The 571,940-nt window shown below is 44.3% G+C and overlaps 15 protein-coding genes, 2 long non-coding RNA genes, 5 other non-coding genes and 3 pseudogenes across 53 annotated transcripts; 13 read left to right on the plus strand and 12 right to left on the minus strand.

Moving 5' to 3' along the window:
* Positions 1-26,998: 26,998 nt before the first annotated feature.
* LOC105729557 (T-cell surface glycoprotein CD3 epsilon chain) lies at positions 26,999-38,525 on the plus strand. Its single transcript, XM_012470403.3, has 9 exons — positions 26,999-27,088; positions 27,205-27,312; positions 29,684-29,704; positions 30,819-30,833; positions 34,444-34,461; positions 34,890-35,114; positions 36,240-36,407; positions 36,960-37,006; positions 37,951-38,525. The coding sequence occupies exons 2-9, from the start codon at positions 27,264-27,266 to the stop codon at positions 38,005-38,007; spliced, it is 600 nt and encodes a 199-aa protein (XP_012325826.1). The 5' UTR covers positions 26,999-27,088; positions 27,205-27,263; the 3' UTR covers positions 38,008-38,525.
* Positions 38,526-50,852: 12,327 nt separating this feature from the next.
* Positions 50,853-56,683, minus strand: LOC105729556 (T-cell surface glycoprotein CD3 delta chain). The gene is made up of 5 exons (XM_012470401.3): positions 56,533-56,683; positions 54,286-54,504; positions 53,693-53,824; positions 53,378-53,421; positions 50,853-53,168 (listed from the first exon to the last, which is right to left on the minus strand). Exons 1-5 carry the CDS (start codon positions 56,585-56,587, stop codon positions 53,103-53,105), a joined length of 516 nt encoding a protein of 171 aa, XP_012325824.1. The 5' UTR covers positions 56,588-56,683; the 3' UTR covers positions 50,853-53,102.
* Positions 56,684-58,333: 1,650 nt separating this feature from the next.
* Positions 58,334-68,240, plus strand: LOC105729555 (T-cell surface glycoprotein CD3 gamma chain). Its single transcript, XM_012470400.2, has 7 exons — positions 58,334-58,457; positions 62,580-62,603; positions 63,270-63,497; positions 64,086-64,217; positions 64,889-64,932; positions 65,664-65,747; positions 66,353-68,240. Exons 1-6 carry the CDS (start codon positions 58,403-58,405, stop codon positions 65,727-65,729), a joined length of 549 nt encoding a protein of 182 aa, XP_012325823.2. The 5' UTR covers positions 58,334-58,402; the 3' UTR covers positions 65,730-65,747; positions 66,353-68,240.
* A 3,907-nt stretch (positions 68,241-72,147) lies between these two features.
* Positions 72,148-113,090, plus strand: UBE4A (ubiquitination factor E4A). 3 transcript variants are annotated; one of them, XM_064375461.1, is made up of 20 exons: positions 72,148-72,233; positions 76,412-76,573; positions 81,933-82,106; positions 83,022-83,134; positions 84,742-84,894; positions 86,098-86,278; positions 86,670-86,872; positions 87,077-87,268; positions 88,461-88,794; positions 90,167-90,287; positions 92,752-93,056; positions 94,645-94,777; positions 95,829-96,016; positions 98,129-98,229; positions 98,326-98,439; positions 100,286-100,460; positions 104,799-104,979; positions 105,903-106,050; positions 107,647-107,804; positions 111,714-113,090. In XM_064375461.1, exons 2-20 carry the CDS (start codon positions 76,453-76,455, stop codon positions 111,838-111,840), a joined length of 3,222 nt encoding a protein of 1,073 aa, XP_064231531.1. In that variant the 5' UTR covers positions 72,148-72,233; positions 76,412-76,452; the 3' UTR covers positions 111,841-113,090. The 3 variants fall into 3 exon arrangements, with proteins under 3 accessions (XP_064231531.1, XP_064231532.1, XP_064231533.1); XM_064375462.1 differs by having other exon boundaries at positions 86,098-86,257; XM_064375463.1 differs by lacking the exon at positions 87,077-87,268.
* On the plus strand, positions 79,067-80,597 carry LOC105729551 (all trans-polyprenyl-diphosphate synthase PDSS1-like; annotated as a pseudogene).
* LOC105729554 (uncharacterized) lies at positions 94,473-135,205 on the minus strand. 2 transcript variants are annotated; one of them, XR_002478645.2, is made up of 4 exons: positions 135,078-135,205; positions 134,817-134,923; positions 133,328-133,411; positions 94,473-94,761 (listed from the first exon to the last, which is right to left on the minus strand). It is a non-coding gene; the product is annotated as an uncharacterized LOC105729554 (long non-coding RNA). The 2 variants fall into 2 exon arrangements; XR_001110268.3 differs by having other exon boundaries at positions 94,473-94,812.
* ATP5MG (ATP synthase membrane subunit g) lies at positions 117,479-125,973 on the plus strand. The gene is made up of 3 exons (XM_012470399.2): positions 117,479-117,595; positions 122,709-122,869; positions 125,118-125,973. The coding sequence occupies exons 1-3, from the start codon at positions 117,544-117,546 to the stop codon at positions 125,214-125,216; spliced, it is 312 nt and encodes a 103-aa protein (XP_012325822.1). The 5' UTR covers positions 117,479-117,543; the 3' UTR covers positions 125,217-125,973.
* A 19,375-nt stretch (positions 135,206-154,580) lies between the features above and the next one.
* KMT2A (lysine methyltransferase 2A) lies at positions 154,581-249,358 on the plus strand. Of its 5 annotated transcripts, XM_064375467.1 has the most exons (37): positions 154,581-155,012; positions 157,096-157,194; positions 188,413-188,482; positions 191,100-193,756; positions 195,663-195,840; positions 197,021-197,255; positions 199,522-199,586; positions 201,388-201,765; positions 202,085-202,158; positions 203,525-203,656; positions 204,519-204,632; positions 208,146-208,292; positions 209,296-209,391; positions 209,626-209,746; positions 210,700-210,813; positions 211,439-211,623; positions 212,783-212,956; positions 214,000-214,110; positions 214,410-214,483; positions 215,096-215,289; positions 215,657-215,763; positions 216,991-217,128; positions 217,396-217,554; positions 218,329-218,446; positions 218,853-218,931; positions 220,006-220,166; positions 220,701-220,883; positions 221,413-225,658; positions 226,537-226,617; positions 230,101-230,165; positions 231,201-231,371; positions 233,163-233,237; positions 242,046-242,224; positions 242,389-242,492; positions 243,068-243,151; positions 243,538-243,667; positions 244,429-249,358. In XM_064375467.1, the coding sequence occupies exons 1-37, from the start codon at positions 154,581-154,583 to the stop codon at positions 244,702-244,704; spliced, it is 12,006 nt and encodes a 4,001-aa protein (XP_064231537.1). In that variant the 3' UTR covers positions 244,705-249,358. The 5 variants fall into 5 exon arrangements, with proteins under 5 accessions (XP_064231537.1, XP_064231538.1, XP_064231534.1 ...); XM_064375468.1 differs by lacking the exon at positions 157,096-157,194 and having other exon boundaries at positions 210,700-210,822; XM_064375464.1 differs by lacking the exons at positions 243,068-243,151; positions 243,538-243,667; positions 244,429-249,358 and having other exon boundaries at positions 210,700-210,822; positions 242,046-242,447.
* LOC105729549 (uncharacterized) lies at positions 241,811-253,815 on the minus strand. Its single transcript, XR_001110266.2, has 3 exons — positions 253,695-253,815; positions 243,518-243,564; positions 241,811-242,124 (listed from the first exon to the last, which is right to left on the minus strand). It is a non-coding gene; the product is annotated as an uncharacterized LOC105729549 (long non-coding RNA).
* On the plus strand, positions 249,848-253,695 carry TTC36 (tetratricopeptide repeat domain 36). The gene is made up of 3 exons (XM_012470395.2): positions 249,848-250,143; positions 251,129-251,317; positions 253,355-253,695. The coding sequence occupies exons 1-3, from the start codon at positions 250,026-250,028 to the stop codon at positions 253,615-253,617; spliced, it is 570 nt and encodes a 189-aa protein (XP_012325818.1). The 5' UTR covers positions 249,848-250,025; the 3' UTR covers positions 253,618-253,695.
* Positions 253,816-254,139: 324 nt separating the features above from the next.
* TMEM25 (transmembrane protein 25) lies at positions 254,140-258,621 on the plus strand. Of its 5 annotated transcripts, none has more exons than XM_012470390.3 (9): positions 254,141-254,393; positions 254,514-254,684; positions 254,959-255,270; positions 255,720-256,010; positions 256,222-256,353; positions 256,595-256,625; positions 256,905-257,005; positions 257,144-257,233; positions 257,384-258,286. In XM_012470390.3, exons 2-9 carry the CDS (start codon positions 254,615-254,617, stop codon positions 257,455-257,457), a joined length of 1,101 nt encoding a protein of 366 aa, XP_012325813.1. In that variant the 5' UTR covers positions 254,141-254,393; positions 254,514-254,614; the 3' UTR covers positions 257,458-258,286. The 5 variants fall into 5 exon arrangements, with proteins under 5 accessions (XP_064231380.1, XP_012325815.1, XP_012325813.1 ...); XM_012470391.3 differs by having other exon boundaries at positions 254,588-254,684; XM_064375310.1 differs by lacking the exon at positions 257,384-258,286 and adding an exon at positions 258,302-258,621 and having other exon boundaries at positions 254,140-254,684; positions 257,147-257,233.
* A 9,577-nt stretch (positions 258,622-268,198) lies between these two features.
* On the minus strand, positions 268,199-288,570 carry IFT46 (intraflagellar transport 46). Of its 3 annotated transcripts, none has more exons than XM_064375469.1 (13): positions 288,378-288,570; positions 287,600-287,696; positions 286,810-286,902; positions 283,177-283,253; positions 279,692-279,828; positions 277,434-277,508; positions 277,177-277,270; positions 276,618-276,746; positions 274,653-274,774; positions 274,195-274,261; positions 269,624-269,684; positions 269,238-269,323; positions 268,536-268,838 (listed from the first exon to the last, which is right to left on the minus strand). In XM_064375469.1, exons 4-13 carry the CDS (start codon positions 283,216-283,218, stop codon positions 268,743-268,745), a joined length of 909 nt encoding a protein of 302 aa, XP_064231539.1. In that variant the 5' UTR covers positions 283,219-283,253; positions 286,810-286,902; positions 287,600-287,696; positions 288,378-288,570; the 3' UTR covers positions 268,536-268,742. The 3 variants fall into 3 exon arrangements, with proteins under 3 accessions (XP_012325810.1, XP_064231539.1, XP_012325811.1); XM_012470388.2 differs by lacking the exon at positions 286,810-286,902 and adding an exon at positions 287,796-288,088; XM_012470387.2 differs by lacking the exon at positions 286,810-286,902 and having other exon boundaries at positions 268,199-268,838.
* A 5,875-nt stretch (positions 288,571-294,445) lies between these two features.
* On the minus strand, positions 294,446-295,321 carry LOC105729709 (heterogeneous nuclear ribonucleoproteins C1/C2-like; annotated as a pseudogene).
* Positions 295,322-297,540: 2,219 nt separating this feature from the next.
* ARCN1 (archain 1) lies at positions 297,541-328,627 on the plus strand. Its single transcript, XM_012470386.3, has 10 exons — positions 297,541-297,686; positions 307,201-307,464; positions 308,874-309,053; positions 309,491-309,696; positions 310,323-310,487; positions 316,130-316,295; positions 318,534-318,681; positions 319,419-319,527; positions 323,699-323,903; positions 326,319-328,627. The coding sequence occupies exons 1-10, from the start codon at positions 297,684-297,686 to the stop codon at positions 326,406-326,408; spliced, it is 1,536 nt and encodes a 511-aa protein (XP_012325809.1). The 5' UTR covers positions 297,541-297,683; the 3' UTR covers positions 326,409-328,627.
* LOC135274653 (U6 spliceosomal RNA) lies at positions 319,825-319,930 on the plus strand. Its single transcript, XR_010342443.1, has one exon. It is a non-coding gene; the product is annotated as a U6 spliceosomal RNA (small nuclear RNA).
* Positions 328,628-333,273: 4,646 nt separating the features above from the next.
* PHLDB1 (pleckstrin homology like domain family B member 1) lies at positions 333,274-384,848 on the plus strand. 16 transcript variants are annotated; one of them, XM_012470365.3, is made up of 26 exons: positions 333,274-333,364; positions 340,266-340,346; positions 341,015-341,138; positions 342,560-342,730; positions 352,270-352,395; positions 354,661-356,006; positions 358,901-359,173; positions 359,598-359,738; positions 359,844-359,981; positions 362,611-362,739; positions 363,085-363,240; positions 366,625-366,735; positions 366,898-366,987; positions 367,586-367,729; positions 369,294-369,464; positions 369,927-370,067; positions 371,473-371,613; positions 371,758-371,860; positions 372,316-372,360; positions 373,021-373,315; positions 373,400-373,490; positions 375,192-375,338; positions 377,288-377,404; positions 377,655-377,757; positions 382,471-382,556; positions 383,513-384,184. In XM_012470365.3, the coding sequence occupies exons 2-26, from the start codon at positions 340,287-340,289 to the stop codon at positions 383,651-383,653; spliced, it is 4,590 nt and encodes a 1,529-aa protein (XP_012325788.2). In that variant the 5' UTR covers positions 333,274-333,364; positions 340,266-340,286; the 3' UTR covers positions 383,654-384,184. The 16 variants fall into 16 exon arrangements, with proteins under 16 accessions (XP_012325788.2, XP_012325790.2, XP_021526867.2 ...); XM_012470367.3 differs by having other exon boundaries at positions 354,664-356,006; XM_021671192.2 differs by lacking the exon at positions 383,513-384,184 and adding an exon at positions 382,684-383,459.
* A 240-nt stretch (positions 384,849-385,088) lies between these two features.
* Positions 385,089-406,989, minus strand: TREH (trehalase). The gene is made up of 15 exons (XM_012470384.2): positions 406,872-406,989; positions 390,872-390,972; positions 390,600-390,744; positions 390,431-390,518; positions 389,142-389,242; positions 388,890-388,982; positions 388,645-388,761; positions 388,412-388,534; positions 388,117-388,166; positions 387,788-387,982; positions 386,666-386,883; positions 386,297-386,408; positions 385,833-385,945; positions 385,539-385,592; positions 385,089-385,294 (listed from the first exon to the last, which is right to left on the minus strand). Exons 1-15 carry the CDS (start codon positions 406,958-406,960, stop codon positions 385,142-385,144), a joined length of 1,752 nt encoding a protein of 583 aa, XP_012325807.1. The 5' UTR covers positions 406,961-406,989; the 3' UTR covers positions 385,089-385,141.
* Positions 406,990-421,540: 14,551 nt separating this feature from the next.
* LOC135274723 (U4 spliceosomal RNA) lies at positions 421,541-421,680 on the minus strand. The gene has a single exon (XR_010342492.1). It is a non-coding gene; the product is annotated as a U4 spliceosomal RNA (small nuclear RNA).
* A 13,362-nt stretch (positions 421,681-435,042) lies between these two features.
* Positions 435,043-435,148, minus strand: LOC135274651 (U6 spliceosomal RNA). Its single transcript, XR_010342441.1, has one exon. It is a non-coding gene; the product is annotated as a U6 spliceosomal RNA (small nuclear RNA).
* A 3,203-nt stretch (positions 435,149-438,351) lies between these two features.
* Positions 438,352-438,490, minus strand: LOC135274681 (small nucleolar RNA SNORA67). The gene has a single exon (XR_010342464.1). It is a non-coding gene; the product is annotated as a small nucleolar RNA SNORA67 (small nucleolar RNA).
* A 24,219-nt stretch (positions 438,491-462,709) lies between these two features.
* Positions 462,710-515,587, minus strand: DDX6 (DEAD-box helicase 6). 4 transcript variants are annotated; one of them, XM_064375472.1, is made up of 14 exons: positions 515,377-515,587; positions 510,347-510,813; positions 504,695-504,758; positions 503,234-503,338; positions 487,003-487,132; positions 484,609-484,755; positions 482,350-482,444; positions 479,699-479,821; positions 478,109-478,237; positions 476,560-476,676; positions 474,480-474,543; positions 470,846-470,947; positions 470,092-470,274; positions 462,710-467,019 (listed from the first exon to the last, which is right to left on the minus strand). In XM_064375472.1, the coding sequence occupies exons 2-13, from the start codon at positions 510,544-510,546 to the stop codon at positions 470,099-470,101; spliced, it is 1,452 nt and encodes a 483-aa protein (XP_064231542.1). In that variant the 5' UTR covers positions 510,547-510,813; positions 515,377-515,587; the 3' UTR covers positions 462,710-467,019; positions 470,092-470,098. The 4 variants fall into 4 exon arrangements, with proteins under 4 accessions (XP_064231542.1, XP_021526869.2, XP_064231540.1 ...); XM_021671194.2 differs by lacking the exon at positions 515,377-515,587 and adding an exon at positions 515,165-515,249; XM_064375470.1 differs by lacking the exon at positions 515,377-515,587 and adding an exon at positions 514,937-515,025.
* LOC135274744 (U6 spliceosomal RNA) lies at positions 475,604-475,710 on the minus strand. Its single transcript, XR_010342508.1, has one exon. It is a non-coding gene; the product is annotated as a U6 spliceosomal RNA (small nuclear RNA).
* A 25,347-nt stretch (positions 515,588-540,934) lies between the features above and the next one.
* Positions 540,935-541,828, plus strand: LOC110568343 (PRELI domain-containing protein 1, mitochondrial-like). Its single transcript, XM_064375288.1, has 3 exons — positions 540,935-541,037; positions 541,152-541,679; positions 541,713-541,828. The coding sequence occupies exons 1-3, from the start codon at positions 540,935-540,937 to the stop codon at positions 541,826-541,828; spliced, it is 747 nt and encodes a 248-aa protein (XP_064231358.1).
* Positions 541,829-542,864: 1,036 nt separating this feature from the next.
* Positions 542,865-543,272, plus strand: LOC105729749 (DNA-directed RNA polymerases I and III subunit RPAC2-like). Its single transcript, XM_012470661.2, has one exon. The coding sequence runs from the start codon at positions 542,865-542,867 to the stop codon at positions 543,270-543,272; it is 408 nt and encodes a 135-aa protein (XP_012326084.2).
* A 15,402-nt stretch (positions 543,273-558,674) lies between these two features.
* On the minus strand, positions 558,675-563,390 carry LOC105729685 (protein SET-like; annotated as a pseudogene).
* Between the last annotated feature and the right edge of the window lie 8,550 nt (positions 563,391-571,940).

The raw sequence follows: 571,940 nt of genomic DNA on the forward strand, positions 1-571,940 counted from the left end.
ATTTATTCTTCTTAAGTTTTAATTACTAAGTTAATGATCAAGAATGGTACTATGTTGGGCTGAAACCTAGGATTTGGAATATACCCATTCATTCATCTACCAAATATTGTTTAAATTGAATTTTAAAACCGAGGCTGAATAATTATTAGAGCACTTGTTATATATCCAATACTACACTGAAAAAAATATATGAAGATGCCATATTTAGCTTCATAGAATTCACAGCCCAGGTAATAGAACCTTCCATCTGCAAAGCTCTTTGCAAAGCATTTGAATACATTGTGTCATTTAATTCACACTATTCTATTTTACCCAGTTTTCCTCCTCTACTTTAGAGAAGGAAAATGAGGATGGCAGAGATGAAGCAGTTTACCCAGCTACTCAGCTCACTCTGGCCAGAATATAAATGGAAAAATTAGGGCTCAGTCCTGGAGTTCTGTCTCTAAATCAAAAGCTCTTCTCATGGGCTCACACAAAGTCAATAGTCAATAAATTTTTTTTTTTTTTTTTTTGCTTTTTACTATGGAACATTTCAAACATATACAAATGTAGATAAAATAATATAACAAGCCCCATATCCTATCACTCAGCCCTTATTATCAGCAACCCATGATCACCGTTTTTTCATTTGTATCTTTATCCACCCACCCAATATTATTTTGAAGCAAATTGAAGATATCATATCATTTTGCTCATAAATATAACTTCCGTTGAAAGATAAACTTTGGCACACATTAAAACTTTGAAGAGTTTATTTGAGCAACGAGCAATTCTTTGATCAGGCTGCTTCAAACGAAATGGTTTGGGCTTTGAGGAAGGAGAAGGAAGGGAAGGCTTTAGTAGGATGAATGCAGAAGCAGAGCAAAGACATTATTTGATTGGTTAAACTTTCAGTAATTGCCTTATTTGTACTATCCAATAGGAAGTTCAAGACAATATAACTAATGCCCAGTTGGTCTCCTGTGATTGGCTAAGTTTCTTTTAAATTAACTGCTTACAGGAAATGAGACTGAGTTAGGTTTTAGCTTGCTCAGTAGGAACTTAGAGCCACCTCAGTCTAATGGCCCCTCATTTACTTATTTAAATACTTCAACACCATTATCATATTTTATTTTATGTTTTTTTTTTTTTTTTGGAGATGGAGTCTGTCTCTGTCACCCAGGCTAGAGTTCAGTGGCTCAATCAATCCTCCCGCTTCAGCCTCCCAAGTAGCTGGGTGTGCACCACCATCCCTGGCTAATTTTTTTTTTTAATCTTATAGTAGAGACAGTCTGTCTATATTGCCCAGGCTGGTCTTGAACTCTTGGCCTCAAGCAATCCTCCTGCCTTGGCCTCCTAAAGCTCTGGGATTACTGGCCTGAGCCACCATGCCCAGTCTCCATTATCATATTCTAAAATAATTAGCATTTCCTAAATATCAAATAACTAGTGTTACAATTTCCAGTTATCTCATAAAGGTTATAAAATGTTTTAACAATTTGTTTATTTGAATTAGGGTCCAAATAAATTCTAAAATTTGCAATTGGTCTCTATGAATCTATGGGTTCCTTCTTATCTTTTATTATTATTTCTTATTATTTTTATTTTATTTTATTTTGTAATGAAGTCTCGCTCTGTTGCTCAGGCTGGAGTGCAGTGGCACGATCTCGGCTCACTGCAACCTCCACCTCTCGGGTTCAAGCGATTCTTCTGCCTCAGCCTCCCGAATAGCTGGGATTACAGGCACACGCCACCACTCTCAGCTAATTTTTATATTTTTAGTAGAGACGAGATTTCACCATATTGGCCAGACTGGTCTCAAACTCCTGACCTCATGATCACCTACCTTGGTCTCCCACAGTTCTGGGATTACAGGCATAAGCCACCTCACCTGGCCTCCTTATTATTTTTATTTCCTTGCAATTTACATTTAAGAAATCAAGTCATTTGTCTAATGGTTTCCCACAGTATTTTTTTTTTTTTTTTTGCCTACATCACGAAGGTGTTGTTTAATATGTTCTGTATTTCCTGTAAATTGGTATTGTATTTAAAGCAGTAGTTTTCCATCTTTAGTGAGCATCAGAATCACCTGAATGATTTGTTACAACAAGTTGCTGGGCCCTACCCTCAGAGTTTCTAATTCTGGTTTAGGATAAGTCCCAAAAGTTTGCACTTCCGGCAACCTCCTATGTGATTGATGCTGACCACACCTTGGAAACTATTGATGTAGACTGAACCGAGGCTCAATCAGATTTAAATCTGACCTTTTTTTAAAGCAAGACTATCTCACAGGCAATGTCGTGTTCTTCCTTCAGGAGGAATACAGTATGTGTATGTGATGTTAGCAGCCTTTGATGCTCAGTGCCCAGATCCGTTCATTCATTTGGTGTTGCAAAGTGATGATATTCTAATCATATCATCCCTATTTTATTTATTAGCTAGACTATTTCTAGAAAGAGAAACTCCTTCATCTGCTAAATGACTACTCACTGGTGTGGTTCATCCAGAAAAGATCAATTTTGAGCACAATGCATTGGTTCACTAGAATCTTCCAATGATAAGCAATGAGAGTTTTTTGTTATTAATGTTATTATGTATAATGACATTGTGACATAATGACCAGCCATTCCCCAGTCTCTCTCTTCACAGGCCTCCCTATTCCCTGAGAAACAATGTTATTGAAATTAGGCCAATTAAACCCTACAAAGGCCACTAAGTGTTCAAGTGAAAGTCAGTTACACATCTCGCTTTAAATTGAAAGCTAGACATAGCATGCAATATATTTGGTGTGTTTCAAACATCATCGTATTATTCTTATTGATTCTCAGATTATCTCATCTTTGGCCATGGGGAGCCTCTTCAGGTTGGCTCGTGCATCCTTGTAAGGTGTGTTTGCTGTATTCTTTAAGAATGTTAAAGTCTGCTATAGAAAGTAGGAGAAAGAAACAAATATGGAGACTAGATGAAATTAAGTGTCGAAGCAAGTAGCTTTTAAGACATGTTAGACCTTGTAAGTAGAACAGATTTGTGCTGATATAAGAAGGGATGGACAGACCAAGTAGACATAAGACACATGAAACACCAAGTGTTTATGAGGCACTGAATATTCACAAAATCTTAAACCAGCCATCCCTTTGTGAGACCCATTCTGGCAATCTGCCTCCTCTGCCTGAGATATGCAGATAAAACCCATAGATGCCCAACAGGGTGACTGGCAAGCTAGAGCCGTAGCCAAGGATCCTTGCCCTTGCCTTCCTACAATAGAACAAGAGTGTTTGGGCTCCAGCCACAGTCAATCTGCTGAGTCCTCTTGCTTATCCACAACTCAGGTGCTTGTAACCATCAGTGGGGAAGGCTGATGCAGTAGGAAGATTAGGCATGTGAGCATTAAATAACACAGGACTCACATAGGGTGCTTTTTCCACCCTGTGCTAAGGGTGTTAACCTTCCTCATCCCTTTTCCATTACTTCTTACTAAATATTTAATCGAGTTGATAAACCAAGTAATTCAGGATCGTAATTTTGTCTGTGAGCCATTCTGTTCTGTGACCTCTGGGATAACTTGTTACATAATATATTAGAAGGTTATATACATTATGTATATATGAGAAGGTTGCATCAAGGTAATTCCTCATGTGACAGTCCTTTTGACCCATATGACAAGATGTTCCAGGCTCATCTTGAACCCTTCTTGCCATAGACTTAAAATCATCTACAATTCTTCAAGGAACCCTGATTCCGTTCAGTACGAAATGGTGTTCGAGCCTACAATCTGGGCATTAAGGGTATACTGCTATGAAGTTGTTAAATATTTTTGTGACTCATCTACTGCTTTATGCATAAAGCATAAAGCTTTATAAAGAAGTTTTATGATCTCATTTTATTGCACTTCACTTTATTGCACTTTGCAGATATTGTGTTTTTTATATATTGAAGGTTTGTGACAACCCCATGTAAAGCAAGTCATTTTCCAACAGCATGTGTTCACTTTGTGTCTCTGTGTCATGTTTTAGTAATTCTCACAACATTTCAAGCTTGTTTATTATTATTATATATGTTAAGGTGACCTTTTATCAGTGATCTTTGATGTTGCTCCTGTAACATCAAAAGACTTGTTTGGGGTCACAACAAACCATATCCATACATGATGGCAAACTTAATCAGAAAATGCTGTGCGTGTTCTGACTGCTCCACAGACCGGCCAGTCCCCAGTCTCTCTCCCTCTTCTCAGGCCTCCCTATTTCCTGAGACACAGCAGTATTGAAATCAGGCCAAGTGAACCCTACAATGGCCTCTAAGTGTTCAGGTGAAAGGCAGTTGCATGTCAGTTAAATCAAAAACTAGACATGAGTAAGCTTAGTGAGGAAGGCATATGGAAAGCAGAGATAGACCGAAAGTTAGGCCTCTCACACCAAACAGCTAGCCAAGTTGTGAATGCAAAGGAAAAGTTTTTAAAAGAAATTCAAAGTGCTACTCAAATGAACACATGAATGATAAGAAAGCAAAACAGCTTTATTGCTAATATGGAGAAAGTTTGAGTGGTCCGGATAGAAGATCAAACCAGCCATAACCTTTCCTTAAGCCAAAACCTAATCCAGGGCAGGGCCCTAACTATGTTCAATTTTATGAAGGCTGAGAGAGGTGAGGAAGCTGCAGAAGGAAAGTCTGCAGCTAGCAGAGGTTGGTTCATGAGGTTTAAGGAAAGAAGCCATCTCTATAACAGAAAAGTACAAGGTAGACCAGCAAGTGCTGATGTAGAAGCTGCAGCAAGTTATTCAGAAGATCTAGCTAAGACCATTGATAAAGGGGATTGCATTAAACAGCAGATTTTCAATGTAGTCAGGTGCAGGGGCTCACACCTGTAATCTCAGCAGTTTGGGAGGCTGAAGAGGGAGGATCACTTAAGGCCAGGAGTTCGAGAACAGCCTGGGCAACACAGTGAGACCCCATCTCTACAAAAAAAAGATAAAATATTAGCTGGCCATGGTGGCATACAACTGTAGTCCCAGCTACTAGAGAGACTGAGGCAGGAAAGTCACTTGAACCCAGGAGTCCCAGGAGGCTGCCGTGAGCTATGATCATGACACTGCACTCCAGCCTGGGCAACAGAATAAGAGCCCATCTTAAAAACAAAACAAAACAAAAACAAGAAAGAAAACTGGCTATAGTGGTGCACATCTCTAGTCCCAGTTATTCAGAAGGCTGGGATGGGAGGATCACTTGAGCCCAGGAGTTCAAGGATGCAGCCAGCTATGATTGTGCCACTCCAGTCTGGGCAACAGAGCAGAAGATCCTGTCTCAGAATTATTATTATTATTATTATTATTTTGAGACAGAGGCTCACTCTTTCACTCAGGCTGGAGTGCAGTGGCACGATCTTGGCTCACTGCAACCTCCACCTCCCAGGTTCAAGCAATTCTCTTGCCTCACTGCCTCAGCCTCCTGAGTACCTGGGATTACAGGCACCCACAACCATGTCCAGATAAAAAATTTTTTGTATTTTCAGTAGAGACCGAGTTTCATCACGTTGGCCAGGCTGGTCTCGAACTCCTGACATCAGGTGACCCCCTTAGCCTCCCCAAGTGCTAGGATTACAGGCATGAGCCATCACACCCAGCCATCAAATTTTTTTAAGTTAAAAAAATTTCAATGTAGACAAAACAGCCTTTCATTGGAAGAAGATGTCATCTAGGACTTTCATAGCTCTAGAGGAGAAGTCAATGCCTGGCTTGAAAGCTTCAAAGACAGGCTGAGTTTCTTGTTCGTGGCTAATGCAGCTGGTGACTTTATGAAGCCAATTTACCATTTACCATTCTGAAAATTCTAGGGCCCTTAAGAATGATGTTAAATCTACTCTGCCTGAGCTCTATAAATGGAACAACAAAGCCTGGAAGACAGCACATCTGTTACCAGGATGGTTTACTGAATATTTTAAGCCCACTGTTAACACTTACTGCCCCCCTAAAAAAGATTATTTTAAAAATATTATTGCTCATTGACAATGCACCTTGTCACCTAAGAGCTCTGATGGAAATGTACAAAGAGATGTTACTGTTGTTTTCATGCCTGCTGACACAACATCTATTCTGCAGCCTATGGATTAAAGAGTAATTTTGACTTTCAAGTCTTACTATTTAAGAAGTACATTTTGTAAGGCTATAACGATCATAGATAGTGGGATAGATCTGGGAAAGGTAAATTGAAAAACTTCTGCCAAGGATTCACCATTCTCAGTGCCATTTAAGAACATTAGTGATTCATGAGAGGAGGTCAAAACAACAACTTTAACGGGAGTTTGGAAGAGGTTGATCCCAACCCTCATGGATGACTTTGGGGGTTCAAGACTTCAGTGAAGGAAGTCACTACAGATGTGGTGGAAATAGCAAGATAACTGGAATTCGAAGTAGAGATTAAAGATATTACTGAATTTCTTCAGTCTCATGATAACATTTTAATGGATGAGGAGTTGCTTCGTATGTATAAGCAAAGAAAGTGGTTTCTTACAATGGAACCTACTCCTAGTGAAGATGCTATGAACCTTGTTGAAATGACAACAGAGGATTTAGACTATTACATAAACTTAGTTGGTAAAGTAGTGACAGGGTTTGGAGGATTGACTCCAATTTTGAAAGAAACTCTACTGTACGTTAAATGCTATCAAACAGCATTGAAGACTACAGGAAGAGTCAATCAATGCAGCAAACTTCATTGTTCTATTTCAGAAATTTGCCTCAGCCACCCCAACTTTCAGCAACCACCATCCTGATCAGTCAGCAGCCATCAATATAGAGGCAAGACCCACCACCAGCAGCAAGAGTATGACTTGCTGAAAGCTCAGATGACGATTAATAGATTTTTTTTTTTTTTTTTTTTTTTGAGACAAGGTCTCACTCTGTCACCCAGACTGGAGTACAATGGCGCAATCTTGGCTAACTGCAGCCTCCACCTCCCAGGTTCAGTTGATTCTCCTGCCTCAGTCACCAAGCTAGCTGGAATTATAGTCATGCACCACCACGCCAGCAAATTTTTGTATTTTTTGTAGATATAGGGTTTCGCAATGCTGTCCATGCTGGTCTCGAACTCCTGAGCTCAAGCAATCCACCTGCCTAGGCCTCCCAAAGTGCTGGGATTACAGGTGTGAGCCATCGTGCCCAGCAGATCAACAGCATTTTAAAGCAAAAAAAGTACTTTTTAATTCAGGTATGTACATTGTTTATAGACATAATGCTATTACACACTTAGGAGACTACAGCACAGTGTAAACATAACTTTTATAGGCACTGGGAAACCAAAGAATTTGTGTGACTCACTTTATTGCAGTATTCACTTCATTATGGTGGTTTGGAATTGAACCTGCAATGTCTCTGAAGTATGACTATATAGGCTTCTTAGTTTTTCCATTAAAATGAACAATTTAAAATTAAATACCCAAGTTCAGACTTGAATCAACTCTTTATACAATCAACCCTCCATTAGTCAAACTTCACAGATAAATTTGTTAATGGGAAAGGAAACAGGAACATCAGATTTTAGGTTAAACATGACAAACCGAACACACACATATTTAGCTCCTTTATCTCCCAGGAAGCCCACTCAAATGGCATATACCCGTAAAAGACAAGGACAGTATGAGGATAATAGCAGACAAGAAATGGAATAACAATTTGGAAGCTGAAAAACAAGTGAATGAGTGATAAATAAATTAGAATGCAGAAAAAAACTAAATTCTTCCAGAAAATAGATGAAGTAAAATGTTCCTCACCTCATTTATTGAGGCCAATATAACCCTGATAAGAAAGAAAATAAGATAAGGACACTTAAGAAAAAAATTCCAAGCTTATTTCTCTCACGAAAATAAAGGCAACAATTTTAAACAAAATATTAGCAAACTGACTTCAAATGGGTAAAAATGTTTAAAAGATAATATACCACTACCAAGTAGGATTTATATCAGTTATATAACAATGGTTTAATATCAGGTAATCTATAAATGTAATTCATCATATAAACAACTTTAAAGAGAAAAATCATATGAACTTCTCTATAGAAACAGAAAAAGTATTGGATAAAATCCCATGCCTATTTATAAATTAGAATTAGAGGGGAATTCCTCAACCTGATAAAGAGTAACTATTAAACTCCCACAGCAAATACTATTCTAAGTGGAGACATATTAGATCATTCCCAAGTCAAGAATTAAAGAAGAATGTCCAATATCTTCACTGCTATTCAGTGTTATATTGGAGGCGACATCTGGTGCAGTACAAGAAAACACATTAGAAGCTTACAGAACAAAAAAAGAGGAACTAAAGCTGTAATTGTTTGCAGATGACATGATTTTTTACATTGACAAAGCAAAAGAATATAGACAAATGTTTAAGAATAATAGAATTCAGCAATGAAACTGAATATTACATCAATATATATAATGTTAAAAAACATTATGTCAACAATAATCAACAAAAAAATATATATATATAACTTTTTTTTTTTTTTTTGAGACGGAGTCTCCCTCTGCTGGCCAAGGCTGGAGTGTAGTGACGTAATCTCAGCTCACTACAACCTCCACCTCCTGGGTTCAAGTGTTCTCCTGCCTCCACCTCCTGAGTAGCTGGGATTACAAGGCTGAGTCACCACATTCATTTTTGTTTATTTGGTTTGGGTTTTTTTTTGTTTTTGTATTTTTAGTAGAGATAGGGTTTCACCGTGTTGGCCAGGCTGGTCTCAAACTCCTGACCTCAAGTGATCCGCCTGCCTCAGCCTCCCAAAGTGTTGGGATTACAGGAGTCAGCCACTACGCCCAGCCAAAAATGCATAAGTTTTAAAAAGATACTACATACAAAAAAAAAAAAAAAAAAAGATACTACATACAATAGTATCAGAGTATATCCAATACCTAAGAATAAATCTAACAAAAAATATGTATGACCTACACAAAGGAAATTATAAAACTTTAGCGACATTTAAAAATACCTTCATAGACCAGGCATGGTGGTTCATGCCTGTAATCCCAACACTTTTGGAGGCCGAGGTGGGTGGATCACTTTAGCCTAGGAGTTTCAGACCAGCCCAGGCAACATAACAAAACTTCTCTTCAAAAAATACAAAAAATTAGCTGGGTATGGTGGTGTGCAGCCGTAGTCTTAGCTACTTTGGAGGCTGAAGTGGGAGGAGCACTTGAGTCCAGGAAGTTGAGGCTACAATGAGCTGAGATGGTGCCACTGCACTCCAGCCTGGGCAACAGAGTGAGACCTAGTCTCAAAAAATATCTATATGTAGTAATAATAACAGCTATGCCATACTCATGTATTTTTAAACAATATAATAATATCATAAAGATATAAATTCCCTCCAAATTGATCTATAAATTAGTTTCATTTCCTATCAGAATCCCAGTGGGGTTTTTTTTTTTTTTTTTTTTTTTTTTTTGAGGCGAAGTTTCGCTCGTTACCCAGGCTGGAGTGCAATGGCGCGATCACGGCTCACCGCAACCTCCGCCTCCTGGGTTCAGGCAATTCTCCTGCCTCAGCCTCCTGAGTAGCTGGGATTACAGGCACGCGCCACCATGCCCAGCTAATTTTTTGTATTAGTAGAGACGGGGTTTCACCATGTTGACCAGAACGGTCTCGATCTCTTGACCTCGTGATCCACCCGTCTCGGCCTCCCAAAGTGCTGGGATTACAGGCTTGAGCCACCGCGCCCGGCCCCCAGTGGGATTTTTTAATGAAAGTTGTGATACTAAAATGCATATGGAGAAGTAAAAAGCCAAGAATAGCCAGGAAAAGGAAGAACAGGGCAAGGACTGACTCTATGCCAGGATTTATTACAAATCCTTAATAATTAAGATGATGTGGTATTGATGTAAGGATAGAAAAATTAACTGATGAGACAACACATAGTCTATAAGTCAGGCATTTATGCATATGAAACTTTGGTATGTGATGGAGGTGTCATATCAGATCAGTGGGGAAAGGAGAACATGTTCAAAATATGGAGTTGGAAAAATGTCATAGGGGAGAAAATGAAATTGAATCTCTAGTTCACATTGTACACAAAATCAACTCCAGATGGTGAAAGGGTGGAGGAGGCAGGCAGGAGATTGTTGGTTTCATTATAAACTTTGCGATACTACTAGATTGTTAACATTATTTAGATAAAAATCTTTTTAAGAAAGAAAAAAATTCCCAGGGTTAACAAAGATGCAATGAAACAATAACATTTATACTGCGTGTGAATATAAATTGGTATGAATTTTTGGAAGGGCAATTTACAAATAACTGTCTAAATTTTAAGTACATGTATCCTGTGGTTCAGCAATCTCTCTTTTAGTACCTTATCCTGCAGCTATACTTGCTGAAGAGATATGTACATAGATGTTTGTTGCAGCTTCAGGGGTACATTTGTCCATTCTCAAATTACTGTAAAGAAATACCTGAGACCAGGTAATTTATTAAGAAAAGAGGTTTAATTGGTTTATGGTTCTCTGCAAGCTGTACAAGAAGCATGATGCTGGCATCTGCTTGGCTTCTGGGGAGGCCTCATAAAACTTACAATCATGGTAAAAGACAAAGGGGAGGCAGGCACGTCACATGGCCAGAGCAGGAGCAAGAGAGAGCCAACAAGGTCCCATACTGTTTTTTTCTGAGGTAGAGTCTTGTTCTTGTCACCCAGACTGGAGTGCAGTGGCACAATCTCAGTTCACTGCAACCTCTGCCTCCCAGGTTCAAGCGATTCTCCTGCCTCAACCTCTCAAGTAGCTGGGATTACAGCTATGCACCACCATGCCCAGCTGATTTTTGTATTTTTGGTAGAGATAGGGTTTCACCATGTGGGCCAGGCTGATTTTGAACTCCTGACCTCAGGTGATCCACCCATCTCGGCCTCCCAAAGTGCTGGGATTATAGGCGTGAGCCACTGTGCCCAGCAGAGGTGCTGCACTTTTAAACAGCCAGATCTCGAGCTAACTCACTGTCATGAGGACAGCACCAAGAGAATGGTGCTAAAACATTCATGAGAAATCCACCCCATGATCCATGCCCCACCTCCAACATTGGGGATTACAATTCAACACGAGATTTGAGCAGGGACACACATCCAAACTATGCCAGAGGGGACAGGGGAATGTTTAATGGGTATACAGTTTCAGTTTTGCACGATAAAAGAGTTCTGGATATTGATTGCACAAAATTGTGAATGGACTTAACACTACTCAACTATATACTTAAAATGGCTAAGATAATACATTTTGTTATTTTTTTTTTCTTTTGAGATGGAGTCTCGCTCTGTCACCCAGGCTGGAGTGCAGTGGCTCAATCTCAGCTCACTGCAAACTCTGCTTCCCTGGGCTCAAGCAGTTGTCCTGCCTCAGCCTCCCGAGTAGCTGGGATTACAGGTGCATGCCACCACGCCCAGCTAATTTTTGTATTTTTAGTTGAGACGGGGTTTCACCATGTTGGTCAGGCTGGTCTCAAACTCCTGATCTCATGATCCACCTGCCTCAGCCTCCCAAAGTAATGGGATTACAGGTGTGAGCCACTGTGCCCAGCCTTGTTATTTGTATTTTACTACAATTTTTTTTTAAATAACAATCCTGAAAAAAAACAGGGCCACTGCTTGGGGACTGTAAGTTTGCTAGAACCTGAGAGGAGAGAGGAATCATTTGGGAGGCCAGAGAGGAGAACATGATTAAGTAGAGTACCAGAAATCAGAGCAGGCTTTTAGCTGATCCAGAGGCTTGTGGTGCAGGTTGAGTGAGGGCAAAGTTCAGAGAAGTAGGACACCTCATGCCAAGTATATTCGTGTCCATAATACTGATTTTCCAGTTAGTTGCTGCCTCCTTCTGTTCATTTTGGGAGGGACCTGGATACTAGATTCTGCAAACCCAGGACAGAGGAAGGCTCTAAACAGTGATTCTTTTTGGTTTTTGTTTGTTTGTTTGTTTTTGAGATGGAGTCTTGCTCTGTCACCCAGGCTGGAGTGCAGTGGTACGATCTCAGCTCACTGCAGCCTCTGCCTTCAGGTTCCTGCGATTCTCCTGCCTCAGCCTCCTGGGTAGCTGGGATTACAGGTGCGTGCCATCACACCTGGCTAATTTTTGTATTTTTAGTAGAGAAGGTGTTTCTCCATATTGGCCAGGTTGGTCTTGAACTCCTGACCTCAGGTGATCCACCTGCCTCGGCCTCCCAAAGTGCTAGGATTACAAGCATGAGCCACCGCACCCGGCCTAAATAGTGATTCTTAACTGAGATAGCATTGTTCCCCTGAAGATGTTTTGGAAACGTATGGGATTGTTTTTGTGAGATGCTAGAGGCACTTAGTGGTTGGGGGCTAGAAATGCTGGCATCCTGCAGTGCATGGGAACAGTACAGCAAAACAAAGAATTGTCCTACATCCCACATGACTTTCAAATGGCCCATGGGACATTAATGAAGCTGGAAAATCTATATTTGTAATATCTGATCCTAGACCCTAGCTCCATTTTACACATACGTGTTGCGTGGCTTTAATATATGCTGAATTTTCCAGGCATGCAACTACCATATAATTTAAAGGAAGATATTTTGTTCAGAGCTTTACCAATCATTGTTTACTGCTTTTGAAAATTACATCACTAAAGCACCCACGGTATTTGAGTCACCAGCACCACCCAAAAGCACGCATTTGAAGCTGAGCATTTACACTGATAATACATACACAGGCAAGAATCTAACTCTTACTCTGTCTTCTAATGGAATCATGCCAAAGGATTTATTCCATCATACACTTCTTGTATTTCTTCTTTACAAGGAGCATTGTATTGACTTGAGGGAAAATTGTGTGTGAAGGTTTGCTTTCTTTTCTGTGATTTCCTTTCAGCCTAGTAAATGGTATGTTACAAAATAGTTGTTATTGGAAGGGCATGTGTCTTATGAGTTGAGAAGCACTACATTACACTAAGGTGGCCAGTTGTTGTTCTGAGTTGTGCCATCTCAACTAATTGAGAACTGTATGGTGTAGAAGGGGAAGGATGGTGTAGAAGGGGAAGGACTTAAAGCTAAGGAGAGGGCCTAGGAACAGAAGCATGAATGATATGAGGACTGAGTCAGAAGAAGTAAAAATTAACAAATAAATGCATAAATAAAAAAGACACGTGAATGCTAGGGAAAGCAGGATGGGTGTGTCCACATGCAGATACATGCACATTAGGCAGGGCACAGTGGCTCATTCCTGTAATCCCAGCACTTTGGGAGGCCAAGGCAGGAGGATCACTTGAGCCCAGGAGTTCAAGACCAGCCTGGACCACATAGGGAGACCTCAGCTTTACAAAAAATAAAATTGAAAAAAAAATAGCTGGATGTGGTGGCACACACCTGTGGTCCTAGCTACTTGGGAGGCTGAGGCAGGAGAATTACTTGAGCTTAGAAGATCGAGGCTGCAGTGAACTGTGTTCATGCCACTGCACCCCAGCCTCAGTGGCAGAGTGAGATTCTGTTTCAAAAATGTATATATATATATACACGCATATTAGATTCATACCTATTTGAAAACTAGCATCAATTATTCTTTTCTTTTTTAAATGCTTGTCTTTAATTAGTTATATAAGTAATAAATATTCATTACAGAAAATTTCAAACATGTAGAAAACTATAGGAAGAAAATTTAAATTGTTCTATTTATATTCACGTGCCATCTTTGTAGGCATTTTGCCGTAGCTTTTTCCAAGTCATTTTCATAAATATACATTTGCATCATACATGATAAAGATTATATTGTGCAATTCTGTTTTTTATATCATTAAATTGAATTGTTTTTTAGTATTTTTAGATTTAACTTGTAAATTCCTTTTGGTTCTATAATTGTATAAAAGATATAAGCATATTGAGTTCTTGTCTAGTTTTATGTATCTATCATTTAAAAAAGAATTCCCATGAAATCACATCCCCTTCCAACCAAAGCCCATTCTCTGCTGTCTTTCACTGAAAAGCTTCTCAAAAGAGATGTCTACCTGCTGATTCTACCTCCTTACCTCTCATTTACACTTAATTTTTTTTTTTTAGTAAAGAACTATGAGGCCAGGCTCAGTGGTTCACACTTGTAATCCCAGCACTTTGGGAGGCCAAGGCTGGTGGATCACAAGGTCAAGAGATCGAGACCATTCTGGTTAACATGGTGAAATCCCATCTCTACTAAAAATACAAAAATTAGCTGGGCGTTGTAGTGCGTGCCTGTAGTCCCAACTACTCAGGAGGCTGAGGCAGGAGAATCACTTGAACCCAGGAGGCGGAGGAGGTTGCAGTGAGCCAAGATTGTGCCACCATACTCCAGCCTGGAAGACAGAGCGAGACTCCATCTTTAAAAAAAAAAAAGTATAAGGACGTTGTTTTTAAAAACCAGTTTGCTGAGCTGAGCACAGTGGCTCATGTCTGTAATCCCAGCACTTTAGGAGGCTGAGGCAGGTGACTTGCTTGAGCTCAGGAGTTTGAGACCAGCCTGAGCAATATAGCGAGACTCCGTATCTGTAAAATTACAAGAATTAGCTGGATATGGTGCATACCTGTAGTCCCAGCTACCGGGGAGGTTGAGGCGGGAGGATTGCTTGAGCCCAGGAGTGAGCCTAGATCTCGTTACTCTACTCCAGCCTGGGTGACAGAGCAAGAACATGTCTAAAAAAAAAACAAAAAAAAAAATTAATTTGCTGAAGGCTTAGAGTGAAAAAACTCAAACAACCAATCCTTGTCCCTTCCCTTTTACTCTATGATCTATTACTTTAACATTGTTCTGTAGTCATTCTCCTGTGTGAGTATATGTGTCTATTTGTACATTCTTTTTGAGGTTTGATTTACATACTACAAAATGCACCCTTTTAAATATACAGTTTAGGAATTTTGACTAATATATACATGCATTTAACCATCACCCCAGTTAAGATACAAAACTTTTCTGTAACCCCTAAAGGTTCCCTCAAGGCTCACTGTAATCAATCTTCCGCCTACCCCTCCAGCCCGAAACAACCAGTAATTTTCTTTCTGTCATTGTAAATTAAATTTTACTGTTCAAAGCCAGGCATAGTGGCTCACACCTGTAATCTCAGCACTTTGGGAGGCCTAGGCAAAAGGATCACTTGAGTCCAGGAGTCCAAAAACAGCCTGGGCAACCTAGTGAGTTCCTGTCTCTACAAAAAAGAAAATAAAAGTAATAATAAATAAACTTTACTGTTCAAGAATTTCATATAAAAGGAACTATACAGCACATACACTTTTGTGTCTGGCTTCTTTGCATAAAATAAAATTTTTGAGACGTACCCATGTTGCATGCATCAGTAGTTTGCTCCTTTTTATTGCTTTAGTAGTGTGGTATGAATGTACTGTAATTAATTTATTCATTCATCTCTTGTTGGACATTTGGGCTGTTTCCAGGTTTTGGGCATTATTATTTTTAAAAAACTGCTGTGATCATTCATATTGTAAGGCCGGTTGCCTCACCGGGAGCTCGGATGCAAACCCCACCCCCCGGGCTTTTTTTCCGAAAGCTCAGACATGCTCAGGCATGTTCCCTTCTCCCCTTCTCACACAGCCTGGCTTTCCCTTAAAAAGCCCAGTATGTAAGTGGGGTCTTGTGATTCTAGCCAATAGCAGCCGAGTCTTTCTAGCCAATAGCAGCCGAGTAATTCTAACCAATAGCAGCCAAGTCCTGTATGCAAACAAAGGCTTGTAACCTTACCCAGTAGTAGTCCTGCTCTCCCACAACCAATCGAGCTCCTCCACTCCCTATAAAACCCCACGTCTGAGAGGAGTCCGTGCGACTTCTCCGGCCCCTCCTGTCGGACCGCAGGACCTCGCCTGGGAGCCTGAATAAACCACCCTTCATATTGGATCTTCTTGTGTTGGCCTCAGTTTCTTCTTTTTAAACTCAGCAAGAACCCAAGAACAAACCTTACACATATACATGTCTTTTTGTGGATACCTGGTTTCATTTCTCTTGGGTAAATAACCTGGATATGGTATTGCTGAGTCATAACATAAAACTATATTAACTTTATAAGAAACTGATAAACCATTTTTCCATTGTTATTTCAAGTGGTTGTACCATTCCACACTCCCACCAGCAAAGTAACAAAGTTTCAATTGCTCTACATCCTCTTCAACACTTACTATTGTCAGTCATCCTAATTTCAGCCACTTTAGAGTGGGTATAGCAGTATCTCATTGTGATTGAATTTGCATTTCCCTGACAACTAATGATGTTGAGAATATTTTCATGTGCTTATTGGCTATTTGTATGTCTTCTTTCGTGAAGTGCCTATTTATGTCCTTTGTCGAATTGTTTATTGGGCTGTCTTCTTACTAAGTTGTAAGAGTTACTTACATATTTTGAATACAAGTCCTCTGTCAGATACACACATTGAGAATTATTTCTCCCAGTCTGTGACTTACCTCTTCATTTTAACAGTCTTTCAAAAACTAGAACAGTTTTTAATTTTGACAAAATGTATTACTTTTTTCCTTTTATGATTACTGGTTTTGTATCCTAAGATATCTTTGCCTACTCCAAAGCGATAGTGATATTATCTTATGTTTTCTTCCACAAGTTTTATAGTTTTAGCTTTTACATTTAGGTCCTTATTTCAAGTTCTCTCTCTCTCTCTCTTTTTTTTTTTTTTTTTTTTTTTTGATATGGTTTGAGGTAAGGGTTGAAATTCATTATTTTCCTTACAGATTTCTATCTAGTTTCTCCCAGACCATTTGTGGAAAAGACTATCCTTTCCATTGTATTATCCTGGCACTTCCCTTGAAAATCAATTGCTCATATATGTTAGGGTCTTTTTCTGGGCTCTCTACTCTGTTCTATTAAATTATGTCTATTCTTATGCTAATTCCAGCAATACACTTCAAAATATCCCATGAGTCAAAGATAAATCAATGGAAATTAGAATGTATGATAACTGAATAAGTAAAATACAACATATTAAAATTTGTGGAATGCAGCCCAAGCAACAACATATAAGATTTTCGAAACCTAATGTTGACCAAAAGACAGCAAACACAGAGTATGATGAGTGCCTTCATTTACATAAAACTCACCAAATGGGAAATGGAAATTACAGTGTTTAGAGATGCATGCTGCAGCAGGTGCTGCTGGTGCCTCGTCCCATCCCCTTCACCTGCTCAGGGCACCCATCCCTTGGCTTCTGTGAGTATTGACTGCTAATAGCTTCACAGCAGCACTCTTTACCTGAGAATTGCCCTCCACCTCCAGGAAGCTGCCTTATCTGGCATCCTGCAGCCAATGACTGACAGATAGGGGAGTACAAAAGTTTAGTCTCCTGCCTCTAGGTGGGACAACTCCGTGGGGGCATTCTGGCTCCAGAGCTCCCCTGGAGATCAGATTAAGGCTACACCTCAGCTGAACCCACATTTTGAAGATTTTTATCCTCCTCTTACGTACCATCCAGTGCCATCCTTACTCCCTTACAGAACTCACCTGAGGGCACTCCCTCACCAAATCACTTGAACAAGAATTGCGATTTCAAGCTCTGCTGCTGGGGGAAAAATCCTAAACTAGTTGGTTCCAGAAGTGGTCCTAAAAAGCAGATTTTAAAGATGTGATTCTGCAGTTGGATAACAGATGGCAACAAAGACCCCATCAAAAGTGGTAGGAGAGCTACAGTCCCTGTGGTGAACTGGGCCAAGATTAAGATGGAAGGAATACACTGGCTATGAAATGCCCCTGACATGTAAGAAGTTCAGGTAAATAGCAACTATGAAGATTGTGAAATTGGGGGCCATTGCTTAGAACCACTGATGTGTTAAAGCGAGAAAATGACAAGCTCAGATCAATTAATCACCAATTTAGAGCAAGTGAGTCAGAGGCTGGCTTCCTTAGCAGCATTTAAAGAGGACCTCATCTCCTGCAGCCAGAGGGCACCCTCTGTAAAGTGGAAGAACTTCAGAGGAGGAATTCTTAACCTAGGTAAGTTGCTTATGCCAAAATCAGGGCCATGATAAGGAAGATATGGGACCCCAAAGCTGAGCAAATGTGATCGAGACCCTTGAACTTCCAGTTTCGCCTGAACCCACTGGACCTAGGCCTCACGTAAGGAGGTACCTTACAAGACACCATTATCTTGTCTCAGAATCTGCTCCCACCTCCCTTCCTGGCCATCAGATCAATCACTAGAGTCAAATCTCAAGATGACCCAACTGAGGAAGTGCTGTGGCTGCTGAGAGAAGAGAGAGATTGGTATACCAAGGCCGCTGCAGGACCCCATTGATGTGGACTGGCAAGACCGGGGAAGCTTGCCTGTGGGCAGCATGTGGATCAAGTGTGGTGGAATCACACTTGATTCTACCACAGCTCAATGGAAGAGACTTTGTCAAAGTGGGGGCACTCTCATGACATGAGATTTAACACCTGGTATGGGCCCTAGGAGCGTGATTTCATCTGCTGCTAGGAAAGCTCTTGAAAGTTTGGCAAAAGTGGTGGCCCGCATTAAATGAAGTAGAGTGTCTGAACTGCTGTGGCAGACTATGGAAAAAAGAACTGAAAAGGATCAGAGAGTGAGCATGCTAGAATGAATCTCAAATACCAGAAAACACAGCTGACTCTGTCCCTCAGGAGGGCCTAGAGGATTTGCCAGTGCATTCTAACGAATGAGCACCAGCATTATTTTTTACAAAAAGGTTGTTTTTTTTTTTAACTTTTTGTGGGCACATAGTAAGTGTATATGCTTATGGGGCACACGAGATGTTTTGATACAGGCATGCAGTGTGAAATAAGCACATCATAAAGAATGGGCATTCATTCCCTCAAGCATTTATCCACTGAGTTGCAAACAGTCCAATTACACTCTTCAAGTTTTTATTTTTGTTTTTGTTTTTGAGACAGAGTCTCACTCTGTTGCCCAGGCCGGAGTGCAGTGGCGTGATCTCAGCTCACTGCAACCTCTGCCACCCAGGCTCAAGCAATTCTTCTGCCTCAGTCTCCTAAGTAGCTGAGATTACAGGCTCCCACCACCACTCCTGGCTAATTTTTGTATTTTTAGTAGAGATGGGATTTCACCATGTTAGGCGAAACCCCTAACTCCATCAGCTGGTCTTGAACTCCTGACCTCAGGTGATCTGCCCACCTTGGCCTCCCAAAGTGCTGAGGCCACTGTGCCCGGCATCTTTAAGTTATTTTAAAATGTACACTTAAGTTATTATTGACTATAGTCACCCTGTTGTGCTATCAAATAGAAGGTCTTATTCATTCTTTCTATTTTTTTTTTTTACTCATTAACCACCCCCACCCCAGTCTTCCACTACCCTTCCCAGCCTGTGTTAACCATCCATGTACTCTCTAAATCCATGAGTTCAGTTGTTGCACCAGCATTATTGAGATGCTTAATATTGGTCATCATCTATAGGCCTGAGCTAATGGCAGGAGATGCTATCATAAACCTGGTTCCTAGGTAGTAATGAAAATGAGAAGGTCCCAGAGAAGCAGAAGCCAATTGGCAGCACTTATTTTCCAAAGCAAGGTGGCTATAAGGTCAAAACTGCCAGTCAGGAGGCCTGATTCACAGAGATCTATGGCACTGACTGGTATAATATGTTTTTCCTAAGGTGGGTTTGCCAGATTTAGCAACTAAAAATATAGGCTACCCAGTTAAATTTAAATTTCAGATAAATAAATAAATTTTTAGTGTCAGTACATCTCATACAGCTCTGACAATATGTGTGTGTATTCTTATTTCCCCAAAATTGATCCAAGAATGAATGAGCACATAGCCGAGGTGAGCTTACTAATGGAAAGCCATAATTCCCTCTGAGTTTCCAGATCTTAGCCGATTTTCATACCCAGAACCAATCAACTGAAAGAAAGGTCATGTCCCCATAAGAAAGGACATTGCAACACCATGGCAAGTATATAAAGTAGTGATTCCCACAGTCCTTCCCCACAAGGACTCAATTATTCATGGAAAGGGGAACACATGGAACTTTCAAGGGCTGTTGGATACAGGGCCCAAGTTGATGATTATAACCAGGGTCCCAACATACTTTTTATGGCTGCTAGAGGAGGGGCACATAAGAGTCAGGTGGTAAATGAGGTCCTGGCCCAGGTCCATCTCACTGACCCACCCAGTAACCATCTACCCAGTTCCCCAAAGTATGATAATGGACATAGCAGTTGGCAGAACTCTCACCTCAGTTCCTTGACATATAAGTAAGAGCTACTGTATTAGGAAAAGCCAGTGGAAGCCCTGGAAACTTTTCATGACTCCTCACCAAGACAGTAAATAAAAATAATATCCCATCCTAGAGAAAATGGTAGAGATTAGTGTCATTTTCAAAGACTTGAAGAATAGTTGTCCCATTATATTCCCCATTTAATTCACTGATTTGGCCTTTACAAAAATTGAGAAATCATTTTGGATAAGAGTGGACTACTGCAAACGTAAACAAGTAGTGCCTCCAACTGCAGCAGCTATGCCAAATGTAATTCTATTTTTTTGAGATGGAGTCTCGCTCTGTGGCCAGGCTGGAGTGCAGTGGCGCAATCTAGGCTCGCTGCAATCTCCTCCTCTCGGCTCAAGTGATTCTCCTGCCTCAGCCTCCCAAGTAGCTGGGATTACAGGCTACAGGCGTGCACTACTACACCCAGCTAATTTTTGTATTTTTAGTAGAGACGGGGTTTCACCATGTTGGCCAGGATGGTCTCCATCTCCTGACCTTGTGATCCACCCACCTCGGCCTCCCAAAGTGCCAGGATTACAGGCACAAGCCAAATGTAATATTTTTATCAGACCATTCGCCCACAGCCAAAAGACAATATACTTTCCTGGTCTCACCTGGGGCTGTGTCAACTTGCCAGTTCCCTGTCATAACATAGTCTGAAGGGACCTGGATAATCTGGACATTCTGCACAACATCACATTGGTCTGCTATACCAATGACATTTTGTTAATCACATCAAATGAGCAAGAAATGGCGAGTACTTGGAGGCCTTGGAGAATGGGAGATAAACCCTATGATTCTGGGGCCTGGAACATAAATGTCCTTTTTAAGGGTGCAAAGTTGGCCAGGCGTGGTGGCTCACACCTGTAATCCTAGCACTTTGGGAGGCCGAGGCAGGAAGATCACCTGAGGTCTGGAGTTCAACACTAGCTTGGCCAACATGGTGAAAGCCTGTCTCTACTAAAAATGCAAAAATTAGCCAGGCATGGTGGCACATGCCATGGTCCCAGCTACTAGGGAGGCTGAGGCAGGAAAATCGCTCAAACTCGGGAGGCAGAGGTTGCAGTGAGCCAAGATCCCACCACTGCACTCCAGCCTGAGCAACAGAGCGAGACTCCGTCTCAAAAAAAAAAAAAAAAAAAAAAGAGTGCAAGATCTTGGACCATCCAGGCACCATCCTCACCATTAAGAAAGACAATGCCTTACAGGCCTCTTCATTTCCAAGTGACATAAAACTCTCATAGCTCTGAGTAGAGCACAGAGCAGTAAAGCGCTCTGCAGCAAGTCCATGCTGTGGTGCAAGCAGCTCTGCAACTTGGGCCACATCCCAGCAACTCTGATGGCAGTTAGAAGTATCTGTGGTGGGAAAATATGCCTTCTGGAGTTTATGGCAAGCTCTAGTAGGAGAATCGCAATGTTGATACTAGGGTTCAGGAACAAGACCATTCTACCTGCAGCAGAGAATTATATACCGTTTGAAAAGCAGCTCCTGACATGCTACTAGAGTAGATACACTGAGTAACTTACAACAGGACATCAATTGACGATTAAACGTGATCTGCCCATTATAAGCTAGGCAGTGTCAGACCCCCCAAGTCACGAGGTTGGGTGGGCACAGCAACCCACTGAAAGATGGAAAGAATGCAGTCTGGCTGAGGCATGAACACATTTAATCAATTGCCCAGGGTGGTCTCGAACTCCTGTTCAATCAATTGACGATTAATCAATTGACTCCTCACGTTTAATCAATTGACGATTAAACGTGATCTGCCCATTATAAACGAGGCAGTGTCAGACCCTCCAAGTCATGAGGTTGGTTGGGCACAACAATCCACTGCAAGATGGAAAGAATGCAGGCTGCCTGAGGCATGAACAGTGCCAGAGGACACAAGCAGCAACTGCAGGAGCACATGGCCCAGACTCCTCCATCATCCACCGCTCCTACACCAATACTTCACCTTCAGTTCAACCTATAGTTGCCTGGTGGGATATTCCTGAAGACCGGCTGACAGAGGAGAGTAAAGCCTGAGCTTCCTTGACAGATGTCATCTTAGTATGTGGATGCAAACCAAAAATGGAATGCTGAAGTCCTGCAGTCCCACTAGGGGATGACCTTGAAAGAGTAGTAAAGGGGACCAGGTGAGGTGGCTCATGCCTATAATCCCAGCACTTTGGGAAACCAAAACGGGTAGATCACCTGAGCTCAGGAGTTTGAGATCACCCTGGGAAACATGGTAAAACCCCCATCTCTACTAAAATACAAAAAATTAGCTGGACGTGGTAGCATGTACCTGTAATCCCCACTACTCAGGAGGCTGAGGCACAAGAATCGCTTGAGCCCCGGAGGCAGAGGTTGCAGTGAGTCAAGATGGTGCCACAGCACTCTAGCCTGGGTGACAGGGTGAGACTCTGTCTCAAGAAAGAAAGAGAGAAAGAGAGAAGTGGAAGGGGAGGGCAAGGGAGGGCAGGGGAGGGGAGAGGAGGGGAAGGAAGAATAGTATAGTAAAGGGAAATCCTCTCAAAGGGCAGAGCTTCTGCCATTGTACATGGTCATTTACTTTATGTGGAAAGAGAAGTGGTCTAATGTTAGAATATACAGAGATCCATGGGCAGTGTGAGTGACTTGATCTGTTGATCAGGGGCCTGGAACAAGTAAGAGTAGAAGACTGGGGACAGGGAAGTCTGGGGAAGAGGCATGTGTATGGACTCACGGGAGTCATTACCAGGTGTGAAGATCTTTGTGTCGCATGTGAACACCAAGCAGAAAACATCCGTCATGGAAGAGGCACCACAACACAAAGTAGAAGAAAATTATTTGGCCAGTTAAAGTCAATTAGCCTCTGTCCATGGCCATCCCAACACTGAAACAGTGGGGTTATGAATGTAGTAGCTATGGTGGCAATGGTAAAAGCTAGACCTGGGCACAACAGTGTGGGTTCTCACTCACAAAGGCTGATCCAGCTACTGCCACTGCCAAAACAGAGTTCAGTGCTGAGCCTCCAATTTGGCTTATCGTTGAAGGAAACCAACCAGTCATTTCTTGGCAAGTGAATTACACTGGACCCTTTTCAAACCAAAACCTGGAAAGGGCTCAATTCATTGATAGGACAAATCAATTAATTTGACATATTCTGAGTATGAGTTTGATTTTCTTCCCTGCAGTGCCTGAGCTAGCCCTCTATCCAAGAGTTCACATACTGTCTGATCCATCAGCGTTGGCTCTTCCATAGCATCACAACAGACCATGGGACCCACCTTACAGCAAAGATGTGTCAGTGGACATATGACCATGGGATCCACTGGCCCTATCATATACCACATTGCCCAGAAGCTGCCAGCCTGATGGATCCATGGAATAGTCTTTGAAGACATAGCTAAGGTATCAACTTAGAGATGACGCCCTGCTAGGACTGGACACTATCCTTCAGGATGTGGTATACATATTAAACCCATGACTGTTAGACAATACTATGTCCCCAAAAGCTAGAATGCATGTGTCCAAGAACTAAAGGTTAGAAGTAGGGATTTCCATGCTTACCATTACTTCCAGTGACCCACTTAGGACATTTGTGCTTCCTGTCACCCTAACTCTAGGCTCTGAGTTTCCAGGGGCCATGGTTTCCAGAGGCAGAACACTTTCACCGCAGCACCCACTAAACTTTAATCTATACCACTGCTGAGAGACCAGCACACACACACACAAACAAATAAATAAAAAATGATTCGCTCCCCCAGCAGAATGAACCTCTCCAGATCTGATGATAAGGCGGAGGCAGGGCTGCAGGGACAGCACAGGTAGAATCCGAGGGCTCCCCTGGGGCACCTCTTACTGTAATTTTGATGGTAAATGGGCAAGTGCAGCAGCCACAGCCTGAAAGGCCATGACTGCCAGGGACTCAGACTCCTCAAGCTATGTCTTCCCTGAGGTCAGCAGAGGTGCTAGCTGAGGCTAGGAGCAATCCAGAATGGGGAACAAGGGAGATAAGCAATGCCTATCAGATGCACCCTGAGACAGCTGTGCTAACGAGGGCTGTCATTTGTCCCATTAACTTTCCTTTTATAAGCTTCTCCAAGAAAAGAGATAACCAGAATCCTGAAAAGGCTGTTTAAGGATGGGATGAAATTATTATATGAAGCGAATGGATCCAAGCAGTGCAAGGATTAAACTGCATGGATGCTGTGGCTGCACCCAGGTCATTGCTTCAGGGCTGCTCCCTCCCCAAGCTGCTGGGATTCTTGTCCTCAGAGGACTCACAGTTGAGCTCTTTCAAAGGCATTGCCCTCAGCAGAAGCAGCTGCCTCACCCAACTTCACACCCCGTCTCTGGGAGCAACTCACACCCAGCAAGTGACTGGCATGCCCCTCTGCTCAATTCAAGGTAACTCAGGAGGGTGATCCCAGGCTGTGAGCTCCTCAGGGATCTGGCTGAGGCTCCTGCCACATCTCATCACAGTTCACCACTCCCTGCCCAATGCTGCCCCTCTCTCCCTTACAGATGATGCTTCTGTGCTTCCTCAACGAGCCACCTGCACAAATCTCCATTTTTATTTCCCAGAGAACCTAATGGATGGCAATGCACATTTACAGATATGAAGTTAACCACCAGAAAAAAAAAAAGAAAAAACACAGTTGAAAAATTTTTAAGTGATTTTCTCTAGGGAGAGGTGCAGGAGTGAAGTAAGGTAGAACAGGGGGCTATTGTTATAAAGCCCTTGTATATGCATTGTTTTTAACATGCACGTATTACTTCCATCATTAAAACTTTTTACGTTTTGGCCAGGTGTGGTGGCTCACACCTGTAATCCCAGCACTTTGGGAGGCCAAGGTGGGCAACTTGCTTGAGCTCAGGAGTTCAAGACCAGCCTGGGCAACATGGTGAAACTCTGTCACTACCAAAAATACAAAAAATAGCTGGGCATGGTGGAGGGTGCCTGTAGTCCCAGCTACTCAGGAGTATGAGATAGGAGGATGGATTGAGTCCCAGATAGGGAGATTGCAGTGAGCCAAGATCACGATTGCATTCCAGTCTGGTCAAGAGTGAAACTTCATGTAAAAAAAAACAAAAATAAATTTTAAAAAACTCACTTTTTTCATTTGAGTATTATAAGAATTTGACACTGTCACTCAGCTTTTTAAAACTACTCAAATACTTCCTAAGGCCCTTAGAAAATCCTTAAGAATCCCTAACATAGTTTGCAAATCCCTTCCCATCTGGTCCCTGCTGAGTTTTCTTTTTTTTTTTTTTTATTTGACAGGGTCTCACTCTATCTCCCAAGCTGGAGTGTAGTGGCACAATCATAACTGACTGCAGCCTCAACCTCCTGAGCTCAAGTGATCCTCCCACCTCAGCCTCCCAAGTAGCTGGGACTACAGGTGAGCACCACCACACCCGGCTAATTTTTTGTATTTTTTTTTTTTTTTTTTTGTAGAAATTTGGTTTCACTATGTTGCTCAAGCTGGTCTTGAAGTCCTGGACTCAAGCAATCTGCCTGCTTTGGCCTCCCAAAGTACCACATCTGGAGAGTTTCCTATATTATTTCTCGCACTCCTCGCTCTCCCTGTTACCTGCTGTTCCGGACTTTCCATTTCTCTACTTCATCTCTGGGCTTCAAACATGTTGCTCCCTCTGTCTGGAATACTTTCCACTCCACCTGGTTCATTGCTGTTCTTCCATCAAATTTCAGCTTAGATGTCACCGACTCAGAGGGACCTTCTCTTCCCCACCCCACCCCAGACTATCTTAGATCCCTTCTGTCACTCCCACAGAGCCTAAATGTCTTCTTTCCTAGCATGAATCTCCTGAAGTTATCTGGGATTTTTTTTTTTAAGATGGGGTCTCATTATGTTGCCTAGGCTGGAGTGCAGTCGCTATTCACAGGCACAATCACACCCGCTGCAGTCTTGAACCCCTAGCCTCAAGCAATCCTCCTGCTTCAGCCTCCTGAGTAGCTAAGAAAACAAGAAAACACCATCATGCAGGGCATGGTTAATGATGATGAAGTTATCTGTTTAATGTCTACATTTCCTTTTTTATCTTGTTGCTGCTGTATTACTAGCACCCAGCATAGAACTACAGCACAGTAGACAGAAAATATGTACTAAATAAGTGAATTTCACCACAATGTTTTCTAGAGTCTCAGCTCTGTAATCCGCAACTTAGGTAACCTGTCTAAGCTTTAGTTTGCTCAAGTATAAAGTGGAAATAAAAATAATACCTACCTTAGAGGGTCGTTTTGAGGGTTAAATGAGATATGTCAGAAAAGGTGGGCACAGTGCTTGGAGATAGTAAGCATTTGATAATGCATGCTTAAAAATAAAGAAGGGCTATATCAATTCACATTCATAACAGCAGACTTTGACACTATCTCTCTTTACCCTGTTCAACATTGAGTCTTGTGTTTTTAAATATTTTTGTAAAGATTATAGGCAAAAAAAAATGGCATCTCATGGATTTAAGTAACATGTATTTTTCAAGCCAACAAGTTTTGTTAGTAAGATGGCTGCATCCTGCTGCTCCATGCCAGGTCCACCATAAAGAAATCAAATGTTCATGCACCTCCCTCTTCTTGTCAGAGCTTACAGGGGAGGGGGGTCCACCAATGTCGAGGCACATTGTATTATCATTACTTTCAATAGCAAAAACTGCAATTACTTTTGCACCAACCTACTGCATGGTCTGGACAGCTAAATGTCAGGTATTTTTCATGGCCCCTCCAGGTTTTGTCAGAGTCCTCTTGTTTAGCCTTCTAGGAAGGCTGTGGGACCCAGCTTTCTTCCACCAACCCAGGTGGAGGCCTCTGCCCTGAACGTTTCCAAGTGAGGTAGAACCCGCAAGCCCAGAGGCCCCGCTACTTCCTGTGTGGGGTTCAGAAGCCCGCCTCCCTCCCAGCCTCAGGTGCCTGCTTCAGAAAATGGTGAGTCTCTCTTATAAAGCCCTCCTTTTTGATCCTAGCATTGGGAACAACGGCCCCAGGGTCCTAATCTCTGGCAGATGTTTTGAAAAAGTCACGTATTTTGCTTTTTTTTCCAGAAGTAGTAAGTCTGCTGGCCTCCGCCATCTTAATAGAGTAACCAACCCGTGAAAGAAGGATGCAGTCAGGCACTCGCTGGAGAGTTCTGGGCCTCTGCCTCTTATCAGGTGAGTAGGATGGAGTGGAAAGGGTGGTATGTCTCCTGACAACTGGAAGGCTTACAGTCTTACCTGGCACTGCCCAATGGCACCAAGGAGCGTCATTTACCAGATGTAAGGAACTGTTCGTGCTATGTTAGGGTGGGGGATTAGAGATGGGGACTAAAGAAAAAGATAGACCTCGGGTGCCTGGGAGAGTGTTTGGGGAGCAGGCGAAGAAGAGCAATTGGGGTGATCATAGCTCTTGAGAGCAAAGAGGTCTCGCTGCCTCTGAGTACAAGCTCATTCCAACTTACCCAGCCCTCCAGAACTAACCAAAAGAGATTAGAAGAGCAGAGCTCCACTCCTTGTTTTGGGGAGACCAGATAGCTGAGCTAAAACTCTGCACAGGGCATATATAGCAAGTTCACTATCTTTGAGACAATAAAACACCTCGTAATTTTCAGTCCTTTTCAGGTGACCAACAACTTTCAGTTTATTTAGTTTTTTTTTCTGAAGCAAGATGGGATACGAATCAACAAATAACCAAGAGCATTTCTATATCTCATATGAGATAAATAATACCAAAAAAGTTGCCATTTACTGAGTGCCAGATACCGTGTAAAGAAAAAATTATTTAGATGTGTTAACTGGTTTAATACTACTTCCACCTAGGAGGGAAGGGGTTATGTCCTTTTTAAAAACTTCTTTTTAAGTTTTACTACATAAGTTGATAAATCCTCTACAGATTAAGAAATTGATACTCGAAAACGTTAAATAGCTTGTGTTAAACCACATAGTAAGTGCTGAAGCTGATCTGGGAGACCAGGACTGTTTGTGCTCTAAATGGCTGCACCACATGAGGCTAAATGGCTCGTGATGGTTTTCTTTCAAAGACCTAGAAAATGCTGTCACAGCTGGTGCCCCCATCTCAGAGCCCCAGCCATGATGTCTCCACTTCCTGCTTCATCTTGGGTTTCTCACGTCTTGAATGTGCACACAAATCATCTGGTGATCTTGTTAAAAATGCAGCTTCTGCTTCAAAAGACCCGGACTGGGGACTGAGATTCCACGTGTCTAGTAAGCTCTCAAGTTTATTAATCTGCTACTGATCCTAGGAACACATTGAGTATCAAGGGGCAGGATGTAACTCCTGTAGGGAGTGACCAGGCATTTTCTATCAATTTCTTAATCTGTAAAGTAGAAGATTTATCAGTTTATATAGTAAAAATTAAAAAGAATTTTAAAAAGAGGATATAATGCCTTCCTTCCTAGGTGGAAATAGAATTAAACCATTTTAGAGTTGAAAAGTGTGCTTTTCCTTTAAAAAAAAAAAAAGGGAGGAAGAAGAGGGCCAGGTGCGGTGGCTTATACCTGTAATCCCAGCATTTTGGGAAGCCAAAGTGGGAAGATCACTTGAGCTCAGGAATTCAAGACCAGCCTGGGCAACATAGTGAAACCCCATCTCTACAAAAAAAAATTAAATATTAGCCAGGCATGATGGCACACACCTATAGTCCCAGCTACTTGGGAAGCTGAGGAGGGAGGATCACTTGGGCCCAGGAGGTTAAGGCTGCAGTGAGCCATGATCAAGCCACTGCACTCCAGCCTGGAGTGTCTCAAAAAAATAAATTAATAAAAATAAATTAAAAGAGAGACTATCAAAGACCCAATCACCCCAGATATCTGGCATCATAGGAACGTACCCAATCTGCTTTGAGGATACGACAGTGGGGATCCTGGCTCCTCCAGTGTAGAGGCTTCAGTAAAAGAAAGGCCTAGGTGTGCAGAAAGCTTTCAGGCAATGCCAGGGAAACTGACTGTTGTAATGAATCCAAAGTATTGCTGAGTGAGGGCATTCTGGAGGGCCTGGTGGAAATGTGATTAGGCTCTTCAACGCACAGGCCCTAGTTGATGAGTAATCAGGGTTTCAAATATTTCCATCTGTCTCAAGCAGAAAACAAATGGAAAAACTGAACCACCAGAAAAGCAGAGCCAGAAATGGAACAAGAATCCCAGTGTTTGTACCCAACCAAGAGCATGTTTTTCTTCCACGGAGACCAATGTTCAAAATGGAGGCTTAGGGGCAAAATTCTTTTGCCATGTCTCTAGTCATCCAAAAAACAACTTTTTCTGGCTTCTGCTTGTCAAATATCGTGGGCTCATAGTTAATGCTAGATGTTTCCTTCCTCTATTTCCTTCCAAATTTTCTGGTAACCCCTGGTCAATACCAGCAGTAAGTTCCACTGTTCTAGGGTATAGAAATGGCTGTGACCCAGCAGTGACTGGGAAGGACATCAGATGTCATCAGTGGTCATACTGCAACACAGCCCTTTTTCTGTTTAGAAATGCAGGTACCCACAACATTTACTAACACTTTTTTTTCTTATTTATTTTCTAGTTGGCATCTGGGGGCAGGACGGTGAGATATGCTTTCTTTCTTTTTTATGAAATCAGCCCATCATTCTTTGTAGTTATGAGTGGAGCTTTCTCTTAGACCTCCCACAGAACTTCCACAGAGACCAGGAAAAGGGGTTTCTCCCAACTACTCCTTTGACTTTCCTCACAAGCCTGGAGATATTTCTAGCACAGAGAGGGAAGCGACAGAGAGAGGAAATAATAAGTCTTCACAATGCAAAAAAAAAAAAAAAAAAACAGACTTAAATGAAGTTGAAAGCACTAACAGTTTTCATCTGTTTGCATTTATATTTGATGTGAGGTTCTGCAGAGGAGATGTAGCCAGAATACTTGCACAGGGTTACTCTGGAGAAGCTTCTGGGGCAACATTTGGTGTGTGTTCAGAATCACATGTCTGAATATTCTGAATACATGTGTGTACATGTGTGTTCATACGTGTGCACAGGCATATGAGCCTGCCCAGCCTGAACTTACTCTCTCAGTCACAACAGTAGGTCAGGAGTGGTCCAACATTGGAAGCCTCTCTATTCAATCAGCTCCTCCAAACTGAGTGAACCAATGTTGTATTTAATGGCAACCACAACTGGACACCGTGGCTCACACCTTAATCCCAGCACTTCGGGTGGTCAAGGTGGACAGATCACTTGAGGCCAGGAGTTCGAGACCAGCCTGGCCAACATGGCGAAACCCTGTCTCTACCAAAAATACCAAAATTAACCGGGCGTGGTGATACACACCTCTAGTCCTAGCTACTTGAGAGGCTGAGGCAGAAGAATCGCTTGAACCTGGGAGGCAGAGGTTGCAAGTGAGCCAAGATCGCACCACAGTACTCTAGCCTGGGTGACAGAGCAAGACTGTCTCAAAAATTAAAATAAAGGCAACAACTATGCCCACATTCCACCGTGCTGCCTAATTTGTAGTGTCCTTAAGAGCCATTTTTGGAAATAGTCGTCAGATAAGACGTAAGGCCCAAAACAGCTTTTTATATGCAGTGGAGGGAATTTGAAGATCCATTGTTTCTTAAGGGTTGAGGGAAGAGTCCCAGCCCATGGGAGCAGGATCTGGTCTTCGTTGCCAATAGAAACGTTACTAATGGATTCTTACCGTTTCCTTTTCAGGTAATGAAGAAATGGGTAAGAGGATTTTCACTCTATCTGACCTCTTTTCAGATGTAGAACAAAATGGTCATAGAGTACAATCACAGTAACACTAATAACTAAAACTAGTAAAGGGAAAATACAAGTATCTTTCAATGGGATCTGGATGAAACGTGCCTGTATTTGTTGCTAGCTATCATGTCAGATTATAGCTGTGCATGCATGTATCTCTGATCACACACATATGGGTGTGGGTTGGACCTACCATTTGTTTTTGTGTAAGCCATGAAATCTTTGAAGGCAGACAGAGACAGTGTCTCATTTATCTAGCCCAGTGTCTGGCACGTAACAGGTGCTCAATGAATATTTTCTGAAAGAATAAATGAACAAATGTATGAACACATTGCTAATTACCTCCCCTTAAGAAGCTGGTGGCCTGTGTGAGAGACAAATAATTAAAAATATAATGAGCTGCATGTTATAATATGGTTAGATACAGAGTAAAATGAAGTATAAAGAGGGGAGTGGTCAACTCTACAGAGTGTTGTTGAGAAAGTCTCCCTGGGGGAGGTGATCCTTGTGCTGAATTTTTAAGGATAAGCTCATGTTTTAGGGAAAAAAATATTTTATGCAGAAAAGATAAAGTTTATAAGGGCTAAAAGTCTAACTAAGCTAGACCAGAATGTTTGAATCTTGGCTAAACCCCCTACTTGCTGGGTGTGTTTTAATAATTTACCTAACTTTTCTATGCCATAGCATCATCATGGTACAATGGAAATAATAGTGCTACCTAGCCTAGCTTATAGGGTTATTATAAGGACCGAGTGAATAATTTATTTAAGGCACTTAGAACATTATCTGACATAAAAGGCAGTAGGTGGGCTGGGCATGGTGGCTCACACCTGTAATCCCAGCACTTTGGGAAGCCGAGGTGGGTGGATCACCTGAGGTCAGGAGTTCACGACCAGTCTAGCCAACATGGTGAAACTCTGTCTCTACTAAAAATACAAAAATTAGCCAGCTGTGGTGGCGAGTGCCTGTAATCTCAGCTACTCAGGAGGCTGAGGCAGGAGAATTGCTTGAACCTGGGAGGTGGAGGTTGCAGTGAGCCAAGATTGCACTATTGTACTCCAGCCTGGGTGACAGAGCAAGACTGTCTTAAAAAAAAAAAAAAGTCAGCAGGTAAATTTTAGCTATTAATACATGGAAAGCACGGTGATCATACATGATAAGCATTGAAGTTTACTGAGCATGTATCTTTTAGGCACTGCTCTAAATATTCTATTTGAATTTTCTCATTTAATTCTTCTAACATCCCTGTTGTACAGATAAGAAAACAAAGGCTCAAATAAATACAAAAATTAACAAAAATAAATAAACAGCCCAGTCCTAGAGATATGAATGCAGATTTAGGCCAGGTGCAGTGGCTCATGCCTATAATCCCAACACTTTGGGAGGCTAAGGTGGCAGGCTCGCTTGAGCTCAGAAGATTGAGGCTGCATTGAGCCAAAATTGTACCACTGCACTCCAGCCTCTGTGTCAGAGAAAGACCTTGTCTCTAAAAAAATTAATAGAAATTTAAAAATAAAAAAAAATCAATGCAGATTTATATGATACTGAAGTTCATTTTCTTAACCATTATGAAATACTGTCTCTGGATGTGTATAAAATCTTTGTGAGCACACATATCTTTTTTAAATTTAACTTTCGTTTTAAATTCAGGGGTACATGTAAAGGTATGTTACATAGGTAAACTTGTGTCATGGGGTTTGTTTTACAGATTATTTCATCATCTGGGTATTAAGCCTAGTGCCCTTTAGTTATTTTTCCTGATTTTCTTCCTCCTCCCACCCTCCACCCTCTGAGAGGTCCCAGTGTGTGTCATTTCCCTCTAGGTGTCCATGTGTTCTCATCATTTAGCTCCCACTTCTAAGTGAGAACATGTGGTATTTGGTTTTCTGTCACTGTGTTAGTTTGCTAAAGATAACAGCCTCCAGCCCCATCGATGTTCCTGCAAAAGACATGATCTCATTCTTTTTTATGGCTGCATAGTATTCCATGGCATATATGCAGCACATTTTATATACAGTCTACCATTGACAGGCATTTAGGTTGATTCAATGTCTTTGCTCTTGTGAATAGTGCTGCAGTGAACACACACGGAGCACATTTCTGTGTAAGCATAGACATCTAGACCCTTGTATGAGCCTGAGCTAAGTCTGAGCTCCACTACTGAATTTGTGCCAATAGAAGTAGGGAGCAATTTTCTATACTTTTTTTCAAACAAATACACCCAGCAGAGTATGATGTCTATGTACTTTATTTATGATTTCTAGTTCATTTAACATGTCTAAGAAACATCAGTGTTGAAAAATTATTTACAAGTTAAAATAATATAAACTATCTACTGTCTTTATACTCAACTCCCAATTATAAGCAGGTGGAAAGACGTAGAGAATGATTTGTTTACATTCTGCACAGTCTAGGTCAGAAGGCTGCCTGAGCAACTGAGTCAGAGTTCAGTTCTGTTCTGGGGGTAGCAGGACCTCAAGAAGGAAGGAGGAAAGGACGTAACTTTTTCTTCAGCACCTGCTATGTGTCATCCACTTTCACCTTCATAATCCATTTAATTTTCACAAAAACCTTGTGAGGTTGGTGTTTTGTCTCCATTTCCCTGATAAAGAAATTGAGGTTCAGCAAAGTTAAATGACTTGCCCTCAGTCACACAGACTAGGGCAGACCAGGATTCAAACACAGGGCATCTGACTCTTGCGTTCAGAGCTCTGTCTTTGACAGCAGCACCACCACCTCTCTCCTCTCTTCTACTGTCAGGTCCAGGCTCTAGCAAAACCCGGTGTTCCAGCCACAACTTTTCCAGGAAATAAGAAAGGACCCCTAGCTCCACCTCCCAGGGCAAACATGGCGGCTGTGGGGAACATGACTGGACCTACAAATGGCATTAGTGGATTATTAGTTGATTTCAGTTGTCCACACTAATGAGCCTCCCTCTAACAAAAGTAATTGAGAGCTGATTATGCTCAGAGATAATGTAAAGTGAAGCCACTTTTTATTGGAAGAACCATTCCCTCAAAATGTTTTGAGTATTTCACATTATTTAAAGGCAAACACAGAGAAAATTATATGGAATAAGAAGAAAGATGTTTGTTCTCTATTATGAGGGACTCGGTTATAAGAAAGAATTTCTGTATTGTAAGAAATAGGTAAGTCCACAAATCAGTGATTCAATGGTATAGAGGTCTTTATTTCTGAGAAGGCCCTTTCAAATCTATCTGTAATACAGTTCTGGCTAACATGAGAGGATAAGCTTGAAACCTCTGGAATTTTTTGGCTTTAGGACATTAAGGCTTTCTGAGCTTCAGTAGATCTGGATCTAGGAGCACATGCTGGTATATTCTGAATCTGATGTATCTGAGTTACATCTATGAGCTATTTAATAAATATATCTATGATCTAAATCTCATAAGCTAAGCATAAACCTCACCTCCAAGACTTGGGGCTCCTAAATGGATGAGACCCTCTTTGGGAAGTCTTGTGGGCAGTGTCTAATTCCACTAGAAAAAATTTACCTACAATTTAAACTTAAACCAAGATATTATCTTACCATCTTTCCCTTTTTCATTTTCAGGTGATACTACACAGAACCGTGAGTTTATTAGTCTTTTATGTATGCCCTGTCTTAGGATGCAGATTGGTGGGTACATGACAAGGAACTGACTGAGACAGATGGACCCCAAGAACTGAGATTGGCCCAGCATTTGCATTCTCAATCCCATTTTAGAAAGGTTCTAAATAGGGACTTTTATGGGTTTTTCTTTACATCAGTCTTCCCCTTTCCAAGTCCCCATGTCCCTGCGTAAACCCTAAAGCCACCTCTCAAAAGGTTCTCTAGTTCCCTTCATTCCACATATCTCCTCTTCCACACCCTCCAGCCAGGAGAGCCCCCTTCTGACAAGCAAATCTAAGACCTGGATGACAGATGACTTCCTGCATTTGGTTGGTTCTTTTGTCACTAATTTGCCTTTTCTAAAATTGTCTCGGTTTCTTCCACCAATGTCCCTTCTTTCTCCCCAGCATATAAAGTTTCCATCTCAGGAACCACAGTAACACTGACGTGCCCTCTGTATGATGGACATGAAATAAAATGGCTCATAAATGATCAAAACAAAGAAGGTCATGAGGACCACCTGTTGTTACTGGAGGATTTTTCAGAAATGGAACAAAGTGGTTATTATGCCTGCCTCTCCAAAGAGACTCCCGCAGAAAAGGCGAGCCATTATCTCTACCTGAAGGCAAGAGGTAATCTAGGTCTGCAGAGCAGGCACTGCCGGGCTCTTTAGGGAGGAGCATTCAAAAGGGCATTCTTAGCCAGGCGTGGTGGCTCACACCTGTAATCACAGCATTTTGGGAGGCCAAGGCAAGTGGATTGCCTGAGGTCAGGAGTTCGAGACCAGCCTGGCCAACATAGTGAAACCCCATCTCTACTAAAATACAAAAAATTAGCTGACGTGGTGGTGGGCACCTGTAATCCCAGCTACTTGGGAGGCTGAGGCAGGAGAATCGCTTGAACCCGGGAGGCGGAGGTTGCAGTGAGCCGAGATCGCACCTAGGCAACAAGAGTGAAACTTCGTCTCAGAAAGGGGGGGCATTCTCAATTATTTCCCCTAACCCAGCTCACTGCCCCGGCGTCTTTGCACTTCCTCCCACACTCAATCCCAGGACTCTCTGGTACCATGCACCATCAGTGTTTTCTGGAATATAGATTAAACACCAATTTGAGGCTTCTGGGTAACCCCAGTCTATGCGAGATCTAAAATAGCAACTCCCCAAGAGACAGGACTGGGTCATTTGCACTGCATCACACCCAGGTTCATGGCACACTAACATTAGCTTATCTCATGCTTTCTCCAGAGAGAAATTTTTCAGAAAGGTTTGCAAAAAAGACTCAAAGCCACTATAACAAAATGGCATAAGCTAAGGTATAATAATGAAATAATAACAATAGCTAACATTTATTGAGTGCTTATTAACTCTCAAGCATGTACCCAACACTTATCAGGGATTTCTTTCATGTTATCCTCTCAACAAAACAACCATATGGGTTAAGTACCATTTTATTTCCATGAGTAATGGGATGAGGAAACAGAGGCTTTGTGAGTTGAAAACACATTTCACACTTCTCACAGCTAGTGAATAATAGAGCTGGGACTGAAACCCAGTGCTGTTTGACTCCAGTGCCTCTACCCACAGCCACCAATCTTTGCTTGTTGATGTTATTCTGAACATATTGAAGGCAGGGCTCTGGCCGTGGCAAGTGTGTGAGTAGTAAGGGGAGAATGGCCTTCATGTGCTCCCTCCTCACCTCCAGGGCCTTGCGTTTTCCTGCTTGTTGATTTCCTCTCTTCTCCACCCCACCCCCGACAGTGTGTGAGAACTGCGTGGAGGTGGATGTGATGGCGGTGGCCACAGTTGTCATAGTGGACATCTGCATCACTCTGGGCTTGCTGCTGCTGGTTTACTACTGGAGCAAGAATAGAAAGGCCAAGGCCAAGCCCGTGACACGAGGAGTGGGTGCTGGTGGCAGGCAAAGGGGTAAGGCTGTGGAGATTCCTGCCAAGGGGGACATGCAGCCTGGGCCAGGGTGGGTGGCAAGTCCACAGCTAGGTCAGAACAGCTTCTCTAGAGCTTCTGTGCACATTTTCTATTACTGTTATGCCAAGATCTCAACAGCGGGTTCCGAATCTCACATCACTCCCCTCCTTCCCACCCTAGAAAAGTGCAGAAAAGTTTATGAACGTGATGGGCTTCCTCACATGCCTGTCAATGCCTGCAGTAATCCGATTCTGTTCCTCAGCTGTGGGAAGAGAGACTCTGAGATATTAGTTCCTGCCTTTTCCTTTCCCTTTCCCCATGGAAAGAAACAATGGGAGGACCTTGAGCTGAGGAAAGTCACAAAATGATAAGAAGAGTATAGGGTCCTTAGAGATGAATGAAAGGAAAAAAGAGAAAGGGGCTGAACAGAAAAGGGAGGGGCAGAGGAGAGAACGGGGTTTGCCATCCTCTATCTGGGTCTCACTGGCACAGACAGTGCTGCCAGATTGGTTCCCTGATGGGAATGAAATGTTTCCCCTGCTTCCTTCGCAGGACAAAACAAGGAGAGGCCACCACCTGTTCCCAACCCAGACTATGAGGTAATGGGGGATAGAAATGGGCCAGGAGGCTGGAGGGGAGGCCCCTTTAGGGGAAAGGGAACAGATGGAATGGCCCATCTTGTCTGCCAGATGCCTCAAAGCCCCTCACTCAGAACTCCCAAAATGACTCTCCATGTGCCACCTCTGCCTCCTTCATGATAGAACAGGACTGTCTCAAAGGCTGCATGGCTCTCACAACCGTGAAGAGTGGAAGCTTGCGGGAGACATACTCCTCTTTCTCTAGCTTAGTAATTGCCTGGGATACAGCCGTGGAGAATATCATATATGCAAATCCTAACACAATAAATTCAGGGCTGATATTCCACCGGCATGCACCAGTATAGTCATACTATTTATTGAAATATTAAAATACTTCATTGGAAAATAGCCCCAAACATTACTCACTCCAACCCACCCTTATGCGCGTGCGTGCACACACACACACACACACACACACACACACACACACGGCTAGACATCACAGCCCCTCCTCCACCAGGCTGCCTTTTGAGTTGCGGTAACTAAAGAGTCAATGCCTGGCATAGCAGAGGATCACCAGGATTGTTCTAGTTGGTTGGTGTGTGTGCACTACTAGTTGTTAAATATTTTCACTATCACACCTGGATATACCCAACAAATATTTGTTGAGCACCAGCCAAGCATGTAGGTAGTATTTACTTTAGCATAAGTGAGTTATTTAGCCCTGACAGAAGCCCTGGAAGGTGAGTCTTTAAGTTCCTATTTTTGAGATGGGAAAGCGGAGGCTCACGGAAGGAGGTGATCAGCTCAAGTCTCCTACTGTCCGTGCCAAGTTAGAATTCCAGCCTGCCTCCTAACTTCAAGTCCAAAATTCTCCCCATGCCCTAAAGCTAGATCTCAGTGCCCTTTCTTAGAAGGTACCTCCTCCTGCACCACTGACCACTCCGTCTCTATTTTACCCCCAGCCCATCCGGAAAGGCCAGCGGGACCTGTATTCTGGCCTGAATCAGAGAGGCATCTGACCCTCCGGAGGACACTGCCTCCCGCTGGCCCAGGTCTGACTCCTCTCCAGTCCCCCTGCGACTCCCCGTTTCCTGGGCTAGTCTTGGACCCCGTGAGACAATCGTTCCTTGGCCTCATGGTGAACTTGTGCCCTCCAGCCTCATCCCCAGTTCCCTCCCTCCTGCCTTCTCTGCTGGTGCCTAGTCCTAAGACATTGCTGCTTCCTCTTCCTTTGAAGCATCATCAGTAGTCACACCCTCCCAGCTGGCCTGCTCTTTTGCCAGGATATTTATTTCTGCTGTTTACTCCCTTCCCCTTGGATGTAACTTCTCTGTTCAGTTCCCACCTTTCCTTGCATGTAAATTGTCCCCCATCCCAAACTATTCCGTCTACTTTTGTATCCTCTTCCCCTTTTGCATCCCTCTCTGGGGATGGACTAAGTAAATGCTGACAGAGGCCCCGCCCCATCCACAGATCCTGGCCCAGAGCCAGCCCTGAGCTCCTCCCTCCCCCCTTAACCCCCACATCACCCACCCCCCTCCCCCCCACCCACCCCCATCTCCACTGTAGGCCGCTGGATGGTGATTTGCATCTCCTTAAATGTGCTTGGCTCCTCTCAGCTAAGAGAGAAAAAAATAAACTGTGTTTGTCTGAAAGAGTTGCTGTCCCTCTTTTCTGAGAGGCCCTCAGAGGCTGCCCTAACTCCCAAGACCATTCAGGTTCTCACTACCTTTGATGACCCCAGATGTGAGCACTCTCTCTCTGTTCCCACAGCTGGTAGGGCCGTTACTTGAAGCTCTCTTTAGAGAGGGCATAGGGAATAAGAGAAAAAAAGTGAAGGGAGGGGAAAACAAAAAAGAGAGAGAGAAAGACAACAGGAAAGGGAAAGAAGGGAGGGATGGAGGAAGGGAAGAAAGAGGATGGGAGGGGGAGAGAGAAAGAAAGGAAGTTTGACTAACTTCAGTTGGAGGAAAACATCAAAGGTGGCAGAGAATGACTGATGGGTCCCTGATGGAATGGTCAGTTCAGAAAATGGGCAAGACAGAAACGGGCCTTGAAAGACAGGTGAAGGTATGGAAGAGGACGGTGGCGGTGGAAGCGGGGCTTGGGGATGGGACACAGATTTCCACAAGCTGCCAGGAGGAGCTGCCAGGGCTTGGGAAGTGAAGGAGGGAGGTGTCTCAAGCAGGCACACCCCCATCCTGAGGCAGCCGCCTGCAGCCAGAGGCTGTGGTTAAGCAGTGCAGGATGTGGGTGCACTGCCGAGCACGGCTTCCGAGAGTGAGGGTGGGAGAGGTACCACGACACCCTGGGCGGAGGCCAGCGTGGGAGCACTTTGTTCTCAGTCTCCTACTGTACACTCTGCTTGGCGAGAGAGGAGGCCGGAGCATCCAGGGACTGTCCTCATCCGGCTCAAACCTGTGAGCTCTCTTCTCTCCCTCTCTGCACTCAGAAATCTCCCTGCTGACAGCAGGGCTATTTTTGAGTGTGACCACCACTAAAAAGGCCATTTGTGACCAGCAGCCTCCACATACTGTCCCCCTCAGCCTTGGGCTGTGGCTACAGCTTCTATTGGTTTTTGGTCTCTGTTGAAGCGTCACTTCCTTCCCTCTAAGCATCAACACGTGGGCTCAGAAAATGTCTCCATGATGTTGTCCATCACCAGCTGCTGATCAGCAGGCTGGCCCAGGGATGGCGGTTTTGTAGCAAGTATACTTGAGTGTGTCCCATCAAGGGGAGGCATGGCTCAGTGTAATAAAGGTGATAACAGCTAACACGTATTGAGCATTTACTCAATATATGCTTCAAAAATTGTACTCAGCACTTTACCTGCATTATTTCATTTAATCCTTATGTTGACACAACAAGGTAGATGTCATCCTCATTTTACAAACGAGGATACTGAGGCTCAGCGAGGTCAAGTAATTGCCCAAGTCACAGATGGTGTGGGGCAGAGCTGAAATTAGCAGCCAATTCTAACTCTCAGAGCATCTACTCATTACTGACTGTAATCATAAAGAATGTTCCCCATTGTCATACACCGGGGCCTGTTGGGGTGTAGGGGGCAAGGGAAGGGAGATCATTAGGACAAATACTCAATGTAGCAGAGCTTAAAACCTAGATGATAAGTTGGTAGGTGCAAACCACCATGGCACATGTATACCTACCTATGTAACAAACCTGTATGTTCTGCACATGCATCCCACAATTTAAAGTAAAATTTGAAAATAAAAAATTTTAAAAAGAATGTGCTGGGCGCAGTGGCTCATGCCTGTAATTCCAGCACTTTGGGAGGCTGAGGCAGATCACGAGGTCAGGAGTTCAAGACTAGCCGGCCAACATAGTGAAATCCTGTCTCTACTAAAAATACAAAAAATTAGCCAGGCATGGTGGTGGGTGCCTGTAATCCCAGCCACTCGGGGGCTGAGGCAAGAGAATCCCTTGAGTCCAGGAGGCAGAGGTTGCATGAGCCGAGATCGCACCATTGAACTCCAGCCTGGGTGACAGAGCAAGACTCCATCTCAAAAAAAAAAAAAAAATGTTCCCCCATTGTCCTGACTTTAAAACTCTGTATTTGTTTATGCATTCCTTCAATGAGTGCTTTTCTAATCACTCATTGTGGCCACCAGCACTATGCCAAATGCTAAGAGGATACCAATAAACAGTTCTTCTCTTCAAGGAGCTTTCAATTATATAAGAGTGGGCAAGCATGCAAAAAGTAAACAGCAACACAGAACAGGTGATGTGATTAAGCACTCATGTGTGTTACAGTGTTGCAGGTGTTCAGAGGCAGAGAAAACTCCATGGAGGAAAGACTTGATCTGGGCCTTGAAGAGAAGGATGAACAGAACTTGGAGATAAAGAAGGCACTCCAGAATGCGGAGAAGGATATGAACAAAGACTTCTGGGCAAGCCAGCTCCTCGCTAGAGAAGCAAATTGACTTAAAGAAAGGAGAAAGAAAGTGGCTATTTGGGGGCACATTCTACACTGAGGTCCTTTCTCAAGTTCTAGCCATGCCTTACTCACTCAGTCCTTAATGCAGCATGCAAAGTAGGTATGATTTTATTAGTTTCGCAAAAGAGAAAACTGACTCTCAGCAATACTAGGTAACTTCCTTAAGGTCCCACAGCAAGGAAGTGAAGGCCGTGGCACACTCTCCACAAATATCTGATTCTGCTTTGCTGAAATACAGTGGGATGGCAGGTTCCCAAAGTACATCCTAGGACCTTGTGGTTCCTGGCTGTGCCTGGCTGACGATCTCTGTCCCTTCTTGGCTCCCTTTTCCACTCCCCTAAGAGGGCCACACTTTCAGTGCTCCTCTCAAAAGGCCACTCAATCCCTGCTCCCCTTACTGTGAGCAGCTGAGGGCAACTCCAGCTTCACAGAGAACAGAGGACAGACCCATGGGGCCTGCAGCCAATTCCTTACCTACCCCCTCACCTGCTTCCTCACCTGCCCTTCCTACGCCAAGGATGGGACATTTCTCACTCACCTAAAACCGTGATAGCCTCCCTTTCTTCTGCTCCAGGGTCTCTTGACATCACCTCTCCCTCTCTCCACTATTTCCCAACTGTCCCCTTTAACTTGATTCCCCTTCACTGCATGCTTACATCTCTCCCATGCTAAGACAAGCTCTCCCTTGACCCTGCATGTCTCCTGCCGATACTTCCCTCTCTCTCTCTCTCTCTGCCTTAGCAAGCCCCAAAGAGAAGTCTACACTAGCTAGGCCAACTTCCTCATTTCCCTCCGATCCTCAGCCCTCTACAGTCAGGCTTCCTCCTCTACCGCTCCAGAAACTCACAAACATCGCAGTGCCCTCCTTCTTGCCAAATCCAAGAAGCACTCCATAAGCCTTTCAAGATCAGACCTCTTGGAGGTATCTCTTGACTGCTCAGTCCTTGATTTCCATGACATCCTCTGCCCCTCCTTACCTCTCTTGAAATTCCTCCTCCACCTGCTCCTTAAACACTGGTGTTCCTCGAGGTTCTGTTCTCATTCTAATACCCTTTACACTTCACCTGTTTTTCTTACTTTCCCATACCTCTATCCCCAGACCTGACCAGATCAGATATCCTCTTATGCTTTAGACATATGTTCTGGATGTATCCATTTGGGAGTCCACAGGCTTCACAGACATTTCAAATTCGAGATGTTCAAAATTGAAGTCACCATTCCTTCCCGCAACCACCCCCAATCCCTCAAACCATCTCCTTCACCTGCATGTCCTTCCCCAGTGAAGGGTAGCACCACCTACACAGTGCTACTGGATCAGAAACCCTGGAGCTGGTCTGGATGCCTCCTGCACCCTCATTTTCCCCATCCAGTTAGTCACCAAATGGCAATCCCTAAATAACTCTTCAAACTGATTTCTCTCTGTTTCTGCTGCCAGAATTATGTATGCCATGTCACTTCCTGTTTGAAGCTTTTCAAGGATGCATTACCTCATACAGGAAAAAGCCCACATCCCCTACTTAGCCTTACACTCCAGGTCTTCCGCCTTTGGGTCCTTACCACCTCTCCCTTATTTCTAATACTCTGCAACTTGAACGTCATGCTCTAGTAAAACTAAACCTCTTGAAGTTCTCCCTGCTCTCCACCTCCATGGTGTTTATCCCCTGTCTTTGCTCATGCTTCCTTCTCTGCCTGGACTGTCCTTTCCTTGCCTCCATTTTTCTTTTTTCTTTCTTTTTTTTTTTTTAATAAAGCAGACTTTATTTGAGCAAAGAAAATTTATGAATCGGGCAGCACCCTGAACCAGTAAAGGTTCAGAGTGCTCCACCCAGCAACGTGGGCAGGCCAAATTTATTGGAAGTAACACACAGAAACAGTTTGATGGGGTACAGCTCAGCATTTGCCTTATGTGGACATGGTTTGATCGGTTGGCAGCCTGTGCCTTGTTAAAGCACAGCTGCTGTGACTTGCTGAGATTTGGCTATGTGTTACAAGAATATAGTCTCAGCTGGGAGGCAGTTTACTTAAATGCCAAGTTAGGTTGCACTTCAACAGGTATGGCAGCAGCTTTTGGCCAAATTTAATTTAAACATTTCTGCCTTTTAGTCAGCCTCTCAATTTTGAGAGATTAACCAAAACCTTAGGCCCTCACCTCATTTTCTATCACAATTATAATGAACTGGTTTTGTTTCAATATTGAGTTCACAACTTCACCTTAGTTGGATGATTCTTTATGCTTTCTTGATGTTTTTGTTATTCTAACCCTAATGGACTAGTTGATGTATAAAAAATGGCTGCACAGGAGCACTTAAGACTTCCCAGGGGAAGCAACACATCACAGAGACCATTATTATTATTATTATTATTATTTTAAATGGAGTCTCACTCTGTCACCCAGGCTGGAGTGCAGTGGCACAATCTTGGCTCCCTGTAACCTCTACCTCCTGGGTTCAAGCAATTCTCCTGCCTCAGCCTCCTGAGTAGCTTGGGTTACAGGGGTGCACCACCACAACCAGCTAATTTTTGTATTGTTAGTAGAGACGGGGTTTCACCATGTTGGTCAGTCTGGTCTCAAACTCCTGTCCTCAAGTGATCCGCCTGCCTTGGCCTCCCAAAGTGCTGGGATTACAGGTGTAAGCCACTACGCCCAGCCAGGGAGACTATTATGATGACTATGAGTGAAAAATGCCAAGAAACTGAAGGACACTTCTTATCAGGAGTTTCCACAAACAACTAGTCAAAATCAAACAACTCAAAGTCCATGCGATAAAGATAGTCCAACAGCATTTGAGTCCAGTTGGTCAATCTTTGTTTAGGGGATGACAGTGATTAAGGGTCATAGTCCACTATAAAAAGGCCTGATTTTAACTCACCCCATTAAATGAGGGAGCTATATTAGAGAGGTCTCAGAGACCTCCACCCAGCCACAGTGGACAAGCAGTGTTTATAAACAGAAAAAGGAAGTGGCATGGGATATAGCCTGATTGGTTACAGCTCAGCCTTTCCCTAATTTGGTCACATTTGATCAGTCTGCAGTCTGCCCCTGACTGAAAGCTGGCTGCTATGATTGGAGGAGACTCCTTTCTTGTTACAAGAATATACTCTCAGGTCAAGTTGTAGTTTGTTTACATTTTGAATGAGGTTTCATCCCAGTCAAATCCCTACCAAGTATCCCCTCTTCTGACCTTTCTGACTTCTACCACCATAGGCTAGTTTTTCTGGTTTTTCAGCTTTAAATAAATGGAATCACACAATTTAAAAAAAAAAAAAGAAAGAAAGAAGAAGAAGAGAAAAAAGGAGGTTACAGTTCACTAGATTGCAGGATTTGGGAATAAATTTATTTATTTATTTATTTTTGACGGAGTCTTGCTCTGTCACCCAGGCCAGAATGCAGTGGCACAGTCTCAGCTCACTGCAACCTCCACCTCCCAGGTTCAAATGATTCCCCTTGCTCAGCCTCCCAAGTACCTGGGACTATAGGCACCTGCCACCATGCCTGGCTAATTTTTGAATTTTTAGTAGAGACGGGGTTTCACCATGTTGGCCAGGCTGGTCTCAAACTCCTGTCCTCAAGTGATCCACCCTCCTCAGCCTCCCAAAGTGCTGGGATTACAGGCTTGAGCCACGGCACCTGGCCTGGAACACACTTCATTTAATTTAGCAGAACTTACTGCCTGTGCCCAGAGGAAGTGGCGGCAAGAGTTGCTTTCCATGAAGAGTGCACCTAATGAGAAGGCAGCTCCAGATGACTCTAAGGAAAAGGAAAACCAAGAGTCAGGAGAGAAAGAAACGTGCAATCTTTGCCTACCTCAGGGGAGGACCCCCAAACTCCTGGGGGTTTTTTTCCAGTGAGTTCTCGAGCTATTTAACCCTGAGCACTTATTTTATTTGAGAATACCTCAAAATGAAAGGATTGGAGGAGATGCTGAGCAGGCAGGGAACCCCTGATAACTCAGTCAATTCCAGCATTGCAGTATAACTATCACTGTATCATCAAACCCTGTTCACTCAACAGGCTATGGACTCAGGGGTTCTATTTACCCTAATCCCATATTCCTCCTCCCAAATTTAGAGCTGACCAGAACAACAGGTCTCTTAAGTCCCTCTTTAGCTAAGAATTTCTAGCCCTGAGAAATGCAAATCAAAACCACAAGGCAATACCACCTAACTCCTGCAAGAATAGCCATAATCAAAAAATCAAAAAATAATGGATGTTGGTGTGGATGTAGTGAACAGAAAACATTTCTACACTGCTGGTGGGAATGTAAACTAGTACAACCACTACGGAAAATGGCATGGAGATTCCTTAAAGAACTAAAAGTAGAACTTACCATTTGATCCAGCAATCTCACTACTGGGTATCTACCCAGAGGAAAATAAGTCATTATATGAAAAAGATACTTGCACACACATTTATAGCCTCACAATTCACAATTGCAAAAACGTGGAAGCAACCCAAATGCCCATCAATCAATGAGTGGATAAAGAAACTGTGGTGTGTGTATATAGATATATACTCATCGTATATATATATGTGTGTGTATATATATATATGTATATATACATATATGATGGAATACTACTCAGCCATAAAAAGGAATGAATTAATGGCATTCACAGCGACCTGGATGAGATTGGAGACTATTATTTTAAGTGAAGTAACTCAGGAATGGAAAACCAAACATTGTATGTTCTCACTCATAAGTGGGAGTTAAGCTATGAAGATGCAAAGGCGTAAGAATGACACAGTGAACTTTGAGGACTCAGGGGGAAAGGGTGTTAAGGGGTTAGGGATAAAAGACCACAAATTGGGTACAGTGTATACTGCTTGGTTAATGGCTGCACCAAAATCTTACAAATTACCAGTAAGGAACTTACTCATGTAACCAAACATCACCTGTTCCCCAATAAGCTATGGAAATTAAAAAATTTTAAATAAAGAATTTCTAGCCCTGAACATTGTTTCTATTTGTGAAGTCTGATCCCACAGGTACCTGTTGCTTACTGACATCATGACCAGAGATATCCTAGCAAATGTCCTTGGAATGACAGGTGGAAGGGTTGGAAGTGGAGTTGAAATCCTGAGTAGGTTTCCTACTTGAACAGAGGCAGAGTAGTGCAGGATAAATGTAGATGCTGAGGTGAGGGAAATAAGCAGGATGAGGAGGCTGTAGATTACATATGGAATGCAGAGGACAGGACGGATACGCATTATAGAAGGAACACCACATTGCAGTTGAATGCACTGTGTAGGTGGGAAACAGTGGAAAGGAGGAATGCAGAATAAAGGAAAGATTAAGAGTGTAGAAGAGAAGCTCAATTTCTGCTTCTGGCCTAGGTGGAGTATCAGGAATTGAACTTACCCTTCTGCATGCAACAACTAAGACATGAGACAAAATAGATGAAAATAATAGTTTTTAAGACATTGGATACCAGGCAAAAATAGACAGTGATCTCTGAGAGGTGAGAAAAAAACAAGGGATGCCCTAGGTTTGCCCCAGTTTACAGCCTAGAGAGAGTTCCCAGTCCATAGTGCAGGGAGGAAGAACCCGAGCAGAGCACAGAGATATCCCTGAGGTGAGGAGACAGAGATGACAGGCCAAGGCTTCTAGAGGTTATAGAAGAGAGTACAACAGAGGAGAGAGATGCCCTCAGAGATAACTCCAGAGGTCTGCAGAGGCCCTTCAGATCTTCAGCTGAGTAGTGAGCAGTGTGTGCATATAAAGAAAGTACAAGAAGCCAAAGAAAGAACCACTTGAAAAGAGTCGAGAGAACGATCCCTGGAGCTCAGCTCACACAAGGCCAGAAAGAGTTCCTGTGCGGCAGGTGCAGTGGCTCACCCCTGTAATACCAGGACTTTGGGAGGCCAAGGCTGATGGATCACTTGAGCCCAGGAGTTCAAGACCAGCCTGGCCAACATGGTGAAATCCCATCTCTACAAAAAAAATACAAAAATTAACTGGGCGTGGTGGCGGGCACTGGTATTCCTAGCTACTTGGGAGGCTGAGGCAGGAGAATCGCTTGAACCCAGGAGGCAGAGGTTGCAGTGAGCTGAGATCTGCCACTGCACTCCAGTCCAGGTAACAGAGTGAAACTCTATCTCAAAAAAAAATAATAACAATAATAAGTTAATGTGCCTTTATAATTCAAGAAGTATGGGGAAGAACATTCAGAAGCGTTTTGCCTCAATAGTGAGAAGAAATGAACCCTGCATAAAAACATTGTTCTGGTCATGCCTAAAGAAGCTCAAAGGCAAGGCCCAAAAGTCCAAGTAAGTGACTGGACCCTAGAACAAAGCTCAAGAAAATGTATAGGAACACTGAAACATGTAGCATCTTAATTTTATAATTTCTGGCATTTAACCAAAACTTATCAGACATGCAAAGAAACCAGAAAATGGGACTTGGAATGAGGGAGAAAAATCAATTCATTGAAACCAATCCAGAAATGACGCAGATGATAGCATTACCAGGCAAAGACATTAAACAAGTGATTCTATATGTTGAAGAAGCTACAGTAGTCCTCCCTTTTCCATGCGGGATACATTCTGAGACCATCAGTGTATGCCTGAAATCAGACTGTAGCAAACTCCATAATAGACCTTGATTTTCCTAAATATACATATCTAATATGTAATTTATAAATTAAGAATAGTAGATTAGCAATAATAACTATTAATAAAAGAATAATTATGACAATATTTGTGGGTTCCCACTAGCAGTATTTAGAAGGAAACTTATAGACAGAATTAAATGTATCTTAGAAAAGAACAAAGGTCTTAAACAGCTTCCACCTTGAAAAACTAAAAAAAGAAAAGCAAATTAACCCAAAGTAGACCAAAAAAGAAGAAGAAATCATGAAGATTACTATCCAAAATAGCAAAGACATGAAATCAACCTAAATGGCCATCAACAGTATACTGAATAAAGAAAATGTGGTGCATACACACCAGGGAATACTATGCAGCCATAAAAAAGAATAAGATTATGTACTTTGCAGGAACATGGATGGAACTGGAGGCCATTATCCTTAGCAAACCAATGCAGGAACGGAAAACCAAATACTTCATGTTCTGACTTATAAGTGGGAGCTAAATAATGAGAACGTATGGACAGAAAGAGGGGAACAACAGACACTGGGGCCTACTTCAGGGTGGTGGGTGGGAGGAGGGAGAAGTTCAGAAAAAAAAAATTGGGTACTATGCTTAGTACCTGGGTAAGGAAATAATCTGTGCACCAAACCCCCAAGTCACAAGTTTACCTGTATGACAAACCTGGACATGGAGCCCTGTACCTAAAATAAAAGTTAAAATATTTTTTTAAATAAAACAAAACCACATATTGATGAAAAATAATTTTAAACAATTATAAACACAATTTGAACAAAAATAAACAATATAAGAATAACCATGAGAAATAAAATAAAGATCAGAGCTGACATCAATAAACTAGGAAACAGAAAACCAACGAAATATTTCAGAAGTAAATAATCCATAGGTAAAAAAAAAAATCAATGACACCAAAAGATGGTTCAGAGACCAATAAAACCAATAAATTTCTAGCCAGATTGATCAGGAAAAAACAGAAAAGATATAAATTACCAATATTAGGAATAAAAAGTGACATCACAGTTAATACAAGTATTAAAAGAATAAGTCGGGAACTGTGGCTCATGCCTGCAATCTCAGCACTTTGGCAGGTTGAGGCAAGTGGATCACCTGAGGTCAGGGGTTTGAGACCAGCCTGGCCAACATGGCAAAACCCCGTCTACTAAAATACAAATATTAGCCAGGCACGGTGGCTCAGGCCTGTGATCCCAGCTACTCAGGAGTCTGAGGCAGGGGAATAGCTTGAACCCTGAAGGCGGAGGGGCAGTGAGCTGAGATCACGCCACTGCACTCCAGCCCAAGCAACAGAGTGAGACAAAAAAAAAAAAGAAGAAAAAGAAGAAAGGAATATTATTGTTTTAGTCCATTCAGCCTGCTATAACAAAAATATCATAGAAAGGGTGGCTTAAACAACATTTATTTCTCAGTTCTGGAGGTTGGGAAATCCAGGATTTCCCAGATTTGGTGTCTCATAAAGACCCATTTCCTGGTTCTTATCTTCTTACCATATCCTCACAAGATAGAAGGGGCAAGGGAGTTCTCTGGAGACTCTTTTGTGAGGACACTAATGCCATTCGTTAGGGCTCCACCCTCATGACCTAATCACCTCCTAAAGGCTTCACTTTTTTTTAATTATTTCTTTTTTCTTTTTGAGACTTGCTCTGTCACCCAGGCTGGAGCGTAGTGGTGCGATCTCAGCTTGCAGCAACCCCTGCCTCCCGGGTTCAAGCAGTTCTCCTGCCTCAGCCTCCTGAATAGCTGAGATTACAGGTGCACACCACCGTATTCAGCTAATTTTTGTATTTTTAGTAGGTATGTTGTTTCCATATGTTGTCCAGGATAGTCTCAAACTCCTGACCTCAAGTGATCCGCCCGCCTCAGCCTCCCAAAATGCTGGAATTACAGACTTGAGGCGCCACACCCCACTTTCTAATACCATCACATTCAAGGTTAGGAATTCAACATAAGAATTTCAGGGGAACACAAACATTCAGCCTATAGCGTTATGAACAATGGTGCCAATAAATTTCACAACTCAGATAAAATGGACACATTCCTTGAAAAAGCTCACTGATAATGAAATAGATAGCCTGAATAGCCCTTTATCTATTAAATAAATTGAATTTGTAGTTTAGAAAAAAAAAAAAAAAACTTCAGACCTAGGTAGCATCACTGGTGAAATCTATCAAACATTTGAAGAAGAAATAATACGAGTTTTACACAAACACTTCAAGAAAATTGAAGAAGGAATTCTTCCAACTCATTCTGTGGAGACCAGATTTACCCTGTGTTGATTACCCTGGTTAGTTTTAATGTGTCAACTTAGCTAGGCCATTGTACCCAGATATTTGGCCTAATACATCAGGATGTTATTGTGAAAGTATTTTTATAGATGAGATTAACATTTAAATTAGTAGACTTTGAATAAGGTAAATTACCCTCCATAATGTGGGAGGACCTCATTCAATCACTTGAAAGCTTTAAGAGAAAACAGACTGAGGTCCTCTGAGGAAGAGGAAAATCTGCCTCTAGATCGTCTATGGACAGTTGCAACAGCAGCTCCCTGGGTCTCCAACTTGCCAATACTCTGCAACTTTTAGACATGTCAGCTGCATGACCCAATTTCTCTAGAGAAACAGAACCAATAGGGTACACTGTTGTCCTATCCCTTGGTGGAAGATTAGCTCCAGGATCTCCCCATGGCTACCAAAATCCATGGATGCTCAAGTCCCTTATGTAAAATGATGTAATATTTGCATATAACCTGCACACATCCTCCTATATACTTTAAATCATCTCTAGATTACTTGCAATACCTAATATAACATAAATGCTATATAAATAGTTATTGTACTGTATTGTTTAGGGGATAATGACAAGAAAAGTTCTATATATGTTCAATACAGGTGCAGTCATCCTTCTTTTTTTAAATATTTTTGATCCTCAGTTGGTTAAATCCACATATGCAGAACCCATGGCTTCAGAGAAACAGACAAACTGAACCAATGGGATATATATGTGTGTGTGTGTATGTGTGTGTGTGTGTGTGTGTGTGTGTGTGTAATTTATTAAAGTAGACAAGTAATAAGATTACTATTCACAAGAATAGTACAATAGAAATAATAAAGATTACTATTATACTATTATTCACAGTAGCAAAGCGAGATACACACACACACACACACACACACACACACACACACGTCCCATTGGTTCTGTCTCTCTGGAGAATCCTAATATACTGATACCAAAAACAAAGAGATTAAAAGAAAACTATAGACAAATCCTCTTATGACACAGAGGCAAAAATTCTTAACAAAATTTTAATAAATTTAATCTAATAGCATATCAAAAGAATAATACAAAATGACTAGAGTTTTCTTCAGGAATGCAAGGTTGGTTTAACATATCGTGCCATCAATGTAATTTACCATATTAACAGACTAACAAAGTAAAACCACATTATCATCTCAAAGGATACAGGGTAAGCACTTGACAATACTTGACATCTATTTTTGATAAAAATTCTCAGCAAACTAGAAAGAAAAGAACTTCCTCAACCTGTTAAAGGGCATCTAAGGAAAACCCACAGCTAACACCATACTTAAAGATGAAAGACAAGGCTTTCCTCCTAAGATCATGAACAAGGCAATGATGTCCTCTCTCAACTTCTATTCAACATTGTACTGGAGGTTCTAGCCAGTACAATAAGCCAAGAAACAGAAAAAAAAAAACACCCAGATAGGAAAGGAAACAAACTGTTTTCATTTACAGACAACATGATTATCTATGTAGAATACTCAATGCACTTACAAAAAAAGTTACTAGAATTAATAAGTGAGTTTAACAGTTTTCCAGGGTACAAGATTAATATACAAAAATTAACTGTATTTATATATACTAGCAATAAACAATTGGAAATTTAAAAAATTTTAATACCATATATAGCCTGGCACAGTGGCTCACATCTGTTATCCCAGTACTTTGGGAGGTCAAGGTAGGAGGATCACTGAGTACAGGAGTTCGAGGCCAGCTTAGGCAACATAGTGAGATCCCATGTCTACATAAAAATAAAAATATTCAGGCATAGTGGCACCCGTCTATAGTGCCAGAGCTACTTGAGAAGCTGAGGTGGGAGGATTACTTAAGCCCAGGAGTTCGAGGCTGCAATGAGCTATGATCATACCACTGCACTGCAGCCTGAGTGACAGAGCAAGACCCTGCCTCTAAAAAAACAAAAAAACAAAGCACTTACAATAACATCAAAAAATATAAACTATTTAGGAATAAATCTGGCAAAATATATGTTCATGTATGAAAGACTCAATATTGTTAAGATGTTAATTCTCCCGAAATTGATCTATAAATGCAATACAATCTTGATCAAAGTCCCAGCAGGCATTTTTGTAGTAACTGAGGAGCCAATTCAAATGCAAGTGCAAAGGACTTAGAGAAGCCAAAACAACTTTCTTTAAAAGTTTTAGGCCAGGCACAGTGGCTCACGCCTGTAATCCCAGCACTTTCAGAGGCTGAGGTGTGAGAATCATTTGAGTTCAAGAGTTCAAGACCAGACTGGCCAACATGATGAAGCCCTGTCTCTACCAAAAATACAAAAATTAGCTGAACATGATGGCACACGCCTGCAATCCCAGGTACTTGGGAGGCTGAGGCAGGAGAATCACTTGAACCCAGGAAACAGAGGTTGTAGTGAGCTAAGATCATGCCATAGCACTCCAGCCTGGGCGACACAGTGAGACTCTATAAAAAAAAAAAAACCCCTGTCTCACACTCCTGCTTTCCAAGTAGATGGAGCAGGATAATGTGCTTTAATTGGTGAAGAGTTTCTAATGCCAGTTTATCATGCAGAAGGCAGGAACAAGTCAGGGACAGATCCTGGCACAAGGAAGCTAAAATGGTGCCTTAACACAGGGGAAGGGGGTATGAAAGAGACTAACATACCCCCTAAAGAGCTGTTAGGTTGAGACTAACAGCTAGTGGCCCCTGCTCAGCAGGGCCGTAGAGTTGAGGCCATCCCTTTAACAGCCGTGGGACTTTGTCACACACACACCCTCTGAGTTTTGGTGAGAAACTAGTCCAAGGGCCCCTTGTTGTCTCTGCCACTCCTGTTCATGACGTCATGGAAACTTCTATGTGGCTGGGCTCCTGAACACAGCAGCCTACCCTCGGCTGGATGAGGCAGCCAAAACCCTAAAAGGGTTATCATAGGGACTGGAGTCAACAAGTAGCTGGGGAACATGGTGGAGAAGACCCTTCACGCGGGGAGCCCTGTGGGCTAAAAACCCCAGACAGCCAGGATGTGGCAAGAGACTGCCCAACGCACTCTCTGTGTGGGGCAGAGGAAGGAAGGAGATGAAGAAAGGAAAAGGGAGGCAGGAGGGAAGGATCCCGGCCAAGTCAGGACAACCCCCAAGCCTTGCCCAGGAGCCTTAAGAAGTCCAGGCACCTGCCAAGTAAAAGAGGATATATTTATTGGCTGAACAAGAAGGAAAGGTATAGTTGATAACAGATGCTTCTAGAAGCCACCAGTCTCAGGTTCACTTGTTCCGAGGCCAGTTTCCTCCAAGGCGGCTGTACTGAGCATCATCTCGATCTCGGAGGGGCTAAGAGAGAAAAGGGAAAGGTCAGGAGGCAGGGTTAGAACTCTTCTAGGAAGGGCCCCAGCAGGCTCTGACGATGAGAGCTCCTGCCTGACCTCTCCAGTCACACCCAGAGATGAACTCCCCAATAGGACCCTTCCCATGTGCAAACAGCATTCAATGTCAGCCTCTCTGTCCCTACTCACCACCCCCTCCTTCCCCTCAGGGCTCACCTGATAGACCTGGTCATTCCTCAGCAGAGCTTGTGTGTCAGCCACTAGAAGAACCAGAGAGAGACATCAGCGGCCTAGCAGGATGGGACAGTGAGAACCACCCTCCTACACCCTCAGAAGTCTGCATAAGTGATATGAATCCACAAATTTGACAGTCAAGTTTCTAGGAGTCTTTAGGAGACTGCAAGAGTAACTCCCAGTTGAGAGTAAACTTACCACCGCCCCATTCCTTAGCTGGTGCGTAAGCTCACTGGTATACACACACACACACACACACACACACACACAACACACACACACTGTTCTTCCACTAACCCCCAGAGAGCCTTCCAGTCTCGTGTCCAGCAAAGCAGTAGACTCCCAAAGCGAGGAGTAGAGTGGCAATGACATCAGTGACAATGATGCCAGCCAGGGTGGCTGGATACAGCTCCACACAGTTCTGGCACACTGTGGGGGAAGGGAGGAGAAAGGAGAGGTTGAGAGCCTTTAAGATCAGGGAACCATCTCTGCCTCCTAAGGCAACCCTGAGATCTCTCATGCCAAAACCGAAACTTCAATAAGACCCTGGGAAAAAGGCCTGGTGATGGCGCTGGCACACCTTCCTCCACCCTTCATCCTGTGGAATCCCTGAGGAGAGCCAAGAAGTAATCTCAGCTTTGTGGGACCTTGCACAAGGTGGTGGGCCAAACCTCTCACCCAACCAAGGCTGCAGTAACATGACCACTACTGCTCTGTCTTGCTGAGTTAAGCTCTCTCTTCCACTTCAAAGGTGCCCAAATCTGGCTTGTACCACTGCAATAGTGACCTCAGTTTGTTTAGAAAAACAGATGGGTTCACCACAGCCCCCTCTAACCAGAAAGTCCAGAAGCCCCATCCATTCCAACCCAAAAGGTCCGGGAAGCACATACTTCGATAATAAACTTGCACGGTAGATACTTTGCCGGCATATTTTTCTGTTCCAGTACACTGATACACTCCTCGTGGGTCCAGGATGCCTTTTCCCAGGTCCAGGCTTATATTGTTTGCGAGCAGTGTTCCCACTGTTCCCTCTACCCATGTGATGCTGGTATTGCAATTCACAAACACTCTGTCCTCAAGTTCCTCTACAGTTATCTTGAAGGGGCTCACTAAAGGGGAAGAAATACCACAATTGGAGACAGCTCTTTGGTCTGCACCAAGCCCTTTGTTCTGCAGAAGCTCATACTTAAAAAGGACCACTTTCCTAGTCCAGGACAGTCTATGATTTCTATTGAGAGAAACAGAAGTCACAAACAAGAAGAAACCTTCAGAAAGTTCCCTGCCAACTTCAGGGGCCAAGGGGGACAGGAGGATGTTCAAGCAGAGGACAGGTCTTGGGGGACTTGGTGCAAAAGAAGACCCCCCAGAGCAGGGTTGATCCAAGCACCTTCCTGGAAATGAGTCCAGAACGCCGATGAGGAGTACGGGGAGCATGGACCACTGAAACACCAGAAAGATATGGAAAGACAGAAGAACATTCCTTAGTTGGAAATGTCTGCATTTTTTCTTCAAGGAAACATCTAATTCTACTTCCCAGTCATCTACAACACTCTCACTTCAACTTCTTGTCCTCATCCTTCCTCATTGCCCCCGCTCCAGTGACAACCAAGAAAGCGGGGCTCTCAATACTGAAGCCTTTCCCAGGGCCAGGGATGGCTGTGGGTGGAGACCAGCTGGTTTACCGGCCCCCAAATTACCAGCCCAGTGGTCCAGAAGGGGACCAGGACAAATCCCATGTACAGATTTTCCACCCTTGGTTAGAAGGAGGAGAACAGGAAAAAAAATTTTATTCAATCCATTCCCGGAGCTCCTCACAAGTCAAGTCTTAGGGGAGAGTTTAAGGGCTGGAGGTGAGTCCAGCACCATTCCAGATGCAGTGAGTTGCTTTGACAGCCTGAGCACATCTCCACAGCCCACAGAAGCACTGTAGTCTATACCTCCAAACACAGGGAAAGGTGGAGACTACATTCATTCAATCTGGGCTTCACACTGGGTCACAAATTTGGATACAAAAGCATCTTTTAGAAAACCCTAAAATAGCTGCTGCTCGCGCTTCTGAAGTAGGTTGGAAGTAGATGCGTGTCTACTCAGGGAGACACATGCACATCAAATGCTTCACATCCTACAGTCGCATCCTCTTCAGGGATCTGTCTCCAGTGGAAATCATGAGTGTCCTAGTGCAGCCAACTATTCGGTTACCATTGGACCCAGTTTGCTTAGGGGTTCCTGGGACATGGGACTTTCCATTTTAAAAGTGAAATTGGCAAACTGAGATGAGTTGAAATCCTCCTATGTGATAACCCCTCAAATCTTCCCTCCCTTCTGCTCAACCTAAAGTTAATTTCTCTCAAAGCATTCCCATTAGTGCTAGGACATAGCTCCAGGGGTGACATAATTGTGGCCAAATGAACAAGAGTGCTGATTACAGAGGCCATCAGCCCTAAAAGGAATAGTGCAGGAGGCTGTGCTCCCAAGACCAGCCCCAGGTTCAGGTACATACATACTGAGCTATTTCCTACAGATCTCTGGCCTAAGGCCTTCTGAGAGACATTCTAGGCCTACATGCACCCGTGGCTGGAGTCAGTCAAAGTCAAGAGCCTGTTTCCCAGACTCTGTGCTACATCCAAGCCCTGCTATCCTGACATCCTGGGGTGCCTGGTGAATTGAAGCTGGCACTGAGAAGCACGTGTGTGTGTGTGTGTGTGTGTGTGTGTGTGTGTGTGTGTGTGAGAGAGAGAGAGAGAGAGAGAGAGAGAGAAAGAGAGAGAGAGAGAGAGATGAGGTCTCATGGGGTTGCCCAGGTTGGAGGGTAGTGGCATGATAACAGCTCACTGAAGCCTTGAAATCCTGGGCTCAAGTGACCCTCCTGCCTCAGCCTCTCAGGTTGCTGGGACTACAGCTGTAACCACCATGAATGGCCAATTTTTTTGTTTTTTGTAAAAATAGAGTCTCACCACGTTGCTCAGACTGGTCTCAAACTCCTGACCTCAAGGGATCCTCCTACCTCAGCCTCCCAAAGCTCTGAAATTACTGGCATGAGCCACCATGCCCAGCAAGAAGCACTTTCAAGTGGGCCTCACTCCCAGCAGTAATGTCCCTCTCAGGTCCCTTCCCCCACCCACCTGGAGTAGCCTTACCTTGGAGGAGAAGGGTAATCAGTACCAGGCCAGACAGAAACATGTTACATTCCATCTCCCAGCGGAACTCATCCAGTAGATAAAGCCAGGTCACCGAACTAACAGCCTGGGAGAGAGCTGCCCTCCCCCAACTGACTCTAGGTACCGGAAAAAGTAGAGGGGAGGAGGAGCTATAAGATGTCTGCTTCTCTGCTTTCTGCCGTTGATGACGGGAGACTGTCAGGGTGGGGGATGGCTAGGAGTAGGTTAGGAAGGAAGCAGGTGTAAATTGCTCTATTTCTGAGCAGGGAGCTGGCAGAATATATGGAAAAGGCGGCCTGAACTTTAGAATCCCTATTCACAATGCAGCTACATTTACTCACCACCTAAAAATTGCTACATCCCAAAGCCCCTTGAGAGAAGCCATCAGCCCCATAGCACAAGCCATAGCAACTAGGTTTCTCATGGAGGCTGGTCTTTCTCAGGACCCTTCACTGGGTAACCAGGGACACCAGCTCTAGCGGCTTCTTGCCAGTGAGAGGCTGGGATTTAGAAACCTCAGCCAGAGATTTGAATCCTGGGTCCAATACTGCCTACCTGTGGGGCCTGGGCCAGCCATGAAATTTTTCAGATCCTTATTTCGTTAGTACCAATATAAAGATTCAAACAAGGATGTTTGCTTGGTGCCTCACACATCATATGTGCTCAATAAGGGCTAGTTATTAATAATAATATAATTGACTCACAGGCAATATTGAGCCTCCCGGGGAGACAAATGGACCTTCTCCCTGGTGGCCAACAAGGATCTGAAATGCTTCACACCGTTGCAGTTAGACTGTCATTCACCTGAGGACAGAGTCATGCCTGTCTTGTCACTGCTGTATCTTGTGCCTGGCACATAACAGGAGCTCTGAACGTTTTTGTTGGCTCACTCACTGACTAGCTGAGGGAGACAGGGCCCTGAGATCCTGGACACTCAGTCCCAGCTCTGACCCCTGAAAATGTGGTGCCTGTCTTCTTGGAATTGTTCCCACTATTTCCTTCCAGGCACCTCTTTCATGACCTCAAAAGAACAGTGAAGGTGGGCGCGGTGGCTCACGCCTGTAATTCCAGCACTTTGGGAGGCCGAGGCGGGCGGATCATGAGGTCAGGAGTTGGAGACCAGCCTGGCCAACATGGTGAAACCCAGTATCTACTAAAAATACAAAAATTAGTCGGGCGTGGTGGCATGTGCCTGTAATCCCAGCTACTCAGGAGGCTGAGGGAGGAGAATCACTTGAACCTGGGAGGCGGAGGTTACAGTGAGCCAAGATCACACCACTGCACTGCAGCCTGGGCGACAGAGGGAGACTCCATCATAAAATAAAATAAGATAAAATAAACAGTGAAAAAAAATCCTGAATGAAGGCCTGGACCGAGGTGGCTTTCTATTCAGAGGTCCAGCCCCAAGCAGCTGAGAACCCCTTCTAAATTCATTACCTATAGTAACCACAACTAGTAACAAGTAACAACTGGCTACAATCCTAACAACTAATGACAGGGATATTTCTCTCCCTCGTGAAGAAACGGTCCCAGGACCATCTCCCACCCAGCACCCACTGCGGTTCCCTGTGCAAGATGAGCTCTGAGTGGGAATCCAGCACTCTCTCCCTCTCCTTCCTCGCCACCTCCACCCTCTACTCCTTAACAGAAAAACAAAAGGCACCTGCACCTGCAGCCCTGCTGAGGCCCCTGCTGCCCACGCTTGCAGCAGAGGGTGGAGGCTCTGGGTGCTTGCCTTCTCTCAAGGGCCCCAGCCTGAACGGCAATGGGTGGAGCCAGTCTAGCTGCTGCACAGGCTGACTGGCTGCTAAGGGCTGCTCCGCGCTTTTGCCAGAGGACAGAGACTGACATGGAACAGGGGAAGGGCCTGGCTGGCCTCATCCTGGCTATCACTCTTCTTCAAGGTAAGGGCCTACTAGGGGTCTGGCAGCCTGGGGAAGGGCTCAAGGGAAGAGGCCATCACTAGGGAGACAGGAATATTGGGATCCCTAACCTTGAAGCTACTTCCGCTGTCATCTTAGTGTTCAAAGAAGGCCAAAAATGGAGCCTCTTAACTGTTCTCTGCTAGAGAGAAACAGTGTCCCACGGGGAAGAAGAAATCCTTGTCTCTGAAAAATCCAAGCAGAGTACTTAACTGCCTAAAGAGAGGACCCTGTTACCGCCATCTTAGGTTTGAATGTAGCTCAAAAGGCCATAGGCCAGGAAACTAAAAGGAAAAAGTATACGTCCCCTTGTTCAGAGCTGGGGGTTAGCAGTTGACCTATGAAACGTCCATTCACTTAGTTGGGCAGTTGGTCAATTGGTCAACGAAGATGAGTAAGATCTTAATATGTGACAGGCCATGAGGAAATAAAAATGAATAAAACATTTATGCGCTGCAGAACTTACAGTCTCCTTGGAGAGATCAGTTTTCATGGTGCCAGACTGAGTGTAAGGTACAATATGCATGCCTGCACGAATATTCCATTGGAAAGATCCAGTAGGAAGTAGATGAACTGGGTTGATGCCTGGAATCTGGACATACTAGGGGAAGTTAAAACCATGGAATTTGCTGAAGTCACATCAGTACTATGTGAGGAAGAGGAGGCTGGAGATGGAACGGTGAGGGCACCAATTTTAAGGGGCAGTTAAAGGAAAAAATAAATTTCGGGAAAGAAATAAAAGGAAAATCAAAGAGCTGAAATAATCAGATGTGTGCAATACCTTGGAAACCAAGGGAGTAGAGAGCTTCTAGAAGGAGAGAATTACCAAGAGTATAAAATGTTAAAGAGAGCCCACTAATATAAGAATGTATTTAAAACTTTAAATCTGGGGATGTGGCAGAATACCCGTCACGGGTGAATTAGCACAGTTTCAGTGGGATATTGTGAGTGGAAGCCAAGTGAAAATTGGTAGAAGGTGACGGTCAGGTGATGAGGTCAGCAAGTGTAGACAATTCTATAAAGAAATTTGGATGAGCAGGGAGAAGAGACTGCATGGTGGATAGAGGAGGAAGTCAAGTCTAAGAATAAATGTTTTGAGGTGAGAGAAACTTGAGAACATTTCTAAGCTAACAGAGAAGATGATGAGTAGAGCAGTTTCCTGGAGTTGATGGAAGGATAGAGTCAAGAGTGGGGTCAAGAGCACAGAGGGGAAGGTAATGTTACCCTCTAAGACCGGGAAGAAGGAAGTGCAAATGGCGCTGGCCACAGATAGGTTTATAAAGGGAATGGAAGCTAAAGGAGAAAGGACCATAACAGCTACCATGTTCTAAAAAAACCAGGTGGGAGGCAAAAGCTGGGTAATGGCCGGGTGGGAGCCTTGAAGACAACAATGAGAGTTTAGAATAGAATTATTTCTGAGAAATGGGAGGAAAAGTCAGCTAAAAACAACACAGGTTGAGGAGCAGCTCTGAAGCCTGGATGAGGTGGCTGGATAGTATGGAAACAGCATTGAGTTGAGCAGTAGGAAACCTGACTTCTGGGCCCAGCTTGGACACCAATGTACTATGTGTGCTTGAACAAATCCTCCTCTGTCTAAGAGTTCTCACACCAGCCAATCTAGAAATGTGGCTACATGGCCTCTTAAGTCCTAAAAGGAAACCTCACTCAGATATGCAACATTAAAAGATGTCAGTGGGCCAGGTGCAGTGGCTCATAGCTATAATCGCAACACTATGGGAGGCCAAGAAGGGAGGATCACTTGAGTCCAGGAGTTCAAGACCAGCCGTGTCTACAAAAACTACAATAATTAGCCAGCCACGATGGCATGCACTTATGCCAGCTACTCGGGAGGCTGAAGTGGGAGGATTGCTTGAACCAAGGAGTTCAAGGCTGCAGTGAGCCATGATCACACCACTGCATTTCATCCTGAGTGACAGAGCAAGAAAAAAAAAAAAGATGTTTCAAAAAAAAAAAAATGTCAACGATCACTGCAATTCAAATCCAATTTAGAATGAGGGGTCTCTGTCCTCCCTCTGTCTTCTGACCAGCTGGTCAGGAGAAGAGCTAGTTAGAAACCTCTTATCTGTTGTCTTGCTTTTTCTCCTATTTGCTCATTTATTCATTTGCACATTCGTTCAACAAATAAAGTTCCTACCTTGTCCAGGCACTGCACTGGATACTGTTCAAAAATAGTCCAGCCCTGCCTGAGGTTCTAAGACAGTTCACTTATTCTATTTCCATTATACTTTGACTCATGACTGCCTCTGCCTGTCACACACACTCTACCTCTAGCCATACCACTTCTCTTGTCCTTTTTGAAAGCTGTATCTTATTCAGCTATTCCTTCTCCTCAGAATGCCTTATCTGTCTGGTATACTTCCTGCTTACTCTTCAAGGCCCAGATAAATGTCACTTTCTCTATTAAGCTTTCCCTGACCCCCACCCTTGGGCAAAATTAATAGCTTCCACCCTCTTTCATATGCATTCATATAAGCACTAAAAGATAATGTATAAGTTCTATTAAATTAATTGAATATGTATTTTAATTTTTTCACTTCACCGTAAACTTTGGAAGCAGCAGCTGATTCTTCATATCAGCAGTCTTTTCTTTCATAATATATAATTATTTTAGGTCATAATAGTGTTTATTAAATGTTTGGATTAAATACAATTGAATTGAAGTGCCAGATCTCTGTAGTATGTCTGCCATGCAACTCTACTACCCTAAGGTTTTTTTGTTTGTTTGTTTATTTTTGTTTTTTTGAGACAGAGTCTTGCTTTGACACCTAGGCTGGAGTGCAGTGATGCAATCTCGGCTCACTGCAACCTCGACTTCCCAGGCTCAACCATTCCTCCCACTTCAGCCTCCTGAGTAGCTGGTACTACAGGTGCATACCACCATGTCCAGCTAATATGTTTGTATTTTTTTGTAGAGACAGGGTTTCTCCACGTTGCCCAGGCTGGTCTCTAACTCCTGGGCTCAAGCAGTCTGCCCACCTCCGCCTCCCAAACTGCTGGGATTACAGGTGTGAGCAACCACTCCCAGTCACTATGAGTTTTGAGACAGATATGAGGACTAACTGAATAGCTCACTTCCCTGGGACATCCAGGGTTTTTACCAGAAAAGGATCACCAAGGCTGAAGATTTTATAAGGAGCTCAGCCTAAAGGCTTTGAATAATGCACACCTGCTCCTCGCCAGGGCATTGGCTGCTCAAGAAGCAGAGTGTTCTGGACTGGATAGGCAATATACTACAACACAATTCTGATGCTAATCCCTGAAATTAGTCGTCAGACCATACAGGTTAAGAGCATGGTTCCCAACCAGATTCCTCTCACTTTAAATCTCAGCTACAAGTTCAGGGGACCCCAGACCACTCACACTTCTGACAAACTGCCTACAAATCCTAAGGATTCCCATGACCTACCTCATTGATAATTTGCTAGAATAACTCACAGAACTTAGGAAAGTGCTATACTTCCTATTTCAGTTTTATTAAAAAGAATAAAACCAGGACCAGGACCAGCTAAATGAAAAGGGCAAGGTCTAGGAGGGTCCCAAACGTAGAGCCTCCATACCCTCTCCCCATGGAATTAGAACACATCACCCCCAGCACTCTCCCACACTCTGCCAGCACATCCATGTGTTCACCAGCCAGGAAGCTCCATCAAGTTTTTATTGATGTATCTTTACACAGGCGTGATTGATTGAATCATCGGCCACTTGACTGATCTCAATCTCTAGGTTTCCTTCCTGGGGCTGATATCACTAGTTTCAAAGCTGTAATCCTCTTACTATATTGTTGGTCTTAACCAGCACCATCCTGAGGCATCACCATAGCATAAACTCAGGTATGGTCTAAGGGTCCACCACGGATAACAAAGGCACTTCTATCACTCATGAAATTCCGGGAGGTTAGAAACTCCATCCCAGGACACCAGGACAAAGATGAGACAAATTCTTTATTATCACCTTGATTCAATTTGGTAATTTAGTCAGATTTGGATCTCTCTTTATCTTGGCCTCAAATAAGCATGGAAATACTTTAGGGCATCTGAACAACTCCACGCCAGCTAATCCTCTAACTGTCTTCTGCCTTTACAGGTACTTTGGTCCAGTCAAACAAAGGTAGGAGAAATGGCTTCTTTCTATACTCAGATTCAGAAAGTTGATGGAAATTTGGCTTCCTACAACAGTAGTCCTGCAGGAGCAAACAGTTTAGAATGAATAAAAGCATGGGGATAGATGGGTGATGTCTCTATTGTCAACCAACAGGGCAGCTTTCCTGTAGCTAAGCATTTAACTGGTTTCTTACAGGAGAAACAGGACCCTAGTAGCTAGACATATCTCAAACTGTGACCCATGAACCAGCAGGTATTGGTGTCACTTGGGATCCTGACCTCAATCTCTGTCAGTCCTTCTCTTTAGTTCATCCATTCTATTCAAAGTGATCTCATCATCTGGTATGCTGTTAGCAGTTTCTTACCTGTATAGTATCTTCCAAATAACATGCCCCTCAATCCCAAAGTTTTACCCCTACTAATTACAGCAATGTTTCTTTTATTCTTCACCTCCTGATGCAGATATTGGCATCATCTGGGAGCATGTTAGCAATGCAGAATCTCCACTCCCCAGAACTACTAAATAGCAACTGAAATTTTAACAAGATCCCCATGTGATTCACGTGCACATCAAAGTTTGAGAAACACTACTCTAATGATCTCCTGGTATGCTGAGGCAGGGAGAATTTCAGAGGCAAGATTCTTAATAGAACCATGGCTTTTCCCATTTCAGTAAAACGCTTGCTCACGGTGGAGGACCGTCAAGAAGATGGTTCGGTACTTCTGACTTGTAAAGTGCAAGACAACAATATCACATGGTTTAAAGATGGGAAGATAATAAGCTTCCTACCTGCAAGTCAGAAAACATGGAATCTGGGAAGTAATACCAAGGACCCTCGAGGGATGTATCAGTGTAAAGGATCAAAGGACAAGTCAAAACCAGTGCAACTGTATTATAGAAGTATGTAATCCCCTTTTATTTATTTCTTGTGAAATTAATCAGTATTTGCTGTTCTGGTGGACTTTTTGTCTGGGGTGAAGGTGGAAATAGATGCTCAACAGAGATATTATCAGCAGTTCTCTTAATTTCAGCATTGCCTCTTTTAAAATATTGTAAGATAGTTCCCTTAACCTATTGAAAAAGTACAGCCAGTCCTGTAAAGCTTTGTTTACCTTTGGGTGGCCTCCATAGATTCGAGCAATTCAGCACCTTCTATAAACTGAGTGGAAGGGATTGGGGAGACGGGGCAATCACAAGGTGAGCAGCAGTGAGGACTGGAGCACAGTGGAGCATGAAGAGCATCGGGTCTTCCTTCTGTTCCACATACTTCCTGGTAGTTAGACTACATGGGCTTCCCCAGGAATCCTGCGGGACTGAGGAACATCAAGATGCATTGAGTTTTGGCGCAAGGATCTTCCCTTGCCCTGCCACCCACAGAGGAAAAGCCAGCTACCCTCCACAGGGGCATTATTGCTTATAGGCAGAAGAAAAAGATACAGGAAGAACAACTTTCACACCCTAAAGGTTTGTCCCTCCTTTTCCCCACAGTGTGTCAGAACTGCATTGAACTAAATGCAGCCACCATATCTGGCTTTGTCTTTGCTGAAATCATCAGCATTTTCTTCCTTGCTGTTGGGGTCTACTTCATTGCGGGACAGGATGGAGTGCACCAGTCAAGAGGTAAAAGAATGCTCTTAGATGAGCAGTGGGACCACCTGAGACCCTCAGCTTTCCTCCTACCATTACATACCCAATAGAAGAGACTGAGTTGGCACCTCTTGCTAATGTGCGTAGTTGGGTGAGGCTGTATTTCTCTGAGACAGGAGAAAAGGATACTTGGTGTTATCACAGCATGTTCACCTATCTTAAGATACAGCTCCCTCTGATTTAGCCTCTGTTTTTTTTTAAAAAAAAAAAAAAAAAAAACTCTTTATTTTAAGCAAACCCTTACATACAGAAAAGTGACTCACAAGCAAACAGTTCAAAAAAAAAAAAATTTCACAAAGCAAATATACCCATGCAGCCAGCACACAATTTAAGAAAGAGAAGATTCCCAGTGCCATCGAAGCGCCTCCTGTTGTCACTTGCAGCCACTACCCATCCTCAAGAGTGAGCATTGTCCTGACTTCTAACAAGGATTAACTTTGCTTGTTTTTGTTCTTTATGAAAATGGACTCATATGCTAAGTGTTCTTGTGAGTAGCTTCTTTCACTCAACAATATGCTTATGTGCTTTATCCATACTCTTGTGTTTATATAATTCTTATTGTTATTTAGTATTCTATTTTGTGACTATAACCCAATTTATTATGCATTCTACCTTGTGTGTGTATTTTGTTTCTTTTTGTGCAGCTTCAGACAAACAGACTCTGTTGCCCAATGACCAGCTCTACCAGGTAAGGGGATGAAGAACCAAAGAGACATTGCTGTAATTAGTAGGGGTAAAACTTTGGGACTGGGGGGGCATATTATTTGGAAGATACTATACAGGTAAGAAACAGCTAACAGCATACCAGATGATGATATCACTTTGGGTAGAGCAGGTGAACTAAAGAGAAGGATTGACAGAAACTGAAGTTAGGATCCAGTGAGCACAAGTTGAAGAACACACTGAGAAGGACACTCAAAGAAACTCTCAACAGGCCAGCCATGCACTATAGACAGGCTGCGACTCATGCCTGTAATCCCAGCACTTTGGGAAGTCGAAACAGGCAGATCATCTGAGGTCAGGAGTTCAAGACAAGCCTGGCCAACATGACGAAATTCTGTCTCTACTAAAAATACCAAAAAAAAAAAAAAAGTTTAACCAGGCATGGTAGCATGTCCTATAGTCCCAGCTACTCAAGAAGCTAAGGCAGGAGGACCACTTGAACCCAGGAGGTCGAGGTTGCAGTGAGCCAAGATCACACTACTGCACACCAGCCTGGGGAACAGAGCAAGACTCTGTCCAAAAAAAAAAAGAAAAGAAATAAGACAGAGCCTCTATCTCCTTGTCCTCTTTCCATCCTCAGGACTGTGAAGTACCCACTCCAAATTCTCACATATAAAAAACATTCGATAAATATGCATCAAATTAATTAATAGAGGATGGAAAAAAATGACCTTATGACTGTGTTGTCCTTTCCAGCCCCTCAAGGATCGAGAAGATGACCAGTACAGCCACCTTCAAGGAAACCAACTGAGGAGGAATTGAGCTCAGGACTCAGAGTAGGTGGGTTCTTCAGCTGCCCTCCCAACTGCTACCAAATCTATCTCCCTTCCCCAAGCAGCTATAAAGATCAGACTCTGGGGGATCAGGGATTGCGGGGTGTTTTGGGGGACTCTTTTGCAAAAACTCTGGGACCATACTGATTGTCTTGGCCTAAGAAAATAAGAATTCTCTGTATCTGTAAGTCCTGTCAGAGCAGGGCTTCAAGCCATACAGACGCTGACTAGTAATCTTAACCTGTATTAGAATTTCTCATTATCTACGCTATTAACATTTTGGGCTAATTAAATATTTGTGATGAGGGGCTAGCTTGTGCATTGTAGGAGTTATGGAAGCATTCCTGGCCTCTCTCCACCACATGCCATTAGATTGTCCAATGTGACAATCAAAAATGTGTCCAGACATTATTAAATGTGTCCAAACATCACCTCCAGGGCAAAATCACCCTTAGTTAAGAACCACTAGCTTATATTAACCTTCCAATTAACAAATCAATCAGTCAGAAGTTATGATTCAATTAATCTATCTGAAGATTCTATTAGGAAGACAGGGTTGAAAGCATTATTTGGTTTTTTGAACCAACTGCAATTTTTCTTTTTTCAATCCAGGTGTTCTTCTATCCAGTTCTCAGAATCAAAGCAATACATTTTGGAAAGCTCCTAGCAGAGAGACTTTCAACCCTAAATCTCGACTCAAGGTTCCCAGAGGTGACAAATGGAGAAGAAGGGCCATCAGAGCAAATTTGGGGTATTCGCAAATAAAATAAAAATAAAATCAAGTATGGTGTTTCAGAAGCGCCACCTATTGGGGAAAATTGTAAAAGAAAAATGAAAAGATAAGTAACCCCCTCGATTTGAATGTAGTTTTTTGCGCTGTAATTTTTATTTCGTTTTTTGTATAGGTCATAATTAACATGGTTCGAATACGCAGTGAAAGATCTCTCTCCACTACCATCCCCTGAGACCCAGTTGCCCTCTCCAGAGACAAACTAGTTTCTCTCTTTTTTTTTTTTTTTGAGACGGAATTTCGCTCTGTCGCCCAGGCTAGAGTGCAGTGGTGCAATCTCGGCTCACTGAACCTGGGTTCAAGCGATTCTCCTGCCTCAGCCTCCCCAGTAAGTAGCTGAGATTGCAGGCGTACACCACCAGGCCCGGCTAAGCTTGTTTCGAACTCCGGACCTCAAGTGATCCACCCACCTCGGCCTCCCAAAGTGCTGGGATTACAGGTGTGAGCCACCATGCCTGGCCTTAAAACTAGTTTCTTATCTATCTCTCTGGAAGTATTCTAGACATATATAAGCACATTCTCAAGTACATGTTATCCTCCCTCCCCCTATCTTTTAGACAAATGATATCAAACTATACATCTTATGAGATTATTGCATATCATTATATAAAGAACTTCTTTCTTAATGCAGCCATATTGTATAAGTAGACTATGATTCATTTAACCTGCTATCTATCAATGGATATTTAAGTAGTTTCCAATCTTTTGCTCTTACAATTCTGCAGTGACTAACATTGTATAAATATCATTTTTAAAAAATAATTGCATTGAAGCATAATTTGCATGCCATAAAATCCACCCATCTTAAGTGATTTCACCTGTTCTCAAAAATTTTTAGTAAATTTAACTAGTTGTACAACCATCACCATGATCCGTCTTTAGGGCTTTTTTTTTTCTTATAGAGTCTTGCTCTGTGGCCCAGGCTGGAGTGCAGTGGTGTGATCTCAACTCATTGCAACCTCCACCTCTTGAGTTCAAGCGATTATCCTGCCCTCCCGAGTAGCTGAGACCTCAGGCATGTGCCACCATGCCCCATTCATTGTTTTGTGTATTTAGTAAAGACAGAGTTTTACCGTGTTGGCCAGGCTGGTCCCAAATTCCTGACCTCAAATGATCCACCTGCCTCATCCTCCCAAAGTGCTGAGATTACAGGTGTGAGCTACCGCACCTGCCCCAAAACTGTATTTGAATATACCCATTCTGTGGGTTTAATATGATATTTTATTGTGGCTTTAATTTGCATTTCCCTAGAGACTAACCATGCTAAGTGTCTTTTCATATGTTTGTTAACCATTCCTATCTTTTTAGTGAAATGTCTCTTCAAATCTTTTGCTCATTTTCAAGTTGGTTTACTTGTTTGTCTTCTTACTATTTGGTTGCATATATTTTTGATATAAGTCCTTTATCAGATATATGATTTGGAAATATTTTCTATCAATCTGTGGTTTGTTTTTCTTAATGGTGTCTTTTGAAGTGCAAAAGGTTTTAATTTTGAAGTACCTTTTATCGATTTTTTTCTCCTATATATTGTGCTTTTGGTATCATGTCTAAGAAATCTTTACCAAACCCACAGTTACAAAGATTTTCTCCTATGTCTTCTTTCTGTAGTTTTTAGTTTTATGGTTTTAGCGCCAACAATAAATATCATTTTGAACATACATAAGACTATTTGTAACAAATACAAATAAATGGAATTGTTGGGCACTTGAATTTGCATTTGTAGTTTTATTAACTATTGCCAAATTTAACTTTATTGAGGTTGTAAACACACACACACACACACACACACACACACAAGAATATATATATATTTGAGACAGGGTCTTGCTCTGTGGTGCAGGTTGGAGTGCAGTGGCATGACATTGGCTCACTGCAGCCTCAACCACCCAGTCTCAAGAAATCCTCCCACCTCAGCTTCCTGAGTAGCTGAGACTTCAGGTGTGTGCCACTATATCCAGCTAATTGTTTAATTTTATTTTTATAGAGACAAGGTCTCATTATGTTGCCCAGACCAGTCTCAAAGTTAGTCTCAAACTCTTGGGGTCAAGTGATCCTCCCACTTCATCCTCTCAAAGTGCTAGGATTAAAGGTGTGAGTCACTGTGCCCAGCCAGGTTGTACCAATATATATTACCAATGACAATAAACAAAAATGCCTGTGACTCCATACATGTTCCAACAGTGTATTATTAAACTTTTGAATCATGCCAACCTGAATGGCATCTCACTATAATTTTAGTTTACATTTTTCTTGTTAAAAATTGTTGGCGGGGCACGGTGGCCCACACCTGTAATCCCAGCACTTTGGGAGGCCAAGGCGGGAGGATCACCTGAGGCCAGGAGTTCAAGACCAGCCTGGCCAACATGGCAAAACCCCATCTCTACTAAAAATACAAAAAATTAGCCAGGCATGGTGGTGGGTGCCTGTAATCTCAGCTACCCGGGAGGCTGAGGCAGGAGAATTGCTTGAAACTGGGAGGTGGAGGCTGCAGTGAGCTGAGATTACAACATTGCACTCTAGCCTGAACAACAAGAGCAAAATTCTGTCTCAAAAAACAAAAAGAAAAAAAACAGAGTAAACTGTTTGTTTTTCCTTCCCATGATATATAAGTTCACATCTTTGGTCTTTTTCTTATTGACTTACACTAACCCCTTACATGTTTGGGACACTAGATCTTTTGTGATATTAGTTGCAAGCCTTTTTCCAACTTTATGTGTCTTTTTTTTTTTAACTTTGCTTATGGTTAATTTTCCATGCGTATTTTACAAATATTTGCATATAGTGGAATTCACTGGTCTCTTATGGTCTCTAGATTATGTTTCATGTTTAAAAAGTCTTCCTCCATTTCCTCCATTTTAAGATTATCCTTTTTAAAAAGTTCCTCCATGAATTCCTCTAGCATTTTTATGGTTTTATTTTATGCATGTATATCTTTCACCAATCTTGAATTGATTTTAGCATCAGATCTAATGTAGTAACCAACTTTAAATACAGATAGTTACCCAGTTATTCCAGAAATATTATTGAATGATTCATCCTGTGTTCATCAATTTTAAATGCTGTTACAACCCCACTCACCAGATTATAAACTCCAGGAAGGAAAAGACTTAACGGTTTTTCACTATGGTATCGTTAGGAACTAGAACAGTGGTAGGCACACAAAGATTGCCCAGGGCTTTAATAGATATAACCTAAAATTTATGATTTTAAACTTTTTTTTTTAAAGACAAAGTCTCACTCTGTCATCCAGGCTGGAGTGCAGAGGCACAATTTCAGCTCACTGCAACCTCTGCCTCCCAAGTTCAAGCGATTCTCCTGCTTCAGCCTCCCACGTAGCAGAGATTACAGGAGCACATCAACACACCCAGCTAATTTTTGTATTTTTACAAGAGACAGGGTTCCACCCTGTTGGCCAGGCTGGTCTCGAACTCCTGACCTCAAGTGATCTGCCCACCTCTGCTTCCCAAATTTCTGGAATTATAGGCATCAGGTACTGCACCCGACCCCATTTTAACCATTTTTAAGTGTACCATTCAATGGCATTAAATATATTCACAATGTGTAGCCATCATCACTATCCATTTTCAGAACTTTTTCATCATTCTAAACAGAAACTCAGTACCCATTAGATAATAACTCCCATTCCCCTCTCTCTCCAATCCGTGGTGACCTCTATTATACTTCCTTTCTCAAGGAATGTGCCTATTCTGGGTACCACATAAAAATTGAATCATACAGTATTTAGTCCTTTCTGTCACTTCACTTAGCATAACTTTTTCAAGGTTCTTCAATGTTGCAGCATGTATCAGAACTTCATTATTTTTCAAGGCCGAATAAGCCACTGCAGCTATATACCATATTGTGTTTATGCATTCATCTGCTGATGGATATTCTGAGTTGTTTCTACCTTTTGGCTATTACAAATAATGCTGCTGTAAACCTAGGTATACAGGTATCTGAGTTCCTGCTTTCAGTTATTTTGAACATCTGTATCAAAGCAGAATTGCTGAATTATATAGTTATACTATATTTAACTTTTTGAGGAATTATCAAACTGTTTTTCCAAAAAGTCTGGACTATTTACATTGCCATCAGCAACGCATAAGGGTTCCAATTTCTCCACATCTGCCAATAATTACTTTCCTATTTATTTATTTGAGACAAAGTCTTGCTCTGTCACCCAGGCTGGAGTGCAGAGGTGCAGGCTTGACTCACTGCAGCCTCCACCTCCTGGGTTCAAGTAATTCTCCTGCCTCAGCCTCCTAAATAGCTGGGACTTCAGGGGCATGCCACCATGCCCAGCTAAGTTTTGTATTTTTAGTAGAGACGAGGTTTTACCATGTTGACCAGGATGGTCTCAATCTCCTGACTTCGTGATCCACCTGCCTCAGCCCCACAAAGTGCTGGGATTACACACGTGAGCCATGGCACCTGGCCGCCCTTTTTTTTTTTTTTTAATAATAGCCATCTTAGTAGGTATGAAGTGGTATCTCAGGATTTTTATTTTCATTTTCCTAAAGACTAGTGATGTTGAGCATTCTTTCATATGCTTATCCACCGTTTATACAGTTGGCCCGCCACATCTGTGGGCTCTGCATCTGTGGATTCAACCAACCATGAATTGGAAATATTCCAAAACAAATTTCATCTGTACTGAACATGTACAAACTTTTTGTCATTATTCCCTAAACAATACAACACTATTTAGATTTACATTGTATTAGGTATTATAAGTGATCTAGAGATGACTTAAAGTACACAGAGGGATGTGCATAGGTAATACACAAATATTGCATTATTTTATATAAGGAACTTGAGCTTCCATGGATTTTGGCACCCAAGGTGGTACTGAAACAAATCCCCCACAGATACCAAGTGGATAGTCATTCCCTTGGAATATATCTTCTTTGGAGAAATGTCTATTCAAGTCCTTTGCCCTTTTTTGAACTAAACTGTTTGGGAGTTTGAACTAAACTGTTTGGGAGTCTTTCGTTCTTGTAGTTTTTTATATATTCCAGATAATTAATCATTTAACCGATATATGAGTTGCAACTATTTTCTCTTATTCTGTCAATTGTTTTTTCACTTGCACAGCGCTTTTAACTCTTGAAAAGTATGCTGTTTCTATTATGTGTATCTCGAAACAACTTTGTAGGATGTATACTGTCTCCACTTTACAGATAAGAAAACTGAAATCCAGTCAAAGATAGCACACTCCAAAGATTCCTCCAAAGATAGTGCTATCCCTTCGAGAGTAACAGAAGCGTCTTTAAAAAGGTCTAGGACTGGTGGGAAAATAAGAGAGCAAATCCCCAACAGAGGTTGCGAGCAGAGCCGGGGATCACAGAGTTTTATCTGCCCTCGATACTCTGGTTTCCAAAACCCAGTCTCATATTCTATTCTTCAAAGCGCACTGCCAGGTGAACCACCTCCAGTCCCACAGTCCGATCCCAAGGCCACTTCCTGCCACTTCCGCCCTGCCTCCAGTCCGCCGCTAATAAACTGGCGCATGCGACGTAGGGGTATTTGAGCGCCGGTCGCCCGGGTGAGCCTGTACATCGTGCTTCCGGCGCGGAGATGAACTTCCACAAGCCCCGGCACTTAGTGATGATGTAACTTCCGGTTACTGTGCTGAGTCGGAAGTGGGAACGCTTCGGCCGTTTTGATTCTGTTGTGTCGTCGCTGCTGGCCCTTCAGGCTCTGGTAAGACTGGAGACAGCCTCAGGGGAGGACGTCGTTGACTTTGCATTGTGATATTTTCTGCTAGTCCAATGCCGTTTCAGGCCTGTTCACTCTTACCTTCTCCAAATTCTTTCTTCTGTGCTTTCCTAACTAGGGACCTTCTCCTTCTTGAACTTCGACCCTGTGTGATTTGGAACCCCTTACAGTGCCCCAGCTTCTGATGTCTCTCTGTACATTTCTGTCCCCAAATTTGCCAAGCCCCTCCCGGAAGAGGCCGGAGCGCTGTCATTGCATTATCTTATGACTTACTTTCTCTAGAACGTGCCCCGGGCGGGTGGATCTCCCTCCTTCCCGCGAATCCCTTATGGAACGTGGAAGGATAAAATATAAAGAGTAGATAGCAAATAGGCAGATGCAAAAAGATAAGATTAATCGCGAGTCGTAAGCAAACCAGTTGAATGCATACGTCAGGGTGTTGACATTTCTTAAGGCAGGTGATGAGTTCACCACAGATAACTCTTGGGGCACTGTGCTTCATGTTTCCTTGGATTTAGAAGACACTTCTAAAGTTGAGTGACCACACCTCATGAGCTTATATTTGATGAATCTTCCCTTTAGAATCAGTTTTATGGTCTGAGAGCAAGCATATATTTAGTCTTGCTGTCATTTACTGTTTTGGCCTCACATGGAAACCTGCAATAAGATGGAATCCAAGAAGGACTGCTGTCTGCTTTTTGACTTGAGATCTTTCTAGGTTGCAGACAGATGTGTTGATGGAATTTGTGGCCATATTAGCATGGCCCAATAGTGTTGGGTGAAACATATGACAACGAAAATGGTTTTTTAATTTCTGTTATACTTTATTTGTCAGGACAGAGACCTTGTGAGAGTATGATTTGATAGAGCTTGATTTTGACAATCCCAGTTTTACAGAGTGTTCCAGATATTCCTGTTTAAAAACAATACCAAGTCTGATGTTAACACATTGTGTGTTCACGAGAGCTGACAATGGTCTTAAAGGATTAGTGATAGTGTTCATAAACAAAAGCTTGAATCAGAAGGAGTTGACAGAATTTTGTAGGACAGCTATTATAGATTTTTGCAGCAAGTATATCAAAGTGAAACTTGTTTTCAAGGAGGATATATTTTAAAAGAATCAAATCCAGAAGCTTCTAAGGATTGGTAGTTGTACCATCCCTAAGTCTGACAACAGGATAGTGTTGTATCTCTGTATGGCAGTTGAAAATAGGAGACTATATATTTGTATGTGTGTGTGCGTGTGTTTTGTTTTGTTTTTGTTTTGTTTTGTTTTGAGACAGAGTCTGGCTCTTTCACCCAGGCTCTACTGTGGAGTGCAATAGCATGATTTCAGCTAACAGCAACCTCCACCTCCCGGTTTAAAGTGATTCTCCTGCCTCAGCCCCGCAAGTAGCTGGGATTACAGGCGAACACAACCATGCCTGGCTAATTTTTGTATTTTTAGTAGAAATGGGGTTTCACCACATTGGCCAGGCTGGTAAACTCCTGACCTCAAGTGATCTGTCCACCTTGACCTCCCAAAGTGCTGGGATTACAGGCGTGAGCCATTGCGCCTGGCCTTCTTGATAGTCTTAAGAGCCTCTCTGTTGTATGTCCTATATTCCTGGCTTTCAGCTTCCTTTCTGCTTATGTGTTGCAGGTGATGCACGTCCTTTGTGATAATCTAGACACTTTTCAGTTGTGTTTTTTAAAAAATAAAACTGGTTTAGGCATTTAGGGAAATTTTATTGGTTTTTATAACTGAAAAGTCCGGATTTCTCTTTCCATCTCTCAATTCTATATTCTTCTGTATGTTGGCTTAGTTTTAGGCTAGGCCTTTTCTAAATGGTGTAAAGATGGCAACTCTAGGCTTATATCTTACCAGCCTAGCAACTCAAGCAGGAAAAAAACTCCCTTTTCTGTAGATTCAACTGAAGTCCTGAAGCTGGTATTCATTGACTCTGTCAGGCCTCTATAGTGTCTTGCATCCACTCCTAGATCAATTGCTTTGGCTAGAAAATGCTGTACTCTTTTTAGCCTGGCCACACCCGTATGTTCATTCCTGGGGTGAGGCCAACCCCTCCTGAACATATGGATTGAGTGGAGTGGATACCCAAAGGAAAAAATGGATGTGATGTTTTATAGACAGAAATAAGAAGAGTTCACTATACTTTTTGCATTCCTTTGGAATTCGAGGTATTTTAGGATGGAAGTAAAATGGTGTCAGCTAACAATAGGACAATCCTTATTGGCTTTACATTAATTAGAGGTAATAATTAAACTTATGCAGTAATTACATGGGGAAAAGCCCTCTCTTTAATTCCAATACTAAATAGGGTATCTTTCCCTTTTTTTGCATTATTAGGCTTGACTAAAATATACATAGCAAAAAATAAAATACACAAGGCCAGACGCAGTGACTCATGCCTATAATCCCAGTACTTTGGGAGGCCAAGGTGGGAGAAGCACTTGTGGTCAGGAGTTTGAGAACAGCCTAGCCAACATGTTGAAACCCCATCTCTACTAAAAATACAAATAACAGTTCAGTTGCTTGAAACAGTAAAGCTCTGAGCTGAGAAGAAACTAGACTCTCTGCCTAAGTCATTACAGCTAATTGGCCATTAACTCTTGTGTAGAAAAAAAATGACAGAGGAGCATGAAGCAAGTGCTGAAGATGCCTCAAAATTGTCAAGAAATGTTATAAATAATCTCTCTTTCTGCAGTAAATAAGGGTAACTTTTTTGGCCACATTAGCTTTTTTTTTTTTTTTTTGAGACAAAGTCTCACTCTGTCACCCAGGTTGGAGTGCAGTGGTGCAGTCTCGGCTTTCTGCAACCTCCACCTCCCAGGTTCAAGCGATTCTTCCTCCTCAGCCTCCTGAGTATCTGGGATTACAGGTGCCCACCACCACAACCAGCTAATTTTTTTGTGTTAGTAGAGATGGGGTTTCACCATGTTGGCCAAGCTTGTCTTGAACTCCTGACCTCAGGTGATCCACATGCCTCAGCCTCCCAAGGTGCTGGGGTTGCAAGCATGAGCCACTGCACCTAGCCCACATTAACTTTTGTTAATATGATCATGTGAGGGGAGTCTTGCCTCAGTAAACTAAAGGTAGACCAAATGTTCTTTTCTTCTTCTTCCTTTATACCTCTACCCCCGCTATTTCTAAGGTCTCTGTCCTTGTAACAGTTCAGGATTCTTGTGAGCAGAACATTCATACCCTTTGTCTCTTCCCACTCTTTTCAGGCTTGTATTTAATATTTCTATGTCACAGCCTTAAAATTTCAGAAAGGGAGAAAGCCTTTCAGGGAGCTCTGCTTATTCTGTTGTGCCTCTGAGTTCACTTGGTCTTGAATGAGGAGATGTAATCAGAAGAGTATGAATGCAGGCTCAGTCAGCTCTATTAAACACTTGTGAGGTATACATATTTCATATTACACAGTAGACCTGACAGTTGGAATTTGCATTTTCTTCAGTATTATTTTTAAAAATCAGGTAAACAGTGAAGGTTAGATATAGCATGAAGCAAAGACCAGTTAATTTTTAGTGGAAGAAATATCAGTAGTAGTATGCCTAGAATAAAAATAAATAGATTGCTTAATCTGTGTTAAAAACCCATAACATGCAGCTAAACTGCTTCCAATCCTGATTTGCCAGTCCAAATCTAAGATATGGGCTTTTACTTAATTTATATGTAGCTGAGGAATTTTCAGCTCCAGATCAGTCCTAAGTCCTAGAAGTGCCTTGTGCTCCCCACAGTGAATGAGAACTAGACTGCCAGCTTAAAGACTTGGGAAATCCATAATTCTTGTCTTATTATTTCTCAGTGCCACATTGTTGTTACCATTGGTAGCTGAGTTCTCTCTTTGACTTCAATAATTCTTTCTACTTTACCTATTTTCTTAACGGTATAGCATTTAAAAACACATCAACAGATATATGCATTCCAGCTGAACATGTTTTAGGCTTTTTCATTTTAGCTATCCCCAAATCAAGCCACCAAGTCCAGCTGGTAGGTTTGTAACCATTTTGCCAAAAATGTCTTGAGTTTGGGGATGGGAATTGGAAAAATCTTAACCCAAAGTCTTTTTAAATATATTGTATTTGAGAAATGGAAGAAGAAACAACCACAGGTATTGTGTTATCTGCCCTCTTGTGTCTAATACCTGTCCTTTGAACAGCCCCTCCCCCTAGGTCTGGATGGAGGATACATTAAAGTGAAATGACAGACCAGGAGAATAACAACAACATCTCAAGTAACCCCTTTGCTGCTCTTTTTGGCTCCCTGGCTGATGCCAAACAGTTTGCGGCAATCCAAAAAGAGCAGCTGAAGCAACAATCTGGTAAGTGGAGGAGCCAATAGCAGCAGATAAGATGACCTAGAATGGGGTCTTCCCAAATTAAGTATTCTTTGAGTCCTTAATTGCAATTGGAATTTAAGTTTGGGACAAAAGTTGGTTTTTGTTTGTTTAGAGCAGAAATTGTTTTTTTTGTTGTTTTTGTTGTTGGTTTTGTTTTGAGACCCTCCCCTCCTCTGTCCTCTCCACTGTACAAAAAGAGACCAGATAACAGGTGGTTCCATAGTAACAGATGCCAGTCATGATCCCAAAGCTGTCAGGCTGTTTTCTGTAAAAGAAAAAAAAATTGCCTAGTAAAAGCTATATAAATAAATCTTTTTAACATAGGACACTGAGGTGGTAAGTGTAGGTGTAGAAAGCAAGTCATGTGCAGCTGTAGAAAGTAGCTGTAAAAGGAAGAATTGTAAAAGCTTTTGGACCTGTAGGCAAATGAGATTTGTTCTAAAGCTCAGCACTTCAGAGGCCCTCCCAAGCAAAGTGCTTCTTCTATTCCAACGAGTGGCATTGTTTGTAGCTTAGCCCTGTTAGGAGAGACTTTTTTAAAAATCTGATCCTTAGCTTTACTGTGAAAAGAATCAGAAGAACATCTCACTAATCAGAAAAAATGCTTTTCTTCCTAGGACCAAGTTTAAGATCAAGTCCAGTTTCTTCCTATAAGGAAACATATACACTAAAAGAATTAGGATGTTCTCAAATATTTTAATCTTCTGAAGAAACTCACAATCTTTCAAACCAGAAATTGCTCCCCTTTTCCTCTCTCCAAAAAGAATAATGGTGTTTTTCTTTTGAGAGAAATATTTGCATTTTCCCTTTATTTTGTTTATCTTTAAAAAAATATTCAGGTGCATAGCTGACTTTTGGCCTTACTTTCAATCAGAAAGAATTGAAGAAAAAAGAGGTAAAGGCAAGACAGATGAATGATTGATAGACAGGGTGGTGATTGAAGCAAGGGAAAAACAAATTCAATGTTGATTTTTTTTTAACATGATATTTCCAGTCTGTGAAATATCTCCCAGATTGCTTTGATACAGACCCAGAATGGGAAACTCTGGTTTCAGAGAGGAAGCAGAGTGAAAAATAGGAAAAATAAAGAAATGAGAAAGTATGATTTATAAGTATGTGGTTGAGGGAAATTCTGCTAAACAGATTCTTAGCTTCTGTCACCCTTGGAGGTCAGAGGAGCACTCAATAGTATAGCAGCTGAGCAACAGAACACTTGTCCTTCTGGCTGTAAACAGACATAAAGCTGGCTAGAGTTGAGAGTATTGCAGGCACCAAGCAGTGGGGACAAGTCAGGCACATGCCCTTCTGTTACTATTTTGGCACCTCATCATCCTAGTTTGTTTACACTGAGTTTATCATGCCACCAGGTCCAACCTGTTTCCATTAGCAATTAGTACTTTGCCAAAACCTTTGGCTTCCTATATTGAGCTTTTACTCACTACACTGAAGCAACTCTGACTTTGAGAGTTTTACCTGGACTTTCAGAGTAACCATTCTGTCAACAGAGAAAAGTAGATATAGACTCATATGTGGCATATAGTGAATAACACTACTTTTATGAAGTCATTCAGCATGAATGATGTGACCAGTCATGGAGGCTCATGCCTGTAATCCCAGCACTTTGGGAGGCCTAGGTGGGCAGATCACCTGAGGTCAGGAGTTCGAGACCAGCCTGGCCGACATAACAAAACCCCATCTCTACTAAAAACACAAAAATTAGCCAGGCGTGATGGTAGGTGCCTGTAATTTCACACTTTGGGAGACCAAGGTACATGAGTCACCTGGGGACAGAAGTGCAAGACCAGCCTGGCTAACATGGTAAAACCCCATCTCTACTAAAAATACAAAAATTAGCCAGGTGTGGTGGTGGGCATCTGTAGTTCCAGCTCCTCAGGAAGCTGAGGCAGGAGAATCGCTTGAACCTGGGAGGTGGAGGTTGGAGTGAACCAAGATTGTGCCACTGTACTCCAACCTGGGCAAGAGAGCAAGACTCCATCTAAAAAAAAAACAAAGGATGGAAGCAGATTTTGAGGACAGAAGTTTTTTAAAAATAAAAATAAGGCTGGGCGCGTGGTGGCTCATGCCTGTAATCCCAGCACTTTGGGAGGCCAAGGCAGGCAGACAGCCTGAGGTCAGGAGATCAAGACCAGCCTGGCCAACATGGTGAAGCCCCGTCTCTACTAAAAATACAAAAAATTAGCCGGACATGGCGACCAGTGTCCGATCTCAGCTACTCAGGAGGCTGAGGCAGGAGAATTGCTTGAACCAGGGAGGCGGAGGCTGCAGTGAGCCGAGATCACGCCATTGCACTCCGGCCTGGGCAACAAGAGCGAAACTCCTCAAAAAAAATTAAAAAATAAAAATAAAAGGGGGCTGCTCCTGGAGGCCAGTGGCATGGAGCCCCATGCCCGGCTTCCCCAGCCTTGCAGGGCCACCAGGGCTGCGCACCGCTGCCAACATCTGATTGCAGGCTCATAGGTGGAAGGGAATTGACTTGTCTCAGATACCCTATTTTAATCTTGTGAAGCATTTGACATCTGCCTGTCCAAATGTATATAGTATATCACAGTTTCATCATACAACCCCGGACAGTAAAACACACAGTGGTGAGAAGTACACCAATCTTTTCAAAGTCAGTTGGAGAGACTTGAAAGGTCTGTATGAGGACATTAGAAAGGAACTGCTCCTATCAACATCAGAACTTAAGGAAATGTCTGAGTACTACTTTGATGGAAGAGGGAAAGCCTTCCAACCCCTTATTGTGGCACTAATGGACCAAGCATTCGATATTCATCATGACAACTCCTGACATGTGCAAGCCAGCCAGCGCACCATAGCCTTAATTCCAGAAATGATCCACATTGCTCGTCTGGTTCATGATTATGTTATTGGCAATGCAAGTTCTCGAAGAGGAAAACACACAGTTAATAACATCTGGGGTGAAAAGAAGGCTGTTCTTGCTGGAGATTTAATTCTTTCTGCAGCATCTATAGCTCTGGCACAAACTGGAAATACAACTGTTGTATCTGTTTTAACCCAAGTTATTGAAGATTTGGTGCATGGTGAATTTCTTCAGCTTGGGTCAAAAGAAAATGAGAATGAAAGAGTTGCACACTACCTTGAAAAGCCTTTAAGAAGACGGCCAGCTTGATAGCCAACAGTTGTAAAGCAGTCTCTGTTCTAGGATGCCCTGGCCCAGTGGTGCATGAGATCACCTATCAGTATGGAAAAAATGTAGGAATAACTTTTCAGCTAATAGATGATGTACTGGACCTCACCTCATGTTCTGACCAGATGGGCAAACCAACATCAGCTGATCTGAAGCTTGCGTTAGCCACTGGTCCTGTTCCTGTTGCCTGTCAGCAGTTCCTAGAAGTGAATGCTATGCTCATGAGACAGTTCAGTTTGCCTAGAGATGTAGACAGAGCTCGACAGTATGTATTGCAGAGTGATGGTGTGCAACAAGCAACCTACCTCACCCAGCAGTACTGCCACGAAATGATAAGAGAGATCAGTAAACTTCGACCATCCCCAGAAAGAGATACCCTCATTCAACTTTCAGAAATTGTACTCACAACAGATAAATGACTGTTCTTTCTGGCAGCTATCTTACCAGACTGTGCCTAAAGAATTTTATGGAATATACTTTATTTGCTTCATGTGCAGATAACCAAAAATCATTTTAAAAGGTATCAAACTTATTGATGGGCAATTTTTTTTTTTAATTGCAGAAGTTTTTTCAGAAAACTTTTTAAATATAATTAAACCATCTGAATCTGTCATTCTAGTCCTATAAATTCTAATTGCGATATTTGATGGTTATGCGTGGTATTGTTTACACTGTTCATATCCACATGCAAGGCCATTACACAATAAATAATTGATATTAAAATACAAAAAAATAATAAAATTAAAAATAATAAAATTAAAATTAAAGCCGGGCACGGGGGCTCACGCCTGTAATCCCAGCACTTTGGGAGGCCGAGGCGGGTGGATCACGAGGTCAAGAGATCGAGACCATCCTGGTCAACACGGTGAAACCCCATCTCTACTAAAAATACAAAAAATTAGCTGGGCATGGTGGCGTGTGCCTGTAGTCCCAGCTACTCGGGAGGCTGAGGCAGGAGAATTGCCTGAACCCAGGAGGCAGAGGTTGCAGTGAGCCGAGATCGCGCCATTGCACTCCAGCCTGGGTAACGAGAGTGAAACTCCATCTCAAAAAAAAAATTTTGAAAAGCTGAAGGAATTTCATCGATAAGAAAAATGTAACAAGAAAGAAGAAAAAAAAGCTACAAAAGATGTGACAGGCAACTTATGTATGATAACCAAATGATTAAAAAATCTGTTCTCATAAATCATTAGAGAAATGCCAATTAAAACAACATTTATAATTAAATAGTTTTTACCTATAAAATTTGTGAAGATTCAAACGGGCAGTCTCTCATATACTGTTCAGTTGGCATGTAAATCAGAACAGTCTCTTTGAGGGTAAATTAGTAGTAAATGTTAACTTTTTAAATATTCGAGTCTTTGATCCAGCAGTTCTACGGCTATGAATTTATCCTATAGAAATACTCATACAAGTGAACAAAAAGAGTTAAGTTGTATGAGTGCAGTATTTAGAATCATAAAATATTAGAAACAACCCTATTGTTCATCAGTTGAAAAGTAGCTACATAAATCACAGTGCATGCAAAAGATATGATACAATACAGCTGTTGAAAAGAGTGAGATAGACCTCTAAATGGCCTAATGGGGAAAGGTGTTGGTGCTGAATAAAAGGCAAGCTGAAAAGAGCTATGTATAGTATGATCCCATTCTTTTAAAAAATTAAAAAGCATAGTAATGAATATTAGCAGTAGAATAGAAAGAAATTCTAGAACACTGCTAAGTTAAGCGTCTGTCTTTAGGGAATTGGTTCAAGAGACTTTCTATACTATATTTTTTTGTACAGTTAAGAACTATTAAAACAAATGTGGTCTCTTAAAATCAGGGAGAAAAACCATACATTTATAATAATTAAAGGCATTTTGATCTATTAGGTCATTCTTGTTCACTAGGATTCTGTAGGGAAGATAATGTTACTATTTCTGGCAGTGTGAAGTATAATTATGGGTAGAAATAAAACTTTTGCTTTGTAAAATGTGGTGGGACTTATAGCCAGGAATTTCAAAACCCTATACTTATCTTCCCTGACTTAAGATGTTCACTAATTAGATGATTAGCTTGTTTTACATTCGAAATTATCGTCCTCTTGGTTACATTTATTATTTTTGGTAGTATGCTTGATTCTTTCTTAACGAAAGGGGTGTAACATTTAACAGTATACATTTTTTGGCAGATGAACTCCCAGCTAGTCCAGATGACTCGGATAATAGTGTGTCAGAGAGCCTGGATGAATTTGACTACTCTGTGGCTGAGATTAGCCGCTCATTCCGATCACAGCAGGAAATATGTGAGCAACTCAACATCAATCACATGATCCAAAGGATCTTCCTTATCACTCTGGACAACAGTGAGTTACAAACTTGCAGTCTCTTCATATTCTACCCTTCCTATTTGAACTTGGGCTAGGGGCTTGCTCTTAGAAACCAATTACAGCTGATGGTTAGACACAAACCTACGCACTGCACTCCCTGGAACTCAGGGTTTATATTTCAGTGAACCTTTTGGTATGACTTAAAAACAGTATTAGGCCAGGCAAGGTGGCTCATACTTATAATCCCTGCACTTTGGGAGGCCGAGTTGAGCGGATCACCTGAGGTCGGGAGTTTGAGACCAGCCTGACCAACATGGAGAAACCCTGTCTCTACTGAATAATCCAAAATTAGCCAGGTGTGATGGCACATGCCTGTAAACCCAGCTACTCTAGAGGCAGGAGAATCTCTTCAACCCGGGAGGTGGAGGTCGTGGCGTGCCAAAATCATGCCATTGCACTCCAGCCTGGGCAACAAGAGTGGAACTCTGTCAAAAAAAAAAAAAAAGTATTTACACACAGATCTAACTTTTGTTCCCATTTCAATACTGACTGTGCTATATAGCCACTTGCCTTTACTACCTTAAAAGGGAAATGGGAATGGTAGCCAAACCCATTTTCTTCTCAGAGGTAACCTAAATATTCAGATGGAAGTCCTGAGAGGTGTCAGACAGTGTTTTCCTTCTTTGCCCTCTCTATGGTTAAATGCCTAAGTTGGTACTAATGTCTTGGATTTACTCTTTAAATGTCATAATGTTAGGTTTATAACAAATCCCGTTCTCTGTGACTAGAGGGAAGAAAGGATTCGAATCTTTATATGTTGCTTTGTATATCAGGATCATTCTGGTATTACCTGAGTCAAGTTTGCAGTTCAAGAGAAATGCTGTCAAGATCAGTTGTCTGTATAGGATAGAAGCATTATCCTTAACCTATTGTATTAAAACCATTTCCCAGGTGATCCCAGCTTGAAAAGTGGGAATGGCATCCCCAGCCGTTGTGTGTATTTGGAGGAAATGGCAGTAGAGCTAGAAGATCAAGACTGGCTTGATATGAGCAACGTTGAGCAGGTAACATTCTTATGTTCCTAATGTGTGCCCTTAGCAAAAATTAGCTATGCAGCTGAACTCTGCTCACTCTTTTGCAACTTATGCTTATGTCCATATGTCTGTCTCTTTTTTTTTTTAACCAGTAGAAGGCTAATTAAACTGGATGCCCATCTCTAATATTGTGATGTTCTTCTTTTGGAATTTTTTCATCTACCATGGCAACATGTCCAAATTTACCCATCCTCTAAGCACCGGTTAAAATGCCTTCTTAATTACAAAGCCTTGCCAGATAAAAGTTGTTACTCCCTCCTCTGGGTACCTAGAATAATCAGCCTATGCATCTCTTATGGGAATTATCGCTTTCTGTCTCATGTTGCGGCTTTCTTATGTACCTGTCTTATCTCCCCTATTAGACTTAAGTTCTTGAGGTCAAGATCCATCACATTTTCTTCTTCATATTCTTTCTATGTTAGTCTGTTTTGTGTTGCTATAAAAAAATACCTGTGACTAGGCACAGTGGCTCACGCCTGTAATCCCAGCACTTTGGACGGCCAAGTCAGGAGGATCTCTTGAGGCCAAGAGTTACCAGCCCTGGCAACATAACAAGACCATGTTTCTACAAAAAAATACAAATAATTAACTGGGTGTGATGGCATGTACCTGTAGTCCCAGCTACTCAGGAGGCTGAGGTGGAGAGATTGCTTGAGCCTAGGAGGCAAAGGCTGCAGTGAGCCATAGTCACACCACTGCACTCCAGCCTGGGCAACAGAGCAAGAAGGACCCTGTCTCAAAAAAAAGAATACCCAAGCAGTAATTTGTAAAGAAAAGTTTATTTAGCTCACAGTTCTGCAGACTGAGAAGTTTCAGGCCATGTCCCTGGCTTCTGGTGAGGGCTTTCGTGCTGCCTCACAACATGGTGGAGGAGGTCATCAAAGGACGCATATGATGAGGACACATGCAAAGAGAAGAAAACCTGAGAGTTGTCCTGGCTTAATAACAACCCGCTCTGGAGGGAATTCATCCATTCCCATGAGAACTAATCCAGTCTTGTGAGAGCAAGAATTCATTCACCGCCTCAAGAATAGCACCAAACAATTCATGAGGGATCCACTCCCATACCCGGACACCTCCCACTAGCCCCACCTCCAGCAGTACCACAGGGAGATCAAATTTCAACATGAATTTTGTTGGGGACAAACATGTAAACCACAGCACTTTAAAAATCAAAACAGTGTGTGGTGCCTGAGTAACATTAAAAGAATAAAATTTTGGTAGGAAAGACAGCTGACAACTTGCAGTTTAACTTCACATTTAGAAGATCTTTGTATAAGTCTGAGTAAGATCAGCAATCACACAGAACGGTAGATTTCACTTTTAAGTTTAATCACTGATCTCAGCACCATTCAACAAATAGTCTTTTAATGCCTACTCTGTGCTGGGGCTATACTAGACACTTGAGGCTTGATTTTGGATAACTTTATACCATAATTTTCTAAAGTAAAAAGATACAGGGCCCTTTTTTTCTCCTTCACCTGCAATAACCTGTGTCAGAATTACCTCTTACATCTTAATGCTCTAAGATTAATTTTGCAATAGTTTCATATTTTTGTTTGTTTTTTTCTTTATAGGCCCTCTTCGCTCGCTTATTACTTCAAGATCCAGGCAACCACTTAATTAACATGACTTCTTCTACAACACTAAATCTCTCTGCTGATCGAGATGCAGGGGAGAGGCACATTTTTTGTTACCTTTACTCCTGCTTCCAGAGAGCCAAGGAAGAGGTAAAGGAATAATCCCCATTGAATACCATATTGTCCTCTTGGGTATGACTTTAGCATGTAGGCCAGAGTTGGATCAGTCTTTATATCAATTTGTATATGTCATAGTATGTTTAGAACTGGATGTCAGTTCTAAAGCTTTTATATTAATTTATATATGTCATAGTATGTCTAGAACTGGATATCAAAGGCACTAAAGCTTTAGTCTCTCCTTTCTGTGTCTTGGGGGTGTCCACCCTTCTCCCCAGTTAACCAATGCCTCCTATTCTCTCTAAAAACCTCTTTAGAAATCACACCCTTGGCTGGCTACGGTGGTTCACACCTACAATCCCAGCACTTTGGGAAGCCGAAGTGGGTGGATAACCTGAGGTCGAGAGTTTGAGACCAGCCTGATCAACATGGAGAAACTCCGTCTCTATTAAAAATACAAAAAATTGGCTGGGCATGGTGGTACATGTAATCCCAGCTACTCGGGAGGCTGAGGCAGGAGAATCACTTGAATCCAAAAGGCGGAGGTTGCGGTGAGCAGAGATTGAGCCATTGTACGCCAGCCTAGGCAACAAGAGCGAAACTCAGTCTCAAAAAAAAAAAAAGAAAGAAAGAAAAAGAAATCACATCCTTAAAAAAGTCTTATGAGGCTGGGCACAGTGGCTCACTCCTATAATCCCAACACTTTGGGAGGCTGAGGCAGTTGGATCACATGAGGCCAGAAGTTCAAAATCAGCCTGGCCAATGTGGCAAAACCTTGTCTCTACTAAAAATAAAAAATTCTCCAGGTGTGGTGGCACACATTTATCATCCCAGCTACCCAGGAGGCTGAGGCAGGAGAATCCCTTGAACCCAGGAGGTGAAGGCAGGAGAATCACTTGAACCCAGGAGGTGAAGGTTGCAGTGAGCTGAGATCACACCACTGCACTCCAACCTGGGTGACAGGGCAAGACTGTCTCAAAAGAAAAAAAAGGCTCATGAATTCATTTCCACTGAGGTATAAATATTAGAATAGGCTAAGCCTGACACTTCCAGGATTGGAATTTTAAATAGGTAGGTAGATGATTCCTTAAGCCAAGAATGAATCTCTAATTTTCAAGCATCCACAGGAGACCACTATTTTTTGGACACATGTCTCTTCCATTCTGTTTACTATGTCTTCTTTTGTTCCAGATTACAGAGTTAGATTATTCCCTCTTTTCTTCATGCTGTTTGCAGATTACCAAAGTTCCAGAGAACCTGCTACCCTTTGCAGTGCAGTGCAGAAACCTCACCGTGTCCAATACTCGAACAGTTCTCCTCACCCCAGAGATCTATGTCGACCAGAACATCCATGAGCAACTGGTAGATTTGATGTTAGAAGCCATCCAGGGAGCCCGTGAGTACCTGAGCAAGATCTGTAAGCTTCTACATTTTGATTTTCAGATTTAAAATTTCACTAGTTGCATTAGAAAGTCTCAGAGCCATTGTGGTTCTGGTATAAATTAAGGAAGAGGGCTCACATTTTGATGTTTGAGGTTGAGTACCAATAGAATAAAGCCGGACATGTTAGCACACCCCTGTAGTCCCATCTACTCTGGAGGCTGAGGCAGAAGGATCCCTTGAGCCCAGGAGTTTGAGGCTGTAGTATGCCATGATCACACCTGTGAATAGCCACTACACTCTAGGCCGGCAAAAAAGCAAGACCCCGTCTCTAAAAAACAAAAAAGAATTATTGAAAGTAAAGAGCTAGTGTGTAAAGGTATAAAAATTCTTGTGCCCTCCTTTCTCTCTCATTTGTCTTCTTTTAGATTTTGAAGATGTAACTGAGTTTCTAGAAGAGGTGATTGAAGCCTTGATATTGGATGAGGAAGTTCGAACATTTCCAGAAGTCATGACTCCACTGTTTGATATTTTATTGGGCCGAATAAAGGATCTAGAGCTCTGTCAGATCCTTTTGTATGCATATCTGGATATTCTTCTCTATTTCACTAGGCAAAAAGATATGGCAAAGGTAGGCCTGAAAGGTGTTATATATTCAGTTGAGCTAGATGTGTAATACATTATGCTTCCCTATCCTGAGGACACTATAATATTACCTATTATAAGAAAAAGATAGATTGGTTGTTGTATCAACTTAACCTGTTTTGAGGCCCTCTCACCCCATCACCTTATCTCACCATGCAGATGAATAAGCAGGACTTGTCTTCTTTTACAGGTTTTTGTAGAATATATTCAGCCCAAGGACCCTAGCAATGGGCAAATGTACCAGAAGACCTTGCTGGGAGTAATTCTGAATATCTCTTGCTTATTAAAGACTGCGGGTGTTGTAGAAAATCATGGCTACTTTTTGAATCCATCTCGTTCCAGCCCCCAGGAGATCAAAGTACAGGAGGCCAACATCCATCAGGTGGAACTGTTTACTGGGGTATCCCAGCCCCTGATCTTAAATGAGTTTTCTCAGAAAGCAGATACAGATAAGGCTGCTCAAGCCTCTCTGGGAAAGCAAATTGATCTAGTTGGCTTTTACATCACAAAAAGAAATTACAGCTGGGTGTGGTAGCTCAAGTCTTTAATCCCAGCACTTTGGGAAGCCAAGGTGGGAGGATCACTTGAACCCAGTTCAATTTGAAACCAGCCTGGGCAACACAGTGAGACCCCCATCTGTACAAAAAATACAAAACTTAGCTGGGCATGGTGGCAAGCATCTGTAGTCCCAGCTATTTGGGAGGCTGAGGTGGGAGGATCACTTGTGCCTGGGAGGTCAAGACTTCAGTAAGCCATGATTGCATCATCACACTGCAGCCTGGATGACAAACGAGACTGTCTTAAAAAAAAAAAATTGCCCTCTTTTTAGCATCTGCTAAGAGCAGAGGATAAACCTTTGTGTGGGGTAAGAATGAGCTCCTGCTACTCTTTGCCTTTTGCTGTAGCACTGCTACCTCTCCCCAACCCTCATTTTTCTCACTGAGCTATAATTTTAGCTCTGAAAACCTGTTGACTGAACTCTAGTTTATAAACCCAACTTTTCTTCCTTTTCCTCTCTCCGCCTATGCTCTCTATTTGGGCGTCTTCACATAAATTATAGTAGAGATCTAGCCAACATGAGGCACTTAAATGATTGAACTGGGGATAGTTTAAGTCTCCTATTCATTAATCATTACAGCTCTGTAAAGCAGGGCGCGGCAAACTAGCATTGGCCAAATCTGGCCTGCCACCTGTTTTTGTAAATAAAATTTTATTAAACATAGCCATGCCCATTAGTATATGTATTGTTTGTGGTTTGAATTCATGCTACAGTGATAGAGTTGACTGTATGGCAAGTAATGCCAGAAATAGCATCTAGCCCTTGGCAGAAAAAACTTACAGACCTGTGCTCTAATACCATGTAATGCCATCTGCATTTGGACAACTGATGAGAATCTCTTATAAGAGCCCAGAAATATATTTTAAAATCAAATTAGGGCATAAGGCACAGATTGTGAGGGGAAAGATTAGGATTAGCATAATTTTAGAAACTGCCAGTTGTTAAGATTTGGGAACAAAAAATACTAGGATTGTGAAACTGGAATGTTCTGTGGTTGTGTTTTCTGGTTGAACAGTTCATGGCTCAGTTCCACGAAAAGATCTACCAGATACTGAAGAACTTACTCCAGCTCTCTCCAGAAACCAAACACTGTATCTTGTCCTGGCTTGGAAACTGTTTGCATGCAAATGCAGGCCGCACCAAGATTTGGGCCAATCAAATGCCAGAAATCTTTTTCCAAATGTATGCCTCGGATGCCTTCTTTCTGAATCTGGGTGCTGCTCTCCTGAAGCTATGCCAGCCGTTTTGCAAACCCAAATCCTCTCGGCTCCTCACCTTTAATCCCACATACTGTGCCCTGAAGGAGTTGAATGATGAAGAAAGAAAAATTAAAAATGTACACATGAGAGGTAGGGGAGAACCAGGCTTCTCAAAACTGTGTGTGTGTGTGTGTCTGTGTATGTGTGTGTGTATGTAAAACGTTTAAAGCATTCACTCCTTTATCCTTTTTCACAGAGTGCCTTTCTCAAAGATGAGGCAGAACAAAGAGCTATTTAGAATTTGTTTTTTTTTTTTTTTTGAGACGGAATCTCACTCTGTTGCCAAACTGGAGTGCAGTGGTGCAATCTCGGCTCACTGCAACCTCCGCCTCCCAGGTTCAAGTGATTCTTCTGCCTCAGCCTCTCAAGTAGCTGGGACCTACAGGCACGCACCACCATGCCCAGCTAATTTTTTGTATTTTTAGTATAAACGGGGTTTCACCATGTTGGCCAGGATGGTCTCCATCTCTTGACCTCGTGATCCACCCACCTTGGCCTCCCAAAGTGCTGGGATTACAGGCGTGAGCCACCTCACCCAGCCAGAATTTTTTAAAGACCAATTTTTGAGGGGAAAAAAACACCTGGTAGCTTTTAAATGTTGTACTTTAGTGAGACCATCTCTCTGGATTTGGTAGCCTTGCATATTCATTCATTCATACTTATAAAAATGAATAAAGCACAGTCCTCATCCTTTTTGAACTCAGGCTCCAGAAGGCAGGTTTATTAACAGATAATTACAGTATAGGGCTAAGCTGTGAGAACACAGAGAAGGGAGTAAATAATCAATTCTGCAGAAGTTGGAGGTCTTCATAGCTGAGTCTTATGAGACAAGTTAGGTTTTACCAGCCAAAGAAGCAAGAGAATCCCTTTAAACAGAGAGAAAAACAAGTATAAAAGTACAAAGCTATGGAAAATCTTGACTAAGGAGTAGTGAGAGGCTTGTTGTGGCTAGGCCAAGGGGTAGATGGTGTAGGGGAGGAAATGGGTCAAGGGAGGAAGAGAGTTGGGGCTGGATTGGAGAAAACAATACAGAGAAATGAAAAGAAAAATGACTCATAATCCTACCACTCCAAGTGAATTACTCTGAATTTTGGTATATTTCATTCCAGTTTTATAATTCTAATTGTAAACATGATAACTGCTCAAAAGCAAATAATAAAACTTTTTAAAAGCACAAAATAAATATAAATGATCTATTGCCTATCACTTGAAACAATCTATAGTATTACTCCTTTTAATTTTTGGTGATTTTGTGGTCAAGTGAAAAAGATTTAACTGTATTTCTGTAGACAAAAGCCAAAAAGTATGTGTAGACAAGGAAGTAATTTGACAAGATTTGTTTTTAAGAAGATATCACTGATTACAGTATGGAAGTTGAACGAGTATAAGAGGAGGCTGGAGACCAAGATAGATGTCTGTGGCAAGGCATTTACCTTTTTATTTTTTTTTTAACTTCTTTGAGGTTTGGACAAAGAAACCTGTTTGATCCCAGCTGTGCAGGAGCCGAAGTTCCCACAGAACTACAACCTTGTAACTGAGAACCTTGCCCTGACAGAGTACACCTTGTACTTGGGATTTCACAGGTAACTCCTCTGATGTCATTAGGAAAAAACAATTTAGTTGTGTTGATAACGGGAAGGTTGCAAGCGATTCTTTGGCCAGGCACAGTAGCTCACATCTGTAATCCCAGCATTTTGGGAGGCCAAGGCAGGAGGATTGCTTGAGGCCAGAAGTTTAAGACCAACCTGGGCAAGAAAGTGAGATTCCCCCCAATCTCTACCAAAAAAAAAAATTAGCCAGGCATGGTGGCATGTGCTCGTAGTCTTAGCTGCTTTGGAGCTGAGGCAGGAAGATTGCTTGAGCCTAGGAGTTGGAGGTCACAATCAGCTATGATTGTACAACTGTACTCCATCCTGGGTGACATGGTGATAACCTGTCTCTTAAAAAAAAAAAAAAAAAGAGAGTCTTAGAGATATAACCTGAGCTTATTCTAAAGGCTTATATTAGAATCTAGTAGGAAAAGGGCATTGTATGAATTTGTGTTTCATGAATCAGCTTTGTACAGATTCCTTACATTTGTTTTTAACTGTTGATGTTGAAACACAGTTTCACTCGTCACCCAGGCTGGAGTGTAGTGGCACATTTTCAGCTCACTGCAACCTCCGCTTCCTGGGTTCAAGCAGTTCTCCTGCCTCAGCCTCCTTAGTAGCTGGGATCACAGGCATGTACCACCAGGCCTGGCTGATTTTGTATTTTTTTTAGTAGAGACAGAGTTTCACCATGTTGACAAGCTGGTCTCAAACTCTTGGGCTCAAGTGATCCCCCTACCTTGACCTCTCAAAGTGCTGGGATTACAGGCATAAGCCACTGTGCCTGGCCTGTTTTTAACTTTTGACCTGTTATACTTACAGACTTAAAGATGCACTGGAATTTTTCTCTACATTTGCAAATTTTTAAATCACTGTTTTTCTATTATGATCTGGAAAAGTGGAATTGTTTTCATTTTATATTGCACTTTCTGCTCTTAAATTTTCGTTACTGGCCAGGTGTGGTGGCTCATGCCTGTTATCCTTAGCACTTTGGGAGGCCAAAGGCAGGCAGATCACTTGAGCCCAGGAGTTTGAGACCAGCCTGGGCAACCTGGCAAAACCCTGTCTCTACAAAATATACAAAAATTAGCTGGGCATGGTGGCATGCACCTGTAGTCCTAGCTACTCAGGAGGCTGAGGTGGGAGGATCTCTTGAGCCTGGGAGATTGAGACTGCAGTGAGCCGAGATTGCACCACTGCACTCCAGCCTGGGTGACATAATGAAACCCTGTCTCAAAAAAAAAAAAACCTATTTCATTACTACTCCTGGTAATAAAAGACCAAGTTCTACTCTACAGAGAGACAAAAATGGCAAAAATTAAGGAAATATTTATAAGGGAATCTGATGAGATTAATAGGACCATGGAAGAGCTGTGCATAGTAGATAAAGAAGATTCTAGAAATATGAAGGCTTTACAACCAGAATGTATGACTTCCAAAAACAGTTCTCGTTCTGGCTATCCATTATTCTGTAATTTTTTTCCTCTGATATAGCTGATTATGACAAGTATAAGTAGAGGAAGGAAACAGCAGCTCAGTCATAGAAAGGGATACTAAGAATAGCAATTTTAATGCCTTCTCAAGATACCTGAATAGATGCAGAGCATTTTTCAAAACTGTTCGGTCAACACATTGCTGGAAGAATGAAATTATATCTTTAGAGAGAAAGCCCCATCATAGACATTTTAAATGAGACAGTAGATAAAAGTTCAGCATGTGCTTAACCTGCTAAACCACCTAGATTCAAACAAAAAATGAGTATCATCTAGTTTCCCAGTATTCACTAGTCCAAGACATTATCTACAAGGCTAGAGGAGATGATTTTAGATTATTATCCATAACTTTGAATTATGTGTCTTCCTTTCAGTAGAGAATATTAGGCTGACCTTTTCTGAAGAATAATTTAATTTAATATTGAACAACAGAGAGCTGGAAGCTGCTCTTAGATTGCATCTCAGGTGGCTACTAGTTTATATGTGGTCATTACTAATCTAGAGTCCCTTTTCACCAGCTTAGTTTTCTACTAACCAAAGAAAGACCATCTGTATAACCCCATCAAAGTGTGATCATTGCATCGAAGTATGATCATTGTCCTTGTGTGGTATAAAACTATTCTGCTGGGCTTCTTGTACTTAGCCTAATAATTATTTATTTTATCTAATAAACAGTCCATTCTACATCCTACTCACCCAAGCTGCCTTTCTTTGGATAGTGCATTTCAACTGGAGGCTGCTAACTATTTGCAATTAGCTTCAATTATGTTGAATACTTGGCAACGCTTTCCCATTGCTGTGCACCCTGCCTGTGTCCTGTCAAAAACTTGTGAATGCCTTCTGTGTCATTACAACTGCAACTCCCTACCATCCTTAAACAGAAGACTAGAATAAATAATTGAGGATTTGGTTTTTGTGACTTTCTGTTTTTCCTGACCCAGTCTCTTCTGCTTTCTTGGGGGCAGGTTGCATGATCAGATGGTAAAAATCAACCAAAATCTGCATCGGCTGCAGGTTGCCTGGCGGGATGCTCAGCAAAGTTCTAGCCCTGCTGCTGACAATCTTCGTGAGCAGTTTGAACGACTGATGACCATCTATCTTTCTACCAAGACTGCCATGACAGAGCCACAAATGCTACAAAACTGCCTAAACTTGCAGGTGTCCATGGCTGTTCTACTGGTTCAGCTGGCCATAGGCAATGAGGGCTCACAGCCAATAGAGCTAACCTTTCCTTTGCCAGATGGCTACAGCTCTTTGGCTTATGTGCCAGGTAAGCAGGCTCTCCCTTGGGAATGTCCTATTTATAGCCTTCTGAGTTTAACTGGGTCACTTTGGATGCTTAATCCTCAAAATACCCTTTCTTCATTATCATTCAGTTGTTTTTGGAGAAACAACTCAAACTTAGTATCTACTGGTCAAAGTATTGGGAGACTAACAGTTTGTTCCTCAACCTTGTGTCCCCACTGCTATGCATATCAGAAAATCATCTTCAAAGGATTAAATGTAGTCAGAGTTGTCAGAGCTGTTAGTTTCTATCATTAATATTTGTTCAATTTACACATTCGTCTGACTTTCCCTGTCCTTTTTGTGGGGAAAAAAAAAATTAGCTCCTGTTGGTTAGCTCAGAAGGGAAAAAGAAAGAGGGAGAGAGAGAGTGTGTGTGTCTCAGTCAGTGAGAGGTGGGCAGTTGTTGTCAGTCTAATCAGGTTATGTGTTCTTAACCATTGTATTGGTCGTATCATGCTGTTTAACAGATTACCGCAAAACATAGCAGCTTATAACTACAGACCGGGTATGGTGGTGCACACCTGTAATCCCAGCACTTTGGGAGGCCAGGACAGGATGATTACTTGAGCCTAGGAGTTCAAGATTGGCCTGGGCAACATAGGGAGACCTTATCTCTATAAAAAAATTAAAAGTTAGCTAGGCATGGTAGTGCATACCTGTAGCTCCAGCTACTCAGGAGGCTGAAGTGAGAGAATCACTTGAGCCCATGAAGTTGAAGCCACAGTGAGCCATAATTGCACCACTGCACTCCAGCCTGGGTACAGAGCAGGACCTTATCTCATAAAAAATAACAAAATAACAACAACTACAAACAGCTCACTCAGCTGCATGGTTCTAACTTAGAGTTCCTCAGGATGTTGCATAGCCAAGCTGTCAATCAGGGCCTTAGGAATCTGAGGACTCTACCCTAGTAGGATCCACTTACAAGCCCAGTCATGTGGTTGTCGACAGGCTTCAGTTGCTTGTGCTATTGGCCAGCAGCCTCTTCTAGGCCATGTATGTGTCTTCTAAATACTACCACAGTATGGCAGCTGGCTTCCCCCAGAGCAAGTGACCAAAATGGAGACTGTAAGCTTTTATCCCCTAATCTTGGAAATGACATATCATCACATCTGCTGTATGCCTCAGAGTTTATCTTCTACTCTGAAAGAGTGAATATAGGAAGGGACTGCACAAGGTCATGAATACCAAAAGGCAGTGTTCGCTGGAGGACCATCCTGTAGGCTGGCTACTGCCGTCATCTAACATACTAATCTTTACTAGGGAGTCCTCACACATCTGAAGGGTTTAAACCATGGTTAACCTTGAGAGTAAAAATGTATGTATAGTACACTGATATGTTAACAGTTTGTGTCATTACTGTTCATATATTTACTTGGATAAAAATTTAAATTGACTTACACTTAAAGGAGATTCTACGTTTATTCACTTACCACCATCTCTAGTACCAACAAAACATTTAGGTTTTTTTAACCTTCATTAAGTAGGGTGAAAGAGAGGAATTTAAATGTTGTTTATTAGTACAGATATACAGATGTTTGGCTAATTCCAGTGAATATTTTCTTTTTCAGAATTTTTTGCAGATAACCTGGGTGATTTTCTCATTTTTCTCCGCCGTTTTGCCGATGACATTTTGGAGACATCAGCAGATTCCCTGGAGCATGTCCTTCGTTTTATCACCATTTTCACTGGAAGCATAGAAAGGTGAAGTACTGAAAGCTTGGTTCTGTCACTGTTTGCTGTAAAACATTCAGAAGACTTCTAAACCAAGAAACAAGCCTGAATCATAAGGGGTTGCCTTCAGAAGTTACGTTAAAATTAATGAAGGACCTGACCATCTGGCTACCCATAGGTAGCCAGAAATCCCACCATTGAGAGGTATAACAAATAAAAGGCTTTGCCCACAGAAAATTTAATGCTGCATATAAGGTATCTGATGGGAATTCCACTGCTGCTAGTCCCTGGTTAAAGTAGTTAACATAATACCAAAAACTTACCAGTGGCAGCCAGGTGCTAATGATCTTCTAATAATTATATGATGATAAAGCTTGTTCTTGCTATTCTGAGTTGGATAAGCAGTAAACTTAAATCAATGTTATTTCTCATTTCAAGTTTTCTCACTCATAGCTTCTAGTCTTCTTTTCCAAAGGAAGATTCTGTGACTTGTAGAATTGCTTCCCTGATTTTTTTTGACGCATAGGCTAAAGGAAATGGAAACTCTGTGCACAAAAGTGAAGATTTGCTGCAGAGTGAAGAGAATGACCCACAGTTCCCTGAGCTGTATCAGTAATAAGTAGAGAGAAGCCAATTCTTCACAGAGCTGAGCATACCTAATGAGAAGTCATAAGTCAACAAGTATTATGCATACACTGTATACGTCATGGGTAATGTAGCATAATTATATCCTAGTCTTTACCCTCAGAAAGCTTGAAAAGGCAAGTTTATCCCACGTGAAACTGTCAGAGAATAGTAAGCAGTAAATAATGCATTATTACAGAGAAGTAAACAATGGCTAAGCATTCAATAGAAACGTAAGTGCTCAGTCTCATACTTGGTAAGCTGTCATCTCAAGAGTTAAATGATGTACCCTGCATCACCCCCACCAAGACACTGACAAACTTAAAACTGCAGAAGTGGATCCTTTTTTTTCCTATAATGATGGTTTAGGGTGGATTTTGATTCTTATGTGGAGAGAACAGAGTCATAAATTTGGAGTCAGGCTTATCTGCTCATCTTCCTTTTTGCCCATTTGCAGAATGAAGAATCCCCACCTGCGGGCCAAACTAGCAGAGGTGTTGGAAGCAGTGATGCCCCACCTGGATCAGACCCCAAATCCCTTGGTATCCAGTGTGTTCCACCGGAAACGTGTATTCTGCAACTTTCAATATGCACCCCAACTTGCAGAGGCTCTAATCAAGGTTTTTGTGGATATTGAATTCACAGGTAAAGCAGTCATGAAGCCGAGCCCAGAACTGAGAAGCTGATACCAGTGGAGTGTCATAGTTTGATCTGTATTTGGGTATCAAAGAAATGTCAAGCCATGATTTATTGAATACCTACTATGTGCCAGGCTTGATGATAAGTGCTTTTTTTTAATATTCCATTGTCACCATCTGAAAAGTTTCACTCTACTGTCCCTGTTTTGTTTATTTTTTTATCCCTGTTTTACATATGAAGATATGACGGCCCAAAAGATCAAATTATTTTTCCATGTTTTAACAAACTACCAAGTGGTAGAACCAGGTCTGTGTCACCTAAAGAAATCTACATATTCAACACCCTTATTATGTTGCTTTATCAAATCAGACTCAGATTAGGCTATTTGATTAAAACCTGCATCTTTATTTTTCTCTGCTTTAAAATTACAAAATAGTAGATAAAGAGACAGAGTGCTAGTTGAGAGATTCTTTTATCTTAACCAGACTGTCTAACTCCAACAATCTAATTGTTAGATTAAGAATACCAACTGGCTCGTGCTTGTAATCCCAGCACTTTGGGAGGCCAAAGTAGGCGGATCACTTGAGCTCAGGAGTTCAAGACCAGCCTGGCCAACATGGTGAAACCCCATCTCTACAAAATACAAAAATTAGCCAGGCATGGTGGCCAGCACCTGTTAATTCCAGCTACTCAGGAGGCAGAGGCACGAGAATCACTTGAATTCGGGAGGCAGAGGTGGCAGTGAACTGAGATTGCACCACTGCACTTCAGCCTGGATGACAGAGCAAGAAATCGTCTCCAAAAAAAAAAAACAGCAGTCAACATTCCCTTTCTAACCCTGAGCCCCTGTGTTTGTTTAAACAGTACCCTATCTCAATCAGTAAATAAGATATGTTAAGAAATTGTAGAAGACCTTCTTTAAAGGGATGTCTACCATCCAACAATAAATACAACTAACATTTAAGGAGGCATTTAATATTTTACTGGCCACCTTTCCATATTTGGGTTCTGGTTTTTTTGTACTCGCTCACCTATGAGCCTTAGTTTTCTCATCTATAACATGGGTCAAAGTGATGATTAAGTGAAATAATACGTGTAAATCTTTATAATACATAAGAAATTGTATAATCACTGCAGTTATCTCATGTAACCATATAACCAAAGTGTTGTAATGGAGAACAATTTCTGTTTTATTTCTGAGGAAGTGGAAGCTGAAAAAGATTAAGAGACTTAGATTAAGCAGAGCCAGAATGAAAACCGAGGTCTTTTGACTCCAAATCCTACACTCTTCCTTTATTATGACCCAGCCTGTGGAGCTCTAGTAATACCTTTGGTATTTCAAAAGCAGTATAAGCCTCCGATTTTTAGCTCCTGACCTGATTTTTCAGAGTAATCAAGAACCTGTTTGCTACACCAGTTGTCTGTGAAGAATGTGGGAATTACTTAGTGTCCCGCCCTGCACATGGCTTTCACTGCCATAATGACCAGTCCTGAGCCCTTATTTAAAGTCTGAGAAGTACTCATGTTTGGATATTTGTCTCCCTTGGCTTCTGGCTTCTTTTTTTTTTTTTTTTTTTTGAGCTGGAGCCTCACTCTGTTGCCCAGCTGGAGTGCAGTGGTGCAATCTTGGCTCACTGCTGCAACCTCCGCCTCCTGGGTTCAAGTGATTCTCCTGCCTCAGCCTCCCGAGTAGCTAGAACTACAGGTGCATGCCACCACACCCAGCTAAGTTTTGTATTTTTAGTAGAGATGGGGTTTCACCATGTTGGCCAGGATGGTCTCGATCTCTTGACCTCGTGATCCACCCGCCTTGGCCTCCCAAAGTGCTGGGATTACAAGCATGACCTACCTCACCCAGCCACCCTTTGGCTTTTATTTTATAGCTTGGTACTTGTCTCTTGCAGAGTAAGGTATCCTTTATCTCTGTCTCCATCTTTATTTGTCAGTAAGGAAATGAACAAACACTTGCCCATAACTCTAGGCCTTCAGAGACTCCAGGGCAGATTTTGTTAGTAGCCTTTACACACTCAAAAGCAAATGACTACACATAGGCATAAGCTCTTACTCTTTCTCTTATGGCACCACCTTTGCTGATATTTTGCTCTTGCCTTACTCCAGGAGATCCCCATCAATTTGAACAGAAGTTTAATTACCGCCGTCCCATGTATCCCATCCTAAGATACATGTGGGGGACAGATAGCTATCGGGAGAGCATTAAGGTGAGAGAGTTTTTGGTGAAACCAGTTGCTTTACATAAGCCCCAGTGAGTTGTGATTCAGTACTAACATGGTTTTCTTGTGGGCTGGGACTTACAGGATTTGGCTGACTATGCCTCTAAGAATTTAGAAGCCATGAATCCCCCACTTTTCCTCCGTTTTCTTAACCTGCTAATGAATGATGCCATCTTCCTTTTGGATGAAGCCATACAGGTAAAATATAAATATATATTTTTATATTTTATATAAATATAAATATATATATATATTTAACTCTCCCATACCATCAAATCATCATTAGTACATACAGTTTACCTTTTTATCATAATAGAGCAATCCTTATGCCCCTAGTAGCAGACTTGAACACCAAAAATTTGTGATTAGTAGTGTACCACCAAGCTTGCCATTACACAGCTTTCTAGACCATTCCATTAGAGAGCAAGATCAAGGGTCATTGAAGCATCATGAGATGGATATTTTGGCAGAGTTGAAAATACCATATGGGCCATGCGCAGTGGCTCACACCTCTAATCCCAGCACTTTGGGAGACCAAGGCAGGCGGATCACAGGTCAAGAGATAGAGACCATCCTGGCCAACATGGTGAAACCCCATCTCTACTAAAAATACAAAAATTAGCTGGGCATGGTAGCGTGCACCTGTAGTCCCAGCCACTCGGGAGCCAGGAGAATTGCTTGAACCCAGGAGGTGAAGGTTGCAGTGAGCCGAGATCGCGCCACTGCACTCCAGCCTGGTGACAGAGTGAGACTCTGTCTCAAAAAAAAAAAAAAAAAGAAAATATCATATGATGAAATCAAACTAAAGTGTACTGTCAGGAGTAATTCATCAGGCCAGTATACAGAAAGAAATCAGCTTGCTTTTGGAGCTTGCTTTTGGTTAGCAACTTTCAACCCTTTTAATCCCAACATGTCAGTAAAATATCTCACTAAAACAATGATTTTTTAACCCACTTTCTAAAAAAATGCCGATTTTTGCACCACTACTTGAAAAAAAATCTCTGATTTGGGTTATTTTTTCATATAAAGGCCTCAAGTTTAGCACTGAAGTGTCCTTTAAATTTAAAAAAAAAAAAGGCTCCAAGTTGTCAATACTTCTCATCTTTCCACTGCCTCCTAAATCCTTAGCTATATTGTGAAACAAAGGTTTCACAAAGTATTAAATGCAGCTGGGCACCTCTCAGCTCCTTCAGTGTATTATTTCCTTAAGATTCCCTGGTGGAACTGCTTATTTCTCCCATAAAAACTAGGTATAGGATGGACAGGGCACTGACCTAAAGGGAGATGAAGCAGGTAAATCGTGGGGGTAGCCTTTAGACAGTCACAAGTCCTTGTAGTGATCAGCAGTCCCCTGAGTAGCTCGTGTTTAATTTGTGAGAAAGATTTGATCTGCTTTCTTCATAATCCTAAACTTTAGGATTTAAGATAGGTTTTCTTCAAAAATGAGAATAGGTCCTATTACAAACAGACCCTTTTAAGCAAGAGGTGTGTGACACAAAGCATGAAGCATATGGTATTTTCATGAGACTGTAACTTTAACAAGTTGTTTGCTACAGCAGGAAGGATGATGTAAGGTAGAGAGTTTTAAATAATTATGGTTCTTCCACACATCTTACATATTTGATAGAGCTTTGATTTTTTTGTAAGCAATTTGGAAATGGAAGGGGGATTTATTTTCATCTTTCAGGAAGGATTCATCCTTTTTTCACTATAGTGTGGGGTTTTTTAGTTTTTCATTTCTTGGCCTGGGTTTCATATATTAAACTATTTATCTGTCTTTCTATTTCACAATGCTATACTATTTCTAGGGGAATTACCTGTGAATCTACCCAAGCTGAAACAAATCTGTATGAAGCCACAATTTCTTTTTTCCCTGAAAGTTCTTTTAAGCTTCAGCCCTATGCTGAGAAATAAAGGCTCATATCTCTTACATGATCCCTCATTTTCCCAGCTTAGTTGACTGGATTTTGAATAGGACCTCTTAAAGTCATGTCCCTTCAACTGCGCTTTCTTCTCTGATATATCCCACCTCTGGTTTCTGAAGTATTTGAGCAAGATAAAGATTCAGCAGATTGAGAAGGACCGAGGCGAATGGGATAGTCTGACTCCAGAAGCCCGTCGAGAAAAGGAGGCTGGCCTACAGATGTTTGGACAGCTGGCACGTTTCCATAACATCATGTCCAATGAAACAATTGGTACCCTTGCCTTTCTCACATCAGGTAAGGACACGAAGTACTGCTTTCCCCTGAAAAAGTAATGGCCAAGATCTGCTTTCCTTGAGGGATCAGCCTAGCTGAAACTAAGAATTTAAACTCTGGTGACAGTTACTCCACATCTGAGAGGGAAACGAATCACTTGAGAAGCGTCAAAAGGAATGATGCCCATTGTTGACATGGGAATGAGGAAATGGTCACCCTCACACGGCTGCCACAGAGTATAAGGTGGTGAAGTATCTTTCTTGAGGACAAGTTAGCCATATAAATATATGTGTGTCTGTACACACACACCCATACACACACATATGTTAATCTGAGAAATATGCATGAACATACACACACACACTCACACTCACGTATGTTAATCTGAGAAATATGCCTGAATCCCCGTTAAATGTGGTGGATCTAACAGACGTTTATCTCTACTCCCTCTGGCTCCACTGTCCAATTCAGTAGCCACTTGCCACATTTAAAATGTGGCTAGTCTGAATTGAGATGTGCTGTAAGTATAAAATATGCATTGCAAGACTTAATGTTAAAATGTAAAATATGTCCATTTTTATACTGATTACATACTGAAATTATCATTTTTAATGTCTCAACCAGATATGACAACCAATAATCACCAAACATTTGAGAAATCCTCTAAGGTGAAACATAAATAAGTGAAAACTTTGTAAAAACTTTTTTTTTTGAGACAGTCTCGCTCTGTCACCAGACTAGAGTGCAGTGTTGTGATCTTGGCTCACTGCAACCTCCGCATCCCAGGTTCAGGTGATTCTCCTGCCTCAGCCTCCCAAGTAGCTGGGACTATAGGTGCATGCCACCATGTCCAGATAATTTTTATATTTTTAGTAGAGACGGGGTTTCACTATGTTGGCCAGGATGGTCTTGATCTCTTGACCTTGTGATCTGCCTGCTTTGGCCTCTCAAAGTGCTGGGATTACAGGAGTGAGCTACTGTGCCTAGCCTTTTTTTTTTTTTTTTTTGGAGACAGTCTTAACACCATCACCCAGGCTTTAGTACAATGGCATGATCTTGGCTCACTGCAACCTCCACCTCCCAGGTAGAAGCAATTCTCCTGCCTCAGCCTCCCAAGTAGCTTGGGACTACAGGTGTGCGCCACCATACCCGGCTACTTTTTTATTTTTAGTAAAGATGGGGTTTCACCATGTTGGCCAGGCTGGTCTCGAACTCTTGACCTCGTGACCCACCCACCTCGGCCTCTCAAAGTGCTGGGATTACAGGCATGAGCCACCATGCCCAGCCTGTAAAAACTTTTTTAAAAAACTTTATAGGCCAGGCACAATGGCTCATGGCTGTAATCCCAGCACTTTGGGAGGCCAAGGCTGACGGATCACCTGAGGTCAGGAGTTCGAGATCAGCCTAGCCAACATGGCAAAACCTCATCACTACTAAAAATACAAAAATTAGCCAGGCATGGTGGCAGGCATCTGTAATCCCAGCTACGCGGGAGGCTGAGGCAGGAGAATCACTTGAACCCAGGAGGCAGAGGTTGTAGTGAGCCAAGATCACACCACTTCACTCCAGCCTGGGTGACAGAGCAAGACTCCATCTCAAAAAAAAAAAAAAAAAAAAAAAAAAGAACTTTATAATCTCACAGCTATAAGAGAAGATACAGCAGCCACAAAACAAGAACAAAGTGACAATGAAAGAGATTAAAGAATAAGAAAGAGCTCTTGGATATTGAAATTTTTACCTCAGAAATATTAAATATTCAGTAAAAGAGTTAGAAGATATAAATTCAAGGAACTCTTCTATGAACTTAGAAGGAAAAAGAGATGGAAATTAGAAGAGAAAGGATAAAGAAAAATAATAAAGGCTGGATCTAGGAAGTCTCAAAAGAGAAAAATGGAGGAGAGGAAGTTATCGAAGATACCAAAAAATCCCCTAGACTCAAAGACAGCCTCTACATTGAAAGGGCTTGCCAAGTACCCTATGCAGAGAATTTTTTAAAACCCACACTGAGGCATAACGTTGTGAAATTTTAGGAAATCATAGTAAAAAGAAGACCCTAAAATACCCCAGAGAAGTCAGAAAATCAAAATGGCTTTGAATTTTCAACAGCGACATTTGAAGCTGAGACACATTTCTGAGGGAAAATAAACCCAGGAGGAGGAAGGGGGGATTCAACACAAGAGAGATGCAAAGGAGATTTCCCAAGATGATGGTAAAAGGAGCTTGTGTGACCACTACACAGCAGGCCTGTAGAGCAAGCAGTCCAGGTTGGAGCAAAGGATGGAAACATCCAGAAAGAATATTTCCAAAAATTAATCAGCAGCTAGAAATGACCATGTTGAGAGTTTTAAGTTCCAGTGCAGAGTTTCAAAAGGATTTAATGATAAAGAGGTTCTGAAAATAAGCAAACAAGCAAAAAGTCACACTAAAAAGGAACTATATAATCAGTAGGACGGCATATGGCTCTGCTGTGAATGATATTTACATAATTTTAATAAACTAGCCAAAAACTTGACTATATATTGAGGGCATTTGTGATCATGACTAAAACTGAAAAATCAAGACCAAACATAGCATTATGATACTATCTGGCTTGTTAAATTTGGCATGTATAAATTTATTTTTTTTTAATTTTTGGAATTCATGCCCTATGACATAGCAGTTCCTTACAGATTTGTTAAGAAGAAGTGATAGACTGGCCTGGTGGCTCATGCCTATAATCCCAGCAGTTTGGGAGGCCAAGGCGAGAGGATCACGAGGTCAGAAGTGTGAGACCAGCCTGGCCAACATAGTGAAACCCCGTCTCTAGTAAAATTTTAAAAATTAGCCAAGTGTGGTGGCAGGCACCTGTAGTCCCAGCTACTTGGGGGGCTGAGGCAGGAGAATCACTTGAACCTGGGAGGTGGAGGTTGCAGTAAGCCAAGATCACACAGCTGCACTCCAACCTGGGTGACAGAGCAAGACTCCATCTCAAAAAAAAAAAAAAAAGGAGAAGCGACGAGTCTATAAGATGTATCCATAATGAAGTTCATTGATAAGTAAGGTGTAGGAAAAAATTGAAAATAGTTAAAATGTCTACTAAAGACATTAAATAAATAACTTATGGTGCAGTTACAAGTGGAAAAGTCAGCCATTAAAAATGATGTAAGCCGGGCATGGTGGCTCACACCTGTAATCCCGGCACTTTGGGAGGCAGAAGCAGGCGGATCAGCTGAGGTCAGGAGTTCGAGATTAGCTTGACCAACATGGAGAAACCCTGTCTCTACTAAAAATACAAAATTAGCTAAGCATGGTGGCACATAACCGTAATCCCAGCTACTCAGGAGGCTGAGGCAGGAGAATTGCTTGTACCCGAGAGGCAGAGGTTGTGGTGAACCAAGATCACACCATTGTACTCCAGCCTGGGCAAAAGAGTGAAACTCCATCTCAAAAAAAAAAAAATGTAAAACAGACTGGGTACAGTGGCTCACACCTAAATCTCAGCACTTTGGGAGGCCAAGGCAGAAGGATCCCTTGAGCCCAGGAGGTTGAGACTACCTTGAGCCATGATCATGCCACTGCACTCCAGCCTGGGCAACAGGCTGTCTCAAAAAAATTTTTTTTTTAGTTAAAAAAAAAAAAATGATACAAAACAGCTAGTCACAGTAGCTCATGCCTGTAATCCTAACACTTTGGGAGCCGAGGCAGGAGGATCACTTTGAGCCCAGGAGTTTGAGACCAGCCTGGGCAATAGAGTGAGACCCCATCTCATTTTTTTAGAAAGATGATGTGAATCACCCTATTCTGTAGAACTTTCTGTGATGGTGAAAATGTCCTGTAAATCTGGGCTGTCCAGTACCATACTTAACTAGCCACATGTGGCAATGTGACTGAGGAGTGAATTTTTTATTTAATTCTAATAGCCACATGTGGCCAGTTGGACACAATGGTTGTGTTGGACACACAGCTATGTTGGACAGCACAGGAACATACACTTACTAAAATGGTAAAGTATTTGCAGTATAGTTACTGAAAACAATAAGTTTCAGAATATGTAAAATATGATCATTTTTGTTTGAAAAATGTCTGTGTATGTGTGTAAATATGAATAGAAAAGCTAGAACAAAATGTTAAATTAGCAAGATGATAACAGTGTTTATCTCTGGGTGGTAGTTTTTGTCTTTTCTGGTTTTTGGTTTTGGTTTTTCCTTGTCTATATTTTCTGCAGTGAAAATGAATTACTTAGTTTTTTAAAAAGTAGTCCCTTCCACAATTTTAAAAATAAAATAATAGTAGTCCCCAGAGGCCTCCAAGTAAACTATACATAATAAGGAAAAGAGTGCTAATGGATTGAGTTTTCAGAGACTTTGTTTTCTTTCCCAGAGATCAAGTCACTCTTTGTGCATCCCTTCCTGGCTGAGCGCATCATCTCCATGTTGAACTACTTCCTGCAACACCTGGTTGGCCCCAAGATGGGTGCCTTAAAAGTCAAGGACTTCAGCGAATTTGACTTCAAACCCCAGCAGCTTGTATCAGATATCTGCACTATCTACTTAAATCTTGGGTACCTGACTTTGGAATTTGTCAAGCCAGAGGGGATGCTAATGTTTTGATTTAGGATTTTGACAGTAGAATGACCGGTTGATAATTATGTGGAAATAGAAAAGAAATGGTTCATTCCTAGTTGGTTGATGAAGGAATCTTCTGTAGTTTTAAATAAGGAGATTTTATCTGGGCAAGGTGTGGTATGCCTGTGGTCCAAGCTACTTGGGAGGCTGAAGTGGGAGGATTGCTTAAGGCCAGGAGTTTGAGACCAGCCTGGCAACACAGTGAGATTCCATCTCTAAAAAATAAATAAGATTTTGTGTGACCCATGGGACATTACGATTTACAGTATTCTGCTTTGATCTCAGCAAAGATAAATTACTGGTTGTACCACTGTTTGGAAAAGTAGCATTCTTTTAAGGTCACATGATACTTGCTAGACTTCTAGAAAGTTTCTATATCAGGTCGGGCGCAGTGGCTCTCGCCTGTAATCCCAGCACTTTGGGAGGCCGAGGCAGATGGATCGTGATCCACGAGGTCAAGAGATCGAGACCATCCTGGCCAACGTGGTGAAACCTCGTCTCTACTAAAAAATATAAAAATTAGCTGGGCGTGGTGGCACATGCCTGTAGTCCCAGCTCCTTGGGAGGCTGAGGCAGGAAAATCACTTGAACCCAGAAAGCAGAGGTGGCAGTGAGCCTAGATCGCACCATTGCACGCCAGCCTGGCAACAGGGCAAGACTCTGTCTCAAAAAAAATAAAGTCTATATCAAAAAGTGTGTATATATATATATTTGTATATATATTAAAAGAAGTCTTTCTATATCAAAAGAATGTTCATGGCTTGTGAGTGCTGAGAATACTTGTTCTGCAGCCTGTCTATTGTCTCTTCCATTGACCTACCCTCTGGTGATCAGTTTTTTTCTGATGCTGACCTTCCAGGGATGAAGAGAATTTCTGTGCCACTGTGCCCAAGGATGGACGTTCCTATTCCCCAACTCTCTTTGCACAGACAGTTCGAGTCTTGAAAAAAATAAATAAGCCTGGGAATATGATTGTGGCTTTCAGCAACTTGGCAGAGAGAATCAAGGTGAGGAAGAGGAGGATTTATTTGCTGACAAGTTCATTAAGAACCACATTGTCAGCCAGGCACGGGGGCTCAAGCCTGTAGTCCCACCTACTTAAGAGGCTAAGGCTGGAGGATCGCTTAATCCCAAGAGTTTGAGACTGCAGTATGCTATGATCATGCCTGTGTATAGCCACTGCACTCCAGCCTTGGCAAGATAGCATCTCCTAAAAATCCACACAAAAAAATCAGATTATCACCTCAGCTGTGCTGATTTTTACTCTTATTTCAGGGAGAAAAAGAGCATTGCCATGAGAAAATTTAAACAGATGGTTCTTTTTGGTCAGTCACCTAGAACTATGATATTCTTAGTTTTATTCTTTTCAACATAAGAGAATAGAAATTTAAGAAATCGGCTGGGTGTGGTGGCTCATGCTTGTAATCCCAGCACTTTGGGAAGCCAAGATGGACAGATCACTTGAGGTCAGGAGTTCGAGACCAGCCTGGCCAACATGGTAAAACCCATCTCTACTAAAAATACAAAAATTAGCTGGGCATGGTGAAGTGCACCTATAATCCCTGCTACTCAGGAGGCCGAGGCAGGAGAATTGCTTGAACCTGGAAGGTGGAGGTTGCAGTGAGCCGAGATTGTGCCACTGCACTCCAGCCTAGGCAACAAAGCAAGACTTTCAGAAAAAAAAAAAAGAAAAATTTAAGAAACCTCAGCTGGAAAACTAGAAGAGAAGAATGTACACATTTATGTAAGATGTTTTTATGAAAACGTTTATGTAGTGTTACCAATAGATTTGAAGACGTAGGGTGTTAATACAGAATAACTTTTTAGAAAAAAATTCAAGATAGTTTTCATTCACTAATTTTTAATTCGATTGTCTCTATGTTTGTAGTTGGTAGTTGGCTTTTGTTGGAATATGCATACATTTTAAAGATTAAAACACTCTATTGTATTCAACTAAATCCCTTTGGTTAGAGTATGACAGAGCTCTATTAGCAGTTAAGAAGGAAAATCATGGCACAGAAGTCTAATAGAAAACCTTCCTTATTGCTGTCAGTCTTCCCTTCATTGAGTTTCTTTTTTATTGAGTTAGACTTCATCTTTGTTTAGAGCTTAGCCAGGTGGATCCCTGAGGAACCCAAGTTATGAAGGAATCAAATGTTGAAACCACTTTAAAATTCCTATACCTGTTAGTATCAAAAACCAGAAACTGTTTTTCATACACAAGCTGCATGAGTGACTCTAATTACGCAAATAATACCCTCCTCCACCTCCAGTTCCCCCGTCCCCTTTTGAATTATGGCATTTACAACAGAACTATTGCAAGATGGATGTTGTTTGTGATATATTTCTTTTCCTCCTAACATTTAAACCTATTTCCAGTATGACTACCAGCAGCTGAGCCAACTTGAAGGTGCAACGTTGGGGCTCAATCCTAAATTTGTTCCTAGAATATCTATCTTGACTTGTTTTTGAGAAAGTGAAACTCACATTTGTCACTATCACTGTAAGGGTTATTAATGACCAGGATTAAGGTGTAGTCATTGAGCATGCTGAATTCAACTACACCGTGAATTCACTCTAACTAGCATGTGTTGTATACTCAGTCTCTTGCAGACCTCCAACAACAGGAAGAGGAAACCTATGCAGATGCCTGTGATGAGTTCCTGGATCCCATTATGAGCACACTGATGTGTGACCCTGTGGTGCTGCCATCTTCCAGAGTCACTGTGGATAGATCCACCATTGCAAGACATTTGCTCAGGTAGGCCAGTCCCAAAAAGCAGACTCAAGAGCACAGATATATATTAGTTTGCTATCTTTTTCTCCCAGGCACCTAATACAGTACTTTGCACCCAGTAGATACCACATATTATTGATTTACTGATATGTTGGAAGGCATTTTGGTATCAATTGCTAGGGATATAAACATTGCAAAACAAAACATTCTGTTGAGAAATGCTAACTCTAACCTTACCTCTTCCTGCCTTAAGAAAATAATTTCTGGCTGGGTGCAGTGGCTCACGGCCTGTAATCCCAACACTTTGGGAGGCTGAGGTGGGCAGATCACTTGATGTCAGGAGTTTGAGACCAGCCTGGCCAACATGGTAAAACTCCATCTCTACTAAAATACAAAAAATTAGCAGGGCATGGTGGTGCACACCTGTAGTCCCAGCTACTCAGGAGGCCAAGGCAGGAGAATTGCTTGAACCTGGGAGGCAGAGGTTGCAGTGAGCCGAGATCGCACTACTGCACTCCAGCCTGGGCTCAGGTGATCCTCCTACCTCAGCCTCCCAAGTAACTGGGACTACAGGCATGCACTAACACGCCCAACTAATTGTTACATTTTTTGTAGGGACAAGGTTTCACCATGTTGCCCAGGCTGGTCTTGAACTCCTGGGTTCAATGGATCCACCCACCTCAGCCTCCCAAAGTGCTGCGATTACAGGTGTGAGCCACCACAACTGGCCTTTTTTTTTTTTTTTTTTTTGAGACAGTCTCACTCTGTCACCCAGGCTAGACTGCAGTGTCGTGATCTCAGCTTACTGCAACCTCTGCCTCCCAGAATCAAGCGATTCTCCAGCCTCAGCCTCACAAATAGATGGGACTACAGGCATGCACCACCACATCCAGCTAATTTTTGTATTTTTAGTAGTGACAGGGTTTCACCATGTTGGCCAAGCTGGTCTTGAACTCCTGACCTCAAGTGATCCGCCTGCCTCAACCTCTCAAAGTGCAGGGATTATGGGCATGAACCACTACACCCAACCTGTTTTTTATTTTTTTCAGTTCAGGTTTTACATTATATTCACCATGTGGGTTAACTCACATCCTGTTGCTGTTGTTGTATCAGCCATGGCATACATGAATTTTCCCCAGCCTGCCTATTCTTTGGACAGTCTGCCCCTTGATAACTGTAGAAAAGACAGGAATAGGCCGGGTGTAGTGGCTCACGCCTGTAATCCAAGTGCTTTGGAGGCCAAGGCGGGTGGATCACCTGAGGTCGGGAGTTCAAGACCAGCCTGACCAACATGGTGAAACCCCGTCTTTAAAAAAAAAAAAAAAAGAAAAGAAAAGACAGGAAAGAAGCAATAAATGGTAGCTTATTAGCTACTTAATCGGCCCCTTAACTTTTTGTAGTGCAGCATTGGGTAGAAATGGGTACTGAGAGACACTATTTATATATTTTTTTTTTTTTTTGAGACAGAGTATTGCTCTGTCACCAGGCTGGAGTGTAGTGGCATGATCTCAGCTCACTGTAGCCTCACCTTCCTGGGCTCAAGCAACCCTCCCACCTCAGCCCCACCACGTAGCTGGAACCACAGGCCATGCACCACCGTGCCTGGCTTATTTTTGTATTGTTTGTAGAGAAGGAGTCTGTCTATGTTACCCAGGCCAGTCCCAAACTTCTGGGCTCAAGCAGTCCACACACCTCAGCCTTCCAAAGTGCTAGGATTACAGGCAGAGCCACCTTGTTTGGCCTCTCCATATTTAAAATTAAGTTATAGCAAGCCAGGCACGGTGGCTCACGTCTGTAATCCCAGCACTTTGGGAGGCTGAGGTGGGTGGATCATTTGAGGTCAGGAGTTCGAGACCAGCTTGGCCAACATGGTGAAACTCTGTCTCTACTAAAAATAAAAAAATTAGCCAGAAATTGTGGCACATGCCTGTAATCCCAGCTACTCAGGAGGCTGAGGCAGGAGAATTGCTGCAACCTGAGAGGTGGAGGTTGCAGTGAGCCGAGATCACACCACTGCACTCCAGCCTGGGCAATAGACCTATACTCTGTCTCAAAAAAAAAAACAAAATTGTTTTATCTCTACAAAAAATTATTTTTGCCAGGCGTGGTGGCTCACGCCGTAATCCCAGCACTTTGGGAGGCCAAGGCGGGCAGATCACCTGAGGTCAGGAGTTCAAGACCAGCCTGACCAATATGGAGAAACCCCATCTCTGCTAAAAACACAAAATTAGCTGGGTGTGATGGCTCATGCCTATAATCCCAGCTACTTGGGAGGCTGAGGCAGGAAATCTCTTGAACCCGGGAGGCAGAGGTTATGGTGAACCGAGATCACACCATTGCACTCCAGCCTGGACAACAAGAGCGAGACTCCATCTCAAAAAAATAAATAAAATAAATAATTATTCTTAATTAGCCAACTGTAGTGGCACATGCCTGTAGTCCTGGCTACTCAGGAGGCTGAGACAGATCGCTTGGGCATAGGAATTCAAGGCTGCACTGAGTTATGACTGCACTACTGCAATCATAACTGAGCCAAGATTGCACCACTGCACTCCAGCCTGGGCAACAGATTGAGATTCTGTCTCCAAAGAAAAAAAAAATTCTACCTCATGCTATTTGGTATTAAGCATTCACTATATGGATTATGCTGTGCTAGGTGGTATGTCTTTTGCAAAGTGTCAATGAAAATTTATATTTTATAGTGGCCTCAATATAGAGAGAAGATGAATTAGCCCTTAAAGTATGTCATAAACCAAGCTTGTCCTAGCTGCATGTGTGGGCCAGGATGGCTCAAAATGTGGCCCAACACAAATTCATAGTTTCTTAAAACATGAGTTTTTTGTTTTTTTAGCTTATTAGCTATTGTATCTTGATGTATTTTATGTATGGGCCAAGACAATTTTTCTAATGTGGTCTAGGGAAGCCAAAAAACTGACACCTGTCATAAACCTTCTTCCGTGTCAGAAAACCATAATCTGTATTTACATGCATAGCAATCAACTAACCACATCAAATGTTAGTCTACAAGGCTTTATTCCTTAACATCTTATATTGCACTAAGAATCTGTCACTTTAATTACAAATAGTTATTTACACTGACATAAGTGTACAGTGTCTCTGCCTTAGAGAAATCTAAAGGTGATAGAAGCATAGCATTTTTTAAGCCCTTGTAATTAAATATCATCTGAACAGCAGTGTTGAGATAAGGTTTATTAAGAAATAGAGGCTGGCCGGGCATGGTGGCTCACACTTGTAATCCAAGCACTTTGGAGGCCAAGGTGGGCGAATCACCTGAGGTCGGGAGTTCAAGACCAGCCTGACCAACATGGTGAAACCCCGTCTTTAAAAAAAAAAAGTTAAAAATTTAAAAAAAAAAGAGAGAGAAAGAAATGAAGGCTGGGTAGGTGGCTCACACCTGTAATCCCAGCACTTTGGGAGCCCAAGGCTGGTGGATCACTTGAGGCCAGGAGTTTGAGAGCAGCCTGGCCAACATGGTGAAACCCTGTTTCTACTGAAAATACAAATGTTAGCTGAGTGTTGTGGTGCACACCTGTAATCCCAGCTACTCAGGAGGCTGAGGTGGTAGAATGGCTTTAACCCGGGAGGCAGAGGTTGCAGTGAGCTGATATCATGCCACTACACTCGATCCTGGGTGCCACTGCACTCCAGCCTGGGTGACAGGGCAAGACTCTGTCTCAAAAAAAAAAAAAAAAAGGAAGGAAGGAAAGAGGGAGGAAGGAAGGAAGAAGAAAGGAAGGAAGGCTCCTGAATCATCTTTTTCTTACTCTTTCTAACCCCAACTCAGCATCTGACTCAAAGTTATAATAAACTCTGGCTTCATTCTTAAGCTGAAATGCCCAGGTGTTCTATTTTTGGCTTAGAATGTTAGAACTTATGGAAATAACCCAATTTCTCTTTCTCTCTTCATCCCAGTGACCAAACAGATCCTTTTAACCGTAGTCCCCTCACCATGGACCAGATCCGGCCAAACACAGAACTAAAAGAAAAAATCCAACGGTGGCTTGCAGAGAGGAAACAACAAAAGGAGCAACTTGAATAGATGCTGTGAACTAACCAAACCAAAACCAGCCCGAGTGCAGATAAACAATTGTTTGTGGTTTCTCTCTTTCTGGTTCTGTTCCTTTTCTTTTTTTTTTTTTTTCTAAATTAGAGAACTGCTCTTGCTGAAATTATGATAGTTAAGATTCCTAAGAACTTGACAATGCTCCCCTGGCTTGCAGGAAATTATAGCATCACCAAGTTTAAAATCGTCACTAATTTTCACCCTCTGTTGTCTCTTCATATTCTTTTCTTCTGCCTTTTCTTAAATGAAATTATATTATTTCAACTACTAAAACTTCCTGCCACCCTGCTATTTCTCTTCCAATTACTGTTCAAACATTTTTGGTGAGTGCTGCCTTTATAAGTATATAATGTCACATGTTTCAGTGACAGCTGATATTATCAGAAAATCTTGTGTTATCCTGTGTATTTACTAGTCCTCATGATCTATACTTAAGCCCTTTTCTGTGTTACAGAATAACTTCACATAAAAGCAGATACCTTGAAGTTTGTGTAGACTTTTGAATAAGATGATAGATGAGAATTTTTTTTAAAGAATTTAAAGGAATCTTATGCAACTTCTGTTGGTAGCTCTTAATTTTGTTATATAGTCTTTTTAATGAGGATTGGTAAGGCAGACATAGTTGTGACACTTTAGTCAACAAATTTCTGGGGTGAGGAGACTGTTGGCCCCTTATTCTCTTATGAAAATCTGTTTCTACAAGGACTAGGCCTGAGTAGATTTAGGCGAGTATCATATCTGTGAAAAATGTCATTTTAAGACACTAATATCAACAGTGTATTACAGTATGAGATATATACATACACACACACACCATGTGCTTTTTTATGTTGATTTAGGGTAAACTGAGTACCACTTTATATTTTCTCTTCTATAGTGAGATGTATGTAGTATGTGGCCATGTTTACTAACATACTCGTTCTTGACAAAATTCTGATATAAAGTGTATATAGCTAATATTTGTTTGGGCTTGTGACCCGACTTCTAAGAGCTGCTTCTAACACAGCCTTAGGTCTTCAATTAACAACGTAGGAATTTGAGCATAACCTTGTCCATAAGCCATTTTAAATATACACTTAGCCCTGTGTAGTTACTAGGTGGGTGGACACCACTGTAGTTGAGCTTGAGCTCACTACTCAGTTGTGCAGCTTAATATGATAACTAGGGACATTCCCCTATGGATTGTCTTTATATCACTATCTTTCTAAGCCCAGAGATATCATAAATGACAAGAAAAGTGATAGGATCAAGAAACGGGTGTCACTGCTTCATTTGGAACATGTTATTAACTATGGTCTCTTTCAAATAAAACAGTAGTTTTATATTTCAACACAAGTGGCTATAAGCAGTTCTTGATGTGTTTTTGATGGTATCAGCTGGAAAGCCTCAAATTTAAGAGGGCTTCCCACCCCAGATATAAAATAGATGTTGCCTATTGCTGTGCTTATAAATGAAAAAGAAGTTGAGGACACTTTTGCAAATGCCAGAATGTAAGATTCATTCAGTGTGCTCCCCGGGCCTTTAAGGCATGGGTTGACAGGATTTGTTTTCTAAAATTAGCTTCATTCAATATTTATTATCCTCCTTTCCCTCTCTGAGAATGAACTATGTATAAAATAAGCTTCTGCCTATTTGCATTTATCCTCCAAACCCAATCTAGTAGAATGTTCAGTCGAGTAGGATGTTTTCATTTTAAAAACAAGAGGGAAGAAGACCAGAGTTTTTCAGGAGAAAACAGGAGGAAAATGGGCACAAAAACTCAGAAGGCAGCTATTCCCAGCAGCTTCCTAGTTAACAACCTCCATGCTGCCTCCAGTCTCTGTATTCTTCTGTATTTAACCTTCAGATTGTAAGCCTTTTCTGGCAAGCTTGTCTTCTTTTCTTAAGCTCTTTTCCTGAAAGTTTTTATGAATGGCTATGGCACCATTAATGCTGCTCAATATCTTTAAACTCTTTGCACAGGCAAGTGTGTAGCTTAAGGCCACTACTGGTAAGGAAACCAAGTGTCCTCTGTGCCTTTTTTCATTCTGTGAAGTAATTTAAGGACATCCAAAAAAATTAGACTTTAAAAAGTTATCATCTTGGTTCAACACCACGTGTATATACCCTTGGAAGCTTAAAAAGGTGTTTTGTCTGGAACTTAGAAGCAGCTCTAAATCTGGTAGAGCAGACTTTCTAACATACCTAGTTTCATGTGTTGGCTTTCCTGGAGTATGACAGAAAATGAAGACTTTACTCAGCTCTGGTATTGCTCATAACTTACCAAGAGGCTAATACTAAACTTGGAAAATTGTTTAAGTATGTTTTATCAAGCAGCGTGGGTTTTGTTTTTTAATATAGTTTTTAATGGATATGTGAAAACTGAAGGAAACTTTAAAGGCTTTTTAATGATGCAGGTGAAGGTGCCAGTTGCTATTTGGTATCACACTCTACAAAAGCTTCATTACTTTATTTGATGCTGGTTGCTAAGCAGCCACTGCACAGAGCATAAGTCTACTGGGTGCCTTTACAAGCCAGAGGCTGATGCTGCACTGTTGATGTCATGTGAGGAAATAATGCACATGCTCTAATTGCTCAACAGGAAATGAACCTAGAAACAGAAAATGAAGAACAAAAAGGTTGATTGAAATAAAACTTGATCAACACAACTGTATTTTGAAACATTCCAGGAAGGTTACTACTTGTCAAACTTGCCTGGCAGTGTTTGTTCAAAACTTGTATTTAATAAATGAACACTTGACTTACAACCTTTGTTATCACTTTATTACACTATTAAAAGTTAGTGCCAGTTTCAGAAATCCCCCTGAAAACTTAGAGGATTCTGACTTTTCACTCTTTTTCTTTAGGTAGGTAATATCAAGTATGTGTGACCTGGCTGACCCAGCCTGCCTTACCAGGCCTCTGGAGGGGACCCTGGGGTTACCCTCAGGAGATGAATGTCACGGCATGGTCTTCCTAACCAGCTCTCTTTTGGCTTCACTGTTTTTCTCTGTCTGGCCTGAACCCCAGGTCTCTGGAATCATTTGCTGTTATCTTCCCTTTTCTTGCTCGTTGTTTCTGTGCCCCTGCCATGCAAGATCTCAGCCTAGATTAACTCAGCCATTCCCCTCTGCTGCAGTATCCAAACTGCAGACCATTGATGGAGGATAAACACAATTTTTAGAATGGTGCAACCACAGACGTCTCTACTGTTGCCCAACAACCCTTCTGTGTATCCTTCAGCTATTCTAAACTTTGGCCTCCTTCTTCAAATTCCTTCCCATCCTCCCCTCGCATTTACCGCTTGCACTCTGATGACTGTCTTCTATTTTGCTGGGAAGATAAAAACTTCAGAGACTTTGAAGACTTTCAAACTTCTCTCCCATCATCCCATCTGTAGAAAAGGCCCCATAGATTCCTGGCTATTTCTCCTTTCCTGCCTCATTAGGGCTCTTGTCAATATCCCTTCTCATCAGGCAAGGTGGCCTGTGCCTGTAATCCCAGAGCTAAGCAAGAGGCTGAAGTGGGATGATCTCTTGAGACCAGGAGTTTAAGACCAGCCTGGCCGGGCGCGGTGGCTCACGCCTGTAATCTCAGCACTTTGGGAGGCCGAGGCGGGTGGATCACTTGAGGTCAGGAGTTCAAGACCAGCCTGGCCAACATGGTGAAACCCTGTCTTTGAAAAAAAAAAAAAAAAAAAAGACCAGCCTGAACAATATGGCAAGACCTCCATCTCTAAAATAAATCACTGCCTCTCTCTGTCTTCAATTTCTCCCCCGAGTTGCACATCCCCCTTTGGTTTTCTGGCTTGTAATCCTTTAGAGTCATATTTCTTCACCATTCACCCTGGCTTCTCTCCTAATTTTTTGAAGCTGCATTAATGTTAAAGATTTCCATATTGCTAAATTTACTTTCCCATCCTTAATTTGACTTCTCTGCAGTATACTAGGGCAGGAGAATCACTCCTTCATTGAAAAGTTCTTAGTTCCTGATATCCCTTCTAATTTTTCTTTTCACCTCTCTAACCATTCCATAAATGAGAGATTTACTTCTGCTCAGACTTCTCCAGGATACTTATAGTTCTGTTCCTCTCATCAAATGCCACTTCCCTACATAACATCTTTTCCTCCTCATATTAAACTATGAAGTTTCACCCCTCTGTAGTATACAGCTGTTCTCTCACAAATCGGCTCAAAGATCTTCTCTAGGAAGTATGCTCAAATCAGCACCATGCCTAATCTCGTAGAATGCCCATCTCTGAGTTTACATTCCAACTTCTTCAGATTTCAACTCTGCCACTTCCAAATCGTGTGGTCATTTTTCAAGCCCAGTCTCAACGAGAACAATGCCTTAAGACACAGGCTTTCTTTAAATTCCAAAATGCCCGGCATAGTGTCGGCGTTCAGTACATGTGATTTTGTTCCTCACATCTGCACAGCTCCTTTTAGCTAATTAGGGAATTAGGGGAAATGGATTCCAATCCTGATAACAGGATTTTGGGGAGAGTGAGATTACAAAAAATCAGCTTTAAAAAGGGCTATCGGCCGGGCGCAGTGGCTCACGCCTGTAATCCTAGCACTTTGGGAGGTCAAAGCTGGTGGATCACCTGAGGTGAGTAGTTCAAGGTCAGCCTGGCCAACATGGCGAAACCCCATCTCTACTAAAATTACAAAAATTAGCCGGGCATGGTAGCGCGCGCCTGTAATCCCAGCTACTCGGGAAGCCGAGGCAGGAGAATCGCTTGAACCCGGGAGGTAAAGGTTGTAGTGAGCTGAGATCGCGCCACTGCACTCCAGCCTGCGTGATGGGATCGAGACTCCATCTCAAAAAAAAATAAAAATAAAAAAAGGTTGGGGATTATGGGGCCAGGCGAGGTGGCTCACCCTGTAATCCCAGCACTTAGGCGAGCGGATCATTTGAGGCCAGAAGTTCGAGACCAGCCTGACCAACATGGTGAAACCCCGTCTCTGCTAAAAATACAATAACTTGCCGGGCGTGGTGGCGGGCGCCTGTAGTCCAATCTCTCGTGAGACTGATGCACGACTATCGCTGGAACCCGGGGGCCGTAGGTTGCAGTGAGCCGAAATCATGCCACTGCACTTCAGCCTGGGCGACAGAGCGAGACTATCTCAAAAAATAAAAATAAAAAGGGCTATGGATTGAGCCGGTGACAGGTTGTGTGGTGCTTGCTCGGCCCCTAACTTTACAGGTTTGGCCTTGGACCCTCTCTACCTCTGTACAACGATCGTGTTGGACTAGAAGAATCTCAGCGAATCCTTCGCCAATACTGACTTCATACTAGGGCAGCAGAATCACGGCGAAAGCACCCTGCGCGAAATAGCGGAGGTCGGCGGCAAGAAAAACACTGCAGGTTCAGGGCGCATGCGCATTTCCCCTCCTTGCCGGTTTTCCGGACCTCTATGAGTGGCTGCCCCAAAAAATGCCTGCTTCCCTGCAGCATCCCACTGTTCTTCATATGCTCTCTAATATCATCTTTTCATATACACTTTCTCCTCCATGTTGAAAAAAATAAATCGACAGACTAGATCCTGCAAAAATCTTTGGACATTTAAATATCTTGGACCGGCGCGGAAAGAGGCAGCCTGACCTTGGAAGTGGGACGGGGTCCTGCAGTGGGTCCTTCCGGGGGGGTGACATTCAGCCGGCCGTTCGGGGCGACAGACTTTCCATCCCAGAACCATGGCCCAATTTATCCGTAACCTTGTGGAGAAGACCCCGGCGCTGGTGAACGGTGAGCCCGCTATGAGACCGCCGAAGGGGGGCACACGGTCGGCGGGGAGGCCTGCGATGGCCTGAGAGGTAGAAGCAGGCGGCAAAGACTCGAGGGGCCTTGCGGGAGCCGGGGCGGGATGGTCTGCAGGTGGAGGGAGCATGAGGCAGGTTGGCGACTCTCCTTCAGCCTTCCGCTCGCTTGGCCTGCAGATTGGGTTCTCTACACAGCCTAGAAGTTCCTGAATTCTAACCATGACGGGGAAGAGAGGTAGCGTGAAGGATACCTGGCGTTGCCCGGCAGCTGCAGCCATTACGCCCCCTGAGATCGCTAAGAGCAGGGATCTGGAGGGGTTGGCTCTGTTAGGAGAGCCAAGAAAAGGAAGGGCAGAAGCGTATGAAAGTACATCAGTTCGACCTCATCACATGGTCCGGTTCTCAGTGAAATATTTGGAAGTCTATAGAAATGTTTAAGGATGGGTGAGCTTTTTGAACGTTCACTTTGACGGATTCTGAGATACTTCCGCTTTAATCTGAGGGAAGTTTTAGGTGGAAATGGACTTCATGGATGACTATCCGTGCCCCGAGAATCATAGAACGGGTTCCGTATAAACAGTAATCTTTGTTTTTACACCTTAGCATTCGTGGAATTTTTTTCAGCTTGAAGAGCCTCACTGGTAGACCGCTGTATTTCACAATAACCCTGAATAATCACAGCCCCTGAGTACTAGTTTATTCGGCCAGTTAATATTTGAGTTGTCTTCTCAGTGGTAAGCTATTCATTTTATTTCTGAAGTGAGATAAGCTAAATTGACGTAAGTTTTTCCTAGGTGTGCTATATTCCAGTTCGCTCAGATTTATAAAATGTTCATAGAAAACAGAATTTCAAAAAAAAAAGATGTAATATTGTTGAGCCTATTTTGCTGTGTTTGAGTTTGATTTGGGTATTTTCTTTCTTTCTTTCCTGCCCCCCACCCCAGAAGACAGGGACTCACTCTGTCGCCCAGTGGCTCACTGCAGCCTCCGACTCCCGGGCTCAAGCGATCCTTCCACCTCAGCCTCCTGAGTAGCTGGGATCACAGGCGCACACCATGCCTGGCTAATTTTTGTATGTTTTGCAGAGACAGGATTTCGTGATGTTGCCCAGGCTACTCTCTAACTCCTGGGCTCAAGAGATCCTCCCGCCTCGGCTTCCCAAAGTGCTGGAATTACAGGGGAGTTACAGGCGTGAGCCACAGAGCCATCCGGGTATTTTATTCATTCTCTCCTCTCTTCCCTCCATCACCAGCCAAACTCTGAGTTATTGAAGCCTCTCCTGCAGAACCTCACCGCCTACCAGTGAAACATTTTATACATTTTCCTAAACAATTTCTTAAACTTGCAAGAAAATCTTTCTTTACTAAGATTATCAAGATATCTGTCATACAGCTCTTCGATTTTATATAAATCAAAAGAGATGGCCCTGCGTGGTGGCTCATGCCTGTAATCCCAGCACTTTGGGAGGCCAAGGCAGGCAGATCACTTCAGGTCAAGAGTTCAAGACCAGCCTGGCAATCATGGTGAAACCCCATCTTTACTAAAAATACAAAAATTCGCCAGGTGTGGTGGTGCAACGCCTGTAATCCCAGCACTTTGGAAGGCCAAGGTGGGTGGATCACCGGAGGTCAGGATTCCAGACCAGCCTGGCCAACATGGTGAAACTTCGTCTCTACTAAAACAAAAATTAGCTGGATGTGGTGGCAGGCACCTGTAATCCCAGCTAGTCAGGAGGCTGAGGCAAGAGAATCGATTGAACCCAGGAGGGAGAGGTTGGTTGCCATGAGCCAAGATCACACCACTGCACTCCACCTCGCGACAGAGTGAGACTCCATCTCAAAAAAAAAAATAAAATAAAAATAAAGAGAAAAAAAAAAGATTGGAGGCTTTACTCTGGACTTTGTGGATGATTTAAGGCACAATTCTTAATATTTCAAGTGGATTTTTTTTTCTGGTGTGGCTTTCACATTTTTTAGGTGGCACATATTAAGAAATTGCAAACTAATTATGACAAAATCTAAAAGGAAAAGTAACACCAAGGTAATTTTATGAAATATATAAACCCTTCCCTCCATTATTGTGAACAATTGAAAAATAACTTGTTATTCTTCCAAAAGTACTTAGAAAGGAGGACTCAGCTGGGCCAGAATGTTAATGTGGAACTACATTTTGCTTTATAACCTACATAGGCTAGTGTATTAAATGTGAATGTTAAATATTTAATAAAAATTACTGACTGCATGTGTTAATTCTTCTAGGGGGTCAAAGAAGCTTATGGAAATAAGTAATTTTATCATCAGGCTTGCCTAGGAAGATCAGAGTGTGATTTTTTTCCCTCCTTAACTAGTAGACTTTATTTGTATTTCAACAGTTTTTCCATTAATCTCTTTCAGTTCCAGGATCCAATCCAGTGTACCACATGCATTTAGCTTCTGTGTCTTCCCAGCCTTCTCTGGTCTGGGACAGTTTCCCACTCTTCCCTTATCTTTCCTGACCTTGACAGTCTTAAGGTGTCTAGGTATCTGTCTTGTCTAAGTATCTGTCTAGGTATCTTGAATAATTTCCTCAATCTGGATTTGTCTGATGTTTTTCTCATGCTTAGTCTGGAACTATGGATTTTGAGGAAATGCCACAGGGATGGGGTGCCCTAATCACATGTCAGGAGGTATATGCTATTCATATGACATCACTGGTGATAAAAGGTTTCATCACTTGGTCATAGGTTCCTCCTCTGTAAAGTTACTGTTTTTTCTCTCAGTGTTCTGTTCTTTAGAAACAAATAACTAAGCCTATACCATAAAGGCAGGGTGTGATTACAGTGCGGGATTCCATCTCCTGTGGGAGGGAATATCTACATAAATTAAATAGAATTCTTCCGTGAGAAAGATTTGTCTCTTCTCCATTTATTTATCTAATCACTTATTGTATGGGCTTATACATTTATTTCATACTTTGTAAATCAAATATTGTATTATTGCTCAAATTATTTCAGCCTCAGCTATTCGAAAGCTCTTTCGGGTTAGCACCTCTCTGTCCCTTTGACATGCCCTTTCACTTTCTAGTGCTACAAGATGCTTCAGATTTATATTGCATTTACCCTGTCCCTGCCTTAGAATCAGCCATTTCTCCAAGGAACCTCAGTTTGTTTTATTGGACAATAGAATTGAGAAACTAAGGTCTGGGTGCTGTGTATGTTCCTTGCTACTAGAATATCACACTTCTAGGTCCTCCCAATTGACAGGGATGTAGATATATATCCATATAGATGTGTGTATACATGTGTACTAACCCATGTAGATACATGAATATATGTATATAAAATTGTTTCTCTGTCTATTAATCAGTGTATGTATTAAGCTAAACATGAGTCCAACTCTAACCCAGTACCATGGGGTTTATTCTTGCTTCTTTTCTTACTTATCTGTAACATCACTCACCTCCACGGAGAAACCTAGCTCCCACCATCTTCCATTCATTATGTTTTATCTCTTGTATACATGTAAAGCAGTTTCAAACTCTTTAACCTGTATCCCCTAAGAAACAAATTTAGCACCTAAAATAGTGTTTATGTACAGTATACTGATTCATTTTTTTATAGGGTGAAATATCTGTGTGTTGAGATTTTTTTTTTTGTTCTTGAGACAGTCTCGCTCTGTCGCCAGGCGCCAGGCTGGAGTGCAGTGGCGCGACCTCGGCTCACTGCAACCTCCGCCTCCCAGGTTCAAGCAGTTCTCCTGCCTCAGTGTTGGAGATAATATTAAAGACGGTTGACTGTTCCACAAGACTATACTTTTTTTGATTGCCCCATCTTACAGGCATTGGCAGTTCTATTTGGAACTACCTCTTGGAGCTTTGTGTCTGCTTCAAGGTATGCCCATCCCCCCAAACACAGAAGATGAGGGAGACAAGGGAGATAGTAATTCAGAAATACTCAAATGGAGGCAGTTAATACAAGGAAAACACCAAGAGGCTTGAGTGATCTGTCTTTGAACAACAGACACTTTATGGATGTTCATGCTATTTTTATTACATTTCTCTTGTAATTTTTGAAACAGTCTCATTCTGTCCCCCAGGCTGGAGTGTAATGGTGAGATCTTGGCTCATGCAACCTCTGGCTCCCGGGTTCAAGCGATCTTGTGCCTCAGCCTCCCAAGTAGCTGGGACTACAGGCACACACCACCATGCCCAGCTAATTTTTGTAGTTTTAGTAGAGACAGGGTTTCACCGTGTTGGCCAGGCTGGTCTCAAATTCCTGACCAAAGTGATCTTCCCTCCTCGGTCTCCCAAAATTCTGGGTTTACGGGCATGACCACTGCACCTAGCCTCTCTTGTAATTTTTTTTAAATAAAAAATGTCTTCCTCTTTCTGAAATCACTACCACAGTCTCACATCTACCCTGGTTGCTAATGATCTCTTCTCTTGAAATAATAAATACCTTGAGGAATTCCAGCTTAGTAATAGATTCTAGTTTTGGCTGTTCTTAACAATACATGTAGGTTTTACTTTTATTATTTGTGGTGTCTTTGAAAGAGGAGCAGCTGTGCTTTTGTTAGAGAAAGATTTAATCCAGCACATATTGATAAGGATACCAAAATGGGTACCAGTTATTATAATTCCATCTGGATTTGTAGATAATATTATGGTAAGTTTTTATCTTGTTTTTGAGAGTGCCATTCTAAATCCTTCCTCCCTTTCTTCACCTCTTTCTTCAAATTTGCTGGTCTTTCTACAAGAAAATATGAATAAATTGACCGTTCTCTTGTTTTTAAATCCAGCTTCTAGCATCTTTACAGTTAGCTAGATTTGCCATTCGTAAAAATGAAATACAGTACTAGCTGGCCACTAGTGAAGAGCTGGCATAATTGAATGTGCTTGTAGCATCCTGCCTGATTGAACGTCCCTGTGGCACAGGTGTTCCGCTTCTTTAAAAGCCTCTTGTTACCAGGGAGCAGCTTTGACTTTTCACACTGGGTGCACATTTGGTACAAGCAGTGAATGAAGGTGATGCATGAATAAATATTTCTGTCCAGCCCACACATCTGCTTCTTTTGGTCTCTAGTGAGTTCATCCTGGTTTTTTTGTTTTGTCTTGTTTTCCAGCTGCTGTGACTTATTCGAAGCCTCAGTTGGCCACATTTTGGTACTACGCCAAGGTTGAGCTGATTCCTCCCACCCCTGCTGAGATCCCTAGAGCTATTCAGAGCCTGAAAGAAATAGTCAATAGTGCTCAGACTGGTAGCTTCAAACAACTCACAGTTAAGGTAACCATGGGCTAAATGAAAACGGATGTACATAACAGAAAGTATCTTCCCTTGGGATTTTTCTGATTGTTTTGATTAATATATGTGTTTCCAATGAGGCTGAATCCAACATAACGAGGAAAAAAAAGTTTTTTATTTGTTTGTTTTGAGACAGAGTCTCACTCTGTCGCCCAGGCTGGAGTGCAGTGGTGCAATCTCTGCTCACTGCAACCTCCACCTCCCGGGTTCAAGCAGTTCTCCTGCCTCTGTCTCCTGAGTAGCAGGGACTACAGGCGCATGCCACCACACCCAGCTAATTTTTTTTTTCATTTTTAGTAGAGACACGGTTTCACCATGTTGGCCAGGCTGGTCTCAAACTCCAGACCTCAGGTGATCCACCCACCGTGGCCTCCCAAACTGCTGGGATTATAGCCATGAGCCACCGTGACCGGCTGACTTAATTTAACAGGTTGAGGACACTGTCTTGGGGAAAGGAAGAGAAGAAACATTTGATGCTGTTTTGACCACATCCTAAGGAGTAATCAGGACAGTAGTGTCATTGAATTTACTTTAGCCGTGGGTTGTACGCAGGTGGCAGAGTTCCCTCAACACAAGGTGGTCTAGTCCCCAAGTTGTGGGCCTTGAAATCTGATTAGTGTTCTGCCTTCAACTAGACACTGACCGTTTAAAAATTAAGTCTTCCTATGTCTTAACAAGGGGAAAATAAAGTAACCACGTCTTAGGAATGGGACCCAGGGGTCATCCTGGCTGTGACGCTCTGGTTGTTGCATGGTTTAAATCCTATTTTTGACTGCTGAGGAAGATACTTATTTTTCTAATTTTGTCACCAGGGTAGAAATAATTAGCCCATTTTATGTCTTAGTTTCCTAAGAGTCTTAAACCTAGCAAAAAAAGTGAGGATATTTATTGGGAATTTTTTTTCCCCTTTCCTATTTAGATAGTATACTAAAATATGATGGCTTGCTTTGCTGAGTCTGTACTTTTTTCATCTGTATTCCTGGAATTGTCCCCTATTCAGCCAAAATATCTCTTAAACTATATCACAGTCAGGAAGCTAACACTTCTTAGATGTAGCATAAAAATACCAAACCTGGGTTATTGAATTGTGTGAAGATAAAATCTAAAAACTATAAGAATTGGAACCTGTGGCCATGTGCAGTCACTTCCTACCTGTAATCCCAGCACTTTGGGAGGCCATGGTAGGAGGATCGCTTGAGGCCAGGAGTTCAGGACCAGCCTGGACAATATAGCAAGGCCCTATCTCTGCCCCAAAAAAAGTGAAAAAAATTTGCCAGGTGCAGTGGCATGCACCTGTAGTCCCAACTACTTGGGAGGCTGAGGTGAGAGGATTGCTTGAGCCCAGGAGTTAGAGGAGGCAGTGAGCTATGACTGTGCCACTCCCTGAGTGACAGAGTAAGACCCTATCTCTTAAAAGAAAAAAAAAAAGAATTGGAACTTGGATTTTATTTGCATGATCCAAGCACAGAGTACAAAAAGCCTAAATAACTGCGGGTTTTAGAGCCTACGTCCTGGGAAATATGGTTGCTTTTCAGAAGACTTCATTCCATAAACTTCTGGCCTATAATTTGATGGGGAAAATTCACTTCCAGAAGTGCTAAAAGGAAAAGGTTCAGTTTTGTTATGCAAAGTTATTTTTTCAACTAGAATTTCAAGATCCACATTTTTGCATGTATTAATAACAGTGCCTTCTTGAGCCATATGTGTATATTTCTCTTTGGAGCACTAAAATGTTGATATGAATACCAGATACTTAGTAAGAGTCAAGTCAAATACTAAATGAATAAAAATGAGATCTAAAGGGGGAGACAGCATTTCATCTTTCAGCAGATTTTCTTTTGCCAGACAAAAACGTCTGTTCAGAGATTCGCCTTCCTAGAGCCATCCTTTCATATGAATACCCTATCTAAATGTGCCAGCTATATCCAGGATGTGGGTTGTTTTAGGGCTCATAAAGTGTCTCATAAACTTATAATGAAAGGGTTAAGTCAGTTCAGGTCTTTAAAGAATGCTTTGAAAGAATTTATAAGCTCTGACTACCTTACAAAATTGAAAGTTCAAGGGTTCTCAGCAATTGAACAAAAGTAATGTTCGTATTATCAACTTTGACTAAAACTGCCTTCTGGTTTAAAAAGCATCTTTATGTTCTTTGTCTCTTAATTCTGGAAAAGAATAGTTTTAAATATATAAGAAAAAAAAGATACCTTAAAATGTATGCTTCTTTTTTCAGGAAGCTGTGCTGAATGGTTTGGTGGCCACTGAGGTGTTGATGTGGTTTTATGTCGGAGAGATCATAGGCAAGCGTGGCATCATTGGCTATGATGTTTGAAGACCAATCTTTAACATCTGGTTATATTTCATTTATTATTTGAGTGTTGTTGGACCACGTGTGATCAGACTACTATCTGAATAAAATAAGATGTGTTAAAAATCAGTGTTTTTTCCATCAAATATTCCATGAAAGGTCGTGATTTCTCTTGATATTAAGCTAGGTTGTCTTTAAACAACTCTAAATGCACATCTGTTTAGCCTGAAATTGGAAAGGATACATGTGGCGATATTAACCTGATACATGAATATATGAGGATAACATTTTAATTTGAAGGTTTCAAATATATATGTTTAAATTTTATTTCCAAAAGAGTGAGAGTAAGGTCTTGGGAAAACTAGAACTTGCTATAGTAGGAGAAATAGTAATACCATATGCCAAAGTGATAAGATGAATCATGTCAGTAGTTAGAATAACGTTTCCACTGTTTCTTTTTGCTAAAATCACAGAAAGACCCTATTGACAACATCTATGTCTATAAGAATGTTAGAGTACTTCTAGTCATCTTGAATACAGCCTCCCCAAGAGAGAACAGGGTGCTATTCTAAGTATGTGTATCTTTGTAGCATCTTTAACAGTAGGACAGAGCCATGACCTACATTTTAAATCTGACTTTGATGTGTGTTATTCACTTGCCTGGTTTTACTACCTTTGCAAAAAACTCTCCTACAGATAAATTAAACAAGGTTATTATTTAGCATCTTCCCTGGGTAAAAATGTATATTATGTCCTGAAGTAAATGAAGTGATTGGTATTAGTCTGTCTTCTGGAGTGGTTTTATTGGGAATATTGGAAAGACCGATCATTCCTTGGCTTTTCCCAGGGATCTTACAATCCTTAATTGACTCATTGGTACTTTTCTAAATCCACTGTCACTCCCGCAGCCACAGCAAAGCATGCAATACCAGCTGATGGTAACCAAAAGGTGGTTGCATATTTATTGTAAAAGCATTATGGCTCACAATATAGTAGTTTTTTTTTTTTTTTTTTTTTTTTTTGAGATGGAGTTTCGCTCTTGTTACCCAGGCTGGAGTGCAATGGCGCAATCTCAGCTCACCGCAACCTCCATCTCCTGGGTTCAAGCAATTCTCGTGCCTCAGCCTCCCAGGTAGCTGGGACTACAGGCGTGCACCACCATGCCCAGCTAATTTTTGTATTTTTTTTTAGTAGAGACAGAGTTTCACCATGTTGACCAGGATGGTCTCGATTTCTTGACCTCGTGATCCACCCGCCTTGGCCTCCCAAAGTGCTGGGATTATAGGCGTGAGCCACTGCGCCCGGCCTAGTATTAATCCTTTAATAGTGTTGAACCTTTATCCAGTCAATCTCAAATTTACCCACTGCATTTAGAATACTGCTACTTTAGCCCAATAAAGGGCACAGCTTATCTAAGTGATGGGCAAGAAAGTTCCCATAGAGACTACCACACTGCTGAAATGTGAAGTAATGCTTAAGTTACTCCTTCTGCAATAAACAGGTGGTCAAAACTGAGACTACCTCTTTTCAAAAAGTAATCAAAAAGACTGCTGTGAGAATGGCAATCTGAGTTTCTTTCTCATGCAGTGCATCATTATTCAAATTAACCAGAAAAAAACTAAGAGATCAGCTAGTACTAGTTAAAACCAACAGACACCTAGTTGATTAATGATATGTAATGTGATTTTTTTTTTTAACTACATGGTCACAGCAGAAGGTCCTCAAAATAAACATTTAATACTCACTTCACTGCAACTTCCTCCTCCTTTGCCATACAGAACACCTCTGATCTCCCCTGTGGCTAATAGTGCATGTACAGAATTTTCTTAGGTTAAAATAGCAGTGAGCTCCCTGAAGTGGCCACTTAATTTCACCAGGCTTGTTTTTTGTGTTGTTTTTTTTGTTTGTTTGTTTTCCCCCTCGTCAACCCCAAATATCTTCTAACAGAACTGTTGAAGCTTTTGCTGAATTTGTGTGCTGCCACATGTTTCTCATTAGCAAACTCTGTTTATTGTGCACCTCCTGAGTTCCAGGCACGATTAAAATGGCAGAAACATTCATGAACAAGACTGTTACCTGTTTCACAGAGTTTGAGCTGGTAAGACAGGTAATTAAGAATGCAATTACTATAATAAGATGTGAGAAGTACTATAATGAGGGAAGAGGAAGGTACGCTTGAAAGGCTAACCCAAACGAGAGGGAGGTTCAAGGGAAGTTGGCAGAGAAAATAGTATCTGTTTAAACCAGGAAAGTAAGTTAGCCAAGAAGAATGGAACAAGGTATGCCGGGCAGGTGAAATAACCTGTGCAAAAGCTATTGTCAGAAAAAGTGTAGTACATTGACGCTTCTGAGAGTGTTTAAGTGTGGCCAAGTCGCCAGGCAGAGGAGAGCACTGAGAGGTAAAGCCAGAGATGGCAGGGACCAGATTATATTTTATGCCATATTAAAGATTGGACTTCTTTAAGGACAATGAATGGAAAGCCGTTGAAAGACAAGGCACAATCCTGCCCTGAAATAACTTGCATAGGCGAACATCAGCAGCTAATTTCAATTCCATGTAACAAAAGCCAGTATAGAAACCTGCAAACTTGCATAGGATTCATGTAAGAGTGCATGTGGTCCTACAATTTTCTCAGTATGTTAAAGTAGAAGTACTCATTTAGTAGTGGACATTATGAGGAGAGAGAAGATAATGGTTAAGTCTAAGCCATATACAAATATTTGTTAATGTGGCCCAAAGTTTGATTCCTAAGGAAACTGCTATCTATAAAAATAAATTCTTTGGCCAGGTGCAGTGGCTCACACCTGTAATCCCAGCACTTTGGGAGGCTGAGGCAGTTGGATCACGAGGTCAGGCGTTCAAGACCAGCCTGGCCAACATGGTGAAAACTTGTCTCTACTAAAAAGAAAAATAAGCTGGGCACAGTGGCGGGTGCCTGTAATCCCAGCTACTCGGGAGGTTGAGGCAGGAGAATCACTTGAACCCGGGCGGCAGAGGTTGCAGTGAGCCGAGATTGCACCACTGGACTCCAGCCTAAGTGACAGAGTGAGACTCCATCTCTAAATAAATAAATAAATAAATTCTTTCCTGCTGAGCAGTCTAGGGAAAAAGAAAAAAATTAATTCTTTAACATAAATGTAAGTAAACAAGGCTTTTTCTTGAGGCTTTCATCATTTCAAAACTAATGTGAGGCCAGGTGCAGTGATTTACGCCTGTAACCCCAGTACTTTGGGAGGCCAAGGCAGGCAGATACCTGAGGTCAGGAGTTCGAGACCAACCTGACCAACATGGTGAAACTCCATCTTGGCTGGGCACGGTAGCTCACACCTGTAATCCCAGCACTTTGGGAGGCCGAGGTGGGCAGATCACCTGAGGTTGGGAGTTCGAGATCAGCCTGACAAACATGGAGAAACCCCACCTCTACTGAAAATACAAAATTAGCTTGATGTGATGATGCATGTCTATAATCTCAGCTATTTGGGAGGCTGAGGCAGGAGAATCTCTTGAACTTGAGAGGCGGAGGTTGCAGTGAGCCGAGATCATGCCATTGGACTCCAGCCTGGGCAACAAGAGTGAAACTCTTGTCTCAAAAAAAAAAAAAAAAACCTAATGTGAACTATCTACATTGCATATTTCATCATTTGTTTTATACATCTTAGCATTGTTCTTAGATTAACAGTTTCTCCTTTCTTTTCCATTCTTCTCATATACCTAAGTATTCTACCCTGATCTCTAAGGATAGCTCAATACTTTGTTTCTTTTTAAATTTTTCACGTTTTAAATATTTCATATTTTTATAGCACTTTACCTTTTCCTTTTTTTTTTTTTTTTTTTTGTTTAGAGACGGGGTTTCTCCATGTTGGTCAGGCTGGTCTCAAACTCCCGACCTCAGGTGATCCGCCCGCCTCGGCCTCCCAAAGTGCTGGGATTACAGGTGTGAGATACCACGCCCAGCCAGCACTTTACCTTTTCAAAGCACTTGCACCAACTATCTCATTTAGCCCTCAACTTTCCTCTGAAGCACGTGCCATGAATGATACACCATTTAACAAGAGAGGAACTGAGCAGAAAACATGAAATAATTTGGCTAGGATCCCAGGAGCAATAAGTGGTAGAAGCATAAACGACCCGTGTTATAGTCTGTGCCCTGGCTCTACCTGTGACCACCCTGTGGACCTGCTTTACATTTCCGCAGTTCCATCCTTTATTATATATTCTTGGTCCTGTTTTGCCCTACTATTAAGTTATTTAAGATTTATTCTCTCATTAGATATCAGCCTCCTTAATCTTATGTAAGGTGATAAGTACTTTACTAGGACTTACTATTTCCTAATTAGTGTGGTTTTTATTTCTACCAGGATGTAAGATTGTAATCACCCTTCTAATGAATTCAGCAGCAGTTTCACCAGAGGTAATACCTTAGCAGGAAACTTACTCTAGACCTGTTTACCAAACAAAAGCCCCTGATACAATAAAATGCTAACATGCAAAGCCGTTGGCAATGTCCCTTCAGCCTCGCCTTAATCTCTTAGCTACCAACCATTGTTTCAGCCACAATTTCAAACCAATCTCCGTAACACCCAGCTTTCAATCTCATGTTATTAGAGTATATATCGACTGTCCCTGATCGTTGCAGTTTCCCACTAATCGGTTCATTCCCCTTTATTTCTTTTTGTCTTTTGGCACGGGGTCTCGCTCTGTCGCCTGGGCTGGAGTACAGTGGTGTGATCACGGCTTACTGCAGTCTCAGCTTCCTGGGCTCAGTCAAGATCCTCCCATCTCAGCCTCCCAAGTAGCTGGAACTATAGGCGCATGTCACCACACATGGCTATTTTTTTGTAGAGACAGCTTTTGTAGAGATAGCCACATTGCCCAGGCTGGTCTCAAACTCCTAGGCTGAAGCAATCCCCCCAACCTTGGCCTCCCAAAGTGCTGGAATTACAAGCGTGAGGCACTTCACGTGGCCTCCCTTTATTTCCTGCCAATTTTGTGTCCTGGCTCACTGTCACTTTATAACACTACTTATCTCTTAATTCTTGGCAATTGCAATTTCAACATACACATGGGTCAGTAGTATCCAAAGTATGGTCCCTGGACCACAGCAGCATCAACATCATCAGGGGATTTAGAAATGAAAATTACCAGGTTCTACCCCAGAAACTAGGGGTGGGGTCTTGCAATCTGTGTTTTTTGTTGTGGTGGTGTTTTGCATTTTTTAAGAGATGGTCTCACTGTTACCTGGACTGGTCTCAAACTCCTGAGCTCAAGCAATCTTCTTGCCTCAGCCTCCCAAGTAGCTGGGACTACAGGCATACGTCATTGCACCCAGCACAATCTGTATTTTAATTGGCTTTCCATATATAAGTCTAATGCATGCTAAAGTTTGAGAACCATTAACATAAATGATCCTTCAACCAACCTGGCTTTTCGATTCCCTAAAAACTTAACAGTTATACCTTTCACCTTCCTTGGATACTAATTCCCATCTTTTTGCCAAAAATATCAACCACCTTAGTTTCCATTTCATGCATCCCTCTCTCTGATCACCTATTATCTTCCTAGCCCATTCTGTCAAATAATCTCAATTACACAAATTCAGAGTTATCATGACCATCGATAAATTGATCCCACCATCTCCCTCACCGCCTTGATGTCAGCTTTTCCCTCCTGACACAACATGTTCCATGATCAATCATAAGCATTCTCTTGAATACACCTTCAGCTTCATTGCCTCTCACTCACTTCATTGTACTCACCTAAACCACCTCCTTGGCTTAATTCAGCTGTTTACCTGCTCTGTACCTATGTAGCCAAATGAAGTTGGAGAAAACAAAGTAACTAGTCTGGCCAGGTGCAGTGGTTCACACCTGTAATCCCAGTACTTTGGGTGGATCCCTTGAGGCCAGGAGTTCGAGACCAGCCTGGCTGACATGCCAAAACTCTCTCTCTACTAAAAATACAAAAATTAGCTGAGCATGGTGGCACGCCCCTGTAGTTCCAGCTACTTGGGAGGCTGAGGCACGAGAATCACTTGAACCCAGGAGGCAGAAGTTGCAATGAGCTGAGATCGCACAACTGACCGCACTCCTTCCTGCCTTGGCAACAGAGCGAGACTCTGTCTCAAAAAAAACAAACAAAAAAAAGTAACTAGTCTCACTTTATATCCATGGTCAGAACCTTAAGAAAGCACTTAATACTACCAGCCAATCATATTATGTTGCTTCGGACCATAATCATGTCCTTCAACACATGACCTTACTTCCTACTTGACTAAGAGAACGTAAGCAATTGGAGAACTTCCAGTTACTCCCACAACATCATCATCTCATCTTACCACTATCTGCACCTATATATATATACACCACCTTGCCTGTACTAGATGGTTCATATCACATGCTCCAAGCACACAGAAGTCACTCAATGCAAATGCGATAAATAAAGTGATTGTATCCATTAATGAATCTATATAAATGCTTTCCCCTCTGCCTTCATTCCTGGCAGTTTCTACCTAGTAAATCCACTTTCAAAACCACTTAGTCACCTTTTGGGAGAAGAATTTTCTGATTTTCCTGAACTGCTTCCCTTTACCCTCTTGTTGATGCTTCTTGTAGCACACATCATTGTACTCTAATGCTATATTTACATTTATTTCCTTATTAAACTGTAAGCTTCTTAAGGGAGATACTATATCTAATACACCTTTGTAATACTATCCCATCACATAATCTGGCTTCTATGCTTTTGGTTTTGTTGAAAACAGTGGAACAGCAGACTCTCCCTTCTGTGTTTGGTACTGGGTTGATAAACAGCAGAGTTTAGTGGCAGTTTGCCACAGAGGGAGATGCAGGCCCAGAGGACTCACTTCCTGAAGGCCTGCAGGCTGAGACTGCTACAGAGCTGATGCCAGCTGAGTCACTCTTGCATCTCAGCCTCCAACTCTGAAACAAAGATTTGGGTCTCTGATTAGCCTTCTCTACTGTGCATAGCTAATACAGAGCTACCTATGCATAAGGTCTAGCAGGGAAGAACCAGGAGATGGGCAGCCAAAGATCATTTATGAAAGACCAAGCCTGAAATCTGAAAATCCCTGAAGTTCCTTAAAAATTGATCATCTTAACTCTTTCTTTGCCAAGCCTGCATTTCCTGATTTATATCCTTGTTACACCTGAAAGAAGCATTTTATATAAAGCTTTATGGCACAATCATTTTCCTCAAAGGATTTTACATATGCATCCTATGAATGGATTTTCATAAGAATTATACCTTGGACTTCTTGCATGAAATTAGGAAGGTTATCTTCAGAGGCTCCAAGTTTTAATGCATTCCAGTGTTGTCAAATCCAAAAGCAATTAAATACTGTTGTGTGGTTTTGAATTATAGCCTGCTTGTTAAAATAGCTATTTTTTCCCCTAAGGACAGCCTGCATTTTTACCCAATGTCATCTGACTCTGGGTCTCAAGAGAGTGGGAAACTTAATAGAACAACTGAATAAATGTAGTTCTAAGACAGTGAATTATAAGGTGATGGTGGAAGAGGGATTACCAATTTTAGTGACCTTCAGGTAGAATAATGGAAAGAAAGTCATGTAAGCCCCAAATTAGTGAAAAAAAAAATGAAAGTAATAATGACCAAGTAAACATTAAGTCAGGGTGATGTGGAAGACAGTGGCGATTCCTCAAAGACCTAGAACCAGAAATACCACTGGAACCAGCAATCCTATTATTGGGTATATACCCAAAGGAATATAAATCATTCTATTATAAAGAATCATATATGCATATGTTCATCACAATACTAGTCACAATAGCAAACACATGGAATCAACCCAAATGCCCATCAGTGATAGACTGGAAAAAGAAAATGTACATATACACCATGGAATACTATGCAGCCATAAAAAGGAACGAGATCCTATCCATTGCAGGGACGTGGATGGAGCTGGAAGCCATTATTATAAGCAAACTAACACAGGAACAGAAAATCAAACACCACGTGTTCTCACTTATAAGTGAGACTGAACAATGAGGACACATGGACACAGGGAGGGGAATAACACCCACTGGGGCCTGTCAAGGGGAGGGCAAAGGGAGGAAGAGCATCAGGATAAATAGCTAATGCATGGTGGGGTTAATACCTAGGTGATGGGTTGATAAGTGCAGCAAAGCACCATGGCCCATGTTTACCTGTGTAACAAACCTGCACATCCTGCACACGTACCCTGGAACTTAAAATGAAACTTTAAAAAAGGCAGGGTGATATTTTTTGCTCATCACAGCTTTACCTTAAACCCCTGTATAGTTTCATTTGCCTTTAGAATAAGCTGGCAGAAATTTGCTTTATTATCTGATACCCAAGTTACTACTGCAACAGGGAAACTAATTTCTACCTCACCCTAGGCTCCAAATTTCACCCCCACTGCAGTGAGGGTAAACACTGAAGCCAAATGGGCCTTGATTTGGGACCATCAGGTTTCTTTGCTTTCCCATCACCATCTGACCCCGCCCCACGCCTCATATCCACCCATCGCAGAAGGAAGCTTCCTCTAAGGACTAAGTAATACATCTCTCAAAGTTATTTGTCGAAAGTCCTGAGGACGCAAATCAGCATCAAAATCCGTTGGTTTTTTCCTCCTCTATCTATAAACAATCTATAGTTGCATATTTTCCTTATTTGTTCATCTCAACTACAGCAAAGTCCTTGCAGATTAGCAGAAGCCACTCACCTAAGAAAATTTTAAACAAAATGTTACTCTCCTCACTTCTCAGAGCAAAATGAAATGAAGTGGAACCATTTGCCTGAGGTGAGTGAGTCAGGGGTAGAGGACTGGAATGCAGGACTTGATTCCTTGGTTTCCTAACTCCCAACCACAGTCTCTTTACTCTGCGACATTTGTTTATTATACTCTGAGGAGCAGGAATGGGTAAGGGAGATGGTTTGCTTTTTATGTTTTTATTCAGAAACTTACATCCGAACTCTAACCTACATGGAAGACACTCTATTCCAGCTTTAGCACGAGTAAGTAAAGATTCATAACATGTAATTTGCATCAAACCTTGAATGCGGTCTTTTCCTGGGCCTTAAGCAAGACTATTGGCTATCTATTGATAGAGAGTGCTCTTGGTAAAGAAGAGACTAAGGCAAATAGCTGAGGGTGTTAATACCTAACCCTAAACATTTAAAAAAGTGATCATTTAACTGCCTAGTCTCTACTCAGAATGTTTCAAAATAAGTTCTCACTTTTTAATTTTTTCACACGGAGTCTCGCTCTATTGCCCAGGCTGGAGTGCAGTGGCACAGTCTCAACTCACGGCAACCTCCACCTCTCGGGTTCAAGCAGTTCTCCTGCCTCAGTCTCCCCGAGTAGTTGGGACTACAGGCGCCTGCCACTACACCCATCCATTTTTTGTATTTTTAGTAGAGACAGGGTCTCACCATATTGGCCAGGCTGGTCTCGAACTCTTGACCTCAGGTGATCAGCCTGCCTCGGTCTCCCAAAGTGCTGGTATTACAGGCTTCAGCCACCACACCCGGCCAAGTTCTCAGTTTTTAAACTTGACACCAGGAACTTATATAGCTTTTCATAGGAGAGACATTAAGAAATGTAGCTTTTAATTCAGGCTTACCTTTTTGCATCAGAGAGTATGAAGCCTTGTACAATGATGGCCATATTCTCTTTGTTTTGTCTGTTTTTACTTTAGTTATTACCAAAAGATATACAGTTTTTAAAAATCTAGGAATAAAGAAATAAACACGATGAATGCATTATAATATATATTCAAAAACATATCAAAACAGCCTTACCCAACTGATCTTGAAAAAGATAACCTTTGGGAAATCTTCCAGGCCAGTCATGATTGCTGGAAAGAAGATAAGCAAATGCTTACTAAGGGGCTTTTCCCAAGTGACATATTTCTCTCAGAATTTTTAGTCTTTGGATACTGATACCTTCACCTTCATCTCAGATGATGTAGAAATTAATCTCAGAATTCAGAAACTGATAGCTTCTAGTTCCTCTGAGAATATTCCTCAATCAACAAGTTGTCTACCTAGCTAAGGCACAGCTTCCTGGAATTAAGGCTGCATAACCTAGGTTATAATTAACTCAGACTTCCTCCTCCTCTTGTACCTTGGCCATGACCTTAATCCTCACCTAGATTTTCCATCCCATCTATGGATACAAATTTGTTCTAAATTAGATCAACTGAACTCTAAGATAAGTTGGCATTGGTGGCTGAAAGCAATCCTAAACCAATTTTAGAGTATATAGTTAGACTTTAAGCATGACTCAAAAAAAGCTACACATCTCAGTGGAGAGAGAATATTGCTCAGTTTTATCCATTTTCCCTCATTAAAAAAACAAAAACAAAAACTTGTGAGGTACAGTAGTTTACACCTGTACCTCCCAACACTTTGGGAGGCTGAGGTGGGAGGATCGCTTGAGGCCAGAAGTTCAAGACCAGCCTGGTCAACGTCGCAAGACCTTGTCTGTAGAGAAAATTAAAAATAAAGTCAGGCATGCCTCGTGCCTGTAATTCCAACATTTTGGGAGGCTGACGCAGGTAGATTCCTTGAGCTCAGGAGTTTGAGACCAGCCTGGGCAATATGACAAAACTCTATCTATAAAAAGAAAAAAATACAAAAATTAGCCAGGCATGGGGGCATGCACCTGTAGTCCCAGCTCTGTGAGAGGCTGAAGCTAGAGGATTTCTTGGGCCTGGGAGGTACAAGCTGCAGTGAACCATGATCGCATCACTGTACTCCAACTTGGGCAACAGAGCAAAACTTCATCTCAACAAATAATAATAAATAAAAACTAAATTAAAAAATTAGCCGGGAGTGGTGGTACGCACCTGTAGTCTCAGCTACTCGGAAGCCTGAGGCAGAATGATTGCTTGAGCCCAGGAGTTCAAGGCTGCAGCAAGCGCTAATTGTGCCACTGCACTCCAGCCTGGTGACAGAGTGAGACCTATGTCAAAAAAAGAAAGAAAAGAAGGGCCAGGCCGGGCACAGTAGCTTACACCTGTAATCCCAGCGCTTTGGGATGCCGAGGTAGGCAGATCACTTGAGGTCAGGAGTTCGGGACCAGCCAACATAGTGAAAATACAAATATACAATCTTTACTAAAAATACAAAAATTAGCCAGGTGTGGTGGTACACACCTGCCATCCCAGCTAGGGCAGGAGAATCACTTGAACCCAGGAGGTGGAGGCTGCGGTGAGCCAAGATTCTGCCACTGCACTCCAGCCTGGGCAAGAGAGTGAGACTCTGTCTCAAAAAAAAAAAAAGAGTAATACTAGGCCGAGTGAATTTTTTCAAAGTAATTTGGAGGCAAACAAAATGTTTTCAATTCTGGAAACTGCAGCATTGACAATACACAGAAATAAAAGGAATGATAAAATGGGAGGGGCTTTGGAATTTCGATGCTTTCAACTGCATGGATTTAAAGTCAGATTTAAGTGATGATCAGTAGGTCCATTGCTACTTATCTAAAGTGCTCAAAGCTCTATCCTATATGACCTCGTTTGTTCTCACAAATTTACAAGAGATATGGGTTAGAGAGTAGAATCAAGAATTTTATTGGTGGGAAAGTTGAGAAGAAGCTGTTATGTAACTTCACTGACATGCAGTGTCTTCCAAAAAAGAGGAATGCCTTATCTATTACGTTAAAGAGAAAATAGAAACCACCCAGCATGAACTCCTTCAACCTTCTCCCTTTCACTTCAAGCTCATCTACTGTTTTTTTTGTTTGATTTGTTTTGAGTCAAAGTCTCTCCCTGTCGCCCAGGCTGGAGTGCAGGAGCACAGTCTTGGCTCACTGCCACCTCAACCTCTCAAGTCCAAGCAATTCTCCTGCCTCAGCCTCCCGAGTAGTAGGGATTATAGGTATGTGCCCATGCCCGGCTAATTTTTGTACTTTTAGTAGAAACAGGGTTTTCATCATGTTGGTCAGGCTGGTCTCGAACTCCTGATCTCAAGTGAGCCTCCCGCCTCAGCCTCCTAAAGGGCTGGGATTACAGGTGTGAGCCACCACACCCGGTCTGAACTGATCTACTTCTGATTACACCCTCCTTCTGCTGTCCCTTCCCTTCTTTCCCCATCCCTGAGGAAAAGAGGACATTCTTTCCAAAACTATCTTTCTGTTTGCTCTTGATTCTCTTCTTTTCCACTCTTCAGTGATCTCTCCCTATTTATTCCTCATTTTCATTTGTTCATTTATTTATTTGTTCAGCAAACATTAATTACATTCTTGTTATGCATCAGATTGTGATTCTGAATTTTTTATTTTTTTGGAGATGAAGTTTCACTCTTGTCACCCAGCCTGTAGTGCAATGGCACGATCTTGGCTCACCTCAACCTCTGCCTCCTGGGTTTAAGTGAGTCTCCTGCCTCAGCCCCCCAAGTAGCTGGGATTACAGACATGCGTCACCAGGTCAGGCTAATTTTCTATTTTTTAGTAGAGACGGGGTTTCTCCATGTTGGTCAGACTGGTCTCGAACTTCCGACCTCAGTTGATCCGCCTGCTTCTGCCTCTCAAAGTGCTGGGATTACAGGAGTGAGCCACCTGGCGAGTGATTCCAGAATTTTAAAAGACGTATTTACTACCTTCAAGGATAGTAGAAGAGGTAGTCAAAGAAACTACTACAAATACAACTGTGGTATAGTATGTGAAGATCAACAATAGAAGTCTGTACATTATGCTATGGTTGTGCATATAGCAGAGCTGGATCTGGAACTTAACTAAATATGTCACTTGGGAAAGGGCCTGAGCAAAGAAAACTTGCACCAAAAATGATCACACAAGAGAATTCAAATAAGGCCGGGCACAGTGGCTCATGCCTGTAATCCCAGCACTTTGGGAGGCAGAGGCAGGAGGATCACGAGGTCAGGAGATCGAGACCATCCTGGCCAGCATGGTGAAACCCCATCTCTTTTTTTTTGTTTGTTTGTTTCTGAAACCCCATCTCTTAAAAAAAAAAAAAAAGAGAGAGAGAGAGAGAATTCAAATAAAATTAGTTCACTAAGGCAAGAACACAAATAATAGATGTGTGTTGGAGACAAGGGGTCAAAGAAAGTTACACCAAAGAATAAAGGATCTCAAAGATGATAAGGAATTATTAAAATATATTAAGGATGGAAGTAATATGGTCAGATTTGCATTTTAGGAAGTTCAATCACATATCAGAGGATAAGAGTGGGAACTAGCCAGGCGTGGTGGTTCACACCTGTAATCCCAGCACATTGGAAGGCCAAGGTAGGCAGATCACCTGAGGTCAGGGGTTCAAGACCAGCCTGGCCAACATGGTGAAACCCCATCTCTACTAAAAATACAAAAATTAACCAGTCGTGGTGGCGGGCACCTGTAATCTCAACTACTCAGGAGGCTGAAGCAGAAGAATCGCTCAAACCTGGGAGCTGGAGGTAGCAGTGAGCTGAGATGGCACTACTGCACCCCAGCCTGGGCAACAGAGTGAGACTCTGTCTCAAAAAAGAAAAGAAAAAAAAAAAAGACTGGAAACTATTGTGTAACCTTGAAGAGAAATGGGCAATTGGAAGTGTATGGTGGTATAATTAGAAGAGGGAATCTAGAAAGAGGCAAATTTCAGTATAAAGAGGAATTGGATTTAAGGAACATACAAATGAAGATGCATAATAGAGTATTGGTTCTATGTGTCTGAAATTCAAGAGTGGTTAGTTCTGGAGATGTAAATTTAGAAGTCATAAGCATCTTGAGCTTAGGTGAGATTGCTTAGGAACAGTAGATAAGCTCCGTAAGGGAAAGCCAGGCATTTTTGTAGGTTTTGCTTATTGCTATATCCTCATCACCTAGAAATGTGCCTAGCATGTAGTAAGCATTCAGTATTTGAATAAATGAATGGCATAATGAATAAAAAGGAGGGCTAAGAACATGACCCGGAGAAACACCAGCATTTAGGGTTAGACAAGAAAAGAAGGGCTGGACACAGTGGCTCACGATTGTAATCTCAGCACTTTGGGAGGCTGAGGCATGTGGATTACCTGAGTTCAGGAGAGCAAGCCAGGCTGGCCAACATGGTGAAACCCCGTCTCTACTAAAAAATACAAAAATTACCTGGGCATGGTGGTGAGCGCCTGTAATTCCAGCTACTTGGGAGGCTGACGCAGGAGAATCATTTGAACCCAGGAAGTGGAGGTTGCAGTGAGCTGAGATCATGCCACTGCACTCCAGCCTGGGTGACAAGAGCAAAACTCTGTCTCAAAAAAAAGAAAAGAAGCCCATGAAGGGGTTTGAGATGGAAAGGGTAGAGAGGTAGGAGGAAGCAGGAGAGAGTGAGGTCACAGAAACCAAGAGAGGAGAGCTTCTAGAAGATCAACAATGCTGCAAAAAGACCAAGACCTAAAAAGTGTTTGTTACCCAGACACAATGGCATGCACCTGTAGGTGCTACTCAGGATTCTGAGGCTGGAGAGTTCTAGGCTAGCCTGGGCAATATAGCAAGACCCCACCTCTTTAAAAAAAAAAAAGTATCCATAAATTTTGGCAAATAGAAAGCCATTGGCTTGTTTTTGTTTTTGTTTTAAGACAGAGTCTCACTCTGTTGCCCAGGCTGGAGTACAATGGTGTGGTCTCGGCTCACCTCAACCTCCACCTCCTGGGTTGAAGTGATTCTCCTGCCTCAACCTCCTGAGTGGGACTACAGCCACGTGCCACCATGCCCAGCGTATTTTTAGTAGAGACTGGGTTTTACTATGTTGGCCAGGCTGTCTTGAACTCCTGATCTCATGATCCACCTGCCTTGGCCTCCCAAAGTGCTGGGATTATAGGCATAAGCCACCGCGCCCAGCCTGCCATTGGTATTTTTTTATGACAGTAGTTTCAATGGAGATGGCAGTCAGATGATATGGACCTAAAGAGTATATGGGGCCGAGATCAAGTCACTATACTCCAGCCTGGGCAACAAAGACACTATCTTAAAAAAAAAAAAAAAAAAGTACATGGAACATGACAAGGAAGTGGAGATTGTGAAGGCAGGTGACTCTTCAGAAATGTGGCTGCATCCTCTTTTAGAGTCTTGCTCTGTTGCCCAGGAGTGCAGTGGTGCAATCTTGGCTCATTGTAACCTCTGCCTCCCAGGTTCAAGCGATTCTCCTGCCTCAGACTCCTGAGTTCCTGGGATTACAGGTGCATGCTGCCATGCCTAGATAATTGTTTGTATTTTATTAGGGATAGGGTTTCACCATGTTGCCCAGGCTGGTCTCAAACTCCTGAACTCAGGCAATCCACCCACCTGAGTGTGAATTACAGGTGTGAACCGCCGCGCCCGGCTGGCAGCATCTTTATTAAGCAAATTTTCTTTTCTTTTTTATTGATTCTTCCCCTCAAGATATAGATAGGCTAAAGTTTCTCTATATCTATCTATCTATCTACCTAGATCCATAGATTCATTTATCTAGAGAGAGAGAGAGAGAGAGAGAGAGAGAGACAGAGAGATATTTTTTGTGGTGAAGTCTTGCTCTGTCGCCCAGGCTGGAGTGCAATCAATGGTGCAATCTCGGCTCACTGCAACCTCCACCTCCCAGATTCAAGCGATTCTCCTGCCTCAGCCTCCCAAGTAGTTGAGACTACAGGCATGTGCCACCACACCTGGCTAATTTTTGGTTATTATTAATTTTTTAAAACAGAGTCTCACTCTGTCCCCCAGGCTGGAGTGCAGTGGCATGATCTTGGCTCACTGCAACCTCCGCCTCCGTTCAAGCGATTCTCCTGCCTCAGCCCCTCAAGTAACTGGGAATATAGGCATCTGCCACCGAGTCCGGCTAATTTTTGTATTTTTAGTAGAGACAGGGTTTCAACAAGTTGGCCAGGCTGGTCTCAAACTCCTGACCTCGGGTGATCCACCAGCCTCGGCCTCCCAAAGTGTTGGGATTACAGGCGTGAGCCACCACGCCCGGCCTTCTCTCATTTTACGTTCTCGTATGCTCTGAAACCATCATCACTGCGGACTTCCCTCATCTAGTTTCCTACGACTCTTCCTCCAGCCACACTGGCCTCTTTGTTGGCCACCAAACACACTTCACCTTGGGGCTTCTGCACTTGCTGTTTTATGCTTGGAATGCTTTTCCTTCAGACATCATTTGGTTTGCTCTCATCTCCTTCAATGCTCTGTTCAAATAGCCCCTTAACCCAAAGTCTGGCCATATTTTATAAACTATTGCACCTCAGCCTCTCCCAGGTCCCCGCTCTCTTTTCTGCTTATACCGCACTGATCACCACCTGGCTTGTCCTAGTTATTTATTTATTGTCTGGTTCCCTTCACTAGACTGTGAGCACCCACAAAGCATACCTACCAAGAGCACCTCGCCTAAAGGAGCAGAGATAAAGATAGCTGGGAAACTATTCCTGCCCTTGAGGAACCCACACCTCAGTGAGTCATAGAACCTAACAAGTAATTAGAATGGAAACGCTCAAAGCAGTTGGAAGCCACAGGCTGAGGCCCTGGGGAACCATGTGGTTTGGGTGGCAGTTATGGCACTCTTCAGCCTGGGTGATAGTTAAAACTATGAGTTCACTCGAAGAGAATGTGAGAAATGAGAAGCATTCAGGAGACACCAGTGTTTAAGGGGCAAAGGACAAAGAAAGGAGGCTGAGACGGAATAATCAAAGAGGGAAAATAGAGCTGGACCATGGCCAGGCACGATGGCTCACGCCTGTAATCCCAGTACTTGGGAGGCTGAGGCGGGCGGATCACGGGGTCAGGAGTTCGAGACCAGCCTGACCAACATGGTGAAACCCTGTCTCTACTAAAAATATAAAAATTAGCCAGGCGTAGTGGTGTACACCTGTAATCCCAGCTACTCAGGAGGCTGAGGCAGGAGAATTGCTTGAACCTGGGAGGCAGAGGTTGCAGTGAGCCGAGATCGTGCCACTGGACTCTAGCCTGGGCGACAGAGCAAAACTCTGTCTCTAAAAAAAATTAAAATTAAAATTAAAAAAACAGGACCAGTAGGTCCCCAGATGGCAGAGCTCCTAGATTGCCTTTATCGATTACTACCAATAATCATGGCAATGAACGTTTACTAACAATTCTGTCAGTTACTGTTCTAAGCATGTTCCATATTTTCACACATTAATTCTCACAAGAACACAAGGAGGTAGGCACTAACATTGCCTCATTATACAGATGAGAAAACTGATTCACTCACCCAAGTGCACACACCTACTAAGAAATAAAGATTTGGGCCAAACGGGGTGGTTCACGCCTGTAATCCCAGCACTTTGGGAGGCTGAGGCAGGCAGATCACTTGAGATCAGGAGTTCAAGACCAGCCTCGCCAACATGGTGAAACCTCATCTCTACTAAAAATACAAAAAAAAAAAAAAAATAGCCAGGTATGGCGGTGCTTGCCTGTAATCCCAGCAATTTGGGAGGCTGAGGCAGGAGAATCATTTGAACTCAGTAGGTGGAGACTGCAGTGAGCTAAGATCACACCACTGCAATCCAGCCTGGGTGACAGAGAGAGACTCTGTCTCAAAAAAAAAAAAAAAAAAAAAACAAATCCAAACACAAAAATTACCCAGGCATGGTGGTAGATGCCTGTAATCCCAGCTACTCAGGAGTCTGAGGCAGGAGAATCACTTGAACCCAGGAGGCAGAGGTTGCAGTGAGCTGAGATTGCGCCACTGCATTCCAGCCTGGACGACAGAGCAATACTTCATCTCAAAACAAATAAATAAAGATTTGAATGTAAGCAGTTTGAGCTTGCACTTAATCATGACGTCGTTATCCATAAAACCATACTCTGCCCACTCTCCATGCTTTTTCATATTTTCTTGAGTACCTATTAAGGGTTATACGCTGTTCTGGGCTCTGGGTGTAGAGCAGTGAAGCAAAGTCCATCCCTTCATGGAGCCTATATCCTTGTGGGAGAGACTGACATTAAACAAGTAAACGAATCCATGGTAATAGGTGCTGTGAAGAAAAATGAAGTAGTATAAGGTATCATGAATGATAAGTGGTGACCTCTGAGGAAGTGACATTTAAGCAGAGCTCTGAAGGAAAAGAGAGAGTGAGCCAAGAGGATATCTGGAGGAAGAACCTTCCAGGCAGCAGAAACAGCAAGTGCAAAGACCTTAAGGTGTAACTGTGCCCAACGTGTTCCAGGAACTCCAAGGAGGTCAAAGCACTAAGGAAACGATGAACTAGAAGAAGACAGGCAGGAAGTAAGGTCAGAAAGATCTGAGAGGTTTCCAGGACATGCTGCTAAACGAAAAGTTTAAAGTACTCAGCATAGTAGCTTGTGTGGTATAATCACATTGATTAAAAGGATGTGTGTGTGTGTGTGTGTGTGTGTGTGTGTGTATGCGCTTATATGTATATGCATACGTACACATATACAGACGTGTATACATACATATTTCTTTATATTCTGAAATATCAGACAAGAAAGTTAACAGTGAGATAACAGTGATTACCTTTTGGGAGTTAGACTATAGTCGAAGGGAAGGAAGGGATATTTAGACTTTTTATGTTATTTTATTTTATTATTTTATTTTTTGAGAAGGAGTCTCCCTCTACCACCCAGGCTGGAGTGCAGTGATGCAATCTCAGCTCACTGCAACCTCCGCCTCCCGAGTTCAAGCAATTCTCCTGCCTCAGCTTCCAAGTAGCTGGGACTACAGGCGCCCATCACCACACCTGGTTAATTATTGTATTTTTAGTAGAGACGGGGTTTCACCATGCTGCTCAGGCTGGTCTCGAACTCCTGAGCTCAAGAGATCCGCCCATCTCAGCCTCCTCAGCTGGGATTACAGGTGTGAGCCACCGCACCTGGCCTAAATTTTCTATCTTATATTCTTCAATAATATTTGTAACTTCTTACCTTGCGTATCCGACTTTTATAGTAACCAGAAATTAGTTTACAAAATTAACTTTTTTGGTTTTTTTTTTGAGACGGAGTCTCTTGTCACCCAGGCTGAAGTGTAGTGGTGTGATCTCAGCTCACTGTAACCTCTGCCTCTGGGGTTCAAGTGATTCTCCTGCCTCAGCCTCCCAAGTAGCTGGGATTGCAGGTGCCTGCCACTACACCTGGATAATTTTTGTATTTTTAGTGCAGATGGCGGGGGGGTTCCACCATGTTGGCCAGGCTGGTCTCAATCGCCTGACCGCAGGTGATCAGCCCACCTCAGCCCAAAATCAACTCTTAACCATGTGTTAAGGGGCTCCAGCTAAAGCCCCTTCTCCTTCCTTTTGCAGCTGAGCTTCCTGAGTTTCCTACACGTGTTCCTCCTTGCCTTCTCCATTTTCTCCTTAACCATCTGATTTAGACTTCACCTTTCCCCTACACCTACTCTTCCTGGGAACACCTGTGACTTCTCTCTGACTACAGAGAACACTCTACAGTCCTTGTGCTTCTTGACCTCTCTGCCACATTTGCCATTGTTTACAGCTCCTCTGAAACTTTCTCCTTTGCTTTCCTTATTGCCCCCTTTTACCTTCCTGATCTTTCTTAGTCTCCTTTCATTGGCTACTTTTTATAGCCCATCACACAGACCTGGGTTTCTTCTGGTTCCAGTCTAGAGGCCTTTGCCTCTGTGCTACACGTACTCTTTTGTGTGGTCCAAGCCTGTAGTTTCAACTACCATCTCCATGCTTCCAAGTCCCAGATCTGTATTTTTAGGCTTTTTTCCTGAGCCCCTGTCCAATGTATCCACCTGCTTGTTAGACAGCTCCACCTGCAGAACTCACATACATCTCAAACTCAGCTGTTCCAAAGCCAAACTCATCATCTCTAATTAAAAAACATCTGCTTCCTCTTGTTCTCCTTAACTTAGTTGGTGGTATCACCATCTGCCCTGTTGACTCCACCTAGCAACCTGAGGAAAGCTTTTTTTCTTTATCTCCTGTATCTAAATGGACAACAAAAATGATTCTCTTCACTAAATATCTCGGCAATCTGTCTTCATTCTTACATCTTCACTGTCACTGCATTCATTACCAATGATCTGGACTACTGCATATGGATATATGAGTCTGAACCCCTGGGAAGAGACCAGAAATATCCTAACTGCATTTTCTGCCTCTATTCTCACTACCAGCCTTATACTCAGCTGTGAAGGGATGTAGCACAAATTCTTTTTTTCTGAGACGCAGTCTTGCTCTGTCGCCAGGCTGGAGTGCAGTGGTGCAATCTCGGCTCACTACAACCTTCGCTGCCTGGGTTCAAGCAATTCTGCCTCAGCCTCCCTAGTAGCTGGGACTACAGGCGTGCACCACCATGCCTGGCTAATTTTTGTATCTTTAGTAGAGACAAAATTTTACCATGTTGGCCAGGATGGTCTCAATCTCTTGACCGTGTGATCTGCCCACCTCGGCCCCCCAAGGTGCTGGGATTGCAGGCGTGAGCCACCGCGCCTGGCCGCGAATGTAGCACAAATTCTGTCAGTTCCTGCTTGAGACTTTTCAGTTGTTTCCTGACCTTTATAGAATAAAATTCGAACTCCTTAATATGCTCTGACCAATCGTCCTCTGACACTTTCCCACACATATCTTTTTTTTTTTTTTTGATAAAGTCTCACTCAGTCTCCCAGGCTGGAGTGCAATGGTGTGATCATGGCTCACTGCAGCGTCAGCTTCCCAGGTTCAAGGGATTCTCCCACCTCAGCCTCCCAAGTAGCTGGGACTAGAGGCACATGCCACAACACCCAGCTAATTTTTTCATGGAAACGAGGTCTCACTATGTTTCCTAGGCTGCTCTTGAACTCCTGGGCTCAAGTGATCCACCTAACTCAGTCTCCCAAAGTGCTGGGATTACAGGTGTGAGCCACCTGCCCAGTCACTCACACATATCATTTTTGTTGTTGAGACAGAGTCTCAATCTCGGTTCGCTGCAAGCTCCACTTCCCAGGTTCAAGCGATTGTAGTGGAGCTGGGATTACAGACGTGCACCACCACACCTGGCTAATTTTTATATTTTTAGTAGAGACGCAGTTTCACCATGTTGGCCAGGCTGGTCTTGAACTCTAGCCTCAAGTGATCTGCCTGCTTCAGCCTCTTAAAGTGCTGGGATTACAGGCGTAAGCCACTGTGCCCGGCCCAAATATCTTATGTTTAAATAATACCGAAGTACTCTTTGTTTCTCAAAAACCCCATGCCTTCTCCTGCTTCTGTGAAAGTTTTATGACATAGCACCTTTGTATCTTCAGCTAAACATAGTATGTGGTACAGAGTAGATGCTCAACAAATGCTTGTTGAATAAATAAAAGGACAAAAGAAAATCAGAAAGCACAAAGGTTGAAAGTAAGAACACTGACCAGAAGACTACTATGAAAGTATAATTTGGAGTAATTAGGAAGAGAGGGAAAGAAAATGCTTTAGTGCAACATTTCCTTCAAGCTTCGATGAGGTGAAACCATCATAATCAAATAATAATTACTCCTGTAACTTGTCTCTCTGAAAAATACGAACTTTTGTCATTGGTACAATTTCAAATGGGGGCTACTTAAGTGATTTTATTTTATTTTATTTTTCTTCTTACTTGATTTTAAATGTTTCTTTAAAAACAAACACAAACAAAAACCCCCAAAAAGCCCAGCACATGACATGTGACTGCCGAAATCCTCTAACAAAATATAACTCTTTGAGTATAAATCCTAAGGTCCAAGAGTGCATCTGGAAAGGGTCATTTATTCTGCAAACATTAATTGGGCTGGTATAGACACTGCTCGTCACAGGGGATACAAAGATAAGTGATGCACGGTTTCTTGCCCTCAAAGAGCTCATGGTGCAAGAATCGTCTAGCCCTTGCCTCTTGCCTTTGTGCAGAACTCTACTGAATTCTTTTTTTTTTTTTTTTGAGACGGAGTTCTGCTCTCTTTCCCCAGGCTGGAGTGCAATGGCGCAATCTCGGCTCATTGCAACCTCTGCCTCCCAGGTTCAAGTGATTCTCCTGTCTCTGCCTCCTGAATAGCTGAGATTACAGGCGTGAGCCACCACACCTGGCTAATTTTTGAATTTTTAGTAGAGACTGGGGTGGGGGTGGGGGTCTCTCCATGTTGGCCAGGCCGGTCTCGAACTCCTGACCTCTTTACAGAAAGCAAGATGTCTATGCGAGAGTTGTATTTAAAGTCCTTTTAGGCCAGGTGCAGTGGCTCATGACTGTAATTCCAGCACTCTGGGAACTGAGGCTGAACTCCTGACCTGCACTTAAGGTCAGGAGTTTGAGATCAGCCTGGCCAAGATGGCAAAACTCTGTCTCTATTAAAAGTACAAAAATTCGGTGGCTCAAGCCTGTAATCCCAGCACTTTGGGAGGCCGAGGCGGGTGGATCACGAGGTCAAGAGATCGAGACCATCCTGGTCAACATGGTGAAACCCCGTCTCTACTAATACAAAAAATTAGCTGGGCACGGTGGCGCGTGTCTGTAATCCCAGCTACTCAGGAGGCTGAGGCAGGAGAATTGCCTGAACCCAGGAGGCGGAGATTGCGGTGAGCCGAGATCGCGCCATTGCACTCCAGCCTGGGTATCAAGAGCGAAACTCCGTCTCAAAAAAAAAAAAAAAAAAAAAAAAAAAAAGTACAAAAATTAAGACTGGACACAGTGGCTCACGCCAGTAATCCCAGGACTTGGGGAGGCTGAGGTGGGTGGATCACTTGACATCAGGAGTTTGAGACCAGCCTGGCCAACATGGTGAAACCTAGTCTCTACTAAAAATACAAAAATTAGCCGGGCGTGGTGGTGCATGCCTGTAATCCCAACTACTCCAGAGGCTGAGGCAGGAGAATTGCTTGAACCTGGGAGGCGGAGGTTGCAGTGAGACAAATTTGCACCACTGCATCCCAGCCTGGACGATAGACCGAGACTCTGTCTCAAACAAAGTCCTTTTAGTCATAGGGATAGCTATATGTAAAAATATATATAATTTTTTTTTGAAGCTCAGAAATGGAAACACACGGATTCAGGGAAAAATGCAGCCATTGCTTCCTTAATTAGAAGATTGCTTTTGCGGAAGAGTAATGGACGGGACCATTTCTTCCCCAGAAAAAAAAAAGCAGCACCTGAGGATTCTGAACAGTTCTCTGCTCAGTGATGATCAAGACTTCCTTTGGGCAAGCTTAAATAACTAAGCCACTGCTCTTAGTTGGAGGACTTTGGGATGCAATGTCCACTTGGGGACCCTCGGATAAAAAATTTCTAATTTCAGAGGGGCATCTGCACCAATGGTTAAGGAGATACCTGGGGAGAAAAATGTTTCTGTTTGAATTAGAGAGAAGATATTTTACTTAATGATTCAATAATTCAATCTTCATGATAATCTTATGAAGTTATAATTATTATCTTTATTTTTGCAGCTTAGGAAACTAAGACATAACTGAGGCTGGTGCATGGTTCGAGATCATATAGCTAACATTATTGGACATACAAATCAAGCCCAGATTCGTGACTCTGAGCCGATGTTAATTCTACCACAATATTGGTTCTCAAGAGAAATCTTTCCAGGTGAGGGAAAAAGGGAATAAATATCTAGAAGTCCCTTTAAATCAGAAGTAATTAATTAATTTGCAGAAATTGGCAAAATTTGGGGTTCCCTTTTTAAAAGTTTCCTCTGTCACTTGGAAAAAAATTAGAAGTTTAAAAAACTCTTTTTGGAATGCTGTGGAGAGGATTATGAGGATTCTGAACAGTTCTCTGCTCAGTGATGATGAAGCCTTCCTTTCGGCAAGCTTAAATAACTAAGCCACTGCTCTTTGTTGAAGGACTTTGGGATGCAATGTCCACTTGGGGACCCTTCAGAGAAAAAATTGCTAATTTCAGAGGGATATCTACACCAGTGGTTAATTTATTTATTATTTACTCATTTTAATTAATTAATTAATTAATTTTAATTATTTTGTGTGTGTGAGACAAGGTCTAATCTCTCTCTGTTGCCCAGGTTGGAATGCAGTGGCTTGATCTGGGCTCACTGCAGCCTCAACCTCCTGTGCTCAAGGGATCCTCCACCTCAGCTCCACAAGTAGCTGGGACTACAGGCACATGCCACCAGGCCCAGCTAACTTTTTCTTTCATTTTTCATGGAAACGAGGTCTTACTGTGTTTCCCAAGCTGTTGTTGAGCTCCTGGGCTCAGGTGATCCTCCCATCTCTGCCTTCTGAGTAGCTGGGACTATAGGTGTATGCCACCACACCCAGCTAATTTTTGGATTTTTTTGTAAAGACTGGGTTTTACCATGTTGCCCAGGCTTGTCTTGAACTCCTGAGCTTGAGATCCTCCCATCTCAGCCTCCCAAAGTGCTGGAATTATGAAAGGAGCACTTTTTTTCTTTCCTTTCTATCTTTCTTTCTTTCTTTTTTTTTTTTTTTGTGAGACACCCTCTGTCTTCCAGGCTGGAGTTCAGTAGGGTGATCTTGGCTCATTGCAACTTCCACCTCCCCGATTCAAGCGATTCTGGTGCCTCAGCCTCCTGAGTAGCTGGGACTACAGGTGTGCACCATCACACCAGGCTAATTTTTCTATTTTTGGTAGAGACGGGGTTTCGCCATGTTGGCCAGGCCGGTCTCGAACTCCTGACCTCAGGTGATTCGCCCGCCTCTGCCTCTCAAAGTGTTGGAATTACAAGTGTGAGCCACGGCACCTGGCCAAGAGGCACTCTTAAACATTGCTGGTGAGAGTATGAATTAGCATAACCTTTACTGGGGACAACTTGGCACTATCTATTCAAATTACAAATGTACATACCTTTTGACTCAGCAACTGCTCTTCTAGAAATCTATGCTACAGATACATTTGAACATTTGCAAAATGACATATATTAAAGGTTATGCACTGCAGCATTGTTTGAAATACATGTAATAGATTGGAAACAAGTGCCCAGCAATAGAGAACTGATTAAATTCAGCTCTATCTATTCCATACAGCCCTAATAATGAGGAAACTGTCTACTGATAGTAATGATTTCCAAGATATAAGTGAAATAAGCAAGATCCAGGAAACGGGTTTGATATGCTTTTATTTATGCCAAAACTTCTATGTCTGTATGCTTATATAGGCATTGACTATGTCTGGAAGAATATACAATAGACTGATAACAGTTACCCCTACTAAAGGGTAAGAAACATTACTGGGGCTGGGGAGAGGATGCTTCAGAACAAAAATAGAGTGAGGACTTTTAATTCCTTTACTTTTTTTTTTTTTTTTTGAGACAGAGTCTTGCTCTGTCTCTTAGGCTGGAGTGCAATGGCAGTATCTCGGCTCCCTGCAATCTCTGCCTCCCAGGTTCAGGCAATTCTCCTGCCTCAACCTCCCGAGTAGCTGGGATTACTGGTGCCCGCCACCGCACCTGGTTAATTTTTGTATTTTTAGTAGAGATGGGGTTTTACCATGTTAGTCAGGCTGGTCTTGAACTCCTGACCTCAAGTCATTCACCTGCCTTGGTCTCCCAAAGTGCTGGGGTTACAGGCATGAGCCATCGCACCCGGCCTCCTGTAAATTTTTTGTTGTTGTTGTTGTTTGTTGTTGTTGTTTGTTTGTTTGTTTGTTTTTGAGACGGAGTTTCACTCTTGTTACCCAGACTGGAGTGCAATGGCGCGATCTCGGCTCACCGCAACCTCCGCCTTTTGGGTTCAGGTAATTCTCCTGCCTCAGTCTCTTGAGTAGCTGGGATTACAGGTACGCGCCACCATGCCCAGCTAATTTTTTGTATTTTTAGTAGAGACGGGGTTTCACCATGTTGACCAGGATGGTCTCGATCTCTTGACCTCGTGATCCACCCGCCTCGGCTTCCCAAAGTGCTGGGATTACAGGCGTGAGCCACCGTGCCCGGCCCTAAATTTTTTTTTTTTTTTAAGACCTAGAGTCTTACTCTGTCTCCCAGGCTGGAGTGCAGTGGCGTGATGTCGGCTCACTGCAACTTCCGCCTCCTGGGTTCAAGTGATTCCCCTGCCTCAGCCTCCCAAATAGCTAGGGTTACAGGCATCTGCCACCACACCCAGCTAATTTTTGTATTTTTATTTGAGACAAGGTTATCTCCATGTTGGCTGGGCTGATCTTGAACTCCTGACCTCGGGTGATCCACCCGCCTTGCCATCCCAAAGTGCTAGGATTACAGGTATGATCAGCCTTAAATTTTTGAGGGGAGTTACGCTTATTTTTTTTTTTTTTTCCTTTTTGTGGAGAACCAGGTCTCACTATATTGCCCAGGCAGGTCTCGAACTCCTAGGCTCAAGCTATCCTCCCACCTCTGCCTCCCTAAGAGCTGGGATTACAGGTGTGAGCCACAGCTCCCAGCTGGCCTTAAATTTTTAACCTTATGAGTGTATTAGGTATTCAAGAAAAATATGTTGAATGAAAATTTAAAATGAAAAACAAGTAAAGCACATGCAGTTTAAGGTACCTAATATGTAAGGCATAGAATGCCTTTTTAAGATCAGCAGGATGGTTAATTGATATTTGGTGTCAGACCCCAATGAGTTTTAGCACTTCTACTTACTAGTTGTGACTTTAGACATTATTCTTTTTTTTCTTTTTTTAATTAATTTTTTTTTTTTTTTTTTTTTTTTTTTTTTGAGACGGAGTCTCACTCTGTCACCTGGAGTGCAGTGGCACGATCTCGGCTCACTGCAATCTCCACCTCCTGCGTTCATGCAATTCTCCTGCCTCAGCCTCCTGAGTAGCTGGGACTACAGGCGTGCACCACCATGCTTGGCTAATTTTTCTATTTTCAGTGGAGACGGGGTTTCACCACATTGGTCAGGCTGGTCTCGAACTCCTGACCTCAAGTGATCCATCCGCCTCCGTCTCCCAAGTGCTGGGATTACAGGCATGAACCACCACGTTCGGCCGACTTTAGACATTGTTCTAAGCCTCAGTTTCCCCATTTGTAAAATCAGATTTATCTATAGGATTGGAGAGAATTGAATGCACATAAAGCACTTTGGCTCACAGAAAACACTCAAAATGTTATTATTAATAGTTTTGCCCTAAAATCTCCAACGGTAAACCAAATTCTGATTTGCTCTGGCTCCTTTTGGACTAGTCTAGAGGCAAAGAAACAAACTGTATGATTTCTCAAGGAGTTTTTCAGCTCAAAGGCTTGAGTCTGGAGACTCCACACAATCTTCAAAGACATTCTTCCTTCTTTCTGCTGCCACCCAACCTGCAGACCTCCCACCTGTGTTAAAAGAAGTGTGCTTGAAGTGAGGTTACTCAGAATCTAGCCGGTTCATGTTTTCTGAAGAGTGGAAGGCGGGAAGAAATCCTGTTGACACAGTTATATAAAGCCTGTCACTCAGTCCCCTGCCTGTTACCTCTGCAGACCGTTATGCATATTAAAGAAGGAGGGGCGGCAAATACAAAAGAAAAATAAGAGGGACGAGAGAGAGAGAGAGAGAGAGAGAGAGAGAGAGAACAAATCAGGATGCTTAAGGGAATCCACGTGGTCGCCAATCTGTAACTGATCAGAGCAGCTACACTGAAGCAAAAACCCCAGCGCCCAACGCTAAATATATTGCAATGGAGAAACCGTCCATAATGGGGTGTCTCTGTCCTTAGCAGAGCCTTGGGGCTTCCGTTTAAGACCCCCCTGCTACTCCCACCCCTTCAGCATCTAGTAAACCACGCGCTGTAACAACGGAATCTTGTTCTGTGTGTGCGTTGTGCTAGTGTGCCCTTTGCAAACCATCTGGGCCCCATCCTGAGCGGTTGGAACGAAGATCGATTCGGGACGAGTTGGGGGAGTTGGGGTTTGCCTGTGTCTCCTCCCTTTCACTGTTTCTGTCCAGTCCCCATCCCATCGTCCGCCCTGCACAAATGTTTCGCCAGTGGAGGGACGTAGGTTTTCAGCACCAGGAGGTTGTGGACCTCTGGAGGCGTGCAGTGCACCCTCCGGAGGCCCTGAGCTGAGTGCAACCTGCTCACCACGACCCTCCTCCTCCTTCCCAAATTCGCCGCCCCGGGCTGTAATATTACATGCAGTGCGCTGTACCGGTGCGGGAGTCCAGGAAGGCTGCGTGACCTTCCAGCGAACTCCACCTCGGCTAGGGGGATGGAGGCTGCCCCGGGGCCTGCAGGCTGTGTATCGATCCCCCAGCCTCAGCCAACGCAAGTTCTACCGGCGCAAACCCCTCCCTCCCCTCTCTGCTTTCCCAGCCTCGCAGGCTTCTAACGCTTGGCTCGAGGGGCCCTCCCCTCTTTCCCGCAATAAAGTAAACCCGGTGGATATTCATTCCCCTCCCTAACTCGCCTCCTTCTCTCCCCCTCCCCCTTCAGCTTACTAACCCCGCGCACAGAGCTCGCCGCCGGCGGGCCCCTTCCACCCAGTGTATCATAATGCCCAACGCTCTCCTCCTCCCCCTCTCTTAATCAGAAACGTGCTCGCGAGCCCCCCTCCCTCTGCGTGCATACATTAGGGTCTGCTTTGCATGCAGCGGCAGGCAGAGACCGGAGGAAGAAGGGGCGGGGGCGCTTTTGCCCGCCTCTTCCCTCCAGGCCCCGTTAGCCACCCCGCTTCAGCTTCGTTGTAACACCGCGTCGTTAGCGGAGCACGCCGTGATCTCAGTGCCCGGGCTGGAGAAACACAACTCAACTCCCTGCAGAAGGGCACGAAAGCCAGACGAGTGCACAGTAGAGCGAGGAGGTGGCAGGAGACCTGCCACTCGGCGTGTGCATTTTGGAGAGAGCTCCAGCATGAAAATGGGAGGGGCTCCTTTTTTATTTTTTAAAGTGCGTTCATTGAGGGCCTTTCTCTTTTGCATATAGTAAACTGGGCAGCGCTTCTGTTTTGCATGTAGTACAATAAGGACTCTTTTATTCTGGAAGCGTTCAATTCGGGCTAACCCATCTTGTATCCGTGCCCCGGGGCGGAGGAGAAGGCTCACTCCTCCCCGACCCAGCCGCCGCGTTATACTGGAAGCTGCTCTCCCGGGCGGTTCGATTCCCAGCGCGTCCCGGGAACGTGTGTAACCGGCCTCTTGGTGCTCAAGGCTGCAGGCGGCCCGGCTCCCTCCGCCTCCATCCTCCGCATAGTCCTCGCCCCCTCCCCCTCTCTCCGGAACCCGCGCTCTGCTCCGGGCTCCCGGGCTTCCTTCCCCCCTCCTTTTCCCAAGCAATGCCTCTCCCGGAGGGCGGGGCATGCAGTTATCCAGGTTGCGGGGCGGGCAGGCGGGCAGGAGGCGGGGGCCCGGGCCTCAGGATGGAGTTGCAGCGCCCAGGCGTCAGAGGCGGAGGCCTGAGGCCGCTATACAGATTGCGGGGCCGGCGGGCGCGGCCCGGCGCTCTGCATAGCGGCCGGCAGGGTGCAGGCGGCCGGGCGGCGCAGAGCTGGTTAGGCAGGTTCCCGGGCCCAGTGCCCCCCCCTCCGCCTCCCCGCCCCCCTGTGTTGTCGCCTCTCCCTCTCGCTGCTTCACTTCACGGGGCGAACATGGCGCACAGCTGTCGGTGGCGCTTCCCCGCCCGACCCGGGACCACCGGGGGCGGCGGCGGCGGGGGGCGCCGGGGCCTAGGGGGCGCCCCGCGGCAACGCGTCCCGGCCCTGCTGCTTCCCCCCGGGCCCCCGGTCGGCGGTGGCGGCCCCGGGGCGCCCCCCTCCCCCCCGGCTGTGGCGGCCGCGGCGGCGGCGGCGGGAAGCAGCGGGGCTGGGGTTCCAGGGGGAGCGGCCACCGCCTCAGCAGCCTCCTCGTCGTCCGCCTCGTCTTCGTCTTCGTCATCGTCCTCAGCCTCTTCAGGGCCGGCCCTGCTCCGGGTGGGCCCGGGCTTCGACGCGGCGCTGCAGGTCTCGGCCGCCATCGGCACCAACCTGCGCCGGTTCCGGGCCGTGTTTGGGGAGAGCGGCGGGGGAGGCGGCAGCGGAGAGGTAAGGGGGCGAGGAACCCCCAGGTCCGGGGTCTCGACCCTCTGCGGAGCCCCTCCCCTCCCCCATCCGGGATTGAGGAGCATCCCAATATCTGGGACCATCTCGGGGTCCCCGACCTGGGGCGAATGGCTCTCCCATCTTGGGACCCCCATGCTGGGCTGCAGACCCCCAGGCATCCCCACCCCGGGGTTTGGACCCATCTGGCTGAGGGCGTTTGCCTTCCGCTCTCCTCCCCCTGACCCTTCCCCAAATCCCTTGGCACAGACCCCCTCGCTGGGGTTTCCCATTCCGGGACTGAACCCCTCCTCCCTTTCACAGATTACCTCATCCGAGCAAGATTCCTCCCTCCCTCCCTCCTAGAGACCTGATCCCGCCACATCCCCGCCTCCCTCTCTGGGCAGATGTGTTACTCCTAGGGCAGTTTTCCTCTCGGGCATCTCTCGGGTGATGGCCTCATCCAGGGCCACGTTCACCTAGCCCTTGGGGATCGATGATGTCCCTTCCAGCACCTTGCTTTCGAAAACCTGGTGAACCCTCGCCCCATCCCCGGGCCAGGTCCCTGTGCTGCCAGCCACTCCCCCTTCCTTCATCTCCACCCTCCACCCCTACCCCAAGCAGTCAGATCCTCCCCCATCCCGCCCTACCCCACCGGGGAAAATCTCCTGTCCTCTGTACCTTGCCTGCCCTCGCCTCCTTTCCCTCTGAAGATAACGGTGACTCCTCATACAGCAGTCTCTTACCCTCACCCTCGTCTCACAGGGCTACAGTTTCTAGCCTATAGGTAGCCGGGATTACTCTACCTTCACTCCACCCTTTCCCTCCTTTAGAATGAAGGATTAGTGGCATCTTGGAGGGGAAAATAGTCCACTGTCCCCTAGGCTTAGAGAAGAGCAGCTTTCCACCACTCCCCCTAGAGAGGAGGCAGGCTTTCCCTCCAGCTCTGGGGAAGGGGGCCCCTCTGAGGGGAGGTGTTTGTGGGGGGACTGGGGCAGCATCCTCCCAGGGGAAGCAGCTGCTCTCCTACCCCACCCACTGCGCCTGAGAGCACGCAGTCTCCAACCCGAGCTCCCTCCCGCCCTTCTCTTCTCGTCATTTCATTATTGATCCACCTTTTCCTAGGCCAATCCTGGGCTTGGAAGGGGCGGGGGAAGCCAGGTTGGGGTGAGGAGAGTAGATAAGGGACAGCTATACTTCAGTGTGGTGGCGGTGGTTGCTTTGGGATGGGAGAGGAGGATTATGAAGCAAAGTTATTCCTTAGAAGGAGGACTTGGGATTCTCTCTGTTTCTTAAAAGGGGACCCAAGGTGGAGGAAGGGTCAGAGCTTTGCCCCTTCCCCATTAGTACTGGGGCAAGAACGGAGTTGCTTCTATAAGCATTATTCAGCCCCCTTCAGCAAAAAGGAAAGTTGCCCAGGGAAGGGAAGTTGAGTTCAGATTCAGCCAGTGGCGTTGCGCATTTGTTTTCCATTGGATGCAGAAGGGGGGAGTTTGAATTGTAGAGGGGGGAGAATGGCATGGGGGATGCTAGGAGGAGGAAGAGCAGCTGCTAGGGGCTGAAGCGAAGGGGGGTAGGGGGTAGCTGCTCTGGAGTGCTCTTGATTGAAACAGAAAGGGAAAGATAACAACCAGCCGTTTCCTGCGTGCTCTGCCGTTGGTGCACACAAAATATCCTGGGCAAACCCCTTGTCCCCTATTGTGCCCCGCACCCCTTTAGATTTACGGAAAGATCCTGGGAAGAAGGGGAGGGAGGAGATCCCAAGGACCCCGGCCCCTCCTTTCAAGGAGCTGGCATTTTTTAGTTGTTAGTCTTCCTGCCTCCTTTTTTTTAATCGTTTCTAAGGCAGCCTGATCGGGAGACTGACAACAACCCGCCTTCTGACAGAGCAAGGAGGACATGATGGGGGCGTGTTCCTTGCTATGTAGCTAGCTGCAGCGTCCCCTTTCCCTGCCTCTCTCTGCTCTATCTCCACCTCCTTTTCCCAGCCTTCAGAAGGCAGCTGCAGTCAGCAGGGTTGTTTGAGACTATTTATTGGTTGCTGTAGATTATTATTTTTTTTTGAAAGGCCAATTCTGTATTTTTTAAGCTAACAACACAGATCCCATGTAGTTGGAGAACCAAAGGCCTCATACATGACAAAAAGACTGAACCGTTCAGGTTACTTGCATGGAGTTGGTGCTTAAATGTGAGTTGATTTTGCTTTTTTAAAAGATACAGCAGCAAAAAAAAAAAAAAAAAAAAAAACCTGACATTTCATTTACCTGCTTATTTTCAAAATTGAGACTTGCCTGGTTACATGTAGCATTTTAGCCCCGTGTATATTTGAGTTTAATAAGAAAGTCTCTATTAGGAGAAGTTAGTCCATTTTAAGGGGATCCTAAGAAGCATTTTCTTCTTGTTCAGTATGCTTATTTATTTTGTATTGAAGGACCAAGCATTCACTTTCCAAATGTTACTACATATTCAAGAGCAAAGTTTTATGCTGACAGCTTCCAATCATAGCTTTTCAAGAGACTGGTTAGAAAGAGAGCCACCTGGATTCAGGGACCTAATGTTTGGGCACCAGAATATTTTATCTGTTGGTCTTTGACAAATCATTTTCAAAGTATTAATCGGGCTACTCGTTTTCTTATCTATTGGCATTATGAAATAATTGTAAGCTAGTGTTTTATTTTGCTTAACACTAGTATATAGTGTAAAGCCTGTCAAGGAATTGCAGTTATTTCAAATAGGATCATATTTATAAGGGGTTTTTGTCTTTAAAACTTTTTCCTGAACAGTAGTTGCTGCTTCATTATGAGAAGAGTAGTTGACTCCTTACATTAAACTTGAGTGTTTTTTCTGAATTGGACTTGAATGAACTGTGTTCCATGGGTAAGCTTTTTATGTGGTGTTTGAGGCAATCTAATATGAGTTGATGGTATGCATTGAGTAGCGGTAAACCTCTGACCTGGTAGTTTTCAGTGTAGAAGCCAAGCATTTTTTTTTTTTTAAACATAGTCTTACTAATCAATAATAAAGTTCCAAAAGGGAAGTTTAGGACTCACCCTGGGCTGATATAGAATTCTAAAGATTGCTTCTCAGAACTCACTCATAGCTCTGTATCAAGTCTTATCTTATCATGAAGAAATGGTTACATGATCCAAAATGATTCTACCTCTTTAAACTCTGGTTTGCCTTCAGTGGATAATGACTAAAACTTGCTCATAACAAAACCTATGTTAATACTTCTAACACTAGGTAACAGAACTTCCAGATCACTTTGCTGTTTGACCTCCCTTAGCCATAGGAGACTTATCCTTTACTGCTGTTGGTTCCTACCTTCCTTTGTATTGAATATCTGTATGACAATTAGGAAGCAGAATTGAGGTTTTCTTTTATTGAGCACTGTAAGAAATCACAGAGGTCCATTTTTTGCCTTTCTTCTCCCCTTCCCTCTGTAGTGTCAGTATCCCATTTTTCTGAGGATTGTCTCAGGTAATGTTCATACCACTGTTCTTTGCCATCTAAATAAACATAGTATAGCAGCACCCTTTCTGTTGACTAGAAGTTAGACTGTTGTAATAATAAACCCCAGAAACAGTGTATTTATCAGAAACTAGTCTTTATTAATGTCATAATCCAGTTACCTTCCCTACTACTTCACAATATATTAAAAGCAAAATTTCCATCCTGATCATAACATAACAAACTTTGATTAGATATAAATTGTAACTGAGTTACAGCATTGGTGTGTGTTTTCACTTGAAATTGCAGCTTAGTTCATGTGGACTGAGGCAGGCTTTTGGGTCAGACTTGAAAAGGTAGTAGGAATGTCTGTGATTTTTTTTTTTTCTAATGTTTACTGGACATATATGTACCATGAGTGGGAGTTGGTCCTTCATTACCTTCACAGCTAATCCTAAGATTGGCAGAAGGTAAATGAAGGAGGGAACACGAGTAGAGTGGAGTGCATGAAGCGTCAGATTAGAAATCAGTGAACGTGAGCTCTCATCTCCGTTTAACGAGACCTTGGGCAATTCACTTTTAACCTTAAATTTCTGATCTGTAAAATGAAAAGGTTGGACTAAATAGCTCATGAATCTGTTCTGTGTCAGTATTATGATTCCTTTCTATTGTATTAAATTTTTGGTCAGATTAGAATTTCTTATTCTGAGTTTATTTCAAGAGTCAGAGTTAAGTGAGACAATTTGGTAGGTTTTGTTTTCTTTTGAGTCAGGGTCTCACTGTGTTGCCCAGGTGTGTCTTGAACTCCTGGGCTCACACAATCCTCCTGCCTCAGCCTCCTGAGTAGCTGGGATTCTGTTTGGTAATTTTTAATATCAGATTACACATTTGCCCATATAACTGGCACTACTAGGGGGAGAAATTTCAACTTGGAAAGTTTTCATTGTGTGGAAAAAATATAAGGACTTTGGTGAAGTTGACCAGTTTCATTTATAAGAAAAATGAGGATGAAGTTTTTACACATAGTGCTGAGAACCTACAGAATCCCAGGCATTATCCGGTGTTTAGAAGCCCTCTTGTTTGGCTAAATGTGTTTTCATTGTTGTGAATTCCAGACCATCCAAAAGAGAAGTTATTTTTAGTCTAGGTGGTACAGTCCTTTAGATGTATGAACTTTTGAATGAAAAGAAAAATCCGATACATCAATGTATTTATAAATCTGAAATGATAGTACCTACTTCATAGGATGTAGTTATTAATATGTTCTGAAATGGTTTGTACTCAGCATTAGAAATTCAGTCTTTAGAACTGTTCTTCCTCTGTGACTGAAAACCAGATGACATGTCCCCGTCTTTCCCTTCCATTTAATTGTCTTAAGGCACATGCTCCTGGAGGAAATCATTCACACAATAGGGATCTATCTTCTTACTGGAAGTTGAGAGAAAATATTCCCATCTTGACTTAATTCTCATCTCGTCGCTCACCTTGGAGCTGTCCTTCCGTAGAGTAGCTGTGCAGACTCTATACCAATTGCCTCCCTTACCCTGTGGCTAGAGGGGGTGGCAACAGTGCTTTGCTTGCTCAGAGGCATAACAGACTGCAGTGCCTCTCTCTTTTGGAAACTCACTGTGTTTTAATTGTAGGTCTCCTAATTAAGATCTCTTTGTGCCTGCCCACATTCCACTAGTGTTGGCACAGAACTTCAGCTTCCTTCTAGCACTTAACTGAAGGCCTTCAATCGGGCCTTTTGTGAATATCTTGTCTCTTGCCATTCTTCCTCTGCCAAGGTGGAGAGCCCAGTGGCATAGACCTTTGAGAAGGGGGAAGCTTTGTGACTGTCACTACTTCGGGAGGAATTTATTCAAGGATTGCTGGGATGGGACCTTTCTTTGTTTGCATATGTTATTTTCAGGGATTAAGAAAGGTTAAATTACTAATGAGTCTGGCATGACATACCTACATTTTAATCAAATTCTTAACCCTGTAGGCACTAGTAGGAAAGAGGATGCCACAGAGTTTACTGTTACAAAGTATTTGCTTGGATGTTATCTAGACTGGTTTACGAAGCTTGATGAGTAAAATATTGTCATGGAGTAAATCTCAGACTTGTGATTTTCAGGACTCGGAGATTGTTGAAGACAAGACAAGACAATCAAATGAAATTATTGATTGCTCCTAAATTGTATCAACTTTGAGACACAGACTGAATTAAAGTTAGCTTTGAGATCTGAATTAACCTTTGATTAGAAAGACTTTAGGAGGTTCTGGAACTTGTTAATTAAGAATACCCTTGTAGGCTCCAGTGTTTCTTGAGAAGCTCAGGAATTGTCTAGGCTTCTAGAGTATTTTCAGACTAAGAGAAAATAGCTTTTCTGGCAAAAGTAGTTTGACTCTAGTTTCCAGGACCTTAGTGTTCAAAATACAGCATGTCCTTTACTGCATCTATATGTGGCATGCTAGAGAAAATGCTGTCTTTTATTAAGAAAAAGGAATCTTAACTCCTTCACCTGGACCCAGATGGCTTCATTGATCACATCAGTATGAGGTTACACAGACAAAGGGCTATTTTTGTTGTTGTTATTGTCATTTCATTGGTTGTTGAAGAAGGCCTGAAAGAAGGAAGTACAGGATATTTTATGGCATGCATTAAATAAAGCTGGAGGCCTGCACTCTTATACCTGAGTGGGTGGTTTTATGGCCTAATTCTCTAATTGCTGGCATTTATGACAGTGTGGATGCTACTGGCCCTGTGGCTGAGGTAGATTGTGCTGGGAATAGGGAGAAAAAAGGGGTCCTTTTGTTAGCCCTTTCATTTTCCCCCTCAATAAAGTCTCTGAGAAAGCCCTTAGGAAATACACAGACACTTGGACTGAGGGAATGACTTCCCATAAAATGGTTCTTTATGTTTTTAAAATGATGAGCTGCTTTTCTTGACCTATCCAAAGAAATCCATACCACCACTGTTAAATATTTCAATGAGTTTTTTACCTTGTCAGGTTACACAGCAGGGGAAGCCAACCATGAGACTGTAGCTGCTGCCAAACGTTTGCTTATAAAGACTTAAGACATTTGAAAGAAGAATTTTGTTTTGTGATTTGTAATTGTTATGGACGATATAAATCCCCTTGAAGGATTAGTCCAAAACTTCCATAGGCCAAGCTTGGTTTAACTTTTAGATGTTGAATTGAATGTATTGCCCAAGTTTTAGTTTTAAGTAAACAACAAAGATGAGTTAGTTGGCAGTTTTCTGTGCAGTGTATGAAAATTCCCCTTCCCTTGAAATGAATAGTTGTTTTTCTATTTGACAAATAGACTGAAGGGATTTCCCCAGATAGCTTACCTTTAATTATTGCTACAGCAGTACTCTGTGAGGTACCAGTGGGTAGCATCTGTCCAGTGGCATTTATTTCAGGAGTTGGAGTTTCTTCCATATATAGTATTTTATCCATTTTCTTGCATTTCTGGTGTTGTGTTTTGTTGGAAGGTTTGGGTATAGATGTTTTGATGCCTTTCCATAACAAAAGCTATGAATCTTTCCAACATTCATTCTGTTTTAGAGAGATCCACTTTTATTATCTATGCTTTGCTGAAGCATCATTGTTTCATTCTCATTTTATAGCATCAATGTAATGGTAGCTTTCTGTCTTGAATTAGGAGAGTGATATTGTGAGGAGTGTTTTTGGAGAAAGGTTTTTTTTCTTTAGGCTCTCCTTTATACTATCCAGTTCTAAAAACTAGGGAGAAGTTAATTGTTATCCTACACCTAGAGAAATACATATTTACACATGCCCACATTCAACTTCTGTCCATCTATGAGAATTGGCCACCACTTTTTAGATCAAACACAAACATTGTCCCTAGATTATTGCCTTTAATTATAAGCAGTAAAACCTTGTGGATAACATCTCTTTAAGCTTAGCTAATGAGGAAATCCTTTTGTAATCTCTTTGGCTAGGATTTTTTATTTGTGCATATATAAATACCTTTACAGAAGAAAGGGAGAATCTTATAATCTAATCTGTAGTGGTATGAGATAGTATAGCACAGTAATTAAGAGTTGTTAAGACCATGGGCTCTGGATTTAAACTGCCTGAATTCAAATCTAAACTCAGCCATTCATAACCTGAATGGCTTTGGGAAAATTGTTTTTTGTGTTTTTTTTTTTTTTTTTTTTTTTTTAGACACAGGGTCTTGCTGTGTTGCCTAGGCTAGAGTGTAATGGCACAAACATTTCATTTCAGCCTCAATGTCTAGGGCTCAAGCAATCCTGTTGTCTCAGCCGCCTAAGTAGCTGGGATACAGGTGTGCATCACCACATGAGGCTAATTGTTTTATTTGTTGTAGAGATGTGGTCTCACCATGTTGCGCAGGTTGGTCTTGAACTCCCGGCCTCAAGTGATCCCCCTACCTCAGCCTCTCAAAGTGTTGGGATTACCAATGTGAGGCACTGCACCCAACCAGAAAAGTTTTTGAGCTTCTCCATGCCTCAGTTTCTTCATTTGTAAGTCAGTCTTCATAACTTTATTATGAGGCTTAAGTGAGATCATGCATGTAAGCACTTAGCACTTGGTCTGGCACATAGGAAGCCCTAATTATTAGAACCAAGAGATTGAAAGGAGAGCAGGGTTCTAATCCCTTTTTTTCCGTCAAAATAACTGGTTTTTATTACAATGAGTTATACCTGTGTATGTATGCATACATACACCTATTTGAGTGCTATAATCTTAGAATGTTCTTGATAATTGGTCTGAGTGTCAAGTTCTTCCAAAACTAGTTGGAAGCAAGTTGAAGGCTAGCCACCCATCTTGGTAACAACATTGGTGTCCAACTAAAACATTTTAGAGATAAGACAGAAAAGAAAGGAGAGAACAAGATCGTAAATAGACAGGTAAGATACCAAGGAACACAGTGCCTCCATGAGTTACTAATTATCAGGCCAAGACAGCTATAATGGGGTTGCTACCTATTGTCTCTATAACTAGTGTTCCTAATCTTTTTATGAGTAGAGCACTTGGTAGTTCCTTACAACAATTCTGAGGCTCCTCAGGGTTCTTGGGCTCCAGGTTCACATCCATTAGTCTATACTTGGTGACATTTATTCCTAAATGTCAGCTTGAGGAGAATGAGTGCTGGTCTACAGAGATCAATGCAAGTAACAGTTTAATTAAAGAAGAAATGCTGAGTTGTAGGGTGCAGTTACTGGGGGTTGGAACTTGAGTAGAATGGTCAAAAGCAGATTAAAATTTAAGAATAACTAGTAAAGAGTAGTGTGTTTAAGGAGGAAAAGTACAGTTTTGGGCCAGGCGCGGTGGCTCACGCCTGTAATCCCAGCACTTTGGGAGACCAAGGCGGGCAGATTGCCTGAGGTCAGGAGTTCGAGACCAGCCTGGCTAACATGGTGAAACCCTGTCTCTACTAAAAACACAAAAATTAGCTGTGCATGGTGGCGGGCACCTATAGTCCCGGCTACTCAGAAGGCTGAGGCAGGAGAATCAGTTGAACCCCGGAGGTGGAGGTTGCAGTGCGCCAAGATTACACCACTACACTCCAGCCTAGGCGATAGAACGAGACTCCGTCTCCAAAAAAAAAAAAAAAACAAAAAAGAAAAGTACAGTTTTGTTGTACATCTCTTTAAAACAAAGATTTGCAGGCTTGGCAGGTTGGCTCATGCCTGTAATTCCAACACTTTAGAAGGTCGAGGCAGGCAGATCACTTGAGGTCAGGAGTTCCAGACCAGCCTGGCCAACGTGATGAAACCCAGTCTCTACTTAAAATACAAAAATTAGTTAGGTGTGGTGTCATGCACCTGCAATCCCAACTACTTGGGAGGCTGAGGCACGAGAATCACTTGAACCTGGGAGGCAGAGATTGCAGTAAGCTGAGATCGTACCACTGTACTCTAGCCTGGGAGACAGAGTGAGACTCTGTCTCAAATAAAAGAAAAGAAAAGATTTGCTAACATACTCAATATACCATCAGAAACCATCACTATACCTCAGAAACTGAGGCACAGACAAGTAATTTTCTCTAAGTCATATGGCTAGTTAGTGGCAGAGCTAGAATTTAAATCTGAACCTACATCTGTTTGAAAGTTAAATCTTGCTCTCTGCACTGTGCTATCTTTAAGTCCTTTCTCTCCCCACTCCCATCCAATCAATTTCTAAGTCTTGTTCATTATATTATTGTAGTGTTTCTTTCATCTGTCTCTGCTGTTCTATTCCTGCTGTCCTAGTTTAAATTTCTATTACTTTTGCATAGTTTATTGTGGTAATCTTCTCATTGGTCTTACTGCATATCTTTTCACCCTACACAGTGATACACAATATAATGGTTTTCTTAAATACAGATCTGATTATGTCACTTTATTCCTAAAGTCCTTTGGCTTCTCACTGAAGATGAAATAAAATTTAAGATTCTCAGACCTGCATGATCTTGCTGGCCTATATTTCTACATTTTGAACCATGTCTCCTGAATGTACATTGTTACTGCTTCAACCACATTGGACTACTGAACTATTAAGTGTTCTCCACAGTCTTTCTTTATCTGCCTTTGTACCTTTGGTAAAACCTCTCCTTTGCCTTAAAGTCTTTCCCATTTTGACCTGTCTTGGGCTTATTCATCTCCCATGGTTCAACTCAGATTCCCAGGTCCTGACTCTTGCATGAAGTTTTCACAGATTGTACTGCTAGTTGAAACTCAACTTCTTTCCTGTTTTTTGTACTTTGTACGTTACCCTTAAATAACTTAACCCAGTATACCTTATGTTGTGATACTTTTGAAATGTGTCTGTCTTTGTCCCATTAGATAGTGACTCCCTTAAGACATGGGCCATTTCTGTCCCATTAGATAGTGACTCCCTTAAGACCTGGGCCATTTTTAAGTCATCATTTATGCTTTGTGTTTTTTATAATGGTGGCTTTTTGTATAGTGAATATTTGTTGAATTGAAAATTTGATGTACATACAACTTTTAGGAATACTTTGCTAGGACATACTACATAAACTAGGGGAACTTGCACAGGACTACTAACAGAATATTTGGACTAATTATTAAGAAATACTAATTTAAGTATGGCAGAGGAAAGCCTAGGGACCATGATAGGACATTTTTGTAAAGGTACTGATGGGGGTTTTGAAAGCGATGTTAAGATATCTTGATAGGATGGCAATATCTTTTATGTAGATAATACTTAGCACTGATCATCCCCTTACTTGAGTGTTGTTTCCATTTCTAGGTTCCTCAACTTAAAAGGGATGAGGAGACCTTGGAGACGGTTCTGAGGAGACTCAAAAGATGATTATATGATTGGAAGTCAGTCCTGTGAGGAAAGGTTGAGAAAGGTTAAGAGGCAACTTAATAACTCTTCAAAAAACATGAATGGATCCATTATTAGGAATAGTAACCAGCGGTTCCTCAGCTCCACTGACAGTAGAATAAGAGAAAATAGGTTTAAACTGAAATAAGGAGCGTGTAAAATACCTTATTGGTGATGATAGTTGTCATCATAGTCATGGTGGTAAAAAGGTTACCAAAATAATTTTATTATCTTTTCTGGAAGTATATTTTAAAAGTATAGTCCTGCCTATATATGTATAAAATGACCTCTCAAGCTACCTTTTCCTTCTGTGAATCAGTAAATAAATTCTTATTCAGCTCCTCAAAGCAATAATTACTTTTTAGTAGGAAGCTTCCAGAGAAATTTCTTTATGAAGTAATGTTTTTTTTAGTGGCTTTATAGGAGAATAAAATTTTTGTAAGTGGAGCTAAGAGAGAAATCTTGAACATCAAGAGAAACCTAGGAAAACAGTAGGTGTGGTTTCAGTATAGGAAACAAGTATTTGTAGATTTTATGTCCATTTTCAGTTGTCATTTAAAGAGATATACTGCAGAATAGCTCTTGTTAAGGCTGTCACTGCTTGCGGAGGCATTATAACAAATTCTTATTATAAATCATTTCCAAACTAATACAAGTTTGCTTCATGTGAGTTGGTATTATAAAAGCCTCTGACCCTTGGCTTTTGAGGCTGTGTAGAGGGCTTGCATCACTCAGAATGAAACCTTTTTAGATATGTTGGGTTGCAGAAAGCATTTCCTGTACAGTCAGAATGAAAACTTGAATTGGGATTATTCACATAGATTACCAAAAGTCTGGGCAGAGTTGATATTACCACCAGCCACTCTTCCTACTAACTCTTAACTCCAAAACCTTCATTGGGTTATTGAAGCTTTAGGACTTTTGAATATCCTACTGGAATTGTATATGAAGTCCTTCTTTTAAGTGAACTGATACTAGATTTATTTAAGGTTAGTTACATAACTTGAGGGTTTTTTTTTTTTTTGAGACGGAGTCTTGCTCTGTCCCCAGGCTGGAGTGCAGTGGCGCAATCTCGGCTCACTGCAACCTCTGCCTCCCAGGTTCAAGTGATTCTCCTACCTCAGCCTCCTGAGTAGCTGGGACTACAGGGGCATGCCACTATACCTGGCTGTTTGTATTTTTAGTAGAGATGGGGTTTCACCATGTTAGCCAGGATGGTCTCGATCTCCTGACCTTGTGAGTCACCGCGCCCAGCCTTGAGTATTTTTTAAGTTTCATATAATAAATGGTCTCTACTTTTAACCAGTTTCATAAAATGCCTGGAGTTCATAGGTGAAGCTGGATTATTGCAGGAATTCTGCAAGTGTTGACAAAGTGAAGGGCAATTTGACTCCTTAATTATAAAATTGGATGTTACTTGAAAAACTCTGGGAAATGGAAGTAGAACAAATTCATACTCTCCCTATAACTTTTAATTGCTTGTCATACATTCAGAAAACAGATATAAAATACATAAAATGGCTTGTATAAATTCAGAAAACAGGATTATAAAAGCAAAGACTAATTCTCTTATCATTCTTTGTTCTACTTGAGAGATTCAAGTGTTGGAGTAATAAAAAATACCAGGGACTTTCTTTTTTCAATAGGTCAATACCACTTAATGTGGGCTTCTCAGAATGTGATGGCAGCTTCCAAATATGATGTGGTAGTCAGAAGAGACCAATTGGTTTTTCAGAATATTAAGAACACAAAATTTCCCAACTCATATATTTGAATATTCCTAAAAAATAGTAAGTCAAAATGGTGTTGGTGGGCTGGGCACAGTGGCTCACAACTGTAATACCAGCACTGTGGCAGGCTGAGGTGGGAGGATTGCTTAAGGCCAAGAGTTCAAGACTAGCCTGGGCAACCTGGTGAGACCTGATCTCTACAAAATAAAAATTTAAAATTAAAAAAAAAAAAAATTAACCAGCCATAGTGACGTGCACCTTGTAGTCCCAGCTACTCGTAAAGCTGTGATGGGATTGCTTGAGTCTAGCGGGTTGAGGCTGAGTGAGCTGTGATCATGGCACTGTACTCTAGCCTGGGCAGCAGAGTGAGACTCTGTCTAAAAAACAAAACAAAACCAAACCAAAAAAATTGTATTGGCTGACATAGAGGTTTCAGTGTTATTTTGCCAAGAAGAATGTTCACTTTTGTCATCTAATTTTACACTGCTCCTTCAGCAAATTGACCTTACGGAAAGATAACCCTGTTTACCTTTAGAAGGAAGGAAGTTGTGGATTCCTCAGTGTTACTCCCATTATTATTGGTCATTCAACAGCCCATCTTCTCAGAAGGAAAGATGTAACCTGACTTTTGCACCAGGATAAGAACAACAAACAGAAGAAAACTGAATTTTATAGTAGAAGTTTTTAGTTGAATGGGAATGTAGCTCAAAATGAAGTTAACCACTTAAACTTGTCATATGGGGGACTAAAATTTCTTGTAATAAAAAGAACCATATCTAAAAATAAAGTTGGTGTTTGCTTAATTTTTCTAGCCTATTCAAATCAATCTGGTCATTTTATGGTACTTTCCTATTGAGAAAAATAAACCCTCTGATTGTGATGCTTAACTTAATTTTCTACAGTGAATCAGTTAAGTGGGCTTATTTTTTCTGCTTTAGCAAGTAGATAAACCAGTTCAGACTTGGAACCTAAGGAGTCTGGAAATGCACCTTTCTTAAGTTTTTTTTTTTTTAAAAGATTCTGCAGAATAATTTGGGGCATTGCCATGAATTGGAATAGTTTACTATCTGAAGTAGTGCATTCATTTTGCTGATTTTTCTTTTTAAGACAAGCTACTTGATGACTACCTCTTTTTCTGAAGCAGGATGGGTGGAGTTCACCTGTCTTATTTGCTTTGCTGTTTTCAGCATCTTTGCTGCTGCTTCTTGTTGACATGGAATGGGGATGAGGGGCACTACCTATTTCTCTAGTTATAAAGTGAGTAGCATTTGTATTTCTTCAGTGACAGTTGCTAGATAGAATTGAATTAAATATTTGAAAACGGGACTTCATTCTTCTGTGGGTGAAATTTTTACCTTTTGTTGTTATTGAAGAACAGAGATTTATTGTCTTTGCACTCTTTAATCCTAAGTGACCTTTTTGTGTTAACATTTCTCAGTATCAGGCAGAGATCATACTTAAAACAGTTTAAATCTCTTCCTATCTGTTATGCATTCAAATAATCATTGTTCTCTTGATGCACCAATAACCAAGAAAGAATCTGCCCTTGTTGCTGCCCCTGACAATCTGTTCACAAGAGACTATGATGTCAGTTCAATAACAGCGTACATTTCTTGACTGGCTGAATTTACAATTTCTTGACTGGTTGTATTTGATTATGCTTGGGTATATTACACTTTTCTTACTGATTGAGCAGCATTATTTTCATATTCTGCTTTTGGAAATGATTTACAGGTGTCACGACATTTTTTTTCTATTACAAATAATGAAAAAGTACCTGCAAAGAGGCTCATCTTCCTAAAAATGACCATCATAAATATTTCATTACAAAGTAAGAACTAGAAATTGAAAAATCTAACTCATTTTTCAAAGGACATCTTTCATGTTCTAGGCAGATGACCAGCTACTGGGGCTCTAGGATTGAACACATCCCTTCCCTCATGGAACTTGCTATCTAATTCTGTTTTCTGTTTTCTTTTTTTTTTTTTTTTGAGAGACAGATTCTTGCTCTCCCACCCTGGCTGGAATGCAGTGGCACAAGCACAGCTTACTGCAGCCTCAAACTCCTGGGCTCAAGGGATCCTCCTTCCTCAGCCTTCTGAGTAGCTAGGACCACAGGCTCACAACACCATGCCTGACTAATGTTTAATTTTCTTTTTTTTTTTTTTAAACAAAGTCTAACTCTGTCATCCAGGTTAGAGTGCAGTGGTGCAATTTTGGCTCACCACAACCTCTGTCTCCTGGGTTTAAGTGATTCTCTTGCCTCAGCCTCCCAAGTAGCTGGGACTACAGTTGCATGCCACCACACCCAGCTAATTTTTTATGTTTTTAGTATAGACAGATTATCATCATGTTGGCCAGGCTGATCTCAAACTCCTGACTTCCGGTAATCTGCTCACCTCAGCTTCTCAAAGTGAAGTTTTTTTTTTTGTAGAGATGGAGTCTCACCATCTTTGTGTAGCTGGTCTCAAACTCCTGGGCTCAAGCAGTCCTCCTGCCTTGACCTCTCAATGTGCGGGATTATAGGTGTGACCCACCATGCCCAGCCTCTTTCTTTTTAATGAGCTCAGCTTAAACTATAGAGGGAATGTAAGTATTAAAATTTTAATACTTTGCAAGATACTTTGGAAATTGATAATTTGAAGGTTGAAGTTCTTAGAATTAACGTTAATGTAATTGTCCTTGAGAGCAATTCAGCTATTCTTCATTGACTGATTCAGTGATTCTTGAGTTGGTTGTTTTATACCAAACGTAATACATGCATCAAGAGGGTTTTTGTTGTTGTGGTTTGCTTTTTGTTTTTTTTTGTTTTTTTTTGTTTTTTTTTTTGTTTTTTTTTGAGACGGAGTCTCGCTCTTGTTACCCAGGCTGGAGTGCAATGGCGCGATCTCGGCTCACCGCAACCTCCGCCTCCTGGGTTCAGGCAATTCTCCTGCCTCAGCCTCCTGAGTAGCTGGGATTACAGGCACGCGCCACCGTGCCCAGCTAATTTTTTTGTATTAATAGAGACGGGGTTTCACAATGTTGACCAGGATGGTCTCGATCTCTCGACCTCGTGATCCACCCGCCTCGGCCTCCCAAAGTGCTGGGATTACAGGCTTGAGCCACCGCGCCCGGCCTGCTTTTTGTTTTTTTAAGAGACGAGGTCTCACTGTGTTACCTGCGCTGGAAAGCAGTGGCTATTCACAGGCATGCTCATCATGTATTACAGCCTTGAATTCCTGGGCTTATGCTACTCTACTCCGTCAGCCTCCCAAGTAGCTGAGACTACAGGTGCACACAACTATGTCTGGCTCTGAATCAGGAGATTGTAAATATTCTCAAACTATGTAATAGCTTTTTCAGCCAGGCATGGAGAGTCATGCCGGTAATGGCAGCACTTTGGGAGGCCAAAGAGGAAGGACTGCATGAGCTCAGGAGTTCAAGACGGCCTGAACAACATAGTGAGACCCCTTCTCTACAAGAGAAGAATAACCAGGTGTGGTGATGAGCACTGTAGTCCTGGCTCCTCGGGAGGCTAAGATGGGAGAATCACTTAAGTCCAGGAATTGGAGACTGCAGTGAAGTATGATCATACCACTGCACTCCAGCCTGGGCGACAGATTAAGACCCTGTCTCAAAAACCAAAACAACTTTTTCCCACCTGTTAAAATGGAATGTAGGTGTGACTACATCCTCTGTTGCCTTCTACAATCAAAGAAGTGCCCCCTTCTTCTTCTTTTTTTTTAAGACAGAGTCTCACTCTGTTGCCCAGGCTGGAGTGCAGTGGCTTGATCTCGGCTCACTACAACCTCCGACTCCTGGGTTCAAGTGATTCTTCTGCCTCAGCCTCCCGAGTAGCTGGGAATACAGGCACCTGCCACCACATCCGGCTAAGTTTTGTATTTTTAGTAGAGACGGGGTTTCACCATATGAGCCAGGCTGGCCTCGAACTCCTGACCTCGTGATCCGCCCGTCTTGGCCTCCCAAAGTGCTGGGATTACAGGTGTGAGCCACTGCGCCTGGCCGAAGTGCCCCCTTCTATCTAAAGCCAGCCTCTCGCTTTGAGCTGTGGATTCCATCCTCTCTCATCTAGTCAGGGTTGTACCTGCAGTTATCCCCTCTCTCCTGTTACACAGGCAATTTCTCTCTCACAACTAGATTGGTCTCATCACTATATAAAACTATCTGCCTTAATATAATCCTTCTTTTAAAAAAAACCCTTGACCCCACATCCCCCTCTAGCTACTACCTGATTCTTTTCTGCCTTTCACAACAAAACTTGAAAGTGCTGTGTGTAATTGCTGTTTCTACTTTCTCACCTTTCTCTCAACTACTCCAGTTGGGCTTTTATCCCCATGATGCCTCTGAAATAGCTCTTATCAAGGTCCTCAAGGAGCTCTATTTTACCAGATTGAATAGATAATTCTCAGTCCTCATCTTGTTAAACCCTTTGGCAGCATTTGAACCAGCTGACCACTCCCTTCTCGGATTTTTTTTAACACTGTATTCACCTGTTTTTCTTCTTACCTTGTTGGATGTTAATTTTCAGTGTTCTGTATAGCTCCTCTCCTTGCTTAACTCTCCTGAATGTCCGAGGTTTCCAGGAGTCTACCTTTCACTGCCTTCTCTGTCTATACACTCTTCCTAGCTCATTTCATCCAGGCCTCATCTATATGCTGAGAACTAAGAAATCTTTTTCTCTAACACTGACTACTTCTCAAGAGTTCCAGGCTTGTATAGCCTGCTGCCTATTTGATATTTCCATTTGGCTAATATTTACAGACTGTTTATTGTGGGCGAGGCTATATTCTGAGCACTTTACATGAATTATATCACCTAATCGTCATGACCATTGTCTGAAGTATCATTACTATTCCCATTTCATAGGCAAGGACACACATATATATAGAAGCACTTGGATGCCTAATAGGTATTTCATACTTACCATATCTAAAAAGTCTTGATTTTCTCCCTCAAGCCTTTTCCATTCCCAGTCTCTTTGTTTCTTAATTATTTCAACAAAAATCCAGTTGCTCAGGCCCGAAATTTAAGAGTTATCGACTTCTCCGTTTTATTCACATCCCACATCGATCCATCAGCAAATTTTGTCTACATTATATCCATATATGCTCTAAATTCAACTACCTCTCAACAGCTTCACCACCAAAACCTCAGACTCTCCCATTATAGTCTCTTGGCTGGACTTGCTTGTGTTATTACCTCACTAAAGTTTGTTCCTCACATAGCAACAGTAAACTCCAGTATCAAATCATATTCCTTCACTTTAAACCCATCTGTGTCTTCCCACACTGCTAGGATAAATCCAGATTCCTTACTATGGCCAACAAAGCCTGGCCTCTGGTCAAGCCTGCTTCTCTAGTACTGTCTCTTCTCATTCTCATCCATTCTGCACAGCCACACTGGTCTGTCATGCATGCTGTGCCTGTTGCTGTCTTGGAGCCTTTGTACTTGCTCTCAGGCTAGAACATGACTCCACCAAGATCTTTATATGTCTGACTTTTTCTCATTTAGGTTTAACCAGGTTTGGAAAGGTTTTTTTTTTTTTTTTGCAAAGGGCCAGATGGCCTCTGTTGAAACTACTCCATCCTATTGTTGTAGTGCAAAAGCAACCATAGGCAATACAGATGCTCCCCACTTATGATGGGGCTACATCCTGAAAAATCCATAAATCAAAAATGTTGCAAGTCAAAGATACATTTAATATAAGCTTATCATAAAGTCAAAAACTGTAAGTCAAACCATTGTAAGTCAGAGACTGTCCATCACAATTGAATGTGGCCATATTCCATTGCAGTTTTATTTATGGACACTGAAATTTGAATTTCATATAGTTTCCATGTACACAAAATATTCTTTTGACTTTTAAAAAATGGTTAAAAAAATTTACCATCATGGAACAAGCAACAGGTGGTAGGCCAAATTTGGCCTGTAGCCCATAGTTTTCCAATCTTTGGTAAACTATTGCCTTAGAGAAGCCTTTCCTGACCACCCTAGTGAATGTAACCCCACAGCTAACACCTTCCCACCCCGACTCCTGTGAATCCTTATTGTCCTAGTGTCTTTTTTCTTCTTAGAGATGGGGTCTCGCTCTGTCACCCAGGTTGGAGTGCAGTGGCTCAGTCAGTTCATTGCAGCCTTGAACTCTTGGGTTCACATGAACCTCCTGCCTCAGCCTTCTTGTAACTAGGATTACAGGCGAGAGCCACCGTGCCCAGCCCCCAGTGTCTTTTATTTATTTGTTATATGTTTATTTTCTGTCTCTTCATTAGATTGTAGCTTCACAGTGCAGGAATTTTGTCAGTTCTTTACATGAATCTTGAAAGTCTAAAACAGTACCTGATAATACTCAATAAATACTTACTAAATGATTGAATGATAGTCACATTTGAATTATGCCTGTAGCCTGCTAGCTGGTCTCCCCTTTTTAGATCTCTCTTACTCTAGTTTATTATCTATACCATTTCCAGAATAAACTTCACAGTTAATGCCTTCTCTACATTTGAGAACCAATGGTAGCACTCTGTGTTCATTGTATTTGCTTTGACCATATCATACTAGAATTAACAAGGTTCTGATATTTCATTTGTCTCCTATTTTGGCCCTACTGTGGTTACCCCTTTCCAACCTAATCAGTTTTTATCAATCCTCCAATCCTTGCATCTGATTTTCTATTTCTCCCCCACTCCCCGCTCCTTATTATTTTTTTGAGATAGGGTCTCGCTCTGTTATCCAGGCTGGAGTTCAGTGTTGCGATCATGGCTCACTGCAACCTTGACCTCCTGGTCAAATTTATTTATTCACCTCCTGGTGAAGTTTATTCTGGAAATGGTATAGATAATAAACTAGAGTAAGAGAGATCTAAAAAGGGGAGACCAGCTAGCAGGCTACAGGCATAACTCAAATGTGACTATCATTCAATCATTTAGTAAGTCTTGCTCTGTCACCCAGGCTGGAGTGCAGTGGCAGTGGCATGGTCTTGGCTCACTGCAGCCTCCACCTTCCAGGTTCCAGTGATTCTCTTGCCTCAGCCTCCCAGGTAGCTGGGATTATAGGCATGCACCACCACGCCCAGCTAATTTTTATATTTTTAGTAGAGATGGAGTTTCACTATGTTGGCCAGGCTGGTCTCAAACTCCTGACCTCAGGTGATCCGCCCCCTCAGCCTCCCAAAGTGCTGGGATCACAGGTGTGCGCCACTGCACCTGGCCTGTCTGTATATTTCTAAATATAGATATTCCTCAGAGCTCTGCCATCTACCCTCCTTTTCTCTCAGTACTATACTCTTTCCCTGGGTGATTGAATTCATACACAGTTTGCGCATTCATGTATTCATTGAGTCAGATGTGTTTTCTTCAGATCATTATACCCTTTAGACAACGTGGATAAACATTTCAAATTCAGATGTCTAAAATGATCTCTTCCCACTCCTTTAAACGTGTCTCCTTTCTGTGATCCCAGTCTTGGTAAATATCACCATAAGCGTAATCAACCTAAGCCAGACATCCACAAGTCTTTTATTGATTTTTTGCACTCCCTTAAACCTTTATATCAAAATCTTGTCCATTTTGCCTCCTAAATGTCTATAGGGTCTGTCTTTTTCCCCTCAATCCCTATGGCCACTACAGTCATTCTATATATAACTCTTCTTTCTGCCTCTGCTTCTCTACTGCTGTCATAACTACTGGCAGCAAAAATCCAAATCTAATCATGCTTCTTCTACCTGAGTCACTAATGCGCTATAGCCTTCAGGATGAGGTCTACACTTCCTCAAAGATAAACTTCAAACTCATGAAGGCATATAAGACTTTTCATGATATACCTCCTGCCCTTTGTTTTTTTGTTTTTGTTTTTGTTTGTTTGTTTTTTTAAGACAGAATCTCGCTGTGTCATCCAAGCTGGAGTGCAGTGGCGTGATCTTGGCTCAGTGCAACCTCTGCCTCCTGGGTTCAGGTGGTTCTCTGCATCAGCTTCTTGATTAGCTGGGACTATAGGCGCACGCCACCGTGCCCAACTAATTTTTTGTTTGTATTTTTTGGTAGAGAGGGGGTTTCACCACGTTAGCCATGCTGGTCTCAAACTCCCGACCTCAGGTGATCTACCTGCCTTGGCCTCCCAAAATGCTGGGATTACAGGCGTGAGCCACCATGCTAGGCCGCCTTTCCCCTCAATATTTTCAGCTCCTTTCCCACATCTGCTAGGGCCTCAGTTATACAGAACCATTTGTAATTTCACTCTATGCCACATTCTTTTGTGCGTCTGTGCCTTTGTATGTGTTATTCTCTCTGCTTGTAATATACTCTTCCCCAACCCCCACCAGCTTCATCATCCTTCAAAAGTTAGATTAAGTTTTCATCCTCTCTGCAGTGGCTTTCCTGATTCTTTCTCCTTGACTGGGTTAATTGTCTTTCTGCTGTGCTTTTCTAGCAGTGTCTTCCTTAGCATAGCAGGCAACATACTATATTTCATTAATTTACGCATCTATTTTTAAGACTAGCAGGTCCTTAAAGATAGAAGCTGTCCTTTATCTCTGTCTTCATACCATAGCCTAGTAATGCCCAACATATATTTTAACGACTGAGTGAATGAATGAACTGATAGTCTGTCCTCCCAACCAGAAGGCATTTCCCTATGCATTTTTTCTTTTCTTTTTTTTTTTTTTTGAGATGGAGTCTCACTCTATCGCCCAGGCTGGAGTGCAGTGGCGCTATCTTGGCTCACTGCAACCTCTGCCACCTGGGTTCAAGCAGTTCTACTAACTCAGCCGAGTAGCTGGGATTACAGGCACCTGCGACCGTGACCAGCTAATTTTTGTATTTTTATTAGAGACAGGGTTTCACCATGTTGGCCAGGCTGGTCTTGAACTTCTGACCTTGTGATCCACCTGCCTTGGCTTCCCAAATGCTGGGATTACAGGCGTGAGCCACCGTGCTCGGCCTCCCTATGCATTTTTTTTTAGATGCTTTAAATTTTATTTTGTTTTATTTTTGAGACAGGATCTCACTCTCACCCAGCCTGGAGTGCAGTGTCTCGATCACAGTTCACTGCAGCCTGTATCCTCTGGGCTTAAGTGATCTCCCACTTCAGCCTCCCAGGTAGCTGGGACTACAGGCACCCACTATACTACATCCAGTTAATTTTTTCTATTTTTTGTAGAGACAGGCTTTCACTATGTTGGTCTAGAACTAGGCTGGTCCAGAACTCCTGGACTCAAGCCATCCTCCCTCCTTGACCTCCTCCCATTGTTGAGATTTCAGGTGTGAGCCACCTCGTCTTGTCCCTATCCTTTTTTTTTTTTTTTTTTTTTTGAGATAGAATCTTGCTCTGTTGCCCAGGATGGAATGCAGTGGTGTGATCTCAGTTCACTGCAACCTCCGCCTCCTAGATTCAAGTAATTCTCCTGCCTCAGCCTCCCAAGTAGCTGAGATTACAGGCGCCTGCCACCACGCCTGGCTAATTTTTTGTATTTTTAGTACAGATGGGGTTTTACCATGTTGGCCAGGCTGGTCTCAAACTCCTGACTTCCTGATCCACCCACCACAGCCTCCCAAAGCACTGCAATTTCAGGTGTGAGCCACTACGCTTGGCCTGCATTCTTAAAAATAGGAATCATATTGTGTAATTCTTTGAGGTCCCTGAGTATTTTCTGCTATAGTACTATTACCACAGTAGGTATTTAATGTTTTTTAAACATTGGGTTTATTGCATTTCTTTTATTTTCATTTTACAGACATTTATTGGGTGCCAAGTTTGTGCTAGATATTAGGAATACAAAATGAATAGGGAAACTGTTTCTATCCTCCAAGTACACACTCTAAAGAAAACAAATGTGTGAACACATTTTAAAAAATTCCTTCTGCTAATATTAGTAATCATATAAGCATGTCTTTAAAGAGCAACATCAAGACCTTGGTATTTTAAAGCTTGTAGCAGTAGACACAAGGGGAAATGTGTCAGCTGAAGTGATAGCTACCTGGAATAAATTCCCAAAGGGGAAGTGTTATTCTTTTTAAACTTATCGCTGCCAAGATGCACAGTTTGCCTCCTGGATATTTCTTCAACTTTAGTTGTTCTCAGCAATTTTGTTAGTTCTCCTGTGGCCTCCTCATTTGATTGAATAATACATAATGATACCCAAAATTAGAAGCCTTCAAAGTATTTCAAAAACAGATGCATTAGGAGTGATTTTGATACCATCTATGGTACTGATGTTATTTTCAATGGATTCATTGAAATTAATTTTGTAATTAAAGGAAATTGATTTTTTTAACTCTTTTTTTTTTTTTTTGAGACAGAATCTTGCCCTGTTACCCAGGCTGAAGTGCAGTGCACATTCTCAGCTCACTGCAACCTCTGCCCCACTGGGTTTAAGTGATTCTCATGATCAGCCACCCAAGAAGCTGGGATAACAGGCGTGCACCACTACGTCCACTTAATTTTTGTATTTTTAGTAGAGACAGGGTTTCACCATGTTGGCCAGGCTGATCTTGAACTCCTGGCCTCAAGTGATCCATCCACCTTGGCCTCCCAAAGAGCTGGGATTACAGGTGTGAGCCACCACGCCAGGCCCTGATTTTTCAAACTCTTAAGACTAAAAATTTTGGAAACAGAAGAATGCTAAGGTACAGCTGCTAAAGGGCATGTTTGAGATGCCTACCACTTAATTATCTGAAGTGCCTAGGAGTCTCTTGCTAGAAAAGGAAGGTGAGGATATGAGCAGTCATCCTAGGTTGTATTCATCTGAAGCCAGGAGTATCCAAGCTTGTTCAATAGAGAAATTCTCAGAGTAGCTCTGTAGCCTCCACCTTAGCCTGGTAGGTAAAGAACTCTAGGTGGGTGATTTTTGCTGACTGTGGTATATTGAAAAGAATTTTTATTTTTTTTGAGACGGAGTCTCTCTCTGTTGCCCAGGCTAGAGTGCAGTGGCGTGAGCTCTTGGCTCACTGTAACCTCCAACCGCCAAGTTCAGGCAATATTGCCTCAGCCTCCTGAGTAGCTGGGATTACAGGCATGCACTACACACCCAGCTAATTTTTGTATTTTTAGTAGAGACAGGGTTTTACCATGTTGGCCAGCCTGGTCTTGAACTGGCCTCAAGTGATCTGCCTGTCTTGGCCTCCCAAAGTGCTGGAATTACAGGCATGAGCCACTGCAACTGGCCTAGTTGGGAAGAAGTAAGGGATGAACTAAAAGCTGTGCATTTTAGTTAGGGATAGGGAAGAAGACATTGCAGTTTATCAGTTGAAATTTTATCAGATCACTAGTATTACTAGAAACTGTGTCACATCTAATTACTGTAGATAATTTAGGTCTTGATTGCTTAAACTCTCTCTGATTTCTAACTCTGGAGTGCCTGGTTACAATACTGAGGGATGGAGATATACATTGCCATCCTTTGAAAGAATTTTTAAATTTGAATATTTCTCCATGAACTACATACTAATATAGGAGGAAGAATGAACTATTCTAATTTTTTTTTTTTTTTTTTGAGACAGGATCTTACTCTGTCACCCAGGCTGCAGTGCAGTGGCACGATCTTGGCTCAGTGCAGCCTCCCCCTCCCCGCCCCCGAGCTCAAGGATCCTCCTACTTCAGCCTCCCAAGTAGCTGGGACCACAGGCGTGCACCACCACACCCATATATTTTTTCATATTTTTAGTGCAGATAGGGTCTCACCATTTTGCCCAACCTGGTCTTGAACTCCCTGAGCTCAAGCAATCCACCTGCCTCAGCCTCCCAAAATGCTAGGTTTACAGGCATGAGACACCACACAAGACTTCAAGATTTAAGCAAATTTTTTTATTCCAGAATATGAATTATGTAGTATTTTATTCTTCAGTAACATTATTTTTTTAGAGACAGGATCTGGCTATGTTGCTCAGGCTGGAGTGCAGTGGATTCACAGGTGGAATAATAGGGCACCACAGCCTTGAACTCCCTAGTCTCCAGTGATCCTTCTGTTTCAACCTCCCAAGTCACTGGGACTACAGGCACACACCACAATGCACAGTTATTCTTTTTTTTTTTTTTTTTTTTTTTGATACAGAGTTTCACTCTTGTTGCCCAGGCTGAAGTGCAATGGCGTAATCTTGGGTCACTGCAACCTCCGCCACCTGGATTCAAAAGCTATTCTCCTGCCTCAGCCTCCAGAGTAGCTAGGATTACAGGCATGCACCACCACATCCGGCTAATTTTGTACTTTTTAGTAGAGATGGGGTTTTATCATGTTGGCCAAGCTGGTCCTGAGCTCCTGACCTCAAGTGATCCACCCACCTCAGCTTCCCAAAGTGCTGGCTATTCTTTAGTGACATTTTAATGAAACTGATTTTAAAAGAAAGGTTGAAATTGTATACTGCCTGTCTTTGCCTTAGATATTTCTTGGGAGCAGGAATCCTGTCTTTTTTTTTTTTTTTTTTTTTTTCTGAGATGGAGTTTTGCTCTTGTTACCCAGGCTGGAGTGCAATGGCGCGATCTCGGCTCACCGCAACCTCCGCCTCCTGGGTTCAGGCAATTCTCCTGCCTCAGCCTCCTGAGTAGCTGGGATTACAGGCACGCGCCACCATGCCCAGCTAATTTTTTGTATTTTTAGTAGAGACGGGGTTTCACCATGTTGACCAGGATGGTCTCGATCTCTTGACCCCATGATCCACCCGCCTTGGCCTCCCAAAATGCTGGGATTACAGGCATGAACCACCGCGCCCGGCCCAGGAATCCTGTCTTACTCAACTTTATATCTGGAACATACAGTCTTGGGGCAAGTGTATAAATGTTTTTTGAATGAAAAAATGAATTAAATATTGCTTTGTTTGAAAAGTTGTCTTAGTAGTACATAATTTCTTGAAACACAGAATTTAATGTATTTTTCTAATATGCCTTATATTTTATATGCAAACATGTGTAATACTTATTTGGGGTTCACTTAGGTTCTCTTGTGGGAGAAATATTCTTATTGCTTCGTCATTCACAAATATAACCGGCCACTAAAGAATTAAAATTTTGTGGCCAGGTGCAGTGGCTCACACCTGTAATCCCAGCACTTTGGGAGGCCAAGGCAGGCAGATCACGAGGTCAGGAGTTCAAGACCAGCTTGGCCAATATAGTGAAAGCCCATCTCTACTAAAAATACAAAAATTAGCCGGGCATGGTGGCGCGTGCCTGTAATCCCAGCTACTCAGGAAGCTGAGGCAGGAGAATTGCTTGAACTTGGGAGGTGGAGGTTGCAGTGAGCTGAGATCACCCCACTGCACTCCAGCTTGGGCAACAGAGTGAGACTTTGTCAAAAAAAAAAAAAATTAAAATTTTGCCACTAAAATAAAATTTCTAAATATTAAGATACATATGAGTAAGGTGAATTTACTGGTAAAGGTATGCTTGGAAGTTCTCAAATAACTGGTTACTCCAGAGTGGAGATGTAGGAGTCAAAAAGAAATTCTACATATTTATTATTTTTACAATTAGATTTCACTTAGGAAGTGACATTACATAGCTTATTTTGCTGTCTTAATCACTGGAAGCTAAATATGATTTAACAGTATTTTACCTTGGCAAGGGTGTTTTTCTCTTTGCTGGTAAGAAAATGAAACCTTGGTGATCTAGCCTCCAAGGACGTCAGTGTCAGCAAGGTTTAGGTTTTGTGGCTATACTGTCTTGGAATGCTGTGCTCATCAGAGTAGGCCATGTTGAAAGGAAAAGTATGTGTGATAAATGGTTGCCTGGGCCCAGTTCCCAGGAGTCCTTAGTCATGTATAGCATGATGTCTCCTGTACCTTCTCTTCAGGGCTGTCCAGGTTTATGATGCCACAATGCCAAATGTGGACTTATTGTAGCTTCTTTCGTTGTCTCTTTTGTACACATATTACCTTAGTCTTTTGATTTCTAGGTAAGTTTAAATCCTTGGGAAGCCAATGCTCTCACCTTGTTTCCAACCTCCAGGGATCCCATGTGTTTTATTTTATTTATTTTATTATTATTTTTTGAGATGGAGTCTTGCTCCATACCTCAGGCTAGAGTGCAATGGCGTGATCTCGGCTCACTGCAACCTCCGATTCCCAGGTTCAAGTGATTCTCCTGCCTCAGCCTCCCAAGTAGCTGGGATTACAGGCGCCTGGCTAATTTTTCTATTTTTAGTAGAGGTAGGGTTTCACCATGTTGGCCAGGCTGGTCCCGAACTCCTGATCCCAGATGATCCACCCATCTCAGCCTCCCAAAGTGCTGGGATTACAGGCGTGAGCCACCATGCCCGGCTGACCCCATATGTTTAAAGGGGGGTGATGGAGCAAGATGAGAAGCCTGTTGCTAATGATAGTGCAGTGTGTGCAACAAGGAGGACTTTTTTGCAGCACCCTCTTTTAATTAATCTATTGATTGATTGATAAGTCTCACTCTATCACCCAGGCTGAAGTGCAGTAGTACAAGCTCTTGGCTCACTGCAACCTCCGCTTCACAGGTTCAAGTAATTATCTTGCCTCAACCTCCCAAGTAGCTGGGACTACAAGTGCATGCCACCACACCTGGATAATTTTTGTATTTTTTGTAGAGACAGGGTTTCTCCATGTTGGCCAGGCTGATCTCAAACTCCTGGCCTCAGGTGATCTGCCCGCCTTGGCCTCCCAAAGTGCTGGGATTACAAGTGTGAACCACGGTGCCAGCTGCCGCACCCTCTTGTAGTCTTCTTTCTCAGTTCTTTGTCAACTTGGCTTTACTTCAATTTTTTTTTTTTTTGCGGGGGGGGGGCGGCTCTTACATAGGCTTGGAAGTTCAAAGTTAGAAAACCAGAGCTCTTTAACATAACAATGACAGCTTTTGTTTTTGGCTAAGCTGTCTGTATTCTTTAAACAATGGGTACTTATTTTTTAAAGCATGCTTCATTAAATCAATCAATATTTCAAGGGCAAAGAAAGTTTTTGGGTAAAAGTGTAGTTCATTTTGATTACTTATTTTTTTTCTTTCCTTATTCCAACTACAAGATCAGAAGGAAAACAAATTAATGCTTCCTGTCATTTTGGAAAGTACTTAGAAACTTTAAATATTGACAGTTAAACTGCCTGACAGCTCAGTGGTACTGTGTTGTTTTGGAACACACTGCAATTAGGATTATATAGTACATTTTGTAAAAGTTTGAAATAGGGCTGGGTGCGGTGGCTCATGCCTATAATCTCAGCACTTTGGGAGGCCAAGGCAGGCGGATCACCTGAGGTCAGGAGTTCAAGACCAGCCTGGCCAACATGGTTAAACTCCATCTTTAAAAAAAGAAAAAAAAGTTTGAAATATATAAAAATGGCCCATTAAGGTTGTTAATAATGAATGTACCAGTGTGGATCTCTTACCTTTATTTTTATTTTTTTAAATTTATTTTAATAAAGATGTGGTCTTGCTATGTTGCCCAGACTGGTCTTGAATTCCTGGGGTCAAACAATCCTCCTACCTTGTCCTCCCAAAGTGCTGGGATTACAGGCATGAGCCAGGGCAACCTACCCCATTTTTTTTTAAAGATTAATAACTTTTTATTACCTGTTGAATACTTTACCTGTTATTATATATATAGTTGTTTGAGCTGTCAGTCATTGTAGCATAAAATGCATGTATTTAGCAATGTGGTCCCCTGGTTAATGTTGAGAAATCCCCAGATGTCTTTGTGAAATGCATAGATAAGCAGGTTGTTCCATGAATATAATTCAGGAGAAGAATGAATTAATCAGAAACTTGAAGGATCTGAAAATGGCCATGATGTGATTTTTATAGTAGCTAAAAGAATAGCAATTTTTTGTACTATAGACAATCACTTTCTTTAAATATTTATTGTTTTGTATTGTACATATTATTGTAAGAAGACTATTGTACAGCCAGTTTAGATACTTAGGTTTTTTGTAGCTAACTGTGTGATCTTGGGCAAGTCATTTGGCCTCTTAAAGCTTCATTTTCTTTAAACACAACAATGAGAACCACTGCATGAGGGGAGTTCAAAAAACTCATGGAAAATTCATATTATGAAAAAATGCAGAATTTCAAAATTTTTTATGCACCAAAATAAACTTGCACTAACTTGTCATAACATGTCTGAACAGGATGTAGTTTGAGGCACTAAGAAGGATAAGACATCAGTTTGAAAAGAGCCCCTATCAGAGAAACATAAGTTTGGCTAAAAATTGAAGCAAAAACAAACATTAAATTTATAGTGAAGCTGGGTGGAAGAATGGTGAAATCATTAATGCTTAATGCCCCAAATAAACAATTGGCTAGCTCATTTTAACAGGGAACAAGATGATGTTGAAGATGAAGCCTATAGCAACAGACTGTCCACGTCAGTTTGCAAGGAAAAAAATTCATCTTGTTCATGCCCTAATTGAAGAAGAATGATGACTAACAGCACAAATAATAGCCAACACCATAGACATCTCAACTGGTTCAGCTTGCACAATTCTGACTGAAAAACTAAAGTTGGCTGGGCACGATGGCTCACTCCTGTAATCCCAGCACTTTGGGAGGCTGAGGCAGGTGGATCACAAGGTCTGGAGTTTGAGACCAGCCTGGCCAACATAGTGAAACCCTGTCTCTACTAAAAACACAAAAATTAGCAGGGTGTGGTGGCATGCACCTGTAGTCCCAGCTACTTGGGAGGCTGAGGTGGGAGAATCACTTGAACCCAGGAGGTGGAGGTTGCAGTGACCTGAGATTGCGCCATTGCACTCCAGCCTGGGCGACAGAGCAAGGCTCTGTCTCAAAAAAAGTTGAACAACTATTTACCAAATAGGTACCAAAACCATTGCACCCAAATCAGCTGCAGACAAGTGTAGGGCATTCAATGGAAATTATAAAAAAGTGGGAGCAAGATCCTGAAGCCCGCATTTGAAGAATTGTAGCAGGAGATGAAACATGGCTTTACCAAACAATCTTGAAGACAAAGCACAATCAAAGCAATGGCTACCAGGAGGTAGAAATGGTCTGGTCAATGCAAAAGCAACTGGTTTAAGAGCAAAGGTCATGGCAACAGTTTTGGGGGGGATGCTCAAGGCATTTTGCTTGTTGACTTCCTGGAGGGCCAAAGAATGATAGCATCGGCTAAGTGTTTTGAGAAAGTTAACCAAAGCTTTAGCAGAAAAATGCCCAGGAAAGCTTCACCAGAGAGTCCTGCTCTATCATGACAACGCTCCTGCTCATTCTTCTCATCAAACAAGGGCAATTTTGTGAGAATTTTGATGAGAAATCATTAAGTATGCTGATTTGGCTTCTTTGCCTTTTTTGTTTGTTTCCTAATCTTAAAAATCTATGAAGGAGGCTGAGCATCTATGCTGAGGCAGGAGAATCGCTTGAACCCAGGAGACAGAGGTTGCAGTGAGCTAAGATTATGCCACTGCACTATAGCTGGGTGACAGAGTGAGACTCCATCTCAAAAAAAAAAATCTATGAAGGGCACCCATTTTTCTTCACTTAATAATATGAAAAAGACTGCATTAAAATGTTTCAATTCCCAGGACCACCAGTTCTTTAGGGATAGGCTAAAATGGCTGGTATCATGGCTTACAAAAGTGTCTTTACTTTGGAGATTATGTTGAGAAATAAAATTTATATTTTTAATTTTTATCTTTTAATTCCATTTTTCCATGAACTTTTTGAAGTCCCCTCATATGTATGTTGCCTGTAGCTTTCCAAGTGATTTCACATAAATTATTTTATTTATTCCTTACAATGCCAAATAAAAAAGAAATTGCGGGATAAGTATTGTCTGAGAGAGCCAGACTGAGACCCTAAACCAAGCCTTCTCTGCCACATCCACCACTCTCCTCACTGGCGTCACTTATGAGAAGATTGGATTGGCCCCCTCCACAGTTCTAATATTCTATGATTTTTTTGTTTCTGTTTTTTATAGCATTTGAGGTGATTTGCCATTGCCTATTTTATTTGCTTTTTTAAAAAAATATATTTTAGAGTTACTATTTTTAATGTCTTTTTTTTCTGTCTGAAAGCACATTTTAAAAGTTCACAGTATGGAATTTCATTATTGTGATAAGATTTTATATTAATTGTGCTGTTAGGAGTTTTGGCTTTGTTTTGTTTTGGTTTGGTTTTTTGGTAACATTGTAACCTACAAGTGTAAATCCTGAAAATAATTCCAGAAATTTATTTGGGGTTAAGTTTCACAAGTCTTAGGTTAGTTATATCCTAACTTGTTTTAAGATGAAGAGAGATTTTTTTTTTATTTTTAAATTATTTTTAGATTTTTTTTTTTAGGTTGGGAGGCCAAGGTGGGAGGACCACTTGAGCCCAGAAGTTTGAGACCAGCCTGGGCTGGTCTGTAAAAAATTTTAAAATTAGCCAGGTACTGGTACATGTAGTCACAGCTACCCAGGAGGCTAAGGCCTACATTGGTAGAGCCCAGGAGTTTGAGGCTGCAGTGAGCCATGATCATACCACTGCAGTCCAGCCTGAGTGACAGAATGAGCACTGGCTAATTAAATTTTTTAATAAAGATTCAGTATGTTGGGTCTCAATATGTTTCCCAGGCTGGTCTTGAACTCCTGGCCTCAAGCAGTCCTCCCATCTTGGCCTCTCAAGGCTCTGGGATTATAGGTGTGAGCTATCATGCTGGCCAAGAGAGAATTTTTCTTATTCACAAATAATGTTCACAGTAAGAATTTACTTTAATGTTTTTTTTTGTTTTTTTTTTTTTTTTAAGTAAAAAGAACTGGGCAGGCCCAGTGGCTCACACCTGTAATTCCAGCACTTTTGGAGGCCAAGGTGGGTGGATCACTTGAGGCCAGTAGTTCAAGACCAGCCTGGCCAACATAGCAGAAGCCCCTCTCTACTAAAAATACAAAATTAGCCAGATGTGGTGGCACATGCCTGTAATCTTAGCTACTTGGGAGGCTGAGGCAGGAGAATCTCTTGAACCCGGGAGGCAGAGGTTGCAGTGAGCTGAGGTGGTATCATTGCAGTCCAGCCTGGGAGACACAGCAATACTCTATCTCAAAAAACAACAAAAAAGAACTTACTTTTAAGAATTTAAATTAATGATGAAAGAAGAAACTGTAAAAAGTATTCCAGTAAGCCAGGCATGGTAGTGCATGTCTGTAGTCCCAGCTACTCAGGAGGCTGAGTCAGGAGTATCACTTGAGCCCAGGAATTAAAGACCAACATGAGCAAAATATGTAATTTTTAAGAAAAAAAAAGTAGTATGCGTTCCTTAAATTTAGGTTTCATACATTCTTTGAATTATAATACTTTTTCATGACTGGTTGTGGTGGCACATACCTGTAATCCCAGCACTTTGGGAGGCAGAAGCAGGCAGATCACTTGAGGTCAGGAGTTCGAGACCAACCTGGCCAACGTGGTGAAACCCTGTCTCTACTGAAAATACAAAAACTAACTGGGCATGGTGGCAGGTGCCTGTAGTCTTAGCTCCTCAGGAGGCTGTGGCAAGAGAATGGCTTGAATCCAGGAGGCAGAGGTTGCAGTGAGCTGAGATTGCACCACTGCACTCCAGCCAGGGTGACAGACCAACACTCTGTCTCAAAAAAAAAAAAAAAAAAAAAAAATAGTACTTTTCCCTTTGAAGAGGAGAATTTCAGCCTTTTCTTAAATAGTCCAAATACTTCAATTCTTAGCAATCTCAGAGCAAAAGCCTTTTTAGATGCCAGTAAGACTTGTCTCTCAGTTGCCTAGTATGCAAAGGCCAGGCCTTAAATGTTTTGTTCCTCTGAAGCATTTAAACTTAAGAGATGAACCTGCTAATTTGTCCTAAAAGTTATGTATGTCTTTTAATATAGTCATGGTTGAAAAGTGGCTAAGCCAGTTAGCACCTGACTCTAGTTTTAAATTAACTGAGAAAGTAATCCTTCAGAAAATTCATTGATGTTGTCCTCATACATGTGATCTTACCTCTTGAGAGGAAAATGTCAATGCTTTTCTCATTGGAATTCAGTTTGGGACTTACCACTATAAATTGGAGGTCCCGGAACGTTTGTTCTTCATTCCTTATTTTGTTCTTGTTTTATATGGATTTTGTTTCTGGAATATGAAATTCTATCCCTCTTTGTCTCTGGAAAGAACTCAATCTCTGAATTGTTGAATTTCTATTAATGTTTGTTTAAATAGGCCATCTTTGTTGAGAACTCGTCCAAAATAGGTTAAACAAATCCTCCTTTTTTTTTTTTTTTAGAGCAGGTTAAAAATTAGAGGTAAGCAGAAGATTTTACTTTTTGTCTTTTTCAACAGTAACTGAAAATAGGATATTTCCCTAAGTTTTAGTGAAAGGATTTTATCCTAAATGTGGTCAATTCATGATCCCTTTCACAAATGCTGCTGCCCACCATTAAGTCTCTTATCACAGGCATTTTTAAAATGATGCCATAAAACGCATGTTGAGAATCTCTGGATCTCAGATGTACAGAAATCACATCTAAATGTCAATTCCTGAGTTAAGGAACTGACAATTATGGCACTTTCAGTCTCTATTAATATATAGAAGGCAAGAGATCATTATATTGTTTATGTTATTCCTTATGTGTCTGTAGACTTAAATACTTGTTGAAAAGCATTTGTTTGTTGTATTGGGGCTATATGTTTCTGACATTATACCTATTTGCTTACCTGATTTAAAGTTGTCCTTTAATTGTTTTGGGCTGTATCTATAGTTTGAAATTTAGGACTATCCTCTGTTTACTATACACCCAAGATGACATTTCAATGCATTGTTCAGTTACTACACAGCTCCTATTTGTCTGTAATAAAGCTGTATGGCTGGGTCCATTTATTTCAATATTAGTAATTTTATAGTATCCATTTGAATAATGATAATTAATATATAAAGGCAAATTTTCCAAATTCATTTGTGTCTCCTCTGGGTATTTCTTTGGGATATGTTTGTATTCACATTTTTGATTCTGATTTTAAAATAATTTTCCTTTGTTGTAGGATGAGCAGTTCTTAGGTTTTGGCTCAGATGAAGAAGTCAGAGTGCGAAGTCCCACAAGGTCTCCTTCAGGTACGGCCAATTAAGTGCATGGTGACTTTAAGTTTTGTTTGTTAGGAGATTGTGGCTTCCCCTTGCCTTCTTTTCATGTAAAGGATGCTCTACCATACTAGGAGTAGGAAATGGCTTATGAGCTAGACTTCTTTATAGGACTCTTCTTGATCAGGCCACATTGGGTTTATTGTTTCTCTCTGAGAACTACTTGGGGCATGGGAAGTAGGTTTCCACAGAATTACTGGGAAACCTGGTAGGGAAACTGAAGTTAACCTACTAAGAGCATCCTCAGATTTACACATTTTGTGGTAGTGTATAAGTCTTTGGGAATAATTTGGCCATTATTTTTTACAGATGAAATTTGGTCTACTGTTGTCAGAGAACTAAAAACAAAATATTGGCATTATGTGAAACATTTTTACCTGATTCTTGAATGGCTGTATCAAAATTTAAAAATGGAAAATTAGCAATATTTGTCATTATTCTCACCAAGAAAATATCTAGAATGCCTTCAAATTCTAGACTTACAAGCAGTTTCCTAAGAGAAGACACTCACTGGAAATAACATTTAATGGCTTGCAGAATTCAGTTCTGTATAGGAGAAGGCTATACATCTTTTGATGAAAATGCATTCCCCATCTGTGCTGCCATTCTGACTTCATATCTGGTTTTCTTTGACTTTATGTGGATAGACACTCAAGCTAAATATGATATTGTTAGCTGTTTTTGGTTTTTGACATTGACTTAGCTTGTGATGTGTGCTAGCATTAAGGTCTCACTTAAGAGTCATCATATATTATTATCTAATTCAAACATCCAAGTTGACAGTTTTTCTTTTCTTAAATAGGAGTGGTATTGCCATTCTAGTTGGGGGTGGTGGGGGGCGGTTAGCCAGTAGTGTCCCAGTATCTGTGCTATTCAGACAGTAGCAGTGTTCTTTTTAACATGTGATGAAGTCTTAAAACTTCATATCGGAAAGGAATTTTAGAGATCATCTGGGTTTTGTTTGTTGTTGTTTATAGATGACTCATGTCCATAAAGTACATGAGTAATGATTTATAACCAATTTGAGAGTTCTTTGGATATGTTGTGGATCAGGGAAGTTAGCAGTAGTGCTGGGACTCTTCTCTGTTCTGCTGCTTCTACTCATCTACCAAAACTGTTTTTTAAAAAGTGGGATAGAAGAGGTTTTCAGAGTTGATAAAGCCCTCTGATTGGCCAGGTTCAAGTCTACCACAATGGTAAGGAATCTTTTGATGTATTTCTGGGCAGGAGTTTTATTTTGTTGATTCACAACTCTTTCATGATAGTTTACTCTTAAGTTTTTTTTCTTGACTACCAGTTTACTTTGAATGTTGTCTTGTTTTCTAAGAAACCATCTCGATATACTTCATTATTTGAAAAATGAAACATGGTTTCTCTGCTGTCTCCTAGTTTATTACCTTTGTTGTAATTAGAATATGTTGAGAAAGGAGCTGTGAATCCTTAATCTATTAAAGGAAGTCTCATAAATTAATTGATGAAGAATGCATTTATATTTAGAAAGCTCAACAATAAAACCTTTGTTGACTTCTATTCTGTTAAAAAGTGGTTCCATTGTAAAAATGTTCATCATAATGGCATAAATCTCATTGGGGAATTTTTAGTCTCAGAAGAATGTTATCGAAAGGGAAGAGAAGATTTGATAAAATAGCCAGCTCTTACTACCTTTTAAAATATAGGTTTATACAAGGTGGTTTTTTTTTTTTTTTGATAGCTGCCCATCACTGATACACAAGGTGTTTTAGAAACAGTCTTATTTTCATAAATGGCTTGAAAAGTAGCAAATTGAACTTATTTATAAATTAGAAAATTCCTTTTATTTAGAATAGAACTTTGGCTTATTAAGTTGTCAGTTTGCTGTTGACGTCAGTTAAGTTTAAATCTTTTTGTAACTTGAGACTAACTAGTTCAAGAACCTCTAGGCAGGGGAGTAGATTTAGTGGACACATCATTATGTCACTTCACTGATTAGTTCACATGCCACTGAGTTCAGTGATCTTATTCTGATGTGTCATGAATGAACATTTTTCTGTTCAGTAAAACTTTCTTAGTCTGCTTTAGCAAAACAGATTGAAATATGGGACTCTGAGCTGCCCAGGGAGTTGGTATGTTGATGATTGAAGAGCAGCTTGTTCAAATTTGTTCAAAACCAGAATTCTGAATTGAAAAGATGGGATGACTAACTAGAAGCATATTCTTAAATGTTAATCTTGGTGGCTAGGATATGTCAAGGAAGTTCAGATTTTTTTTTTCTTTACAATTCCTTTGAATTGAAAAAAAACCTTCTTGCTCATCTAAAATTGTAGGAACATCAGTTTTGTAGATTAATTGTTCAATTGAAAACTTTTTATTATTTTTTTGTATCAAAAAAGTAATTAAATATTCTTTCAGGTGGAATGTTATTTGCTGACTTCTTTGAGGCAAATTTTGGGTGAAAAGAAACTAAGCACAGTTAAGATGTTTGATTGATTGACTCATTAGACTCAAGTTGAACTCAGTACAAAATGGCCAGTGCTAAGTTATATTCAGCTTAGTTAAGACCTAAACTACACAGCTAAATGTATGCTCTTCATTGTTTAATTTTTATACACAGTTAAAACTAGTCCTCGAAAACCTCGTGGGAGACCTAGAAGTGGCTCTGACCGAAATTCAGCTATCCTCTCAGATCCATCTGTGTTTTCCCCTCTAAATAAATCAGAGACCAAATCTGGAGATAAGATCAAGAAGAAAGATTCTAAAAGTATAGAAAAGAAGAGAGGAAGACCTCCCACCTTCCCTGGAGTAAAAATCAAAATAACACATGGAAAGGACATTTCAGAGTTACCAAAGGGAAACAAAGAAGATAGCCTGAAAAAAATTAAAAGGACACCTTCTGCTACGTTTCAGCAAGCCACAAAGATTAAAAAATTAAGAGCAGGTAAACTCTCTCCTCTCAAGTCTAAGTTTAAGACAGGGAAGCTTCAAATAGGAAGGAAGGGGGTACAAATTGTACGACGGAGAGGAAGGCCTCCATCAGCAGAAAGGATAAAGACCCCTTCGGGTCTCCTCATTAATTCTGAACTGGAAAAGCCTCAGAAGGTCCGGAAAGACAAGGAAGGAACACCTCCACTCACAAAAGAAGATAAGACAGTTGTCAGACAAAGCCCTCGAAGGATTAAGCCAGTTAGGATTATTCCTTCTTCGAAAAGGACAGATGCAACCATTGCTAAGCAACTCCTGCAGAGGGCAAAAAAGGGGGCTCAAAAGAAAATTGAAAAAGAAGCAGCTCAGCTGCAGGGAAGAAAGGTTAAGACACAGGTAAAAAATATTCGACAGTTCATCATGCCTGTTGTCAGTGCTATCTCCTCGCGGATCATTAAGACCCCTCGGCGGTTTATAGAGGATGAGGATTATGACCCTCCAATTAAAATTGCCCGATTAGAGTCTACACCGAATAGTAGATTCAGTGCCCCATCCTGTGGATCTTCTGAAAAATCAAGTGCAGCTTCTCAGCACTCCTCTCAAATGTCTTCAGACTCCTCCCGATCTAGTAGCCCCAGTGTTGATACCTCCACAGACTCTCAGGCTTCTGAGGAGATTCAGGTACTTCCTGAAGAGCGGAGCGATACCCCTGAAGTTCATACTCCACTGCCCATTTCCCAGTCCCCAGAAAATGAGAGTAATGATAGGAGAAGCAGAAGGTATTCAGTGTCGGAGAGAAGTTTTGGATCTAGAACGACGAAAAAACTATCAACTCTACAAAGTGCCCCCCAGCAGCAGACCTCCTCTTCTCCACCTCCACCTCTGCTGACTCCACCCCCACCACTGCAGCCAGCCTCCAGTATCTCTGACCACACACCTTGGCTTATGCCTCCAACAATCCCCTTAGCATCACCATTTTTGCCTGCTTCCACTGCTCCTATGCAAGGGAAGCGAAAATCTATTTTGCGAGAACCGACATTTAGGTGGACTTCTTTAAAGCATTCTAGGTCAGAGCCACAATACTTTTCCTCAGCAAAGTATGCCAAAGAAGGTCTTATTCGCAAACCAATATTTGATAATTTCCGACCCCCTCCGCTAACTCCCGAGGACGTTGGCTTTGCGTCTGGTTTTTCTGCATCTGGTACCGCTGCTTCAGCCCGATTGTTTTCGCCACTCCATTCTGGAACAAGGTTTGATATGCACAAAAGGAGCCCTCTTCTGAGAGCTCCAAGATTTACTCCAAGTGAGGCTCACTCTAGAATATTTGAGTCTGTAACCTTGCCTAGTAATCGAACTTCTGCTGGAACATCTTCTTCAGGAGTATCCAATAGAAAAAGGAAAAGAAAAGTGTTTAGTCCTATTCGATCTGAACCAAGATCTCCTTCTCACTCCATGAGGACAAGAAGTGGAAGGCTTAGTACTTCTGAGCTGTCACCTCTCACCCCCCCGTCTTCTGTCTCTTCCTCATTAAGCATTTCTGTTAGTCCTCTTGCCACTAGTGCCTTAAACCCAACTTTTACTTTTCCTTCTCATTCCCTGACTCAGTCTGGGGAATCTGCAGAGAAAAATCAGAGACCAAGGAAGCAGACTAGTGCTCCTCCAGCAGAGCCATTTTCATCAAGTAGTCCTACTCCTCTCTTCCCTTGGTTTACCCCAGGCTCTCAGACTGAAAGAGGGAGAAACAAAGACAAGGCCCCTGAGGAGCTGTCCAAAGATCGAGATGCTGACAAGAGCGTGGAGAAGGACAAGAGTAGAGAGAGAGACCGGGAGAGAGAAAAGGAGAATAAGCGGGAGTCAAGGAAAGAGAAAAGGAAAAAGGGATCAGAAATTCAGAGTAGTTCTGCTTTGTATCCTGTGGGTAGGGTTTCCAAAGAGAAGGTTGTTGGTGAAGATGTTGCCACTTCATCTTCTGCCAAAAAAGCAACAGGGCGGAAGAAGTCTTCATCACATGATTCTGGGACTGATATTACTTCTGTGACTCTTGGGGATACAACAGCTGTCAAAACCAAAATACTTATAAAGAAAGGGAGAGGAAATCTGGAAAAAACCAACTTGGACCTCGGCCCAACTGCCCCATCCCTGGAGAAGGAGAAAACCCTCTGCCTTTCCACTCCTTCATCTAGCACTGTTAAACATTCCACTTCCTCCATAGGCTCCATGTTGGCTCAGGCAGACAAGCTTCCAATGACTGACAAGAGGGTTGCCAGCCTCCTAAAAAAGGCCAAAGCTCAGCTCTGCAAGATTGAGAAGAGTAAGAGTCTTAAACAAACTGACCAGCCCAAAGCACAGGTACTCTTTTCTACCTTGCCTATTAAAACCAACAGTTTATTGAGCCCTTTCTTTGGGCAAGTTTTAGGCTAAGTGGTTCAATTACATCCAGTTATGAGAATCAAGAAAAGTATGGTGGAGGCAGTGGTATTTGTAGTAGTCCTTCAAGGACCAAGAGGATTTTGATAGGTAGAAAGTGGCAGGACATAACATTCTAAGTAGAGGGAACAGTGTGGGTGGAAATGGAAAAGAAAGAAACATATTTGAGGAATAATGGATAGCTGGATTGGCACCTGTGGGAAACTGGTGAACTAAGGCTGAATGAACTAAGGTTTGGAACTATACCACAGAGGATGCTGAGTTGTTTGTACCTTAGGGGTTCGCTGTAATTAAACCTGGGACTTAATTTTAAAGCTACATTTTAATAGTCAAATTGTTTTACTATCCCTGATAGAATAGAAAACCAGAGGGGAGCATTCTCTTCCTCTGAGTTGTGAGGTATCAGAGCAATAGAGAATAAATTTTTGTAGACTATAAATGAGAAGTACTGGTCAGGCGCAATGGCTCATGCCTATAATCCCAGCACTTTGGGAGGCCGAGGTGGGCGGATCACTTGAGATCAGGAGTTTGAGACTAGCCTAGCCTGGCTAACATGGGGAAACCCTATCTCTACTAAAAATTAAAAAAATTAGCTGGGCATGGTGATGCATGCCTCTAATCTCAGCTACTCGGGAGATTGAGGCATGAGAATCACTTGAACCCGGGAGGCGGAAGTGGCAGTGAGCTGAGATCATGCCACTGCACTCCAGCCTGGGCAATACAGTAAGACTCTGCCTCAAAATAAATGAATAAATAAACAAACAGATTAGAAGCACTTAGCCTTGAGCCATGGAACAGGAAAGCTATAGAATTCAGTTAGTTAAGATGATGCCAAACAGAGTTTTGCAAAGACCAGCATTTTTTTTTAATTGTTTGTTTGCTTGTTTAACAAAGTGAGCTAGTCACTGGCCTTTTCAGAGAAAAGTTGCTGATCTTCAGGTTCTTTTAAAAAAATTATCATGTAGTAGATGTCTATTTATGCCAGCATATCAAGTTGGATTAAGATGATCATAAACTTAGATTTTTAATGTTATTCAGCCTAGGGCCATTACATTTAGTAATTCTGCGAGTTGAAAATTCTAGCAGGAATATGATGGAACTTACTTTTAACACCATGTTGGATGTTTTTCGTCACAGGAGCAGTGGCTCTGTAAAATCTGAGACATTTCTGTTGGAGCCTTTTACATTTCCATTCATACATTATTTCACCCCTTTGATCAAGGAAATAAATATACGAAATAGTTTTTTGTTAGATAAGCCATACTTATACCGCACTGAACTTTTTGTTAATATAGACTGGCAGCCTGAATTTTGAGGGGAATTTAAAGTAGTGTAATTGGGAATAGAAACTTAGTTGTTTGTTTTTAAGATAGGGTCTCACTCTGTCACCCAGGCTGGAGTGCAGTGGTGCAGTCATAGCTCACTGCAACCTCCAGCTCCTGGGCTCAAGTGATCCTCTTGTCCTATCTCCTGAGTAGCTAGGACAGGACTACAGGTATGTACTACCACACCCAGCTAATTTTTAAATTTTGTGTAGAGATGGGGTCTCTCTCTGTTGCCCATACTTGTCTTGAACTCCTGGCCTCAAATGATCTTCCCACCTCAAGCTGCTTTCTGTTTTTTGATTACAGGCCTTTTTTTATGCTGCCAATTTTAGAATACAGTAGTAGTTGATTTCTATTTTGATATGATTTATCAGCTTGGAATAATTAGAGTTATGTGTTTTGATTCTAAATCATAATGAAATTGATCAAGTATACCTTGGCTTCATTCAATTATAATTTCAACATGTATGGTTGTTACTGTTTTTGGATTGCCTTATATTCAGGGTCAAGAAAGTGACTCATCAGAGACCTCTGTGCGAGGACCCCGGATTAAACATGTCTGCAGAAGAGCGGCTGTTGCCCTTGGCCGAAAACGAGCTGTGTTTCCTGATGACATGCCCACCCTGAGTGCCTTACCATGGGAAGAACGAGAAAAGATTTTGTCTTCCATGGGGAATGATGGTAGGTCAGGAAGGTCAACCTTGGAGTCTGAACAGACTTTTGATTTGTTTGTCGATTATTCTGGGGATGCCCACTAGGCTCTTCGTAGTCTAGGTCCTCTGAAAAACAGATGTCAAGAGAGGATTAAATACATGAGGATTTTATTAGAGGAAATGCCTGAGAAAGAAAACGGAGAGGTAGCCAGGGAAGGCTGGGAGAGCTGTTATACTGTGATGCTCATCTGACCCCCATGAAGGAGAAGGGGAAGGAAGGCTAGGCAGAATCTTCCTAAACTGCTGTGCAGGTAAGAAAGGTTTGGCAAAGCTGTCAAGTCTTTGAGTAAAAGTGAACTGTCAGGGGAATCTTGTGTCTCTCTGGAGCAGGCCAGCTTTAGTATCCCTCCTCCACCAAGTTACTTCCTGGAAGCCCATGGTAAGTGTGGCCTTTGCACCACTGGATTTCAGAGCACAGAAGCTGGAATCCAGGTCAGTTGTGCTTTCTGTAGTTGGAGGTCTGGGAGGTACATTCTCATGGCTGCCATATAGTTCTTAAGTGCAGAGTAGCCACTAGTAATGAATTTAGAGGTTTGGAGACTCCTTAGAAGCATTTGGTTTCTATTCTTGTTTTTGATTAGACTGTTTTGTTTTCAGTATTTGGAATTTTGCTTTCATCAAGATGCAAGTTAGTGGCTTTTTTTTTTCTTGAGATGGAGTCTCACTCTGTTGCCCAAACTGGAGTGCAGTGGCGTGACCTTGGCTCACTACAACCTCTGCCTCCTGGGTTCAAACGATTGTCCTGCCTCAGCCTCCCGAGTAGCTGGGATTACAGGCATGTGCCACCATGCCCGGCTAATTTTTGTATTTTTAGTAGAGACCGGGTTTTGCCATGTTGGCTAGGCTGGTCTCAAACACCTGACCTCAGTAATCCGCCTGCCTCGGCCTCCCAAAGGGTTAGGATTACAGGCGTGAGCCACCATGCCCAGCCAAGTTATTGGCATTTTTAAACATTTAAATAATTATTTAAAATAGATTCTGAGTTTTGTATATAAATATTTTATTTTAATATATTTCATTTTTGGAATACCAATTAAAAGAAGGTTTGAATGCATCTAATGATAGAAAGGGATTTTGAGGATCTCTCCTTCTACTCCCAAGAAGGGATTCAGTAACCCCTCGGAACTAATGCCACATTTCTTTAACAGACAAGTCATCAATTGCTGGCTCAGAAGATGCTGAACCTCTTGCTCCACCCATCAAACCAATTAAACCTGTCACTAGAAACAAGGCGCCCCAGGAACCTCCAGTAAAGAAAGGACGGCGATCGAGGCGGTGTGGGCAGTGTCCTGGCTGCCAGGTGCCTGAGGACTGTGGTATTTGTACTAATTGCTTAGATAAGCCCAAGTTTGGTGGCCGCAATATAAAGAAGCAGTGCTGCAAGTAAGTGGGTGATTCACTCTGAGATATTGACCTCTCATCCATAAAGGTTGCTTCTCTATCCCTGGTTTGTTGCTGAGATACATCAGGAAACTGAATGTAGTTGTAATTGAGTTGCAAGACTTGTTGCAGTTGCATTTTGTGATGTGGGCTGTGCTTAAATAAGAATACTCTGGGACCATGCTGTCATTGATAGAATGTTCTCAACAATGGAAATGTTCTACTGGAATAGTAGACAACAATAATGGAAATGTTTAGTTCAGTATGGCAGCCATTAGCCACATGTGGCTATTGAGCACTCGACATGTGGTTAGTGTGACTGAGGAACTACGTTGTTTATTTCATTTAACTTTAATTAAAGTCAAACAGCCACGTGTAACTAGTGGCTACCATATCAAACTGTAGTTCTGGAGGATTTCTACTTAAAAACTGACAATTTTATTTATTTTTTTCGTTGGGTCAACTGAAATTACTTTTATGACATTCAGGAAACGTTGGAGATATCTTGCATAAATATCTGTATTTTCTGACTCTCTCTTAGAATATTTTCATACATAGGGAATTTTTTTTTTAAGAGACAGAGTCTTACTCTATTGCCAAGGCTACAGTGGAGTGGCATGATCATAGCTCACTGCAACATTGAACTCCTGGGCTCTAGTGATCCCCCTGCCTTGGCCTCCCAAAGTGCTGGGATTACAGACATGAGCCACAGTGCTTGGCCTCATATGAAATTTCTTTTTTTAAGAAGTTTTGCCGGGCGCGGTGGCTCAAGCCTGTAATCCCAGCACTTTGGGAGGCCGAGGCGGGTGGATCACGAGGTCAAGAGATCGAGACCATCCTGGTCAACATGGTGAAACCCCGTCTCTACTAATACAAAAAATTAGCTGGGCAGGGTGGCGCGTGCCTGTAATCCCAGCTACTCAGGAGGCTGAAGCAGGAGAATTGCCTGAACCCAGGAGGCGGAGGTTGCGGTGAGCCGAGATCGCGCCATTGCACTCCAGCCTGGGTAACAAGAGCGAAACTCCGTCTCAAAAAAAAAAAAAAAAAAAAAAAAAAGAAGTTTTAATTTTTGTGGGTACATAGTAGGTGTATATATTTATGGTATACATAAGATGTTTTGATACAGGCATGCAACGCATCATAATCATCCATTCTCTTAAGCATTTATCCTTTGTATTACAAACAATCTAATTATACTCTTTCCGTTATTTTTAAATGCACAATTAAATTATTATTGACTATAATTACACTGTTGGGCTATCAAGTGCTAAGTCTTACTCATTCTTTCTGATTAATTTTTTGTGCCCATTAGCCATCCCCTACTATGGAATTTTTTTAATGTGGATATTTTTATTACTCTACTTTTTCTCCCCTTTTTTACATAGTTTGTGGATGTACTTTCTGCCATCTGGGATACTTTATTTAAAATAGATCAAGATAGTTGCATAAACAGAAATTTTGGTGATTAAGCATCTTGTAAACTACCTAGCACAAATAATTGATATCAACAGATATTTGCTGAATGAGTGAATGACGTGAAAATGATTAATATAAAGCATAGTCTGGAGAAAAGAAATGCTACATTATTTACTTCAGGGGAGATAATTTCTAGAAGACAAGAAGTAGTTCTGTTCTTTGGTTTGGTCTGACCTTAAGCAAGAATCTTGTCTCAGTCCTATTAGTGGAAATAAGTAAAATAATTCACAGGTCACAAAAAGGTATTTGATAGCAAGATAAAGTTGCACTAAATTTAAGGGTTAAAGTGGATTCGGTGCAATTGTAGACTTCAGATTAAATTTGAATTTTATTAAATCTAAATTTAGGGGTGAAGTATATATCAAAGCCATCAGATTTAATTATAGCATTGTGATGGTAGACAAAGGGGTTGTTTGATAAGTTTAGTTCATTTTGTGTTAAGATTACTTTTGAATATTAACCTCATAAGACAGTAGTACTGATCCAACTACAAGAAATACTGACTGATCATTTTGTGTGTGGTGCTAGTCAGTGTTAGATTACAAGAAATTTGAGTCCCATTTCAAAAATAATTTTATATTTGCTCCTTTTAGATCTTAAAGGTAGGTAAAATTGCTGATCCAGGGATTCAAAGGCTCAGATTTAATCTGAGTAATGATCAGTCATTTTGTCAACTATAAAAATCTGAAACTGAATTAAGATTCACTGATTCTTGCAGACAAAATGAACACTTGTTTCAGTTGCTTCTCTTCTAAATGTAATTTATTTCATGGTTTATTCCTTGTTTTCCTAGGATGAGAAAATGTCAGAATCTACAATGGATGCCTTCCAAAGCCTACCTGCAGAAGCAAGCTAAAGGTAGTGTTGTTAACAAGGTCTTCCCACAAATGCTCCCTGCTTAAGTGCTGTGTAATTGTATGCATCCAGCAGAAGAGAATACTTTTTTTTTTTTTAAGTACTGCTTTTTCCCAAGGAGTTGATTGTTGAAGCTGGGTAATGGGTACATGGGAGTTATTGGACTATTTCCTATATTGGGAGGTATGTTTGAAATTTTCCATAATAAATTTTTTAAATTTACATAAAAATTATAGTTCATTCTATTTCCTAGAGGAATAAAAGTGTACCTATTTCACCTGATCAACTTGGGATTAACTTTCTTTAGCCTTTCAATGCTAACTTTTAGCTGTAGGGAACTGAAAATATTATGTCATATTTCTAAACTTCTTCTTTTTAAATGTTTTTTGTTTTAGCTTATTTTTAATTTTTGTGGACACATAGCAGGTGTATTTATTTATTTTTTGAGACAGAGTCTAACTCTGTCTTTCAGGCTGGGGTGCAGTGGTATGATTACAACTGACAGTAGCATCGACCCCTGAGGCTCAAGCCATCCTGCCACCTCAGCCTTCTTAGTAGCTGGGACTACAGGTGCGCACCACCATGCCTGGCTAATTTTTTAATTATTTTTTTTAGAGACAGGATTTTGCCATGTTGCCCAGGCTGGTCTTGACCTCCTGGGCTCAAGAAGTCCTCTCACCTTAGCCTCCCAAAGTACTGGAATTACAGGCATGAGCCACCACCGCACCTGGCCAGCAGGTGTATATATTTATAGGGGTACATGAGATATGTTGATACAGGCATACAATGGATAATAATCACGTCAGGATACATGGGCTATCCATCACCTCAAGCATTTATCCTTTGTGTTACAAACAATCTAATTACACTCTTTTAGTTATTTTCAAGTGTACAGTAAATTATTGTTGACTATAATCACCCTGTTGTACTATCAAGTACTAGATCTTACTCACTTCTAACTATATTTTTGAAATTTTGTGCCCATTAACCATCCCTACTTTCCCCTGCAACTTCATTACCCTTCCCAGCCTTTCATAACCATCATTCTCTCTGCCTCTATCCCCACAAGTTCAATTGTTTTAATGTTTAGCTCCTACAAATGAGTGAGAACATGCAATGTTTGTCTCTCTGTGCCTGGCTTATTTCACTTAACCTAATGTCCCCCAGTTCTGTCCATGTTGTTTCAAATGATAAGATCTTGTTCTTTTTTATGGCTGAATAGTACTCCATTGTGGATATGTACCACATTTTCTTTTCTTTTCTTTTTTTATTTTTTTGAGACAGAGTCTTGCTCTGTCACCAGGCGCCAGGCTGGAGTGCAGTGGCGCGATCTTGGCTTACTGCAACCTCCACCTCCCAGGTTCAAGCAATTCTCCTGCTTCAGCCTCCCGAGTAGCTGGGACTACAGGCACGCGCCACCACACCCAGCTAATTTTTGTATTTTTAGTAGAGATGGGTTTCACCGTGTTGGCCAGGATGGTCTCCATCTCTTGACCTTGTCACCCGCCTGCCTCGGCCTCCCAAAATGCTGGGATTACAGGTGTGAGCCACCGCCCGGCCTGTACCACATTTTATCCATTCATCTGTTGTTGGACGCTTAGGTTGCTTTCAAATCTTGGCTATCATGAATAGTGCTGCAATAAACATGAGAGTGTAGGTATCTCTTTGATATACTGATTTCCTTTCTTTTGGTATATACCTAGCAATGGGATTGCTGGTTCATATGGTAGCGCTATAATTCTATTTTAAATGGAATTATTCTAACTTATAGATAGATGTTGTTGTTGTTGTTGTTTTTCCCTAGCTGTGAAAAAGAAAGAGAAAAAGTCTAAGACCAGTGAAAAGAAAGAGAGCAAAGAGAGCAATGTTGTGAAGAACGTGGTGGACTCTAGTCAGAAACCTACCCCATCAGCAAGAGAGGATCCTGCCCCAAAGAAAAGCAGTAGTGAGCCTGCTCTGCGAAAACCCGTGGAGGAAAAGAGTGAAGAAGGGAATGTCTCCACCCCTGGGCCTGAATCCAAACAGGTCACCACTCCAGCTTCCAGGAAGTCAAGCAAGCAGGTCTCCCAGCCAGCACCAGTCATCCCTCCTCAGCCACCTAGTACAGGACCGCCAAGAAAAGAAGTTCCCAAGACCACTCCTAGTGAGCCCAAGAAAAAGCAGCCTCCACCACCAGAATCAGGTGAGTGAGGAGGGCAAGACGGAACTGCTGAACCACAAGTACTAAGAAAGAAGCACTGATGTCTCAAACAGCATTTGGAAGCAGGAAATGTATGATTTTCTTCAGTTTAAGAAAATCAACTCTCTTTCTAACTATTATATGTAATAATAAAGAAACAAACGAAAAACCAGTTAAATTGGAGGTATTGTTTTAATTTCCTGTTCAAAGCCTAGAGTTTAAATAGTTTTTTATTTTTTCTAATTCCCCTTTCTTCACAGGTCAGTCAGTCCTAAAGTAGTTGTTGCCAGCATCTGACTGCAATTTATTCTGAATTTTTTAGGTCCAGAGCAGAGCAAACAGAAAAAAGTGGCTCCCCGCCCAAGTATCCCTGTAAAACAAAAACCAAAAGAAAAGGTGAGGAGAGATTTGTTTCTCTGCCATTTCTCAGGGATGTATTCTATTTTGTAGAGAAAAGCCTTATCCTTGACTTCTATGTAGATGGCAGTGGAATTTCTTAAAATTAAGAAACTTCAAGTTGAGGCTTTTAGCCAGGCACGGTGGCTCACTCCTGTAATCCCAACACTTAGGCTGAGGTGGGAAGATTGCTTGAGGCCAGCAGTTCAAGAACATAGCGAGACCCTGTCTTTATTTTAAAAAATAAAATAAAATAAAAGTTAGCCAGGCATGGTAGCACTTGTCTGTAGTCCCAGGTACTCAGGAGCCTTAGGTAAAAAGATGGTCTTGAGCCCAGTAATTTGAGGCTGCAGTGAGCTATGATTGCACCACTGCAGTCCAGCCTGGGTGACAAAGAAAACACTGTCTCAAAAAAAAAAAAAAGTTTAGGCTTCACCAGATGCAATGGTTCAAGTTTGTGATCCCAGCACTTTGGGAAGCCAAAGTGGGCAGATCACTTGAGGTCAGGAGTTTGAGACCAGCCTGGCCAACATGGAGAAACCCTGTCTTTACCAAAGATACAAAAATTTGGCATGGTGGCAGGCGCCTGTAATCCCAGCTACTTGGGAGGCTGAGGCAGGGGAATTTCTTGAACCTGGGAGGCAGAGGCTGCAGTGAGGCGAGATTGCACCACTGCACTCCAGCCTGGACGACAGAGCAAGACTCCATCTCAAAAAAAAAAAAAAGTTTAGGGTTTAGCCTGTTTCTTTTTTGGTCTCTTCCTTGTTGCTTTTCCTTCTTTGTGGTCCCATGTCTTCTAGCCTAGGAATCTGCTTATTCTAAAGGCCATTTGGCATAATTATTTTTTGACCCCAACATCCTTTAGCAATATTTGTCTATAAAAATCACCCTTCCCTGTATTCACTATTTTTATTTATTATAGATAAAGAGATAGTGTAGTGGCTCACGTCTATAATCCCAACACTTTGGGGGGCCAAGGCGGAAGAATCACTTGAGGCCAGGAGCTAGAGACCAACCTGGGCAACATAGTGACACCCAGTTGCTATAAAAAATTTAAAAATTAGCTAGGCATGGTGGCATGCACCTGTAGTCCCAGCTACTTTTGAGAAGCTGAGACGGGAGGATCACTCAAGCCCAGGAGGTCTAGGCTGCAGTGAGCTATGTTCATGCCACTGTACTGCAGCCTAGGCAACAGAGCAAGACCTCATCTCTTAAAAAAAAATCTTCTGAAGATTATTTCTCTGTTTATGTTGGAAACATGTTTTTTAGATCTATTAATAAGATTTGTCATTTGCATTATGATCTGTTACAAATGTAAAGGCAAATAGGGTGTGATTTTTTCTATATTCATCTTTTGTCTCCTTAGGAAAAACCACCTCCGGTCAATAAGCAGGAGAATGCAGGCACTTTGAACATCCTCAGCACTCTCTCCAACGGCAATAGTTCTAAGCAAAAAATTCCAACAGATGGAGTCCACAGGATCAGAGTGGACTTTAAGGTAAATGCGTTCAGTGATCATAAAGTATATTGAGTGTTATGGACTTTAAATAAAGCTACCAAAGGTGTTGAAAGAGGAAATCAGCACCAGCTAGGGGATTGAAAAAGAACTCCCATTAACAGATGGACTTAGTGCTCTGAGAGCTTTGGTCAGTGTTGTGAGGTCACTATTTTGAGGTCACTATTTGTAAACTGATTGCAGAACGTAGGTAATGAAACATTCCTACCTATCTTGAGTAGTATTGGAGGAAGTAATTCCTTCACATGGAAAGTATCAAACCATGATGATTCCTTGAGTTAGCAAAACTGTAAGGGAAATTCAGTCCCAGTATATCTTTGCAATATATTCAATATGAATTGAACAAATAGGTGAGCCTTCTAATAGTCTGAGATTAAAACTTTTTGGCCGGGCGCGGTGGCTCAAGCCTGTAATCCCAGCACTTTGGGAGGCCGAGGCGGGTGGATCACGAGGTCGAGAGATCGAGACCATCCTGGTCAACATTGTGAAACCCCGTCTCTACTAATACAAAAAAAAAAAATTAGCTGGGCACGGTGGCGTGTGCCTGTAATCCCAGCTACTCAGGAGGCTGAGGCAGGAGAATTGCCTGAATCCAGGAGGCGGAGGTTGCGGTGAGCCGAGATCGCGCCATTGCACTCCAGCCTGGGTAACAAGAGCGAGACTCCGTCTCAAAAAAAAAAAAAAAAAAAAAAAACTTTTTAAAGCAGCAGTTATTTTTGGACTCATTGAAATGAAATACTGTTGACATTCTGATGTCACACTAATTTTATGCTTTTCATCCTTATTTTCTATCCAAAGTTGTGTAATTGTAAAACTTTCCTAAGTGACCTTTCTCTCTCCACAGGAGGACTGTGAAGCAGAAAATGTGTGGGAGATGGGAGGCTTAGGAATCTTGACCTCTGTTCCTATAACACCCAGGGTGGTTTGCTTTCTCTGTGCCAGTAGTGGGCATGTAGAGGTAAGGCATCCTGCTTCTTTGTACACCAGAAAGTACATAGATTATTTTTCTGTGGATGAAATTACTATAGTCTGTTTTGTTGGTATTTAGCCAGTATTATCCCCTGTTTAAACCAGCTAAAGAAATGTTTTGAAGTTTTTTAGAGATTTTAGGAAGGAATCTCTTATTAGAGTAGCAACGTTCTTAAGAGTGAAAAGATCAATAATCCTATTTCTCTTAAATTCAGTCTTCATTTGAGTTCTGATCTTTCTGTTAGATGTCTAAATAAGAGAAAATAATGATACAGTGTGCTATTAAAAGCGATGTTATTGATGATTGTTTTATACTGTATTTGAAAGCCTCTTTGTCTATAAAGAGCTCTTACCAATTTACAGAAAGGAATGACATCCAGTAAAAAAAAATTAGGCAAAAGACATAGATAATTCACAAAACTAGAAATAAATACATGGTGGGTGGCAGGGAGGAGGTGAAGGGAGGGTGTCTGTTTTTTAGCCTTCTATGACCAAAAACTGGAAATTAAAGCATGATAAAAAAGGATCCTGAATAAATGGGGACTTTCTGTTGGTGGAAATATAGATTAGTTACAATCTTTCTTTCTGAGAGAATTATTTGGAAATATGTATTTATCTTTAAAATAGGTATATCCTCTAACATGCAATTGCATTTCTAATATTTATCTTATGGATATAATTATATAAATTGGCAAATCTGTATATATAAAAGAACTGTTCATTTCAATATTGTTCATGATAATAAAAAACAGGAAACAACCCAAAAGCCTATCTATAAGGAGCCTGGGTTAAAATAAATATAGGGCACATATAATGGCAAATATGAAGTCCTAAAGCTGATAACATAGATTGGTGTTATTAGGTTGGTGTAAAAGTAATTGCAGTAATAACATGGAACGATGTCCATGACATATCACTGAGTGAAAAGAGCAGGTTACAAGATAGTATATAAAGCACAATCCCATTTTAGTTTGGAAAAGTTTTTTTTTTTTTTTTTTTGGGGGGGGAGATGGAATTTCGCTCTTGTTACCCAGGCTGGAGTGCAATGGCGCAATCTCGGCTCACCGCAACCTCCGCCTCCTGGGTTCAGGCAATTCTCCTGCCTCAGCCTCCTAAGTAGCTGGGATTACAGGCATGCGCCACTATGCCCAGCTAATTTTTTGTATTTTTAGTAGAGACGAGGTTTCACCATGTTGCCCAGGATGGTCTCGATCTCTTGACCTCACGATCCACCTGCCTCGGCCTCCCAAAGTGCTGGGATTACAGGCGTGAGCCACTGCTCCTGGCCTTGTTTTGTTTTTTAATCTTTCTGTTTTTTCTCAGTGAGTATGTACCATCTTTACAATGAGAAAGAGAAAAGTAGCACAATTTTGAATAGGAAGCAGTAGTTTGTAATTTATGAGGGATAGATCAATCCTTTACAATTCTTAAATTCCTGGCAGATACCTCCTTGGCTTATTACTTATCACATAAGATATGTATTCAAAGGTGGTAAAGAAAATCCAGGTTGGATGCAGTGGCTTATGCCTGTAGTCCCAGCACTTTGAGAGCCTGAGGCAGGAGGACCGCTTGAGCTCAGGAGTTCAAGACCAGCCTGAGCAACATAGTGAGACCTTGTTTCTACTTAAAAATAAAATAAAATAGCAGGCATGGTAGCCCATGCCTGTAGTCCCAGCTACTCTAGTTCCAGCTGCTTGGGAGCCTGAGGTGAGAGGATCGCTTGAGCCCAGGAGATCAAGGCTGCAGTGAGCTATTGCTGCACTACCACACTCCAGCCTGGGCAACTAAGCAAGACTTCTGTTTCCAAAAAAAAAATCAGAAAACCCAAGCTAGGTTGAAATCTGAATGTTGAGTAATCAGTGAAACTAGTAACAAACTAGCTAAGAAATTCAATCCTCCCCACTTGCTATTCGAAGTTTTTTTCTAAGAGAATTACAAATTGTTGCCTGGTATTCATTTATTAAGCAAATACTCTCTTAATCCCTATTAAAAACAACTTACTGTTCTAAGTGCAGGAGTCGCTTCAGGTATCATTGAGACTGAGAATATTCAGTCTACAAGTGCCAGGGGTCGTTTCCCTCCTAACATAGTGCTTTGTACCCACACATATGCTACATAAGGAATAACTTATTTTTATAGCACCAGTCCTTCAACTTCTGGGATTTTTTTTCAGGGTATAATTGTTCTGATTTAAATTCTTTATAGTTGTGCATAGCAATCTCACAGGAGTCCTGAAAAATGAATTAGAGAATGAATAGCCTGCTGACTACATGGCACTCCTAAAGCATGACCAGTGCTTGATGAACTCTCTTCCATTCAAATTTTTAAACTTACGTTGATGATTTCAGACTTACAAAAAAACTACAGGAGTCATATAAAGAATTATATGTACCCCTTACCAAGATTCCCTAAGTGTTAATATGTTTCTCTGTATGTACATTTTATAAAATAACAAATACATATACACATTTTACTTGTAGATACACATTTATCTAAACATTTGAGAACAAGTTGCAGATATATTCCCTTTTACCTCTAAATATTTTGGTGTATATTTTTTAAAATCAAGGACATTTGCTTATATAACCATGGTATGTAATTACCAAATCAGGAAGTTAACATTGGTACATTACTATTATCTGATCTATAGACCTTATTTAGGTTTGACTATTTGTCTCAATAATTCCTTTATGGCAAAAGAAAATTATGGATTATCCTAATTAGTAATTTTGAAAATCCTGTATCAATATGAAAATAACTTATTTCTAAAATTAGAAATAGAGGCCGGGCACAGTGGCTCACACCTATAATCCTAGCACTTTGAGAGGTTGAGACAGGCGGATCACAAGGACAGGAGATCAAGACCATCCTGGCTAACACAGTGAAACCCGTCTCTACTAAAAATACCAAAAATTACCCAGGCATGGTAGCACATGCCTGTAATCCCAGCTACTCGGGAGACTAAGGCAGGAGAATCGCTTGAACCCAGGAGGCAGAGGTTGCAGTGAGCCAAGATCGCACCACTGCACTCTAGCCTGGGCAACAGAGTGAGACTCTGTCAAATAAATAAATAAATAAACACATACATACATACATAAAATTAGAAATGAAAAGGACAAACCCAAGCTTATAATTGTTTAGTATACTATAGAAAACCTTTAAACCCTCCCTATTTCCCCCACTCCACTCCTTTACATTTCCATAGCTCTTTGTTTATACCACTCTTAGGGCACTTAGCATGTTCTGTTAAATCTTGGATTATATTTATTTTGTTACTTTATAATTCCACTGTTATTACCACTTTAGTACTCTGAATCTCCCACAGTGCCCAATACTGTACTTTTTTGCATAGTTATTGCTTAAATGAATATGTATTGAATTAAATATATATCAGTGGACTACTAATACTAAAACCCAAAGTATATTAAGAACGGTATGGTTGATTATTTTCTTCTACATATTATTTGACATACTTCTGTCTTTCCATGTTCTTACTATATAGTTCGTGTATTGCCAAGTCTGTTGCGAGCCCTTCCACAAGTTTTGTTTAGAGGAGAACGAGCGCCCTCTGGAGGACCAGCTGGAAAATTGGTGTTGTCGTCGCTGCAAATTCTGTCACGTTTGTGGAAGGCAACATCAGGCTACAAAGGTACAAACTTGGTAATAGAACTACAGTTGGATCTCTGTATCAGTGGGTTGTGTATCCGTGGACTCAACCAACCTTGGATTGAATATATTTGGAAAAAAATGAGTAGTTGCCTGTGTACTCTCTGGGAACAAACTTTGTTTTTCTTGTCATTATTTCCTAAACAATACAGTATTAACAACTATTTATACTGTATTAGGTATGATAAGTAATCTAGAGATAATTTAAAGTATATGGTGGGCGGATCACTTGAGGCCAGAAGTTTGAGACCAGCCTGAGCCAACATGGTGAAACCCTATCTCTACTAAAAATACAAAAAATTAGCCAAGTGTGGTGGCGGGCACCTATAGTCCCAGCTACTTGGGAGGTTGAGGCAGGAAAATTGCTTGAATCTGGGAGGCAGAGGTTTTGGCAAGCCAAGATTGCCCCATTGCACTCCAGCCTAGGTGACAGAGTGAGACCCCATCTCAAAAAAAAAAAAAGTATATGGTAGGATGTGCACCGGTTATATGCAAATGCTGCACCATTTTGTCTAAGGGACTTCAGCATCCATGGACTTTGGTGTCTCTGGGGGTCCTGGAACCAATCCCCCATAGAAACCAAGGATGACTGTGCTTAGAGTATTGCTTCCGTTTTCTATCACTGTTTCTGCCTTCCAATTAGGATTTTGTATCTATATTATTTCTCTTTTCACTTAGTCTGTCTTTAGTATTTAATTGGGTGTAATCAGTTCCTATTTTGTGTTTTAATTTTGGGAGTATAGCAGAAAACATGATATTGAATAAAATTCCAAAAATAAGTCAGATCTACCTAATAAGAATACTCATCACTAAATGCCTTTAGCAGGAAATAAATTTCAATGCTTTAATTGGTGGTAAATAATGGATGAGGAAATTTAAACTGTTATAACTGTGTGCTAAACTTACTTGCCAGTGGGGTACTAAGTAATAGGTGTTGGGTGAAGGTAATATGATGCCCATCTTTTGGCCATTACATTTTCTTACAGCAGCTGCTGGAGTGTAATAAGTGCCGAAACAGCTATCACCCTGAGTGCCTGGGACCAAACTACCCCACCAAACCCACAAAGAAAAAGAAAGTTTGGGTGAGTATACACACAATGCTATTTTATAGAGAACCATCATGTGACTATTGGGCTTACGTAACTTGTATTACGAATATCTTTGCCTGAAGATGTCAGTATGACAATCTTGTTGCCTCATTACTAGGAAATCATCTCAGTAGAGAAAGTAAATCTAGAATTGATGCACTTGAGATCTTTTTAGTTAAGATATTAAAAATAAGAAATTCCTATTGAGTTTCTTTTCTTCTTTTTCAGATCTGTACCAAGTGTGTTCGCTGTAAGAGCTGTGGATCCACAACTCCAGGCAAAGGGTGGGATGCACAGTGGTCTCACGATTTCTCACTGTGCCATGATTGCGCCAAGCTCTTTGCTAAAGGTACCCAGAAAAGCCAGTTTTGCCCACTTCTGGAGGTTGCACTTGGTATTTTGGAGGTGAACTGGACTCTCTAGTGAAATGAAATAAAAAGTCTTACATATTATGTCAAGGATACAATTTAGACACATTTACTAAGTTCCTGTTTAGAACTTAGCAACGATAAATGTCTTGTTAGTGTATATGGGAAGTGATAAGGGGATTTTTCATTATAACTAACCACAAAGAAATACTCTAATCTAGTATTTCCCAAAGTGTGGTATATATGTTATACATTTGATTATTTCAGAAATGATTTTAGTTGGTACCTAAACATTGTCTTTTAATACTTATGTTAGAAAAAAAAATTAATGTAACTAACACATTAAGCCTATTATTTTACTGACTTAAGATAATCAGATGAAGTTCACTATTAAAGTTATTTTAAGTAAGATAAGCAGATCAGCTTGAAGAAGTTCATTAAGTAAAAAACAATAGAGGAGATCTCTATGTATAAAGAAAATTCGTGAAAGTTATACATAGTACTGCATTTTAGGAAGTACTCCTCTAAATTCGAATGTAAATGCCCTATAAATAAGGAAAAAGCTTACATGTACTGTTTTCAACTTCCATATTGCCACTTCCTTTTAAATATTTAAATATTTCTTTTACATGTGTGAAAAAGTTCTCTCTTCCATTCTTTTCTATTGTTTTATCTTTAAAATCTTACCTCATGACCTTTATAAATGAGTCTAAGAAAACTAGTAGCATATGAAGCTTTGTTGTGAATATTTGAGGGATTCAGAATAATCTTGACACTGCAGATGTGTGAACATTCCACAGTAGATCCATGCTGGTGTTCGTAAGTGATTCCAGAAGAATATAACTTTAGATTGGGTTGGTATATGCAAGTCAAGGTCCGTAAAAACACAGGTATGTGAGCCAAAGCACTGCTGTAAACTTTGCTTTGCTTTCAGGAAACTTCTGCCCTCTCTGTGACAAATGTTATGATGATGATGACTATGAGAGTAAGATGATGCAATGTGGGAAGTGTGATCGCTGGGTCCATTCCAAATGTGAGAATCTTTCAGGTACAGAAGGTTGGAGTCTTTTTATTTCAGTTTTCTTCTTCCTAGGTACTATTGCATTTATAAGCCTCTAGAGCACTTTAAACCTAAAATCACGGTTATTTTGAGGGAAGTTACGCTTATTTTTTTTTTGTCTTTTTTTTTTTTCCTTTTTGTGGAGAACGGGGTCTTGCTATATTGCCCAGGCAGGTCTCGAACTCCTGGGCTCAAGCCATCCTCCCGCCTCTGCCTCCCTAAGAGCTGGGATTACAGGCGTGAGCCACAGCGCCTGGCCAATCGTCGTTATTTTGTTATTTGAAGTCTCTAAATTTATTTTTTGGTCTCTAGAATAAGCAGCATTGTGTTATACATTTATGCTCACTTATCTCGAATATATGCCTTTAAAGTATTTGTTTGCTGTCCTTTGTGGGTTCCATAACCTGTTGATTCTCAATAACCAAATTCAGGATTAGTGTTAACTAATAATGCCACTTCTTGAGATCAACATGTGTGATTTCCATGAGGATATTGGAATCTTAATGTGGTTCCCAATATGCAGCTTTATAGTAAGTTCAGTGGAACAGTTTCCTCTTCTTCCTCTCTCCCATTCTTCAGAGGACCTCATCATGGCAGGTTTTTGTTTTCTTAGATGAGATGTATGAGATTCTATCTAATCTGCCAGAAAGTGTGGCCTACACTTGTGTGAACTGTACTGAGCGGCACCCTGCAGAGTGGCGACTGGCCCTTGAAAAAGAGCTGCAAATTTCTCTGAAGCAAGTTCTGACAGCTTTGTTGAATTCTCGGACTACCAGCCATTTGCTACGCTACCGGCAGGTAAGCCAAGTCTCATTTTTCTGAGAGCTTGTTCTTAGGTCGTTTTTATCTAGTATTTTTCTTTTGTTTTATTTCATTTTCTTTTTTTCGTTTTTTTTCTTCTTTTTATTTATTTCATTTTCTTAATTTTTGTTACTTGTTTTGGCTATAGCCATTAGGAAAATACTTAGAGCCAAGAGTAGGACCTTCTAAGAAATAGAAAGGGTCTTGTATCTTCAAAGGTCTTACGGTTATAATGAGAAATTTGGGCTTTATACTCTGAAGGTGATAGGGAGCCAGTGAAGCACGTCACCCAAGACAGTAACCTGATCAGAATTGCTTCTTAGAAAAAATATTATTCTGACTGGAGTGGAGAGGAAGGACTGGCTATGCCTGAACCTAGAGGCAGGATTAGTAGTTAGGAGACAGTTATGGTAATCAATTTGAAAAACACTTTCTGTCTATGTAAGTTGTGAACTTTACATATTCATAAAGTAGTCATTAGAAGAACCACATGGATCACTTTAACTCAGAGCTAGGCTGCTGTTTTGTCTTTTTTTTTTTTTTTTTTTTGAGACGGAGTTTCGCTCTTGTTACCCAGGCTGGAGTGCAATGGCGCGATCTCGGCTCACCGCAACCTCCGCCTCCTGGGTTCAGGCAATTCTCCTGCCTCAGTCTCCTGAGTAGCTGCGATTACAGGCACGCGCCACCATGCCCAGCTAATTTTTTGTATTAGTAGAGACGGGGTTTCACCATCTTTACCAGGATGGTCTCGATCTCTTGACCTCGTGATCCACCCACCTTGGCCTCCCAAAGTGCTGGGATTACAGGCTTGAGCCACCGCTCCCGGCCTTGTTTTGTGTTTTAATAGAGCTCCATTTTTGAATAGGAAAATTAGCTGCTTTCTATGTTATACTCAAAAGGAACTGAACACAGTTTCATCTTCTTCATACTAGGTTTGGAAATTATCAAGAAAAGCTCCTAAGTTAGCTTAGCTAAGCTACTACATAACAGTCTCATTTTAACTTTCCTTTTCTGTTTGAGAAATCTGATTATTTTCATGTTCTTTGGGTTTTATAATATGAATCATTCAGTACCATCTTTATTAATTTCAATAGAATTTGCATGGACACCTTGGTTTTAGTGTTAGATAAAAACACCATATCTTTCCTGGCAATAGGCTGCCAAGCCTCCAGACTTAAATCCCGAGACAGAGGAGAGTATACCTTCCCGCAGCTCCCCCGAAGGACCAGATCCACCAGTTCTTACTGAGGTCAGCAAACAGGATGATCAGCAGCCTTTAGATTTGGAAGGAGTCAAGAGGAAAATGGACCAAGGGAATTACACATCTGTGGTATGTTTCTGCAGCAAGCTATCAGAATTTCAAGTGCCATTGTAGCTTCCTCGGATCTCTGGGGGATGAGGCTGAGTATAAGTAAATTTAAAAATGATTTGTATTATCTTTAGAAATGTCACATGGCTTTAGATACCTAAAAATGTATGAGTTTTATTTTAGCTTTGCATTTCAGAAGAAGGGTTATCATAGGGAAGGTAATGTCTAAAAATGGTTCTTTTATTTGGCTTTCGTCTCAGTTTTCTGAAACTATTTTTATATTGCAAGGAAGCACTAAGAACTGTTGATGGGGAAAATGCTAAGAGAAATTAATTGTTTCTCCCTCCCCTTTTGAGATCAAATCTGAATAATGAGCCTTTCTCTATAAGGTCTTCATTTGTAGATAGATGCCTGTTAATTTTATGATTTTAAGAATATATAGGAAATGATCATTTCTTATCTCATGGTCTGTATTTGCTATTATTGCTTATTTATTATTATTATTATTATTGTTACTGAGACTGAGTCTCTCTTGCCCAGGCTGGAGTACAGAGACAAGATCTTGGCTCACTGCAACCTCCACCTCCCATGTTCAAGTGATTCTCCTGCCCCAGTCTCCTGAGTAGCTGGGATTACATAGGCATGCACCACCATGCCCGGTTAATTTTGTATTTTTAGTAGAGATAGGATTTCACCATGTTGGCCAGGCTTGAACTCCTGACTTCAAGTGATCCACCCACATCAGCCTCTCAAAATGCTGGGATTACAGGCGTGAGCCACTGTTTATTTTAATCCAAATTAAAAACTGTGGACCTGCTTGGGTAATTTATCATGATACAGCCAATTTATTTGCATTCTTACCTCATTAGCCTGGCATCTCTTAATTGCCACAGGTTAATTGTGAATTGAATCTCAAAGGTCTCAGCCAAAGAGTATTATACCACATTAAAATAGGGTGTGAGTTTTCTGTTTGATCTCTGTGCTGGATGATTAGGGAGAGAAGAGGAAATGGTTTTGAGAGCACACTGTTTTAAAAATAATTAACATGTTGTTTTTGTATACAGTTGGAGTTCAGTGATGATATTGTGAAGATCATTCAAGCAGCCATTAATTCAGATGGAGGACAGCCAGAAATTAAAAAAGCCAACAGCATGGTCAAGTCCTTCTTCATTCGGGTGAATGATATTACTAATTCACGTTTTTAATGCTTACCTATAAGTAATTATCCCGTGAATACAATGAACTTGTTCTCTTCTACTTTTTGCTTTGTCATGTGTATAAAACATCTTTGGTTTAATTTGATCCTCTGATTCTTTGAGAGGAATTTGGTAAGGTTGCCAGAGTGGATGGATCTTTCCCTTGGTGGCCTGAAATTATCCTCGTATTGACAGAGAAGCTGGTTTGAAGTTTCATTTTTCATGTGATATCTAAATGAATGTTTATATATTTACATTTTGTTTGCATTTTCTTTTAGCAAATGGAACGTGTTTTTCCATGGTTCAGTGTCAAAAAGTCCAGGTTTTGGGAGCCAAATAAAGTATCAAGCAAGTAAGTAAATTTAGCATAACTTTTCTTTTCTCATCAACTAGAAATCTGAGAGTTCTCATATTTCTAGATTGTGGTTTTCCAAAAGGTTTTAATAGTAGAAATGAATTGGTTGAAATGCCTTTTCAGTGCTGTTTTGAGGACTACACTTAATGTTTATTATTGGCAATTGCCTTTTTGCTCTTTAGTTTTGTATTTTTTTTTTTGTAGGGAGCTTGGTTTAATTGTGACAAATGTACAATACATGTGCGATATAGCCATGTAACTGGCCTTGTTATAAATGGATTCTGTTTTACCGATAGTTCAAGTGGTGCTCTGTACTGCTGTTGATTTTCCATATGTAACCTTTAATTTTTATTCCAATAAATTATTTGGATTTTTGATAGGGTTATCATTTGTTTTGGCAAGTTTGACCAAGAGTCATTATGTTGAGATATTTTTTAAAATCCTAAGTTCTGTGTACTTCAGCAATTTTCAAATGCTGTGACTTATTCTTATATTCTGTGGATGGCTCGTACATGGGGCAACAGATGATATCAAGAATTTGGTTATTTTATATGGTTCTAGATATACTGTAGGAGTTCAATAAATGCTTGTTGAATTGATTATTTTCAGCAGTGGGATGTTACCAAACGCAGTGCTTCCACCTTCACTTGACCATAATTATGCTCAGTGGCAGGAGCGAGAGGAAAACAGCCACACTGAGCAGCCTCCTTTAATGAAGAAAATCATTCCAGCTCCCAAACCTAAAGGGCCTGGAGAACCAGACTCACCAACTCCTCCGCATCCTCCTACACCACCAATTTTGAGTAAGTCACCAAAAGGAGAGCTGTCACATATTTTCCTCGAGATGCAGATGATTGACTTCGTGAATCCAAGTTACTAAAATTAGATACACTTGGATATCAGAAAGGAATTTTCAGGTCATCCTTAAATGTAATACCATCATTAATTTTGCTTCACTTGAGGTGTTAATGAGGACTTGATATAAATACAATTGAGTATTGTAATATAGATGATGAGATAGCATAACTCTGAACACTTTTTAAAAAGTGGTTTTTTTATGGGGGTAGGCTATGTGAGCTGAATTGTTTAGTTTTTTCCTGGAAATCAGACATAGCATTGCCAATTTTAACTGAATCTCAAGGTACTGATGGGAGTCTTTTGGATTTCAAGGTACTGATAGGAGTCGAGAAGACAGTCCAGAGCTGAACCCACCCCCAGGCATAGAAGACAATAGACAGTGTGCGTTATGTTTGACATATGGTGATGACAGTGCTAATGTAAGTACTGTGCGACGCAGGGCCCTCGTTAATACATATCCCAAAAGAACTGTTTGTCTTTGTGTCCATACTTGATGACTGGGTGCCATTTATTTAATGAACTTACAAACTTTTAACTTACAAATTATAATTTTTATTTATCTATAACTTACAACTCATGTGTAACTTTTATTTACTTGTCACTTAGTTCACAGCGCTTGGAGTTTTTTAATGACTGATTTTGTTGATTAAAAGGTGACTGATTTGCCTTAAATTAACCCCTTGATGTCTAGTAATTTCTGTTGGAAGTTCCTCAAGAATATTTTGTGACAGTTAATAAAATCTAAGTTGCATATTAAAAAGCTTTTGTTTCCTGTATTATAGCAGAATGGTCAGGAGCCCCAGTTCTGCCACCTGCCTGAATACATGTCTGTGCTTAACTGCCTACTTACTGACTTTGGCAAGTAGTTTAACCTCTCTGACCCTTAGTTTCATCTTAAAAATGAAGATAACGCTAACCTCAGAGTGGTTGTGAGGATTAAATGAAATAATATATGTAAAGCCTCTATTTAGTGTCTGGCACACATAGTAAGCTTAGAATTTTTTTTAAAAAAGTTTTAAATACAATCTGAGAAAATTGGCTTTGAAATACAGTTTACAGCCATCAGTGCACATTTTTATAAATTTACCACATATTGCTCTTTTTGTTTGTTTGTTTTCTTTTGAGACCAGGCCTCACCCTGTCACCCAGGCTGGAGTACAGTGGCACAATCTTGGCTCACTGCAATTTTGACTGCTTGGGCTCAAGCGATCCTCCCACCTCAGCCTCCTGAGAAGCTGAGACCACAGATGTGCACCACCATGCCTGGCTAATTTTTTGTTTGTTTTGGTTGAGACAGGGTCTCCCTATGTTGCCCAAGCTGTTTTCGAACTCTTAAGGTCAAGTGATCCTACCACTTCAGCCTCCCAAAGTGCTGGGATTACAAACGTGAATCACCACGCCCAGCTCATTTTTTTTATTCTCTGGATTTGTAAAATAGTTCTAGTCTGTGGAAAAAGTAATCTAGAAAAGAAGGAAATGGAAACAGAGCAATGTTGAAAAATGAATTCTGATTTATCTGTGTCTCCCCACATTAAAGAATTAAGTTGCTTTCTTGAGGTTATCTTCACTGAGGAAAAGCTAATGCCTAGGAAAACCTCCTTTTGCATTATATTCTTTAGGAAAAAAGAAATCTCTTTATTTTATAGGATGCTGGTCGTTTGCTATATATTGGTCAAAATGAGTGGACACATGTAAATTGTGCTTTATGGTCAGCGGAAGTGTTTGAAGATGATGACGGATCACTAAAGAATGTGCATATGGCTGTGATCAGGGGCAAGCAGCTGGTAAGACCTTATGGGTAAATTTTATGAAAGAGATTCCCTCTCAGTTTCCAGATACTCTTCCTGTGGGTGAATATGACCTCACTGATATTTTTCACAGTGCCATCAGGGTAGTTAGCCAACAAGTATTGATATACGTAATTCAACAGACTACCAATAGGTAAAATGAATTGTCGGAACCGTAGAATGGGATGAGTCTATAGAGGAGATGGTAAATGTCTTAAAACATCTGAAAGTCTGAATAGGGCTCTGTTCTTTCTGGATTTTTAGAAATGTGAATTCTGCCAAAAGCCAGGAGCCACCGTGGGTTGCTGTCTCACATCCTGCACCAGCAACTATCACTTCATGTGTTCCCGAGCCAAGAACTGTGTCTTTCTGGATGATAAAAAAGTATATTGCCAACGACATCGGGATTTGATCAAAGGCGAAGTGAGAGAGCTTTAGTTGCTTTTTTTAAAAAAAAAAAGACTATTTTTTAGAGCAGTTTTAAGTTCACAGCAAAATCGACTGGAAGGTACAGAGGTTTCCCATATATCCCTTGCACCCACATATGCACAGCCTCCCCCATTATCAGCATCCCCCACCAGAGTGGTGCATTTGTTAAAATGGATAAACCTACACTGGACACATGATTATCACCCTGAGTCCATAGTTCACATTAGCGTTCACTCTTGGTGTTGTATATTCTGTGGGTTTAGACAAATGTATAATGACAGATATCCACCATTATAGCATCATATGGAGTATTTTCACTGCTTTAAACATTCTCTGCTCTGCTTATTCATCTCTGCCTCTTCCCAACCCTGGGCAACTACTGATGTTTTAACTATCTTCATAGTCTTGCCATTTCTAGAGTTTCACATAGTTGGAATTATATAGTACATAGCCTTTTCAGAGTGGCTTCTTCCGCTTAGCATTCAAACTTCCTTTAAGTCTTTTAATGGCTTATTTAGTGCTTTTTGAATTCTCTAGAAATTCAAAAGAAAAATACAAAAATATAGCAAGATGATAAACTGTTTTGCTTTTCTACTCAGTGTTCCTAAAGCCACCACCTCTTTTAGGAGATATAGAAGTGTTTTGCTAAGTGAAACAGAAGGTGGCTATTGAGATATACTGTGTACCTTCCCCTCTGAGAGAGTCAGGATCATGAGTATAATGTGTAAAGAGACAGCCTATTAATAGTTCCCATGGGTTTTATTTAAGGTGGTTCCTGAGAATGGATTTGAAGTTTTCAGAAGAGTGTTTGTGGACTTTGAAGGAATCAGCTTGAGAAGGAAGTTTCTCAATGGCTTGGAACCAGAAAATATCCACATGATGATTGGTATGACCTATTGGGGAAAGCTGTATATATCATTAGGGCACTTTCTGGTCCTCAGTTATAAAATGACCCTCAGCCAGATGTGGTGGCTCATGCTTGTAATCCTAGCACTTTGGGAGGCCGAGGCGGGCAGATCACTGGAGGTCAGGAGTTGGAGATGAGCCTGGCCAATGTGGCAAAACCCCATCTCTACTTTTAAAAAAAAGTAGTTGAGAGTGGTGGTGCATGCCTGTAATCCCAGCTACTTGGGAGGCTGAGGCACAAGAATCACTTGAACCTAGTAGGCAGAGGTTGCAGTGAGCTGAGATTGCACCACTGCACTCCAGCCTGGGTGACAGAGTGAGACTCTCTCAAAAAAATAAAATGACCCTCATTATCTTCTCTAATCAGTTATTCTTTCCTTGGTCAGGCTCTATGACAATCGACTGCTTAGGAATTCTAAATGATCTCTCTGACTGTGAAGATAAACTCTTTCCTATTGGATATCAGTAAGTAGCACTATAAAGAGAAGACAGCAGCCCTACAACCTGAACACACTGATGCCATGTGCAGGTCATTAAATGTAGAGGCATACTTGTTAGCTACTTTAAACTGCTTTTTCTAGTTCTCTGATTCATCTACTTGTAGATTGGGACTAAAGCAGCATTGATGTTAGCTGAATCCAGTTATAGAAGGAAAGTATTATTGACATAATTTTAGAATTACTAAAAAATAAAACCTAAGTAGAAACTTAAAAACTTAAGACACAAGGTCAGTCTCTTAAAATTCCTCTAAATTCCATTCCACTACATGCAGAAGTGCAGATTGTTTTCATGGATAAAACAGCTAATTCCATGTTCCCAACTTTACATTTTATAAGTCCTTCTAAAACTATAAATCCCCACAATAATGATCAAATTTTTCAATAAGATTTTATAATCTTACATATATGAAGCAAGTTGTTAAAATGTCTAACAAGCTAACAATATAAGTTCAAAATTCCCCTTCTGCTGCTTTCGCATTGGAGTCTATTTGCAATATATGCTCCAACTTACTCTGTATTCCGATGACACAATCTGTACCCCACATTTAGCTGGCAGCTCTTCACACAAACCAGACTCCACTAGCATTCAGCAAATTTGAAGCAGTTACATTTCTCTTGTCACATGGGGCTTTTCTCCCAAAGGAAACAACTCAGGTTTGCCCTTTGTTTTATTTTTGAGCCACACTTTGTATACATTGTAAGGCAGTAGTCCCTTCCTGAAGGCCAAAACTATTTTTTATAGTATTTTAATATTTTTCTTTCACTGGCTTTTAGAATATTTTACTATATTTGGTGCTTGCTTATGGTACAAGAAAAAAAAAGATCTTAGGCTATTTTCTGAGAGGCTAAGAAAAACCAAGGACTTCAAAAAGCTTGGAACAACCTAACTAGGGGAGTCTATACTAAGAACCCATGAAATAAAGCTAAATTCTATAATTAAGAGGACCAGGGAACCTAGGATGAAGAGAGGTTTTGACAAATGCTAGTTTCTGCTTCTGTCCTCTCCCTTATGATGATTTTCCCAAATCTGTTTACCCAGGTGTTCCAGGGTATATTGGAGCACCACAGATGCTCGCAAGCGCTGTGTATATACGTGCAAGATAGTGGAGTGCCGTCCTCCAGTCGTAGAGCCAGATATCAACAGCACTGTTGAACATGATGAAAATAGGACCATTGCCCATAGTCCAACATCTTTTACAGGTTAGTCTTGAATCAAGGTGGTACTTGAGGCTGGACACAGTGGCTCATGCCTGTAATCCCAGCACTTTGGGAGGCCGAGGTGGGTGGATCACTTGAGGCCAGGAGTTCGAGAACAGCCTGGCCAACATGGTGAAACCCCATCTCTACTAAAAATACAAAAACCTTAGCCAGGCCTGGTGGTGGGCGCCTGTAATCCCAGTAATTAATCCCAGTTACTTGGGAGGTAGAGGCACAAGAATCACTTGAACCTGGGACGCAGAGGTTGCAGTGAGCCGAGATTGTGCCACTGCACTCTAGCCTGGGTGACAGAATGAGACTGTGTCTCAAAAAAAAAAAAAAAAAAAAAAAAAGGGATGGGACCTGAATTCTATTCAGGGAAGATTTGTGATTGAAAAGTAGGGGAAAAGTAATTTACTTGGGAGGTCTCATTTGCTTCTAGTTTTACATTTACCTAACAGCTAACTTTTTATTGGTTAATTTGTTTGATATTTTAATTGGGCTTTTTTAGTTAAGAGTTTTTATTTTCTGCCACAGAATGTTCAAAAGAGAGTCAAAACACAGCTGTAATTATAAGTCCTCCATCACCAGACCGACCTCCTCATTCGCAAGCCTCTGGCTCCTGTTATTATCATGTCATCTCAAAGGTCCCTAGGATTCGAACACCCAGTTATTCTCCAGCACAGAGATCCCCTGGCTGTCGACCATTGCCTTCTGCAGGTGAAAGACTTTATTGACCTACTTGACCTAAGAAGATCAGCCCAAAGATTAAATTATAATTCTTTCAAGCAACTTTATCTTGGTGACTTTTACTGACTGAAACTGTAGATTTCAGCCAGCCGCGGTGGCTCACACCTGTAATCCCAGCACTTTCGGAGGCTGAAGCGGGTGGATCACCTGAGGTCAGGAGTTTGAGACCAGCCTGTCCAACATAATGAAACCCTATGTCTACTAAAAATACAAAAATCAGCTGGGTGTGGCAGCACAAGCCTGTAATCCCAGCTACGTGGGAGGCTGAGGCAGAATTGCTGGAACCCCAGAGGCAGAGGTTGTAGTGAGCCGAGATTGTGCCACTGTACTCCAGCCTGGGTGACAGAGTGAGATACTGTCTCAAAAAATAAATAAATAAATAGAAAATGTAGATTTCCAGTTACCTATAAATATATATAGCCAAATCATTGAAACCAGTGACTTCTACATATTTGTTCTATCTACAATAGCATTTATTACTTTCTCTCTCTTTTTTTAGGAAGTCCTACCCCAACCACTCATGAAATAGTCACAGTGGGTGATCCTTTACTCTCCTCTGGACTTCGAAGCATTGGCTCCAGACGTCACAGTACCTCTTCCTTATCACCCCAGCGGTCCAAACTCCGGATAATGTCTCCAATGAGAACTGGGAATACTTACTCTAGGAATAATGTTTCCTCAGTCTCCACCGTTGGGACTGCTACTGATCTTGAATCAAGTGCCAAAGCAGTTGATCATGTCTTAGGGCCACTGAATTCAAGTACTGGTTTAGGGCAAAACATTTCCACCTCTTCAAATTTGCAAAGGACAATGGTTACTGTAGGCAATAAAAACAGTCACTTGGATGGATCTTCATCTTTAGAAATGAAGCAGTCCAGTGCTTCAGATTTGGCAACCAAGAGCTCCTCTTTAAAGGGAGAGAAGACCAAAGCGCTGAGTTCCAAGAGCTCAGAAGGATCTGCACATAATGTGGCTTACTCTGGTATTCCTAAACTGGCCCCACAGGTTCATGACACAGCATCTAGAGAACTGAATGTTAGTAAAATTGGCTCCTTTGCTGAACCCTCTTCAATGTCATTTTCTTCTAAAGAGGCCCTCTCCTTCCCACAACTCCATTTGAGAGGGCAAAGGAATGATCGAGACCAACACGCAGATTCTACCCAATCAGCAAACCCCTCTCCAGATGAAGATACTGAAGTCAAAACCTTGAAGCTATCTGGAATGAGCAACAGATCATCCATTATCAATGAACATATGGGATCTAGTTCCAGAGACAGGAGACAGAAAGGGAAAAAATCTTGTAAAGAAACTTTCAAAGAAAAGCATTCCAGTAAATCTTTTTTGGAACCTGGTCAGGTGACAACTGGTGAGGAAGGAAACCTGAAACCAGAGTTTATTGATGAGGTTTTGACTCCTGAATATATGGGCCAACGACCATGTAACAATGTTTCTTCTGATAAAATTGGTGATAAAGCCATTTCTATGCCAGGAGTCCCCAAAGTTCCACCCATGCAAGTAGAAGGATCTGCCAAGGAATTACAGGCACCGCGGAAACGCACAGTCAAAGTGACCCTGACACCTCTAAAAATGGAAAATGAGAGTCAATCCAAAAACACCCTGAAAGAAAGTAGTCCTGCTTCCCCTTTGCAAATAGAGTCAACATCTCCCACAGAACCAATTTCAGCCTCTGAAAATCCAGGAGATGGTCCAGTGGCCCAACCAAGCCCCAATAATACCTCATGCCAGGATTCTCAAAGCAACAACTATCAGAATCTTCCAGTACAGGACAGAAACCTAATGCTTCCAGATGGCCCCAAACCTCAGGAGGATGGCTCTTTTAAAAGGAGGTATCCCCGTCGCAGTGCCCGTGCACGTTCTAACATGTTCTTTGGGCTTACTCCACTCTATGGAGTAAGATCCTATGGTGAAGAAGACATTCCATTCTACAGCAGCTCAACTGGGAAGAAACGAGGCAAGAGATCAGCTGAAGGACAGGTGGATGGGGCCGATGACTTAAGCACCTCAGATGAAGATGACTTATACTATTACAACTTCACTAGAACAGTGATTTCTTCAGGTGGAGAGGAACGACTGGCATCCCATAATTTATTTCGGGAAGAGGAACAGTGTGATCTTCCAAAAATTTCACAGTTGGATGGTGTTGATGATGGGACAGAGAGTGATACTAGTGTCACAGCCACAACAAGGAAAAGCAGCCAGATTCCAAAAAGAAATGGTAAAGAAAATGGAACAGAGAACTTAAAGATTGATCGACCTGAAGATGCTGGGGAGAAAGAACATGTCATTAAGAGTTCTGTTGGCCACAAAAATGAGCCAAAGATGGATAACTGCCATTCTGTAAGCAGAGTTAAAACACAGGGACAGGATTCCTTGGAAGCTCAGCTCAGCTCATTGGAGTCAAGCCGCAGAGTCCACACAAGTACCCCCTCAGACAAAAATTTACTGGACACCTATAATACTGAGCTCCTGAAATCAGATTCAGACAATAACAATAGTGATGACTGTGGGAATATCCTGCCTTCGGACATTATGGACTTTGTACTAAAGAATACTCCATCCATGCAAGCTTTGGGTGAGAGCCCAGAGTCATCTTCATCAGAACTCCTGAATCTTGGTGAAGGTTTGGGTCTTGACAGTAATCGTGAAAAAGATATGGGTCTTTTTGAAGTATTTTCTCAGCAGCTGCCTACAACAGAACCTGTGGACAGTAGTGTCTCTTCCTCTATCTCAGCAGAGGAACAGTTTGAATTGCCTCTAGAGCTACCATCTGATCTCTCTGTCTTGACCACCCGGAGTCCCACTGTCCCAAGCCAGAATCCCAGTAGACTAGCTGTAATCTCAGACTCGGGGGAGAAGAGAGTAACCATCACAGAAAAATCTGTAGCCTCCTCTGAAGGTGACCCAGCGCTGCTGAGCCCAGGAGTAGATCCAACTCCTGAAGGCCACATGACTCCTGATCATTTTATCCAAGGACACATGGATGCAGACCACATCTCTAGCCCTCCTTGTGGTTCAGTAGAGCAAGGTCATGGCAACAATCAGGATTTAACTAGAAGCAGTAGCACCCCTGGCCTTCAGGTACCTGTTTCTCCAACTGTTCCTATCCAGAACCAGAAGTATGTGCCCAATTCTACTGATAGTCCTGGCCCGTCTCAGATTTCCAATGCAGCTGTCCAGACCACTCCACCCCACCTGAAGCCAGCCACTGAGAAACTCATAGTTGTTAACCAGAACATGCAGCCACTTTATGTTCTCCAAACTCTTCCAAATGGAGTCACCCAAAAAATCCAATTGACCTCTTCCGTTAGTTCTACACCCAGTGTGATGGAGACAAATACTTCAGTATTGGGGCCCATGGGAAGTGGTCTCACCCTAACCACGGGACTGAATCCAAGCTTGCCAACTTCTCAATCTTTGTTCCCTTCTGCTAGCAAAGGATTGCTACCCATGTCTCATCACCAGCACTTACATTCCTTCCCTGCAGCTACTCAAAGTAGTTTCCCACCCAACATCAGCAATCCTCCTTCAGGCCTGCTTATTGGAGTTCAGCCTCCTCCAGATCCCCAACTTTTAGTTTCAGAATCCAGCCAGAGGACAGACCTCAGTACCACAGTGGCCACTCCATCCTCCGGACTCAAGAAAAGACCCATATCTCGTCTACAGACCCGAAAGAATAAGAAACTTGCTCCCTCTAGTACCCCTTCAAACATTGCTCCTTCCGATGTTGTTTCTAATATGACATTGATTAACTTCACACCCTCCCAGCTTTCTAATCCCAATCTGTTAGATTTGGGGTCACTTAATACTTCATCTCACCGAACTGTCCCCAACATCATAAAAAGATCTAAATCTAGCATCATGTATTTTGAACAGGCACCCCTGTTACCACAGAGTGTGGGAGGAACTGCTGCCACAGCGGCGGGCACATCAACAATAAGCCAGGATACTAGCCACCTCACATCAGGGTCTGTGTCTGGCTTGGCATCCAGTTCCTCTGTCTTGAATGTTGTATCCATGCAAACTACCACAACCCCTACAAGTAGTTCGTCAGTTCCAGGACATGTCACCTTAACCAACCCAAGGTTGCTTGGCACCCCAGATATTGGCTCAATAAGCAATCTTTTAATCAAAGCTAGCCAGCAGAGCCTGGGGATTCAGGACCAGCCTGTGGCTTTACCACCAAGTTCAGGAATGTTTCCACAACTGGGGACATCACAGACTCCCTCTACTGCTGCAATGACCGCAGCATCTAGTATCTGTGTGCTCCCCTCCACTCAGACTACGGGCATGACAGCTGCTTCACCTTCTGGGGAAGCAGATGAACACTATCAGCTTCAGCATGTGAACCAGCTCCTTGCCAGCAAAACTGGGATACATTCTTCCCAGCGTGATCTTGATTCTGCTTCAGGGCCCCAGGTATCCAACTTTACCCAGACAGCAGACACTCATAATAGTGTGGGGCTGGAGCAGAACAAGGCTTTATCCTCAGCTGTGCAAGCAAGCTCCACCTCTCCTGGGGGTTCTCCATCCTCTCCATCCTCTGGACAGCGGTCAGCAAGCCCTTCAGTGCCAGGTCCCACTAAACACAAACCAAAAATCAAACGGATTCAGCCACCTCTAGACAAAGGGAATGGCAAGAAGCACAAAGTTTCCCATTTGCGGACCAGTTCTTCTGAAGCACACATTCCAGACCAAGAAGCAACATGCCTGACCTCAGCCACAGGGTGAGAGAGCCAAATACTAGCTATGCTGGGTCTGTGGGATTTCATGCTGGAAATTAGGGGCTGTCGATGTGGTAGTCTTCTAGGAGAGACACTCTTCTGTTCAAGTTGCATCACTTGGGAGTTTTCTGGATTTTGACTTTTTTTCTCTCTGAGTGGTGATTTATATAGCAAAATGTAGTTCCATCCATGGGCAGTTTGTCTCTTGGATAGAACCACATCTCTCATTACTTTTTGCCCTGATTTCAAACAATGTTGCTGTTTGCTCCTGTTTCTTTTTTACTGGGGCTTATACTAGGGAATGATTATTCTTATCTTGAGGGCAAAGCTCCCTATTGTAGATCCACATAGGGTCCTTTTTTTAAAACTTTTATCATTGAAAGCCAAGCACAGGGCTCGTGTCTGTAATCCCAGCACTATGGAAGGCTGAGGCAGAAGGACTGCTTGAGCTCAGGAGTTCAAGATCAGCCTGTGCAACATAGTGAGACCCTGTCTCAACAAAAAAAAAATTTTTAAACATTAACTGGGCGTGGTGTTGCACATCTGTAGCCCCAGCTATTCAGGAGGCTGAGATGGAAGGATTGCTTGAGCCTAAGAGTTAGAGGCCAAATGAGCCATGGTCATGCCATTGCACTGCAGCCTAGGTGAAGTGCACCTATGTAGCCACCACTCAGATCAAGATACAGAACATTTCTAGCAACCCAGAAGGCCCTTGTGCCCCCTCAAAGTAACTGTTATTCTAACCTTTATGACCTTAGGTCAGTTTTCTGGCTCATAGACTTTATCAGATCCTGATAGAGCCATTTCTTTCGACCCACCTCCACATTTGGTATATATTTACTGGTGTTTTTTCTTGAAAGATACAAATGCCTGTGTTCCAGGACTCCAGGAGCAGAGGCTGAGCAGCAAGATACAGCTAGTGTGGAGCAGTCCTCCCAGAAGGAGTGTGGGCAGCCTGCAGGGTAAGCCGAAGAATTTGTCCTTTAAGACTAAACTCAGTTTTGTCCACCTCATTTAAAAAATAGTTCATCCTGATTCACATTGATACTTGTTTTCTTGCCAAAGTTTTTTTAAATAGGAATAATACAGGCTTGTAAACAAGTAAACAAAAAACTTAACAGAAGAATTGTAGATCCAAGATGGCTGATCACTAGCAGCTCGGGCTCCTAGCTCCCAGTGAAAGTGCAGAGAACGAGAGGACACCACACTTTCAGACGAATATTTGTTGCTCACGGACCAGGAGATTCCCAGCAGAGGAGCCCCACGTGTCACCAGGGCGACTCTTGTGGCCGGCGCGGCGGTTTTGCTGGTGCCTTAGCGTGCCAGTTCTTGGTGCAGAGTCCGGAGATTCCCGGGCAGAAAAGCACCATCAATCTTAACACCGCTGTTTTGGCCGGCGCAGTGGACTGCTCAGATTTCTGCGCTGGGAATCAACAAGTTGGACGTCTGCTCAGAGACCTAGTTAGAAAGTCGGTAATTACAAAGACAACAGACGGATAAATATATAATGAAGGGAAGAAATCAGCGTAAAAAGGCAGAGAATACTCAAAATCAGAATGCCTCTCCCTCTACAGGGGATCGCAATTCCTCATCAGTAACGGAACAAGGCTTAATAGATTACGAGTGTGTTCCAATAACAGAAGCAGGCTTCAAAACGTGGGTGATAAGAAACTTCTGTGAATTAAAAGAACTTGTTCTAACCCAATGCAAAGAAACTAAGAACCTTGAAAAAAAGGTTTGATGAAATGTTAACGAGAATGGACAATTTAGAGAGGAATATAAGTGAATTGATGGAGCTGAAAAACACAACATGAGAACTTCGTGAAGCATGCACAAGTTTAAACAGTCGAATTGATCAAGTAGAAGAAAGGACATCAGAAGTCGAGAACCAGCTCAGTGAAATGAAACGAGAAGACAAGAATGCAGAAAAAAGGATGAAAAGGAATGAGCAAAGTCTCCAGGAAATATGGGACTATGTGAAAAGACCTAATTTACGTTTGATAGGTGTACCTGAATGTGATGAAGAGAATGAATCCAAGTTGGAAAATACTCTTCAGGATATCATTCAGGAAAATTTTCCCATCCTGGCAAGGCAGGGTAATATTCAACTCCAGGTAATACAGAGAACACCACAAAGATATTCTTCAAGAAGACCAACCCCAAGGCACATAATCGCCAGATTTATTAGGGTTGAAATGAAGGAGAAAATACTAAGGGCAGCCAGAGAGAAAGGTCAGGTTACCCATAAAGGGAAACCTATCAGACTTACAGCAGATCTCTCAGCAGAAACCCTACAAGCCAGAAAAGAGTGGGGACCAATATTTAACATCCTTAAAGAAAAGAACTTTCAACCCAGAATTTCCTATCCAGCCAAACTAAGCTTTATAATCGAAGGAAAAATTAAATCCTTTGTGAACAAACAAGTACTTAGAGAGTTCACCACCACCAGGCCTGCTTTACAAGAGCTTCTGAAAGAAGCACTATACATATAAAGGAACAACCAATATCAGTCTTTCCAAAAATATATCAAAAAGAAAAGAACATTAACACAACGAAAAATTTACACTAACTAATGGGCAAAACAGCCAGCTAGCGTCAAATGCTAGTATTAAAGTTATATATATTCTAATTGGATAAAAAGCCAAAACCCTTTGCTATGCTGCATCCAGACCCATCTCACATGCAACGATACACAAAGACTCAAAACAAAGAGAAGGAGGAAGATTTATCAACCAATCAGAGAGTAAAAATAAACAAATAAAAAGCAGGAGATGCAAAACTCTGGTAAAGTAGACTTTAAAGTAACAGAGCAAAAGAGGCAAAGAAGGACATTACATAATGGCAAAAGGATCAATGTAACAAGAAGAGCTAATGATTTTATAGATCAATGAGACAGAAAATTAACAAGGACATCCAGGACTTGAACTCAGACCCGGAACAAGTAAACTTAATAAACATTTATAGAACTCTCCACTTCAAATACATAAAACATACATTACCACCTCACACCTATTCCATAAGTGACTACATAATTGGAAGTAAATCACTCCTCAGTAATAGCATAGCATTTCATAGGTTTAAATGAAATATTGGTTGGCTGCTTGTTGGTTATTTTCTTCCCTTATTCCTTCCTGTTTACATCAAGTATAATTATTGGTATAAAAGAGGTTTTCAATACCCATTACTAAACTGCATTCTAGCCTGGGCAAGAAAGCAATACTCCCATTCTCTCTCTCTCTTTCTCTTCCTTTTTCCTCCTCTTCTTTATTCTTTTTCTTTCTTTCAAAAAAAAAAAAGAATAAAAAAGAATAGAATTGTTTAAATAATTAATTATTTAATTCCCCAGAGGTGGTCATTAGCAATAACAGATAACAGAAGATAACATAGATAAAAACAAATTATTAGCAATGACCACCTCTAGGGAATAATCTATGTAGACATTTCTATGCATATACAGATAGACATGGTATATATATGAATATGTTTATGCTTTTTTACGTAAGAGGAATACTGTACAAACTGTTTCATATTTGGTTTTTAACTTATGTACATCTTTCTGTGCCAGTATATATAGGTGTGCTTCACTTTTTAAATAGCTGCCTCCAATTCTATTGTGTGGATCTACAGTAATTTAACGAGTCTTCTATTGATATACATTTGAATTGTTTCCAGAATTTATTTAGTTTTAAAAAGTGAAAATTGGGGCTGGACACAGTGGCTCATGCCTGTAATCTCAACACTTTGGGAGGCCAAGGCAGGAGGATTGCTTGAGCCAAGAGTTTGAAACCAACCTTGGCAACACAGGGAGACCCTATCTCTACAAAAATTAAAAATTAGCCAGGCGCAGTGGTGCACATCCACAGTCCAAGCTACTCAGGAGGCGAAGGTGGGAGGATTGCTTGACCTGGGAGTTGGAGGATGCATCAAGCTGTGACTGCATCACTGTACTCCAGCCTGGACAACAAAGTGAGACCCTATCTCAAAAAAAAAAAAAAAAAAAAGTGAAAATTGATGGTGGTTTATAAGCTTATGGAGCTTATTTTTTATTTTTAGTTAAACCAGCTAACTTATTTAAGTAATTTTAGAATTGCTTCTAACAAGTGTCCTTTCATTTTTTTCTAATACTAAGAGTATGAGAAGAATTTCAAGGGCATAATTTATAACTTTAAAAGCAGAAACTTAATGTCAGTATTTAGTAAAGATTCTCATGAAAGAGTTTGGTTTTGGAAGGGGTGAAAAAAATAAAAAAATAATAAAGAGTTTGATGTTATGTACCATACAGTGGTGTGGTGGTTATATTCGTTCAACAAGTTCTACAGAAAGTCCTCTGTGGTTCATTTTCTAGCAGTTATTTTGTATACCAGAGCTGCATAGCAAATTATGAATGTTTTTCTTTGAAGTGAAGAACTAGCTGCTATTATATCTTACATTTGGTTTTTATTTAGGCAAGTGGCTGTTCTTCCAGAAGTTCAGGTGACCCAAAATCCAGCAAATGAACAAGAAAGTACAGGTATGTGGGCAAGTAACAGGTTAGAATCAGAGAATATCAATGCTAAAAGGACTATGAAAATCACCCACTTTACCTACTTATCTACTACATTAAAAAAAAATCTGCCGGGCGCGGTGGCTCAAGCCTGTAATCCCAGCACTTTGGGAGGCCGAGGCGGGTGGATCACGAGGTCAAGAGATCGAGACCATCCTGGTCAACATGGTGAAACCCCGTCTCTACTAATACAAAAAATTAGCTGGGCATGGTGGCGCGTACCTGTAATCCCAGCTACTCAGGAGGCTGAGGCAGGAGAATTGCCTGAACCCGGGAGGCGGAGGTTGTGGTGAGCCGAGATCGCGCCATTGCACTCCAGCCTGGGTAACGAGCGAAACTCCATCTCAAAAAAAAAAAAAAATCTAAGCTCCAAAGAAGTTAAGTGATTTGGCCAAAGTTGGAGACTGAAACCTGGTGCACCTGTCTCCTGGTGCAGTGTTCTTCCAGTACGTATCCGTGATCACCTATCAGCTAAGGACTCAAGACAATACCCATACTCTTCTACTGTACTGGTTTTACGAGCACTGAGGTTTAAATAGCTAGTCATAACCTGACTTCACTTTCCAGTTGTCACTAAAGAAAACTAAGAACCATTTTTATTAGATAGTCAGATTTTGGTTATAATACCAGATACATCTCCATAGCATTTTCCATCAGTTCTAATGAATTTGATTAGGAAACAAATGGTCACTTCAAGATTAGAGAGTTTGGGGTATAACTCTATTGAGGACAGTTGCTTATTGGAAAACTATCAGATTGCCATACCCGAAATTGAGACAGCATAACTTCATGTAAAAAATCCAGTTTTAGTCACTACTTTCTATCAATGACCTAGGCAAGTTCTTTGAGGCTTGGGTTTGTTATCTATAGATGGGACTAATAAACCAACTGTGGAATGTTGTTAGGCTCAGAGAACATTTATGTAAAATACTCTACACGTAGTCAGTGCTCAGGAAGCATTTGTTACTGCAACCACTTTGGCCCCTATTTTCTCCCTCTTAGAACCTAAAACAGTGGAAGAAGAAGAAAGTAATTTCAGCTCTCCGCTGATGCTTTGGCTTCAGCAAGAACAAAAGCGGAAGGAAAGCATTGCTGAGAAAAAACCCAAGAAAGGACTTGTCTTTGAAATTTCCAGTGATGATGGCTTTCAGATCTGTGCAGAAAGTATTGAAGGTGAGTGGATTAAATCAGATTGACCCATCAGCAGAAGCGCTGTTTCAGCTAGAGCTTCATTTTATGAGTATTAGCACCATTCAGGTGGATGTTTTATGCTAGGTGTTATGGGGGATACCTGGAGGCATCATACATTTTCCTTGTCCTTGAAACGTTTGTCTTGTTGGAGAAATAGCCATATTTTATGTGAAAAGTTAATGATACAGATTATGTTTTCAAGATTGCACACACCTTAACAGAGCCCATGAGGACCGTGCTTCCCGCTCCAGCCTTGTCTTTTGCCATTCCCTCGTGCGCCTTCTGTGCCCTTCTCTCCCTTGTCTGCCTTCACACATGCTTTCTCCTCTACTGGGGTTCTCTCCCTTCCCTCAGTCAGCTGGTGAGCTCCAGCTCACCCTTAAAGATCCAGCTCAGATGGTCTTCCCTGACCTTCTGAGGTAGCTAAGCCCTCCCACTCCCTCCTTTTGAATCTTATATGTTCCTCTCTTATAGCTTAAAAGTTGTTTTGTAAATGTTTGTTTACTTTTATCACTCACTCACTCAACAGCGAGCTCTCCATAAGGGCTGAAATTTTATATTCTTATTCATCTTTGTATCCCAAGCATGTAGGTGTTCATCCGCCTTTGAAGGACTAGTAAATGTTCTCTAGGCTGTAAGTACTAGAAGAATTCAAAGGAGAGAAAGGTCACCATGGGTGAGTTAGGGTTATCAAAAACCCATAAGATTAATAGAAGATTCTGTTAAAGGAGAAAATGGAATTTGGGTTAGGTAAAGAGGAATGCAGCACCCTCTAGGAAGAAGAAGGGAGGTAAACAAAGTTAGAAAGACAGGACTACATTTGGTGGGTTTAGAGTAGTGTCAGGGGAGATGATGTTGAAGTCCGTGTCAGGCAGTAGTGAAAGAGAAAATTGGGAAGGTGGATTGGGCACAGGTTTTAGAGGGCCTTCAGTGCCAAACCATGAGGGCTTTGAAAACTTGGGGGAGTAAACAGAAGCAGAATTTCAGGTGGTAGCTCTGTATAAGACAGATTAAACTGGAGACACTAAAAGATGAGAGTTTACTAATGAGAGTATTGCTAGGGTAGAGATGTCCAGTAATAAACCCTACATTCAGTGGGAAAGGAAAGGAAAGAAGAATGGACACACTTGGTTGAATATGGAGAGGGGAGAGTCAAAGATGACTGTAAAGATTCAGGTCTGGGTACTAAAACAAAAGGTAATGCATGGAGAACAAAGAAGGTAAGTAAGGAGTACGGGGGTTCCACAGAAGACATTGATGTGGAGTGGTGTAAGAAATCCATGTGGAAATGCCTAGCAGACAGGAAGAGATCACAGAATCTTGGATTAGAGCTGGAAGGGACTGTGAGGATTTTCTAGTTCTACCCCTTAACTTTAAGGAACTGAGAGGTTATGATCTTCCCATAGTCCTGGTTAAATTGTTAATGCTAGTGCTGTTTTGATTAGGGGTACAGGGAACATAATAGCACCAAACATTCAGGTGTGAGACCCAGAGGCTTGTGAATGCGTTGGGGATTCAGAGGTCGTTTTGAAATGACTCTCCTTAGTACTTTGTCCTCCAACAGAAAGAAGCCCTCATGGGTAGTGCACCTTTCCAGCTCCTTTCACATGTAATGAACTGATTTAAACTAAGAAAAATCACAAAACACTGTTCTAAGAGGGCAAGTTTTCACACTGCAGGGATTCTAAGCACAGTCCTTGTGCACATTGTTGTTATTAAGAAGGGTTTACATGCATATTTTCTGGCTTACAGTTCTCTTTATTTTCCTTTCAGATGCTTGGAAGTCACTGACAGATAAAGTCCAGGAAGCTCGATCAAATGCCCGCCTAAAGCAGCTCTCATTTGCAGGTAATAGCTGGAGGTATTATTCCACTCCTGTCTCAGGATATTCTGGTAAATTGTTTGCCTAACGCAGAGTTGATTCTATGAAAAAAAATCAATTTAAAAAAAATAATTTTTCACAGCTTTATTGAGATGTAATTCATATCTAGCTCACCTATCTAAAGCATACAGTTCAGTGGTTTTTCATATATTCAGAGTTGTGCAACCACCACTACTCTATAATTTCAGAATATTCTCATCATCCTTAAAAGAAACTCTATACTCAGTAGCAGTCATTCCTCAGGCCCCTGGCAACCACAGATCTACTTTCTGTCTCTATGGATTTGATTATTCTGGACATTTTATGTAAATGAAATCATATAATGTGTGACCTTTTGTGACTATCTTCTTTCGCTCAACACAGTACTCCAGGTTCTTCCCTTCTGTTATTCTTCCCTTCTGCACCAGTACTTCATTCCTTTTTATTGCCAAATATTCCATTGTGTAGCTATACCATGTGTTGCTTATCCATTCATTAGTCGGTGGACATTTGGTTTTTTTCTACTTTCTGCTACAAATAACATTGCCACAAATATTCATGTTGAAGTTATTGTGTAGACATGGTTTTATTTTTCTTCGGTATATACCTCAGAGTGGAACTGCTGGGTCATATGGTAACTCTGTTTAACTTTGTGAAGTACTGACAGGTTGTTCTTTTTTCTTCCAAAGTGGCTATACCATTTGACATCACCAACTGCAATGCATGAGTGTTCTAATTTCTCCACCTTTGCCAACACTTTTCTGTGTTTTTTTTTTAATTTTAGATAGTGTAGTGTGAAGTGTTATCTTTTCTTAAAATTGAAATCATTTAGCATTCGTATTAGACTTCACATTAAATTTAGGCAGCATAAAAACTTATTAATATTCTTGTTTTGGGCAAACACTAAGGATTTTAACCAGCTGGATACTGTGGCTCAGGCAACATAGAGAGACTGTATCTCTACAAAAAATAAAAAAACATTAGCTGGCACAGCGGCATGCACCCGTATTCCCAGCTACTCTGGAGGCTGAGACAGGAGAATCACTTGAACACAGGAGTATGAGTCTGTATTAAGCTATGACCCTGGCACTGTACTCCAGCCTGGGTGACAGATAAATACCCTATCTCAAAAAAAAAAAAAAAAGCTTTTAATTAAGCTAAGGTAGAAATCTTCCACTTTGTTTTATCCATATCTACCTCTCCTACCTCCTTCAGATTGCTCCTGAAAAGGTGGGTGAATGGATACGTACAGGAATTTAACTTTTTTTTTTTTTTAAGAAATTTAATTTTATCTATGATGTTTTTCTTTTAAGAGGGAAGGGAAGGAAAATATTTGAAGCGCACATTACGAAATACTAACATTTGTTCATTTTATGTGATGGGTACATGTGTGGCTGTTATAATACCCTGTGTATTTTTTATATTCAAAAATTTTCAGAACTTTTTAATTAAAAAAAAAGAACAAAAGACCCAACAGGTAGTTTCTGTCCCACAAAATACAAATGGCCAATAGCATGAAAGGATACTCAATCTCAGCTGGGTACAGTGACTCACACCTGTAATCCCAGCACTTTGGAAGGATCATTTGAGTCTACTAGTTTGAGCATACTGGGCAAGAGAGTGGGACCTCATCTCTACAAAAAAATTATTTTAAATTAGGCAGGCATGATGGCATATGCCTGTGGTTTCAGCTACTTGGGAGGCTAATGTGGGGGGATAGCACTGAGCCTGGTAGGTCAGGCCTACAGTAAGCCAAGATTATGCTATTGCATTCCAGCCTGAGTGACAGAACAAGACCCTATCTCAAAAAAAAAAAAAAAAAAAACAAGATAATCTTGCTCATAATTTTTTTTTAAAAGAGACAGAGTTTCTCCATGTTGGTCAGGCTGGTCTCAAACTCCTAACGTCAGGTGATCTGCCTGCCTCGGCCTCCCAAAGTGCTGGGATTACAGGTGTGAGCCACCATGCCCGGCCATTCATAATTTTTAAAATGCATATTAAAGCATGATCATTTCCACCCTGATTAATGAATATTTAGAATTTGGAGATAATATAGATAAAGATGGAGGAGTTGGGCCCTCTTTTACATTAATGGTGGGTATATAAATTATTAATATAACCATTTGAGAGAACAACTAAGCAATAGCTATCAAAATTTCAAATTACTTGCCCTTCCATCCAAGTTCGTTGCCCTTCCATTGAACAAATTACGCTTTTAAGAAATTATCCTAGCTGGGCGTGGTGGCTCACGCCTGTAATCCCAGCACTTTGGGAGGCTGAGGTGGGTGGATCACGAGGTCAAGAGATCGAGACCATCCTGGTCAACATGGTGAAACCCCGTCTTTACTAAAAATACAAAAAATTAGCTGGGCATGGTGGCACGTGCCTGTAATCCCAGCTACTCAGGAGGCTGAGGCAGGAGAATTGCCTGAACCCAGGAGGCGGAGGTTGCGGTGAGCCGAGATTGCGCCATTGCACTCCAGCCTGGGTAACAAGAGCGAAACTCCGTCTCAGAAAAAAAAAAAAAAAAAATAGAAATTATCCTATAGGTAGTCTCAACAAGTCAAAAAAAAATGTATCAAGATCTAGGTTACAATGTGTAGTAGCAAAAAACTGGAAGCAACACAAGTACTTCCCAACAGGGGAATTTAGAAAGAAGTTCAAAGTGAACGAATTGAAAAATCAAGTTATAGCAATACACATATGATCCCAAGTCCTTTTAAATATGCTTAAATTATATATGTGTGGTTGCCTTGAGGAATGGGACCTGGGGAATTCTAATGGGCAAGTTTACTTTCTGTAGTTTCACTTTATTGCCATGAGTATGTATTATATTTGTAAATTTTTTAAAAACTAGTTAATTCAGATGCATTCAATTTTTAAACGAACACGTGGCAAATAAGTTTTTGTTTGTTTGTTTTGGTGTTTTAAGTTGGGATTCTGCTAGGTTTTTAGCCTCTTCTCCTCTTAACTCTTACTTTCCCCATCCTTTAGGCTGGTTCAGCCAATCTCGTGTCCTCACCTTATAAACCAGCCCTATGGCTCAAAACAACTCCAGGAAGCTTGACCACCTTCCTTCTCCTCATCATTCTCATCCTCTTAATTCTACCCCAAAAATATGAGTCACGTCCATTTTTTCTTTCTCATAGCCCTTGTTGTTCTCTAACCTGCAGTGTTTAAAAAGCCTTAAAACTGAGTCTCCTGTCTCACCTCTTTATAGTGTACCCTCAGAGTCACCAGAGGTCTCTCAAAATCTTACTGTTACCTACTAGTTGCAGAGTACAATCTTCAACCCTTACATATTTATTATTAGTAAATATTTACTGACCACTCATAAAATGCCCGATACTATGTTAAACACAGGGTACAGTCACTGAATAGCAGACCCAGCCTGCTTGTTGAGGTTTCCAGGCTATGGATCCTTACATGACAAGTCCTCTTCAGCCGAATTCATCTGTTCAGTCTCAGCTTTCCCCACTTTCCTCACCGCTCAAAATTCTTTCTTTTGTAGCCACACTACACCATTTACTCTTCCAGATTCATCCATGTATCTCTTTTTTTTTTTCCAAGATAAAGTCATACTCTGTCTCCCAAGCTGGAGTGTAGTAGCACAATCTTGGCTCACTGTAACCTCCACCTCCTGGGTTCAAGTGATTCTCCTGCCTCAGCCTCCCAAGTAGCTGGGATTACAGGCATGTGCTACCACGCCCGGCTAATTTTTGTGTTTTTAGTAGAGACAGGGTTTCACCATATTGGCCAGGCTGCTCTCAAACTCCTGACCTTGTGATCCGCCCCACCTCGGCCTCCCAAAGTGCTGGGCTCACAGGCGTGCGCCACTGCACCCGGCCCATCCATGTGTCTTAAAGTGTAGTCTGTAGGTGTGAATCAGAATCTCTGGGCTTGGAGCTGAGAAAGCTGAATTTTTAACATGCGCCCCCCGCAAGCAATTCTTATTGCTTATCCTCCATGTGCTTTCACATTAGCATAACATGGTTCATGCAGTTCCCTCTACCAGGACCTACTTCCTCCATCTACTGTCTCCTCTCCAAATTCCCTTGTTTACGCAACAAACTCCTATTAATCTTTTAAGACTTTGCTCAAAGTCACCTCTTGTCTTTTTTTTTCTTTAACCTTTTTTGATCATTCTTCCTGTGCCTATGAAAATCCCAACTCTTGGCCAGGCACAGTGGCTCACGCCTATAATCCCAGCACTTTGGGAGGCTGAGGCGGGTGGATCATGAGGTCAAGAGATCGAGACCATCCTGGTCAACATGGTGAAACCCTGTCTCTACTAAAAATACAAAAATTAGCTGGGCATGGTGGCGTGAGCCTGTAGTCCCAGCTACTTGGGAGGCTGAGGCAGGAGAATTGCTTGAACCCAGGAGGCGGAGGTTGCAGTGAGCCACTGCACTCCAGCCTGGGTAACAAGAGCGAAACTCCGTCTCAAAAAAAAAAAAAGAAAATCCCAACTCTTAACTGATTTAAAGAGTGAGATAATTTATCATCTTATATAAAAGAAAGTCCAGAGGTAGGACGGACACCAGGATTGATTGGTACAGGAGCTTGCAATGTCATCCAGTACCTAGATTCTTTTCTTCTTTTCACTTTATGATCTATAGTAAAACTTATCTTCAAGCTGGTAACAAATGGCTGCAGCAGTTCCCATGATAACATTCAGCCATCGCAGTGTTCAGAGGAACAGGAGGGACTTTTTCTTAGGAAAAAATGGATGTCTCACAGACCAGAATTTGGTACCATGCCTGTTTCTTTTTTTGTTGTTGTTTTTTTGAGACAGAGTCTTGGTCTGTTGGCACAGGCTGGAGTGCAGTGGTGCAATCTTGGCTCACTGCAACCTCCATCTCCTGGGTTCAAGCAATTCTCCTGCCTTAGCCTCCCGAGTAGCTGGGATTACAGGTACATGCCACCATGACTGGCTAATTTTTGTTTTAGTAGAGACGGGGTTCCACCATGTTGGCCAGAGAGACCTCTGGTGACTTTGAGGGTACACTATAAAGAGGCAAGATAGGAGACTCGGTTATAAGGTAATCCACCCACCTTAGGTAATCTACCCACCTCAGCCTCCCAAAGTGCTGAGATTATAGGCATGAGCCACCACGCCTAGCCCCATGTCCATTTCTAAGCCAGTCACTGGCAAAGGGACTGGGATTCCCAGGATTGTTTTAGACTAGTCATCTGGGGTGGAAGGGATGCTGGAAGTTAAGCACAATGACCCTTGTGTTTCCCAGTCCAAAACCTGTCCATTATTCTCCATGTCCAGTGCTGCCACCCTGTCCTTACCCTCATGACCTTATATTCTAGTGGTATATATGTACGTATATGTAAGGACCATGAAGAAGATAACATGGGGAAATGAAATAGAGTGACACAAAGTTGGGTAGTTGGTGGCAGGAAATCTGGAATCTCTTGATGAGGTGACATTTGAGCTTAGACCTGAGTGATGATGAGAAGCCAATCATGCAAATACATAAAGCAGATTCATTCAGACAAGCTAGGAGGCCAAGGCAGGAGGGCCGCTTGAGCCTAGGAGTTTGAGGTTATGGCGTGCCAAGATCATACCTGTGAATAGCCACTGCACCAGCTGGACAACAGAGTGAAACCCCATCTCTTAAAAATAAATTAAATACTTTTTTCTAAAGTCCTGACACAGAGAAAACAGCAGATGAAAAAGTCCTGAAGTGGGAATATCTTTGATATGTTTATTGTCTGTCTCTTCCATGAAGTAAAAGCTCTATGAATAGAGGTACCTTGTCTATCTTGCTCACCTCTGTGTTCCCTGGGTCCTGTCTGGCACAGTGGAAAGATGGAAAGAGTCCCTGGGATATTTTAGGTGTGTAGTACATATTTATTGAATGAATAAATGAGTCTCCCACAAGCAGAATAGATTGTTCCTGCTTAAGAGTTCTCATTGGCCGGACGCGGTGGCTCACACCTGTAATCCCAGCAATTTGGGAGGCCAAGGTGGGCGGATCACCTGAGGTCAGGAGTTCAAGACCAGCCTGTCCAACATGATGAAACCCCGTTTCTACTAAAAATAAAAAAATTAGCTGAGCATGGTGGCAGGTGCCTGTAATTGCAGCTACTTGGGGGGCTGAGGCAAGAGAATCACTTGAACCCAGGAGGAGGAGGTTGCAGTGAGCTAAGATTGCCCCATTGCACTCCAGCCCGGGCAACAAAAGTGAAACTCCATCTCAAAAAAAAAAAGAGTTCCCATAGTACTTTATGTTATACCAGAATTTGGACACTTGCACATTGTATGGTTTGTGTACATCTCTGCCTTCCTCTGATGTGAGCTGCTTAAAAACAGGCAGGGGCCCACACATAATGCATCTCAGTTTTCTCATTATCATCACAATATTAATCTCATTGTAAGTCCTCTGGTGAATGTAGAATTGAACATTCAGCATACATATTAAAAGGAACTTTCTGTGAAAATATACTTGCGTATGTAGTATGTTTTTCAAAGTCTTTTTTTTACCTAAGAATTCACAGCAATCTAGAACTCCCAGGAAATAATTCTTAAGGAAAATTAGTGGTCTGTAGAAAAAAGAGTTTGCCATTGCATTATATGGCTTACGCTCTTATGTTGTAGACTTGTGTTATATACTTAAGGCAAATTCTTATGGGACCAACAGTTATGATCATAAGAATGTCATTTATCTGGGGCCAGTGCAGTGGCTCACTCCTGTGATCCAAGCAAATTGGGAGACCAAGGCAGGAGGATCACTTGAGGCCAGGAGTTTGAGACCAGCCTGAGCAACACAGTGAGCCCCTGTCTCCACAAGAAATTTAAAAATTAGCCAAACACAGTGGCATATGCCTGTAGCCCCAGCTACCCAGGAGGCCAAGGTGGGAGCAGTTTGAGCCCAGAAGTTCAAGGTTACAGTAAGCTATGATCATGCCACTGCACTCCAGCCTGGGTAACAAAATGAAACCTGTCTCTTAGAAAAAGAATATTGCTTATCTAGAGACGTTCTTTTGTTTGTTTGTTTTTGAGATGGGGTCTCACTCTGTTGCCCAGGCTGGAGTGCAGTGGCATGATCATCCGCTTTTTCATCTGCTGTTTCCTCTGCGTCAGGACATTACGCCAAGGTTATATCTCTAAATATGCTTCATAACACAAACTGTATGTCTGCTGGAATTGCATACGTGCAATTGCAATCCTAATACAATTACACTTATGAAATGGATACTTGATCCACAACAGATACCATTATTGTTTCCATATCTCCGTATCTATTAATAATACCAAAAGCAATGTTTGTAAATGAAATCATATTGTTTACTTAATAAAAATATCAAGAACATTAGCTATTTGCTAGTGCCAAAAAGAAGTGTGGCAGTTGTAACTGTGCCCTGTCCCTTTAATGGAAAAAGCCAAATCATTTTAAAATGAAAGCCTTTCACCATCGATGCCAGGCTTATATAAATGTTGTTTTTATAAAATAAAAAGAAATTTTTTTTTTTTTTTTTTTTTTTTTTTTTTTTTTTTTTTTTTTTTTTTTTTTGAGACGGAGTCTCGCTCTTGTTACCCAGGCTGGAGTGCAATGGCGCGATCTCGGCTCACCGCAACCTCCGCCTCCTGGGTTCAGGCAATTCTCCTGCCTCAGCCTCCTGAGTAGCTGGGATTACAGGCACGCGCCACCGTGCCCAGCTAATTTTTTTGTATTAATAGAGACGGGGTTTCACAATGTTGACCAGGATGGTCTCGATCTCTCGACCTCGTGATCCACCCGCCTCGGCCTCCCAAAGTGCTGGGATTACAGGCTTGAGCCACCGCGCCCGGCCAAATAAAAAGAAATTTTAAAATGCTCATTAACAGCATGAGAGTGTGAGTAGAAGAAAGCAGCTACTCAGTATACTACTCCATACATTCATCGTAACAGCACAAGAGAGTTCTGTATTAGGGGTGTATTAACATTGCTTTTAAACTTGAGTGAGGCTGGCTGGGTGCTGTGGCTCACGCCTGTAATCCCAGCACTTTGGGAAGCCGAGACAGGTGCATCAGCTGAGGTCAGGAGTCTAAGACCAACCTGGCCAATATGGTGAAACCCTGTCTCTACTAAAAATACAAAAAAATTATCTGGGCATGGTGGTGCACTCCTCTAGTCACAGCTATTTGGGAGGCTGAGGCAGGAGAATTGCTTGAACCCAGGAGATGGAGGTTGCAGTGAGCTGAGATCAGACCACTGCACTCCAGCCAGGGTGACAGGGCGAGACTCGGTCTCAAAATAAATAAATAAATAAATAAACTTTAGTGAGGTATCTGGAGGAATATGAGCTTATAGAACATAGGTAATCCATTCCTATAAACTAAAATGGGATTTTATTTGTAGTTATGCAGTCCAGAGTTCACATCTTGCCAAATTATGTGGCCTTGGGAGTGTTACGTCAGGTCTCTAAGCCTGTTTGCTCACCTGAAAATGAAGCTAGTAATTCCTGCCTCATGTGGTCATTATGAGCATGACATAAAATAACGCATGTATATAGCGTTAGCATATAGCATGTCTGTGTAATACAGCACATACAAAATAGTCCATAGTTTGGTGGCATGCCTTTTTCACTTAGCCGTCTATCACAAACATTTTTCATTTTGGTAGATTTGTATCAGCATCATTTTAATGGCTATCTGATGCTAATTTTGAGCTGATATGTACTATAATTCACCCTTGAGCAGCCTCTGGCACAGTTACTCTCTAGCATAGGCATTTCTGTAGAACTGTGCTGTTTCCAGTTGACTATGCTCCTCACTGCCTGGGTGCCTCTGATCCTTCTAGGTGTTAACGGTTTGAGGATGCTGGGGATTCTCCATGATGCAGTTGTGTTCCTGATTGAGCAGCTGTCTGGTGCCAAGCACTGTCGAAATTACAAATTCCGTTTCCACAAGCCAGAGGAGGCCAATGAACCCCCGTTGAACCCTCATGGCTCAGCCAGGGCTGAAGTCCACCTCAGGCAAGTTCCCTTCTTTTCTGTTAGCAGATTTGGTTCTCGATTTTATTATCTCCTGACACCATTGTCTTCCCACATACTCTTTGAGATTTCCAGTGTTAATGCCTTTGTCCTTTACTGCTTTATTAAAGTGTTTCTCTAAATACGTTGTAATATTTTGGCTCCAGGAAGTCAGCATTTGACATGTTTAACTTCCTGGCTTCTAAACATCGTCAGCCTCCTGAATACAACCCCAATGATGAAGAAGAGGAGGAGGTACAGCTGAAGTCAGCTCGGTAAGTCTTGAGTGGAGAGCAGTCATTAGAAACTGCTTTCCCTCTCCTCTAGCTGGTTAGGGCACTATGTAGGAATTGTTTACATCAGAATTTCCCCAATAAGATTTAAGAAGACTGGGCTGGGTGTGGTGGTTCACGCCTGTAATCCAAGCACTTTGGAGGCCAAGGCGGGCGGATCACCTGAGGTCGGGAGTTCAAGACCAGCCTGACCAACATGGTGAAACCCCATCTTTAAAAATAAATAAATAAATAAAATAAAGAAGATTTAAGAAGACTGAAATCCATTTGTGTTGAAGTAGTAGTAGGTGCCTGGTAAGGAGTGAGGAATATAAGGTACAGAAGAGAAATTCAAAGAACTGTAAGAGGCCTATTTTCTTTAATGATAGTATACTCTGTCAGCCTTGGTTGTCATCATGGTCAGAAAGTACTATATATACTAAAAATGGGCCTCATTTTATAAGGCACTTACTCAGTTTGAACAAAGAGTGTACTACTTTTCTCTAGGAACCTTTGACTCAAGACTCAAAACATTATTTCCTGAAGAAAATTTGTTAATAATATGTCTTGTCTCTTAGGAGGGCAACTAGCATGGATCTGCCAATGCCCATGCGTTTCCGGCACTTAAAAAAGACTTCTAAGGAGGCAGTTGGTGTCTACAGGTAAGGCTAAAATTATAGAAAATGAACGAAGTTTTCCAGAATCAAAGTAGACCAAATGCTGGACTGACTTTCCTCACTCAGTAAGTGAGGATTTTATGGATACTAATTATTGACCCTCATATCCTGGGATCCTGCAACTCCTTGTGTTGAACAAGGACTTTAACACAGTAAGCATTAAAACATTGCCTCTTCCAGTGGGCTACAGAATGGAGATACCTTTCATCTTTAGCCATTTGTTAGAACAATATACACAAATCAAGTGGGTCCAAATTTTTACTTTCTCAGGTCCCTCCTGGGGAACTAAGACCAGGATAACTTATTCATGTATTCATGCATTTAACCTTACTTGCAAAATTTGTGTCTGACCTCTTTTCCATCTGTCCTAGGTCTCCCATCCATGGCCGGGGTCTTTTCTGTAAGAGAAACATTGATGCAGGTGAGATGGTGATTGAGTATGCTGGCAATGTCATCCGTTCCATCCAGACTGACAAGCGGGAAAAGTATTATGACAGCAAGGTAAGTCTCCCACTTGCATTCACCCAGTTCTTTTGTTTTGCTATAGAAAGGGACCAGTATGATCCCTGGATCCCAAAAGAAATAGTGTATGTTATCAATTCAAAGACCTTTCTTAAAAAAAAAAAAAACAGGCTGGGCACAGTGGCTCATGCCTATAATCCCAGCACTTTGGGAGGCCAAGGCAGGCAGATCAGCTGAGGTCAGGAGTTCGAGACCAGCCTGACTAACATCGTGAAACCCCGTCTGTACTAGAAATACAAAAATTAGCTGGGCGTAGTGGCAGGCGCCTGTAATCCCAGCTACTCGGGAGGCTGAGGCAGGAGGTTGCAGTGAGCCGAAATCACACCACCGCACTCCAGCCTGGGCAACAGAGCGAGACTCTGTTTCAAAAAAAAAAAAAAAAAAAACTCTGAAATTTGTGAGGGGCCCAGTAAAAGTAGAGAATCCACTCTGAGGATTAGTACAGAAAGTTTTACTCTTTGAAGGCTTCTCTGAGTGGCTCCTAGTATCAGAAGCACATAGCCATACAAGTTTTAGGTTTCTCTTTCCTGCAAAGACATTAGAAACCTCTAGACTAGTGGCCTGTAATCTAGGAACTCCTTATGGAAGCATCTTGAAAGATAGGTACTGGGAGAAATCTGGGAATTTTACTAGAGGAAACTTTATCAGCGGCTATAGGTAACATCAGGAGAAAACTGGGAAATGTTCTTAAACCTGAGTTTGTAAGAAATGACAAGTTCTCCTTTCTCCTGCACATACAGGGCATTGGTTGCTATATGTTCCGAATTGATGACTCAGAGGTAGTGGATGCCACCATGCATGGAAATGCTGCACGCTTCATCAATCACTCATGTGAGCCTAACTGCTACTCTCGGGTCATCAATATTGATGGGCAGAAGCACATTGTCATCTTTGCCATGCGTAAGATCTACCGAGGAGAGGAACTCACTTATGACTATAAGTTCCCCATTGAGGATGCCAGCAACAAGCTGCCCTGCAACTGTGGCGCCAAGAAATGCCGGAAGTTCCTAAACTAAAGCTGCTCTTCTCCCCCAGCGTTGGAGCGCAGAGACACAGGGCCATCCAAAGCAATGCTGAAGGCCTTTTCCAGCAGCTGGGAGCTCCCGGATTGAGTGGGCACAGCTGAGGGGCCTCCGTGATGGCTGAGCTCTCTTATGTCCTATACTCACATCAGACATGTGATCATAGTCCCGGAGAGAGAGTTGAGGTCTCGAAGAAAAGATCCATGATCGGCTTTCTCCTGGGGCCCCTCTGATTGTTTACCGTTAAAAAGTGGGAGTGGGGTCCTTAGCAGACTTGCCTGGAAGGAGCCTATTATGGAGGGTTGGTTATGTTGGGAGATTGGGCCTGAATATCTCCACAGAAATAAGTTGCCATCCTCAACTTGGCGCTTTCCCAAGCACTATAAGTGAGGGGTCAGGCAAGGCTCCAGATGGAGGGTTGGTTGGATTCCTGACAGTTTGCCAGTCAGGCCCCGCCTACGGCGTCTGTCGAACAAACAGAGGTCTGGTGGTTTTCCCCACTATCCTCCCACTCAAGGGTTCACTTCTGGTTGGGAGACAGGATTCCTGGCACCTCTGGTGTCAAAAGGCTGTCATGGGATTGTGCCAATTAATTACCAAACGTTGAACCTGCGGGCTTTGAGTGGGAGTGTTGTCCCCAGGAGCCTTATCTCAGCCAATTACCTTTCTTGACAGTAGGAGCAGCTTCCCTCTCCCATTCCCTCTCTTCACTCCCTTTTCTTCCTTTCCCCTGTCTTCATCCCACTGCTTTCCCATGCTTCTTTCTGGGTTGTAGGGTAGACTGACTCCCTGCTCAAGGACACTCCCTGTTGGGCCTAGGATGTGCCTGCAAAAAGTTCCCTGAGCCTGTAAGCACTCCAGGTGGGGAAGTGGACAGGAGCCATGGTCATAACCAGACAGAATTTGGAAACGTTTTCATGAAGCTCCACAGAGAGTTTTAAAGAAACATATGTAGCATGATTTTTTAGGAGAGGAAAAAGATTATTTAAATAGGATTTAAACCATGCAACAACCAGAGCGTCACAGCCAGGATGACCCCTGGGTCCCATTCCTAAGACGTGGATACTTTATTTTCCCCTTGTTAAGACATAGGAAGACTTAATTTTTAAACGGTCAGTGTCCAGTTGAAGGCAGAACACTAATCAGATTTCAAGGCCCATGACTTGGGGACTAGACCACCTTGTGTTGAGGGAACTCTGCCACCTGCGCACAACCCACAGCTAAAGTAAATTCAATGACACTACTGTCCTGATTACTCCTTAGGATGTGGTCAAAACAGCATCAAATGTTTCTTCTCTTCCTTTCCCCAAGACAGTGTCCTCAACCTGTTAAATTAAGTCATTGGATTTTACTCTGTTCTGTTTACAGTTTACTATTTAAGGTTTTATAAATGTAAATATATTTTGTATATTTTTCTATGAGAAGCACTTCATAGGGAGAAGCACTTATGACAAGGCTATTTTTTAAACCGCGGTATTATCCTAATTTAAAAGAAGATCGGTTTTTAATAATTTTTTATTTTCATAGGATGAAGTTAGAGAAAATATTCAGCTGTACACACAAAGTCTGGTTTTTCCTGCCCAACTTCCCCCTGGAAGGTGTACTTTTTGTTGTTTAATGTGTAGCTTGTTTGTGCCCTGTTGATAAATGTTTCTTGGGTTTGCTCTTTGACAATAAATGGAGAAGGAAGGTCACCCAACTCCATTGGGCCACTCCCCTCCTTCCCCTATTGAAGCTCCTCAAAAGGCTACAGTAATATCTTGATACAACAGTTTCTCTTCTTTCCCACGCCGTCTCTCTCCTTTCCGACACAACTTCCAGAGTGGTGAGAGATGGCAATCTTTTACATTTCCCTCATCTTTCTTACTTCAGAGTTAGCAAACAAGTTGAATGGCAACTTGACATTTTCCATCACCATCTGCCTCATAGGCCACTCTTTCCTTTCCCTCTGCCCACCAAATCCTCATACATCTGCAAAGAACCCATTGATCACCTTTGCCCTCTTTTGGGGCAGCCCATTGAAACTGAAGCACAGTCTGACCACTCATGATAAAGCAGATTCTACTCTGCCTCTGCCACAAGGTTTCAGAGTAGTGTAGTCCAAGTAGAGGGTGGGGCACCCTTTTCTCGCCGCAAGAAGCCCATTCCTATGGAAGTCTAGCAAAGCAATACGACTCAGCCCAGCACTCTCTGCCCCAGGACTCATGGCTCTGCTGTGCCTTCCATCCTGGGCTCCCTTCTCTCCTGTGACCTTAAGAACTTTGGCTGGTGGCTTTGCTGGAACATTGTCACTGTTTTTACTGTCATGCAGGGAGCCCAGCACTGTGGCCAGGATGGCAGAGACTTGTCATCATGGAGAAGTGCCAGCAGGGGACTGGGGAAAGGCACTCTACCCAGACCTCACCTCCCTTCCTCCTTTCACCCATGAACAAGATGCAGTGGCCTTCGGGGTTCCACTAGTGTCTGCTTTCCTTTATTATTGCACTGTGTGAGGTTTTTTTGTAAATCCTTGTATTCCTATTTTTTTTAAAGAAAAAAAACTTAAGCTGCATTTGTTACTGAAATGATTAATGCACTGATGGGTCCTGAATTCACCTTGAGAAAGACCCAAAGGCCAGTCAGGGGGTGGGGGGAACTCAGCTAAATAGACCTAGTTACTGCCCTGCTAGGCCATGCTGTACTGTGAGCCCCCTCCTCACTCTCTACCAACCCCAAACCCTGAGGACAGGGGAGGAACCCACAGCTTCCTTCTCCTGCCAGCTGCAGATGGTTTGCCTTGCCTTTCCACCCCCTAATTGTCAACCACAGAAATGAGAAATTCCTTCTAGCTCAGCCTTGAGTCCATTGCCAAATTTTCAGCACACCTGCCAGCAACTTGGGGGATAAACGAAAGTTTCCCTGCAAGAGGGAAAGAAGGCAAAAATGGCATAGCTATCTCCAAAACACATCTGAGTTTATTTCAAAAGTGACCAAGGGAATCTCCGCACAAAAGTGCAGATTGAGGAATTGCAGTGGGTCATTCCTAAGAATCCCCCAAGGGGCATCCCAGATCCCTAAGAAGTAACAGCTACAAACCTGGTCAGTTCTCAGTGAGAGCCAGCTCACTTATAGCTTTGCTGCTAGAACCTGTTGTGGCTGCATTTCCTGGTGGCCAGTGACAACTGTGTAACCAGAATAGCTGCATGGCGCTGACCCTTTGGCCGGAACTTGGTCTCTTGGCTCCCTCCTTGGCCACCCACCACCTTACGCACAGCCCCTCTGTTTTTAGACCAATAACAGGAATTAAGGGGGAAGCCCTGGCAGCTATACGTTTTCAACCAGACTCCTTTGCCGGGACCCAGCCCGCCACCCTGCTCGCCTCCGTCAAACCCCCGGCCAATGCAGTGAGCACCATGTAGCTCCCTGGATTTAAAAAAAAAAAAAAAAAAAAAAAAAAAAAATACAACACACACACAAAAAAACAAAAAACAAAAAAAAAATCTTCTTAATGAATGTATCTTCCTAAAGGACTGACGTTCAATCAAATATCTGAAAATACTAAAGGTCAAAACCTTGTCAGATGTTAACTTTAAAGTTTGGTTTGGGTTTTTTTTTTTTTTAATTAGAAATCAAGTTTTTGTTTTTAAGGAAAAGCGGGTCATTGCAAAGGGCTGGGTGTAATTTTATGTTTCGTTTCCTTCATTTTAAAGCAATACAAGGTTATTGAGCAGATGGTTTTGTGCCGAATCATGAATACCAGTCAAGTCACACACTCTGAAAACTTGCAACTTTTTGTTTGTTTTGGTTTTCAAATATAAATATGATATATATAGGAACTAATATAGTAATGCACCATGTAACAAAGCCTAGTTCAGTCCATGGCTTTTAATTCTCTTAACACTATAGATAAGGATTGTGTTACAGTTGCTAGTAGCGGCAGGAAGATGTCAGGCTCACTTTCCTCTGATTCCGAAATGGAGGGAACCTCTAATCATAAAGGAATGGTAGAATAGTCCATTCCTCGGATCAGAGAGAAACACAGAAATGGTGTCACCTGGATTTTCTGCCCATGAATGTTGCCAGTCAGTACCTGTCCTCCTTGTTTCTCTATTTTTGGTTATGAATGTTGGGGTTACCACCTGCATTTAGGGGAAAATTGTGTTCTGTGCTTTCCTGGTATCTTGTTCCGAGGTACTCTAGTTCTGTCTTTCAACCAAGAAAATAGAATTGTGGTGTTTCTTTTATTGAACTTTTAACAGTCTCTTTAGTAAATACAGGTAGTTGAATAATTGTTTCAAGAGCTCAACAGATGACAAGCTTCTTTTCTAGAAATAAGACATTTTTTGACAACTTTATCATGTATAACAGATCTGTTTTTTTTTTTTCCTTGTGTTCTTCCAAGCTTCTGGTTAGAGAAAAAGAGAAAAAAAAAAAAGGAAAATGTGTCTAAAGTCCATCAGTGTTAACTCCCTGTGACAGGGATGAAGGAAAATACTTTAATAGTTCAAAAAATAATAATGCTGAAAGCTCTCTACGAAAGACTGAATGTAAAAGTAAAAAGTGTACATAGTTGTAAAAAAAAGGAGTTTTTAAACATGTTTATTTTCTATGCACTTTTTTTTATTTAAGTGATAGTTTAATTAATAAACATGTCAAGTTTATTGCTGCACACGGTTGAGCTTCCTTTTGGCTTTGGTTGGAGGGGGTGGAGAAAAGGGGAGGGGCATGTCCTGTGACCTGGTCACAAAGCACCTTCCACAGTCCTTTGCTTTAAGGTGGCATCACTAAATCATTCCTTGCAGCCCACCTTCAGGTCTGCTCCACACTGGCTGTCTTGACTGTATTTTCTTCCTTTATTAATCAATGATGTATGTTCAGGACCTAATTAATTCTGGATATGAGGAAAGGTCAAGAGGACAAAGGAACAGTACCTTTACCTTCTACATATCTCCCCTGTTTTATCCAAGGAGATCAGATAGTGACTTTTATCTATTTTCTCCTAAACTGTGAATATAATACACTGAAAGCATTTCACGGAGAAGTTGGAGAGCACCTTCTCTTAGCTGCGTTCCACCTTAAGGCTGAAGGTGGATTTGTTTACTGTTTCTTCTGGGGGCAGCGGCAGTTGAGAAATAACTAAATATTCTGCCAAGCCAGGGTCAACCCTTCAGGCCACAGGTTGAGCAAATGCTACAGCCCAGAAAGGGAGACACTCCTCATGAAGGGGTGGTCTTCATCCTTTTAGATCAACTTCCTGCTGGAGGCTCCACCCCTACCACTGTCCTCCCTATTCTCTCATCCGGAGTCATCTTTTGGGATTTTTGGAGTTGAGCACCATGGGGACTCCAAATGATCAGGCAGTGCTGCAGGCCATCTTCAACCCTGACACCCCATTTGGAGACATTGTTGGATTGGACCTGGGGGAGGAAGCAGAAGAGGAAGAACTAGAAGAAGGTGAGCATTTGACCTGGACTGTAGCTCTGCACACAGGCTGGCCTGCTGGCCTTCCAAGGTAGCAGAGGGAGGTGATCTTATAGGGCCCCTTGTTCCATGACCCTTGGATTATGATTGAGATTGGAATCAGAAAGGTTGGCTGCTCCTTAGTGCACTGATGATTTGGTAAGAGACGTCCTGCCAAGTGGAGTAAGCTAGGGTTTGTCTCTCAATCCGTCAGCTCCCATGCCTCTGAACTTAACACTTAATTGATTGTATGATCCAAGCTTAACTGCCAGGTGATGTTAAACTCTCACATTTTTTGTCGTAACAGAATACCACCATCACCCCTACCCAGAACAGAAGACCAAAATAAGGCAGGGCATGGTGGCTCAGTTGAGTGGTTCCAATATGGCAACCACAACCAGTATCTGTTAAACACTGTCACAAGCCAAGCTCCAAGCTAACTCTTCCGCAGAGTGCGTTCACTGCCTTTTCCATTAGCCCCTAATTAAGGAGTTTTCGATATCCTTTGTTTCTAGAGGAATAAAGCCTACACCTTACTAACTCAGGCTGAAACACTGAGGGCTACATTAGAAGTGATGTTCATGATCTGGGAATATCGTGGTGGCCTTTGCATAAGAGGCAGTGTAGTAGAGCAAAATGCAGACAAAAGCCAGAACGACCTGGGTTCACATCCAAGCTCTGTATGTATGGCCTGTGTGACCTTGAACAAGTTATTTAACAAGTTAAGGAGTTTGGGCTTCATTCTCTTGGCAATGGGGAGCCAACTAAGGCCCCTTTCCAGGTCCCTTGGAACTCAGGCAACGGTAGCTCCCAGCCTTAGCGACCCAATCTCCCCCATACCCCAAACACTGCAACTGACCACTGCTGTAACCCATACCCAGTCAGCTCTGGCTCAGATCTAATTCCAAAGCCTGAGGTGGCTTTTTCTTCTTGCTACCAACTGCACACCTGGCCCTTCATGGCTCCTTCCCTGGCCCAGATGCAGTTTTCCCTCAAGCACAGCTGGAGCAGTCCAAGGCCCTGGAGCTGCAGGGGGTGATGGCAGCAGAGGCTGGGGACCTCAGCACAGCTCTGGAGAGGTTTGGCCAAGCCATCTGCCTGCTGCCTGAGAGGGCTTCAGCCTACAACAACCGTGCCCAGGCCAGGCGACTCCAGGGAGACGTGGCAGGTAAGGGGAGATGCCCTATATCCTCTGCAAAAGGGGCCACGGGAGAGCACAGACCAGACATGAAGGAGCTGTGGAGCTGGGGTGGCCTTGCTAAACTCCTCTGGAGCCTGTCTTCTTACCTATAAGGTAGGAGATGTATGGGGCCCTGCTAATCTAATGGGGCTATTGTGAAATTCAAAAGAGACTGCATTCCATTGATTAAGGAACATTTAATGAGAGCCTACTATGTGGTAGTAGGCTGGTGCTGAAGACACTGAGATAAAAGGTATGTTGATTGCCAACATTTATATAGCAGTCACTGTACCAGGCATTAAGCACTTTACATATAAACTATAGTAAATCAATCCTCACAACAACCCTAAAAAGTATATACTATTGTTACCCCAGTTTATAGATGAAGAAACTGAAGCATGGAGAGGCTAAGTAATTTGCCCACTATCATACAGTTAGCAGCAGAGCTGGGATGTGAACCAGGTGGTAGGGCTCTAGAGTGTGTGCTCTTAATCCCCACATGATACTGCTCCTCAAAAAGCTCCCAGTCCAGGGGGCAGAACAGACACATAATTCAGAGACCAGTGTAACATGTGTGAGAGGGGTCAGTGTGGGACCCATTCCTGAAGAGTGAGTTTTCAAGTATGAGTAGGAGTTAGCTGGTGAGTGGAGAAGGTAGTCTGTAGAGGTCCAAAAAGCAGACACAGGTACAGAGAACTTCAGGTCTTCAGGCTGGCTGGAGCAGGGAGTGGAAAAAGGACGGAGAGCTGAGCCTGGAGCTGTGGGCAAGGGCCTGATCCACACCTTGGGAGTGTTAGGCTAAGACTGTGCTGTCTTGAAAACATGGGGACCACTCAAGGGTTTTAACATGGGAGTGAATGGATCAAACCCCTGCTGCATTCAGTTTATTCTAATTAAGTGGAGACAAAGGGACCATGCTGGGGACCAAAGATCAGGCTGACAGGAAGGTATAAACCAAGGAAACCTAGTACTACTTGACTGTTAGGAGCAGTGGTGATGCAGGTGCTCCCAAGACCAGCAATCCCAGGCTGGGGAGTTTTGAGTCCACTCCAGGAACAATGGAAACCTCCCAAGAGCCCCTTTCCAGGCTTATCTGCCCCAGATCGCTGAAGACAGCCTGCAGACCAAAACCCCAGAGAGATGCAGAGGTGATTCCAACTGGAGATTCCTCCAGACCAGCTCCTCTGAGGGAAACCAAGAAGTACTGCAACCTGAGAGCTTCTCCAGAGGCTCAGGCTCTTTAGGAGACTAGAGAACAAGAGTGAATTGAAGCAGGGCCCGGAATGAAGGCAGCCTGGTGGACTTACAAAAGGTGGCTGACTGCCTGAGGTTCTGAGTTCAGAGTTCTGAGGCCCAACCCAAGTAATTTATGATAATAAAAATAAAAATGGTGCAGGCCAGCTCTGGCTCCAGGACCAAGGAAATTAGATTCAACCAAAGAATGATGAAGGGCAATCAGTCCAGGAAATAGGGGAGAGAGGTGTTCTAAAGCAAGCAATAGAAAAAAAGGCCCTCAAAAGGAAAACAATGAGAATTTGACTTGACTGTACTTGTAAGAAATGACTGCAGAGTTAATTTTTTTGAACCCTGACATTCAGAATCAGTCACCTGACACAGTGGATGCTTAATAACAGGTGTGGAATAAATTGGCTGCTACTTGCCCGGGCAGTGGGTCAGACTTATAAACTTAGTGACCATTCAGAATCCTGCAACGTTCATGTTTTCGTGTATTAGCGGTGGAAAATAATACGAACAAGGCGAGACCTGTACTTCAGTCCCAGCTCTGCCACTAAGTGGCCTGGCTATACAGCCCCAGGCAAGTCCTCTCAACTCTTCTACAGTCTTAATCTGTGTAATGGGTATAACAGTCGGTACCTCTAGCAGGTGCGAGGCGGATTGTAAACGGCCCCGCCCGGGAGCCGCAAGAACCACGGCGGCAGGTGCGGCCGCAGGTGGGCGGGGGCTACGGCTAAGCCGCCCCGGACGCCGCTGACCACCGCCCCGCCCGCCCTGTCGGTCCCGTAGGCGCCCTGGAGGACCTGGAGCGCGCGGTGCAGCTGAGCGGCGGCCGGGGACGCGCCGCCCGCCAGAGCTTTGTGCAGCGCGGACTCCTGGCGCGGCTGCAGGGACGGGACGACGACGCCCGCAGGGACTTCAAGCGGGCAGCGCGGCTGGGCAGCCCCTTCGCGCGGCGCCAGCTGGTGCTGCTCAACCCCTACGCCGCGCTGTGCAACCGCATGCTGGCCGACATGATGGGGCAGTTGCGCCGCCCCCTCAACGGCCGCTGAGAGCTGCGGAGCTCCGGCGTCTGGGGGCGAGGGGACGGGGAGGGGGGCCCTGAACCAATAAAGTCGTCGGTTCTCACCAACTCTGCCTGCTCCTGCGTCCTGCCTGCGCCCGGCAAGAAGGGCACTCGGGGGGACTCTGCGCGGGGGGCCCTTGGTGCGGACTAGGGACCCGCCAGGGGGGTGGTGAGCCGCGGCCGCCCACCTGCCAGAGGAGGGTCTGTGGGGGCTTGCGGTCGGGCATCGATTGGCCCTGCCTGGCGCAGCCCTCGCCCCTGCAGCGGACTGCGGTGCTCATCAGACCTGAGCAGTTGCTCCGGCGGCGCTCGGGGAGGGAGCCAGGTGAGCCGCCCTGGTGGCTGGGGGTGGTGGGGGGTGGTGGGGGGTGGTGGGGGGTGGTGGGGGGGCGGGGACGGGATGCTCGGCGACCCCACCCTCCCATCACCCCTTCCTCTTCTGCTCACATTCACCAGAGCCACCAACATCAAGAAAGGGGGCGTAGGGCGAGGGATGGGACAGAGAACAGGGCAGGAGGGAGGATGGGATTGGACGTAGGGCGAGGGATGGGAGAGAGAACCGAGCAGGAGAGAGGATGGGAAAGGGAAAAGTAATCCCTCTGGGGGAGGGGCGCGTGAAGACCGGGTGTGTGTGTATAAGTGTGAGTGTCCGTGCGTGCAAGGTGCGGTTGCACAGATGCTCGTTGCTTCTACGGATCTGCGGGCTGGTGCCTGTTTGTATCCTGGAGTCGGTGCTCGGTTCTGCGCCTGCAGGGTATCCAGGTATCTGCTGAGTGGGTCTGTGCCTTTGGGCTTTGCCGTTCTTGTCCGCGCCTTCGCCACTGGGAGTCGGTAGTCGGTCTACATTTGTGTCTCCGTGCATGGTTCTTTTTGTTTCTGGAGAGTAAACTCTGGAGAAATTGCTAGTCCTGCCCACTCTCACCTGGCTGACACGGAGACCCGACCCCTTCTCTCAGCAGCCTGGGGCCCAGGCCTGGGTCAGCATGGCGCTGCCGCCAGGCCCAGCCACCCTCCTGCACACACTGCTGCTCCTGCCAGCCCTTCTGAGCTCAGGTACACCCCTGTTCAGTCGTTGACCAAGTGCTTCTGGGGTCCAGAGCCCCCTCTCTCCTCTCTTTGTCTGCACTTCTGTTTGGGTACCCACTTCAGGCCCCAGGCTCTGGAGCCCCTATTCCCCTCACCCACCTACCCTAGCTCCAACCAGTCAATCCCTGGTGAGAGGCGCCCTTTCCGTTGGCCTGCTGCTCCTCTCACTGGACCTCTTCCTGGTCACAGCACAGTACCAGCCCTGCCCCAGCCCTTCCCAGAGGCCCCTGCTGTGTTCCAGGTTGGGGGGAGTTGGCGCCACAAATAGACGGTCAGACCTGGGCTGAGCGGGCACTTCGGGAGAATGAACGCCACGCCTTCACCTGCCGGGTGGCAGGGGGGCCTGGCACCCCCAGATTGGCCTGGTATCTGGATGGACAGCTGCAAGAGGCCAGCACCTCAAGACTGCTGAGTGTGGGTGGAGAGGCCTTCTCTGGAGGCACCAGCACCTTCACTGTCACTGCTCAGCGGGCCCAGCATGAGCTCAACTGCTCCCTGCAAGACCCCAGTGGTGGCCGGTCAGCCAACGCCTCCGTCATCCTCAATGTGCAATGTGAGTGCCCCTGACGTGGACAGGGAGAGCGGTTCTCTGCCAAGGGACCCCCAGCAGCCACCAGGCAGGTGATCCGCAGGACATTTAGCAAACACTTAAGCACTTTGCAAATATGAACTCATTTTATCCTCTGAGTAATCCCATGAGGTCATTACTATTGTCACCATTTTACAAAGGAGAAAACTGAGGCACAAAGAGGTTAAGCAATCCACCTAGGGTGATGGTCCCACTGGTAAGAAGCAGAGCCAGGATTCACATCTGGGCTTTTGGCTCTAATTACACTCATAATCACCACAAAATGCTGCCTCTCTGGCAGACCCAGCCATTCTGTTCTCAGCATCCCCGCTGAGGAGGGGCCCAGGCCCCTGGCCCCCATCTGGGTTTGGGAAGATAGGGCCAGGCATATGAGGGGCTGTGGTAAGAGCATATTGGCCTCTGCTTTGCACCAGTCAAGCCAGAGATTGCCCAAGTCGGCGCCAAGTACCAGGAAGTTCAGGGCCCAGGCCTCCTGGTTGTCCTGTTTGCCCTGGTGCGTGCCAACCCGCCTGCCAATGTCACCTGGATCGACCAGGATGGGCCAGTGACTGTCAACACCTCTGACTTCCTGGTGCTGGATGCACAGAACTACCCCTGGCTCACCAACCACACGGTGCAGCTGCAGCTCCGCAGCCTGGCACACAACCTCTCGGTGGTGGCCACCAATGATGTGGGTGTCACCAGTGCCTCGCTTCCAGCCCCAGGTGAGCATGCCCGGCAACTGGCCTAGCAAAGCCTCAGGTGGGCGCAGGGGTCCCATCCCCATACAGAAATGGGAGTACTGTTGCCCTGTGGGTGGGACTTGTGGATGAGCTGTCGCTAGTCACCCTGGGCAAGGAGGGCAGAGTAGTACCTATGGCATGTTGGGGTTGGGGGCACTGCCCAGTTGGGACCTAACCAGAGGACATCCTTCAGGACTCCTGGCTACCCGGGTGGAAGTGCCACTGGTGGGCATTGTTGTGGCTGCTGGGCTTGCCCTGGGCACCCTCGTGGGGTTCAGCACTTTGGTGGCCTGCCTGGTCTGCAGGAAAGAGAAGAAGACCAAAGGTAGGCCAGGGACACTGGGGGCAGAGGGTGGCTGGAGGAGTGGCGATAGGTCAGGCTGAGCAGCAGCCTGGGCAGAACCAGTCATCTCTGACCGTGGCAGAGCACTTCCAGGGTGTGGCCATGGGTAGGGCATTTGAGAGACCCCTTGCCATGAGGGTCCTGGGTCTGAGAGGGTAGGAGGAGGAGAGCTCAGTGTGGGAGGGCACATTGAGAATTAGAGATATGGCTTCTTTCTCCGCAGGCCCCTCCCGGCGCCCATCTCTGATATCAAGGTAATTCTTCCTGGGGCTGGGTGGACAAGCCTCATAATCACCACGAAATGCTGCCTCTCTGGCAGACCCAGCCATTCTGTTCTCAGCATCCCTTCTGAGGAGGGGCCCAGGCCTCTGGCTCCCATCTGGGTTTGGGAAGATAGGGCCAGAGGTATGAGGGGCTGTGGTAAGAGCATATTGGCAGGATGGGGACAGGAGGGAGCCTGGGGTTTCTGGTAGAGGCAGCCGTGAGTGCCTGTGCCAGGGTGCATATCCATTCCGACTTTGTTCTCCCTGTAGTGACTCCAACAACCTGAAACTGAACAACGTGCGCCTGCCACGGGAGAACATGTCCCTCCCGTCCAACCTTCAGCTCAATGACCTCACTCCAGATTCCAGAGGTATATCTAGGACCCTGCTATTGGCCCCTGCTTAATCTTCAGAAGTGCTTCTGAGAAAAAGAGAGCTTGGTGCTAAGGAGGGGCAAGGCCCCGTCAGGCACACTCCTCGTCCTCAACACTGCCTTCTTTGTCACCCAGCAGTGAAGCCAGCAGACCGGCAGATGGCTCAGAACAACAGCCGGCCAGAGCTTCTGGACCCGGAGCCTGGTGGCCTCCTTACCAGCCGAGGTACTGGGGAAGGGCCTACTGCCCTCCTCCTCTGCTCCCCAGCCCTGTGCTTATGCCAGAGGCCTCTAAGTGCCCAGGGGGCAGAGAGGGCTTTCCCAGCTTCCAAGGAACAAGCGTTACTGAATCCCCTGAGCTTCTTTGATCCCACAGGTTTCATCCGCCTCCCAATGCTGGGCTATATCTATCGAGTGTCCAGTGTGAGCAGTGATGAGATCTGGCTCTGAGACAAGGGTGTTCTCTTGGCCTCTGGACACCCTCCCATTCCTCCAAGGCATCCTCTGCCTAGCTATGTCACCAACGTGAACAGGTCATGCCACTGCCACTTTTGCTTGCTCTCCTAGCTGGGGTGCCCTCTGTCATGCACATGATGCATTTCACTGGGCTCTAACCCACAGGGGGACAGGTATCTTTGGCAAGGCTGCCAGTTGAACCTAAGCCCCTCATGCTGACTCAGGGTGGGGCCTGCATGTGATGACCGGGCCCTTCCACAGGGAGCTCTTTGGCCAGGGGTGTTCAGATGTCATCCAGCAACCACATGTGGCATGGCCTGCTGTATGCCCCACAAGGGCCCTGCATGGATTTTCCTCCTTCCTATGCTATGTACCCTCAGGTAAAATTTAGGACCCTGCTAGCTGTGTAGAACCAAACTGTCCTTTGCACAGAAACCAACCCCTGGTCCAGGGGCACTGGCCAAGCACAAACGAGTCCTTTTTGCTGCATACCTGTCTGCCCTTCTCTGTCCCTTCTGTCCCCACCTCCTCTTGGGAATTCTAGGTTATATGTTGGACCTTCTTCTTCACTGGGCACTAGACTTTTCTATTGGCCTGTGCCTCGCCCAGTATTAGCACAAGTCAGGGAGGAAGAGGGAGGTGATGAGTCCAGTAGCACCCAGGATGGCTTGTAGCTATGCATCATTTTCATACGGTGTTAGCACTTTAAGCACATCCCCTAGGAAAGGGGGTGAGTGAGAGGCCCAGAGCCCTCTTTCTTTGTGGCTTCCCCAAGTTTGGCCTTCTGTGATTCACTGTGAGTGTCCTGAGCTCTCGGGATTGATGGTTTCCCTCTCAGCTTGTCTCCTCCACCATGGGACCCCAGCCCTGACCAACCCCTGGTTGCCCCATCAGCAGGAAGCTGCCCTTCCTGGAGGATGGTCACCACAGGCACATAATTCAACAGTGCTGGAAGCTTTAGGGGGACATGGAGAAAGGAGACCACATACCCCAAAATGACCTAAGATCACTTTAAAACACAACATGTAAATGATTGGAAATTAATATAGTACAGAATATATTTTTCCCTTGTTGAGATATTCTTTTGTAATGTTTTTCATATTACTGCCTAGGACAGTGCTGAGCACACAGTAAGTTTAATAAATTTGACTGAATGAATTTACATATCTCTGCTTCATTTCTGTTTTGTGTGTGGTTTTTTTTTTTTTTTTTTTTGAGATGGAGTCTCACTCTGTTGCTCAGGCTAGAGTGCAGTGGCGCGATCTTGGCTCACTGCAACCGCTACCTCCTAGATTCCAGCAATTCTCCTGCCTCAGCCTCCCGAGTATAGCTGGGACTATAAACATCAACCACACCCAGCTAATTTTTATATTTTTAGTAGAGATGGGGTGTCACCATGTTGGCCAGGCTAGTCTCGAACTCCTGACCTCAAGTGATTTGCCCACATCGGCCTTCCAACATGCTGGGATTACAGGTGTGAGCCACTGTGCCCAGCCTTCTTGTAATATGTTTTTTAAATGAAATTTTCCAGTCTGACAGTGGAAAAAATACAGCAAGCACCTATATACCCACCACCCAACTCTGATATGACCAAACTTTCTTAAGAAAAGTAAATAATATTTCTTTAATTACACTGTTCCCAATGGCAGGATTAGCATTTTCTATTTCACGAGTGCCGAGTGGGGTTCTTAGCTATAACCAGCATCTGATTCCACTTGGTCCAGCTGCTGCTTCCCACCTCAGGACTGGGCTAAGATATGCTGAGTTCCTTCTTCCTGCCTACGGGAACAGAAAGCTTAGACTGGGCTGTGATTTTTTTTTTTAGCACAGAGTTATGAGATGCATGTGAAATTTTGTTAAATCCATATGTATGTATGTGTATACGTATATATATAGAGAGAGAGCACGTGTGTGTGTGTGTCTTGCTCTACCACTCAGGCTGGAGTGCAGTAGTGCAATCATACCTCACTGCAGCCTTGAACTCCTGTGTTCAAGGGATCCTCCCACCTCAGCCTTGTGAATAGCTGGAACTACAGGTGTGTGCCATTGTGCTCAGCGAATTAAAAAGATTTTAGGGGGACCAGGTGCGGTGGCTCATGCCTGTAATCCCAGCACTGGGAGGCCAAGGCAGGCAGATCACAAGGTCAGGAGATCAAGACCATCCTGGTCAACAAGGTGAAACCCGGCTCTACTAAAAATACAAAAATGAGCTGGGCTTGGTGGTGTGTACCTGTAATCCTAGCTACTTGGGAGGCTGAGGCAACAGAATCGCTTGAACCAGGGAGTCAGAGGTTGTGGTGAGCATGGTGACTCATACCTGTAATCATAGCACTTTGGGAAGCCGAGGCAGGTGGATCGCTTGAACCCAGGAGTTCAAGACCAGCCTGGGCAACATGGTGAGACCCCATCTCTACAAAAACACAAAAATTAGGTGTGGCGGGTGTACCTGTAGTGCCAGTTACTTGGGAGGCTGAGGCAAGAGGATCACTTGAGCCCAGGAGGCAGAGGTTTTGGTGACTGAGGTTGCACCACTGCACTCCAGCCTGGGCCACAGAGTGAGACCCTGTCTCCAAAGAAAAGAGAATCTCCATATGGTTTTCCATAGTGATTGTACTATTTTACATTCCCACCAATATAAGACTGTAAGAGTTTCCTTTTCTCCCCATCCTCATCGATACCTGTAATTATTTGTCTTTTTAGTAATAGCCATTCTGATTGGGGTAAGCTTGTATCTCATTGTGGTTTTGATTTGCATTTCTCTGATGATTAGTGATGTTGAGCATTTTCTCATATACCTGTTAACCATTTGTATGTCTTCTTTTGAGAAATGTCAGCTGGGTGTGGTGGCTCACACCTATAATCAGAGCACTTTGGGAGGTCAAGGCAGGTGGATCACTTGCAGTCAGGAGTTTGACGCCAGCTTGGCCAACATGGCAAAAACCTATCTCTACTAAAAATACAAAAAATAGTTGAGCATGGTAGCACATACCTGCAATCCCAGCTACTTGGGAGGCTGAGGCAGGAGAATCGTTTGAACTCGGGAGGCAGAGGTTGCAGTGAGCTGAGACCATGCCACTGCACTCCAGCCTGGCTGACAGAGTAAGGCTGTCCCAGAAAAAAAAAGGAAATGTCTCTTTTGCCAACTTTTTAATGGGATTATTTGGTTTCTTTTCCTGTTGTTTGAATTCCTTGTATATTCTGGATATTAATCCCGTTGGATGAATAGTTTGTGAATATTTTCTCCCATTCAACAGATTGTCTCTTCACTCTGTTCATTATTTCTTTTTTTGAGACGGAGTTTCGCTCTTGTTACCCAGGCTGGAGTGCAATGGCGCGATCTCGGCTCACCGCAACCTCCGCTTTCTGGGTTCAAGCAATTCTCCTGCCTCAGCCTCCCGAGTAGCTGGGACTACAGGCGCGTACCACCATGCCCGGCTAATTTTTGTATTTTTAGTAGAGACGGGGTTTCACCATGTTGACCAGGATGGTCTCGATCTCTTGACCTCGTGATCCACCCGCCTCGGCCTCCCAAAGTGCTGGGATTACAGGCGTGAGCCACCGCTCCCGGCCTGTTCATTATTTCTTTTGCTGTGCATAAGCTTTTTACTTTAATTAAGACCCATTTGTCTATTTCTGTTTTTGTTGCTGTGCTTTTGAGGTCTTGGTTGTAAATGTTTTGCCTAGACCAATGTCCAGGAGAGTTTTCCCTAGGGTTTCTTCTGGTATTTTTATAAATTCAGGTCTTATGTTTCAGTCTTTAATCTATTTTGAGTTCATTTTTATGTGTGGTGAGAGATAGGGGTCCAGTTTCATTCTTCTGCAGGTGGCTATCCAGTTTTCGCAGTACCATTTATTGTGGAGGGTGTTCTTTCCCCACTCTAAGTTTTCATCGGCTCTGTCAATGGGCTGTGATTTAAAAATAAAAAATTGGGGCAGGGGCGCAGTTGGTCACACCTGTATTCCCAGCACTTTGGGAGGCCTAGGTGGGTAGATCATGAGGTTAGGAGTTCGTGACCAGCCTGGCCAATATGGTGAAACCCCATCTCTGCTAGAAATACAAAAATTAGCTGGGCGTGGTGGCACATGCCTGTAGTCCCAGCTACTCAGCAGGCTGAGGAAGGAGAATCACTTAAACCCAGGAGACAGAGGTTGCAGTGAGCTGAGATTGTGCCACTGCACTCCAGCCTGGGTGACAGAGCGAGACACAGTCTCAAAACAAAACAAGATAGTATTTGCAAGCCTCATGGTAACCTCAAATTAAAAAACACACAATGGAAACACTGCTTCTAGGATCCCTTCCTTATCCTTGACCTTTGGGAGTTTGATAATTAAATGCCTTGAGATAGTCTTCTTTGGGTTAAATCTGCTTATGTTCTATAATCTTGTACTTGGATATTGATATCTTTCTCCAGGCTTGGGAAGTTCTCTGTTATCCCTTTGAATAAACTTTCTACCCCATCTCTTTCTCTATCTCCTCTTTAAGACCAGTAACTCTAGATTTGCCCTTTTGAGGCAATTTTCTAGATCTTATAGGCATGCCTCATCCATTATTATTTTCTTTCATCTTTCATCTCCTCTGTGTATTTTCTTTTTTTTTTTTTCTTTGAGACAGAGTCTTGCTCTGTCGCCAGGCTGGAATGCAGTGGCACAATCTTGGCTCACTGCAACCTCCGCCTCCTGGTTTCAAGCGATTCTTCCACTTCAGCCTCCCGAGTAGCTGGGACCAGAGGCGCGTGCCACCACACCCGGCTAATTTTTGTATTTTTAGTAGAGATGAGGTTTCACCATGTTGGCCAGGAAGGTCTTGATCTCTTGACCTCGTGATCCGCCCACCTTGGCCTCCCAAAGTGCTGGGATTACAGGCATGAGCCACCGCATTCAGCCGTATTTTTTTGTTTTTGAGATGGAGTCTCACTCTGTTGCCTAGGCTGGAGTGCAATGGAGTGATCTCAGCTCACTGAAACCTCCACTTCCTGGGTTCAGTGATTCTCCTGCCTCAGCCTCCTGAGTAACTAGGACTACAAGTGCCCACGAGCATGCCCAGCTAATTTTTGTATTTTTAGTAGAGATGGGGTTTCTCCATGTTTGTCAGGCTGGTCTTGAACTCCTGACCTGAAGTGATCCACCCACCTCATCCTCCCAAAGTGCTGGGATTATAGGCATGAGCTACCACGCGCAGCCCAGACTGTATATTTTCAAATAGCCTGTCTTCAAATTCACTAATTCTTCTGCTTTATCAATTCTGCTATTAAAAGACTCTCATGCATGGTCCAGATTTATTGGCTCACGCCTGTAATTCCAGGACTTTAGGAGGCCAGGGCAGGTGGATCACTTGAGGCCAGGAGTTCCAGACCAGCTTGGCAAACATGGCAAAACCCTGTCTCTACCAAAACTACAGAAAATTAGCCAGGTGTAGTGGCACATGCCTGTAACCCCAGCTACCTAGGAGCTTGAGGCACGAGAACTGCTTGAACCCAGGAGGTGGAGGTTGCAGTGAGTCTCAGGATCATACCACTGCACTCCAGCCTGGGCAACAGAGTGAGACCCTGTCTCAAAAAAAATTTTAAAAAAAAACTCTGATGCATTTTTCAGTATGTGAATTGCATTTTCAATTCTAGAATTTCTGCTTCTTTTAAATTATTTCAATCTCTTTGTTAAATTTATCTGATAGAATTCTGAATTCCTTGTGTTATTTTGATTTGAGTTTCCTCAAAACAGCTATTTGACTTCTCTGTCTGAAAGATCACATTCCCCTCTCTCTCCAAGATAGGTCCCTGGTGCCTTATTTAGTTTGTTTGGTGACCTCATGTCTTCCTAAATGGTGCTGATGCTTGTAGATGTTCATCAGTTTCTGGGAATTGAAGAGACGGGTATTTATTGTAGTCTTTGCCGTCTGGGCTTATTTATACTCATCCTTCTTAGTAAGGCTTTCCAGGTATTCAAAAGGACTTTGATGTGATCTAAGCAGTCTCTGCATTAGGGAGCACCCCAAGCCCAGTAACACTCTGGTTCTTGCTGACTCAGACAGATATTGCCTTGGTAGTGTTAGATAAAATCCAGAAGTATCTGTATTACCAGGCAGAGACTCCTGTTGTCTTACTTTCTCCCCAAACAAATGGAGTGTCTCTCTCTGTGTGGTGAGCTACCTGGAGCTGGGGGTTGGGTGACACAAGAACTTCTGTGGCTGCCACCACTGGGACTTTACTGGGTGAGACCTGAAGCCAGCACTGAGTCTCGCCTAAGGCCCTTGTATCCACTATGTGACTACTGCCTGTGTTCACTCTAGGGCCTGGAGCTGTAGTCAGCAGATAGTGAAGCCAGACAGGCTCATGTCCTTCCCTTTAGGGTGGCAAGTTCCCGATGGCCCCAGTGGGTCCAGAAATGCCATCCAAATGCCAGGGACTGGAGTCAAAAACCTTAGAAATCTACCTGTTCTATTGTTCTGCTGCTGAGCTGGCTTTCAAACCATGAGATTCTGCTCTAATCTTTATTATTTCCTTTCTTCTGCTAGCTTTGGGTTTCATTATTTTGTTTTTTGTCTGTTTCAGTTTTGCTCTTCTTAGTTCCTTAAGTTGTAGATTATTTGAGCTCTTCCTTAAACATAAACATTTACACATAAATTTCCCTCTTAGCACTGCTTTAGCTGTATCCCATCAGTTTTGGTATATTGTGCTTTCATTTTTATTTGTTTCGAATTTTCTTTTTTCTTATTGAGATGGAGTCTTACTGTCTCCCAGGCTGGAGTACAGTGGCATGATCTCAGCTCACTGCAACCTCCACCTCCCAGGTCCAAGCAATTCTCCTGCCTCAGCCTCCTGAGTTGCTGGGATTACAGGCATGTACCACTATGTCTGGCTAATTATTGTGTTTTTAGTAGAGACGGGGTTTTGCCATGTTGGCCAGCCTGGTCTGGAACTCCTGACCTCAAGTGATCTGCCCACCTTGGCCTCCCAAAGTGCTGGAACTGCAGGAATGAGCCACCATGCCCGGCTTATTTGTTTTTAATTTTTAAATTTCTCTTGTGACTTCTTCTTTGACCTATTGGTTGAGTGTATTGCTGGCCAGGTGTGGTGGCTCCCATCTGTAATCCTAGCACTTTGGGAGGCCGAAGCAGGTGGATCACGATGAGGTCAGGAGTTTAAGACCAACCTGACCAACATGATGAAACTCTGTCTAAACTAAAAATACAAAAATTAGCCAGGCATGGTGGTGCACGCCTGTAATCCGAGCCACTCAGGAGGCTGAAGTGGGAGATCACCTGAGCCCAGGAGTGGGGAGACTGTAGTGAGCAAGATCTCACCATTGCACTCCAGCCTGGGTGACAGAGCAAGACTCTGTCTCAAAAAAAATAAATAAATAAAAGGTCCTCTACTTCCTTCTTATCTTCTGTATGGTAGCTTATGATTTTGTTCGCACACACAAGAGTAAGACATAAAATCTGGAAGCTGACGTGTAGGTAGGGTCTGGATATTTGCTTAAAAAATCCTAATTGTCAGTATCTGTAGGTCTTTCCTCTTTGCCTGATCAATTTCCTGGACATAGACTCTTTCAGAATTCTCCTTTGGAAGTATAAGCCTGAAAGAGAGCTGGATGCAAACTCATTCCTTTATTTAATCCTTTTATTTAAACATGGCCCCTTACTTCTGTCCTCATAGTTGCTTGGTATTCTCATGTCTGAGCCTCCATAGTTCAAAGGTGCCCATTTTCTGTTAAGGTGGGTGCACAGTGAGGGAAGGTTCTGGGGATCTGCTTCCTGTATAAACCTTCAACCAACCTCCTGTTTTCAGCCCCACCCTGCACACTTGCTATCAGAATTATCTGGCACTTTGTGTTCCTGATCCTTTCCAGGGTTCTGCAGTGTCAAGTGGCTTACTTCTTCCTGACTCTTAGACCCTGTCCTCCACAGGCAGTTAGATTGCAGGTTTTTTTCCCTTTCTCCTGCTAAGTCAGTTACCACTTCATCTTCCAAAATGGTTGCTCTCTGGTCTCTCATTATTTTCTTTCATATTATTTGTCCTTGCTGGTTTACGTCTCCTTAGTTTCCTCTACTGACATTTTCGTAGGATTAAAGGAGGGAGTGAAGATATGCTCAAGTTTGATTTTTGTTTACTTGGAAGTGCCAAGAGCCTAGGATCAGCAGAGAAGGCGAGGGACACTTCCAGCAAGGAAAATCGCCTACCTAAAAGTTGAAAAAGAGAACTCATGGGTCATGTGTAGTGCATGACAAACAGATTGGTTTTGCAGTTCGCATCGGACAGTTGTGGAAAAGTGAGGATCTTAGGGTAGGGAGAGAGTAGCCAAATGGAAAGTCTAAAAGGTCGAGGTGAAAATTTATACTTAGTGACATATTATATTTTACATTTCATGGCACTGGCACCTCTTTTTTTTTATATTTTGGAGACAGGGTCTCACTCTGCCACCTAGGCTTCAGTGCAGTGGTGCAATCGTAGCTCACTGTAACCTTGACCTCCTGGGCTTAAACTATCCTCCTGCTTCAACGTCCAAAGTAGCTGGGACCACAGGAATGCACAACCATACCCAGCTATTTTATTTTTTGTAAAGACATGGTCTTGCTTTGTTCCCCGGGTTGGTCTCTTAACTCCTGGGCTTAAGTGATCCTCCTACCTCAGCCTCCCAAAGTGCTGGGATTACAGGTGTGAACCACTGTGCCCATCCCACTTAATCTTTTCACGTTTATCCACAGGACAGAGTAAGTTCGTGTTTTTATAACTGTTTCATGGCTGGGTTAACTAAGCATAGAAGTTAAGTGACTTTTCCTAGGGTTACAGAGCAAGTAGCCAAAAAGAAGTAACTTGCAACTTGGAGAGAGAAGCCTGGTGAAAGCTATCTGAAGATGATCTCTGAAGAGCTATGGTGGATGTGCTGGAGGAGACAGAGAAGCTGAAAGGCCCAGGCACCAACCAGGAACTTAGGAGTCCAGCTGATTCTCAGTATCTGCAGATTCTGTATTTGTGAATTCACCCAGTTGCTAAAATTTATTTGCAACCCCAGATCACTACTTGTTTCCATGGTCATTTTTGGATGCTCAGAACACTGATAAATTCTGGTTTCCTGATGCCCACATTACCAGCTGAGGCTGAAGGCTGAAGGCGACACTGTCTTGTTTTGGCAACTGGCCTGGTATAGCATTTTAATGTCATCTTCCCTCCAAACAATTTTTGTCCCCTATCAGTATTTGGCTCCATTATCCACTCAGCTGCTCAAGCCAAAAAAAGCTGGGAGCCATCCTTGATTTCTTTCCTTCCATCCCCCACATTGCGTTGACTCTATCAGCAATTTCTCTTGGTTCTACTTCTACTGGGTATTTCTTTGTTGTCTCTCAGTCCCACTTCTCCCTTCTACACTCTGCTTTCTACTGCCAGATTCCCTGGCCAACTACTAAATCTCTACCAGTGGTAGGCACCAGCAGGCGACGAGAAGGTGGGAGAAGGAAGCAGCAGCCACTGCTCTAATCACTAGTGGTGGAAGTACATACCTGTAGTCTTCAGCAGTGCCTGAGTGCAGCAGGCACCTCCTCAGCCACTAAAGACCTGGCCACAGCTGTGCACCTCTGCTACCAGTGCTGACAATGGCTACCACCCCTTTAACTTATGTTCCTCAGTACCCTCCATTCTACCTTTTGCTCCTTCAGCCTCTCCAACATTTTTGTAACCGATTTCCCATATTATTATTATTATTTCTTTTGAGACAAAAGTTTTGCTCTGTTGCCCAGGCTTTAGTGCAGTGGTACGATCTCAACTCACTGCAACCTCCACCTCCCAGGTTCAAGTGATTCTCTTGTCTCAGCCTCCTGAGTAGCTGGAATTACAGGTGCACGCCACTACACCTGGCTAATTTTTTGTATTTTTAGTAGAGATGGGGTTTCACCATGTTCGCCAGGCTGGTCTCAAACTTCTGACCTCAAGTGATCCACCCATCTCAGCCTCCCAATGTGCTGGGATTACAGGCCTGAGCCACTGCACCTGGCCAATTCCCCATGTTAAACACTTTTTTTTTTTTTTTTTTTGATTTTGAGATGGAGTCTTCCTCTGTTGCCCACACTGGAGTGCAGTGGCACGATCTCAGCTCACTGCAACCTTTGCCTCCTGAGTTCAAACGATTCTTCTGCCTCAGTGTTTTTTTTTTTTTTTTTTTTTTTAAAGATGGGGTTTCACCATGATGACCAGGCTGGTTTTGAACTCCTGACCTCACGTGATCCACCCACCTCGGCCTCCCAAAGTGCTAGGATTACAGGCATGAGCCACCATGCCTGGCCTCTTCTGCCTCAGTCTTACAAGTAGCTGGGACTACAGGCGCATGCCACCACACCCAGCTAATCTTTGTATTATTAATAGAGACCAAGTTTCACCATATTGGCCAGGCTGGTCTCAAACTCCTGACCTCATGATCCACCCACTTCGGCTTCCCAAAGTGCTGAGATTACAGGTGTGAACCACCACACCCGGCTAAACATCAACCCTTTGTTAGAAATAACTAGTATGGTTTCAGATTTCTGACTGGAGCTTGGCTGACATAACTCCTAAATATTTCCTGAATCTGTTCATCTCTACTACTGCCACCCCAGTCACCTCTCACCCAGATTTCTGCAATAGCTATGTTCCCTGAGACCACAACTAGACCAGTCTGGAGCCAGACAGCCTGTGAGGAAGGCAGCATTAACTGGAGAGAGACCCTTAGAAAAATTAAATTCCAGGAGAAAAATTGTTCCCCTTGACTGCCGATCTTGGAGGACTGGGGTTTCATTTTATTTCACAAAACTTGTTTCCTTAAACTACTTTTCATTTAATGCCCATTACTAAGCAAAGTTCCTTGTCTCTGCCCTATGCTCAGTCAGCCTCTTCTCCTTCAAATTAAAGAAGAGAGTAATCTGACAATAGAGCATTTGATTTATAAAATCTTTACCCACTAACTTTTAAGAATGAAAAAAAAAAAAAATTTCATCCCTCTCCCAAAAAGGGTATCTTTTAAGCTTTCCTCCCAATCTTAGCTCCATGGGATCTCAGAAATTCCAATTCTTCTAACTCAAATCCCCACAGTAGTGTAGATGCATTAACTCCCTGGGGACAGCAATTTGAGGCAGGCAGGTTTATTAAACAAATGTGTGCAGTGCCCTCTGGCAGAGAGGACAGCAGGACATGTACTGCCCTTGAGCCAAGCTGTGGCATAGGCAAGGACATCAGGTGGCTGACAACGATCTGTCCATCTCAGCTGGGGCAGAGGGGCCAGCTCAGCCTTGAAACAGCAGCTTGGGAGGTGTCTCAGCTCAAGGTTAATGTCTCCATGTCTCCAGCTTGGGAGGTGGAGTTGGATGAAGGAGTGAATGCTTTCTTGCCTTCAGCAAGAGCTTTAAAATGCTGCAAGGAAAGGGGAGAAGGAACACTGAGTATTAGGGATATGCTAGTTGCTATATTTTAGCAAGAATTAATTTCTTTAATGAACTCCCTTTTATTTCCTTCTTGCTTCCATTCATGAGGCCACTTGGTTCTCCTGAAAGAACAAGTGTCTTCTGTAGATCCTCACCTAATTTCACCTAAGGCCCACATCTCCTACTTACCCCCACCCTTTTTTTCCCTCCACTTTCCCTTTGAAAACTCCATCCCTGCCTCCTTTGTTCTTCTAATTATGGGAAACGGCAAAGGTAACTGGGCAGACACATCCTACATCCCTAGAGGATACAATCACAGTGGGCTCAGAGCAGTAGAACTGTAGGGGTACTCTCTACAGCTTAAGTCAATCCCTGAGGCTTGGCTTACCTGTGAGTTCTTGAATTCTGAGTACAGGGAAAAGAGCAGATGGAGGGACTGGATCCGACTCTTGTAGACAGGGATGTCTAGAATGGCTGAAATGAAGAAGAACTTCCAGGAATAGAACCAAACAAACTCTGGGAATTAGGGGGCACTTCTGTTTAAGCTAGACAAGCCCCTGCCAGATGGGATGTTACTATGACTTTGGGACTTAAATACCCAGCAGGTAGTCACATAAGCCCAAACACCACCTTTGAGTGCTGCCAAAGAGCACAATGGGCTTAAAAGGAAGGCTGAAACTCAAGATGCTATCTTCCCAGAGTAAACAAGCCTGTCCAAAAGCCTAGAGCATCTCTATCCAGATATGGGGATGAGGAAAGGAAGGAGGAACTCACCACAGACTATGTCAACGTACTCTGCCAGGCTGCAGTCAATCTCTGCTGTGGGCAGGCTTACCTGGAAGGGGCATGGGACGGACCAAAGTCAAAAGGCTGGTGTCAGTGGTTCCAGCACCACTCTCTCTCTCTGAAGGAAAAGAGCTTCTAGCATAAGACATATGTTATGGGCTGAAATGTGTTCCCCTAAAATTCAGATATTGAGTTCCTAACTCCCTTTACTTCAGAATGTGACTACATTTGGAGATAACATCTTTAAAGAGATAAGTTAAAACAAGGCCATTAGGGTGGGCCTTAATCCAGTATGACTGGTATCCTTATAGGAAGAGGAAATCAGGACAGAGACACGTAACACAGGGAAGACCATGTGAAGACACAGACAGAAGACAGCCAAGGAGAGAGCCCTCAGAAGAAATCAACCTTGGTTAGGCACGGTGGCTTCATACTTGTAATACCAGCACTGTGGGAGGTTGAGGTGGGCAGATCGCCTGAGCCCAGGAGTTTGAGACCAGCCTGGGCAACATGGTGAAATTCCATCTCTACCAAAAAAATACAAAAAAATTAGCCGGGTGTGGTGGTATCTGTAGTCCCAGCTACTTGGGAGGCTGGAGTGGGAGGATCCCTTGAGCCCAGCAGGTCAAGGCTGCAGTAAAGCGAGATCAAGCCACTGCACTCCAGCCTGGGCATAGAGTAACACCCTGTTTCAAAAAAAAAAAAAGGAAACAATAGGAAAGGAAAAAGGAAAGGAAAGGAAGAAGGCAGGCAGGCAAAGCAGAGAGGAAGGAAGGAAGGAAGTAGGGAGGGAGGAAATCAAGAAGGAAGGAAGGAAGGCAAAGCAAAGAAGAAGGAAGGAAGGAGGGAAGGAGGGAGGGAAGTCAACCATGCCAACAAATTGATCTTGGACTACTGAACTGCTAACCTCCAGAACTATGAAATAATAAATTTCTATGTCTAAGCCACTCAGTCTGTGGCAGCCTTTGTTATGGCAGCCTAGCAAAGTAATACAACATGCTCCTTTTTTCCCCCGATCAGTATGGAATTATAAGTAAAATCCACTGCCATACTCTCTTCCTGTGGGAATCTGTGAAAAAGAAACTGATACCAAGTTATGGCCAAGTATTAATAGTTATATATGCATTACTTGGTGTTATAATGCCTAATGATTCCAGGACACCATATGAACAGAGAAAACAGACATGACATCTAACTCAGGTAACAGGCTCTGGATCTAAACAAGTCACAGTGTAAGTTTTTAAACTACTGTTTTTTTTAAAACTTCTTTTCTCTTTTTACAAAAAACAGGGCACATATCATATCATTCTGCAACTTGCTGCAATTTGCTTTTTTCATTTTAACAACATATCACTGCTATTTCTTTGTGTTAGAGCAAAATAAGGCCAAATAATATTCCATTGCATAGTATTTCACTGCATGCAATCTAGCTATTCATTCCCCTAATCAGACATTTTCTCTCAACTACAGCTTCAAAATGCTCTGAGGAAAGAGACTTTCCAAATTCTTTGCGTTTACAATCAATTCCTCATACACACACACAAAATCATTCATAGAGCTTACATTTTAGTAAGGAAGAACAAAATAAGTAACTAAGGTCTATAGTATGTTAGAAGTTACTGAGAAAAAGCAGGGACAGAGGTCAGGGAATGCTGGGGAGCTGGTGCAGCAATTTAAACGTGATGGCTAGGAAGGACCTGTTGGTCAAATTTGTTCAGTTTCCTTTTCTTTTTTGATACCTTAAAAATTTGTTTTTTAGACAGTCTTGCTCTGTTACCCAGACTGGGGTACAGTGGTGTGACCTCAGCTCTCTGCAGCTTCCACCTCCTGGGTTCAAGCAGTTCTCCTGTCTCAGCCTCCCAAGTAGCTGGGATTACAGATGTGCACCACCAAGCCTGGCTAATTTTTTTCTGTTTTCAGCAGAGGCAGGGTCTCACCATGTTGGCCAGGCTGGTCTCAAACTCCAGACCTCAGGTGATCCGTCCACCTCAGCCTCCCAAAGTGCTAGGATTACAGGCATGAACCATCGCGTCCAACTCCTTTTTTCTTTTTTTTTTTTTGGAGAGAAGAGTCTCCTATTGTTGCCCAGGCTGGTCCTGAACTCCTGGCCTCAAGTGATTGTCCCGCCTCAGCCTCCCAAAGTGCTGGGATTACAGGTGTGAGCCACGGTGCCTGGCCCACTTTCTTTTTCTTATTGATATATGAAAGCTCTTTGCTTAGATAGTAATTTTTTCTATTACATATATATATTGGTATATAGAACGTTTCATTTCTATGAGTTTAAACTGTCACATTTTCTCCATTATGACATTAAAAAAAAAAAAAAAATAGAGATGGGTCTATGTTGCCCAGACTGGTCGCAAACTCCTGGGCTCAAGCAATCCTCCCATCTTGAGCTCCCACTTCTTAGGACTTGTTTTTTTAAAACAGTCTCTCTCTATTACCCTGGCCGGAGTGCAGTGGTGTCACCTCAGCTCAATGCAATCTCCGCCTCCTGGGTTCACGTGATTCTCCTGCCTCAGCCTCCTGAGTAGCTGGGATTACAGGCACCTGCCACCACACCCGGCTAATTTTTTTATTTTTTTTGGTAGAGATGGGGTTTTGCCATGTTGGCCAGGCTGGTCTTGAACTCCTGACCTCAGGTGATCCACCTGCCTCGGCCTCCAAAAGTGCTGGGATTACAGGCGTGAGCCATGGCGCATAGCCTAAACTACTGTGCCTGGCCTCATTATGACTTTTAAGTTTCTTATGACACTAAGAAATACCTAACCATCCTAAGAGAATTAAATTTCTCTAAGTTATAAGACACCTGAATTTTTTTAAAAAGAGAGAACTAAATTTCTACTGTATTTATTTCATTAATTTTTTCAGTTATGCTCCTTCTGTCTCTCCTATGTTTTCATATTACTTACATGGCTTTATTTTTACATTAACTCTTTTTTGTCCCCTTTCATTTTTATTTTTATTATTATTTTTTGAGATAGGGTTTCCTTATGTTGCCCAGGCTGGTCTTGGGCTCAAGCAATCTTCATGCCTCAGCTTCCCAAAATGATAGGACTACAGGGATGAGCCATTGTGCCCAACCCACATTAACTCTTTAATTCATCTGAAATTTACACACACACATATATATATATATATATGGTTGAGGCAGAAATCTGGCCGGGCCCAATGTAATCCCAGCACTTTGGGAGGCTAAGACGGGTAGATCACAAGGTCAAGAGATCTAGACCATCCCGGCCAACATGGTGAAACCCCATCTCTACCAAAAATATAAAACTTGGCTGGGAGTGGTGGCGGGCACCTGTAGTCCCAGCTACTTGGGAGACTAAGGCAGGAGACTCACGTGAACTTGGGAGGTGGAGGTTGCAGTAAACTGAGATCATGACACTGCACTCCTGCCTGGTGACACAGCGAGACTCCATCTCAAAAAAAAAAAAAAAAGGCAGGGCCGGGTGCAGTGGCTCATACCTGTAATCCCAGCACTTTGGGAGGCCGAGGCAGGTGGATTACCTGAGGTCATGAGTTCGAGACCAGCCTGACCAACATGGAGAAACCCCGTCTCTACTAAAACTACAAAAATTAGCCAGGCATGCTGGCACATGCCTGTAATCCCAGCTACTCAGCAGGCTGAGGCAGGAGAATCGCTTGAACCCGGGAGGTGAAGGTTGCAGTGAGCCGAGATTGTGCACTGCACTCCAGCCTGGGCAACAAGAGTGAAACTCTGTCTAAAAAAAAAAAAAAAAAGGCAGAAATCTAATTTAATTTTTTTCAAATAGTCAATTGTCTCATTATACCCTCATTCTATCACCATTTAAAAAAGTATCTTTCTTATATACCAAATTACCACATATACATGGGTTTCATGTAATACCATTAAAAAGTTAATGAAATCCCAGCACTTTGGAAGGCCAAGACAGGTGGATCACTTAAGGTCAGGAGTTCGAGACCAGCCTGGCCAACATGGTGAAACCCTGTCTCTACTAAAAATGCAAAAATTAGCTGGGCGAGGTGGCACGTGCCTGCAATCCCAGTTACTTAAGAGGCTGAGGCAGGAGAATCACTTGAATTGGGAGGAACTGCAGTGAGCTGAGATCATGCCACTGCACTCCAGCCTGGGCGACAGAGCGAGACTCACTGCAAAAAAAAAGATCACTGGGCGCTATGGCTCATGCCTGTAATCTCGGCACTTTGGGAGGCTGAGGCAGGAAGACTGCTTGAGCCCAGGAGTTTGAGAACAGCCTGGGCAATAAACCAAACCTCGTCTCTACAAAAAATTAAAAAATTGGCTGAGTGTGGCGGTGCATGCCTGTGGTCCCAGGTGGGAGGACTGCTTGAGTCTGGGAGGTAGAGGCTGCAGTGAGCCATGATATCATGCCACTGCACTGCAGCCTGGGAAGAGTGAGACCCTGTCTCAAAAAAAAAAAAAAAAAGGTTACCAATAATAATGACGCAGGAAGAGAAAAAACATTGGGCCCTAGAGCGAACACCATCCTTTCTTACCCTACCTCCTACTACCTTTCACCACTCACCTTGCCCTCCTGCTACTTTCCACTCACCTTGCCCAAAAGCTCTTCAAACTCTGGGGACCATTCCTGCATCAGTGTGTCAATGTCGGGCATGGGCCTAAAAGTATAGAAGTAAATATGAACAAGAAACATCAACTGATAACATCAGCAACCTCTAGATCAGGATATTCTAGGATGAAGGAGAGGTTTCTGGCACATTAAGAAGGCTTCAGGAGAACCTCAATCTGGCACTTTAGGAAGGCTTCAGGAGAACCTAGACTGGGCATACCAAAGTTGCCCAGGGCCTGGGGTTTAGAGGAGCTAGCTAAGTAATACCAGAGAAATTACAATCTTTATGTCTAAAATCTCAGCCAGTAGTTGCCAGGATCTACAGGACCTCGGGTTGATCAAATATGTTCCCAGCCTCTAGGCCTCTTCTCAGGAGCAAGAGTTCACAGGTGGTGAAAGTTACTATGGGTTACTGTTGTAAAGAATGTGGTATTTCTTACCTGGTGTAGTGCACAGTCGCAGGGGGCTTAGAACGGTGTAACTCAGAGATGCTCTCAATCCACATGTCAATAGCTTTGGGATTCTTTTCTGCATCTTCCAGGCTCTTTACTTTCATATGTTGCTAGGAAAGTAAGGAGAAAGCCTGGCTGATGGCACTGAAGTAGCTCTCTTGTTTTTACGGTGTCTCATTATAGCTGCTGTTGTTTCATATTCAAGGTTGCTGATGATAGCAGCTGCCACATGAAACAGCAGCCAAATGAAAGGGACAGGAAACCCTGATAAAATCTGCTGAAGCCAGGCCAGGCATGGGGGCTCACACTTGTAATCCTAGCACCCTGGCAGTCTGAGATAGGAGGATCACTTGAGGCTAGGAGTTCAAGGCCAGCCTGAGCAACATACTGAGACCTTGTCTGTACCAAAAATAAAAAAATTAGCCAGGCATGGTGGTGTGTGCCTGTAGTCTCAGCTACTTGAGAGGCTAAATGGGAGGACTGCTTGAGCCTGGCCATTTGAGGTTGCAGTGAACCAAGACTGTGCCACTGCACTCCAGCCTGGGCAACAGGGCAAGATCCTATCTCAAAAAAAAAAAAAAACAACAAAAGCCAAGTGCAGTGGCTCACACCTGCAATCCTAGCACTTTGGGAGACTAAGGGAGGAGGATCACTTGAGGTCAGCCTAGGTCACTTGAGGTCAACATAGGGAGACCCATCTCTACAAAATAAAAAAAATAATAAAAAAAAATCTAGCCAGGCATGGTGGCATGCACCTGTGGTCCCGCCCACTTGGGAGGCTGAGGTAGCAGGATTGCTTGGGCCCAGGAGGTCGAGGCTACAGCCACAATCACACCACTGCACTCCAGCTGGGGTGACAGAACAAGACCCTGTCTCAAAAACAGGAATTTGCTGAAGCCATGGAAAGGGGGCAGGTCAAAATGGCAGGACGGCCCATAATGAAATACCATTTTACACCTACTAGTATGGTTAGAATAAAAAAGATAAACAATAACCAGTGTTAGTGAGGATGTAGAGAAACTGGAACTCTCATTCATTGCTGGTGGGAATGTAAAATGGTACAGTCACTTTGGAAAACAGTTTGGCAGTTCCTCAAATGGCTAAACATAGAGTTTCCATATGGCCCAGCAATTCTACTCCTATGTATATACTCCTATGTATATACCCAAAAGAATGATAATATACACCCACACAAAAACTTGTATATAAATATTCAAAGCAGCATTATTAATAAAAGTGGAGAGAACTGGAGAATGAACAAAGAAAATGTGGTAAATCTATACAGTGGATATTATCCAGCCATAAAAAAGGTGGCCGGGCGTGGTGGCTCACGCCTGTAATTCTCAACACTTTGGGAAGCCGAGGTGGTTGGATCATGAGGCCAGAAATTCAAGACCAGCCTGGCCAAGATGGTGAAACCCTGTCTCTACTAAAAATATAAAAATTAGCTGGGTGTGGTGGTGGGCGCCTGTAATCCCAGCTACTCAGGAGCCTGAGGCAGGGAACTCCTTGAACTCAGGAGGCAGAGGTTGCATCGAGTCAAGATTGATTGTACCACTGCATTCCAGCCTAGCAAAAGAGCAAGACTCCATCTAAAATAAAAATTAAAAAAAAAAAGGAATAAAGTCATGACCAGGGTCTAGGAGGAAGTGGGAGAATGAGGAGTGAATACTAATGGGTGTGAAGTTTCTTTTTGAGGTGATAAAATATTAGGTAGTGGTGATGGCTACAAAACTGTGATTATATTAAAACTAATGAGTTGTGCAGTTTAAAAGGCTGAACTTGCTGCTATATAAATTATATGTAAATAAAGCTCTCATTTGAAAAATAGGGCTGGCCCAAATTGATAGCCATCTCTTTTGATAGATGGTAAGTCTACCGTACGAGTGCCAGCAAGGCCTACTACATTCTTGGCCCTCTCCAGCTGGGGCCTATACTAGGCTAGTATCTTACTGTGATGTTGTGCTGCTTAGAATTCTCTGTTAACCAGAGTGAGAGCACTGTAGGGTCCGACTGCTTTGTAGAAGGTTCATCCAATACCAACAAGCCAAGGTTGTCAGGCTTTCCATCAGGACGTGGGACCTGGTTAAGAAAAATGTAAGAAAGCAGAAAGGAAAATGAGAAGGCCCTAACAAGGCCACACCTGTTTCCAATAAGCTAAAGAGGAATAACTCTTCTAGTTCACCATTACTAGTACTAAAAGCACGCATATCATGCTGTACTCAATACTATCCAGAAAAAAAAATATGATCCATAGCAGCTTAAATATAAACCTGTTGTCCCAGATAATTAGGACGCAAATACATGACAAACTGTTAATATATAATGAGATATGTACTACTTAAGAGCAATGAGTATAATTTAGAGTTGAGAGCAAGGTTAAGAACTCCAATGAAATGAACATGTATAGAGGTAGCCAATGCTAGTCAAAGAAATTAGGGGAACCGTTAAGAGTAATAGGGGCATCAGAAGAAACAGTTAAGGAGTCATTTTCAGGATGTACTGACTATACCTTTAAGAATGCATCAATATCCCCAACAGCTGGGATAAAATCAGGAATGAAAGGCTTCAGTTTGTGGTCCAGGTCAATCAACTGAGGTGTGTACCTAGGAGATATTGTCAAAGGAAGGTAGAGACAATCAGAGAAAGTTACTTTACTATTCAGGCAAAAAAACATCTAAGGAGAATGACCCTATTTCAGACCAGAGGTAGGAAAGGTTTGGGCCAAGGTAGGGATGGTAGGGTATGGTGGGAAGTCCTAGTACTCACCTACTGATGTACTGGAAGAGTTCCTTAATCTCAGCAGAAACTGGCAAATGCTCATAATCTGCAGGGTCGTAGGCCCTGGGAAAAGGAAAATAGTTTGTTCAAGGTGACCAAAGAAGAGCAGAGGTGGCAGAGTCCTAGGTGCTGGTGTGTTACTGACTATAGGGACGTGATCCTGAACCTAGCTTCTGCCTCTCCAATATCTGCCTTTCCTGGTGGCTTGCAAGGCAACTTTAAGGTTGATTATACTTAACTCTCAATCATCTCTAAATCTAAAGGACAGAGGTGCAGAAAATCCAAAATATAATTTTTTTAAATGTTAAAATGTAGCATAAATGGTTTTCCTTTTAATGAAAGGATGACAAGAAAAGGTGGAACAAGAGATTTTAGGACTGGGCGTGGTGGCTCAACCTGTAATCCCAGCACTTTAGGAGGCTGAGGTGGGTGGATCACCTGAGGTCAGGAGTTCAAGACCAGCCTGGCCAATATGGTTGAAACCCCATGTCTACTAAAAATACAAAAATCAGCCGGGTGTGGTGGTGCATAGCTGTAGAACCAGCTATACAGGAGGCTGAGGCAGGAGAATCGCTTGAACCTGGGAGGTGGAGGTTCCAGTGAGTCAAGATCACACCACTGCACTCCAGCCTGGGTTACAGAGCAAGACTCGTCTCAAAAAAAACAAAAACAAAAAAGAGATTTAAATATCTGACATGAAAATAGGTTTGCACCAAGAAAAAAAGAAATTTTTATAGAAGTGTTTTTAGCAGCTATTATTTTTTAATTTAATTAATTTATTTTTGAGACAAGGTCTCACTCTGTTGACCAGGTTAGAGTACAGTGGCCTGATCACAGCTCACTGCAGCCTCAAACTCCTGGGTTCAAGTGATTCTCCTGCCTCAGCCTCCTGAGCAGCTGGGACTATGGGCACAGGCCAGCATGATTGGCTAATTTTTTTTTTTTTTGACACAGAGTCTCACTTTGTCACCAGGTGCCAGGCTGGAGTGCAGTGGCACAATCTTGGCTCACTGAAACCTCCGCCTCCCAGGTTCAAGCAATCCTCCTGCCTCAGCCTCCCGAGTAGCTGGGACTACAGGTGCACACCACCATGCCCAGCTAATTTTTGTATTTTTAGTAGAGACGAGGTTTCACCATGATGGCAGGATGGTCTCAATCTCTTGACCTCATGATCCGCCTGCCTCGGCCTCCCAAAGTGCTGGGATTACAGGCTTGAGCAACTGCACCTGGCCTAATTTTTTTTTTTTGAGACAGGGTTTCACTTGTTGCCCAGGCTGGAATGCAATGGCGAAATCTCAGCTCACTGCAACCTCCGCCTCCCAGGTTCAAGTGATTCTCCTGCTTCAGCCTCCCAAGTAGCTGGGATTACAGGCATATGCCACCATGCCCAGCTTATTGTGTTGAGATGGGGTTTCACCTTGTTGGTCAGGCTGGTCTCGAACTCCCAACCTCAGGTGATCCATTCATCTCAGTCTCTCAAAGTGCTGGGATTACAGGCATGAGCCATTGCATCCGGTGCTCAGCTAATTTAAAAAAAAATTTTGTAGAGGGAGGTCTTGCTATGTTGCCCAGGTTGGTCTTGAACTCCTCGCCTTAAGCAATCCTCCCACCTCAGCCTCCCAAAGTGCTGGGATTACAGGCTTGAGCCACCATGCCTGACCACCACCTTTTAGATTTACTCTGCAAAATCTCATGTAATCCCCAAGCCCGCAAATGTTTCAGATGGTGCAAGTGATACTATAGTACTAGATGAGGCAGTGGAGTCAGAAAGGGAGAAAAAGTCATTATTATGTTGGGTTTCTGGGATATCTGCAAGTCCTAAATATAGGAGATCAAAAGAGATGGTGGAATTTCACTTCTTTTTTTTTTTTTTTTTGAGACAGAGTCTAGCTTTGTTGCCAGGCTGGAGTGCAGTAGTACGATTTTAGCTCAATACAACCTCTGCCTCCCGGGTTCAAGTGATTTCCTTGCCTCAGCCTCCCGAGTAGCTGGGATTACAGGCATGTACCACCATGCTCGGCTAATTTTTTGTATTTTAGTAGAGACGGGGTTTCACCATGTTGGCCTGGCTGGTCTGGAACTCTTGACCTCGTGATCCACCCGCCTCAGCCTCCCAAAGTGCTGGGATTACAGGTGTGAACCACCGCACCCAGCCATAATTTTACTTCAAACTGATGCCCTCCCGCTCCAGTGTTTTGAAGGTGGTATTTTGAAGAACACCCTTGGCTTCGGTGTTCTCTCCTCACCCTTCCAGAGGGGCTCCATGCTCGTCATCATCATCATCAGAATCAGAATCAGTTTCAGGTGAATCATCATCATCATCGTCATCATCATTTTCACTAAAGCCCCGTTGAGGTGTCAACTGTGAAGTCTTTTTCTTCTCCTGAGATAGGGCAGGGGAGGCAGAGAAAGCTTCACATAAAAAAATCTAACGTACCTATGCCCAGCTCTCTATCGCTGTAACCAACATCCCACCCACCTGGCACCCAATCACCAGAAAAAGGAGGAAGCACTTCCCAGAAGGGGCTTGAGTGCCTTCTGCCCCTGCTCAGCTACAAATGGGGACTCCACTTTCTAGAACCATATTCCATTTCTCTACTTGAGACTGGGGTATAAATTCCATCTAATTTTATCTATTGTACAGATTACTTAGATCCTCAGAGCTCTGCATACACTTTAGACAGCTTTGGCCCAAAAAGCTATGGACTTTCAAAGAAGAAGATGGCAACTCTAATTATTTTGGAAGAAAATCAGGGAAGATGAAGAGGGAATAAAAACTTTAAGGGTCTTAATACTCACAAAGACCATAGAGAGGAAATCTAGTATTTAATTTTCAAGACTGCTCAGCGTAAGCTGCTTGAAACTACCGAAAGAAAAAAGTTCAAAACCAACCTTGTGCCCATCTACCCAGCAGTTTCTATGGACTTTCCATTTTTGTTCAGTGATATTTCTCTTCATGGAGTATCTGACCTATCTGTATTTCCCTTCCCTTACCCCATAAATTACATACAATGACGATACATTCTCTCTTAAGATAAGCGGCTCTTTTGTTCTTGCCATTATAACCTATCTTTCTGTGCTTCTGGCTCTCTCTGTACCATCCCACCTTCTCAAATCCATGAGAAGGGGTCTGGTGGCACCTGGGACTTGCAGGGGCAGGTAGAACAGGGTCCATGTCTTTGCTTTTGTGGCCTGGAGCCTGTGGCATGCCCTCTCTTAAGACCTGAAGGATGACCAATTGGCCCCCTGGAATAGGAACTTTCTAGAGCATTCTTTCTTAATTCAAGATTTGCCAAAGTTATCTTTAGTCACATAGGAAGCAGCTTTGGCAGAGGGAACTTTTAAGAATATACCCAGCCCAGGGTAGTGTCTCATGCCTGTAATACCAGCACTTTGGAAGGCCAAGAAGGGCGGATCACATGAGGCCAGGAGTTCGATACCAGCATGGTCAACATGGTGAAACCCTGTCTGTACTAAAAATATAAAAATTAGCCAGGCATGGTGGTGAGTGCCTGTGATCCCAGCTACTTGGGAGGCTGAGGCAGGACAATCGCTTGAACCCAGGAGGCAGGCTGCAGTGAGCTGAGATCACACCACTGTACTCCAGCCTGGGCACCAGAGCAACTTCATCTAGGAAAAAAAAAAATAATTTTTTCAATTTTTTTTTGAGACAGAATTTCACTCCTGTTGCTCAGGCTGGAGTGCAATGGCACAATCTCGGCTCACTGCAACATCTGCCTCCCAGGTTCAAGGGATTCTCCTGCCTCAGCCTCCCGAGTAGCTGGGATTATAGGCCTGTGCCACCATGCCCGGTTAATTTTTTGCATTTTTAGTAGAGATGGTGTTTCTCCATGTTGGTCAGGCTGGTCTCCAACTCCCGACCTCAGGTGAGTCACCACTCCTGGCCTGTCAATTTTAAAGGTTATTCAAAAGTAGATCCTTTCTGTTGCTTCTGGGTGCATACCAAATTAGAAAGATGAACCTTAAATACTGAGCACAGAATGAAGACTAGAAGAATTTAGGGTGATATACAAAATTTGGAGGTAAATTGGATAGGAAAATAGTTTACTTTTCCTCTTCCTCTTTAAAGTTGTACTTTGCAAAAACTCTGATATAAAAACAGAAGGCTTCATATACTACAGACAAATGCCTAAGAAATGACCTTGTATATAAGACATTAAAACAGGACACTGGTCATATAGTGGGACCACCTGAAAATGTTACCTTTTAGGCTTTTTATTAAATCAGTCCACATCACTACCACTTTCTGTATTACTTCAAATATTTTTCACCTGTGTTTCCAAAGTTCCAGTTCTTAAAAGACCATTAAAATGACTGGCTCGGAGTGGTGGCTCACACCTGGAATCCCAGCACTTTGGAAGGCCAAGGCGGGCAGATCACCTGAGGTCAGGAGTTTGAGACCAGGCTGGCCAACATGGTGAAACCCCATCTCAATTAAAAAAAAACAAAACATTAAAATGTAGCCATCAGGCCGGGTGCGGTAGCTTACACCTGTAATACCAGTACTCTGGGAGGCCAAGGCAGGCAGATCACCTGAGGTCAGGAGTTAAGAGACCACTGTAGCCAACATGGCGAAACCCCATCTCTACTAAAAATACAAAAATTAGCCAGGCAAGTTAGTACTGGCCTGTGGTCCCAACTACTCTGGAAGCTAAGGCATGAGAATTGCTTGAATTGAAGAGGTGGAGGTTCCAGTGAACCAAGATCATACCACTGCACTCCAGCCTGGGCGAAAGAGTGAGACACCATCTCAAAAATAAAAGCAAACAGGCCAGGCGCAGTGGCTCACACCTGTAACCCGGCACTTTGGGAGGCTGAGGCAAGTGGATTGCCTGAGGTCAGGAGCTCAAGACCAGCCTGACCAACATGGTGAAACCCCATCTCTACTAAAAATACAAAAATTAGCCAGGCGTGGTGGCGGGTGCCTGTCCCCAGCTACTTGGGAGGCTGAGGCAGGAGAATCGCTTGAACCTGGGAGGTGGAGGTTGCGGTGAGTCAAAATCATGCCATTGCACTCCAGCCTGGGCAACAAGAGTGAAACTCTTATCTCAAAAAAAATAATAATAACCACCATTGGATAATGTGCTATGGCTAAACACAAACGGTTTTAAGAAAGCACATGTGCAACTCTAAGGTCCTATATGTGTCTAGAGAGATGGGCATCTTGCCAGCTTTCTTTCAGAAGCAGGGTGATTCTCTAGGTTCACAGAATAACAGCAGTAAACATTTGGGTCTTAAGACCTCAAAATTAAAATCTCTTTCACAAAATATTGGCAGTATCACAAGTATTGACAATGAAAAAATGCCTAGACTGACAATTTCAAACTTGCTTTAGCATAAGAATTACCTGGACTACTTCCTAAAAATATAAATTCCCAGGCTTTTACTTTTGAGATTCTGGGTGGGGACTGGGAATCTGTATATTTAAAAATAAGTACCCCAGTTGACTCTTATGATCAGGAAAGTTTATGAAACACTGGCTTACATTTTATGAAATTCCTCACCAAAGTCAGCTGTAATAGCAGGCTTTATTCCTGAAGAAAAGTCAAAATCTCAAGGCTCTTTGCAACTGATTTTCCTCCATAAGTTCAAAGGTCCCTAACCACTGGAGGTGAGCGTTCAACAAATGTTTACTGTTGAACTGGTGTCATCTCTAACTACTAAAAACCCAAAGCAGAAGTTCTACAAGAACCTGTGAGTTTGGCTGTACCTTGTTATTCCTCTCTTCATACTCATCACTGCTATCAGCCATAGCCTCGTTAGGAAGATGGGCAGAACGAGGAAGTCCTTAGAAGAAAAGATTTTCCTTTAGATTATTGTTAAAATGATTTTTAAAGACAAATATTTTTAGTCTGTAATATTTTATGATCTAAATTTTTTTTTTTTTTGAGGTGGAGTCTTGCTCTGTCGCCCAGGCCAGAGTGCCATAGTGAGATCTTGGCTCACTGCAACCTCCGCCTCCCGGGTTCGAGCAATTCTCTTGCCTCAGCCTCCCGAGTAGCTGGGATTACAGGTGCATGCGACCACGCCTGGCTTATTTTTTGTATTTTTAGTAGAGTCGGGGTTTCACCATGTTGGCCAGGATGGTCTCAATCTCTTGACCTTGTGATCTGCCCATTTCGGCCTCCCAAAGTGCTGGGATTACAGGCGTGAGCCACCGCGCCTAGCCATGCTCTAACCATTTTATGAAACAAGGCTTATCAGAACATCTAGCTATAAGAGAGGAGACTCAATTTTAGTCATGTTTCTGCCAATTCAAATCAAGATATATTTATTAAACATTACTGTGCTTAAGGCATTGGGTTAGACATTATACTAATCAAATTATCTGCCATTACATAAATAATATAAACTCTGACCAGGAGCAGTGACTCATGCCTGTAATCCCAACACTTTGGGAAGGGGAGGCAGGAGGATCACTTGAGCCCAGGAGTTTTTGGACAATATGGCAAGATCCTGTCTACAAAAAAAGAAAAAAAAATTAGCTGAGTGTGACGGTGTGCACCTATGGTCCCAGCTACTCGGGAGGCTGAAGCAGGAGGTCTGCTTGAACCCAGGAGTTTGAGGCTGCAGTAAGCAGTGTTCATGCCACTGCACTCCAGCCTGGGCAACAGAGTGAGAGCCTGTCTCAAAAAAAAAGAAGGAAGGAAGGAAGGAAGGAAGGAAGGAAGGAAGGAAGGAAGGAGGGAAGGAGGGAGGGAGGGAGGGAGGGAGGGAAGGAAGGAAGGAGAAAGAAAGAAAGAAAGAAAAGAAAAGAAAAGAAAGAGAAAGAAAAGAAAACCCTTTGCCCTTGGTTTACATGTTAGTCAAATGAGATTAACAACTAGTAAGGTGCAGCGTGCTGAATTTATACTAAGACTGGGTTTGAAGATAAATTACTTAAACAAAATGACTTAACTTCTTTGAGTCTCAGTATTCCCACCTCTAAATAGGGTCCTAATATTTGTCACCCAAGGGTCTTATAAGGATCAAATGAAAAAATTTATGTGCAAGGAACTGACCCAGTGCCTGGGTCACAAATAATAGTCACAAGTTTGAATCTGAATCAGTATGCAAAGATAAGAAAAATTAAAAGTATAATTAAGGCCAGGCCCAGTGGCTCACACCTGTAATCCCAACACTCTGAGAGACAGAGGCAGGAAAATTGCTTGAGCCTGGGAGTTCAAGACCAGACTGGGCAACACGGTGAAACTCTGTCTCTACAAAAAATAAAAAAAATTAGCTAGGCATGGGGGCATGGGCCGGTAGTTCCTGCTACTGGGGGGGTCTAAGGTAGGAGGACTGCATGAGCCCAGGAGGTCGAGGCTGCAGTGAGCTGTGATCATGCTACTGCACTCCAGCCTGGGTGACAGAGTAAAACTGTCTCTATAAATAAAAAATTAAAATAAAAGTATAATTAGATGTAAGGTATTAGCTGGAATGAAAACATGATAAGTGATTTCTATATCAAATAAATGCAAATTAAATACCATTTTTTTTTGTTTACTCAATTAGCCCAAACTAAAAACAAATTATAATGTTCCCAGCTATCAAGTGCACAAACATGCTCAAGTCAAAACCCTAGGTGGCTAGGTCCCAAGGAATTGAAAACAGGGACTTAAATGGACACTTGTACACCTCTATTCATAGCAGCGTTATTCACAATAGCCAAAACATGGAAACAACCCAAGTGTCCATTAACAGATAAATGAATTTAAAATGTGGCATATACATGCAATGGAATATTACTCAGCCTTAAAAAGAAATTATACATTCTACAACACAGATGAACCTTAAAAACATCACACTAGGCTCTGCGCAGTGGCTCACGCCTGTAATTCCAGCACTTTGGGAGGCTGAGGCAGGCGGATCATGAGATCAAGAGTTTGAGTCCAGCCTGACCAACATGGTGAAACCCTATCTCTACTAAAAATACCAAAAAAATTAGCTGGGTGTGGTGGTGCCTGCCTGTAATCCCAGCTACTCAGGAGGCTGAGGCAGGAAAATTGCTTGAACCCCGGGAAGCAGAGGTTGTAGTGAGCCGGGATCTCACCACTGCACTCCAGCCTGGGCGACAGAGCAAAGACTCTGTCTCGAAACAAACAAACAAAAAAACACACACACTAAGTGAAATAAGTCAGCCACAAAAGGGTAAATATAGTATGATTTCACTTATGTGGTTCCTAGAATAAGCGAATTCATAGAGACAGTAGAATAGTGGTTACCAGGGAGGAGTGGAAGCAAGCAATTGGGAGTTACTGTTTGGGATGGTCTGAAAATAGTGCTAATGGTTACACAATATTGTGAATATACTTAATGCTGTTTAATTGTACACTTAAAAATTGTTAAAATGGCAAATTTTATGTTATGTGTATTTTACCACAATAAACAAACAGAAACCCTGGATGTCATCCTTGATTCCTAACTCAGGAGTCAAAACCAATCCAGCAATCTTAGTGATTCTACGGCCATCTGTCTTGTATAGTATTTGCCTCTTTTCCTTATTCTCAACTTCCTCACCAGAGGCCAAGCCACTATCATCTCAACTCAGCCATCCCAATGGTCCATTCCACACACGACAGCAACACAGCCTCCAAAGCTCTGCTTGTTATGCTTCCTGCCCTACCTCTCTGATCTGACTATATCATACAGTAGAGTCCCCTCTACTGTAAACTGGTCTCTTTCAGGTCCTCAAACTAAGCCAAGTTCTTTCAGGCTTCAAGGTTTTTCACATCTCACATACTATTTCCTCTTCCTGGCCTACTTTCCCTCAGTGTCTGGATTCTTGCCATCTTTCAGTCTCACATATCAACCCTTTAGATCTTCCCTGATCACCCTATCAAAAGTGGGTCTCTGGCTGGACGAGATGGCTAGTGTCTGTGATCCCAGCACTTTGGGAGGCTAAGGTGGGAGATCGCTTGAGGTCAGGAGTCCAAGACCAGCCTGGCCAACATGGTGAAACCCCGTCTCTACTAAAAATACAAAAATTAGCTGGGCGTGGTAACACCAGCTACTCGGAAGGCTGAGGCGGGAGGATTGCTTGAAATCAGGAGGCAGAAGTTGTAGTGAGCCAAGATTGCACCACTGCACTCTAGCTTGGGCAATACAGTGAGACTCTATCTCAAAAAAATGTGGGTCTCCTTCCTCACTGTTATTCTCCTTAACAGCAAACAATCTTCCTCCATCAGAACACTTACCACATTTGGAATTTGTTTACTCATTTGTCATCTGCCTCCCATGACTACAAGCATTGAGATGGCAGGGACATTGTGTCATTTAACACTATTTACCCAAGTTCCAGGCATAAGGCTGGCACACAGTAGGCATTTTAAAATGTTTGTTAGCCAGGCAAGATGGCTCACACCTGTAATCCCGGCACTTTGGGAGGCCGAAGTGGAAGGACTGCATGAGGCTAGGAGTTCAAGATCAGCCTCAGCAACACAGCAAGACCTCGTCTCTATAAAATTAAGAAAAAAAAAAGTTTGTTGAATAAATAAATAGTGTCCAGTCCTCTAAAAATATTGTGACTTGGGTTGGGGATGCAGGCTAAGAGCAGATTATGAAGCATCTTCAAAGCTGGGAAAACGTAAGTTAAAAAAAAAAAAATAACAGTGAATTCCTGGCAGATAGTGAACAAAGCAGTAACATGAAGTAAATGGTGATAGGGTTGGATTGGGGGAAAATCCTGTAATTTGGAAGGCTACGATTTCTCCCCCTTAACTAGTAAGAAAACAAACAATAGCAAGTGAAGTAACTTGACTCTGAAAGTCAACATATGCTATTATAAAATAGGAACTTCGGCCAGGTGCAGTGGCTCATGCCTGTAATCCCAGCACTTTGGGAGGCTGAGGAGGGTGGATCACCTGAGGTCAGGAGTTCAAGACCAGCCTGGCCAACATGAAACCCCATCGCCACAAAACTACAAAAAAAAAAAAAAAACTTAGCCAGCATGGTGGTATGTGCCCGTAGTCCCAGCTACTCAGAAGGCTGAGGCCAGAGAATCGCTTGAACCTCCAGCCTGGGCAACAGAGGGAGACTCCGTTTCAAAAAAATAATAAATTAAAAATAAAATAAAATAAGAACTTCTTGAAGACAACTGTGAATCCATCCTGTTCTTTGAGTACCATTTCTCTTCCTTTTCATTCCTTTCTTACCTTGGTGTCTTGGGGTTGGAGTATAAATACTTGCAACCTCTTCTGAGTCGTTAATCTCTAGGCGCTCATCGTATGTCTGGTTTTCAACAACTTTGGTCTAAGCAAAAGGAGACACGATTACATAGCTCCTATCATGGGACATTAAGCACTGTGCCAGGAGGTATATTCCAAACTAGCATTGGCTCCTTTTCCTTACCCAAGAAACCACTTTTTCATAAAACCGTCACCCCATCCAACCTTTCCTTAAGGCTTCTTGGCCCCTAGTTAAGCAGTTAAGTCATTTTGTTGCAGCCTTTATTTAAGAATTGCTGGCAGGCTGGCAGAGCAACCAGGGAATCGTGGTGGGAAAGAGGGCCAACTTCTGCAGCTTCCCAAAGCTGTAAGACCACGCGCAAGGGCAGAACACCATTCGTGTCGATGGCCAAGGCTGATGAGGTTTCTCAGCGGAGGCTGTAGAGGTTCTAGGAAGAGTTTTGCCTCTGGAGCCACCTGTGGGGTGGGGTGGGGTGGGAGGGTCCCCCAAAAGAGGGGAAACTTCAGTCTCTCGGTCCCATCCAATAATCCCAAAAGCATCACCTCCACCTTCACCCTCGTCTTGCAGATAAGATCCCACCTAAGCCTGTTGGGGAATAAAGGAATCAGGACGGTTGGTGGTGAGGTGATGAAGGAACAGTTATCACGGAGATGCGAAGAGGTAACCGGGGATGGGGTAAAGGGGACTCCTCTTAAGCCCCTCTAGAAAGACAGTACCCTTTCTGCTGGGGTGAGTACTAATTACCTGTAGCCCCTCTGAATCCGTCTCCTCTATAATGGAAACCCAGCCTAGGGCTGGGGTATCACTTCAGTGTCAAGGTCAGGCCACTTAAGAGATTCTACGCTGAGCAACTGCCTGTTTTCAGTCGCTAGGCAAAAAGGTAAGTTTTAAAATTCGCGAGATTTGTTTCCACTCTCGTGAGACCTCCCGCACGTTACGCCTCACCCGCGAAGGCTGTCTACGCAGGAAGAAGATCCAGGGGGCACGGATAAAGCCTCTCTGGGCGGCCAAGTCGCCCTGTCTATGGTTTCAGTAAATGCGTCTGTTGCGGCATCTAGCGGCTGCGGATGGCAACGCCGGCTGATGAATTTTCGGGCTCGCAGAGTTAGCTCTGCAATTTGGAAACGGTGTGCGTTTGTTCCACCTAGGGCAACAATCTCTGGGGGTGCAGTTCCTCCTAGATCAGTCTTGCCAGAATGTAGACACACTCTCCAGGGAAAATTCTGCAGCACTCTGTACGTCCTTTTCGAGCACTATGTTACATTATAGTCTCCCTCACCACAGGGTGCCATGGCATGGGACATACTTATCCTAATGAGTTATTCCTTGTGTATCTGAGGTTCAATTTTTTTTTTTTTTTTGAGACCGAGTCTCTCTCCGTCGCCCAGGCTGGAGTGCAGTGGCGCGATCTCGGCTCACTGCAACCTCTGCCTCCCGGGTTCAAGCGATTCTCCTGCCTCAGCCTCCTGAGTAGCTGGGATTACAGGCACGCAACACCACATCCAGCTAATTTTTGTTAGTAGAGACGGGGTTTCACCATGTTGGTCAGGCTGGTCTCGAACTCCTGACCTCGTGATCCACCTGCCTCGGTTTCCCAAAGTGCTGGGATTACAGGAGTGAGCCACCGCGCCCGGATCTGAGGTTAAAATTTAACCATGTGTCATTTCTTATTTGCTAAAGAAAACTGTGAATTTATTTAAAGTAGGATTTGTGTCTAATTAATTTTTAAACTTTATAACACCAGTACCTTGCAGAAATTAGACACTAAAAATGCTCGTTGGGTGGATGAATCGAGGAATAAGTGAATGGAGATGTAATGAACAAATATTTTCAAACTATAGACATAATTAATTTGGGAAGTCAGGGAGAGAGAAACATAAAATATTGGAGGCCAGGCGCGGTGGCTCATGCCGGTAATCCCAGCACTTTCAGAGGCGGAGCTGGGAAGATTGCTTGAGTCCAGGAGCTCAAAACTAGCTAGAGCAACATAGCGAGAACCACCTTCCCCATTAAAAAAAAAAAAACAAAAAAAAACCAGGTGTGGTGACACACACCTGTAGTACTAGCCACTCGGGAAGCTGAGGCAAGAGGATTGCTTGAGCCTGGGAGGCAGAGGTTGTAGTGAACTGAGATTGGGCCACTACATTCACTCCAGCCTGGGTGACAGAATGAGACCCTGCCTCAAATATAAATAATGAATAATAGGCCGGGCGCGGTGGCTCACGCCTGTAATCCCAGCACTTTGGGAGGCCGAGGCGGGTGGATCACGAGGTCAAGAGATCGAGACCATCCTGGTCAACATGATGAAACCCCGTCTCTACTAAAAATACAAAAAATTAGCTGGGCATGGTGGCGCATGCCTGTAATCCCAGCTACTCAGGAGGCTGAGGCAGGAGAATTGCCTGAACCCAGGAGGCGGAGGTTGTGGTGAGCCAAGATCGCGCCATTGCACTCCAGCCTGGGTAACAAGAGCGAAACTCCGTCTCAAAAAAAAAAAAAAGAAAGAAAGAAAGAAAATAATATTGGAAATTTGACCCTGAAGACCTACCAGAGGAAAACAAGCAAAGTGGCTTAAAAAATGAGAGACACCTTTTCTGGGATACTGATAGTTAAAAACGGAACTACATTAAAAAAAAAATTTGTGATCTGTTTTGCTTGTAATAGTGGATATGTAATGTGGAATACTTACTATGTAGGAGCACTTAGATTTTTTGGAGGGGGAGCACTTAGATTATATCATCTAATTTACTTCGCAACCTTATGAGTCAGATGTTACTACCAATTTACAGATTAGGTAACTGAGGCTTAGACAGTTAAAGAAACTTGCCTAAAGTCTCTCAGCTAATAAGTGCTGAAAATAGCAGCCAAACACAGGTCATTCTGATTCCTAAGAATCTGCTTTCAACTGTTATAATATACTGCCGCTACGGCAATCCTCCAGAAGCATGCTTGGAGGGTTGCTTTTTCTTCTGCGGTTTAATTCAGCTACGGTTATATTTCCAAAGAATCAGCATTAGCCGGGAGCGGTGGCTCACACCTGTAATCCCAGCACCTTGGGAGGCTAAGGCGGGCGGATCACAAGGTCAGGAGTTCCAGACCAGCCTAGCCAACATGGTGATACCCTGTCTCAACTAAAGATACTAAAAATTAGCCAGATGTGGTGGCATGCACTTGTAATCCCAGCTACTCAGGAGGCTGAGGCAAGAGAATCGCTTGAACCTGGGAGGCGGAGGTTGCAGTGAGCGGAGATCGTGCCATTGTACTCCAGCCTGGGCAACAGGGCAAGACTTTGTCCCCCGCTCCGCCCAAAAAAAAAGAATCAGCACTGGGCACGGTGGCTCACGCCTGTAATCCTAGCACTTTGGGAGGCTGAGGTGGGTGGATCACCTGAGGTCAGGAGTTCAAGACCAGCCTGGCCATGATGGTGAAACCCCATCTTTAAAAAATAAATAAATAAATAAAAAGAATCAGCATCAATTGGTCTTTGCTAAGCTTTTGAGATCCAAACTGGAAGCCCTGGAAGGTGCCACAATAAGGTAATAATTTCTAACAGGGTTTTTACTTTTCTAAAAAAATAAGAACTTGTTCCATCTTTCTTAAAATATGTCTGCTTTTTGTAACAAAAATTAAAATTGGGCCGGGCGCAGTGGCTCATGCCTGTAATCCCAGCACTTTCAGAGGCTGAGGTGGGTGGATCACCTGAGGCCTAGAGTTCGAAACCAGCCTGGCCAATATGGTGAAACCCCCGTCTCTACTAAAAATACAAAAATTAGTTAGGCATGATGGTGGGTGCCTGTAATCCCAGCTACTTAGGAGGCTGAGGCAGGAAAATCGCTTGAACCCTGGAGGCGGAGGTTGCAGTGAGCCAAGATCGGTCATTGCACTCCAGCCTGGGGGATCATCTTAAAAAAAAAAAAATTAGTCACGTGTGGTGGTGCATGCCTGTAATCCTAGCTACACAGGACACTGAGACAGGAGAATTCCTTGAATCTGGGAGGGAGAGGTTGCAGTGAGATGAGGTGGTGCAGCTACACTCCAGCATGGGTGACAGAGTGAGCCTCTTTCTCAAAATAAAGAGTAAATTTATCCCATAAATGTGTACAATTATCTTTTTTAAGACATTTCATCATCCCCTAAAGAAACCTTGTACCTATTGTCAGTCATTCTTTTTTTTTTTTTTTTTTTTTCAGACAGGGTCTTACTCTGTCGCCCAGGCTGAAATACAGTCACGAGACCTCAAGCTTACTGCAATCTCTGCCTCCCTGGTTCAAGTGATTCTCAAGCCGAGTAGCTGGGACTGCAGGCATGGGCCACCACACCTGACTAATTTTTGTATTTTCAGTAGAGATGGAGTTTCACTATGTTGGCCAGCCTGGTCTCGAATTTCTGACCTCAAGTGATCCCCATGCCTTGGGTTCCCAAAGTGCTGAGATTACAGGCATGAGCCACAGAGCCCAGCCAATGTATGCAATTATTATGTCAATTTAAAAATTTAAAAATATTGGCTGGGCTCAGTGGCTCATTCCTGCTCAGAACTTTGGGGGGACAAGGTGAAAGGATTGCTTGAGGTCAGGAGTTTCAGACCAGCCTGGGCAACATAGCAAGACCCCATCTCTTTTAAAAAAAAATTTTTTATGGGCTGGGCGCGGTGGCTCAAGCCTGTAATCCCAGCACTTTTGGAGGCCGAGGCAGGAGGATCACGAGGTCAAGAGATCAAGACCATGGTGAGACCCCGTCTCTACTAAAAAATACAAAAATTAGCTGGGCGTGGTGGTGCGCACCTGTGGTCCCAGCTACTTGGGAGGCTGAGGCAGGAGAATTGCTTGAACCAGGGAAGTGGAGGTTGCAGTGAGCCAAGATCGTGCCACTGCACTCCAGCCTGGTGCCTGGCAACAGAGCGAGACTCTGTCTCAAAAATATATATATATATTTTAATGACAAAAACTTTAAACTATAGTTTGACATATATACTTCCAGACATGTAAAGTTTAAAAATATTTGAGCTTTCTAAAGGTTTCTATTAGTAGGCCATTAGAGATAGAATTTAATTGAAATGGGTAGAAGGGAGAAGTCTATAATGCAGTGCTTAAGGGCATAGTCCAAAGTTGAGCAGCCTTTGAATCCTTGCTTATCTAGTTTTTAGCCATGAGGCCTGTGGTGGGATAGTTTTCTTCTCTGTACCTTGATTTCCTTGTGTTTCCTCTGTTTCCTTGATTTCCTTGTGATGCCTTGTGTAAAATGGAGAAAATAAAGGTACCTATCTCAGAAGATTCTTGTGAGGATGAAATGAGATAATCTGGGTCAAGTTAGAGTAATGCCTGGTACACTGTAAGTGTTCAATAAATGTTAAGGAACACACAGGAGATACAGAGGCAGTGTGTTTTAATGGAAAAAGCTGACTTTGTCTTTTCATTTGTTTGTTTTGAGACCAAGCCTTACTCTGTTACCCAGGTTGGAGTGCAGTGGCGTCATCTCAGCTCGCTGCAACCTCCACCTCCTGGGTTCAAGTGATTGAACCTCAGCCTCCCAGGTAGAGGTTCTCATGCCTCAGCCTCCCAGGTGGCTGGGAGTACAGGTGTGAGCCACCACACCCAGCTAATTTTTGTATTTTTAGTAGAGACGGGGTTTCACCATGTTGGCCAGGCTGGCCCACCTCAGCCTCCCAAAATGCTGAGATTACAGGCAAGAGACACCACACTCAGCCAGGAAAAAGCTGACTTTGAACTTGGCTCTACCACTTACTAGTTGTGTGAGTTTGGACAAATGCTTAACTTATTGATCCTCAGTGTCTTTATTCGGATTGTTGTAAAGGATTGGAAATAGCATGTGTAAAGTACCTGACACAAATTAAGCACTCAATGAAAAGTTGCTATCATGCTTAATTGTGGACATATAGGTTTAATATGGATGAGTACTGTTGGGCTGAGCTAAGGATGTGGGATAAAATGATATAAAGAAGAACTACTGAACCAGGTATACTCTGAAAAATCTGAAATTGGCATATGAGAAATAACATGAGACTCACAAGAACAGATTTTGAGTCCTGGTTTCATTATACACTGGTTTAGAAACTTTGGGCAAGTCACTTAAATGTTTCATCATTTTCTTTTTCTTTCTTTCTTTTTTTTTTTTTTTGATTTTTCTCCAAATTCCTGGTTTAATAAGGACTTGTTTATTTTGAAGAAAAAAGGTCCCAAACATCAGGCTGTTCACAAAAATAACCCACAGTATCAAATTTAGAAAACAAATCTTAAGACTATAACACTAATTATTTTTCTAGAGGATGCATTTGACATGCCAACTCTCATTCACAAAAATACATCGTTACATTTGTGTTGAACTGCCCCACACAGCACACTAATGTTGGGGCGTAACGCACATACTTCTAACTCAAAGCTGCTTTCAGGAGCTACTCAACTAAATGAGATTGCCTTTGCAGTTAGGGAAGCAACTACTGAACATATGTATGAATGAAAAGAACTGTACTCTCTTCATAACAAGAGATTATTTTGGAGACAGTTGATAAAAATCATACATCCTTTTTATTGTTAAGTCATAAAGAGGTATCAAAATTAAAAGCAAAAATTACAGGGTAAGACTTAACAAAACTACTAGGAGCGTCAAAGGAAGTGAAAATGGGACTAGGCGCAGGGCAATGTGAATTAATGAACACGGGAGGGGCAATGAACACTGGGAGAACAGTGAGCATGTGCTGAAGATACTAGGGGAGAAGAGCTGGTCAAAAATTTGATCTTAGACAAGTGCCTAGGTAAAGAAATAATGGGATAAGATTTCTAAACCCCACTAAGTGCTTAAGAGTCATCCTTGCCATTGGCACTGTCTCTGTCATCCTCTCCTTCCTTAGCCTCTTTTTCATCATCCTTGATCAACTCCAGCTGGCCATCCCCCCGATCTTCATTATCATCATCATCCAGTAGGTCCCCCTCCTCAGCAGAGTCATCTGCACCCCCCTCAGACTCCATCTTCACACTAGACTCATCTTTCTTCACGGAGCTGCTGCTCTGCTCCTCTTCTGACTTATCATTCTTCATCTCTATTGCTTATTTGCTCTATTCCTTTTCAGTTTTTTCCATGTTTTCCAGGAGAGAATCCACTTTTTGTTTTATCTGTGTCAGTTCCTTCTTAATGGCCTGAAGGTCACCTCCTTTCAACTTTCCAGACATGGAAGATCCCCGCTGTCCACTCTTAGAATTGAAGCCACTTTTGCCCCTTTGTGAGGTGTTTCCTGATACACGCTGACGTTTCGAGGGCACTGCAGCCCAAGCAATAGGAGGAGGAGGAGGTACACGTGCTGGGTAACTCTAAATCCTATCATAATAATCCCGTTGAAAGTCACAGTCCAAGTCAAAAGAGGAGCCGTACATCTCCGCTGCAGATCGTTTCACACCTGCTTTTCCTCGGTTCACTTTTGGCTCTGCAGCCAGGTTAATATCTAAAACCTGGCCAGCAATCATTCTGCCATCCTCTCCTGCTACAGCAGCCCGGGCATTTCTCTCATTAACATATTGAACGAAGGCAAAGCCCTTATGAACAGAGCAGCCCACAATTTTGCCATACTTCGAAAAGATGGCCTCCACATCAGATTTCTTGACCACGAGAGTGTTGAGGTTCATGGAGCGAGGATCTGTCTTGTTGGTAACGTTGCTGGCCATTGTGTTTGATGATAAAGTTTCTCACAAAGCTGAAAACAGGAGGGAGGAGGGAGAAGAGATTTGATTCTGAGTCTCCTACTCCCAGGTTCTAAGTGCAGAAGCTGACTGCTGCTGGAGGTCAGCAACGCGGACACAACCATTCAGTCTTCATCTCTTCACAAAATCCATCATTTTCTTCATATTCAAAATAGACATAAGCACAACTGTCCTGCTTCCTGTGCATATATTTTTTTAAAGATATAATTTAGCCCAGCTCGACGGCTCACGCCTGTAATCCCAGCACTTTGGGAGGCAGAGGCGGGCGGATCAAGAGGTCAGGAGTTTGAGACTAGCCTGGGCAACATGGTGAAACCCTATCTCTACTAAAAGTACAAAAATTAGCCAGGCCTGGTGGCAGGTGCCTGTAATCCCAGCTACTCAGGAAGCGGAGGCAGGAGAATGCTTGATACCAGAAGGCGGAGTTTGCAGTGAGCCAACATCCCACCACTGCACTCCAGCCTGGGCAAAAAAGAGCAAAACTCCATTTCAAACCAAAAAAAGATATAACTTACAAATCATAAAAATTCACCCTTTAAAAGTATACAATCTAGTGGTTTTTAGTATATTCGCCTATATCTAATTCCAGATAGATTTTTTTTTTTTTAAGAGTCTAGGTCTCACTATTTTGCACAGACTGACCTTTAACTCTTGGCTCAAGTCATCCTCCCAACTCAGCCTCCCAAGTAGCTGGGATCCAAGGATCACGGCTTAATTCCAGAATGTTTTAATTATTCCAGAAATAAATATCACCCTAATTATTCCCTATTCCTCTCCTATTCCTATTCCTCTCCTTCCCTATTCCTATTCCTCTCCTTCCTGAGCCCCTGGAAACCACTAAGCTACATTCTGTCTCTATGGATTTTCCTCTATTCTGGATCTTTCATATTAATGGAATCATATATGAGTGCCCCATTGTATCTGTCATTCCCTATTCCTCTCCTTCCTGAGCCCCTGGAAACCACTAAGCTACATTCTGTCTCTATGGATTTTCCTCTTTTCTGGATCTTTCATATTAATGGAATCATATATGAGTGCCCCATTGTATCTGTCTTTTTTCACATAATATTTTCAAAGTTCATCCGTATTGTAGCATATCAGTACTTTATTCCTTTTTATGACTAAATAATATTCCATTGCATATATATGCCACATCTACTGATGAATGGATTTATTTAGATTGTCTCCACTTTTTGGCTACTATGAATAATGCTGCTATGAACATTAGAGTACACATTTCCGTGTTGACATGTATTTTCAGTTCTCTTGGGTGTGTACCTATGAGTTGAATTGCTCAGTCGTATGGTAATTTTGTTTAACTTTTTTAGGAACTGCCAAACTCTTTTCCAATGTGGCTGCACTATTTTACATTCATCCTCACCCAACAATTATTATTATAGCCATGCTAGTGGGTGTGAAGTTGTATCTCACCATGGGTTTGATTTCCAGTTCCCTAAGGATATTAAACATTTCTTAATGTGCATATTAGCCATTTATTATCTTCTTTGGACACATATCTATTCAAATCTTTTGTCCATTTTAATTTTTTGTTTTTTACTCTCTCCATTTTTAGATTAGAGTACTGTAAATACAGTATATCTTTTTGCTGCTGAGTTACAAGAGTTCTTAGGCCGGGTGCGGTGGCTTATGCCTGTAATCCCAGCCCTTTGGGAGGCCAAGGTGGGTGAATCACTTGAGGTCAGGAGTTCAAGACTAACCTGGCCAACATGGTGAAACTCCGTCTCTGCTAAAAGTACAAGAAACAGCCCAGCGTGGTGGTGCATGCCTGTAATGCCAGCTACTCGGGAGGCTGAGGCAGGAGAATCGCTTGAACCTAGGAAGTGGAGGTTGCAGTGAGCCGAGATTGCGCCATTGCACTCCAGCCTGGGCGACAGACTCCATCTCAAAAAAAAACCCAAAAAAACCCAGTTATTTATATATTCCGGATACTAGTCCCTTATTTAATGTATATTAAATAATAGTGGCTCTGCCAGCGGCTTGATAAACTGTAAGATGTGACGCAAAATAAATGAAGGAGATGACAGTGAAAGGGCAGAGATATGAAGTTCCACAGCTGGAGGGTGAACGCCCCCTACACCTCCTGGGCACATTCGTTACCCTCAATTTTCCCGAGTCCACGGGCCCCGCCCCCCGCACTTTGACCCGCGCCGCTTCCGGTTGGAGACGTGGCTCAGGGCCGCCATCTTGGTAAGAAGCGAAGCGGCAGCGGCTCCTGTCAGGGGGGCAGCAGGTCCAGAGTGGCCGGTGCTCCCCTTCACCAGACCCTACCCCTATCCCCAGTGAAGCCGGAGCGCGGGCGCGCCCCACCACCTCCCTCACCATGGTAAGATCCGAGCCAGGACCCGAACTCCCGGGGCCGAGCCTCACTCTCGTCTCTCCTTGTCGGCGGGCCTGGTGCCGGTGCCGGAGGGGCCCCGCCCTGAGGATCTAGGGCCGGTTGCTTTGCTCGGGGCTCGGGAAGCAGTGTGGCCTCCTGTGCCCGGTCTCCTGGGGATCTGACGGAGCTGACTCCAGTCCATCTGTCGTCGTGCCCGCTTGCCCGCCACCCCCAACCAGCTGGACTCCCTTGTCTACTGGGACCTGTCCCTGAGACGGCCCGGCATTTTTGCTTTGGGAGAACTTTGTGGTGGTGGTGCGGGTCCCAGGCTGCGGACCTCGGAACTGATGCTGTCCTGCCGGTTTCCTAACGCTTAGGCTCAGCGGGCTGGGCCAGTCTCCGGAGGTTCTGGTCCTTCTGTTAATCAGCTGGTCTCCCACCCCCAGTGTTTGCTAGGCCATTGATACTCGAAATTCAAGTTCACTGATCTCCAGAAATTTTTCTTTTGTTTGTTCAGAAGGGGGAAATGGAGACATAGAGCGGATAAGAGTAACTTCTAACACTAATTTGTAGGACCCAAGTGTCCCTGAAACCTTCCACTACTTCCGTAGCACTCAATGTGTCCATTTGTTAGTGTGACTGAGGGTACATTGTGTAGCGCACTGGGAAAATATTAGCAGGTTCCAGAGAACACACGGTTTGCCTTCAAGGAACCTATTGTTCAGGTGAAGTAAAATGTGTATGTCGCATGTCGTAGTAGATGTCTCACCGGAGGAGAAGAGGGGTGGGTTATCCTTTAGACCAGTTACTTGCCTTCATATGCGTTATCTTTGTATATTCTTTTGTAAGAATGGGAAAGGTTAATGTGGTTGAGGATGAAGGAAATCAGAACTGCTGACATCACGTAATCTTGCTTTATCACTGTGATTTGTGGATATTCATAAAGTAGTAGACATTCTTTGGTTTCAAAAAGGCTATTAGTTTATTTTTCAGTGCACCTTATGCCCTTTAATCTTTTGAAGGATATTCTGTTCTGTTCTTTTTTATTCTTTTGTCAGTAGATAACTTGATTTAAAACATCGTCCAGTGTACCTGAGAGATAACAGGTGCCAGTCTTACTAAGTTCTACAGACAACCCTTTAGATGAGAACTTGGATAATGGGGGGAATTCATGCTTGGGCTTTAAGCTACTGAGCAGCTTTTCTCAGACTCAGGTATATAAATTACATCAAGCAGGTTTGCCTCCTAAAATTTTTGTGTTGGACATAAAATTTCCAAAAACTTGTATTTTCAGTTTCTCTAGGAGGTTCTGTACTTGATTAGTGATTAATAAACTGAGTTTATTAGTGATAAACTCAGTTTCTGTTTATACCCTGCAAGTAATAGTAGTGCATTTTAGAGCATATTATTATTTTAATAGTAAAATTAAGGTCTTGTATTATATAAACCAAATTTAGATAATCTTTATAAAAATCTTCGTTGTTAAAAGGTTCTTGGAACTTAGTATTTTTTTTTTTAAGAAGAGATGGGATTTCACCATGTTGGTCAGGCTGGTCTCGAACTCCTGACCTCATGATTCACCCGCCTCAGCCTCCCAAAGTGCTGGGATTACAGGCGTGAGCCACCGTGCCCAGCTTTGAACTTAGTATTTTTAATTTATTGCTAACTGAGGGATGGTAAAGCCCTAGGTGATACATATAAAATATAACTTTGCATGCTATTTTGACATGAGTACATATACATACAGTTGTGTCACATATTGCTGAATTATTTGGGCCTTAGCATGATCCAGATACCCACAGATTTGTGTACTCTGGAGAGCAGTTTATCTCAGTACATTCTGCTCTATAGAGTCTTAAGACATTGGTATTATTTTTGTGTAATGTTTTTGCGTCCTGCTCCTTTACAGACAGATCCCTGGACGGTAGAAATGTCCAGATAGGGTGAAATTTTGATCTAAAAGTTGTATCAAAACTTCTAGCAGTTTATTTTAGCTCAGCATTTCATTATGAAATTTTCAAACATCTGGAAAAGTTGAAAGAACTTTGTAGTGAATACCCATACAACCACCAGCTAGATTATGTAACTAACGTTTCACTATATATATGTATTTTATATATATATATATATTTTTTTTCTTTTTTTTGAGACAGAGTCTCACTCTGTCATCAGGCGCCAGGCTAGAGTGCAGTGGCGTGATCTGGGCTCACTGCAACCTCCGCCTCCCGGGTTCAAGCAATTCTCCTGCCTTAGCCTCCCAAGTAGCTGGGCCTACAGGCACGCACCACCACGCCCAGCTAATTTTTGTATTTTAGTAGAGATGGGGTTTCACCATGTTGGCGAAACCAAGGATGGTCTCCATCTCTCGACCTTGTGATCCACCTGCCTCAGCCTCCCAGAGTTCTGGGATTACAGGCGTGAGCCACCGCGCCTGGCCTCGTTTCACTATATTTTTATTATGCATCTCATCATCCATCCATCCCTCTCTCCATTAAAAAAAATGCATGAAAAAGTAAGTTGCAGATATCAGTACATTAACATTGATTTTTAAAAAAGAAATTCCCTTTAGCTTTAGTTATTGAAGTTCAGAATGCCTTATACTGCAAAATTCCAGTAGATAAATAAGTGAACAAATGCAAAAACAAATGCCTTTTCATGACTTCATCATAAAATAAAGTACAAAGAAAGACATCTTTTGATTTATTTTTTTTTAAGAGACAGAGTCTCACTATGTTGCCCAGACTGGAGGGCAGTGGCTATTCACAGGAGCTATCATAGTGCACTGTGGCCTGGAACGCCTAGCCTCAAGCAGTCCTCCCACCTCCATCTCCAAAGTAGTTGGGACTGTAGGCGGGCGGGCCTTGATTTGATCTTTTTCTTGTATTCTGCAAATTGATGAGAACATGTTCTGATTTTTTTTTTTTTTTTTTTTGATTTTTAGAGACGGGGTCTTGCTCTGTCACCTAGGCTGGAGTGCAGTGGCATGGACATGGCTCATTCTACCTCAACTTCCTGGGTTTGAGCAGTTCTCCTGCCTCAGCCCCGCAAGTAGCTGAGACTACAGGTGTGTGTCACCACACCCAACTAATTTTTGTATTTTTTGTAGAGATGGAGTTTTGCCATGTTGCCCAGGCTGTTCTCAAACACCTGAGCTCTGGCAACCCACATGCCTCAACCTTCCAAAGTCCTGAGATTACAGGTGTGAGCCATTGTGCCCGGCCATGTTTTAACTTTCTTAACGTTTGTCAGGTATCATTATAGTCAGTTCTTTTTCTTACTTTACATTTGGATAAACTTCATATTAAGCCTCATAATAGCACCTCCATCTGTAAAATCTTTGCTTATCTGTAAAATTTTGTTCTTTTTGTCTATTCCCAAGAATAGACAGAGGTCTTGGAACTTAGTATTTTTAATTCATTGATAACTGAGGGATGGTAAAACCCTAGGTGAAATATATAAAATTTAACTTTGTGTGCTATTTTGACATGTGTACATATACATACAGCTGTGTCACATATTTCTTAATTATTTGGGACTTAGCATGATCCAGATACCCACAGAGGTATATTCTTGGGAACTACAAAAAGACTAGTGGTCACTGGCCAGGCATGGTGGCTCATGCCTGTTATCCCAGCACTTTGGGAGGCTGAGGCAGGCTGATCACGAGGTCAGGAATTCAAGACCACCCTGGCCAATATGGTGAAACCCTGTCTGTACTAAAAATACAAAAATTAGCTGGGCATGGTGGTGTGAACCTGTAGTCCCAGCTACTCAGGGGACTGAGGCTGGAGAGTTGCTTGAACCCAGGAAGCCAAAGTTGTTGCAGTGAACCCAAATCAGGCCACTGCACTCCAGACTGAGTGACAGAGCGAGATTTCATCTAAAAAAAAAAAAAGACTAGTAGTCACATTAAATAGACAGAGGTCTATTCTTGGGAAATACAAAAAGACTAGTGGTCACATTAAATATAAATGATTACAGTAAGTTTAATTCCCAAAAGTCATTAGTTATAAGAAAGCTAGATTTGGGTTTGTGTGGTTAATCTACACGTGATGCAGGAGAAACTGAAATCCTACATAGCAATAACAGGTCCCAATTAGGGGTTTATTATTGCTTAGTTTTCCTTTTCTCTTTCTTTCTTTTTTTCTTTCTTTTTTTTTTGAGATGGAGTCTCGCTCTGTTGCCAGGCTGGAGTGCAGTGGCACGATCGATCTCAGCTTACTGCAACCTCTGCCTCCCAGGTTCAAGCAATTCTTCTGCTTCAGCCTCCCGAGTAACTGGGACTACAGGTGTGCACCACCACGCCCATCTAATTTTTGTATTTTTAATAGAGACGGCATTTCACCATGTTTGCCAGGATGGTCTCAATCTCTTGACCTCATGATCCCCCCACCTCAGCCTCCCAAAGTGCTGGGATTACAGGTGTGAGCCACCGCACCCAGCCCCTTTTTTTCATATGTGATACAGCAGCAGCACAGCTATTTTATTCTGTTGTATTCTTTTTTTTTTTTTTTGAGACAGAGTCTTGCTCTGTCACCCAGGCTGGAGTGCAGTGGCGCTATCTTGGCTCCCTGCAACCTCCGCTGGGTTTAAGTGATTCTCCTGCCTCAGTCTCCTGAGTAGCTGGGGTTATAGTTATGTGCCACCACGCCCGGCTAATTTTTGTATTTTTAGTAGAGATGTGGTTTCACCTTGTTGGCCAGGCTGATCTCGAACTCCTGACCTCAAGTGATCCTCCCACCTTGGCCTCCCAAAGTGCTGGGATTACAGATGTGAGCCACTGTGCCTGGCCCTGTGTTCTTTATGTATCTTTTTAAATGTGTTTTGAGGGGACAGCAAAGAATGAAAACGATTCTGTTGAATTTCCATTATTTGCCGTCTATTTAAGTCTTCATATGTAGTTCACTGTAGAAGCTGGTAATGTGCGTGTATGTGTTTTAATTCTCTACAACCTTTTGTTTTAGAACAGAAATGTGATGGACTTGAAACCCTCACTGAGTAACTTACTTTTCAAGTTTTAGGTTTTGTATGTGGTCTACATTTTATTGTAATCTTCCATCTGATTTTATCTATAATTGCTTCATGTAAATAGAAAAGATAGAACAGTAATCCTCCCTGGCAGTTGTAGAAACTAGGCTTAATATGACCATGAATCTCGTGTGTGTGTATAAAATATTACAATGAATTACAAAGAAGGTGACTGTAATTCTGGAATTGAGGAATCCTGAAGCATTTAGAGGTTCAAGAAAGAACTAGACTTTTTTTTTAGGGAGTTGTGCATATTTATGCTGAATTATTATACCACCTGTTATTCTTGTACCTCTCTTGCACACACAATTTGCTATGGTTAGACAATTTGCCTTCTAGCAGCTTAATTTTTAAAAAATTATTTATTATACTTTAAGTTCATGTGCAGATCGTGCAGGCAGCTTAATATTACTATAAAATATTGTTCCAGAGTGGAACAATATTTCCACTGGAGCAATGAGTGTAAAATGGAAGTATTGTACATTTTCGGCCACTGTAGCTTGTTTTTTCTGTCACTGTAATTTTCAAATGCTTAGACTTATAGAACCTTAAAGACACAGAGCACTTTGGATTTCACATAAACTAACCTCCTACTTTAGGGATATTTCAATAATCAATTAAGTGACTTATCCAAGGTCACATAATTAGTGGCAGAGACAGAACAGAAACCTAATTCTCCAGGTTTTTTTTTTTTTTTTACTTGAGACACTTAACAATTCCTGTCGTTAAGTCTGTGTAGGAAAGAGTTGTTATTTAGTTTGAAGATAATGTATTCAAGCCATGTAAGAATTATGAAGAGAAAAGTTGTTTGACAAAGCTCAACTTAATGGGGGAATTTTTTTTAACAGTCCTGGAGAGAGTATCTAATTTATGGGACCTCAGTTTTCACATCTGTAAGACAATCAAGGGCTCTTGCAAATTCCTTTTAAATCTGAATTTTTTTTTCCCAAAAATGTTAAAAAAACAAACAACAACTTTGTAGAGAACCATATTTATTAATTCTTCCTCAAAGAAAATCAGCTCAAAATTCAATAGGGAAAATTGTTAACTTACTTTTTAGTATATGCTGTATTTTAATAATTGTTAAACCAGTAAACATTGGTGTGAAGAAGTTTATTATTTCCAAGACTTTAAGGAGAAAAATGTTAATTTGTGATAAGATAAATTTATCATGTTTAGAGGTGACCATACCTTCTAGCCATGTTAGTAGCTGACACAGAGAGCCCTGTGTCAACTGCCTGGAACCTGTGATTTGTGGTGTCCTGGGTGTTTTGAGATTTATGCTGTACTTAGTATGGGGAACTTTGGTCCTACTTTGGAAGCCTTGTTTTGTTTGTATCTGGATAATGAAATGTGTCAAAGAGAGACCTGTGATTTTACTCCACTGCTTTCTCTACTGCTTTCTTCATCTTGACATACTGAAATCCTGGAATTCTGTGGTGGTTCATGCCTGTAATCCCAGCACTTGGGAAGGCTGAGGTGGGCAGATCACTTGAGGTCAGGAGTTTGAGAGCAGCCTGGGCAACATGCCACAACTCTGTCTCTACAGAAAAGTGCAAAAATTAGCCAGGCATAGTAGCATGTGCCTGTAGTCTCAGATGCCTGGGAGGCTGAGGTGGGAGAATCACTTGAGCCCAGAAGGTTGAGGCTGCAGTGACTTGAGATCACGCCACTGCACTACAGCTTGGGCAACAGAGCCAGACTCTGTCTCAGAACAAATCCTGGAATTCATCAAAGCATTATTTAAATGCTGTTTCTTCTTCTTCTTCTTTTTTTTTTTTTTTTTGAGACGGAGTTTCGCTCTTGTTACCCAGGCTGGAGTGCAATGGCGTGCAATCTCGGCTCACTGCAACCTCCGCCTCCTGGGTTCAGGCAATTCTCCTGCCTCAGCCTCCTGAGTAGCTGGGATTACAGGCACGCGCCACCATGCTCAGCTAATTTTTTGTATTTTTAGTAGAGACGAGGTTTCACCATGTTGACCAGGATGGTCTCGATCTCTTGACCTCGTGATCCACCCACCTCGGCCTCCCAAAGTGCTGGGATTACAGGCGTGAGCCACCGCGCCTGGCCCCCCCCTTTTTTTTTTTTGAGACAGAGTCTCACTCTATAACCCAGGCTGGAGTGCTGTGGTGCGATCTCAGCTCACTGCAACCTCCGCCTCCCAGGTTCAAGCAATCCTCACACCTCAGCCTCTCCACAGGCACACACCACCACGCTCTGCTAACTCCTGACTTCACGTGATCCGCCCACCTCGGCCTCCCAAAGTGCTGGGATTATAGGCATGAGCCACTGCGCCCAGGCCTAGCCCAGTTTTTTTTTAAAAAAAAAAAAACTTTTTAGGGCTGGGCGCAGTGGCTCATGCCTATAATCCCAGCACTTTGGGAGGCCGAGGTGGGCGGATCACCGGAGATTGGGAGTTCAAGACCAGCCTGACTAACATGGTAAAACCCTGTCTCTACTAAAAATACAAAGAAAGCCCAGTGTGGTGGCTCGTGCCTATAATCCTAGCACTTTGGGAGACTGAGGCGGGTGGATTACTGGAGGTCAGGAGTTCAAGACCAGCCTGGCCAACATGGTGAAACCCCATCTCTATTAAATATACAAAATTAGCTGGGTGTTATGTTGTGCACCTGTTATCCCAGCTACTCAGGAGGCTGAGGCAGGTTCACTTGAACACTGGAGACAGAGGTTGCAGTGAGCCGAGATCGCACATTGCATTCCAGCCTCGGCAAAAATTGCAAAACTCTGTCTCAAAAAAAATAAAAATACAAAAAAAATTAGCCAGGCATGGTGGCAGGTGCCTGTAGTTCCAGCTACTCGGGACCCCTTGCTGTTTGGAAATAAGCATGATAGTAATTGTCTTTCACATACTCTAATTACCTATTTTTAGTGGACAAGGAAGTTATGTTCTCCTATACTATGAAACTATTAACATATTGAAACTATAAGAATATTTATTTGAATTGACTAACTTGTTTTTCTTCAAGCTGTTAACCTCAGAGGGCAGCGTTCTATAAAGCTGAGAAGCCTGACCAGTAGGATTTTGATATTTCAGAGGTTATATCCTAGCATTGAGGCTTCCTAAGTGTTTTAATAGTCTTTGTTACTTGTGCTTGTGAATGAGCTTTTGGGTTCCTGCACTGAAGAGACTGGACTTAATTTTCTTACTCCCCTGCTCATGCCATTTGAGGTCTCCACTTCTTCTTCTGGTGCTTTATTTGTTTTGTTTAGTGAAATGCCAAATGCTAAAATAGGGGGCTGTTAGGTCTGGATCATTACCTAGTATCAAAACCTATGTGAAACATTGAGCCATTTAGATTTTTGTTTTGCAGATTGTTTGGATATCTGAGAGTGAGGCAGTGTGAATGGGAAGGTTGGTCAAGGAGCAGAAGATAAATTTAGACTCAATAGATTGGGTTCATATTCTAGATAAAATAAGAAATGTAAGGGGGCTTTTTATATCTTTAATATTTTTAATCTTCCTGATCACACTTCAGTTTTGGCTTGGAAATATCTGGTTTTTTTAGAAAACATTTTAAGCTGTTCTTTATGGGTTTGCCAAAGCGAGAGCAACCCAGTTCTGAGTCACAGGAGACTCATTAATAACGTATGTGTGGTCTTGGAAAAAATCATTTCATTACAAAGTTTTTCTATAGGTTTGTTATTGAAAAACAGGAATAATAGCATTAGTTTCCTGTACTTTAGCTTTGTCTTATGAATTACATATTACAATGAAGAGAACAATGAAGTAAAAGTTTGAAAGTCAGCATTCTCTTTCTATTTTTTTTTGAGACAGTCTTGCTCTGTTGCCCAGGCTGGAGGGCAGTGGCTCTATCTCCTCCTCCTGGGTTCAAGTAATTTTTGTGCCTTAGCCTTCTGAGTAGCTGAGATTACAGGTGCATGCCACTGTGCCTGGCTAATTTTTGTACTTTTAGTAGAGATGGGGTTTTGCCATGTTGGCCAGGCTGGTCTTGAACGCCTGACCTCAAGTAATCCTCCTGCCTCGGCCTCCCAAAGTGCTGAATTTACAGGTATGACCCACTGTGCTTGTGAAAGTCAGTATTCTATTGCTAGTCATGTCAGCTAGGGTTGGTAGCTTATGCCTGTAATCCCAGCACTTTGGGAGGCCAAGCCAGAAGGATCACTTGAAAACCCAGGAGTTCAAGACCAGCCTGGGAAACACAGCGAGACACTGTCTATACTAAGTTTTTGTAAAATTAGCCAAGCTTGGGGGCATACACTTGCAGTGCTAGCTATAGTACTAGCTACTCAGGATTTCTTGAGCACAGCAGTTTGAGGTTGCAGTGAGCTATGAGCTTGCCATTGCACTCCGGCATGGGTGACAGAGTGAGACCCTGTCTTAAAAATAATAATACTAGTCATGCCACTAAATAAATATGTCATTCTATGGAACATCTCCTGAGAGGCGTTTGAGAAAACAGATGTGAAGAAATAATTAATGAATACTTATTTATGCATATGTTCCTGGCAGGTGCTGTTGGCTGCAGCGGTCTGCACAAAAGCAGGAAAGGCCATTGTTTCTCGCCAGTTTGTGGAAATGACCCGAACTCGGATTGAGGGCTTATTAGCAGCTTTTCCAAAGCTCATGAACACTGGAAAACAACATACGTTTGTTGAAACAGAGAGTGTAAGATATGTCTACCAGCCTATGGAGAAACTGTATATGGTACTGATCACTACCAAAAACAGCAACATTTTAGAAGATTTGGAGACCCTAAGGCTCTTCTCAAGAGTGGTAAGAGTACTGCTGTAATACTGGGTTCCACTTTTTGTTTTACATTTTGTGTGAAACTATTTTTTCCTCCAAAGCAGCTGATGCTTATTAGTTTGCAGGCTCCTACTTCCCACCCCAGCGACTTATGCTGCAGCTTCTTATTTATTCTGCAGACAGTTATTGGGTGTCCTCTTAGACTATAGGTATCCCAAAAGAATATGGGAACTGCTCTTTTATTTCCTAGTTCTTAAGCAGTTATTCTAATCTGCTTTTTGGGTTCTGACACTTGCTTGGCTGTGCTTTTTAGATAATGTTTTTTAGATAAGACTTACTGACATAGACACACACACACACACACACACACACACACTCTCTCTCTCTCTCTCTCTCTCTCTCTCTCTCTCTCTCTCTCACTCACTCACTCATTCTCTCTACTTTATGCCAAGGTCTTGCTTAAAATGAAGACCAAGGCGAGGTGTAGTAGCATGTGCCTGTAGTCCAAGCACTCAGGAGGTGAGGCAGAAGGATTGCTTGAGGCCAGGAGTTCAAGTGAATAGGCATTATACTTTAATGTGGGCAACACAGCAAGACCCTGATTCTTTTTTTTTTAAGATGGAGTCTCACTCTGTCGCCCAGGCTGAAGTGCAGTAGTGTGATCTTGGCTCATTGCAACCTCTGCCTCCCAGGTTCAAGTGATTCTTTGGCCTCAGCCTCCCATGTAGCTGGGATTACAGACCCTGATTCTTACAGCCGGGCACGGTGGCTCATGCCTGTAATCCCAGCACTTTGGGAGGCCAAGATAAGTGGATCACCTGTGGTCAGGAGTTTGAGACCAGCCTGGCCAATATGGTGAAACCCCATCTCTACTAAAAATACAAAAATTAGCTGGGCGTGGTGACGCACACCTGTAGCCTCAGCTACTCTGGAGGCTGAGATTACAGTGAGCTGAGATGGCACCACTGTACTCCAGCCTGGGCAATAGAGTGAGACTCTACCTCAAAAAAATAAATAGCCGAGTGTGGTGGCTCACACCTGTAAGCCCAGAACTTGGGAGGCCGAGACTGGCAGATCATGAGGTCAGGAGATCGAGACCGTCCTGGCCAACATGGTGAAACCCCGTCTCTATTAAAATAAAAAAAAATTTAGCTGTGCATGGTGGCACGAGCCTGTAGTCCCAGCTGCTCAGGGAAGCTGAAGCAGGGGAATCACTTGAACCTAGGAGGCGGAGGTTGCAGTGAGCTAAGATCACGCCACTGCACTCCAGTCTGGTGACAAAGCAAGGCTCTGTCTCAAAAAAATAAAATAAATACTTGAAGTAGCTAATGAAGGGATTCAGGTTTATTGAAATTTGTGTATTTTAAAGGATAAGACTTGGAAGTATAGCTGCTGATAAATTCTAAATTTTTTTTTTTATTGCTGCCCATGATTAGATCCCTGAATATTGCCGAGCCTTAGAAGAGAATGAAATATCTGAGCACTGTTTTGATTTGATTTTTGCTTTTGATGAAATTGTCGCCCTGGGATACCGGGAGAATGTTAACTTGGCACAGATCAGAACCTTTACAGAAATGGATTCTCATGAGGAGAAGGTGTTCAGAGCTGTCAGAGAGGTAAATAGGATCTTCTCTGGGACTATCAGTTTGTGTGCCTTTCTCTTAGGCTTTACTAATCTGATTTTCCTATTTTTACTTGCTAATGGAGATTATATTCAAAGCTACATCCAGGCTGGGCACAATGGCTCATGCCTATAATCCCAGCACTTTGGGAGGTGGAGGCGGGAGGATCACTTGAGTCCAGGAGTTCAAGACCAGCCTGGATAGCATAGTGAGACCCTGTCTCTATAAAAAAATAAGCCAGGCATGGTGGCATGTGCCTGTGGGTCCCAGCTACTTGGGAGGCTGAGGTGGGAGGATCACTTGAGCCCAAGAAGTTGAAGCTGCAGTGAGCCGTGATCGTGCCACGTGCACTCCATCCTGGGTCACAGAGTGAGACCCTGTCTCAAAAAAAAAAAAAAAAAAGCCACATTCATGTATGTCTCTTTTTATAGACTCAGGAACGTGAAGCTAAGGCTGAGATGCGTCGTAAAGCAAAGGAATTACAACAGGCCCGAAGAGATGCTGAGAGACAGGGCAAAAAAGCACCAGGATTTGGGGGATTTGGCAGTTCTGCAGTATCTGGAAGCAGCACAGCTGCCATGATCACAGAGACCATTATTGAAACTGATAAACCAAAAGTGGCACCTGCACCAGCTAGGTATAATCCAGTGTATTACCAGCAACTTTAGAATGCTAGATGAAGGGTGTATATATGTGTATCTTTGAAGTGATAATTTGGTTTCTTGCAAAGCTGTAAATAATGAAGGACTTGTTGAAGTAAGATATGATGTTAAATTTGACTGCTTAAAATATGAGGATAAAGAAGAAATCTGGACTGGGCGTGGTGGCTCACACCTGTAATCCAAGCACTTTGGAAGCCAAGGCGGGCGGATCACCTGAGGTCGGGAGTTCAAGACCAGCCTGACCAACATGGTGAAACCCCGTCTTTAAAAAAAAAAAGAAAAGAAAAGAAGAAGAAGAAATCTGAATGTGATGTTTTTCCTTTTGTATAAAAGAGAGTTATAAATTATATCATGTCCTCAGTTTCCTATGAGGGTTGCCTTATTATGGGGAAGAAAGGGATATTTAATGGTTTATGGAATGTAGATTTTTAATCTTGTTCATGGATTGATTTTAGGGGAAATCAATGAATTATCTGAAATTATATGCAAAATTCTGTGCACAGGTATATTTCTCTGGATGGAAGATACAAAGTTTTCATCAGATCATGTGTGCTTGTAAAAATATACCTTTCAGTAATGTATTTCAAATCCTTCCACTTAGGCCTTCAGGCCCCAGCAAGGCTTTGAAACTTGGAGCCAAAGGAAAGGAAGTAGATAATTTTGTGGACAAATTGAAATCAGAAGGTGAAACTATCATGTCCTCCAGTATGGGCAAGCGTACTTCTGAAGCAACCAAAGTGCATGCTCCACCCGTTAATATGGAAAGGTAAGTAGGACTTTGAATAAGAATTCAATCTTTGAATACAGTCCACATAATTTTTTTCTTTTTTCTTTTTTTTTTTTTTTTGAGTTGGAGTTTCGCTCTTGTTCCCCAGGCTGGAGTGCAATGGCGCCATCTTGGCTCACTGCAACCTCTGCCTCCTGGTCAAGCAATTCTCCTAACTTAGCCACCCGAGTAGCTGGGATTACAAGCATGTGCCACATACTTTTTTAAAACTTACTTCAGTGTGCTATAAATTCTTTTTCTATCTTTTAATCTTTTCTGATTTAAAAGATTTATTCAGAACATATTCTACGTATTAACATAAGGTCATTTTTGGTTTTGTTTTGCTTTATTTTTTTGAGACAGGGTCTTACTATATTGTCTAGGCTAGCTTCCAACTCCTGGGCTCAGTTAGTCTTCCTGTCTCAGCCTCCCAAGTAGCTGGGATACAGGCATGCATTGCTGCACCTGATCTTTTTCTTTTTCCTTTAACCATGATTGGGGGCCCCCAGCCACCTATTTTCTGTGAAGTTTAGAACTTGCCTTTTGCAGCTAAATTAAACAAAAGTTACTTGTAGTCATGCCTAGTATATAGCTTATCTCTTAGAAAGGACTCGAATTAGGGGACTAGAGCTATGGTGACCCCACACTGTATTTGGCATGACTTTTTAAAAATGAAACTATAAGTAGAACCAATCTTTAATCTAAAACTTGTAGATATCTTTAAGAGCAAATTAATATACTATATTTTGAATTTTATTTTACTTATTTATTTTTTCGAGATGGGGTTTCGCTCTGTCACCCAGGCTGGAGTGCAGTGGTGCAGTCTAGGCTTGCTGCAACTTCTGCCTCCTGGGCTCAAGTGATTCTCCCACCTCAGCCTCCCAAGTAGCTGGGACTACAGGTGTGCACGCTGGGCTAATTTTTGTATTTTGGTAGAGACAGGGTTTTGCCTTGTTGCCCAGGCTGGTCTCTAACTCCTGGACTCAAGCAGTATGCCTGCCTTGGCCTCCCAAAGTACTGGGATTACAGGCGTGAGTCACCATGCCCAGCCATCTTTTGCAGTTTAAATATTTGAAGCCACTATGGAATATTTTGATTCAACTCTTATCTCGGCTGTGGTACTGGTTGGTGACATTTTTAAGTGGTAGTTATCAAGTTCACATGTTCGTGACTCCGATTTCTCATCTTAAAGCCCAGATCTTCTGTTGCTGATGGTTTTGAGGTCAACTGAAAGATAATACCAGGAGGATACCTCTATCAAGTGTGCATAAAAGCGGAGTATTTACTTTTTCTTTCTTTTTTGTTTTTTTATGAGACAGAGTCTTGCTCTGTCACCCAGGCCGGGGTGCAGTAGCACGATCTTGACTTATTGCAACCTCTCTCTCCCAGGGTCAAGCAGTTCTCCTGCCTCAGCCTCCCAAGTAGCTGGAATTACAGGCACACACCGTCACGCCTGGCTAATTTTCTTGTTTTTAGTAGAGATAGGGTTTTGCCATGTTGGCTAGGCTGGTCTCGAATTCCTAACCTCAAGTGATCCGCCTGCCTCTGCCTCTCAAAGTGCTAGGATTACAGATGTGAGCCACCGCACCCAGCCAAGTGTTTACTCTTTATATGCCCTGTTCTGTATGAAATGAACAGGGTTACATTGGAATAAACTTCTTGACTTGATAAAGCTGCTGTGCTCTTCCTAATGGTTACTTTGAGTGAGACAGAGTCTTCACACTTTTAAAAAGATGTTCCTGAGTGTGGTGGCTCACGGCTGTAATCCTAGCACTCTGGGAGGCTGAGTCGGGTGGATTGCCTGAGCTCAGGAGTTCAAGACCACCCTGGGCAACATGGTAAAACCCCGTCTCCACTAAAATACAAAAAATTAACCCCTTCTCCACTAAAACACAAAAAAATTAGCTGGGCATGGTGACACACACCTGTAATCCCAGCTACTGAGGAGGCTGAGGCAGGAGAATTGCTTGAATCTCGGAGGCGGAGGTTGTAGTGAGCCAAGATGGCTCTCCTGCACTCCAGGCTGGGTGACAGAGTGAGACTCTCTCAAAAAAAAAAAAGATGTTGGAAACCATCACATATTAAAGAGAATTTGAGACACTCCTTTTTTTCTAAATGATAAAATGCCTCTTGAGCACAGAGCAAACTTTTGTGAAGGTAAAGTGGTACCATGCATTGTCTTGAGATACACTCCTTTTTGGTCTTGACTCTGATGCCTTTGTTTCTAGGAAGACCTAAGAGGTTGGAACAGAGAACAGGATAGGATAGCAAAATATTCTTTATAGCCTCTGTAGTTCATCCAACCAAAAATATTTCTATTACTGAATATGAATAGATTATCCTTAATAATTGCCTGTAGCAGCAGTACTTTTTAATCTTTTTAAAATTGGATTATACATTCATATAGTACAAAATTCAAAAGGTGTTGACAGTCAGAAGTCTTCTCTCGCTCAGCCATGCCAATTTCTCATTTCGAAGACAACTAGTATTAACAGGGTTTTTTGTGTATCCTTCTGAGGGGTATGGTCTATGATATATAGATGAATAAAAAACATATGTATACAGTATGTCTATTTTTTCCCTTTTTATGCAAAGCAGTAAAACTAGACACGTTTTCCAATTGCATTTTTCACTTAATTATTTTGGAGATAAGAATCTCATTTGAAAACGAAGAGACATGACATCTAAATGCAATACCTTACCCTAGACTGGATCCTTTACTACTGTAGTGTAGAAAAAACAACTCAAACTGTTTTTTTTCTATTTTCTCATTCAACAACAATCAACGCAAAAGACTTCTATGATCAAGTGTATATAGGTTTTTCAGTACACATCAAGCAATCACACCTAACCAGTGTCCTCCAATTCATTTCAATTCTGATGCTATCTACCTAGAAATAGCCTCAGATTCTACAGGTTGAGAGTTCAGTCCCCCAAGACTGATTCGTCCTTCCCACCAGTCATAAGTCCAGGCTTTCAGAACTTGTTACTGACCTCAAGTTTGGTCTCCCATGACATCCCCTCTTTGGGTTCAATTAATTTGCTAGAGCATCTCACATAACTCAGGGAAACTTATTTAACATTTACTAATTTATTACAGAGGACATTTTAAAGGATGCAAATAAGCAGCTAGATGAAGAGATACATAGGGCAAGGTCTGGGAGGGTCTTGAGCACAGGAGCTTCTGTCCCCAGGGAGTTGGGGTGCGCCACCCTCTTGGAAAGCAGATGAGACCTTGTTCACCTTCCTGTAAGCCTCCATGTGTTCAGCTGTCCAGAAGCTTCCCAGACCCTGTCCTCTGGAGCCTTTTATGGAGACTTCATTGGATAGGCATAATTGACAAGCATGCAGAAATATGATTGGACAAAGGGTATGACCTAATACTGATAGGTTGAGTGGGGAAACCCAACAAGGCCTGTCCAGATTCTTGGCCTCTCTGTGCAGCATTCCTTCCTCCAGGACATGGGACAGGACCCCTTTTGAAGATTAGAGTCCTGCCTTGGGCTGGTGAAAGGAGGACAGGAGAAGGTCAAAGAGAGATTCTGTTTTCTCAGTGCTACTTCTGAGGCCTAAAGTGCCCCAACATTATATATAATAAAGGATATGGGAGTTATGAACCAGGAACCATGGATGAAAACCAGTATGTATGTATATTATAATATCACAACTACTATTAAAAATATTACTAGGTCGACTGGGCGCGGTGGTTCATGCCTGTAATCCCAGCACTTTGGGAGGCCGACGTGGGTGGATCACACAGTCAAGAGATGGAGACCATCCTGGCCAAGATGGTGAAACCTGTCTTTACTAAAAATATAAAAATTAGCTGGGCGTGATGGCACACATCTGTAATCCTAGCTGCTCAGGAACCTGAGGCAAGAGAATCGCTTGAGCCTAGGAGGCAGAGGTTGCAGTGAGCAGAGATCATGCCACTGCACTCCAGCCTGGTGACAGAGGGAGACTCCGTTGCAAAAATAAATATATATATATATATATATATATTTATTTATTTATATATAAAAAATTAGGTCAACTGACTAGATTGACATATGGTTGATAGATAGATAAAATTATTGTATCAATGGTAGCCAGGCACGATGCCACATGGCTGTCATCCCTGCTGCTCAGGAGACTGAGGCAGGAGGATCACTTGAGACCAGGAATTAAAGGTTATAGTAAACTGTGATTGTGCCTTTGAATAGCCACTGCACTCCAGCCTGGGCAACACAGCATGATCTGTCTCTTAAACAACAACAACAGGCCAGGCATGGTGGCTCATGCCTGTAATCCCAGCACTTTGGGAGGCCGAGGTGGACAGATAGCCTGAGGTCAGGAGTTCAAGACTAGCTTAGCCAACATGGTAAAACCCTGACTCTGACGCCTGTGATCCCAGCACTTTGGGAGGCTGAGGCGGGTGGATCCCAAGGTCAAGAGATCGAGACCATCCTGGTCAACATGGTGAAACCCCATCTCTACTAAAAATACAAAAAATTAGCTGGGCATGTTGGCTTGTGCCTGTAATCCCACCTACTCAGGAGGCTGAGGCAGGAGAATTGCCTGAACCCAGGAGGCAGAGGTTGCGGTGAGCTGAGATCGCGCCATTGCACTCTAGCCTGGGTAACAAGAGTGAAACTCTGTCTCAAAAAAAAAAAAAAAAAAAAACCCTGACTCTACTAAAAATACAGAAATTAGCTAGGCGTGGTGACTGGTGCCTGTAATCCTAGCTATGCGGGAGGCTAAGACAGAATTGCTTGAACCCAGGAGGTGGAGGTTGCAGTAAGCTGAGATTATACCATTGTACTCCAGCCTGGACAACAAGAGTGAAACTCTCTCTTAAAACAACAACAACAAAAAGCTAAATAAAAGTATCAGTGTAAATTTGTGAAGTTAATAATGGTACTGTGATTGATTATGGAAGAGAATATCCCTAATCTTATAATATAAACACTGAAGTATTTAGGGGTAAGAGCCATGATGTATGTAACCTACTTCCTAATGGTTCAGGAAAAAAAATGTATAATGTACATATATAATGTTTAGAGAGAGAGAAACAAATGCAAATGATAAAACAAATGGGGTAAATGTTAACAGTAGGTGAATCTGGAAAAGGGGTATATATGTCTTCCTTGTATAATTTTAATTTTTTGAAGCTCGAAAATGTTTTTAAATAGAAAGTTTTTTCAGTTGTTTGTTTTGTTTTCTTTTTTTTTTTTTTATAGAGATGGGGTTTCACCATGTTGGCCAGGATGGTCTTGATCTCTTGACCTCATGATCCGCCTGCCTCGGCCTCCCAAAGTGCTGGGATTACAGGCGTGAGCCACCACGCCCGGCCCAGTTGTTGGTGTGGATATGCCTTTATTTAAGCAGCCCCCTATTGGCAAGACATTTGTTTAAAAACTTTTGCCATTACAAACAATTCTTCAGTGAGTAACTAGCAAATTGTTTTGCACAGATGATAATTTATCTGTAGGATAGAGTCTTTTGAGGGATTACTGGATCAAAGGATATAGTGTTTTAAATGTTGATAACTATAGCAGTAGCACGTTTAAAAAAAAAGTTGTTGATGGCTAATCATTAGACCCTGGAGAAAGGGAGTTCTGGTTTCTACCTTTCTGAACAAACGTATTACTTTTTCTTTTTAGTGTACATATGAAGATTGAAGAAAAGATCACATTAACCTGTGGACGAGATGGAGGATTACAGAATATGGAGTTGCATGGCATGATCATGCTTAGGATCTCAGATGACAAATATGGCCGAATTCGTCTTCATGTGGAAAATGAAGATAAGAAAGGGGTGCAGCTACAGGTGTGTAGAAGCTTTTGATAGGGAGTATTAACACTTTACCTATCATAGTCTTTCTCAACTAGAGTTCCTAATGTGAACCACAGAAAATTATTTAAGTTATATAACTAACATCATTTTAAATGCATAGGAAAGAAGTTAATTTATTGCATATAGTAGCTACCTGAGAATGAGTAAAGCAGCTGTGTTAGGATGGCTTTTAAATACTGGAATTGGATAAAAGGTCACTTTGAAATCTATTAAATGACTTAATACTAACAGAAGGTACAAAGAGATGTTTATCTTTTGCTGTTATGAAAACTAAATCACTTAGGATTTTGCTTGAAATATAGTTTAAAAAAAACAAGGCTTTAGGCCAGGTGTGGTGGCTCACACCTATAATACCAGCACTTTAAGAGACTGAGCGGAGGATCATTTGAGCCCAAGAGTTCAAGACCAGCCTGGGCAACATGGGTTGAGCAATGAAACCCTATCTCTATAAAAATTTTAAAAATTAGCCAGGCGGCCGGGCATGGTGGCTGATGCCTGTAATCCAAGCACTTTGGAGGCCAAGGCGGGCGGATCACCTGAGGTTGGGAGTTCAAGACCAGCCTGACCAACGTGGTGAAACCCCGTCTTAAAAAAAAAAAAAAAAAAAAAATTAGCCAGGCATGGTGGCTTGATGCAAAATTTACTCCTTTCATTAAACTACCAGTGCTTGTTTTGTTAACTGAAGGGTAGTATCTAATGGTATATTTGAAAAGTACATAAAATCCTTTTAATATAAATGTGTATGCTCCAACTATTTTTATATATATATATATATATATATATATGAGCTCTTTATATTACAGGAGTTCTTGTCACAATTTAGCTGACATCACAAGAACAAATCCTTTTTAAGGAAGAGTGTTTTGTCAACTTTCCCCCCATAGTCAGCACAGAGTGTCTTTTGGAAGTTGTGCTTATATTATTTGACATTTTTGCTGGCTTGTAAAGTGTATATAGACTGCTATCCAAAAGTGATTTCTGTTTTTATTTTTTTGCTTTTTTGACACAGAGTCTCTGTTGTACAGCAGCATGACCTTGGCTCACTACAGCCTCAACCTCCTGGGCCCCAGCAATCCTCCCACCTCAGCCTCCATAGTAGCTGGGACCACAGGTGTACGCCACCACACCAGCTAATTTTTTTTTTTTTTCTAGAGATGGAGTTTCACTGTGTTGCCCAGGCTGGTCTTTAACTCCTGGGATTAAGAAGCAATCCTCCTGCCTCAGCCTCCCAAAGGGCTGGGATTACAGGCGTGAGCCACCATGCCCAGCCAAAATGATGTAATTCTTGGGTTTGTGTTTGTTTTTGTTTGAGATAGAGTCTTGCTCTGTCACCGAGACTGGTGTGCAGTCGTGCCATCTCAGCTCACTGCAACCTCTACTTGCCAGGTCCAAACAATTCTCATGTCTCAGCCTCCTGAGTAGCTGGGATTACAGATATGCACCACCATGCCCAGCTAACTTTTGTATTTTTAGTAGAGACAGGGTTTTGCTATGTTGGTCAGGCTGGTCTCGATCTCCTCACCTCAGGTGATTCCCCCACTTCGACCTCTCAAAGTGCTGGGATTACAGGCATGAGCTACCATGCCTGGCCCCAGCTGATTTTTGTATTTTTAGTAGAGGTGGGGTTTTGCCATGTTGGCCAGGCTGATCACAAACTCCTGACCTCAAGTGCTGTGCCCACCTCAGCCTCCCCAAATTGATTTAAAAAGATAAGACTTACCTTAATTGGCTTGGATTTTTAACAACTTTAAGTCTCTAGGCAAAATTGTAACTAGACTTTACACAGAGATTGCCCTTTCCTGGTACTTTATATAAAGCTAGAACTGCTGTCTGACCCAGGCAGCTGATCAGGGTCTCACTGGAGTCTTCTGCTTGACAAGCCTGGTCCCACCATTAACCTGTTCCCTGTGAAGTATTTTTGGAAAGGATTTGGTTAATGGTCTTTTAACTTTTTCAGGTGCAAACTTGTTCTATAGTGGCTTTTAGAGTTAAAATTAGTTTTTTTTTTAAATTAACGAGTTTTTAAATATCTTAAATCATTTAAAAAATATTTGAAGAAGGGAAATCTTTCTTTAAAATGAAAAAGAATTGAAATTTGTTAGGTACTCTAACAGAGTACCACTCTGTTTAGATTGTGGGTCATATAAGCCTAGAGGGGGTTGTTTCTCGTCTGTCTGAACCTCAGGAGTTTTCCTTTCCTTCTCATTCTAGACCCATCCAAATGTGGATAAAAAACTTTTCACTGCAGAGTCTCTAATTGGCCTGAAGAATCCAGAGAAGTCATTTCCAGTCAACAGTGATGTAGGGGTGCTAAAGTGGAGACTACAAACCACAGAGGAATCTTTTATTCCACTGACAAGTAAGTGCCTCTGGCCAGTCCCACTAAGCTAGTTTGCATTGAGAACTGGAACTTGTACACTTATCTTCATTGCTATAGCAAAGTTCTTTCTGACAAAATGACTTTCTTTTGAAATGGACCTGGTGCTGCATTTTGTATATTTTTATAATTAGTTTTCATTTTTAATAGCTTTCATTTTGAAACCATTGTGATTTTGTTGTTGTTTATTTTTGTTGTTGTTACTGTTTTAGAGACAAGATCTTCTGTTGCTTAGGCTGGAGTGTAGTGGGGTGATCATAGCTCACTGCAGCATCAAACTCCTGGGCTCAAGCCATCCTCCTGCCTCAGCATCTGGAATAGCCCAGACTAGGACTACAGGCGCATGTCACCATATCCAGCTAACTTTTTTTTTTTTAAAGACACAGACTCCCTCTGTCACCCAGGCTGGAGTGCAGTGGTATGATCATGGCTTACTACAGTCTTGAACTCCTGGGTTCAGCTGATCTCCCACCTCAGTCTCCTGAGTAGCTAGGAGAACAGGCAAATGCCACCATTCCTGGCTATTTTTTTTTTTTTTTTGGTAGAGGTGCAGGCTCACTTTGTTTCCTAGGCTGATCTTGAACTCATGGCCTTAACCAATTCTCTCACTTTGATCCTAGCACCTTGGTCCTCTAAAGCACTGAGGTTACAGGCATGAGCCACTGTACCCAGCCATCTTTTTCTTATATTTAAGTATGACTGCTTTGCTTTCTCCTCAGTTAATTGCTGGCCCTCGGAGAGTGGAAATGGCTGTGATGTCAACATAGAATATGAGCTACAAGAAGATAATTTAGAACTGAATGATGTGATTATCACCATCCCACTCCCGTAAGTGCTGTCCTCATGTAATCATGTTCCCTATGTTGGACTTACAGAACTGGTCTTTTGGAACTCATTTTGGAGTCAGCACCTACCTTACCTAACCATTCAAAGATACTTGCTTCTTTAAAAAGCTAGTTGTGAAAGAAGCCAGATATAGAAGGCTGAATGTTATATGATTCCACTTCTTTCATTTTCTGGAAAAGGTAATACTCTTGAATAGAAATTAGGAGGTAGAGAGGAAGGTACTTCACTTCAGAGGGGCACAAGAGAACTTTTGGAAATGATAGGAGTGTTCTAGGACTTGTGTTTGTTTTGGCAGCACAGGCACTAAAATTGGAGCCATACAGAGAAGAGTAGCATGCCCCTGTGTAAGGATGACATGCAAGTTTATGAAGTATTTCATATTTATAAATAAAACAAAGGAGCATTGTTTTTTTGAGACAGGGTCTCTCTCTGTCACTGGAGTCCTGTCACTGGAGGACACTGGCACGATCTTGGCTCACTGCGGCCTCCACCTCTCAGGCTCAAGCTATCATCCTCCTACCTCACCCTCCAAGTAGCTGGGACTACAGGTGCACACCACCATGCTCGGCTAATATTTGTATTATTTGTAGAGACAGGTTTTGCCATGTTGTGCAGGCTGATCTCAAACTCCTGAGCTCAAGTGATCTGCCCCCTTGGCTTCCCAAAGTGCTGGGATTACAAGTGTGAGCCACCACGCCCAGCCAAGAATTGTTCTATGACTTGATTGTTGTGGTGCTTACTGCGTACAGTTGTTGAAATACACTGAGCACTTTGAAAGGGATGGATTTTACTGACTTTAAAACCAAATCAGATGAACAAGCCAGTTGTACTTCTAAGGCTATTTTTATTTTTTATTTTTTTGAGACTGAGTCTCACTCTGTCACCCAGGCTAGAGTGCAGTGGTGCAATCTTGGCTCACTGCAACCTCCGCCTCCCAGGTTCCAGCGATTCTTCTGCCTCAGCCTCCTGAGTAGCTGAGATTACAGGTATGTACCACCACACCCAGCTAATTTTTGTATTTTTAGTAGAGATGGGGTTTCACCATGTTAGCCAGGCTGGTCTTGAACTCCTGGCCTCAAGATGATCCACCTGCCTTGGCCTCCCAAAGTGCTGGGATTACAGAGGTGAGCAGTGCACTGCACCTGGCCTGGTTCTGTTTTTAGATGTTGGTCCTCAGCTCGTTTGTGTAGTAATGAACATTTCCAGAAGGAGGAGCCATTTCTTAGTCAAACTTTCTGTTTTACAGTTTTCAAAGAAATTGAGTCTGTCAGGCTGAGTGTTTCATTTTCATGTGCTGTCTAAACTTTCACTAAAGATGACACTGTGTTCAAGGGAACTATTGATTCTTGAAATAAGATGTCTACATTAGTTTCAGTAAATTTCCTAACAGCCTTTTTGGGGCATAATTTATTTACAATAAACTACACATATTTTAATTATGCCATCTTGGTATATTTATACTTGTGAAACCAACACCGTAATCAAGATAACAAAAATGTCTGTCAATCCCAGAAGTTGAGCTCCAATAAGCTTTTGTTGTACACTTAAATGGCCCACTCTCTAAGATCATCTGGAAATGGTCTCTACCTTATCATTTTAGTAGCATTTCCAGTGAGCATGCACTCTTATTACTCACCAGTAAATCCTAGCTCCTTTCACCTACCCATCAACCCTTGTAATTAAGCAGAGGTTTTAATTATGAGCAGCAGTAAGTGTATTTTTTTTTTTTTTGAGACGGAGTTTTGCTCTTGTTACCCAGGCTGGAGTGCAATGGCGTGATCTCGGCTCACCGCAACTTCCGCCTCCTGGGTTCAGGCAATTCTCCTGCCTCAGCCTCCTGAGTAGCTGGGATTACAGGCACGCGCCACCGTGCCCAGCTAATTTTTTGTATTTTTAGTAGAGATGGGGTTTCACCATGTTGACCAGGATGGTCTCGATCTCTTGACCTCGTGATCCACCCACCTCGGCCTCCCAAAGTGCTGGGATTACAGGCGTGAGCCACCGCACCCGGCAGTAAGTGTATTTTTAGTGTACCTTTATATTGCTCAGTTATTACTGCAGAGAAAATGGTGCTAATTTAATTCACAGTTGTCTTCCCTTTTTATTAATTCAGGCCTTTACATTATCAAGTCTGGTTTTAGTCATTCTTATATCCATTTTTAAAAAATAAACTTTATTGCTTACACCTGTAATCCCAGCACTTTGGGAGGCCGAGGCATCGCTAACATCCTTGCTAACAGGGTGAAACCCCATATCTATTAAAAATTTAAAAAGTTAGCCGGGCGTGATAGCACATGCCTGTAATCCCAGCTACTCAGGAGGCTGAGGCAGGAGAATTGCTTGAACCCGGGAGGCAGAGGTTGTGGTGAGCCGAAATCGTGCCACTGTACTCCAGCCTGAGTGACAGAGCGAGACTCCATCTCAAAAAAAAAAAAAAAGCTTTATTATCAGTATCCCCTTAAATGGGTAACCATCTTATTCTCTGCAGTATGGTCATTGCTTCAGAACAATAGATGGCTGCCTTGAACCATTTTAGGACTTGGGCGTTGGTGACAGGTAGAGTTTTGTTTGTCAGGATTTCGTTTACTAGACTATTTATAGAATGCCACAATTTTGAGTCCTTTGTCTACCCTGTAATTGTGGTTGTGGTGGTTTCCTGTATTCTAGTTCAGTTTTGCAATGGTCTCCAGAAGAGACCCTTCGCAACATTTTACTCCCATTGTCTAGAACTGATCAAATTAGAAGAGATAAGAATCAGAATTAGAGCAAGGACAAAGAGAAGGAGCATAAAAGAACCAGGACCCTGAAATTGATGGGGAAGAATTAATAGTCTTATGCCACCCTTAAAGTTTACTTTGTCTCTCTTATTTACCCTACCCCTAATATAAACATTGAGTGTCACTGGTGAACTAAAAGCCAGTAAATTTAGAATGTGTAGGAGTAGCTGACGCTGCTTGTCAGCCATGTGTAGGGGTGCAAAGTAAATCTTAACTAGTCCTGCTTCTCTTGCAGATTAAAGAAAACTGTGACTCTCTTTCTCCCATCATGTTTCCATTTTGCCCCGGGGTAATTGTGATTTCACTTATCAAATAAAAGTCCATTTACTGGATTGTAAATCAAATAAACCCATTGCAGTCAACTTCAATAAGTTTGAAACATTCTGAAATCTTTAAAAACAAATTCTCAGCCAAGTGTGGTGGCTCAATGTAATCCCAACACTTTGGGAAGCCGAGATTTTGCGGATCATCTGAGTTCAGGAGTTTGAGACCAGCCTGGCTAACATGGTGAAATCCCTTTTCTACTAAAAATACAAAAAGTTAGCAGGGCATGGTCACATGTGCCTATAATCCAGCTACTTCCGAGACTGAGGCAGGAGAATCTCTTGAACCTGGGAGGCAGAGGTTCTAGTGAGCTAAGATTGTGCCATTGCACTCCATCTTGGGCAGTAAGAGCAAAACTCCATATCAAAAAAATATGAGCTTGGTGTGGTAGTGCGCATCTTTAGTCCCTGCTACTCAGGAGGCTGAGACAGGAGAATCGCTTGTACCTGGGAGGCAGAGGTCGCAGTGAGCTGAGGTCACGCCACTGTGCTCTAGCCTGCTGACAGAGCGAGACTCTGTCTCAAAACAAAACAAAACAAAAAACAAATTATCTCAAAGGCCTCCATTCATCTCCATTATTGATGTTTAGAGTTTTCCCCACTATTATCAACCTGCTCGTTTCCCCATTGTCACGTACACAGTGCTACGTTATGTTAAAATTCCTTATTTACAGGGCAGCAACCTATTGGTGCAGGGTTTTTGGAAACATAGCCCTCCTAACACATTCGTTGGTTTTGGTCCCCAGATCTAGTTCATAAGTTGGAGCAGCCCATAGGCATACCTGCCAAATACCTATTTTTGCATATTTGCTGTATCTACAGAGGGAATTGAGTGAAACTCTTAGCCAAGGCGCTAGGACTTCATTTGATCCTTGAAATTATTAGCGAGGTGTTTTTTGTTTGTTTGTTTGTTTGTTTGTTTGTTTGTTTTCTCTGAAATTGCTGTCCTAGAAGGCAGAATTTGAGGATCATCATAATCAAATTTGGGGTTGGTTTTCCTCGGTGGAGTTCTGGCTCTGAGCAGCTATCTTGACCAGATGTTTCTCACAACAGGTCTGGTGTCGGCGCGCCTGTTATTGGTGAGATCGATGGGGAGTATCGACATGACAGTCGACGAAATACCCTGGAGTGGTGCCTGCCTGTGATTGATGCCAAAAATAAGAGTGGCAGCCTGGAGTTTAGCATTGCTGGGCAGCCCAATGACTTCTTCCCTGTTCAAGTTTCCTTTGTCTCCAAGAAAAATTACTGTAACATACAGGTATTCCATTATAGTTGAGAATATGTATAGGGAAAGTGGTAGGACAGTAGGAACATGTATAGGATGCCAGATAGGTAGTATGGCTTCATGGTCAGATAAAGCTCAGAAAAAAACTGATGTCTTCTATAGGAGTTCCCTTTCTAATTCATTATATGATCTTGGTCAAATTCTTTATCTGCTTAACCTCAGTTTTCTTCTCTAGATCAGAGAAAGAAATGGAATATTAATACATATAAAAGTACTTGTGGATTGTTCAAGATTCATATACACTTAATTGCCTGTTTTTTTTTAACCTCATATATTTTAAAATAGATATGCCAAAACACCCAACACTTGATTTTGTAAGGCCTTGCTGTCACTTTGTTTATACCCAAAGAATGAAAGTTTTTTAATTTGAAAGACAAAATTACTGCCAAAAAAAATAGTTCCATTCTATTACAAATGGAAATTATTTATGTCACAGCTCCCTTTATTAGTACAAATAATCATGAGCAAATTCTGTTGCAAACTCTGTCCTTTAGGTAGGCAAAGCAGTGGAAATATGTGAACTGTTCCTTCGGATTATTATTATTATTATTATTATTATTATTATTTGAGACAGAGTCTCACTCTATTGCCTAGGCTGGAGTGCAGTGGCACAATCTCGGCTCACTGCAACCTCCACCTCCCATGTTCAAGCCTTCTGTCTCAGCCTCACAAGTAGCTAGGACTACAGGCACCTACCACCAAGCCCAGCTAATTTTTGTGTTTTTAGTAGAAGCGGGATTTTATCGTATTGGTCAGGCTTGTCTTGAACTCCTGACCTCAGGTGATCTGCCTGCCTCGGTCTCCCAAAGTGCTCGGATTACAGGCATGAGCCACCGTGCCTGGCCCAGATCATTATTTTTTAACGAATTGTTCTTTCAGTTTTTGTTGTTGTTTTGAGACGGAGTCCTGCTCTGCCACCCAGGCTGGAGTACAGTGCAGTCTTGGCTCACTGCAACCTCTGCCACCTCCTGGGTTCAAGGGATTCTTCTGGCTCAGCCTCCTGAGTAGCTGGGACTACAGGCATGCACCACCATGCCCACTAATTTCTTTTTTCTTTTTTTTTTTTTTGAGACGGAGTCTTGCTCTTGTTGCCCAGGCTGGAGTACAATGGTGCAATCTCGGCTCACTGCAACCTCCTCCTTTCGGGTTCAAGTGATTCTCCTGCCTCAACCTCCCGAGTAGCTGGGATTACAGGCATACGCCACCATGCCTGGCTAATTTTGTATTTTTAGTATAGTAGAGACAGGGTTTCTCTATTGGTCAGGATGGTCTCAAGCTCTCGACCTCATGTGATCCACCTTTCTCGGCCTCCCAACGTGCTGGGATTACAGGCATGAGCCACTGCGCCTGGCCCTTTTTTTTTTTTTTTTTCCTAGTAGAGATGGGGTTTCACCACGTTGGCCAGACTGGTCTCTAACTCTTGACCTCAGATGATCCCCCCACCTCAGCCTCCCTAAGTGCCGGGATTACAGAAGTGAGCCATCACGCCTAGCCATTCTTCCAATTTTTGAATTTGTATTACAGTTTATGTTAATATTCCCTCTTTTTGACTTGCTTGTTGTTCTGGCCCTATCTTAGCTTCCTATACAGTCTCCATCTCCCCCATAAGTGCTTAGAAAGTTGCAGCTTCCTCCCTTGGATGATTTCAAAGAGCAGTTCTCTCTCCCTCTCCTATCAGTTAGTGGCATAACCCCTTCAGTGTTGGAAGCTACTTTATTGAACCCAAGACATTAGATAGAAATGGGTAAATTTTCCTATTGGGGCTATTCATAGATTAGGACAGTATAATTGCTCTCCCAAAACCTCATTAGAAAATACAAATCAGTGGTTCAAGTGTTGTGTTGGTGCCACTATAGATACCATTGTTACAGGTAATTAATTAAACTAGACATTTATTTATTTATTTAAAAAGGGAAAACGTCATTAGAAGGACCCAGCCATGCCTAAAAAATGATAGAGCAGCTCACTGGGGCTTTTAACATGAGACTTTGAGAGCAGAGCAAATGAATAATGTGAAGAGCTGGAACGTTGCATTTTGGGTCAGAATGTTAATATTTCATCCTGATAGAATGTCTGTGAACTTCATAGGTTATATAGGGCAGGGCTCGGCTGGGCTGGGGTGTGGCCACTGATTTTGGAACTTTTACTTACTTTTAATGCTACTGTACATCTTATCCCAACAGTTGTCTTTTTTCTATCTAGAAAGAAAGCAGCTTAATCATGTTGGTGGGAAAGTGTGATGCTGTGACTTTCAGTTGTGAATTGAACATTTTTCTAGTATTTTAATACTGGTTTTAGGGAAATTGATGTGTTCTGTAATGAAAATTTAGTCCACATCATGGAGAATCAAACCTCCTGCTTTACCTTACTCTTTGTTTATTTTCCTAGGTTACCAAAGTGACCCAGGTAGATGGAAACAGCCCTGTCAGGTTTTCCACAGAGACCACTTTCCTAGTGGATAAGTATGAAATCCTGTAATACCAAGAAGAGGGAGCCGAAAAGAAAAATTTTCGTATTAATAAAGAAGATGCCAACGATGGCTAAAGAGTTTTTCCCAAATTTACAAGCCATTGGAGACCCCATTTTTCTGATACAATGCACGATTCTCTGCGCGCAAGGACCCTCGACTCACCCCCATGTTTCTGCGTCACAGAGACATTCTTTGATAAAGAAATGGCACAAACATAAAGGGAAAGGCTGCTAATTTTCTTTGGCAGATTTTATTGGCCAGCAGGAAAGCAAGCTCTCCAGAGAATGCCCCCAGTTAAATACCTCCTCTACCTTTACCTAAGTTGCTCCTTTATTTTTTAAAATATTTTTAATTTTTATTTTTTGAGACAGAGTCTCGCTCTGTCGCCCAGGTTGGAGTGCAGTGGCGTGATCTCAGCTCACTGCAACCCCTGCCTCCTGAGTTCAAGCAATTCTCTTGCCTCAGCCTCCTGAGTAGCTGGGACTACAGGCACACACCACCATGCCCGGCTAATATTTTGTATTTTAGTAGAGATGGAGTTTCACCATGTTGCCCAGGCTGGGCGCAAACTCCTAAGCTCAGGCAATCTGCCTGTCTTGGCCTCCCAAAATGCTGGGATTATAGGTGTGAGCCACCGCACCCAACTAGTCCTTTGTTTTAAGCCCTAAATATAATCCCTAAATATAGTTATATTTCATACTTAGTTTGTTTTTAAAAAGTTTTCTCTGTAGAAGATTTTAATCTTTCATACCCTTTTCCTTTACCTTTAGGTTTTTCTTTCTATACATTCAGTCTGGCACTGGGATCATGTGTTTATAGGCATTGTATTTATTTGGCACTCCTGGAACAAGTATATCTAACCCATTCTTGATTTTTGGACTGTTTAGGTGAGCTGTTTGAGGGGTATGGGGCCTAGAAGTTAAAAGATAAGGATGTTTTCTGTCCCTTTCCCCTATTCATTCATTCCTTCATCTCTTTGCCAAGTTGTTTTCCTTTCAGGGCCTGTCCTTCCAGTTTAGAACAGTACCATGAATCCCACTTGTATCAATATTAAAGATAACTGAGAACCCCCCTTTCAAATGACACAATCCCTCTTCAATATGTCTAAAAGAATGGCTATGTCTGTCCAGTTAGGGATTTCACATCCACATGTAATCATGTCTGCTGCTGATGCTACCCAATTTTCAATTCTCCACATTTTGGGTACTTAAGCTAAAATATAATAGCCACGGTCTTTATAATCCATTCACATTCCTCAGTTTCACCACCTCCCTCTTCCAGACTGCTCTCTCTGTCATCAGTCCTCTCCTTTCTAACAGAAACGAGGTTATGATTTTGAAAGCTGTGGGTTCATTGAGTCTTTGTGCCAATCCTCTTGGCCCTAAACTATCAAGAGGGCTCCATTTCACCATTCGATTTTTTGCATTTCAGGAGGCAACTGATTATACTGGTATGTACAGTTTACTCATGTATACCCCGTTTCCTTCCAGTCATCCCAGTGTTTTTCCACCAGTCTATCTGTCCCCATCTCTGAAATCCTCCCTTCTCTTCCCCTTAAGACTTTTGAGTGTCATCATATAGTGGAGGTTTTTCAGTTCCATCTCATCCATTACCTTTTCAATGGAGACTACAGCATCAGCCAGCTCAACCTGGGCTTTTAACTTAGTATTGCAGTCCATAGCGTAGGTGAAAAGTTGCTGCAAGGCTGCAGGCAATGGCAGTGGGAAGAGGCAGATGACTAGATGACTTCTGCACTTTCAGCTGGTTGAAAAGTACCACTCCCACTCTGAACAACATCTGGCCTTCCCTGCAAAAACTGTACTGTACTTAAAGCAGAGCACTCACACATAAATGGCTGTGTATGGAACTGCTTGCCAAAGAGGTTTCTAGCCTTTCCCTTTCCCCTAACTGCATCAGGGAAGAATTCTTATCTCTAGCTTGGTTTCCACATGAAGTTTTTCTGAGAGAGGGGCCTGGGACAAGAAGTCTGTCATGTAGTTAAGTAGGCAAGAAATCCTACTAATCCAGTTTCGTTTGAAAGTTGTTTGTCCATATGGTTTTTTAAAAGTCAAGTTTAATTTCAAACATTTTTTTTCTGAGATTACTTTGGGATAATATTTAAAATGAGAGACATTTTGTAACCCTGTAAAATACATAGGGAATATAACATTCCAGTGTATACAAAGAAGGCAAATTCTTTAATCAAATAAAGAGCATTATAAAATGAGATGTTTAGTGGATTCTTGACTCACTTTGGTGTTGATTCAGGATGCTGTAATGGGACCTAAGATTAAAAATTAATGACATGTTTTTTTTTAAGAGAAAATAATCTGAGAGTATTCATTGCCTTTTCTCCATGTATTGTGCTTCCTTGTATATTTCTCTGCATTTGATATGTGTACTCCTGACAGCATAGCTTTTGAATTTGATGCTATTTCTGGCCTTTTGGGGGATCAGAGTCTTAATTTTGTCAGGGGGCAGTTGTAGAGTCAGAAAAGTCAGGCTTTATCTTTAATTTTGGAGCTTTCTCTTCCCTGTTAGATAGACAGTGATGAGAAGTGATCCAGGGATGAGGGATGATGGGAAAAATTTTTGGGAATTGTTGACAGTTCCCTCAGATGAAGCTGCTTACAGCTGCTTATTATTATTATTATTATTTTTGAGACGGTGAGTCTCACTGTGTCACCCCAGGCTGTAGTGCAGTGGTGCCATCTTGGCTCACTGCAGCTTCCTGGGTTCAAGTGATTCTCCTGCCTCAGCCTCCTGAGTAGCTGGAATTACAGGGCACACCACCATGCCTGGCTGATTTTTGTATTTTTAGTAGAGATGGGGTTTCACCATGTTGGTCAGGCTGGGCTTGATCTCCTGACCTTGCGATCTATCTGCCTTGGCCTCCTAAAGTGTTGGGATTACAGGGGTGAGCCACCGCATCCAGCCAAAGCTACTTGGTTTCTTATGCCTCTTTTTTATTTAAGTTGGAAAAACAATTTTTCAAAAAATTGGAATGCAAATTGTTCTCACTAATGAATATCTGGGATGAGAAAATTTGTATTTAATGTTGAAAGCTTCTTAGTGAAACAAAGTATCTGGTCTCATGTTGCTGAAGTGTGGCTTGACTCTTGGAGTGAGACTGTAGCCTTAATCAAATGAAACAAAGACTGCCAAAACCATGCCATGCCCCCTGAGCTGCTAATCCTTCTTCAGCATCAAGTAGACTTTTTATTGGCCTCCTGTGAGGGAGACTAGCAAAATAATTAGATCTGACTGAGCATTCTGCTTAATGTAGGAGGCTTGTGGTTCCTGCTCTGGATTAATTCCATGTAGAAGAAATAGGGAGCACACCTCTGGACAGGAGTTTCTTTCAGGTCTTTCATTCCTTTACTCACCATAGCTTCAAATTTGTCAACCCAAGCATCTCTGATGGGAAACTTTGCCCTCCAATTAATTTTTAAATTGTGAACAGTTTTAAAGTTGTTCACACTGGACAGGATCTGAGATTTCCAGGGCTGACGTAGAATAGCTTTAAGTTCACATCTGGCAGGGCTTATTGGAAGGAGACGGGAGAAAAATGGAAAAAGTCATCCTCAAGAAGATAACTAGAAGCAATGACTGTACCGGCTTATAAAGCCTTTTTTCTCTTTTTTCTTTTTTTTTTTTTTCCAAGTTAGTGTTAACTACAACTAGTACTCAACATGTGTGGGAATAGGGAATAGGGCTTCTGTCTTGTAGGCTTTAGAGGAATCTCAAGCAAAGCCTCTCAATTGATTTTCCTTTGCTATGCACATCTGTCTTATTACAACCCCCTCACCACCAATTCCCTCTTAGAAGATCCACAAGTAGGTTGGTTGCTGTGCATTGCTGTTACCCAAGGGCAGACAGCAACCCTACAAATAGCTGTCTTAACCTCTTATCCTGGGGAGTTGGTGACTGATACAGAGACAGGCCTTTAGGAAAATTAGACTGTCTTTCCAAATCAGGCTGTTCTGTCTCTCACAATTGCAAATCAAAGCTATTAGGCATTTTTTAGAAGCTTGGACCACCTCTCCCATTCTCCACCAATGTTTTTTGCCCTGCTTTTCTTAGGGCAGGGACTAAGTGGTTATTTAGGGTCTAAGTGGTTATTTAGGGTCTAAACCAATTCTGGAAAGCTGCCCTAGGTGTACTCTGTGTGATCAGATTGATTACCAAACCAGGACAGGGGCTGTCTGAAAAAAGCATTAGAAATTCAAGACAATGAGAGAAATCAAAATAGGTCTTGTTTCCCATTCTTTAGTCCAAATGAATGCTTGTTCTTTTCAGCTCATTAGGAAGGTCCTTAGCTGTGGAGGTACACAAGACCAGTCTTCTATCCTACCCAAATTTCCCACTCGATGCTTGTTAACTTTGGGTGGAAGCAGATTGTGCAATTTCTAAGACAAGCTGAAAAGAGAGCTTTGAACTTTTCTCCAAGTTGTTGCAGGGTCATTGCTACTACCACACCTACAGCAATGATGCCTGAGTTCAGGATCCAGAGGCCAGAGAGGGATAGCTTTCTGGAAGAGGGTGTGTACCTACAAGGATTGCTTGCTGTATGGACAATAATCAACTCTCTGGAGCAAGAGGGAGTACAATTTGAGAGGAGGCACAAAGTGAGTAATGTGTCAAGGCAAAGGCAGGAGTATGGAAATCCACTCCTGACATTCGTAGCCAAGTGCAGTGGGCCTTAGAAAAATCCACTCTTCCTTCCACACCCAGGCTTTGCCCTCTCCCCCTGCTTCCACTTCGGAAAGTCTGAAGCATGCCTGAAAAGCTGTTTTCTGCTTTCTTTCCCTCTCTTCCTCCCCCTTTCCTGAGCTCCCAGCTGCTCGACCTCTTGCGTAACTATGAGAGAGCACTGAGTTTTTTGATGGGCTCCAGATGTGGAGTGGGGTGGGGATGGAGAATGGGGGCGGTAGGTCTTTAGTCCCCTGAGTGCTCTAACTGTGGGAACATAGAGGCCCGACACAGCAGGAGAGAGGACACACTGCACAGTGCCTTTATCATGGGGTCAGCTGGTCCCTGTGTTGGGAGGATGGTGAGAGAAGTTGGGTGCTGTTTTGCCCTCTGCCTCAGCATCTGCTGCCTCCGTAGCAGCCTTGCTTATTCCCTGAAATTCCTCCTCTCTGGTACAGTAAAGAGGAGCCGGGGGTCGTGAAACAGAATGAAGTGAAAAGTCTCTGAGGTATCCCAATCTGAACCCCTCCCCTCAGTGCTAGGTCTTTGCACATGAGATACAAGTTTGGGTTTTTTCTTTGTTCCTTTTTTAACATCCCCAAATATCCTGAATATTACTGTTGTGATCTGCCTCACGAAGGTTCACCAGAATTACTTTCATGACTTCAAACAGTATGAAGAGAGGAAAAATAGAGAGTCTCGCTTCTTAAAACCTAGGGCTGGTACATACAACATATTCTGGAGCTTGAATGTTCCACCTCCATTAGCTATAGCAAGTGGCAGCAAAAGGCGCCCTCTCCCCTCCCGGTTCTTGTCTGCTGCTTGGCCTCGGTCAGCTGCTTGGCCTCGGTGAGCTTCAGTCTCCAGCCGTGGGGGGCCCCCTGCTAAGGCTGGCCCTGTCAATGAGTGACCAGAGATTCCTGCAGTTCAGCTTCCTGCTGTTCCTGGGTTAGGGAGAGGGGCCACAAACTAAAGTCACTGAATCAGAACAGCACTTATCCATCTCAAAGAGGACAAATTATTTTTTGCTAACCAACCCAGCTGGAATTTAGACCGGACTTACAGGCTTTCTGCTCCTTCCTCCAGTGAAAGAGTCTCCAGGGTCCCTCTAGGGCAGGCCAAAGAAGTCCAGTCTAGCTGAGTTCAGCTCCCTAGGGCCTCCCCAGCCAGTCTCCTGGGCCAAGAGCTGGCTTTGCAAGGTAAGGATCCACTGTCAGCGTTGGATTTCTGGGTGGAGGTTGAGATGGAGAATGACTTCAACCTAGCTCAAATTTGGGACTGCTTTTAGGTGTTTAGTGCCCCCTTCTTTTCCTTATTAACTCCCACTCCTACAGAGGCCCAACCTACTACAAGTTGGTGTGCTCGACTGTATGTCTATAGCTTGCCTCTATCTCCCAATCTGTAATCCAGCAGGTCTGTCGGGGTGGAGGGGTGTGGAACTCCATGGGGGCAAGATGAGCATTCCATTCAGCTTTCCTGTGCTTTGGAGTTTGCATAGCACATTAACGTGTCTTCTTGTGCCTATCCTTAGAAAAGTCTGTGAAGCCTGATGTGTATGGTTATCAATCCCATTTACAGCTCTTCATGGTGGGGTTTGGAATAGGGTGAGGGGAAGGGATGACAGGGAGAAGACCTAGGTACCCTCACTAGATGTTCTGGAGATGTTGAGAGCATGTTGCAGGAGCTTCGATTTAGGAGGTTCACTGGGAGCCAGTGGAGGTTTCAGGCATCTGAGGCAGAAAGAAAGAGAGGAGAGTTTGTGGGGCGGGAGAATGGATTGTCAAAAACACCTTCTCAGAAGCGCCTTAAAGCCTAGGAGTGCTGTCCACCCTACGGTTCGAAATCCATACACCCTCCTAAGGAAAAAAAAAAAAAAAAAAAAAGCCTAGGAGTGGAGGGTGGTCTAGGAGAGTCGAGAGGGCAGGGTGGGAGGAGAGTGGGGGGTGTGGTGGTGGTGGTGGTGTTGGAGAGCCCAGCTGCAAAGATGAACAAAGCGGGCGCTGTGCAGGCGGGGGGAGGTGCTGCTGTGGGAAAGGGTGGGTGGGGGGACCTTGGGCTCCAGCCCCACAAGGGCGTCTTCTTTGGCTGGCCAGGCGGACGGGACGGGGGACGGGGGGCGGGGACTGGCGGGAGGGGGGCGGGACAGGCTCGCTCTCCTCCTACTCAGCGGGCTCCCGGAGAAAAGCAACAGTGTCCTCCTGAGCCTAAGGCCACCTCGGCCGAGCCGAGCCGGGCGAAGAGACCAGTGTCTCCCTGTCCCCCCCGCCTCTAGGTAAGAGCGCCCCCTCCCACTACACTTGCGGGTCCCATTCTCTGCGATGCTGGGACTGGATAAGGGGAAGTCCCCGGGGCCCGGCAAGAGCCCTGAGATCAGCTCTAGACTAGGCAGCTTGGCAGAAACCCGTGGGGGAGAGAGAGCACCCTAGGTGAGTGCGTGGGGGCGAAAGGAGCGTTGTGGGGCGTTTTCCTGTGAGCCGTTTGCTTTGGCTTTCTCGGGCCACTGCCATCGCCACCGCCAGAGGGGGCCGTGGCACTTCCCCCACCCTCGTCCGCCCCCTCCCCGTCCGCCCACTGAGGGACGCTGATCCCGGCCCCATCCAGACTCTCCCGCGGGCACACAGTCGGCCGGGCGGACACTTGCAGGGTATCGAGTGGCGAGCGCGCGCGCCGGTTTTCGTCCTCCAGCGCCCCACACCTCCCCCTATCCCCCCCACAGCAGGACCTTGGAGCGGGGGTATCCCCTGGGACGTCCCCGCCCCTGTCCCCAGGCCGGTCGCCTTGATGGACCAGGAAGGGATTCCGAGTCCGGCTCGAAGTCTTGGGCGTCTAGGAGGGACGCTTAGGGGTGTCTCGGAGATGGGAAGCCCGTCTGGGGCCTCTCATGCACTCCCCAAGGCTCCACGTCCTCGGGGGCAGGGGAGGCCGCCTGGGGAGCCTTGCCACGCCCGTGCGGTCCCAACTGGAATCCCTAGCGGAGTTCCCCCCGAGCAGAGGCTGGGCCAAGTCATCCGGGCTCCCCCGGGATAGGGAAGTGCGGGCGGGCGGCTGGGTGGAGGCGCTGGCGCAGGGTGGCCGAGTAGTCCGCTGCCGCTTCCGCCGAGGCGGGCTCCAGTGGGGACTTGGCCCGGCGACAGCGCGGCCCGGCGGGGGACCCAGGGCTCCGGGGCGGGGCTGCATTCTGGGCCGTTAGCTCAGCGGTCCTGGAGGCTCCGGAGGCTGACTCATCGGACTGCAGGCTCACCCCGCAGCCCGCACACGCAAACGCAGGCGCCCCACCACGCCCGGCTCCCACGCGGCACACAAGCACGCCTCCGCCACACGTCGCACACGTCCCTGTGTCAGGCCACCCAGACACACCCGGACCTGCCCACACGCCGAGGCCTTCCCACGCACTCCACGCCCCGCGCCTCACTCACAGGAAACCACCCCGAGCTCACGCAGCCCCTCACACCCGCAGCCCCGCTTACACGCACCCCAGCTCACACACACCCCACAGCTCACACACGCAGCCCAGTCGCACAGGAGGTCCCAGCTCACACACGAACCCGTCACACACACAGCCCAGCTCACACACGCAGCCCAGTCACACAGGAGGTCCCAGTTCACACGCCCAGCTCACACACGCAGCCCCATCACACACAAGTCCCAGTCACACGCAAGGCTCCAGTTCACACACACGCCCAGCTCACACACGCAGCCCAGCTCACACCACAGTCCCACACATGCAGCCCAGCTCGCACATGCAGCCCAGCTCACACACAAGGCCCCGTCACACACAAGCCCCCCGTTTGCATGCACGCCAGTCACACATGCAGCCCAGCTCACACACACAGTCCCAGTCACATAGGCAGCCCACCTCACACACAGCCCCAGTCACACACATAGTCCAGCTCACACACACAGTCCCAGTCACAGACGCAGCCCAGCTCACACCACAGCCCATCACACACACAGCCCAGCTCACACACAGCCCATCACACACACAGCCCAGCTCACACCACAGTCCCAGTCACACAGCCCATTTCACACACACAGTCCCAGTCACACACGCAGCCCAGCTCACACCACAGTCCCAGTCACACACACAGCCCAGCTCACACACACAGTCCCAGTCACACAGGCAGCCTACCTCACACCACAGTCCCAGTCACACACACAGTCCAGCTGACACAGCCCCAGTCACACATGTAGCCCAGCTCAAAATACAGCCCAGTTCACACACACAGTCCCAGTCACACACGCAGCCCAGCTCACACATGCAGCCCCTCACACCACAGTTCCAGTGACATACATGCAGCCCAGCTCACACATGGAGCCCCTCACACCACAGGTCCAGTCACACATGCAGCCCCTCATACCACAGTTCCAGTCACACATGCAGCCCAACTCACACATACAGCTGCAGTCACACAGCCCAGCTGACACACAGTCCCAGTCACACACGCAGCCCAGTTCAAACACAGCCCAGTTCACACACACAGCCCCAGTCACACACGCAGCCCAGCTCACACAATGCAGTCCAGTTCACACCACAGTCCCAGTTACACATGTAGCCCAGTTCATACAACTGCAGTCACACACACAGCCCAGCTCACACACGCAGCCCAGCTCACACCGCAGCTCCCTCACACACATTCAACCGCCCTTCCCGCAGCTGCCAGGCTGGGAGCAGGCGGTGTCTGTGGGGCCGCCCCGTTGCCCGGCCGCGCAAACAAGCGGCTCCTTCTCCCTGCCCCTCCAAAGAAAGGCCGCTTGTCAGGGGCGGGTGGGCGGCCGGGGCAGGCGCCCAACACTGCGGCCTTGTCCCACGCGGGCGGCTTGGGCAGGGCAGGCCGAGGGGCGCACGGGGCCGCTCCTTTGCGGAAACCTCCCTCCCTCGGTGCTGCGGACTGCGGAGAGGCACCTTTCCATCACTGGCAACCCACGCAACAGCCCCGGCTCCACCCGCGCTCTCCCGGCTCCCCGCCTCCTCCGGTCGCCCACCTCTCCTCTCTCCCGCCTCTGGGGTCCCGGGTCGGCCCAGCCTCCCTCTTCTCCGCCTCCGCATCTCCCCTCCGCTGCCCTCAGTACCTCCGCGCGCATCCCCAGTCTTCCCAGCTGTAGTCGCGACCCGTCTGTCCCGTCTCCCCCGACTCCTCCACCTCTGTGCTCCTCAGTCCCTCGCATCCTCTGCCCTCGGGCTCCTCCTCCCCAACTTTCATTTTTCCCGGTCCCTCAATCTGCCTTTTATTTTCCCCTCCACACCCCGGCGGCTCCCCTCCCCGCCCCGCCCCGTCCCTCTGCAGACCCCCATTCATCTCTGCCTGGCTTTTCTCATCCTTCAGTTCTCTCGGCCCCCTCCCGACTCAGGCGTCCCCGCTGGACTCCCCGCCTCAGTTTCCTTCCCTTCCTGACTCCTTCCTCTGCCGGCCGCCCTTCCTCGAGGGCGGATGTGCGCCGGGAGGGCGAAGGCGGCGGCCGAGAGGACCCCAGCTCGGCCCGCGGGCCTCCCGCCACAGCCATGCACCGCTCGCACCGTGGCCTCGGCCGGCCCCCAGGGACACAGGTGAGGCCGGGCGACCCGCGGGGCTCCAGGGGGTGCCGAGCAGTGGCGCCGCTGAGGGCCGGGCCTGGCGCTCCGGGGCTGGCTTTGGACCTCTCGTCTTGGGCCCCCGTGGGAGCCCGGGAGCTGCGTCAGTGCCCGTGGGTGCCGGAGCCGGTCGGCCCTTCCCCGCGCCTCCCTCAGGCGGGTGCCGAGACCCCCGACGGGTGACTCTGGGCGCCCCACTCGGCGGAGAGGGCTGCGGACTGGTGTCCCGCGTGGCTGGGGTGCCGGCGCGATCCCCCCGGGGAGGAAACCGAGGGGCCAGGCCGGGGTCACCCAGCCGGCGCCCCGACCTCGCGCACACCGGGCTCTGCCTGCCGCGCGTCAAATCCAGACACCCGGGCCTCTGCCGCTCAGCTCCCGGGGCGGCGCTGGGGCGTCTGTACCCAGCGTGCGGGAGGAGACCCAGGGCCGAACGCGCACCGCAGGGGACCTTTTTTTGGCCACGGGGCCGGGCGGGCGGGTAAGACAGCCGAGGTGCTTGGGAGCCGCGGGCGGGACGAAAGCGGGGCCACCGGTGGGGGCGTCTCTCGGGCAGCGCCACTCCGCCGCCCCAGCCAGGGCGGGGGTCAAGGTGAGGGCGCCCCCAGGTGGCCGCTCTCGGCCGCGCCGATCGGCCTCTGGGAAAGCACCGCCTCAGTGCAGGGCAGGTTGTCCTGGTGTCTCTTTCCACTTCTCTTGGATCCGGTTACTGTGCTGGGGACACAGCCTCGCACCTCCCAATCTCTCCATCGCTTATCTTCTCCCTACACCTCTCTCCTTATCTCTCCCTCTCCTTTGCCTCCTTATTCCCCTCTCGTCTCTCCTCTAATCACTCTTGTTCCCCATCGGCCTTACTCCTTTACAATATTTATCTCCACTTGAAGTTCTTCGGTGTAAATAAATGAGCACACCACAGCTGCCCCACATGGCGATCCTGACAAATACTCCAATGTGACAGATGAATAAACCAAGGCCCAGACAGGTGAAGTGCCTCGCTCAAAGTCACACAGCTCATAATAATAGGTGGCATTTTTATAGTACTTCGCTTTCACAGAATGTCATTTAATATAATACCTGAATGTTCAGACAGTCCTTTTAAAAAAATTGACAGCTTTAATGAGGTATAATTTATATACTATAACATCACCCAATTTAAATATGCAATTCAAAGACTTTTCGTATATTTATGGAGCCGTATAATCATCGTCACGATTTAATTTGAAAACATTCCCTCCCCTGCCTCCACCAAATTTGTGCCCTTTTACAGTCACTCCGCATTCCACCACTAGCCCCAGGCAGGCACTGATTCAGTCTTTCTTTTTTTTCGTTACTCTAGTTTTATAGAATAATGACTTGACAATCTGAGAAGTTAAATAACTTGTCGAGGATCTTATAGCTAATAAATAAATAAAGTCAGAGTGGAATATAAGGCTTTATGTATCCCAGTCTAAAGTTCTTTCTACCAAAGGATGATGTTTCTCCTTCACCATTATTTATTATTTTGTTTTTCTTAACCTCTCTTTTTCATAAACTCTCCATTCCCAACCCACTCTCTTGCTCTCCTCCCTCTGAAAATGGTGAGGGATTTCCCTGAGTCTCAGGGAGCAGTACAGCAATCTTTGTCCTTGGAAATTCTTCTCCATGGCCAGGAATCCTGGGGAGATGCCAAGCCAGCTTGGGGCTTTGCATAGGTTAATGGTGTTTTCCTCCCCCTTCCCTGGTAGTCTTGGGGTGGGCCCCAGCCTGTGTTCCGGCCTCTCTTCCGCCAGCTTCGGTGGAAATGGTGACGGAGATGATGCAGTCCAGGTCCGGAAGGGTGGAAGCTTGGAGGGTAAATTTAGTAATGTCATAGCTAAGGTCCTCGGGACCCACTGCCAGGGTCAGACACTCCTTGGAATGCTGGCTGCTGCCCCTACTTCCTTTCCAAGTCCCCTGGCTTGAAGAGAGAGTGGAGGGAAACCCTGCTTCCCTGGGTCTGTCTCCTTAACCCACAGCCACACTCTTAGCTTTCCCCAGTAACATTTCAGCAGCAAGCGGGAAGTTTCTCAGCTTAGCTAGTTGGCCAAGGGATGGGCATGGGGGCACACATTAGTACATAAAGGTCCTCACATCTCAGGTACCAAAAACATGAGCCAGGGAGAGAGAGATGGGTGGTGGGCAAGGGGCGGTGGGATGGTGGTGGGAGGATTCAAGTTCTGGCTCTGGAATCTTACTCCTGGTTGTATGGGCCTAAGCTTCCTATAGCACCTAGCCAATTAAGAACCCAGGAGTTAGGCTGGGTGTAGTGGCTCATGCCTGTAATCCTAGAACTTTGGGAGGCCGAGGTGGGTGGATCACTTGAGGTCAGGAGTTCGAGACCAGCCTGACCAACATGGAGAAACCCCATTTCTTCTAAAAATACAAAAATTAGCCGGGTAAGATGGTGTGTGCCTGTAATCCCAGCTACTCGGGAGGCCGAGGCAGGAGAATTGCTTGAACCAGGGAGGCGGAGGTTGTGGTGAGCTGAGATTGCACCATCACACTCCAGCCTGGGCAATAAGAGTGAAACTCTGTCTCAAAAAAAAAAGAACCCAAGAGTTAAGAGCCCAATATTCCCAGTATTAATTACCACTTAATTTTTTTGTTTTTAATTTTTCAGCTGATTGTTTTGAGTTGAAGTTGCTTTCTGTGGAATAAAAGATGTAGGAGTTGAGACATCTGGAGATAGCAAGAATGGCTGAGTTTTTCTTTTGTGTCTCCTTGAAGAAAACATCCTAGGGCCTGGCGCGGTGGCTCAAGCCTGTAATCCCAGCACTTTGGGAGGCCAAGGCGGGTGGATCACGAGGTCAAGAGATCGAGACCATCCTGGTCAACATGGTGAAACCCCGTCTCTACTAAAAATACAAAAAATTAGCTGGGCATGGTGGCGCGTGCCTGTAATCCCAGCTACTCAGGAGGCTGAGGCAGGAGAATTGCCTGAACCCAGGAGGTGGAGGTTGCAGTGAGCCAAGATCGCGCCATTGCACTCCAGCCTGGGTAACAAGAGCGCAACTCCGTCTCAAGAAAACAAAACAAAACAAAACAAACAAACAAAAAAATCTTACTAGACCCCTGGGGAAAGAGACAAAGGGCAAAGAGGAGAATGAAAGTTTACAGGAAGGAGGTCCTGTTTTCGCCCTGCCACCTACCTGGGGGCTCTCTGGCTACCAGTGTGTTTGAAGGGGCTTCCTTGCTGCTTCTCCCACTGTGGTAGATTTTCCCCACCCTGCTTAAGGCTCCACATGGTCAAGGGTCTTCAGCTGTCAAAACCTGGGTTCTGAGTAGCGTAGGGCAAGAAAGCACAGAAGCACAGAAGTATAGATTGGGCCCTATAGGACTGTTTGAGCTTACTGTGGCAAGGGGCAGGACTGGTGTGATATAGTATCCATGCTGTGGCTGGAGACCTGGCACTACTCCTGGACAACTCCCACCCAAGCTCTTTAGCTGCCTCTATCTGCCGTCAGCATGAGCATCTGGGGAATGATGGTGACTAGTGCTACCTTTGCCCTGAGAACCCTGACACAGAACCTTCTTCTTTCCCTCTTCTGCCCTGGCCTCCCCACTCACTGGCTTTCTGCTGTGTCCTTAGGAGCTCTGGAGCCTTAGGACCATGGACACTCTCAATAGGAACCAAATAGGCCCTGGATGCAAGACCCAGACCATGGTACAGGTGAGTGGGATCAGGGCTGTGAGGCAAGAGAGATATAGTGGGGATGGGATCAACTCTTCTACCTGCTTGTGGTCCCAGCCCAAGGATGAAAGTAGCAATTCTGTTCCTCTCTCCCCTTCCCCAGATCCCAAACCTATTAACAGCTCAGTCTTTATTTGAATCAGGTTAATTAGTTCACCCAGAAACTACCCATGGAAAGTCATAAAGCAGTTTACAGATTGACCCTGGGCTGTATCACTCTCCTTGATCCATGCCTCTATCTTCCCTATACTTGAGCTTAGCAGGGGCAAGCAATGGCCAAGTGGATAGCCATGGACGAGTCTGCAGGGAGCTTGATTGGCCCTCCTCTAGAGTATCCCTCCTGCTTATCAAATGCTACCCCCATCCCCCATCCCTTTCTCCTTGCTTCTGTTTTAATAGACAAGAGGGATAGTTAAGCCAAGACTTGAAATAAATCCAGTGGGACGAGTTAGTGTCCTAGATTCAGATCTAATTACAATTTAGTGGAATAATGCTCTGTGTAAGATTTTGTGCTAAGCCTTTCATCACCCTCAGAGCCCTTTGGAGAGGGGCAAGGGCTGAAGAGAGTGCTGGTGTGACAGGTTTAGGGTGGTAAGGTGCTGGCCTGGAGTCTAATGATGCTCATCCTCCACCCCTACTACCTACAGAAAGGACCCTTGGACCTGATTGAGACAGGGAAAGGGTTGAAAGTGCAAACGGACAAACCCCACCTGGTGAGCCTGGGCAGTGGACGACTCAGCACAGCCATCACTCTCCTGCCGCTGGAGGAAGGTAAGTGTGGACAGGGCGTCCCACTTGCCACGCCTCCGTCCTTATAGGCATTCCTGCTCTGGAGGCCCAGCTCATGCATGTGTTGGGGCCGTTCTACTGTCTGGTGGCCATGCTGGCCTCCCACCCCACCAGCTTGCTTCCCTTGTCTCTGCCTCCCCAGCCTGCCTGCCTTCCTTGATAGATAATCTGGCTCCATGACTGGGCTTAAAGATCAGCTTAGAAAAAAGGAGGAGAGGCCAGGCACGGTGGCTCATGCTTGTAATCCCAGCACTTTGGGAGACCAAGGCAGGTGAATCACAAGGTCAGGAGTTCGAGACCAGCCTGGCCAATATGGTGAAACCCCATCTCTACTAAAAATACAAAAATTATGGGCGGGCATGGTGGCTCATGCCTGTAATCCCAGCACTTTGGGAGGCTGAGGTGGGCGGATCACGAGGTCAGGAGTTCAAGACCAGCCTGGCCAACATAGTGAAACCTGTCTCTACTAAAAAATAAAAAAATAAAAATAGCTGGGCATGGTGGCGTGTGCCTGTAGTCCCAGCTACTCGGGAGGCTGAGGCAGGAGAACCACTTGAACCCAGGAGGTGGAGGTTGCATTGAGCCAAGATTGTGCCACTGCACTCCAGCCTGGGCGACAGAGCAAGACTCCTTCTCAAAAAAAAACAAAAACAAAAACAGGAAAGCATATTGCTCTTAGCAATCAATGTGGCCAAGAAGAAAGAGCGCCCCACTCCAGGGCATGTCTGGCATGGGAGGCTACACTGTAGATGGAGAATGGAGAGATGGGAATGGGGGCAAGATCTCCCAAGATAAGGCCCTGGCATGGCCCCCTTCACCTTCCAGCTTCTGCCCTCCCTCTCTCCTCTCCCGGCTGCACTTGTTGCCTGGGTGATACTACATTCTCCACATTCTCCAAATACCAGTCCCAGGGGCTCTGCCGGGGGAGGGGCTGTTCTTGCTACAGTTAGGGGAGAGGCTGGACTGAAGAGAGAAGTTAGTGAGGGAGAGGAAGTGTTCCGGGTAGCAGAAGCAGGGGAGAGAAGAAGGAGAGAAAGGGAGATTTACAAGAAAGGAGGAGTAGGATGAAGGGGAAAAAGTAAAGGACAATAGGGAGAGGCAGGTGGGGGAATAAGGGAAGATCTGCAGAAAAGCGGTCTTCCTTCTCCATCTGTGGAGTCTGGGTGCTAACTTGTGCTACCTGGGCCTTCCCATCTCTGGGCCTCCCATTCATAGGCAGAATTTTCTCTTTTTGAGAAGAGCTTCTATCATTTACTGTGTAGACCAGGCTCAGGGGCCCAGTAGGGGTGGCCAGTGGTGGGCAGAGATTCTCCCTGTAGTAAAAGGTAGAAATGTGTTTCCTTGCCCTGTTACTGCCTCCTCACCCTGGACAACCCCTCTGATTCAGTGTGCTTTGTCTCCAGGGAGGACGGTGATTGGCTCTGCAGCCAGAGACATCTCACTACAGGGCCCAGGCCTGGCTCCAGAGCACTGCTACATCGAGAACCTGCGGGGCACCCTCACCCTCTACCCCTGTGGCAATGCCTGCACTATTGATGGGCTCCCTGTCCGGCAGCCTACCCGGCTCACTCAGGGTAAGGCTGGACACCTCCAGTTGGAGGGGGCCTCTGTTTAAAGGCTTGTGTATGTTAGGCTCAGTGGAGGCTGGCTGTAGTGGTTGCCATGGTAACTGCCTGAGTGGCCCTACTGGGAATGCAGTGCTCAGGTGCATCTGGGTGTGGCTAAACAACATCCCAAACCCTTTCAGTATCCAGACATGTTTTCAACCTGCTTTTCTTCTCTGGTCACTCCCAACCTGCCTCCATCTACTATGGGGAGAGAAGAGGTTCTGATTCCTGCCATCAGAGGGCCTGGGGCATGGTGGGGTTGTTAGTGGTTGTTGGGGAAGAGCAATTGGAGGAGCAGTGAGAGGGTATCAATTGCATTGTTCCATGATGTCAAGAGGAAGTTGTTTTGAGAAGCTGGAGAGGAGGACAATACTTCCTGATGGGGATGGGGCAAGGGCAAAATCTGAGGGCGTGCCTGCTCCTGTTACAAGACTGCTGACAGTAGCAATGGGTTATATACTGTTGTGTAAGGTAGCTCTAAAAACTAGGCCCCTAGCTGGGTGCAGTGGCTCATGCCTGTGAGCTTTGGAGGCCGAGGAGGGCAGATCACTTGAGGTCAGGAGTTCAATAACAGCCTGGCCAACATGGTGAAACCCTGTCTCTACCAAAAATACAAAAATTATCCAGGCATGGTGGCGCATGCCTGTAATCCCAGCTACTCAGGAGGATGAGACAGGAGAATTACTTGAACCTGAGTGATTCACTTGAATCACTTCAGGGGTTGTAGTGAGCTGAGATGATGCCATCGCACTCCAGCCTGGGCAACAGAGTGAGACTCCATCTCAAAAAATATATATATATAATAATAAATAAAAACTAGGCCCCTAATTACTATGGTTACCAGGCAGGTAAGCGGTTGGCCCAGGTGGCACTTTGACAGACCAGGTGTGCTCATCTTGGAAATAGGGTTCTGGCCATCAATTCATACAGTGAATTGTCAGATTAGGAGAATGAGAAAAGCACATTTGGGTGGGGGTTAGAGGTGAGGTCAAAGGTTAACAGGAGGACAGGAACTTTGGGCTAAGCCTGACTCCGATGCACTGGCATTGTTTTCTGAGGGCTCTTACTGCCTAGAAGCCCCTTGGAAGTGGCCATCCTACTCACTTTCACTCCACTATCTCCTCTCCTCTTCATCCCCCTTAGGACCTTTCAGTGTTACCTCCCTTCACAGCTGATCCAGGAGACCTGACCTTTCCCCAGTCATTTCTTCCTGCCTTTGGGTAGGGGGCAGGGCATGGACAACTGACTTCAGGGAAGCAGGTCCACCAGCAGCAGCAGGCAGGACCTTTCCTTCTCCAAGGCTTCAAGGTGTCTGACTTTGGATGAGAGGAGGAACCCCCATCAATTGGAGCTTGGCTATGATGGCAGCGGGTTCCTGACAGTCCTGTTCAGTCTCAGAGAGAGCATCTTCTGTAAGATGTGGGAGTATGGAGATGAGACAAGAGAGCAGCAAGGAGAGGCAGGGCAAAGTTCAAAGAAGCCCCAGCACTCACCACCCCAGCCCCAAACCCATCACATTCAGCGGTAAGCGCACCGTTACCCTGCGTGTTGTGAGCAGGGTGTGCTTCTGTTGTCTGGTCTTTCCAGTGCATCATTTAGCTCCCTGAGAAGAGAGAGAGCCTGGGGCCAAGATGGAATTCTGAAGCATTTCCTGTGGCCCCAGTGACCCCCCGACTCTTCTCCAGCCAGAGGCCTCCCCTGCCAAGTATGTACCCTCCCACTCTCTTCTGTCCCTAAACCCCTTCCCATTTTCTCTCCCCAACCCCCAGAGCCTTCTTGTCTAGGCTCGCCTGTCTCAGAAGCTTGGCAGCCTGTGGAGGGGTAGGCAGAGGCACAAAGGAATGGGTGTTCTTCTCCCCAGTCCTCCCCCTCCCCTGGGCTCCAGGAGCTGAGGGTTTCCTTGTCTCATCTCTGGAGCAAGGCACCAAGCCCAGCCCTTCCTGGCCCCACTCCGGACATTCTTGGGAGTACGTTTCCCTGGAAACTGGGTGGCTCGAGGGTGCATGTGCTATCTGTGTGTCTGTGTAACTGGAGTGTGTTTATGTATCTCCGGATGTATTTGTGACTCTGGGCTTATGAATCTCTGTGTTTGTGTCTTTCCTTGTGTTTATGGATCAGCGTGTTCAAGTGGGCGGCAAGGGTGAACTCAGGACTGATGGTACCAAAATGTCTGTGTGTATACTCCTGTGTGTATATGAGACCTCACTGGTCATATGCCTACCTGTGGGCATATATACAAAAGGATCATTTTCCCTGCCTTGTTCCCCTAATCTGGCCTTGTAGAGGGGACCCTCTTCTTTGAAAAACAAGGGCTACCCTGGGAATAACAAGGAGCCTGCTTTGGCCTTAGATGCATCATTCTGGGCACTGTGCCCAGCCATAGGCAACTTGGATAGACACACTTCATGACAAGCAGAGATGGCAGTGACAGGCTCTTCCAGCAGGAATATGCCTGTGCCAGGGGAAGGGAGAGGCGGGCAGAAAACAGATGCCAACCTTTAGCACACAGCTATGAACATAGGAGCATGAAGTGAGGGAGCCGGGAAGGTCCTGATTCCACCCCTGTACCCGGGCATCTTGGCACCTCCCACGCTGCCCTCTTCTCTACAGAGCAAGGGGTGGAGCTGGGAATAGGACCAAGGGAATGAGGAGGAATCTCAATCTGGGTCTAGGCTGCCCCACCCTGGGACCACAGCGCCAGACCACATGAAAGATCTGGGAGGGAACCAAGCAGGGGAGGACCCAGAAAGCCACCAGCTCAGGGCCCAGGCTGTCTAGACAGTAGGTTCCCATCCACTCCTAGCATTTCCTCCGAGCCCTGGTCTCCAGTCTCCTTCATTCCCTAAGCTGTAGGGGCTTGTATGAGGGCCAGGAGAGAAGTGTGGCTGGGGAGCCAGGATTCCCGTGTTTTCCAGCTGCCTTTCTGAGATCCAGGACATTGAGCCACTTTTTTTCCCACCCAGTTATTCCATCTGTAAATTGGGAGTGGAACCTTCAAACTTTTTCTGTTATGAGACTGATGACGATCTTGACTAATAAAGCTCAAAGGAAGGAGGGCAGAGCGAAGGCTCTCAGCTTCTCACTTATGTGTCTGCCTCCTGCCCTGTTTCTCATTGGCGGGCATCCTCTGTGTCTGCCTAGGTCTGTCCAGCTGGCCATCACAGTTTCCAGACTGATGAATCACTCTTCCTGAAGAGATTTTTTTTTAAAGCTTCCCCTCATTTTGCATTTGACCCTATATGGTTCTTCCTTTTTCCTCAGAAGGGAATAAGAGGCCGGGCGCAGTGGCTCACGCCTGTAATCCCAGCACTTTGGGAGGCCGAGGTGGGTGGATCACCTGAGGGCAGGAGTTTGAGACTAGCCTGACCAACAAGGTGAAACCCCGTCTCTACTAAAAATACAAAAATAGCTGGGCACAGTGGCTCATGCCTGTAATCCCAGCACTTTGGGAGGCCGAGGCGGGTGGATCACGAGGTCAAGAGATCGAGACCATCCTGGTCAACACGGCGAAACCCCGTCTCTACTAAAAATACAAAAAATTAGCTGGGCACGGTGGCGCGTGCCTGTAATCCCAGCTACTCAGGAGGCTAAGGCAGGAGAATTGCCTGAACCCAGGAGGCGGAGGTTGCGGTGAGCCAAGATCGTGCCATTGCACTCCAGCCTGGCTAACAAGAGCGAAACTCCGTCTCAAAAAAAAAAAAAAAATACAAAAATTGTCCTGGCGCAGTGGCTCACGCCTGTAATCCCAAGACTTTGAGAGGTTGAGGTGGGCAGATCACGAGGTCAAGGGATCGAGACCATCCTGGCCAACATGGTGAAACCCCGTTTCTACTAAAAAATACAAAAATTAGCTGGGCATGCTGGCATGCACCTGTAGTCCCAGCTACTCGGGAGGGACTGGCTCGGCAGGAGAATTGCTTGAACCCAGGAGGCGGAGATTGCAGTGAGCTGAGATTGCACCACTGCACTCCAGCCTGGTGCCTGGTGACAGAGCAAGACTCTGTCTCAAAAAAAAAACAAACAAAAAAAAAACAAAACCAAAAATTAGCTGGGCGTGATAGCAGATGCCTGTATTCCCAGCTACCTGGGAGGCTACACAGGAGAATTGCTTGGATCCAGGAGGCGGAAGTTACAGTGAACCAAGATCACGCCACTGCACTCCAGACGGGGTGATGGAGCGAGACTCCATCTCAGAAAAAAAATAAAAAGAAGGGAATAGGGAGTAAGATGCATGTGCACAGGTGAGCATGTACATGTGCATACATATTAGCTGGCAGCGTGGGTGAGTGGGCTATTGGTCTGTTCAGCAAGAATGGAAAACTTGCCTGATTATTCATCTAAGAGGTTGATTTTATTTCAGAGTTTCTCCAGGGACTGAGTGAAAGGAAAGCTATGCCTGCGTGAGTGTATAACTAAAAGGAGTTTTCTGGGGGGATGTGTGCATGAGAATAAAGGTGTGTGAGAGACAGAGAGTGTTTTTAATGAGGATATCTGTGTGACTCAAAGCATGCAGAGCTGAGGTAGTGTCAGTGTGACTGAGCAAGTGTTGGTGTGTATCTGAGATACACTGTGACAGGCTGTGTGAGCTGCTGAATGCATACAGTGTGTCCCGTAAGGCTCTGATGTGCAGAGGCCAGGTCCCTGGAACAAGAGGAACTCTCTGGGGGACCTGGCTGGATGGTAGGTATTAATACTTGCCTGGGCTGGGCGTGATGGCTCACGCCTGTAATCCCAGCACTTTGGGAGACCGAGGTGGGCGGATCACCTGAGGTCGGGAGTTCAAGACCAGCCTGAACAACATGGAGAAACCTCTTCTCTATTAAAAATACAAAATTAAGCCGGGCGCAGTGGCTCAAGCCTGTAATCCCAGCACTTTGGGAGACCGAGGCGGGTGGATCACGAGGTCAAGAGATCGAGACCATCCTGGTCAACACGGTGAAACCCTGTCTCTACTAAAAATACAAAAAATTAGCTGGGCATGGTGGTGCGTGCCTGTAATCCCAGCTACTCAGGAGGCTGAGGCAGGAGAATTGCCTGAACCCAGGAGGTGGAGGTTGTGGTGAGCCAAGATCACGCCATTGCACTCCAGCCTGGGTAACAAGACCGAAACTCCGTCTCACAATAAATAAATAAATAAATACAAAATTAGCTGGGCATGGTGGCGCATGCCTGTAGTCCCAGCTACTTGGGAGGCTGAGGCAAGAGAATTGCTTGCACCCGGGAGGTGGAGGTTGCAGTGAGCAAAGATCGCGCCATTGCTCTCCAGCCTGGGCAACAAGAGTGAAATTTCATTTTTTTTTTCTTTTTTTTTTCTTTCTTTCTTTTTTTTTTAAAGATAGGGTTTCACCATGATGGCCAGGCTGGTCTTGAACTCCTGACCTCAGGTGATCCACCCACCTCGGCCTCCCAAAGTGCTAGGATTACAGGCGTGAGCCACCACGCCCGGCCACCAGGCCAAGAGTGAAATTTCATCTGAAAAAAACCCAAAAAACAAAAAACTTAGGTCTGACTCAACTCAGCCTGACCCTGGGGGTCTCCAGATACTTTCTGAAGTAGGATGGGTACCTTATTGGGGTCCAAGGGCTCTTTGCTGGGTCTAGTACAACTGGAGGTTGTGGCTGGGGCGTGGGCTGGCTTCCAGGGGCTCAGGAAGTGGGGTGGCTGGAAAGGGCAGGGCCTTGGTCCACTCTGGGTCATGGGTTGAGCTATGGGGAGTGGGGACGGAAGAGGAGGTGTTTAGGTTGGAGACAGGAGCTGGGCTGAGTGCTTTCCTTGTACAGAGAACTGCCTTGGCCTAAACTCCCAGCCCAGGGTCACCTTGTTACAGTGGCAGCTTGAGGGCCAGAGCAGGACATAGTGACCTAGCAGGATCCTGTAGAGCCCCTGCTCTTTTCCTCTCCCTGTCTCCCTCAGATATGGATCCATGGAATGTCAGAGCTGACATTCTGTAGATTAGGAAGCCAGATTAGGCCACAGGGTGTGACTGGCCCAAGGTGATACAGCGGGCCAGCCCGGCTGCCACTGACCTCTTACTGCAGGGGGCTGGGAATGAGACCCTGTCCTTTGCTTGGCCTCACTCCTGCCTCCTGGCTTTTCACTCTCTGCCCTCTATATTTACCTCTCACCTTTCCTTCACTCAGTCACCTCCCTTGAACCTTTCCTTCCCGCCCCACTTTTCTTCCTGCCCCCTGTTCAGGATCCCAAGCTGGCTCCCTTTCTGCATCCTCCCGCTCCGCCCTCTCCATCCAGCTCCCCACTCGTCTCCTCCATCACTTCCTCTTCCCCTCCTCCTCTCCTTTGTCCCTCCCTCCCTGGCTCCCTTCCCCCGCCGCTGGTGGCCGGCCCGCCCCTCCCTGGGCATTGGCGGCTGCTCGCTGCCTCGCTGCTCGCTCCGAGCCTGGAGCCGGCGGCTCGGGAGGTCGGCCCGCCCCCTCAAAGGCCCCGGGCGGGCCGGGCACCTGGAGGGCCTGAGCTATCGGGGGCGAGCGGTCCGGAGGTCCGGGTTCGGCGGTGAGTCCTCAGCCCTGGGCCAGCCACAGCCCCCACGCAGCCAAGCTTGGAGAAGCTCCGGCTGGGAGGGGCGTCTTGAGGAGGGTGGGCGGGAGGAGGGGCATGGGGTCCCCTGACCCTTTTTGGGAGCTTGAGGCGGTGAGACTCGATTGTATGTATTCCCCGAACATTTCTAAATGGGTATTCGGGGCTTGGAGGCACTTCTCAACTGGGCAGACCTTGTCTTCCCCAGCGCTCCGACAGTCCCCTCCTTGGGACCCCCCTTCCTCAGATGGGGTTAAAGGGTCCTGGTTAGAATAAAGGAGTCTACCTTATGGCCAAGGAGGGTCTCTGATAGGAAGGACCAAGGCCCTTCCTCCCATATTCCCTTCACTCAGCCTCCCTTTGGCCAATCCATTCTATTTGTGTGACCAGGAGGGCAGTAACAGTAGCTCTGAGAGTGTGAGCATGCACGCCCATGAGTCTGTTGTGTTACTATGAGTGTGTATGAATGTGAGCCTGTTTGTGTTGCTGTTTCTCCTCTGCATCTCTGAGAGACAGGATTCACCCTCTCTTTCGCCTAATTTTTCTCTCCAGATGTGCAGCTTCTCCACCCACCTGCACACAGCTGGGCCCTGATCCCCTCTGGGCATGGGGGACACTGACCATGACTTTGGCAGGATGGGCAGGGGTTCCTGGGCTCCCTGAAAGGGCTGGCCTTTGGGGGCATGGGGTGGGAGTGGGCAGAGAGGAGACTTCATCCCAGAAACAGGCTGGCCAGACCCCTTGGGGCTGTAGAGGCCAGTACTGGGCCAATGGCTGAGGCCCCTGCATGCAAATAGAAAGTTAATTTGGGCAGGAGCCGGGCTGCTCTCAGTCCTCCTGCCCTCCTGCCCACTCTATTAATACGGATCCAGCTCTGCTGCCTGGCATCACTATTTATAGCCCAAAGGCAGCAAGGCCACACCCCCTTATGTGGGGGAGGTGAAGGGCTGAGGAGGGGGCAGAAAACACACCACTATAGGGGCCCAAGTGGAGGGTCCCTAGATGCCTACATCCTTCTTGGGTGGGCCTGGCACAACTGGCCTGGAATCCACCCAGACTCCCCACCTCCCTCCCAGCCTGGACTGTGTGGTCAGGCTCCTGATCCCTACCACCCACGACCCTGGGTTGAGTGGGTCTGTCTAGGCCCTGTGAACTCATCACTAATAAGCTTGTTAAATGACTAAAAGCAGGAGGAGGGGCCTGACAGGGCTCTTTCTGAAATAGCTGTGGTTGTAATTAGGTGGACAGTATGGTTGGCTATTATTTATTCCAGTTATGAATACTCTGGGATCCTCTTCTCTGGTGATTTGGCAGGGAAGGCTACCCCTCTCTCCTTTAGAATTGTTGGTGTCTGGCTGCCTGGGAGGGCCTTTGTGTATGCCAGGATAGTGAGTGGCTTTATCCGCTATGGTTATCTGCATGGGCTTCTCAGCCTATTCAACCCCCAACCTGAGCAATGCCCAGGATCCCAGGAACAGGCTCCCGAGCTTCTCAGTAAGGGACCTGCCAGGATACCCACATGGCCTGGGATGCCCCTTGCCCTTGCGGCCTGCCTGAGCTAAACTGTCTCAGCGTCCAGGAATGTAGACTTCTCTGCCAGTCTTAGCTCAAACTGGCGTGAAGCTTGGGGTGCCAAGTGGCACCAGATTGGGTAGACAGGAGGCTGAGGCTAGGGGCCAGGGGTGTGGACAAATTGGAAGGGTTGGTGGTTAAAGAGCAACAGGGCTCCAGCTTCTCCAAACATAGCATCTTCTGCAGGAGCCCTTGAGCACCTGGTGTGGCTAGGAGGTGGAGTTCTGCCTGCTACGCTTAGGCGCCTGTGGGCACACCTGCCACTGTGCACACTCCTGATACCTCTGGCTACATTTTCTAGCTCCCACATGCCCTCCCCCTCCACGTACTCACACTTCCTGGGCAGGACTGGGCTTGCGTCTACTGCCTGGGAATGTGCTTGGCTGAGGCTGGGCCCAGTGGCCTAGTCTTGGCTTGATGCCAGGGGAGACTAAGGAGCATACAGAGGGTGCTTAGTCAGAAAGAAAGGTGGTGGTCGCTCCCTAGACTCACAGAGCACAGCTCTCCTAAGGCCATAAAACAATAAAGAGTGGGAGCAAATTCAGGACCCACCCTAGATCATCTGACTGATCCATGTTTTTTCCCCTGGTTCTCTATCTCAGAGCTTTTTTTGTGTGTGTGACCCTGGAAGTTGTTGCCTCTCAGACTGACTCTTCTAGCCAAGGGGCAGATAGATGGATCATGGATACAGATTGAGGTTGGGGGACAGGGGTGTCTGTGTTCTCTGAACATATGTATATATATTTTTTGAGATGGAGTTTCGCTCTGTTGCCCAGGCTGGAGTGCAGTGGTGAGATCTCGGCTCACTACATCCTCTGCCTCCCGGGTTCAAGTGAGTCTCCTGCCTCAGCCAACCAAGTAGCTGGAATTACAGGCCCATGCCACCACACCCTGCTAAATTTTGTATTTTTAGTAGAGACGGCGTTTCACCATATTGGCCAGGCTGGTCTCGAACTCCCGACATCAGGTGATCCGCCCACCTCAGCCTCCCAAAGTGCTGGGATTACAGGCGAGAGCCACCACGCCCAGCCTCTCTGAACAAATTTTAACAGGGTACTTTCACATACGCTGTCTATTAACCCTGCAAGATCAGTGGTATTGTCCCCATTTTTCTTATTAGAGAACTAGACTCAGAGGTGAAGTGACTTCACCCAGAGATCTCACAGCTAGTAAGAAGAGGAGTTAGGACAAGGACTCAGATCTTGGGACTTTTTCCACTCTGTCTTGTGCTGTGGAGCCCTGACGTGCCTGTCTCAAGCACAGGCAGGGTCAGGTGTGGACTGTGTGGCCTCTGAGAGCAGGTGGGGATGAGTCTTCAGAGCCAACGTGAACCTGCTAGTGCTGTGAGGTGGGATAGCTTCAGCCCTGCCTGCCCTTCCAAGTGTTTGCTTTCTCTGCAGGCTGCATGTTGTGCCTGGGTCAGTCCACCTTCCTTCGCTTTAACCACCCGGCTGAAGCCAAGTGGATGAAGAGCATGATTCCAGCAGGGGGCCGAGCCCCTGGGCCCCCCTACAGCCCTGTTCCTGGTAAGTACCTAGGAGGACAGGGGGTTGGGTTGGTAGTGTTTCTTTAGCAGTCCTCCTCCTTGCTCACTCTAGCCACACTTGGAGTGTTAGGGCAAGACAATACCTAAGGTCTGGGCTCACTGCCACCTGCCATGGGCTGGTGGAGAATGCCAGGCAGTGGGGCCACTGGGAGCTAACCAAGGCAGTCAGTGCTGCCGCTAAAATTGGAAAATCATGTGCCTTGAGAGATGGCAGGCTCTGCCAGCTTGTACCCCACTGTCCTGGAGGATGCTACTCAGTGTCTGGAACTCTGGCCCACTTGTGTTGCCACAGGGACCCTCACCCTCTAGGGTCTCCTGAGGGGCAGAAGGAAGCATTAGGTCAAACTCCCTGTAAGCTCTAGTGGGGATCATGTCCTTGGGCCTCGCCCAACCCTTGGTCCTTGCCATGCCCACTGATGACTCAGTGGAGCAGCTGTGTTTTGTGTGTGAATTATTGATCCCCAGAAGAAAATTGGTGATTGTTCTGGGGAACCAACACAGGCCCCTTCAGCCCAGCTGCACAGGGGGTGGGGTGCAGACCAGGAGGCTATTATTGGGTCTATCATCTCAGACTTTGCATTGGCATTTAGTTGGCTATGGGATGACAGGTGCTGGGGCAGATAGACACGGATGTCAGGTACACCTAGTGGGGTGGTATCAGCAGCCTAAGTGTATAGCCTGGGGACCTGAAGAAAGGTGAGTGGTTACTGGGGTCACCAGTATCCATGGCAACCCCCTGACTGTATCTCACACAGTCCCCCTAATTTTGGACCCAAACTCAGTCTTGCAAAGGCTTTCCCTTCTCTTCTCCCCACGCTTGATCTTTTCCAGTCCCCTGGGGGCTCAGAAGCCTGGGTTCCCAGTCTACTCCTTAGTCAATTTTACCTTGCCCCCACCCCAGCCTTGTCATGCTGCTTCCTTAGCTGTTTGGGGTAGTGGTTCCAGGGACTCCTGTGTGGTTGACTAGGGCTAGGGCATGGCAAAAGCAGGCTCTTGCTGGCGTGGCTTAATGGGATAATTGGAGGCATTGAGCTCCACCTCCTTGCTGGCAGCCTGGCTTCCAGGAAGCAGCCATTAGCACCAGCTCCCTCCCCTACCTCTGATTGGACAAAGTGTTGCAGCATACAACCCTCGCCCAGCCCTGGAAGCTTTTTTTTTGAACCGCTGGGCCTCTGGTTCCTATGTTGGAAGGCCTTGATGTCCTATTAGACTAGGAGGCCCTGGATCTTCTGGCCAGTTCTGCAGCAGGCACCCATCTTCTTTGTGTAATGTCCACCTGCCTGCCCTTTTTTTTTTTGAGATGGAGTCTCACTCTGTCACCTAGGCTGGAGTGCAGTGGGCAGGTTTTGGCTTACTGCAACCTCTGCCTCCTGGGTTCAAGTGATTCTCTTGCCTCAGCATCCTGAGTAGCTGGGACTACAGCCTGCCACCACACCCAGCTAATTTTTTATATTTGGTGGAAACAGTGTTTCACCATGTTGGCCAGGCTGGTCTTGAACTCCTGACCTCAGGTGATCTGCCTGCTTCAGCCTCCCGAAGTGCTGGGATTACAGGCGTGAGCCACCGCACCCAGCCTTTTTTTTTTTTTTTTTGAGACAGTCTTGCTGTGCCACCCAGGCAAGAGTGCAGTGATGTGATCTCAGCTCACTGCAACCTCCCGGGTTCAAGCAATTCTTGTGCCTGAGCCTCCTGAGTAGCTGGGATTACAGACATGTGTCACTGACCGCTATGCAACCTTAGCCACATACCCAGCTAATTTTTTGTTGTTAGTAGAGATGGGGTTTCGCCATGTTGGCCAGGCTGGTCTCGAATTCCTGTCCTCAAGTGATCCACCTGCCTCAGCCTCTCAAAGTACTGGGATTATAGGCGTGAGCCACTGCGCCTGGTCTACCTGCCCTTCTTGAGGAGAGATATAGGATGTTGGAGAAACCAAGGCAGGGAGGAGTCTAGTCTTGGGCTGAATTGACAACAGTAGGCTTAGAAGTTCCTGGCATTGTTGTTAACTGGCCACAGGCAGGAAGGCCCTGCCGATTCCCTTTCTTTACAGAAGGAGAAACAGGGCAAGTGATGTGACTAAGGTTGCATAGCGGTCAGTGGCTGAGTTAGCTGGTGCCAGAACCCAGATCTCCTAGCTTCTTCTCCAGAGCCTTTTTAGCCTCACTGTGCTAGGAGGAGGTGGGCTAGTGCCCTGGCTCTTATGCATATGCAGCTCCCCAAAGTCAAAGACCTTTGTATTTCCCTCCAGCAGAGTCAGAAAGTCTGGTGAATGGGAACCATACCCCACAGCCTGCAACACGGGGACCCTCAGCCTGTGCCAGCCACAGTTCCCTGGTGAGCTCTATTGAGAAGGACCTGCAAGAGATCATGGACTCATTGGTGCTAGAGGAGCCTGGAGCTGCTGGCAAGAAGCCTGCCGCAACCTCTCCACTGTCGCCGATGGCTAATGGTGGGCGCTACCTGCTGTCCCCCCCAACCAGTCCCGGTGCCATGTCTGTGGGCTCCAGCTATGAGAACACCTCTCCGGCCTTCTCTCCGCTCTCCTCACCAGCCAGCAGTGGAAGCTGTGCCAGTCACTCACCTAGTGGGCAAGAGCCAGGACCTTCAGTGCCCCCACTGGTGCCTGCCCGTTCCTCCAGTTACCATCTGGCCCTGCAGCCCCCACAGTCCCGCCCAAGTGGTGCTCGCTCTGAGAGTCCTCGGCTGAGCAGGAAAGCAGGCCATGAGAGGCCTCCCAGCCCTGGTCTCCGGGGTCTGCTGACAGACAGCCCTGCCGCTACTGTCTTGGCAGAGGCCAGGAGAGCCACTGAGAGCCCCCGGCTGGGTGGGCAGCTGCCTGTGGTGGCCATCAGCCTGAGTGAATACCCAGCTTCTGGTGCTCGCAGTCAACCCACCAGCATTCCTGGCAGCCTCAAGTTCCAGCCTCCAGTCCCTGCTCCCCGAAACAAGATTGGCACACTCCAGGACCGCCCTCCTAGCCCTTTCCATGAGCCTCCAGGCAGTGAACGGGTGCTAACAACCAGCCCCTCACGCCAACTGGTGGGCCGAACATTTTCAGATGGGTTAACCACCCGTACCCTGCAGCCTCCTGAGAGTCCCCGCCTGGGCTGGCGGGGCCTGGACAGTATGCGAGAACTTCCCCCCTTAAGCCCATCTCTGTCCCGACGAGCTCTCTCACCACTGCCCACCCGGACCACCCCAGATCCCAAGCTAAGCAGGGAAGTAGCAGAGAGTCCTCGGCCCCGGCGCTGGGGAGCCCATGGGGCTTCACCAGAGGACTTCTCCCTGACGCTGGGGGCACGGGGCCGTAGGACACGGAGCCCCTCACCCACACTGGGTGAGTCTCTGGCACCCCGAAAGGGCAGCTTCAGTGGCAGACTGAGCCCAGCCTACAGTCTGGGCTCTCTTACTGGGGCATCACCCTGCCAGAGTCCCTGTGTCCAAAGGAAGCTCTCCAGTGGGGACTTGCGGGTGCCTGTCACAAGGGAGCGGAAAAATAGCATCACAGAGATCAGTGACAATGAGGACGACCTCCTGGAGTACCACCGGCGACAGCGCCAAGAACGGCTCCGGGAGCAGGAGATGGAGAGGCTGGTGAGCAGGTGCCAGGGAGCTGCCACTGTCTATGGCAAGGCTTGGGTTTCTCAAGGTTGCCCACCTTCAGGATACACTTTAGTGATCAATATCTTGCGGTTCTGGTGCCCTGAAGAAGTAGTTTCTTTGAAATCTCCAAGGCTTTATTTTAAATTCTTGCTAATTTTGTGTTTATTCAACATAGCATTTGTTTTAATGTATAAATTAAATTTTACATTGTTTACTCGAGTACAGTGAAGCTCTAGGGAAACATACCTATGGAGTTTTCCTAGGTATGTTTTGGCATACCTAGGAAATTGTGTGGCAGGCACAGCCTCCCCCAACTCCTCCACATGTTAAGTCCTCACACCTCCCAGTTTGAGAAGCAGGTGATGATGATGAGTAGGCTGAAGCTCAGAGAGGGGAATGGATTTGTCCAAGGTCACACAGCAAGTTCTGGCAGAGCTGGAATTGGAACAACCCAGGTCTTCTGTCTATCTGACTCTTTCTGAGACTTGTTCTTTTTTTTTTTTTTTTTTTGAGACAGTCTCACTCTGTCGGCCAGGCTGGAGTGCAGTGGTGCAATCTTGGCTCACTGCAACCTCCACCTCCTGGGTTCAAGGGATTCTCCTGTCTCAGCCTCTTGAGTAGCTGAGACTATAGGCACGTGCCACCATGCCTGGCTAATTTCTTCTATTTTTAGTAGAGACGAGGTTTCACCGTGTTAGCCAGGATAGTCTCAATCTCCTGACCTCGTGATCCACCTGCCTTGGCCTCCCAAAGTGCTGGGATTATAGGTGTGAGCCACTGCGCCCAGCTGAGACTTATTAAGAAAAGCCTTTAGAAAAGACTTTAGAAAAGCCCCTTGTCCTTCTTTTTTGCTTCTCTTTGGCCTCTCTCTGGGCACTCTACAAGTGTCCAGAAGTGGGCAGGTGATTGGGAGCTTTTCGCCCTGGCCCAGGCAGTATCATCTGGGAGTGTGCGTGTCAGGGAAGAGGGACAGAGCAGGATAGACAACCATAGCCTGACCGTTAGCCAGCCTGTGTCATTATGACTGTGTGTCTGTGTGCATGCATGTGGGTACGTGCAGGGACCGGGTGTGACTCTGGGCAGCTGTCCTGGAGATGGCATCTGAACTGGGTGGGGGCCAGGATTCCCCAGATAGCGCAGGGAGCTTACAAGGCTCTGGCTGGTGTGTACATGCTCGAGCCCGTGTACAGCAGAATGGATTCGGCTCTCTATCCCTTGCAAGCAGAACAGGGTTCCTTGGGAGGTGGGCAGGAACCCTGGGATTGATTTGAGGAGGAGAACCAGAACTGATAAGAACCATAACTGAAGCGTCTGGAGATGCTTTTGGAAGAGGTTGGGGCAGTTTTGGATGAGGGTATAGGACTGTGTGTTTGTGTTGGATGGGGGCGAGATGAGGTGGGATCCCGTCTTTGCTGCATTTTCTCTTCACTGTTTTTGCATTGGTCTAGACGAGAATGCATGGCCATTCTAAGCTGGGGTCTCATCCTGGAGAGGGGGCAGTGGGCCTGGCACAGGCAGCAACTCCTCCATCAGTCTCCCCACACCCATTCCCACACATAAGAACATACCTTACCACCAGTCCTGACCTGCCCCACCTGCCACTTTAAGCCTTGAAGGCTGCCTGCCCTGCCCCTCCCACCTCAACCAGTCTGCTTATCTGGGTCCTGGAGCAGGGGCGGAGGCACTGGCCGAACCTCCTGGGTGCTGAGGCTCTGTTCCTGTTTTTTTTTTTTTGCCATGGAACTGAGCAAGCAACAGGAGGGAAGCTGGGTAAGTGTATGAGAACACCTCCAGCCTTCTCTCCACTTCCTGTGGTTTGGGTTCATGGCCAAAATCGTAAGTGGTGAGAGACACTTGAGGAGGTTGAGGGACCCTAGAGAGCCATGGGAGCCTCACAAGCCAGTCTTCAGGCATATAGGTAGGCCTGCAGAAGAGGGCAATGAAGATCAAGAATGTGATTGTATCATTCCTTCTTTACCTCCTAGGCCCCTGAGAGGTGACTGTATCTGGGTGGGTGTGTATGTGGAGGGGGGTGGATTAAGTGGTAGGGCCCCAGGGGTACTCACTCATGGGCTCGGGCATTTAAGGACTGGCAGTAACCCATCCTGCTGATAAACAGCCAAGGGCTGCCTGAATGTAACTTGGAGCTGAGGTGGGGACAAAGAGGGCCGTGTCCTCGGTCTGCCTCTTCTCCATGTGGGTCTGTGGCTGGGTGTCAGGTCCCTGTGGGCTCATGGGTCTGTTTTCCAGCCCTGTCTGTCTGCAGAGGTGCCCACCTGTCTGTGTGCTACACTGTGTTTATCTGTGAGTGTGCATCAGTGTGCATTTGTGCATGTCAGGGCTGGTGTCTTTGTACCTGCCTGTTAATGCAGGGCCAGTGCACATGTTGTATCCTTGTGTGCCTGTGCATCAGTGCTGGTGTGTCACTGTGTCCTTCTGTCTGTAAATCTGTGTGTACCTGTGTCAGTACGAGCACCTGAGTTTATCTGTGTCTCATTGTGGTCTGTAGTCTGCTTAAAAGTGTGTTTCCGTATGTGTTTGGTGTGTTCCTGTGTGTCCATGAGGAAGCCCTGTCCTGGGGTAGATTGAAAAAAGAAAGGAACAGGAAGACGGAAGGGGCTGGCCCAGAAGTGGGCAGGAAGAACCAGGCTGTTGTGCCACGTGGGCAGGTGGCACAACAGCCTGGTTCTTCCTGCCCACTTCTGGGGCACCCTGTTTCCCTCTGCCTCCCCTGGGTCTTGGGGTCGGGCCTCTCCTGACTTGACACTGGTGCCCTAGCCCCCAGTAACCCTGCTCTCCCTCCTGACAGGACATTGAACCTGGTTCTGTCTCCACCAGGGCTCAGCCTCCTCCCCTTCATGTCCTGCTCTGTCCATCCTCCCCAGGAACGCCAGCGCCTGGAGACCATCCTGAACCTGTGTGCCGAATACACTCGGGTTGATGGGGGACCTGAGGCTGGGGAGCTTCCCAGCATTGGGGAGGCCACTGCAGCATTGGCACTGGCAGGCCGAAGGCCCTCACGAGGTCTTGCAGGAGCCTCTGGGCGGAGCAGTGAGGAGCCTGGAGTTGCCACCCAACGCCTGTGGGAGAGTATGGAGCGCTCAGATGAGGAAAATCTCAAGGAGGAGTGCAGCAGCACTGAGAGCACCCAGCAGGAGGTGAGATGGAGGGGTGGGCAGGACAAAGAGGCTGAAGTTGGACCTGCTTGGGGCAGAGGAGGCTGGGATAGTGAATGCCAGGGTCCAGAGAGGGGAAGGATCACATTTGGGAAGAGACAGAGAGCAGAGGTGCAGAAATGAGACAAGGAAGAGAAGGGAGGTGTTGATGAGTTTTCCAAGCTATAAATATGCTTTATGACCTGCCTTTCCTTGGGGCCCCACCCAGGCCTGGCACTCAGTGGTAAATCTTTATTCTCTTCAGCAGAGCCATTACTGTTTTCCTTAAAGGGAGGGTAGCCTCCTGTCTCAGTCCAGCTATTCCTTAGCAAGTGACTGGAGGAATAGGCGATCCATTCTCTTAGTCTGATCCTAAAAGGCTCTAGGCTTCTAGGCTTCCTCAGTTGATGGCTTCCCTCCCCTCCAGCACGAAGATGCACCTAGTACCAAGCTCCAAGGAGAGGTGCTAGCCCTGGAAGAGGAGCGGGCTCAGGTGCTGGGGCGCGTGGAGCAGCTCAAGGTCCGTGTGAAGGAGCTAGAGCAGCAGCTGCAGGAGTCAGCCCGAGAGGTGAGCCATGAAGGCCCTAGCTGGACTCTTCCCTAGGCCAGCTGAAGGCCCCAGAGAGGGGCCACAGTCAGCTGCTTTGACGGGGACCCTGGTGTCTGCCCCCAGGCCGAAATGGAGCGGGCACTGCTGCAGGGAGAGAGGGAGGCAGAGCGTTCACTGCTGCAGAAGGAGCAGAAGGCAGTGGACCAGCTGCAAGAGAAGCTGGTGGCCTTGGAGACAGGCATCCAGAAGGAGAGGGACAAGGTAACCGACACCTGGCCCTGCTTAGTGCTGGGTACCAGTGGCCTGGGAGAAAAGAAGAAATGTCTTCTTTGGGGCCCTGTACCCCTCACCTCATCAACCATTCTGCAGTACAAGTAGTCTCTGTGGCCTTCCAGGGACAGGGTGACTTGTCCTCCTCTGTGGAAGGTCCCAGCTTGGAGGGTACTGCCAGGGGCTGGGCTGGTGTCTGGGGTCTCCTCTGTCTGGGTCTGTGCTACCTCTGGGTGCCTGGGTGCCTGCCATCCCTGGCCCTTTGTGGCCCTTCTAGGAAGTGCCAAAGCCCCTTCTTGGGCAGTGAGCACAGCCCAAGGGACTGACACTGGGGAGTGATTCCGGTTTGGGTCCCACCGTCTCGAGAACATTTCCCTCCAAGCATGCCACAAGTGCTTACGTTGTGATCTTTGGGAGATGACCCTTGGGCCTCTGCTTCCCCGAGCCTTCAGAATCTGCAGCCTCCCATTGCAGGTGATCCTAGCTCCTGCCCCTGCCCCTTTCAGATTTCGTGCCAGCCTGCAGGGGCCACTCCCAGATGCCCAACACCGTGCCAAAAGCTCTGAAGTGGAGAGGGGTCATCTATTTCTGGATTTGACAGTATTTTTCCAAGAATTTAATTTTCCTTCTGGATTTTTTGAGTTTCTTCCTCCTGACCTCAATTTTGAGGATCTTAAAAATTCTTTGACCCTTTTTTTTTTTTTTTTTGGAGCTTTGGCTCTGGCCCCCAAAACCACACTCCCAAATTCTGTGCCAAATTAACTCCATGCTTGCCAACTAGGCCTACACTAACGCTCCCTCTATTCACTGTCCTGGACTCTGCATGCCCCTAACTGCCAGTGCCACCCAGGCAGGGCTGAGCCATGCCTACTTTTGCACTAACTCAATGGGTGCCTCTGTGCCCTGGGCCTCTCCCCTCTAATGCTGCCTCCTTCTTTTCTTGGTGTGGGACCCCAGAGTTTTGATCAGAAAGGATTTGGCAAGAATTAGCTCAACTTTACTCAAGGGGGCATTGGCAGAAGAGTATAAGGGTGGGGGAAATGCTTGGCTGTGGAGCTGCTCAGCCTGAAGAGTTCTTTCCATTGGAAATGCCTGGGCTGCTGTCTTAGGCTGCTGTCTAAGGACAGCATGAGATAACCCAAGGAAGCTTCCTGGCAGCTTCCCACACAGCAGAGCAGGCTGTTTGCTATCTATTCCCCTACCTGCCCTCTGGAGCCAAGGAGTAAGGAGGCCCAGTTGTGGACAAGGCCTTGGAGAGCTTGAACAGGACCTCTCTGCCAACATAGTGGCCACTCTTCCTAGCTTTCCATTGAGGCTTCCCAAATTCAGATGCCCATCAGAGGTTGGTAATGGGTAGCCCCTACTCTTCCCCCAACCCCTGAGCCACCTATAACACAGGGTATTTTAAAGGCTGAGTCTAAGGATGGGGAAGTGCCTAGACCCCAGGAACTGACCTGATCAGTCCTCCTCTCTGGGGATGGGTAGATGAATGGGTAGAGGGGTGGGAGTGGCTGGGTTCAGCACAGGGCCTTACTCCCAGGGATAAAGCTCAACATTCCAGAAGGAACCTGCCTAACCTCATTTCCCACTGACCTGGAGTTTCTTGGAGTCCTGGACTTCGCTTTCTCTCTGGGGAAGAGAGAAGTTATTTGAAGTTGTGATAGTGAAGGTGGTGCTGATGGTGGTAGTGATGGCAGTGGTGTGGATGGTTCACTCAGCTTCCCTCCCCTGCCCCCAGCCCATGGCTCCACTCTGGCTTTGGAATCAGTAATCACAGTTTCTCCTCTGCCTGTCCTTTGAGGGGTGACTCACCAAACCCTCCCCTCGTCCCCCTTCCCGCCCTCAGAGGTGTCATCTCACCCCAGACAGAATCGTCCACCCCCTCTGTACCCACTCCTGGGACTCTTATATCCATGGCAACGGCCCGAACTAATTGCAGCCCTCATCCCTGAAGTTCAGCCTGCAGGGCCAACACCCCACCCCCACCCTGGGCAGGAGGGGAGGGAGGCCAAGGTGGTTGGGCTGGGGTCCCCTCTGCCGCACTGCTTTAACATCCTCAGCTCCTGATTCACCATCAACCCTGGATTTAACCCTCACCATCACTACCCTTTTTCCCTGGGTTAAATTTTGGTCTCTGGGCTGTGGTAGAAGGGGAGGGATGAGAGCTGGAGGCTCTGATTCTGTGATGCAGAACCAGCTTTGACTGGTTTGGAGAAAACAGAGGGCCTTTTCTCAGGACCTACCCAACAATTTCAGTTCTAGGGACTCAGGAGACCAAAATCTGTGCCCTGCCCTCACACTTGTGCCTGTGTTACCCCATCCTCTGCACCTCCGAGTGCTGCGTTACCCTTCAGCTCCTGGCCTCGGGCCCTCTCCCTCTTTACCTCTTTCCCTCCTCACTTTGCCTTTCTACTCTTTTCTTTCTCCTCTCCTGGTTATTCTCCTCTTTGATTCCAGGCTTTTTTTTCTCCTCTCTCAATCCCCACCGCCGATCCCCTTTCTGTCCCGCCCTGGCCGCCCTCCCGCGCTCCCCTCCCGCCGCTGCCGGGCCGGAGTTGAGAAGTGTGTGTTCTGTTTCTCCCCTGTGCCCCGCCCTCTCCCTCGCCCTCCCGCCGACCAGGAGAGGGCGGAGCTGGCCGCGGGACGGAGGCACCTGGAGGCCCGCCAGGCGCTCTACGCCGAGCTCCAGACGCAGCTCGATAACTGCCCCGAGTCAGTGCGGGAACAGTTACAGGAGCAGCTGAGAAGGGTCAGTTCCACCGCCCCCCCCTCCCCCGGCCCCTGCGGGCCACGCCCCAGAAGGAAGAGAGGAGAGCGGTGGGACGGGACCGCCTGGCCCCTGGAGTACCTGCTGGACACCAGGGTCGGTGCTGCGGCTTGGAGGGAACCGGGAAGGTTGGGGGGGATCGGCGCTCCAGGCCGTGATGCCCGCGAAAGGGCAAGGCCAAGTACAGCGGGAGTTGGGTGGAGGCAGGTTTCTTACCCAATTTCCCCGGGTCCAGCCCTATACAACGCATGCCCCTGTGGCCTGGCCTTCCAGGCCCAGAGTGGCATTGCAAGCACCACCCAACCCCCTTTGTCACTGTCGTTGAAGGAGGCAGAGGCCCTGGAGACTGAGACAAAGCTCTTTGAGGACCTGGAGTTCCAGCAGTTGGAGCGGGAGAGCCGCGTGGAGGAGGAGCGCGAGCTGGCCGGCCAGGGGCTGCTCCGGAGCAAGGCTGAGCTGCTCCGCAGCATCGCCAAGAGAAAGGTGTGCCCCACCCCGTTCCCTGCTGCGTGCTGTTGGAGGCCAGTGACCTGGGTTTGAATCGCAGTGACCTCACAAGAGTTAACTTCGCCTTTTGTACCTGGGTTTCCTTGCATGAGCCGCCGTGGCTCTGGCCAGTTGTCCTGGCGCTTGAGAAGGCGAAGCTATGCGTTCAAGGCCAACCTGGGCAATATGAGAACCTCTCATTCATTAAAAAAAAAAAAAAAAAAAAGAACAGGCTGTTGTGAGAATTAAACAAGATGTAAGACAGAATAGGATGTGATTGTTGTAAGCACTCCGTGAAAGATAGCTATTATTATTAAGCTCTGACTCACCTCAGTCTTCCAGTGGAAAATGGATTCTACTCCCATTCAGAGCTTGGGACTGGCCTGGCAGGAAGGTGAAAGATGAAGGAGGAGGCTGGCCCCTGTGCTTGCAGAGCTCTTGTCTGGTGGAAGTGCTGGGACACACAGAAAGATTTGAGATCTGGATATTAGAGCCAGTTAGGGGCCCTAGGTAGGGCATTCATTTGGGTTCCAGCCATGGCTCAGCCCTGCCTTGGCTGAGCTATAAAACAAGGGGATTGGGCATTGTGGCCTGGCTGGCTCTGACATGCTGAAGACTGTGATGGTCTGCTCCTGATCTCAGCCAGACCACAGGATGGTGGGGCAGGTGCCTGTGTGTGAGGGTGGGGAGTAAAGCTGGGAGGAGGTATGTGTTAGTAAGGGCCGGGAAAAGGTGAGGGAGGGGACTGGAGAGGATGGCTCAAGCAACTTCCATTCTTATGGCTGAAGCTTGTGGCTGTGCACACGCAGGCATGCATGTATATTTTTCCTGGCTAGAGTGAATGCAGGGGAAGTGAGGGTGGTGAGATTGGGGAGGGGTGTCTGAAATTGGCTTAGGGGATTTGCTGGCTAGCCTGGGTTTGGTGGTAAGTGGGGAGCTGCTGGACCTTCCTTGAGTCCAGGTCCCATGCTTCTCTCCCTGAGCTGCTCTGTCTTACAAATGCACTTTCTGGATATAAGGCTGACTGATGAAAGGCAGGAAGAAAATTGACATACTTAAGCACATGGGTGTGTGTCAGGCACCCTGCTGGGAGCCTTCCTTAGATTACTTCATGCTGTCCTTAGGATGGTACCACAAGGCAAGTGCTGTTATCCCCATTTTATAGACAAGGGAACTAGGAGTAGGAGAAGCTACGTATTTTGCCCATAAGCTTCAGAGTCATAATTGGAACCCAGGCCTGCTGGCCCAAGTCACATGTTCCTTCCACTGTACTGCACTGAGGCTAGGGGCAGGCACTTCTCTAGCCTCTCCCTCTTTCTTTCTGGAGGGAATGCAGTAAGGAGTTATAGATCAGCTAATCGCATCTCTTTGGGACTCTGGTGAGTATAAGCTCCAAGGAGTTTGGGAGGACTTGGCAGTAGTGGGTTCCTCTTCCCAAACCCATCCTGGCTCCTGGGAAACTGGAGCTCAGTCCCTGGTACCTGGGGTGTCACATTCTTCCCCATGCTCCTCCTTAGGAATCTTGTCCAGCTTTCATCCCCAGACCCTAGTGTCCCACCCTAGGCTCTGTCTGCCCTGCCCTTTCCACTCTTACTCATAGTGGCTCAGAGTACTGCCCTGGGACTCCAATAGATGATTCTAATCCTTGCTCTACCACTGAGCTGTCTAAGAGATCTTAGCTCCTAAATACGTTGGTGTTCTCACCTGTAAAATGGGTATAAAGGCAGCTGCCTCATAGGGGAACGGATTAAATAACATAACAAATGCAAAACATTTAGCAGAATAACTGGCTCCTAATGGGTTCTTAGTAAATGGCAGCTCTTGCTGTGAGGATTACTGCCTAGCCTACTTTGTTGTTGTTGATTTTGAGACAGAGTCACACTCTTGTCACCCAGGTTAGAGTGCAATAGCTTGATCTCGGCTCACTGCAACCTCCACCTCCTGGATTCAAGTGATTTTCTTGCCTCAGCCTTGCGAGTAGCTGGGATTACAGGTGCCCCCTACCACGCCTGGCTAATTTTTGTACTTTTGGTAGAGACGGGGTTTCACCATGTTGGCCAGGCTGGTCTCGAACTCCTAACCTCAAGTGATCCAGCCTCCTTGGCCTCCCAAATATTAGGATTGCAGGCATGGGCCACCGCACCTGGCCAGCCTACTTTGGTCTTCTTTTGGACTGACCCCAGCTTTAGGACATCTCCCTTCTTTAACTTTTCCTCTCCCATGACTTGCTCCTAAGGGTAGTAGTTTAAAGCCACCTTCTTTAGGAAGCCCTCCTGGGATTAACCCAGCCCATTTTCCCCATCCCTCATCCTTTCCCCTTACTTATTATCTTTTTATTGCCTTTTGGCACATGATTGTTGAGCCAGTACTGTGCTAAAAGCCCTATTGGGGTATAAAGACAGAAAAGATATGGGTTCTGCTATGGATCTTACATTTGGGGCAGTGTGGTGGTGGTGATAACAGACATATTCACAAATAACAATAATACAGGCAGATGGTGATACAGGGTAATGTGAGCACAGAGGAAGGAACAAAGAAATTGAGTGGCATCAAGGAAGACTTTGGAGAGGAGGTAGCATTTGGTCTGGTCTTAGATGATAAGTAATCTTCTCTACCTATAGAGAAGGTTGGGACAGCTCTTCTGGCCTAAGGAAGCAATATAGGAAAGGCCTGAGAGTTTACAGCCACACAGCTGAGTGTACAGTGTGGCTGAGCTAAGAGGACATGGAGGCAGTAGGAGGGAGGGGAGCTGCAAAGCGGGAACCAGTTTGGGAGCCCTGAGTGCCTGGTAAGGAGTTTGTACTTTATCCTGTGGGTAATGAGGAGTCACTGAAAGATTGTGAGGTGAGGCATGATCTGACCTTACTTGTGAATTTTTTAAAAATTATTCAAGTAATATTTCTTTTTAGAAAGTAATTTTTCTTTTTAGAAAAAAGTCATCTTAGGAAGATATTTGTGACAGTGTGGAGTGGATCAGGAAGTTGACAGTGGAAGTAGAGGCTGGTGAGAAGGTCCAGGCCAGGGAAGCAGATGGCCTGGATTTGGGTGGTGGCAAGTGAGGTTGGGACAGGGGGAATGGGGCAGATGGAGTGTCTCCAGACTTTGGGACCCATTAGCCGTGGGGCAAGGGGAGGGAGATTTGAGGATCTGGGTGGTGTACCTAATACAGGGTCATCGGTTAAGGGAGGGAGGGAGGTAGGTGCGAGAGAAGGAGCCCACATGGCAGCCTGAGTTTTCTTAGGGTAAGTTGAAGCCAAGCAGAAGAGCCGGTTGATCCTCTTCACTTGAGCCTTGAATCTCTGGGCAGGGGAGCCAGCCAGTTCTCACATTGGGCTCAGCCCTGTCTCCCCAGGGCCTGACCAACCACCCCATCTCCTCTAGGAGCGCCTGGCCGTCCTCGACAGTCAGGCCGGGCAGATCCGGGCTCAGGCTGTGCAAGAGTCGGAACGCCTGGCCCGGGACAAGAATGCTTCCTTACAGCTGCTGCAAAAGGTAGTGCCCCTCGAGTTGGGCTGGGGGATTTGGAGTAGGGTAAGCGGGAGGGGAGTGCAGAAGGGCTGGGGTGCAAATGTGCCGGGGTGGAGCACTGGACCCCCCTCACACAGTCTCCTGGCTCCCACTCCTCTTTGACACTCTGCCACTCTGGGCTTCCAGGAGAAGGAGAAACTGACTGTGCTGGAAAGGAGATACCACTCACTCACAGGGGGCAGGCCTTTCCCGAAGACCACATCGACCCTCAAAGAGGTATCATGATTGAGTTAGCCCCAGCTTCAGGCCCAAGGGGTGTCCCAGCAGGCTCTGAGTAACATATGGCACTTTCACCCCAATGGCTGAGGTTGTGTGGGGGCATCTTCCTGAATGGAAGAGATTTGAGGAGGAATAGCCCCAGACTCTGGGGTTTGACCTTCCATGGCTACCAGCTGCTTCATTTAGTTGCCTTTTGGGATCCCAGGAGCCCACTGATTTCACTGTTTTTGGTGGCTGAATATATGTGGGGACTCTGGGGCCTGGGTTGGGTGGGCAGACAGCTCAGAGGTTTGGTAGTTGCCGGGCTGGATGGACTCACCTTGAAGGGGAGCATAGGGATCTCGGGGTGCTGATGCTGGGGCTCCCGGGCTTCAGTCCTGAGTTAGGCCTTTGTCTCAGAAGAGGACATTGGGGCCCCATAAGTGGTTCTTCCCCAGGTCTGTATGTCTGGTGAGTGAGTTCCAAATAGAACATATCTGGTTTACCAACTTCTTTCCCTCCCTCCCTGCCTCGCTACACAAACAATTTAGGCCTGGGGTGGGGAGCTGGGTTGAGTGTGAGGGATGCAGCCCCTCACCATGTCCCCTCTCTGTAGGCTGAGCTGCTCATCTCCGAGTCCTCAGAGATGGGGCTGGGGACTAAGGCTCTGGGCCTTTTCCCAGGGTCTTTTCAGGCTGGGGCCTCCTCTGTCTCTTTAACCCCACCTGCTTCCACTCTTCTCTGCCCCAAAGCACAAGAGGTAATCACAGCTAACTGCGTGCTCTGCTTTGCCCACTGCCTGCCTGGCTGCCTGCTGAGCCCCTGCCTACAGCTCCTTCCAGGGTCTAGCTGAAGGGCATGTGGTGATAATTTCTTGGCTGGCCAGCGTTTGGGAGAGTGTGTGTGAGCGTGCCATGCCGCCATTCCATAGAGTGCCTGGGCAGCCCATTGAATTGCATATGAATTTGCCTATATTCTGCATGCCAATTATCAGTTCTCACAACATGCTGGACCCTCTGGCTCATTTTCCTTTTTCATGACCCCAGAGGACAACCTGGTTCTAGAGCTAGGCCTGGATGGGCCCCTTGGGTAGGGCAGGCTTATGATCCTGTGCTTTGATTTAGCATGCATTGTGGAGGTCTACCATGCTCTCAGCACCCAGGTAAACTCAGTTTCTAAGGACAGGTGATGAATACGACAGTCCCTGTTCTCCCAGCCCACAGTTGAATGTGTTGGCATCGTTCCAAGGACTCACCTTGGGCAGTGGGCCTATTTTTCTGCCAGGCTGTTAGCTGTTCCTTGCTAAGGCCCTGGTGATGTCTCTACCTTCCCTCACCTGTTTCTAGCTCCTGCCTGGGCTGATGGGGTGTGAGGGGGCCCTGGGGAATGGTGTGACTGGTGTTCAGTGCTGCATGTGTGTACCCCACTGGGGATGCCCAGGTTGTTGAAGACAGGTGGGGTCTCTGGGAGCTGGGTTCTGATCCTCAGTGAACCTTAGAAGGCCTTCTGTGGGCTTCTTTGCCCGCCCCCAGCCCAGGGTGAATTAAGACATGGGCCTTCAGGGTCTGCCTGGGGCAGGACTGGATGCCAAGGTGGCTCCAAAAGTGGAGGGCAGAAGGAGCCTTCAGACAGTTGGTTCTGCTGCCCTTTTCTGGTCTCCGTCACTCCCTGCAGCCATCTATGGGCATAGTAGGCATCCCACCCCTGCCTTGGATTTTGTATTGACTTGGAGTGACAGCCCTGTGGCCTGGCATGGCGTGTTGGGCACCTTGTTGAACCCGCTTAACCCCTTCTTTGCCCACCCCTACCCCTTTCACTGGGTACCCCAGGAATATGTGACCCTGGCAGAAGTTTTCCAGCTGTGTTCCCGCTTGGACCCCTATGCTTCTGCCACCTCCCCCAGTGTGCTTGCCCAGCCCCTGCCTGACAGTGAGGTACCAGCCATCAAGGGTGCCCACCAATGCCCAAGGACCTCTTTATAGATGACCTAGATTCCCCCTTGGGCCTGGGTGGGGCTGGAGGGACAGACAGTAGGGTCAGTCTTTGACAGTGAGGGAGAAGAGCAGCCTGCACAAGGGGAGGTTGGGAGTGGTTTCTTTTCTTCCCTGGGGCCTTGGGAGCTTTCTTTAGCTCCTATGGTCTGGGGAGGGGCAGGCCTTCTGCTCTAGGATAAGGGCATTGAGTTGAGAGGACTCTGGCTCTTCTAGGCTGCAGGCTCTCTACTTCCTGCCCTTTCCCTCCCTTCCCCTGTGGGTAGGGCCATCTCATGTGTTCTATTCCCATTAACCTCTTATATTCCCTCCTGCGTCTGGCCTTGCCCCAAGTACGTGATGCTTGAGCAGCTAAAGGTGATGCGGGGCACCTCGCCCATGCCCCCAGCCCCTGTGCCAGGCCTTCCTCCCTGGGCCTCCGCCTCCCGGGACCTGGTTCCCACCATCTGCCTTCCTCCCATGCTGCCCTCCTCCTCCTTCGCTTCCATCACGCCTTCACCCAAGGTTGGTGGTCTGTGAGTTCTTGCTACCCCCACCTGTGACTGGTGTGCTCCGTGTGTGTTTTGTCCCTGATCACCTGGCCTCTTGGCTTTGGGCCAGCCCAGAGGGAGTGCCTAGTGCCTGCAAGCTCTGTCTGGTGGCTGGTTTCATTGTAGCACATGTCTATGGTCTGGAAGTTGTACCCTGACTGTTTCTCTTTGCCCTTAGTACATTCAGGGCAACTGTTGTCTCACTGTTTTTCTCTTCTTTTTCTTGATGTTCTCCTTTCTCCCTTCCTTCCTTCCCTTCTTCCTTCACCTTCCTGTCCATTTCCCTGATATGGCCTTCCTTTAACCTTCCCCTTCCTTCTTCCTCTTCTTTCTTCTTTCTCCCTTCTCCTGCCTTTTCTTTTCCCTTTATTTCCTGGCCTTTCCTCTCCATCCTTCCTCTCCTGTCCCTTTTTCCCCTTCCCATTCCCACCTCCAGATGGAGAAGCTGCTGCTCCCTGCTGTAGACTTAGAGCAGTGGTACCAGGAGCTGATGGCCGGGCTGGGGACTGGCCCTGCTGCAGCCTCCCCTCACTCCTCTCCCCCGCCTCTGCCTGCCAAAGCTTCCCATCAGCTGCAGGTAACCCCTCCTTCACGACCCGTCCAACCCCAGCCTTTGCACCTGTTCACTCTGATACTTCCTGCCAATCCATCAGCCACACAGTACCACTTTGAGCAGAGGCGTCAGCCCAGCAAGGGCAATGAGGGCGCCTCTGGTCCCTGAGAGAGTCACTCCATGGGCAGCCATCCTGGCATGTGGGCAACCAGAGGGCCAACCTCCTGAGTCTAAAGCTATCTGATGAGTGTCTAGTGGAAGTGGGTTCTGGAGCTGTGATCAGGTTGGGATCTGTTTGGTGCCCTGTGCTGAGCCAGGCTGTGGGTCTGGCCTATGCTTGGCAGCCCAACACCCAGAGCTTCTCACCCAGTCTGGGGACCTGACACGCTCTTGGTTCTGTTGCAACTGGAACTAGTGTGTCCTGGGAGAACTGCCAGTATTTTGTTCTCCTGGTCTCTCCAGGGGTGACACTTGGAAGCAGAAAAGAAGGGGCAAAGACTCTGAAGTGACAGCCCAAGCCTCCTGAGAGTTGCCATGGAGGATGTGGGCCTATCTGAACCTGCAACAAGCAACTGACCATGGGGTGGGAAAGGGGGCTGGGATAGTTTTCCCCTCAGGTTTCCCTCCCTGACCTGCTGCAGTGCCTAAGATTTACCATTTAAGATCATACCTTGAAAGAAGGCACTGCATCTGTAAGACTGTGATCTCAGCTAACATGTCATGTTTCCTTGGGGAGGAGTTTGATCATATAATACTTGTACTGTGTACCCCACTGGTTAGAGGCTTTAACATGTTTTGATTCTCTTAATCATCACCATAGGCCTTTGAGGTAAATGAACTCTCATTTTATAGATGAAACACTGGGGCCTGGAGAAGATTGGTAATCTCTCCAAGGCCACACAGCTAGGAAGTAGCAGAGCTGATGCCAAGTCAGGGTTTGTGACTCTAAAGGCCATATTCACTGCATGCTGGTGCTTCAGGGGAGTTTGGCGATTATTTAGTCTACTCCTACCCACTTCTTTTGCAGATAAGGAAGTCAAGGCCCAGAGTAGGGAGGTGTGTGGCCCAAGGTCCCACAGCCTGTTAGTGGCTGAGCTAGGACCAGAGGGAAGTCAGCTTCTGGTTGGTGTCCTGCACCTGCCTGCCTGACATTAAATCCTTGCATAGGTCTATTTACAGCTCTTTTCTTAGACCCAGGGTTGGACTAGGGATTGGCCCAGGGAAGAGCAGCCTGGAAAGGAGAATTGGCAGCTGCCAATAGCATCTGGCCATTGGGCTGGCTCAGGAGGCTCAACCTTGTTGTCAGAGCCAGAAGGCCTCAGAGGCCTTGTGCCAGGACGGTACTTCAGATCACAGCCAGACAAGGTGACATGGGGGAAGTGGCCAATGGGGGAGCCAGAAGTCACTGGGCACTATCTTTTCTCTCCAGGTTTACCGCTCCAAGATGGATGGCGAGGCCACCAGCCCCCTTCCCCGGACGCGGAGCGGCCCCCTCCCCTCCTCCTCTGGCTCGTCCTCCTCCTCCTCCCAGCTCAGCGTGGCTACCTTGGGGCGTAGCCCCTCCCCAAAGGTCTGAGGACAGTGGGTGGGGCTGCATATGTGGCAGGGGATGGAGACTGCCATGCTGGGGAGAGGCCAAGACCACCCATAAAAGCCTTGGGGATGGGGCTGAGGGTCTTCTGAGCCCAGGTCCAAACGCTCCATTCCTCTGCAGAGTGCTCTACTCACTCAAAATGGCACGGGCAGTCTTCCTCGCAACCTGGCAGCCACGCTGCAGGACATCGAGACTAAGCGCCAGCTAGCTCTGCAGCAGAAGGGTGAGTGACTGCACCACCAGCCCACCTGCTCTCCTGAGGGGACCCTCCTCCATGCTCACATCTTTCACAGGATGTTTTTCCTTTCACTGGGATCTAGGCAAGAGCAGAAAGGATTTAGATTGGGTACCTAAAGAAGAGCTTCTGGGATATTTATCAAAAGCCTTCAGGGCAGAAGACTAAGGGTCTGGGGGGCTGTGACGTCTTTCCTCGAGAACCTAGCCAATAAGGGAGGTGCCTGTGGACCTGAGTTGGGTTAGACATTGCCCTCTCTGGAGGCAGGGGATGGATTTGATGACTTCTAGAAATGGTTGCCTGAGATACTGGCTCTGGGGACCCAAGAGTCCTTGTTGCTTGTGTGCAATTTGGTTGTTTTGAAAGCCCATGTCTGTGCCTCTCTCTCCTCTTACCCCCTCTGTGTCTCTACCGTACCCTCTGCCCGGGGTCCCCCACACCAGTCGAGTCGCTTCCCGCCGAGCCCCTTCCAACCGACGACCCAGCAGGTAGAACGTTGGTCATGGAGGGCATTGCTTTGGCCAGGCAGCCCCTGCCCTGGCATCAGCATGATGTGTCCTGCCCAGGCCCCCCTGCCTGCAGGCAGGTCCCAGGCTGAGCTGGGTTGGGGTATCCGCTGGCCTTTCCCCTCTAGCTGGCCTCTCTTCTGCCTCAGCTGTGCTCTCCCATGTCTCCCCTGCCTTCTTTCCTGCTTTTGTTGCTTTTGCTTCTGCATCGCAGCGGAGTCTGCACTGGCACTGTGGGTGCTCATGGGGTTTCTGCCATCTCTTCCTTCTCCCTTCTCCAGCAGGCAGGGTGGGTGCATGTTTCCTGCCGAGACCTACTTAGGCCTTGGTTGTGAGCTGGAGCCAGCTGGCTGTCATGCTGCCTGGGTACTACTTGGGTAGGTTTGGTGTCTGTGTGGACTCAGGATGCGAAAGAGCACTGAAGCCAGACTGTGTGGCTGTGGCCGGTTGTGCAGGCAACTAAAGCACTGGCAGAGCAACCAGGCCTGGAGCTGCAGGGGCCTTAGGGAAGCTGCGGGGAGAGGGGGCTGCTCTGTGTTAACCTCTCCCTGCTTGCCCCTCCCTCTGTCTGTGGTGCTGCCAGTGGCCTTCTCCTTAGCTGCGTGGGGAGCCCACTGTGACTCCCACCTGTCTCTCCTGCAGGACAACAAGTGATTGAGGAGCAACGGCGGCGACTGGCCGAACTGAAGCAGAAAGCGGCAGCTGAGGCACAGTGCCAGTGGGATGCCCTGCACGGGGCAGCGCCCTTCCCAGCGGGCCCCTCGGGCTTCCCCCCTCTCATGCACCACTCTATCCTACACCACCTGCCTGCTGGGCGGGAGCGTGGGGAGGAGAGTGAGCATGCCTATGATACACTGAGTCTGGAGAGCTCTGACAGCATGGAGACCAGCATCTCCACTGGGGGCAACTCAGCCTGCTCCCCTGACAACATGTCCAGGTACCTCTTACGCCTGAGCCCGCTGCCTCCCTCAGCCACCTCCTCAGCTCCTTGATGCACCTCCTCTTCCCCTTCTCTCTGCAGTACGAGTGGTCTGGACATGGGGAAGATCGAGGAGATGGAGAAGATGCTGAAAGAGGCTCACGCAGAGAAGAGCCGGCTCATGGAGTCGAGGGTGAGTCTGACCTGGATCTAGAAGGCAGAAGATGATGGGCACAGAGCAGCCTGCTGCCTGTCCAGGGCCTGTGCTCCACCCCAAGCCCTTCCACCCACATGAGCTTTGCAACATTCCCTTGGGGTAGAAAATGTTTTAAAAGGTGGTTTTCCTCAAACGGGCATAGGGAGACTTGGTGAGATTACAGCTTCGTGGTTCTTAGGAACAGAGAAGGCAGCACGGTAATCATTCTCCAACCAAGAATTTCTTGTGTGGAAACATCCAGTTTTTGCACGTTTACTTCTTAGACTTTTTGGCAACTACAGGGATTTTGATTCCTGTCTACCTGCATGGCAGGCCATTCCTCTTGGGGCTGATTAGGAAAAGCAGGAACTGTGGCTGAAGTAAAGACCAGAAGAGGAGACAGATGTCCAAGGCAGAGTAGAGGTGTTGGCTAGGGAGCTCTGGGAGCAGAGAGGGCTGACAGCTCCTTCATGTGGCATGGAGCTGGGATTCAGCAAAGAGGGACCTGTGGTTTATCCTGGGTATAGGCAGGCTGATTAAATGTGTGCCTAGGAAGGAGGATAAATAAAGGATCTGCAGAAGCTGTTCTGTATCCACCATTCGAGGTACTCTGCATATTTGAGATGAGAGTGGGACGCAGGGAGTAGGGTCAGCAGCTTGAGGGATTTAATAAAAAACAGATACTGACAGTTTGAATGGAGGACCAACCAGAAAAGAATGCCTCCTATCTTATTTATGTCTAAGTATGGCAAATGTCTAAGCAGCTCCCAGGAAATGTGGGGAAAGGAGATTCTGCTGAATTTTGAGCTGGGAAGAAATGGTAAATGGGAGTTAATGGGATAAGAGGTCTTTATCAGTAATTAAGACATATAAAGCATCACGGACATGCTCTGTATTTAATTATTTGTTTTAATGACTCCTAAAATCCTTTTATAGTGGCTGTTATAAGTTCACTTCTGACCTTAGTCTCTAGTCACTTTTTTCCCATAAAGTGTGAAGTTCAACAGCAAATGTTTCTAATTTGGAGTTTCAAAGGCCTTTAGTTAGTGATTGGGAAAGGACCACTGAATATATTAGTTGTCAAAAAAAACTTGTTTAGATAACACATGTTCTGGGAATTCAGATACAATTCTAAGAACCCCATTTATTTTTTGAGTGCTTTCCTACTGGAATCAGTGATGGGCATTTATATATATGATCTAATTTCATTTGCACTATAATTCCAGGAATGGGCATTCTTAACTTCATTTCACAGATGAGACAACTGAGGCTTAAAAAGTTTAAATGGCTGGGTGCAATGGCTCATGCCTGTAATCCCAGCTACTTGGGAGGCTGAGGCAGGAGAATCACTTGAACCTGGGAGGCAGAGGTTACAGTGAGCCGAGATCATGCCATTGCACTCCAGCTTGGGCAACAGACTGAGACTCGATCTCAAAAAAAAAAAGTTTAAATAATTTTACCAGGGTCACAGAGCCCATAGTGGTAGCAGGCCTAGGGTTTGAAGCCAGGACAGTCATGATTTAAAACATTTATCTTTAACCAGCCAGGGCTCTTGGAGTGGGTGGGCTTTGAAAATGTTGCCTCCTCATGCCAGACTACCCAGAGGGGGATGCCTCCTGTAGCCCTGCCCAGGTGTGATGAGGGCCAGTTGAGGGAAGAGGGTGGCCATAAGTGCTGACCCCTTGGCTTTGTGGGCAGGAGCGGGAGATGGAGCTGCGGCGGCAGGCCCTGGAGGAGGAGCGGCGGAGGCGTGAGCAGGTAGAACGGAGGCTGCAGAGTGAGAGTGCCCGGAGGCAGCAGCTGGTGGAGAAGGAGGTCAAGATGCGGGAGAAACAATTTTCCCAGGTGAATGGGCAGTTGGGGGCAGTGGTGGTTGGCTTGATGGTGAGGGCTGTAGAGAAGTAGGGAGATCCCAGGGTTCCTGTGTTGGGCTGTAAAACCTGTTCTACTCCAGAAAAGATTGCTGTTGGCTTAACACAAGCAGAATTCCACTTGGGACTCAGTGACCCAAAACACAGACCCACCAGGACTTGTTCAAGTGTGTGTGTGTGTGTGTGTGTGTGTGTGTACGTGCGCGTACCAGGGTAGTGAGTTGTAAGGATGTGGCAGGCCACCTTGCAGACATCTGGGGTCAGAGAAGAGGGTGTGGACAGACATCCCAGAGATGGGAGCTGATAGCCAAGAATCAGAGTAGCTCCCCTTGGCCTCTCTGCAGGGCCTCAGATCTGCTTCATGAACCTGCAATGCACCTTCGCTGCTGCTTCCCCTGCTGCCCCTCCTGCATGTGGAACTTCAGGGTGTGCTGGACCACCCCCAATAGGACCTTTCAGCTCCAGTCCCCACCATCAGTGGATGACCTCATGCTGGCTTTTGATTTATATCTCTAAGACAGAATTGTACTAGTTTCTCTTTGGGACAGAAATCCCTCCTTGCCCAAAAGCCAGCTCTACCCTTTCTCCTTAAGCAGGAGATTTGAGCCGAACAATTGAAAGCAGAAGGAGAAATTGGGTTGGGCTGAGAAATCTGTCCATGTCTCTGGTCCCAAATCCTAACTCCCACAACCCCCCATGAGAATCTGTAGGACTTAGATAGGCTCTCCCTTCTGATTAGGTCTCTGTAGGCTTCCCCAGGTTGAGAGTGCCCTGGAATCTCCCCCAGCAGTGATCACAGCTTCCCTAATTTCCTACAGTGTAACAAAATAAATTCTAAGGGATAGGTCAACTGGATTGGGTTTGAGAAATATTGAGAAGGGGCTGGCACAATGGCTTACACCTATAATCCCAGCACTTTGGGAGGCCGAGGTACACGGATCACTTGAGGCCAGGACTTCTGAGACGAGCCTGCCCGAAACATGGCGAATCCCCATCTCTTCAAAAAATACAAAAATAGCTGGGCATGGTGTTGCACACCTGTAATCCTAGCTACTCTGATGTCTGAGGCACGAGGATTGCTTGAGTCCAGAAGGTAGAGGTTGCAGTGAGCTGAGATCTTGCCACTGCACTCTAGCCTGGATGACGGAGTGAAATTCTGTCTCAGGAAAAAAAAAAATGCTCTGTGAATTTTACCTCTGTGGTTGGAGTGTTTGTAAAATGCCTGTCTTCCCTTTCCTACTTCAGTCAGTGACTGCTCTGGGGTCTCTCTTCTGGCCCCTGTCCTAGGGTTCAGGCATTGCTGCAGTGGCCACCTGTATCTAGTGTGAGAGATGGGTGGAATCAGCTATCTATGGGGTCATGTGTTTTGTTTTTTTCTTTAAATAATGTGTGATGTTGCCTGTTCTTCTGAGAAAGGAAGAGTAGAAAATAATTGACAATTCTAGTCAGTATCAGAGATAGAGTAGACCTTAGTAATTATCTAGTTCAAAGCCCATGTTTTACATGGAAGAAAACTGAAGTTCAGAGAAGGGATGTGACCCAAACAAGGTCCCCATTGAAGTTGGAGACTAGATTTCTTATTGGGCTTTTCTTCCCAGAGCATATTCATATCTGGCTTCTTGCTTTTTTCTGTTTGGCTCAGGAGGGAAAGAAGGGGCAGGGCAAGACAGAGATGCCATGTCTTGGTCATAGGTGGGAAAACTGAGGCATAGGGCTTCGCAATTTGCCCAGCCCTAGGTAGAGTCAACGTAGGTATGGTAGGTCTCCACTTGTGCCATAAGCCCTATGGAGCCAAAGTGACGGCCATGGGTTAGGGAGGGGTGATGTCAGGCTGTCGGGCGTTTAGAACTGAAGCCTAGGGGCCTGGACAGGGGAATAATGTGGAAGAGAGGAGACTCTCCTGACTTTCCCTTTTGCTTCCAGGCACGACCCCTGACCCGCTACCTGCCAATCCGGAAGGAGGACTTTGACCTGAAGACCCATATTGAGTCATCAGGCCATGGTGTTGATACCTGTCTGCACGTGGTGCTCAGCAGCAAGGTACAAGGCGTGTGTGGCCCTGGGGTGCTGGGGAGAGGGAGGACCCCATGGTGAGAGGTACCTCCTGGGTCACTGGAATAGTGGCCTCAGTTTCTACCCTTACCTAACCAGATCTCTGTCCCAGGACCTGGTATGCTGGCCTGACGGGATGTTGGGGACAGTCCCCCATGAATACAGGCACAGGCGATGGCATACACTTAAGGCTTAAGGCTGCACATTTGGGTCCTTCCTTACTCCTGCTTCCCACCAGGTCTGCCGGGGCTACTTGGTCAAGATGGGCGGCAAGATTAAATCATGGAAGAAGCGCTGGTTTGTCTTCGACCGGCTCAAGCGCACCCTTTCCTATTATGTGGGTGAGTTCCCACAAGGCCACCCTGGGAGCCAGCCAGGACCCCTGGGCTCTGTTACCTAGGACAGCTGGTCTTCTGGAAGGAGGCCAAGCTTCCGAGTCGGGGACCAGAGGCTTGGGCTGAGCCTTGTCCTCCTTCCCTGAAAATGTACGGAATGTACTTGGCTCACTTCCATTTATGTATTCATTCATTCATTCATTTATTCAGCAATATTGCTAAGCATCTAATAAGTTCCAGGCACTGTTCCAGGCTTTGGTGATAAGTGAGATGGCCACAGCTCTCTCATGGAGCTTATAGTCGGGGAAGCAGACAAGAGTATCAGCATGTACAATGGGCATGCTGAGAGGAGACACCCAGGCACTGCAGGAGCATGAGGTTTTATGGTCGGAGTTGGGCTGGGAACTACTCCTTAGACAAATTCCCTCAGAGACTCCAAGACAAGCAGTTGAATAGTGCCAAGGAGTGCTCAGGATAGCTCAGCAAGAGGCCAACTGGCCCCTCTTGCTCCCTCAGCTCTCTGCATTCCAGCCTGTAGCTTAGTTTCCCATCCCTGGAACTCCCTTTGGACTTTTCCACTTGGTGCATGGGATGCTGTGTCACCCTAGTCAGGAGAAGGTGAGGTATGCTGCAGTAACAAGGTCTTAAAATCCCAGTGTCTGGACAGGTACGGTGGCTCACACCTGCGATCCCAGCACTTTGGGAGACCAAGGCGGGCAGATCACTTGAGGCTAGGAGATTGAGACCAGCCTGGGCAACATGTTAAAACCCTGTCTCTACTAAAAATACAAAAATTAGCTGGGTGTGGTGGTACGCACCTGTAGTCTCAGCTACTTAGGAGGCTGAGCACGAGAATTGCTTGAACCCAAGAGACAGAGGTTGCAGTGAGCCAAGATAATGCCACTGCACTCCAGCCTGGGCAACAGAATGAGACTCTGTCTCAAAAAAATGAATTAAAAAAGAAAATCCCAGTGACTCACAAGTACTGGGTTTCCTTATGCTCAATACATGTCTATTGCATGTTGTGAGTTGGTGGGGGCTCCACTCTGCATCAGTGTTGTCTTTGCTTCAGCTGCCTTTTGCTGGCCATAGTGGCAGAGGGAAAGGGAGGCTTAAATGAGCCCTGCCTTGGTATTAAATGTCCCAGCCGGGAGGTGACACACATCATTTCTGTCCACAAGTCATTGGTGGGGCTCTCTGCCAGTCATACAGCCTCGCCCAGTCACAGAGCTGGGAAGAGCAATCCTGGTAGGAGCTCAGAAGAGGGGAAAGGGTTGCAGAGTGTGGTGCCAGAGATGCTCAGGTCTGGAGTGCCCACTTTCCCCTCACCTGGTCCCTGATCACCTGCTGGCCCCTCTAAGAAGCTTTTCCTGACCACCCTGGGTCCTGGGTGTGAGGAGGCAGGAGAGACAGAAACACAGGTGTCCCATGTTTTTCTCTGGGCTGGGAAGGTAGAGGGACTAGGGACTTTGAAGAGGAACAGGCCTGGGGAAAAGAATTCCATTTTAGGCATGTTGAGATTGGGTGCCTCTGGGACATCTAGGTTTAGGAGGTTGGTCAGGATTAGAGGTGGAGTAATGGTTGAAGTAACAGTTGGAGTAACAATAACACCAGATCAGCTTTATCAAGCGCTTGCATGAGCCAGGTGCTATGCTAAGCACTCTGCATGCATCATCTCAATCTTTGAAATAATCCTGTAAGGGAAACACTATTTTTATACCATTTTACACATGAGGAAAATGATGCTTGGAGAGGTTAAGTAATTGCCCAAGGTCTCTCAGCTCCTAAGAGATAGGGATACGACTGAACTGGGCAGTCAGACTTCAGAGCAGAGAAGAGGGGAGGGAGAGGGCCAAACCCTGGGGCAGGCCTACCCGTGCGGGGAAGGAGAAAGAGAAGAAACCAGCAGAGGGAGAAGGGGCGGGAGACAGGAAGCCAGCACTAACCATATGCCAGGTGCTAGGCTGGTGCTTGGCATATGTGGCCTTAGTGTCTGTGAAACAAAAGGAGACCAAGTTCAGATGGCAGGAATAGAAATGGGAGCAGAAACAGGGAAGGAAGCCAGCCAAAGGAGCAGACATTCACAAGCAGGAGGTGTCACCGGCGATGATGGATGCTGCAGAAAGGCCAAGAAAGACGTGGCCCAAAGGCTGTTAGACTCAGGGATGGGAGCTTGTCAAGAGAAGGCTTTCTGCTGTGCATGGGGCCAGGAGCCAGATTGCACAAGATTGAGGATAGGTGGGTGGTAAGGAAGCGGAGGCAGGAGCGTGTTACTATTTCCTGTGAAGGAAGGGATGAGAGAGAACAGGGGCTGCAGGGCTGAGCAGGCCCAGAGCCAGGCAGGGCTGGTCCTTTCCCAAGGAGGAAATGTCAGAAATGGGTCTGTGGCTGGATAAGGGCCCTGGGTGCCTTGCCTATTCTGCCTGGACCCTCTTCCTGCCAACTCGATAGAAACCCCCTCATTGCACAGAGTCCAGATTACATATTATCTCTAGGAAGGCTTTCCTGACCCCACCTTACTAGGAGTGATTCCCACCCTTCTCTGAACCCCTGCATTATCCAGGGTCCGTTTTTCCATATGACATCAGTCCAGGAGTGTAAGGACATAATAACAGTGCCACGTTGTGTGCCACACACTGTGAATACCTTAAATGTGTTCTCTCATTTAACACTCATGACAACCTGTGATGTGTAGGTGGTCTCATGCAATTCCTAGCCACTCGTTTACTAGTTATTTACATTCTTCCCTATGAGACTATGGTTTCCTAAGAGAAGGGTCTCTGACTTCTCTCTGAATCCCAGTGTCAAGGACTCATTTGTTCAGCATTAAGTACCTACTGTGTGCCAGGTACATAGTTGCTGGTGTTGGGGGAGGTAGACCTATGAATTTATCGGATAAAGGAGGATTCAGATTCAGCATAAGTTCTCAGCACAGAGGACCCTCCCATCCGTGCTGTGGGAACACAGGAGAGCATGACTGTGCACTGTCATGGTGACATTTGCAAGGGATCTTGAAGATCATTTAGGAGTTTGCCAAGGAAATTGGCTGGAGGAGACAGTTCCAGCATACAGAGTGTATTATTAAGGGAAGAGTAAGAAGCTCAGATAGGACTTGGGGCTCATGCTGGGGAAGGTTGTGATACAAGGCTGGAGGGGCATGTTGGCACCAGTCCGTAAGTTGCCTTTACCAAGCCACGGAGGTGGGGGAGAGGAGGAGATCTCAGGGAGGAGCTTACTTCCAACTGGCACCACTGAGTTTAGTGACTGGTGTGACCTCTCCTGTAGGACTCAGTCTCACTGTTAAGGTTGTCAGTTGTAGCACCCGAGCAGTGCCACAAACAAGGTGGCCAAGGCCCTGTGCTTTCCCTTGACAGGGATCCTGCCACTCCTCACTGAATGGTCACCTCGGCTCAGGTAGTCTGCCCCTTTCCTGCCGCCTCTCACCTCCAGGGGCTATATACTATATGTATATGCTAAAAGCTCTGTACACATCGAGGGAGTGTGCTTCCTTTAAAAAAAAAATAGGTAAAAATATCCATATGGTTCAAAAATAAAAAATATATTAAAAAATTGAGAATTATGCCCCCACCCACTACAGGTAACTACTTATATTAATCTCTTGTGTATCCTTCTAGAGTTTCTGTAGGAGATATAAGCATATACAAACCCTTTTTCTTGCACAAAAGGTGGCATACAGTACATTCCTTATTTACCTCCTAATGTATCTTAGAGATCATTCTATATCAAATTTATCTATATCTAGACATTATATCTGGGTATATATTACAGGTTTATTTCTGAGTCTGTATCTGTATCAGATATTTCTTTTTCTTTTTTTGAGACAGAGTTTTGCTTTTGCCCAGACTGGAGTTCAGTGGTATGATCTTGGCTCACTGCAACCTCCATCTCCCGGGTTCAAGTGATTCTCCTGCCTCAGCCTCCCAAATAGCTGGGATTACAGGGGTATGCCACCATACCTGGCTAATTTTTATATTTTGAGTAGAGACAGGGTTTCATCATGTTGGACAGGCTGGTCTCGAACTCCTGACCTCAGGTGATCTGCCTGTCTTGGCCTCCCAAAGTTCTGGGATTACAGACGTGAGCCACTGCACCTGGCCTATTTCAGATATTTCTATATCATTCTACTTAACAGCTGTATTTAGTCTTCCATGATGTGGCACACACTAACTTATTAACCAGTTTCCACTTGATGGATATTTTGGTTGTTTCCAATCTTCTGTGACTATAGACGATACTGTGCTTAATAATCTTGTGTGTGTTACTTTGTATACGTGAAAGAGAAATTCCCCTAAATGTAAGCATTGGATCAAAAGACAAATGTCTATCTAATTTTGATAGGCATGGCCAAATTGTTCATAAAGGTTTTACCGATTTATACTCCCACCTGTCGTTAGACTGCCTCCTTCGCCATAGACTTGCCAAAAGTGTGGTGTATATTCGTTGTAGGTTTTTGTCACTGGGTAGGTGAGAAGCGGCATCTCAGTGGAGTTCTGATTTGTATTTCTCTGCGATTATGAATGAGGCTGAGCATTATCCATATCTTTAGGGTTCTGTATTGGGTTCTGTTTGGAGGTTTTGGGAGACTAGGATCTTCACCCCATTTCCCAGATTTGGAAGCTCAGGCCTTGGAGCTCCACATAAACAGAGCTAGACCTGAAGTGTGACCAGCTTCATAGCCCACGCTTACTTCCTTTGCAGACAAGCATGAGACGAAGCTGAAGGGAGTCATCTATTTCCAGGCCATTGAGGAAGTGTACTATGACCACCTGCGCAGTGCAGCCAAGGTGAGGAGTGGAGGGCAGCAGAGGGGGCCAGAGGGACAGCCATGGGGACGGGGCTCTACAGAGGCTCCAACCCAGTCCTTGTTCTCTTTGTCAACTTTCTCTTCCTTTCTCCTTCTCCCCTTCCCAGAAGAGGTTTTTCCGCTTCACTATGGTGACTGAGGTACCCCTCCCCACTTAGCTGTAACCAGCACATTAACACCTCCTGTACCCCACTCATCCCTGACCCTTGACTCTCGACTTCATCTCCGCCCCTCCCCCAGGCCCAAGGGAGGAGCAGAAAGCAGGTTGCAAAGAGCAACCTGGGGGTTTGGGTGCTCCTGTGGGCTTGGGTGCCTCCCTCTCCTTGTTGTCTCCCTCTCCTGGAAATGACAGCAGGATGTCTCCCCATGGGGGGCTGATGGTGCTGAAGGGATGGCCGGAAGGGGTGGAGGGGACCCTCAGAGACTAGATTTAATAGGGAGAAATTGATAAACAGGAGATATTTGAGGCTGGGGCCCACTTCCCTAATGCAAGTCAGCCTCCCTCCCACCAACCCTCTGGTGCCCACCCCAGCCCTGATCTCTGCTCCTCTGGGGTCCCGGGGCCTAGCATCCTGCTTGTAGCTTTTTCTCTCTGCCCGTTTTGCTGAGAGGAAACCCTGGTCTTCATTGGAATGGCCTTGATACTCACTTTTGAACCTGGGGGTGCCAAGGACCAGTACCCCCCTTATCAGGGTGTAGCTCTGTCAGGGTCCAGGGAGCTTAGAGAGCCCAGGACTGCTGTGGTGTGAGAAGGGAACATTTCAGCCTGGCTCACATTGATTGGTGGGGACTAGGCTCTGGGCCTATTTAGGACTCAGCCTGAAGCTCCAGGGCTTCCTGGGGGCGGGGAAGGAAAAGGGCCAATAGGGAGGCAGGTGAGAATATTCCTAGGCATGGGTGAGCCCCATCTTAGACCTTCCTCTCTTCCCTTGGCAGAGTCCGAACCCAGCCCTCACCTTCTGCGTGAAGACCCATGACCGGCTGTACTACATGGTGGCCCCGTCTGCAGAGGCCATGCGCATCTGGATGGATGTCATCGTCACAGGGGCTGAGGGCTACACTCAGTTCATGAACTAACTGCCATGGGCCTCCTGGCAGAGCACAACTGGGGCTTTTATATAAGAAGACTTTAATATTCTATAAGGAGCTTGGTCCTGTGAGTTTCTAGGCTCTGGTCTCCTGAAGAACCAGCCAGAAGAAGAAAAGTGGAGGTGGCTGCTGCCTCCTTGGAGCCCAGAACTTGCAGTAACCATTCAGGGTCCTGCCCTGGGCCCAGCCAGGGCTGAGGAGCTGTCACAGAGACGGCCTCAGCTCTGACCTGACACCTCTCCCCAGCCTGTTTTCTCTTTTCTAAAAGACAAATTATGGTACCATAAGCTGCCAAAGATCCCCTCCTGCCTCAGACCCCTTTGCCAGGGGCCTTGGGGGCTGAGCAGAGCCACATCCAGAGTGGGGTGATAGCTCAGGCGGCCCACTTCCCACTTCTCAAACCCCGCTCTGCCCCACTGTTCTCCCTTCCCTTATACTTTTTATTACCTTGCTCAAGGGCCAGAGATCTCAAGTATCATCCTTGAGGTCCCAGCTCCATCCCCTAGTTGCAGACCCATCACCATGGTTACCATAGCGACTGCTTCATTGCCATGGTTACATACTAATTGCTGCCGCTCTGTGGCCCAGCCCACTGCTTCAGCTGTGGGCCATCTGAAGGTACGTGCCATCATCTCTCCAACCCAGGCCCCTGGGCATCTCATGCTGGGGGAAGGGACCAAATACCTGCTCCCTGCCCCTTGCCTGTGTCTTCAGCCCTGATGCACAGCCTGCCAGCCCCCCAGTCCAGCCCTCTCCCTTCCACTGGTGCCTTGCTTAGAGCCAGAAGGGATGAAGCCGGGGGATCTAGGGAAGAGAGGAGGAGCGATGCGGTTGGGAGAGGAAGCTAGAAGGGTTATGGTTGGAATTCTGTACAGGGTTGAGTTTCTGACAGGGAAAGAGGGTTGCTCTGATGCTCCTAGAGGGAAAGCCTGAGCAGGAGAGCAGCAGAGGGGAAGGGCCCTGTGGTGCCACCGCCCTTCCTTCAGCCTCCCGAGGGTGATGGAAATGGAGAGTGGAGGACCAGGCCTCCAGCTGTCTGGCCTCGCCCTTCACGCCTTAACACTAAGCCCACTTCCCCTGCTCTCCTTCCCAGCACTGAGCCCTTGGTTGCCTGGGCCCAGGCTGGGGGTGTTCAGTATTTGTAAGCATTTCAGCAGAACAATAAAGCCTTTGAACTACAGAAGTGTGTGGAAGGTGGGAGGTGTGGGGAATGGCACTGGGGCACCTGGGGCAGGAGAGCTAGGTCTTTGCCCAGCCTCAGCACGGGGACGCTCTGTGGGGCACAGGGAGAGCAGGATTGCCACCCTATTCAAGGTTCCAGGAGGGAGCTGGAACCTCCAGGTCATGACCCTGCCCCCCACTTCACTCTGATCAGAGGACAGGCTGGGAGGCAGGAGGGCATGAAGAGGCAGAAGAAGGCAGGAACTGGCGCAGAGGTTTAATGGGGCAGAAGCTGGGGTCAGGTGAGGAGGGCTGTCACTGTGGCAGGAGGCTGAGCAGGAGGCTGGGCAAAAGGGCGGCTGCCAGGCAGTGGGGCTCCAGGAAAGCCAGCTGGGTCCCTGAGGTCAGCCGGTCACCGTAGCGGTCCAGCAGCATCAGGACCACGCCATTGGTCCAGCCAAAGCCTTCCTGGGAAAGGCAGGGCAGTGGGGCCAAGTCTCTGGGAAAGCCCCAAACCCTTGGTGGGGGCTGTGGGCTCTCTCCCCAGGGACACTGACCCTGCCTAGCCCCAGCGGCACCGGGGAGCACCAGTCAGCTCCTCCCCTGGCCCACATGCAGGTGAGCACACTAGAGCCTAGGGCCGGGGGGCGTGGGCAGCAGAGCCCAGGAGTTCCCTGTAGGGCGTTGGCCAGCCCACCCCAGGCCTGCTCACCTGAACTTCATACTCCCCTCCCCCACCGGGCTGTCCACCGTTGCTGATGTCATACTGGGGACAAGAGAGTGGTCTGTAGGTCAGGCACTGCCCCACCCCACCCAACCCCAGGGACAACAAACCAGAGCTCCTGGGGCTGCTCTGTGTGCCCAGCAGCCCCTGCAGTGCCCAGGAGTGGCCACTCAGCGCCGCCACTGTCCCAGCTGTGCTGGCCCTGGGCCCTGCCAAGTGTGGCCCTCTAGCCTCAGCACGGGGACGCCCTGTGGGGCACAGGGAGGGCTTGGACCAGCTCACCTTCTCATACATGGCTGACTTTTGTGAGTAGACATCAAAGTTGGTTCGGATCCAATTCTGAGCCAGCTGGAAAGCCACTTCCTGGGCCCGAGGTAAAGCTGCCTTGGCCAGGCCTAGACCCCATCGCAGGCAGGACTCAACCTCCAATTCCCCATCCCAGACAGAGCACAGGCTGCACCCTACTCTCTCCAAGGAGGGAAAGAGGCCTGGCCCTAAGACCTCCTTCATGAGACCATGGGCCAAACTGCCCTTAATTGAGGGCCCTAGTTGAAGGGTGAACAGGACTGATTGCACTGGACAGGTCAGGTGGACATAAATGTTTGCCAAGTGGAGACCAGGAGAGCAGAGGAGCAAGAGAGAGGACAAGGGGCCTGTGTCTTTTGTTCATGCCTCCCCAGCACCTGGGAGGCCCACCTCTACACCCTGGGGAGGGCCCTGGGCTATGCCCAGCCCTGCCTCCCTACCTCTGATGACCAGGTCCTGCAGGGGGGCCCAGGCATTGGGGAAGTCCCACTGCTGGCCTGTCTTCTGGAGAGAGGTCGGGATCCCATACTGGTAAGTCAGGATCTGGCTGTCCTAGAAGATTCCAGACATTCCCATGACTGTGGGTGGGACTGGACTGGGAGCCAGGACGCTGGGCCCCCGCAGGAAGCCAGATGTCCCCTTCCTGGCCCTTCTCTTCTTGGCTCACAGCTGCCCCCCGGTGGCTGCGGCGGGACCTGCAGGCTGGGACAAGGGGCACGACCAGAGCGGCCTCCCCTGCAGGTCCTGCTCAGGGTCAGGAGGGGGCAGTGCTGCCTGCAGTGGGCCAGAGCCACCTGCTGTGCCCTTACCTCCAGGTATTTCAGAGCCTTGTCCGCCACGCCAGAGTCAGAGAAACACCCGGCCCAGAGTGGAGTGAGGTTGGATGGGTAAAACTCCCCGTTCTTCTTCTTGTTCTCAAGGTCGTAGTCGAACCAGGCACCCGCCTCCTCATCCCACAGGACTGCGTTCAGGGCGGCCAAGCGTTGTGCCCGCAGGGTTCTGTACTTCATGGCCTGGGATTCGTTCCCTGGGGCAGCGCCGCCTTTAGTCCCGGCAGCCGGGGCCCTGTGTGCCGGCCCCAGGCCTTTCATGGCTCTAGCTTGGCCTCCTCCCTTTGTGTTTCTCTGCAAGAGCTGAGACACCCTGATGACCGAGGGGATGTGCCCACTTGGAGCCCAGCACATTTCAGGCCTCTAGGTCCTGGAATTTCCTGAGCACAGGGCCCCGCCCTGCTCCCAGGGAACGACTGGTGCTGATCTGTCCCCAGGGTCTGTCCTCCCAAGTGCACTAGCTATGTGGATTCCCCTAGCTCTCAGGGGGTCAAGGGCAGCTGTCCGAGGCAGAGGGAGGGAAGGATTTTGGATATGTGGACTAGGGTTCCACTCACAGACCCTAGAGAGTCTCACAGTAAGAAAGGGAGGGGAGCTGGGTGTGGTGACTCAGGCCTGTAATTCTGGCACTTTGGGAGGCCGAGGCAGGAGGATCTTGAGGTCAGAAGTTTGAGACCAGCCTGACCAACGTTGTGAAACCCCATCTCTACTAAAAATACAAAAATTGGCCGGGTGTGGTGGCGCATGCCTGTAATCCCGGCTACTTGGGAGGCTAAGGCAGGAGAATCGCTTGAACCTGGGAGGTGGAGATTGCGGTGAGCCGAGATTGCACCATTGCACTCCAGCCTGGGCAACAAGAGTGAAACTCCATCTCAGAAAAAAAAAAAGGAAAAAAGAAAGGAAGGAAGAGGGAGCTTAGGGTGGGCTCCATTCGTCCTCTTGTCTGGTACACAAATGTGAGTGCAGGCTTCCACTAGGGCAGGGCTCGACAGGCTGGGTTGCTGAAGGTCTGTCACGCCAGGGTCCTGCTTCCAGTTCTATTGCCAAGCCTGAGGCAGGCAACCAAGCTCCCTGATTCCCCTTCCCTCCTGGGGTGCTCACCCAGCCTGGAGTAGAAGTTGCTCATCAGCTCTTCTGCTTGACATAGGAAGGCATTCAGGTCAACGGGCACAAGTTTGCTGGTTCGGATGCTGCTAAGCGAGTTGGGGTTTGGGCCTCCGATGAGCCAGCGTGAAGAGAAGTCCCAGCCAGACTCAGCCCCAGCCTTGAGCTCAGCCCACAGAGCCTCCCAGTCTCCTGTGAGGACAGAGCAGGGAACCCAGCCAGTCCCGGCTGCAGGATAAGGCAGCCGTTGACAGGGGACCAGAGCCTGACACAGCAGGTGTGCAGCCGCCCTGTCCCCAGCCCTCCCTTGCACTGCCGCTGCTCACCTTCCGGCAAGGTGTTGGCCAACTCTGCGTCTTTGCTGTAGGACTCCGGCCTGGCAAAGAGGGGAGGTGGGCAGCCTGGCACTGGTAGCTGCTAAGTCCCTCTGTGGTCAAGAGGAGGCTGAGCCACCCTGATCCAGCTGCCTTTGGGCCCCACAGCCTGGGATTGCAGAGGGCTCTTGATGTCACCATCTGAGAGGCCAGGCTAAGTCACTCCTCCTCTGGCCCAGAGCACTGTGATGCTCAAACCAGAGTGAGCAGGTAAGAGATTGAGGGGTGGGCTGTTGCAGTTCCTTACCTGGGTCCCCCGTAAGGGACATAATAGCGATTCAGGAGATAGTTTTTTCCTCCCACGCTCACAGAGACAGTCCTGTTCTTGGTCCAAAAGTCCAATTCCAAGGCTAGTGTCTCAATGTTCTCCCTGGAGTGAAGTGGGCAGCACGTCAGCCCAGGCGCGCTGTCCATCCCCAGCCCTGAGAGGTCCGAAGCGTGGGTGGGTCTGCAGAGCAGCGTGGGGAGGGCGGTACCCACTGTAGGAAGGCGGTGTTATTGGTGTGAGTCAGGTAGCGATCCATCATGAGGGTCAAGAGTGGGGGCTGGCTCCGCTGCAGGTAGTACACACGCCCACCATTGGGGACATGCCCGTAGCTGCCAAGGGGAATGACTGCTGAGATGCCCTCTGCCCAGCAACTGGCACCAAGGCAATCCAGCTCCAGGCCCGTGGCACACCTTCCTCTCCTCCCCACCTAGTCTGGAGGTGCCCGGCCCCCTCTCACGTTTTCACCAGGTCCAGGAAGTTCTGCAGCATGCCCTTCACCGTCTCAGCCATCTCTGACAGGAGCAGACCCTCCATGACCCAGTAGGAGTCCCTGGGGAAAGGGCAGCTCAGGCATCACCCTACTGCCTCCTTCTGCCCTGCACACCAGCCAGTGGGGCACCTTGCCCTGCTCAACACCCTGCTAAGCCCTGGGTTTCTCCACCACTGCGAGTCCCACAGGCCCCGTGGCCTCTCGGAACTGGGCGCTCACCAGTAGTAGAACTCAACAAAGCGACCGCCAGGCACAATGAAGGGATGGTCTGAGTAGATGAGAGAGAACCGCTCAGGGTGGCTGAGAACCTCTGGCTTCATCTGGAGTCAGGAGAGAAGGCAAGGGGAGCCTAGAATCCCCATGGAAGCAGAGTATTCAGGTGGCTGGGGGATCTGAGGCCCCGGGAGCCACAGGCTTTGGAGCCAGGCAGTCGGGCTCAGCTCTGGCTCCACTGCTGCTCAGCCGTATGATCAAGGCCTGGCTGCTGGGAGCCTTGGGGTCCTCATCTCTCACCTGCTGGCCTCAGGATTCCTGGCTCAACTTGGTGCTGGGTAGCAGTCCCAACCATTCAGCCAGGCACCAGGCAGGTGTCCACCAAGCAGTGGTCATTATGAAAACCCAGGGGAGGCTGGGTGGATAAGGAAGGTGCCAGCCCCCCATTTCCCCTCTACTCCCCATCCCTGCTGCCACCACCAAGCCAGGCCCAGAGGATTGATCCATCACCCCCATTCTCTGAGCCAGGTAAGGATAAAACCCCAAACCCTTTCCCCAGGTGAGGGGATGTGGATGAGCAAACAGGATGGGCCTGAGCACAGGGCCCGGCCCCACACAGCAGTACCACTGATTACTCCTGAGATGGAGGCCTGGCCCAGGAGCTCAGGGGAGCAGAGAGCCCAGCAGGCAGTGAACATCTACCCGCTGGTGCCAGAGGCAGTGCTGGGCAGCCTGGAGGTGGCAGGCTGGGGTTTCCTGGGAAGGTTGGGGAGCCTTTCTGGAGGAGGTGAGGCTTTAGAAGTAAATGCTGCCTTTCTGACCTCAGAAGTTTTGTGGGTTTTTTTTGTTTGTTTGTTTTTTGAGACGGAGTCTTGCTCTGTCGCCAGGATGGAGTGCAATAGCATGATCTTGGCTCACTGCAATCTCCACCTCCCAGGTTCAAGCGATTCTCCTGCCTCAGCCTCCCGAGTAGCTGGGACTACAGGCACCTGTCACCATGTCTGGCTAATTTTTGTATTTTTAGTAGAGATGGGGCTTCACCATGTTGGCCAGATTGGCCTTGATCTCCTGACCTCCTGATCCGCCCACTTTGGCCTCCCAGGGTGCTGGGATTACAGGCGTGAGCCATGGTGCTCAGCCCTCAGAATTTCTTTCTAGAGGGCTTCTATTTGAGGACCCAGGGGCCAGGGACTGGTTTCTCAGAAAAGGAAAGCTGATCTGTGCTCTGGAGTCACTGTGGGCCCCAGGCACATTCCTCTCTCCAGCCCCCTTGGCCAGGCCCAGGACACTGATACCTTCTTCCCCAGCTTCTTCCAGAGCTGGTGCAGCTGCCCTGCCCAGGCACGCAGTTTGCCATCTGAAATCTTCTGCAGAAACTGGGGGCTGGAAAAACAGGCCCCACAGGGTTCAGGGAGGCAGCTCGGTTGGAAGGGACCCTCTCTTGTTCCATGCCCAGAGTCATACCTGTCTTTCCAGTCCGCAGGGGTCCAGGGCTGCAGCTCCTGCCCCTTGTCCTGGAAGTGTTCTTGGACAAATGCCTGCAGCTGTTCCCTGGGGATGCTGTGATTGTGGCCCCTGGACAGCTCAGTGAAGGTCTGCAGGACTTGTTCTGGAGAGTGGGCAGCAGGGAGGGGTCAGCAAGGTGTCACAAGCCACTCCCTGATCACAGGGGCCTCTCTGCTTGGTCTTGCCCCCCTGCCTTCTTTGGAGAGGAGGTTCAGCCCTAGGAGCTTCACCTGGAGCTACAGACAGCGGCATGTCCACGAACTGCTTGTCATCCTGGTAGAGCTTGGCCATTTGAACTTGGTGCAGGAGCTCCCCGTGGCAGTAAATCTCGCTGCAGAGATAAGGATAGGAGCAGGTCAAGTCACCACCCCACCACCCCGCTGCATTAGGACAGAAGAGAAGGCTAGAGTCTGTGGCAGTCTGGCCAAAGCATGTTCCTCGGCTGGACAAGGGCTCTGTATGTGTTGGGGGGGGAGCGGATGTGGGTTGGAGTGACATACAGGGCTGAGGGAACAAGCAGGGTCTTTGAGCAATAAAGTACCTGTCCAACTGCCTGAGCCCACACTGGTTGCTAATTTGAGATGGTATAGAATAGCTAGTGGACAAAGGGAGGTTAACGCCTTAATCAGTGACGTGTTAGAAACTGGAATACTGCTGCGGCCAATTCTCTGCACAATGGCCCTGTGTAGACTTGATTGGAAGGGCTTATGGCAGAAGCCTGGGAGGTTCTGAAATGTCCCTTTCTAGAGTCTACACGAAGTGTGTTCCTAAACTGCTGAATCAAAACATCAGTTCAACTCTCTTAGGTGAGGTGCACCCAGTGGTGATGGTTGAGACTGGGTCAGGACATTTCCAGGCGCAGTGTATGGCATAGGCCATTTGAGAGACAATTACTAACTGGCCCTTGGGTGTTTCCTGAGATTGCCTCCATGACTGCAGGACGCAAAATCATCCTGAAACCTGAAATACCCATAATGTCTTGGGTGATGTCAGAGGAACGCTCTGAGACAAAGGCAGTGCCCAGAAGAGTTCCCGAATAAAATGGAAATGGTTTATTCAGGAACAGCGCTGCTCAGGGAATGCAAGGAGGTGCTGATGGTATTCATGAGCAGGAAGCCTCTTTCTCCCTAGGGCCAACTTTGGAAACACCAAGGAGCTGATGGATCCTAGTGCCACATAGGAGGGGCCCTATGAACAGCTCTCGGTTGAACAAGAAAAAGCTGCTTGGTTTATGGGTATACAGACAGTATCTTATCTGAAAGGCCTTTGCACTCTGACTGAGGATAGAAAATCTTTGAAGAAGGTAAGAACAAATCAGCTCAGTGGACTGAATTACATGCTGTTTTCCTTGCAGTAATAGAAGACTCGAAATGATGGCTGGGTGTGGTGGCTCATGCCTGTAATCCCAGCACTTTGGGAGGCCGAGGTGGGCAGATCACGAGGTCAGGAGATTGAGACCATCCTGGCCAACATGGTGAAACCCCATCTCTACTAAAAATACAGAAGTTAGCTAGGCATGGTGGCACGTGCCTGTAGTTTCAGCTACTTAGGAGGCTGAGGCATGAGAATCACTTTAACTCGGGAAATGGAGGTTGCAGTGAGCTGAGATTGCACCACTGTACTCCAGCCTGGGTGACAGAGTGAGACTGTCTCAAAAAAAAAAAAAAAGAAGACTCGAAGACTCGAATGGTAAAGCCCCTGTGTTTGGGTTTTTACTGACTCGTCGCAGTAGCCAATGGCCTGGCAGATGGGCTGTGAAAAACTCAACTACTAAAGGGTGGCCCACCTGGGGTATAACCCTATGGAAATTTTTTCTTTTTTTTTTTTTTGAGACAGAGTCTCAGTTTGTCACCCAGGCTGGAGTGCAGCGGCATGATCTCGGCTCACTGCAACCTCCACCTGCCGGGTTCAAGAGATTTTCCTGTCTCAGTCTCCTGGGTAGCTGGGACTACGGGTACATGCCACCACGCCTGGCTAATTTTTTGTATATTTAGTAGAGATGGGGTTTCACCTTGTTAGCCGGGATGGTCTTGAATCTCCTGACCTCATGATCCACCTACCTTGGCCTCCCAAAGTGTTGGGATTACAGGCATGCGCCACCACTCCCAGCTTAGCCTATGGAAATTTAAGCGGCACATTAAAGTGGCTTTGCATATCTGGTTATAGATGCAAATGTGCAAAATACTGCAAGATGCTATATTAGAACAGAAGATACTGTACCAATGTGGACCACCAAGTTACATTTCTTCAGATCAAAGAACACAATTGACAGCTCCTAGTATCCAAAATGGGCCAAGCAATACCACATTAAATGCACATATGGTGTTGCATACACCCTCAGAGTAACACTTTGGTAGAGAACTGGAACAGATAGTTGAAACATTTGCTGTCTAAAGTTGGGGAGATAAAAGCATGAAGGGGTGGCTTACACACCTTCAAAAGTGTGTGCTCTAGCCAGGCACGGTGGCTCACACCTGTAATCCTAGAACTTTGGGAAGCTGAGACGGGTGGATCATTTGAGGTCAGGAGTTCAAGACTAGCCTGGCTAATATAGTGAAACCCATCTACTAAAACTACAAAAATTAGCCAGGCATGGTGGCACATGCCTGTAATCCCAGCTACTTGGAAGGCTGAGGCAGGAGAACCCAGGAGGCGGAGTTTGCAATGAGCCGAGAACATGCCACTGTACTCCAGCCTGGGAGAGAGCAAGACTCTGTCTTTAAACAAAACAAAACAAAACAAAAGACCAGGCAGAGTGGCTCACGCCCGTAATCCCAACACTTTGGGAGGCTGAAGTAGGTGGATCACTTGAGGTCAGGAGTTAGAGACCATCCTGGCCAACATGGCAAAATGCTGTTTCCACTAAAAATACAAAAATTAGCTTGGTGTGATGGGTGCCTGTAATCCTAGCTACTTGGGAGGCTGAGGCAGGAGAATTGCTTGAACCCAGGAGTTGGAGGTTGCAGCGAGCTGATATCACACCACTGCACTCCATCTTGGGCAATGGAGTGAGACTCCATCTCAAAAAAAAAAAAAAAATCAATGACAGATGGTGAGGAAGAGACACAGTAGCTGAGAGTAAAGGAATGAGTAAATGGGTTATGCAATGACGGAAATCCAATATCCCATTGGTGCCTGGAAAGACTTGAAACAAGAGAGTAAGATTGCCTCTTAGCATGATTATACCAGATGCCTGAAAGGGGGAAGCCATGCATTTGACAAGACGACTTCTGCTTTTGGGACCTCACAAGGTCAAATGGCAGCCTGTAAACCTGAGTGGCACTGCTCAGAGATTTGGCCATATGATACAATGATGAGCTGCATTAATTGCTGACAAGTGAATGTAACGCTAGCCATGTGTCAGAGACTTTTGACCTTAGTTTTCAGGTTACATCTACTACGAAGGATACCATTTGGGAAGGAATTTCCAGGAACTTCTCATTTTGGGGCCTTTGGGTTGTGTGATTTACAACTCCTGGCAGACTAATCACTGTGTAACTGTAAACCTTGATCACTGAATGCTTAGAGAGGTCTCCGGTTAAAATGAACGAAATACAGCAGCAGCATGACAAGACAGCCTGTCACAATGAGCTCCATGCACAAATGCAGATCACTCTTGTTTTTGTGGATGAAAAGCTGTTAAACAGAATAGAAAAAAAAATGTGTTTTTTAAAATTTTTTTAGACAAGGGCTTGCTCTGTCACCCAGGCTGGAGGGCAGTGGTGCAATCACAGCTCACTGTAACCTCCATCTCCCAGGCCCAAGTGATTCTCCCACCTCAGCCTCCTGAGTAGCTGGGACTACAGACAGGCACATGCCAGCATGCCCAGCTAATTTTTTTTCAAGTTTTTGTAGAGACAGGGTCTCAGTATGTTGCTCAGGCTGGTCTTGAACTACTGGATTCAAGTGATGATCCTCCTGGCTTGGCCTCCCAAAGTGTTGAGATTACAGGTGTGGGTCAGCATGCCCAGCCCAAATGGGTTTCTTATAATATTAAAGCAGTAGACAACCCATGATATGTCCAAATTCTTCTGGGAACAGCCCCATGCTGAGACAAGGAAGGCTATGGGAGGCCTTCTGGCATTCTCAAACTAACTACACCTAGGTGTGACAACCACCCATCTAACCCCAGTATGGGGAACTCACAAATTCCGGGTACAAAACATGTATCCTAACTACACACAGGCCTTTAATACAAAATCGCCACAGTATACATGGTAGAATAAACATTGGCCCATGAGATAGAAAAGGCTCTAAGGGAGATAGGTTCCCCCATCATGGACAAGCTGAATTTATTAATACTTTTTTTCTACTTTCAAGCCTTTTATCCCTTACAAATTTATTTATTTATTTATTTTTTTGAGACTGAGTCATACTCTGTTGCCCAGGCTGCAGTGCAGTGGTGCAATCTCAGCTCATACAACCTCCGCCTCCCAGGTTCAAGCAATTCTCATGCTCAGCCTCCCGAGTAGCTGAGATTACAGGTATGTACCACCGTGCCTGGCTAATTTTTGTATTTTAATAGAGGCAAGGTTTCACCATGTTGGCCAAGCTGGTCTCCAACTCCTGACCTCAGATGATCCGGCTGCCTTGGCTTCCCAAAGTGCTGGGATTACAGGCGTGAGCCACCACACCCGCCCTACAAATTTACTTTTAACAAGGAGAAGCATGTTGAGAAAAAGATGTATTAGAGGAGGAGGAAATACTTCCAAACTCAATCTACGAAGCCAGTATTACTCTGATACCAAAACCAGATGAAGGCCGGGTGTGGTGGCTCACGCCTGTAATCCAAGCACTTTGGAGGTCAAGGTGGGCGGATCACCTGAGGTCAAGAGATCGAGACCATCCTGGTCAACATGGTGAAACCCCCTCTCTACTAAAAATACAAAAATTAGCTGGGCATGGTGGCACACGCCTGTAGTCCCAGCTACTCGGGAGGCTGAGGCAGGAGAATTGCTTGAACCCAGGAGGCGGAGGTTGTGGTGAGCCGAGATCGCGCCATTGCACTCCAGCCTGGGTAAGAGCAAAACTCCGTCTCAAAAAAAAAATTAAAAACATTTAAAAAAAGAAAGAAATCAATCTCCAGGCTGAGCGTGGTAGCTCACACCTGTAATCCCGGAGGCCAAGGCAGGTGAATCACCTGAAGTCAAGAGTTCGAGACCAGCCTGGCCAACATGGTGAAACATGGTCTCTACTGAACATACAAAAAAATTAGCTGGGCGTAGTGGCAGGCACCTGTAATCCCAGCTACTCAGGAGGCTGAGGCATGAGAATTGCTTGAACCAGGGAGGTGGAGGTTTCAGTGAGCCGAGATCATGCCACTGCACTCCAGCCTGGACAACAGAGTAAGACTCAGTCTCAAAAAAAAAGAAAAAAGAAATCAATATCCAGTTCTACTCCCCTACCCAGAGATTGGGAGTTGGGGCTGATATCACTTGGCTCAAAACCCCACTTCTCCAAACACACAGTTTGGTCTTTCTGGCATGTCCAATCCTCGTCCTGAGTCAGCTAGTTAGTATAATCTATCTAAAGCCTCACCATGAATACAGACACACCTATCATTTGAGAAATTCCAGGAGCTTAGAAGTTACTTCCCAGCAACCTGGGTCAAAGAACAGACAAACTCTTTTTATTATACAACAGTCCAGTCCCTAGCCTTTACCCATAGATCCCTTGTAGCAAAACAATTATACTTTCCCGAGCAACTGCATTTGTTATAGCATTTTTGTAACAGATAAAGAAATAATATCAACATGAGTATGCCGAAAATTTACAGGAACTAGTGTGGAAGTGGAGATGGGAAGCTTTTAGCTCAATTTTCCAATTCATGTGACCCTGAATATTAGTATTATAATCTTGCCAGCAATGCCAGTGTTTTATCATATTGCACTTTGGTAGCTATAACCTGAAAAATAAGAGTAAAAAGATGTTCACACATTACTAGAGTCCCATTGACATTAATAATTAGTCCAGTTCATCACCAGATCATATGACAAAATGTCTCCCAGTATCAGGCCACTCAGGCTTGCAGGTTCCTTTTTGATCTTGTCAGGTTCCAAAGCAGGAGTGGTCTTGGCAAAAATATGGCTTCCCCCTTTCAGGCATCAAGTGTAATTGTACTAAGAGGAAATATCGTTTCTCTGATCTTCTTTCTAAGCATTAATGTAAAAGTGTACTTCCCTCATTGCATTTCTTATTAATGCATTGATTTATTCATTTATTCCCAGCTACTACACCTCGCTCTCAATTTATACCCAAACTTTTCCCCCTTTGGAAAGGACATTGGGTTAGGCCACTGTGTTTATCCAGATTGCAGGTAGAAACACTTGTCTTGTAAATGCTTCTCCTTTAGTTCACTCCCATTCATATAGGGCAGGCTTACATAGGTACAGAACTAGTAAGCTATCTTGAGCAGTAGGCAATATATTTGTATTCATTGTTAGCCCCATTTTTGCTAGATGAGGTGGAGGCACAACATGCCCCAAAAGACCCTTAAGAATTCTCACATAAAAGTTATTTTTATTTTATTTATTTATTTTTTTTTTGAGACAGAGTCTTGCTCTTGTCACCCAGGCTGGAGTGCAATGGCACAATCTTGGATCACTGCAGCCTCCACCTCCCAGGTTCAAGCGATTCTCCTGACTCAGCCTCCCAGGTAACTGGGATTACAGGCGTATGCCACCACGCCCGGCTAATTTTTGTATTTCTATTAGAGATAGGGTTTCACCATGTTGGCTAGGCTGGTCTCAAACTCCTGACTTTGTGATACACCAGCCTTGGCCTCCCAAAGTGCTGGGATTATAGGCGTGAGCCACTGTGCCCAGCCAAAATTTTAAGAATATAGTCACATTTTCTTGCTTAGGGATAATTGCTGCCTCTTGCATTTGTATCTGCAGTCCAAATTCAGAATCCTAGCAGATAAATTTAACCAAGAGATTAAAATAGTTGAAAAGAATCAAGCAAGAAATCTTAGAGCTGAAAAATGCAATTGGCATACTGAAGAATGCATCAGAGTCCTTTAATAGCAGAGTTGATCAAGCAGAAGAAAGAATTAGTGAGCTTGAAGACAGGCTATTTGAAGATACACAATCAGAGAAGACAAGAGAAAAAGGAATAAAACACAAGCATGCCTACAGGATTTAGAAAATACAATCAAAATGGGCCGGGTGTGGTGGCTCACGCCTATAATCCCAGCACTTTGGGAGGCCCAGGCAGGTGGATCATGAGGTCAACAGATCGAGACCATCCTGGTCAACATGGTGAAACCCCGTCTCTACTAAAAATACAAAAATTAGCTGGGCATGGTGGTGCAAGCCTGTAGTCCCAGCTACTCGGGAGGCTGAGGCAGGAGAATTGCTTGAACCCAGGAGGCAGAGGTTGCAGTGAGCTGAGATTGTGCCATCGCACTCAAGCCTGGATAACAAGAGCAAAACTCTGTCTCAAAAAAGAAAAGAAAATACAATCAAAATGCCTCAAAATGGCAAATCTAAGAGTTATTGGACTTCAAGAGGAGGCAGAGAAAGAGAGAGGGACAGAAAGTTTATTCAAAGAGATAATAGCAGAGAACTTCCCAAACCTAGAGAAAGATATCAATATCCAGAACAAGAAGGCTATAGAACACCAAGCAGATTTAACCCAAAGAAGTCTACCTCAAGGCATTTAATAATCAAACTCCCAAAGGTCAAGGATAAGGAACGGATCCTAAAAGCAGCAAGAGTAATGAAACAAATAATATACAATGCAGTTCCAGTACATCTGGCAGCAGACTTCTTAGCGGAAAGCCTACATCCAGGAGAGAATGGCATGACATATTTAAAGTGCTGAAGAAAAAAACCTTTTACTCTAGAATAGGGTACCTGGTGAAAATATCGTTCAACCATGAAGGAGAAATAAAAGACTGCCAGACAAGCAAAAGCTGAAGGTTGTCATCAATACCAGAACTGTCCTACAAGAAATGTAGTGTACTTCGATCAGAAAGAAAAGGATGTTGGCCGGGCGCGGTGGCTCACGCCTGTAATCCCAGCACTTTGGGAGGCCAAGGCGGGTGGATCACGAGGTCAAGAGATGGAGACCATCTTGGTCAACATGGTGAAACCCCGTCTCTACTAAAAATACAAAAAATTAGCTGGGCATGGTGGCGCATGCCTGTAATCCCAGCTACTCAGGAGGCTGAGGCAGGAGAATTGCCTGAACCCAGGAGGCGGAGGTTGCAGCGAGCCAAGATCGCGCCATTGCACTCCAGCCTGGGTAACAAGAGGGAAACTCCGTCTCAAAAAAAAAAAAAAGAAGAAGAAAAGGATGTTGATGCGCAATAAGAAACCACCTGGGCCGGGCGAGGTGGCTCATGCCTGGAATCCCAGCACTTTGGGAGGCCGAGGTCGGAGGAACACTTGAGGAGTTCAAGACCAGCCTGACCAACATGGTAAAATCTTGTGTCTACCAAACAATACAAAAAAATTAGCCAGGTATGGTGACACGCACTTGTAGTCCCAGCTACTCAGGAGGCTGAAGTGGGAGAATTGCTTGAACTAGAGAGGTGGAGATTGCAGTGAGCTGAGATCCCACCACTGCACTTCAGCCTGGGTGACAGAGTGAGACCCTGTCTCAAAAAAAAAGGTAATGATCTCTGGGTGCAGTGGCTCATGCCTATAATCCCAGCAATTTGGGAGGCTGAGGCAGGCGGATCACTTGAGGACAGGAGTTTGAGACCAGCCTGGCCAACGTGGTGAAACCCCGTCTCTACTAAAAATACATAAAATTAGCTTGGCATGGTGGCATGCCTGTAATCCTAGTTACTTGGGAGGCTGAGGCATGAGAATCACTTGAACCTGGGAGATGGAGATTGCAGTGAGCCATGATGGCGCCACTGCACTCTAGCCTGGGTGACAGAGTGAGACTTCACCTCAAAAAAACAAAACAAAACAAAAGAAATCACCTGAAGGTACAAAACTCACTGGTAATAGTAAGCACACAGAAAACCCACAGAATATCACAACACGGGAACTGTGGTGTGTAAACTACTCTTATCCTATGATTCTGCAGTCCTGGGACCACTGGGATTTACTGGAACCACTGAATCAGCTGGAAAAAAGAAAGTTTAGATAATGTGGGGAAGAAAGAAAATGGTATAGTCATACCACGTGGGAAGAATTGCTGGTCATCGTCCCCCGGCCCCTCTTCCCTAATAACTTCCAGAGAAGCAGAAGAATCTAATAGGGGCAATGAGCCTCCTTGAGCCCCCTTACGTTGAGTGTGAGCACATACTTGTGTAGGCGTGTAAGCCAGCCTTTCATACCCTTATTCCCTGCTGTTTTAGATAGCATGTTTCAACTGCCCATTCCAATTCTCTATTGAACCGGTACTCTGAAGATGAAAGTGTTTCTTGATCTGAAGAAATGTAACTCAGTGGTTCAAATTGGTGGGGTATCTTTTGTTCTGACCCTTTGACAGTGTCAGTATTTTGGGCATTTGCATCTATCACTGGTCATGCAAAGCCCAGTTCAGAACCAGTGTCTACTCTTGTCAGGACCCATCTGTGGCCTCCAGGCCTACCAGCATCAGCTCACCTTGCCAGCTACATGCAGGGCCTTCCCTCCAAGGTAATCTTCCACAGCCATGTGCAGTCTTTCTCTTTTTGGCAGACAGAAAAATACTAGCATTTTGTGCCTCGAGGGGAACAAGATGACTAGGTCTAGATTCAGCCCCTGTCTGCATGGCTGCTGCCCCCCAGTGTCCATTCATTTCATGAACACAGGTGGCCACCTCAAGCGAGCACACAGGGATGCCTCCTGCTTGCTGCCCCACTTACTTTCTGACCCTGGAAAGGGGTTCTTCTAATGGACATCAACATATCCTGCTTTAATGCACTCTAAAATTCCTGTTGTGATTTCCATATAGACATTGTCCTTCTGCCTGACCATATGGCCAGGCCATTGGCCACGGTCCAAGAGTTAGTAAGAACCTAAACAGTATGCAGCTCAGCCCACAGAGCTGATTTGTTTTGCCTTCTTTGATCAGAATGACAACCTTCCAAACAGTAGTCTGTTCATTCACCTTGCGACTGCCATCCATAAACCAAACAGCTCTTTGTTGGTCAATCGAGAGCTGTCAATAGGTCACCGTCCTATTGGCAATAGAATCTAACAACTCCTTGAGTGGATCCAAAGTCGGTCCTAAGGGAAAGGAGTCTACCTGCTCTTGAATATACTGAATAACTCTGCATTCCCCTAGGAGCTTGTTCCTGCATCCAGCCATTTCCATTTCATTATAGAACTCTTCTGGGCCCTGCCCACTCTCTGAGAGCATTTCTCCAACATCACCCAAGATATTATAGGTATTTCAGGTTTCAAGATTATCTTACATCCTTCAGTCATAGGGGCAATTTCAAATAATGTCTGATAGCAAGCTAATAATTACCTCTCACATGGAAATTCTCTAGTTCAAAGTCTCAGCAGTCGTGCCAGGAGGTGCTCTAAGGCTTTTGCTTTAAAGTCCAGTCTATGCTCCAGAGAAGGCTAGTAATCTGTGTGGACTTGGGCAATCTTATTTGTCCCTTTTGGAATGTCCAATCAATATTGCTTGATGGCTGGGCACGGTGGCTCATGCCTGTAATCCCAGTACTTTGGAAGGCTGAGGTGGGTGGATCACTAGGTCAGGAGTTCGAGACCAACCTGACAACATGGTGAAACTCCGCCTCTAAAAAAAAAAAAATTTAAATATTGCTTGATGAGTGGATTTCCATGCCTTCTGTTTTACAATACTAGGTAGTGGAAATGTTTCCTGGTCAGATACAATATCCATCCCTGTAATATATTCAGGTAGAAGAGAGGCAAGCACTCCACATAAAACCTGTTGAAGCACATACCATTTTTTCCCAAACATTCCCTTTAATCCCATCAACCTCGAATTCTTATCTGTGCCGCCATTAAGATAACACCAGCAGGTTTTGGTTTTACAATGCTGGGTAGCAAAACTGTTTCCCAGTCAGACATAATATCCATTCCCATAAAACATTCAGCTGAAGGAGAGGCAAGTGCTTCACATAAAGATTGTTTAAACATTCAACTTTTCTTTCTTTCTTTCTCTCTCTCTCTCTCTCTCTCTCTCTTTCTTTCTTTCTTTCTTTCTTTCTTTCTTTCTTTTTCTTGAGACAGAGTTTCGTTCTTGTTGTCCAGGCTGGAGTGCAGTGGCACAATCTCGGCTTATTGCAACCTCTACCTCCCAGGTTCAGGAGATTCTCCTGCCTCAGCCTCCTGAGTAGCTGGGATTAAAGGCATGCACCACCACACCCAGCTAATTTTGTATTTTTAGTAGAGATGGGGTTTTACCATGTTGGTCAAGCTGGTCTTGAACTCCCAAGCTCAGTTCATCCGCCTGCCTCAGCCACCCAAAGTGCTGGCATTACAGGCGTGAGCCACTGTGCCTGGTCCAACATTCAACTTTTCATCCGAACTTTCACTTTAATCCCATTGACTCTCGCATTTTTATATTCTTTTTTTCTTTTTTTTGAGACAGAATTTCCCTCCGCAGTGGCTCATGCCTGTAATCCCAGCATTTTGGGAGGCTGAGGCAGGCGGATCACCTGAGGTCAGGAGTTCGACATCAGCCTGACCAACATGGAGAAACCCCATCTCTACTAAAAATACAAAAATTAGCTGGGCATGGTGGTGCATGCCTGTAGTCCCAGCTACTTGGGAGGCTGAGGCAGGAGAATCACTTGAACCTAGGAGGCAGAAGTTGCAGTAAGCCAAGATCTCTCCATTGCACTCCCCAGCCCAGGTGACAGAGCTAGACTCCGTCTCAAGAAAAAAAAAAAAAAGCAATCAGGGACCACTCCCTCTGTCACCTAGGCTGGAGTGCAGTGGTGCAGTCATGGCTCACTGCAGCCTCAACCTCTGGGCTCAGATGATCCTCCTACCTTGGCCTCCGGAATAGCTGGGACTACAGGTGTGTGCCACCACATTTGGCTAATTTTTTATTTTTTGTAAAGATGGGATTTTGCCATGTTGCCCAGGCTCCTGATAGCTTTTGTTAATAAGGTGACTTATGGTGGGTTCCTAGATAGCTTCAGCTAACAAGATGACTCCACATGAAGGCAGGCCATGCCAGAAAGGCCAAGCATGTGTTTAGAGGGTTGGGGCTTTAGTCCACATGATGTCAGCCCAACTTCTCAACCTTCAGGGAGGGGAAGGGGCTGGAGATCGAGTTGAATTACATGATTAATGATTCAATCAATCGTGTCTATGTCATGAAACCCCAGTAAAAACTCTGGACTCCAAAGTCCTGGTTGGTAAGCTGGGCACAGTGGCTCTTGCCTGTAATCCCAACACTTTGGGTGGTTGAGGTAGATGGATCACTTGAGGCCAGGAGTTTGAGACCAGCTTGGCCAACATGGTAAAAAAACAAACAAACCCTGTTTCTACTAAAAATGCCAAAAATTAGCGGGGCATGGTGGTACATGCCTGTAATCCCAGCTACTCAGGAGGCTAAGACACGAGAATTGGTTGAACCTGGAAGGCAGAGGTTGCAGTGATTTGAGATTGCACCACTGCACTCCAGCCTGGGCTGGAGTGAGCCCAGAGTGAGACCCTGTGTCAACAAACAAACAAATAAAACAAAAAAATACCAAGTCCTGGTTGGTGAACACATTTATGAGCCAGGAGGGGAAACATCCTGATCCATGGGGAAAGGACACAGAAGCTCTGCATTCAGGCCCCTCTAGACCTTGCCCCATGTGGCCTTTCATTTGGCTGACTCTGGCTTGTATTCTTATAATAAAGCTATATCCCTAAGTATAACCATAAGCTTTTCAGAGTACTGTGAGTTGTTCTAGCAAATTATCAAATCTGAAAGAGTTATGGGAACTCCTAAATTTATAGTCACTTGGTTAGAAGTGCAGGTGGCCTGGAGACCCCTGAACTTGTGGCTAGTGTCAGAGGTAAGGCCGTCTCACTCAGGACTGTGCCCTGAACCTGGGTGTGGATTCTGCGCTAACTCCCTATGGTTAGTGCCAGGATTAAACTGCAGTATTGCAGTTCGTGTGGATTTACTAGAATGACCCTGACTCACTGAAACATGCGGGTTGGGAAGAGAAAAGACAAAAGGGCAGAGGAAGAGAAACCTTTCATTCTTGAGTGGCTACAGGGTCACCCATGGTGTGAAGCGCAGTCATACTGCAATCAGTTATTGGAGGTAAAAGTGACCAATGGAACTTAGAGATGATTGATATCTAACTTTTGGGGAGTTAACCCATGTGCATAAGGAAATGTATACTACTTAGAAGAAAAGCAAATATACAATCCCTATAGATTTTTATCTCTAATAGCCAAACTGAAAGTGAAAGACGGGCCAAGTTTAGATTCTGGCAGTGGAATTACAACCTCTAGTCCTGCACTGTGGTACCAAAAGCAACTGCTGAAGCCCTGATGGGCACTACAATGAGATTGAGAGAATATAAAAATGCTGCTGGGTGTGGTGGCTCATGCCTATAATCCCAGCACTTTGGGAGGCCAAGGCGGGAGGATCACTTGAGGTCAGGAGTTCGACACCAGCCTGACCAACATGGGGAAACTCCATCTCTACTAAAAATATAAAAATTAGCCGGGCGTGGTGGCACGTGCCTATGGCTGCAGCTACTTGGGAGGCTAAGGCAGGAGAATCACTTGAACCCTGGAAGCAGAAGTTGCAGTGAGCCAAGATCTCACCATTGCATTCCAGCCTGGGCAATAGAGCTAGACTCTGTCTCAAAAAAAAAAAAAAGCAATCAAAGACCACTATGAATAACAAAGACGCTTCTATGACTTGAGAGATTCCAGGAAGTTAGAGGTTACCTTGGAGGAACCCAGGACAAAGACAAAATGAATTCTTTATTATACCAGAAGTGGAGAAGTGGCTCGTGCATGAAACGACTGACTCAGCAGGTCTGCCGTGTTCAAACCCTGCACATTTCAGAGAAAGTTCTGGCCTGTGACCAGCCCTGAGAGAAAAGATTTAAATTACTGAAATATGCTGCCTGGTAAGTCTTTGTTTTTCTGGGGCCTTGGGCCATGCCAGATATTTGATGCTAATAATGTGATTTGTGGCAGGGGCTTTTGGCCACCCAGTATCAGTTTGACCTCTGGAGACCTGGAGAGTGAGTAACTGAGGTCAGCCACATGCATAGTCCATGCTTCCATCACTGACCTCCAATAAAAACACTGGACACCAAGACTCAGGTCAGCTTCCTTGGCTGGCAGTACTTCATGTGTGCTGTCACACACCACTGCTGGAAGAACCAAGTGCTGTCCATATAAATCCACTGGGAGAGGAAAAACTGGAAGATTGAGCTTATTTTCTCCTGGACTGGGCCCTACAATATTTTACTTGATGGCTTTAATGTGTATCCTTTCACTATAAGAAACCGTAATCATGCTATAACCATTTGGGAAGTATTAGTAAGTCACTGGCCTGAGGTTGGTCTTAGGGAACACCAATAAAGTCATCTTCTCCTACATTTGGCAAACAGCCTAATGCTTGAGAAAACACTGGAGCACCCAGCCTCTCTGAAGTCCTCATTACAGACACAAGACTTCAGGACAAAAGCTATTAATTATCCCAGCACACTTTTCCCCTTCATACTCCACAGTTGTCATGGGCAAGCACCGTCACCCCTCCCTGTAACACACACCCCTATTGAACCCCTTCTCTCCGTCCCTAGTCCTAGCACTGGAGCCCAAGCCCAGACCTGACCCTCTCTCTGGACCTGTTCCCACTCTGCCCCAGTCACACAGGCCGGCTTCCCAATCCCTGAACAGCGCCTCAGGGCCTCTGCACGGCCGTTTCCCTGCCTGGACTGTCCTCTCCAAGATCAGTTCAGTGATGGTTCCTGCTGCAATTCTGCTCACACATCACCTCCTCAGAGACACCTTTCCTCCTATCTTCTCTTTTTTTTACTTTTTTCACGCCTCCCGCCAAAACATTTTAAGTTTTTGTTTTGGTGGGGGATGGAGTCTCACTCTTGTCATTCAGGCTAGAGTGCAGTGGCACAGTCTCGGCTTACTGCAACCTCCGTCTCCCGGGTTCAAGTGATTCTCCCGCCTCAGCCTCCCAAGTACCTGGGACTACAGGCATGTGCCACCACATTTGGCTAATGTTTTATTTTTAGTAGAGATGGAGCTTCACCATGTTGGTCTCGAACTCCTGACCTCAGTTGATCTGCCTGCCTCGGCCTCCCAAAATATTGGGAGCCACTGTGCCCGGCCCTCCCTATCTTCACTAATACACCCTCTGCTCACCCACAACCAGCAGGTCCCTAACTTTGCTGTACTTCAAACTGTGCTTCTGTTCCTGCTTTGCTTCTCTTATTATTGTTCTTGCAGGAGCTGGTAAAGTGACTGATGTGGCCACAGCTCCATAAATCCATGTGGAATGAAGGGTGGACATTGCCTGAGTCCAGGAGGCAGGATAGGCTGGCTCATCTCTGTCCCTGGTGGTGGAAACTCAGGCTCAGGAAAGAGCTTTGACCTGCCCTGTGTCACAGAGAGAGTTTCAGGGTCAGGGCTTAAGCCCGGGTGCTGTGTTCAGGCCCTTAGGCCACCTCTCATACCCAGGCTAGGAAGCTGGAGCAGAACGTTTGCTAGAACAATCCTGAGAAGCCTGCATAGCTCGAGGGGCAGCGTGGAGGAGGAGAGGGAGGGAGAGTGGGCTTCAGTCAGCAGGCTCTTGGAGCTCAGGCCAGGCTCAGGCAGCTGCACCTGGTGTCAGGACTGCAGGTCCTGGCCAGACACAGTGGCTCACGCTTGTAATCCCAGCACTTTGGGAGGCCAATGCAGGTGGATCACTTGAGGTCAGGAGTTTGAGGGCAGCCTGGCCAACATGGTGAAACCCCATCTCTACTAAAAATACAAAAAAAATTAGCCAGTTGTGGTAGTGTACTCTTGTGATCCCAGCTACTCAGGAGGCAGAGGCAGCAAAATCCCTTGAACCCAGGAAGTCTAGGCTGCAGTGAGTGGAGATCGTGCCCCTGCATTCCACCTGGACAACAGAGCAAGACTCTAATAAAAAAAGGACTGCAGATCCAGTGCCCAGCACAGAGCCTGCTACACAGAAACCCTCATTTTCTTCTCTTCCCTACTCTTTCCTTCCTTTATATTCCCTTTCTTCCCCTCTGAAGTGCTGACCCCAGAGCCTGAGCTCTCATCCCAGCCTCTCTCTTATTGCCATCCTCCCCCACTGCCCTCCCCACACCCCTACCTCTCACAGGGTGGGGGTAGGGCCTCCTGGGACCTCAGCCCCAGCCCCAGCAGCAGCAGCAGGCACAGCTCCCAGGTCCTCCCTGGCATGGTGGTGGTGGCTGTGACTATGACTGAGCAAGCCCGGGCACCTTGGGCTTGCTGGGCACAGCCTGGCTCGCCTGCCTGTCCAAGTCAGCCAAAGTCCAGCCTTCGAGGCGTGGCCACCTGAGGCGACATGTGCTTGGTCTGCGTGTGGCCTGCTTGCCCCTCCTGCTCCCAGGGCACAGTGGCCATCCCACCCCCTTCCACTTTGCCTCTTCTATTTCACAGTCCCAGTTGGTGCCGTTGGCTCAGGCTCTTCCCTCAGAGCATGGGGGAGGGGGTGGGGAATGGGCACCTGAGGGCCAGGGACACAGTCAAGGCCACATACCTGTAACCTTGGGTGGCCCCAAGATCACCAACCTCAAAGAGTTACCATTTCCCTTACCATTTCAAATGGAATGGCTCAGGATCGATCCTGTCCCTGGTGTGGGGTGAAATTCAGGGACTCTCACTCTTATCTACGAGAGATGTGGCGGCAGACATAAAACAGTAGAACCATTCTGTCTGAGGAGGAGTAAGGTAGACCCACCATAGCATGACATTTGTAATGAGTCTTGACGGTTGTGTAGGAGTTTGCCAAGGCAATGGGCTGGAGAGCACTACAATGTATTCAAGCATACGAGGAGAACAGCAGGCTCCTCGGCCTAGCTGCACAGAACTTGGTGTTCATGCAGGGAAGGGTTTTGAGATAGGCTGGAGGCACATGTTGGCACCTGTCTGGAAATGGCCTTTGCCAAGCCAAGGAATGTAGTTCCCCAAGGTGGAGCCAGCAGAGAAGTCTGTGAGCTTAAGAAGCAGATTCAGGGCCACGCATGGTGGCTCACACCTGTAATCCCAGCATTTTGGGAAGCCGAGGTGGGTGAATCACGAGGAGGTCAGGAGTTTGAGACCAGCCTGGCCAAGCTGGTAAAACCCGTCTCTACTAAAAATGCAAAAATTAGCCAGCAGAGTGGACCTCTCCTGAAGGACTTACGCTTGCTGTTAAGGATGTCAGCTGTGGCACCTGAGCAGTGTTTGCCACTGTTAAAAAAATCCTTAGACAAATTAAATTTAACGTTTATTCAAGCAAAGAAATGACTCGTGAATCAGGCACCACTCTGACCCAGTAAAGGTTCACGTAGCTCCAGCCGGTAATTCAGGCAGCTGGCATTGGTTTTGTATTTGTTTTGTTTTTTGAGGCAGGGTCTTGCTCCGACACCCAGGCTGGAGTGCAGTGGGTCTGTCATAGCTCACTGCAGCCTTGATCTCTCAGGTTCAAGTGATCCTCCCACCTCAGCCTCCTGAACAGCTGGGATCACAGGCACACACCACCACGCCCAACTAATTTTTTAATTAAAAACCATTTTTTTTTTTAAGATGGGGTTTCACCATGATGGCCAGGCTGGTCTTGAACTCCTGACCTCAGGTAATCCACCCACCTTGGCTTCCCAAAGTGCTAGGATTACAGGTGTGAGCCACCACGCCAGGCAAATGAATCTCAGATTTTTTTTTTTTTTTAAATATAGAGACCGGGTTTCACCATGTTGGCCAGGATGGTCTCGATCTCTTGACCTCATGATCCACCCGCCTCAGCCTCCCAAAGTGCTGGGATTACAGGTGTGAGCCACCGCACCCGGTCTAACCATTTCTTTTTTTTTTTTTTTTTTGGTAGATATTGGGTCTCCCTATGTTGCCCAGGCTGGTCTAAAACTCTTGAGCTCAAGCAATCCTCCTGCCTCGTCCTCCCAAAGTGTTGGGATTACAGACATAAGCCACCATGCCTGGTCCACAATTTTTAAGTGTACAATTCAGTTTACTTTCTATTATATTCACAATGCTGTGCAACCACCCTTGCATTCCTTGGATAAATCTCACTTGGTCATGATGTCTCATCCTTTTAATCAACTGCTGGGTTTTGTTTGCAGGTATTTTTTCGATAAATTTTGCGTCAATATGTATAGAGGATATTGGACTGTAATTTTCTTTTCTAGTGATTTTCTTTTTTCTTTTTTGATACACAGTCTTGTTCTGTCACCCAGGCTGGATGGCATGAACACAGCTCACTGCAACCTCGACCTCCTGGGGTTCAAGTGGTCTTTCAGTCTCAACCTTCTGAGTAGATAGGACTACAGGTGTATGCCACCAAGCCTGGCTCATTTTTAAATTTTTTTGCAGATACCACATATGATTGTGTTGCCCAGGCTGGTCTTAAACTCCTGGCCTCAAGTGATCCTCCCGCCTTGGCCTCCCAAAGTATTCCTCCCCAAGTGTGAGCCACCACGTCCAGCCCTCTTGTGATGTCTTTATCTGGCTTTGATATCAGGGTAATGCTAGCCTGGTATCATGAATTAGGAAGTATGCCCCCTCTTCTATCTGTGGAAGTGTTTGAGAAGGATTAATGCTAGTTCTTCTTTAAATGTTTGGTAGAATTTACCAATGAAGCTGTCTGGTCCTGGACCGTATTAGGCAGACACAATGTATATATGGGGGGCTGAGGGAGAGTGAGAGAGTTTGAGAGGTGGCTGGCAAGTCCAAAATCTCTAGGATAGGCTGGCAGCCTGGAGAAACAGGGAAGAAGCTGCAGTTCAAGTCTGAAGGCAGTGTGCTGGTGGAATTCCCTCTTCTTCTGGGGAGGTCAGTCTTTTTCAAATTAAAATATTCAACTGATTGGATATGGCCCATCCATGTTAGGGAGGGTATTCTGCTTTACTCGAAGTCTACAGATTTAAATGTTAATTTCATCTAAAAAATACCTTCACAGAAACATCTAGAATAATGCTTGACCAATTACCTGGATACATTTGCCTAGCCATGTTGACACATAAAATTAAACTTTTTTTTTTTTTTTTGAGACGCAGTATCGCTCTGTCACTCAGGTTTGAGTGCAGTGGCATGATCTTGGCTCACTGCAACCTCCACCTTCCAGGTTCAAATGATTCTTCTGCCTCAGCCTCCTGAGTAGCTGGGATTACAGCAGCACGCCTCTTGTAAAATTAGCTGCCACATCCGGCTAATTTTTTGTATTTTAGTAGAGATGGGGTTTCACCATGTTGCCCAGGGTGGTCTTGGACTCCTGAGCTCAAGCAATCTGCCCACCTTTGCCTCCCAAAGTGCTAGGATTACAGGCATGAGCCACCATGTCCAGCCAATGTTCTTTAAAAAAACACACACACGCCGGGCGTGGTGCCTCATGCCTGTAATCCAAGCACTTTGGAGGCCAAGGCGGGCGGATCACCTGAGTCGGGAGTTCAAGACCAACCTGACCAACATGGTGAAACCTCGTCTAAAAAAGACAGACACACACACACACACACACACACACACACACACACACAACTTTATAGTAATTGTACTAATTTACATTCCTACCAACAGTATACGAGGGTTCTTTTTCTCCACATCCTCACCAGCATTTGTTAGTGCCTGTCTTTTGGATAAAAGCCATTTTAACTGGAGTGAGGTAATATCTCATTGTAGTTTTGATTTGCGTTTCTCTGATGATCAGTGATGTTGCACCCTTTTTCATGTACCTGTTTGCCATTTGCATGTCTTCTTTTGAGCACTGTCTATAGTGATTCAGATCTTCTGCCCATTATGCAGACTGGCTTTGTTCTGGGGAAACTCCTCACTATGTTGCCCAGGCTGGTCTCAACTCCTGGGCTCAATCAATCCTCCTGCCTTGGCCTCCCAAAGTGCTGGGATTATAGGTGTGAGCCATCATGCTTGGCCAGTAGTTCTTTTTTGTGCATTTTATACATTTACAACTAACCAAGTCTACTCGAATAACACTACATTTCATAAGTGCAAATATCTTATGATAACAAAGTAGTCTTCACTTCTCCCTCCTGTTCCTTGTATCTTTGCTGTTCATCCAGTTCCCTCATCCAGAAACTACAATTGGTTGGGTCACAGTGGCTCATGCCTAAAATCCCAGCACTTTGGGAGGCCGAGGTGGGAGGATCATGAGGTCAGGAGTTTGAGACCAACCTGACCAAAATGATGAAACCCCATCTCTACTAAAAATACAAAAATAAAAAATAAAAAAATAGCCCACTGTGGTGGTGCACACTTGTAATCCCAGCTACTCAGGAGGCTGAGGCAGGAGAATCTCTTGAACCCGGGAGGTGGAGGTTGCAGTGAGCCGAGATCATGCCACTGTACTCCGGCCTGGCCGCCAGAGTGAGACTCTGTCTCAAAAACAAAAACAAACAAACAAAAAAATCCCATAAACTATAATCATTGAATACACAGTTGCTATTACAGATTGAGCACTCCTAATCTGATAACCCAAAATCTGAAAATGCTCCAAAATCTAAAACTTTTTGAATACAGACATAATGATCAAAGAACTGCTCACTGAAGCATTTCAGATTTTGGATGATCAGATTTAGGATTCCGAACCAGTAAGTATATTGCAAATATTTCAAAATTCAAAAGAAATCCAAAATCCAAAATGTTTCTGGTATTTCGGATAAGGAATACTCACCCTGTTTTATTTTGAACAAACCATTATCTATTAGATTAACTAAAGATAAGAAAAGTAAAAACTTTTTTTTTTTTTTTTGAGACGGAGTTTCGCTCTTGTTACCCAGGTTAGAGCACAATGGCGCCATCTCGGCTCACCGCAACCTCCGCCTCCCAGGTTCAAGCAATTCTCCTGCCTCAGCCTCCTGAGTAGCTGGGATTACAGGCATGCGCCACCATGCCCAGCTAATTTTTGTATTTTTAGTAGAGACGGAGTTTTATCATGTTGACCAGGATGGTCTCGATCTCTTGACCTCGTGATCCACCTGCCTCGGCCTCCCAAAGTGCTGGGATTATAGGTGTGAGCCACCGTGCCCGGCCAAAAACTTTTTTTTTTTTGAGACGGAATTTTGCTCTTGTTGCCCAGGCTGGAGTCCAATGGCATGATCTCAGCTCACTGCAACCTCTGCCTCCTGGGTTCTAGCAATTCTCCTGCCTCAGCCTCCCAAGTAGCTGGGATTACAGGTATATGCCACCACGCCCAGCTAATTTTATATTTTTAGTAGAGATGGAGTTTCTCCATATTGGTTAGGCTGGTCTCAAACTCCAGACCTCAGGTGATCCACCTGCCTCAGCTTCCCAAAGTGCTGGGATTACAGGCATGAGCCACCATGCATACCTGGCCACTTATTCCTTTTTTCATGCTCTTCCTTGTCTATGTAGTTCAAAGTTTCTAACTTATATCATTATTTTCTCTAAAGAAGTTTTTTTTTGTTTTTTAAGATAGGGTTTCACCATGTTGGTTAGGCTGGTCTTGAACTCCTGACCTCAGGTGATTCGCCCACCTTGGCCTCCAAAGTGCTTGGATTACAAGCGTGAGCCACCATGCCTGGCCAAGTTTTTTTTTTTTTTTTTTTTTAATACTTCTTGCAAGGCAGATTCTCTCAATTTTTGTTGGCTTGTGAAAGTTCTCATTTCACCATCACTTTTTATTTTATTTTTATTTTGAGACAGAGTCTTGCTCTGTTGCCCAGGCTGGAGTGCAGTGGTGCGATCTTGGCTCTTTGCAACCTCTGCCTCTCAGGTTCCAGTGATCCTCCAGCTTTCGCCTCCCAAGTAGCTGAGACCACAGGTGCATGCCAGCATTAAAGTTTATATTTTTTTGTAGAGACGAGGTTTCACCATGTTGCCCAGGCTGGTCTCAAACTCCTGAGCTCAAAGCAATCTGCCTGCCTCGGCTTCCCAAAGTGCTGGGATTACAGGTGCGAGCTACTGTGCTGGCCTCTCCATCACTTTTGAAGAATGCTTTTGCAGGATACAGATTCTAGGGATTCTAGGTTAGTGGAGTTTTTTTCTCTGTCAATGCTTTAAATATTTCACATGGCTCTCCTCTTCCTTTGCATGGTTTCTAAGGAGTCTGGTGTCATTTTTATCCTTGGTTCTCTCTAGGTAAGGTATTTTTACTCCTCTGGCCTCTTTCAAGACTTTTTATCTTTGAATTTCTGCAATTTGAATAAAATATGCCTAGGTGTTGATTTTTTTTTTTTCTTTTTGGGGGGCATCTGTCTTCCTTAGAATTTTCTGAGCTTCCCAGATCTGTGGTTTGGTGTCTGACATAAATTTGGGGAAATTCTCAGTCATTATTGTTTCAAATATCTCTTCGGTTCCCTCTTTCTTCTTCTGTATTCCCATGAATGCATATGTGATGGCTTCTGTTATTGTTCGACAGTTTTTGGATATTCTGTGTCTGTTTCCCGTTTTTTCTCTCTTTGCTTTGGAGTTTTGGAAGCTTCTATTTGACATATCCTCAAGTTCATGGATTCTTTCCTCAGCTGTGTCCAGTCTACTAAAGAGCTGATCAAAGGCATTTCGTTAGTGTTTTTTTCCCATTGCATTTCCTCTTTTTTTTTCTTAGAATTTTCATTGCTCTGTTTAAATTATCTATCTGTTCTTGCATGTTGTCAACTTTTTCCATAAGCAACCTTTGCATGTTAGTCAAATTTCCGGCCTGATAATTCCAACATCCCCGCTATAGTTGAATCTGGTTCTGATACTCGCTCTGTCTCTTCAAATGGTATTTTATTGACTTTTCTTAGGACTTCTAGTTTTCTCTTGAAACCAGACCAATACTGGGTAAAAGAAACCCAGTGTGGAGGAGTCTGCTCCGGTGAGTCGTGACCCTCTGTATCTGCCTCTTTGTGCCTGTGTCTCCAGTTTTGGAGGCAGCAGTTTGCTCTGTGACCTTGATTCTCTGACAGATCTAAAAAGAGTTGTTGGTTTTGTTTATTCGGCTTTTTACTTGTTAAGATGGAGTGACAATTTCCACACTCTTTGCATGCTAGGCCAGAAACAAGAAACCCCCATTTAGTTCTTTTTTTTTCTTTTGAGACAGAGTCTCGCTCTGTTGCCCAGGCTGGAGAGCAATGGTGAGATTTCAGCTCACGCCTACCTCTCCCTCCTGGATTCAAGCGATTCTCCTGCCTCAGCCTCCCTAGGAACTGGGATTACAGACACGCGCCACCACCCCGGATGATTTTTGTATTTTTAGTAGACACAGGGTTTCGCCATCTTGGCCAGGCTGGTCTCAAACTCCTGACTTCAGGAGATCCTCCCACCTCGGCCTCCCAAAACGTAGGGATTACAGCATGAGCAACTGTGCCCAGACCCACTGTGCCACTGGGTCTTTTACTTTCTAGAGACTGGGTTTTGCTCTGTCACCCAGGCAGGAGTGCAGTGGCTCAATCACAGCTCATTGCAACTTTGAACTCCTGGGCTCAAACAATCCTTCCACCTTGTCCTCCCAAATAGCTGGGACTACGGGAATGTGCCATAATGCCTAGATAATTAAAAAAAAATTTTGTGTGTGTGGAGACAGAGTCTCACTATGTTGCCCAGGCTGGCCCTGAAATCATGTCCTCAAGTGATCTTTCTGCCTTGGCCTCTCAAAGCACTGGATTACAGGTGTGAACCACCACACCCAGACTTTTCTTAATTTTTATTATTTTATCATCATTTTTGAGACAAGGTCTTGCTCTGTTACCCAGGCTGGAATGCAGTGGTGTAATTACAGTCACTGCAGCCTCCGCCTCCTGAGGTTAAGCAATCTTATCACCTCAGCATACTGAGTAGCTGGGACTACAGGTGTGCACCACCACACCTGGCTAATTTTTTATTTTTGTAGAGATGGGGTCTCACTATGTTGCCCTGGCTGGTTTTGAACTCCTGAGCTCAAGTGATCCTCCCGCCTCAGCCTCCCAAATGTTGGGATCACAGCGGTGAGCCACCGCACCTCCTGGAAAGTATTAAAAAATACTTTCCATCTGTTTATTGCTATTCTTTCTTTAGTACATAGTGGTCACTCTTACAGACAATTTCTTTTGCCTGCTTGTGTGTGTGTGTGTGTGTGTGAGATACTTTCCTGTTTTTTTTGTGTGTCTCGTAATTTTTTGTAGGAAAACAAACATTTTGGATAGCATATTATAGCAATGCTGGATACTGGCTGCCTCACCCCACTCTACCCACAGTGTGCTATTATTGTTCACTTGTGTGTTTGGGGAGTGAACGCTGAATTATGTTCCTGGTCTATTTCCTGCCTTCTGTGTTAAGGCCATGAGGTTGCTCCTCAGGGAGACACAGCTTTGGGGATGGCTACAGCCACTCTAGGGTGACAGTGGTCTTGGCAGGGCTCCCTTCCTCTCTGTCCCTGAGCACATCCAGCTGTTAAACGCCACTAATTGCCAGCTGACTTTACAATTGTTTTAATGATGCCCTTGGGGATAAATAGATCTAGAGACAATCATTCAAATTCAGACTCCTTTGAAAGAATAGTATGGGGCAGAAATAAATTATACATGTTTATTTGAACCCCACTTCCTCTGCTCTATTTCCCAGCACTGAGCCCTTGTTTGCCTGGGCCCAGGCTCTGGGTTTTCAGTATTTGTAAGCATTTCAGCAGAACAATAAAGCCTTTGGACTACAGAAGTGTGTGGAAGGTGGGAGGTGTGGGGAATGGCAATGGGGCACCTGGGGCAGGAGAGCTAGGTCTTCCCCCAGCCTCAGCACGGGGACGCCCTGTGGGGCACAGGGAGAGCAGGATTGCCACCCTATTCAAGGTTCCAGGAGGGAGCTAGGCCCGAACCCATGACCTCCAGGTCACGACCCTGCCCCCCACTTCACTCTGATCAGAGGACAGGCTGGGAGGCAGGAGGGCATGAAGAGGCAGGAGAAGGCAGGAACTGGCGCAGAGGTTTAATGGGGCAGGAGCTGGGGTCAGGTGAGGAGGGCTGTCACTGTGGCAGGAGGCTGGGCAAAAGGGCAGCTGCCAGGCAGTGGGGCTCCAGGAAAGCCAGCTGGGTCCCTGAGGTCAGCCGGTCACCGTAGCGGTCCAGCAGCATCAGGACCACGCCATTGGTCCAGCCAAAGCCTTCCTGGGAAAGGCGGGGCAGTGGGGCCAAGTCTCTGGGAAAGCCCCAAACCCTTGGTGGGGGCTGTGGGCTCTCTCCCCAGGGACACTGACCCTGCCTAGCCCCAGCGGCACCGGGGAGCACCAGTCAGCTCCTCCCCTGGCCCACGTGCAGGTGAGCACACTGGAGCCTGGGGCCGGGGGGCGTGGGCAGCAGAGCCCAGGAGTTCCCTGTAGGGCGTTGGCCAGCCCACCCCAGGCCTGCTCACCTGAACTTCATACTCCCCTCCCCCACCGGGCTGTCCACCGTTGCTGATGTCATACTGGGGACAAGAGAGTGGTCTGTAGGTCAGGCACTGTCCCCACCATCCAGTCGCAGGGATAATAAACCAGAGCCCCTGGGGAGAGGCTGCTCTGCCTGCCCAGCATCCCTGCAGTGCCCAGGAGTGGCCACTGGGCGCCGCCACCATCCCGGCTGCGCTGGCCCTGGGCCCTGGGCCCTGCCAAGCCTGACCCTCCCACCTCACCACCAGGACCTTCTGGGGGTCGCAGGGAAGGCTTGCACCAGCTCATCTTCTCATACATGGCTGACTTTTGCGAGTAGACATTAAAGTTAGTTCGGATCCAGTTCTGGGACATATTGGTAGATCAGGATCCGGCTGTCATAGAAGGTTCCAGACATTCCGGTGACTGTGGGTGGGGCTGGACTGGGAGCAGGACGCTGGGCCCCGCAGGAAGCCAGATGTCCCCTTCCTGGCCCTTCTCTTCCTGGCCCTTCTCTTCTCGGCTCACAGCTGCCCCCCAGTGGCTCCGGCGGGACCCGCAGGCTGGGACAAGAGGCACAACTAGAGGAAGCGGCCTCCCCTGCAGGTCCTGCTCAGGGTCGGGAGGGGGCGGTGCTGCCTGCAGTGGGTCAGAGCCACCTGCTGTGCACTCACCTCCAGGTATTTCAGAGCCTTGTCTGCCACGCCAGGGTCAGAGAAACACCCGGCCCAGAGTGGAGTGAGGTTGGATGGGTAAAACTCCCCGTTCTTCTTGTTCTCAAGGTCGTAGTCGAACCAGGCACCCGCCTCCTCATCCCGCAGGACTGTATTCAGGGCGGCCAAGCGTTGCGCCCACAGGCTTCTGTTCACGGCCTAGGATTCATTCCCTGGGGCAGCGCTGCCTTTGGGCCCTACCGGAGTCCTCTAGAAAGAACTTTGGAGGTGAGAAGGGCAGCATCTACTTCTAACGCCTCAGTTCAGGTTCTCCAGCCTTCCCAGGAAACCCCAGCCTGTCCTCCCTCCTCTGGGCTGCCCAGCACTGCTGGACTCTCTGCTTCCCTGAGCTCCTGGGGCAGGCCTCCGTCTCAGGAGGAATCGGTGCTACTGCTTCGAGGGCTGGGCCCTGTCCTCAGCGCTGTCCTGAGCTATTTTACTCATCCACATCCCCTCACCTGGGGAAAGGGTTTGGGTTTTTTTTTTTTAGATGGGGTTTCACCATGTTGGTCAGGCTGGTCTTGAACTCCCGACCTCAGGTGATCCGCCCACCTCGGCCTCCCAGAGTGTTGGGATTACAGGCGTGAGCCACCACGCCCGGCCAGGGTTTGGGGTTTTATTCCCACCTGGCTCAGAGAATGGGAGTGATGGGCCAATTCTCTGGGCCTGGCTGGGTGATGGCAGCAGGGATGGGGAGTAGAGGGGAAATGGGGTGCTGGCACCCCCCTCACCCACCCAGCCCCGGCTGGGACTTCGTAATGGCCACTGCTTGGTGGACTCCTGCCCAGTGCCTGACTGAGTGGTTGGGGCTTCTACCCAGCACCAAGTTGAGCCAGGAATCCTGATGCCAGCAGGTAAGAGACAAGGACCCCAAGGCTCCCAGCGGCCAGGCCTTGATCATATGGCTGAGCAGCAGCGGAGCCAGAGCTGAACCTGACTGCCTGCAGCTACCAGGGCCTCTGAGGTGTAGTGGGCTGGGGTGCTGCAGGATCCAGGAGTGTTGGGGAATCAAGGCTGACAGGGTGACGTGAGCAGGACAGGCCACCTGACATGGTACTCCCTGGGATGGGACAAGGCCTGGTGCATTTTTGTATGTGTGTGTAGAAGTTTTTGTGGGGGAGCGGGATAGTGATAAACATGGCTTAGAGAAGGACAAGGGTCTTTCTAGACATTTGACAGCCAGCCTAAGGCTTGGCAAGGACACTTGGCCACACAGCCTCTCTGAAGTCCTCATTACAGACACAAGACTTCAAGACAAAAGCTATTAATTATCCCAGCACACTTTTCCCCTTCATACTCCACAGTTGTCATGGGCAAGCACCGTCACCCCTCCCTGTAACACACACCCCTATTGAACCCCTTCTCTCCGTCCCTAGTCCTAGCACTGGAACCCAAGCCCAGACCTGACCCTCTTGCCTGGAGCCCCGCTCTCCCTGGACCTATTCCCACTCTGCCCCAGTCACACAGGCCGGCTTCCCAATCCCTGAACAGCGCCTCAGGGCCTCTGCACAGCCGTTTCCCTGCCTGGACTGTCCTCTCCAAGATCAGCTCGGCGATGGTTCCTGCCGCAATTCTGCTCACACATCACCTCCTCAGAGACACCTTTCCTCCCCATCCTGTCTAATACACACTCCACTCACCCACACCAGTGGGTCCCTAACTTGGCTCTACTTCAAACTGTGCTTCTGTTCCTGCTTTGCTTCTCTTATTATTGTTCTTGCAGGAGCTGGTAAAGTGACTGATGTGGCCACAGCTCCATAAATCCATGTGGAATGAAGGGTGGACATTGCCTGAGTCCAGGAGGCAGGATAGGCTGGCTCATCTCTCTCCCTGGTGGTGGAAACTCAGGCTCAGGAAAGAGCTTTGACCTGCCCTGTGTCACAGAGAGAGTTTTAGGGTCAGGGCTTAAGCCGGGGTGCTCTGGTCAGGCCCTTGGACCACCTCTCATACCCAGGCTAGGAAGCTGGAGCAGAAAGTTTGCTAGAACAATCCTGAGAAGAGTCCTGTGTAGTTCAAGGGGCAGCGTGGAGAAGGAGAGGGAGGGTAGGCTCTGGCCAGCAGGCTCCTCTTGGAGCTCAGGCCAGGCTTAGGCAGCTGCACCTGGTGTCAGGACTGCAGGTCCAGTGCCTATTATAGGGCCTGTTATGACTGGAAAAGGGGCCTCAAGTTCATTCAGGCCAAGCCCCTCATTCTACAGAGAACCACACAACTGTGTGCAGAGGAGATTTGCCTAGACTTGGTGGGTTGGTTGTGGGGGCAGGCTCAGAAGCCCCTGGCAGTGCATCCCTGCTCTCCTGACATTCCAAGCCCATCTCTGGGTCATCCCTGGACTGCAGAGATCCCAGAGGGTAATAGGACACCAGCCTGCAGTGAGGGGAGACAGAGGAGGAGGGAACTCCCTGAACAAGAGGAGAGGAGGAGCCGGCGGAGAGGACACAGTTAGGGCAGCGGACAGACCGCCAAGGGGCAAGCTTACTCCTTTGCAGCCCGGCCAGCAGCCTCTGTGCCGCAGTGCCACCCCCTCCTCCCAGGTCAGGGCCAACCCCTCGACAAGGCCTGGAGCAAGACAAGGCAGGCTGCATTTCCCCCAACCCCTACTCTACTCAAACCGCAGGCATCTGTGCATCAAAAACTTTTTTTTTTAACCCTCAGCTGCCTAACGTGCATGGCTGGGGTTTGGGCTGAGTCACCGAGGGCCACCTGCACACATGGGGGAGGGCTCCTGAGCTCCCGCTCTCAGGCGTTGCATGTCTCTGCAATTCTGCACATAACAGCAACTTTTGCAGAAGGTTGTGGAGGGTGCCTGTGGGCCGTGCACCAGCCTGCTGCAGCCGCCTGTGGCTGCCTCTGCCCCGCAGGGCTTCTCGACCTCTGGTTTTCACCTCAACCACTGCTGCTTCCTCTCTCCCCGTGGGAACAGGGCATGGGGTAAGGCGGGCCTACCATGCCCAGATAACTAGGCATCTCCCTCGGGGCCAGGAGTTCCTCTGCCACAGCCCAATGTCACCAAATTCATATGCAACCCAGTGACCCCAACACAAGTCACAGTTCCTTTCTCTCCTCCAGGCTCTGCAATCCCTGGGGTTTGAAGTGTTAGTTGATCTCCAGGAGAGCCTGGGTCCCAGGAGAACCCACCGAAGGCTTGGCTGTACCAGCACAGGCTTTGTACCCTTGGGCAAGTCCGTCTGCCATTCCTCCTTGCCTGTATATAAATTGAAGGCTTTGCTCTAGACAGTGTGGCAAACTCAAATTCCAGTAATAGGAGTGTGCAAAATGTGTTGGGAATAAGGGAGCCAACAGTGCTGGGGCGATGTGAGTGTGGGGGACCTAGTCTTGGGGGTGACAGGAACTGAGCAGAACTGGAAGCGTATTTCTGTGTAAGGGAGGCTGCTGCTGCAGAGGGTGGCTGCTGTGGGGCTGGGGGTCCTGATTCGTTGAAGGACAGTGGAAATTTATATTTCAACTTGCACAATCCTGTTTTTTTTCTTTTTTTTTTTTTTAACATAAAAATCGAAATTAACTACAGGCACTTGCCACCATGCCCTGCTAAATTTTGGATTTTTAGCAGAGATGGTGTTTCACCATATTGGTCAGACTGGTCTCGAACTCTTGACCTTGTGATCCGCTCGCCTCGGCCTCCCAAAGTGCTGGGATTACAGGCATGAGCCACCTCACCCGCACTGTTTTTTTATTGTTATTGTTTTTGTTTTTGTTTTGTTTTGTTTTTTAACTTGAGACAGAGTCTTGCTCTGTTGGCCAGACTGGAGTGCAGTGGTGCGATCTCGGCTCACTGCAACCTCCAACTCCCGGGTTCAAGCGATCCTGCTGCCTTAGCCTCCCAACTAGCTGGGACTACAGATGCACACACCACCACGCCTGGCTAATTTTTTATATTTTAGTAGAGATGGGGTTTCACCATGTTAGCCAGGATGGTCTCGATCTCCTGACCTTGTTATCTGCCCTTCTTGGCCTCCCAAAATGCTAGGATTACAGGCGTGAGTCATCGAGCCTGGCACCATGTTTTAAAAATGTCTCAGTGTCTCCAATTCTGACTGTAAATCTAAGAGTGATTCCTGTGTGTGTGTGGTTAGGAGGAGTCTGACCTCCACCAGAGGGGCTTTGTGGGCCGGGACTTCATCCTCCTGCAGAGCACGGGACCTGCCCCTGAATGCAACCTCAGCCTGGAATCCTGACACAATCATTTGGTGCCCCTTTAAATTGATACACTGTGTACATATTGATATCTGTACACAATATGTAGAGATCTCTGACAAATCTAAAAGAAAGATAGGACCAGTCGAGGTGGCTCACACCTGTAATCCCAGCACTTTGGGAGGTTGAGGTGGGCGGATCACCTGAGGTCAGGAGTTCAAGACCAGCCTAATATGGTGAAACCCCATCTCTACTAAAAATACAAAAATTAACCGGACATGGTGGCATGTGCCCGTAGTCCCAGCTACTCAGGAAGCTGAGACAGGAGAATTGCTTGAACCTGGAGGCGGAGATTGCAGTGAGCTGAGATCATACCACTGCACTCCAGTCTGGGCGACAGAGTGAGACTCTGTCTCAAAAAATAAATAAATAAAAAGAAAAGAAAAATAATACTTCATGTTTGGAAGAAATCTTCAGACTAGGCCTGGTGTGGTGGCTCTTTCCTGTAATCCTAGCACTTTGGGAGGCTAAGGCTGAAGGATCAATTGAGTTCAGGTGTTTGAGACCAGCCTAGACAGCATAGTGAGACCTCCTATTTTTTTTTTTATTCAGTCCCATAGAGACTGCCAAAAATTGCCAATGCCAACTATATTTCAAGTCATCATGGCAGGGTATTGGGAAAAGTTTTCAATTAGCAATAATCATGCCTCAGATAAACCTCACTGGCTACAATACTGCCACTGTGAAAAGCTCTATTTTTTTAATTAAAAACAAAACATAAAAGAAATCTCCAGGATAAATATGAATGGCCAATAAACATAATGTTCTATTCATTCTTCTCTGGATCTGGTCGAGGCCCTAGCCCATAAGCACACAGCTCTGGGTTGCCCTCAGGGTTGTGTGTGCCCTGAGTCCCCACACACATCTCCCTACTTAGCTTGCCTGCCCAGTCTTTCTTAACAGATATACAAGCAGAAACACATTGGTGGGAAAAACAGAACACTTTAAAATATGGGTTCAGCTTTGATTTCAAGGGGAAGCTGCAGGCTGGGTGAAGAACTGGGAAGGTCACCAGGAGACGCAGCTCAGCCTCTTCTTAGACCTCAGCAACTCAGGTCTGACCTCAAGTTTCACCCCACCCAGCAGCAAAGGCTCTGAGCTCTTCTGGGCCCACCATCCTTAGAAAGCAGTTTGGAGGGCGGTGTCTCATTGTCCCCACTCCAAATTATTTCTTTGAGGAAAAGCTATTAGTTTCCTTCTCAAAGCCTATTCTCAGGGTGTCAGTGTGACCAGTGTTTTGTTTAAGTTGATTTTTCAGGCTTCCCTGCAGTTCAAGGTGTCCAGGGACCCAGTTCTGGCAAATGAAACATAAGTGGACATCACCGCAAGAGGAACCGAGACAGTCTTCTAAAAGGGGAGAGACTTAGCCAGCTCTGCGTTGAGTCCTTTGCCCTCCCTCTTCCTGCCTTGGTGCAGATGAAAGGCTTGGCACTGCAGCAGCCACCTTGCATCCACGAGGCAGTAAACATCGGCTGACAGCCACCTGCTTCAGACGGCAGCCCAGGAAGGTGGAAAGAGACCAGGTTCTTGATGACAACTTTGTCACAACAGCACTAGAATTCTGTTATATGAAAAACAACCCTCTTAGTTGTTTAAAGCACTGGTTTTAGGCCGGGAGCAGTGACTCATGCCTGTAATCCCAGCACTTTGGGAGGCCGAGGCAGGTGGGTCACCTGAGGTCAGGAGTTCGAGACCAGCCTGGCTAACATGGTGAAACCCTGTCTCTACTAAAATACAAAAAATAGCCAGGTAGGTGCTTGTAGTCCTAGCTACTTGGAAGGCTGAAGCAGGAGAGTCACTTGAACCTGGGAGGCAAAGGTTGCACTGAGCCAAGATCGGGCCACTGCACTCCAGCCTGGCAACAGAGCAAGACTCTGTCTTAAAAAAAAAAAAAAAAAAGTCCATCACCTGCTTGGTTTGGCCCCATTTGGACCGGAGAGGAAAGGGCCCTGGAAGGCCGTAGGCTGGCCTTGGGATCAGGTCAGCAGTGAAGCAGCCGGCACGTGAGGTGACCTCCTGGGGCAGCAGAGGTGTCAAGGCAGGGGAGGGCGGGCCAGGAGGACTCTGACTGATCCCGGGAGCTCTAAGAAGAAGCTGCACACCTGTTCACTCTTTTAGAATAGCTGTGCACCTGCAGATAACCAGTTTCTGTTGTGGTGAGTGGTAGTTAAAAAATAAATTAAAAGGCAGGCAAGGAACAAGCTTGTCCTTTGTGACAGTCATTTGCTGCTGTGAAACTACTACGGTCTAACACCTCCCACTCACTTTCCTCAATCAGTGCTGCCGCAACAGAAGGAACTCGGGACCAAAGAGCACCAGCCCAGCACAGAGCTCAGGCCTGCCCACCCCACTGCCCCACCCCCGGGACGACCTGCCTTCGACCTCTGAGACCACATTTGGCTTGCATGCAGGCAAGTCATGTGACTTCTTTGAGCCTCAGTTTCTTCCTTGGTAAAGTGGGGATAATAACAGCTCTCTGGCCAGGCGCAATGGCTCACTCCTGTAGTCCCAGCACTTTGGGAGGCCAAGGTGGGTGGATCACCTGAGGTAAGGAGTTCAAAACCAGCCTGGTCACCACAGCAAAACCCCATCTCTACTAAAAATATAAAAATTAGCTGGGTGCGATGGTGGGCACAAGTAATCTCAGCTACTTGGGAGGTTGAGGCAGGAGAATCACTTGAACCCAGAAGAAGGAAGCTGCAGTGAGTGGATATTGCACCACTGTACTCCAGCCTGGGCATCAGAGCAAGCCTCTGTCTCAATAATAATAATAATAATAATAATAACAGCTCTCTTCAAAAGCCATTGTAAGAGTTGGAAATGATAGGCCGAGCGCGGTGGCTCACGTCTGTAACCGCAACACTTTGGGAGGCTGAGGTGGGTGGATCACCTGATGTGGGGAGTTTCGAGACCAGCCTGGCCAACATGGTGAAACCCCATCTCTACTAAAAATACAAAATTAGCTGGGTGTAGTAGCTCATGCCTGTAATCCCAGCTACTTGGGAAGCTGAGGCAGGAGAAATGCTTGAACCTGGGAGGCAGAGGTTGTAGTGAGCTGACACTGTACCATTGCATGACAGCCTGGGCAACAAGAGCAAAACTCCGTCTCAAAAAACAAAAAAAAGATTTGGAAATGATGTATTTTAGCTGCGTATATAGCTGTACACCTGTTTCGCTCATGGATAGAAACACCACAGTTGACCCCATTTCAGCAGCTGAGGAGCCCAGAGGACTGTGACCTCCACCCCACTGTGCAAGCCTCAGTCACTTGCTGGCAAATATTCCTGAAGGCTCAGAGGAGGCATATTGAGAGTATTGTCAGCCAGTCACCACAGAGCCGTTCCTTCAGGACCCTTGTCACTCTGAACCTCACATCATACAAATCTGTGGCTGGAGGGAGGGTGGTAGGGGCCCACCTGGGTATTACTTCCATGCTTGCAGCCTCAGGGTAACCCTGAGGTGGTCAAATAAGCAAAGATCAGCCTCAAATCAGCAAATAGGACTGCGTCTTCTGGGGCCTTATCATGGTCCGGAGACAGTCCAGGCTTGGCTTCACCACTGTCATGAGAGCTCAGAGGACATCCATGGTCACAGAGGCTCAGCTCAGCCAGAGGAATGGACACCTTGTCAGTAACATGGAGGTGTGATCATAGCAAACACCTTCATCTCAGGTTCAAGGGGGAAGGAGTCACCTGCTGAAGAAGGAAGCAGTTTTGGCAGGTGATGCTGAGCTTGAATGTCAGCCACCTTCCTCACAGCCTTGGCAGAGAATTCCAGACGCCTAGACCCCTGCAAACAGCAAGTACAGCAAGGCCAGCAGGGCACCGACTTTTGACTCAAAAAGACACTTCCAGGTTTCCCCCGAAAAGGGAATCTTTGCCGCCGCAGCTCCTGCGGATGGATGGTTTAATAGCTTAGATTCCCTGGGCAGTTTCTCTATCCTCTGCTGCTGGGATTCTTGCAGTAATGATGTGGTGAGTTGGCCTGGAGAGGGTGAGTCAGGAAGGATCTTTTGACTTGCAGACTTCCAGGGGAGACAACACCACACATGAGGTCCTGCTCCAAATACGCAGAGGCAGCCTCGGGGACCCAGGAAACAGAGGCGCTCGTTCCCAGTATAAAGAGGTGGTCAGCCCGTTGGGCATGGTGGCTCATGCCTGTAATCCCAGCACTTTGGGAGGTCAAGGTGGGTGGATCACCTGAGGTTGGGAGTTCGAGACCAGCCTGACCAACATGGAGAAACCCTGTCTCTGATAAAAATACAAAAAATTTAGCTGGGCATGGTGGCGGGTGCCTGTAATCTCATCTGCTCAGGAGGCTGAGGCAGGAAAATTGCTTGAACCTGGGAGGCAGAGGTTGCAGTGAGCTGAGATCACTCCATTGCACTCCAGCCTGGACAACAGAGCGAGACTTCGCCTCACAAAAAAAAAAAAAAAAAGAGAGAGATGATCAGCCACGTAGGGCACACAGGGTGAGGGATGGCTTCCGGCTTCTTACTTCCTACTTAGCAGGCATGAATAGTATCTAACTCTTCTTTTAAATTACGAAATATTCAAAGCATATTGAAAAGTTTAGAGTATAGGGCCGGGCGCAGTGGCTCACACCTGAAATCCCAGCATTCAGGGAGGCTGAGGTGGGTGGATCACCTGAGGTCAGGAGTTCAAGACCAGCCTAGCCAATATGGTGAAACCCTGTCTCTATTAAAAATACAAACAATTAGCCAGGCGTGGTGTCCCATGCCTGTACTCCTAGCTACTCAGGAGGTTGAGGCAGGAGAATTGTTTGAACCCGGGAGGCGGAGGTTGCAGTGAGCTGAGATTGTGCCATTGCGCTCCAGCCTGGGCAACAAGAGAGAAACTCCGTCTCAAAGAAAAGAAAAGTTTAGAGTATAATGGTAAGAAATGTAAGGGTGTCAATTTCTGTTTTCAGAACGGAAGCGTAACAGATCCACTGAACGCATCCTGTGTTCCTTCTCCTACCTGGGTTCCTCCTCTACCCAGACAGGTCTGCTCTCCTGAATGGACGGTGTATCTGTCCCCTGCATGCTTTTTTTTTTTTTTTGAGAGATGAAGTCTTGCTCTTGTCTTCCAGGCTGGAGGGCAGTGGTAGGATCTCAGTTCACTGCAACCTCTGCCTCCCAGGTTCAAGTGATTCTCCTGCCTCAGCCTCCTGAGTAGCTGGGATTATAGGTACCCGCCACCACGTCTGGCTAATTTTTGTATTTTTAGTAGATACGGGATTTTGCCACGTTGGCCAGGCTGGTCTTGAACTCCTGATCTCAGATAACTGTCCACCTCAGCCTCCAAAAGTGCTAGGACTACAGGTATGAGGCACTGCGTCCGGCCTCAAATTTATTGAGTGTTTTATTGCTTGAACCCAGGAGGTGGAGGTTGTAGTGAGCCAAGATTTCGCCATTGCACTCCACCCTGGGTGACAAAGCGAGACTCAGTCTCAAGAAAAAAAAAATGTATTAAGTCTGTTTTATTACTTTTTCTAGTTGTATTTATTTGTTTATTATTCATACATTTGTTTGTTTGCTTTGGCTTGGAACTGATGGATTTCACTCCTAGTCTGTCATGCTTACCTCTATCCACATTTCTCCCATGTGCCCTGAATTACAGAATCTACAGCTAATCAGAAATTGTCCCCTGCAGGAGGAAAGCCCTTTGGCGCTCTTAGCTCTGATCACACCTTCCTTCTTCCAGGCTGTCACCAGGTATCTCCGGCTGACTTTGTTTTCATGCCTTCAACCAATCGCCGTCATTGCTGCTGTGGTTCCCACCATGGGTCTGCTGTGGACTTACCCACATGTTTACCGTGTCTGTGCTCTTCATTGCTTTCAGTGCTCTCTCACTCCTTTTGAGGTCAATTTCCTTTCTCTTAACAAAACTGTGTTAGTAGCTCTCTTGCCGATGATATGTTAGGATAAACTCTTTCAGCCTTCTTCTGAAAAGATCTTGTTTTCATTTTTAAATTTTGTTTTATTTTATTTTAGAAAATTTTCATGTGCAGCTTCCCATTGATGAAAAAATCTTTATTTCATGTTTACTTATTGTAGTGAATTATCAACAAAGATGCCACCAACAGTTCTGTCCACCCCTGTAACGCCACTCCTCTCATCAAGACGTGAAATTTGGGCCGGGCATGGTGGCTCACGACTGTAATCCAAACACTTTGGAGGCCAAGGCAGGCCGATCACCTGAGGTCAGGAGTTCAAGATCAGCCTGACCAACATGGTGAAACCCAGTCTTTAAAAAATAATGACGTGGAAATTGCCCGGGCACAGTGGCTCATGCCTGTAATTCCAGCACTTTGGGGGGCTGAGGCTGGCAGATCACATGAAGTCAGGAGTTTAAGAGCAGCCAGCCTGGGCAACATGGTGAAACCCCATCTCTACTAAAAATACAAAAATTAGCCAGGCAGGGTGGTGTGTGCCTATAGTCCCAGCTACTCAGAAGGCTGAAGCAGGAGAATCACTTGAACCCAAGAGGCTGAGATTGCAGTGAACTGAGATCCTGGCACTGCCATACAGCCTGGGCAACAGAGAAAAAAAAAGTGGAATTTGGCTGGGTACAGTGGCTCATGCCTATAATCCCAGCACTTTGGGAGGCTGAAGCAGGCAGATCACTTGAGGTCAGGAGCTCGAGACCAGCCTGGCCAACATGGCGAAACCCTATCTTTGCCAAAAATACAAAAATTAGCTGGGTGTGCTGGCAGGTACCTATAATACCAGCTACTTGCGGGTCTGAAGCAAGATCACTTGAGCCCAGGAGGTCTGAGGCTGCAGTCAGCTCCTTCAGACTGCTGGCAGAATTCTTCTCCTTATGGTTGTAGGACTGGGGCTAGGGTTCCTGTTTTCTTGTTGGCCATCAGCCAGGGATGGCCCTTAGCAACTAGAGACTACACTAGTTCCTTGCCAGATGGTCCTGTCACCACATAGAAGCTTACTTCTTCAAAGGCAGCAATAGATGAAGAGTCTCGGACCCTCTGAGAGGGCCTAGACACTCTTTCAAAGACTTCTGCCTGCTTTAGTCAGGCCCACTCATGAAAATCCCCCCTTGACTTCAAAATCAACTGATTTAGGCCTTAATTATGTCTACAAAATCCCTTCACGTTGTTCGCAGTCTGTTAGCTAGAAGCAAGTTGCAGGTCCTACTGGCACTCCGTGGGGGCATTACCAGGGTGTGAACACCAAGGAGTGTTCACACCAGGACCACAGGGCCAACCCGGATCTATTCATTCCATGTTTAGCTTTTCACATCATTATGTTTTCTTTTCTTTATTTTCTTATTTTTTATTATTTTTTTAATACGGAGTTCTGCTCTTTTGCCCAGGCTGGAGTGCAACAGAATGGTCTCGGCTCACTGCAACATCTGCCTCCCAAGCTCAAGCTATTCTCCTGCCTCAGCCTCCCGAGTAGCTGGGACTACAGGCACCTGCCACCATACCCAGCTAGTTTTTGTATTTTTACTAGAGACAGGGTTTCACCATGTTGGCCAGGCTGGTCTTGAACTCCAGACCTCAGGTGATCTTCCTGCCTCAGCCTCCCAAAGTGCTGGGATTACAGGTGTGAGCCACTGCACCTGGCATCTTTTCTTTTTTTCTTTCTTTCTTTCTTTCTTTATGAGACAGAGTCTCATCTTGCTGTCCAGGCTGGAGTACCGTGGCGCAATCTTGGCTCACTGCAACCTCCGCCTCCTGGGTTCAAGTGATTCTCCTGCCTCAGCCTCCTGAGGAGCTGGGACTACAGGCATGTGCCACCACACCTGGCTAATTTTTGTAGTTTTAATAGAGATGGGGTTTCACCATGTTGGCTAGACTGGTCTCAATCTCCTGACCCCAGGTGATCTGCCTGCCTCGGCCTCCCAAAGTGCTGGGATTATAGGCATGAGCCACTGGGCCCAGTCATCATTATGTTTTCTACTACCTCCTGATGTTAATGCCCTCACAGCATTCTACTATGTGGATGTGCCAAAATTTATTTAACTAATTATTTATCACTAAGCACTGAATAAACCTAAGTATTTCAGTTTATTCCTTTTCTTCTTAGAAACAGCACTGGGGAGAATGAGTGCCTGAGTACTCATGTCTTTATGAACAGTAGTTTTATATCTTTGCAACAAACTCCTAGACATGGCATTGCAGGGTCAAAGGAATCACAAAATGTTAGACTTCTGATGCAAATTAGATAGCACCTGTTTTTGAATAATGAAGAGTTGTGGTTTTTACCCCTGGTGTTGAGGAGCTGAGGACAACTCACACTCCACGTGAAGCCACAGTGGTTCAGTGGTTAATGGTGGGTTTTGCTTTTTGTTTTTTCGTTTTTGAGACGAAGTCTCACTCTGTCACCAGGCTGGAGTGCAGTGGTGCAATCTCGGCTCGCTGCAACCTCCGCCTCCTGGGTTCGAGCAATTCTTCTGCCTCAGCCTCCTGAGTAGTTGGGATTACAGGTGCCCACCACCACACCTGACTAATTTTTGTGTTTTTAGCAGAGATGAGGTTTCACCATGTTGATTAGGCTGGTCTCGAACTCTTGACCTAAGGTGATCCACCCACCTTGGCCTCCCAAAGTGCTGGGATTACAGGCATGAGCTACCGCACCCAGCCAGTTGTGATGTTCTAATTTGAACGGGAAAGTCAAATAATCGCCCCCCGCCCTGGAAAGTGTTTTGCTGTGGTTGCACACCCTGCCCCAGTGCAAGCTGGGAAGTGTTTCCTGTCTATCATCCCACCCATTCATGTGTCCTTATTATGGGTGAAGCCCAGAGAGCGAGAGCTCTCATTGTGGCCAAGGCTGCAGGCTTGCCACTGTCACGGAGCACAGCACACGTCTCCTCCGAGCCGTTATTTTGTTTGTATTAATCTGGAATGCATGTAAGTTCTGATGGGGTGAGCTGGCAGACAAAAAGGTCGCTGATGTGTCCCAAACAGAATCTCATTGTGTACTGGAGAGGAGGCAAAATAATCACTTGCCAGAGGGCGGAGCTTGGTTTTGTGGGGCCTGAAGCTTAAATAATTTGGGGGCCTCTTTAAGAAAAAGAATTAGATTATGAATACAAAATTAGGATGAGGGTGTTTGAAGGGCCTCATGCAAGTGTGGAGCCCAGGACTTCAGCTTCATTAACTTCAAGGTCAGTCTGAGCCTGCTGCCTGTGGACTGGGTTTGTCTTGCTTGGAGTGCGGTTTTGTTTCCAAACTGATTAAATTAGATGTCTTTCCTTCTTTCCTTTTGTAAGTATATTAACATTTAAGAATTGAAGGCTGGGCACAGCCTCACACCTTTAATCCCAGCACTTTGGGAGGCCAAGGCAGGCGGTTCACGAGGTCAAGAGATGGAGACCATCCTGGCCAACATGGTGAAACCCATCTCTACTAAAAATACAAAAATTAGCTGGGCGTGGTGGCACGAACCTCTAGTCCCAGCTACTCGGGAGGCCGAGGGAGGCTGAGGCAGGAGAATCGCTTGAACCCAGGTGGCATAGGTTGCAGTGACCCGAGATTACGCCACTGCACTCCAGCCTGGCGACAGAGCAAGACTCCGTCTCAAAAAAAAAAAATTGAGCAGGCCTTCCATAATATATATAGCCTCTCTCTTTCTCGGTCTCTCTCTTTCTCTCTCTCTTTTTTTTTTTTTTGCAAAATTATTCTAGTTTAACCCCTCCCTACTTCAAATCACAAACTCGCATTATAGGAACACAAAGGATGCCAACTCCCTCCAGCACCTCGTTTGCAGTGCGGAGGCTGGGGCACTGAACGGGGTAACAGGGAAGTGGGGAGCTAGAAGGAATCTTCCAGCAGTTGTTGAGTCTGTCTGTCCCAGGCACGGTGTTAGCTGATTACATCGTGTTCCTTTGCCCTTTTGCCTTTTGCCAGCGTGAAGGGCAGACACTCCCAGGGTCTCCTCAAAACAACTCTGATTTTAAGAGGGAAATGCCAGAACACCACAAGTTGCAGTTCAAATATGAAACTGTCAGCAGAGTCATTTTGGCATAAAACCCACTGTATTATTTGGTCTCCCAACAGGAAACAGATGGCATATTCAAAATAGGAGCATTGGAGGAGAGTTTATTTGCAAAGATGTGGGTGTCGGGGAACCACAAAGGATGGCGCAGTAGCCCAGAGTTTAGCAGCAGCCAGGTGATGCCCCCACGAGGCTTGAAGGGATGGAGGGGAGAAGAGTCACTGGCACCCACAGGGAGAGAGCTGTGCTGCAAGGCCCCAGGAAGAGAAGATGTCACTGTCCCTTGAGGGACACAGCCAGCCAGGGAAATAAACACATGACCTCCCTTTCCTCTCTCCCTCTGGCCATCTCCCACAGGAGTTTGTGGACGTGGACCACATAGTCAGCCTCAGAGGGCAGGGTGGAGACGGCGAGGGGGTGCATGTGGAGGGGCAAACAAAAGGTAAATGGCCCAGCCCAGCCCTTTGACCCCTCAGCACCCATTCTAGACTTTTGTCCAGGTGAAGAGCTTGTCCACTCAACACAGGGGATCCGTAAGTCGCAGCAGCTATCATATCATTGTGGGCCGATGTCAATCGGTCATACTCCCAGCTGAAATCACAGGTGTTCCTCAGTTAAGGTAATGAGTAAAAGGGGGTGCAACGCAGTGAAATTTTTTTTTTTTTTTTTGAGATGGAATCTTGCTTTGTCACCCAGGCTGGAGTGCAGTGGGATGATCTCTGCTCCTCCTGCAACCTCCGCCTCCAGGGCTCAAGTGACTCTCCTGCCTCAGCCTCCAACATATCTGGGGTTACAGGTGCACACCACCACACCCAGCTAAATTTTGTGATTTAGCAGAGACAGGGTTTTGCCGTGTTGGTCAGGCTGGTCTTGAACTCCTGACCTCAAGTGATCTGCCCGCTTCAGCCTCCCAAAGTGTTGGGATTACAGGCGTGAGCCACCGAGAGCCTGCCCAATAGAGTGAATGTTTACGTCTCCTCGAAATTCCTGTGTTGAAATCCTAACCCTCCAGGGGATGGTGTGAGACGGGGCCTTTGGGAGGTGATCAGGGCACGAGGATGGGACCTTTATGAGTGGGATTAGGGTTCTTATAAAAGAGACACCAGAGGAATCCCTTGCTCCTTCTGCCATATGAGGCCACATGAAGAAGATGGTGTCTATGGGCCACAAAGCAAGCCTTCATCAAATGCCAATCTGCTGACCCCTCAATCTGAGGCTTCCCAGCCTCCAGAACTGTGAGGAATAAATTTCTGTGATATACACTACATCCAGTCTATAGTATTCTGTTACAGCAGCCCAAATGGATTAAGATGGGGAAGAAAAAAAGCTCCAAATTCATGAAATGCAGCTACTACAGCCCCCACCTCCTTAGCTGGCCCCAAAACCTAGGCAGGTAATCGTAACTTCCATTCTGTGCTCGCCTTACCTCCACCTCCCATGTTCAAGCTATCCTCTCACCTCAGTCTCCTGAGTAGCTGAGACGACAGGTCCACACCACCAAGCCCGAACTTCCTGGGAATGCAGCCCAGTAGGTCTCAGCCTCATTTTACCCAGGGTAAACAAGCTGAGTGCAATGATCACAAGCACAGTGCCTCAGTGGTGTTTTGAACTACATGGATCTGTGCTCAAGGCAGTTGATCATATTCTTTTTTTTTTTTTTTTAAAAGAGACAGGTTTCACCATATTGGTCAGGCTGGTCTTGAACTCCTGACCTCAGGTGATCCACCCACCTCGGCCTCCCAACGTGCTGGGATTACAGGCGTGAGCCACCGTGCCCAGCCAGTTGATCATATTCTTGAACCAAACCACAGTCCACACATCCACAGTAGCAGAGCCAAACAGTGGCATTGGGATAACAGTGAGAGAAAGCAAGGCATTTGTTACAGGCCACCAAGCAAGGATAATCAGGCATCTCATGCTGAAGACCCACACTCCTGGATGGCTTACAGGTAAGGGATTTTAAAGGCAGAGAGGCAGAGGTTACAGGCAAAGTCATAAACCTATATATGAGGGCTATACACTGGTGTTCATTGTGAGATCCCATCTCCACAAAAAAAGTTTTTGTTTTTTTTTTTGAGACAGAGTCTCGCTCTGTCGCCAGGCGCCAGGCTGGAATGCAGTGGCTCGATCTCAGCTCACTGCAATCTCCACCTCCCGGGTTCAAGCAATTCTCCTGCTCAGCCTCCCGAGTAGCTGGGACTACAGACATGCACCACCATGCCCAGCTACTTTTGATATTTTAGTAGAAACGGGGTTTCACCATGTTGGTCAGTATGGTCTTGATCTCTTGACCTCATGATCCACCCGCCTCGGCCTCCCAAAGTGCTGGGATTACAGGCATGAGCCACTGCACCCCGCCAAAAAAAAGTTTTAATTAGCAGGGTGTGGTGGCTTGTGCCTGTGGTCCCAGCTACTTGGGAGGCTGAGGTAGGAGGATCACTTGAGCCCAGAAGGACAAGGCTGCAGTGAGCTGAGACTGCGCCACTGCACTCCAGCCTGGGCTACAGAGCAAGACTCTGTCTCAAAAAAAAAGGAATGTTAGCCCTGGCTTATGGGAATGACGTCTCCCACAAGCCTCCCACAAGAGTTCAAGACCAGCCTGACTAACATTGAGAAAAACCATCTTTACTAAAAATACAAACTTAACCAGGCATGGTAGCACACACCTATAATCCCAGCTACTCAGCAGGCTGAGGCAGGAGAATTGCTTGAACCCGGGAGGCGGAGGTTGTGGTGAGCCAAGATTGGGCCATTGCACTATAGCCTGGGCAACAACAGCAAAACTCCATCACACACACACACACACACACACACACACACACACACACACAAAGAGAAAGAGAAATAGTGAACTGGAAAACTGAAAACAAATTATTTAGAGGAAAAAAACAAATTATGAAAAAGTGACACAAATAATATACGTCTAGTAGGAATTTTAGAAGAGAGACTAGAGAGTGGCTGAGGGCACTATTGAAAGACACATGCTGGCCGGGTGCAGTGGCTCATGCTTGTAATCCCAGGACTTTGGGAGGCTGAGGCCAGTGGATCGCTTGAGGTCAGGAGTTCTTGACCAGCCTGATCAACACGGCGAAACCTCGTCTCTACTAAAAATACAAAAATTAGCAGGGCATGGAGGTGTGTGCCTGTAATCCCAGCTACTCGGGAGGTTGAGGCAGGAGAATTGCTTAAACCTGGGAGGCGGAGACTGCAGTGAGCTGAGATTTTGCCACTGCACTCCAGCCTGGGTGACAGAGCAAGACTATGTCTCAAAAAAAAAAAAAAAAAAAGACATATGTTGAGACTTTTTCAGACTTAATGAAAGATATGACTCTGAAGATTTAATAAGCACAGTTATGCTTCTAAATTTTGTTATCTTTTTTTATGTCTTTGTAAGTGGTATTAAATTTTTCTTGAAACATGGCCAAATATAAACAAAAATTAATTAATTTAATTAATTTTTTATTTTAGAGTGAGTCTCTCTTTGTTGCCCAGGCTGGAGTACAGTGGCATGATCTTGGCTCATTGCAACCTCCACCTCCCAGGTTCGATTCTCTTGCCTCAGCCTCCCAAGAAGCTGGGATTACAGGCACATGCCACCTCCCAAAGTGCTGGGATTACAAGCTTGAGCCACTGTGCCTAGCCTAATTTAATCAATTTTCAAATCAGCTAATTAAGTGAAGATACAAATTCAAAATTGCAGAGAAAGAACATCTAGATCAGGCCGAGGCTGGGCACCTAACAATGAATACCCTTTCACTTGTAATTGACATAGAAATTTATTTAAATTGTCTTAAACAACAAGGAGCAGTTATTGCTCCTGTTACTGAAGATAAGTATGGTTGAGTTCAGGTGGGAAATGATGCCGCTTTCAATCAGGCTTCAGGATCTACTACTCCCTTTAAATCTCAGCTCTGCTCTTCTTCATGCTAGCTTCATTCCCAGCCTCTTTCTCTAACTAAAATGTAAAGCTCAGGCCAGGCACGGTGACTAATGCGGGAGGATCGCTTGAAGTTAGTTCAAAACCAGCCTAAGAAACATAGTGAGACCCTGTCTCTATAAAACAAAATGTAAATGTATTATTAATTTTATTTTTTTTAATATGGAACAGTTTATGAATTTGCATATCATATTTGTGCTGGGGCCATGCTAATCTTCTCTGTATTGTTCCAATTTTAGCGTAAGTGCTGCAAAGTCAGCACTGTCAATGTAAATAAAATAAAATGTCACTATCATGAGGATAGTGACTTCTCTCTTTTTGTTCACTATTTAATCCCCAACACTTAAAATCGTATTTTATTACTGCACATAATAGGCATTAAAAAAATTTGCAGGGAAAAAAGGAGGGGGGCCAGGAGTGGTGGCTCACATCTATAATCTCAACACTTTGGGAGTCTGAGGCAGGAGGATCTCGAGCCCAGGAGTTCAAGACTACCTTGGGCAAAAAAGTGAGACACCAGCTCTACAAAAATAAAAATTTAAAAAGAAGGGCCGGGCGTGGTGGCTCACGCCTGTAATCCAAGCACTTTGGAGGCCAAGGCAGGTGGATTACCTGAGGTTGGAAGTTCAAGACCAGCCTGACTAACATGGTGAAACCCTGTCTTTTAAAAAAAAATTAAAATTAAAAAAAAATTTAAAAAGAAAGAAGAAAGGAAGAGAAGGTGGAGGTATAGCAGCACAACAATTCCTGAGCAGAATAAATAAAAACAAGACTGTGTTAAATACATTTTAGAGAAACTAAATAACACTGAAGACAAAGAGATGATTTAAAAAATAACCTACAAAAAAAATAAAAAATAAAAAATAACCTGAGTTTCCTTCTGAATTCTTTTATCTGGCAAAAAAAAAGAAAAGAAAGAAAGAAAGAAAGAAAAAACTGAGGGGCCAGTCATGGTTGCTCAGGACTGTAATCCTAGCACTTTGGGAGGCCAAGGTGGGTGAATTACCTGAGGTCAAGAGTTCGAGACCAGCCTGGCCAACATGGTGAAACCCTGTCTCTATTAAAAATACAAAAATTATCTGGGCACGGTGATGCATGCCTATGGTCCCAGCTACTTGGGAGGCTGAGGCAGTAGAGAACGGCTTGAACCTGGGAGGCGAAGATTGCAGTGAGCCAAGATGGTTCCATTGCACTGTAGCCTGGGCGACAGAGAGAGACTCCATCTCAAAAAACAAAAACAAAAATAAAAAACCTGAAAGATTACCTGCCAAGCAAAAGAAGACAGAAATCAGTGGAATTCTAAATTCAAAGTGCTGACAAGAAATAACTCATCCTAGAATTCAACCCACCCACTCCTGAGTTGGAATTTTCAACATCAAAATTCCACTCAGGGGTGTTTTTGTTACCTGTTGCTGCATAACAAATAACTTTAAAACTTACTGGCTTAAAACAACTACCACCAGCCAGGCACAGTGGCTCACGTCTACCATCCCAGCACTTTAGGAAGCTGAGGCAGGAGGATTCCTTGAGCCCAGGAGTTCAAGACCAGCCTGGCCAATACAGTACAACCCCATCTCTACAAAAAACTTCATAAAATTAGCCAGATGTGGTGGTGTGCGCCTGTAGTCCCAGCTACTCAGGAGGCTGAGGCAGGAGGATCACTTGAGTCCAAGAGGTCAAGGCTACAGTGAGCTGTGATCGCGCCACTAAACTCTGGCCTGGGCAACAAAACAAGACCCTGTTTCAAAGAAACAAATAAATAAAAACCCACCACCATGTATTTGTTCACAATTCTGTAGTTTGGCAGGGCTTGGTTGGGATGGCTCATCTGTGTTCTATGCGGTGTTTTGGCTGAGGTAGCTCAACTGGGACTGTGAGATCTTCCAGCTTCACTCACCCATTCAGTGCCTCAGCTGAAGGGATCAGGATGGCTGGTGGCTGGCTGGGCATCCCTCTCTCCCTTTGTTGTCTTTCATCTTCCAGGTCCTTTCTCTCTCCAGTAAAGCAGGTGAACTTGGTTTCATAATGGCTGGCTCCCAAGAGGGTGAAAATGGAAACTGCCAGGCCTCCTAAGGCCTAAGCCTGGACCTAGCACAATATCGTTTCCACCTTCCACTAGTCAAAGTGAGTCACAAGGCCAGTCCAGATTTAAGGGGAGGGCAAATAAATTCTGCTGTTGCTTTTTTTTTTTTTTTTCCTGAGACGGAGCCTCACTCTGTCGCCTAGGCTAGATGGTAGTGGTGAAATCTCAACTCACTGCAACCTCTTCCTCACAGGTTCAAACAGTTCTCCTGCCTCAGCCTCCTGAATAGCTAGGATTATAGGCACACACCACCATGCCCAGCTAATTTTTGTTTTTGTGGTTTTTTTTTTGAGATGGAGTTTTGCTCTTGTTATCCAAGCTGGAGTGTAATGGTTCGATCTTGGCTCCCTGCAACCTCCGCCTTCCGGGTTCAAGCGATTCTCCAACCTCAGCCTCCTGAGTAACTGGGATTACAGCTGTGCACCACCACCACATCCAGCTAATATTTTGTATTTATATCAGAAATTGGGTTTCACCATGTTAGCCAGGCTGGTCTCGAACTCCTGACCTCAGGTGATCTGCCCACCTTGGCCTCTGAAAGTGCTGGGATTACAAGCATCCACCACACTTGGCCTATTTTTTTTCTTTTTTTTTTTTGAGACTGAGTTTCACTCTTGCTGCCTAGGCTGGAGTGCAATGGCACCATCTCGGCTCACCTCCACCTCCACTTCCCAGGTTCAAGTGATTCTCCTGCCTCAGCCTCCCAAGTAGCTGGGATTACAGGCATGTACCACCAGGCCCAGCTAATTTTGTATTTTTAGTAGAGATGGGGTTTCTTGTTGGTCAGGCTGGTTTGGAACTCCCGACCTCAGGTGATCTGCCTGCCTCGGCCTCCCAAAGTGCTGGGATTACAGGCGTGAGCCACCATGCCTGGCCAATTTTTGTTTTGTTTGTTTGTTTGTTTTTGCCTCAAAAAGTGACATTTATTCAAAGAAAACAAAATGACAAGATGTCCATCCCTTGACTCCCTTCCCTCCCCCTCCTGCTGCTCTTCAGCACCCCCAAGACTGAACTGTGGCTGGGGCTAGGTGGCAGGATAGCCCCTCAAATAAGGGCAGCAACATTGAGAGGCATTTCCTCAGTGGAGGTGTTGTAAAAGGTCTCTATATCCTGAAGAGTCCTCTTGCCTTCCTCTGTCACCATGTTAGTAGCCACACGCTTACGGCCAAACTGTCCACCTCAACCGATTCCGTGGATGTAGTTTTCCCTGTTGGTGGGAAGATCATGGTTGATGACTGAAGAAACCTGCTGCACATCAATGCCTCTGGCCTTCGTCAAGAAAGACAACTCTTCTGATGGGTTTATAAGGAGAGAAAAAAAAAAAAAGACGACTCTTCAGCGTGTGCACGAGAATCTATCCCGAAGGGATTACACGTGGGTATCCACGTAGGCAGCTAAGGAAGGCAGAGGAAATAAGCATCTCTGTTCCCCAAAGACCTTAGCCATGCAAGATTCTATTCCAAGTCGCTACTTTCCTGAGAGGGGCAGTGGATGTCTCCTTGAGAGGGAATCACCTTGGATAATTTTTGTATTTTTAATAGAGACAGGGTTTCACCATGTTATCTAGGCTGGTCTCAAACTCCCGACCTTGTGCCTTGTGATCTGCCCACCTCGGCCTCCCAAACTGCTGGGATTACAGGTGTGAGCCACCATGCGCCTGGCTTTTTTTTTTTTTGAGACTGAGTCTCACTTTGTCATTGAGGCTGCAGTGCAGTGGCAAAATCTCAGCTCACTGCAACCTCCACCTCCCAGGTTCAAGCAATTCTCCTGCCTCAGCCTCCCGAGTAACTGGGATTACAGGAATGCACCACTACACCCGGCTAATTTTTGTATTTTTGGTAAAGATGGGCTTTCGCCATGTTAGCCAGGCTGGTCTTGATTCCTGATCTCAAGTGATCTGCCTGCTTCATTCAGCCTCCCAAAGTGCTGAGATTATAAGAATGAGTCACCGCACCCAGCCAAATTCCACATCTTCTTCGTCTTTTTTTTTTTTTTCTGTTGCCTCAGCTGGTGGGCAGTGTTAGGATCTTGGCTCACTGCAACCTCTGCCTCCCGGGTTCAAGCGATTCTCCTGTCTCAGCCTCCTGAGTAGCTGGGACTTATAGGCACACACCACCCTGCCTGGCTGATTTTTGTATTTTTTAGCAGAGATGGGGTTTCACCATGTTGGCCAGGCTGCTCTCGAACTCCTGACCTCATGTGATCTGCTAACCTTGGCACCCCAAAGTGCTGGGATTGCAGGCACGAGCCACTGTCCCTGGCCAAATTCCACGTCTTGATGAGAGGAGTGATGTACACGGGTGGACAGAACTGTTGGTGGCATCTTTGTTGATAATTCACCACCGTAAGTAAACATGAAATAAAGATTTTTTCATCAATGGGAAGCTGCACATGAAAATTTTCTAAAACAAAACAAAATTTTAAAATGAAAACAAGATCTTTTCAGAGGAAGACTGAAAGAGTTTATCCTAACATATCATCGGCAAGAGAGCTGCTAACACAGTTTTGTTAAGAGAAAGGAAATTGACCTCAAAAGGAGTGAGAGAGCACTGAAAGCAATGAAGAGCACAGACGCGGTAAACATGTGGGTAAGTCCACAGCAGACCCATGGTGGGAAGCACAGCAGCAATGACGGCGATTGGTTGGAGGCATGAAAACAAAGTCAGCCGGAGATGCCTGGTGACAGCCTGGAAGAAGGAAGGTGTGATCAGAGCTAAGAGCACCAAAGGGCTTTCCTCCTGCAGGGGACAATTTCTGATTAGCTGTAGATTCTGTAATTCAGGGCACATGGGAGAAATGTGGATAGAGGTAAGCATGACAGACTAGGAGTGAAATCCATCAGTTCCAAGCCAAAGCAAACAAACAAATGTATGAACAATAAACAAATAAATACAACTAAAAAAAGTAATAAAACAGACTTAATACATTTTTTTTTCTTGAGACTGAGTCTCGCTTTGTCACCCAGGGTGGAGTGCAATGGCGAAATCTTGGCTCACTACAACCTCCACCTCCTGGGTTCAAGCAATAAAAGACTCAATAAATTTGAGGCCGGGCGCAGTGGCTCACACCTGTAATCCTAGCACTTTTGGAGGCTGATTCAGGCAGATTATCTGAGGTCAGGAGTTTGAGACCAGCCTGGCCAACATGGCGAAACCCCATGTCTATTAAAAATACAAAAAAAATAAAAATATAGCCGGGTGTGGTGGCGGGTGCCTGTAATCCCAGCTTCTCAGGAGTCTGAGGCAGGAGAATCACTTGAACTTGAGGCAGGAGAAGAAGGTTGCAGTGAGCTGAGATCATGCCATTGCACTCCAGCCTGGGAGACAAGAGTGAGACTTTGTCTAAAAAAATTTTTTTAAAAGCATGCAGGGGACAGATACACCGTCCATTCAGGAGAGCAGACCTGTCTGGGTAGGGGAGGAACCCAGGTAGGAGAAGGAACACAGGATGCGTTCAGTGGATCTGTTACACTTCCGTTCTAAAAACAGAAACTGACACCCTTACATTTCTTTCTTTTTCTTTTTTTTTTTTTTTTGAGACGGAGTTTCGCTCTTTTTACCCAGGCTGGAGTGCAATGGCGCGATCTTGGCTCACCGCAACCTCCGCCTCCTGGGTTCAGGCAATTCTCCTGTCTCAGCCTCCCGAGTAGCTGGGATTACAGGCACGCGCCACTATGCCCAGCTAATTTTTTGTATTAGTAGAGACGGGGTTTCACCATGTTGACCAGGATGGTCTCGATCTCTTGACCTCGTGATCCACCCGCCTCGGCCTCCCAAAGTGCTGGGATTACAGGCTTGAGCCACCGCGCCCGGCCACCCTTACATTTCTTACCGTTGTACTCTAAACTTTTTTTCTTTTTTTTGAGATGGAATTTTGCTCTTGTTGCCCAGGCTGGAGTGCGATGGCACAATCTCAGGTCACTACAACCTCTGCCTCCCAGTTCAGGCGATTCTCCTGCCTCAGCCTCCCAAGTAGCTGAGAATACAGATGCACACCACCACGCCAGGCTAATTTTTTTGGATTTTTTTTGGTAGAGACAGGGTTTCCCCATGTTGGCCAGGTTGATCTCCAACTCCTGGCCTCAAGTGATTGGCCTGCCCTAGCCTCCCAAAGTGCTGGGATTACAGGCGTGAGCCACAGCACCTGGCCAGACTTTATTATTATTATTTTTAGAGATGGTGTCTCACCTTGTTGCCTAGGCTAGAGTGCCATAGCATGATTGTAGTTCACTGCAGCCTCGACCTCCAGGGCTCAGGTGATCCTTCCATCCCAGGCTCCCGAGTAGCTAGGGCTACAGGTGCATGCACACCAGCACATCCTGCTAATTAAAACAAAAAAAAATTGAAAATCAACAGGAAGTAAAGAAAAAAACAAAAACAAAAAAAATTGGCCAGGCATGGTGGCTCACGCCTGTAATCCTAGCACTTTGGAAGGCTGAGGTGGATGGATCACCTGAGGTCAGGAGTTCAAGATCAGCCTAGCCATCATGGTGAAACCCCATCTTAAAAAAAAAAAAAAGAAAAGAAAAAAAATTTTTTAGGCTGGTTGTGGTGGCTCATGTCTGTAATCCCAGCACTTTGGGAGGCCAAGGCGGGCGAATCATGAGGTCAGGAGATCGAGACCAGCCTGGCCAACATGGTGCAACCTGGTACTAAAAATATGAAAAGTTAGCTGGGCGTAATCCCAGCTACTCAGGAGGCTGAAGCAGGAGAATTGCTTGAACCCAGGAGGTGGAGGTTGCAATGAGCCAAGATTGTGACACTGCACTCCAGCCTGGGCGACAGAGTTAGACTCCATCCAAAAAAGAAAAAAAAAAATTTTTTTTAGCAAGAGAGTCTCACTATGTTTCTCAGGCTGGTATCCAACTCCTGGCCTCAAGTGATCCTCCTTCCTCAGACTCCCATATTGTGGGGATCATAGGCATGAGCCACCATGCTGGGCTAGTTGGACTTTATTGAAATATAATGTTACACACAATAAATTGCACAAGATTGAGGAATATTAATGGCAATCCCTATCTCTTTCCACTCTGTATTACCTTCTCTCTCATCTTCTCTTAAGACACTAGAATAGAGCTGGGCGCGGTGGCTCACGCCTGTAATCCAAGCACTTTGGAGGCCAAGGTGGGCGGATCACCTGAGGTCGGGAGTTCAAGACCAGCCTGACCAATATGGTGAAACCCCGTCTTTAAAAAAATAAATAAATAATAATAATAATAAAAAGAAATAAAAGAATCATAGAAAGAAAAGCAGTAAGAAATTTACAAATATGTACACACACAAATAGGGAGAAAGATGGAGTAATTATCTCACATGTATGTATTTATAATAAAATTATATTTAAAAAAAGACACTAGAATGGTTGTAGGTATTTTGGGGGACCATCTAAAGGAAAATTAAGGTGGAGATACATCTGTTTGGGCTTATTGAGCTTTTTTTTGGAGACTGAGTCACCCAGGCTGGAGTGCAATGGTGCAATCTTGGCTCACTGCAACCTCTGCCTCACGGGTTCAAGCAATTCTCCTGCCTCAGCCTCCTACAAAGTACATTTTTTTGTATTTTAGTAGAGACAGGGTTTCACTCTGTTGCCCAGGCTCGTCTCAAACTCCCGACCTTAGACAATCCACCCACCTTGGCCTCCCAAATTTCTAGGATCACAGGTGTAAACCATTGCACCTGGAGCAAGATTTTTTTTTTTTGAGATGGAGTTTCCTTCTTGCTGCCCAGGCTGGAGTGCAGTGGCACAATCTTGGCTCACTGCAACTCCACCTCCCAGGTTCAAGCAATTCTCCTGCCTCAGCCTCCCAAGTAGCTGGGACTACAGGTGCATGCCACCAAGCCCAGCTAATTTTTTTGTATTTTTAGTAGAGACAGGGTTTCTCCATGTTGTTCAGGCTGGTCTCAAACTCCCGACCTCAGTGATCCGCCTGCCTCAGCCTCCCAAAGTGCTGAGATCACAGGCGTGAGCCACTGTGCCCAGCTGGCAAGATATTTTTATGTAGATATTTGTGTGAAGTTCACAGTCACTGCTGTGTATAATTTAGTAATTGGTAACAATCTGGTATAGAAATGGCTTCCAAAAATACTCTACCACCTACTGTGCCTATCATCCAGTACCACAGCATAAATGCAAGTTATAAGTAGTGTAAGGGTTCTTGGGTTCTTGCCGAGTTTAGAATGAAGAAACTGAGGCCAGCACAAGAAGATCCAATGCGAATTTATTCAGCTCCCAGGTGAGGTTTTGCAGTCCGACAGGAGGGGCTGGAGAAGTCGCACAGACTCTTCTCAGACGTGGGGTTTTATAGGGAGTGGAGGCATTTGATTGGTTGTGGGAGAGCAGGGCGTGGGCAAGGCAAGCTTGCTATTGGCAGGTAGGCAGGGTTTGAATGCTATTGGGTAGATTTACAAGACTTGACTGCTATTGGGTAGATTTACAAGACTCGACTGCTATTGGGTAGCTAAGACTCGAATGCTATTGGGTAGATTTACAAGACTTCTTCTGCATTTTGGTGGGGTTCTTTAAGGGAGAGCTAGGTGCTGTGTGAGGGGGGGTGGGCGTGTCCAAGCTCCTGGAGAGGGAGGGGGGTGTGTCCGAGCTCCCCGTGAGGTGACTGGCCTTACAAGTAGTCTTCAAATATGAACATGGCTTACAGTCCCTGGCACTGGAAGTACAGGTAATGGAAGGGAACCAATCTTTGAAATGTATGGAGCCAGAAGTTAAACTATAGAATATGCTTCCAAATATTATGGTGTTCATGCATGTAATCCCAACACTTTGGGAGGCTGAGACGGGAGTATCACTCAAGCCCAGGCATTCAAGACCAGCCTGGGCAACATAGCAAGATCCTGTCTCTGTATTGAAACAATTTTTTTTAATTAAAACAAAACAAAACAAATCTTACAGCTCACATATGAAAGAAACCTGATCAAGATTTCCCCAACATTGACAGCAACCCTAAAATTGCACCTTTCCAATAATGTGTTGGAAGCTGAAAGAAACTTTTCTAAACTATAAATTGAAAACAACAGCAATTTTATTTAATAAAAAATTTTTTTTTCTCTTTTTTTGAGATGGAGTTTCGCTCTTGTTACCCAGGCTGGAGTGCAGTGGCATGATCTCAGCTCATCACAACCTCTGCCTCCTGGGTTCAAGCGATTCTCCTGCCTCAGCCTCCCAAGTAGCTGGGACTACAGGTGTGCGCCACTATACCCGGCTAATTTTTGTATTTTTAGTAGAGACGGGCTTTCACCATGTTGACCAGGATGGTCTCGATCTCTTGACCTCGTGATCCACCTGCCTCGGCCTCCCAAAGTGCTGGGATTACAGGCGTGAGCCACCATGCTTGGCAATAAAAATTTTTTTTGAAGCAAGTTCTCACTCTGTCACCCAGGGTGGAGTGCAATGGCGCAATTACACCTCACAGTAGCCCAGACCTCCCTGGCTCAAGGGATCCTCCCACCTCAGCCTCCCCAGTAGCTGTGCACCACCATACCCAGCTAATTTTTGTAGAGGCTGGTTTTCACAATGTTGCCCAGGCTGAGTGATCTTTCTGCCTCGGCTGCCCAAAGTGAGCCACTGCACCCAGCTTTTTTTTTAATACAGGATCTCTATCTGTTGCCCAGGCTGGAATGTAGTGGCATGATCTTGGCTCACTGCAACCTCCACCTCCCAGGCTCAAGTTGTAGCAGGAGTGACCAGGGGAAACACATCTCTCGGACATCAAATACAGGAGGAAGGAGTTTATTCAGCCGGGAGCAAGGTGGCATAGTTGCCTAACATCCAAGCTCCCCTAACAAAGGAAGGTTCCGTCTTTATATAGGCTTATACTTTAGATGTTACACGTGGAAGATTCTTAGGTTTATAGCTTAAAATATGAAAAGGGTTTCGGTTTACAGTCTTAGGAATTACATATGAAAAGGATCTCAGTTTACAGTCTCAGGAATGAAAAGGGGAAGTTGATCTGAGATGCCTGGGTCTCCCTCTTCAAAGTGATCATATTACTAGAAAGGGGTCCCAATTCAGACCCCAAGAGAGGGTCCTTGGATCTTGAGCAAGAAAGAATTCGAGGCGAATCCATAGCGTAAAGTTAGAGCAAGTTTATTAAGAAAGTAAAGGAAGGCTGGGTGCAGTGGCTCAAGCCTGTAATCCCAGCACTTTGGGAGGTCAAGGCGGGTGGATCATCAAGTCAGGAGATCCAGACCATCCTGGGCAATATGGTGAAACCCGGTCTCTATAAAACAAACAAACAAACAAAGACAAGAAAGTAAAGGAATAAAAAATGGCTATTCCAGGCCGGGCACGGTGGCTCATGCCTGTAATCCTAGCACTCTGGGAGGCTGAGGTTGGTGGATCACCTGAGGTCAGGAGTTCAAGACCAGCCTGGCCATCATGGTGAAACCCCACCTTTAAAAAAAAATTATTTTTTTTAAAAAAGGCTATTCCATAGGCAGAGCAGTAAGCAACATGGGCTGCTCAACTAATTTTGTACTTGTTACTTCTTGATTATATGCTAGACAAGGAATGGATTATTCATGAGTCGTGTGGGAAAGAAGTGGACAATTCCCAGAACTGAGGATTCCTCCCCCTTTTTAGACCATATAGAGTAACTTCCTCACATTGCTATGACATTTGTAAACTGCCATGGCACAGGTGGGAATGTCTTTTAGCATGCTAATATATTATAATTAGCATATAATGAGCATGAGGATGACCAAAGGTCACTTTCATCACCATCTTGGTTTTGGTGAGTTTTGGCTGGCTTCTTTATTGCAATCTGTTTTATCAGCAAGGTCTTTGTGACCTGTATCTTCTCTGACCTCCTACTTTATCCTGTAACTAAGAATGCCTGGGGCTGGGCGTGGTGGCTCATGCCTGTAATCCCAGCACTTTGGGAGGCCAATGGCGAGTGGGCCTCGAGGTCAGGAGTTTAAGTATGCCTGGGGCTGGGCATGGTGGCGCATGCCTGTAGTCCCAGCTACTCAGGAGACTGAGGCAGGAGAATTGCTTGAACCCAGGAGGTGGAGGTTGCAGTGAGCTGAGATCACGCCATTGCACTCCAGCCTGGATAACAAGAGCAAAACTCCGTCTCGAAAACAAAAAAAAGAAAAAGAAAAGAAAGAAGAAATTGGGTCATGACCACACAACAAAAAGGAATAATATGTCTGGAATGCAGGGGATCCCCCGGGGCTACCATAACTGTGATAAATGTTGATGGAAAATGACAACAACTTAGGGTAGGCTGTACTACTAACAGAACTTTCAGGAATGAAGTTTTGAATCTTATTACCAGGCAAGAAATCAGAACTAGCCAAGCTATTTTCAGAAAGCAAAGGAAACGCAGAATGGGTTATGAAGAAGGTAGTTATAAATGTCATTTTATGACCACATGACCAGTTGCAGAAATAAGAATTATTATAGTTATGATTATTTCTTATTATAAATCTCATAAGTATATATTAACCAATTCTTTCCTTTTTCTCCCCTCCCATTCTCCTATCTAAGATAAGATGTGTTAACAAAGTTTAACCTTGGCCAGGCATAGTGACTCACACCTGTAATCCCAACACTTTGGGAGGCCAAGGTGGGTGCATCACTTGAGGTCAGGAGTTTGAGACCAGCCTGGCCAACATGGCAAAACCCCATCTCTACTAAAAATACAAAAATTAGGCAGGTGTGGTGGTATGTGTAAGGCCAGTCGCCTCGCCGGGAGCTCGGACACACCCCCGCCCCCCCCCCCCCCCCCGGAGCTCAGACACGCCCACACCCCCTCTCTCTCCGGGAGCCTGGACATGCCCCATCCATGCCTGGAAACCACTTCATTACTCCATGCCCACTTCTGCACTCGACACTAGGCTCTGCACTCGGCACCTAGCCAGCCATTGAAGAATCCCACCAAAATGCAAAAGAAGTCTTGTAAATCTACCCAATAGCAGTCCAGTCTTGTAAAGCTGCCCAATAGCAGTCAAGTCTTGTAAAGCTACCCAATCCCAATAGCAGTCGAGTCTTGTAAATCTACCCAATAGCATTCAAACCCTACCTACCTGCCAATAGCAAGCTTGCCCTGCCCATACCCTGCTCTCCCACAACCAATCAAACACCTCCACTCCCTATAAAACCCCACGTCTGAGAGGAGTCTGGTGTGACTTCTCTGGCCCCTCCTGTCAGACCGCAGAACCTCGCCCGGGAGCTGCATAAATTTGCATTGGATCTTCTTGTGCTGGTCTCAGTTTCCTCATTTTAAACTCGGCAATAACCCTTACAGTATGCACCTGCAGTCCCAGATATTTGGGATGAGGCAGGAGAATCACTTGAATCCAGGAGGGACATTGCAGTGAGCCAAGATTGTGCCACTGTACTCCAGCCTGGGTGACAGAGCGAGACTCTGTCTCAAAATTTAAAAAAAAAAAAAAGATTATCTTAAGCTGGAGGCAAATGAGAATCAATAGCTGCAGAAAAAAAGCCTTCTCCTGGAGCTTCCCTCTCCAACTTAAAGCAGAAACTTCTGGGATATTCCCTTGCCTAGGGAAGTTTCATGACCATGAAGAGGGAAAGTCACTTGAGCTGGACCTGTATAAATAATCCTTATCTTCCATTAGTTTCCCCCATACATTTATCTTCCCATAGTTTTCTGCTTGTTCAAGACTAACGTCCTTTTTCTCTGTCTTTTTTTCTTTTCCTTTTTTTTTTTGAGACAGAATCTCCCTCTATCACCCAGGCTGGAGTGCAATGACACAATTGGCTCATTGCAACCTTCACCTCCCAGCTTTAAGTGATTCTCCTGCCTCAGCCTCCTGCTCCTGAGTAGCTAGGATTATAGGCATATGCCACCACGCCTAATTTTTGTATTTTCAATAGAGACAGGGTTTCACCATGTTGGTCAGACTGGTCTCGAACTCCTGACCTCATGATCCGCCCACTTTGGCCTCCCAAAATGCTGGGATTACAGGCATGAGCCACTGTTCCCGACCCTTCGTCTTAACTCTTATCTATACATGTATTATTCTTTGCTAAGATGTGATGTGAGTCCAAGTTCTTACCACCCCTTTGGGTTGCTCACCACCAGGCTGGTCTGGAATTCCTGACCTCAGCTGATCCACCCACCAGCACTTTGTGAGGCTGGTGAGAGCAGATCACCTAAGGTCAAGAGTTCAAGACCAGCCTGGCCAACGTGGTGAAACCCTGTCTCTACTAAAAATACAAAAATCAGCTGGACATGGTGGCAGGCACCTGTAGTCCCAGCTGCTTGGGAGGTGGAGGCAGGAGAATTGCTTTAACCTGGGAAGCAGAGGTTGCAGTGAGTCGAGATCACACCACTGCACTCCTGCCTGGTGACACAGCGAGACTTCATCTCAAAAAAAAAAAAATGGAAAAAAAAAAAAAAAAACTTTTCTGAAAACAACTTTGAACAAAGCACCGAACTACACAAATGCAGAATGAAAACAGCATTTGAACTCCACCAAAAGTAGTCACCATAAAAGGTGTAAAAATCACCTAGCTTCACTAGGCACTGTTTACTTTTTACACAAGGGACAATAAAAAATTTTGTCCACAAACAGTATCCCAGGTCTAGGGCAGATTTCAGAGAGTCTTCATGCTTTTTTTTTTTTTTTCCCCTTTGAGATGGAGTCTTGCTCTTGTTGCCCAGGCTGGAGTGCAATGGCACAATCTCGGCTCACTGCAACCTCTGCCTCCTGGGTTCAAGCAATTCTCCAGCCTCAGCCTCCTGAGTAGCTGGGATTACAGGCATGAGCCACCACGCCCGGCTAATTTTTTGTATTTTTTTAGTAGAGACGGAGTTTCGCCATGTTGGCCAGGCTGGTCTTGAATTCTTGACCTCATGATCCATCTGCCTCAGCCTCCGAAAGTGCTGAGATTACAGGTGTGAGCCACCGAGCCCGGCCCAGAAAGTCTTCATGCTTTAATAAGGATGAGGTGAGTATGACTGAGAACTGGAACATGATCTGTATTCTCCACAACTATAGAAAGTAGAAGATGACCACCTTCTATAAAGCTGATCCCTGTCTTGAGCAGCTCTCCATCTTGGCCCGCCATGATCTGTCATGGTAGTCCTGATCATCATAGCTCAGATCATGTTCTCTGTCAGTAATCCCAACTGTGAGACCTGCCCTAGGTAGGTCTCCACATGTAAATTCCTGGTGTTGGTGTATGTGGTCTTTTATTTTTTTTTGAGACAGAGTTTCACTGTTGTTGCCCAGGCTGGAGTGCAATGGCACAATCTTGGCTCACTGCAACCTCCACCTCCCAGGTGCAATTGATTCTCCTGTCCCAGCCTCCCAAGTAGCTGGGATTACAGGAGTGTGCCACTACACCTGGCTAATTTTGTAGTTTTAGTGGAGATGGTGTTTCTACATGTTGGTCAAGCTGGTCTCCACCTTAGGTGATCCTCCTGCCTTGGCCTCTCCAAGTGCTGGGATTACGGGCATAAGCCACCATGGCCGGGCCACCAGTGGTTTCTTAATGCCTCAGAGAAGGGGTTTTTATTTTTATTTTTTAGGCCTCCAGGAAGTACAGATGTCAGAGGTGTTTGAACCAGAGTGACCCCATCTTGACTGGTGCAGGGTAAAATGAAGCTGAGACCTACTGGGCTGCATTCCCAGGAAGTTCAGGCATTCTAAGTCACAGGATGGGATAGGAGGTTGGCACAAGATGCAGGTTACAAAGACCTTGTTGATAAAACAGGTTGCAGTAAAGAAGGATTACAGGCCGGGCGCGGTGGCTCAAGCCTGTAATCCCAGCACTTTGGGAGGCCGAGGCGGGTGGATCACGAGGTCAAGAGATCGAGACCATCCTGGTCAACATGGTGAAACCCCGTCTCTACTAATAGAAAAAATTAGCTGGGCATGGTGGCGTGTGCCTGTAATCCCAGCTACTCAGGAGGCTGAGGCAGGAGAATTGCCTGAACCCAGGAGGCGGAGGTTGCGGTGAGCCGAGATCGCGCCATTGCACTCCAGCCTGGGTAACGAGCGAAACTCCGTCTCAAAAAAAAAAAATAAATAAAAAAAAAAAATAAAAAAAAAAAAAAAAAAAAAAAAAAGAAGGATTACAGACATGAGCCCCCCTACCCAGCCCATGTTTTTTCTTACACATATCTTGCAAATTTTTTTTTTTTTTTTGAGATGGAGTCTCGCTTTGTCACCTAGGTTGGAGTGCAGTGGTACGATCTTGGCTCACTGCAACCTCCTCCTCCAGGGTTCAAGCGATCCTCTCCCCTTAGACTTCTGAGTAGCTGAGACTACGGGTCCACACCACCACGCCCAAACTTCCTGGAAATGCAGCCCAGTAGGTCTCAGCCTCATTTTACCCAGGGTAAACAAGCTGAGTGCAATGATCACAACAAGCACAGTGCCTCAGTGTGTTTTGAACCACATTGTAAGGTCCGTTGCCTCACTGGGAGCTCGGACGCACACCCGCGCCTTCTTGTTCAACAAGCTCGGACAAGCCCGGATGAGCTCGGGCAAGCTCAGACATGCTTGAGCATGCTCCCTTCTCCCCTGCTCTCACAGCCTGGCCTTCCCTTAAAGAGCCCAGTATGCAAACAAGGTCTTGTAACCCTAGCCTCTTGCCAACCAATAGCAGTCAAGTCTTATTGACCAATAGCAGTTGAGTCTTAACAACCAATAGCAGTCAAGTCTTTTTAACCAATAGCAGCCGAGTCTTTCCAGCCAATAGCAGCTGAGTAATTCCAACCAACAACAAGCCAAGTCCTAGATGAAGGCTTGTAACTTTACCCAATAGCAGTCCTGCTCTCCTACAACCAATCGAACACCTCCACTCCCTATAAAACCCCACGTCTGCGAGGAGTTCGTGCGACTTCTCTGGTCTCTCCTGTTGGACTGCTGAACCTCACCCGGGAGGCTGAATAAATTCCTTCGCGTTGGATCTTCTTGTGCTGGCCTCGGTTTCTTCGTTTTAAACTTGGCAAGAGCTAAACCTTACACACATCATCTATGTTTAAAGCAATTGGTCATGTTCTTGAACCAAACCGCGGTCTACTCACCCACAGTAGCAGAGCCAAACAGTGGTATTGAGATAACAGTGAGAGAAAGCGAGGCGTTTGTTGCAGGCTACTAAGCAAGGAGGATCAGGAAGCTCATGCTGAGGACCCGAACTCCTGGGTGGCTTACAGGTAAGGGTTTTTGTTTTTTTTGAGACCAAGTCTTGCTCTGTCTCCAGGCACCAGGCTGGAGTGCAGTGGCACAATCTCAGTTCACTGCAACCTCTGCCTTCCAGGTTCAGGCAATTCTCCTGCCTCAGCCTCCCGAGTAGCTGGGACTACGGGCATGCACCACCACAGCCAGCTAATTTTTGTATTTTTCAGTAGAGACTGGGTTTCACCATATTGGCCAGGATGGTCTCAATCTCTTGACCTCCTGATCCGCCGCCCTCAGCCTCCCAAAGTGCTGGGATTACAGGCATGAGCCACCGAGCCCTGCCTTTTTTTTTTTTTTTTTTTTTCCAATTTGTTTCTACTTTTTTGTCCTGAGAATAATCCAAGTAAACAGGTAAGGCTTTTTAAAGGCAGACAGGCAGAGGTTACAGGCAAAGTCATAAACCCATATATGAGGGCTATACACTGGTGTTCATTGTGAGACCCCATCTCCACAAAAAGTTTTAATTAGCAGGGTGTGGTGGCTTGTGCCTGTGGTCCCAGCTACTTGGGAGGCTGAGGTAGGAGGATAACTTTAGTCCAGAAGGTCAAGGCTGCAGTCAGCTGAGATTGTGCCACTGCACTCCAGCCTGGGCTACAGAGCAAGACTCTTATCTCAAAAAAAAAAAAAAAAAAAGAATGTTAGCCTTGGCTTCTGGGAATGACCTCCTCCAGAGCCCTCAGGAAGAAATGTAGAACGAAGAACTGTGGTCAGAGTTCAGTCCTCAGTTTCTTCTTATGTGATGCATACATGCCAGTGGGATCTGGTTGGCAGGTTTCTGTTTGGTCTGGGTTTCCATAAGACAACTCAGGGACATATGTTAAGATGTTATCTTTAGATTCTATAGGGAACAAAACACCTCCTAACTCTAACTTCCTTGGCTTAGTACAATATTTTAAGTTACTATTAGTTACTAAGTGAACAATGTTTTAAGTTACTAATTCTTTCATAAAAGCAAAGAAAATAGTCCAGTGCGGTGGCTCACGCCTGTAATTCCAGCACTTTGGGAGGCCGAGGCGGGTGGATCACCTGAGGTCGGGAGTTCGAGACCAGCCTGACCAACATGGAGAAATCCCATCTCTAGTAAAAATACAAAATTAGGCTGGGTGTGGTGGCTCATGCCTGTAATCCCAGCACTTTGGGAGGCCAAGGTGGGTGGATCACAAGGTCAAGAGATTGAGACCATCCTGCCCAACATAGTGAAACCCCATCTCTACTAAAATACAAAAATTAACTGGGCGTGGTGGCGTAGTCCCAGCTACTCAGGAGGCTGAGTCAGGAGAAATGCTTGAAGCCGGGAGGCGGAGGTTGCAGTGAGCCAAGATCGCACCACAGCACTCCAGCCTGGCGCCTGGCAAAAGAGCAAGACTCTGTCTCAAAAAAAACAAAAAAAACCGGATGTGGTATCGCATGTTTGTAATCTCAGCTACTCAGGAGGCTGAGTCGGGAAAATCGCTTGAACCAGGGAGGTGTAAGTTGCAGTGAGCCAAGATCAGGCCACTATACTCCTGCCTGGGTGACAGAGCAAGACACTGTCTCAAAAAAATAAAGGGGAAAAAGCAGGCAGGAGGGGAAAGGGAAAGTTTAAAAAAAAAAAAAAAAAAGGATAGGGTCACTTTCTTTTGAGCCTTTGATTAGACTCACTGAATCCACATGTTGCACGGGAAAAGGAGTTAGAAGGCCAGACTCAGTGGCTCACACCTGTAATCCCAGCACTTAAGGAGGCTTAGGTGGGTGGATCACCTGAACTCAGGAGTTCGAGACCAGCTTGGCCAACAAGGTGAAACCCCATCTCTACTAAAAATACAAAAATCAGCTGGGTGTGGTGGCCTGTGCCTGTAATCCCAGTAACTGGGGAGGCTGAGACAGGAGAATTGCTTGAAGCCAGGAGGCGGAGGTTGCAGTGAGCCAAGATCACACCACTGTACTACAGCCTGGGTGACAGAGCCAGACTCCTATCTCAAAAAAAAAAAAAAAAAAAAGGTAGAACAGTCAATTCTGTATTCTCATAGGGTAAATCGCACTTCACATAAGACATGGTAAACAGAGTACAGGAAACAGTCAAATATACATTTACCTTGGAGTGGATGGGGACCATGGTTTCTAGTCTCCTCTTGTCCCTTATCCACCCCCATCCCCCACCCACAAAGATAAGTTGTTAATTTACGTTGTCACAGTGAGGGAGGCCGCCTGTGACCTTCTTTCTGCAGCTATCAGTTTAGAATCAAAAGGAAAGGCACTTGTTCCCACCCCCTGCCATGACTCAGCTTCCAAACTTAACTTTTCCCTTTTGGCATAGTGAATTTGGGCTCCCAAGGTTTTATTTTTCCTTTCACACTTTCTTGCTTATCAAATTCCTCATTTACATCTCAAGTTTAGCTAGGTGCCTGGAATTCCCTTTAAGGAAAGAATGCAAGCTTTTCTTTTCATGCTGGGAGTGAGTGGGGAGAGGCCACTGGCCTCTAAGAAGGAATCCTGCTCTGTCTCAATCACAGGGTCTCTGCTAAGAATACAGACTTCTAACATGCTGCTAGCCATAGGCAGTATGAAACACCTAAATCAAGCTTGTCACACCCACAGCCCACAGGCCACATGTGGCCCAAGACGGCTTTGAATGTGGCCCAATGCAAATTCATAAACTTTCTTAAAACATGAAATTTTTTTTTTAGCTCCTCAGCTATCGTTAGTGTATTTTATGTGTAGACCAAGTTGGGACTACAGGCGCCTGCCACTACACCCATCCATTTTTTGTATTTTTAGTAGAGACGGGGTTTCACCACGTTGGCCAGGCTGGTCTCGAACTCTTGACCTTAGGTGATCTGCTCTCATCGGCCTCACAAAGTGCTGGTGGGTGGATCAGCTGAGGTCAGGAATTCCAGACCAGCCTGGTGGTGAGCAACCCAAAGGGGTGGTAAGAACTTGGACTCACATCACATCTTAGCAAAGAATAATACATGTATAGATAAGAGTTAAGATGAAGGGTCGGGCACGGTGGCTCATGCCTGTAATCCCAGCATTTTGGGAGGCCAAAGTGGGCGGATCATGAGGTCAGGAGTTCGAGACCAGTCTGACCAACATGGTGAAACTCTGTCTCTATTGAAAATACAAAAATTAGTCAGGCGTGGTGGCGCATGCCTATAATCCTAGCTACTCAGGAGCAGGAGGCTGAGGCAGGAGAATCGCTTAAAGCTGGGAGGTGAAGGTTGCAATGAGCCAATTGTGTCATTGCATTCCAGTCTGGGTGATAGAGGGAGATTCTGTCTCAAAAAAAAAAAAGAAAAGGAAAAAAAGACAGAAAAAGGACGTTAGGCTTGAACAGGCAGAAAACTATGGGAAGATTATGGGGGAAACTAATGGAAGATAAGGATTATTTATACAGGTCCAGCTCAAGTGATTTTCCCTCTTCATGGTCATGAAACTTCCCTAGGCAAGGGAATATCCCAGAAGTTTCTGCTTTAAGTTAGAGAGGGAAGCTCCAGGGGAAGGCTTTTTTTCTGCAGCTATTGATTCTCATTTGCCTCCAGCTTAAGATAATTTTTTTTTTTTTAAATTTTGAGACGGAGTCTCGCTCTGTCACCCAGGCTGGAGTGCAGTGGCACAATCTTGGCTCACTGCAATGTCCCTCCTGGATTCAAGTGATTCTCCTGCCTCATCCCAAATATCTGGGACTGCAGGTGCATACTGTAAGGGTTATTGCCGAGTTTAAAATGAGGAAACTGAGACCAGCACAAGAAGATCCAATGCAAATTTATTCAGCTCCTGGGCGAGGATCTGTGGTCCGACAGGAGGGGCCGGAGAAGTCGCACGGATTCCTCTCAGACGTGGGGTTTTATAGGGAGTGGAGGTGTTTGATTGGTTGTGGGAGAGCAGGGCGTGGGCAGGGCAAGCTTGCTATTGGCAGGTAGGTAGGGTTTGAATGCTATTGGGTAGATTTACAAGACTCGAATGCTATTGGGTAGATTTACAAGACTCGACTGCCATTGGGTAGATTTACAAGACTTCTTTTGCATTTTGGTGGGGTTCTTCAACGGCTGGCTAGGTGCCAAGTGCAGAGCCTAGTGTCGAGTGCAGAAGTGGGCGTGGAGTAATGACGTGGTTTCCAGGCGCGGATGGGGCATGTCCGGGCTCCCGGAGAGGGAAGGGGCGTGGGCGTGGGCGTGTCCGTGTCCGAGCTCCGGGGCGGGGGGAGGGTTGTGTCCGAGCTCCCGGCGAGGCGACTGGCCTTACACATACCACCACACCTGCCTAATTTTTGTATTTTTAGTAGAGATGGGGTTTTGCCATGTTGGCCAGGCTGGTCTCGAACTCCTGACCTCAAGTGATGCACCCACATTGGCCTCCCAAAGTGTTGGGATTACAGGTGTGAGTCACTATGCCTGGCCAAGGTTAAACTTTGTTAACACATCTTATCTTAGATAGGCGAATGGGAGGGGAGAAAAAGGAAAGAATTGGTTAATATATACTTATGAGATTTATAATAAAATAAGAAATACTCATAACTATAATACTTATTTCTGCAACTGGTCATGTGGTCATAAAATGACATTTATAACTCCCTTCTTCATAACCCATTCTGCATTTCCTTTGCTTCCTGCAAATAGCTTGGCTAGTTCTGATTTCTTGCCTGGTGATAAGATTCAAAACTTCATTCCTGAAAGTTCTGTTAGTAGTACAGCCTACCCTAAGTTGTTGTCATTTTCCATCAACATTTATCACAGTTATGGTAGCCCCGGGGGATCCTCTGCATTCCAGACATATTATTCTTTTTTGTTGTGTGGTCATGACCCAATTTCTTCTTTCTTTTCTTTTTTTTGTTTTTGAGACAGAGTTTTGCTCTTGTTATCCAGGCTGGAGTGCAATGGCATGATCTCGGCTCACTGCAACCTCCACCTCCTGGGTTCAAGCAATTCTCCTGCCTCAGCCTCCCAAGTAGCTGGGACTACAGGCGTGCGCCATCATGCCCAGCTAATTTTTGTATTTTTAGTAGAGATGGGGTTTCACCATGTTGACCAGGATGGTCTCAATCTCTTGACCTCGTGATCCACCCACCTTGGCCTCCCAAAGCGCTGGGATTGTAGTCGTGAGCCACCACGCCCGGCCTCTTCTTTCTTTTCTTTTTCTTCTTTCCTTTTTTTCTTTTTCGGAGTTTTGCTTTTGTTGCCTCCGCCTGGACCTGTTGCAGAGCCTTCTCTTGTTCTGGGCCACCCTAAAAAATGGCAGCAATTCAGATTTCTCAGCAGATGGGTTGAAGTACCGTACACACCCAAACAAAGTACCTATTGCCTCCAGGATCCAAAGGAGCCTACTAAGCATTGTGCCTCTTTCTGAGTGGCAGGAGGGGCCAATGCAGCAATTTGTCGTTTACCTAGAAAGGGATTATTGCAATATACCCCAGCCCATTGGATCCCCAGAAATTTCACTGAGGAGGCAGGGCCATGACTTTTTGTTGGATTTATTTTCTATCCTCTGGCATGCTTGAGTTTTACTAAAGTATCCAGGGTAGATGCTACATCCTGCTCACCATGTCCATGGTAGAGTGGACGAGGATGATATCCCGTAGAATTTAGAGATGATGAGGTCTCTGCACATAGGTAGAGGGCTAACAGAGCCCTGACACAGGACAACGAAGTTGTATTGCTGGTCCTGCTATCTAAAAGAAAATAGCTTTTGGCAGTGTTTACTATCAGGTCTGGAAAAAACAAAAAACAAAAGCTTGTTCACTACATCAATAGCTACACACCAGGTGGCAGTGGATGTTGATTTGCTTCAGTGAAAAGACAAACAAAACCCAGTATCTGGGACAGCAGATTGCATTGAAGTCACCACATTATTAAGTTTACGATAATCTACTGTCATTCACGATGATCCCTTTATCTTCAAACAAAACATGTGTGTTGAATGGAGCAATGGTAGAAACCACCAATCTGGCATTTTCTACGTCTTTGTTGATGGTTCTAAGTGCTTCAATCTTTTCGGGAATGCAGTATTGTTTTTGGTTTACTACTTTGATGGAGGCAGTTCTCCTGGCTTCCATTTAACCTTTTCTATCATAATGTTCCTTATTCCATGGGTCAGGGAACTAAATTGGGGATTCTGTTAGTCGCCGAAGCTATCAGTTTCTACTATGCTGTGTGGACCTGGGTTTGGGGACCCACTAGGCCAACCGTGAGATGGACCCAAGCCAAAACTCCATGGATCACTTGATCAGCACAGTCTTTCCTCTGAGCTGTATTATTTTGGGTTTACAGTAGTCCTTAAACATCTATTTATTTCCTCTTCCCTTGTCACCCTGGTAAACAGTCACAAACCCTTTTGAGAAAGGCTAGATGGGGGACCCAGATTCTCTTTGATCCAAGGAGCTCTGTTTTAAGGAACTAGCTCAAGTCGGAATTCTGTTAATCAGATCTAGAGCTTTTCTGTTTATACAAATCGAGTAAAACTTTCAAAGGCTGCCATCTATTTCAGTCCTAGGGACACTGGAATCAATTAGTTAACACCAAAAATATCTACAGATAAGGGCCTTTCACCAAAACTTCCAAGGAGGTCCCAAGGAGTCTTTTTTTTGAGACTGAGTCTCGCTCTGTCACCCAGGCTGGAGTTCTGTGGCAGGATCTTGACAGACTGCAACATCTGCCTCCCGGGTTCAAGCGATTCTCCTGCCTCAGCTTCCCGAGTAGCTGGGACTACAGGTGCCCACCACCACGCCCAACTAATTTTTGTATTTTTAGTAGAGACGTGGTCTCACCATGTTGGCCAGGATGGTCTCGATCTCTTGACCTTGTGATCCACCCGCCTGAGCCTCCCAAAGTGCTGGGATTACAGGTGTGAGCCACCGCGCCCGGGCTTCTCTTCCTCTTTGAATGTTAATTACATGTTCCTAATTTTTCTATTATTCTTCTGTATGCACTCAAGGGCCCATTGTCACTATAGTAATTGTCATAGCTTCCTTTCCCTATGCCTTGCCCTTTACCTCACTTCATCCCATGGTACCACCAGTCAGAATTTGAATTGTGACCCACTGTATGCCATGGATTACTGATGTTCCATTCACAGCCTCCCCTCCACCACTTCCCATAAAGAGGTTATTGAGGGCCAGGCGCGGTGGCTTATGCCTGTAATCCTAGCACTTTGGGAGGCTGAGGTGGGCGGATCACGAGGTCAAGAGATTGAGACCATCCTGGCCAACATGGTGAAACCCCGTCTCTGTGAAAAAATACAAAAATTAGCTGGGCGTGGTGGCGCATACCTGTAGTCCCAGCTACTCGAGAGGCTGAGGCAGGAGAATTGCTTGAACCCGGGAGGTGGAGGTTGCAGTGAGCCGAGATTGTGCCACTGCACTCCAGCCTGGCACCTGGTGACAGAGCAAGACTCTGTCTCAAAAAAAAAAAAAAAAAAAAAAAAAAAAAGGTTATTGAGCTCTTCAAGTATGACTAACCCAATCCCAGAATCTCATTTTAAGAGTCTGTCTCCAGGGGCCACTGCTGGTACCAATTACTCTATCAGTCTGGATCCCAAAAAGAAACAGATGGTGCATTTCTAACAGCATAATTTGAAGAGGGCTTAGTAGCAGAACCTAACAAGGAGAGGAAACAGTTACCAGAAAATGAGGAAAGAGTCAGGTAGATTCAGATTCAGTAAGAGATCTTTGGTTGAGGGACAAAGCAGCTAGAGACAATCTTGCAGGGAGGGAATTAGAGGCAGACCAACTCTAATTAGAGAATTAGAGGAACTTACTGTCTTCCCTCCCTCTGATTTCCTGGGGGGAATACCTGGTGAGCAAACCCAAATGGAAGCCAGGGACCAGAGGAAATGTTGGTGTGGTTCATACAGGTCAATCTGTGGAGACAGTGAGCTTAGAGAACAGACCAGAAGACATAGACACCTGCTACACTATGTATTCCATTAATTAAATTAATGGGATGGTGGAAAGGCAGCCGGCGATGTAGGAACCAATACTTTCCCACAGTCTACAAGGAAGTCCGACTTTAGACCAGACTGTACAGTACGGGTAAGTGATTTTCATATCAATTCTCTTTGCTCCTCTTGTTGAAGACATGCCCCCCCACCATATTACTTCATAGACAGGGTAGTGCAGTCAAAGAACTGAATTTGGAGACAGGTTACCTGATTTGACTTTTTTTTTTTTTTTTTTTTTGAGACACAGTCTCACTCTGTTTGCTTTGTTGCCCAGGCTGGAGTGCAGTGGCGTGATCTCAGCTCACTGCAACCTCCGTCTCCTGGGTTCAGGCAATTCTCCTACCTCAGCCTCTCGAGCAGCTGAAATTACAGGCCATACCACCATGCCCAGCTTTTTTTTTTTTTTTTGAGATGGAGTCTTGCTCTGTCGCCCAGGCTGGAGCGCAGCGGCGCGATCTCAGCTCACTACAACCTCCGCCTCCTGGGTTCAAGCAGTTCTCTGCCTCAGCCTCCCAAATAGTTGGGATTACAGGCTCCTGCTACCACGCCCAGCTAATTTTTTCGTATTTTTAGTAGAGACGGGGTTTCATCATCTTGGCCAGGCTGGTCTTGAACTCCTGACCTTGTGATCCACCTGCCTCGGCCTCCCAAAGTGTTGGGATTACAGACATGAGCCCCTGCAACCAGCCAATGTACTTTTCCAATATAAAATATTTAAATCTTTGAAGCCTCCTTAACAATTATTTTAGAGAGACAGAGAGAGAATTGGGGGGTGGAGAGAGAGAGTCAGTCTCACTATGTTGCCCAACTGGCTTTGAACTCCAGGGACTCAAGCGATCCCCCAGCTTTCACCTCCCAAGTAGCTGGGACTACAGGTGTGTGCCACTGGACCCGGCTTTCTCCTTAACTTCTGAATTTAACTAAATTCTAATTTCTATTATTCTAAGTTACTACTTACTCTGTATCCTCCACATCTCACTTAATTGATAATTAAGTTTTAACAACTGCTCAACATCAGTCTTCTCCATAACAGCATGTTCAGCTTACTGCCAAACCCAACCAGGTCAGATTCCGTTTTTTGTTTTGTTTTGTTTTGTTTTTTTTGAGATTGAGTCTCACTCTGTTGCCCAGGCTGGAGTGCAGTGGTGCAATCTCGGCTCACTGCAACTTCCGCCTCCCAGGTTCAAGCGATTCTCCTGCCTCAGCCTCCCAAGTAGCTGGAATTACGGGTGCCTGCCACCATGCCCGGCTAATTTTTGTATTTTTAGTAGAGTTGGGGTTTCACCAAGTTGGCTAGGATGGCCTTGATCTCTTGACCTTGTGATCTGCCCATCTCAGCCTCCCAAAGTGTTGGGATTACAGGCGTGAGCCACGGCGCCTGGCCGATTCCCTGGTTTTCTTCTAGAAATTTTAGTTTCATGTTCTACTTTTAGGTCTATGTTCCATTTCTTTTGTCTTTTTTGAGATAAGGTCTCACTCTGTTGCCCCGGCTGGAGTGCAGTGGCGTGATCTTGGCTCACTGCAACCACCCTCTCCAGATTTCAAGTGATTCTTGTGCCTCAGCCTCCCAAGTAGCTGGGACTACAGGCACGCACCACCACGCCCAGTTAATTTTTGTATTTTCAGTAGGGACAGGGTTTTGCGATGTTGGCCAGGTTAGTCTCGAACTCCTGGTCTCAAGTGGTCTGCCCGCCTCAGCCTCCCAAATTGCTGAGATTACAGGCATGAGCCACCGCGCCTGGTTGTATGATCCATTTTGAGCTAACTTTTATAGAAGGCAAAAGGAATGGATGAAAGATTGTTTCTGCAATATATTCAATATCACTTATTGAAGACTATATTTTCTCCATTGAATTGCCTTTGCACTGTCAAAAATCAACTATATTTGTGTGGGTCTACTTTTGGCCTCTATTGTTCCATCAACATACATGTCTATCCTTTTTCCAACAATACAACATTCGTTACTGCGTCTTTTTTTTTTTTGAGATGGAGTTTCACTCTTGTTACCCAGGCTGGAGTGCAATGGCGCGATCCTGGCTCACTGCAACCTCCGCCTCCTGGGTTCAGGCAATTCTCCTGCCTCAGCCTCCTGAGTAGCTGGGATTACAGGCACGTGCCACGGTGCCCAACTAATTTTTTGTATTCTTAGGAGAGACAGGGTTTGACCATGTTGACCAGGATGGTCTCGATCTCTTGACTTCGTGATCCACCTGCCTCGGTCCCCCAAAGTGCTGGGATTACAGGCGTGAATCATCATTACTGCATCTTTATAGTGAGTCCAAATCAGGTAGTGACTCTTCCAATTTTGTTCTATTACAAAATTGTTATGGCATAATTTACCTTCCCACATAAATTTTATTATTATTTTTAAATGAATGAATGGTTATGTTGCCCAGGTTGGCCTTGAACACATAGCCTCACCTTCTCAAGCACCAGGACAACTGGCCTGAACCACTATGGTGCCCCAATTTTATTACTTTTTTAGAGACAAGGTCTTACTATGTTGCCTAGACTGGCCTGGACTCCCTGGGGTCCAGTGATCCTCCCATCTTAGCCTCCTCAGTAGCTGGGACTATAGGTGAGTGCCACCCCAGCACTCCACATATATTTTATAGAATATTGTGGCTATTCTATTATTCTATAATTTGCCTTCCCACATTTTATAATATTCTATATTTTATAGTATAGATCTTGTGGATATTTACAAAAAAGCCTATTGGATTGACTGGAAATGGATTGACCCTCTAGACCAAATTGGTGAAACTTAGATTTGTTCTTCTAGTCCACGAACCATGGCACTTCTATTTATCTAGGTCTGATTTTTTTCTATCGGTTTGTTTTGTAGCTTCAGCACTTGGGTATTGCACATAGTTGTTACTCCCTTGGTACCCATGGGGGTTGGTTCCAGGACTCCACCCTCCCTTGCAAATACCCAAACCCTCAGATGCTCAAGTCCCTCTAAAGTGATGTAGTGTTTGCATATAACCTATGGACATCTTGTATACTTTGTCATCTCCAGGATTACTCATATCTAGTACAGTGCTATGTAGATAGTTGTCATACTGTAGTTTAGGGAATGAAAAATCTGTACATACTCAGTACAGACCCAATCACTGTAGGCCTAACATTTTTGAACTGCAGTTGTTTGAATGTGTAGATGTGAAAACCCAGATACAGAGGACTGACTGGATTTTCTTAGCTATACCCAAGTATTTCTTTGGGTAGAGAGGTAGTGAGGTTAGTGTGCTCAGCTTTAAGTATCTGCTTTTTCCCCACTTAGATCTTTTATTTCATTATCAGTGATTTGTAGTTCTCAGCATAGGAATTCCATTCATACTGTTAGATGTAGTATACCTTAGTTTTGGAGATCTGTTCAGCTTTACATCTGAGAACAATTGTAGGAGGGTATTACTGAGAACTTTGGACATATTACGGACCACATCTCCCCTCTTCCCATCTTGGTTCTCTATTCAGACTGTGAAATCTGACAGCATGGTGGGACAGACAGTATCTAGAACAGGTGAAGGGGCTCTGAACTCAACTGGGCTTTACAGGAATGTGTTGAGAATGTCTGACTGCTTCACACTATGAATTACCTGAGGAAAATGCTCAGATTCCTACACACATAGCTGCTGCTAAGGATATACCACACACATTTGGAGTTCCAGTGGGCTTTTATTGAGATAAATTAACAAAAATCAAGATTTTACCATGTTTTTTGAACCTTATAAACTCAGCAGACTGATTCATATGAGTACATACAACATAACACATCCCAACAAAAACACAGCCCCACTGGAACATCTGCCAATTAACAGAAAGCCAATTTTCCCTTTCCCCAATGTTTCAGAAATTTTGAGTTCCCACTGTTCACTTCTCAGTGGAACTGGTCCCTTGTGGCTAGGGACATTGGAATTCTCTACCATTTTTACTTGAGAAAAAAACAAATTTCTTTTCCTTTGTTTCAAAAAAGGGAACAGTGACTTTGTTTTCTCCAGGCGCCCCATCCCCCATAACCAATGGTTAAAATACAGCAGCCTGTCTGTATCTTAATAACCCAGCCCTACCCCCTCCCTTGCCCAGCACTGTCTACTGGAGAATTTAAATACACTTCTGGTGGAACCTGTCAGCTGTGGAGGGGCAGAGTCCAGGTGCCAGGCTAGCTCCCTCTGACCTCATGAACTGTGACAACCTTTGGACACTTAACTCTTTACCCCAAAGATGAGTTTTTAGATCACAAAGGAGAGTAGATTTTCTTTGGGAGTTTTAAAAAACTATCTTTAGAGATATAAAGTACACCTACAATCTCACAGAAGTCCACTGAAGTTCACCAAAAAGCTGACTGACTTCAGCTCTCATGAGGCCAATAATTTTGATAAAGGTATTTGGCAAAAAAATGATTCCACAGTAACAAATTTAAAGACCCCTAGAAGATTGAAAAAATAGTAACTTAAAATAACATGGCTTAATTCCCAAGAACTTATTTCATTTTTTGTTACTCATCTAGAAGGTCAGGAGTGTGGCTAAAGGCAGTTTCTGATGAGGTTATGAGCTTCCAAAGTGTTTCTAAATCCTTAGTGCAGACACCCTCCCTTTTGGGGGCAAAGTACCCTCCCTCCCGCCCTAATTAAAAACAAAACAAAAACCCCAAAAAACCAAAAAAATTAAAAAAAAAAAAAAAAGTCATCAGAATGAGATGTTTTGATTCCAAAAACTTACACTCAAGGCTTTGGCTGTGTTGTCTTGTTTGAACCAAGCATGATGGTATCAAGCACAAAGCATGTGGCAAAGGAAAGATGCTCCCATCTCATTCTGAAAACAAATACTGATAACCAAGCCCACCCCCCAACCCTTTGGGGCCAACCCATTTTATGCTGCTGGGACCAACTTGAAATAATTTAAGAGGTATATTTAGGTTTCCCTCTCCCTTACTTCCATGAAAGATCATTTTAGAATAAACTTATTCCATTCCTAAGGGAAAGGCAAAAGTTTCTATCCCCATCAGAATATATGGGGAAAGGCAAAACATAGGCCTGAAGTTGGCAAGGTGTGTAACAGTCCATGGCCCATTACACAACTATACAACCAAAGGCTAAACCATGAGTTGTAGTTTTAGTATTAAAAATCAGGGGTAGTTCTCATCCAAATGAGCCGATGGAAAATATTACCATTACCTTAAAAAAATATATACCCAATATTGGAAAGAAGAGAAAACAACTTCCAATAGTAACAATGCTCCTGATTATGAGGGACCAAAAAAGAAAAAAAAAAAAAAGACCAGGCTTTGACCTAGTCCTTAGAGCATCTTTCCATTTCACAATTGCTATTCAAGAGTCAATACCAAAACTGGACAGCTGCCTCTACAAGACTGTGTCCAGTAGTGGTGTCCCAGATAGTTTAAGTGCCACTCCTCATTAGAGGCTATACTTCAGTAATACTTGCAATTTTAAGTCTGTGCTTTAAGAGGGACCCACAGGCATGTGGCACCAGGCAGAGCAGTCTAAAGTTGGCAAAGGAGACTGCACTTTTTAGTCACCCACATGGTCTCTAGCGAGATACTGAATTGCATTTACACTCTTTTCTTCTATATGAATGATCCCTCTTATCTCGCAAGAGGTGGGGGAGAAAGAGAGCTGCATCGGTACAAGGGCAAGATTTTTTTGGTCAAAAGTTGACACCTGTTAAATTCCCTCTCCCACCCCTCCCTGGAAAAATGTTACTTCCTTAATTAGGGTTTCTGTTTAGTAACCAAAACTGACTGGACAGAACATATGAGACTTGGATTCCAAATAGATGAGCTTGCTCTTTTTTGGGTTTGTACCGCGCAGCTCTTGCTACAGTTGTTAAGGAATTAGGGCTCTGTCTAATCAGGAGGCATCTGTAGGATTTTGATCTCCAAGTAATTGTGAGTGAGTCACAGTTTGCTCAGCAGTAGGCAGAGTCAAAAAAGCAACTTCAAGTAACTGATTTCTCTGTCCAGAAGAGTTAAAACATTAATGTATATGCAGGACTTATTTTGTAATATTTTAGGGTTTTGAAAAACAATGAAATATAGAAATCAATTTTTTTTTTTTGTTTTTTGTTTTCCCCCATTCCCGATGCCTCCTGATTGACCTAGTACACTGGGTTAAAAGGGAATTAAAAACATTAAAAAAAAAAAGTTCACTGGTTTTGATTTATCTCACTCCTTTTGCCTGGAGATCAGGCCAAACATCAAGCATGTTGGGAGGGGCACAATTTAAAGCAACACTATTGACTGTAAAGCATTTGCCAGCAATTTACAGTGCAAAATGACAGAAAACAATTCTTGTCACAACACAAGAGAATGGCAAGCAGCCTTCTGTAGCATGAAAGTTAACAGCTCTTAGGTTGCCCATTCCTGCAAAAGTTTATGTATCAAGGTCGGCAGAGGGCAACACATTTACACACTACAGGAAATGATCCACGGAAAATTAAGCTCCAGAACTGCTAACGTTACCAAAGCTGGTACTGGCTAATATTCTGAAATGCAAATCTGTGCTTTATATATATACTGCTCAAAGACACTGCCACTCAACAGAATACCCACACTGCAAGGTAGATTAATCTTTGCCCCCTTTTGCAGAGCTCGAAATATTCCTCAAACTTTTAGAAAGGGGGAAGAAGCAAAATCAGAGCTTCTAAAAAAAAAATCTTGAATTATCAATGTTTTGAAGCTTCCTTGCTCTCTCTGGTCAACCTACTCCAAAGGTACTAGATGAGACAGTGTGGCAGCAGACAGTACACCCCAGATTTCTGGGTCCCTTTACTAACACAGGGTACCATAGAAATCTGCTCTCTACAAGAAGTACTTTCTAGAATTTAGTGTTGCGTAAAACTGAGCCCCTCTCATCTTTAGCTGCTCCCATAATCACTCTAATCCCCTTAATCCCAGCAACCTTCATCCAAAAAAAAAATATATATATGTATATATATATATATGAACCCAGAAAAAAACTTATTTACAAAGTTTATACAAGTATACACACCCAATTTTCTATGGGACACGCTTTGCCACAGAGGAAAGAGGCTCAAGGCTCTGACATGTCTACACATCAAGTGCCATACTGCTACTGGAGGCGCGTGTAAACCAGTCTTTAGTGTCTGCTATAGAGCACAAAGGCTTGTCATATGGCTCCTGCAATGATAGACTGCTCTTTCCTTTGGGAGCGATGATGTTTTATCTACTCAGCCCAGAAGAAATTTTTACTTGGGATTGTTTTTTAAATACATGTATTTACAGTGCGGATGAACTGCAGTTGCATTATCAACTCCTCCACAAAAAGAAAAAGAAAATGGTGTTTAACATTACTAGTAAGTTTCATCTTCTAGCCCTGGGCTTGAGTATTGGGTAGAAAGGGAAGAGACTTCAACTTGAAACCAAATGAAAAGACAAAATTTTCTGAAAGAAAAAGAAAAAAGGAAAGAGTTACTATTGTTGATTTCTTGGGCTGTCTAAAAGATGATATTCTGAATGGTCTCATAGCATAAGGCACTTCGCACAAATAAGTAATAAGCTCTTCAGGCTTAAAAAACGGATGAGTAATCAGGGAGAAGTTGAAATGCACTCGAGAGTCAGCTGTTGGAGAACTTTGAAATCATAGACAAGCTTGTGTGTTCATTAAGATTCTTCTCTTTTTAGGGTTTCTCCCCTTCTCTTCTTTCTTTTCCTTCCTTGTCCCCTTTCCCCAGAAAACATTTTTTAAAAACCAGCAGTTAGTGCAACTAATGTTCAGTCAGCACACAGTGCAAACAAGTGGAACAAAAAGGTATATTCCTTCTTTTCAGCCTTTTTCTCTTCACCAGTTAAAAAAAGAAAAAATGTCTGAGCTCCTTTAAGTCTTCATAGTTCCAAAATAAAAGATGAAAAACCCACAAAGAGAAGAGCATTCCCCCCAAAACGATGTGTCACAGATCCAAACGAGCCTTCTGTAAGTTTGTCAAAGCCTATAGAAAAAGGGAATAAAAATTAACATTTTGAAAGCAACACAACTAGGATACATAGGTTTTCACAATCCTCATCCCAAATGCTCTTTTCTAGTGGTTTCTACTGACCCTATGCCTATTACAGAATCTATTGGTTATAGGATTAAATAATTTCTGGGCTGAGTACAGTGGTGCACACCTGTAATCTCAGCAGTTTGGGAGACTGAGGCGGGTGGATCACGAGGTCAGGAGCTCAAGACCAGCCTGGCCAACATGGTGAAACCCCGTCTCTATTAAAAAAAAAAAAATTTCTGGTAGGCATCCCTGAGACAAACTGGGGGCCCCAATCAATGTTCTGATAGCAGGCAGCCCTCACTCATAACAATTAAATCAGGGGAAAAAAAATTTCACCTTACACAAACTGAATACTCTGCCAAAGTACTAGCAAACATTGGTTACTGTTATGCTTGTCTAAGTGTCTGATGTTTAGCTTAGGGAAAACAGGATAAAGTAAGAGTAATTTAAAAAGTATTTAAGTAACAATCAATTGGGTGAGGTGGCTCCTGCCTGTAATCCTAGCACTCTGGGAGGCTGAGGTAGGCAGATCGCTTGATATCAGGAGTTTGAGACCAGCCTGGCCAACATGGTGAAACCCTGTTATCTATTTGAAGAAGAAGAAAAAGAAGGCCGGGTGCAGTGGCTCACGCCTGTAACCCCAGCACTTTGGGAGGCTTGGGCGGGCAGATCACAAAGTAAAGAGATAGAAACCAGCCTGGCCAACATGGTGAAACCCCGTCTCTACTAAAAAAAATATAAAAATTAGCTGGGCTTGGTGGCATGTTGCCTGTAATCCCAGCTACTGGGAAGGTTGAGGCAGAAGAATTGCTTGAACCCGGGAGGTGGAGGTGGCAGTGAGCCAAGATTGCACCACTGCACTCTGACCTAGGCAACAAGAGCTGAAATTCCGTCCCAGGAAAAAAAAAAAAAACAAAAACAAAAAAGGCGGAGGAAGAAAGAAAAAAAATTTTAAAGTAACAATAGATTACTTAAATAGGTAAGATGTTCATCTATAATTTGGAAACTATGATTTGCCAAATAAAATTTTCCAAAATACTGAAACAATCTACCTTGCTTAAAGTTCAGCCCTGTTTTGTCCATTTCTAACTAGAGCCCAATAGCCATCAAAAGATGATAGAGGCAGGGCATGGTGGCTCACACCTATAATCCTAGCAATTTGGGAAGCCAAGATAGAAAGATTACTTGAGCCTAGGAGTTTGAAACCAGCCTAGGGAACAGAGTGAGACCCCATCTTAATAAAAATAAAAAAAGAAAAGATGGAGGACAGGTTGTACAGGAAATCAGAGTGGGTTATTTATCTATTTATTTATTTTTGGGACGGAGTTCCACTCTTATTGCCCTGGCTGGAGTGTAATAGCTCAACCTCGGCTAGCTGCAACCTTGGTTCATTGCAACCTCTGCCTCCCAGGTTCAAGCAATTCTTTTGCCTCAGCCTCCCAAAGTAGCTGAGATTATAGACGCTCACCACCACGCCTGGCTAATTTTTTGTATTTTTAGTAGAGACAGGTTTCACTATGTTTGCCAGGCTGGTCTTGAACTCCTAACCTCAGGTGATTTGCCCACCTCGGCTTCCCAAAGTGCTGGGATTAGAGGCATGAGTCACCGTGCCTGGATAGCGTGGGTATTTTTAAGAAGATAGCCATCCTCATAATCTCATTAAATACTTGGTAGTAAGGTATTATGGATAATTTTACCAGAGTTATTAATGTACTTATTAGAAATCAAGAGTAGGCTAGGTGAGGTGGCTCTGCCTGTAATCCTAACACTTTGGGAGGCTGAGGCTGTCGGATCACAAGGTCAGGAGTTTCAGACCAGCCTCGCCAGCATGGTGACACCCTGTCTGTACTCAAAATACAAAAAATTAGCCAAGCATGGTGGTGCAGGCCTGTAGTCCTAGCTACTTGGGTGGCTGAGGTAGGAGAATTGCTTGAATCCGGGAGGTGGAAGGTGTAGTGAGCCAAGATGGTGCCACTGTACTCCAGCCTGGATGAGAGTAAAATTCCATCTCAAAAAATAAATAAATTAATTGATTAAAAATAAAAAGAAATTAAGAATAAATGCTAAAAACATTTTATATTTTCAGAAATGTAAATACTTTCATATTCAAAATTGCTGGCAGGGCGTGGTGGCTCATGCCTATCATCCCAGCACTTTAGGAGGCTGCATTGGGTAGATCACTTGAGATCAGGAATTTGAGACCAGCCTGGCCAACATGGTGAAACCCTATCTCTACTAAAAAACACAAAAATTAGCCAGGCATGGTGGAGCATGCCTGTAATTCCAGCTATTTGAGAGACTGAGGCACACCAGAATGGCCTGAACCCCGGAGGCAGAGATTGCAGTGAGCTGTGATCGTGCTACTGTATTCCAGTCTGAGCAACAGAGCAAGACTGTCTCTAAAAACGACAACAATAAAAACCCCACAAAACTGCCAAAAAAGGCCTGGCAGGTGGCTCATGCCTGTAATCCCAACACTTTGGGAGGCCAAGGCAGGAAGATTGCTTGAGTTCAGGAGTTTGAGACTAGCCTGGGCAACAAAGAAAGACTGCTTCTCTACCAAAAATTTAAAAAATTAGCCAGGTGTGGTGGTATGTATGTACCTACAGTTCCAGCTACTCGGGAAGCTAAGGTGGGAGCCCAGGAGAACTAGGCTGCCAGTGAGCTATGACTGCACCACTGCACTCCAGCCTGGATGACAGTGAGACCCTGTCTCAAAAAGAAAAACAAGTTGCTGAAAAAGATTCTTTTTTGCTTTCATTATTTTAGGACTCGGATTGTTTTAAGTACTTGCTAACCTATCTCATTATTCAAGAAGCTGCATTCAAGAACATTTATAGATTCTCTAATGAGACTTCAACCTCCCAGAAGAGAGATTATTTACTGTCATTTATGTCAGTGGTTATCTTTACCCTTTATTGCTATTATATATCGTATGACATCAAATTTCCCCCAGGAAAGAAGATTTTGATTTCCTTCATTTAAAGGTTCCTCTTAGCTATTCTGTCAGGGACGTACATGCTTGTTAAGGTTTCTCATCTTCTACAGGCTCGCTGTGGTATTCTGCCACATACAGGCTCTTGTCAATGTTGCTTGGAATAGGTTTAATTTCTGTTCCCAGCTGCTCCTCAATACTTTTCAGGTTGAAGCGATCATCATATGTGATCAAGTTGATGGCTAAGCCAAGATGACCAAAGCGACCTAATAAAAAATTTGTTTAAAAATTAATTTTAATGAATAAAATCTGAAAATCAATGCAAATCATGCAAATTTTGTAAGTCAAGTAGTGGCAAAACCACACAGGATTGATAATTCTGTTCAGTGCTATTCTTAGTATGCAAAACAACTTCTTTATTTTTATTTTGTTCCAAGAACTAGCAAAACAACTTCTTAATGGTCTTCAAACACACGTTTCCCTACAATTTCAGGTTTTACAGCCCCAAAGTAGTACTTTATCTTTTTCAAATGACAAAATGGCTCCTCATCTGTGTCAAAAGTTGCCATAAAATACAAACTATAGTCACACTTCATACCACCTAATGAGTAAAGTTCTCATGTGTTAATTTCATCTCAAATTAAGCAAGGTTATTTTAACTTTCCTTAAGAAATGTTCCAGAAGAATTAGAAATTAGTTTTAAATACCAAACAACTGAATTAGTGTTAATTCACTATTCTCATAGCTACTGAACTCTACTTCACAAAGGAACAAAATTTAGTGATTACATGTCTCAAAAAAGAACTTCTAGCAAGAATATGACCTCCTTTTCCTCACCTGATCTTCCAATACGATGGAGATAGGTCTCTGCCAGCTTTGGGAAATCAAAGTTTATTACCACATTCACAGCTTGTATATCAATACCTCGGGTAAACAGATCTTAAAGAAAAAAAAAAGATGATTTTCATTTTGTCTTTCAATTTGAAATGCTTCTCAGTACAATACTCTCTAACACACATTTCTAGCATAACCTAATTACCTATTACTAGCCTAACCTATTAATTTCATTCAGTTATTCAAATGCATTTGCAAATTACTGGCATTACCTTTGATAATCATATTATCATAAATAACTTTCTGTTCACAAGTTGCTTCTTTCCAGTAACTGTAAACAAGTTTTAAAAAATGGTCTAAAAGAGGCTGGGCACACTCCCACCAGTAATCCCAGCACTTTGGAAGGCCAAGGTGGGAAGACTGCTTAAGGCCAGGAGTCCAGGACTAGCCTGGACAACACAACGAGACTTCATTTCAACAACAAAATTTTTTTTAATTAGCTAGGTGTGGTGTCGCATGCCTCCCACCAAAGCAGAGGTGGGAGGATCACCTGAGCCAAGGAGTTTGAGGTTAGTTAGAGTGAGCTAGGATCAAGCCAATGCAGTTTAGTCTGGGTGATAAAGCGAAACATTGTCTCTTTAAAAAAATAAAAAAGGTTGCCAGATGAGTGGCACACGCCTGAAATCCCAGCACTTTGGGAGGCCGAGGTGGGCAGATCATGAGGTCAGGAGGTCGAGACCAGCGTGGCCAACATGGTGAAACCCTGTCTCTACTAAAAATACAAAAATTAGCTGGGTATGGTGGCTGCTACCTGTAATTCCAGCTACTCGGGAGGCTGAGGCAGGAGAATTGCTTGAACCCAGGAGGTGGAGGTTGCAGTGAGCTGAGACCCTGCCACTGCACTCCAGCCTGGGCGACACAGTGAGACTCTGTCTCAAAAACAAAAAAAGGTCGACACTAGTGAACAATACAGTCAGGATGGCTAAAGGTCACCCCAAGAAACCCAAGGGCAAGATGTCTGCTTATGCTTTCTTTGTGCAGATGTGCAGAGAAGAACATAAAAAGAAAAACCCAGAGGTCCCTGTCAATTTTGCGGATTTTTTCAAGAAATACTCTGAGAGATCAAAGACAATGTCCAGGAAGGAGAAAGCTAAATTTGATAAAATGACAAAGGTGGATAAAGTGCACTGTGATCAGTAAATTAAGGATTATGGACCAGCTAAGGGAGGCAAGGAGGAGGAGGATCCTAACACCCCCACAAAAGGCCACCATCTGGATTCTTCCTGTTCTGTTCAGAATTCTGCCCCGAGATAAAATCCACACATCTTGGCATCTCTATTGGACACACGGCAAAAAAGCTGTGTGAGATGTGGAGTAACTTAAATGACAGTGAAAAGCAGCCTTACATCACTAAGGCAACAAAGCGGAAGGAGAAGTATGAGAAGGCTATTGCTGAGTGTAAGTCAAAAGGAAAGTTTGATGGCGCAAAGAGTCCTGCTAAAGTTGCCCGGAAAAAGGTGGAAGAAGAAAATGAAGAAGACAAGGAGGAAAAAGAGGAGAAGAGGATGAATAAAGAAACTATATTCCAATATTTAATTCAAAACTTAGTGTATTTTTTAAAAGTCTGTTGTATAAATCTATAATACTTCAAAAAGAAGATTAATTTGACAAGCAATAATTATGCTTTGTTTAGAATTCACTCATCCCATTCTGCTAAATGATTTTTAACAAGTCTTGGGTAAGCTAGTTCAAGCTCTGAAAACACAGCTTATAGGAAGATAATAACTAGCTTTCCTTGCTTCTGTTAGCTCAACACTCCAAAATACTATAATCCGTGATTGTCACACTGATACTGCTAAGACACTGCTTTACATTTCTAACTCATTATTTTAAATTGCCACTAGATAAAATTTAAATTGATACTCAAAATTCTCTAGGCCAGGCTCAGTGGCTCATGCCTGTAATCTTAGCACTTTGGAAGGCAGAGGCAAGGAGATCACTTAAAGTCAAGAGTTCCAGACCAGCCTGGCCAACATGGTGAAAAACCACCTCTTATCAAAAATGCAAAATTTAGCTGGGCATGATGGTGCGTGCCTGTAGTGCCAGCTACTCGGGAGGCTGAGGCACAAGAAATCACTGGAACCTGGGAGGTGGAAGCTGCAGTAAGCTGAGATCATGCCACTGCACTCCAACCTAGGCAACAAGAGGGAAACTGTCTCAAAAACAAAAACAACAAAGTCTTTAATGTTATGCTTGGTTGTAATTTACTTCCTTAACATATCTCAATTTTGTTTTGAGAGGGAGTCTCACTCTGTCACCATGGAGTATAGTGGCACAATCTTGGCTCACTGCAATGACCGCCTACCGAGTTCAAGGGATTCTCCTGCCTCAGCCTCCCATGTAGCTGGCATTACAGGCATGCGCCACCACACCTGGCTAATTTTTTTTATTTTTAGTAGAGATGGAGGTTTCTCTATATTGGTCAGGCTGGTCTCAAACTCCTGACCTCAGGTGATCCGTGTGTCTCGACCTCCCAAAGTGTTGGGATTATAGGTGTGAGTCACCAAGCCTGGCCCTAAGATTTTTTTCACTAACAAAATTATTCACTTACCCTTCCTCAAACTTATCTTCTTAGCCATCCGACCATCAGTCCCCTAAAATTTAATCCGTATGTTTGATACTTACCTAGCCCAGAAAGCCAATTAAAATTCCATCTCTTCTCAAACCATCTCAGCTAGTTATATTACTCTCCTATGAACACTTGGGATTACTTACTATACATATACCTCCCATTTGCAAGTCACCTTTACTGCCTGTGGATCTAGAATGATTTTGTTAAGTATTTACTGCAATATAGTCATGCCCATTTGTTTATGTATTGTCTAAGGCTACTTCTGAGCTACAATGGCAGAACTGAGTATCTGTAATAGAGACCTATTAGTGTGGAAAGTCTAAAATATTTACTATCTGGCACTTATAGGAAGTGTGGGCACTGCCTTAGACTCCTAATGTACCCTTTCCCTCTCCAATTAAACCACACTCCTCTGAAGGAGTGGTATTTTACATATGCTTTTTAGTATTGGTACTTTAAGAACGTATCTAAAGACACCTTGCAAATAACCATTTTTAAAAGCTCAACTGCCAGGCATGGTGGCTCACACCTGTAATCCCAGAATTTTGGGAGGCCAAGGTGGGTGGATTACCAGAGGTCAGGAGTTTGAGACCAGCCTGGCCAACGCGGTGAAATCCCATCTCTACTAAAAATACAAAAATTAGGCGTGGTAGTGAGTGCCTGTAATCTCAGCTACTTGGGAGGCTGAGACGAGAATCACTTGAACCTGGGAGGCAGAGGTTGCAGTGATGGCACCACTGCACTCCAGCCTGAGAGACAGAGTGAGACTCCATTAAAAAAAAAAGACAGAGATGAGGTGTAAGTGCTAGAATAAGATAAGTATGAGTGCTAGAATAGATATGGAACCCAGTATCGGGCTAATATGAGTTCATTTTCAACTTCAGCAATCTTAAAAGTGGTAGGATGTGCTAGACTATGTCACAGGTTGCACTGTGTAATATGGAGAGAAAGCAAAACAAAACATGGGAGAAAAACACTGGGTAAAGAAAATACAAAAATACTTACCAGTGCAAACAAGATTGCGGCATAAGCCATTTCGGAAATCATGAAATACACGATTTCGATGTTCCTAGGAGAAAGCAATGTATTCCATTTGATTAGCACTCATATACTGTCCCAAATTTCCCATAATAATTTCTCCTAATCAGTTCTACCCTTTTAAGTGATCATGACATAAGCTGCTTTTTTTAAAACCAAGTATGGGTTAAGTTCTTGATCTAATCATCTACAGAAACTGTTTACTTATAAAATTTCATAATGCAGTTAACAAAAAAGTCATCTTGTTATAGTTTTTTTTTTTTTTTTGAGATGAAGTTTCGCTCTTGTTGCTGGAGTGCAGTGGCGAGATCTTGGCTCACAGCAACCTCCGCCTCCCAGGTTCAAGCAATTCTCCTGCCTCAGCCTCCCGACTAGGTGGGCTTACAGCAATGTGCCACTACTCCTAACTAATTTTGTTTTCTTAGTGGAGATGGGGTTTCTCCATGTTGGTCAGGCTGGTCTCAAACTCCTGACCTCAGGTGATCCTCCTGCCTTAGTCTCCCAAAGTGCTGGAATTACAGGCATGAGCCACCTTGACCAGCCTATAGTTTTTTCTTTCTTTTTTTATTTTTTTAAAAAGACAGGGTTTCACCATGTTGGTCAGGCTGGTCTTGAACTCCCGATCTCAGGTGATCCATCCGCCTTGGCCTCCAAAGTGCTTGGATTACAGGCGTGAGCCACCACGCCCGGCCCTCAGCCTATAGTTTTAAATTATTTTTTGTTAAACCAAATTCTGAAATTTAGACATTCCATCTTTTTCTAAAGGCAAAGAGTAAAGAAAAAAAAAATCAGTCAGCTGAGGGGCCATATTTAGTTAAAAATCAAGAGTAGTGTCCAGTAGAAACTTCTGTAATAAAGGAAATATTCTGTATCTATACTTCCAATGATCCAGTAGTCATAGGTGCCTAACTGAGCACTTGAAATGTGGATATGATTGATAAACTGACTCTTAAATTTAATTTTAACTGATTTAAATTGCCACATATGGCTAGTGGTTACTGTACCATATCAGACAGGGGAAGGAAGGAAAGAATAAAATATTACATTTGTATCATGCTTGACAGCTTATAAAGTACTCATGTCTTTTTTTTTTAAATATGGAACGCTTCATGAATTTGCATGTCATCCTTGCACAGGGGCCATGCTAATCTTCTCTGTATCGTTCCAATTTTAGTATATGTACTGCCGAAGTGAGCACTGAACATTTATCTTAATCTTCCTAACAACCCTGTAAGTTATGAATATGTACTATTATCCCGATTTTATTGCTAGAAAATTGGACCAGGCCAGGTGCGGTAGCTCACCCCTGTAATCTCAGCACTTTGGGAGGCTGAGGAGGGCAGATCACGAGGTCAGGAGTTCGAGACCAGCCTGGCCAACATGGTGAAAGCCCGTACCTACTAAAAAAAAAAAAAATTAGCTGGGCATGGTGGCACAAGCCTGTAGTCCCAGCTACTCAGGAGGCTGAGGCAGGAGAACTGCTGGAACCTAGGAGGCAGAGGTTGCAGTGAGCCAAGATCACGCGGCTGCACTCTAGCCTGGGCGACAGAGCAAGACTTGGTCTCAAAAACAAAACAAAACAGCCGGGCGCGGTGGCCCGTGCCTGTAGTCCCAGCTAGTTGGGAGGCTGAGACTGGAGGATTTCGAGTCCAGGAGTTCTGGGCTGTAGTGTGCTATGCCTATCGGTTGTCTGCACTAAGTTCGGCATCAATATGGTGACTTCCAGGGAGCGGGGGACCACCAGGTTGCCTAAGGAGGGGTGAACCGGCCCAGGTCAAAACTCCCGTGCTGATCAGTAGTGGGATCGCGCCTGTGAACAGTCACTGCACTCCAGCCTGGGCAATATAGCGAGACCCCATCTCTAAAAACAAACCAAACCAAACCAAACCAAACCAAAAAAAAAGAAAATTGACCCCAGGGAGGTCAAAATGAAGGGTCCTTTGGCTACTAAGGAACAGCTTAAACTCAGGACATTTGGAAGTACATTAAAACAAAGTAAGAAAGAGATTTCTTGTTAAATTTGTGCAAGTTCTAGTTTTATACTCACCTGCCTCATTTTAGCATGAATATAGAAGCAAGAATAACCCAGTTGAGAAATCTTCTTGGCTAGCAATTCAACTCGCTGAGAGGAGTTACAGAAAATGATCGACTGGTTTATCTGAAGCTGATCACAGAAAAAATAAGTATGAGACAGAAAAATAAAAACTTCATTTGGTTTGCCAAATCTTGAAAACACTAACGAGAAACAAGAAATATTAACATGGTTTAAAACTTAGAATCGGAGATGAGAGAGATGGTAAGTTGTAAAAATTGTAAATACTTTTTATTTAGTAGATGCAAGATAATAATGTCTAAGTTTTATTGTGTTAGAGTCTATTTCTTAAGGGCCACATAACTGTCAATGAGAGTAACACAATTGATTATCTTATTCCAGGTAGCTATATTTTATGTGTTTCCATTTAAGAATACCTTTATTTATTTATTTTGAGACAGTTTCACTCTTGTTGCCCAGGCTAGAGTATAATGGCATAATCTTGACTCTCACTGCAACATTCACCTCCCAGGTTCAAGCAATTCTCCTGCCTCAGCCTCCTGAGTAGCTGGGATTACAGATGCCTGCCACCACGCCTGGCTAATTTTTGTATTTTTAGTAGAGACAAGGTTTCTTCATGTTAGCCAGGCTAGTCTCGAACTCCTGACCTCAGGTGATCTGCCCGCCTCAACCTCCGAAAGTGCTGTGATTACATGCGTGTGCCACTGTGCCTGGCCAAGAATATCTTCTTTAATATACTCACAACCAATGCCCACTAGCACTGGGCAGCACTTCAGCACCATGTGTAGGGGCCAACTAAAACAGTGAATTCAGCAATAAAAACTTGAAAAACATGGCACCGACTGTGAGAAGGACACTTGTTCACAGTATGAGAGCTAAAACAAGACAGAGCATTGCCGCCTTCAACCTCAGCTGGGAACGTGCGTGTCAGGTGATTCAAACTCTTCATCACATTGCACATGTCCACAAATGGCAGCTAAAATGCCTGGAGTATTAATTCTGGAGTTACAAATAAATTCTAGTGACTAAGCTAATTCACAAATACGAAATCTGTATGACTTGTTAATCATTTAGTATCAACTTTAGGTCAACAACTAAAATTGCCTTTTAGGAAACACTATGAACTTTTTTTTTAATCGTTTTTTTATTTCTTCCCCGAGAAGAAGTCTTGCTCTGTCGCCCGGAGATGGAGTGCAACGGCAAGATCTCGGCTCATTGCAACCTCCCCCTCCTGGGTTCAAGCAATTCTCCTGCCTCAGCCTCCCAAGTAGCTGGGATTACAGATGCGTGCTACCACACCCAGCTATTTTTTAGTAGAGACAGGGTTACACCATGTTGGCAAGGCTGGTCTCAAAACTCCTGACCTTGTGATCTACCTGCCTCGGCCTCCTAAAGTGCTGGGATTACAGGCGTTAGCCTCTGCCCCCAGCCAAAAACACTATGAACTTTTATATAGTAAAGATGTTGGGAAAATTGATGAAATCATCTGTTTTACTGGGATTAAATGACAGGTAATATTCAATAGCAGAAGCCTACTTCTTACCCTGGAGAAAAGCGTGTTGAGGCAGTGTACTTTTTGGCGCTCAGTTACATATGCGTAGTACTGGGTTACTCCCTTCAGAGTTAGTTCCTCCATCAGGTTAATCTCATAGGGTTTCTGCAAATGGGAATTCTAAAAAACAAACAAACAAAAGAGTCTTATTCTTATTCTTAAATGAAAGCAGAGTTTATATCAAATTCCAAATATTCCCTATACATTTCTCTCTGATAAACTCTAGCTGTAAGGGATGCAACTCTTCAAAACAAAATATATGATCTGTCATGATAGAATTTTTTTTTTTCCCCAAGATGGAATTTTGCTCTGCCACCCAGGCTGGAGTGCAATGGTGCAATCTTGGCTCACTGCAATCTCTACCTCCCAGGTTCAAGCAGTTCTCCTGCCTCAGCCTTCCTGAGTAGCTGGGATTACAGGCATGTGACATCACACCAGGATAATTTTTGTATTTTTAGTAGAGACGGGGTTTCACCATGTTGGCCAGGCTGGTTTCGAACTCCTGATCTCATGTTCTGCCTGCCTTGGCCTCCCAAAGTGCTGGGATTACAGGTATGAGCCACCACACCTGGCCTGATAGAAATAAGATGTAAGATCTCAAAAATGCAGCTAAGTTACTATAGGTTAAGTATTCCTTATCCAAAATGCTTAGCACCTGAAATGTTTCAGGTTTTAAATTTTTTCTAAGTTTGGAATATGGGCATTATACTTACTGACTGAGCATCCTTAATTTGAAAATTCAAAATCCAAAGAACATTTCCTTTCAGCATCATATTGGTGGCTCAAAAGGTTTCAAATTCTGACGTTTTGGATTTCAATTTAGGATACTCAATTTCTGTTTTGTATATACAGTAATACTGTAATCAATTAACCTAGCACCAATGGCTATGTCATCTTGACACCAAAAACTAAGTGAAAGATGAGGAATTTAATCAAGTTACTATTACAACTTTCTTTTTTTTTTTTTTTTATTCTTATTATTTTTTTAAGATGGGGTTTCATCATGATGGCCAGGCTGGTCTTGAACTCCTGACCTCAGGTGATCCACCCACCTCAGCCTCCCAAAGTGCTAGGATTACAGGAGTGAGCCACTGCACCCAGCCACTATTACAACTTTCTTAAAAAGTCAGTTAATTTTCCCAGTACATTACCAGATCCTAAAGTTGTGTCCCTAATGACAGCAAAGTTAAGCACTTCCTTTGTCCTAGAGACATTTATTCATTCAAAAGAAAACCCCACAATGCTTCAGTGGATTGAACTGTTAAACAAACAGTTTAATAATAGGCAGCTTGTGAGTGGTTTTTAGATTCATGGCTGATGATGACTGGTGGCCAATGCAGATACTAATTAAGTGCCCTAATCAAATTTTGAGACAGATGTTTCAGCATTTGTGTATAAAAAATAAAAAAAAAGTCAGTTAATTTATGTACAACAAATCTTTAATTGATCAACTGACGAAAAAGCCAAAGGCTTGAAATAATTAGCATAAAGTATATTCACAGATAGGAAGATGTAATTGCAAATAAAGCATACTCATAGGCCACAGGATGGCACTGATTGCAAGTACAGATTTATACTCACCATGAACTTCTGTACACTAAGAGGGAAAGTAGCGGAATATAGTAAAATCTGCCTGTTTTTAGGTAGCGTGAGAATAATATCCTCCATTATCTGCACAAAATCCTGTGACAGCAACTTATCTGCCTGCAGCATAAAGAAAAGACAATTTTAGAAACAATAAAATAATGTCAAAGGACTTGGGTTAATACATGGTCAAAGAATAAGGCATCATCCAACAAAAGCATCCATGAAATGTTTCTGGTTGAATACAATAAATTCTCTCCCACACTGCAGAGTCAAATATTCAGAAAGGGGCAAAATCTATAATCCCCATCTTCTAGGGAAAAAACAATCTACACTGCAGATAAAACCTCGCCTTCTGAAACAGAATTTAATTAATTAATTTATTTCTAGAGACAGCATTTCACTGTCACCCAGGCTGGAGTGCAGTGGCACAATCACAGCTCACTGCAATCTGCAAGTCCTGGGCTCAAGTGATTCTCTTGCCTCAGTCTACTGAGTAGGCAGGACTACAGGCATATACCTCTGTGCCCAGCTCCACAACAGAATTGTAATGTGATGATTCTCATTAAAGAGGTAATATGGTACAGTGTTTAAAAGTATGGCTTCCGAGGCTGGGCGTGGTGGCTCATGCTTGTAAATCCTAGCATTCTGGGAGGCCAAGGAGGCCGGATCACCTGAGGTCAAGAGTTTAAGACCAGCCTGGCCGATACGGTGAAGCCCTGTGTGTACTAAAAATACAAAACTTGGCTGTACATGGTGGCACACACCTGTTTAATTCCAGCTACTTGGGAGGCTAAGCCAGGAGAATCACTTGAACCTGGGAGGCTGAAGTTGCAGTGAGCAGAGATTGTGCCATTGCACGCCAGCCTGGGCGACAGGATGAGACTCCGTCTCAGGAAAAAAAAGAAGAAAAGAAAAAGAAAAAGTATAGGTTCTGGAGCTAAACTGCCAGGTTCAAACCTTGCCTCCTTCATTTCTTAGCTGTGTGGGAATGTTACAGAACATACTTCAGTTCTACAACTTTTATAAAATTATAAAACTAAAATTTGGATGTCTACATAATGTAGTAACTACTTCACAGAGACTTAGAAAAAACTTGGCTTTCAGTTTATTCAGCCACTCCTCTGCTTAAAAATTAAACTTAAACTCCACATCTGTAAGAAAAAGACAAAAAGCTGAATTCCTATGAATGCCTATCTACTGCATCTGAAGTATAAAACATATTTTATAAGCAAATTAAAATTTGGATGTCTATATACTGTAGTAACTACTTTACAGGATACCTACCTTATAGGTTTCTTGTAAAAATTAAATGAAAAAAACATGTAAAGCACTTAGTGCTGGTACACAGTGATTAATAAATGTTATCTCTCATTACTTAAAGACAAAAGCCTGATTTGAATTAAATCATGTTACCTAAAACACAAACCAGGCCAGGCTGGTGGCTCACGGCTGTAACCCTAGCACTTCAGGAGGTGGAGTGGGAGGCAGGAGGATCACCTGAGGTCAGGAGGTCAAGACCAGCCTGGCCAACATGGTGAAACCCTCAACTCTACTAAAAATACAAAAATTAGCTGAGTGTCGTGGTACACATTTGTAATATCAGTTACTCAGGAGGCTGAGGCATGAGAATCACCTGAAGCCGGGAGGCAGAGGTTGCAGTGAGCCGAGATCATGCCACTATACTCTAATCTGGGTGACAGAGTGAGTCTCTGTCTCAAAATAATAATAATAATAAAACACAAACCAAATGTGAAAAATATCTCATGTCAAAATATTAATAACACTGATATACTACAGATGCTCCTTGACTTACAATGGGATTATATTCTGATAAACTCAACCTAAGTTGAAAATATTGCCCAAACCAACTGAACATCATCACTTAGCCCAGCCTCCCTTAAACATGCTAATTAAGGTAGTTACTACATTATGTAGACATCCACTTACCTTAGCTTACAGGTGGGCAAGATCACCTGACAACACTGTATACTGTAGTGTATTGGCTGTCTACCCTCAATGATCATGTGGCTGACTGGGAGCTGCAGTTTGCAGTATATTACCAACTAGGAAAAATATCAAACTTAAAAATTCAAAGTACGGTTTCTAATGAAAACATATCACTTTCACCGAAAAACTGTAAAGTGAACCATCATAAGTCAAGGACCATCTGTACCTGCACAAAACATGGCTACATCGCAGGACTACAGATTTTAGTAAGTTCTTAAAAAAGGCATTTACAACATGGTGGGATAATACATTTAACAGAGACCAAAAACGAAACAATACCAAGTAGTATGCACAAAATGAGAAGAGAGAACATATATTACATGCTTTTAAAAATCACTGAGTAGAAAGAGACTTAGAATTAACTTGGCTTTGAGGTTATTCAGCCATTCCTTAAAAATTAAAATAAAACCTAACCTCTGGCATCTCTAAGAAAGAGACAAAATGCTGAATCCCAATGAATGCCTATAATCTACTGCCTCTGATGAGTAAGACACATTTTATAAGCAAAGTAATTTAAACTGACCATTTACATGTTTATTAGAGTATAAACACGAGCAGCTTTTGCTTCATTCACTGGCAGTTATAAGCAAAGCACAGAAAAGTACAGAATAGTATAATGCCAAACGTAGAGATATTACCTCATCCAATACTATCATCTGGACATGATCAACCTTTGCTACTCCTTTCTTAATAAGATCCAGGATTCTCCCAGGGGTAGCAATCACCACGTGCACTACGCAAGATTTAGAAAACATATATTCTCATTAATTTTAATTTGGGCAAAAGGGATAATGTAAAGGTTTACCATATATAGTCCTGAGTTGCTTAATGATTAATTCTGAGAAATGCATTGCTATGTGAGAAACCTAGATGGTATCGCTTACTCCACTGCATAGCTCCATTATAATCTTATGGGACCACCGACATACATGCAGTCTGTCACTGATCAAAACGTTGTTAATGCAGCACATGACTATCTTTTATCAGAAACATTAGGCCGGGCACAGTGGCTTATGCCTGTAATCCCAGCACTTTGGGAGGTGAGGCAGGTGGATCATATAAGGTCAGGAGTTTGAGACCAGCCTGGCCAATGTGGTGAAACACTGTCTCTATTAAAAATACAAAAATTAGCTGGGTGTGGTGGTGGGAGCCTGTAATCCCAGCTACCTAGGAAGCTGAGACAGAAGAATTGCTTGAACCTTGCAGTTGGAGGTTTCAGTGAGCCAAGATCATGCTACTGCACTCCAGCGTGGGCAACACTGTCTCAAAAAAAATAAAGAAAGAAAGAAAAGAAACACTGTTGTGTTATAGAGGTGGGAATAACAGTAAATGGCACAAAGATGTGTTTTAGTATAAAGACTTCCATTTCACCACAGGATGGTTAAAAAATACTTGTTTGTTTCACTCTACACTGGGTGGGCAACAGCTTCCCAAATCACCTGCTTCCAACAAGAGGCATATTTTCTTGTCTTAGGACAATTCTCAATGAATAACAGAAGGCACAACAGGCTTCTGAAACAATAGCAATGCCTCTAATCTAGAGCAGTGGTCTTCAAAGTACTTCAAAGCCTTCCAAGTTAAAAGGATCAAACAAGATAATCATTTTTTAAAACTGCAATACAGCTGGGCACGGGGATTCCTGCCTGTAATCCCAGTACACTGGGAGGCCGAGGCGGGTGATCATGAGGTCAAGAGATCAAGACTATACTGGCCAACATGGTGAAACCCCGTCTCTACTAAAAATACAAAAAATTATCTGGGCATGGTGGTGGGTGCCTGTAATCCCAGCTACTCAGAAGGCTTAGGCAGGAGAATCGCTTGAACCTGGAAGGCGGAGGTTGTAGTGAGCTGAGATCGCACCACTGCACTCCAGTGTGGCGACAGAGCAAGACTCCGTCTCCAAAAAACAAACACAACCTATGCAATACAAAGACTACATCACATAATCATATCTAGTATTCTGACTAAAATCTAGATATAATTTTATTTAAGTTATCTCATTCTTGCTGTTTCGTTATCTTTTTCCACTCAGTAAAGTATTGTGAAACGTCTTCATGAAAATGAATACAGATCAATTTCCCTCTTTAATGACTATGTAGAATCCTATTCAGACTATACCTCAATGTATTTATCAAATCAGCATTACAAACCACCCCATAGTAAACAACTTCGTACATACACGGCCCTGCATTTATCCAACTTTTTTCTTCAGGAAAGATTCTTAAAAATATACATTTATAATTTTAAAATATACTGCCAAATTGTCCATGATAGAGATCTTATCAGTTTATATCCCATGTTTACAAGGCAGCCTATTTCTCTACAAACTCACAGTATCGTCTAATACTTTTAGCTTTATCAATTAAACAGAAAAAATTACTATAAACTTGCTAATAAAGCAATTACTACTAATAAGGTCAAACATCTTTTTCAATTACTGTAATTTTTTTTTTGAGACAGAGTTTCGCTCTTGCTGCCCAGGCTGAAGTGTAATGGCAAGATTTTGGCTCACTGCAACCTCAGCCTCCTGGCTTCAAGCGATTCTCCTGTCTCAGCCTCTCGAGTAGCTGGGATTACAGGCAAGTGCCACCATGCCCAGCTAATTTTTGTACTTTTAGTACAGGCGGGGTTTTTCCATGTCAGGATGGTCTGGAATTCCTGACCTCGGATGATCCGCCTACCTCGGCCTCCCAAAGTGCTGGGATTACAGACATGAGCCACTGTGCCCGGCCTATAAATGTGTCTTTTTCTCTTTAATGCAAGTCATTTCCTTTTTTTTTTTTTTTACTGCAGTGTTTCTGTTCCTTAATTCTTAAAAACGATTTTTTAATAATTTACTGAAATACTGTGACTAACATTACAGAAAGCTACGCTACCTTTCAGTAATCATTTCTTACCTGTATCATCAAGCCTCATTATGTCATCTCGTAAATTGGTTCCTCCGGTGGTTGCCATCACTTTGGCCCCTCCCATGTGTTTGCTGACCTGGATGCAAATTTGACTGACCTGTAGAGCAAGTTCTCTAGTGGGAACAATCACCATTGCTGAAAAATACCAAGGAACAGAAAAAATACGGGGTGAGGTAGGAGAACATATTAAACATTGTATTTACAAAATTTAAGAAGCTATAGATATGCTACCTCTTATGGCGTGGTGGATCACGCCTGTAATCCCAGCACTTCGAAAGGCGGAGACAGGCAGATCACCTGAGGTCAGGAGTTGGAGACCGGCCTGACCAACATGGTGAAACCCCATTTCTAATAAAAATACAAAAATGAGCTGATTGTGGTGGCATGTGGCTGTAATCCCAGCTACTCAAGAGGCTGAGGCAAGAGAATCACTTGAATCTGGAAGGTGGAGGTTGCAGGGAACCGAGATGGCACCACCGCACTCCAGACTGGGCGACAGAGCGAGACTCTTTCTCAAAAAAACAAAAACAAAAACAAACAACAAAAAAAAACCCAAGCCAATTACAGTATCCCAGATTTAGACTTTCACTCGGCAATACTGCCATGTAAATATTACACTCTTCTTTTTCATTTTTTATTTGTTTTTAAAAAGAGATGGGGTTTCTCCATGTTGGCCAGGCTGGTCTCGAACTCCTGATCTCAGGTGATCCGCCCACCTTGCCCTCCCGAAGTGCTGGGATTACAGGCGTGAGCCACTGTGCCCGGCCTCTTTTTTGTTTTTCTGAGACAGTCTTGCTCTGTTGCCCAGGCTAGAGCGCAGTGATGCCATCTCGGCTCACTGCAACCTCTGCCTCCCAAATTCAAGCGATTCTCCTGCCTCAGCCTCTCGAGTAACTGGGATTACAGGCACCTACCAGATAATTTTTTGTATTTTTAGTAGAGACGAGGTTTCACCATGTTGGCTAGGCTGGTCTCTAACTCCTGACCCCAAGTGATCCTCCTGCCTTGGCCTCCCAAAGTGCTGGGATTATAGGCATGAGCCACCATATCTAGTATTTTTTTTTTTTTTGAGACAGAGCCTCACTCTGTCACCTCAGCAGCAGTGCAGTGGCATGACCTCAGCTCACTACAACCTCCATCTCCCAGGTTCAAGCAATTCTCCTGCCTCAGCCTCCCAAGTAGCTGGGACTACAGGCACACACCACCACACCCAGCTAATTTCTGTATTTTTAGCAGAGACAAGGTTTCACCAGGTTGCCCAGGCTGGTGATCCTGACCTCAGGTGATCTGCCTACCTCGGCCTCCCAAAGTGTTGAGATTACAGGCCTGAGCCACCACACATGGCCAACACTCTTCTTATTTACAAACTTTTAGCAGGTTGAGTTGGCAACTATTAGCTCAAAGTTTATTATCTTACTATTTCTAAGAAGCCCAACTACATCTGAGTCAGAGTTACCAGTCTAAAATACCTAAGTAGGAAACTCCGGCTACCCAGGTTCTATTTACATCACATGAAAGTAGGAAGAAATGATAATTACACATCAAGAAAGCTCAAAAAAGCTAAAAATGTATGTAAAGTTTCAGAGGTGAAATCCTAATTCTATTAACTTATGCTGAATATAAGTATGAAAACTATTTATTCCCCACTGCCTAGGCTCTTAAAATCCAAGAACCCATGGCCTTTAAACAGAAGTTCATGTTTCTACAAGGAATTGTGCTAACACCCATCTGCCACAAGAAATAGTTCTACAGTTTATAAGCAGCAATGTCAACTAATTTAACCTCTCATTATCTCAGCTGTCCTTTTTTTTTCTTTGAGACAGAGTCTCACTCTGTCACCCAGGCTGGAGTGCAGTGATACAATCTTGGCTCACTGCAACCTCTACCTCCTGGGTTCAAGTGACTTTTGTGCCTCAGCTTCCAAGTAGCTGGGGTTACAGGTGTGTGCCACCATGCTCAGCTAATTTTTGTATTTTTAGTAGAGATGGGGTTTTGCAATGTTGGCCAGGCTGGTCTCAAACACTCAGCCTCAGGTGATCCACCCACCTTGACCTCCCAAAGTGCTGGGATTACAGGCTGTGAGCCACTGTGCCCAGCCTCAGCTTTCCTATCTACGGGACACTAATATTTATTTTGCCTGTCTCATTGGAATGCTGTTAAAACTGTGTATCATATAATAAACTCTGATAACTAGAAATCTCTAAAAAGCTGGGAATCATTTTTAGAAGACGATCATCAGGCAAAAAAAAAAAAAAACGAAAAGAAAGAATACAAATTTTAGATAATGTAAATTCTGACTAAAAAAAAGGAATATCTTCTACATATAGCTCCAAGGCTGAAACTCACAATTTTAGTTTAGAAACAAACTTTTATTCAACTAACCTTGTATATTGTCCTTCTTCAGGTCTAGCCGTTCAAGTAAGGGAATGAGGTAGGCACCGCTCTTGCCTGTTCCATTTTTTGCTCTAGCTAAGATATCCCTACCAGATAAAGCAATGGGAATGCTCTCCTCCTAAAAGAGACAATAAAAAATTAATTGTGAATTTAGTACACAAGCAAATTCCTCTCTGAAATACACAGAAGGATACCTCTTTCGGCACTGCTTTAAGTATCTTATATTTGAATTCTACATGAATAGCAGAGATCCAAGTAAATCAGCAGGACCAATCAACATCAACATGATTATAAACCAGTATTAACAGAACTCCTCATAGAATTTTAAATTGTAACTCAATGTCATAAAAACTGTGTACATGTGTGTCTGAGGAAAACAAAGAAAGTGGAGGAACTCAGGCTGACCCATAAACAGCACTTGAAAATACAGACAAAAGCAAAGCCTCCTTCAAATAAAAATGGGAAAAAAGGCCAGGCACAGCAGCTTACGCCTGTAATCATAGCACACTGTGAGACAGAGGTTGGGGGATCACTTGAGCCCAGGAGTTCAACACAAGCCTGGGCAACATGGAAATACCCCATCTCTACAAAAATTAGCTGGGTGTGGTGGTGCGTGTCTGCAATACTAGCTACTTGAGAGGTTGAGCCAGGAGGCTAAGGGTGAAGTGAGCCATGATTGCACCACTGCACTCCAGTCTGAAAGAGTAAGATCTTGTCTCAAAAAAAAAAGATGGCCAGACACAGTGGCTCATGTCTATATTCCCAGCACTATGGAAGGCCAAAGCAGAAGGATCACTTGAGCTCAGGAGTTTGAGACCAGCCTAGGCAAGGCCGTTACACCCCCATCTCAACAAAAATTTTTGAAGGAAAAAGCAAAAACAATTCCAAGGTAAGACTATAAATTGAGACTAGCAAACCAATTTGACCACAGTGAAAAATTGTAGCTTTAAACCTCATCCCTGCAACAAAACGCGAATAGGCTGGGAAAGCTTAACCTTCAGTCCTATTTGTCATTTATTTATATAATAAGTAAACCTCCAATGTCTGTCTTTACAGCCTACTTCTCTGTTCTGAAATGTGCTCTCTACTGAGGATTCAATTCTATTACAGTTACCTCAATCTACAGTCGCATCACTGAAAGTGATGTCCCATTTTCACATTTGGGTTACTTTGTTATGTATTTTGCAAAACATAAAAGTACTTCATACTAAGTTAAATTTCCCAGACAATAGCAAAAGATTCTCAAAAGTTACTGAAAAATAAACAGACATATACGAAAGAGAAATTAAAAGAACAGGTACGAATAACAAGAAAGCAAAACACCTAAGAGAATGCCCTGGTCCTGAAGACATGCCAGTTACTCAATAATGGGCTCTAAGATTGATTAGGGTATTAGGAGACAACATATGCTGAGAGAATATTTCTTATGAAAAGAATTAAGGTCCTAAACCTCTGAATTTTTTTTTTAAATTCTCTATCTTGTAGCAAATTTAAAATAGAGAAAACAACAAAAACATTCTGCCACCTCCAATTTAACTTTATGGGTCAGATAGCTAGACAATTAAAATCTGCCTTCTCAGCCAGGCATGGTGGCCCCTGTCTGTAATCATGCCCAGGCAGGTGATCACCTGAGGTCAAGAGTTCGAGAGAGCCTGGCCAACACGGTGAAATCCTGTCTCTGCTAAAAATACAAAAATTAGCTGGGTGTGGTGGTGCGTGCCTGTAGTCCCAGCTACTCAGGAGGCTGAGGCAGGAGAATTGCTTGAACCCAGGAGGCGGAGGCTGCAGTGAGCTGAGATTGCATCACTGAACAGAGGGTGTAGTTGTAGCCTGGGCAACAGAGGGGGATGGACGGACGGATGGAAGGAAGGAAAAGAAAAGAGAAGGAGGAAGGGAAGAAGGGAGGGAGGGAGGAAATTTGTCTTCTCACTTCTAATTCTAAAACCTAATATAATGATCCAATGACATCATTACATTTCAGAGACAAACAGAATAACTACCAAGACTCTATCTAGGTGGTCGAGGTTTTATAAACTGGCTAAAAATAGAAAACAGTAGTACTAAGACTTCTATTAAAGGTCAAACAGTTCTGTTGGTGTTCGGGTACAGTATTGAACCCTAACCCAAACTAGTTAAGATGAAAGCCATGTTTATGCCTTGGTCATAAAAGACTACAAAAGGGGCCAGGCGCGGTGGCTCATGCCTATAATCCCAGCACTTTGGGAGGCCGAGGAGGGTGGATCATGAGGTCAAGAGATCGAGATCATCCTGGTCAACAAGGTGAAAACCCATCTCTACTAAAAAATACAAAAATTAGCTGGGCATGCTGGCGCATGCCTGTAATCCCAGCTACTCAGGAGGCTGAGGCAGGAGAATTGCCTGAACCCAGGTGGCGGAGGTTGCGGTGAGCCGAGATTGCGCCATTGCACTCCAGCCTGGGTAACAAGAGCGAAACTCCGTCTCAAAAAAAAAAAAAAGAGAGACTACAAAAGACAATGTCAACAGCTCATATAAGCAGCAGCAACTGCTGCAACTTTTAGCATTATATTAAACATATTTAGGCCTAGAAACTGTTCTTCACAGGTTTGGGGGGAAAAAAAAAGTTTTTTTCTTGTAAGGCCCTCCCCTTTTCATTTTAAAAACTAAAAGCATGATAAACATTAGGACATTGTCTTTCAGATAAAAATGTTTTAGAACAGGTGTTTATACATTGTTTCACGGTTTTCCCAAATAAATTCCTGGAAGAAATTAAGTTTTTGTATTATAAAAGTTTATGTTGTGATTCCTACATAACAAAGTTAAACTGTAATTAAATAAAAGAACTAAGCACATTTCTGCTCCCAGATAAATATTATCATTCCCCATCACAAAACAAGAAAAACACAGATTTAGGGCCTTATTTACCATGGTTTTGCTTATGGTAGTAAATTTAGGACTAGGGCCAAAAAGGCTGGGAGTGTGATGTGGACAGGATACTAGTAGTCAAATAACAAACAACAAAGGGTTTATACAGCATTTACTTAGACTCAGAAAAGTAGTCAAATAATTGGGAACCTAGTTCTTGATTCTAGAGCTTTGAATTTCAAATGAAATCTAGCATATTATTTCTTTAATAAGAAACCAAGTAGGCTGCGCGCGGTGGCTCACGCCTGTAATCCCAGCACTTTGGGAGGCCGAGGTGGGCGGATCACCTGAGCTCAGATGTTCAAGACCAGTCTGGCCAACATGGTGAAACCTCATCTCTACTAAAAATACAAAAAAAAAAATTAGCCAGGTGTGGTGGCAGGCACCTGTAATCCCAGTTACTTGGGAGGTTGAGGCAGGAGAATTGCTTGAACCCAGGAAGCGGAAGTTGCAGTGAACTGAGATCACACCCTTGCACTCCACCCTGGCAGACAAGAGTGAAACTGAGTCTTAAAAAAACAAAAAACCCCCTTGTTATATATCTAAATTCCAAAGATGACTGTCCATCTCTAAAGGTCACTTAAAAAATGTTAGATATACTGCTTTACTTTTTTTCCTTTTTTGTTTCTTTTTTTGGTGTTGCTTTCCTAATTGTGTAGAAATACTTTTAAAATGTTATTTTTCTTAAAAATCCTCCGCACAGTTCATAAAAGGAAGACTCCTTTTCCTTGCTGCTTCAAAACTACAGAAAACTTCACCTCAAAATGGTAGATCAGTATTATATTTACGAAAAAGAACTTACTGAACAGTGAGCCACCGCGCCTGGCCTCTTTTTCCTTTTTGAGAGAGAGTGTTGCTTTTGTTGCCCAGGCTGGAGTGTAATGGCCCGATCTCGGCTCACTGCAACCACCACCTCCTGGGTTCAGGTGATTCTCCTGCCTCAGTTTCCCAAGTAGCTCAGATTACAGGTATGTGCCACCACACCCGGCTAATTTTTGTATTTTTAGTACAGACAAGGTTTCGCCATGATGGCCAGGCTGGTCTTGAACGTCTGACCTCAGATGATCCATCTGCCTCGGTCTCCCAAAGTGCTGGAATTACAGGTGTGAGCCACGGTGCCTGACCTGAATTTTTAATTTCTAAAGCTAAAACACTAGAAACCAAATTCACAGTCACTGACATTTGTTCCTTCTATGCATGGGCTAACGACCAAAAAAAAAAAAAAAAAAAACCAAAAAAATCCCACAGCTTTAGCCCTTTAAAACTGCTATTGGTAGGCCGGGCGCAGTGGCTCACGTCTGTAATCCCAGCACTTTGGGAGGCCAAGGCAGGTGGATCATGAGGTTATAAGTTCGAGACCAGCTTGGCCAACACGGTGAAACTGACTCTACTAAAAATACAAAAATTAGCCACGTGTAGTGGTGCATGTCTGTAATCCCAGCTACTCCGGAGGCAGGAGAATCACTAAAACCCAGGAGGCAGAGGTTGCAGTGAGCCGAGATCGCGCCACTGCACTCCAGCCTGGGCGACAGGATGAGACTCCATCTCCAAGAAAAACCAAACCACGAAAACAAACCCATTGCTATTGGTAGCAATGACTAAATAATATAAGCAGGATGACTTCCATCTCCCACAACAACACCCTTTCTACATAGAACCCTAGTCACAGGGATATAAATGGGTTCCATATGGTCAGAACAACACAGCTGTCAGAACAACTGTGAAAACATTGTTGTCCGCTGGGCGCAGTGGCTCACGCCTGTAATCCCAGCACTGTGGGAGGTCGAGGTGGGTGGATCACCTGAGGTCAGGTGTTCAAGACCAGCCTTGTCAACACGGTGAAACCCTGTCTCTACTAAAAATACAAAAATTAGCCAGGCATCGTGGTGCATGCCTGTAGTCCAAGCTACTCAGGAGGCTGAGACAGGAGAATTGCTTGATCCTGGGAAGAGGAGGTTGCAGTGAGCTGAGATCATGCCACTGCCCTCCAGCCTGGGCAACAGAGCAAGACTCTATCTCAAAAAAAAAAAAAAAAAAAGTCTCAGTTCTTATAGCTGGAATTAAAGAGTATGGTTATTAAGGTAAAGCATTCAAAGAAGAAAGCCTTGGCTTTAGCCCTTTTGTTTAAATTTCTTCCCGCCTTCTTTAAGTCAACCATTATCTCCAGTTGTTCCAGAGGACTCCCATTACCCTGTCACCTCAGGTTTTCTCTTTTGTGGTTCTGTGGTGCCAGTTGTCTGTAGTTTTCAACAGGCTGCCTGTATACTACTCAGTTCTACAGTATTGAAAAAGGTAAGATAGGTGATCTCTGACAGTCTCATAACGACTTGCTGGGTCAGGTTCTTTAAAGTATAAACCTTGTTTTCAATGAAGTGAGGCAGAACAGAATTAGACTGGAGGTATCCTAATTCTCCTTTTTAGCTGATCTTTTGACTGACTTAGATTAAGTCCACTGACTTCTATTCCTTTGCCCTCTTTGATAGGGATTATGCACCCTACAAAAACTATTCAAAGATAAGGCTTTAACAAAGTACATGTGATAGACTGTAAGTTAACACATCCTATTTTGTCCTATACAATGGCTAATTATGATTAGGAGTCACTGAATTCAGCACATCCACACTGCCTCTTACCAGTGTTTCTCAGGAAGATTAGGTAATATGAAGCAAGAGAATTCAAGTTCAGAAAGCTATGAAACGCAATAGGAAATTATGAGGAACTGCCGAGGAGGAGGCAAAAGAGGAAGGAAACTAAAACTTTTTTTAAAAAGTTACCATGTGCTGAGTACAACATTCAAGTTAGGCACTTCGTTTTACAACAAAATGGATCCTAAACAGGATTAGTTGTTTTGCCCAAGGTCACAAAGCAAGAAATGCTTTAGCCAGTATTTGAACTTAGATCTGCACATAACATGTAGGCAGTAAGGTGGAGCAAATGGAACCCTCATACACTGCTAGTGGGAATGTATACACCCATGATGGAAACCAGTCTTACAGTTTCTCAAAAAGTTCAACAGAGTTACCTTATGAACTAGCAATCCTAGGTACATACGGAAAAGAAATAAAAACATCTTCACACAAAAATTTGCACCTGAATTTTTGTAGCAGCATTATCCTTAATAGCCAGTTACTTCTATGTATTTTTTTTTAAATAATAGTATAAACTTCATTTATAAATATAACTTAAAAGCCGGTGCAGTTGCTCACACCTGTAATCCCAGCACTTTGGGAGGCTGAGGTGGGCAGATCATGAGGTCAGGAGTTTGAGAGCAGCCTGGCCAATATAGTGAAACTCCATCTTTACTAAAAATGCAAAAATTAGCTGGGTGTGGTGGCGTGCGCCTGTAGTCCCAGCTACTAGGGAGGCTGAGGCAGAAGAATCACTTGAACCCAGAAGGTGGAGGTTGCAGTGAGCCGAAACTGTGCCACTGCAATCCAGCCTGGTGGCAGCCAGACTCCGTCTCAAAATAAATAATTAAAAATAAAATAAAACTTTATAAGTTAAAAGCTGGGGCAGTTCCTATTTTTAAAAGGGAAGAGTAGGCTGGGTGCAGTGGCTCACAATTGTAATCCCAGCATTTTGGGAGGCCGAGGTGGCAGGATCACGAAGTCAGGAGTTCAAGACCAGCCTGGCCAACATAGTGAAACCCCATCTCTACTAAAAGTACAAAAATCAGCTGGGCGTGGTGGCATACACCTGTAATCTGAGCTACTCAGGAAGCTGAGGCAGGAGAATCACCTGAACCTGGGAGGCAGTGGTTCTAGTGAGCCGAGATCTGGCCATTGCACTCCAGCCTGGGTGAAAAGAGCGATACTCTCTCTCAAAATAAAAAGGAAAAACAGGCCAGGTGCAATATTCCAGCACTTTGGGAGGCTGAGGCAGGTGGATCAAGAGGTCAGAAGCTCAAGACCAGTGTGGCCAAGATGGTGAAACCCCATCTCTAGTAGAAATACAAAAAATTAGCCAGGCACAGTGGCGGGAGGCTGGGGCAGGAGAATCGCTTTAACCCAGGGGAGCGGAGGTTGCAGTGAGCTGAGATCTCGCCACTGCACTCCAGCCTGGGGGGTTGGGGGGAGCATAGTGGAAGGTAGCTGCCATTTTATTTAAAATCACAAGTTAGTTTTTTCAGATGAATAACAATTGAGTTCATTAAATCCCCTTCCTGCTTCTCAGATTTTTCACAAAATACCACATTAAATCCTCAGTCCTTGGGAAATAACCCCAAATGTTATTTAATATTTTTAACAATATTCCATTGTATGGCTCTACTACTGATTATCCATTCAGTAGTAATCAGTGGATAATCAGTAGTAGAGTCATACAATGGAATATTATTCAGCAAAAAGGAATGGAATATTGATACATGCTACAACACAGATGAAATCAGAAAATACTATGCTAAGTGAAAGAAGTCAGTCACACAAAACCACATACTATGTGATTCCATTTATATGAAATGTCCAGAATAGGCAAATATAGAATGACAAAGTATACTAGTGGTTGCTTAAGGCTGGGGGAAAATGAGGTGTGACTGCTACAAGGGTCACAGTGGGGCTGATAAAATGTGTTGTGGGGCTGATCAAAATATTCTAAAATTTATTGTGGTAATGGTTGCACAACTCTAAATACACTAAAAAGCATTAAACTGTACACTTTCAATGTGTGATATGTGGTTTATACCTCAATAAAGCTATTACCCAAAAAAACAAAACCCCCAAAAACCAACCCAACAAGCTTAGGCCTGACATCTGCCACCTTAGGTCTCCAAGTTCACATTCCACTGTAACATTTAGATACTGACTGAAGAGTATTTGTTGTGTTTTGGTTACTCTATTAGTATTCCTTTGCTAGGTAATATCCCAACTTCCTTCTAAGGAATTACATACCCCGCTCTCCCCTGTCCCAAAAGACTAAGCCTCATCAACTTTCTAAGCCAAATGGTAGACACATAACCCACACTAGGCCACTGGAATGCTGCCTCCTAAGAATCTAAATTGTTATAGTGCATCCCTTACAGCTTCTTAAGTCCTTCATAGCTATCTCAGTTCTTAGGCATTTGCAAGCATGTTTCTCTAGCCTTCTCCATCTTGTGAATTTCCCATATTTTTCCAATCCATTTCCTTTTGCTTATGTTAGATCAAGTTGGTTTCTGGTGCCTATGATCAAAGAATAGTATACTTTCCAATTTCCTAGTATTGAGAGGTATTTTACGAAAGTGTGGTACCAACAGAAGCTCAACACTGCCCAACTAGCTGCATTTACACTGACTGCTTCCTCTTACTTTCCAAACCTTAATTTCCAAGAGAAAAAAAAAATCCCATGGTTACTGCAGAGGAGGTAGCAATGACTGTTACAGATGCCCCCTGCTTACTAGGAAAAAAAAGAGATAGTAATTTCTAATACTATCTCTAATTGAGGCTGGGGATGGTGGCTCACACCTGTAAATCTCAACACTTTGAAGGCTGAGGCAGGAGAATCACTAGAGGCCAGGAGTTTAAGACCAGCCAGTGTGACAAAGTAAGACGCTGTCTCCCCAACCCCATCAAAACAAACAAACAAACCAACAACAAAAAAACCCTGAGTTTTTAGGAAACAATTATTTCAGTCATAATAAACCCATTGTTAGCAGGAAGAATGATTTATTACAGGATTCAAAATGTCACAGAATGCTGTAATTCTCAACTATAAATATTAAACTATTAATCCTTATTGACCCGGCACAAAATTTTGTTGTCACAGTAAGGAGCTTCCATGTTTCCCTCATTAGTAAACTACCTCTCACTTCTTCACCTTCTTAGATTTTCAAAAAAAGTCTTCAAAAGGTGTGCTCAGGGTTTGGAAGCAACAAGAGGGACCATCTTTCTCAGTCATAATCTCAAAGTTAGTATAGTTTCAAATAATGCTAAGCAGACAAAAACAGTGTATGCGTAGGCCTACCAAAGAAGTCTATGTTCCTATGAAGCTACACCTTTAGAATGGCAGTTATTCTACTGGCCACAGCATCCAGACCTAGAACTGGTCACGGATGGCTCTATCAAAGAAACAAGTGTGGGAGCAATCTGTACTATATCTTGTTCTAGCCTATCAATGTAAAACCTCTTTTGAAAGTATATAATTTTAAGTACCTAATTATTCAACAATCTTTTTTTTTATTTGCATGTGTGAGACAAGGTCTGGCTCTGTTGCCCAGGCTGGAATGCAGTGGCACAATCCTGGCTCACTTGCAGCCTCAACCTACTTAACAGCTAAGACTACGTGTCCACTATGCCCAGCTAACTTTTGTACAGCCAGGGTTTTGCCATGTTGCTCAGGTTGGTGTCGAACTCCTAGGCTTAAGCAAGCTGCCCACCTTGGCTTTCCCAAAGCGCTGGGATTACAGGTGTGAGCCACTGCATCCAGACAATTCTCCAATAATCTCATAGCCAAACAGCAACTAAACTCCATCTCAAACAAATATTCAAATGCAGAAGACACACATCTCATCAAGACAGCTTTAATATTTAGGGGAAAAAAATGCCTGGATAAAATTGTAAAACCAAGCACGATAGAAGAGATACTTTTAGGAAGCAAGGGAGCGGGGGGAATGACAAAAAAATAAGTAGACAGATAAGAGTGGAAAGAATACTAGAAGACAGCCTGTCACGAGGTTATATTTTACCAGGGTGGTGATGGGTGTACCAAAATCTCAGAAATCACAACTAAAGAACTTACTTGGCAGGGCACAGTGGTTCATGCCTGTAATCCCAGTACTATGGGAGGCCGAAGAGAGTGGATCACCTGAGGTCAGGAGTTCAAGACCAGCCTGGGCAACATGGTGAAACCCTAGCTCCACTAAAAATACAAAAATTAGCTGAGCATGCTGCCATGCACCTGTAATCCCAGCAACTCAGGAGGCCAAGGCATGAGAATCACTTGAACCCAGGAGGTGGAAGTTGCAGTGAGCCAAAAGCACACCAGTGCACTCCAGCCTGGGTGACAGAGCAAAACTCTGCCTCACAAAAACAAAAACAAACAAACAAAAAAGAATTTACTCATGTAATCAACCACCACCTGTTCCCCAAAAATCTATGAAAATAAAAAATAGGCCGGGCATGGTGGCTCACGTCTGAATCTCATTTTGGGAGGCTGAGGCAGGTGGATCATGAAGTCAAGAGATCGAGACCATCCTGGCTAACATGGTGAAACCCTGTCTCTACTAAAAATACAAAAATTAGCTGGGCATGGTGGCATGCACCTGTAGCCCCAGCTACTTGGGAGGCTGAAGCAGGAGAATCGCTTAAACCTGGGAGGCAGAGGTAGCAGTGAGCCAAGATTGCGCCACTGCACTCCAGCCTGGTGACAGAGCGAGACTTGGCCTCAAAAAAAAAAAGAAAAAAGGAAAAAGAAAAAAAAGTTTTTACTAAGGGATCTGCAAATTTTGTTTCGGTTCTAAAATCCTAATGTTTGTGATTTGTTACTCTGAATGATTCTAAGAAACACATAATCTTGTACTTTCCATGGATTCCCCAGGATAAAACGATAGGGAAGAAACAGGCAATACAAGTGGTAACCTTGAGTAACTAAAACAACATATTCATACAGTACCTTGCTATTTCAAAATTTGGTTTTACATTACATTTGATCTTCACAATAAAAATCCTGTGAGGGAGATTACTTATTTCTACTTTATAGAAAAAGCTAAATGTCAGACTGGTTAAGTGACTGAAGAGTTCATTGTCTATATGCTATACCAATACTGAGAGTACAAGTAACAAAGTCAATTTTAAACTGTAATACAAGGTAAGAAATAGGAGTTAGCAAATATCCATTAAGAATGAGGACTGGGCTAAGTGCAGTGACTCACACCTAGAATTCTAGCACACTGGGATGCCAAGGCAGGAAGACTGCTTGAGCCCAGGAGGTCAAGACCAGCCTGGTCCACATGGTGAAACCCCGTTTCTACTAAAATCCAAAAAATTAGCAGGCAATCACTACCCAGCATTCTCCACTTGAAACATAGATCAATGCTTCCAGGTTGTCCCATCTTTCTTTAATGACTACATACATACGCAATTCCAACTAGAAAGGTACCCATCATATTACAGTGAATTATTTTTTTTTTTTTTTTTTTTTGCAGAAAGGGGGAGGGCAGATAATTCTGCATCTGTTCTTTTTTTTTTTTTTTTTTTTTTTCGAAATTTGCCTTTTTAGAAAATAGATTTAAATGGTAGCTTTTTTTTTTTTTTTTTTTTTTGAGAATAGGAAGGAGAAAAAAGGAAGAGAAAGAGAGAGAGAGAGAATGGGGAGGAGGGAGAAGGAAAAGAAAGAGGGAGAGAGAATGGGAGTATTGCTTTCTTGCCCAGGCTAGAATGCAATTTAGTAATGGGTATTGAAAACCTCTTTTATACTGATAATTATACTTAATGATGTAGTCAGGAAGGAATAAGGGAAGAAGATAACAAACAAACAGCCAACCAATATTTAATTTAAACCTATGAAATGCTATGCGATTACTGAGGAGTGATTTACTTCCAATTATATAGTCACCTTTGGAATAGGTGTGAGGTGGTAATGTATGTTTTGTGTATTTGAAGTGGAGAGTACTATAAATATTTATTAAGTTTACTTGTTCCGGGTCTGAGTTCAAGTTCTTAATATCCTTGTTAATTTTCTATCTCGTTGATCTATAGAATCGTTAGCTCTTCTTGTTGCATTGATCCTTTTGCCATTATGTAATGTCATTCCTCGCCTCTTTTGATCTTTGTTGCTTTAAAGTCTACTTTATCAGAGGTGAGAATTGCATCTCCTGCTTTTTGTTTATTAGTTTATTTTTACTCTCTGTTCAATTGGTAAGTCTTCCTCCTTCTCTCTGAGTCTTTGTGTATTGTTTCATGTAAGATGGGCCCGGATGCAGCATACCTATGGGTTTTGGCTTTTTATCCAATTAAAATATATATAAGTTTAATACCAGCATTTGATGCTAGCTGGCTGTTTTGCCCATTAGTTGATGTGAATTTTTTATTGTGTTAAAGTTCTTTGCTTTTTGATATATTTTTGGAAAGGCTGATATTGGTTGTTCCTTTATATGTACAGTGCTTCTTTCAGAAGCTCTTGTAAAGCAGGCCTGGTGGTGGTGAACTCTCTAAGTACTTGTTTGTTCGCAAAAGATTTAATTTTTCCTTCGCACATAAAGCTTAATTTGGCTGGATAGGAAATTCTGGGTTGAAAGTTCTTTTCTTTAAGGATGTTAAATATTGGTCCCCACTCTTTTCTGGCTTGTAGGGTTTCTGCTGAGAGATCTGCTGTAAGTCTGATAGGTTTCCCTTTATGGGTAACCTGACCTTTCTCTCTGGCTGCCCTTAGTATTTTCTCCTTCATTTCAACCCTAATAAATCTGGCAATTATGTGCCTTGGGGTTGGTCTTCTTGAAGAATATCTTTGTGGTGTTCTCTGTATTACCTGGAGTTGAATATTACCCTGCCTTGCCAGGTTGGGAAAATTTTCCTGAATGATATCCTGAAGAGTATTTTCCAACTTGGATTCATTCTCTTCATCGCATTCAGGTACACCTATCAAACGTAGATTAGGTCTTTTCACATAGTCCCATATTTCCTGGAGACTTTGCTCATTCCTTTTCATCCTTTTTTCTGCATTCTTGTCTTCTCGTTTCATTTCACTGAGCTGGTCCTCGACTTCTGATATCCTTCCTTCTGCTTGATCAATTCGACTGTTTAAACTTGTGCATGCTTCGCGAAGTTCTCGTGTTGTGTTTTTCAGCTCCATCAATTCACTTATATTCTTCTCTAAATTGTCCATTCTCATTAACATTTCGTCAAACCTTTTTTCAAGGTTCTTAGTTTCTTTGCATTGGGTTAGAATAAGTTCTTTTAATTCACAGAAGTTTCTTATCACCCACGTTTGGAAACCTGCTTCTGTTATTGGAATACCCGTGTAATCTATTAAGCCTTGTTCCGTTACTGATGAGGAATTGCCATCCCCTGTAGAGGGAGAGGCGTTCTGATTTTGAGTATTCTCTACCTTTTTACGCTGGTTTCTTCCCTTCATTATATATTTGTCCGTCTGTCGTCTTTATAATTACCGACTTTCTAACTGGGTCTCTGACGTCCAACTTGTTGATTCCCTAGGCCGAAATCTGAGCAATCCACTGAGCCGGCCAAAACAGCGGTGTTAAGATTGATGGTGCTTTTCTGCCCGGGAATATCCGGACTCTGCACCAAGAACTGGCGTGCTAAGGCACCAGCAAAACCGCCACGCCGGCCACAAGAGTCGCCCTGGCGACCCGTGGAGCTCCTCCACTGGGAATCTCGTGGTCCGTGAGCAACTAATATTCGTCTGAAAGTGTGGCGTCCTCTCGTTCTTTGCGCTTTCACTGGGAGGTACGTGCCCGAGCTGCTAATCATCAGCCATCTTGGATCTCTATACAGTGAATTATTTGTATAATTAGCTGTCCTTTCCAAACTGTAAGACAGGAACCAGATTTGTCTTTTTTCTTTTTTTTCTTGAGACAGAGTCTTGCTCTGTCGCCAGGCTGGAGTGCAGTGGCACAATCTCAGCTCACTGCAACCTCCACCTCCCAGGTTCAAGCACTTCTCCTGCCTCAGCCTCCCAAGTAGCTGGGACTACAGGTATGTGCCACCACGCCTGGCTAATTTTTTCTATTTCAGTAGCGATAGGGTTTCACCATGTTGGCCAGGATGGTCTTGATCTCCTCACCTTGTGATCTGCCCACCTCAGCCTCCCAGTGCTGGAATTACAGGTGTGAGCCACTGTGCTTGGCCAGGAACCATATCTGTCTTATTCATCATAGAATCCCCAGGGTCAAATACTTTCTCCTCTGAAATCTAGGTGGAGGCTTCCAAGCCTCAAATCTTGGGGGGGAAAAAAAACAAAAAAACCCAAAAAAACCACCACTTTCTAGGTCACTCAACGTATGTTGGCTCAATGAAAAAGTACTCAGTGATGTCACAGGGTTTGTCCTTAGCACACCCTGAATTCAATCATTTCATCAATTTAAGTATATGTGCTGTCATCATCATTTATTAAACTGGTCTATGCATAATGCATGTTTATATGTACATTATATATATGTGTGTATACATGCGTAGATATGTATATACATGCATTTATTTCTTGCTCTTTCCAATGAAAGAACCAAGTAGCAAACAGGATATCTAATGCCTGGGGTCTTGGTCCCTAATACTACTCCGCACTAAAAAGAATCAAGGATCCTTAGATGCCAACACTGGGTCAGGGTAGGTATAATAGAAACCTGGCATCATGTTATGTCAAAAAGCAAGAAAGCGGCTGGGCACAGTGGCTCACGTCTGTAATCCCAGCACAAGGTGGGTGAAATCACTTGAGGTCAGGCGTTCGAGACCAGCCTAGCCTACATGGTGAACCCTGCATCTACTAAAAATACAAAAATTAGCCAGGTGTGGTAGCATGCACCTGCAATTAGGCTGAGACACCAGAACCACTTGAACCCAGGATGGTGAGGCTGCAGTGAGCCAAGATCATGCCATTGCACTCCAGCCTGTGTGACAGAGCTAGACTCCATCTCCAAAAAAGAAAAAAAGCAAGAAAGTACTCAAGAAAAATGAAGGGGACACATCATAAAAACACAGGAACCAGCTTGTAAGAGCTTACACTGGCCAGATCTAAATATCCTAGGATATTTTTAGAATTGAAAAAAAATGGTAAGTCCATACTGATAACAGATATATATGGGTGGGGGAAAGGGAAGTTTCTTTTCTTTTTTTTCTTCTTCTGAAGACATTCTGAGAGAGGAAGTTTCTTCTTTATAGGGCCAAATACGGAGGGAGTGCTACAATTGCAAAGTCATCATAACCAGTCATTGCAGAGATGAGATCAAGCATGGGTGCTAAAACTCGGGGGAAGTTTTGTTTTTTTTTTACACAAGTATCATGCCATGAATTGCAAATCACAAGATATAAAGTCAAATCCCAGCTCTACCACTCATTAGCTACAAATATCTTTGACTCAGTTAAGTTTTTCAAGCTCAGCACTACTGACATTTTGGGCCACAAAATTCTTTGTTGTAAAGGGCTGTCCTTTAGCATCCCCCCATTGATGATAAGCAAAATATGTTTCTACGAATTGCTAAATACCCACGGGGGACAAAAATTCTCCCTGGTTGAAAACTATAGGCTAAGAGAACTAACTGCTCTGAACTTTTGTTTTCTCATCCACAAAAATGGGAACAACAACCTAGCCTGAATATCTATCTTACTGGGTTTGAGGAGGAGGGTATCAGTGGTGTCATTGTATTTTCATGGTCTTAAAATTAAAATGCACCCCAGATTGCTTATTAGTTTCAAGTGAGGGGGAAAGAGCAGTAACTACACAACAGAAAAATCAGACAACATTAACATCATCAAAGAGGAACAAATGGACACTATGTACACCTTCAAATATGATACCCTGAGGCGGCCATAATGTGATTTCTACATTATTCTGGCTGAGAACGCATAACTTGAACCTACTTGAGAATAACAGAAAATCCCCAAATGGGGAATGTTCTATCAGTTAAAAAAGGGTGCCAGGCATGGTGCCTAATGTCTATAATCCTAGCACTATGGAGAACCCAGGAGTTTGAACCAGCCTGGACAACATGGCAAAACCCCATCCCTACCAAAAAATACAAAAATTAGCTGGGTGTGATGGCCCATGTCTGTAGTCACAGCTTCTCAGGAGGCTGACGCAGGAGGATAATTTGAGTCTGGGAGGTCAAGGCCGCAGTGAGCCAAGATCAAGCCACTGAATTACAGCCTCGGTGACAGAGCAAAGACCCAGCCACAAAAAACAAACAAACAAACAAAAAACAAGAAAAAAATAGAGGAATGGGGGAAGGGGTTGTATGCTGTATTTTCAATCTGTCAACATCAAAAAAGAAGAGCAAATATTAAGGAAATGCTAACGATTAAAAGATATGTAACTATGTGTAATACCTGATCCTAGACTGGATGCTGTATAGAAGAAAAAAACTGCTAAAAAGGACAGGTTTGGGTCAATTAATAATTAGAATGACAGATGAGATAGAATTATTTTATCAATGTTAATTGACAGTAACTGTACTGTGGTTATTTAAGAGAATATCCTATTCTTAAGAAATAAACATTGAAATATTTCGAGGTAAAAGGCCATGATTTTCTAGCTTACCCTTAAAAGTTTCAGAAAAGGTGTGTATACATGAGAGAGAAATGTTAGTTCACTATACTACTTCCACAAAACAAAAAGAAAACTGTTTAATACTTGACACATAACCTTATATATGTGATAAAAAGGGTAAACATACCTGAATAGGAGATGGCTTTTCCCAGCCCATTTCAAAAATTCCCATCAGTAACTCCCTTTTCAAACAGTAATCTTCAAACTCATTTCCTTTTGTGGAGGTCACATCCTAGTCAAACAAAAGAAACAGCAAAAGAATAAAGAACACTGTGTCCTTTGGTAAATTTATCTATGTCTAAGAAAATTTATCTGGGCCAGGCATGTGGCCGACCCCTGTAATCCCAGCACTTTGGGAGGCTGAGGCGGGCAGATCACCTGAGGTCAGAAATTTGAGACCAGCCTGGCCAACATGATGAAAGCCCATTCTACTAAAAATACAAAAAATTAGTGGGGCTGGTGGTGCACACCTGTAGTCCCAGCTACTCAGGAGGCTGAGGCAGGAGAATCACTTGAACCCAGGAGACTGAGGTTGCAGTGAGCTGAGATCCTACCACCGCACTCTAGCCTGGGGGACAGAGCCAGACTCTGTTTCAAAAAATAAAAAAAACTTATCTGACTTTAGTACTTTACCTGCCCAGTCTTAAATATATGCAGATTACTTGTTGTCAACTGTATTTCAACTTTTCCTGAAGAATAATCATTCTCCCCACTTCGACACACAAGCTATTTTATAAGCTGTTTTGGGGAAAGGACATTTAGTCAAAGTCTTCTTTTTATTTTTTTTGAGATGGAGTCTGGCTCGATCACCCAGGCTGGAGTGCAATGGCATGATCTCAGCTCACTGCAACCTCCGTCTCCTGGGATCAAGCAATTCTCCTGTCTCAGCCTCCTGAACAGCTGGAATTACAGGTGCCTGCCACCACGCCCAGTTAATTTTTGTATTTTTGGTAGAGATGGGGCTTCGTCATGTTGGACAGGCTGGTCTAGAACTCCTGACCTCAGATGATCTGCCTGCCTTGGCCTCCCAAGCTGCTGGGATTATAGGGGTGAGACACTGTGCCCAGCCCTTTGGCATAGTCTTTTAAGGACAGTGGAATAGTGTTTTTTTTTACACAAGTATCATGCCATGAATTGCAAATCACAAGATATAAAGTCAAATCCCAGCTCTACCACTCATTAGCTACAAATATCTTTGGCTAAGTCAAGTTTTTCAAGCTCAGCACTACTGACAGTTTGGGCCACAAAATTCTTTGTTGTAAAGGGCTGTCCTTTAGCATCCCCCCAGTGATGATAAGCAAAACATGTTTCTATAAACTGCTAAATGCCCCCTGGGAAAAAAAATTCTCCCTGGTTGAAAACAATAGGCTAAGAGAACTAACTGCTCTGAACTTTTGTTTTCTCATCCACAAAATGGGAATACATAGCCTGAATATCTATCTCACTGAGTCGGAAGAGAAGGGTTAAGAGTGGTGTTGTAGTCCTGAAACCAATTTCCTGCAGATACTGAGGGACAGCTGTATTTTACTTCAAGTCCCCCTCCCCTCCCTACCACCATTATTCTAGTTGAATTTTACAACCAACTTACCGAAGTTTTGATTCTTAGATCCTTTGGAGGGAGTTTTAAAGTCTTTTTCCAGTCATCACCAGGTCTAGAGAGAATACAGTAAATTTAAAGTATCAAAATTCATAGCATCCTACCTAACAATATGAAGATGATTCATCTCAATTATAATTAAGTTTTAAAAAGCACAGTAAGTTTAATATATTCCACTTAATATATTTAAGAAGAGAATTAAACAACTTTAGAAAATGTGTTCTTATAGAGAAACAATCTTGGAAGGATAAAAAAATCAATGCGCCGGGCGCGGTGGCTCACGCCTGTAATCCCAGCACTTTGGGAGGCCGAGGCGGGTGGATCACGAGGTCAAGAGATCGAGACCATCCTGGTCAACATGGTGAAACCCCATCTCTACTAAAAATACAAAAAATTAGCTGGGCACGGTGGCGCGTGCCTGTAATCTCAGCTACTCAGGAGGCTGATGCAGGAGAATTGCCTGAACCCAGGAGGCGGAGGTTGTGGTGAGCCGAGATCACGCCATTGCACTCCAGCCTGGGTAACAAGAGCGAAACTCCGTCTCAAAAAAAAGAAAAAAAAAAAAATCAAGAAGAGAAGCAATTAAGGCATCCATCCTCTTAAGCAATATGGTATATAGTGTAACTGCTGTCAAAAGGTGTTTTGTTTGACCTACACAGTTTGTGTCTTAATTTAAACTAGTTTAAATTAGTTGTCAACATTTAAAAACTGTAAGATTTTATATATATTGTAGAACTCCCAGGCTCAAGCAATCCACCTGCCTTGGCCTCCCAAAGCGCTAGGATTACAGATGTGAGTCACATGGCTATTCTCTCATTTGAAAAATAAGATAATAGGCCAGACGTGGTGGCTCACACTTGTAACCCCAGCACTTTGGGAGGTCGAGGTGGGCAGATTGCTTGGAGTCACGAGTTCGATACCAACCTGGCCAATATGGTGAAATCCCATCTCTATTAAAAATATACAATTTAGCCAGGCATGGTGGCACGAAACTGCAGTCCCAGCTACTCGGGAGGCTGAGGCAGGAGAATCACTTGAATCTGGGAGGCAGAGACTGCAGTAAGCTGAGATCACGCCACTGCACTCAAGCCCGGGTGACACAGGGAGACTCTGTCTCAAAAATAAACGAATAAGCCAGGTGCGGTGGCTCACATCTGTAATCCCAGCACTTGGGGAGGCCAAGGGGGGCAGATCACGAGGTCAAGAGCTCAAGACCAGCCTGACCAACACGGTGAAACCCCTTGTCTACTAAAAATACAAAAATTAGTTGGGTGTGGTGGCCCATGCCTGTACTCCCAGTTACTCAGGAGGCTGAGGCAGAAGAATCACTTGAGCCTGGAAGGCAGAAGTTGCAGTGAGCCAAGATCACATCACTGCACTCCAGCATGGGCAACAGAGCAAGATTCCAAGTCAATAAATAAATAAAAAACAAAATAGGTTAATACAGTTACATCAAATAACCTACATAAGCTCTCAGTACAGTGCCTTGCAAAATAGTAGCACAGTATTAGCTAATGAACATCTCTTAATCTTTTATTGGAAATGCTAGAAACCATGAAAGAGAATAAAAACAAGGAGAATATAAATAAACTTTTCTTTTTGGCCAGATAAAAACCTCAAATAATAAATACTCAAAGCATCTGATAAAAAAAAAAAAAGATCAGGGAACATTGCAGACAATGCTTTTAACTGTGACACGTCTGAAAAAGTTTTCACTGATCTCACTGTAGCTGTTCTTACTTAACCAAAGTCCTCAAAACATCTCAAATGCTCATTTGTTGAAAACAAAACAAAACAAAAACACTTAATTTTACTTAAAACTAGGTCCTACATAATGCAAATATTCTAACACTGGTAACTCTTTCCTACTAATTCCAAGGCTACTAAAGCCTTTCCTTCCCCGCCAGAGGTAGTCTTGCTCTGTCACCCAGGCCAGAATGCAGTGGTACGTTTTTGGCTCACTGTAACCTCTGCCTCCCAGATTCAAGCAATTCTCCTGCCTCAGCCTCCTGAGCGCTGGGATTATAGCTGCCCACCACCACACCTGGCTAATTTTTGTATTTTTAGTAGAGACGGGGTTTCATCACGTTGGCCAAGCTAGTCTCAAACTCCTGACCTTGTGATCCACCTGCCTTGGTCTCCCAAAGTGCTGCAATTATTAAGTGTGGGCCACCGTGCCTGACCTACTAAAGACTTTCACCTCAGCCTGTATCATCAAAGTTTCTAATTTAAAAATGTCACTTTGACATGCTGTCAAATTCAACAAAATAGTGAATAATAATGCGTAAGATACAATGCAAAACCTCCCCTCAAGAAATTTATAATCTTATGAGATGAAAAACTATTTAAAATAAGAAAATAAGTGACAGAGATAAGTATTAGAAGAGTTCTGAGACACTTGATGGGATCTAGAGGACTTCATGGAAGAGATGGCACAGAAAATGGATTTTAAAAACTGACAGAACTGAAAAGAAACCATTAATCGTAGGAAAACCAGAAAGGAAAAATCAAAACCCACTGTTGTCTCAAAATCAGAAGTTTTTATTCTTTTTTTTTTTTTTTTTGAGACGGAGCTTCCCTCTTGTTACCCAGGCTGGAATGCAATGGCGCATCTCAGCTCACCACAACCTCCGCCTCCTGGGTTCAGGCAATTCTCCTGCCTCAGCCTCCTGAGTAGCTGGGATTACAGGCACGTGCCACCATGCCCAGCTAATTTTTTTTTGTATTTTTAGTAGAGACAGGGTTTCACCATGTTGACCAAGGATGGTCTTGATCTCTTGACCTCGTGATCCACCCGTCTCGGCCTCCCAAAGTGCTGGGATTACAGGCGTGAGCCACCGCGCCCGGCCGCAGAAGTTTTTATTCTTTTGAGATGGGGTCTTACTCAGTCAACCAGGCTTCAGTCCATTGCATAACTCACGGCAGCCTTGACCACCCGAGATCAAGTGATCCTCCCAATATACCCAGCTAATTTTTTTTATTACTTGTAGAGACAGGGTCTTGATATGTTGCCCAGGTTAGTCTCAAACTCCTGGCCTCAACTATCTTCCCACCTCAGCCTCCCAAAGTGCTGGGATGAAAGGCATGACCCATCACACTCAGCCCCAGAGTTTCTTAAATAGAAAACATTTTCACAGGCCGGGCATGGTGGCTCACACCTGTAATCCCAGCACTCTGGGAGGCCAAGGTGGGCAGATCACCTGAGGTCAGGAGTTCAAGACTAGCCTGGACAACATGGTGAAACCCCATCTCTACTGAAAATACAAAAATTAGCTGGGCGTGGCAGTGGACACCTGTAATCCCAGCTACTCAGGAGGCTGACGCAGAAGAATCGCTTGAACCCAGGAAGTGGAGGTTGCAGTGAGTCAAGACTGTACCACTGCACTCCAGCCGTGGCAGCAGAGTGAGACTCCATCTCAAAAACAGTAATAATAATAATTAGGCCGGGCGCGGTGGCTCACGCCTATAATCCCATCACTTTGGGAGGCCGAGGTGGGTGGATCACGAGGTCAAGAGATCGAGACCATCCTGGTCAATGAGGTGAAACCCCGTCTCCACTAAAAATACAAACATTAGCTGGGCATGGTGGCACACGCCTGTAGTCCCAGCTACTCGGGAGGCTGAGGCAGGAGAATTGCTTGAACTCAGGAGGCAGAGGTTGCGGTGAGCCGAGATCACGCCATTGCACCCCAGACTGGGTAACAAGAGCGAAATTCTGTCTCAAAAAAAATAATAATAAATAAATAATAATAATAATAATTAAAAATAGGCTGTAGCACTGTGAGAGGTCAAGGTGGACAGATCACTTGAGCTCAGGAGTTCAAGACCAGCCTGGGAAACATGACAAAGCCTCATCTCTACTGACACATGCCAGTAGTCCCCAGTATTTGTAGGGCTGAGGCAGGAAGATCACTTAAGCCTGGGAAATTGAGGCTGCAGTGAGCCATGATCGTGCCACTGTACTCCAGCCTGGGTAACAAAGTAAGACTCTGTCTCGAAAAAAAAAAAAAAAAAAAAATTATAAAAAACAAAAATAGTCTAAATTTTGCTAACCTATTTATCTTCTGTCAAGACAAACAACAATTAAGGAAATATCCATTTCTATACCAATTAAAGCATTCACCTTAAAATAATAGAATATACACTAATACCAATTCTCCCAGTGACCAAACCAATTCTGTTAAAAATTAGTTCTTAGAGGTCCTAGTGAACCTCATACAGTAACTGTATGACAGTCTGGTAGCTTACATAAGCTCTTTTTCTGTAGGAACTGAAAAGATCTAGGTTGTAACAAAACATATACCTCAGTTCAGTAACCCACTGTCAGTATCTTATAAAGATTCCTAGAGATTAAATTATTTTCTATGGCAAGTTCTTAACAAAAGCCAAACATCAACTGGAGCCAAGAATCTTAAATGTTAATCTTTAGAATAATGGTTACCATTCAAATACTGTAATTTAAAGTATGCACTTAAAAGTGACAAATAGCCTACATAATTTCAGCTTTAAAAGAAAAAATACCCTCTAGTAAGGAGATGCTTTAATTTTAAAGTTAACAAAAAGTTTTTGAGATTGTTCATAATTGTGTTCTGTGAGTTCAATTCTTAGTTCCCTTTTTGTTTCTGTGTAAAAGAAAAACAAATTTTTTTTATTCTTTTTTTTTTTTTTTTTTGGTAGACACAGAGTCTTGCTATGTTGGCTAGGCTTGTCTCTTAACTCCTGGACTCAAGTGATCCTCCCACATTGGCCTCTCCAAAGTACGTGGATTACAGGCATGAGTCACCTCAACTGGCCAGCTTTTTTTTAAAGTGAAAATCCTAAATTCCATAAGCTAAAAAAAATTATGAGTGAATTTTCTATCAGTAAATAATGCTTGGAGTTCGGAAGGTTGGGCAAGTCTTTAAAGCAGCTAAAGACTCACACTGAGTCTTTAAATTTAAAACTTAAAGTTGGCTTTATCTGCTATTTAACTACGATACGATGCAGTCATTAACAACACTAAAAAAAAAAAAACTATACTGACAAAAACACGATGACTCTAATAATTTTATTCATTTATAATAAACTCAGCTAATAACTTTTTTTTTGAGATGGAGTTTCGCTCTTGTTGCCCAGGCTGGAGTGCAATTGCACAATCTTGGCTCACTGCAACCTCCGAATCCCGGGTTCAAGTGATTTTCCTGCCTCAGCCTCCTGAATAGCTGGGATTACAGGCATGCACCACCACACCCAGCTGATTTTGTATTTTTAGTAGAGATGGGGTTTCTCCGCATTGGTCAGGTTGGTCCCAAACTCCCGACCTCAGGTGACCCACCTCGGACCCTGCAAAGTGCTGGGATAACAGGCATGAGCCACTGTGCCTGGCCATAACTTCTACACTAATTATGAAAGCCAGAAATGTTTCAAAAAATAATTTATACAAAATTTGTGTATGTCATCTGTCCTTAGGATCATTACTTGCTGAAAAAATTATGGCAGAAACATACTGTTCTATTGCAAATACCTACTGGCCATGAAACAAAGTCATCTGTCCTCTATTTGTAATCAAAACTGTTAAATTAAAGTATAAGTATTAATAGTCAACACCAAAGAAACAAAAATCTTGGTTCCCCAATAGTGTTTATGATTTATTCTAACACTTACTTAATAGTGGTGGTCATACTCTGTGCTTGCTGCTGAGTGCCATTATTGATTGTGTTGGTGTTTTTCAGCTGGTTCATCTGTTGCTGTGTCTGTGTGCCCCCTCCTCCAGGGCCACCACTGGGTTTCACAGGGCCCCTCAGCTGACCATTTTGACTGGACAGACCCATTATAACAGGGTTCTCTGTTCTGGCCGTGCTCATGCTGTTTTAGTTGCAAAGGTGTCTTTCAAACTTCAAAACTTTTGAAAGTCAGTAGAGAAACTGTAATAACAGTTTATTAGGCTCTCCAAAATGAAGAGATAAATATGTCTTGCTCAATAAATGAGTCCTTTATTGCAATGCAGGCAAGCACCTGTAAGTCTCTGAACGGTAAGCAGCAGTAACTTGCTCTCTTGCACGGAATCAACTTTTTATTTTTAAAAAGCCCTCTAACAAGCTTGAGTTATATCTGAATTCACTCACGTCAATCTGAAACAAACAAACAAAATTAAATCAGTAAACTCAACAGAAAAACTGTTTTCTTTTCAAAAGAACCCCTTTAGAAGAACTCTCATCTTTTACATTAAAAAATTAATACTATAGCTACACTTAGACCAAATCACTAGCCAAGCTTGGAAAGACATAACTTTGAACTATTTCAAAAACACAATGAAGCCAATCTAAAACATTTAAAATTGTTAATTCAAAGCAACCCAGAGAAGATTAGGTAGAAAGACCCGAGTAAATTAGTACTACTTGTCAAATGACAATCTCTTCTCTTCAGTTTCCTCCCCAATGAATTCACTAAGTCTCTGACATCTCTGAAAGTCAGTGATTCATTATACTTAATTGCATTACAACTCACTGAAGTATCACACAATTTACTTAGTGTAAACCTATTTGACAAGACAATTCATTAATTTTCTTCTACTTCTAATATCAACTGAAAGTCCTTATAGATTTAAGTGAGCTTTTGACTTGAACTTTACACTTTCAGAAAAAAAAAAAAAAACCTTTGTGCCCTTATGAATTTCAACTATTAAACTTTATAGGTTGGGCATGGTGGCTCACGCCTGTAATTCCAGCACTTTGGGAGGCCAATGTGGGCAATCACTTGAGGTCAGGAGTTTGAAACCAGCCTGACAACATGGTGAAACCCCATCTCTACTAAAAATACAAAATACAAAACGTAGCCAGGCGTGGTGGTGCACATTTGTAATGTAGTTCTAGCTACTCTGGAGGCTGAGGCACAAGAATCGTTTGATCCCGGGAGGTGGAGGCTGCAGTGAGCCAAGATCATGCCACTGCACTCCAGCCTGGGTGACAGAGCCAGACCCTGTCTCAAACAAAACAAACTTGAAGAAAAATGTATTTTCTTTTCTCTTTTGTTTTTGTCCTTTAAAACAATAAATGAAGCAGTCACGAGAATAGTGTATTTCTGCCATAATGTATTCAGCAAGTAATGATCTAAGGACACATGATACACACAAATTTTGTATAAATTATTATTATTATTATTATTTTAAACTGACAAAAACAAGATGACTCTAATAATTTTATCCATTTATAACAAACTCAGCTAATAACTAATCTGATTTTAAATAGTATTAATTAAACAGGAAAATTCCTGTGCTAAAAAAAAAAAAATCTGTGGAAGACTAAACACATTAGTAATTTTAAGAAAACTTTCCGGCCTGGCATGATGGCTTACGCCTGTAATCCCAGCCAAGGCGGGTGGATCATGAGGTCAGGAGTTTGAGACCAGCCTGGCTAATACGGTGAAACCCCATCTCTACTAAAATATAAAAATTAGCTGGGCATGGTGACATGTGCCTGTAGTCCCGGCTGCTCAGGAGGCTGAGGCAGGAGAATCGCTTGAACCTGGGAGGCAGAGATTGCAGTGAGCCGAGATGGCAAAACTGTACTCCAGTCTAGGTGACAGAGCAAGACTCCATCTCAAAAAATAAAACAAACAAACAAAAAAACTTTCCAAGAAACCTAGAGTAGTAAATCTAATTAATACTTAAAAAAAAAAAAAAAAAAGAACTGGTAGGATGGGCACAGTGGCCCACACCTGTAATTCCAACACTTTGGGAGGCAGGGACTGGTGGATCACCTGAGGTCAGGAGTTCGAGACCAGCCTGACCAACATGGTGAAACCCTGTCTCTACTAAAATACAAAAATTAGCTGGGCTTGGTGGCAGGCACCTGTAATCTCAGCTACTTGGGAGGCTGAGGCAGGACAATCGCTAAAACCCAGGAGGCGGAAGCTGCAATGAGTCGAGATGGCGCCCTGCACTTTAGCCTGGGCAAAAAAGCAAAACTCCGCCTCAAAAACAAAAACAATACAAAAATGGCCAACCTCATTTTAAAATTATCCTGTAAATGGAAATCTTATTTTTATTTATTTATTTGTTTGTTTTTGGAGACAGGGTCTCACTCTGTTGCCCAGGCTGGAGGGCAGTGACCCGATCTCAGCTGATTGCAACCTCCGCCTCCTGGGTTCAAGCGATCCTCCTGCCTCAGCCTCCCGAGCAGCTGGGATAACATATCAGGCTCATTTTTGTATTTTTCGGTAGAGACGGGGTGTCATCAAGTTGGCCAGGCTGGTCTCCAACTCCTGACCTCAAGTGATCTGCCTGCCTCAGCCTCCCAAAGTGCTGGAATTTCAGGGGTGAGCCACCGCTCCCAGCTTAAATCTTACTTTCAATTGTAGTTAATAAAAATATACAAAGACCCGAAAACAAAGTCCTACTCTGTTGGCTTTTCATTTAACCCCGTTACTTTTCTTTTCTTTTCTGAAGTGGAGTTCAGCTCTGCCGTCCAGGCTGTAGTGTTAGTGGCACGATATCGGCTCACTGCAAACTCTTATCTCCCAGGTTCAAGCCAAGCGATTCTCCTACCTCAGCCTCCCCAGTAGCTGGGATTACAGGCGCCTGCCACCACACCCAGCTATTTTTTCTGTTTTTAGTAGATGCGGGGTTGGCTAGGCTAGTCTTGAACTCTTGACCTCAGTTGATCCGCCCGCCTCGGCCTCCCTAAGAACTGGGATTACAGGAGTGAGCCACCGCACCAGGCAACCCCATTACATTTCTTACCTAAAATACACTGGCTTACGAGTGTTGATTCTGCCATACACCAAGGCATTTGAAACTCAAAATTTTAAAGTCAACAGATCTCAAAATTTATGAGAAAATGCTCCTTAATTACGCCTTCCTTAAAAAAAAAAAAACTGAACAAGTTGCTCACAAGCAAATCCTGATTATCACATACACAAAGTTGTTTATTCTGAAGTCCTTCTAACTCTGACCTCTTAAGCAGATATGGTTAACAGCTACTTTCCTGTATTGACGGGTTTATATTATGATCATCGATATCACGCAGTTCACAGACTTAGCTGTTGGCAAAGCACTAAGAGGATGAAAAGGGCAACCTCTAAAGACCAAATGATATCATCATTACTGTCCACCATGCACAGTAAGACCTCCTATCTCCTTAAATCCAAAATGAGACTATGTGATAACTGCTCCCTTCTTAAACTAAAACCTGCACTGCAGCTTTGTCTCAGAGAAGGAAATATTCCTCCTACCCCTTCCCAATTTAGATTTGCAAGTTATCGCTCTACATTAAAAAAAAAAAAAAGAAAAGAAAAAGAAACGTAGACTAGAAACGTAGACTAGTTGGGAGGAGCCCCTAGCGAGTTAATTACAGCACTCCTCAGATCGTAGTTAGCAATTGACAGTTTCACACCCAAAACAGTATCGTCATCGCCAACAAGAGCTTTTGTTTGCAAATGCAGCGCAGCAGTTTCTCTAAGCTTTGCCTGCAAGTTGGGGTGACAGGGTTTTATTCAGAAGGGAAAAGGGGGCTGTGGAAGAGAAAACAGAGAGAGATAGAGGAAAGAGACAAGTCAATGACGGAAGCCCCGTAACTGTAGGGAAATAATTTCTTGCCCCCTCCCTCACCCCTCAAAACACTCACACTTCAAGTCAGCTCCCTCTGAACATAAACACAAAAGGTTGGGGCTCTGCAATCCTATCTGCGCAATTTGAGCCCGCAACCAGCTCCGCCAGTAGGAAACAATAGGGACTCTCCCCAGGAGACCCCAAAGGGACCCCCCAACCCAGAAATCCCCCTCCTTTCCTCCAACAGTCGGGAGCTCCATAAGCACCCTCCTGTTATTGACCTGCAAGGCCTACTGCAATCAAGCAGCGGCGGGTTCGCTTCTAAACCGAGCTCTCCAATACAACATGTCCCTGCCGCCCCCTATAGGGCCGCCTCGTACCCTATAACCTCCAGCATCATCCCCCTAAGTCCTGGCCGCCCCCTTCGGCCTCATATTCCCTCGTCTTCCATAAAGCTCCTCCGAGCACTTAGCCCGCTCCTCCTGCCGACCCTGCCGCGCACCACATTCCTATATTCGCCTCCTCTCAGGCGCCCCCACCCCAAACAGCTGCCGCCCGCCTTCCTCCCCAGGCCTGGCCAGGCCTTAGGCCTCCGCCCGACATAGCCCCTCAAAGCCGGCCCGGGGTACTCCCCGCAGCCCCCACAGCACCTCTGACCTCGACCCCACCACCTCACCCCCGGCCTCGCGGCTCCGGCCGAGTCCTACCAAGGAGGCCACTCCCGTTCAGCACCCTCGGTCCTTTATTGTTGACTCGAAGCTCCCAAAATGGCGGCCGCTCCTTCCTCCTCAGAAACCTCCGCCCGCCCCCACCCGGCCCCCTCGCTACGGCCTCCTCCCGCCTCCCGCCTCCCGCCCCCCGCCCCTCCGCCTCGCACTGAGGGCCGCGCAGCCCAGCCGCCACCACCGCTGTCTCCCTCGGCCGTCCAGCCCTACCTCCTCCGCTGCCCGCTCTCGTGGCGCCGCCGAAGTCGCCGCCGGGCTGAGCTAACTCGGCGCCTCTACCCCCTCCCTCGCTCGCCAGCTCGCCCGCCCGCCGCCTCCTCCCTCTTTCCCTGCCTCTCCGCATGGCGGCGACCGCGGCTCCTCCTCCACTCAAGATGGCGAAACCTCGGCCGCTGCGGCCGCGGCGTCACTACCTCCTCTACCTGGTGGTGGGAAGAAGCCGGGCCGCGAAAGCCTCCTTAGAGAAGATGGAGGGCTCTTCTCTCACACCGACGGGAAAAGTTCGAGGGGAAATACGAGTTTCTTTCCGAAGGGACAGAAGGGCTGTTTTCCACAGCTGCGAAGTGACTGGGGAATAGTGGCTGGCAAGGGTCGCCCTGCCTTCGCCCCTCCGAAGTAAAAATTGGGAGTTGAGACCAGAGGAGGATCTGCTTATTCCATGACCAAGGATATGCTTTGAAAACTGGCCCTCGGACAGCCGCTCGGGGACAGGAAGCTGACCTGACGTCTCCTGCGAGCCGGGGAGGCTGAAGCTGGGCCTAGGGGGCCGCGTCCGAGCCTTTCGGGGCGCGCCTCCATGCAGGAAGGCGCGAAGCTAGCGGCGCGGGGGACGCCGGCTCACCTCTGAGCGTGGGGGCCGGAAAGAGGACTGACCCGGCCTGGAGGCAGGAGGGAGGACTCGAGAGAGCGCGCGGGGGGCGCTGCGCAGAGGGGCGGGGCGGGCCTGCAGGGCGCGCCCGGTAGGGGGAGGTCTCCTGGCTTGAGGGTGCGTCTTGGGGGAAGGCACGGGCAGAGGGCGCGCCTGGGGATGGTATAGCGGGTACACCGAGCTTGAGGGTGCGCCCGAGGGGTTCCCATAGGATGGGTAGCAGACTCGAGGGCGCCCCTCGGGGGCTGGGGGCAAGCACGGAGCTTGAGAGTGCGCCTCGGGGGGCTGCAGGAGGGAGGCACCGGGCTTGAGCTTGGGCCCAGAGAGGACGGCACGGGACCCGACTGTGAGGGCGTATCTTGGGAGACCTGTCGGGAAGGAACGGGGAGATAAGGCACAACTGGGCGTGGGGCAGGAGCCGGGCTGTGAGGGTGCCGCGTAGGGGGCGCTGCGCAGGGGGAGTAGGGAGGCCTGGTGGAAGGGTAGCAAGCCGAGAGAGCGCACCTGGGAGGAAAGGGTGAGTGGGGGAGAAACTGGGTTGTAAGGCTCGGTGCTTGGTAGTGCATAACCCTTTCTCCTGCCTTCGAAGGGCGAGACTCAAGAAAAGTGGGGGTGGAGGGGGCTGGGCCTCCCCCAAAGGGAGGGAAGCTACGGAAGCGTCAGCTATAATGGAAATAGAAATTCTGTAAGGAAATGCAGAATCTGAAGGCAGAGGGTGATTCTTCTGCCTGGCCCTCACTATAAATATATTTATGTATGTTTCCATAATGACTTTTCAGATCCCAAGGTCTGTGTTTATCCTTGATAGAAATAATAGAACTGCTGTTTTCTCTCAAGTTAAACAAAACTTTGGAGCTAAAAGCTAACTAGGTCAAGAGAAACTAAAAATCTGGGTCTCATGCAATTGAGAGACTGAATATACAAACAATAGCCAAACCTATGTGACACTAAAACTCCTACCCATGACCTCTGCAGTAATCGGCCCAGAATGGTCAGGATTTGATCTTTTTAACTGGCAGCTTCCCTATTTCTTGCCGCTGCTTCCAGCTCTGGGCCAATCAGAGAAAGCCAAATGTGCTTCCCCCCGCCCCCAAACCAATCACATAAGAAGCTCTGCTTCTAGTTAACCCTCCTCCAACTTCCCGGTGCCAGCAGCCACCAATCAGAGCCAACCTGAAGTTTCTCCCTCTTCGCTGTATGTAGAGCTTTTCCATTCCCCTGCCTGCCTACGAGTCTCTGCCAAACCAAGTGATTGCGGCTAACTCCCTAGCCAGCTCTGAGTAAATAGCCTGTTCTCATTTGGTAGTCCTTATTTCTACCCAGCCAATGGGAAGGTGGTGGAGAATAGCGTAAAGACTATTCTTGAAGTTAAAAACAAGGTTCGTATTAAATTTTTTTTTTTTAATTTTGAATTTACAGCATGGCATCTCCTGCCCAGGTTTTAAAATACCTACTCATGTAAGGAAATAGCCCTGCACCTCGTGCCCATCCTAGAGAGAAAATGGTTTCTTAATGTATGAGGCTTTTTTTGTCCCCAGTATCTTCCCAAGCAGCAGGAATGTGAAGGGGGGTTGGGCTAAGAAGTGAGTGGTAGAGAGGCCCACGGATTTAAAACAGGTCACTGCTTGGAGGGGTTTCTTTCCTAGACCACTGAAGAAATTGAACCAGGCAAAGGAAAGGCGTTCACACCCACAAATAAACTATAACCTACAAAAGGAGCCCTGGTTCACACCCACAAATAAGCCGTAACCTACACAAGAAGCCTGGTCGAGATCATAAAACAAAAGCAAGGAGGCATCCAAAAGTAGAATATGAAATAGGTGCCCCCTTTTCACCTAGGAATCCTTCCAGGGCTAAAACCTTCAAAGATTCTGCAGGATGTTCTTTGAAGGTAGTCAGATAACCTTGCAACTCATTTACATCAGCACTTATCTGTTTTTAAGTGAGAAGCATAGATGGTTTAGAATTAAGCTATGAATTCCTGGATCTTTTCTTCCAAGTTCAGTTTTAGTGGTTGATAGGTCTAGTATAACTATCTCAATACATTTTTTTCTCCCTAGTTAAAACAGATTTGCAAGAATCATTTGTATGACATTTTAGGAATACAGGTAAGTTGTTTACTAATGCAAATAGTATCCTTACATTTATAAAATGTATGTGTACATTTTTTAATGTTATATGAATCCAATCCTCTGGCCCTTTAGTTAGTATTGAGTGTAATAGTTGTGGGTGATCTGTAGTAAATATGGTTTCTGGAGGGTGTGCTGTCATCCCTAGTGAACTCCTCTATTGTGGAGAGCTTTATTGTAAATAAACTCCTCTATTGTGGAGAGCTTATCTAAAGCTCTATTGTAAAGAGCTTTCCACTGTGCTGGGCACTGTGGCTCACACCTATAATCCCAACACTTTGAGAGGCCAAAGCAGGCAAATCAACTGAGGTGATGAGTTCGAGACCATCCTGGCCAACACGGTGAAACCCCATCTCTACTAAAAATACAAAATTAGCTAGGCGTGGTGGTGTGCACCTGTAGTCTCAGCTACTCAGGAGACTAAGGCAGGAGAATTGTTTGAACCCAGGAGGCAGAGGTTGCAGTGAGCTGAGATCACCCCTCTGCACTCCAGCCTGGGCGACAGAGTGAGACTCCATCTCAAAAAACAAAAAAAAAAAGAAAAAGAAAACAGAGAGTTTCCCACAGCCTAGGCAACATAGCAAAACCCCATCTCTGCAAAAAATTAAAAAATTAGCCAGGCATAATGGCTCTTGTCTGTAGTCCCAACTACTTGGGAAGCTGAGGTGGAGGATTGCTATGCTGTGATTGTGCCACTGCATCCAGGCCTGGGTGACAAAGCAAGAACCTGTTTCTTAAAAAAAAAAAAAAAAAAAAGTCTGGGCGTGGTGGGAGGCCGAAGCGGGCAGATCACCTGATGTCGGGAGTTCGAGACCAGCCTGACCAACATGGAGAAACCTCATCTCTACTAAAAATACAAAATATTGGGCCGGGTGCGGTGGCTCAAGCCTATAATCCCAGCACTTTGGGAGGCCGAGGCGGGTGGATCACGAGGTCAAAAGATCGAGACCATCCCGGTGAACATAGTGAAACCCCGTCTCTACTAAAAATACAAAAAATTAGCTGGGCATGGTGGTGTGTGCCTGTAATCCCAGCTACTCAGGAGGCTGACGCAGGAGAATTGCCCGAACCCAGGAGACGGAGGTTGCAGTGAGCCGAGATTGCACCATTGCACTCCAGCCTGGGTAACAAGAGCGAAACTCCGTCTCAAAAAAAAAAAAAAAAAAAAAAAAATTAGCCAGGTGTGGTGGTACACACATCCCTGTAATCCCAGCTACTTGGCAGGCTGAGGCAGGAGAATTGCTTGAACCCAGGAGCTGGAGGTTTCGGTGAGCAGAGATTGCCACATTGCACTCCAGCCTGGGCAACAAGAGCGAAACTCGGTCTCAAAAAAAAAAGTTTTCCCAAAATGTATTAGCCATTTTCGTGTTGTTTTTAATCACCTTTGCTCCATCTCCCCTCTTCAATTTCCTCCTGGAATTTTTTCACAGTAATGGGTTGTCTCAGCAAATATTATTCGCTAGTCTCACATCCTAACCTCATTTACTTACCTAAAAATAACCAGAACGAAAAAAATCACAGGTTAATTTACATTTGATTTCACTTAACTTCAATTTAAAATATTTAGAATCCAGAATTCCAAGTAAGTTGAACCTGGAATCTTAAACACCCAAATGTTTTAAACTTGCTAAAATGGATTTCAGACTTTTAACATTGTAGGGTTTTTTTTAATGAAATATAATAATTTAGCTCAAATTACAATCAAATGTGTTCATTATTTGAAAGAAAAAGTTTTACCTGTCTTATATCTTCAGTGAAATGATTGTATTACATCTGGCTAAGCTTTATGGCTTGGTATTTTCCCACTTCGAAGTGATTTGCAGTATAATACTCTGATTTTCCAAATGTTTAACATACAAAGTTATTTTCCAAATATGCTCAAGCAACATCTGATAGTCATTAACAAGACCAAAGGCATGCCCAAGGAGCCAAGTCCTGTTTTCTTGGGACTGCATAGCAGGTAAAAATTGCCTTTTCAATTTATACACCTGAAGAAAGTGAAGCAGCATCAGTCACCGAGGGCTTAGTAGAGATATCCTCAGAGAGGTGCACATACTGCACTGAAGTTAATGCATACTAAGCAGGTGTCTTTAATCATTGAGAGATCATATCAGGCACATTTTGTTGGAATAAATGTTTCAACCCCTGAGTAAACTCAAGTTGAAAAGTAGGAAAGCTGGCCAGGCATGGTGGCTCACGCCTGTAATCCCAGCACTTTGGGAGGCCGAGGCGGGCGATCACCTGAGGTCAGGAGTTCGACACCAGCCGGGCCAACATGCTGAAACCCTGCCTCTACTAAAAGTACAAAACTTAGCTGGGTGTCTCGGCACCCAGCTGTAATCCCACCTACTCAGGAGGCTGAGGCAGGAGAATCACTTGAACCTGGAAGGCAGAGGGTGCAGTGAGCCGAGATCATGCCATTGCACTCCAGCCCTCCAGCCTGGGTGACAGAGTAAGGCTCCGTCTCAAAAAAAATAAAAAAAATGTAGGAAAGCAATGGTACAAATGAGGAGGGAAGGAAATGGGTGGGTTAAACACATTTTCCCCAAACTGCCAGGTTTAGTTTGCAGAATTTATATTCCCTTTGACAGATAACATACCCCCCATTCCCAGGGCACCACAATCAAGCTAGCTAGCTGGCTCAGCTCATGATGTCTTTCAGCCACATCAGGACTCAGCATAGTATATGTTCTGGTCATCACCCAGAACATTCTAGCTATCCATTTTGACTCTTCAGTTTCCCTTAGATGACTGCACACCAGCAATTTTAACTTATTAATTTGAAAATAATGTGCAGCTGGGAAGACACTGAAATCTGGAAAATAGCTGTTTATGTATAAATTTACTTTGACCTACTGAGATCAAGAAAGCACTGACATCGTCCTCATCTAAGATACCTTATTCTCCTTGGATATTTTCCAAGTTAGTTCGGGGCAGTTGCTGAGGAATAACACTGATGGGGGCTCACACTCTGGCAATCTTGCTGAACTGCCTGATATTAATTTTTATAATCTGCCGCCTTTGTACTCAAGACCATGTGACAAGATTCTATTTCTGATAACCTGTGCAGGGGTAGCCACAGGAGTCTTAACAATCGTTAAGTGTCCAGCCCTGGTTTCCTGCCACTAGTCAATCTGGAGAGACTTTTAATGATTCTTGAAAATACAACTGTAATTGTAAGTTTGAGCCCTGGGAATGTAATTTATAGCTAAGGAATGGGCAATCTCTTCTGTCCTGAGTGCCATGGCTGGATTCTGTAACATCTGTGGCTACCAGGGCAAGGAAGGAACAAAGGGAGAGGAAAGCATTTCAGTGCAGAGATGATCTCAGTGACCCTCCTTGCTCTTCATCTGCCTGATGAATTTTAAAGACTACTTTTTATCATGTCTCCACACCCTAAACAACCCCCTCAGTGGCTCCCAGTTTGCTTTTACTGCATCAAGCGTACACTCCATAGACTGATTGAGATTGCCTATATGCCTACCCAGTCTGATTTCCTATTCCTCCTCCCTGCATACATTTGCTGCTCTGGCCTCCTGAAAGGTTACATTCCCTCACCTCTGATTGTTTCCCTTAGAAACTGTCTCATCTCCTTTCCTCTGGGTCTATCTAAAGCTCATTCAGAACCCCAGATATAATACCACAAGCCCCTATCTTCCCATCTTCCCATTCATTTGCTCCTGTCCAACCAGGACTTAGGCTCTGGAGTCAGACAGATTTTGGTTCATAATCTCAGTTCTGCCACTTATTAACTCCATAAACATGGAAACATTTCTCAACTCTTTTTTTTTTTTTTTTTTTTTCGTTTAGAGACGGGGTGTCACCATGTTGGCCAGGCTGGACTCGAACTCCGGACCTCAGGTGATCCACCCGCCTAGGCACCTCCCAAAGTGCTGGGATTACAGGCGTGAGCCACCGCGCCCAACCTACTCTTTTTTTTTTTTGAGACGGAGACTTGCTCTGTCACCCGGGCTAGAGTGTGGTGGTGTGATCTTAGCTCACTACAACTTCTGCCTCCTGAGTTCAAGTGATTTTCCTGCCTCAGCCTCCTGAGTAGCTGGGACTACAGGCGTGTGCCACCATCCCCGGCTAATGTTTATATTTTTAGTAGAGATAGTGTTTCACCATTTTGGCCAAGCTGGTTTCAAACTTCTGACCTCAAATGCTACACCCTCCTTGGCTTCCCAAAGTGCTGGGATTACAGGTATGAGCCGCCATGCCTGGCCATTTCTTAACTTCTGAGCCTCAATTTTCCCATTTATAAAAGCGTAAAATATGGCCAGCATGTGGGTCAGGCCTGTGATCTCAGCACTTTGGAGGCCAAGGCAAGAGAATAACTTGAGGCCAGGAATTCAAGGTCAGCCTGGGTAACATATTGACACCCCGCCTCTACATACAAATAAGCTGAGTAGGGTGGCTCACACCTATTGTTCTAGCTATTCAGGAGGCTGAGGTGGGAGAATTGCTTGAGCCAGGAATTCAAGGCTGCAGTGAACTATGATTGTGCCACTGCACTCCAGCCTGGGCAACAGAGCGAGACTCTATCACTACAAAAAATAAAACAAGAAAATGGGTAAAATGGGGATAATAAGACCTAGAGTCTCATGAGAATAAGTGAATAAAATGAATCACTTATTTTAGTAATTGGCAAATGACACTCCAAAAAATTAGTTGGTGTTGCTATTGTTATTTTACTGCCTTTTGTCTGAACCTCTTCTTACTCTATCGGATTACAGTTTGTGGTTGGCCAAGTCAATTCTATTTCCCTAGCTTCTATTGTCTCTCAGCTCTTCAGCTTTGTGCCCTACTAACCTTAATAAATAAGTGCCACACTCTAATTTCACAGCCTCTGCTCCAGGAATGTTGATGCTGGAGAGAGCCCTATAACCAGGCTGATTGGTTCAACAAAAAAAATCCTGCTTCTGAACCTCAGCTGAGCCGTTTCTGCTGCTCCACAAGCCCCTTACTGCTGGTTCTCAATTGTGGATGCTCATTAGAGTCAACAGAGGCACTTCTGAAAACATTAGTGCCTGGGCCCCATCCCAGGAGAATTAAATCAGAGTCTGTGGGGCTAGGGTCCAGGTCATTTTTGTGTATGTGTGTTAAGGCTCCCTGGATGATCCTAATATGCAGCTAGGGATGAGAACCACTTAATTGTTCTTAAAGGACAATTATTTCCTACAGCAGCGTTCCAGATCTCTTCTTCTATCCATAAGCCTACCTTCAAATCAAATAGAAGCTTCATAAACTTTGCACCTTCATAAATCCACAGAAGCTTCATAAACTTTCCACCTCCCTCCCTGACAGATTTCATTTTGTTCCTTTCTTGGAAGATAGAGCATCACACCTCCTATCTAAAGCTAATCTATCTTGTTTAAATAACATATTCCATTAGTTACCTCCTTTCATATATATATATATATATATATATATATAATATGTATACAAATATATGACATTTTGGGGGGGGAGGGGGATGGAGTTTTGCTCTTGTTACCCAGGCTGGAGTGCAATGACGAGATCTCCCCACTCAATGCAACCTCCACCTCCTGGGTTCAAGCAATTCTCCTGCCTCAGCCTAGCTGGAATTACAGGTGCCCGCCACCACACCCAGAAAATGTTTGTATTTTTTTTTTTTTAGTAAAGACGAGGTTTCACCATGTTGGTCAGGTTGGTCCTGAACTCCTGACCTCAAGTGATCCGCCCACCTCGGCCTCTCAAAGTGCTGGGATTACAGGTGTCAGCCACCACACCCAGCATATATTTTTAATATTATTAAATGTTTATCTTTCTGTTGCTTCTTCCTCTCAACCTGGATTTGTCCCAAATTTTTCTCCATTCTAAACAACAAACAAAAACAATCTTCTCTCACTCTGGTTCTGGGTTGAGTGGCAGAGGAGAACTAGTATTTACTGAAGGCCTCCCAGGGGTGGGTGCTATGTTAGGTGACACATGTTGCAAAGTCCTGACCATTCTTATTCTGGGGTATCACTTCCATCTCTGCTTCTCCATGATTACTGCTGCTGTCTCAACCAAGGAGTTTTTTCTCTTGCTTATCTAGGACTATTTCCTGGATTTCCAGCTTAAACTTCTTTTCCTATCTAACCCAATCTGTACAGCAATGTCAGCGTAATTTTCCCAGTCAGATCACTATTCTGTTGAAGAGTCTTTCATAATTCTCCATTAACTACTGGATAACATTTTGATCCCTCATCTCTCTTCAGAATTAGTAGGAGGCCTGTGGAACCTCCTTGTCTCAAACCCCATGAGTGATCTGACCTTCCGATCGTTGCTGGGATAAGACAACTTTGTGATATTTTTGTCTTTGAATTTCTTGATTCTTCTCATAATTTGTTTCAGCTTAGATGTTATCCTCCTAGTTGCCTTCCCTGCTGATATTAAAATAAGTGCCCCTCTCCCTCACTCTGTACCCCATTAAATGATCTGAAATTATTTTGTTTACATGTTTTTGCCCATGTTTATTGTGTCAGATTACAGCCTGTGGTTGTCCAAGAGCCAGGCCAACTCAAATCTACTTCTACCACTGAGCTTTGCTGATTCATCCCAGTGCTCTTTGTTTGCCCATCACTTTGAGCCTGTTCGTTGCTAAGGTGATAGAGTCAGATTTCTTCAGAACACACTGGGATTTTCTGGGGTAATTATTATTAGTGCTCCTGTTTATCCTCAAAACTATCTCAATTGGGACAATAAATTATATTCTCACTGATTTACAGTCTTGTGTCGCACCCGTCTGTAAACGTGTTATTTCTAAGCTCACTGAGGATAGGAACAAGTTATGTTCATCTTTCTTTTTTTTTGAGACAAGGTCTTGCTCTGTTGCCCAGGCTAGAATGCAGTGGCAAAATCACGGCTCACTGCAGCCCTCAATCTCTGAGGCTTAAGTCATCCTCCCACCCCAACCCACCAAGTAACTGGAACCAGAGGCAGGCACCACCATACCTGGCTAATTTTTTTATTTTATTTTATTTTATTTTTTTGAGACAGAGCATCCCTCTGTTGCCCAGGCTGGAGTGCAGTGGCATGATCTCAGCTAACTGCAGTCTCTACCTCCTGAGTTGAAGCAGCTCTCCTGCCTTAGCCTTCTGAGTAGATGAGACTACAGGCATGTGCCACTATGCCCAGCTAATTTTTTTATTTTTTATTTTTATTTCTTTGAGACAGAGTCTTGCTTCCTCGCCCAGGCTGGAGTGCAATGGCGTGATCTTGGCTCACTGCAACCTCCACTTCCCAGGTTCAAGCAATTCTCCTGCCTCAGCCTCTCTGGTAGCGGGGATTACAGGCACATGCCACCACGCTCAACCAATTTTTTTTTTTTAGTTTTTAGTATAGATGGAGTTTCACCATATTGGCCAGGCAGGTATCAAACTCCTGACCTCAAGTGATCTGCCCGCCTCGGCCTCCCAAAGTGCTGGGATTACAGGCATGAGCCACCGTGCCCAGCAATTTTTGTATTTTTAGTAGAGAAGGGGTTTCACTGTGTTGGCCAGGCTGGTCTCGAACTCCTGACTTCAAGTGATCCACTCCCCTCAGCCTCCCAAAGTGCTAGAATTTTAAGCATGAGCCACTGCGCCCGGCTATTTTATTTTTTTTGAGACAGAGTTTCAGTCATGCTGCCCAGGCTCTAGTGCAATGGCGCGATCTCAGCTCACTGCAACCTCCACCTCCCGGTTTCAAGCGATTCTCCTGCCTCAGCTTCCCAAGTAGCTGAGATTACAGGCACTCACCACCACACCAAGCTAATTTTTGTATTTTTAGTAGAGATGAGGTTTCACCATGTTGACCAGGCTGGTCTTGTACTTCTGACCTCAAGTGATCCACCCACCTTGGCCTCCCAGCTTCTGGGATTATAGGCATGAGCCACTGTGCTGGCCTTATTTTATAGAGACAGGGGCTCCCTGTGTTGCTCAGCTTGGTCTCAAACTCCTGGGCTCAACTGATCCTCCCGCCTGAAGTGGTGAGATTATAGGCCTGAGCTACCACGCCCAGCCTATGTTTATCTCTCTTTCACCAGTAACATCTAGTACAGTATTTTGTATGCATATAGTAGAAGCTCAGGAATTTATTGAATAAGATTGGATAATTGATTAAGACAAAGTAGGCTGGGCGCGGTGTAATCCTGGCACTTTGGGAGGCCGAGGCAGGCAGATCACCTGAGGTCAGGAGTTCAAAACCAGCTTGGCCAACACGGCAAAACCTCGTCTCTACTAAAAATACAATAATTAGCCAGGTGCAGTGGTGGCCGCCTGTAATCCCAGTTACTCAGGAGGCTAAGGCAGGAGACCCGGGAGGCTGAGGTTGCAGTAACCCGAGATCGTACCATTGCACTCCAGCCTGGGCAACAGAGAGAGAATCCATCTCAAAAACGAATAAGTAAATAAATAAGATAAAATAAAATGACAATGTATGTGGAGACACTAGCACAATATCTAATACATGGTAAATGTGTTTTTTTCCCCCAAATGTGGTATGTGCTAAAAAAAAAAAATAAATTTGTTTAAGGTTTTTTTTCTTTTTTAAAGACAGGGTATCATTCTGTCATCCAGGCTGGAGTGCAGTGGGATGATCATGGCTCACTGCAGCCTCAATCTCCTGGGCTCAATCAATCCTCTTGCCTCAGTCTCCCGAGTAACTGGGACAACATGTGCATGTCACCACGTGCAGCTAATTTCTTTATTTTTTGTACAGACAGGGATCTTGCTATGTTGCCCAGGCTGATCTCAAACCCCTGGGCCCAAACAATCCTCCTACCTTGGCCTCCCAAAATGCTGGGATTACAGGTGCAAGCCACCATGCCCAGCCTTAAAATTTAACAAATGTTACTTTCCCTTCCCTCAAATGGGTCCAGGTGTCATATCTCCCAAAACCCTTGTTTGCAAACTATGCTACACAATTTAGTACCCAAGTATGTACTGGCTTGTTTGCCTTTATTGAGCTTTTTGTGGTATTTTTTGTACTACATTAGAAGATGTCAGGTATCATGTCTTATAATTATCAATTCCAGATATCAAAACTAGTTATTTTTGTAAATTGGTTTATATTGAGATGTTCAATATCTATTGGCTGGTTAATTTGCAGGAAAGAAATGATGACAAAGATAGCAGGTTAGGTGCCCACAGTCAGTAGCACAAGCGTAAAGGATCACGTTCCCTGTTTGAAGATGCATTGTATGTGTTCTAGCGAGCAAAAATTGGAGCTTCAAATATATCCTCTCAACATTTTCAGTAACTAAGAAGATACAGATTCAAGTGATCAAGTAATCTTTACACAAGAGCGCAATGTCCCTTGGAAGTAGGGGAAGAATGAAAAATATGCTTAGAGTTGAGATCTGACTATGGAATAATAAGACTGGGATTTGAATTCCTAAATTATTTATAATAACTTCCCTATGCCTGTTTCTTCATCTTTGTAATGGGGATGGTACATTTGCCTCTGGGGAGTTTGTAAGAAGAGTAAATGAGAAATATATACATATATTTTTTGGAGACACAGTCTCGCTCTGTCTCCCAGGCTAGAGTGCAGTGGCACAATCTCAGCTCATTGCAACCTTCACAACCTCCACCTCCTGGGTTCAAGTGATTCTCATGCCTCAGCCTCCAGAGTAGCTGGGATTACAGGTGTGTGTCACCATACCTGGCTAAGTTTTGTATTTTTTTCAGTAGAGACAGGGTTTCTCCATGTTGGTCAGGCTGATCTCGAACTCCTGACCTCAGGTGATTTGCCCACCTCGGCCTCCCAAAGTGCTGGGATTACAGGCGTGAGCCACCGTGCCCAGCCAATATGTCTTAAATATTGCATTGGGACATACTTATACACTTACACTAAAAAATTGCTTCTTGTTTATTTGAAATCCTAATCTAACTGGGCTTCACATGTATATATATATTTTAAATGGATTGTTGCCCTGTCGCCCAGGCTGGAGTGTAATGGCGCGATCTCAGCTTGAACCGCCGCCTCCCAGGTTCGAGAGATTCTCCTGCCTCAGCCTCTGAGTAGCTGGAACTACAGGTGTGTGCCACCATGCCCAGCTAATTTTTTGTATCTTTAGTAGAGATGGGGTTTCACCATGTTGGCCAGGCTGGTCTGGAACTCCTGACCTCATGATCTGCCCACCTCAGTCTCCCAAAGTGCTGGGATAACAGGCATGAGCCACCGCACCTGGCCTAGCTTCCTATATTTTTATTTGCTAAATCCGAAAACCCTACCTGGGAGAAGCTGTGGCATGCCACAAGAATTCGGCCCAGCCAATGTGCCTTGCACACAGCAAGGCTGGAGGCATGAGTGGTCATCTTGCAAGGCGACTGTGAAAAAACAGGTTCCTGCGGCAGTCCAGGAAGGATGGAATGGTTGTTCCCTGAACTGGTTAAAAGTGATGAGGGAGGCAATGGTACCCTAAACAGTTGGAAGCACAGGGGTCAGGGTCAGACAGACTTGCATTTGAATCCTCAGTCTGTCATTTAATAGCTATATTTGGGACAAGTTGCCTTATATTTCTGAGATTCAATTTTCTCATATGGAAAATGGGTATAATAACAATAGTACCTATGTCCAGAGTTACTGTGAGGTTAAAAGGAGTTAATGTATATAAAAAGCCTCTCCCAGGGCCTAACTCATGAAAGCTACTTAATAAATGCCTTTATTAATTAAAAATATCTATTGAGGCTCTCTTATGTGTCAAATACTGAGGTAAGTTCTGGGGATATAAAAGTTAAACAGGCTTGACGCCGTGGCTCACGCCTGTAATCCCAGCAACTCCAGAGGTTGAGGCAGGAGGATCACTTAAGTCCAGGAGGTCAAGGCTACAGTGACCTATGATAGCACCACTGCACACCAGCCTGGGCAACAGAGCAGAACCCTGTCTCTAAAAAAATATTAAAAATGAAACAATAAACAGGTAATATTGTGTGATAAGGGCTATTAGAGAGGAAGTAGAGCACCCCAGAAGAGCCTATAGGAGGGGCACATAACTGTCATGGCTTCCCAATGGAAATGGTGTCTCAACTGAGACCTGAAGTGTGAGTCAGAATTAGCCAGATGAATGGGAGAATGAAAATAGCATAGAGAGAGATCCAAGATGGCTGATCACTAGCAGCTCGGGCTCCTAGCTCCCAGTGAAAGCGCAGAGAACGAGAGGACGCCACACTTTCAGACGAATATTTGTTGCTCACGGACCAGGAGATTCCCAGCAGAGAAGCCCCACGTGTCGCCAGGGCGACTCTTGTGGCCGGCGCGGCGGTTTTGCTGGTGCCTTAGCGCGCCAGTTTTTGGTGCAGAATCCGGATATTCCCAGGCAGAAAAGCACCATCAATCTTAACACCGCGGTTTTGGCTGGCACAGTGGACTGCTCAGATTTCGGCGCTGGGAATTAACAAGTTGGACGTCTGCTCAGAGACCTAGTTAGAAAGTCGGTAATTACAAAGACAACAGATGGATAAATATATAATGAAGGGAAGAAATCAGCGTAAAAAGGCAGAGAATACTCAAAATCAGAATGCCTCTCCCTCTACAGGGGATCGCAATTCCTCATCAGTAACGGAACAAGGCTTAATAGATTACGAGTGTGTTCCAATAACAGAAGCAGGCTTCAAAACGTGGGTGATAAGAAACTTCTGTGAATTAAAAGAACTTGTTCTAACCCAATGCAAAGAAACTAAGAACCTTGAAAAAAGGTTTGACGAAATGTTAACGAGAATGGACAATTTAGAGAGGAATATAAGTGAATTGATGGAGCTGAAAAACACAACACGAGAACTTCGCGAAGCATGCACAAGTTTAAACAGTCGAATTGATCAAGTAGAAGAAAGGACATCAGAAGTCGAGAACCAGCTCAGTGAAATGAAACGAGAAGACAAGATTGGAGAAAAAAGGATGAAAATGAATGAGCAAAGTCTCCAGGAAATAAGGGACTATGTGAAAAGACCTAATTTACGTTTGATAGGTGTACCTGAATGTGATGAAGAGAATGAATCCAAGTTGGAAAATACTCTTCAGGATATCATTCAGGAAAATTTTCCCAACCTGGCAAGGCAGGGTAATATTCAACGCCAGGTAATACAGAGAACACCACAAAGATATTCTTCAAGAAGACCAACCCCAAGGCACATAATTGCCAGATTTATTAGGGTTGAAATGAAGGAGAAAATACTAAGGGCAGCCAGAGAGAAAGGTCAGGTTACCCATAAAGGGAAACCTATCAGACTTACAGCAGATCTCTCAGCAGAAACCCTACAAGCCAGAAAAGAGTGGGGACCAATATTTAACATCCTTAAAGAAAAAAACTTTCAACCCAGAATTTCCTATCCAGTCAAACTAAGCTTTATAATCGAAGGAAAAATTAAATCCTTTGCGAACAAACAAGTACTTAGAGAGTTCACCACCACCAGGCCTGCTTTACAAGAGCTTCTGAAAGAAGCACTATACATATAAAGGAACAACCAATATCAGCCTTTCCAAAAATATATCAAAAAGAAAAGAACATTAACACAATGAAAAATTTACAGTAACTAATGGGCAAAACAGCCAGCTAGCATCAAATGCTAGTATTAAAGTTATATATATTCTAATCGGATAAAAAGCCAAAACCCATTGCTATGCTGCATCCAGACCCATCTCACATGCAACGATACACAAAGACTCAAAACAAAGAGAAGGAGGAAGATTTATCAACCAATCAGAGAGTAAAAATAAACAAATAAAAAGCAGGAGATGCAATTCTCGCCTCTGATAAAGTAGACTTTAAAGTAACAAAGAACAAAAGAGGCAAAGAAGGACATTACATAATGGCAAAAGGATCAATGTAACAAGAAGAGCTAACGATTTTATAGATCAACGAGACAGAAAATTAACAAGGACATTCAGGACTTGAACTCAGACCCGGAACAAGTAAACTTAATAAACATTTATAGAACTCTCCACTTCAAATACATAAAACATACATTACCACCTCACACCTATTCCATAAGTGACTACATAATTGGAAGTAAATCACTCCTCAGTAATCGCATAGCATTTCATAGGTTTAAATGAAATATTGGTTGGCTGTTCCTTCCTGTTTACATCAAGTATAATTATTGGTATAAAAGAGGTTTTCAATACCCATTACTAAACTGCATTCTAGCCTGGGCAAGAAAGCAATACTCCCATTCTCTCTTTCTCTTTCTCTTCCTTTTTCCTCCTCTTCTTTATTCTTTTTCTTTCTTTCTTTCAAAAAAAAAAAAAGAAAGAAAATAGCATATAGGCCGAGTGTGGTTGCTCATGCCTGTAATCCCAGCACTTGGGGAGGCCACGGTGGGTGGATTACCTGAAGTCAGGAATCTGAGACCAGCCTGGCCAACATGGCAAAACCCCATCTCTACTAAAAATACAAAAACTGCTGGGCATCGTCGCTCACGCCTGTAATCCCAGCACTTTGGCAGGCTGAGGCAGGCAGATCACGAGGTCAGGAGTTCGAGACCAGCCTGGCCAATAAGGTGAAACCCCTCCTCTACTAAACATACAAAAATTAGTCGGGCGTGGTGGAGCACGCCTATAGTCTCAGCTACTCAGGAGGTTGAGGCAGGATTCCTTGAACCCAGCAGGTGGAGGTTGCAGTGAGCGGAGATCGTGCCACTGCACTCCAGCTTGGGCGACAGTGTGAGGCTTTGTTTCAAAAAATAAATACATAAATAATTAAAATTACAAATACAAATGTTAGCTGGACGTGGTGGCACGCACCTGTAATCCCAGCTACTCAGTTGGCTGAGGCAGAGAATTGCTTAAATCTAGGAGGCAGAGATTGCAGTGAGCCGAGATTGTGCCTCTGAACTTCAGCCTGGGTGACAGTGTGAGACTCCATCTCAAAAAAAAATAAAAAAAGAAAGAGAAAGAGAGGGAGGGAGGGAGGAAGGAAGGAAAATGAACCAGGCAAAACCCTACTTCCTAACTTTCCTCTCTTGACTAATTTAGTTCAAAGGCCATTAGGTGGGTATGAGCAAGGTAGACATCTTTCTGGGGGTTAGAGGAGGCTCTCAGAGCCTGAGTAGGGTGAGAAGTGCTTCTGGGGGTGGGGAGATGGGCTGTGACAGTGACAATTGGGAGTGAGTTGTTGGAGCCCAAGTGAGTCAAAAGAGGGCATCTGGCCGGGCACAGTGGCTCATGCCTGTAATCCCAGCACTTTGAGAGGCCGAGGTGGGCAGATCACCTGAGGTCAGGAGTTTGAGACCAGCCTGGCCAACATGGCAAAACCTCATCTCTACTAAAAATACAAAAATTAGCAGGGTGGGGTGGCGGATACCTGTAATCCCAGCTACTTGGAAGGCTGAGGAAGGAGAATCACTTGAACCTGGGAGATGGAGGTTGCAGTAAGCCAAGAACACACCAGTGTACTCTATCCTGGGCAACAGAGTGAGACTCCATCTCAAAAAAAAAAAAAAAAGATGGCATCTGAGCATGGAGGTGGGTAGCAACAGCCCCTAGCTTGGTGTGAGAGTCCAGGGTAGGAAGTGGCAACCACCTAGCTTGGAAGGTCAGAGTCTGAGCAGAGTGGAGGAGTCATCCCCACAGCCTACATGGTATGTTGGAATCCAGGTAGCGTGAAGATGGCATCATCCTTAGGGGAAGAGGAGGTTGTGTGTGACAGTGACCCAGAAAATGTCATAGGTGCTCAAGCAGAATGAGGAGAGTGCCTGGGGAGGGGAGGGGCAAATGTCTTCAAGTGGAGTTTTAGAGCCAGATGAGGTGAGGCAGTCATCATTGTAGGGCCAGTTTTGAGCAGCAAAAACAGGAGATTGGATATATACAAGAGAGTTGATCAAATAAATATGTGTATTAAGGACAGTGGGAGCCAGGTTTTTCATGAAACAAGAAAAAATTTACAGATGTAGAAGGGAAAAAAATCTGTAGTGTTGAGTAAATAAATAAATGTAGACGTAAATGTGTGTACCTATGTACAAATATGTATAAATAGTACATTTGTACATATGTATAAATGAAGACACAAGAGAGCCCAGAAATAAGGCTGTACATCTATGACAATCTGATCTTTGACAAAGCTGACAAAAAAAAAAGCAATGGGGAAAGGACTCCCTTTTCAATAAATGGCTCTGGGGTAGCCGGCTAGCCATATACAGAAGATTGAAGCTGGATTTCTTCCTTACACCATACACAAAAATCAACTCATGATGGATTAAAGACTTAAATGTAAAACACAAAACTGTAAAACTCTGGAAGACAACGTCGGCAATACCATCCTGAACGTGGGAATAGGCAAAGATTTCGTGACAAAGACACCAAAAGCAATTGCAACAAAAGCAATAATTGACAAGTGGGATCTAATTAAACTTAAGGTCTTCTGCACATCAAAAAAAAAAAAATCTATCAGAGTAAACAGACAGCCTACAGAATCAGAGAATATTTTTGCAAGCCATGCATCTGACAAAGGTCTAATTTCCAGCATCAATAAGGAACTTTAAAAATTTTAAAGAGAAAAACAATCCCATTAAAAAGGAGGCAAAGGACATGAACAGACACTTCTTCAAAAGAAGACATAAATGCAGCCAACAAGCATATGAAAAAAAGCTCAATATCACTGATCATTAGAGACATGCAAATCAAAACCACAATGAGATACCATCTCACACCAGTCAGAATGGCCATTATTAAAAAGTCAAAAAATAACATGCTGGCATGGTTGCAGAGAAAAGGGAACACTTATATATTGTTTATGGGAGTTTAAATTAGTTCAACCATTGTGGAAAGCAATATCACAATTCCTCAAAGAGCTAAAAGAAGAACAACCATTCGACACAGCAATCCCATATCTGGATATCCCAGAGGAATAAAAATCATTCTGCTATAAAGACATATGCACATGAATGTTCATTGCAACACTATTCACAATAGCAAAGATATGGAATCAAACTAAATGCCCATCAGTGATGGATTGGACAAAGAAAATGTGGTACATATGTACCATGGAATACTATGCAGCCATAAAAAATAATGAGATCATGTCTTTCGTGGGAACATGAATGGAACTGGAGAGTATCATCCTTAGAAAACTAAGATATGAACAGAGCTCCAAATATCACATGCTCTCACTTTTAACTGGGAGCTAAATGATAAGAACTTATGAACACAAAGAAGGGAACAGCAGACACTGGGGTCTACTTGAGGGTGTAGGGTGAGAGGAGGGAGAAGAGCAGAAAGGATAACTATTGGGTACTGGGCTTAATACCAGAATGATGAAATAGTATATACAACAAACCCTCGTGACACATGTTTACCTACATAACAAACCTTCACATATACCCCCAAACTGAAAATAAAAGTTAAAAAATGTAGACATATATGCATATTCCTTAGCTCTGTGCACCAAGAGAGTTTGGAAACAGTCATACTCCAAAGCATTTAGCACACCTAGTCCCAAATTTTGGTATCTAAATATCATTCTCTACTAAAAGAAACCAGTGATCCTTGGAGAAATGATTGACTTCGGGGCTGAGATAAGGAAAGTACAAGATGAACTCAGACCATCTTGCTGTGGCAGAAAGTAAAGAAGTGCTTAAACAATGACAGAGACATGTCAACAGGATGTCAAAGGGGCTTGAAGGGGCCTTCCCTAACCAACTCTGAGCATCAAAATAAATAATGGCAGTAAAGGGTCATAATCTGTCAAATGAAGTAGGAATCCACATGTTCATACTGATATAAATAAAAGAATAAACAAACAAATGAGAAGAGAACATTTTTCTTGCAGCAGAATAACAACTAATAAATTTAGAAGGAACGATTAAATTGAAAAAAATCACTATTAGGCAATCTTCATAGTAACAATTCATTCAGCAAAAAAAAAAAAAAACCCTAAACATAGTGAGTAAAACTATGATAAGGAACAGGATATATACCTCAAAGGTACACAAAGAAGTACCTTTCCACAAAACACTTACTGATTACAAAAAGCAAAAGAGTAACTTCACAGTGGAAAGACCTAGCAAACACCATCTTAACCAAAGTTAACATTCTGGTGAGGTTTGGATCAAAAACAAATCAAATACGCAAATAAAATTAATGATTGTATCAATTTTTAAAAAAAGAGAACAAAGTTAACATTCTCAATAATGATACAAATTGAAATCAGGTACCACCAAATGGGAGGCAATAACACTGTATCACTTCTGTCCTATTCCTGCCAAAAAAAGGAACGCTGAGAAATTGTTCCAGATTGAAAGAAACATAAGCAGGGCAAGGTGGCTTAGGCCTGTAATCCCAGCACTTTGGAAGGCTGAGGTGGGCGGATCACCTGAGGTCAGGAGTTTGAGACCAACCTGGCCAACATGGTGAAACCCCATCTCTACTAAAAATACAAAATTTAGCTGGGCATGGTGGTGGGCACCTGTTGTCACAACTACTTAAGAGGCTAAGGCAGGAGAATCACTTGAACACGGGTGGTGGAGGTTGCCGTGAGCCGAGATTGTGCCACTGTACTCCAGCCTGGGTGACGGAGCAAGACTCCATCTCCAAAAAAAAGGGCGGGGGGTGGGGGGAAGGAAGAAGGGACGGGGGGTGGGGGGAAGGAAAGAAGGAAGGAAGAAGGGAAGGACGGAAGGAAGGAAGACAGGAAGGCAGGAAGGCAGGCCAGCCACAGTGGCTCACGCCTGTAATCCCAGCACTTTGGTAGGCTGAGGAGCGCAGATCACGAGGTCAGGAGTTTGAGACCAGCTTGGCCAACATGGTGAAATCTATCTCTAGTAAAAATACAAAAAATTAGCCAGGCGTGGTGGCGGGCTCCTGTAATCTCAACTATTCGGGAGGCTGAGGCAAGAGAATCGCTTGAACCCAGAAGGTGGAAGTTGCAGTGAGCTGAGATGATGCAACATTGTACTCCAGCCTAGGTGACAGTAGTGGGACAATTAGAGAAATTTGATCAGGTCTGTGGATTAGATGGCTGTCATATCCTTGTTTGAGTGTGTACTCATGTTAGGTAGGATGGGCATCGTGTTGGAAATTTAATATTGAATGGTTCAGAAAAAAAAGTTTTTTTCTTGAAAATTTTTGCAGATTTAAAATTCTTTCAACACAAAATGAAAAATAAAAGTTTCAAATTTGTCAGTAATTCCTTTGAGAAATAAGAGAAGCCATTGAATGAATGGAACAAAAACAATACACATAAAGAGAAACATTTATAAACAAGAAAGAGGTCTTGGAAATTAAAAAATATGGTAGAAAATTTGTTTAAATGTTCAACAGAAAATCTGCAAGATAAAATTGAAGAAATCTTAGAGATAAAAGACAAACATAGAAAACAGAGGAGGATGGCCAGGTGTAGTAACTCATACCTGTAATTCTGGCACTTTGGGAGGCTAAGGTGGGAGGATCACTTGAGCCCAGGAGTTCAAGACCAGCCTTGGCAACATGGTGAGTCCCCATCTCTACAAAAAAATTAAAAAATTAGCCGGGTGTGGTGGCACCCATCTATAGTCCCAACTATTAGGGAGCTGAGGTAGGAAGGATCGTTTGAGCCCAGGAGGTCCAGGCTGCAGTGAGCTAAGATTGTACCACCACACTCCAGCCTGGGCAACAGAGCTGAGACCCTATCTCAAAAGCAAACAAACAAGAAGAAAATAGAGGAGGAAAACACAAAATACAAGCTCCAAGGAATTAGATTAAGCCAGGAGATTCAGCATCTAATTAATGGGTGCTCAAAAGAAAAAGAACATAGAAATCAGAAGGGAGGAAATCACCAAACAAGTAATAATGAATGTTCCCTATATTGAAGGATACATATTGCTACATTGAAATGCCCCATCTAGTGCCAGAACAGTGAATGAAAACAGACCCATAACAAGGCACATCATCAAGGAATATCAGAAAATCAAGCCCAAAGAGAAGAGGTCCCAGAAAGGGAAAAGCTAAATTAAACAAAAACAGGCCACATAGAAAAGCTCAGGAATTGGAATGACTTTAAGCAGCCACACTGACACCATAAGGCAATGAAGGGGTGCCTTGAAAATCCAGAGGGAAAATTCTGTACAACCTAGAATCCCAATTAGAGCCAAACTTTTATATGAAGTATGAAAGCAAACATACATTCAAACATGCAAGGTCTCCAAAAATTTATTTCTCATCTGCTTTATTCAGGAAGCTACTGAGGGATATGTGTCACCAAAATGAGATAGTAAGCTAAGAAGGAGGAAGATATGGGATGAGGCGATGCAGTGGAAGAAAAAGGTAAAGGGGATCTCTGGAAGGTGATGAGGAAAGGTCAGAAGACACCTCCACGTCAGGAGTGGTAGCAAATGACCAAAACCTAATTCAAACTAGTTTAAGCAAAACAAAGATATAGGCCTGGTGCAATGGCTCACGCCTATAATCCCAGCACTTTGGGAGGTCAAGGCAGGTGGATCACTTGGGGCCAGGAGTTTGAGACTCGCCTGGCCAACATGGCTGACACGGTTTGTCTGTGTCCCCACCCAGAATCTCATCTTGAATTGTAATCTCCAATGTCAAAGGCAGGACCAGGTGGAGGTAATTAGATCATGGGGCAGGTTCCCTACGCTGTTCTCGTGATAGTGAGTCTCATGAGATCTGATGGTTTTATAAGTATCTGGCATTTCCCCTGCTTGCACTCACTCCATCCTTCTGCCCTGTGAAGGAGGTGCCTGCTTCTCCTTTGCCTTCTGCCATGATTGTAAGTTTCTCGAGGCCTCCCAAGCAATGCGGAACTTTGAGTCAATTAAGCCTCTTTCCTTTATAAAGCTTATTTCTTCATACCACTGTGAGAACGGAATAATAATGGTGGAGCCCTGTCTCTATGAAAAATACAAAAATAGCTGGATGTGGTGGTGCACACCTGTGATCCCAGCTACTTAGGAGGCTGAGGCATGAGAATGGTTTGAACCTGGGAGTAGAGGTTACAATGAGTCAAGATAACACCACTGCACTCCAGCCTTGGTGACAGAGTAAGACAGACTGTCTCAAAAAAAAAAAAAAAAGTGCATTTAAAAAATATATATATATAAACAAAATGTTGATATGTGGGGTAGGGTGGGTGAAGGAGTTTGTGCAAACTAAGAAGTCCAGGATTCAGGTTTTCAAATGCTGTTGTCAAGTTTGTCTCTCTTTCAGCTGTTTCCCCATATTTAGGCTCTTTCTGTGGCAGCAAGAGGGACTTGGAAGCTCAGGTTTACCTGTTTTTTTATGCATAAGGTAACATCAGGACAAGGTGCAGTGGCTCACACCTGTAAGCCCAACACTTTTGGAGGCTGAGGCAGAGGGATTGCTTGAGCTCAGGAGTTCCAGACCAGTCTGGGCAAAATGGTGAGACCCCATCTCTACCAAAAAATTTAAAAAATTAGCCAGATGTGGTGGCTTGTGCCTGTAGGGAGGCTGAGGTGGGAGGGTCCCTTGAGCCCAGGAGGTTGAGGCTGCAGTGAGCTGTGATCATGCCACTGCAGTGCTCCAGCCTCGGCAATAGAGCAAGACCCTGTCTCAAAAAACACAGAAACAAAAACAAAACCATCAGGAGAACTTCAAGATAACCACTTTCCTGATCACTCTGACAAAACTCCCAGGGCAGATTCTAATAGGCCCAGCTTGGGTAATGTGTCCATCCCAGACCCAATCATTGGTAAACAAGATGGAATATTCTGACTGGCCAGGCCAGGGTCAAGTCCCCAGCCCCAGGACTAGGATCCACAGACAATGATGTCACCTACAAAAGTCTGATAAGCACTTAGTAATTGGTAAAGTGTGATGCAAATGTAACAATTATCACCTGTCCATAGTAGATTAGAAGGAAAGAGTCTATATTAGAAGGAAAGAGTCTGTGCTAAGTAAACTCTCCCCTTACAGCAAAGAGAACTAGAAGTGGATAACAGGGAGATTGACAGGAAAAACTATACAAATTCCATGTAGAAGTGCAGTATTCTGGGACATTTGGTGTACAGAAAAACGGTTCTACAAACTTTATTATATAACATTGTTATCACCGTGATCTATTTAGGTTTAGGTTTTTGTTTTTTTTTTTTGCTTTGGTTTTGGGTTTTTTTGTTTGTTTGTTTGTTTGTTTTGAGACAGGGTCATGCTGTGTCACCCAGGCTGGAGTGCAATGGCATAGTCACTGCTCATTACAGCCTCAACCTACCTCGGCTCAAGTGATCCTCCCACCTCAGCCTCCTGAGTAGCTCAGACTACAGGCATGTGCCACAACACCCAGCTAATTTTTAAGTTTTTTGTGGAGACTGGGTCTTGCTATGTTGCCCAGACTGATCTCAAACTCCTGAGTGATCCTCCAACCTCAGCCTCCTAAAGTGCTGGGATTACAGGTGTGAGCCTGAAAAGTTTAATATACATTTCAAAATTCATGTCTGGAGAAGTCATCCTTGTCTGTGTGTTTAATTTGTCTATCCAGAATGACTTTTTCCAAAGTTGCCAGGTAACTGCTGATTTAACAGGGACCCTGTCCTAGTGGAGAGTTAATCTCACACAGAGGATGATGTAGGTTTATTACAGCACAGCAAACAGTGAAAACTAAATTGGTCATTTACACATTAAGCTCTATATGCTGATTATGTTTTCAGTTCCATCCTCCAAAACAGAATATTGAATTGGGTGGGTCCCTTAAAGTAGGGCAGTTCTCATGTTTTCATGTTAAGCTTGCTTGACCAGAACTTGCTAGCCTAAAAATATACTTACTCTACTCACGTGTAGGATGTAAACATATCCCTCACTGCAGACCTGCGTTTAGTCTCTTGGGTTCTCGTTTGCAGTTTCCTCATTAGTAGGGTGTGTGTTGGTGGAAAGTGCTCCCAGCAGCAAAAAGCACAAGCAGGTGTGTAACATGTGGACTGTCATGCTGACAGTGTTTATCCCAGCAAATGACACATTTCACCCCTTTTCCATTTTACAAACAGTTCTGACATTAGATCCACCTGTTACTTCAGGACATTTCAGGAGCTTTTCCTCAGAGAGTCCAATCTCCTCCCCAGCTGATCTGCTTCTCATTAGCAATGTAACCGCACTTTATGCTATGTGTGATCACATCCTTCCCCAAGTTATGAGGAAGAAGAAAGGAGGAGGGATAAGGAGAAGGCAAGGGAGAGAATAGTTAATTCATAGTTCATTTATGAACTTCCAGACTTTGATTACTTGCCTAAATCTATTTTCTTTGTATTTGGGCTGTACGGTAACCTGATTTTTTTTTTCCTGAGACAGAATCTTGCTCTGTTGCCCAGGCTGGAATGCAGTGGTACCATCTCGGCTCATTGCAACCTCGACCTCCCTGGGCTCAGTGATCCTCCCACCTCAGCCTCCAGGGTAGCTGGGACTGCAGGTGCACACCACCATGCCTGGCTAATTTTTGTATTTTTTGTAGAGGCAGGGTTTTGTCATGTTGCCTAGACTGATTTCAAACTCCTGGGCTCAAGCAATCCACCTGCCTTAGTCTCTCAAAGTGCTGGTGCATTTTGGGTAGGCTTGAATCACCACATTCAGCCAGTAACCGGATTCTTAATTTTGCCTAGGTAACTCATGGTTTTGGGTCACCCTTTTGTACCAACTTATACATGTCTCACAACTTCCTTGATTCTCTGTGCTGCTTAGATCCCTACTCATGCCGGGCATGGTGGCGCGTGCCTGTAGTCCCAGCTACTTGGGAGGCTGAGGCTAGAGGATCGCTTGAGTCCAGGAGTTCTGGGCCGTAGTGCGCTATGCCGATTGGGTGTCCGCACTAAGTTCAGCATCAATATAGTGACCTCCTGGGAGGGGGGGACCACCAGGTCGCCTAAGGAGGGGTGAACCGGCCCAGGTCGGAAACGGAGCAGGTCAAAACTCCCGTGCTGATCAGTAGTGGGATCCCGCCTGTGAATAGCCACTGCACTCCAGCCTGGGCAACATAGTGAGACCCTGTCTGTTTAAAAAAAGAAAATAGATTCCTACTCATAAAAATTGATTACTATTTCCTTGTATAGCTGTTTAATAGGAAACAAAATGGTAATATCCAAGGTATTCCTAATTCCGGTGACCAACCAATATAGCCCCATAAAGAATGTGTCTTTGTGCAGCCGGACAACTCATGGCGGTGGGGAGCGCGGTGCGGTGGTAACTGAGCTATGAACCTGGCGGCGGGTGTGCGCCGAGCCCCGGCCCAGCCCGGCCCCCGCGTGCCTCCTAGGCTCCGCACCCCTGATGTTGCATGGGTGCTGAGCCCCTCCGCCCGGGACGGTGGTGAAGTATTTCCTGGGCCAGAGCGTGCTCCGGAGTTCCTGGGACCAAGTGTTCGCTGCCTTCTGGCAGCGGTACCCGAATCCCTATAGCAAACGTGTCTTGATGGAAGACATAGTACACCGGGAGGTGACCCCTGACCAGAAACTGCTGTCCCGGCGACTCCTGACCAAGACCAACAGGATGCCCCGCTGGGCCGAGCGACTGTTTCCTGCCAATGTTGCTCACTCGGTGTACATCCTGGAGGACTCTATTGTGGACCCACAGAATCAGACCATGACCACCTTCACCTGGAACATCAACCACGCCCGGCTGATGGTGGTGGAGGAACGATGTGTTTACTGTGTGAACTCTGACAACAGTGGCTGGACCGAAATCCGCTGTGAAGCCTGGGTCTCCTGTAGCTTATTTGGTGTCTCCAGAGCTGTCCAGGAATTTGGTCTTGCCCGGTTCAAAATCAACGTGACCAAGACTAATGAAGGGTTTGAATATGTCTTGGCGAAGCTGCAAGGTGAAGCCCCTTCCAAAACACTCGTTGAGACAGCCAAGGAAGCCAAGGAGAAGGCAAAGGAGATGGCACTGGCAGCTACAGAGAAGGCCAAGGACCTCGCCAGCAAGGCGGCCACCAAGCAGCAGCAGCTGCAGCAGCAGTTTATGTAGCCAGCCCACCACCACCACAGCACCCCAGACAGCTTGGCTTAACCCCTCTGCCCTCCTTCCATTGTACTTTATCATTAAAAATCAACTTCCAGCCCTATCTACTGTCTGGGTGGTGGGTGGAGGGTATCCCGTTTGGCATCCACAGTACACCAGGCACGTTACCCACGTCTGAGCCAGGTCTGCTTATTCTCCCATTGGGCAGCTGAGGACCCAAGCACAGAGGTGCAGTGACTTGCCTCCCAGGTAGCCTGCAGGTGAACTGACGATAAATGCTAGACTGGAAGCCCCACGAGGGCAGGGTTCTTGGTTTTGTTCTCTGATGTGTCTCAAGTACCTGGAACAATATCTAGCACATAATAGGCACTCAATAAATACTTGTTGAATTCAGTCAGTCCTAAAAAAAAAAAAAAAAGAACGTATCTTTGCAGGAGTCGACCCCACTGTTGGGAGATCAGTTTGCACACAGAATGTGTAAGTTGGGAGGCAAACACCCATAGCTCTCCACACATTCAATGGAGCAGTCACACCAGGAGAGGGAGTCTGGGAGAGAAAGATAGGGGAGCAGGTAGCTTAGTGGAAAGAGGTAAAGGTTCACTGAAGTGTAGTAGGGAGTAGCCATAAGAGAGGAACCAGAGAGGTTCCGCTAACGGTGGAATCCAGCGGTCCAACTAGAGGAAACGAGTTGTATTTGTTTGTTTTCATGGTAACCAAATTACCTTCCAACAGGAAATAGGCCAGGTGGAGAAATGAAGAGAAATACAAAACCTCAAATTACTAACATCCTTAACTGGACCTTAGGAGAGTTTGTTGCGGAGTTTCTTTGAGTTAATCCTTATAGAAATCACTGGTTTTTAGATGTAATACTTTAAATCTTTTTTTGTTCCTCTGCAAGACAACTATTTGTCTGGGGAAGTTGAGAACTGTCTCTACATTGGTGGTTCCTTTCTTCCTGCTTCTCCCACAAGCAACTGGATATGGGGCAGAGCGTCCCACCCATCCACCAGCGCCACCTGAGGATCTGAAAACCACCCCTGAGATGGAAGAGGACCAGGAACTGGAGAGAAAAACGTCTGGATTGAAGACCTCAATGGCTGAAGACCAAAGGAAGACAGCCCTGGAAATGGCCCAGGCAGCTGGAACAGATAGACACCGTGTGACATTTGTATTGCAAGAAGAGGAACATACCCTAGGAAATTTGCTACATTACATCATCATGAAGAACCCTGAAAAAAAAGTGGAATTTTGTGGTTACACTCAAACCCATCCTTCAGAGAGCAAAATTAATTTATGCATTCAGACTCGAGGTGCTCTTCCAGCTGTTGAATCAATTCAGAGAGGCCTGAAGGAGCTCAGGAATGTCTGCCAACCTGTGCTTGACAAGTTTGAGGCCAGCATTAGGGACTATAAGAATCAAAGAGCTAGCAGAAATGAATCCACATTCTAGTCCCTTAAGCAGTATACAAGGAGAGTTGCCCTCTAGGATATTTTCTTCCTGACCGTGCAGAACCCAGAATTAGAAGTTTGTGGCCAGGCGTGGTGACTCAGATCTATAATCCCAGCACTTTGGGAGATTGAGGCGGGCAGGTCACCTGAGGTCAGGAGTTTGAGACCAGCTTGGCCAATATGGTGAAACCCCATCTCTACTAAAAATACAAAAATTAGCCTGGTGTGGTGGTGCATGCCTGTAATCACACATACTAGGGAGACTGAGGCAGGAGAGTCATTTGAACCCGGGAGGCAGAGGTTGCAGTAAGCCGAGGTCACACCACTGCACTCTAGCCTGGGCAACAGAGCTAGACTCTGTCTAAAAAAAAAAAAAAGAGAGAAGTTGCCGGGCACAGTGACTCAGCCACCGTGTAATCCCAGCTCTTTGGGAAGCCAAGGCAGGCAGATCACGCGGTCAAGAGTTCCAGACCAGCCTGGCCAGCATGGTGAAACCCTGTCTCTACTAAAAATACAAAAAATTAGCTGGGCATGGTGGTGCGTGCCTGTAATCCCAGCTACTCGAGAGGCTGAGGCAGGAGAATCGCTTGAACCCAGCAGGCAAAGGTTGCAGTGAGCCATGATCATGCCACTGCACTCCAGTCTGGGTGACAAAGCAAGACTCCATCTCAAAAAAAAAAAAAAAAGAAGTTTGTGATTACAGTATTCTCTGTCCTTCAAAAAGGAAAAAGGTGTGGTTCTAGCTTTTGACCCATTTATTCTTCTAATAAATTTCCTCTTTTATTTAAACTAAAAAAAAAAAAAGGCTGGGCTTGGTGACTCACACCTGTAATTTCAGCACTTTGGGAGGCTGAGGCAGGCAGATCAGGAGGTCAGGAGTTTGATACCAACCTGACAAACATGGTGAAACCCCATCTTTACTAAAGACACAAAAATTAGCCTGGCATGGTGTTGTGCACCTGTAATCCCAGCTACTCAGGAGGCCGAAGGAGGAGAATCACTTGAAGCTGGGAGGTGGAGGTTGCAGTGAGCCGAGATGAGATCATACCACTGCACTCAAGCCTGGGCAACAGAGCAAGACTCTGTTCAAAAACAAAAACAAAAACAAAAAAAAACTATCTCTAAAGAAAGGAGCCTAACAATGTCTACATTTCTACCCAGACTTGGAAGTCTAGCAAATATATATAAGTCAAAATTGAGAATTCACCCTTTTTCATCTTCTTTGTTTCCTTCTTGTAAGAGATTGGGATTTCCTTCCTCTAGAAAGTTCATCTAGATTAGAGAAAGGCTAGTCATAGCCATGTTACTGCTGATGTGTTAGTATAAATACACCCTTATCAACTCAGAATTAAACTATAGTTTCCTCATAGGAGCTATATATTTTCTTTTTTTTTTTTAGGAGCTATATATTTACACTTGGCCTGCCACCCTTTCTGTTGTCATCCAGCCTTCACACTGACACTGGAGTCATCTCTCACAAGCTTTTTTTTGTTTTTAGAGACAGGGTCTTGCTCTGTTGCCCAGGCTGTAGTGCCGTGGCACGATCATGGCTCACTGCAGCCTATAACTCCTAAGCTCAAGAGATCCTTCCACTTCAGCCTCCAGAGTAACTGGAACTACAAGCGTGGGCCACTGGCCTCAGCTAAGTTTTAAATTTTTTGTAGAGTCAGCATCCTGCTACGTTGCCCAGGCTGGTCTTGAACTCGGGGGCTCAGGCAGTCCTCTTGCCTGGGCTTCCCAAAGTGCTAGGATTACAGGCATGAGCCATGATGCCTGGCCTCTTACATAACATACTCCTTAATGATACTCCATCACTTACAGAAAAAGGGACCTCTCTCTCTCTCTCTCTATATATATATATATATATATGAGTCTATATATGAGAAGAAAACACCTGGATTGAAGACCTCAATGGCTGAAGATGAGAGGAAGACAGCCCTGGAAATGGTTCAAACAGGTGGAACAGATACACACTGTGCGACATTTGTATTGCAAGAGAAGGAACATATCCCAGGAAATTTACTCACATATTTATTATATATATAAAGAGAGGGAGAGAGAGAGAGAGAGACTATTTATATATAAAGACTCGTATATATATATATATATAGAGAGAGAGAGAGAGAGAGAGAGACAGAGAGAGAGAGAGGTCTCTTTTTTTGTATGTATGTATGTGTGTGTGTGTGTATGTGTGTGTGTGTGTATAGTGTATGTGTGTATGTATATATAGTGTCACTATGTTGCCCAGGCTCCTGGGCTCACCTGGGCTTCCCAAAGTGCTAGGATTACAGGCATAAGCCACCATGCTCAGCTGGGACCATACTCTTTACATGTATTCAGAAGCCTCCTTAATTAATTTTTTTAATTACTTTTTTTTTTCTTTTTTGAGACAGGGTCTCACTGTGTTGCCCAGGCTGGTCTTGAACTCCTGGGCTCAGGCAATTCTCCTGCCTTGGCCTCCCAAAGTGCTGGGATTATAGGCATGAACCACCATGCCCAGCCTCAATTAATCTTTATATTCTCATTTCCCGGTATATTCTTCATCCTTCTTCCATCTACTTATCCTTAAAGCCTCAACTCAAAGCCATAATGCATTAAGTCTGTTTTCCTCATTAGAACAGAAGTTTAGTTGGGCGGGGTGGCTCACACCTTCAATCCCAGCACTTTGGGAGGCCCAGGCAAGAAAATTGCTTGAGCCCAGGTTTCCCAAGCTTGGCGTCACTATACACCAGCCTGGGCAACATGGCAAAACCCGTCCCTACAAAAAATACAAAAATTAGTCAGGCATGGTGGTGTGCACCTGTGGTCCCAGCTACTCAAGAGGCTGCGGTGGGAGGATCACCTGATCCCAGGGAGGTTGAGGTTGCAATGAGCTGAGATGGTGCCACTGCACCCCAACCTGGGCAACAGAGCAAGATCCTGTCTCAGAAGGAAAAAAAAGAAAAGAAAAGAAAATCTATCACTCTTCCATCTTTTCCCTGTACCTATCATTGACTGATTCATTCACCAAATATTTATTGATTGCCTACTCTGCCAGGCAGTGTGTGACTGAATAATTCTCCTGTCATAATAATAATGATCATAATTTAAAAGAGAATAATGTGTATCAAGACCAGCCTGAGCGACATAAGGAGACCCCATCTCTACAAAAAAATAAAATTAAGTTAAAAAAAATCAGGGCTGGGCATAGTAGCTCATGCCTGTAATCTTAGCACTTTTGGAGTCTGAGGCAGGTAGATTGCCTGAGGTCAGGAGTTTGAGACCAGCCTAGTCAACGTGACAAAACCCCGTCTCAACTAAAAATACAAAAAATTAGCAGGACATGGTGGCATGTCCCTGTAATCCCAGCTACTCAGGAGGCTGAGGCATGAGAATCACTTGAACCTGGGAGGCAGAAGGTACAGAGTCGAGACTGCGCCATTGCACTCTAGCCTGGGCAACAAAGCAAGACCCTGTCTCCAAAAATAAATAAATACATAAATAAATAAAAATAATTTTTTGTTGTTGTTGTTAAGACAGTCTCACTGTGGCCCAGGCTGGAGTGTGGTCACGCCATCTTGCCTCACTGCAGCCTCAACTTCCTGGTATTAAGTGATCTGCCCCAGCCTCCCGAGTAACTGGAAATACAGGTGCATGCCATCCTGCCTGGCTAATTTTTGTATTTTTTGTAGAGACTGGGTTTCACCATGTTGACCAGGCTGGTCTTGAACTCAGCTCAAGTGATCTGCCCACCTCAGACTCCCAAAGTGCTGGGATTATAGGCATGAGCCACAGCCCGGGCCAAATTAAGTTAAATCAAATTAAAATTTTTAAAAAAGAATATCATATAAATGGAATTACATAGTGATTAACTTTTTTTCACATGATACATTTACATTCACAATCCATTTTGAATTAATTTTTGTGTAAGATGTGAAGTTTAGGCCAGGCACAGCGGCTCACACCTGTAATCCCAGCACTTTGAGAGGCTCAGGCGGGTGGATCACCTGAGGTCAGGAGTTTGAGACCAGCCTGGCCAACATGGTGAAACCCCATCTCTACTAAAAATACAAAAAACTAGCCGGATGTGGTGGCATGTACCTGTAATCCCAGCAACTTGGGAGGGCGAGGCAGGGGCATTGCTTGAACCCAGTAGGTGGAGGTTGCAGTGAGCTGAGATTTTGTCACTGCACCAGCTTGGGCAACAAGAGTGAAACTCCATCTCAAAACAAACAAAAAAAAAGATGTGAAGTTTAGGTTAGGTTCTTTTTGTTTTCTTTTGCCTATGGGTGTCCAGTTTCTATAGGGCTATTCATTAAAAAGACTATTCATTGAATCGCTTTTGCTCCTTTGTCAAAAATCAATTTCTGGCCTGTTCCATTGACTTGTGTATCTTTCACTACTCCATACTGTTTTGATTACTATAGCTTTACAGTGAGTCTATAGCACTACAGTAAATCTTAACGTCAGATAGACTAATTCCTCCCAGATTATTCTTCTGTTTCCAAATTGTTTTAGCTATTCTAGCTCCTTTGACTTTCTATATAAATTTTGGAATAAGCTTGTCTTTACCTACAGAAAATCTTGCTGTGCTCTTAAATTTTAATAATTTTAAAAGTTTTCTTCATTTTATTTATTTAGCGTTTATTAGCTTTTAAAATGATTCATTCTAGTGTATGTCACACAGATGGTGAGAAGACCAGATTTCCTATCTTTCTAAGAGATACGGCAAGCCCTCTTTTGGCATGGTTATCACTAAATAATTCCATACATTATCTTTACAAGTATCTTTAAACCTCATAGCAACCCTAAGAGGAAGAGAGTAGTAGTTTCTCTGTTTTACAGATGAGGAAACTGAGGCATGGATAGATTAAATAACACGTCCAGTGTCTCATAGCTAGCAAGTGGCAGAGTTGGGATTTGAACCAAAGCAGTCTTGTTCCAGAACACATACTGTTATCCTCTGTGCCATGCTGTTCTGTTTGACTATAGTTACTTCATCCAATAAATTCTATTCAATGCCCATTTTGTGCCAAGGACTGTTCAAGGTGCTATGTGTTCTAGGTGTCCTATGGCAGCCATGAGTAAGACAAAATCCCAGCTCCCACGGAACTTAGATTGTAAAGGGTGAGAATTTTTGGTATTAATGCAATAATTATTGTTTCGTTGAAGCATTATTTTCTTATTGGGTTTATATTGAGAACACAGACACTTTAAATATAGGAGCTGAGATCTTACCCAAAAGATTTGCTTATTCACTGGATATAAATACTCATCATAATTCTACCAGTCTTCTGGGGACTGAAAAATCCCTCAGTTGGGAGACAGATAAAACCATCTTGACTTCAAACACCATAGATTACTTTTGACTGTTTTGGAACTTTAGATAAATAGAATTATACAGTATATTTTCCTTTCTGACTTCTTTTGCTCAGCATTATATTGGTAAGATTCACCCATTTAGTTGCAATTTGTTCATTCTTGTGCTGTTTCATTGAGTGAAAATACCCTAGCTTATCTGTTCAATTGCATGTGGAGATTAAGATTGTTTCCAATGGCTGGGTGCAGTGGCTCACGCCTGTAATCCCAGCACTTTGGGAGGCTGAGGTGAGTGGGTCATTTGAGGCCAGGAGTTCTAGACCAACCTGGCCAAAATGGTGAAACCCCATCTCCACTAAGAATACAAAAATTAGGCAGGCATGGTGGTGCATGCTTGTAATCCCAGCTACTCTGGAGGCTGAGGCAGGAGGATGGCTTGAACCTGGGAGGTAGAGGTTGCAGTGAGCCGAGATCATGCCACTGCACTCCAGCCTGGGCGACAGAGCTAGACTGTCTCAAAAAAGAAAGAAAAAAAAAGACTGTCTCCAATATTTGACTATTACAAATAGTACCTGACTGTAGTACAGTTTTAATTGGAGATTCTTTTTTTTTTTTTTTGAGACGGAGTTTCGCTCTTGTTACCCAGGTTGGAGTGCAATGGCATGATCTCGGCTCACCGCAACCTCCGCCTCCTGGGTTCAGGCAATTCTCCTGCCTCAGCCTCCTGAGTAGCTGGGATTACAGGCACGCGCCACCATGCCCAGCTAATTTTTTGTATTTTTAGTAGAGACGGGGTTTCACCATGTTAACCAGGATGGTCTCGATCTCTTGACCTTGTGATCCACCCGCCTCGGCCTCCCAAAGTGCTGGGATTACAGGCGTGAGCCACTGCGCCCGGCCTGTAGTACAGTTTTAATACTGCCAAACAATTTTCCAAAATCATGCCATTGTTTCATACTGCTTTCAAATATGTACTTTTGTTCTCCCTCATATTTAGCAAAATATTTTGTTGAGGACTCCAGTTTATTTCATCTACAAAACAAAGTTTAAGAATCTATGCTTAGGCTGGGCGTGGTGGCTCACACGTGTAATCCCAGCACTTTGGGAGGCCCAGGTGGGCGGATCATGAGGTCAGGAGATCGGGACCATCCTGGTCAACATGGTGAAACCCTGTCTTTACTAAAAACACAAAAATTAGCTGGGCATGGTGGCGAGTGCCTGTAATTCCAGCTACTTGTGAGACTGAGGCAGGAGAATCACTTGAACCTGGGAGCTGGAGGGTGCAGTGAGTCGAGATTGCATTCCAGCCTGGGCCACAGAGCAAGACTCCGTCTCAAAAAAAAAAAAAAAAAAATCTACGCTTAGACCAAAGGGATGGAAAGAGAACAGCAAAGACACAGGCAACCTGAGGGAGAAGGAAACTGGGACAGATTCAGGACTATTTGGCCAGCCAGTTCTTCCTGTAAGATATTCTCTTTCAAGAGCTAAGCTTTGAGGGTTTTAATTTTGTTTTAATAAAACACAGTGTTCCCTTACATAGTTGAACTGAATTATTTTCCAACAAATATGAATTAAATTGCCTCATTATTTATTTAGGTTAAACAATTAAACTGTAAGCTTAAGTGGAAAGGGACCTTGTACATTATAGCCTCTTCAACATTACAGCCTCAGACATAACAGATGCTCAATAAATATTTGGATAAATGAATTAATAAATAAATGAATCCGTTTCCTAAAACTTAGCAACTGTCTATCATGGTCTGATGTAGCATGGTTGGCTCATTATGCAGGTACTAATCCTATGTCTCAAATTCAATGATCCAGGCCTTTCTCCTGAGTCTACTCCAAAGACCATGAGGCTATATTGGAGCTCTCTTGGGATTACACATGGAGCATCAACAGGCTGCTCAACTTCACTCCCTCAGACAGTCAGCCTGGCATTGCTCTTATACAGATGCTGGTCAAAAAGTAGACATAGGCCAAGCGTGGTAGCTCACACCTGTAATCCCAGCACTTTGGGAGGCTGAGGCGGGTGGATCACGAGGTCAAGAGATCGAGACCATCCTGGTCAACATGGTGAAACCCCCTCTCTACTAAAAATACAAGAAATTATCTGGGCATGGTGGTGCGTGCCTGTAATCCCAGCTACTTGGGAGGCTGAGGCAGGAGAATTGCCTGAACCCAGGAGGCGGAGGTTGCGGTGAGCCGAGATCACGCCATTGCACTCCAGCCTGGGTAACAAGAGTGAAACTCCGTCTCAAAATAAATAAATAAATAATAAATAAATAAATAAAACACTTAGCCAAGGGTGGTGGTGTCAGGCACCTGTTCTTCCCAGCTACTCAGGAGGCTGAGGAGGGATGATTGCTTGAGCCTGAGAGGTCAAGGCTGCAGTCTGTGACTAGCCTGGGCAACAGAGCAAGACCCTGCCTCAAAAAAAAAAAAAAAGATAATTTATGAAAGAATATGTACACACACTTAGAATGATGCATGTGGCTTAACTGTTTACACGTGTGAACAAGTGGCTCATTTACATAGAGTATCATATTTAATCCCCTCTAAAGCCCTAAGGGGCTTGCTATTAAAATCTTCATTTTATAAATGAGGCAGTTCAGAGAAATGAGGTGAGTCATTAAAGGTCACAACCAGTAATTGTTAAAGCCTTAATTTAAACTTAGGTCTGTCTAGAGCCTGAGATTTTAAGAATTATGTGTGCATAAATAATTTAAAAATTAAATTTTTTTTGGCTCTCAAGGACATGTGTTTTTGCATATGATTTCAATTAAGTTAAATACATTTGGTGCCTACTACGTACGGAAGACATTTGTATAACTTAAGATAATATTACAACGTATTTATTTTCTGTAAGTGCTTCTTCAGCTTCCCTGGTTAGGAGGCAGCTGGGTCTTGAAAAAAAACTTCTTTTCTGATATACAGAACAGAAGACTAGGAGCCTGCACAAGTAGGTTTGCGTGAGTAGGTCTTATGGTAAAAGAAGGCTTTTCAGAAGGGGAGATGAGGGAGAGAGGAAAATGAATTAGCAGGAAAAAGGCAGAAAAGGTATTTCAAGAGGGAAACTTGAAAGTTATTTCCATCAGAGCTTTCTCTGACTTGTTTTAATGACAGCCATTTTTCTTTAGATGGAGTCTTGCTCTGTCTTCCAGGCTGGAGTGCAGTCGCCCAATCTTGGCTCACTTCAACCTCCACCTCCCAGGTTAAAGTGATTCTCCTGCCTCAGCCTCCTGAGTAGTTGGGACTACAGGTGCCCGCTACCATGCCCAGCTAATTTTTGTAATTTTTTAGTAGAGACTGGGTTTCACCATACTGGCCAGGCTGGACTTGAACTCCTGACCTTGTGATCCGCCCACCTCAGCCTCCCAAAGTGCTGGGATTACAGGTGTGAGCCACTGGGCCTGGCCAGCTATCCAGTTCTTGAAGGCCAAAGAAAGCATAATAAACTTGAGGATCCTTGGCCGATCCTTGCATTGCTGGACTGCAGGGCGCATAAACACCCTGCGTGACAGAGGACGTGGCCAGCCACCTCAGGCCCAACCCTGCATGCTGGGTCTGGACGGTGCCAGCTCCTTGGCAACACCACAGGCTGTTATGAACCTGTGCCGGGGCGGAGGAGGGGCCGAGCACCAGGTGACGTGGCAACACTGCAGTCGAAGGAAAGCCATGCTAAGAGGCTGCTGCCCCTCAGTCCTGTGACAAGCAAGGGGACTGCAGGAACCCTGGGGAGGAGGGGACAGGTGGAGGAGAAGGATCCCTGTTGCATGGCTCTAGCCAGAAAGAAAATCTAAAATTCTGCTTCCTGGCCCAGCTCCCAGCACAGCTAATGTTTGGAATGGACCAGTTGCCTGGACAGTTTCAATTCTTTGTAATAAGCAGCTCAGGCCTTGGTGTTCAGTTTTCCTTTGCCCCTCAGTTTCAGATGGTCCACTGTGGCCCCTGCTCATGATTCAGACTGAAATAGCTGCCTGCTTTGCATGCCAGTTCAGGCTGCATTTCAGTTCTTGTTTCTTTGAAAGGACCTGTCAGGGAAGCAGTATGAAATGTCAGGTTCCGGTTTGGTATTCCCCCATTACCTTCAACCTTGTAGCTTGACTTTTGTGGGATTCCCACTGATGCCCAGAGTCCCCTCATGTGAATAGGCTTACCTAATTCAGGGATAGCTAGGTGATACGATGATGTCCGGCCCCGTGAGATTATAGTTTTTCACCTTGCATCACCTTTCATGGACTGGCTGGAATTCAGATTAGTTAGCCATCCCATTCTTGCTTGGACATGCTTATTAAAGATAAGGCATTATCGGCCAGGTGCAGAGGCTCACGCCTGTAATCCCAGCACTTTGGGAAGCTGAGGCAGAAGAATCACCTGAGGTCAGGCGTTCAAGACCAGCCTGGCCAACGTGGTGAAACCCCGTCTTTACTAAAAATACAAAAAAATTAGTCAAGCGTAGTGGCATGCACCTGTATTCCCAGCTACTCAGAGGCTGAGGCATGAGAATTGCTTGAACCCAGGAGGCAGTGGTCACAGTGAGCTGAGATCGCGGCACTGCACTCCAGCCTGTGTTACAGAACGAGACTCTCTCTTAAATAAATAAATAAGGCATTATTAATTTTCAAAGAATTACCAATTTCTTCCTACCAAATAACTGAAGATTCCTACATAGATCTTTACAATTGTCTGTGTAGAGGTTCAAACTCCTGAAAGTTGGCTAGTCCTTGTTCATATTTACCCCAACCTGTGTTAATATCATTTACATTTACTCTTTCAGACACAGTTCAGACACAAGGTCCTGAACAAAGGAGGACTTGGTATCATGCTGCCATTGCTTCTGGCTTGGGTCTTTACAACTTTGGTGGAGCTTCCAAGAGTTCCATGTGGAGACAGAGCATTAGATGGTTGATAATGTCTGTGGTCTGCAGGAGCCACTATGCAGAGGACCCAGGGAAGAATTTGCCATTTTCAGTTAAAAACATGTGGCAGCTACTAATTATGATGACTTTGTACTTAGGATCTGGATTTGCGGCACCTTTCTTTAGAGTAAAACACCAACTGCTTAAGAAATAAGAATGTGGGCCAGGCGTGGTGGTTCATGCCTGTAATCCCAGCACTTTAGGAGGCCGATGTGGGTAGATCACCTGAGTTCAGGAGTTCAAGACCAGCCTGGCCAACATGGTGAAACCCCATCTCTACTAAAAATACAAAAAATTAGCTGGGCATGGTGGTGCGCACCTGTAATCCCAGCTACTCGGGAGGCTGAGGCGGGAGAATTGCTTGAACCTGGGAGGCAGAGGTTGCAGTGAGCTGAGATCGCGCCATTACACTCCAGCTTGGGCAACAAGAGCAAAACTCAGAAAGAAAGAGAGAGAGAGAGAGAAAGAGAGAGAGAGAGACAGAGAGAGAGAGAGAGAGAGAAGTTCTCACTGCTTCCCAGACAGTTCAGTGGCACAATCACAGCTCACTGTAGGATTGACCTCTTGGGCTCAAGCGATCCTCCTACCTCAGCCTCCTGAAGAGCTGGGACCACAAGTATACACCACTATGTCCAGCTACTTTTTTATTTTTTGTAGAGACAGGGTTTTGCCATGTTGCCCAAGCTGGTCTTGAATTCCTGGACACAAGCAATCTTCCTGTCTTGACCTCCCAAAGTGCTGGGATTACAGGTGTGAGCCACCGTGCCCAGCCAGAATTGGAGATTTTTAAATACAGAAATTCTCAAGCGCTTTGCCCAAGAAGGGCTACATTTGTCAACTTTTCTGGCTATTGGAGCAGGTCAGAAAGGGCTAACATTCCTGTCAGAGGTGATAGTTTTACTCTGACCCATTTCTTCATCTCTACACGTTCTGAAGAAAAGTCTCTTTTCAGATGTCTATATATTTTTAAATATTCTTTTTATTTAGAAAGCCCCTTTCTTTATGTTCTTAGTGAATTACTCCCATGTGTTAAGAGTTGGGAAGTGATAGGAGAGGTAGAGTCCAAGGGAGTTAGTCAAAACTGATCAAGAACCCAGCGGAAAGATAAATGAAGTTGAACAGTTCACAAAAGGGGAAATATATTGGGCTAAAAGACACGTGGGAAAATGTTCAACTCACTAATGACAAAAGAAATGCAAATTTTGAAAACCAGGTACCATTTCATCTATAAAATTTGCAATAGTTAAAAAAAAATGTGGCTGGGCACGGTGGCTTACGCCTGTAATCCCACCACTTCGGGAGTTTGAGGCGGGCAGATGATGAGGTTGGGAGATTGAGACCATCCTGGCTAACATGGTGAAACTCCATCTCTACTAAAAATCCATAAAATTCCTACATCTTTAAGGGAATAATAAAAAAAGAAAAAAGAAAAAATACATAAAATTAGCCAGGCGTGGTGGCACATGCCTGCTGTAATCCTGGCTACTGGAAAGGCTGAGGCAGGAGAATCGCTTGAACCCAGGAGGTGGAGGTTGAAGTGAACCGAGATGGTGCCATTGCACTCCAGCCTGGGCCACAGAGCGTGACTCCATCTTGAAAAAACAAAAAAAAGTGTTGGGGAGATAGGGAAATACCCAATACTGGCAAGCATGCAGTGCAGGGCTCTCTTTATACCCTGCTAGTGGTGGGCTAAATTGATACCATTTTTAGGAAAACCATCTGGAGATGCATATCAATCATATTCCTGTTAAATTACCTAAAAGTCAGGAGGAGAAAGAAAGAAAAAGAAAAAAAATTATCCTAAGAAAATTATCCAAAACATATACAAAAATTCATTCACAATGGTGCAGTGTTATTTATAAGAAAAAATGAGAATAATTTAGGTATCAAAAAATATGAGACTGGTTAAATAAATGATAATATATTCCCACAGTAGAACACTAATGCAACCATTAGGAAAGATGCTTTGTTAAGTTTTCCAGTACCAAGAGAAAACGCTTTTTTACAATCCAAGCTGCAGTGCAGTGGTGCAATCTTGGCCTCCCAGGTTCAAGCAATTCTTGTGCCTCGGCCTCCCTACTGGGATTACAGGCATGTGCCAACACACCCAACTAATTTTTTAATGTTTTTAGGAGAGACGAGTTTTTGTCATGTTGGCCAAGCTGGTCTTGAACTCCTGGCCTCACGTGATCCGCCCACCTGGGCCTCCCAAAGTGTTGGGATTACAAGTGTGAGCCACCATGCCTGGCCGATTACAATATTAAGTAAAAAGTGTAAAATACAAAATTGTATTTACAGTCATCCCTCAGTATCTGTGGAAGGTTGGTTCTAGGACTTCCCCTGCCCCCACAGATGCCAAATCCACAATGTACAAGTTCCTAATATAAAATAATGTAGTATTTGCATGTAACCTACTCACATCCTCCCATATACTTTACATATACTTTAAATCATCTCTAGGTTACTTATAAGACCTAATGCTGTGTGAATAGTAGTTTTACTGTATTATTTAGGAAATAATGACAAGAAAAAAAAAACCTGTACATGTTCAGTACAAATGCAGCCATCCTTTCTTTTTTCAAGTATTTTCCATCTGTACTTGGTTGAATCCCAGGATGCAGAACTTACAAAGAGCTGACTGTACATTATAATCTCAGTTATGTTAAAAAATATAACATAAAAACAGGAAAGGGATAAAATATATTAATTCATTAACAGCGGTTGTCTTGAAATAATTGATAATTTTTTTTCTTCTTCCCTTTTCCTCTTATTTTTCTGTAATAATAATATACTATCTTCAGAACAAAAATTGTATTTAGGCAGGGCATAATGACTCATGCCTATAATTTCGGCACTTTGGGAGGTTGAGGCAGGAGGATTGCTTGGACTCAGGAGTTTGAAACCAGCCTGGCTAACATAGTGAGACTCTGTCTACAAAAAATTTATATCTATCTATCTATCTATCTATCTATCTATCTATCTATCTATCTATAGTTTGTTGTTGTTGTTGAGACGAAGTCTCTCTTTGTCGCCCAGGCTGGAGTGCAGTGGTGCAATCTTGGCTCACTGCAGCCTCTGCCTCCCCGGGTTCAAGCAATTCTCCTGCCTCAGCTTCCCTAGTAGCTGGGATTACAGGCACATGCCACTGTGCTCAGCTAATTTTTGTATTTTTAGTAGAGACGAGGTTTCACCATGTTGGTCAGGCTGGTCTCAAACTCCTGACCTCAAATGATCTGCCCATCTCAGCCTCCCAAAGTACAGAGATTACAGGTGTGAGCCACCACATCTGGCAAAATTTTAAAAAATGTTTTAAATTTTATTTAAAAATCACAGGCAACTATAATAATCAAGGCTGTGTGGTACCGGCATAAGGACAGACACATAGATCAATGGAACAGACCAGAAAGTTCAAAGATAAACTGTTAGCTTTATGACCAATTGATTTTCAAAAAGGGTCGTAAGACAATTTAATGAGGAAAGAATCATCTTTTCAATAAATCGGGCTGGGCGTGGTGGCTCATGCCTATAATCCCAGCACTTTGGGAGGCCGAGGCAAGTGGATCACGAGGTCAGAAGTTCGAGACCAGTCTGGCCAAGACGGTGAAACCCCATCTCTACTAAAAATACAAAAGTTAGCTGGGTGCAGTGGCACGTGCTTGTAATCCCAGCTACTTGGGAGGTTGAAGCAGGAGAATCGCTTGAACCCAAGAGGCAGAGGTTGCAGTGAGCCAAGATCGTGCCATTGCACTCCAGCCTGGGCGACAGAGTAAGACTCTGTCTCAAAAAAATAAAAAAGAATAAATCATGCTGGGAAAACTGGATATCCACACACAAAATAAGAAAGTTGGACCCCTTCTTTACACCACATACAATAACTAAACTGGATTATAGTCCTAAATGTAAAAGCTAAACTATGAAATTTTCAGAAGAAAAGAATAAATCTTTACGACCTTAGGTTAGAGGAAGTCTTCTTCTTAGTTATGACACCAAAAGCATAAACAACAACAAAAATAGACAAAGTGGGCATCATCAAACTTAAATACTTTTGAGCTTTAAAAGACAGAATCAATAAAGTGAAAAAACTCACAGAATGTGAGAAAATATTTGCAAATCATGTATCTGATAAGGGACTTGTATCCAAAATACATAAAAAGCTCTAACAACTCAACAATAAAAAGATAAATAATCCAATTGAAAAATGGGCAAAGATTTGAATAGAAATTTCTCCAAAGAAGATACATAAATATTGCTGCCTTAACAAACGTAGTGGCTTAAAACAATACAATGTTATTGTCGGACAGTCTTGGAAGTCAGAATTTCAACATGGGTGGAAATGGAAAGTGACTGCTAATGGGTATAGGGCTCCTTTTTGGGGTGATGAAAATATCCTAAAATTGATTGTAGTGATTTTTTTGGTAGAGACAAGGTTTCGTCGAGTTGCCCAGGCTGGTCTCAAATTTCTGGGCTCAAGTGATCTGCCTACTTCTGTGGTTGCACAGCTCTGTAAATAAACTCAAATCCATTTTGTATGTACTTCACCTTGTGTGTGTGTGTGTGTGTGTGTGTGTGTGTGTGTGTGTGTGTGTGATGGTCTTGCTTTGTCACCCAGGCACATACAGGCTGGAGTGCAGTGGCACGATCACAACTCACTGAAGTTTCAACCTCCTGGACTCAAGGGATTCTCCCACCTCAACCTCCCAAGTAGCTGAGACACAGGCACGCTCCACCACACCTGGCTAATTTTGTTGAGAAATGAGGTCTCTCTGTGTTGCACAATCTGGTCTCCAACTCCAGGGTTCAAGTGATTGTCCCACTTCCACCTCTCAAACTGTTCAACTTCCCCGCCTCCCAAAGTGCTGGGAATATAGGCGTGAGTCACCGCACCCAGCCTGTATGTACACTTTAAATGGGTGCATTGCATGGTATGTAAACTACATCTCAATAAAACTGTTAAAAAATAACGAATGACTCCTAAGTAGGATGCCATATCCATTGAACAAAAAGACACCACAAATGGACTTGAAGAATAAAGGAAATGTATCTGCTCATTTAACTGAAAAGTATAGAAGAAATAAATACTTTAGGTGCGGTACAGTCAAAACATCCCCTCCCTAGCAGCTGGAGCTCCAGCTATACAATTGAAGGAGAGTGGAATGGATGTTATGGAGACAATACCATACCCACTATGCCCATCCACTGTGGTCCTAAGGGCAAAGAGAAAACAGATAGTCACGGCCAGGTGCAGTGGCTCATACCTGTAAACCCAGCACTCTGGGAGGTCGAGGCAAGCAGATCACTTGAGTCCAGGAGTTTCTGGACCACATGACCTGTTTCTATAAAGAATACAAAAAATTTAGCTGGATGTGGTGGCACATGTCTATGTCCCCAGCTCAGGCGACAGAGCCACACCCTGGCTCTACATTTTTTAAATAAATAAAAACATTGGGGCTGGAAGCAATGGCATGCCTGTAATCCCAGCCCTTCCCTAAGGTGGGAAGATCACTTGAAACCAGGATTTTCAGAACAGCCTGGGAAACATACGGAGACCCCATTCCTTAAAAAAAATTTTTTTTTATTTAAATACTTTGGGAGGCCAAGGCAGGCAGATCACCTGAGGTCGGGAGTTCGAGACCAGCCTGCCCAACATGGTGAAACCCTGTCTCTACTAAAAAGACAAAAATTAGCCAAGTGTGGTAGCATATGCCTATAATCCCAGCTACTTGGGAGGCTGAAGTGGGAAGATCGCTTGAGCCCAAGAGGTGAAGTTTGTGATAAGCCAATATCGTGCCACTGCACTCCAGCCTGGGCGACTATCTTGTGTCTCAAAAAAATAATAATAATAATAACAAAATGAGGCCAGGCATGACGGCTCATGCCTTTATTCCCAGCACTTTGGAAGGCTGAGGTGGGTGGATCACCTGAGGTTGGGAGTTAAAGACCAGCCTGACCAACATGGAGAAACTCCATCTCTACTAAAAATACAAAATTATCGGTGAGTGGTGGTGCATTCCTGTAATTTCAGCTACTTGAGAGGTTGAGGCAGGAGAATTGCTTGAACCTGGGAGGTGGAGGTTGCCAGGAGCAGAGATTGCACCACTGCACTCCAGCCTGGGCAACAAGAGCAAAACTCCATCTCTAAATACATACATACATACATACATACATACATACATATACAAGAAAATAAAGAAAACAGAAGGGCAAATTCAAAGACAAATATCAGAGCATATATGTACCAGTCATAGGAGCAATTCTCAGGAGGCTGAAGTCCTCTTTAGACTAAAAAAAGAAACAAGAGCCGGGCGCAGTGGCTCACACCTGTAATCCCAGCACTTTGGGAGGCTGAGGCAGGCAGATCACAAGGTCAGAAGATCGAGACCATCCTGGCCAACATACTGAAACCCCATCTTTATAATTTTTATTTATATATTTTTAAAAATTTAATTTATTTTTTTAAAAAAATATAAAAAAACAATTCTCCTGCCTCAGCCTTCTGAGTAGCTGGGACTACAGGTGAGTGCCACCATGCCCAGCTAATGTTTATATTTTTAGTAGAGACAGGGTTTCACCATGTTGACCAGGATGGTCTCGATCTCTTGACCTCGTGATCCACCCGCCTTGGCCTCCCAAAGTGCTGGGATTACAGGCATGAGCCACTGCGCCCGGCCAAAACCCCATCTTAAAAAAAAAAAATTAAAAAAAAAGAGAAACACGTAAGGATAGCAATGAAGAACACTGTTTTTTAAACACTTTAAAAGTGTTTAGGATTGACTGCTAATGGAGCATGAGAATGTTCTAAAGTTAGATTGCAGGGTTGGTTGCACAAGTCTGTAATATGCTAAAAAAGACTGAGACCAAGCGTGGTGGCTCAAGCCTGTAATACCAACACTTTTGGAGGCTGAGGCAAGCAGATCACCTGAGGAGTTCAAGACCAGCCTGACCAACATGGTGACATCCTGTCTCTACCAAAAAATACAAAAAAATTAGCCAGATGTGGTGTCACTCTCCTGAAGTCCCAGCTACTCAGGAGGCTGAGGTGGGAGAACTGCTTGAACTGGGAGGTAAAGGTTGCAGCGAGCTGAGATCTCACCACCGCAACTCCAGCCTGGGCGACAGAGTGAGACAGTGTCTGAAAACAACAACAACAAAAACAGTGAATGATCGCTGAGTGCGGTGGCTCACGCCTGTAATCCCAGCACTTTGGGAGGCTGAGGCAGGCAGATCACCTGAGGTCAGCAGTTCAATACCAGCCTCGGCCAGGCGCAGTGGCTCAAGCCTATAATCCTAACACTTTGGGAGACCAAAGTGGTTGGACCACCTGAAGTCAGGAGTTCGAGACCAAGCTGGCCAACATAGTGAAACCCCATCTCTACTAAAATACAAAAAATTAACTGGGCGTGGTGGCAGGCACCTATAATCCCAGCTACTCAGGAGGCTGAGGCAGGAGAATCACTTGAACCCAGGAGGCAGAGGTTGCAGTGAGTTTGAGACAGAGTCTCAAACTGTCGCCCAGGGTTGGAGTGCAATGGTGCGATCTCAGCTCACTGCAACCTCCACCTTCTGGGTTCAAGTGATTTTCCTGCCTCAGTCTCCTGAGTAGGTGGGATTGCAGGTGCTTGCCACCATGCCTGGCTAATATTTTATATTTTTAGTAGAGACAAGGTTTTACCATGTTGGCCAGGATAGTCTCCATCTCTTGACCTTGTGATCCACCTGGCCAACATGGCAAAACCCTGTCTCTACTAAAAATACAAAAATTAGCCACCTCCCAGGTTTAAGCAATTCTCCTGCCTCAGCCTCCTGAGTAGCTGGGATTTCAAGCATCTGCCACCACATCCAGCAATTTTTTGTATTTTTAGCAGAGACTGGGTTTTACCATGTTGGCCAGGCTTGTCTCAAACTCCTGACCTCAAGTGATCCACCCACCTCAGCCTCCCAAAGTGCTGGGATTACAGGTGTGAGTCACTGTTCCCAGTCTCAATTCACATTTAACTCCCTTCTCCTGGCCCTTTTCCCCCCTTTTTTTAAACAAAAGAAAGTAGACAGATACATGTTGGCAAATACTAACTGTCCATGTTCACATGGAGACACGGTGAACTCTCTGAGCCCAATACACAGAGAAAGGAGGAAGAAAGCGAGAATTCTACACAGGAGTCTAGCATCCTCCAGCTTCCAGCAGAGTGAAGGAAGTAGGTTTTCCTTTTCTCCCACAGAACCTGGGGGTGTTGATTCCATAGAGTTTTTGTTCAGACCAGAAGGGATAAAAATGATTTTGGGATGGAAAGGGATAGAGACTCTTTTCCCATTGTATTCTGTTCAAGGTACATCCCCCCAAAATAAGACCAACGGTATAAAGAAAAGAAACTTCAAGAACAGTGTGCCCAGTGTGACTGCAACTTGCTCCCAGAAAATGGGGAACATTTTTTAAAAAGAAGGTTGGAATCCATCAGTGTTCTATTACTCGTCTCTTCCTTCATCCTCCTCTCCTTTGTCAGTATCTTCCAACCCTTCATCATCATCATCATCTTCTTTTTTTTTTTTTTTTTTTTTTGAGATGGAGTTTCACTCTCGTTGCTCAGGCTGGAATGCAATGGCGCAATCTCAGCTCACGGCAACCTCTGCCTCCCGGTTCAAGCAATGCCTCTGCCTCAACCTCCAGAGTAGCTGGGATTACAGGCGTGCACCACCACACCCAGGTAATTTTTTTGTATTTTTAGTAGAAACGGAGTTTCACCATGTTGGCCAGGCTGGTCTCTAATTCCTGCCCGCAGACAATCCACCTGCCTCAGCCTCCCAAAGCTCTGGGATTACAGATGTGAGCCAGCTCGCCCAGCCTTCTTCTTTTTCTTTATCATCCATATCAGGAACCAAGTAGTATTGTAATAGGTCTGGGCAAATATCATCTTTGATGACCTCTCCTAACTCCCTAACACCTGCATCAGAATGATCAGTGAACCAGGTAAAAAAAAGCTCTTCGATTCCTCATGCTGGCTTTATTCTGTGTCTGACTTGAACTTTCTGTCAAATCCCTTCCAGATTTCCATTTGATTTCAGTGGACTTTGAAGACGGATCACCACTCTCATTCAGGTGAAATTCTTTGGAGATAACTTTATTTTCATAGTAAGAATTTTCATCAAAATAAAAATCTATTCTGTAACCTAATTTAATATCTTCAAATTCTGTCAATTCAACTCTGTCAAATAATGCAGTGCCTCCTTATCCTCCTCCATAAGCAATACAAACACTTGTGGATGGTTAACAAATATTGTTACCCCAAAATTTGGGATTTTGGCAATCAACTCTGATCTCTTTGGAAAAAATGGCTGGCAGAGTTTGCTATATTTCTTTTCTAGTTTCAAAATCTCCTCACTAGCTTGTTCATTAAGTCTGTCAGCTGGGCGTGGTGGCTCACACCTGTAATCCTAGCACTGTGGGAGGCCAAGGCGGGCGGATCACTTGAGGTCAGGAGTTTGAGACCAGCCTGGCCAACATGGAGAAACCCATCTCTACTAAAAATACAAAACTAGCCTGGCATGGTGGCAGGCACCAATAATCCCAACTACTTGGGAGACTGAGGCAGGAGAGTCACTTGAACCCGAGGCAGAGCTTGCAGTGAGCCGAGATCGCACCATTTCACTCCAGTCTGGGTGACAAGAGTGAGACTCTGACTCGGAAAAAAAAAAAAAAAAAGTTTTTTTCATCTTGTACTTCATCAATACGTTCAATTGCTTCCTGCTGGATTTTTCTGTCTTCTTCAGCAAGCCCAGAGAGGTGGATTGTTCTTCTCTGGTCTCAGAGCACGAGGCAGTCTTGGTTTCTTCTTTTGAGGCAGTGGTAGGGACTGGCATTTTGGGGCAGTGGTGCTAGAAAAGTCCAACAACCAGACCACAAGTCTCATTGCCCAACAGGATGAAGCTCAGAAAACCACCTACAGATGTTTTAAAAGTGGCATGGGTAGGATGAAAGTGAAAGGAGTCCTTCCAGAACCCTTAATAAAATCAAGCCTATTTCCAAGAATGTGAACTCTATAAAGTAGGGACCTCATCTGCTTATTCACAACAGTATCCTCAGCTCCCAACAGGCCCACCAATATTTGTTTAAGGTTGAGTGTTGACTCCTCCAGGCTTGGCCACGGAGAGAGATTCTTGGTGCTCAGCAGAAAGTGTGGAAGTAAAGTTACAAGGTGAATCGTCGGCAAAGACGTCTCGGTCAAAGTTTGGGTTTTGGGGGGTTTTTGTTGTTATTGTTACAAATTTTAGTTTTGAATTTGGTTAAATGTTTTTTCTGCCTCTGAGATAGTTATATGGTTTTTCTCCTTTATTCTATTAACATGGTGAATTACATTAATTGGTTTTCAAATGTTAAACCAATCTTGCATTCCTAGAACGAACTCACTTTGGAAGGCTGTATTATCCTTTTCACCTATTGCTGAATTCGATTTGCTACTATTTTGTTAACAACTCACCAGAGCCTAAGATTTTAAATTTCAAATCCGCTTTATTTAACTGATACAGGACTATTCAGGTATTTTATTTCTTCCTGAGTCAGTGTGGTCATTTGTGTCTTTCCAGGAATTTATTCATTTCATTTACATTGTTAATTTTTTTTTATAGCACAATATGTGACATTTGGATAGCAGTTAAATTTTTATTGATAAAACATTTTTAAAAATGTTCTACTGTCTTTTCAATGTCTGTATACACAATGGTGAAGTACCCTCTTTACTTGGACCAAAAACTAAATCTTAGGATAAGAATCAAAACTAGGGGCAACCAGGCACGGTGGCTGACACCTATAATCTCAGCACCTTGGGAGGTTGAGGCAGGAGAATTGCTTGAGCTCAGGAGTTCAAGACCATCCTGGGCAACATAGTGAGACCCCATCTCTACAAAAAGTAAAAAGTTAGCCAGGCATAGTGTTGCACTCCTGTAGTCCCAGCTACTTAGGAGGCTGAAGTGGGAGGATCATTTGGGCCCAGGAGTTCCAGGCTGCAGTGAGCCCTGATCATGCCACTGCACTCCAGCCTAGGTGACAGAGCAACACTCTGTCTCTAAAAATAAATAAATTAAAATAAATTAAATATAAATTACGTTCTGAAAAAAAAACTTGGGGTGGGTCTGAGTGCAGTGGTGTTTACAACTAATTTATCACAACCAGTTACAGATTTCTTTGCTCCTTCTCCATTCCCACTGCTTCACTTGACTAGCCAAAAAAAAAAAAAAAAAGCCAACATGGAATTCTAGGCAAATTAGTTCCACACATGGCAACTGGCTGCTATGCCTATTAATTCTCCTGAGCTGCTTTTTCCCTCCATTGCCAGCCTTAGAGGATCAGTTTTTTATTTAATTAAGGTTGTTAAGAAGAAAGGGGCCAGGTGCAGTGGCTTATGCCTATAATCCCAGCGCTTTGGGAGGCCGAGGCAGGTGGATCATTTGAGGTCAGGAGTTCGAGACCAGCGTGACTATCATGATGAAACCCTGTCTCCACTAAAAATACAAAAATTGGCTGGGCATGGTGGCATGCGCCTGTAATCCCAGCTACTCAGGAGGCTGAGGCACAAGAATTGCTTAAGGCAGAGGCTGCAGTGAGCTGAGATAGCACCACTGCATTTCAGCCTGGGTGGCAGAGTGAGACTCTGTCTCAAACAAAACAAAACAAAAAAGAAGAAAGGGGCCAGGCACAATGGCACACACCTGTAATCCCAGCACTTTGGGAGGCTGAGGTGGGTGGATCGCTTGAGCCCAGGAGTTCGAGACCAGCCTGGGCAGTATGGCAAAACCCCTTCTCTAAACAAACAAACAAAAGAATGCAAAATACAAAAATTAGCCAGATGTGAGCCGGGTGAGGTGGCTCCCGCCTGTAATTCCAGCACTTTGGGAGGCTGAAGTGGGCGGATCACCTGAGGTCAGGAGTTCGAGACCAGCCTGGCCAACATGGAGAAACCCTGTCTCTACTAAAAATACAAAATTAGCTGGATGTGGTGGCACATGCCTGTAATCCCAGCTACTTGGGAGGCTAAGGCAGGAGAATCGCTTGAACCCAGGTGGCGGAAGTTGCGGTGAGCTGAGATCGTGACATTGCACTCCAGACTGGGCAACAAGAGCAAAACTCCATCTCAAAAAAAAAAAAAAAAAAAAAAAAAATAGGCCAGATGCAGTGGCTCACGTCTGTGGTCCTAGCACTCTGGGAGGCTGAGGCGGGCGGATCACCTGAGGTCTGGAGTTCAAGACCAGCCTGACCAACATGGTGAAACCCCATCTTAAAAAAAATTAAAAAAAAAAATAGCCAGGTGTGGTGATGGGCACCTGTGGTCCCAGCTACTTGGGAGTCTGAGGCAGGAGGATCGCTTGAATCCAGAGGTCAAGGCTACAGTGAGGCATGTTCGTACCACTGCACTCTGGCCTGCATGACAAAGTAAGACCTTATCTTAGAAAAAAAAAAAAAAAAGAAGAAGAGAGGTAGACTCCAGAAGTGACAAATAGCAAGCTCAATGTTGATCTTAGGTGAAATTCTAGAATGGAATTTTTGGACAATAAAAAAAAATTGGTGGTTCTGAGAGCTGTTACATATTCACTAAGAGCAATTTTGCTGAACTTTATTTCCTTTTTGTCATAGTACCTGCCTCCCTTGGACAGTCGGATTGTTTACACTAGTAGTTACCAAGGGCCAATTTCGTACAAAGCCTTGTCCTAAGAGTGTAGATAGATATAATAGGTATGAACCAAAAGGACATGCCCCCTGCCCTTAACATGTAGCAAGGGACAGTCATTAAACCAGTGAGTACGTGAATAAATATATCACTACAAACTGTGAGAAGGGGTATGAAGGATGGTAGGACGGGGCAGGGGAGATTTTCACAGGAAGATCTTATTTAGATTTGGCAGCAGGGAGGAGGTTGTCTAAGGAAAGCCTCTAGGAGGAACTCGTATTGAAAGGTAAGTAAAAGTTAGCCAGGGAAATAGTAGCAGAAAGAGTATTCCTTTTTTTTTTTTTCTTGAGATGGAGTCTTGCTCTGTTGCCCAGGCTGGAGTGCAGTGGCACAATCTCAGCTCACTGCAACCTCCACCTCCCAGCTTCATGCAATTCTCCTGCCTCAGCCTTCCGAGTAGCTGGGATTACAGGCCTGTGCCACCATGCCCAACTAATTTTTTTTTTTTTTTTTAAGTAGAGACAAGGTTTCTCCATGTTGGCCAGGCTGGTCTAAACTCCTGGCCTCATGTGATCCGCCTGCCTGGACCTCCCAAAGTGCTGGCCTGAAAGAATATTTTGAGCAGAGTAAACAGCATGGGCAAAGACCTTGAGTCAGGAAAGTAGTGAGTTTGAGGAACTGAGAAAACCCTGATGTTGCTGGAAAGTAGTAGGAGAGTGAGAATTGGAGCTGAAGGGTGAAAAGGTCAAAATGACGCAAGCTTTAAAGGACACAAAGAGGCTAGCTTTTATCCTAAGGGTGCTAGAAAGTCATCAAAGGATTTTAGGCAGGAATGCAGTCCAAATGATCCAGTTTTGGTTTAGAAAAATTTAAACATAGGCTGGGTGTGGTGGCTCATACCTGTAATCCCAACACTTTGAAAGGCCGAGGTGGGTGGATCACTTGAGGTCAGGAGTTCAAACCAGCCTGGCCAACATGGTGAAACCCTGCCTCTACCAAAGATACAAAAATTAGCTGAGTGTGTCAGCGGGCACCTGTAATCCCAGCTACTCAGGAGACTGAGGCATGAGAATCACTTGAAGCAGGGAGGCAGAGATTGCAGTGAGATGAAATTGTGCCACTGCACTCCAGACTGGGTGACAGAATGAGACTTTGACTCAAAAAAAAAAAAAAAAAAAGAAAATTTTCAAACACATATGAGAATAGACACAGTTATAGCACCCAGAATACCCATCAACAGCTTCAAATTTATCATTTTATGGCCAATTTTTTAGGATTTGGGAATAAAATAGAAATTCCTAGGAATTCTTAGAAATTATTGATATTAAAAACTATTCTGTATTTTCATAACACTTTAATGTTTTAAATGTTGGTATGCATGATCTTCAAAAAAAACTTTTCTTATTTTAAACTTTTAAAACTTTTTTGAGACAGGGTCTCTCTCTCTCTTTCTCTCTCTCTGTCGTCCAGGCTGGAGTGCGGTGGCACGCTGTCAGCTCACTGTAACCTCCGTCTCCTGGGTTCAAGGGATTCTCCCATCTCCACCTCCCAAAGTGCTGAGATGACAGGTATGAGTCACTATGCTGGCCAAAAAAGTTAGCATCCTTAAAATGAAAAACATAAACATGCAAAGCATGGATTGCCCTGTCTAGTAGTCTTAATCTTTGCTTCATGATAGATAGTCCACATATGAAAGAAATCTCTTTCATTTGAATTGACATCAGTTGAATTGCTGAAAATAAATCCAGAAGCATCTTTAGGGATTAGAGTACATGATGCTTCATACAAGTTCATTTCCTTTTATAATGCTGCCCTGATTTTGGTTTTACTGTTGAAGTTGATAATATTTTTGCAAATTCAGATTACAGATTAGTTCTGATTTCATTGTATTTTACAACAGCATATCTCTTCTTTTGCATTTCTTCTACTAAAGTATTTACAAATGACTGTAATCACAGCGAATATTCAAACACTAAAAACTGCCAATGAACATTATTGAATAGCATTTAAATAATCTAACATTGAGCTTTCCTAACAGTATACAGAATCCCAGATTGAAATTCCCAATCTTAGTATTTACTTTGCCTCCAAAACTTGTTACTTCTTGGATCACCACTCACTGGATTTATATAAAGCTAACTGTGCATATAAACTCATTACTATCTATTTTACTTGCAGAAAGACTTGTGCTTAGCAGCAAACAGGGCCATGAGCACACACTTCTGACGTGGCAGTGAAAGTGAATTGACAGGGATGGGTTCCTGCTATGTTTTGGAGTGGGCAACACTATCAGGATATGACAACCCTTTTTTAAAAATTTTTTTAATTGTTTAAATAAATGTGTAATTTTAATTTTTGTGGGTACGTAGTAGGCGTATATATTTATGGGGTACATGAGGTGTTTTGATACAGGCATGCAATGCTTACACAACCCATTTTTTTTTTTTTTTTTTTTTGAGACGGAGTTTCGCTCCTGTTACCCAGGCTGGAATGCAATGGCATGATCTCGGCTCACCGCAACCTCCGCCTCCTGGGTTCAGGCAATTCTCCTGCGTCAGCCTCTTGAGTAGCTGGGATTACAGGCACGCGCCACCATGCCCAGCTAATTTTTTGTATTTTTAGTAGAGACGGGGTTTCACCATGTTGACCAGAATGGTCTCGATCTCTTGACCTCGTGATCCACCAGCCTCGGCCTCCCAAAGTGCTGGGATTACAGGCGTGAGCCACCGTGCCCGGCCACAACCCATTTTAATAGTCTTAGTGCAACCAGGCGCGGTGGCTCACACCTGTAATCCCAGCACTTCGGGAGGCCAAGGTGGACGGATCACCTGACGTCAGGAGTTTGACACCAGCCTGGCTAACATGGTGATAGCCTGTCTCTGCTAAAAATACAAAAAATCATCTGGGCATGGTGTCATGCTCCTGTAATCCCAGCTACTACAAAGGCTGAGGCAGGAGAATCACTTGAACCCGGGAGTCAGAGGTTGCAGTGAGCCAAGATTGTGCCATTGCACTCCAGCCTGGGCAACAAGAGCAAAACTCCATCTCAAAAAAAAAAAAAAAAACAAGTTCTCAATGTGCTTCATCATCATTTTGTTGACACAGTAACATTCTAACTTAACAGGATGAGTATTAGAAACTAAGAGGGGGCTGGGCGTGGTGGCTCACGCTTGTAATCCAAGCACTTTGGAGGCCAAGGCAGGCGGATCACCTGAGGTTGGGAGTTCAAGACCAGCCTGACCAACATGGTGAAACCCCATCTGTAAAAAAAAAAAAAAAATCTAAGAGGGGAAATAAGGCTGGGCGTGGTGGCTCATGCTTATAATCCGAGCACTTTCAGAGGCCAAGACAGGTGAATCACTTGAGGCCAGGAATTTGAGACGAGCCTGGCTAACATGGCAAAATCCCATCTCTACCAAAAATACAAAAGTTAGCCAGGCCTGGTGGGACACACCTGTAATCCCAGCTACTCAGGAGGCTGAGGCAGGAGAATCACTTCAACTGGGGAGGTGGAGGTTTCAATGAGCTGAGTTTGTGCCACTGTACTCCAGCCTGGGTGACAGAGAAAGAATCTGTCTGAAAAGAAAGAAAGAAAAGAAAGAGAAAGAAAGAAAAGAAAGAAAGGAAGAAAGAAAGAAATTAAGAAAGAAAGAAGAAAGAAATTAAGAAAGAAAGAAGAAAGAAAGAAATTAAGAAAGAAAGAAGATAGAAAGAAAGAGAGAAAGAAAACTAAGAGGGAAATGAGATTGGATAGTTGGGGTGGGTGAGGACTCTCAGAAGGGAGGGAGGGCTTGCCAGCAGAAGAGGCACGTTTTCAATAGTGAGAAATGGCTAGGGAAAGCGAAAGCGGTGGGGGCACCCATGATGAGACTGGCTGGCTCTGGAAACATTATGGGATTTCATCCACACTTGCTTGGGTAACTTTCTGTTGTCACTGGGAAACCAGTGGGACTTTCTCCTCCAAGATGAATGAAGGCCCATACACTTAACCACTTTCACTTGTTCCTAGAGGCCGTGAAGTATCTTGGGTGCTTCAAGGTGCAGGAACTATGCTCATACAATGGGAAGGTAACTCAGTATACACAAATTAGGTGCTTACAGGTCTCACACTTGTCAGTTGGCGCCATTCAGTTTCATACTTGGGTCTTTCTCTTCCATGCTATTTTGTTTCTTGAATAGACCAGGACTCTGTAAGCTGAGACCTTTGGTAAATTCCCTTCCTTGTCAGTTTACACTGACTTTGTACCCACAGTTTAAGGCTAAATCCCTTTTTGTCTGGGCTACTGGTTGCCAAATCCCTTTTTGTCTGGGGTAGTGGTTTCATGTAAGACTGCTTCTCTACCTACATGGTTACTCAAATGCAGTAGTGAAATAAAATCAATGCACAGCCATACGATTACTACATAGCCTGTGTAAAGAGTGATGATCTATTTATTCACAAATATAGTAAACTCCATAATATATTATTAGATTTTTAAAAAGTATAAGTCTCCAGAAAATATTTATAGTACTACAAGTGTATGTGTGTGCTTGTGTGTGTTTATAATTGCATAGAAATAATTCTGGGCCTTGGCGTGGTGGCTCACGCCTGTAATTCCAGCACTTTGGGATGCCAAGGTGGGTAGATCACGAGGTCAGGAGTTCAAGACCAGCTTGACCAACATGATGAAACCCCATCTCTACTAAGATACAAAAATTAGCTGGCCATGGTGGCACACACCTGTAATCCCACCTACTTAGGAGGCTGAGGGAGAAGAATGGCTTAAACCCAGGAGGCAGAGGTTGCATTGAGCCGAGATCATGCCACTGCACTCAAGCCTGGGCAACAGAGTGGGACTCCATCTCAAAAAAAAAAAAAGAAAAAAAGAAATAATTCTGGAAGGATACATGCTAAACTCAACTCTAACAAGTGTGTATATGACAGGAATGAAAACTTTATTTTTTACTTTGATTTTAAATTATTTTAATTTGCAAGCAGCACTTCTATAATTTAAAACAAAAATTAAAAACCCCAAACCAGCCGGGCCTGGTGGCTCACGCCTGTAATCTCAGCACTTTGGGAGGCCAAGGTGGGCAGATCACTTGAGATCAGGAGTTCGAGACTAGCCTGGCCAACATGGTGAAACCCCCATCTTTCAAAAAAAAAAAAATTTCTGGCAGAAGACTTTCCTAAAAAAAAAAAAATTAAAAAACCCCAAACAGTTGCTCTTCTTAGATTCACTTGAATTGGTAGCCCTGAAGAAAATTCCTAAATTAGACTTTCTTCTGTTCTTGACTGAACAAGGATGAATGGATCACCCAATCCTGTGCCAGGTACAAGAATAAATGCTGGACAGTTACAGATGAAAGAGAGCATGTTGCCCTTTAAGGACTTCAAAGTTTAGAGGCAGAAGAGATGAGAAAACAAGAAATTAAAGTACAGAAGGATATATGCCTCAGAGCTATACCTTGAAAGGAAAAGGATGGACAGCACAGACTTTAAAGCGGTAACAGGAGGGTAAGGAAGCCTTCCAGGGAAGGTAAGAATTGAGAGAAGTCTTTTATTTTCCATTACTTTATCATGAAAAAATTCAAACATACAGAAAAGTTGAAACATCTGCAGATCCACCACCCAAATTCAACAATTGAACATTTTCTTATATTCACTTAATATGTAATACAAATAAATATAAAACCATTTGAAGGTTCACCCGTAAATATTTAAACCCCAACTCCTAAGAATGACATTATCTTACCTAACCACAATGCCATTATCAAACATAAAAATAACATTAATTCTCCCTCACCCTTTTTTTGAGT

The sequence above is a fragment of the Aotus nancymaae genome, unplaced genomic scaffold (assembly GCF_030222135.1).
Source record: "Aotus nancymaae isolate 86718 unplaced genomic scaffold, 86718_ANA_hifiasm-v0.15.2.pri h1tg000012l, whole genome shotgun sequence".
Lineage (NCBI taxonomy): Eukaryota > Metazoa > Chordata > Mammalia > Primates > Aotidae > Aotus > Aotus nancymaae.

Coding starts and splice junctions, on each gene's coding strand:
- ARCN1 (XM_012470386.3), top strand. Junction 309,697..310,322: donor GTGGCACCTGCACCAGCTAG/GTATAATCCAGT, acceptor CCTTCCACTTAG/GCCTTCAGGCCCCAGCAAGG. Junction 316,296..318,533: donor AGAAAGGGGTGCAGCTACAG/GTGTGTAGAAGC, acceptor TTCTCATTCTAG/ACCCATCCAAATGTGGATAA.
- ATP5MG (XM_012470399.2), top strand. CDS start 117,544: ATGGCCCAATTTATCCGTAACCTTGTGGAGAAGACCCCGGCGCTGGTG. Junction 117,596..122,708: donor GACCCCGGCGCTGGTGAACG/GTGAGCCCGCTA, acceptor CTTGTTTTCCAG/CTGCTGTGACTTATTCGAAG. Junction 122,870..125,117: donor TCAAACAACTCACAGTTAAG/GTAACCATGGGC, acceptor TTCTTTTTTCAG/GAAGCTGTGCTGAATGGTTT.
- KMT2A (XM_064375467.1), top strand. CDS start 154,581: ATGGCGCACAGCTGTCGGTGGCGCTTCCCCGCCCGACCCGGGACCACC. Junction 231,372..233,162: donor CTGTGCAGAAAGTATTGAAG/GTGAGTGGATTA, acceptor TTTTCCTTTCAG/ATGCTTGGAAGTCACTGACA. Junction 243,152..243,537: donor GAGGCAGTTGGTGTCTACAG/GTAAGGCTAAAA, acceptor CATCTGTCCTAG/GTCTCCCATCCATGGCCGGG.
- DDX6 (XM_064375472.1), bottom strand. CDS start 510,546: ATGAGCACGGCCAGAACAGAGAACCCTGTTATAATGGGTCTGTCCAGT. Junction 487,133..503,233: donor AAAAGCCATCTCCTATTCAG/GTATGTTTACCC, acceptor TGTCTCTTTTAG/GAGGAGAGCATTCCCATTGC. Junction 478,238..479,698: donor TTAGTGTACAGAAGTTCATG/GTGAGTATAAAT, acceptor TTTGTTTTTTAG/AATTCCCATTTGCAGAAACC.
- TTC36 (XM_012470395.2), top strand. CDS start 250,026: ATGGGGACTCCAAATGATCAGGCAGTGCTGCAGGCCATCTTCAACCCT. Junction 250,144..251,128: donor AGAGGAAGAACTAGAAGAAG/GTGAGCATTTGA, acceptor TCCCTGGCCCAG/ATGCAGTTTTCCCTCAAGCA. Junction 251,318..253,354: donor ACTCCAGGGAGACGTGGCAG/GTAAGGGGAGAT, acceptor TCGGTCCCGTAG/GCGCCCTGGAGGACCTGGAG.
- LOC105729749 (XM_012470661.2), top strand. CDS start 542,865: ATGGAAGAGGACCAGGAACTGGAGAGAAAAACGTCTGGATTGAAGACC.
- IFT46 (XM_012470387.2), bottom strand. CDS start 283,218: ATGGCTGATAGCAGTGATGAGTATGAAGAGAGGAATAACAAG. Junction 277,509..279,691: donor CATGGAGCCCCTCTGGAAGG/GTGAGGAGAGAA, acceptor TCCTTTTCCCAG/GGCCTACGACCCTGCAGATT. Junction 269,685..274,194: donor TTGAAGAGCTTTTGGGCAAG/GTGAGTGGAAAG, acceptor TGCCCCTTCCAG/GTAAGCCTGCCCACAGCAGA.
- LOC105729557 (XM_012470403.3), top strand. CDS start 27,264: ATGCAGTCAGGCACTCGCTGGAGAGTTCTGGGCCTCTGCCTCTTATCA. Junction 27,313..29,683: donor GGGCCTCTGCCTCTTATCAG/GTGAGTAGGATG, acceptor TTTATTTTCTAG/TTGGCATCTGGGGGCAGGAC. Junction 36,408..36,959: donor TGCTGGTGGCAGGCAAAGGG/GTAAGGCTGTGG, acceptor CTTCCTTCGCAG/GACAAAACAAGGAGAGGCCA.
- TMEM25 (XM_064375310.1), top strand. CDS start 254,615: ATGGCGCTGCCGCCAGGCCCAGCCACCCTCCTGCACACACTGCTGCTC. Junction 256,354..256,594: donor GAAAGAGAAGAAGACCAAAG/GTAGGCCAGGGA, acceptor CTTTCTCCGCAG/GCCCCTCCCGGCGCCCATCT. Junction 257,006..257,146: donor CCTCACTCCAGATTCCAGAG/GTATATCTAGGA, acceptor GTCACCCAGCAG/TGAAGCCAGCAGACCGGCAG.
- UBE4A (XM_064375461.1), top strand. CDS start 76,453: ATGACAGACCAGGAGAATAACAACAACATCTCAAGTAACCCCTTTGCT. Junction 90,288..92,751: donor TTGTACTTGGGATTTCACAG/GTAACTCCTCTG, acceptor TCTTGGGGGCAG/GTTGCATGATCAGATGGTAA. Junction 94,778..95,828: donor TTCACTGGAAGCATAGAAAG/GTGAAGTACTGA, acceptor GCCCATTTGCAG/AATGAAGAATCCCCACCTGC.
- LOC105729556 (XM_012470401.3), bottom strand. CDS start 56,587: ATGGAATGTAACATGTTTCTGTCTGGCCTGGTACTGATTACCCTTCTC. Junction 53,422..53,692: donor GACTGGAAGGCTCTCTGGGG/GTTAGTGGAAGA, acceptor TGGTTCTTCTAG/TGGCTGACACACAAGCTCTG. Junction 53,169..53,377: donor GGAATGACCAGGTCTATCAG/GTGAGCCCTGAG, acceptor TTTCTCTCTTAG/CCCCTCCGAGATCGAGATGA.
- PHLDB1 (XM_012470365.3), top strand. CDS start 340,287: ATGGACACTCTCAATAGGAACCAAATAGGCCCTGGATGCAAGACCCAG. Junction 362,740..363,084: donor TACAGGAGCAGCTGAGAAGG/GTCAGTTCCACC, acceptor CTGTCGTTGAAG/GAGGCAGAGGCCCTGGAGAC. Junction 371,614..371,757: donor GGCGTAGCCCCTCCCCAAAG/GTCTGAGGACAG, acceptor ATTCCTCTGCAG/AGTGCTCTACTCACTCAAAA.
- TREH (XM_012470384.2), bottom strand. CDS start 406,960: ATGCCAGGGAGGACCTGGGAGCTGTGCCTGCTGCTGCTGCTGGGGCTG. Junction 389,243..390,430: donor GGAAGAAGCTGGGGAAGAAG/GTATCAGTGTCC, acceptor TCCTGACTCCAG/ATGAAGCCAGAGGTTCTCAG. Junction 386,409..386,665: donor AGGCTCTGAAATACCTGGAG/GTAAGGGCACAG, acceptor GGAATCTTCTAG/GACAGCCAGATCCTGACTTA.
- LOC110568343 (XM_064375288.1), top strand. CDS start 540,935: ATGGTAATATCCAAGGTATTCCTAATTCCGGTGACCAACCAATATAGC. Junction 541,038..541,151: donor TCATGGCGGTGGGGAGCGCG/GTGCGGTGGTAA, acceptor ATGGGTGCTGAG/CCCCTCCGCCCGGGACGGTG. Junction 541,680..541,712: donor TGTCTTGGCGAAGCTGCAAG/GTGAAGCCCCTT, acceptor TCGTTGAGACAG/CCAAGGAAGCCAAGGAGAAG.
- LOC105729555 (XM_012470400.2), top strand. CDS start 58,403: ATGGAACAGGGGAAGGGCCTGGCTGGCCTCATCCTGGCTATCACTCTT. Junction 62,604..63,269: donor TTTGGTCCAGTCAAACAAAG/GTAGGAGAAATG, acceptor TTCCCATTTCAG/TAAAACGCTTGCTCACGGTG. Junction 63,498..64,085: donor AGTGCAACTGTATTATAGAA/GTATGTAATCCC, acceptor TTTTCCCCACAG/TGTGTCAGAACTGCATTGAA.